At 38.0% G+C, this 507,579-nt stretch overlaps 16 protein-coding genes, 3 long non-coding RNA genes and 18 other non-coding genes across 51 annotated transcripts in view; 25 read left to right on the top strand and 12 right to left on the bottom strand.

Annotated features, from left to right (window-relative positions):
- Positions 1–25,731, bottom strand: part of LOC144075941 (uncharacterized) — a 26,458-nt gene extending 727 nt beyond the window's left edge. The window contains exons 1-3 of one of the 2 annotated variants that reach the window (XR_013300678.1): positions 25,433–25,731; positions 25,282–25,362; positions 578–669 (exon numbers count right to left, since the gene is read on the bottom strand). This is a non-coding gene — a long non-coding RNA (uncharacterized LOC144075941). Of the gene's footprint in view, positions 1–577; positions 670–25,281; positions 25,363–25,432 lie in introns of those variants that run through there. The other variant, XR_013300677.1, reaches the window with a different exon arrangement.
- A 690-nt stretch (positions 25,732–26,421) lies between these two features.
- igsf8 (immunoglobulin superfamily, member 8) lies at positions 26,422–40,433 on the bottom strand. The gene is made up of 8 exons (XM_077603838.1): positions 40,281–40,433; positions 40,026–40,159; positions 37,240–37,620; positions 34,942–35,409; positions 32,644–32,822; positions 31,237–31,489; positions 29,938–30,372; positions 26,422–28,714 (listed from the first exon to the last, which is right to left on the bottom strand). The coding sequence occupies exons 2-8, from the start codon at positions 40,069–40,071 to the stop codon at positions 28,590–28,592; spliced, it is 1,887 nt and encodes a 628-aa protein (XP_077459964.1). The 5' UTR covers positions 40,072–40,159; positions 40,281–40,433; the 3' UTR covers positions 26,422–28,589.
- Positions 40,434–60,825: 20,392 nt separating this feature from the next.
- On the bottom strand, positions 60,826–84,491 carry LOC144075283 (uncharacterized). The gene is made up of 4 exons (XM_077602161.1): positions 84,477–84,491; positions 76,470–76,556; positions 66,074–66,217; positions 60,826–60,986 (listed from the first exon to the last, which is right to left on the bottom strand). The coding sequence occupies exons 1-4, from the start codon at positions 84,484–84,486 to the stop codon at positions 60,895–60,897; spliced, it is 333 nt and encodes a 110-aa protein (XP_077458287.1). The 5' UTR covers positions 84,487–84,491; the 3' UTR covers positions 60,826–60,894.
- Positions 68,721–70,911, top strand: sp7 (Sp7 transcription factor). Of its 2 annotated transcripts, none has more exons than XM_077603573.1 (2): positions 68,721–68,741; positions 69,601–70,911. In XM_077603573.1, the coding sequence occupies exons 1-2, from the start codon at positions 68,721–68,723 to the stop codon at positions 70,909–70,911; spliced, it is 1,332 nt and encodes a 443-aa protein (XP_077459699.1). The 2 variants fall into 2 exon arrangements, with proteins under 2 accessions (XP_077459699.1, XP_077459698.1); XM_077603572.1 differs by having other exon boundaries at positions 68,721–68,756.
- Positions 84,492–84,585: 94 nt separating the features above from the next.
- tarbp2 (TAR (HIV) RNA binding protein 2) lies at positions 84,586–87,965 on the top strand. Its single transcript, XM_077603808.1, has 7 exons — positions 84,586–84,793; positions 85,261–85,575; positions 85,646–85,715; positions 85,795–85,912; positions 85,988–86,115; positions 86,773–86,968; positions 87,076–87,965. The coding sequence occupies exons 1-7, from the start codon at positions 84,741–84,743 to the stop codon at positions 87,231–87,233; spliced, it is 1,038 nt and encodes a 345-aa protein (XP_077459934.1). The 5' UTR covers positions 84,586–84,740; the 3' UTR covers positions 87,234–87,965.
- On the bottom strand, positions 85,666–92,681 carry LOC144076166 (uncharacterized). 2 transcript variants are annotated; one of them, XM_077603809.1, is made up of 10 exons: positions 92,521–92,681; positions 92,416–92,446; positions 91,116–91,156; positions 90,453–90,492; positions 90,302–90,331; positions 90,001–90,209; positions 88,709–89,251; positions 88,594–88,652; positions 88,376–88,517; positions 85,666–87,238 (listed from the first exon to the last, which is right to left on the bottom strand). In XM_077603809.1, exons 1-7 carry the CDS (start codon positions 92,666–92,668, stop codon positions 88,746–88,748), a joined length of 1,005 nt encoding a protein of 334 aa, XP_077459935.1. In that variant the 5' UTR covers positions 92,669–92,681; the 3' UTR covers positions 85,666–87,238; positions 88,376–88,517; positions 88,594–88,652; positions 88,709–88,745. The 2 variants fall into 2 exon arrangements, with proteins under 2 accessions (XP_077459935.1, XP_077459936.1); XM_077603810.1 differs by lacking the exon at positions 91,116–91,156.
- An 842-nt stretch (positions 92,682–93,523) lies between these two features.
- LOC144075928 (uncharacterized) lies at positions 93,524–101,774 on the bottom strand. Of its 2 annotated transcripts, XR_013300676.1 has the most exons (4): positions 101,449–101,774; positions 101,103–101,259; positions 93,718–93,746; positions 93,524–93,635 (listed from the first exon to the last, which is right to left on the bottom strand). It is a non-coding gene; the product is annotated as an uncharacterized LOC144075928 (long non-coding RNA). The 2 variants fall into 2 exon arrangements; XR_013300675.1 differs by having other exon boundaries at positions 93,530–93,746.
- Positions 96,131–103,115, top strand: sp1 (sp1 transcription factor). 3 transcript variants are annotated; one of them, XM_077603383.1, is made up of 6 exons: positions 96,131–96,259; positions 96,789–96,856; positions 98,138–99,491; positions 101,142–101,280; positions 101,376–101,566; positions 102,443–103,115. In XM_077603383.1, the coding sequence occupies exons 1-6, from the start codon at positions 96,253–96,255 to the stop codon at positions 102,736–102,738; spliced, it is 2,055 nt and encodes a 684-aa protein (XP_077459509.1). In that variant the 5' UTR covers positions 96,131–96,252; the 3' UTR covers positions 102,739–103,115. The 3 variants fall into 3 exon arrangements, with proteins under 3 accessions (XP_077459509.1, XP_077459508.1, XP_077459510.1); XM_077603382.1 differs by having other exon boundaries at positions 101,373–101,566; XM_077603384.1 differs by having other exon boundaries at positions 96,238–96,334; positions 101,373–101,566.
- Positions 103,116–104,686: 1,571 nt separating this feature from the next.
- Positions 104,687–109,714, bottom strand: LOC144075927 (cell division cycle-associated protein 7-like). The gene is made up of 8 exons (XM_077603385.1): positions 109,471–109,714; positions 108,841–108,960; positions 108,642–108,734; positions 107,607–107,741; positions 107,397–107,540; positions 106,616–106,765; positions 105,701–105,837; positions 104,687–104,784 (listed from the first exon to the last, which is right to left on the bottom strand). The coding sequence occupies exons 1-8, from the start codon at positions 109,576–109,578 to the stop codon at positions 104,739–104,741; spliced, it is 933 nt and encodes a 310-aa protein (XP_077459511.1). The 5' UTR covers positions 109,579–109,714; the 3' UTR covers positions 104,687–104,738.
- A 459-nt stretch (positions 109,715–110,173) lies between these two features.
- Positions 110,174–179,162, bottom strand: cbfa2t2 (CBFA2/RUNX1 partner transcriptional co-repressor 2). Of its 4 annotated transcripts, XM_077603485.1 has the most exons (12): positions 179,035–179,162; positions 155,976–156,082; positions 124,387–124,560; positions 124,072–124,313; positions 123,898–123,987; positions 119,119–119,303; positions 118,079–118,332; positions 115,079–115,164; positions 114,231–114,414; positions 112,091–112,159; positions 111,818–112,008; positions 110,174–111,315 (listed from the first exon to the last, which is right to left on the bottom strand). In XM_077603485.1, the coding sequence occupies exons 3-12, from the start codon at positions 124,532–124,534 to the stop codon at positions 110,986–110,988; spliced, it is 1,779 nt and encodes a 592-aa protein (XP_077459611.1). In that variant the 5' UTR covers positions 124,535–124,560; positions 155,976–156,082; positions 179,035–179,162; the 3' UTR covers positions 110,174–110,985. The 4 variants fall into 4 exon arrangements, with proteins under 4 accessions (XP_077459611.1, XP_077459610.1, XP_077459613.1 ...); XM_077603484.1 differs by lacking the exons at positions 155,976–156,082; positions 179,035–179,162 and adding an exon at positions 143,152–143,430; XM_077603487.1 differs by lacking the exons at positions 155,976–156,082; positions 179,035–179,162 and adding an exon at positions 141,220–141,419.
- Positions 179,163–180,403: 1,241 nt separating this feature from the next.
- Positions 180,404–212,659, top strand: snta1 (syntrophin, alpha 1). Of its 2 annotated transcripts, XM_077603456.1 has the most exons (9): positions 180,404–180,423; positions 180,544–180,873; positions 186,859–187,044; positions 207,046–207,241; positions 208,257–208,446; positions 209,304–209,434; positions 209,638–209,834; positions 210,754–210,941; positions 212,239–212,659. In XM_077603456.1, exons 2-9 carry the CDS (start codon positions 180,585–180,587, stop codon positions 212,329–212,331), a joined length of 1,470 nt encoding a protein of 489 aa, XP_077459582.1. In that variant the 5' UTR covers positions 180,404–180,423; positions 180,544–180,584; the 3' UTR covers positions 212,332–212,659. The 2 variants fall into 2 exon arrangements, with proteins under 2 accessions (XP_077459582.1, XP_077459580.1); XM_077603454.1 differs by lacking the exon at positions 180,404–180,423 and having other exon boundaries at positions 180,471–180,873.
- On the bottom strand, positions 190,994–193,239 carry LOC144075975 (uncharacterized). The gene is made up of 3 exons (XM_077603457.1): positions 192,821–193,239; positions 191,794–192,423; positions 190,994–191,643 (listed from the first exon to the last, which is right to left on the bottom strand). The coding sequence occupies exons 2-3, from the start codon at positions 192,418–192,420 to the stop codon at positions 191,200–191,202; spliced, it is 1,071 nt and encodes a 356-aa protein (XP_077459583.1). The 5' UTR covers positions 192,421–192,423; positions 192,821–193,239; the 3' UTR covers positions 190,994–191,199.
- Positions 212,660–225,371: 12,712 nt separating the features above from the next.
- On the bottom strand, positions 225,372–359,899 carry tox2 (TOX high mobility group box family member 2). 3 transcript variants are annotated; one of them, XM_077603000.1, is made up of 14 exons: positions 359,797–359,899; positions 351,637–351,771; positions 349,328–349,420; positions 334,831–335,099; positions 330,889–330,949; positions 304,710–304,802; positions 286,645–286,704; positions 260,001–260,321; positions 240,210–240,512; positions 237,976–238,206; positions 232,735–232,815; positions 227,748–228,155; positions 226,753–226,898; positions 225,372–225,623 (listed from the first exon to the last, which is right to left on the bottom strand). In XM_077603000.1, exons 6-14 carry the CDS (start codon positions 304,749–304,751, stop codon positions 225,581–225,583), a joined length of 1,635 nt encoding a protein of 544 aa, XP_077459126.1. In that variant the 5' UTR covers positions 304,752–304,802; positions 330,889–330,949; positions 334,831–335,099; positions 349,328–349,420; positions 351,637–351,771; positions 359,797–359,899; the 3' UTR covers positions 225,372–225,580. The 3 variants fall into 3 exon arrangements, with proteins under 3 accessions (XP_077459126.1, XP_077459125.1, XP_077459127.1); XM_077602999.1 differs by lacking the exon at positions 330,889–330,949; XM_077603001.1 differs by lacking the exons at positions 240,210–240,512; positions 330,889–330,949.
- Positions 359,900–361,556: 1,657 nt separating this feature from the next.
- st7l (suppression of tumorigenicity 7 like) lies at positions 361,557–378,958 on the top strand. 2 transcript variants are annotated; one of them, XM_077603644.1, is made up of 16 exons: positions 361,557–361,574; positions 363,135–363,327; positions 363,669–363,751; positions 364,468–364,627; positions 364,707–364,761; positions 365,736–365,851; positions 365,936–366,014; positions 367,352–367,440; positions 368,445–368,545; positions 368,652–368,766; positions 368,842–368,914; positions 368,988–369,090; positions 375,322–375,472; positions 375,899–375,991; positions 376,345–376,484; positions 377,912–378,958. In XM_077603644.1, the coding sequence occupies exons 1-16, from the start codon at positions 361,572–361,574 to the stop codon at positions 378,005–378,007; spliced, it is 1,650 nt and encodes a 549-aa protein (XP_077459770.1). In that variant the 5' UTR covers positions 361,557–361,571; the 3' UTR covers positions 378,008–378,958. The 2 variants fall into 2 exon arrangements, with proteins under 2 accessions (XP_077459770.1, XP_077459769.1); XM_077603643.1 differs by having other exon boundaries at positions 368,652–368,914.
- Positions 378,959–384,114: 5,156 nt separating this feature from the next.
- Positions 384,115–395,520, bottom strand: LOC144076008 (protein Wnt-2b-A-like). Its single transcript, XM_077603514.1, has 5 exons — positions 395,203–395,520; positions 390,819–391,039; positions 389,571–389,848; positions 387,837–388,101; positions 384,115–385,852 (listed from the first exon to the last, which is right to left on the bottom strand). The coding sequence occupies exons 1-5, from the start codon at positions 395,325–395,327 to the stop codon at positions 385,623–385,625; spliced, it is 1,119 nt and encodes a 372-aa protein (XP_077459640.1). The 5' UTR covers positions 395,328–395,520; the 3' UTR covers positions 384,115–385,622.
- A 2,818-nt stretch (positions 395,521–398,338) lies between these two features.
- Positions 398,339–411,936, bottom strand: LOC144075428 (CTTNBP2 N-terminal-like protein). The gene is made up of 7 exons (XM_077602415.1): positions 411,797–411,936; positions 407,118–407,222; positions 402,007–402,234; positions 400,888–400,995; positions 400,628–400,816; positions 399,743–399,913; positions 398,339–399,667 (listed from the first exon to the last, which is right to left on the bottom strand). Exons 1-7 carry the CDS (start codon positions 411,800–411,802, stop codon positions 398,909–398,911), a joined length of 1,566 nt encoding a protein of 521 aa, XP_077458541.1. The 5' UTR covers positions 411,803–411,936; the 3' UTR covers positions 398,339–398,908.
- Positions 411,351–482,091, top strand: LOC144075426 (A-type voltage-gated potassium channel KCND3-like). 2 transcript variants are annotated; one of them, XM_077602414.1, is made up of 10 exons: positions 411,351–412,106; positions 412,399–412,515; positions 416,611–416,727; positions 424,232–424,642; positions 426,628–427,788; positions 466,220–466,382; positions 472,342–472,443; positions 478,255–478,347; positions 478,420–478,676; positions 480,207–482,091. In XM_077602414.1, the coding sequence occupies exons 5-10, from the start codon at positions 426,686–426,688 to the stop codon at positions 480,439–480,441; spliced, it is 1,953 nt and encodes a 650-aa protein (XP_077458540.1). In that variant the 5' UTR covers positions 411,351–412,106; positions 412,399–412,515; positions 416,611–416,727; positions 424,232–424,642; positions 426,628–426,685; the 3' UTR covers positions 480,442–482,091. The 2 variants fall into 2 exon arrangements, with proteins under 2 accessions (XP_077458540.1, XP_077458539.1); XM_077602413.1 differs by having other exon boundaries at positions 478,255–478,676.
- On the top strand, positions 435,220–435,292 carry trnar-ucg (transfer RNA arginine (anticodon UCG)). The gene has a single exon. It is a non-coding gene; the product is annotated as a tRNA-Arg (tRNA).
- On the top strand, positions 435,504–435,576 carry trnar-ucg (transfer RNA arginine (anticodon UCG)). Its single transcript has one exon. It is a non-coding gene; the product is annotated as a tRNA-Arg (tRNA).
- trnar-ucg (transfer RNA arginine (anticodon UCG)) lies at positions 438,593–438,665 on the top strand. Its single transcript has one exon. It is a non-coding gene; the product is annotated as a tRNA-Arg (tRNA).
- trnar-ucg (transfer RNA arginine (anticodon UCG)) lies at positions 438,810–438,882 on the top strand. The gene has a single exon. It is a non-coding gene; the product is annotated as a tRNA-Arg (tRNA).
- trnar-ucg (transfer RNA arginine (anticodon UCG)) lies at positions 439,027–439,099 on the top strand. The gene has a single exon. It is a non-coding gene; the product is annotated as a tRNA-Arg (tRNA).
- On the top strand, positions 439,244–439,316 carry trnar-ucg (transfer RNA arginine (anticodon UCG)). Its single transcript has one exon. It is a non-coding gene; the product is annotated as a tRNA-Arg (tRNA).
- On the top strand, positions 439,516–439,588 carry trnaq-uug (transfer RNA glutamine (anticodon UUG)). Its single transcript has one exon. It is a non-coding gene; the product is annotated as a tRNA-Gln (tRNA).
- trnar-ucg (transfer RNA arginine (anticodon UCG)) lies at positions 439,733–439,805 on the top strand. The gene has a single exon. It is a non-coding gene; the product is annotated as a tRNA-Arg (tRNA).
- On the top strand, positions 439,950–440,022 carry trnar-ucg (transfer RNA arginine (anticodon UCG)). The gene has a single exon. It is a non-coding gene; the product is annotated as a tRNA-Arg (tRNA).
- trnaq-uug (transfer RNA glutamine (anticodon UUG)) lies at positions 440,222–440,294 on the top strand. The gene has a single exon. It is a non-coding gene; the product is annotated as a tRNA-Gln (tRNA).
- On the top strand, positions 440,439–440,511 carry trnar-ucg (transfer RNA arginine (anticodon UCG)). Its single transcript has one exon. It is a non-coding gene; the product is annotated as a tRNA-Arg (tRNA).
- trnar-ucg (transfer RNA arginine (anticodon UCG)) lies at positions 440,656–440,728 on the top strand. The gene has a single exon. It is a non-coding gene; the product is annotated as a tRNA-Arg (tRNA).
- On the top strand, positions 440,928–441,000 carry trnar-ucg (transfer RNA arginine (anticodon UCG)). The gene has a single exon. It is a non-coding gene; the product is annotated as a tRNA-Arg (tRNA).
- Positions 441,145–441,217, top strand: trnar-ucg (transfer RNA arginine (anticodon UCG)). Its single transcript has one exon. It is a non-coding gene; the product is annotated as a tRNA-Arg (tRNA).
- Positions 441,362–441,434, top strand: trnar-ucg (transfer RNA arginine (anticodon UCG)). The gene has a single exon. It is a non-coding gene; the product is annotated as a tRNA-Arg (tRNA).
- On the top strand, positions 441,579–441,651 carry trnar-ucg (transfer RNA arginine (anticodon UCG)). The gene has a single exon. It is a non-coding gene; the product is annotated as a tRNA-Arg (tRNA).
- trnar-ucg (transfer RNA arginine (anticodon UCG)) lies at positions 441,796–441,868 on the top strand. Its single transcript has one exon. It is a non-coding gene; the product is annotated as a tRNA-Arg (tRNA).
- Positions 442,068–442,140, top strand: trnar-ucg (transfer RNA arginine (anticodon UCG)). The gene has a single exon. It is a non-coding gene; the product is annotated as a tRNA-Arg (tRNA).
- LOC144075430 (uncharacterized) lies at positions 481,012–506,778 on the bottom strand. The gene is made up of 4 exons (XR_013300556.1): positions 506,685–506,778; positions 485,769–486,010; positions 482,611–482,725; positions 481,012–481,162 (listed from the first exon to the last, which is right to left on the bottom strand). It is a non-coding gene; the product is annotated as an uncharacterized LOC144075430 (long non-coding RNA).
- On the top strand, positions 485,681–494,361 carry inka2 (inka box actin regulator 2). Its single transcript, XM_077602416.1, has 2 exons — positions 485,681–485,965; positions 491,932–494,361. Exons 1-2 carry the CDS (start codon positions 485,912–485,914, stop codon positions 493,015–493,017), a joined length of 1,140 nt encoding a protein of 379 aa, XP_077458542.1. The 5' UTR covers positions 485,681–485,911; the 3' UTR covers positions 493,018–494,361.
- Positions 506,779–507,579: the final 801 nt, after the last annotated feature.

Genomic DNA, 507,579 nt, shown 5'->3' with positions numbered 1-507,579 from the left:
CATTTCAACGAAAATTGGTAAAATTTGTGGCCTACTAAATGGGCTCAAACATTTTAGAACACGCTGTACTTTTTGTGGCTTTTGGTGGTTTTTTAATGTTGTATTTTTTCAATGCAAAAAGAAAATAAGTTAGAATTACTGTTGATTTGTGTGTCTTGGGTCTTTTTGAAGTGTGATATTTGCCATTGTTTTTTTTTCTACTTCAATTTAATGTACAAATTGTGCATGCACACTCACCTGAAGCGTGCATTTTTAATCCTATTGTGTTTGAGGTCACGCATTGGGTCAGTTATTGACCTTCTTATCATCCCTGCTAAAGCCTAGTGTGTGATGTCAAGGTACAGGAGGAGCCGGATTAGGTCGGTTGGTTCCGAGACAAGGGCTGTAACAGTTTTTTTTTTTTTTTTACAAAAAAATACAGCTGTACTATGCATGTTGTTTTTTAAACTAATAAAAGCCTTACCAAACATGGTCATTTTTTGAAAGAAAAAGTCTTATGTACATGTAAATGGATGAATGGTTAATGCATTGATCTCACAATTCTGAGATTGTGGGTTCAAGCCAAGGTTCAGCACTTACTGTGTTGTGTGGGCTTTGTATGTTTGAAGTTGGTTTTCTCCAGGTACTCTGTTTCCTTTCCAGGTTCCAAAGGAAGGCATGGGAGGCTGGCTGAACACAAGAATAGCCTTCTGATGAATGTTTTTTTCCCCACAAAAATAAAGCCCTACTATACATGGTGTGTTTATTTAAACAAATAAAAGCTTTGAAAGCTTTAAAAACTTTTTTCTTAAAAAACGACATAGTATAGTAAGGCTTTTTTCTTAAAAAAACGACATAGTATAGTAAGGCTTTTTTTCTTAAGGACATAGTATAGTATTTAAACTTAAACTTAGTATAGTATAGTAAGGCTTTAAAAAAACGACACAGTATAGTAAGGCTTTAAAAAACGACATAGTATAGTAAGGCTTTTTTTCTTAAAAAACGACAGTATAGTAAGGCTTTTTTCTTAAGGACATAGTATAGTATTTAAACTTAAACTTAGTATAGTATAGTAAGGCTTTTTTTCTTAAAAAACGACATAGTATAGTAAGGCTTTTTTTTCTCTTAAAAAACACCATAGTATAGTAAGGCTTTTTTTCTTAAAAAAAGACATAGTATAGTACTTAAACTTAAACCTAAACTTAAATTTAGTATAGTATAGTAAGGCTTTAAAAAACGACATAGTATAGTAAGGCTTTTTTTCTTAAAAAACGACATAGTATAGTAAGGCTTTTTTTCTTAAGGACATAGTATAGTATTTAAACTTAAACTTAGTGTAGTATAGTAAGGCTTTTTTCTTAAAAAACGACATAGTATAGTAAGGCTTTAAAAAAACGACATAGTATAGTAAGGCTTTTTTTCTTAAAAAAACCACATAGTATAGTAAGGCTTTTTTTCTTAAAAAACGACATAGTATAGTTAGGCTTTTTTTCTTAAGGACATAGTATAGTATTTAAACTTAGTGTAGTATAGTAAGGCTTTTTTCTTAAAAAACGACATAGTATAGTAAGGCTTTTTTTCTTAAAAAACGACATAGTATAGTAAGGCTTTTTTCTTAAAAAACGACATAGTATAGTAAGGCTTATTTTCTTAAAAAACGAGATAGTATAGTAAGGCTTTTTTTCTTAAAAAAAGACAATATAGTAAGGCTTTAATTCTTAAAAAACGACATAGTATAGTAAGGCTTTAAAAAAACGACATAGTATAGTAAGGCTTTTTTTCTTAAAAAAACGACATAGTATAGTAAGGCTTTTTTTCTTAAAAAACGACATAGTATAGTACGGCTTTTTTCTTAAGGACATAGTATAGAATTTAAACTTAAACTTAGTATAGTATAGTAAGGCTTTTTTCTTAAAAAACGACATAGTATAGTAAGGCTTTTTTTCTTAAAAAAACGACATAGTATAGTAAGGCTTTTTTCTTAAAAAACGACATAGTATAGTAAGGCTTTATTTCTTAAAAAACGACATAGTATAGTAAGGCTTTAAAAAAACGACATAGTATAGTAAGGCTTTTTTTCTTAAAAAACGACATAGTATAGTAAGGCTTTAAAAAAACGACATAGTATAGTAAGGCTTTTTTTCTTAAAAAACGACATAGTATAGTAAGGCTTTTTTTCTTAAGGACATAGTATAGTATTTAAACTTAAACTTAGTATAGTATAGTAAGGCTTTATTTCTTAAAAAACGACATAGTATAGTAAGGCTTTTTTTCTTAAAAAATGACATAATATAGTAAGGCTTTAAAAAAACGACATAGTATAGTAAGGCTTTTTTTCTTAAAAAACGACATAGTATAGTAAGGCTTTTTTTCTTAAGGACATAGTATAGTATTTAAACTTAAACTTAGTATAGTATAGTAAGGCTTTTTTCTTAAAAAACGACATAGTATAGTAAGGCTTTAAAAAAACGACATAGTATAGTAAGGCTTTTTTTCTTAAAAAAAACGACATAGTATAGTAAGGCTTTTTTTCTTAAAAAACGACATAGTATAGTAAGGCTTTTTTTCTTAAAAAACGACATAGTATAGTAAGGCTTTTTTCTTAAAAAAACGACCTAGTATAGTAAGGCTTTATTTCTTAAAAAACGACATAGTATAGTAAGGCTTAAAAAAAACGACATAGTATAGTAAGGCTTTTTTAAAAAAAAAAAAAACGACATAGTATAGTAAGGCTTTTTTTCTTAAAAAACGACATAGTATAGTAAGGCTTTTTTTCTTAAAAAAACGACATAGTATAGTAAGGCTTTTTTTCTTAAAAAACGACATAGTATAGTAAGGCTTTTTTTCTTAAGGACATAGTATAGTATTTAAACTTAGTATAGTATAGTAAGGCTTTTTTTCTTTAAAAAACGACATAGTATAGTAAGGCTTTTTTCTTAAAAAACGACATAGTATAGTAAGGCTTTTTTTCTTAAGGACATAGTATAGTATTTAAACTTAAACTTAGTATAGTATAGTAAGGCTTTTTTCTTAAAAAACGACATAGTATGTAAGGCTTTAAAAAAAACGACATAGTATAGTAAGGCTTTTTTTCTTAAAAAAACGACATAGTATAGTAAGGCTTTTTTTCTTAAAAAACGACATAGTATAGTAAGGCTTTTTTTCTTAAGGACATAGTATAGTATTTAAACTTAAACTTAGTATAGTATAGTAAGGCTTTTTTCTTAAAAAACGACATAGTATAGTAAGGCTTTAAAAAAACGACATAGTATAGTAAGGCTTTTTTTCTTAAAAAAACGACATAGTATAGTAAGGCTTTTTTTCTTAAAAAACGACATAGTATAGTAAGGCTTTTTTTCTTAAGGACATAGTATAGTATTTAAACTTAGTATAGTATAGTAAGGCTTTTTTTCTTTAAAAAACGACATAGTATAGTAAGGCTTTTTTCTTAAAAAACGACATAGTATAGTAAGGCTTTTTTTCTTAAGGACATAGTATAGTATTTAAACTTAAACTTAGTATAGTATAGTAAGGCTTTTTTCTTAAAAAACGACATAGTATAGTAAGGCTTTAAAAAAAACGACATAGTATAGTAAGGCTTTTTTTCTTAAAAAAACGACATAGTATAGTAAGGCTTTTTTTCTTAAAAAACGACATAGTATAGTAAGGCTTTTTTTCTTAAAAAAACGACATAGTATAGTAAGGCTTTTTTTCTTAAAAAAACGACATAGTATAGTAAGGCTTTTTTTCTTAAGGACATAGTATAGTATTTAAACTTAAACTTAGTATAGTATAGTAAGGCTTTTTTCTTAAAAAACGACATAGTATAGTAAGGCTTTTTTTCTTAAAAAACGACATAGTATAGTAAGGCTTTTTTTCTTAAAAAAACGACAGTATAGTAAGGCTTTTTTTCTTAAGGACATAGTATAGTATTTAAACTTAAACTTAGTATAGTATAGTAAGGCTTTTTTCTTAAAAAACGACATAGTATAGTAAGGCTTTTTTTCTTAAAAAAACGACATAGTATAGTAAGGCTTTTTTCTTAAAAAACGACATAGTATAGTAAGGCTTTTTTCTTAAAAAACGACATAGTATAGTAAGGCTTTAAAAAAACGACATAGTATAGTAAGGCTTTTTTTCTTAAAAAACGACATAGTATAGTAAGGCTTTTTTTCTTAAAGACATAGTATAGTATTTAAACTTAGTATAGTATAGTAAGGCTTTTTTCTTAAAAAACGACATAGTATAGTAAGGCTTTTTTTCTTAAAAAACGACATAGTATAGTAAGGCTTTTTTCTTAAAAAACGACATAGTATAGTAAGGCTTTTTTTCTTAAAAAAACGACATAGCATAGTAAGGCTTTTTTTCTTTAAAAAACGACATAGTATAGTAAGGCTTTTTTTCTTAAAAAACGACATAGTATAGTAAGGCTTTTTTTCTTAAAAAACGACATAGTATAGTAAGGCTTTTTTTCTTAAAAAACGACATAGTATAGTAAGGCTTTAAAAAAACGACATAGTATAGTAAGGCTTTAAAAAAACGACATAGTATAGTAAGGCTTTTTTTCTTAAAAAAACGACATAGTATAGTAAGGCTTTTTTTCTTAAAAAACGACATAGTATAGTAAGGCTTTTTTTCTTAAGGACATAGTATAGTATTTAAACTTAAACTTAGTATAGTATAGTAAGGCTTTTTTTCTTAAAAAACGACATAGTATAGTAAGGCTTTTTTTCTTAAGGACATAGTATAGTATTTGAACTTAAACTTAGTATAGTATAGTAAGGCTTTTTTCTTAAAAAACGACATAGTATAGTAAGGCTTTAAAAAAACGACATAGTATAGTAAGGCTTTTTTTCTTTAAAAAACGACAAAGTATAGTAAGGCTTTTTTTCTTAAAAAAACGACATAGTATAGTAAGGCTTTTTTTCTTAAAAAACGACATAGTATAGTAAGGCTTTTTTTCTTAAGGACATAGTATAGTATTTAAACTTAAACTTAGTATAGTATAGTAAGGCTTTTTTCTTAAAAAACGACATAGTATAGTAAGGCTTTTTTCTTAAAAAACGACATAGTATAGTAAGGCTTTATTTCTTAAAAAACGACATAGTATAGTAAGGCTTTAAAAAAACGACATAGTATAGTAAGGCTTTTTTTCTTAAAAAACGACATAGTATAGTAAGGCCTTTTTTCTTAAAAAATGACATAGTATAGTAAGGCTTTTTTCTTAAAAAACGACATAGTATAGTAAGGCTTTTTTTCTTAAAAAAACGACATAGTATAGTAAGGCTTTATTTCTTAAAAAACGACATAGTATAGTAAGGCTTTTTTTCTTAAGGACATAGTATAGTATTTAAACTTAAACTTAGTATAGTATAGTAAGGCTTTTTTCTTAAAAAACGACATAGTATAGTAAGGCTTTTTTTCTTAAAAAACGACATAGTATAGTAAGGCTTTTTTTCTTAAAAAAACGACATAGTATAGTAAGGCTTTTTTTCTTAAAAAACGACATAGTATAGTAAGGCTTTTTTTCTTAAGGACATAGTATAGTATTTAAACTTAGTATAGTATAGTAAGGCTTTTTTTCTTTAAAAAACGACATAGTATAGTAAGGCTTTTTTCTTAAAAAACGACATAGTATAGTAAGGCTTTTTTTCTTAAGGACATAGTATAGTATTTAAACTTAAACTTAGTATAGTATAGTAAGGCTTTTTTCTTAAAAAACGACATAGTATAGTAAGGCTTTAAAAAAAACGACATAGTATAGTAAGGCTTTTTTTCTTAAAAAAACGACATAGTATAGTAAGGCTTTTTTTCTTAAAAAACGACATAGTATAGTAAGGCTTTTTTTCTTAAGGACATAGTATAGTATTTAAACTTAAACTTAGTATAGTATAGTAAGGCTTTTTTCTTAAAAAACGACATAGTATAGTAAGGCTTTTTTTCTTAAAAAACGACATAGTATAGTAAGGCTTTTTTTCTTAAAAAAACGACAGTATAGTAAGGCTTTTTTTCTTAAGGACATAGTATAGTATTTAAACTTAAACTTAGTATAGTATAGTAAGGCTTTTTTCTTAAAAAACGACATAGTATAGTAAGGCTTTTTTCTTAAAAAACGACATAGTATAGTAAGGCTTTTTTTCTTAAGGACATAGTATAGTATTTAAACTTAAACTTAGTATAGTATAGTAAGGCTTTTTTCTTAAAAAACGACATAGTATAGTAAGGCTTTAAAAAAACGACATAGTATAGTAAGGCTTTTTTTCTTAAAAAAACGACATAGTATAGTAAGGCTTTTTTCTTAAAAAACGACATAGTATAGTAAGGCTTTAAAAAAACGACATAGTATAGTAAGGCTTTTTTTCTTAAAAAACGACATAGTATAGTAAGGCTTTTTTTCTTAAAAAACGACATAGTATAGTAAGGCTTTTTTTCTTAAGGACATAGTATAGTATTTAAACTTAGTATAGTATAGTAAGGCTTTTTTCTTAAAAAACGACATAGTATAGTAAGGCTTTTTTTCTTAAAAAACGACATAGTATAGTAAGGCTTTTTTTCTTAAAAAACGACATAGTATAGTAAGGCTTTTTTTCTTAAAAAACGACATAGTATAGTAAGGCTTTAAAAAAACGACATAGTATAGTAAGGCTTTTTTTCTTAAGGACATAGTATAGTATTTAAACTTAAACTTTGTATAGTATAGTAAGGCTTTTTTCTTAAAAAACGACATAGTATAGTAAGGCGTTTTTTCTTAAAAAAACGACATAGTATAGTAAGGCTTTTTTCTTAAAAAACGACATAGTATAGTAAGGCTTTAAAAAAACGACATAGTATAGTAAGGCTTTTTTTCTTAAAAAACGACATAGTATAGTAAGGCTTTTTTTCTTAAAAAAACGACATAGTATAGTAAGGCTTTTTTTCTTAAGGACATAGTATAGTATTTAAACTTAAACTTTGTATAGTATAGTAAGGCTTTTTTCTTAAAAAACGACATAGTATAGTAAGGCTTTAAAAAAACGACATAGTATAGTAAGGCTTTTTTTCTTAAAAAAACGACATAGTATAGTAAGGCTTTTTTCTTAAAAAACGACATAGTATAGTAAGGCTTTTTTTCTTAAAAAACGACATAGTATAGTAAGGCTTTTTTTCTTTAAAAAACGACATAGTATAGTAAGGCTTTTTTTCTTTAAAAAACGACATAGTATAGTAAGGCTTTTTTTCTTAAAAAACGACATAGTATAGTAAGGCTTTTTTTCTTAAGGACATAGTATAGTATTTAAACTTAAACTTAGTATAGTATAGGAAGGCTTTTTTCTTAAAAAACGACATAGTATAGTAAGGCTTTAAAAAAACGACATAGTATAGTAAGGCTTTTTTCTTAAAAAAACGACATAGTATAGTAAGGCTTTTTTCTTAAAAAACGACATAGTATAGTAAGGCTTTAAAAAAACGACATAGTATAGTAAGGCTTTTTTCTTAAAAAAACGACATAGTATAGTAAGGCTTTTTTCTTAAAAAACGACATAGTATAGTAAGGCTTTAAAAAAACGACATAGTATAGTAAGGCTTTTTTTCTTAAGGACATAGTATAGTATTTAAACTTAAACTTAGTATAGTATAGTAAGGCTTTTTTCTTAAAAAACGACATAGTATAGTAAGGCTTTTTTTCTTAAAAAACGACATAGTATAGTAAGGCTTTTTTCTTAAAAAACGACATAGTATAGTAAGGCTTTATTTCTTAAGGACATAGTATAGTATTTAAACTTAAACTTAGTATAGTATAGTAAGGCTTTTTTCTTAAAAAACGACATAGTATAGTAAGGCTTTTTTCTTAAAAAACGACATAGTATAGTAAGGCTTTTTTTCTTAAGGACATAGTATAGTATTTAAACTTAAACTTAGTATAGTATAGTAAGGCTTTTTTCTTAAAAAACGACATAGTATAGTAAGGCTTTTTTCTTAAAAAACGACATAGTATAGTAAGGCTTTTTTTCTTAAAAAACGACATAGTATAGTAAGGCTTTTTTTCTTAAAAAACGACATAGTATAGTAAGGCTTTTTTTCTTAAAAAACGACATAGTATAGTAAGGCTTTTTTTCTTAAGGACATAGTATAGTATTTAAACTTAGTATAGTATAGTAAGGCTTTTTTCTTAAAAAACGACATAGTATAGTAAGGCTTTTTTTCTTAAAAAACGACATAGTATAGTAAGGCTTTTTTTCTTAAAAAACGACATAGTATAGTAAGGCTTTTTTTCTTAAAAAACGACATAGTATAGTAAGGCTTTAAAAAAACGACATAGTATAGTAAGGCTTTTTTCTTAAAAAAACGACATAGTATAGTAAGGCTTTTTTCTTAAAAAACGACATAGTATAGTAAGGCTTTAAAAAAACGACATAGTATAGTAAGGCTTTTTTTCTTAAAAAACGACATAGTATAGTAAGGCTTTTTTTCTTAAAAAAACGACATAGTATAGTAAGGCTTTTTTTCTTTAAAAAACGACATAGTATAGTAAGGCTTTTTTTCTTTAAAAAACGACATAGTATAGTAAGGCTTTTTTTCTTAAAAAACGACATAGTATAGTAAGGCTTTTTTTCTTTAAAAAACGACATAGTATAGTAAGGCTTTTTTTCTTAAAAAACGACATAGTATAGTAAGGCTTTTTTTCTTAAGGACATAGTATAGTATTTAAACTTAAACTTAGTATAGTATAGGAAGGCTTTTTTCTTAAAAAAACGACATAGTATAGTAAGGCTTTTTTTCTTAAGGACATAGTATAGTATTTAAACTTAAACTTAGTATAGTATAGGAAGGCTTTTTTCTTAAAAAACGACATAGTATAGTAAGGCTTTTTTTCTTAAGGACATAGTATAGTATTTAAACTTAAACTTAGTATAGTATAGTAAGGCTTTTTTCTTAAAAAACGACATAGTATAGTAAGGCTTTTTTCTTAAAAAACGACATAGTATAGTAAGGCTTTTTTTCTTAAAAAACGACATAGTATAGTAAGGCTTTTTTTCTTAAAAAACGACATAGTATAGTAAGGCTTTTTTTCTTAAAAAACGACATAGTATAGTAAGGCTTTTTTTCTTAAGGACATAGTATAGTATTTAAACTTAGTATAGTATAGTAAGGCTTTTTTCTTAAAAAACGACATAGTATAGTAAGGCTTTTTTTCTTAAAAAACGACATAGTATAGTAAGGCTTTTTTTCTTAAAAAACGACATAGTATAGTAAGGCTTTTTTTCTTAAAAAACGACATAGTATAGTAAGGCTTTAAAAAAACGACATAGTATAGTAAGGCTTTTTTTCTTTAAAAAACGACATAGTATATTAAGGCTTTTTTTCTTAAGGACATAGTATAGTATTTAAACTTAGTATAGTATAGTAAGGCTTTTTTCTTAAAAAACGACATAGTATAGTAAGGCTTTTTTTCTTAAGGACATAGTATAGTATTTAAACTTAGTATAGTATAGTAAGGCTTTTTTCTTAAAAAACGACATAGTATAGTAAGGCTTTTTTTCTTAAAAAACGACATAGTATAGTAAGGCTTTTTTCTTAAAAAACGACATAGTATAGTAAGGCTTTATTTCTTAAAAAACGACATAGTATAGTAAGGCTTTAAAAAAACAACATAGTATAGTAAGGCTTTTTTTCTTAAAAAAACGACATAGTATAGTAAGGCTTTTTTTCTTAAAAAACGACATAGTATAGTAAGGCTTTTTTTCTTAAGGACATAGTATAGTATTTAAACTTAAACTTAGTATAGTATAGTAAGGCTTTTTTCTTAAAAAACGACATAGTATAGTAAGGCTTTTTTCTTAAAAAACGACATAGTATAGTAAGGCTTTTTTTCTTAAAAAACGACGTAGTATAGTAAGGCTTTTTTTCTTAAAAAACGACATAGTATAGTAAGGCTTTAAAAAAACGACATATTATAGTAAGGCTTTTTTTCTTAAAAAAACGACATAGTATAGTAAGGCTTTTTTTCTTAAAAAACGACATAGTATAGTAAGGCTTTTTTTCTTAAAAAACGACATAGTATAGTAAGGCTTTAAAAAAACGACATAGTATAGTAAGGCTTTTTTCTTAAAAAACGACATAGTATAGTAAGGCTTTTTTTCTTAAAAAACGACATAGTATAGTAAGGCTTTATTTCTTAAAAAACGACATAGTATAGTAAGGCTTTAAAAAAAACGACATAGTGTAGTAAGGCTTTTTTTCTTAAAAAAACGACATAGTATAGTAAGGCTTTTTTTCTTAAAAAAACGACATAGTATAGTAAGGCTTTAAAAAAACGACATAGTATAGTAAGGCTTTTTTTCTTAAGGACATAGTATAGTATTTAAACTTAAACTTAGTATAGTATAGTAAGGCTTTTTTCTTAAAAAACGACATAGTATAGTAAGGCTTTAAAAAAACGACATAGTATAGTAAGGCTTTTTTTCTTAAAAAAACGACATAGTATAGTAAGGCTTTTTTCTTAAAAAACGACATAGTATAGTAAGGCTTTAAAAAAACGACATAGTATAGTAAGGCTTTTTTTCTTAAAAAACGACATAGTATAGTAAGGCTTTTTTTCTTAAAAAACGACATAGTATAGTAAGGCTTTTTTTCTTAAGGACATAGTATAGTATTTAAACTTAAACTTAGTATAGTATAGTAAGGCTTTTTTCTTAAAAAACGACATAGTATAGTAAGGCTTTTTTCTTAAAAAACGACATAGTATAGTAAGGCTTTTTTTCTTAAAAAACGACATAGTATAGTAAGGCTTTTTTTCTTAAAAAACGACATAGTATAGTAAGGCTTTTTTTCTTAAAAAACGACATAGTATAGTAAGGCTTTTTTTCTTAAGGACATAGTATAGTATTTAAACTTAGTATAGTATAGTAAGGCTTTTTTCTTAAAAAACGACATAGTATAGTAAGGCTTTTTTTCTTAAAAAACGACATAGTATAGTAAGGCTTTTTTTCTTAAAAAACGACATAGTATAGTAAGGCTTTTTTTCTTAAAAAACGACATAGTATAGTAAGGCTTTAAAAAAACGACATAGTATAGTAAGGCTTTTTTCTTAAAAAAACGACATAGTATAGTAAGGCTTTTTTCTTAAAAAACGACATAGTATAGTAAGGCTTTAAAAAAACGACATAGTATAGTAAGGCTTTTTTTCTTAAAAAACGACATAGTATAGTAAGGCTTTTTTTCTTAAAAAAACGACATAGTATAGTAAGGCTTTTTTTCTTTAAAAAACGACATAGTATAGTAAGGCTTTTTTTCTTTAAAAAACGACATAGTATAGTAAGGCTTTTTTTCTTAAAAAACGACATAGTATAGTAAGGCTTTTTTTCTTTAAAAAACGACATAGTATAGTAAGGCTTTTTTTCTTAAAAAACGACATAGTATAGTAAGGCTTTTTTTCTTAAGGACATAGTATAGTATTTAAACTTAAACTTAGTATAGTATAGGAAGGCTTTTTTCTTAAAAAAACGACATAGTATAGTAAGGCTTTTTTTCTTAAGGACATAGTATAGTATTTAAACTTAAACTTAGTATAGTATAGGAAGGCTTTTTTCTTAAAAAACGACATAGTATAGTAAGGCTTTTTTTCTTAAGGACATAGTATAGTATTTAAACTTAAACTTAGTATAGTATAGTAAGGCTTTTTTCTTAAAAAACGACATAGTATAGTAAGGCTTTTTTCTTAAAAAACGACATAGTATAGTAAGGCTTTTTTTCTTAAAAAACGACATAGTATAGTAAGGCTTTTTTTCTTAAAAAACGACATAGTATAGTAAGGCTTTTTTTCTTAAAAAACGACATAGTATAGTAAGGCTTTTTTTCTTAAGGACATAGTATAGTATTTAAACTTAGTATAGTATAGTAAGGCTTTTTTCTTAAAAAACGACATAGTATAGTAAGGCTTTTTTTCTTAAAAAACGACATAGTATAGTAAGGCTTTTTTTCTTAAAAAACGACATAGTATAGTAAGGCTTTTTTTCTTAAAAAACGACATAGTATAGTAAGGCTTTAAAAAAACGACATAGTATAGTAAGGCTTTTTTTCTTTAAAAAACGACATAGTATATTAAGGCTTTTTTTCTTAAGGACATAGTATAGTATTTAAACTTAGTATAGTATAGTAAGGCTTTTTTCTTAAAAAACGACATAGTATAGTAAGGCTTTTTTTCTTAAGGACATAGTATAGTATTTAAACTTAGTATAGTATAGTAAGGCTTTTTTCTTAAAAAACGACATAGTATAGTAAGGCTTTTTTTCTTAAAAAACGACATAGTATAGTAAGGCTTTTTTCTTAAAAAACGACATAGTATAGTAAGGCTTTATTTCTTAAAAAACGACATAGTATAGTAAGGCTTTAAAAAAACAACATAGTATAGTAAGGCTTTTTTTCTTAAAAAAACGACATAGTATAGTAAGGCTTTTTTTCTTAAAAAACGACATAGTATAGTAAGGCTTTTTTTCTTAAGGACATAGTATAGTATTTAAACTTAAACTTAGTATAGTATAGTAAGGCTTTTTTCTTAAAAAACGACATAGTATAGTAAGGCTTTTTTCTTAAAAAACGACATAGTATAGTAAGGCTTTTTTTCTTAAAAAACGACGTAGTATAGTAAGGCTTTTTTTCTTAAAAAACGACATAGTATAGTAAGGCTTTAAAAAAACGACATATTATAGTAAGGCTTTTTTTCTTAAAAAAACGACATAGTATAGTAAGGCTTTTTTTCTTAAAAAACGACATAGTATAGTAAGGCTTTTTTTCTTAAAAAACGACATAGTATAGTAAGGCTTTAAAAAAACGACATAGTATAGTAAGGCTTTTTTCTTAAAAAACGACATAGTATAGTAAGGCTTTTTTTCTTAAAAAACGACATAGTATAGTAAGGCTTTATTTCTTAAAAAACGACATAGTATAGTAAGGCTTTAAAAAAAACGACATAGTGTAGTAAGGCTTTTTTTCTTAAAAAAACGACATAGTATAGTAAGGCTTTTTTTCTTAAAAAAACGACATAGTATAGTAAGGCTTTAAAAAAACGACATAGTATAGTAAGGCTTTTTTTCTTAAGGACATAGTATAGTATTTAAACTTAAACTTAGTATAGTATAGTAAGGCTTTTTTCTTAAAAAACGACATAGTATAGTAAGGCTTTAAAAAAACGACATAGTATAGTAAGGCTTTTTTTCTTAAAAAAACGACATAGTATAGTAAGGCTTTTTTCTTAAAAAACGACATAGTATAGTAAGGCTTTAAAAAAACGACATAGTATAGTAAGGCTTTTTTTCTTAAAAAACGACATAGTATAGTAAGGCTTTTTTTCTTAAAAAACGACATAGTATAGTAAGGCTTTTTTTCTTAAGGACATAGTATAGTATTTAAACTTAGTATAGTATAGTAAGGCTTTTTTCTTAAAAAACGACATAGTATAGTAAGGCTTTTTTTCTTAAAAAACGACATAGTATAGTAAGGCTTTTTTTCTTAAAAAACGACATAGTATAGTAAGGCTTTTTTTCTTAAAAAACGACATAGTATAGTAAGGCTTTAAAAAAACGACATAGTATAGTAAGGCTTTTTTTCTTAAGGACATAGTATAGTATTTAAACTTAAACTTTGTATAGTATAGTAAGGCTTTTTTCTTAAAAAACGACATAGTATAGTAAGGCGTTTTTTCTTAAAAAAACGACATAGTATAGTAAGGCTTTTTTCTTAAAAAACGACATAGTATAGTAAGGCTTTAAAAAAACGACATAGTATAGTAAGGCTTTTTTTCTTAAAAAACGACATAGTATAGTAAGGCTTTTTTTCTTAAAAAAACGACATAGTATAGTAAGGCTTTTTTTCTTAAGGACATAGTATAGTATTTAAACTTAAACTTTGTATAGTATAGTAAGGCTTTTTTCTTAAAAAACGACATAGTATAGTAAGGCTTTAAAAAAACGACATAGTATAGTAAGGCTTTTTTTCTTAAAAAAACGACATAGTATAGTAAGGCTTTTTTCTTAAAAAACGACATAGTATAGTAAGGCTTTTTTTCTTAAAAAACGACATAGTATAGTAAGGCTTTTTTTCTTTAAAAAACGACATAGTATAGTAAGGCTTTTTTTCTTTAAAAAACGACATAGTATAGTAAGGCTTTTTTTCTTAAAAAACGACATAGTATAGTAAGGCTTTTTTTCTTAAGGACATAGTATAGTATTTAAACTTAAACTTAGTATAGTATAGGAAGGCTTTTTTCTTAAAAAACGACATAGTATAGTAAGGCTTTAAAAAAACGACATAGTATAGTAAGGCTTTTTTCTTAAAAAAACGACATAGTATAGTAAGGCTTTTTTCTTAAAAAACGACATAGTATAGTAAGGCTTTAAAAAAACGACATAGTATAGTAAGGCTTTTTTCTTAAAAAAACGACATAGTATAGTAAGGCTTTTTTCTTAAAAAACGACATAGTATAGTAAGGCTTTAAAAAAACGACATAGTATAGTAAGGCTTTTTTTCTTAAGGACATAGTATAGTATTTAAACTTAAACTTAGTATAGTATAGTAAGGCTTTTTTCTTAAAAAACGACATAGTATAGTAAGGCTTTTTTTCTTAAAAAACGACATAGTATAGTAAGGCTTTTTTCTTAAAAAACGACATAGTATAGTAAGGCTTTATTTCTTAAGGACATAGTATAGTATTTAAACTTAAACTTAGTATAGTATAGTAAGGCTTTTTTCTTAAAAAACGACATAGTATAGTAAGGCTTTTTTCTTAAAAAACGACATAGTATAGTAAGGCTTTTTTTCTTAAGGACATAGTATAGTATTTAAACTTAAACTTAGTATAGTATAGTAAGGCTTTTTTCTTAAAAAACGACATAGTATAGTAAGGCTTTTTTCTTAAAAAACGACATAGTATAGTAAGGCTTTTTTTCTTAAAAAACGACATAGTATAGTAAGGCTTTTTTTCTTAAAAAACGACATAGTATAGTAAGGCTTTTTTTCTTAAAAAACGACATAGTATAGTAAGGCTTTTTTTCTTAAGGACATAGTATAGTATTTAAACTTAGTATAGTATAGTAAGGCTTTTTTCTTAAAAAACGACATAGTATAGTAAGGCTTTTTTTCTTAAAAAACGACATAGTATAGTAAGGCTTTTTTTCTTAAAAAACGACATAGTATAGTAAGGCTTTTTTTCTTAAAAAACGACATAGTATAGTAAGGCTTTAAAAAAACGACATAGTATAGTAAGGCTTTTTTCTTAAAAAAACGACATAGTATAGTAAGGCTTTTTTCTTAAAAAACGACATAGTATAGTAAGGCTTTAAAAAAACGACATAGTATAGTAAGGCTTTTTTTCTTAAAAAACGACATAGTATAGTAAGGCTTTTTTTCTTAAAAAAACGACATAGTATAGTAAGGCTTTTTTTCTTTAAAAAACGACATAGTATAGTAAGGCTTTTTTTCTTTAAAAAACGACATAGTATAGTAAGGCTTTTTTTCTTAAAAAACGACATAGTATAGTAAGGCTTTTTTTCTTTAAAAAACGACATAGTATAGTAAGGCTTTTTTTCTTAAAAAACGACATAGTATAGTAAGGCTTTTTTTCTTAAGGACATAGTATAGTATTTAAACTTAAACTTAGTATAGTATAGGAAGGCTTTTTTCTTAAAAAAACGACATAGTATAGTAAGGCTTTTTTTCTTAAGGACATAGTATAGTATTTAAACTTAAACTTAGTATAGTATAGGAAGGCTTTTTTCTTAAAAAACGACATAGTATAGTAAGGCTTTTTTTCTTAAGGACATAGTATAGTATTTAAACTTAAACTTAGTATAGTATAGTAAGGCTTTTTTCTTAAAAAACGACATAGTATAGTAAGGCTTTTTTCTTAAAAAACGACATAGTATAGTAAGGCTTTTTTTCTTAAAAAACGACATAGTATAGTAAGGCTTTTTTTCTTAAAAAACGACATAGTATAGTAAGGCTTTTTTTCTTAAAAAACGACATAGTATAGTAAGGCTTTTTTTCTTAAGGACATAGTATAGTATTTAAACTTAGTATAGTATAGTAAGGCTTTTTTCTTAAAAAACGACATAGTATAGTAAGGCTTTTTTTCTTAAAAAACGACATAGTATAGTAAGGCTTTTTTTCTTAAAAAACGACATAGTATAGTAAGGCTTTTTTTCTTAAAAAACGACATAGTATAGTAAGGCTTTAAAAAAACGACATAGTATAGTAAGGCTTTTTTTCTTTAAAAAACGACATAGTATATTAAGGCTTTTTTTCTTAAGGACATAGTATAGTATTTAAACTTAGTATAGTATAGTAAGGCTTTTTTCTTAAAAAACGACATAGTATAGTAAGGCTTTTTTTCTTAAGGACATAGTATAGTATTTAAACTTAGTATAGTATAGTAAGGCTTTTTTCTTAAAAAACGACATAGTATAGTAAGGCTTTTTTTCTTAAAAAACGACATAGTATAGTAAGGCTTTTTTCTTAAAAAACGACATAGTATAGTAAGGCTTTATTTCTTAAAAAACGACATAGTATAGTAAGGCTTTAAAAAAACAACATAGTATAGTAAGGCTTTTTTTCTTAAAAAAACGACATAGTATAGTAAGGCTTTTTTTCTTAAAAAACGACATAGTATAGTAAGGCTTTTTTTCTTAAGGACATAGTATAGTATTTAAACTTAAACTTAGTATAGTATAGTAAGGCTTTTTTCTTAAAAAACGACATAGTATAGTAAGGCTTTTTTCTTAAAAAACGACATAGTATAGTAAGGCTTTTTTTCTTAAAAAACGACGTAGTATAGTAAGGCTTTTTTTCTTAAAAAACGACATAGTATAGTAAGGCTTTAAAAAAACGACATATTATAGTAAGGCTTTTTTTCTTAAAAAAACGACATAGTATAGTAAGGCTTTTTTTCTTAAAAAACGACATAGTATAGTAAGGCTTTTTTTCTTAAAAAACGACATAGTATAGTAAGGCTTTAAAAAAACGACATAGTATAGTAAGGCTTTTTTCTTAAAAAACGACATAGTATAGTAAGGCTTTTTTTCTTAAAAAACGACATAGTATAGTAAGGCTTTATTTCTTAAAAAACGACATAGTATAGTAAGGCTTTAAAAAAAACGACATAGTGTAGTAAGGCTTTTTTTCTTAAAAAAACGACATAGTATAGTAAGGCTTTTTTCTTAAAAAACGACATAGTATAGTAAGGCTTTTTTTCTTAAGGACATAGTATAGTATTTAAACTTAAACTTAGTATAGTATAGTAAGGCTTTTTTCTTAAAAAACGACATAGTATAGTAAGGCTTTTTTCTTAAAAAACGACATAGTATAGTAAGGCTTTTTTTCTTAAAAAACGACATAGTATAGTAAGGCTTTTTTTCTTAAAAAACGACATAGTATAGTAAGGCTTTTTTTCTTAAAAAACGACATAGTATAGTAAGGCTTTTTTTCTTAAGGACATAGTATAGTATTTAAACTTAGTATAGTATAGTAAGGCTTTTTTCTTAAAAAACGACATAGTATAGTAAGGCTTTTTTTCTTAAAAAACGACATAGTATAGTAAGGCTTTTTTTCTTAAAAAACGACATAGTATAGTAAGGCTTTTTTTCTTAAAAAACGACATAGTATAGTAAGGCTTTAAAAAAACGACATAGTATAGTAAGGCTTTTTTCTTAAAAAAACGACATAGTATAGTAAGGCTTTTTTCTTAAAAAACGACATAGTATAGTAAGGCTTTAAAAAAACGACATAGTATAGTAAGGCTTTTTTTCTTAAAAAACGACATAGTATAGTAAGGCTTTTTTTCTTAAAAAAACGACATAGTATAGTAAGGCTTTTTTTCTTTAAAAAACGACATAGTATAGTAAGGCTTTTTTTCTTTAAAAAACGACATAGTATAGTAAGGCTTTTTTTCTTAAAAAACGACATAGTATAGTAAGGCTTTTTTTCTTTAAAAAACGACATAGTATAGTAAGGCTTTTTTTCTTAAAAAACGACATAGTATAGTAAGGCTTTTTTTCTTAAGGACATAGTATAGTATTTAAACTTAAACTTAGTATAGTATAGGAAGGCTTTTTTCTTAAAAAAACGACATAGTATAGTAAGGCTTTTTTTCTTAAGGACATAGTATAGTATTTAAACTTAAACTTAGTATAGTATAGGAAGGCTTTTTTCTTAAAAAACGACATAGTATAGTAAGGCTTTTTTTCTTAAGGACATAGTATAGTATTTAAACTTAAACTTAGTATAGTATAGTAAGGCTTTTTTCTTAAAAAACGACATAGTATAGTAAGGCTTTTTTCTTAAAAAACGACATAGTATAGTAAGGCTTTTTTTCTTAAAAAACGACATAGTATAGTAAGGCTTTTTTTCTTAAAAAACGACATAGTATAGTAAGGCTTTTTTTCTTAAAAAACGACATAGTATAGTAAGGCTTTTTTTCTTAAGGACATAGTATAGTATTTAAACTTAGTATAGTATAGTAAGGCTTTTTTCTTAAAAAACGACATAGTATAGTAAGGCTTTTTTTCTTAAAAAACGACATAGTATAGTAAGGCTTTTTTTCTTAAAAAACGACATAGTATAGTAAGGCTTTTTTTCTTAAAAAACGACATAGTATAGTAAGGCTTTAAAAAAACGACATAGTATAGTAAGGCTTTTTTTCTTTAAAAAACGACATAGTATATTAAGGCTTTTTTTCTTAAGGACATAGTATAGTATTTAAACTTAGTATAGTATAGTAAGGCTTTTTTCTTAAAAAACGACATAGTATAGTAAGGCTTTTTTTCTTAAGGACATAGTATAGTATTTAAACTTAGTATAGTATAGTAAGGCTTTTTTCTTAAAAAACGACATAGTATAGTAAGGCTTTTTTTCTTAAAAAACGACATAGTATAGTAAGGCTTTTTTCTTAAAAAACGACATAGTATAGTAAGGCTTTATTTCTTAAAAAACGACATAGTATAGTAAGGCTTTAAAAAAACAACATAGTATAGTAAGGCTTTTTTTCTTAAAAAAACGACATAGTATAGTAAGGCTTTTTTTCTTAAAAAACGACATAGTATAGTAAGGCTTTTTTTCTTAAGGACATAGTATAGTATTTAAACTTAAACTTAGTATAGTATAGTAAGGCTTTTTTCTTAAAAAACGACATAGTATAGTAAGGCTTTTTTCTTAAAAAACGACATAGTATAGTAAGGCTTTTTTTCTTAAAAAACGACGTAGTATAGTAAGGCTTTTTTTCTTAAAAAACGACATAGTATAGTAAGGCTTTAAAAAAACGACATATTATAGTAAGGCTTTTTTTCTTAAAAAAACGACATAGTATAGTAAGGCTTTTTTTCTTAAAAAACGACATAGTATAGTAAGGCTTTTTTTCTTAAAAAACGACATAGTATAGTAAGGCTTTAAAAAAACGACATAGTATAGTAAGGCTTTTTTCTTAAAAAACGACATAGTATAGTAAGGCTTTTTTTCTTAAAAAACGACATAGTATAGTAAGGCTTTATTTCTTAAAAAACGACATAGTATAGTAAGGCTTTAAAAAAAACGACATAGTGTAGTAAGGCTTTTTTTCTTAAAAAAACGACATAGTATAGTAAGGCTTTTTTTCTTAAAAAAACGACATAGTATAGTAAGGCTTTAAAAAAACGACATAGTATAGTAAGGCTTTTTTTCTTAAGGACATAGTATAGTATTTAAACTTAAACTTAGTATAGTATAGTAAGGCTTTTTTCTTAAAAAACGACATAGTATAGTAAGGCTTTAAAAAAACGACATAGTATAGTAAGGCTTTTTTTCTTAAAAAAACGACATAGTATAGTAAGGCTTTTTTCTTAAAAAACGACATAGTATAGTAAGGCTTTAAAAAAACGACATAGTATAGTAAGGCTTTTTTTCTTAAAAAACGACATAGTATAGTAAGGCTTTTTTTCTTAAAAAACGACATAGTATAGTAAGGCTTTTTTTCTTAAGGACATAGTATAGTATTTAAACTTAGTATAGTATAGTAAGGCTTTTTTCTTAAAAAACGACATAGTATAGTAAGGCTTTTTTTCTTAAAAAACGACATAGTATAGTAAGGCTTTTTTTCTTAAAAAACGACATAGTATAGTAAGGCTTTTTTTCTTAAAAAACGACATAGTATAGTAAGGCTTTAAAAAAACGACATAGTATAGTAAGGCTTTTTTTCTTAAGGACATAGTATAGTATTTAAACTTAAACTTTGTATAGTATAGTAAGGCTTTTTTCTTAAAAAACGACATAGTATAGTAAGGCGTTTTTTCTTAAAAAAACGACATAGTATAGTAAGGCTTTTTTCTTAAAAAACGACATAGTATAGTAAGGCTTTAAAAAAACGACATAGTATAGTAAGGCTTTTTTTCTTAAAAAACGACATAGTATAGTAAGGCTTTTTTTCTTAAAAAAACGACATAGTATAGTAAGGCTTTTTTTCTTAAGGACATAGTATAGTATTTAAACTTAAACTTTGTATAGTATAGTAAGGCTTTTTTCTTAAAAAACGACATAGTATAGTAAGGCTTTAAAAAAACGACATAGTATAGTAAGGCTTTTTTTCTTAAAAAAACGACATAGTATAGTAAGGCTTTTTTCTTAAAAAACGACATAGTATAGTAAGGCTTTTTTTCTTAAAAAACGACATAGTATAGTAAGGCTTTTTTTCTTTAAAAAACGACATAGTATAGTAAGGCTTTTTTTCTTTAAAAAACGACATAGTATAGTAAGGCTTTTTTTCTTAAAAAACGACATAGTATAGTAAGGCTTTTTTTCTTAAGGACATAGTATAGTATTTAAACTTAAACTTAGTATAGTATAGGAAGGCTTTTTTCTTAAAAAACGACATAGTATAGTAAGGCTTTAAAAAAACGACATAGTATAGTAAGGCTTTTTTCTTAAAAAAACGACATAGTATAGTAAGGCTTTTTTCTTAAAAAACGACATAGTATAGTAAGGCTTTAAAAAAACGACATAGTATAGTAAGGCTTTTTTCTTAAAAAAACGACATAGTATAGTAAGGCTTTTTTCTTAAAAAACGACATAGTATAGTAAGGCTTTAAAAAAACGACATAGTATAGTAAGGCTTTTTTTCTTAAGGACATAGTATAGTATTTAAACTTAAACTTAGTATAGTATAGTAAGGCTTTTTTCTTAAAAAACGACATAGTATAGTAAGGCTTTTTTTCTTAAAAAACGACATAGTATAGTAAGGCTTTTTTCTTAAAAAACGACATAGTATAGTAAGGCTTTATTTCTTAAGGACATAGTATAGTATTTAAACTTAAACTTAGTATAGTATAGTAAGGCTTTTTTCTTAAAAAACGACATAGTATAGTAAGGCTTTTTTCTTAAAAAACGACATAGTATAGTAAGGCTTTTTTTCTTAAGGACATAGTATAGTATTTAAACTTAAACTTAGTATAGTATAGTAAGGCTTTTTTCTTAAAAAACGACATAGTATAGTAAGGCTTTTTTCTTAAAAAACGACATAGTATAGTAAGGCTTTTTTTCTTAAAAAACGACATAGTATAGTAAGGCTTTTTTTCTTAAAAAACGACATAGTATAGTAAGGCTTTTTTTCTTAAAAAACGACATAGTATAGTAAGGCTTTTTTTCTTAAGGACATAGTATAGTATTTAAACTTAGTATAGTATAGTAAGGCTTTTTTCTTAAAAAACGACATAGTATAGTAAGGCTTTTTTTCTTAAAAAACGACATAGTATAGTAAGGCTTTTTTTCTTAAAAAACGACATAGTATAGTAAGGCTTTTTTTCTTAAAAAACGACATAGTATAGTAAGGCTTTAAAAAAACGACATAGTATAGTAAGGCTTTTTTCTTAAAAAAACGACATAGTATAGTAAGGCTTTTTTCTTAAAAAACGACATAGTATAGTAAGGCTTTAAAAAAACGACATAGTATAGTAAGGCTTTTTTTCTTAAAAAACGACATAGTATAGTAAGGCTTTTTTTCTTAAAAAAACGACATAGTATAGTAAGGCTTTTTTTCTTTAAAAAACGACATAGTATAGTAAGGCTTTTTTTCTTTAAAAAACGACATAGTATAGTAAGGCTTTTTTTCTTAAAAAACGACATAGTATAGTAAGGCTTTTTTTCTTTAAAAAACGACATAGTATAGTAAGGCTTTTTTTCTTAAAAAACGACATAGTATAGTAAGGCTTTTTTTCTTAAGGACATAGTATAGTATTTAAACTTAAACTTAGTATAGTATAGGAAGGCTTTTTTCTTAAAAAAACGACATAGTATAGTAAGGCTTTTTTTCTTAAGGACATAGTATAGTATTTAAACTTAAACTTAGTATAGTATAGGAAGGCTTTTTTCTTAAAAAACGACATAGTATAGTAAGGCTTTTTTTCTTAAGGACATAGTATAGTATTTAAACTTAAACTTAGTATAGTATAGTAAGGCTTTTTTCTTAAAAAACGACATAGTATAGTAAGGCTTTTTTCTTAAAAAACGACATAGTATAGTAAGGCTTTTTTTCTTAAAAAACGACATAGTATAGTAAGGCTTTTTTTCTTAAAAAACGACATAGTATAGTAAGGCTTTTTTTCTTAAAAAACGACATAGTATAGTAAGGCTTTTTTTCTTAAGGACATAGTATAGTATTTAAACTTAGTATAGTATAGTAAGGCTTTTTTCTTAAAAAACGACATAGTATAGTAAGGCTTTTTTTCTTAAAAAACGACATAGTATAGTAAGGCTTTTTTTCTTAAAAAACGACATAGTATAGTAAGGCTTTTTTTCTTAAAAAACGACATAGTATAGTAAGGCTTTAAAAAAACGACATAGTATAGTAAGGCTTTTTTTCTTTAAAAAACGACATAGTATATTAAGGCTTTTTTTCTTAAGGACATAGTATAGTATTTAAACTTAGTATAGTATAGTAAGGCTTTTTTCTTAAAAAACGACATAGTATAGTAAGGCTTTTTTTCTTAAGGACATAGTATAGTATTTAAACTTAGTATAGTATAGTAAGGCTTTTTTCTTAAAAAACGACATAGTATAGTAAGGCTTTTTTTCTTAAAAAACGACATAGTATAGTAAGGCTTTTTTCTTAAAAAACGACATAGTATAGTAAGGCTTTATTTCTTAAAAAACGACATAGTATAGTAAGGCTTTAAAAAAACAACATAGTATAGTAAGGCTTTTTTTCTTAAAAAAACGACATAGTATAGTAAGGCTTTTTTTCTTAAAAAACGACATAGTATAGTAAGGCTTTTTTTCTTAAGGACATAGTATAGTATTTAAACTTAAACTTAGTATAGTATAGTAAGGCTTTTTTCTTAAAAAACGACATAGTATAGTAAGGCTTTTTTCTTAAAAAACGACATAGTATAGTAAGGCTTTTTTTCTTAAAAAACGACGTAGTATAGTAAGGCTTTTTTTCTTAAAAAACGACATAGTATAGTAAGGCTTTAAAAAAACGACATATTATAGTAAGGCTTTTTTTCTTAAAAAAACGACATAGTATAGTAAGGCTTTTTTTCTTAAAAAACGACATAGTATAGTAAGGCTTTTTTTCTTAAAAAACGACATAGTATAGTAAGGCTTTAAAAAAACGACATAGTATAGTAAGGCTTTTTTCTTAAAAAACGACATAGTATAGTAAGGCTTTTTTTCTTAAAAAACGACATAGTATAGTAAGGCTTTATTTCTTAAAAAACGACATAGTATAGTAAGGCTTTAAAAAAAACGACATAGTGTAGTAAGGCTTTTTTTCTTAAAAAAACGACATAGTATAGTAAGGCTTTTTTTCTTAAAAAAACGACATAGTATAGTAAGGCTTTAAAAAAACGACATAGTATAGTAAGGCTTTTTTTCTTAAGGACATAGTATAGTATTTAAACTTAAACTTAGTATAGTATAGTAAGGCTTTTTTCTTAAAAAACGACATAGTATAGTAAGGCTTTTTTTCTTAAAAAACGACATAGTATAGTAAGGCTTTTTTTCTTAAAAAACGACATAGTATAGTAAGGCTTTTTTCTTAAAAAAACGACCTAGTATAGTAAGGCTTTATTTCTTAAAAAACGACATAGTATAGTAAGGCTTAAAAAAACGACATAGTATAGTAAGGCTTTTTAAAAAAAAAAAAAAACGACATAGTATAGTAAGGCTTTTTTTCTTAAAAAACGACATAGTATAGTAAGGCTTTTTTTCTTAAAAAAACGACATAGTATAGTAAGGCTTTTTTTCTTAAAAAACGACATAGTATAGTAAGGCTTTTTTTCTTAAGGACATAGTATAGTATTTAAACTTAGTATAGTATAGTAAGGCTTTTTTTCTTTAAAAAACGACATAGTATAGTAAGGCTTTTTTCTTAAAAAACGACATAGTATAGTAAGGCTTTTTTTCTTAAGGACATAGTATAGTATTTAAACTTAAACTTAGTATAGTATAGTAAGGCTTTTTTCTTAAAAAACGACATAGTATGTAAGGCTTTAAAAAAAACGACATAGTATAGTAAGGCTTTTTTTCTTAAAAAAACGACATAGTATAGTAAGGCTTTTTTTCTTAAAAAACGACATAGTATAGTAAGGCTTTTTTTCTTAAGGACATAGTATAGTATTTAAACTTAGTATAGTATAGTAAGGCTTTTTTCTTAAAAAACGACATAGTATAGTAAGGCTTTAAAAAAACGACATAGTATAGTAAGGCTTTTTTTCTTAAAAAACGACTTAGTATAGTACTTAAACTTAGTATAGTATAGTAAGGCTTTTTTCCCCTCAAAAGACGACATAGTTCAGTCAGGCTTTTTTTCTTAAAAAAACAACATAGTGTAGTAAGGCTTTTTTCTTAAAAAACGAAATAGTATGGCAAGTCTTTTTTCTTATACATGGTCTTTTTTTGCAAAAAAATAGCCCTACTATACATGGTCTTTTTTGGAGGGAAATAAAAGCCTTACTATACATGGTCTGCTTTTTTTTGCAAAAAATATCCTTACTCTCTCTATATGCTCCATTTTTCAGGGGGGTGTAAAATATCCTTACTATACATGGTCTTTTTCTGAACTATAAAAGCCTTGTTAGACATGGTCTGTTTTTCAAAAAATAAAAGATGTTTTTTAATTTATAAGAAATGCTTAGTTTTTTGTTTTTTTTTTAAAGCACAATTTAGGGGGGGCAAAAGCATATTTAGACGAGCCCCTAAAGTAGGCCTAGTGACGCCACTGGGGGATTAGCATTGGTGCACTGTTTATATTGGTGATGTAACGCCATGTACACTGATCCACCCTTAATTCCCAATGCAATGGAAGAATACCGTTCAGATTAGGAGCGCTGTCCAGTGTTGAGGGAATCCGCTCACTGCCACTGTCAAGTCAAATACACACGTTGAACTGGACTGAAATGACAAAAAAACTCCAGTTAAATCCAGTCCCAAATCAATGATAGCCAAGAATGTTAATATTTACCATGTATTGATGATTTTTTGTTGGTATCCGAGGAAAAGGAGGATTTCACAACTAAGCGTGGAAGGACGCGTTAGCTCTTGAGCCCTTGGTTAAATCCCGCTCGGTATCCGTCGGTTAATCTCGACCGGGGTTTGGCTTTGGAAGACGCTCACTCCATGTTTTCCCAGCAGCGTTCCGGCCCCAAAGCGAAAGAAAGCTCATCCGGCCGAGCTGATTTGAGGCTACAAGATGGGCGAGGAATTGGAAAAAGCGCCTCATCCAACATTGAGGTCAAGAACATGCAGAGATTGACCAGCTGATGCGAGAGCGCCTGGTGTGACCAATGCTTAGAGCTTTACTTAATGTTTTGAAAGCACCGTCAGTTGTTTCCACTTAAAAATGCATTCGTCAACAACACCTAAAAAACACAATTTGCCCTAATCCTAGTTCAAAATGTCATTTTTGAAACCCCAAACGTAATTTGAATTTTAATTTTTTCAACCCCAAACGTAATTTGAACTTTCATTTTTTCAACCCCAAACGTAATTTTAATTTTTCAACCCCAAACGTAATTTAAAATTTCATTTTTGAAACCCTAAATGTAATTTGAAATGTCATTTTTCAACCCCAAACGTAATTTGGAATTTCATTTTCAAACCCCAAACGTAATTTGAAATTTCATTTTTCCACCCCAAACATACTTTGAAATTCCATTTTTAAACCCCAAACGTAATTTGAAATTTCATCTTCAAACCTCAAACGTAATTTGAAATTTCATTTTAAACCACCAAACGTAATTTGAAATTTCCTTTTAAAAACCCAAACGTAAATTGAAATTTCATTTTCAAACCCCAAACGTACTTTGAAATCTCATTTTAAAACCCCAAACGTAATTTGAAATTTCATTTTTAAACCCTAAAAGTAGTTCAAAATCTCATTTTGAACCCCAAACGTAGTTCAAAATCTCATTATAAACCCTAAACCTAGTCGGAATCACATTAAAGCAAAAATGACACCCGCGTAACGATTTATTATTCACAAAAAGCACCATGAACAATCTTTTCAAGATTCATTCAAGGACAGTGGGAGAAACACCATGCAAAAGACACAGCAAAGACTTTGACGCGCGAGCACATGTTCTCTTGGTGCTTGTGTGGGGGTGGAACGTTCTCAACTGGGATTATCGCCCCCGTTGTCCAGCAAGGCTGTGCTTGCGCGCACATCTGTGCTAATGCGGGTGGTGCGAAAAAAAAAAAAAAACCTAAAAAATCCGCTTTGAGTGGGTTGATCTGGAGCAAAAAGGCTGGGGATGCCGTGATTTTTATTCTCCAACGTTCGTGAGCGACATTAATAAGCAGGCATTAGGAGACGATGCCAAAAAATATACACCAAGAGAACAAAGTACCGTATTTTCCGGACTATAAATCGCGCTAGCCAAAATAGGAAGTCTCACTGGTGTATAAGTCGTATTGTTGGGAGAGCAATTTTATAAAAGTAACAATATTACAACAGGCTAAATAGCTATCTGATAACAGTTGTCATATAATTATAGGATAAAAACAACATAACAGGCTGTCGGTGGTCAGAAGAAAAAAAACGCACTTGAGAATTAGTCGTAGGCCCAGAAAAACTATGAAAAAAGTGCAATTTATAGTCCGGAAAATATAGTACTTTTTTTTTTAACGCAAAAATGAAGCTCATTTTTTCGTACATGTTTTCAAGTGTCAACACGAAGGTTTAGTGTAGGACAACAATAGCTTTGCTGTTATATTTGTGCAACAAGACACGCACATTTACGGGGAAAAAAATCCATCACAGCACAGTTTGTCCGCTTTTAGTCTTTTGACCAAAGTCAAGAAAAGTCACCCGGAAATTAACATATCAAGTAAACATAAGGAAACGAGTTCGCTTCCTCAAACAGTGGCTTCAGAGACGGGTTTTGAAAAATCTTTTCGATGCACAAAGTATGTTTGCTTTTCAACAAAAGGCCTAAATTTAAATCTAAGTTGATTTTTTTATTTTTATTTTAATGGTCCAATATTAGATTTTTTTCGGGGGGAGTGAGTAGAAGTAAAAATTGAAAGATTGACAGTCATAATACAACAAGAATAATGTTGCACTTTTTTTTTGTTTCAGAAAAAAAGACAGATTAAACCAAAGGTTTTTTTTAAAGGTGTGAGATAATAAATATTGGGATTTTGGGGACAATGGTGGAATGTTATTTTTTTTCTTTCAAAATTTAGATTTGTTTTTAAACTTCATGTCTTGCTTGCTTATTGAAAACTCAACTTATTAGAATTTTTTTTTTATAATTCAAGAAAAAAATAGTTCATATGGAAATAGTGTCATTGCTCTTTTAGCAAAAAAGTGTTCATCTTATTACAAAGCAACTTTAAAGAAATATTAATCAGTGTAAACTCAACCTCCAAATTTCCAAATTTATATAATGTGCAATTATTCTTCTCTTTAACAATTTCTTTAATTAAAAGTAAAAATTATTCTTACATGTCCGAGATCTTCTTTGCCTACCGCAAAAAACTGTCTTTTTCCTGAAAGAAATAGAACTCACAAACAATAGCGCCTCTCCAAAAAAGTAATAAAAAGGAATAAATTTAAGACACCTAAATACGCAATACAACTGGATAGAAAGAAGAAAAAAAATCCACAACGACGTGCTGTTAAAACAGTGAAACAAGTGCAAATTTGAAATAAACAGCAAACACTCAGAGGCGGGAATTACAGCTTTGCCTCGAAGCTCATTCGTGAGTAAAACTGTGAGAAAATAAAATAAAACCCATTGGAGCAAAAACAACAAGTGGTTTTGGTCCCGTTTTTTTCTCGACTTTTCTTCGAAATTTGCACAATTCATTTCTTTGCAAACAAAAATGGAAGTTTGCGCTAACATTCCTGAGTTCAGTGCAGCCAACGGTTTCTCCCCCCAAAAGAAGGAATGAAAAACGATCTTTTCTTCAACGAGTCGGCGACCGCTCGCGTGGTTTGTTTGGGAAGAACATGTGGATGAAGTTCACGAGGAGAGTCGACGCCTCGTGCAAAAACTAACGACGAAGAGGAGTGTGCTGGTGCTCTCGTCACGTATTTATAAAAAAAATAAAAATAAAAAGCCAGGGCGTGCGTATAAAAGGTTTGGCATCCGACTGGGTCGGCCACTTGGAAATGGTTACCTCCGAGCTCGCTTGTTGAGACGCTTCATGAAGCAGCAGGTCACCGTGGCAACGATGGTGATGCCCACGAACAGGGCGGATGAGACGCCCACCACCAGGGGGATCAGGAGGAGGTCGGCAACTACGGAATAGGAGCAGTTTCATTTTACCATAAGGTGACGGCGATAGATGTTGAATCCAATGAGTTAACTTCATTTGAAATGAGGGGGTCTTCTCAAAATAGAGTCCAGTGGTACCTCGACATACGAGTGCCCCGACATACGAGCAATTTGAGATACGAGTAAAATTTCGGGCAAATATTTATCTTGAGGTAGGAGACAGATATTGATATACGAGCAGACAGCGGACATGAGAGGCTGGTACACGGCCGATTGGTCACCGGTCTTTTGGTCGCCCGGAAGGTAAGTGATAATTACCATTTAAATCGTTGCTCAAATTCCCTAAATACAAACTGCGAATGACTATTTAGTCATACTTAATGCCCTAGTAATTATTAGGCTAAAGAAAAGCTCCAAATTCCCCGGACTTTTATTGTTTTTTGTTGGAGAACTTGTTAAGACGCTGACTGACGTTGCTTCTTAAAGGGACAACGCATGTACATACAAACTCTTCTACACTCACACGACGGCTCAGTGAAACTGCTCATGGCCATTGTTGGCTTTTATTGATGCGTAGAACGTGTTGTTTTACCTTTTTTTGTCGCCGGTCTTTTGGTCGCCGGTCTTTTGGTCGCCCATTGTCGCGGTCGGGGCGACCAAAAGACCGGCGACCAATCGACCGCACACGGAGAGGCTGCTCATGAGAACATCATGGCTACTGTCTCTCTGGTCGTAACTCCCTCGTGTAATGTCTCTACGAGCACTGGGCGGAGCGTTGCATTTTTTCAGTGTTTTTTCCCGTTAGTCAATGCGAATGGTGGAGCGATCGCTAATACGAGAGGAGTATATACTACTTCTCATTGGCAAGTGGTCGTGTGTTATCCTATTGTGAGGACATTTGTGTGCATCATTTTTGGAATATTTTGAAGGGAAGGCAAAAGCAAATAACCCTCGATAGGTTGCATCTGAAAGTCAGGGTGGAGGCGGGGCAAATAGAGCCAACACAGGAGAAGAAAGGTATCAAAATTTAAAACAAAATTAGAATTACGTTTAGTGTTAGGTTAGATTAAATTTATTTTTGAGTGTGTCTGCATCGTAATCCAAGTTCATTTAAATTTGTTCATGTTATGTTACGAGCGTGTTGCCGTGCAAAAAGTATTTTATTTTGATAGCAATGATTACGATCATACGATCGCCCAATCCTACTAACAACGCCGTGAAACAAATGAATTTGTGTCCGTCTTACCTCGGGCGTACAAGTAAACGGTGACTGCGTTAGACTCCGCCTCGACCCCAGAGTTGTACCATCCTCCGTGCGGATCTCGCCCCCAGGCTTCGGCACGGCATGCGTAAACGCCCTGATCCTCCAGGGCGGCGCCGTGGACTCTGAGCCGGTAGGTGACGGCGGACACGCGGTCCACGCTGACCTCGCTGCCGTTGGCGTAGAGCTCCACGATGCCGTCGTACGTGAGCGCGGCCACCGCTTGGGGTTCCGCTTGGGCGACCGGCTCCGGCGTCGGGTTCCTGGTCGGCGGCTCCGGGATGGGCCAACGTAGCCACTGCACCTGAGCCCGGGCGGGGCCGGTGCTGGTGATGGTGGCCGTGCAAAGGACGGTGATGGTGCTGCCTCGTTTCAGCAGCGGGCCTCGGGCGAGCTGGGCACTCGCCGAAACAACCACGTCTAGGAAAAAAAACAAAAACAAACGGAAGCTATATCGTATATCACTGCCCTTGGCAAAGAGGCAATACAAAATACAGCCGTACCTCTACTTACGAAATGCCTCTAAGTACGAAATTTTCAGGTTACGAAATCCCTCTGAATGTAAATGCATTTCCTGTATCCGTTATTTTGAAAATGTCCTGGTAACATAATTGCGCCCCAGTTTGTTTCCAGTTCGAGCCTTTCAGAACATAACTCTTTTCAGCGCCGTTTGTCGTCACGGTGTTCTTTAATTAAAATCTTAGAGCGAATGAAATGAATAAACAGGCCCTGTGATTCATCTGCAAGGCAATACGACTGGCTGTAACCCACTTGCGAGCATCGCTACGCTATTAAAGCAGAAGGAAGCATTAAAAGCGATGATTCCTTGGCATGGCCTTACCGTACTAAACGGCAAGATGAAGAAACTTTTACTCCTTTTAAGTTGTATTTAATGCCGAGTGATTTGAATTCTTCATTTGAAGTTGTTTAGATGTCTGTTTAAGTGCACATGTTTCTGTGCCAACGTTAGCTTCTTCCTTACTGTACTGTACTACTGCACAAATAGAAGTTTTTGCGTGCATGTTCTTCATTTAATTACATTAATAAATACTTTTCTTGTCATTTTCTTTCATTTTTGCATTTCTCGCATCTTCCATATAAAATTGGAACATTTTTAAAGGGTTGAGTTGGTAGTTTTTTGAGGACCGTGGAACGAATTACCGAATTTACATATAAAGTGCTGATCTACTTACGAAATATTCAACTTCTGAAAAAAGTTCTGTAACCCATTAATTTCGTAAGTAGAGGTACGACTGTAAACTTAGTGCGAGTCCGCTCTCTCACCTTTGGTCTTGAGATTGACCGTGACGCCATCAGATCTCACTGTAAGTGTGGCCGGAGTGGAAGGGGCGGGGATCGTGCGGCCGGCGTAAACGTTGACCACGCAGCGATAAACTCCAGAGTCGGAGGGTTGGGCCGAGAACAATTTCAGGCAGTAGCTGGCCTCCCCCATTTTCTCCATAGAACCGCCGCTGGATCGGCTGATGTCGTCGCCCCAGCTCACCACGCCGTCTGGGCTCATCTTGGCCACTTCCACCTGAATAGACCAAAAAAAAACAAGTCTCAAAACAAAATAATATCCCAAAAAACACCAGACAACAGCTATTCTAGGGGAATATCGGCTGTTTCTTCCCGACAGGCACTTCATTAATAAGAGAAAATATTTTTTCCCGAAACGAGGGTTCACAGAATTGATTAAAAAAAAATTGGTTCACTCAACTCTACTCAAACATCATAGCACCATGTAAACTAAAATTGCTATGGATATGGATACAAGAACAGTAATTAAACAGTAAATCATTACATTAATATGACACTAAATGTACAAATTCAACTAGGTTAGGTTAGAATTTTATTTCATCCCGTATTCGGGAAATTTTTTGGTTGCAGTAAGTAGCAAGACAGACACAGAAGACATTGTAGACCTAGGTAAGAAACTGGAGCTGATGTTTTCCTGAATTCTTTCGGACAGGCACTTCATTAATAAGAGAAAATATTTTTTTCCAAAATGAGGGTTCACAGAATTGATTAAAAAAATGGTTTCACTCAACTCTACTCAAACATCATATCACCATGTAAACTAAAATTTTAATCTATGGATATGGAATCTAGAACAGTAATTAAACAGTGAATCATTTCATTAATATGACACAAAATTTACAAATTCAACCAGGTTAGAACTTGATTTCATCCCGTATTTCGTAAATTTCTTGGTTGCAGTAGCAAAATAGACACAAGACACACAAGACATTGTAGACCTAGCTAAAAAACTGGAGCTAATGTTTTCCTGAAGGAGAACTAATAATCGCTTTTATATATTTTAAAATGTGTTATTCTCAAGCTCTTTATAAGCTTGGCGGGTCGCCAGGCTAAAACAGAAACCGATCCAAGAAAGTACAAAACGCGTACATATTTTAACCCCATTTTGCGCAATGATGACTTCTTAACAAACCCAGCCTTCTGTCATTGCACTGAAATTTGTTTGCTTGTTGAGTGTATTTCAAGATATTAACTTTTTGTAAGATGCTACAATCAAGTATTGTTAATAAAAGACTTATAGTAATAACAAAGTGGTCATTTCAAAATTCCAATAAATATTTTTATTTATTTCTAAAACACGGACAGCTACCAGTGGGCATCTCTACTCTAATTTTTCTGCAAATTTCTTTCATGACATCCCAACATTCTTACCTCCATGCCTCCGGACCCGAGCAGCTCCCCACTGGCGGACCCCCTCTTCATCCACTGGACCTGCAGGCCCGAGTTGACCTCGGAAGGCAGCCCGTTGATCTTGCAGATCAGAAGAAGAGGCGAACCCACTTGCAGGGTCACCTCACCTTGAGGTGATGATGTCACGCTCATCGACTCGGCTGTTGGACGGAGAGAGTTTACATTTTAAAATCATCATCCAGATCCGCTCCAAATAAACCCTGCCCGTCATTTGTTTGTGCGTGTCTACCGTTTTTAATATAATAACAATACCCGCATTGTCCTCGGGAACAAAAGAGGAAGGTCCTGCGCGGACCCGACAATATAATCAGGCATTGTTCTGGATTCAATTCCCATTCAGCACATTTTATAAAGCAAGCGTACAACCGTTCGCTCGACCTACATCTATGACGTGCACAACCCAGAAAATTAGCTGTTCCCAGAAGATGTAAAGTTGAAAGGAAAGTACAAATCCCAAGTGTGGATACGCGCGAGGTGGGTGAAAAGAATATTTAATCCAGTGGATTTGACCGAAAGCTAGGCCGAGGAAACCGGCTGATATTGACCCGCCGCATTCGGTTGGATCATCATCAATGAGATAGAAAGAGCGTGTCGGGGGATTCACTTCTGAACTAGCCAGGTGGGCAAAGAAATAGAAGAGCATTCAGTATGCCTAATCAAGCAGTAGGCAAAAAGAGGGAAACTGGAAAAAAAATCATCCACACTTTTGGCTGAGAATTCTGGAAAGAGTCTAACGGAGCCACATTGCTGGCTTGCGCCACAGTTACAAATCAGAACATGTTTTTCAATGTCATCCCTTCAATACAGCAGCAATCCTCTTAGCAAAGAAATTTGAGAAAACTACTGCTTGTTCCCTCTAATTTTTGATATGTCTGGGCATACAGACAACCTTCCTGAGCACACCGAGGACCACTGTGAGCAACAGCATAAGTGCTCGCTATGGGCACGCACCAAGTATCACATCTCCCATAAGCAGGTGCATGTGTACTACCCATAAATGATCTAGTCATAATCAAATTTAATGATTAATATCTATAAATTAATAAATATCGCTAGAATTTGCATAAATCTGACGTAAACTTGACCTGATTTCTATTCAAATAACTTTTCTGCTGAATGTATCACTTGAGATAGCCAAGCTGCCATTTAAATGCAATATTTTCCCATCTGAAAACTCACTTATAACTTTAGCTCCGCTGCATGTTTTGCAGAGGAGACCTTTCTCACCCAATTTCACCGCTTGTTCTTCTATTTGCACATACTCTGACAGCCATTCCATCTTAAAAGAACCGTATTTCTTTTTATACTTTGGCTTGTTGAGTGAGTGGCTCTGCCACAGCTTGGTCGTTTCGCCACGATAAAGTCTCAGCAGTAGCTCCAACGAACCGTTATCTATATGCTAACCTGCAAAACACATGGACCTACGCATAACGCGTAACTAACACATCCAATCAATTATTAGAATCAATTTACCACTCTCTGCTGGCACAGTATCGACTTGCAGAAATGTTGAAGGTAAATGCAACACATTTATCATGCCAATTCCAGTAAAGACAATCTTGTTAAATTTTTTCTCTTGAGTCATGGTGAGGAAAAACTTCAACAGGCAGGCAACGATAAAGGTTGGTATTATTTTTTTTAACTACTACAAAGCTACTCTTTAGTGCATCTCAATGTTTACAAGCGATAGATGCATGCGTGCAACTGACTGTTTTAAAAAAAAGTGTTTCTTGGAATTTACCGGACTATAAGTGGCACTTTTTTCATAGTTTGCGAGTAATACCCAATTGCAACTTATGCTATATAATTCCTACTTACTTTTTTATTAAGTTATAGTTACCTGATTTTTTTTTTTACATTAATAGGGGCCCATTCAGCTCGTTGTTTTCAAATTAACAATTAATAACCATTTAACATACTATAGTATGTTTGTGCTTGTTTTCTGATCAAATAAAAAACTGCGCTCTCTAAAATACGACTTGCACTCAAGTCCAACTTATATACAATTTTGATTTTTCTCGACCACTTAAAGAATGTTTTTTAGCCTAAAGTTATCCAAAAAACTGTAGATTTTACATTAACAGAGGTCTATTTAGCCCATTGTTCTCCATTTAACTATTTATAACCATGTAACATACCACGGTATATTTGCCTTCCCTAAATTGCGACATCCGTTTTTTTCCTCTTCAATGTGCGTTATTTGGTCAGACAGAAAAATACGATAATCTAATTTGTAGGAAATTCAGTATAAGTACTCACACAGTTGCTTAATGGTCAGGTTGCCAATGTCCAGCGTCCTGTAAGCAATCTTCTGCCACGAGCGATCCGGGTCGCGAATCCACTGCGCGGCCTCGCAGAAATACGCCCCTGTGTCTTCGGGCTGCAGCACCCTCATCTTCATCACGTAGATGTCCTGGCCATCGCCGTCGCCGTTGCGTTTCTCCAGCGTCACGTCGCCGTCGTCGTAGCGCTTCTTGTAGGCGCGCCCCGGCACCACGCCCAGCATCTTGTCGATGGAGATGATCTCGCGTACGGTGCTGAGTTCCGGCGGTCCCGCCGCGCCGCCCGAAGCCGCCGGGCCTCCGCGTTTCCCGAACGTGACGGACAGGTGGGTAAGCTGCTCCGAGCCGATGCTGGCCGAGCACGTCAGGGTTAATTCGGCGCCCTCGGGGAGGGGTTGCCCCGTCAGGGAGCGGGTGTAGCTTATCCGGAGTGTGTCGGGGATCACTGCACGTGGTCAAAAGAGGGACATTTCATTCTAATTGGCCGCCGCCATAAGAAATATATCACATTAATATGGTCTGAGAACTGTGAGACTACTGGATTTTCTCGCATCTACGCCAAATTTGTCGCTAAAAAAATTTATGACTGAATCAAGGGTACGGCTTATATGCGCATAAATTAGACTAGAGATGCACGAAACACCATAAAGCAAGACAATGTGGCCGTTACGGTCAATTTTCTAAATTGAGAAAAGATAAACAGATAAAACAAAATGTATTTTGACGTCTATGAATGAAATTCAAGAAGAAAAAAACGTATCTTGCATAAAACGACCTAGGGATGACAAATTAGACCGCTATGGACACACTTCCTGGTTGTACTGCTCACCTGACTTCCTTTTTGAATTTGTCTACGTCACAGGTGTCAAAGTGGCGGCCCAGGGGCCAAATCTGGCCCGCCGCATGATTTTGTGCGGCCCGAGAAGGTAAATCATGAGTGCCGACTTTCTGTTTTAGGATCAAATTAAAATGAAGTGTATAGATGTAGTATATTAAATTTCCTGATTTTCCCCTTTTTAAATCAATAATTGTAATTTATTAATCATTTTTTCTGTGTTTTTAGTTCAAATATCATTTTGTAAAATCTAAAAATATAGTTTAAAAAAACTAAAATAAACATTGTTTTAGATCTATAAAAAAAGAATATTCAGGGATTTTAATCCAGTTCTTTTAATCCATTTATAAAAAAATCTAAATATTATATCTAATCCAGCTATCGATTTTTCCACTATCTCAAAAATACCACATGCAATAATTTTTCTTAAGGTTTTCCCTTCAAAGTAACACATTTGTACTCCCTATTAAAACCATGAACATGGAGGTGAAATTTGTGAATCATAGGGCAGCTTATACGAGAGAAATTGTAAAATTCAACTATTTTAAGGCAATTTTAAGGATACAGCTTATATGCGAGAAAATATAGTAAGACTAAACTTGCTGTTGCATACTAGCAGAAACATGCGTGATAGAACAAGTGCTTTGTGTTTGTGTTTGCCCTGGTGATACAAGTTAGCGATGCCATTTGGAGTCAAGTGGAATGTAACAATCAGTATGACCAATCTGGAAGTAATCCAACCCGTTTTACAGCTTTTGGAGATACGTGGTTATTATCATCTTTGTGGAAATAAGATCCGATCACAATATTGTGCATTCATTTTATACTCAGTCAAAACTAACAGTAACTGTTGTAAATAAAAAGAAAGAAAATAAAGCAATTTTAAAACCTATTTTAGCTCTATTATTGACATATTAGATTTAAATTGTATTATTTTACATTTGCATTTAACTCCATAATGTATGTTGACCTTTTGGTCTTCATATAATTCGCATGATGTAACAATTAACCTCAGTCTGTCTGCAGAAGGTCCCCACCTTGTGGACTTCCTGTGTGTGGCTCCAGTTTTTTGACCTAGGTCTACAATGTCTTCTGTGTCTGTGCTTGTTACTGTTTTGCTACTGCAACCAAGAAATTTCCTGAATACGGGATGAAATAAAGTTCTAACCTAATCAACATTATATTTAATATAATTTTAAATTTTATTTGTACAGAATTTGTGTTCTGCTGAAATACTTTTGCATCTTCAATACATATTGTTCAATGAGTTTAACATATTTGAACAATATTTTGCATTCAATTTTGTGCTAATATCTACCGTATGTACTTTTCCCTCAAATCTTTGCATGTGTTTGACATTATTTGTTAGGCGAGACTCTTCGTTGTTTAAAAGATGAATTAATTAAATATAGATCATGTGCAGCACGGCGCCCGTTTTACCTTTGACGACAACCGAGCCGCTGTAGGATCCCTGGTAAAGGTTGTCCGTGCTCGGCGTGTAGCATTCGTATTTGCCCTGGTCGTCAGGGCGCAGCCTTTGCAACACCAGCCTCACGTGGTCGCCGGAGTCTCGGTCCACCCTCACTTCCCCGTTCCTCACCCGGGCTTGGAAGGGGGCGTAGGGGAAGCCTTTGTCTTTGGTGGACACCACTCCGATCTGCCTGCCGCCAGAGTCGTCTCGGTACAAGAACCACTCGAAATCTTGCGTTCGTGGGCCTTCGTAGCCGGAGACGGCGCAGGGCAGGGAAACGGAGAATCCGGCGACGCGGTACAGCGGTCCTTCGGGGACGGTCACCTCGCGGGACGCCGCCAAATGGAGCACTGCGAGCCAAAGACAATGGAAATTATTCGCAATATTCACAACGTCTTCATGCCCATGTTTACAATTCTTTCATTTTCCGAACCGCCCATCCCCACAAAGGTCACGGGGGGTGCTGGAGCTTATTCTAGCTAACTACGGGCACCAAGACAGCCTGAATAGGTGGTCAGCCAATCGCAGGACACGAAATGACAGACAACCAATCGCAAATAGTGGCAATTTAAAGTGCTAAATTAACTTAGCATTCATGTTTTCGGAAGAAATCGAAGAACCCAGAAAAAAAAAAGGATTAACTGACTAATTATTGATATATTCGGTTTAAATTGTATTATGGCAGCCAATGAGTGAAAAAAAGTCATTTGCTGGTGTTGATCCCTTTTTTTCGTTTTTATTTGGGCCGAAACAATGATTCCATTTAAAAGGACGCACACTTTATCGTTGGATTTTTGCCCCGGAGAGGATTTTCATCTTAATCTGCCATCAGTGGCAAACGCAAAGGAATCAATTCGCCATGATGGCGATGTTTTGTTTTTGTTGCAACTGGCTTTAACCTCGCCTAAAATGGATTACAACCTGAACAAACCTGAATGACGGGGCGTGTATGCGTAAACGTGGGCGAGCTTACAACACGCCGTCGGGCGAGCCGGCGCGTCACCGTGATGACACGCCCGTGGATAATGACGCACGCGGGGGGTTGAGCCGGGAGGCTTAAGCGGATCGAGACCTAATTAACAAGGGACTGGGAAGCTACGACGCGCGTTTTGTGACAATACTCAACTGCGTCTGGATTATTCGGGCCTCGACGTTGGGCGTGGGACTCGGATTTGCTCGCAAAAGCAAGATAATAAATACAAAGAATGAGAGAATAGCAATGCACAAGTCCAAGGATGTGGTGTTGGTAGCCATGTTATTTCCGAAAGTCAGTTTGCTGCTCTCACATTGCAACCACAAAGTACTTTAATGCAAACACTTTCGATTTCAGCAAGCTGTTAATGGATTTGAAACGGAATTCATATTTTTGGTTTCCTCCCACAAACTCATAAAAAAATAATGACAGAGCATGTTAATATGGTATTGGTAATGTGCTTTTTGCATTCTTTTTTTTTTTAAATAATTGAAACTTTTTACAGCGGAAAAATCTTAATTTAACGTTTTTAAAACTATTAATAATTATATTATTGACTTTTTTACATTAATTTACTTTTTTACTGTCTCATACGACATGCCTTTAAAAACTACTTCATCAGATCTTGATTTTCATTATGGTAAAAAAAATATTAGACGATTCTAAAACTTTTCATCATTAAAATAGGACTTTGTTTTCGTAAAATTCCCACTTTAAAAATGTTTTCGTAAAATTCCCACTTTAAAAAATGTTCTTGTAAAATTCCCACTTTAAAAAAAATGTTTTTGTAAAATTCCCACTTTAAAAAATGACGCATTTCTGTAAAACGATCAACATAAAAAGGACAACTTTACCCTTGTAATATTCTGCTTACATCAAAAAATGATTTTATCTCTAATAATGCACTGCCTGACGATACAATACTTAATTCTCTTCATATTAAATTGTTAATGTGATGAAATAAAAAAATAGAAAGCCTAAATCACATTCAGCTTTGCAACTATATCTAAAAAAAACATTTCTTCAGAGCGATAGACAACAAATCCATCTTTAACCAGCCATTAGCGCGTCAGCCTAACAATTCTGGGGTCGAGGGTTTGTGTGGAGTTTGCATGTTTTACCCGGGCTTGCGTGGCTTTTCTCCGGGTACTCCGGTTTCCTCCCACATCCCAAAAACATGAAACCTAGGCTACCTAGTTGAACACTAAAACAAACGTGAGCGTGAAGCATTGTCTGTCCTTTCGTGCCTTGCGATTGGCCGGCCACCGAATCGGAAACGTGGGATAGGCTCCAACACCCCCTGCGACCCTTGTGAGGATAATGTATTCCAAAAGTTTCAGTAGAACATTCCAAAAGCTGTTGTGATAATTCCACAGATTGAGTGTTTTATGCAGTAAAAACTGATGGCCAATGTAAAACCAGTTAAGCACCCACATTTTGGAAATTTAAGATGACATCATCAAAAGGGGACTTTTTTTCCAAAGCAAACTGACTGAACAAACTCCCTATAGAAAATGATCAATTTTGCAGTGTATGACACCCAATTGGTTTCGATTTGAAGCGAGCATGCTTTGATTCATATTCCAGTCATGCTCAATTCGTCTGGGCGCATGTTGCATAATCCACGCACCCTTAAATCACCGAAAACGAGCATCCCGTTAAAATGGCTGCATCGGACGACAAGTGCACCAAAGAAGCCAGAAAACAAAAATGCGCGTGGCCGACGAGTAGTGAAACGTGCACGCGAGCACGCACAATCGATTTCCACGTTTCGTAGCTCACCGTAATACACAGAGATGAACACTAAAGTGGTTTTTATCCCATCCATGGCGCTTTTTTGGCGTTCCTCCGCGTGTTATTGCCGTCTCGGGTGCTCCTCGTCGCCGCTCATCCCGCCTCGAACCTTTCCAAACGCCCTATGGACAAAATAATAACAATTTAAAAAAATGAATGACACGAGCATATATTGACGCGTCGGGATTCCCAACGCCATGTTTTCATTCGTCTTTCCCGATCTATTAAAAAAACGATCGGTACCGGAGTCTAGACGTAGCAGGAAGAACAGGCGTGGAAATAGTCCGATTAAAAGTTATAATGTTCCGTTTTGATGGAGGGAGTTTCGTTTCCAAGTGGTTCGCATCTTCATCGTTGCAGTTGGGCAGACTCGGGGGAGGAGCTCAAACCGCTTCAAAGAAGATACATCGGAACCATTGGTCAAAGGAGTGATCATCCAAAACAGCAGAGGGCGCCAGAGAAAGGATACTCCTGGATTTTTGGCCACTACCGGAAATAGTTTACTCTACTGTATATTTTTTCGTTTTCATGTTTTCTGAAGATTTTAGCGTTACTTTAGGCGAGTTATTATGTCAATAATATAATAATTATAAAAATAATAGCAATAGTAATAGCAATAGTAATTACGTATAGTAATAATAATAATATACTAGTAATAATAATATATACTAGTAATAATAAGTCAAAAATGCTACAGTATGTAAAATAGATCATTACCTATTTTATAACGTAACAATACTTTACGTATTCTACTTAAGAATTTTCACGCGTAAGAATATTTTAAGTACTTTGTGTATATGCATCTCCAACCAGTCTTTAACTTTTAAGTTTCACTCAAACAGTAACCGAAATATTTTCACCAATATACACCTATATTTTGACCTTCACTATCATTAAAATAATACACATTTAAAAGTGGATTGTCAACAGCACAGTCATCTTGATCTAAGTCGCATTAATTTCCATCGTAAACATTATGTTTGGTCAAGGGGGGCTTTTCTGCAGGCTTTCCACAAGAGGGCAGCGAACACATGCCATTCACAACACCCAGCACAATTGCCCAACATCTACATCATAGTATGTACACATTTAACATAAGAAATCATGATTATAACATCCATTTCATATGTCTTCCTTTTGTACTGCATTTCATAAATGAACATCAAACATAAAAATGACATACCACAACTTACGGTGGCATCCAATCCATTTAAATTGGGAGAATGGCAGTATACATGCTTGTTTCAGTGCCGTTGATACCACTAGATCGCAGCCATCTCCGACCAATCAGAATGGACTCGACGTCTAGCACTGTCAATGGCAGCCAATGAATTAAAGGAGACATACTGCATTTCTCCTCATTTAAAACTTTCCAACACTGAGCAAAAATTCCAACTTCTACACTTTCCACTGTGGAACGTCCACTAGTCCACTACCCAGATAACCAACCAGTGATCAGATCTGTTCCATGACACTTTTCAAAAAGGACACAAAATAAGCAGACCCAACGCACGTGCTCCCAGGAGGTCTTAGGCCACGCCACCCGAGATATCTGATTAGCGCTTGCTTTTCTCTTGTTCCCTTTCCGTTACTTTCCCAAGCTCTGACGTGCACTCTCTCCTTCCTTTAGGCCTTCCAGATTGAAGTTACATGGAAAAGTGGATGACTTCAGCGAGGAAGTCATTAGGGTGTTCTCAGGTTGACGGAATATGCAGACTTCAGCACAGGGGGACTACGCTCGTGCAGAGTCGAGTAACTTTTGCGGACGCCGACGTAAACCTTCAATGGGTTCAACTTTCCTACACTCATTGCAGTTTGTCCGTACTGAGACACATTTGGATTTTTTTAACTCCTTAAAGTAAACCATTCTGCATCTAATAAGAATGGAAAATATTGTAAAACACAAGTCACATGGATCTAACGTATGTCTAAAAAGGCCCAGATTTAACAAGCATGACGTCCTCTAACTGTAAATACAATAATGCATTGATTCGCATATCCTCAGTGATACACTATGAATACAATGTTTACATTTATAAATGTTATTGGGAGGTTTTAGAAAATTCTCTCATTTTGATTTTGATCATTCTAACGCAAAAAATGTAAAGTACTAAAATATACCCAAAATGTTGTTGTGTGTTTTACATAGTCAAAATGACAAACTACTTACTATACATCAGTGGCAGGGCCTTCAAGGCCTTCTCTGCTGGCCTAAGAAATATCTGAATCATATATTGCATTTTGTCCATCAATACTTATTAAATAATTCGAAATTGTCTGTTAGCTTCCTTTCATTGCTTTCCCCTCTGGTTGCACTGCTTCCAGATGTGTGTTTTCATATTGAAGCATTTAACCAATCACATTTCAGCCATTATTTGTTGCCAGGGTCATAAATCTGCCTCAAGGCCTTCACAATCAGTTCTGCAGGCTCTACTCCATTAAACAAGCATCGATAAGACTGTTGCTTTAACCAATCAGATTTCGAGTTGGCAACACCACAATGCCTTGTCACAGGCGTAGGGATACGTCATTGCCTTCTTGCAGGCGTAGGGATATGTCATCGCTTTCACCAACTGTGATTGGCTAGTGATAGAGTGGATTAGCCAGAGCTACCAAACTGTATCTGGAGCAAGCTGCACAAGCAAATATATTGTTGTGTTGATTTAAAGCCATTTTCAAGACGGACTTTTCAAGAAAAAAAGCTGGACATCATTAAGAAAGGTCGGACAACTCCAAAGCAAGCAAATCTGTCACAACCTGGGAATGAACATTTTCGGCACTAAATCGAATAAAAACGTATGCCAGAAATACGACAGGACAGGCTCGACTTTCGGGCGATAGAAAAGAAGGAAGAAAGAAAGGAGGATGGATATTGTGTACAGTTAAAAATGATTTTTGGTGAGTACAATATGGCTATATTCCTAAATAATATTTCAATTGTATGAGGTTATTATTGATTATTTTTTATGTGTTGCAGCTGTAGCTGCAGTAGAGGTTTTATAGCCATAAAATAGTTTTTGGGGGTTGGATTGATTCGCTGAAGGCGTCGCTAGAAAATGCACGGACCGCCGCTGCTATACATTAACATTAAAGACTAATAGAGTAATGAGGTCATTAAATAGAATGTAAAAATTAAATGATTTGTCGAAGTACAATGTTATATTTCCTCTTTTTAATGACATAACAGTTAGTTTTAATTTCTGGCTATACTGGTGCAACTCCACCTTCAACCTACCTAGTTAAAAAAATAAATAATTTAAAGCTGCTAAGTACTGCTGCTGAAAATAGTTTATTACATCGCAGTGCTGGTCAACCAAAATTATTCGCAAGTCAGAAAAGCCCAAATGTATTCTTTATACTAACAATGACTGAATATTAGCATCATTTTAACGTGCGATAATGTTTTGCTACCTCACCCAAAACCAGTAAAATCATCGTAATTCTGAGTACTGTTTCCCATCACGTTTTCAACACTTCTTAAAATGAGCATGGAGGTGGAACGAATCGGCCAATCGGAGCTCATTCATAAAATCTGAAACCAACGCACCCGAATTGAAGCTTCAATTGGAAACAAAACGCACCCGTCCGTTTTCCTTTTGACATATTTTCAGTCTCCACATGGTCACTACTCCCACTCTGTCTATTTTACGGCCACTATAGACTAAACTGTGAGCCTACAAGAGACTTCCTCTAATTACTCGGCCCGTTACAGTTGCTACAGGACGACGCCTCTTGTCATGGCCACCTTAAACCATGTGTGGCTTTGTAGGTGTTGTAAAAATGGGAGGTTTGTTTCTCTATGCACGTCCACGAACACGGCGTCTGGCTACAACAAATCCGTCGCTGGTTTATTTTCTCCACGTATAGAAGCAAATCCTCAAGCTAACGTCTCGTCGATGGACGCGTACTGACACTCTTGAACGCTTACTCGCGGTAGACAAAATAAAGAGTGGGCGTATTAATAGCTGGAACGATATTAGCGATATTCACTCTGTGGATTTTGGGTTCAATTCTTTATTAAAGGAATGTGACGACAAATGTTTGGCTAAGCTTCCAAGTGTGTCGTTAAGACTGGGATGTGGGTTGTGAGGCCCCGTGAAGGTAAAAGCAAATGGCCTCTTACGCTGAATTGATCATTTTTCGCCTAACTTCCCGATAGTATTGTACTATATATTAGGGGTGTAACGATATATTGATCGGATTGCTATAGATTGCTATTGTTTCAGAGGGGATTTGTTCTAATACTACCGTATTTTGGTGTTTAATATACCCCCCATTTAATATAGCCGGGTATATTAAACGGCAGGGGTATATTAAATGGCGCACAAACGGGAAGGTACGGTCCACTACGCACTCTTTATGCCGTGACGGGGTGCATCAACATTTTGCAGACTAAAACTACTTAGTGCTCAGGTTAAAACTACTTACTGCTGAATAAAGTCTGACTTGGAATTTTAATGAACTTAAGTATCTATAATTATGCCCCCATGAACATCATACAAATCTTGCCAAAAAAGCGGAGTTGCCGTTTAATATACCCGGGTATATTAAACAGCAGGGGTATATTAAATGGCGCACAAACGGGAGGCTCAAAAAAGCAAAAATCATTTAATATACCCGGTATATTAAACGGCAAAATACGGTATATTTCCCCACCACACATTACTAACATTGATTGCAAATTCATCTCTTAACACAGCCTTATCTGTCCTATCTTTCCTCTTCCTATGCCAAGGGTGTCAGACTCGGGTTGATTCGCGGGCCGCTTTAACGTCAACTTGATTTCACGTGGGCCGGACCATTTTAGATATAATATTTAGATTATTTTTTTTATAAATTGATTAAAAGCCCTGAATATTCAGTTTTGTATAGATCTAAAACAATGTTTATTTTAGCTTTTTTAATATATTTTTAGATTTTACAAAATGATTTTTGAACTAAAAACACAGAAAAAAATGATTAAACAATTACAATTATTGATTTAAAAGGGGGAAAATCAGGAAATGTAATATACATCTATACTCTTCATTTTAATTTGATCCTAAAACAGAAAGTCGGCACTCATGATTTACTTTCTCGGGCCGCACGAAATGATGCGGCGGGCCAGATTTGGCCCCCGGGCCGCCACTTTGACACATACTAGACTCTAGTATGTGTTATCTTCAACCTACACAAGGGACTAAAGATGGAAGTTAGCTCTCGGCTACAATCTTATATATATGTTCATTGACATGAATATAAATATGTTCATTACAATGTGATGTCCCTTATTAAATAAATCGAACTCAAACTCAATGCAACATTCTCATTAATTTAAAACATGTTCAACAGGACTGTTGATTTTGATAGCGGCCATCTGGATTTGGAATATTTCTTTTCAAAAACTGGCTTTACTTACTGTATTCATGTCGTGGCAAATTTATGCTTCTCCACAATCAAACGCATACATTATTCATGCATTTTTCATCCAAAATGTCCACAGAAGCACGCGTGTGTAAAATGTTATGCAGCGGAAAGGACTTAAATGAGAGGCAAGGCGGGGTGGGGAGGGGCATTTGATGATCCGGGTGTCATAAGGAAAGGGAAGAAGACAAGGAAGGAAGTCAAGGGGGTGCAACAAGAGCAGGAAAGATTAAATTGATGTGTTGCATGGGTGCTGGAGGGATGTCACGGGTGAGGGAGGGTGGGGGGAGCAAGGGGGACCGGGAGGAGAGGGAAGGGGGGAGGCTCATTAACTAGCGCGAGATTGGAGCCTCCGTCGCTCGCTCGCGTTCGACCACACTGACGCTTTGATGAGGCCTGCATCCTCCAGCCTCAATCAGTCCCACATGAAACCCACCGAGATGCCAAAAAGACTGGGGAAGGGAAGGGGGGTTTTGGGGGTGGGGGGTGGATAGGATGGAGGGCCAATTTCGAGGGAAGGGGGGGTGTTAGATGACAGGAAAAGAGGCAAGAATGATCACAAATGGGCCAGCGGAAAGAAAATAGCCATAAGAGGAAGGAAATGTCGCTATATGTAGTATGTAGTTATAGTTATATTTATAAAAAAAAAGTGGGTCGTGGTGAGAAAGGGGTTGGGATTCTTGCTTTAGAAAAAATAAACTACTGTCTGGAGGAGGGAAATGTTTTCACAATCCAAAAGTGAGTCATTGTGAAAGTGGGATCGATGAAAGGAGAAGAAAAGAAAAAAAAAAGCCAAGACACAAAAATGTTGTGACGGTGCATATATTTGCATAGCTGCGGATTGGAAGTCAGACGGTGTTTTTATGCCAGTGATGTGCAATCTTGTCGGGTGTTTTGAAGGAAGTACGGTGGTGGAGTGGTTGAGGCATGCGGCTCGCAGGCAGACGTTTTGGGTTAGAATCCCAAGTTGGGATATTAAGGGATATTTTGTAGCTTTCTTGGTCAGAATTACACTTTAGAGCAGGGGTGTCGGACTCGGGTTGGTTCGCGGGCCACTTTAACGTCAACTTGATTTCATGTGGGCCGGACCATTTTAGATATAATATTTATTATAATATACTTATTTTTTATAAATGGATTAAAAGCCCTGAATATTCATTTTTTATAGATCTAAAACAATGTTTATTTTAGCTTTTTTTAAAATATATTTTTAGATTTTACAAAATGATTTTTGAACTAAAAACACAGAAAAAAATGATTAAAAAATTACAATTATTGATTTAAAAGGGGGAAAATCAGGAAATTTAATATACATTCATGCTCTTCATTTTAATTTGATCCTAAAACAGAAAGTCGGCACTCATGATTTACTTTCCCGGGCCACACAAAATGATGCGGCGGGCCAGATTTGGCCCCTGGGCCGCCACTTTGACACATGTGCTTTAGAGTTACAAAAGCTATAGTAAGCAATATAATCCGTCATAAAAAGATTTATATACAATAAAAATGAAGTAATTGAGTCGATATTGGGCGTCTAGCACCGCTGATGGCAGCCAATCAGATGTAGGAGTGCGCAGGAATAAAAAGGACAGTATTTGAAGGCAAAAAAATACAATTTTGCACTTTTATTGGAATAAAAAAAGCTCAACTGTCTTTTGCAACATAGATGTGCTAAATATAATGCAATAAAATAAATAAATAAACCAAAATCGAAGCGTATTCTTGTGTCCGAGGTGTTAAAACTCAATCAAAACAGAATCTAGGAGCAAATTTAGCACGAGTAGGGTCAAAGAGGACAGTGGCACCCGTCTAAAAGCAACGGTCTGATGCTATCTGTACGTTAACTGGAGCTTGAATGTAACTCAAGCCCTTTCCAGCCTCCATCCAATCCCCTTCACCACTTGGCAAACGTGGACGACTGAGGTTACTTTATTGGTTTCCCTAATTGGTGCCAGTTTCCATTTTCATTTCCAGAAACTCGCAGCGGCCCAGCGTTGGGTTTCTTTTCCGCGCACACGCGTGGTGGGGGGAACGGGGAGGGCGGATATCGACGGCACACGTACACACCGGTGGCGAGTCTGTAAACCAAGGGTGTCAGGGTTGGTTCGCGGGCCGCTTTAACGTCAACTTGATTTCACGTGGGCCGCACCATTTTAGATATAATATTTAGAATTTTTTTTTTTAATAAATGGATTAAATCCCTGAATATTCAGTTTTTTTATAGATCTAAAACAATGTTTATTTTACCTTTTTTTAAATATATTTTTAGATTTTACAAAATGATTTTTGAACTAAAAACACAGAAAAAAATTGGCTAAAAAATTACAATTATTGATTTAAAAGGGGGAAAATCAGGAAATTTTAATTGTATGACCTTAAAAAAAAATACATTAAAAAATAGCAAAAGTGGCTTCTCTGTGGATTTTCACCATTGTATGAACTTCCAAAAAATACAAAAAAAAATATAATTACTAATAGCAGAAAAAAATCGCAAAATAGTGAATTCACGATAAGTGATAAACGAGGGATTACTGCACTACTAAGCTTTTCTGTCGACTAAATTCTGGTCAAATCTGTCTTTCCGAAACACACACAATCCACATGTGGGTCGGAACACTAACAGGCAGAAGAGAGGAATCATGTTAGATGTCGTCACGATCGGCTCTCTTCTTGCACAGCCAGAAACACACAAACACACACACACACACACACACACACACACACACACACACACACACAACCGCTGGGAGGGTCCCAATCACCGCCACACATTACTCCTCCAAACACACACGCCACGCATTATTCAGCGACCGTTCCTCACAAATGCGATAATGATAGGCTTCGGCCCTTGACAAAACAGCCCCGACACACAAAGCGTGCAGCTTCTGTTTACTCTCATCCAAACTCTTATTATTATATATAGATTATAATTACAGGTATATTTATCATTTTCCCCACGACTAAGATGTCTGCCAAGACCAATAAAGTTGTTTCTATGCACACTACGGCAACCAAGCGACGTCCTTTCTCTGTTTACTTTGCTGTTTTTGTGACTTGAGCGCCACTGGCTGGCTTTTTTTTAAAGTCAATCTTATTGGTCGAATAAACTAAGATAAGATAAGGTAAGATAAAATAAACCAAGATAAGATAAAATAAGGTAAGCTAAAATAAACTAAGATAAGGTAACCTAAGATAAGGTAAGATAAACTAAGATAAGATAAACTAAGCTAAAATAAACTAAGCTAAGATAAAATAAACTAAGATAAAAAAAAACTAAGCTAAAATAAACTAAGCTAAGATAAACTAAGATAAGATAAACTAAAATAAACTAAGATAAACTAAACTAAAATAAACTGAGATAAACTAAACTAAAATAAACTAAGGTAATCCAATCTAAAATAAACTAAGGTAATCCAATCTAATCTAAAATAAACTAAGGTAATCCGATCTAATCTAAGATAAACTAACCTAAAATCAGATAATATAAGATAATCTAAGATAAGATAAACTAATCTAAAGTAAGATAAAATAAACTAAGCTAAAATAAACTAAGATAAACTAAACTAAGATAAAATAAGATAAGATAAAATAAGATAAACTAAACTAAGCTAAACTAAGCTAAAATAAACTAAACTAAGATAAACTAAATTCAACTAAGATAAACTAAAATAGTCTAATCTAATCTAATATAATCTATTATTAGCAATCGAAGATGATGCTTTTGTCGGCCACCAGTGACAGAGACGATCTGGATTAGAGTGGAAATTAGATTAGGTTAGATAACTTTATTCATCCCGTATTTGGGAAATTTGGGGAAGACGAGATGGGTTTTACATTTTTTAAAAACTTTTTTATATTGATTGATTTATTATTTTTAAACATATTTTCCCAGACAAAAGTTGTTATACGGCGTACAGAATTGGATCAAAAAACCTATAAAACACGGGGAAAAAAAGGTATAAATTGACAGGTATGATAGAAGCAAGTATCCCAACCGTCAAATAACCTATTTTTACCCGTGTGCCAAAATTTCATGATCGTTCGGAGTATTGCCCATAAAAAAAGGTGGTGCGACATCCCAGGTTGAATTCTTATGACTTTTGTCAGGTTCAAGTGATTCAATGACCGCTGCGGCTTTTTCTGTCTTTACCGAAAGGATAACGCCTCCAATTTTTCTCCATGTGTGCAACGACTTACTTTCAAATGACAGGAATTCTGTGTTATTTTTTTGACCCTGCTGATAAACGGTGATGAATTTCAAGCGGGGTGTGTCGGCGCGTAGGCAGTGCACGCGAGTGGGAGTTGGCGGGCCGAAGCCCCCATTGTGCAGGAAGACCACATCCCCCGGGCTGCCTTCTCCTCGAAGCCCCCCGGCCGGCCACAACAAAGGGCAATTAAACGCCGCCGCGCTGCCAGCTGAGGGCCCGACCGCCAGCCACACTTCCACAAACAGGCCGAAGCAAAAAGGGAGAAGCAATAAAAGGCAACCTATCCAAAAAGCAAACCCCCCGGAGCCCTTCCAACCCTCCGTGATTCAAACCAGAAGGTGACGGTCCTTTTTACCATGGCCGCTAAGGCAGCGCTATTTTCGCTCATTCATATTCTTAAAAATAATAATATAAATTCTGTTAAATGCAATAATGATGCATTGGGATTTCTAGAGCAAGACTCTAAATTGCATTATTCTTTCACTCCACACTAGATGGTGGTAAGCTACTAATGTAGCCACTTGGGGCAGTCTGACAAAAGCGAGGCAGCCAATTTGTACCATTGGATCTTCTCAACAGGATCAACCAATCGTTCTCACGCTATATTAAAAGGAAGTAGAGTAACATATCTTGTCCAAGGATACATTCGAAAGCCAAATTCAATCAATACAACACCAAAGAGCTGCCAAATTTACACTAAATTAATCAATGGATGACCCGCTCAACCACCTTTGCCACTTTGTTAAAAATAAAATGTTTAAAAATGGGATCTAATACCAGATTTGTCTGTTAAAGTTGTTTTTGACAATCCAAATACTGTACTATGATTGAGTGTCAAATGAGGGCCGCAAAATACTGTTCTGTGGGCCGTAATTGGCCCCTTGGCCGCATGTTAGAGAACATTGTTTTTTATAAACGTAATAAAAAATATATTTTTTAATTACATTTTATATAAACGTAATAAAAAAATTACATTTTATATAAACGTAATAAAATAATAATAATTACATTTTATATAAACGTAATAAAAATACATTTAATATAAACGTAATAAAAAAATTACATTTGATATAAACGTAATAAAAAAATTACATTTTATATAAACGTAATGAAAAAATATTTTATTATGTTTTATATAAATGTAATAAAAATATATTTTTTTAAACTAATAATGTAGCACTATGACGATGATTAAGAATCAGACTTCTTTACCTAGTTATGTTTTTATAATTTATAACACCATTGATTATAATGTGCATATTTCAGCCAATTGTTACCACTATTTTGAGTATATACAATTGAAGTACTACTTTCAACATTAACAAATTAAATGTGTTTAACGTTGAGTTTATATTGACCCTTAAATATTTTATCAACATTTTTTTAAACCATTGCAAGCCCAACTAAGCTATTTTTCCACCATTGCAAAATTCACACCACCAATGCAAAAGCCTTGTTTTCATGAAACAAATCCATTTAAACAAAAAAAATCCAACCCATAGATTGATGCTTGAAACTAAGAATCAAATTTCTTCAGCATTTCCGACAATCTTGACCCAATAAAGATATTTCTCATCAAAACGGCTAGCATTAAAATGGCGCTTTCTTGGTAGTTAAAAAAAAGTTCCTCTTTTCACATGGATGACCCCAGCAGAGGGCAGGATTGCGGGAACCCGCCGCTAAGACGTTAAACGTTGGCTCGGGGAGCGGCGTTGACCTAAAGCCCAACCCACCCCGGCCCTGACTCGGCCCGGATTCAGCGTGGGCCGCATCGCGGTGTCTCTGGTCAGGCAGCCTGGAGCCCTTGGGCGCTGGCAAGGGGCGCGGGCGTCCGGGAGGGGCCCCCTCAAAAGCCATCTACGAGGGGCCACACCCACGCGGGGGCCATTACGGCGGAGAGGCTGTTCCCCAGGCCGCCCGATGGCCATTTTTAGCGCAGCACCAGAGAAGACCGCATGCTGCGGCTTCGGGTTAGCGGGGGGAAGGAAGGACGCTTTCTTTCTTTATTTTCACTCAAAGCAGCAAAAAGCTATGGGGAGGATTTCGACATTTGCACTCCGCTTGACTCAGCCGGCACGGACAAATTGTTCTTCTCATGCACCAGGTCGGCCCGGTCAAATCTTTTCAAATTGGGGTCCTTGCTGCTTTCAAATCAGTTGCCACAGAGGCCAATAGGTTTCGAATGATCAAACTACGTTAAAATGTACCGTATTTTCTCGCATATTAGCCGCCTCCGCGTATAAGCCGCACCCTTAAAATTGCCTTAAAATGGTTGAATTTTACAATTTCTCTCGTATAAGCCGCCCCCTGATTCACAATTTTCACCTCCATATTCGTGGTTTTAATAGGGAGTACAATGTGTTACTTTGAAGGGAAAATCTTGAGAAAAATCATCGCACATGCTATTTCTGAGATACTGTATAAATTGATTACTGGATTGCACATTCCGAAAGGGTGTTGCCTGCACATAGACAAATTCAAAAAGGAAGCAGTACAACCAGGAAGTGTGTCCGTAGCGGTCTAGTTTGTCATCCCAAGGTAAGATGGTAAGTTTTTGTTCACGTTTTATGCAAGATAGTTTTTTTCTTCTTAAATTTCATTCATAGACGTCAAAATAACTTTTGTTTAGAGTTTTATCTGTTTATCTTTTCTCTATTTTGAAATAAATGACCCTATCAGCAAGAGACAAATTAAAAAAGGAAGTCACGTGAGCAGTACAACCAGGAAATGTGTGTATTGTTTTCACCTGATGGGTTTCGATCAACCTAATCATTCCTAGATGTGAATTAAACAAATCTCGCTGCTGGTTTCAGTCTCTTTTGCACAAGCACTTGTCATTTTGTACGTTTTGTTACGCTTGGCGGACCAGTGGGAATGCGGAAAAAGGAAAAAGTTAAAAAAAATCCTTTTTGAACAGTTGGCATTCTTCTCACTGCCAATCGGTTGATGTGATGTTGTTTGCGTACATGAGCAGTACAACCAGGAAATGTGTCTGTAGCGGTCTAGTTTGTCATTCCTAGGTAAGATGGCGGCACCCTGAGCGCGCAATGGCAGGCACAAGTGAATTTTTTCCCGTTTTAAGATTTTTTTTCTTGAATTTCATTCATAGATGTCAAAATAAATTTTGTTTATTATTTTATCTGTTTATCTTCTCTCAATTTTGAAATAAATGACCGTATCAGCCGTATTGTCTTGCGTTATGACCTTGCAGTTTTGTACAGGTCTAGTAAGTCTAATTTGTGCGCATATAAGACGCACCCTTGATTCAGTCATCTTTTTTTTGCGACAAATACAGTTTATATGCGAGAAAATACGGTTGCTCAAACTGTAGTGTTGTTACTTTTAAGACCTGTCTTGGTCCTGAACATACATTTGAAAATTCTTGGGGTGATTGACTTGATGATAACTGAGAAACCACGGCTATACCAACTGAATCAATGTAGTGTGTTTCAACAGAACTATTAACTCAATTTACACTGCATTATGCAAAAATTAAATAACAAAAACTGCAATTGGCTAGCAACCAATTCAGAGTATCCCCGCCTACTTCCTACAGTTAGCACCAGCACCCCCCGCAACCCTTGTGAGGATAAGCGTCAAGGAAAATAAATGAATAAATCAACAGTTATATAGGCGTAGATATTAACATTAGCCAGATGTTAGCAACCAGAGCCACTGAATTCGCACCAGCCAAACCAACTGATAAACTCCACATTAGCATAAGCATATCATCAATATATTACCAACATCGTTTGAACTTCACCCCAGCATTTTGCTGTATTTAGATCTAATATTCTCCTAAAAAAGATGAATGAAATGAATGCAACATCAATTAAATTTCCCAAATGCGGGATGAATAAAGTTATCCAATCCAATCCAATGAAGAACACTCCACAACCACGACCCTCTGCTATACCCAAAAGTAGCTCCTCCGATATAATCCCATCAATTAATAATAATCATAATAAATCAAAGAAATATTAAGGAAACACAGCATCGCCCTAAACCGGTCGGTCAAGACAAAAAGGCAGATCACCGTTACTGGTTTCTCAGCATCCCATAAGAAAGAATTGCTTTTAGGGAACTCATGGATGCCATGTTGGGTCCTGCACAGTCTCATTTGAGGAGGCCTTATGTGGGCAGGAGCGCTGGGTGGTCTGATGAGAAGAAGTCGGGCTTCCTCTCCGCACACACATGGCGCAGCTTTAGCCTTTTTTCTGTTTATTTTGATTTTCGGGGTTTCAGGTTATAAGTAATAAAAGTCCTCTTGAGCTATATGCTTATTTTACCTCGTTTCTACAGTAAGGCCTTTTTGATTTGACGACGGTGATCTTATGGGTTTTTTTTTTCCTCCATTTTCCACCAATCTGAGCTTCTTGAACTTGACAGCCTGGCCAATTTTTGTTCATCTTGATCCCCTTTTCTCATCTTGACCAGGAAGTGGCCACACATCAGTCCCCTCCGCTCCTCCTCAAAAGGAAATACAAATCAAGCACACTTCACTTGGGTTGCGCCCAATCACTCAATAAAAAGAGTGGGTCACCCGATACTCTCGGTCACCCGACTCTTGCGGACGAGGAGATTTGACGCGCTTGAAGATCCCCTCGTGCCGCCGGCTCAATATGTCTCTGATAAATAAACGACGATTCCCCCATCCCTCGAAAAACCGCGCTCTTGCGGGCGCGAGAAGTCATCGAGTGTGAAGCTCGGAAAGATCCTCGATTAACAGGAAAGTCGCTCGAGAGGCGAAGGATTTTTTTTGTCTTGAGAGTTGTGGACCGCAGAGCCGAACGGAGTTAGCGTATTTTCTCGCATATTAGCCGCCTCCGCGTATAAGCCACACCCTTAAAATTGCCTTAAAATGGTTGAATTGTACAATTTCCCACGTATAAGCCGCCCCCCGGTTCACAATTTTCAACTCCATATTCATGGTTTTAATAGGGAGTACAAATTTGTTACTTTGAGGGGGAAATCTTAAGAAAAATCATTGCACGTGGTATTTCTGAGATACTGTATAAATCGATTTCTCGATTGTACATTCCTAAAAGGGTGTTGCCTGCACGTAGACAAATTAAAAAAGGAAGTCACGTGAGCAGTACTACTAGGAAGTGTGTCCGTAGCGGTCTAGTTTGTCATCCCTAGGTAAGATGGTAAGTTTTTATTCACGTTTTATGCGAGATACAGTTTTTTTTCTTCTTAAATTTCATTCATAGACGTCAAAATAACTTTTGTTTAGAGTTTTATCTGTTTATCTTTTCTCTATTTTGAATGAAATTACAGTATCAGCCGCATTGTCTTGCATTATGGCATTTCCTCTTTGTCACCTTGCAGTTTTGTGCATGTCAAGTCTAATTTGTGCGTGACCGGACGTTTGGTCGCCCGGACCGCGACACCCGGCGACAAAACAAGGTAAAACAACACGGTCTACGCATCAATAAAAGCCAACAATGGCCCTGAGCAGTTTCACTGAGCGGACGTGTGAGTGTAGAAGAGTTTGTATGTACATGAGTTGTCCCTTTAAGAAGCGACGTCAGTCAGGGTCTTAACAAGTTCTCCAACAAAAAAATATAAAAGTACGGGAAATTTGGAGCTTTTCTTTAGCCTAATATTTATTAGGGCATTAAGTATGACTAAATAATAATTCGCAGTTTGTATTTAGGGAATTTGAGCAACAATTTTAAATGGTATTTATCAACAACCTTCCAGGCGACCAAACGTCTGAGTACCAATTTGTGCGCATATAAGCCGTACCCTTGATTCAGTCATCATTTTTTTAGCGACAAATAAGGTATATATGCGAGAAAATACGGTACCTAACTAAGACTTTTTAGTTGTTTTAGATTATCGAAAGAAAAGTCTCGGCCATTCCTCCATCAAAAAGCCATCAAAGATAGAATTGACTGCAATCGGTTGGTAACCAATTCAGCCTCCCCATACTTGGCTGGAATATGCTCCAGCACCCCCGCAAATCCTTGTGAGGATAAGCGCTATAGTAAAATGAATGAACAAAATTATGATGGAATTTATACGATATCACCATAATGTGCCAATGAAACTCCATGCACAAACCACAACAAAAGCTTTTGGCGTTCCAAAAGAAAAATAGAAGACACTCAAGTCAAAGTACAAGTCGCAGACCCGACCCAACTATGAAAAAAAAAATGCGACTTATAGTCCAGAAAATACAGCAAACACTGGAAGAAAACCCATGCAAATTCGTGCAAAACATGTTAACTACACGCGGAAGGCCAAATATCAACTTTTAGATTCTTCCATCATACAGTAAGTGATGTGAAGTCAGTGGATAAATGCGTCCATTTTTAGGAATAAAAAAATAATAATAACAAAAAGTGAGGCCATTTGACAGATTGGGCTATTTCGGTGTTTCCAGCGTTCATAAAACGGAAGTCAATTCCAGTTAAGTTAGGGCGGAGATTGGGGGTCCTAAAGATGACTGCCGGTGGCACACGCTCCACACATGGAAACCATCACGGCGCGTATGGCGTTAAGATTTACCCGTATGAAATAAAGCAGCCCAAAAAAAGAAAGCCTCCCCGACTTTTTGGCTGGGCTCCACCGCGGAGTAATGAGCTCCCACCCAAACCTCAGCAGCAGCTGCTGTCGGGGTCTGGGGGGCACCGACTAAATGCGTACAGAAGAAGCAGATAGAAGCAACTCGTACACCCCACTTAGCCTCCGGGTTGGGAAAGATGGCATTTTTTGCTGCCTTTATTCCTATTCGTTATCAATAAAAAGAGGAGGGGGCGTGGTCAATTGGTACATTTTTCGCAGCAATGTCAGGGGTCTTAAGGGCGTGACGATGGTCACTACAGTGGACAAACATTCATAAGTTGACACTTGAGCTTCATGGTGTTTTAGGGAAAGTCATTATTTTTGGGAAGAATGTAAAATCCTTTTCTTTTCTAATTTTTAAAAAATAATTATATTGACATTTAAGAATTTTAACCATGTAAGTGACTATTTTTGGGTGACTTTGGTCAACCCGTTGGCCCCTTTTGGACCAAAATGGTTTGATTCTGGAAGAGTGCAGCTTTAATCGATCAAGCAATTTATTGTGTATTTTAATTCATGTTCTCGACTTCCATTAGCATACAACTATATGTATGTATATATATTTATATATATATATATATATATATATATATGTATATGTATGTATGCGTATATGTATGTATATATACATGTATGTATGCATATGTATATATATATATATATATTTATATGTATGTATGCGTATGTATATATATATATATATATATATATTTCAGCAACACGCTTATTTATTTATATATTTATTTATGTATTTATTTATTTATTAACTTACTTATTACCTAAATAAAATATGTATATAATATAATATAATAATATATAATATTTATAAAATGCTTTATTTATATATTTATTAATTTATATATTTATTTATTAGTTTTTATATTTATTTATTTATTAATTACCTATTTATTTATGTCTAAAATGCCTTTTCTGTGTCTGTATTCTCACCCTCTTGCTACTGAAATTTACCGAATACGGGATGAATAAAGTTATCCAATCCAATCCAATATAATGTACACAAGTAAACTATTTTTAAATCATCTTTTCAAAAAGAAAAGCAATTATTATTATTTAGAAAATTAATCATTATTATATTCTATACATATTTAAATACATGCGGTAATGAAATAAAAATAAATAAATAAATTTATCAAAAAAAGAAATACACACTGATGACCAGCCAATTAAAACTCACGGCATTAATGATGTCAATAAATAAATAAAAATAATGACTTTTCATCAAAAAATCTTTTGAAACATGGATTTAAGGGGGGCCACCAACAATAAAATTTATGACAGCAGTGCAAGACTATAAAAGTGGAAATGGCTAATTCATAATTACAGCCCTGTTGCATTCAATTCTTTTCATACCAGTGCATTAAAAAAAATGCCTCGGAGCAAGATGGAGTGCACTTGCAACACGACACGCACATATCAAGACAAGGAAACATACATGTGTTTCTCACTGGTGACACCCATGAGTTATTGTCTCGCACGGCACCCCTACCACACTCACATGTCTGGTGTAGCGGTTATCTTGAGGGTCTGACTCGACAATCCTCATTTTGATATTTGTGGGACTCAGACATCCCTGATGTAGGCACATCGTTCCAGAATTGGACGCCATTTTGGCTCCAAAATTCTTTAAAAAAATAGCCTTCACTTCTGATTTTCTGCTACATATTCATTAGTAATACAAAATAAGCTATCAAATGCTTGACGAGGTCATTTTACAAGTCAATGGTAATGTTTTCTATTCATAAAGAGCTGATATTTACAATATTTGTTTGCAAATTTGTGCTAATATTAGCTGCTAACAGCTTGTTAATGCTGGTTAGGAGGGAAAATCTATTTATGTATACAAGAAAAAAATATTTTATTGCATGAGATTGAGTAGCTATGCTAGCTATTTTATTAAAAAAATAGGAATCAAGTTTTAAATTAGCTGGAGAAATTTATTGGAAAAATTGCTGTCTTTTAGTGTAAATTTCCCACGATGCAATGCAGTCTGTGAAAAAAAACCACAGTTTTCTTGTTAAATACGATGTGCATGGTTTATAGTCCTAAAAATTATGGCATTGAGGGAAAAAAACAACATTTAAATGTCATTTTATCTGAGATTTAATTTGGTAATTGCATAAAAATATCATTTTAGGGGATATTCCACTTATTTGCCGCTTATGTAAACGTTTTCAAGCCACTTTAATGTTTTTTTCTTTTAAATTTGATCTCCAAACCTAAAATATTTACTCCAAAACAGCATGTTTTTGTATTTTTTTCCCCTAAAAACGTAAAATATCCTCCAATTCTGAAATGACCCTATAGATTTTGGTCCCAACGCCCACATAAAAAAAATATTATTTTTTACCATTCCGCGTTGGCCTCCAAAGTAAATGTCGAGGGATTTCACGCGACGGCTGAGTTGGTGTCTAAACGGATCTGCAGTACGTTTAAGTCGCTTTGATAAGTTGACGTGCTCATTTTTCTCAAGAGAACTCTTTTTCACTTTATTATGTTATAGTTGGCTCGTTGGCCGCTTCTGCCATCGGGCTTTCCATTTCGGGGTTTGTTTTCTTTGACTTAAACAAGGCCGTTACAGTTCGATTGTTTAGACAATCGCCGGGGTATAATATATCTGCCGTGTAAAAATATGACACAAGGGGCGTCTTTCAAAGTCCGAAAGGACGCTTAAAAAATAATACAAGTCATTCATTCATCTACAAAAAGGTAGCCTGGAATCCTGGCCATAAAGAAACCCCCCCACAATCGTTTCACACAGTCCAAATAAAGAGATGGTAAGCGAGCGACGCTGTCATCGCGCCACCCGTAGCGATTGTAAACGCGACGCCCGCCGGGGGTCATTTGGGTGCCCGCAGGTTCCGGTGATGGACAGCCAGATTACAGGCCGGGATGAAGACTTGTGTACGAGTACAAGGTGGTGGAACGCTACTTGTTTAGTTCAGCGTGTGGATTGACGGGCCTTCTGTCGTGAGTTTTGTCAAAGTATCTAACGAAAACGATGCCCGGGTGAGTTATTGATAATTACCATTTAAATCGTTGCTCAAATTCCCTAAATACAAACTGCAAATTACTATTTAGTCATACTTAATGCCCTAGTAATTATTAGGCTAAAGAAAAGCTCCAAATTTCCCGGACTTTTATTGTTTTTTGTTGGAGAACTTGTTAAGACCCTGACTGACGTACCTTCTTAAAGGGACAACGCATGTACATACAAACTCTTCTACACTCACACGTCGGCTAAGTGAAACTGCTCAGGGCCATTGTTTGCTTTGATTGATGCGCAGACCGTGTTGTTTTACCTTGTTTTGTCGCAGGTCTTTTGGTCGCCGGTCTTTTGGTCGTGGGTCTTTTGGTCGCCGGTCTTTTGGTCGCCCATTGTCGCGGTCGGGGCGACCAAAAGACCGGCGACCAATCGACCGCACACGAAAAATAGGAATGACCCCATCACATATTTACATGCGAGGCCAAGTCTGGGTCACCTGATACCTCAGAAATGTAATAAAAAAAGAAAAATTATCACGTATTTTTCGCATTTGAACAAAGCTAAATTGAAGCTAAGCCCAATGTAGTAGCCATTTAAAAGGGATTTTGGTAAAGTCATACCTGTCAACTGTGTGTTTTTCCTGTATTTTCTATTGTTTTTTTTATCATTTAAAATTGTGTACAACTTTTGTACGAGAAAATTATAATTTTTTAAGTACGTTTTTTTGTAAAACCGATCTTGTTTTACCCATTTCGGCTCTAATCCGGATCGTCTCGGTCACTGGTAGCAAACGAAAACATCATCGTCGACTGCTAATAATGTCATGCTTTAAGCATGATATGCATTATATTAATATAGCGTGTCAGCAAGCAATGTACCCAGACCACATGTGTCAAAGTGGCGGCCCGGGGGCCAAATCTGGCCCGCCGCATCATTTAATGTGGCCCGGGAAAGTAAATCATGAGTGCCGACTTTCTGTTTTAGGATCAAATTCAAATGAAGAGTATAGATGTATATTACATTTCCTGATTTCCCCCTTTTAAATCAATAATTGTAATTTTTTAATCCATTTTTTTGTGTTTTTAGTTCAAAAATCATTTAGTAAAATCTAAAAATATATTAAAAAAGCTAAAATAAACATTGTTTTAGATCTATAAAAAAACTGAATATTCAGGGATTTTATTCCAGTTCTTTTAATCCATTTATTAAAAAAAATCTAAATATGTCTGGCCCACGTGAAATCAAGTTGATGTTAAAGCGGCCCGCGAACCAACCCGAGTCTGACACCCTTGACACAGACAGTCAAGCCGCCACCGCCATACAGTGACATCTACAGAATTTGAATTTAGCGCACACTGATTGGGCAGCCCGTCCACTTTTTTGACTTTTAAGTGCGCCCTATGTGAGTAGATATGTGCCACGTTGCATGCGTGTGTTTTTTTTAATCGCTTAATACAGGGAATTGCAATCATTAATAAGGGGAGCAATTGAAGGGGAGCAAAAAAAGAAAAATCCGCAAAATATTTTGTTTTACACAAATAAAATAATGTTGATCCTCCAAAAGTATTTTTTCTGTCAAGATACCTTATTTTGTTGCCTGTAGAGCCTGCACCTCTTTACATGTTGAATGGTCGCCGCCAAATCAAATTGGATTGGGGTCCAATTGCCGTCACATTCGAATTCTTATCCTCTGAAAATGAGGATTTTGAGGACATCCGTTTTCTACGGCGGCCTTTTTTGGGGTCCATCTGGGATTGTCCACTGTAAAAATCACATGAAGATCGTTAGTGTTTGTCTGAAAAATCTCTGTTGATGTATTTTTGAGCGCAGGGCATCATTTAATTGTTTATAATAGCGGTTTCCAATAGTAAAGTCATGAAAGCAATGCCTTTGAAATAAAAGGAAAAAGGTCAGTCATAAAATTGGGGTTTGTCGTTTCATGTGCCATGTTTAGAAAGAGCCAGAACGCTTTGGTGAAGGGAAAATATTGTTCAAAATGAAGGGAGCAAACAGAAGACTTTTTGCGTAGTTTCCCACTAAATAAAAGGTTGTGACTAGCCGTGATTAAAAGCAGATTGGTCAGTGAATAATGAAATTAGGAACAGACAGTAGAAAAAGTTGAGAGTTGAGGTTGATTCCTGAAAATGACGAACTTCCATTTCTTCATTACAGTCTCACTATAACATCAAGAAAAAGAATAGGGAAAAAAAACTATCAATCTTAATGTATTAGCCTCTCACTTTGTCGTTATGTCAACAAAAGCCGACACTTTAAGACAAGGGTGTGAGACTCGGTTTGGTTCGCGGGCCACTTTAATGTCAACTTGATTTCACGTGGGCCGGACCATTTTAGATATATTTAGATTTTTTTATTATAAATGGATTAAAAGAACTGGATTAAAATCCCTGAATATTCTGTTTTTTATAGATCTAAAACAATGTTTATTTTAGCTTTTTTAAATATATTTTTAGATTTTACAAAATGATTTTTGAACTAAAAACACAGAAAAAATGATTAAAAAATGACAATTATTGATTTAAAAGGGGTAAAATCAGGAAATGTAATATACATCTATACTCTTCATTTAAATTTGATCCTAAAACAGAAAGTCGGCACTCATGATTTACTTTCCTGGGCCACACAAAATGATCCGGCGGGCCAGATTTGGCCCCCGGGCCACCACTTTGACACATGTGCTTTAGGAGAAGTATTTTAAAATGTAGATGGCTTCGGATTTGAAAAAGCTTTGACTTTGTCCAATGGCTATCCTTATTCTGAATTGAAACTTGATGCAAATGTAAACGACCGAAACTGAATTCCGCTCGACTCCTCAATTGAAATCATCTCCGCATTCGCACACTGCCCTTCAGAAAAAGTATCCATTGACGACTGAATGCATTCTGTCCACTAGTTTATTGATGTCCGCATTACTGGTAACCTCCATCTTCACCGCGAAATGAAGAAATGGAGCTCTTATGTTAGCCAGGTGTTTTTTTTTTTGTTATTTCTTTCTTCCTTCCATTAAAAAGCAAGTCGTCACTTCTCATGTCTGAATCCAAACGAGGCAAACGTGACTCAGATCTCCAGCCGCAAGCATTGATGCAGCATGGATGCAGCAACAAAATGGAAGCCACCATTCTTGCCTGGAGCCCCCCTTTTCTAGTCTGGCCCGTCTATGCGATCCCCAACCCCCCCACCCCAGTCCGCCACAGGCTCCCGCACACATTTCTGTTACTCGCTCTCATTTTCCGTTGACAAGCGCTCTCAATCTTTGACCACACGGTCTGGAAAAATAGCGGAGAGTCATGCTGCAAGGCAAGTCTATCCCTGACCCTGATTCCCTCTCACCACATTTCCATCAAGCAGCAAAGTCAAACACATCTCGTCGTTTGGGTTCCACCCCCCGCCGTCGTCGCAGTATTGTGAAGCTTGTTCATTTTCGCGAACTGACGACGGTGGATGGGATTGGCGGCGAGGTATATTCCGGCACTTTGCTGCAGACGCCAATTAAGAGAAGCGCGATAGAATCGAGCGGACGATGTCGAAAAAGCAAAGCGCCAAAGCTATTTTGGTGGCTGCTGGATGACCTTGCGAAGGAAGGCAGTCGATTGGCCGACAGAACTGGCGAGCGGGACTCTGATTGTCCTCACGAGAACCCAAGGCAAAAAAAACATGGCTCGAAAGTGGGGAAATGAACATAAAGTCATTCTCAAAATTTACAGTATTAAAGAATGTTACCTTACAGGGGTGGAGTCCAACGTCAAATAGTCAATTCATGTTATTAGTAATGCCTTGCTGAAGGTCCTGTAAAAATAAATGATGTGATAGGACCGGAAAAGACTGGTTTTAACTACGACTGTCCTCAAACAAAAACCTGTTCAACTGCGAACTGCCAATCAACTAGATGTATATGTACTAAGTAGAAAATGGCTGCTACTTTGATGAGCCTGTTTGTTGTGTTTACATTGCAGCAAAGCTTTTGAGTGAGAATAGCGCAGAAAATCATCTATCAGCCGCATTTTCGGCACGCCTTGCACCCTAACCCTCCATTTATATATTTATTCATTTATTTATATATTTATATAAATGTATTTATATATTTATTTATATATTTATATAAATGTATTTATATATTTATTTATATATTTATTTATATATTTATACATTTATTTATATATTTATTTATGTATTTATATATTTAAATATTTAGATATTTATTTGCTCATTTATTACCTATTTATTTAGGTACTCGGACGTTTGGTCGCCGGACGTTTGGTCGCCGGACGTTTGGTCGCCGGACGTTTGGTCGCCGGACGTTTGGTCGCCGGACGTTTGGTCGCCGGACGTTTGACAACATGACAGAGAGTTTACTGTTGAAACCAGCTCTCAAAATTATATTCATGAGAGAGAGAGAGTTTAATATCTAAATATCTACTGTTGAAACCAGCTCTCAAAATTATATTCACCCGGGCGACCAAACATCCAGGCGACCAAACGTCCGGGCGACCAAACGTCCGGTCACAATTTATTTATGTCTAAAATGCCTTTCTGTGTCTGTATTCTCACCCTCTTGCTACTGTGACAATGAAATTTCGCGAATACGGGATGAATAAAGTTATCTTATCTATTCTAATCTAATGCTAGTGCACCCTCAAGGAAAACTAACCATCGACGGGAATGTCACGGTGGAGGCGACTTTAACGTTGCTTTTTGGGGCTACATTTTGTAGAGCCAACTCTATTGTAGGGCCACAATTTAAGTACATCTTGCTCTATCTCCAGAAGCAACTGTCTAAAATTCAGCGGACCCTTGGCGGAATTGCACTGGACCTTAAGGCTTTTACTGTCCGACACTGTTACATGCTACTCTTTGTATCCAATCACCTATCTCGCCACACATTTTTATGTGTTGCCGTGCAAATAACATAAAACGCAAACTCTCAAGGGGAGATGTACTTGGGGAAAGTTTGCGTTAATATTTTCAAGCATATTTCATATACTTACTTACTTAATCCTAATCGTTGTGGGACATAAAGGCATGACGATCAGCTTCCATTCTTTCATAAATTAAGAAACAAATGAGGAAAATGACTTTGCAGGACTGTTAACTCATTGGCCAACGAGTTAACCGGCCTCAGGGAAGATCTGGCATTTACGCGAGATCTCCTCACACGAGCAAAAGAAACGGAGCTGCGTGTTGGAAATGGAGACTTTTAAACAGGCCGTTAGGAGCTTTACGCAGTTCTCTAATTATACCTCTTACTTGCCCTCATTTTGATGGCAGCCATAAAGGGTGAACACGCCAAAGATTCAGAGCAGGGCGACTCTTGTAAAGCCAGAGCCAAGTGGCTCTTTGTCGTTTTAGCCTCACCTGCCCTGTCATTTTTACTTGTGTGTAAAACATAAAATATTAACGGGGCGTTAAGGAAAAGGGGAGTTTGTTTAATGACTTCAACCTTGTTTAGTGAGGATGGAAATCCCTTCCGAATGCATTGATGAGCTTTTAAGACCATTAAATAGGTACATAAAAAAGGTTAATGATAATTAAATTTTGCAAGATTTTTTATTTATTTTGAAATGTAATTTGAAAGATCAATATTTTATTAGTACATAATGTATAAATTGGCTTATTGGGTTAAAATATCTCTCCTAAAACTGCAACTAACAGTTAGCATGCTAATAGCATTTAAGTGTTTGCATTAAGATAAGTTTGAGTTTTAGTGTGATAAATATATTAGGGACAAGACTAATTATTGAACATTTTCATGTTACTAAACATATGTAAATATGTAGGAATGTAGCTGAGGGCTAATTTTCATCTTTATTGGATTTTTTTTTTTTTAAATGTTAATCTAGGTTGTTTTAAATCTGCACAGCAAACAGTACAGTTATCATTATATTGTAATGAATTGTTGACTATATATCAAATTGCTGCTTATTATTTATTCAAGTTGAATTCTATGTCTTACTACCATACTTGCACGGACTCATATGATTTATTTAATAAGGGACAAGACAAAGTAATTCATATTTATGTTAATAAACATATGTAAATATGTAAGAATGAAGCTAATTTCCATCTTTATTGGATTTTTTTTTAAATTGTTAATCTAGCTGGTTTGAAATCTGCACGGCAACCAGTACTGTTATATTTATTTTGTAATAAATTGTTGACTATATATCAAACTGCTGCTTATTATTAATTAAAATTGAACTCTCTCCTACTACCATACTTGTATGGACTCATATGATTTATTTAATAAGGGACAAGACAAATTAATGAACATATTCATGTTAATAAACATATGTGAATATGTAATTTCCATCTTTAGTGGATTTTTATGAACATATTAATGTTAATAAACATATGTGAATATGTAATTTCTATCTTTATTGGATTTTTATGAACAGATTAATGTTAATAAACATATGTAATTTTCATCTTTAGTGGATTTTTTGAAAAAAAAAATGTAAATCAAGGTTGTTTTAAATCTGCACGGCAACCAGTACACTTATCTTAATTTTGTCATGAATTGTTGACTATATTTCAAAATCCTGCTTATTATTAATTAAATTTGAATTCCATGTCCTACTACCATACTTGTATGGACTCATACTTCAAGACAAAGCAATAAAAAATATTTTAAAAAATACCAGAAGATAATTTGAACTATTATTTTCCTGCTACGAATGTTAAACTGCTTATAATATCTATAATAAAATAGCTTTTAGCTTGTTTTCACAAACAAGACAAATTCCTACGTCCATTTTTCTGCTTCTAACACCAAGTAGCAAATGTTCAGACATCATCGTCGTAGACAAATGGACGGATTGACAGACAGCACTTGCCTTTGTTCTTCCATGGCAAGCCTTCTTGGAATGGGAAAATAAAACCGGCGAAGGTTAGCCGGAGAGCAGACTCCCAAATATAGCCGGCGTGTTCTTGTGAGGGCCAGACTCTCCCCGACGACAAGCCCAAACTCTGACCGTGCCCTGTAATTGAGGAGAAAATAAAGACAGAAATTATATGTTTATTTTTGACAACAATTTTAATCTTCTGTGCTCGCCTTCACGAAAAAATGAGACGCCCACAAGAAGGCGATGGGAATCCGTCTTTCTGACTCAAAAGTGGCCAGCTTTTTTTGGTCAGATTTTTTAACCAGCAAATGAAATAAGGCAAACAAACATAGCTTCTTAGCTGGGAAAATAACAATAAGCTTGTGTACATCTATCGGCTTCAAACACAACGTCAGGCGAAATAAAAAAAATAAAAAAATAGAACCGAGTGAATTTAAGAGCTCGCTTTTAACTCGTATTGAAACGTCGCATGGCAATTAAATGTCTTATTCTCTACTTAAGGTCTATTCAAACACAATTAAGAGTGTATACCACAGGTGTCAAAGTTAAGGACAAATCATTTTTCTGCGGCCAATGTTTTCGACAGCATTTGACGTTTCTTGGATTTTCTTCTTTCATTTGGCAGCAAATCTGAACTAACTTTTAACATACGTTATATCACAAGCCTTTTTTTTTCCCTTCGCCAAATGCCTTCTTAGCATAAACTGAATTTTTTTTTAACCTTTATAGGACACTTGTCTGCTATTGACGGCACTAAACCAGAGCCAGATTTTCTGCTTCAAATGAATTGGACGCCGATCAGCATCAATGCAATGCATTGGAGTTCAAAAATATGAAAAGGTAACCAAAAAAACAGAATTAAGAGTCTTAATTGTGTCAGAAACAGGGTGTATTTCCTTACATTCATTCATTTTTCATAACCAGTTATCCTAACTAGGATCGTTTTTATTTTGATTTTCTTTCATTTAGTTTATATCATCATTTATATTGGTTAATAAAAAAAAATCAGACACTTTTTGCAGCTTTGTCTAACAGTCCTTAGTAACAAAAACAAGGAAGTTAAAGTTCTATAGAAGTTGGATATGTGTATTTCCTTAAATTCATTCATTTTCCAAAACCGGTTATCCTCACTAGGATCGTTGGGGGGTGTATTTCAGTTTTTATTTTTATTTCATTAAAAAAAATCTGACACTTTTTGCACCTTTGTCTAATGGTCCTTAGTAACAAAAACAAGGAAGTTAAAGTTCAATATAAGTTAGATATGTGTATTTCTTTACATTCATTAATTTTCCATAACCGGTTATCCTCACTAGGATCGTTGGGAGGGTATTTCTGTTATTTAGATTTATTTAATTTAGCCTATATCATCATTTATATTGTTCATAAAAAAACTCTGACACTTTTTGCAGCGTTGTCTAATGGTCCTTAGTAACAAAAACAAGGTAGTTAAAGTTCTATAGAAGTTAGATACGTGCATTTCCTTACATTCATTCATTTTCCATAACTGGTTATCCTCACTAGGATCGTTGGGGGGGGGGGGGTGTATTTCTGTTTTTATTTTGATTTCTTTAATTTAGCCTATATCATCATTATTTATAAGACTAAAAAATGAAGAGAATCTAAATTACAAATGAAATTTCAAGACAAACTTCTTTCAAATGAGGATGAAAAATACCAAGAACAGGACGTTTTTTTCAATCAAAACAGAAATAAAACACTATTGCGAAATGTATTAACCTGTTGTGATTATTCTGCATTAAAGATACTCTTAATTTATGGTACATTGTTTGGAAAAGAAACTTATTACACGGTGAGGGAAAAAGGGACGTCGTAAAAAAATCTGACACTTTTTGCAGCGTTTTCTAAAGTTCCTTAGTAACAAAAACAAGGAAGTTAAAGTTATATTAAAGTGAAATACGCTTAGTCTTTCCTAACTATGTACACTGCCGGTGATAATTTCCCATGATGCAGCAGTTCAATCGTCATTTTTTCATCAGTCAAATGATTTTTTGTTTAACGTGATGTGATTATCTTCTTATTTTAACGACATAGTCTCATTTTTCTTAGCCCGTCTGTGCAGCTCTTGGAAACAGAAAATAAAGCCTGAAACCAGAATAATAAAAGAAAAACCTCAATCTCAAATGGTGTAGTTCTTTTTTTTCCAAAGTTGTACATATACAGTGGCGTATAAATGTGAGCCCCGATGATCCTCTGTGATTTTTCATTTCACGACTGACTGATTTTCCACTCCCCTGCAGTTAAACGTCTCCAAACATAAGACTCCGTCATTCATCATAATGGGAAAAGTGAGCCAGATAAAAGTGGATAACGGACTCTTCCCTTTGACGATCTGCGGGGTGATTGATCGCTTGGCCATTCATGCGTTTGCGTTCGGCGAGGCGGGACCGTACCCTCGTATGGACCAATCGGGGAGCGCTTCCCTTCATCCCCCAACCCCGAGCTCGGCCCCCTTTCGGGAGACCCCCGAGCCTGTAATTAGGAAGGGGGCGGGCTCCCGGAGACTCAAAACACTTCCACGCGTTGCTATCTAACTTCTTCCAAAGTGTCCCGGGACGGCGAGCTGCGACTTCCCCCGCTGCGCCTTTAAAAACTTCCTCTAGGATTTAGTTTCTCAGGGATGGCCGCATCTATTCTGGAGGTAGGGAATTTCTTTGTAAGTATGGAATCTTTTGTTTATATCAGTTCATGGTAGGACTAAATGGGATTTAATAATATAAAGCCAAGTTTGAGGTTTCATATTTTGTTACTCTAAGCTACTGTAGGAGTGACAGAGTTGTTCATTTGACATAAACAATGTGAAAAGTCTTATTTTGAAAGAGTACAGTTAAATAATGTGGAATAATTAAAAAAAAAAACTATGTAGATTTCCTTGTATAAGATCAGACAATGACTTTAAAAAATATGAATGCTAGTTTGCACATGAATGAATACGACATCATCAGAATTGAATGCGCAGTATATCGGAAAAAAGTACATTTGGGATGAAAAGTTGGGAACAAAATAAACGCTAGCCACATGACACCATATTTGAGTGGAATGAATAGCCGCCAAAATAGTCAGTTTCCGATACACATGGCAAAAAAAACGATGTATGCATAGATGCATAAATAGTCTTGACAAAAAGTCAATGTGAAAACGCACAGGAACAGTAATCATCGGGATGGATAACAAAAATTGAAATTAAACCAGCATTGCAGAGGTAACCGGATTAGTTCCATTTAAATTTTCCATGGGAGTCATCCAAAACAGTAAGCATTCAATTTGAGCAAACTGCAAAAATCGACACGGTTTCAAGTCGAGTATATCAAAAATAAAAAACCAAAAAGGGGACAGAGCGTGACCTCTACAAGCAGAAACACGTGCCGCCTGCCATAGCCTTGAGCATTTTACAAGCGCAGGAAGCGCCAGCGGTGGTGTCGGGACATGAGTTTCGTATTAGGCTTGACACTGACAGAAGCTACACAAACACACAAGCTGACATTGTATCTCCTCCCCAGGAAGAAGCGCGCTATGGCTCCAGTCCTCTGGCTATGTTAACCGCTACCTGCAACAAGTTCGGCAGCACCAGTCCAGCGACCGACTCCGCCACCCCCGGCAAGAACTGCGGCCCCGCTCCGCTCAAGAAGCCCTACGACATGACCTCCGACCTTCAGGCGGCCAAGAACGCCCGCACCGCCGACGGCAGCGGCCTGGCCGACTCCTACGGCGGCTCCTTCGCCACCGGCGGACTGCTCACGCCGACCGGAAGCCCCCCTCCGACCTCCGGCGGGGGCTACGCCTCCGAGTACAACCCTTTCGCCCACTCCTTCCCGACCTCCGTCTCCCAGGACCCGTCCTCGTTGGCGTCCAAGACCCACGCCACGGCCGACTGCCTGACCGGCGTCTACACCTCCCTGGACATGACGCACCCTTACGGCTCGTGGTACAAGGCCGGGATCCACCCGGGCATCACGGCGGCACCGGCCAACGCCGCCTCCTCCTGGTGGGACGTCCACCCAAACTCCAACTGGCTGTCGGCGAGCCAGCCCCAGTCGGACGGGGGTCTCCAGGCCTCGCTCCAACCCGTGGCGCCGCAGGCCTCCCTGAGCCCCCAGCTGCCCAGTTACGGCACCGACTTCACCACCCTGAACCCGGCCCCCTACCCTTCCCTGGGCTCGTCCTCCCACCTCCTCCAGCAGTCCCAGCACATGCTACCCCAGGACATGTACAAGCCCAAGCCGGTACCCGGCGCGGGGCTCATGGAGACTCCCATGGGGTTGAAGCCCACCAGGGGATCGGGGGGCTACGGCACGGGTTCGGCCCCCTCCAGGTCCTCCTGCGACTGCCCCAACTGCCAGGAACTGGAGCGCCTGGGGGCCTCGGCGGCCTCCCTGAGAAAGAAACCGGTGCACAGCTGCCACATCCCCGGCTGCGGGAAGGTCTACGGCAAGGCGTCCCACCTGAAAGCCCACCTGCGCTGGCACACCGGCGAGAGGCCGTTCGTGTGCAACTGGCTGTTCTGCGGTAAGCGCTTCACCCGCTCGGACGAACTGGAGCGCCACGTGCGCACCCACACGCGGGAGAAGAAGTTCACCTGCCTGCTGTGCAACAAGCGCTTCACCCGCAGTGACCACCTCTCTAAGCACCAGAAGACCCACGCCGAATCGGCGCTACAGGGGAAAACCGCCACCGCCGAGGGCGAGGCGGACCACCGGGGCGAGGAGACTGCCGAGATCAACGCCGCCAACGGAGAGCCCGTGGCGAACGGAGACGAAAAGACGGGGCTTCCAGCCGGGGTGGAGAACAGCGGTGGGCTGTTGGAGATCTAACTCCCAGACTTTGACTCCCGAATCTTTGACTCCCGAACCTTTGACTCCCGAATCTTTGTCTCCACGCGATAAAAGATTTTTTGTTGCCCCGGGACTCCAGCTGGAGACTTTGCCCCGCCTCTTAATATCCCAATTTTACCCTCGCAAGCTTGTAACTGTGCCACACGCATCATTTGTAGCGATTCCGAATTGCCGAACATGACATAAACAATAAATTCCACGCTCATACTACAGACAAACGTACATCCGCAAACCAAACCCAGATGCCGATGATTAACGATAGCCGCAGACACGTTCCGCTCTCGGAACGTTTTGGTCCGATCGACCAATCACGGCAAGGAAAAATACGAACGTCATCGAAACCTCGGGAATCTGGACTAGCGTAGAAGAACTAGAAATCGGATAAGTTTCATAAACCGACTCATTGCTCATGTCCGCCAACACTACTGTGAACGACAGATGAGATCGATGTTAAATGGGTTAGGAGCCGAGACAAATCGAACACAGGATCCAATTTCGTAAAGAATCGTTAGAATTTGTAGAATAGAGCTTCTGACAAGCAAATGATTGGAGTGACACGCAAGCATGCTAGCTAAAGAAGAACACTCGCACGTTTCTGAAGCCAGCAAACCCGTTTTTTTTTTTTTTTGGCCTTTCAAATGAGCGCAACCACTGGGGAAATTGAATCTGCACAGGCAGAAGGAAAAGCAGCTCCCGAGCCGAAGCCGCAAGACCAGAGTCGCTTCGGAGCGAGACGTTTTGGGTTAGCGTGGCGGCGGGTTTTTGACGGGGCCGTTAGCAGAGATTCGATTCGCAGCTGTACTTTGATACTTAAGTCGCTCTTCTTGAAACAATCAATGCCGTAAAAACCGACCGGGTTGTCGACGCAAAAAAAAAAAAAGCTTTTTCTTGCCTAATTTAAGTTCCCTTTTTACATAAATCGCCTAATTTATGTCTTAAATTATAAACATTGCTGGTTTTCGCGCACCTTGCAGGAAACCGAAATAGCCAGCGAGGACTGCAAGAAGAATTGAAGCCGGCCAAATATAAAAGAATAAAATGCCTTAATTTAAGACTATTTATTAGCTATAACAAGGAAGTTAAAGATGTATTTAAAGATCTTGACAATGACTATTTCTCTATATATATGTATTCTTTGTATTGTGAAGTCTTTCACAGGAATGAATTAAGGGCTACATGCTATATATTTACAACAATATATAGATGTTTTTTAGCTGTGTTTATTCGATTTTCTACATTTTTTTATTGAAACTGTAAACCGTCTTTGAAAAGAAGACAGGAAGCGCTTTGCTTTGTTTGGATGTGAAATTAAAATAAAAAAATATTGTACATAGTGAAGGGCATTGACGTGTACATGTGTGACAATGGTGCTAAAAAAAAAAGTAAAGGTATTTCAAAGTATTTCTTTGTTGACTGCATCCTTACATTTTATTTCCTGTCTTGCGTCAACACCTGACCGGCTTTTATTGTGACGGGTAGCACTCAGGTAAGCTTTTAGTGAGGGACAATAACCTCCAGTGTAGTGAACAACAATTGCAGCACTCTTAGTTTAAGAGTGGTAATTAGCAGCTAGTAGACAAGACAGAAGGGGGATTAGGACTGAGGGCAAGTGCTTGTATTGTTCACGTGCATTAACAAAAGGGATAATTAGAGCAGGATGCGAGATAACAGACTATGTGGTTGGCAAAGAAAAAATAAAAATGTAATTTGAGCTCTCAAAGCGGCTGTTGCTACGTCAGTGTTAAAAGTTGCAAGTCCAGAATAGGAGTGCCCAATTTAGTGCATATGCAGTAATTCCTCAAATATCGCGGTTAAAAATGGCCGCGACAATTGAAAAACCGTGAAGTTATTATAATGTTTTTTTCTTCAGTGCTGAGTTCTAGTAGCAAGAGTGGCTTCTGGTTACGAGTTTTAGCTTGGATTTTCATATTTTTATGAACTTTAAAAATAATAATAATAATAGCAGAAAAATTGCTAAGAAGTGAATTTGCGATAAGTGAAAAGTTGATCATCGAAGGAAGACTGTTCAGTTTTTAGAAAATGAACTGCACATCTGATTATAATAAAATATAATAAAATGATAAAAATAAAAAAATAATAATAATAAAAAATAAAAATAAAAATTGCCCCAGAAATAAATCTGTGATGTCGTGAAACCGCAAAATTTTAACCGTGAAATGGTGAGGGATTACTGTATATAATACCATATCATCCTCGGCCAATTTCTCCCCTTATTAATGATCGCAATTCCCCTTATTAAGCCAAAAAAATATACAAATGCAACGCAGCACATATTTACTCACATTGGGCGCACGTGAAAGTATAACATTTTCTTCAAAGTGTACGGCTTTCTATATTTAATTGATTTTAAAAAAGACACACTCAAAAAAATTGCAAGAAAAATAAATGGTCATTTGACAGACCAGGTCAAGCAACCTAAGATAAAAACAATTTAGCGCTTTAGACCAATGGTGTCACACTCGGGTTGGTTTGCGGGCCGCTTTAACGTCAACTTGATTTCGCGTGGACCGGACCATTTTAGATATAATATTCAGATTTTTTTTAAATAAATGGATTAAAAGAACTGGATTAAAAGAACTGGATTAAAAGCCCTGAATATTCAGTTTTGTATAGATCTAAAACAAGGTTTATTTTAGCTTTTTTAAATATATTTTTAGATTTTACAAAATGAATTTTGAACTAAAAACACAGAAAAATTGATTAAAAAATTACAATTATTGATTTAAAAGGGGGAAAATCAGGAAATGCAATATACATTGATACTCTTCATTTTAATTTGATCCTAAAACAGAAAGTCGGCACTCATGATTTACTTTCCCGGGCCACACAAAATGATGCGGCGGGCCAGATTTGGCCCCCGGGCCGCCACTTTGACACATGTGCTTTAGACGGTCTCCAATTTATTTTTTTTGTTTTGTTTTTTTACCACTGACTGATGTCTATTTTTGATAAAACAGTCATTGGATTTGACATCCAGCACTGTCAATTGCAGCTAATTAGTTAAATGACTCACCTATAAAAGGATTAATGGCGTGATGCTATTTTTGTACCATAGTTAAGGTTTCTACTTAAAGTTAGCGGTACACTTGAAGCTTTATTGGCTCGCATTTGAGAGGTTCTGGGTTTGAATCGTGATTACGGCACTTTAGCCTACAGTTTGCGCGTTCTCCCTTTACTTTTCAAGTAGTGTAGTGAAAAACAAAACAAAATTTAGCTTGAACTAATGTATTTTTTTAATTCAGTTACAATAGGAAACATTGTAATTTTCCTTCTCCAACGAACCCCCCAGAAGCCAACGGCGACTCGCCGTTGTAACATTTACACTTAGCAGGCCGCATGGTTCCAATTTGGGGCTTCTAATGAGCTGTAGTTGAGGTCAATATATATAAAACGTCCCGGGGCCGACTCTGTCATCAGGGAGCGCCGTGTTTTTTGGCGGTCTAAAGTGGGTCCGCGCTGGAGTCCGCAGAATAAAAAGCCAAGCGAGGAGGGGAGATGGAGGATGGCTTGGGCTTGGGTGTGTCAGGCCAATGAGGTGGGAAGAGTGGGGGTTTCGACAAGATGGTCAGCACCGCGGGTATTTTCTGACATTTTTCAAACACGCACGTTTCCCTCGACAGTGGCGGTGGCGGCGGCGGCGGCGGCGGCGGCCTGAGCTTTATTTTTACTCGTTTTATTTAAAACAGCCAGGAAACATTAAGTGTAAACCGTAAGGAGGAAAATAATCACGTCGGGACACACAAAGGCAAAACCACAAGGTGGATGGACACTCTTTCCATATGTTTCAGCTACGAGTGCACTTCCGCAACTTGGTTTAAAAATAAAAATGAGTTGTTATAAGAAACTAAGAGGACGTACAGTGTGCTGTTGGAACCCCAAAATATCTGTTAAACCAAGTTGTTTTAGCAATATTAGCATAGTTTTGACACTTGGAGACCAATATGAACACCTACCATAACGTGCACCGTATTTTCTTCCATATTAGCCGCCTCCGCGTATAAGCCGCACCCTCAAAATGGCCTTAAGATGGTTGAATTTTACAATTTCTCGCGTATAAGCCACCCCCTGATTCGCAATTTTCACCTCCATATTTATGGTTTTAATAGGGAGTACAAAGGTGTTACTTTGAAGGTAAAAAATGTTAAGACCTACCGTATGTATACATGTACATCTATGTGTATGTATGTATATATACGTTTATAAATAGGTATGTATGTGTATGTATGTGTGTGTGTGTGTATATATATATATATATATACGTCAGCAACACGCTTATTTATTTATATATTTATTCATGCATTTATTTTATTTATTAACTTACTTATTACCTATCTATTTATGTCTAAAATGTCTTTTTCTGTGTCTGTATTCTCACCCTCTTGCTACAGCGACAACGAAATTTCCTGAATACAGGATGAATAAAGTTATCCAATCCAATCCAATATCTTAAGAAAATTTATCGCACGTGGTATTTCTGAGCTCATGTATAAATTGATTGCGGGATTGCACATTCTTAAAGGGTGTTGCCTGCACGTAAACAAATTCAAAAAGGAAGTCATGTAAGCAGTACAACCACGAAGTGTGTCCATAGCAGTCTAGTTTGTCATCCCTAGGTAAGATGGCGGCGCCCTGAGCGAGCAAGGGCAGGCACAAGTCAGCAAGTTTTTTCACGTTTTATTCAAGATACGTTTTTTTTCTTAAATTTCATTCATAGGCATCAAAATAAATTTTGTATAGCATTTTATCTGTTTATCTTTTCTCTATTTTGAAATAAATGACCGTATCAACCGCATTGTCTTGCGCTATGGCGTTTCGTCTTTGTCAACTGACAGTTTCGTGCACGTCAAGTCTATTTTATGCGCATATAAGCCCTAACCTGGATTCAGTCATCATTTTTTTTTTCAAACTAGAATGCCTTTTAGTCCTTGTTTTTGAAATGCCAACCTTTCAGTCCCCGACACCAAAATAATAACGAATGTGTTGCTCCCCTCATTATCTAGTCTTGGTTGAATAGTCAAGTCTTTACAATAGCATTGGTGCTCTCATAGCCACAGGCACGGGTGCACACAGTCAATACCCCCACTGGTGATGGAAAGCCGGGGGTCCGCCAAGGGACAAAAGCACAGGTGTCCGCAGGTGGAATGTCGACACGCCCTACAGCCGTGAGTAACAACGAGATAAGGCTACACAGAAGAGTGGAAGGGTAAAGTGACCCCCCCACTCTGGCCCGATATGCGACGGAGCTTTAAGGGATCAACCGGAGCGATAAGAGGGGTTAAAAGGTCAAGCCGTGTGGAAGGGGATCCTTTGTTTGACGTTGGCTTATCAAATGTAGACAACGGAGAGGTTGAAAAGAGAGGAAATAAACACAATCACTTTTTGTTGTTGAGGGCAGATGCCTTAAGATACGAGCGATAGGACTCTAGTTTTTTTTAAGACGGACGAAAATGTTAAAAAAAATCAAATACAATGACATTTTCTGGGCCTTTACATGATATAAAAATGAAATAACCCACCTTGTGTATACTTGCTGTGTTTTGTGGGTTGGATGTTGGAGAGAGCAGCTGGTAAACATCTCAATATGATGCAGTAAAAGGGTCTTCCTGAAAAGGGTTAAATATTAATATAATAGCATAATAATTAAAATTCAGGCCCCAAATTTGGATAGGCGTCATTTCTAGATTGCATTTCGGGATTAAAAAAAATGACTGAAGGTAAAACTAGTTGAGTTTAGTTAGACATCATGTCACAAGACAACCGCCTTCTTTCTAATGCCACTGAATATTGAATTAAAAATATCAAAAAATGACGTCTATCCAGATGACATTCACATAAATCCCATTTTTAGTCAAGTAGGCCACAATATAAAATTTGGTAAACCAATGTGAAAGCCAGTGCTCACATTTTAGATACACAACATTAGCTGCTAATAAAAACAATATTTAATCAACATCAAAAATGGATTAGCATGATCAAATGTCAAAAAAGGACATTTTAAATTCACTTTTGTGTCCTTATGTATAATGGCAACACCTTATAATCGAGGAAAAAAATGAAAAACAAAGATGCGGGTTACTACAGTAATCCCTCGATTATCGCGTCTTCACTTCACATTGCGAATTCACAACTTTGCGATTTTTTCTACTGTTAATTATTATTATTATTTTTTAAATCATAATCAGAATTTTCAACTTTTCTGTGGGAAATCCACTACCCCAAACAGCCTGTGTAACTTATATCAAGGAGCTTTTTATATCAACATCTAAATTATTACACAAATGAAGCTTAATGTGGGTGCGCACCACCCAACATTAAACCGGCGCTCGTATATTCGACACTAATCACACACATGTCAACGCTTTTTTCGTCACTAAAGCCACTTTTAAAGTTGAAAAGAGAGCGACTCCCTCGCTGGCCAACGCGCCAAACGCGACACCAAACAGGGCCATTTTGTTTATAAGAGGTTGCCGGAGTCTTGCGGGTGTTTCCGCGCCCTTTTAAAAGATAAAGCGCTCCCCGTTTAATGGCCTCCGGATGACAAATGACTTCCAGGGAGTCCAAATGAACGGAAGGCCATTGCAACAACATGTGGCATGACATGAGACTTATGAGACTCCATGTTGAACATCCATAATTTCATTACAGTTGGCAGGAGCAGATTTGTCAATGATGCATTTCGCCGTCACTTTTTCCCTTTCGTTTCAACGTCGAATCATACTTATACGCTGACAAATGGTTCATTAATGATTTGGAATCATATTTAATGTTCTGCATTTTGACGATGATGGGAATGGTAGCATATTTTAATGAAACCATTCAGTGATATCGTCCTAAATTTTAAAGGGGGAAAAACCAGTTTAGTGACCAAAGTGACACGCAAAGAAGGAAATACTTTTCTAAAGTAGGAAATTAAAGATAAAAATGGAAATCATTATTATTTCATAATAAAACAGCAAAACAGATGCCCTATTTTAGCACTTATTCAGCTAACGACGTGTTGAGCATAAAGAGCTAACTGCAGCTAGCATAATAATTCAGACTAAAGCTTAATTATCAAGCACAAAACCTTTACACTTTACTAATGACGTGCACCCTTTAAAAACACACTATAAACTCTTCTTTTTTCTTACATTGAATTTTAAGCTCAGCTTCACAATACGCACAATGTTTTATTAGCTAGCACCCTGAACAGGCGAACATTTTTTTTAATGAACTGTATGAGGTTTGTGAGTTTGTATTTAAACAATGATAAAAAATTGTAAATTCTCTTTATAAAAAGGTCTGAATTCATAACTTTGCCACCTGAAGTGGAATTTGTTCTGTTTATGTAGCTTTGCTAACTGTTAGCATAATTCTGGGAGCAGCTATTAGCTAAATGCAATAACTATTGATTAAATTAATCGGTGCCAGTGTTAAAAAATGTAACAATTGTACTTACTCTATTTATTCGGATATAATCCGTTCCCGCGTATAAGCCGCACCCCTAAAATTGCCTTAAAATCATTGAATTTTACAATTACTCGCGCCTAAGCCGCCCCCTGATTCACAATTTTCCCCTTCATATTCACGGTTTTAATAGGAAGCACAAATGTGTTACTTTAAAAGAAAGATCTTAAGAAAATATAAGATACTACATGAATCAAAAGCACATAATTAGGGTCAAAAATCATAAGAAAGTTAGTAATTTATCCAGTAATGGTTGTTTTCTTACTGCAAAACAGAAAATAACCAACAAATAGTAAATGTTACTTTGCCGACATCTATTGGTGAAAAAGAGGATAGCAAGTCTTGTGCGCATATAAGCCGTACCCTTAATTCAGTCATTTTTTAAAGTTACAAATGCGGCTTATATGTGAGAAAATACGGTAAGTGTCCTCTTGTGAGGCACTACTGTATTGCAGTGTGTAATTTAACCACATGACATTTCCCCTAATGTGTTGCATGACTTCATCATTTTCTTTATCTCCATTCATAATGTTTATTCAATTTTGAGACTCCCTCTTCTCTCATCCCTCCCTTCAAGGCAGCTTCATGGTTGGAAAAACACTTAGGCCCTTTTTTTGGCCCATTCTAAGGTAATATTCTTACAGCACAGCCATAAAATGTTCTTTCCTTCTCCAAAAACCAAAAAAAAAAAAAAACAGAAAGACGAAACTTGTACTATCTAGACTGGATTCTGAGTCAACCGAAAATGTTTCTTGGAACATTTCAAGAGTGAGGATATTTTAAGAGGACGGTTGATGGATGAAGAAATATGAAGTTATTGTAGTTGAGAAACTTGTAGTTAAAAAATCTAAGATGCAAGAAATGTCCAGAAAAGCTGACTTGAACAGCAGATTTTTATTCGGGTCAGCAGCAAATGTAGAAGGATTTTGAATATACTAATATATATATATATATATATATATATATATATATATATATATATATATATATATATATATATATATATATATATATATATATATATATATATATATATATATATATATATATATATATACACATATATACATATATATATACATATATATATATATATATAATACATACATATATATATATATATATATATATATATATATATATACATATATATATACATATATATATATATATATATACTTTTGCAACAATATGATCTACTATATTATTTTCAGATTTATTCAACCATTTTTTTTCATTGCTATGTACAGTTGTACATATATGAAAGATGGAAAATGACTTTTTGACATTTTTTACAGTGCAAAAAGTTGGTATTTAAACGGGGGTGTCTAGATTTTTTATTTCCACTAAACATATGCGAAAATGACTTTTTGACATTTTTTACAGTGCAAAAAGTTGATATTTAAACAGGGTGTCTAGATTTTTTATTTCCACTAAATATATGTGAAAATGACAAGGTGGAAAATGACTTTTTGACATTTTTTACAGTGCAAAAAGTTGGAATTTGAACAGGGGTGTGTCATTTTTTTATTTCCACTAAACATATGCGATCTCTCTTTTAAGTTGACTGAACTTTGAACTTTTCCTTACCACAGCCGCCGCCGCACATGGGAATTAGCTAGCAAGCTAAATCTGGCACGTAGCATCACTACTTTTTAAAACTACACGGTCCCTGAGAAATAAACAAATAAACAAACTTTTTTTTTTTTTAAAGACAACAGACGGTGGTTTGGAGCATTTTGGGGGTCGGGTGACGGGGGAGAAAGTCCAATTCTGGAACGGGAGCAACGCGGTTGGTTGGCTTGGCAAAGCTTTGGTGGAGACGAGTGTGGTGGTTCTGAAGTCCTCCAGCGCGAGGAGGCGCCAGTGTGTCCGGCGGGGGCCCGGACCATGAGCAAGCCTCAACCCCCCCCTTAGAGCCATGGCCGCAACCTCCCCCCCCCCCCCACCGTCAGGCCTTGCCACCGACCGGGCCCTCCAGCCACTGACAGCTTGTGCTTCGCTATGTTTATTTAATATTCACGAGAAATTGAAATATCTTTTGCGGCCGACGCGAGGCGCACACAATGACTAGCCACTCTCCGTACGTATACGCACGCGCTGACACGCATTGCTGCTCTGCGATGTATAAATAAATAAGCTCGGGTAATAACGTTCTCTTGATCTGCGGCCAAGAATAGGATTGGAGAAAATCATTTTCGAATGGAGTGACAACGTGTGTTGCCTCACAATGCGATACATCTCCTTCGATATTATATTCGCCGGCACGCAACTTGCTGAAACTGAGGTTTTTATTGCCTTTTTGGGGGGATTTGGGGGTTCACTGCAAGGCCCATTTTTATACCAGTACCTCCATTCCTACATTGAACTGAAAGCAAGCATTGCCACCAATAGGCCATGTCACTCCTTAGCTTAGCATCGTAAAGCTAGTTAGGAAGTATAATGTACAGTGCACACTACTACGTTATGAACATTTGCTAACATGTTAATACTAGCCGAAAAATCATTTACCGGTACGCCCACAAAAATGTACAGTAGCAGTAAGAAGGCTAATGTACAGGGTACAGTACATTAATTACATTTGATAGGAGTGTATGGGAGGTTTACACATTGGGAGAGGGAATAATACTGGTGTGGGAAAAGTTCTAATGTTACATATAAATGGTTCGTACTTAGTGGAAATTCACTTAATGCGGGTGCTTGTCGAAAAGATGACCTGCGAAAATTGAGGGAATACTGTAATGACAAGAATTGGCCTTTTGAAATGACAGTGCAAGTGACAAACGCCCTCTTGTGGAATTGGAATCTTCAAATCAGATGAAGTCTAAATTGCCATATTTTCTCGCATATAAGCCGTGTTTGTAACAAAAAAAATGATGACTGAATCAAGGGTACGGCTTATATGTGCACAAGACTTGCTATACTATTTTTCACTAGTAGATGTCGGCAAAGTAACATTGACTATTTGTTGGTTATTTTCTGTTTTGCAGTAAGAAAACAACCATTACTGGATAAATTAATTCCTAATGATATTAACCCTAATAATGTGCTTTTGATTCATACAGTCTCTCAGAAATATGATTTTTCTTAAGATTTTCCCTTCAAAGTAACACAGTTGTACTCCCTATTAAAACCATGAATATGGATGTGAAAATTATGAATCGGGGGTGGCTTATACGCAAGAAATTGTAAAATTCAACGATTTTAAGGCAATTTTAAGGGACTTTTTTCAATCAAGTACAAGCTAGCGTAACTTAGTCTTATAACAACTTTTACTATAGTTTTTCTTGTAACGTGTTAACTACCCCGTCTCTCGATTCAAGCATGTAATTTCAAAACGGTCAAGTCAGAATATTTTAGTTAGTCTATTGACAAGATTGGATCTCATGTCCCTTTTTTTCTGGAATACTTCAAAAGCTCTTTGCGGAATACTTGACGTGGCCCCGCCCCCCCCAAAAAATCTATCTCCACATTTGAGCCTCCTGAAATAGATCTATCATTCCACCACGTGTGGAAAGACCAAGTGATCAAAAATTCCGTGGTACTAAACAAAATGGGATTTCTGCAAATGACGTCTATCGCCGTCGCTAAATTCAAACCGTCGCACAATGCTGTTAAGATATTTAGCAAGTCTGAGTATGTTTTAACTGAAAAGTCTTCCTCTCAACGCCCGTTTTCGACTGCGATTATTAGAAAAGCAATTCCTTTCGACGCAAATCCCTTAAACAGCCTTGGTTTTTGGGGGTTCGCACCCCCCACCTCCCGTCTCCTCGCCCCTCAAACAGCCACCAACCACGGCCGCTGCCAAAAATAATACGGGAGCGCCACTCGAACCCCGAGCCCGGCCGCAAGCGTCGTTGGGCCGCAAAAAGAGGGATCAAAACACACACAAAAAAGGAAACACATTGAAGGGGGATGGGAAGGGGAGGGGGCGATATCTGCTGATGATTTTGGCAACAAAAAGGAAGCAGACGTCTTGGTGCAACAGCCCGAGAAAAAAAAGCGCGTGCGTTCTGGATGAAGCAAAGCATTTATTGCTGATCTCATTTGCTGGCCGATCTAACCGCCACCCAATAAAAACAGGCGAGCCGGCCAGCAAATTAAGCCCGGGTGAAACACGAGCGTACGAGTGGAACGATTAGCGAAAAAGGATAAATAACGAGCGGTTTGACTCCCGTAAGGGCCGCCGGATTTCACGGCTGGTTCCTTTTCGCTGTAGCGCTTGGCAGAGCGCGCGTGTGGCGCGCCGACGCTGACGGATAAAGCCGTCAGAAAAGCCAAGCGCCGTTTTCGACGGTGTCGCGGGATTAATTTGCCCCGGACCGCAAGGGTAAAAAAAAAAAAAAAAAGAGGGAAAAGCGGAAAAATTTCAGCGGAGATATTTCGTGGAAACGCTGCTACGACAGTTGGGCCGCCGCCGTTGGCGAATTTGTGGGAATTTTTGTGGACAAATGGGTCCAAAGTATTGAAATTGAAAGGGGGAAAATAATACAACATTGGACTAGTTGTGTATGTAATCAATAAATCAGAGCCTGCTGGGCCAAAAATGACCATGAACTAGATTTTTGGACATATCCACAATTTAGTTTACAAGTGATTCCGACCGCCGACACACGGAGAGAGGTGATTGGCGGCCAATTGGCGAGAAGAAACGTTTCTAGCTCCGCCCCTTTTCCAAGTATTGACAATCTGATGGAGGAGCACCAAGAGGAGTGAGGTTGACCTTTGACATTGGAAGGAAAATAAGAGATGGTTTACTCATCTCATCTCATTTTTTTGAATTGCTTTATCCTCACTAGGGTGGCAGGGGGTGCTGGAGCATCTCCCAGGTGAATAAGGGCCAGCCAATCGCAGGGCAAGAGGAGACGGACAACCATTCGCACTCACACTGGTACCTAGGGGCAATTTTAGAGTGTCCAATCAGCCTACCATGCATGTTTTTGGAATGTGGGAGGAAACCGGAGTACCCGGAGAAAACCCACGCAAGCCCGGGGAGAACATGCAAACTCCACAGAGATTTTTTTATTGCATGTTTTTGTAGCTTGCGTCATTCAAAGCAGGTTTTTTTCCTATTAATTGGTGCAGCTAAGAGGCATATGACATAGGTAAACGCATGTAAATAGTACAACCCCCCCCCCCCCCCAAAAAGAAATATATGTGTACATTAAAAATTCTGAAACAAATGTTACATTATGTTACTTTTCATTACAGTGTGATTATGTGTTTTCAGAAAACTTCTTTTTTAAGTTATGGCAACCCATTGAATTTCTGAACCCGCTGTTATGAAAAATAAGAAAAAAATGTTTGTTTTTTGCAAATAAGTAATGTCTATTGTAATCAGAAATCATATATTTTTCTGACATTTTATTTCATTGCCATCATGTCAATCAAGCAAGGTTGAAAATTCTGTAATATTATCAGTAGTAATGGTACCCGGCTCCCTCTTGTGGTAAATTTCTACATTTACACTCTATAATATACTTTTAGGTACTTCACGTTAATTTTGCAGCACAGTAACGTTAAATTATAGCTCAGTTGTAGTTAACGCGTAAAATACACTTGCATGAACTCTTTACGCCCCAAACATTTATTGATGCACCTTTTATATTTAAATTGTACACGCAATTCGAATCATTCCTATATTTAAATCTTTTGCTAAATGACACAATGACAGATTTCGAGTGCACGTGAAGTGGTCTTTGGTCTTGGAGATAAACGTGCTTGTCATTTAGCGATCTTAATTTTGCTTAAAAACGATGAGTGATGAAGAAATGTCACAATTTTCAGAAAACCATAATTACATCCCAATTATTTTCCGTCAATTTTAGACTCTAAACTACTGCAATTGAAGAGAAATTGCTGTAAAATCGTTATCGACCTTCACTCGCCAAACATTTTGCACCTGTGCACCATGACAAACACAAATCAAGAACTGTATTTCTATCGATCTAGCTCCATATCGACAATAAATAACAGGCAAATTTAAACTGTTCCACTTTCTAAATTAGTTAGCATGTTTTAAGGTAGTTGGAGACAGTTATATTGACATTTTTAACCAAAACGTGCTTCTGACTCACCAGCAGTCATCCATCGCTGAGTATCAAGCTGAAGAAAAGACTGACCAATCAGAAAAACAAACAAAATCCTCTGACCAATCAGAACTCTGCAACGGCGCAGACGCTCTTACGTCATATTCATGCGGCATCACAACACTGCCGCGAAGGGAAAAGAAGATCGGTTACGTGTTTACATGTTTCAAGGAAAAACACATCTAATGAAAGGAAGTGCTTGGTGGGGGGCTTGCCATCCGAATCCTACAGGCTGTCCGTCTGAAATAGGGAATGAACGACGAGACAGCCTCGGACAGCTGGAATACGAACTCCGGGTGCTCCAGGTGATAACTGCATTTGAGCTAAGCTATCTTAGCATGAGGGCAGGACATTGATATTTTAGCAATATAATTGCCTCATCTCATCTCATTTTCTGATCCGCTTGATCCTCACTAGGGTCGCGGGGGGTGCTGGAGCCTATCCCAGCTGACTTCGGGCCGGAGGCGTTGGACACCGTGAATTGGTGGCCAGCCAATCGCAGGGCACAAAGAGACAAACAACCATTGACGCTCACATTCCTACCTACGGGAAATTTAGTGTCCAATCAGCTAGCTAGCATTTTCCTAACTTCTCAAATCTGCTTATTCTTGGCATAAATTTACTTCTTTTTTGCATCCTTAAATCTTCTCCCTCTGTGGAATGAGCATTCTTGGTTCTAATCTCAAGATCTGTATAAACTAATACATATAAAACCTGTATAGCAATGGTGGCTTTATTCTGTATCACATGATGGTCGTGATCTTCTACCCAGTATTGAGCAAATGCTGGCAGTGAATCCCGGAAAGACGCCAATTAGTCTGCTGCAGGAGTATGGAACGCGGATAGGAAAGACCCCCGTGTACGACCTGCTGAAGGCCGAGGGACAGGCTCACCAGCCTAACTTCACGTTCCGCGTTTCCGTGGGAGAAATCAGCTGCACGGGGCAAGGCCCCAGCAAGAAAGCGGCCAAGCACAAAGCGGCCGAGGCGTCCCTGAAGATGCTCAAGGGGACCCTGGCAGAAGCCATAGCTCTTAGCGTTGAAGGAGACGCCTTACCAAGTGTTGACGCTCCTGTGGATGAAGACAGGTCAGTCACATTGCACAGGTTTCAACCCAAAACTAAGGCAAAATTGCAACATTTTGGGTCTTCTTTGCAGCTCCCCATGTGAGATGAAGACTTTAAGCACTTCACAGCAATCGGAATGCAACCCTGTTGGAGCTCTTCAGGTTTATTCTTTCTCCCAATTGAGCATATTCATGTAAAATGATCATTTTAAACACTTGTATTTTGATGTTTACATGCCAGGAACTAGTGGTCCAGAAGGGATGGCGTCTTCCAGAGTACACAGTGACGCAAGAGTCAGGGCCTGCACATCGCAAGGAATTCACCATGACCTGCAAAGTGGAGAAATTTATGGAAATAGGTACCTAAACACCATTTGGATTTTAAGGTGTGCAAACATTGGGTGTTAATAAAAGAATGTTGTATTCTGCAACAGGAAGTGGTACGTCCAAAAAGCTGGCTAAGAGAAACGCGGCCGCCAAAATGCTCGCGCGGATACACGACGTCCCGGTGGACCTGAAGACCACCATCGACGCAGACGTCGAAGAGGACACGTTCAGTATGGTGAAGGACTCTTGTTTCTGGTTCACGGTTTTCTTTGATACAAGTTAAAGAAAAAAAACGCCTACAGTAATCCCTCGATTATCGCTAATTCACTACTTAGCGATTTTTTTCCGCTATTAATTTTTTTTTACTTTAATTATCTTTTTTTTTCCTTAAAAATGTGAAAATCCATGCTGAAACTCATAAGGGAAAACTAAAAAAAATCGATTATTGCGGCCATGTCTAGTCGACATTAACCGCGATATTCTGCCCTCACTGGAAGACATTGCCAGCCCTCGTTACCTCAGCAGAGCCAGGAACATCATCAGGGACCCATACCACCCTGGTCACAATCTGTTCCAGCTGCTGCCCTCTGGCAGACGCTAGCGCCAGCGGGGGGGGCAGTACATGCCCTTGTTATTCCTAAATGAATGTTATCTGTAACGGGCCGTATATGGCCCGCGGGCTGAGGTTGAAAAACATGTACACACACGATCCGGGGGCGGGGCGAGCGCTTCGGCGAAACGTCCGTTCAGTGAACTGTCCGTCGGCGAATCGTCCGGTCACGTCCGATTATTATATTCGAGGGATTACTGTAATATGTTCTAACTAAGGTTGAACAACTACATTTTTAGAGGTTAGATTTTCTCTGGTTTAATGATGTATTCTGCCCCACAGCACGCAGGAAGCAGGTCCGAGTCGAGCAAGAGTAAAGGCTATAGCTGCACGTGGGACACGCTAAGGAACTCGGCCGGCGAGAAGATCCTTCAGCTCCGCGCTCAGCCCCTGGGCCTGCCCCCGGACTCCGACTTCTGCTCGCTGCTCGAAGACCTGTCGGTGGAGCAGTCCTTTGAAATCAGCTACCTTGATTTAGGTAGTCCTTTCCTTTGAGTCTTTAAAAGTAGACACCAAAGAGCGATTTTTTTTAAGACAATGTGTCATTGTGTCCACATTGATGGGATTCTCATCTTTTGGTTTCAGAGGAACGCAGTCTCAGCGGCTGGTGCCAGTGCCTGGTGGAGTTGTCCACGCAGCCAATCACCGTATGCCACGGATTCGCCATGAGCGTCGAGGACGCTCGCGCCAACGCAGCCCACAATGCATTGCAGTACCTCAAAATCATGGCTGGGGCAAAGTGACAGTCCTGGATGACACAAAAAACAAAGAAACATCAAAATACCTCCAAGTTTTACACGAGAATGAACTGAAAAAGAAGCGCCCGATCACGTGGAATTGCTGAAAGACTGAAATTTCCCGTTTTTCTTACTTCACATTCCGTTAAAATAAGGAAATATTCCATTCCAATTCCACAAATGCATCAAAGAACTTTTCAGTGAAGTAAAAAAAGCGCATACAAAATACATTGATGAATGAATGCTTTAAGACTACCCTGTTTTTTAAAAAGTAGCCTTTTTTTCCTGTTTTAATAATCTGTAAGATTTAACATCCTATGACATAGCATCACATTTTTGGTTCTGAAAGACTACAATGTTAAATTTTGGACTACAAGGGCCTGGCGTCCACTTATGATGACATCATTTCCCCCCAGAAACTACATGTAAAAAAAAAAAAGATAATTCTTTGTTTTGACACTCATTTGAAGCCGGATTATAGCCTAAATATCAAAGAGAAAATAAAAATGCATCCCTTAAGTAGAATCCTTGATGAATGACAATTTAGAAAATGTGGTATATTCCTAATAATACCACCCACTTAATCATAATCAAATTCATAACTTGGCAGTGTTACAATAAAAATACCTCAGTGTGATATTTGTAAACTTTTTTGTGTGTTTTGACTCCGCCAGAATTTTGTCACAACCTTGTATATATTTGACATTTTGGAGAATTAAATTACAGTGTTTTCTTGTTTCTGTTGAGACTTATTTTTAATTATTAAAAAAAAAAGTATTTTGTCTAAAAAATGTTTATTCTATTCACAAAATAAAACAATTTATTTTCTTAGTATGTACTGTTGATATTTTGAGGGGGAAATGTTACAAATACTGCATGTTTTTTTTAACTAATCAAATCTTTACCATTTTTAGAATTAAAGAAAAAATAATTACAGTTTGTTAAATGTTGAGGTTTGAATATTTGTACAAAGCAAAAAAAATCTTCAACAAACCAATTTCGAAAACAAACGTACTTTTAACATGTTTACACATTCTACCTGCTAAAATAACGGTTTTAAATATTTCTGGGAAAAAAAATTGAAATTGAAACACCTTAAATGGTTAAACCTGAATGTCTTTCATGTTCTGCAATTCGTGTGCTGTCACCTTTTAATTGTCGTCAGGCGCAATATTGCTGTTTTTTCTTCATTGAAGTTTAATCGTCTTTTTTTTTTCCTGAAGAAAGACTCATATTTCTTCATCCGTGAATCCACTACTGTCTGACTGCGTGCTATTGGCTAAATCTCCCCTACACACACCAGAACACACACAAACGTTAGCATTTGTGATTTGTAATCCAATTAGATGAGCATTCCAAAACCTACCTTTGTGTTGTCTCATTGGTGTCCCTCTTTCTGTCCTTTTTTTCCACTGTACTATAAACCTATTGGAAACACACGTCAAAATTGTGATCACTAAAACTCGTAAATGTCTACTAACCTCTTCCAAGTTAAACGTCTTGCAATTTTCGCCGTACTCAAATCCGTCCGAGTCGTAACAGTCTTCTGAAGGGTAGGTCTGGCCCAGAACTGATTGGGGGAACTGGTTTTGACCTCCAAAGTCCAAGTCTTTGCTGCCCATCTTCGAAAAGACTGGATCGATGAGCTCGTTGGCTGCCGTGGCTAACGGTTTTGAACCATCCTCTGTTAAACCGCTGTGAATTGGCTCGGGAGGACTTTCTAGGACGGCTCGCGACACAACTTGAGTTGGTCTCCCGTCCCCAGAATCGAGGGTCCCGGTACTGTCGGGCAAGCGGGACCTTTCCCCGGTTGAGGCGTAGAGGCACATATGGGAGACAGACGGCGTCCTTCAGCCTCCCGACCCGGCTCTTCCCGTCGCTTCTGGCGCTCGCGGGCGCCGACGACACGGTGAAGGTGAACTTTGGCGCCCCCAGTTTTCGGAGGGGCGTGCGGGACACGTGCGAGTACAGCGAGCAGAAGGCGTTGGCCATGGCGGTCAGTGCTTGGACTTGTCTGAAACGACCTGCGGGAAACACCAGGTGGAATTGGCGGGTGGATAAAGGATGAAGCCATGTCGATTGCTGGCGTGACCGGGCGTTTTGTTGAACGGACGTTTGGTCGACGGACAGTTGGTCGAACGGACGTTGCGTCGAACGGACGTTTCGTCGAACGGACGTTTCGTCGAACGGACGTTCGGATCGACGGATTTGCCGCTGGACATTTCGTCGAACGGACAATTCGTCGCCGGATTCGCTCGCTCTCAAAAGTATAATCGAGAGAGAGAGAGAGAGAGAGAGAGAGGTAGAGAGAGAAGTAGAGAGAGAAAGAGAAAGAGAGAGAGAAAGAGAGAGAGAAAAAGAGAGAGAGATAGAGAGAGAGAGAGAGAGAGAGAGAGAGAGATAGAGAGAGAGAGAGAGAGAGAGAGAGAGAGAGAGAGAGAGAGAGAGAGAGAGAGAGAGAGAGAGAGAGAGAGAGAGAGAGAGACAGAGGGAGAGAGAGAGAGAGCGAGAGAGAGAGCGAGAGAGAGCGAGAGAGCGAGAGAGAGCGAGAGAGCGAGAGAGCGAGAGAGAGGGGGTCTCTCTCTCTCTCTCTCTCTCTCTCTTTCTATCTCTCTCATGATTATAATTTTGAGAGCGAGCGAATCCGGCAACGAATTGTCCGTTCGACGAAATGTCCAGCGGCGAATCCGTCGACCAAACGTCCGTTCGACCAAATGTCCGGGGACGAAGTATCCGCCGGCGAAACGTCCGGGTCCGATTGCTGGAGACTCACTCGCAATGCTGAAGCTGGGGTCCTCCTCGCGAATCCGTCGGACCTGCGAGTCCAGGAAAAGGCGGAAGTTGATACCCCGGGCTTGAGAGGGGGAGGAGAGGAAGCGAAGCGGGATGCGAACGGTGAGCTCCTGGACGTCGTGGCCGAAACCCAACTGCCACAAAATCTCTTCCGCGTCCTCCCACCGTGACTGGAGAAGCTCTGGAACCCTGAAAAAGAAATGAAAGGATGTTCCGAAAGAATGGATTGAAATAGTTGGAAATATCTTGAATGGAACGACTTGCTGGCGACGTCGTTGTACATTTCGTTGCTGGCGGCGTGCATGGCGAGTCTTCGGTGGTGGTGGGAAAGAGAATACAACAAACCACAGAAGAAAACAAGGACAGATTTAGTTCAACCGAAGCAGAACGGACAATTAGATGAAAGCAATACGAAAAACATTTCTCACTCACCGCATTTGGAACGTAGCATCTCCGCTGTTTAACGTCGAATCTGAAATGTATTTTGGTATGCAAAAAAAGGAAGGAATGTCAACGTGTGTCTGTAAGATAAGTCGTAGACATGCGTGTGTGTGGCTTTAATATTCTATTTTAGATACTAACAGCTGAATTGTATTACTCTTCTCATAGTATCAGATGTTTGTTGTCGTCAATGGCACTGAAAACAATGATCATTTATTTGCTAATAATAGCAAAAAAAGAGTCATTCATGACCCCCTCCAGAGTTTAGATATACCCACAGATGCCACAAAATTGCAGTGGAGGCCATTTTGTGTCTAAATGAGAAGCTAAACTCATTCAAAGTGCTTCCTTGGCACCAATATGAAAGAACTGGGAGTTTTTCAGCAAATACCAGAGAATAATTTATCGTGGGTGAAATCCATGAGAAATTCATTTCACAAATGGCAATTCCGCACGAGGTGGAAGTTCACCGTTTGCGCGAACCGGTCTGAAATCGCTAGCATCTACGAGCTACCGTATGTAGCACTCGAAATCGATAAAAAACTTTAATGAGATTATTGTATGAATTATCTGCATGAGTGCTTGGGGCAAACAGGATTTGAATTTTCTGAAATACTTTTAAATTTGCGGCACAATGTGACAACTTGTACGTACCTAAACTCCAAAGACTTGCGCTTTGCGAGCAGGGTTTCGACCTGCAATACAATACACACTTTCACATCTTGGCTCATCAGTGTATTGCATTAACACACACTGTCAGTGTTGTGAAATGTTTCTTATGGTCGCCGGGTTCGTTCCCTCTTATGAGAGGGAGTGAGACAGAGTTTACTGTTGAAAGCGAGCAACCAGGTAATCTCTCATTCTCAAAATTATAATCATGAGAGAGAGCATTAATATCAAAATATCGCTCGCTCCCGGCAGATCTCTTGGCGTGTGTGTACAGACGCTCCCCTACTTACGAACATACGGTACATACAAACATGTCTGCAAATTGCGTTTATGTCGAAAAATGTTCGAAAGTTCGATTTTGTTGCGTAAGTGCGTGACGTATCGCCAGTGCGCAAAGAACCTTTTTCATTTTTATCATGAAATATCTCGTGCAGCCATTATTCAATATAGTTGGTGAAAAGCGAAAGGCTCTAGTGAGGGAGGTGCAAGGAAGAGGCAAGCCATTTCATTTAAAACGAGTGGCAATAATAACGAAGCTTGATGCGCGTGAGAGTGGTGATTGTTTCACGGGCATACAAGTTGAATCGTTCGACCGTCAGTACCATTTATAAACAGAAAGATCGAGCAGCAGGACCCAAATATTGAACGTTGCACAAAGTTTGCAAATCAATTGAATGATGCCATACAGTGCTACCGCATCATTTATGATGAAAAAAAGAATAAAACTGTGCAATCGTTGTTAGATCGCTTCTTTCGGCCACTTTCTAATACATAAATCTCTCTATCTCTCTCTCTATACAGTACTGTACATATTCTCTCCATTTTATTAAATGTTTTTTTCAGTACAAACCAATGTGTGTTACTTATACAAGCCTTAAACATACAAATGCACTTATATCAACCTTCAATATACTTATATAGGCCTTAAACATAAATTATAATACAAAATATAGAACTGAATCAACTTACAAACAAATTCAACTTATGAACAATCGCTCGGAACCTAACTCGTTCGTAAGTAGGGGAGCGTCTGTATTGTCATGTTGTCCCAATACATTTGAATTAATTTAAAAGAATAACTGGATATAATTAGCTTATAACTATCTGTTCATTTCAACAAGTGAGTTGCACGAAAGCTATCAAAAGGCCATTGTTGGAAAACCCAAATTATGCCTTCACCTCACTGCACCCATCTGCAATATTTGACATCAAAGATTGACTAAAAGTTTGACAATTGACAATGAAGCTTGTAAAATTGAGAGGAAAAAAGGGGGAGTGAACTCACCCACGGTTCTGGAGATATAGCTCTGTATTTCCTGCGAAGCATACTGGAAAATGACTCACTCATAATATGAACTTTCAATAGGGGAATAAACTTTGTGACACTGACCGTCTGCAAAAACGTCGTCGTCATCGTCGGTAGCGGCGGCTAATGATTCTGAGGAGCTGCAATGAGTTTCCACTTCTTCCAGGTTGGACCACTGTTGGTTTCTGGTGGCCCAAGTTCGCCATCTAGCAGCGGAAGACAGGCTTTCCATGGCTGGAGGCAGAACGGTTGATGTCAGTCAGCCTTGTCAACAGAACAGGAGCCTCAGACTATTTGAATAAACAATTCTGAAAAGACCATCCCACTAAATAAAGTGAACTCATTTAAACCCCTGTGGATTTAACAACCATTTGATGTCTTAGATCACATGTGTCAAAGTGGCGGCCCGGGGGCCAAATCTGGCCCACCGCATCATTTTGTGTGGCCCGGGAGTGCCGACTTTCTGTTTTAGGATCAAATTAAAATCAAGAGTATAGATGGATATTACATTTCCTGATTTTCCCCCTTTTAAATCAATAATTGTATTTTTTTTATCCATTTTTTCTGTGTTTTTAGTTCAAAAATCATTTTGTAAAATCTAAAAATATATAAAAAAAGCTAAAATAAACATTGTTTTAGATCTATTAAAAAATGAATATTCAGGGATTTTAATCCAGTTCTTTTAATCCATTTCAAAAAAAAATATCTAAATATTATATCTAAAATGGTCCGGCCCACGTGAAATCAAGTTGACGTTAAAGCAACCCGCGAACCAACCCGAGTCTGACACCCGTGTCTTAGATTAATTACGCTAGCCTGTATGCTTTTGTAAAGTGTGATAAAGCTAGAGTCGCTCACGCAAGACTGGAGGAGAATAAACAAATTTGTGATCTGCAAAACCTCAGAATTTTGTCTCATGCGCACGATCCAAAAATGCAAAGATTTAAGATCCAAATTGTTTTTGGAAAAATATTTATTTGAAAATCTACCTATGTACATGATTGATATAACTATGTTAAAAGCGGCCTGTCTTTTGTAAAATGGCTGCTCAAACATTTGAAGAGAGAGAGAAAAAACAGTGCATTACCTTGCTTGGAAACACGTTGTTTGAGTTCTGGTGGGTAAAACTGAACTGACTCTAAGGGGACTGGTGATCTTCATCCAACTTGGACACGTCATGGTCCTAACGATTCCACAATCTGAGGATTGTGAGTCATCATTTCAGCCTCTTACATCACTTTGGGTAGAAATTGGGGGCGGAAGTGCGTCTCAAACTGTCACCTCGCATGGGACGTTCACCAGTGCACATCCTGCATAGATAAAAATAATAATAAGTGACACGTATCAATATGCACGGAATCCACAGACCAAATTTAGCAATTCACTGATGGACAAATACTAATGGATGTAATGGAAGCGGTATAGCCGAGTGAAACTACACATTTATTTAACTTTAAAATGAACTTTTCTATGATAGGTGTCAAGAATATCAAGATTTTAACAAATGTATTTAACTTTAAAATGAACTTTTCTATGATAGGTGTCAAGAATATCAAGATTTTAACAAATGTATTTAACTTTAAAATGAACTTTTCTATGATAGGTGTCAAGAATATCAAGATTTTAACAAATGTATTTAACTTTAAAATGAACTTTTCTATGATAGGTGTCAATAATTTTACGATTTTAACAAATGTATGTAACTTTAAAATGAACTTTTCTATGATAGGTGTCAAGAATATCAAGATTTTAACAAATGTATTTAACTTTAAAATGAACTTTTCTATGATAGGTGTCAAGAATATCAAGATTTTAACAAATGTATTTAACTTTAAAATGAACTTTTCTATGATAGGTGTCAAGAATATCAAGATTTTAACAAATGTATTTAACTTTAAAATGAACTTTTCTATGATAGGTGTCAAGAATATCAAGATTTTAACAAATGTATGTAACTTTAAAATGAACTTTTCTATGATAGGTGTCAAGAATATCAAGATTTTAACAAATGTATGTAACTTTAAAATGAACTTTTCTATAATAGGTGTCAAGAATATCAAGATTTAAACAAATGTATTTAACTTTAAAATGAACTTTTCTATGATAGATGTCAAGAATATCAAGAGTTTAACAAATGTATTTAACTTTAAAATGAACTTTTCTATGATAGGTGTCAAGAATATCAAGATTTTAACAAATGTATTTAATTTTAAAATGAACTTTTCTATGATAGGTTTCAAGTATATCAAGATTTTAACAATCAAATTCAATATTTTAATGCTGTCTGTCACCTTGGCAAACTTCACATGCTTCATCAGTAAATATAAAATTGAATATCCAAAATTAGTTATTGGCAGACATTACAGTCTAATAAAGAATATTTTCAGAAAAATGAATGAAGTGAAATCATATGAATTTGGAGCACTAACTACTACCTAAAACCTAAATCATCTTTTATATAGATTTAAAGTAGTCTTTTATCAACCCGAGTCGCTTTGATGATTACACTATTGCTGTGTTGCAACACTATAAAAAAAATATCGCGATATGAAAAAAATATCGCGATGTTATGATTATTTTTTTGCGAATTCCTCTTGACTCCTCCACTTTTGTTATTGTGGACACATGTGCGACTACACTGACAAGCCCCCCTGGAAAGACCCTCCCATACGCGGGCCGTTCTCTCATCCCTCCCTGCCCCCGGGGCGGCTTCGGCCTGTCCTCCCCGTTTGGCCATGGCCGCCCCCCGCCCGCCTCCGCGCTCTTTCCCAGCCCACGGGGCGCCACCAAGGGAGTGGCTAGCGGCCACGGAGGCAAGACTGAACATAACCAGCCCGCCTTCCCAAGTCCACACCCGCCCGAATCCCCGTTTCCATGTGCATACCGAACTTTGGCCCGTGGAGAAGAGGAAAAAGGACCAAGTGAGCGCAAATGGGGAATGTACATGTATTCAATGGGACCAATTAAAATGGCGCCTTTAACACAACGAAAAACAAGAAAACCCACGTCTATCATACTCAAGACGTGTAACCTAGTTTGAGTAAACCCGCCCTCGTCTTGATAACAGCCAATAGGATTAGCCTAATCAGGGTTGTTGGCGGAAACGACCCGATTTAGCAATTCCTATTGGTGTAAAAGGCAGTCTTTCAAAATGGCAGTGCGCTTGTTTTATGTCAAACGACAAATGCACTGAAATATAATTCACTGACATCACCAACTTCAATTGATTCCACAATTTCCATAGTAGTGAGTGAGTTAAATACAATGGAAAAAAACACCAACTTCAACGTACAATTGGAGGAAATAACTAGTGTATTTATTTTTCATTCATTTGACAAATATTGTTTTAAAACTATGTATTTATAAATGAATATTTTTCATTAAAAAAACGAATAGTATTTCAGATAGATTGAGTATTTGTTCATGAAATCAGAGAAATTGGATGACTTGAAATTTAAAGGTATATTTTTCTTTATAAACAACAAATACAAAACGAGGTTAGGCAAAAATAAGAGTGGATGTTTTATATCTATATTTATAATTAAGTACTAAAAATTTAAAAAGTTGTTAGGGGGTAAAAACAAAACAATAAAAATAAACAAAATAAACTATAATTTTGTTTGGTTACTTCTCAGCATGAAAAAGGATATTTATGCGTGTTTACTGTGAATAGAGGCAACCTAGACGTCCCCGTATTGCATATTAAGCGCACCCTCTCCGGTCTCCTTCATAGGAGGAGGGGAAGACAAGTTTGTGTGTAGTTGTGAAAAGTTGTCAACTCGAAAAAGAAGATAAACTCCTCCCGTCTTGAAAATTATGAGCAGTAAGTCAACTTTTTTAAAATCGTAAATTTCCTCGTGGCGAAGCGCCGATCCGACTCATAGACGCCGGGTTCGAAGTACGTGGATTTCAAAGTTTCATGTTACCTTAAAAAAAAGTATTTCGTTTTGCTTTTTGCGACTCTTCATATGTCTGCTGTTTAACAGAACTAATCGACTTCCCACTATCACGGATCAAACTAAGAAATTTCTTTAACTCCGTTGGAAGGGTATTGTTAACTTTAAAGCAGAAGTAGTCTATCCGCAATGATCTGCGGGTAATGCTCTCGTTTGGGTAGTTAAATCATGTTAGCAATGCTAATACGCTAGCTGGTTAGCACCTCAATCGCACTTGTGGCATGTCATTTGGCTTCATTTCGCGTCTGATTAAAATGTCACGTTATGTTTTGGCGATGTGCTTTAAGTTGATGTAAAAGGCGAATCGGTGCCACGTCCTGGTCGCTTTCTTGCTATTCAAACGAAGGGGCGAAAAGTCTTTAAAGTCATCTTTACAAAAAAAGTCTTCTTCCGCAGATCAGCAGCAAGGCGAAATGGCCGCGGTGGAGAGCGGCGGAGGCTTTGGTCAAAAACGCAGCTCGCAAGTAGGTCAACCGGATAATAACATTGTCTTTTTTAAAATTTGGTTGTCTGTCTACTTGTCCATTTTTTACTGTCACCGAGCCGTCTTTCGACGTGTGTTGTTTCCCTCCGCGGAGCACATGTCATTGGGTGGGACGTGGGCAGGTAAAGTTCGCCCACAAACGGGCGGGGTGTCGCCGGCAAACCCCCGAGCTCGCGGTGCCTCTTGTTCGGCCCATTTGGCTGGCATCGGAGGGGGGTGGCCACCGGAGCCGTGGAAGTTTATAGGGCCGAATTTCAAGTGGGTGGGATTGGGGGGAGGGGAGGCCGAGCCCGCCGTCGCCGAGATAGGGGGGAAATGGGAAAAAAATGCGGCCCTCCCCTTGGAGCTGAAATATTCAAAATGGATTGGACGTCTGGGGCCGTCTATGGCAGCTAATGAATTCAAATGCATCCTATTTGAAATTGTAAATGAAATTTGAAATGTTCAATGTATTTTAAAGTAATAAAATGTAACTACTATGTCATTTTGTCTCAGGATATGAAAAGAATGTTGAATAAACGGGATTTCTATTTCAGTAAAGGAAAATGGAATTGGAATTTTGTGTCAAAATGCCAATAATTAAAACATTTAACAGTTCCATGAACAATGTTTGCTAAACATTCATTCAAACCTTTGCATTGAAAATTATTTAATTTCAATCGTTAAAACACAAATACCGTATTTTCTCGCATATAAGGCGTATTTGTAACTCCAAAAATTGATGACTGAATCAAGGGTACCTTGTATGCGCACAGTATTTGCTATACTATATTTCACCAGTAGATGTTGGCAAAGTAACATTTACTATTTGGTGGTTATTTTCTGTTTTAAAGTAAGAAAACAACCAATACTGGATGAATTAATTCCTTATGATATTGACCCTAATAATGTAATTTTGATTCATACGGTATCTCAGAAATACTACGTGCGACAATTTTTCTTAAGTTTTCCCTTCAAAGTAACACATTTGTACTCCCTTTTAAAACCGTGAATATTGAGGTGAACATTGTCAATCACGGGGCGGCTTATACGTGAGAAATTGTAAAATTTGGCGATTTTAGGGGTACGGTTTATACGCGGGGGCGGCTTATATGCGAGTAAATGCGGTATGTCCAACTGCCATCTGGTAGCCAAGACATAAGTATTGTAGCCTGTTAGTTAAATTCATTGTCAAAATATAAAACCATTAGAATACCTACTCATTAACTGCTGTATGTTCTAAATATTATATCAATTTTTTTGTATTTCCCCCTATGTTTAGGACTCTCAGCAGCCATCTCCACTGGCCATGCTAGCGGCCACCTGCAGTCGCATCGACACCCCGGGAGAGAATGACTCTCCCGCCGAGCAGCAGCAACAACAACAACAACAACAGCAGTTGGATATGACACAAGGTGTCTTCACTTCCAACGCCAATGGCTGGCAGGTTGTCCCTATCAGCGCACAGGGGTTGTCAGCTGGCACGACGGTCAGCACCGAGTCTTTAGGCGTGCAGACCATTAGTGAGGCCGTCAAGGGCAGAGGGTTGTTGTCCCCGACGTCCTCGGTGGCCGTGAGCACTCAGCAGCAGCAGTATGTCGTCACTCAGGCGCCGACACTGCAAAGCCCCCAAGTCCTGGCCGCCATCCCCGGCGTAATGCCTAACATCCAGTATCAGGTCATTCCACAATTCCAGACGGTGGACGGCCAGCCTCTGCAGTTTGCGCACAGCCAACAAGATTCAGCCGCGACTGCCGGACAGCAGTTTCAAATCGTGTCCTCGGCCAACGGGCAACAGATCATAACCGCCGCCAACAGAGGAGCCGGGGCTGGGAACATCATCGCCATGCCCGGCCTCATTCAGGGTTCCATTCCCCTTCAGAATATCACCCTGGGCAATGGGGTGTTGCAAAACCAGCCGCAGTTTCTGGCAAATATGCCCGTTTCGCTCAACGGAAACATCACGCTGTTGCCCATCAGCGGCGGAACGAGCGTGCCAACGACAGACGGCGATGGAGGCGGCCAGCTCGCACAACAACAGCAGCCGGCGTCTTCCAGCGCCGGCTACATGACTAGCACGGCCACCGTCACCACGCCCACCTCCTCGTATGGCATGACGCAAAGCAATAACGGCATCCTGACTGCGACATACCAACAGAGCGGCGCTTCTCTGGGTGTCCCCATACAGCCAGACAATAGAGACCAGCAACAACAGCAGCAGCAGCAGCAAATCCTCATCCAGCCCCAGCAGGTCCTGCAAGGGGCAACGCCTCTCCAAACAATTCAGGCCGGTACCATCACGGCAGCGGGCGGTCAAGTGTTCGCCACCCCGACTATTAGCCAGGAAGGTCTCCAGAACCTCCAAATTATGCCCAACACGAGTCCCATCCTGTTGCGCACCGTCGGGCCCAACGGCCAGGTTAGCTGGCAGACCTTGCAGATCCAGAGCCCCGCCGGGGCGCAAATCACACTGGCCCCAATGGCACAGACTCAGGGATCCCCCGCCACCGGTGGGGTACCGGTCAACGCCGTGCAAATCCCTGGGCTCCAGACCATTAATCTCAACACGCTTGGAGGCTCGGGCCTACAGATGCACCAGCTCCAAAGTGTCCCCATCACCCTCACCAGCACAGCAGGTTAGTCACAGGGATCATCTCCATACATTGTTTCAATGTACAGTGCACACCATTGGCGTATGTACCGCCAGGTTTATAAATCACTGGGGGGGAAAGCCTGGCTTCAGTTTAGTGGGCTCTACGGTCGCACGGGGGTGCTGGAGCCTATCCCAGCTGACTTCAGGCCAGAGGCGGGGGACACACCCTGAATTGGTGGCCAGCCAATCGCAGGGTACAAGGAGGCAAACAACCATTCACGCTCACAGTCATACCTAGGGGCAATTTTAGAGTGTCCAATCAGCCTACCATGCATGTCTTTGGAATGTGGGAGGAAACCAGAGTATCTGGAAAAAACCCACGCAGGCCCAGGGAGAACATGCAAACCTCACACAGGTGGACCGACCTGGATTTGAACCCAAGTCTCCCACTGTGAGGCGTAACCACTCAGCTGCTGGGCCCTATAGTCGTTTCCCATCATTTTTTTACGTAACTGTGAAACGCCCAGAGAATCCAATTTTGTACAATGTGCCATTGGCCGTATCAATAAATTGCTTTGGGAGAAAAGCACAAATTTTGGGAATGAATCTTCTCACGGTACACCGAGAGCCAATGTTGCGTTTTCCCCAAACGTCAAGCCGATCCAAAAAGCCATGTTTTCTCCTCCCCAATGCAAACAGCTCGGTATCTCTGTTTGACCTCTCGCAATATTTGTTTGCGCGTGTGATCGTGACGTCACCGGCGCAACCAGTCAGACTGCTCCGACGGCTGCGTCGATACGTGTCGTCACAGGGCTCGAGCATGTCTGCGGGGGATGACAACGGGGTGGAGTAGCTTTACTGTGTTGCAAACGGTGCTCCCGTTAGGTTTCTAAAGATTAATCGTAGCAATTGAGCCACTGTTTCTATGCAAAAGTTCTAACAAGAGCAACAATTTTAAAATAGTCTTACATTTACCAGGAATCATACGGTCACAGATAAGATCAGGATTTTTAGGAGTGCAGACCGAGACAAGACTGGGAAAACCACAGGCCGTAAATATCACTTTTAAATACCAAGACAAAATTAAAGAACTTTAAAAAATGAAATTGAATTCCATTAAAAAAATATTTAAACCTGACTAAACGGTAAGCAGTGAATGTTGATATTCTGCAATAAGCATATAAAAGTTAATTTTAAAGTTTTTTTAAATTGACAGCTGCCATCCTTAGCTAGTTGGTTTGGTAGTTTATGAATATTTCTAAAGGTCAAGTAAAAATATAAGTGTTACTTTTCTGGATTTTGGCATAAGACAAATTATGGTAGATAACTGGTAAAATAAGTTTTGAATCCATTGATCTCGGAGAGACTACATGATATCCCTTGATTAGCTTACCTCGCTGTGTATTTTCTTACAAAAGCCCAGTTAAAGTTCAACGTCGTCTCTGCTGTTTTAGTCACATGAAGACTACAACATTTGCGCACCGTGGAGTGTTTTCTTTTGCAAATTAATCCTAGTTTAGTTAGCGGATATGCCTTGGTCTGGGCTTGGTTGTTTTGTATTTACCTCGTAATTACCACTGCCGCTTGCAAGTTAACTTTTTAGAGCACAAGTTTTTCATTTTAATTGTCCAAGTAAATAAAAGAAGGTACTTACAGAAGTATAAAAGGTGTTTTTTCATTTGCACGAACACAGCAGGAGACCAAACGTTACAGACGGACAGCTTTGATGACATCGCAGCCCCCGACGATGACGATATCAGCCCGCCGTCGCAGGGACGCCGCAACCGCAGAGAGGCTTGCACCTGCCCTTTCTGCAAGGATGGGGAAAGCCGGTACGTCTTAGTTGTGTCGTTAGCCAAACGCGAACAAAGCAAAAGTGACTTTTTTTTTGATTGTATGTGTCCTGTGCCTCAAAAAAAAAAAGCAGAGACCCAACCAAAAAGAAGCAGCACATTTGCCACATGCCCGGTTGTGGTAAAATCTATGGCAAGACCTCGCACCTAAGGGCCCACTTGCGTTGGCACACGGGCGAGCGACCCTTCGTCTGCAGTTGGGCCTTCTGCGGCAAACGCTTCACGCGCTCAGATGAGCTCCAGCGCCACAAGAGGACCCACACAGGTGAGGGAGATTAATGCAGTTGAAGCATCTTGGACAAACAGATAGGACATGCCATTAAAAAAAAACTGCCGTGTTTAAACAAATACAGTGGTACCTCGATTATTCACCGGCAACGCACTCGTAACGGAACAAACAAATTTAAATTAATTTGAATTAATATATACAGACACTCAAACATACGTTTAATGTAACTTTACACAAAACTGAATTCTAATTTTGTGTAAAAAAAATAAATAAATAACCTTTTGTTCTGGCCGGGTTAGCGGTTTGCCACGTCTCCACCCTCACGTTCGTAATCGATGGGCTGTTTGCTGTTGTATTCCCTTCAAAATATTCCGAAAATGATGCACAGTAATGTCCTCACAATAGGATAACGCACGACCACTTGCCAACGAGAAGCAGTCTTGAATAAGCGATCGCGGGAGCTAACAGGCTAAGGAAGGAAAAGCAGGAAATGCAACAGCTGCCTACCTACGTATTGATTGTGGGTAATGACGTTTTATTCTGAGAAAGGTTGCCATTGCCTATCGGTCTTGTGTGCACGAGTATAATTCATTACCCAGAAAGCCCTCTTTGCCCACGCATGCGCGTTGTGCATTTTCTGGTCCATGTGCAGGCGAAAGAAACCGTTCAGTGCTCGTAGATATCTGTTATACACGAAAGAGATGCGGCAAAAAAAGACAGTGCGCTACAATGATAAACAGCCTCTCATGTCATGGCGACCTGGCTTGGTCGCATCTCGAAATTTTGATCGCATCTAGGGCGAATTATTCGATAGAAATTTTCATCATATCTCGAGCATGTTGTAGGTAGAGTTGATCGTAGGTCGAGGTACCACTATAATTGCTAAGTCCAGTCTTTAATTTTTCCCCCAAGGTGAGAAAAGGTTTGCTTGTCCGGACTGTCCCAAGCGCTTCATGCGGAGCGACCACCTCTCCAAACACATCAAAACTCACTTCAACAAGAAGGGGACCGTCGCCACCAACAGCGGGGCCGCCGCTTCCGACACCCCCCCGGCCACCCACTCCCCAGACGGCGAGGTCATGTCGGCGGGCGACCAGCACTCCATCGTCACCATGGAGACCCTGTCGCCGGAGAGCTTAGCTCGGCTAGCCAGTAGCGGTATCAACATGGTGCAGGTGGACCTGAATCACATGAACGGCAATTACTAAGGAAGGGCGGTGCGTCGAATGCAGAGACAGCAGACATTGATCAAAGAGGATTAGGAAATTTCAATTGAAATGTTGGATTGCCAATTAGTTTACGCAAATTGTCATGCCCCCACCACTACAATCATCTCCATTACGGGACTGCAATTTTAAGCTGTTGTTATACAGCAGTAATTATGTCCAACAAACTAAATATACGATATAAGCCATTTGCTGTTCAGCAGTATAGAAATTATTTAAAGTGTTTGTGTGTGTGTGTATATATATACATACACACACCAGTATAAAGTGTACACCCCTCCCAATTTTTATTTTCACGAGTAAATCTTGGTGTTTCGATCAGCAACTTCATTATGATATATTAAAAAAATTGAAAAGTATTTCAGGACTCAACTGTTTTACAGACTGTGGAAAGTGTCAAAAATTGTATATAGATGCGGAATTTTGAACATCCCAACAGCAACAAATATTGAAATATTGTATAGAATATAGTTTGCCAAAACAACAGCTTTTAAACACACTGATTGCTACACATCTATATTAATTGAAATTTATGTACACAGCATGATGAACCCATGCGTAAGAGTCCTTATTACCAAATAATACAATCTTTGGTTCATCGGTCTGCAGTAGCTTGTTTCAAATTGAAAAATTGCCTTGACCAAATGTGCTTTTGCATACCTCAAGCCTGTCTGCGGCACGTGTGCTGAAAAGGGTTCTTCGACATCTCAGTCCCTTACAGCTTCTTCTCGTGTGCTCAATTGTTGAACCATGTGCAGGGACACCATCTGTTGTAAAAGTATATCATTATTAGGTGGTGGTCTGTGATAAAAAATGTTTTGCTATTTTTGTTTCTTTTTGTTTGCCACAAACCCACTTTCACTTCAGAATTATTACTCTGTCCAATTTTTTATTTTGGGGGGGAATATATCAAAATGAAGTTGCTGGAAATGGAAAGGCTTACAAACCTGGCAGTAGAGAAGCTGCCATTTTGTGCAAAAAAAAAAATTGACAGGAATTTCAAAGTTATTACTATGAAATACATGCTTTTGTTACATGGCACAATGTGCTATCAAAGGCTAACAAGACAACAACCAATCCATATTTCATACTAAAAGGATTATATAATTGTGTCTTTTGGAAAAACTGGAATTTCCTCATCATCCTGACTCATAACCGTGACATGTTGAGGTCATTTGTGCAAAAGAAACTACTATAATCATAACTATTTAACGTTTTTAGGTGCACAGCCAATCTAAAATGCTATGATACATGGTTTCATCGAAAAAAAAAAAAAATAGTTTTATGTGCATGTGTATATATAAAAATATATTTGCTATTAAAAAAACGAAATCCCGCAATTTTAGCCGAGCCCAGGATGGTCCCTGTAGATTGTGAGAGGATGCCTTGTTAGTCCTTCACTTCTCGTGTAAAATCTTAATGAATTTTCTTGGTGTATGTTGATCATTTGAATGATTTATACAGCGATGATGTCCTGATACGGATGCCCTACCCCGCGGTACTAGCTAATACTTTGCCTTGCGGAGTTACTTATACTTGTGAAATATTTTTTTCATACAAAGCCAGCACGTTCATACCAAAGGTTTGCAAAAATGGAGGCGTGGCGAGCTCTTTTTGGTGGATTGTAACTGGACGAAGTGAGAGATATGACACCGTGGGTCTCATTTATGTTGCTCGGTTGTAGTAAAAAGGTCAATTTAAAAAGGACGCTTGTCACCAAGGTGAAAATGTCTTCCTTCATCGTGTCTGTCAGGCATTTAATTCATTTTTTTGTAATCTTTACGGACAAGTGCCCTTTACCTTTTCCTATCCCATGCCTGTTTTATAAGGGATTTTATATTGTATAATACTGCAAAAGCAAACAGCTGGATTAAAACCTAAACTATTGTCTTGCTTTTTTTTAATAAAATGTTTCCAACTGAAAAACAACTCAGCCTTAAAACAATCTTTATTTGTTAAAAAAAAAGAAACTCATCTGAATGTCACATCTCTACTTCGTCACCATCGCTCTTCAGTTTGTTGCGGAGACTGAAACAACCAAATGCGGTTTACACGTTTTATGGTCATTAGTTGCAATATAGTGACTCCTCAGTTTAAACAGCAAAAAAATAAATAAATCATTTTGCCCATGTATTTTTAAGCTACTGTATTTTCACGACTATAAGGCGCACATAAGTCTTAAATTTTCTCCAAAATAGACAGGGCGCCTTATAATCCAGTGTGCCTTATATATGGACCAATAGTAAAATTGTTATCACGATAAAATAAAATAAATCAGTCGATAGGGTACACCATCCTCTACAGCTCTCACAACTACGGCAAGCAGCCCCCGACTCGACTATTTTACCCGTAGAAAAAGTACTGCGCAGTGACTGCTGGGATATATAGTTCTTTTGTCAATACACCCAATGGATTGTGGCCTGGACATCGACATCAACACAGCTTTACGAAGCATGGAAGGCAGCGTTGGAATAGTTACGCTAGCTACTAGCTAGCAACTATTTGCAAATGGATTGTGGCCGCCTGGACGAACGTATAAAACTCAGCGTTTTCAATGACTCATTTGGACAATTGTTCAATTCGGACACAGAAAATGAGGACTTTGATGGATTCGTGGGTGATGATGACGTGAGCACATTGTAAAATGGCTAAATAAAGTACAACCGAACTCAGTTTTGCTTCCGTTGCCTTTTTAAAAACGTGTTTTTAGCTTGTGAGTGTAGCGTGTATGTTTAAGATGGTGTATGTTTTGCCATGCCTGGCTGCGTCTATAAAAACGGTGCGTCCTTTGTGTGTAAAATACAGACATAGCCCTCGTTACTGACACTGCGGCTAAAAATACGATGCACCATATAGTCGTGAAAATACGGTAATAAACAAAGTAGATATGTCATACGACAGTATACGAATGACCGAGTGTATTGTCCACCTTTTGGAAAAATACCTGCTCAAGTAGGAGTGGACATCCGTGAAGCCGTGGTACTGCGCAAGGGGGAACAAGATGCCGGTGGGGCGGCGCCCTTCTCGTTGCCGGCAGAAGCTGCAGTTGCAAATGCCTCGGCAGGGTGGGCACTGCCAATTCTGAGTGTAGAAGCACAAAAAATGACTTATACACATAAAATAACTAACAAATGAGTAACAGATCAAACTGGAGAACTCTCAGGTAATGTTTGTAAATTGGGACAATGAAATAGGACTAAAAATTCTATCCAATATTTAGGGACTTTAGGGCAATTCTATCAGAGGAAAAATCTTAGCAAAACGGTACCACTGTTGCAAAAATTCTAATTTCAATTTCAGTGCTAAAATATCAATGCTTCAATAATTAGTATTGACAAAATGAAAAAATCTTAGCAAAATGGTACCACTGTGGCAAAAATTCAAATTTCAGTTTGTGCTAAAATATCAATTCTTCAATAATTACTATTGACAAAATGAAAAAATCTTAGCAAAATGGTACCACTGTTGCAAAAATTCAAATTTCAGTTTCAGTGCTAAAATATCAAAGCTTCAATAATTACTATTGACACAATGAAAAAAATCTTAGCAAAATGGTACCACTGTTGCAAAAATTCAAATTTCAGTTTCAGTGCTAAAATATCAATGTTTCAATAATTACTATTGACAAAATGTAACATTTTGCGGCATCTGAAATAAAATATGCATCTATATACACGATATTAGCATTTACCATTTATTATGCCATCGCCAAAATATGAATTGACCCAAGGTGGCTTGGTAAATTTAGGTAAAGAATATCTGACATTACAATGACAATACAACTAAACATTATACAAAAATGGATAATCTAGGTTTAGGAGTTAATGTGATGATTTTGGTGTTTTATGGGTGGTCTAACCGGATCCAGCAGTGCCTTTTTGACATCCTCCCCGTATCGTTTCCTCAAACAAGGCCCGCAGAACTGCCCTTGGATGCCCCTGCAGGCCTCATTGCGGCAGCACGTCTTTGCGTCCACCGTCTTCTGGCGACACTGGTGACACGTTGAGCCCTGAGAATAACCCAACACAGCTGTATTAACACACTCTAAACTACCCGAGTCTCCTATAAAGGTTAAATTAGAGCTGGGCGATATGACAAAATAGTTATCAGGATTAAAAAAAATCAGTCCATATCGATATTTATCATTATAACTCACCTTTTTTGTTTCAAATTTGAAATATCAAACATCTGTAAATAAGTAAATAAATTAATTTTCTCCTTATTGAAATATGATAGTATCTATGTCACTGGGCGATATGACAAAATCATTATGATTAAAAAAAAAAGATCAGTTAATATCGATATTTATCACGATAACTCACCTTTTTTGTTTCAAATTTGAAATATCAAACATCTGTGAATAAGTAAATACATTACTTTCCTCCTTATTGAAATATGATAGTAACTATGTCACCTTACCTTATAAGAAAAGAGAATATAAAATGATGATTTAGAAGTATTTTTGTTGTTCTGTTGTGCAATAAAGACAACTACCTCTTTACACTATGAAAAGTAAAGAATAAAACCTGCAGAAATTTTGACAGGCGTCTTTATTTTTATACATTTACCTTACAATAGCCACAATTTACTGGACTATATTTGTTAATTCCACTGTACCGAAAACGTAGGTTTTAACCTACAGTGACGCTGTTGTAGACTTTCTCAGTCATGCTATCGGCCACCGATTGGAGCTCGTCCTCCGTGATGTCCTCCACCGGGCGGATCGTGTGAGGTTTGCTCTGATTTGGGCGTGGGGTGCTTCGCCGCTGCGGGGCTCGACGCACCTAAAACGGATGACGTGAAAGTGCTGGAATGCGTGGATGGAAATTAAGATAATGAAAGAGAGTTACCTGAAGAAGCTCTTCTTCCAGGCTGAACTCCAGCTTGACTTCCTGAGAGCCTGAAAGGGGCTCACATCCACTCATGGAGCGGGTCTGTGGGCGGGATGCCCGTTCTGGATTCCTCCTGGGCTCCCGGGGTTGACGCTACAAGTGCAATTGTACACACAACCAGGTATAATAAGGTAGAATCGATCAGGGTTTAATTCCAGGGTAGGATCGACCCAACCTGTGAAAATTTCCAGTCTATAAGCCATATCTTAGGCCTCATTATTCACGACGCTGGAATGTACTCTAACCAAAATGTGATTTGGCGAGGAAAGTAATTATTTTAGACAACATGAACAGTCATGCTTGATTTCGGGTTAATTTTCGTGAGCAATGGCAGTTTTGCCTGTAGTCCTTTGTAACTTTTGTGTTTTGTAGTTGGTGGTCTTTGGGGAAAACTAGTCTAAAATTGAATTGAATTTAACGCGTGTGGTCGTTTGGTCGCCGGTCTTTTGATCGCCGGTCTTTTGGTCGCTCATTGTTTGGGACCGGGCTACCAAAAGACCGGCGACCAAAAGACTGGCGACCAAAAGACCGGCGACCAAACGACCGCACACGTTTGCCTGTAGTCCATTGTAACTTTTGTCTTTTGTAGTTGGTGGTCTTTGGAGAAAACCAGTCTTAAATTGAATTGAATTTAATGCTTTTGTTCTCATTGTACAAGCATAATGAGATTTAAAGCTTTTAACACAAAGTGCACAAATAACAACAACAAATGAACAGTAGTAGAATGAGGGAAGTTAACGTTTTTTCAGCGCCATCAAGCCACCTGAAAGTAAAACATTTTTGGCTCAAAAACTTAGCCTAAAATGAGACATCCTTGGAGGGCACGAGAGCGGCCGGAAATAGAATGACGTCCATTTTTTTTTTTACTTTCCAAACTCACTGAAGTTTTAAATTGTGCATGCTTTAAAAGAAATGTCAATAGATTGTACAAATTATTTAGTTCATACACTGACATGAAATGAAATGGTGCATATAGTAATGATATCTACTCACAGGGATTTTTCGTTTGGGCTGCTTAGCTTCTTGTTTGATAAGAAGACCGACACCTCCTGGCATCTTTTGCAGGTCTGCCATCAGTTGAGCCAACTATTGGGACACAGTATTTTAATTTCATGACCATTTTTTTTTTAGTCTGGCAAACAGCCACAAAGTTCCAGATGCAGAAGTGTGTGAAAATCTTGCTCGGGTTTACCACGGCTTTGTTAGCTTTGATGTTCCGCTCTCTCTTCACCATGAACGAGTCCGAATCATCATCAAGCTCGGAGGTCATTGGGGAGTCTTCATCTTCATCTTCATCTTCCAATTCGCCATTCTGAACAGAGATGGAAACAAAAGGCTTTCAGTTCATGGCACTTTCATCGTGGTCCAATAAAGAGCGCTCAATACACAACAACAACAACAACATGTGACAAGTGAAATTTTACTTGAATTGGCAATAGTGCTTCACATTTTTGTTTAAATTGGTAAAATGAATGAACTATTCAACATTGCTGCTAGGAAATCCAACATGTGGGTTTCTGTACCAACACAATCAAATATACAATAAATATAGCAGAATATTGTTGCATTTGTTTTTGTACTGATCTTATTATGAGAAAAAAACGGAATGTGTAGGATTACTTAGTAGGGAGAAAAATTGAGTATCATTTAAATTTATCAACAGGTGCCAATTTGTTCCACATATACTACCGTTATTCAGCAATGTCTAGCAATAGCAAATTTCTATTACCAAATAGCTATGACGGCGTGTTTATTTTAAAATAATGATGATATCAGACACACAATTCGTAATATAACAAGTGAAGTGCTCAAAATGACGGACCTTCTCCCAGTCGTCGCTGAGTTCGTCGTCATTAAAGCCATAAAATGTTGTTTCATCGTCAGAATCTTCGGCGAAAACTTCAGCCAGCTCCTTTGTCAGCGGCAGCATGCTGAAAAGTTGCTTTTTTTCCGGTTAATTCTAAATGAAAACAGCCGAATGGCGTTTAGAATGGGGTTTTTCGTGTTATCCTTTCTGGCACGACTGAGCAGGAAGTGTAGCAGGACAAGCTGCCAGCCAATTAAGATGATTAGGTGATTTAATGACGATCGTATTTAATGACGAAGGGTAAAGATCGTGGTTTTATTATTTTAGTCTTAAATTTAACTCGTGCTGAATTTGTAATTTAGAATAATACTATTTTTTAAATATTTTTATTAGGTAGTACAACTGTAGAATCCCAGCGTTAGTTTACTACCCCCTACTGGTGAGATTGCAGAAGTACAAGTACATCTTCCACAGTGGACAATTGTTTTTATTGTTGTTTGTTTTTTCGTCAATTTTCAAATCAGCATTTAAGGGCTTGGACCTTATCTTCTTAAAAGCCTTAAATGTCGTTTTGAAAGCAACCTAAGTGAAATTTTATTCATTAATAATGCTAGAATAGGTCATTTTTGACAAATTTATATCATAAAATAACATTGGACAGTCGTAAAAATTGGATTAAATGGATTTCACGTAAATCAATGAGACAGACCCCCCCCAATTAAGCATCTTTAGTAACTATTTCTTTATTTTGTACTGTACGTCAAGATAACATTTGTCATGTGACTTGTACCAAATAGTTCAAGAACAAACAGGGCAAATAAACAACAAAATAATGGAACTATTTGTACAAATTCTTACTTACAATAAACGAGTCAGGATTGTGTGTGTGTGTAGTAATAGTAATTTTTAAAACATTAAGATTGAAGCTGGATTGGTTCATCTCCTGAGTTTTGTCCTTTTGAGGAGTCACAAAATGACCATTTTGCCGATTTACTCTAATAAAATTGCTCAACTGCCAAAATTACCCCAGAAAACACAATTATTATATTAAATATATTTTCCTCCAAAGCGATACAGTGCAGTGTTAACAAAATAACACTACTAAGCAACCTCCAATTATTTATCACACTGTTTACGTATCATTTTGGCCAAAAATTCCGTTTTCCTGAGCTCCTTGTTAAAAGTAACTTTGGTGACACAGAAACTTTTTGGGTAAAAAAAAAAAAACAGTTTGACACATTCACACAATCTGCCATCTTTTTTTGGATAAATTCTACACTAGTAAATCTGCTTTATGGCTGGTTTTTATTACACGTAACCCGCCTTCTGGTCTTTTTTTCCTCCTCACGGTTTTAAAGTTGTACACGAGAAAGTGTACATTGTTTTTAATCTCTCGTTTTATCGGAAGTTTCACCCTGCTTCGTCAGATTGAGGTTTTTTGGGGGGTTTAGGGGGTTGACTATGAACACAACACCCGCGTAATCTGTTGTTGATGAAACACCCGACGTCCAAAAAAGTTCCTTCTTCAAATTAATGTCCGTTGGTCTCGGGCGCCGACGCCGGCGTGGACGGGGTGGACGAGCGAGACGCCGCCGGAACTTTCTCCCCGCCGGGGCTGGCCGCCGAAGCGGCGATATCGGGGGTGGCGGGTCCGGTCGGGGACCCCGCGGCGGAAGCGACCGTCGCCGCCACCCTGGCGGTGGAGATGGCGGAAATGGGTTTGGGCTGAGCCTGAAGTCCGGGGCTGCAGATGAGGTGGTGGCGTTCCCAGTCCTTGTGCTGGCAGAAGGAGCCGCAGTAGCGCGCCGCGTTGCAGCCGCTGCATGTCTCGCTAGCTTTGCGGCCGCAGTTCCAACAACACTGCGAGGAGAGACGAGAAAGGACGGCGTGATGCAAAGGTGGTGATTTCCGTGCGGTGAAACGCGGGGTACACGGTCGATTGGTCGGCAGTCTCTTGGTCGCCCGGAAGGTAAGTGATGATTACCATTTAAATCGTTGCTCAAATTCCCTAAATACAAACTATGAATTACTATTTAATCATATTTAAGGCCCTAGTAATTATTAGGCTAAAGAAAAGCTCCAAATTTCCCGGACTTGTATTGTTTTTTGTTTGAGAACTTGTTAAGACCCTGACTGACGTAGCTTCTTAAAGGGACAGACAACGCATGTACATACAAACTCTTCTACACTCACACGTCGGCTCAGTGAAACTGTTCATGGCCATTGTTGGCTTTTATTGATGCGTAGACCGTGTTGTTTTACCTTGTTTTGTCGCCGGTCTTTTGGTCGCCCGTTGTGGCGGTCGGGGCGACCAAAAGACCGGCGACCAATCGACCGCACACGGAAACGCGGGAAGCCTCACCTCGCTGGAATCCTCTTGCTCGTTGATAACCAAGATGGCGTCCTGCTGAGCCTTCCTCTTGGCGTCGGCTAGCGTCTTTTCCATCTTGGCTCGCTCGGACGCGATCATCTCGAAAGCCTTCTGCTCGGCTTCGGCGACCGCCTTCTGGACCTCGTCCATGGCCTGTCTCTTGACCTCGTTGACCGCCTCCTCTGCGGGCAGAAAGAGAAACGTCGTTAGGTTCGTTAACATCCGCGAGCGTATCCGACGGTCCGGAAAACGGCGGATGTTCACCTGCTTTCCTCCAGATCTCGTCCGTGACGTACGCCGAGCCAGGTCGCGGGGCAAAGTCGCGTTGGGAATCTGTGGACAAATCAAGCCTTGTGAGTATTTCATTGAAACCTGTTTACATGGATCCAAGATGTCGGCGCGCACGGGTGCAGTTGCTACGGTCATTTATTTCGAAAATAGAGAAAAGATAAACAGATAAAACGCTTGATTTTTTTCCTTTTTTTGTTTGGAAGTCCAGTAAATTAACACATTTGTACTCCATATTAAATCCATGAATATGGAGGTGAAAATTGTGAATCGGGGGCGTCTTATGCAAAAGAAATTGTAAAATTCAACAATTTTAAGGGTGCGGCTTATATGCGAGTAAATACGGTAATTTTAATGCTGGTGACTATTTTGTTGCCTTTTAAAGGGATAGACAACACCTTTATTATATCACATATATACATAGCATTCAAGCAGAAAAAAAATTGTTTAAACTTTGTTTTTGTGATGTGCAATAGGAGAAAAACGCAAATAAAAGCCAGTATTTTCAGGAAGTACATTCCTCAGTGCATATTTATACTGCATTTTAGCTACATAAAATGTTGTTGACCAATTTAAACTGTATTTTGCTCACTAGATTTATTTCAATCTAAAAAAATCTGAACTAAACCCACCTGATGTGTATGATAGGGAATAAATTGTTCCAAACATACAATTAACAACACATCAGTGGTTGTTAAATGTTCAAATACGGACAAAAATCAACCAACAATAATGAAGTATACAATTAAACTAATCAACAACTAATACAACCAAATATAATATCTCCAATAAACAATGTGGCTCCAACAGTTCCATTGTTTAACCCACAAATGTTTTTTATTTCTTCTGTGAAATTAAAAAATAGCCTCATATTTTTTTTAACTAGGTCTACAATGTCTTCTGTGTCTGTGTCTTGCTACTGCAACCAATAAATTTCCCAAATACGGAATGAAATAAACTTCTAACCTAACCTGATTGGAAAAAGTTTCCCCATCACTGACTTTAAGAGCATCTCTATCTTTAAAAACAATATCATATCTGCTTTGGAGACGCAACAGAATCATCGTTTATAGTCATCTGATGTGAGATCTGACAGCCTCCGAGAGCAACGTGTTTGCTTTGGAAGACAAAAAAAAAATGGCCGCCCAAGCTGTGTCAACATTCCATTCCGACAAATCTCCCCTTGCCTGCAAATCACCTTTCTTCCAGAGTTTGTCATCCTATACGTTCTACGTCGTAAAACACGTTTGGTTCCCAGTACGACGAGGTCCTTCTTCAAATTCCGGCGGCCGGGCGGGCGGGCTTCCCGGCTGCGCGGGGGCACAGATGGCGCTGGCGCGAGTGTTGGCCGGCTTTGTCTCCCCCAACTCGCGGGACGGCCCTTCTGTGGCCGATATGGCTCGGGCCGGTCCTGGCACCTGCCACTGCGGCCCAGCGGGGGCCAACGCAACGCAACGACGGCCTGACAGTGCGCAGCTGATATGGAAGTCTCCCTTCCTCCACTAGAGGGCGGTGTCCGTCTTGTACTGAATTTTCATCTTACTTTCTTGACCTATTTAAGGGCTTTTTTTTCGGGAATCTTAACATGTCTGAACATTCCCCATTGGTGACAATGTGTGTATTCTAGTGATCCTGAACAAAACACCAAAACAATCCCTGGAAAGAGAACAAAAGTACTAAAAAAAAAAAGTCAGGAGGACGCCATCCCAAACTTCAATATGTCAACAACCATTTTCTTCTGAAGCACCCCAATTCCTCAGCTGGCACTCCGACGAGGAACTTCACCCAAATGAGCCCGGAATGATGTCCTAAACTACTGGTGTCAAAGTGGCGGCCCGCGGGCCAAATTTGGCCCGCCGCCTCATTTTGTGCGGCCCGAGAAAGTAAATGATGAATGCCGACTTTCTGTTTTATGATCAAATTCAAATAGAGATGGGGAATATTTCCCAAGTTTCCCATTTTGAAATCAATAATTGCAGATTTGTACTAATTTATATACTAATTTATATGTATAAAATAATAATAATAAACTAATTTAAGACCAACCATATGTATACATGTACATCTGTGTGTATGTATATGTATATTTATTCAAAACATTTGACCTAATCCTCACCTGACTCTGCCGAGTGCGGACTGTGCGTTTTGGAGAAGGGCGCCGACCCCTTGCGAGCGTCTTCCTGCTCGCTAGAGCGCCGCCTCCAGTAGTTGAGCTCCTCGCGGTCAGACTCCTGGCACCGCCGCAGGACGCTCACGGACCGCCGCGTCTTTTCCACCATGTCCACGATAGAGTTCAGCACCTGGATATGACATTGTCACGTATTAAATCTAGCTCACCACGTCAAGGCCGTTTGGCTGTCGCTCTGAAAATAACGGTTGCGGTAATGAGGAACGTTCATGCACTGTAACGGATAAAACAATTACCGTATTTTCTCGCATATTGACCGACTCATTTAAAATTGCCTTAAAATCGTTGAATTTGACAATTTCTCTCATATAAGCCGCCCCCTGATTCACAATTTTCCCCTCCAGATTCATGGTTTTAATAGGGAGTACAAATATGTTACTTTGAAGGGAATATCTTAAGAAAAATCATCGCACGTGGTATTTATGAGATAGTTTATAAATCGTCTGCTGGATTGCACATTGCGAAAGGGTGTTGCTTGCACGTAGAGAAATTCAAAAAGGAAGTCATGTGAGCAGTACAACCAGGAAGTGTGTCCGTAGTGCTTTAGTTTGTCATCCCTAGGTAAGATGGCGGCGCCCTGAATATGGCGTTTTGTCTTTGTCACCTTGCAGTTTCGTGCATGTCAAGTCTAATTTGTGCGCATATAAGCCTCGATTCAGTCATCATTTTTTTATTTACAAACACGGCGTATATGCGTGAATATACGGTATATTTGTGTATTTTTGAAATATAAATGACTCTCTGAGGCAATCAGAGGAAACAGAATCAACACTTACGTGGTCCAGATGCCTCCACTCATCGGCCCACTCGCGGTCTGTCAGCCTGTGGTCAACGGGCTCCTCGCGGTAGCCCCCGTTCGTGCCTGATCAAAAACGCACACAAGCGACAGCAATAATTAACATTCTCAATGTAGAGGACACCGCAAACTAGTAAACTCTTCAATCATCATTCCGATCTGTAACACAATGTTCTCACACAACGTATAATTTGTTACTTTTTTCATTTTCTTTGCATTTCCCCCCACTAAAGCACAGGTAAATCAACAACCTCATATTTCAGGCTAGAAAAAAATAGAAATAACATTTTTGTGGTTCTCAAACACTAGTAAGAAACTAGAGAATATTAACTGTTTATCTTTTATATATTTATATATATATATATATATTTGGGGAGGATTTTAAATTGTGTTGTTTTTTAATTATTTAACAAAGGACAGCACATATTAATGAACATATCTATATTCATGTTAATGAATATTTATATGTAAATGTGTAATATTGTAGCTGTAGGCTTAATTCCATTATTTAGACCACATGTGTCAAAGTGGCGGCCCAGGGGCCAAATCTGGCCCGTCGCATCATTTTATGTGGCCCGGGAAAGTAAATCATGAGTGCTGACTTTCTGTTTTAGGATTAAATTAAAATGAAGAGTATAGATGTATTATCATTATTATTATATTACCTGATTTCCCCCTTTTAAATCAATAATTGTAATTTTTTAATCCATTTTTCTGTGTTTTTAGTTCAAAAATCATTTTGTAAAATCTAAATATATTAAAAAAAAGCTAAAATAAACAATATTCAGGGCTTTTAATCCAGTTCTTTTAATCCATTTATAAACGTCGTATTGACGTTAAAGCGGCCCACGAACCAACCCGAGTCTGACACCCTTGATTTAGAAGATAAACGATTACACATACAAGACACACGCACACACAGCATCAGTTTTATACAGCCTTGTGATAGCAATTTTGTTCATCTAACAACCATGCCTCAAGTTTCTAAACAACACAAAAAAAACAGTGCCTCAACCGCTAATCATTTCATTTCTATTATTCCTAGTCTGCAGCCAATCGCCTTCTGAAGGAAACCATGAGTGCAAAAAGATGAGTTTGACACCCTTGCACTGAGGTGACATCATCACTGGGGCACAAGGGGAAAGGGAAGAAAAAAAAGAAGAAGAAGAGCGAGATGAAGGATGAGAAAAAGGCTGAGCGAAAGAGGAAAAGAGAAGCCCCGTGATGCGAAACAGACTTTCGGCACCCGGAGCCAGAGCACATCTGGAAGTCAGCTGTCAAACCCACACACACACACACACACACACACACACGTATACACATATACACACACCCCAAATGTCTTTGCTGGCACCCTCCCCTTTGCGGAGCTCCCAGCATTCCAGTAGGGAGACACTCAGACTGAATGCAGTGGCTCAGATATTTAAACACAACCAGCCGTGCAATGTTTGCGATCATATAAAAAAACATGCGCACACTACATGCCCGTACACACACTCGCACACTCGACAAAGATGTTAAGACAGCGGCAATCTTGGTAGAACGCGGAAACAAATAGCCTGACAAGAAGAATGATTCCTATACGGGCTTGCGACGGCCTCCTGGTTCTCATCAGCGTTCATCAGTTCAAAGCCAAAACGTGTGTGGACTAGTGTGTGCATATATGTGTGTGTGTGTGTCTTTAGTTAAGTGGCGGCAGGCGGGCGGGAGGCCGCGAGACGAGGGACCGAGACCTCGTAAACACAGCGCCTTCACTAAGAATATATCGAGGTGTGTGTGTGTACGTGCTTGTGAGCTACTGCTATTTCCAACCCGAGTTGACAAGACCCCCGAAAACGGAGGGCAGATATACGCCAGAGTCCGTGACACCGCACCTCTGTTTAAACGCGAGGACGATACGTTGAGTCGCTTTTCGTAGAGGCGCCACTATGCAAACATAGGAGACCACCCTTAATTAGGCGGGCTAGCTCATAAAAATGAAATAGAAAAAACAGGCGTCTTTTGTTCAGGGCAGCGAGTCAGAAGTAAGCTTTTCATGTTGTCGTGTTGGTAGCGGTTAGCATTATGTGAATCTATTAAGTAAATACTAAAAAGTAGAAAATAGTTTTTGGGGAGAATTGGGCAAATGTCCCCTTATTGCTGAATTCGTCATCTATGATGATCCTTATGAAAGCGTGATTTATGGATGTGTGGGTGGGTGGTTATGTTTAGTTTCTCTCGCTATGTTTGTCCAAACCGTGCATCGTAGAGCAGGGGTGTCGGACTCGGGTTGGTTCGCGGGCCGCGTTAACGTCAACTCGATTTCATGTGGGCCGGACCATTTTAGATATAATATTTAGATAGTTTTTTTAAATAAATGGATTAAAAGAACTGGATTATAAGCCCTGAATATTCCGTGTTTTATAGATCTAAAACAATGTTGATTTTAGCTTTTTTTAAATATATTTTTACATTTTACAAAATGATTTTTGAACTAAAAACACAGAAAAAAATGGATTAAAAAAATTACAATTATTGATTTAAAAGGGGGAAAATCAGGAAATGTCATATACATCTATACTCTTCATTTTATAGATCTAAAACAATGTTTATATTAGCTTTTTTTAAAATATATATTTTTAGATTTTACAAAATGATTTTTGAACTAAAAACAGAAAAAAAAAGGATTAAAAAATTACAATTATTGCTTCAAAAGGGGGAAAATCAGGAAATTTAATATACATCTATACTCTTCATTTGAATTTGATCCTAAAACAGAAAGTCGGCACTCATGATTTACTTTCCCGGGCCACACAAAATGATGCGGCGGGCCAGATTTTGCCCCTGGGCCGCCACTTTGACACCTGTCGTAGAGAGTTGTAATTTTTTTATAGTGGCCGCCGGCTGTCAGATCCTAATAGACGATGATTGAATTTCTTCAGTGTGTAAACTCAAACTTTTTTGTTAAAGCTGAAAGCAAATTAACTTGACTACAAATTACCTGGCAACCTCGGTCTGTCTTTGAGTTCTCGTATGTCCAACATGCGCTGGCTGTGTTCTCGGTGAAGGACGTGCGGCGCGGCGATGTCGTCCAGGGCGTAGTGCTGCAGGGGCGGCGGCGTCGGGTGCAGCTGGGCGTTCAGCGGCAGCGGGTGCGCCGGGCTGTGGCGGGGAGCCGGGCTGATGGTGCAAATGCGCTTGGCGGCTGGCTCCATGGCGATGGGGGCGCGTTCGTGGAAGCCGTTTTCCTTCACCCTGAAAACCGTCAGAGGGTCATTGTCGAGCGTGACCGGATGTTTGGTTGTCCGGCGACCAAACGTCCGGCGACCAAAAGACAGGCGACCAAAAGACAGGCGACAAAACAAGGTAAAACAACACGGTCTACGCATCAATAAAAGCCAACAATGGCCATGAGCAGTTTCACTGAGCCGACGTGCGAGTGTAGAAGAGTTTGTATGTACATGCGTTGTCCCTTTAAGAAGCTACGTCAGTCAGGGTCCCGACAAGTTCTCTAACAAAAAAACAATAAAAGTCCGGGAAATTTGGAGCTTTTCTTAAGCCTAATAATTGGTACACGGTCGATTGGTCGCCGGTCTTTTGGTCGCCGATCTTTTGGTCGCCCGGAAGGTTAGTGATAATTACCATTTAAATTGTTGCTCAAATTCCCTAAATACAAACTGCGAATGACTATTTAGTCATACTTAATGCCCTATTAATTATTAGGCTAAAGAAAAGCTCCAAATTCCCCGGACTTTTATTGTTTTTGGTTGGAGAACTTGTTAAGACCTTGACTGACGTAGCTTCTTAAAGGGACAACGCATGTACATACAAACTCTTTCTTATACACTCACACGTCGGCTCAGTGAAACTGCTCAGGGCCATTGTTGGTTTTTATTGATGCGTAGACCGTGTTGTTTTACCTTGCTTTGTCGCCGGTCTTTTGGTTGCCCGTTGTCATGGTCGGGGCGACCAGAAGACCGGCGACCAAAAGACCGGCGACCAATCGACCGCACACGGTCAAGTTCGGCGGTCCGGGCTCACCTGCTGGGGCTGGGCCTCTTGACGCCGGCGTCCGAGGGCTCCATGAGTAGCTCGGAGGAGTCCGGGGAGGAGGCCATGGTCGTGCTGAGCAGGAGGTGCTCGTGCTGGGACAGGTATTGCGCCGGAGTTTGTTTGGCTGCACGAGCGCAGTGGAGAAGTTCCCTTTGTAGAAGAGGAAGGTTCGCCTGAGAGTTAAAAAAACAACAAGAAAAGCTGTTTAGAAGGCATCGTTGGCACATACGATGCTGCTTTGGCATGATTGGTAAAGCTGCAATTTGAGAAGCGAGTCACAGCACAGACATACAAGTTGACACACAACCTTGGAAACATTTTACAACTACGTTTTTTTTTAACCGCTATGCAATTTTTTTTTTCTTCCAGAAACTCTGTCTCCATCCTGTCCTCTACATTTCTATTTTTTCTTGGTCCTTCTTAATTAGGAGCAGACGTTAGTGTGCTTGCAATTACGCCACTTCCTCTCCCTGCTGAGTAAATAAAACCAAGGAGGTTTTTTTTTCATTTTGGGAAGAATTTTTAAACTGGCAGAGCATTTAATATCAAGTTATGCGTTCAGTTTTTGGTAAGTATCGCCATGCAGAACTTGACTATTTGCATGGCTACCGTGTTTTCTCGCGTATTAGCCGCATCCGCGTATAAGCCGCACCCTAAAAATCGTGTCATTTTACAATTTCTCTCGCATAAGCAATTTTTTTATAATGTTTCAAGCAATTTTTCACGTTTCAGGCAAGATGTGGTTTATTTTTTTCTAGAATTTCATTCATAAATGTCCAAATAAATTTTGTTAAGAGTTTAATCTGTCTATTTTTTCTCTATTTTGAAATAAATGACCTTATCGGCCGCATTGTCTTGCGTTATGGCGTTTTGTGCATGTCAAGTCTAATTTGTGTGCATAAGCATATCATCATTTTTTCGATATGCGATAAATTACAGTACCGTATTTTCACGACTATAAGGCGCACCACATTATAAGGCGCACCCTCAATGAATGACACTTGAATTTTTTTTCCATATATAAAGCACACTGGATTATAAGGCGCCCTGTCTATTTTGGAGAAAATGTAAGACTTTTAAGTGCGCCTTATAGTCGTGAAAATATGATCTCTAAATAATGCATTTTTATTAGTATATTTTTAGTTATTACACTTTGCACGACATTTTTTAAAGTGGTTCAAAAATACATTTTACTCTAACATTATGCCACCATATTCTACATATGTTAAGTCTTCTAAAAGTGTTTGTTTTTAAATACATTTATCTTATTCCAAAGTCTGTAAGCTTCATTTTTATGAAGCTTTTGGATAAGATAAGTGTCTAAAATGTTACAAAACAGAAATACCGTAATGCAAAACAAAAAGAAAAGCAGGATTTAAAAAATTAAAATACTAAAAAATATGGCGAAAACATATTTATGCTTAAATAAGTTTTGTTTTCCCCTGACAATTCTCTCTTAAAAGTAAAATCTCACACTGTAAGACTGCAGTATTTACAAAGATTAAAAAAATAGACAAGACAGCCTTTAAAGGAAATGCGCTTTAGTCATAATTATACTTTGCAGATTTTCTTTTGCTTACGTCCACGAACCGCGCATGAATTTTTTTTTTTATTGTTCTACAAAATAGTCCCTGTCTTCGATCCATTCCGAACGCTTTGCTTTATTAGACTTTTACGACATTTTTGTTTGGCGGTACGTGAATATTTCGATTTTTTTTAACTGTAAAATATGTTTCTTGGCGTCCAATCCATTTTGAAAACACTGAATCGAAGAATGAAAACATTGGGGAGAGCGTGACAAAACTCCATTTAAGTCCATCGCACTGCGTGAACCATCAAGAATTGCCTTGCTTTGACTGGGAACAAAAATAGGGATCTTCCCCAAACTGTTCCCACAAAGTCTAAAGCGTCCAAAGAAAGAAAAAAAGGGTGGTCTGGCCCTAAGACCCTAGCCCACTGGTGTCAAAGTGGCGGCCCGGGGGCCAAATCTGGCCCACTGCATCATTTTGTGCGGCCCGAGTAAGTAAATCATGAGTGCCAATTTTCTGTTTTAGGATCAAATTCAAATGAAGAGTATATATTTTTATATATATATATATATATATATATATATATATATATATATATATATATATATATATATATATATATACACTCTTCATTTGAATTTGATCCTAAAACAGAAATAAATAATCAAATAAGCAGTTTTATATCTATAAAAAACTGAATATTTAGGGCTTTTGATCCCGTTCTTAAAATCCTATGTAAAAAGAAATCTAAATATTATATCTAAAATGGTCCGGCCCACATGAAATCGTGTTGATGTTATTGCGGCCCGCAAACAAACCCGAGTTTGACACCCTTGCCCTAGCCCAGGGGTTTCAGACTCATCAACATCAACTTGATTTCACATGGGCCGGACCACTTTAGATATCATATTTAGATATTTCTTTATATAAATGGATTAAAAGAACTGGATTAAAAGCCCTGAATATTCAGTTTTTTTATAGATCTAAAACAATGTTTATTTTAGTTTTTTTAAATATATTTTTAGATTTTACAAAATGTTTTTTGAACTAAAAACACAGAAAAATTGATTAAAAAATTACAATTATCGATTTAAAAGGGGGGGGGAAACAGGACATTTAATATACATCTATACTCTTCCTTTTAATTTGATCCTAAAACAGAAAATCGGCACTCATGATTTACTTTCCCGGGCCGCACAAAATGATGCGGCGGACCAGATTTGGCCCTCGGGCCGCCACTTTGACACCAATGCCCTAGCCCCTAGCCAACGGATATTTGAGAAGCGAGGTCGATGGAGCGCTTTTCCCGGGACAGCGACACCCAGAGCCCGTAAAAAAAAAAGAAAAATGGAGTGAAAGAGAAGACTTTATAGGCATGTTTCACACTTCCGACTTTCAATTTCCCCCCATCTGCCCACAGAGCCCCCTACATCTTGAGAGAATGAACTTAAGCCCCGCCCCCAAACCCATCTTGTCGTAAATTAGCCAAAGCAACGTAGCTTTTTTGCTCTCGGGACAGACGGATGGAGGTGAGGAAGAGGTAAACGTGCAGAAAAGAGCCGCAGAGAGAAGATTTACGGGCTGCTTTTTAAAAGCGAGAGAGAGGGGCTTCTAAAAAGGCCAAGAAACGTCTCCCGGTTACAAAGAGGGGCTCTCGGGGGGGTCATTTAAACACGAGTCGTCATCTGTTGTGCATCAGGTCGGCGCGCAAATCAAGGCGGTTAAAGCGTTTGGAGGAAGCGTTTGCTCAGGGAAATGCTTTCACGGGGTCGAGGGCATTCACCTTCGGGACGTCGTCCCTTTAAAAAAGGGCAGATAAGGATGGCGGGTTGATGGGAGGCACCAAGCTCGCTATCAAGGTCCTAAAAGTAGTACGACGAGTGGAAACCACAGAAAGCGTTTAGGGTTGTTGCAGTTTGTAGTGCTTTGACCTCTACTATCATGAATGTTATTGTTATTATTATTTGAGATTGTAGACATTCGCAAACGTCAACTCGATTTGTGGGCCGGACCATTTTAGATATAATATTTAGATTTTTTTTATAGATGGATTAAAAGAACTGGATTAAAAGCCCTGAATATTCAGTTTTTTATAGATCTAAAACAATGTTTATTTTAGCTTTTTTAAATATATTTTTAGATTTTACAAAATGATTTTTGAACTAAAACAGAAAAAAGGGATTAAAAAATGACAATTATTGATTTAAAAGGGGGAAAATCCCGGGCCACACAAAATGATGCGGCGGGCCAGATTTGGCCCCCGTGCCGCCACTTTGACACATATGCTCTAACTCAAGTATTTTAAAATGTGTTCAATGTATTGTATACATTTTTGTTTTTACATTTTACTGAATATTTGAATATTTAGTGGATTTTTATTTATCTTAGAGTTAGCTAATATGGGTAAGATAGAAATAATAAATAGGGTGTATTTATATTTTATATTAATATTTATGTGAAATAGCTTTGCAAAATTGAATAATCCATAGAAAAAAAATCTATTTACTTTTGCCACTGTCAATAAAAGTATTTGTCAAATTTGGGTTTAATGGAAAGTTGCTCTCGATTTGCAAAGAAAATTACATCGTATAGTAATATTCTGTCTAAATACACTATATCATGATATAATTTCCATATTGCCCAGCTCAAATGCAAATATGTTTAGATTAAACATATTATAATTATCCCTATACCCATCATCGATCACTATGAAAGCAATAATACATGATTATTTTACAGAATATTTATGTATGAGGAAGGACAACCACCAAATACATCATCATTATTTAAAAAAAAATCCCATTACAGTAATGCCTCGAATATCGTGGCTTCACTACATCGCAGATTTTTTTTCTGGGATAATTTTTTTTTAATTAAATGTTTTTGTAAGTTCATAAAAAATGTGAAAATCCACGCTGAAGCACTGATGTAAAAAAAATATATATTATTATTAATATTATTTTTTAAATCGCGGCCATGTCTGGTCTACATTAACCGCGATAATCGAGGGATTACTGTATACTTCTATAATGCCAATAAAAGCATTCAATTCAGATGTTCCTCCTAATGTTTTGGCCCGGAAGTCACATGGAAGGTCAAAATAAACTGTGGCAGCCAAACTAGTGTTTATAAATCAAACTAAAGCACAAAGTAGTATTTTTAAAAATACAAAGGATGTAGACCAAGCAAAAACAACGCCATATTTTGCATGCGAGAAGGTCAAAAGTGAGTGTCTTACCTTGAGAAAAGGAATAACAAACGGTCTCAAGGGGAAATTGGTGGCCTCCTGAAGCCGTGAGTGAAACTCCTCGATGGTCACAGTTGAATTCTACCGAAAAAAATAATAACGAAAACATGAATTTATTTAACTGATGGCTGTCGAAAATATATATATTATTTCCTGCCAACTTACCACTAAAGCCAGCACCAAGTTGCGAACGCTATCGCCGATTTCCGGCGAGATGTCGTTGCCGAACTGCTGCAGCGTGGTCAGGAATCGCTTGAGCTTGCTCAGCTGCCGCGCGCCGCACGTGGCCGGCAACTGCTGGTTGGCCAGCGACGAGGACGAGGACGAAGAGGGTCCGTTGCTGTAGCGCTGCGGCGGCGAAGGCACCGCGCTCAGCGTCGGCGGCGAATGGTGATTCCCGTTGGTCACTGCTTGGCAAAAAAAAATGACGTTGGACGCCGACGTTCGGTTCCGCGTTGAGATTTTACGTGGCGGACGTACGTGCTGTGGTGGAAAAGGAAGCCAGGCGCGGGGCGCTGGGGTTGATGGAGGGCAGGGGGGGCATGATGATGGCGGCGGCGGCGCTGCTGCTGCTGCTACTGGGAGCTGATCTGGAATGAGTCTTAGCATCCACAGGAGAACCGGGCATGGCAGGGCTCGTCTTCTCCACAATGTCTGCAAGAAAGGAGGGAGGGGCTATGTTAGTTGTTGGCCTACAAGAGAATGCACTATTTTGCACCAATTGTAACTGGGAAAATAAAAATAAAAAATCAGTAATTGGATTGGATTGGATAACTTTATTCATCCCGTATTCGGGAAATTTCATTGTCACAGTAGCAAGAGGGTGAGAATACAGACACAGCAAAAGACAGACATTTTAGACATAAATAGATAGGTAATAAGTGGGTTAATAAATAAATACATGAATAAATATATAAATAAATAAGCGTGTTGCTGAAATATATATATATATATATATATATATATATATATATATATATATATATATATATACACATATACATATACACATATACATATATACATATATATATACATACATATATATACACATACACATATATAAGTATGTATATATGTGGAAATGATGCACTTTCAAGTTGTCAATCAGGATTTTGTGGAATTCCAGGCTATTCAACATGTCAGAGTAAAATTGATCCATTGACTAGATTGCAGTCCCTCAGAAAAAACACTAAAAATTGAGCTAGACTGAATTGATTAATATAGTTTTGTCTTGATTACCATATTTTCTAGCATATAAGCCCCTCCGCGGATAAGCCGCGCCCTTAAAATGGCGGAGTTTTAGATTTTCTCTTGTATAAGTCGCCCCCTGATTCACAATTTTCACCTCTGTATTTATGGTTTTAATAGGAAGTACAAATGTGTTACTTTGGAGGGAAAATATTAAGAAAAACAGCAACGTAAAAAATAAAAATAAAACCCAGCCTGGTGTTTCCTCTGGTGCATTATAAGCCTGAACAGTCGGGATGAAGAAATTAGAAATAAAATATGTACATCCATATATTTTTTTCCTAATCCTCTCAATGAATCAAAGCTCAAACCAAAGCACAATTGCCATACTTCAGAAACGAACATACCCAGAGAGTTAAAACCCAACAAAAAGCTTCTCACTCCTCGTCATAGGCATTAAACAGACCCCCCACCCCCCCAACCAATCAAAGAGCCAGATGTCTAAAGTTTAGCTCCTCGCTCCCCACTATTCAGATCACTAACAGAAGAAAATGTTAAAGAATGCTATTGTATACCTCAAAGAATGCCCCTTCATTGAGTACTGTGGCCAAGAAACGGATGGCGGAGGGGAGGGGGGTGAGTTGGTGACGGTGCGCCGCGAGAAAGAAAAGGGGGCCGGGACTATTTCACGCTTTACTAACAAGATCGCCAGAGCTTTTGAATGTTAAACGCAACTTTTCAATACGCCATCAACGCTGAATGAGACCACCAGATAAGGGAGCATGGTCCTTGTTTGAGTACCACCGGGAGGGAAGGGGGGGGGCGTCATTTATGCGGCATAAGGAGACCCCTTTGTGTCCACCAAGGCGGCGTGGCGCGCCCCCCTTTTTAACCCCCTCCCCGGGCACCGGCATCTCCATTTGGAGTGGATCAGACTTTTTTAAGTGCTTCAAGAAAGGACGATTAATAGACACGCAAGGCCCGGCGAGGTCGGAGTTCAGGGCCTTTTAAATACGGTTTCATGCTTTTTCAAAGTGGCCTCGCCATCAATGGCGCCCTTTATGTCTCTTTCACGGCCCATGAACTCTGCGCGGCCTCGTGCGACAGGTTCCCAAGTTTAGAAAGACGGGGGGCTTAAGTTTTGAGCGGCCGGAGGACCACAATGGAGGCAGAGTCGGGCTCTCATGAGGGTTTTAGGGATCGGAGACGCTAGAGGCCGGAACGGGATACGTTAGCCTGGAGTTGGAGTGGAGGAAACTTCATATTAGGTCAGAAGTTTATTTCATCTCAATTTTGGGAAATTTATTGGTTGCAGTAGCAAGACAGACACAGAAGACATTGTAGACCTAGTAAAAAAAAGTGGAGCCACACACAGGAAAACCACAAGGTTGGGTATCAAAGTATCGATCACAACAAATAGATTGAAAATGGGAAATTTGGATTTGAATCCCGTATTCAGGAAATTTCTTGGTTGCATTAGCAAGACAGACACAGAAGACATTGTAGAACTAGTGAAAAAAGTGGAGCCACACACAGGAAGTCCACAAGGTGGGGTATCAAAGTATCGCTCACAACAAATAGATTGAAAATGGGAAATTTGGATTTGATTTTTTGACTAGTTTAGTTGTCATTTTGTGGGGGGGTTTCTAAGCCAATTGGGGCTGCCGTTTCCGTTGTTGTTCTTGATGGTGAGGATACTCACAAAAATGGCTACTTCTTGGTTATTTGTGGGTGAGCCAAAATGAAATTTGGTAGGTATATTTTAGGAATGTATACGCATCAAACTTTAAAAAGGCAATTGGCTCATGAATTTATTGCAGACTTATTTTTGCCTGTAGGTGGAAGGTTAGCCAGTAGAGGGTATAAACAGTGTTCGGGTATGCTAACGATTAATCGGGGCTAGTGAGACGTTTAAGGAGCTGAAAAAATATTTTTTTCTTTGCTTTTTTCATTCATTTTTAAAAATTTCATTAAATAAAAGAACTATTAAAGTTATTTAAAGCTTTTCCCAAAGTATATAAAATAAAAATAATTATATACAAATTTGATAAAAAATGAATCAAAATTGTTGTCATTCATTTCTAAAAAAAATCATTAAAAAAAGATATTGAAATCTTTACCCAAAGTATTTAAAATAAAAATAATTATATACAAATTTGATTCATTTTCAATCATTCAAAAAAATAATGGCACCCTCGCAGCCAATAATCAAATAAATAAATAAAAAAATCCATGCCAACAGCTACAAAAAGCTACCAAACATGCAACATGTTGCCAATTATTATACATTGCTAGTTTTAGACTAAATCCTTTAAAGTCCTTGTATACCACCTTTTCCCCATTTACGTAAACAAACAGGTAAACACAGTCCATTTTGTCATTACGAGCATGACGGTACCTTTTAAATCTCTGACAATAAAAAACATCCACTGTAGACGATGTTTTCCAAAAATACGGATTCACCAGCTTCTGTTATCCGTAATCCCGAAGCCCCCCGGCCCCCCCACGTCGCCCATCTGTCACGCAACATCTTTGACTGTTCATCCTCCTCCTTCGACGACACACTGCGGCTTGGCTATCACGGCTCCACCTGTTCGCCAACACGGGGCGCAGGAAGGAGGGACGCACATATGCGGGTACGTACACCACGTATATCGACGCGGTGCCAGCGCACAGCAGGATGCGGATTTGGGCTCACACACACACACACATAGACAGACACACACTTGCGTATGGTCAGGAAATGAGACTGACATCTCAATAACACAATCAAGCGAGCATATGGCCTTGGTGTCAACACGGAGAAAAACCCAAACAACGCCTTGTCAAGATGGGTCGCGCTAGATAATCAGGCTGAATTCTAGATTTTTTTCAAAGTCAGCAAAGGTCTGGTTATCGACCCTCGCTAAAAGATTAGCTTAATAATTATTATGCTATGTGGGGGGTAGAAGTCATTTTTCGTGGTCAGATTAATCATGAAAACTAGAATTATTTATGGTTCTATTGTGGAAAGTAGGTACTTTATTTTGTATGCACAAGGTTAATTAACAGTAAACTAAAAAAATACTGTGATTAGAAAAATTGACAATCCTAAATGGGATTGGATATTGGATAACTTTATTCATCCCGTATTCGGGAAATTTCGTTGTCACAGTAGCAAGAGGGTGAGAATACAGACACAGAAAAGGCATTTTAGACATAAATAGATAGGTACTAAGTAAGTTAATAAATACATGAATTAATATATAAATAAATAAGCGTGTTGCATATATATATATATATATATATATATATATATATATATATATATATATATATATATATATATATATATATATATATATATATATATATATATATATATATACGGTAGGTCTTAACACTCAGCCATTTGTTTTGTTAAAGAGCCTGACTGCTGATGGGAGGAAGGATCCAAATATGAAATTAACAGCTGTGTACTTTAGTTAAATAAAAGCAACGTCTTTTTCTTGTATCTGTATCCGTTTTTTTTGCTACTGCAATCAAGATGGCGCCGCTCAAGTGGCAGCCGGTAGCGGTAGCGCCGTCGGCTCTAGCTCGTTTTGTGTCTTTTTTTCATAGCATGTTTTTCTAGGTGTACAATGTCTTCTGTGTCTTGTGTCTTGCTACTGCAACCAAGAAATTTCCCAAATAATGGATGAAATAAAGTTCTAACCTAACCTTAATTATTATAATTACTCAGACCCAAACCCTTTCAAGGTTATTTTCTCTTTGATATCTAGGTTATAATTTGGCTTCAAATGAGTGTTAAAAATATATATATATATATATATATATATATATTTTACATGATGTAGTTTCTGAGAAAAATGATTTTATGATTATAAATAATGATTATTTAAATTATAAGTGCACGCCAGGCCCATGTAGTCCAACATTTAATATTGTAGTCATATTGTACACAACCAAAAAATGTGCCAGGTCAAAAGAGGTTAATTTGGGAAAATAGGATTTATTTTTTTATTACTATGAGCCTAAATTAACTTATTAGTACATACAATTCAACTTCGACATCTTAAAAAATTACAATTTACAATGACAATAATTCAAATGATGTTAAATTAAATTATCATCAGATTGTGCAATATTTGAGAATTTACCTTGCCAGGATCTGACTTTTTATATTTTTATATTACTTATTTATATATTTTTTTTTACTGGGAAAACGCACTTTGTGGAGTAGCACCACTAATTTTGTTATATGCAGCTGTTTTATAATGACAATAAAGGCTTTTGATTTTGATTTTAATTGATTTATAAAAGTACATCTCGCACCAATTTTGCATTGTTTACTATGACATTTTTCCTTTTTGGGTATTTTTTAAGACAAAAGTCAAGTTAAAAGTCTTCCTTCGTTTGACATTTAACATCAGGTTACCTGGGATTAGCGTGTCCTAACAATTGTTACCATAGCAACCCAAAGGGAACGCACATCTGTCCCCTGGTTGCTAGCCAGGTGCTTCTCGTTTGTTCGGCTTCAGGTGACGCAGTTGCGCATTAAAACATGGCATTGATGGCTGATGAGTGCAAACAAGGCGGAAAAAAAAAAAAACAATCCCATCACTGCCGAGCTGCCGACGAGCGACCGCTCCATTTAATGCGAAGTGAGTAGAACGCCAGATAAGCGACGCATAATGAGACGTGTAAATATAGTATGTGCGTGGTGGTTTATCACGCAGATGTTTTCACTCAAAAGTTGACGTCCAATGGTCGTTGCTATCTCTTTAAGGCCGTTTGAGGATGAGGTGCGAAGAGATGTTATGCAGGCCGCAATCATTTATCAGTGACACACTTCATAACCATTGGGGGGCTCGCGGACACTTGGTTTCATATCAAAACTGTCCGGAAAACACATTTGGGTTGAGTAGTTGTCTTCGAACCCAAAGGAATGGGTTCAATGCCTTTCCTTGGTGAATAGCCACATTCAAAAATGTATTAAATGTATTCATTGTATTTATTATTATTATTATTTTTTGGAATATTTCCATTTTAAATTATATATTTTTTAATTCTTTTAAATAGATTTTTCCAATTCATTGATATTTACTTCATGTAAATATAGTCATAAATAAGTGTAAAATTGTTATATTTTGTTGTAATATCAATTTATTTTTCTGTTCGGAAGCCTGGCGCTTCGCCAGGCTTTTCTATTCATTGTATTTATTTAGATTTTTTAAACTGTTTTTTTTATTTGGAATATTTCCATTTTAAATGATATATTTTTAGATTTTTAAACATTTTTTCCAATTCATTGAAAAGTACTTCATGTAAATTCAGTCATAATACATGTAAAATTGTCATATTGTAATGTAATATTAATTTTTTTCTGTCCAAACGTGTGCTTAGGGTGATTTTCTATTCAGTGTATTTATTAATTTAGATTTTGTAAACTTTTTTTAAAAAATTTGGAATATTTCCATTTTAAATAATATTTTTTTCATTTTTTTAAAATACATTTTTCCAATTCATTGAAATTTACTTCATGTAAATTTAGTCATAAAGTGTAAAATTCTCATACTTAGTTGTAATATCAATTCATTTTTATGTCCAAAAGTGTGCTTACGGTGGTTTAGAAGCCTGGCGGTTTGCCAGGCTTTTCTTAAAGTTAAAACAGCACTTTATAAAAAATAAAATTCTACATTATTAACCCATTTTAATATCTTATGTCTTATATTATTACCTTAGCTGGAACAAAAAATGCTATTTCCAATGTAGACGAATCAGTGGTTTGAGCCTTAAAAAAAGTCAAGACATTATTGAAAATTTGCTCAAAAGTAGCATTAACAACCCGTGTCTCCTTTCCCAGAAAGGCGACACCACAAACATCCCAAAAAGTGTTTGAAAACATCCCACCCGACCCACCAGTAAAGTGTCAGTGAAGGTTAGGAGCACAACAACCCGACACCGAGAACAGCACGTGCTGTGGAGTAGAACTGCTTGGCGATTCCTCCATTGACAACACGTGTGTGTGTGTGTTTGCGTGGTTTTTGTGCGTGTAGGTCAAGAGGGAGCACACGACAGAGGAACAGATGTGCGTTGCATTGTGGCGCTTGTGCATGGACGGACGGGGACCAGGTGCGCCCTTTGTCTACTTGGCATTAAAGTCCACTCGCTCGCATTCAGTCGCTCTGCTTCCTCGCGACAACCGGCCCCCCATTCCCCCCCTTTCCACAGAAGACCCTCCCATCCTTACATGTGCTCCCAATCGCTCACTAAAATGAAAACGGGATGTGGGGGGTTACAACTCGTTCCTGGTCTTCTTCCCCCCCCCCCCTCCATGTCTCCCTTCACAGGTGACTGTTGGAGGTCCCAGCTGGCTAAAGCTTTGGCCCATTAGATCCAGATTGTACAGTCCAACAGTTCATCGGGGACACGATGAGACTGTTGATTGCTCATGATCCACTTTGGTCATTTTTACGGAGTTCCCCTATAACGATACTTCATAGCAGGACTGGGAAAACTGGTGCGCACTGATAGTAAACACACAATATCACTTCACTCTTAACTACCGAATGTTCTCGCATATTAGTCGCCTCCGCGTATAAGCCGCACCCTTAAAATTGCTGAATTTTACAATTTCTCTCGTATAAGCCGCCCCCTGATGCACAATTTTCACCTCCATATTCGTGGTTTTAATAGGGGGTACAAATGTGTTACTTTGAAGGGAATATCTTGAGAAAAATCTATATTTCTGCTGGATTGCACATTCGGAAAGTGTGTTGCCTGCACGTAGACTAATTCAAAAAGGAAGTCACGTGGGCAGTACAACCAGGAACTGTCCGTAGTGGTCTAGTTTGTCATCTCTAGGCAAGTTTTTTCACGTTTTATGCAAGATACGTTTTTTTTCCCTTGAATTTTATTCATAGACGTCAAAATAAATTTTGTTAAGTGTTTTATCTGTTGATATTTTCTCTATTTTGAAATAAATGACATTATCGGCCGCATTGTCTTGCATTATGGCGTTTTGTCCTCGTCACTTTGCATGTCAAGTCTAATTTGTGCGCATATAAGCCGTACCCTCGATTCAGTCATCATTTTTTAAGCGACAAATATGCGAGAAAATACGGTAATTTCATAGTATTCAAATCATTGCCTGTCACTGAAGACAGTCAACATTAAACTCATTTAAACTTGAAAGACTGGTTTTAAAGACTCATCTTTCAGTGGCAGCGACGGCGCCAAATGTCCAATCCATTTTAACTGGGAGGGCTGACAGTGATCAGTCGCTACCAGATCAAAACAGTTGGACGTTAAGCATCATCAATGGCAGCCAATTTCTAAAATAAGCGGATTAACAATCAACATTATTACCCCGTTCCCTTTAAAGGTTGTTCTTTTTTTTAGATTTGGGAACAATATGGGTCTTATAGACAAACAAACATTTATATTTAGGTTTATATGCAATATATTTAGAAAATGCATGAATTTATTTGGAATGCGGATGATGACGAAGTAACCGGAGGAAATAAAAAAACAAGTAAGTCTGGCGAGAACATTCAATCTTGAAATTGGAACCCAGAATTATCCCAAGTGTGAGGCAGATGTAACAACTTTCTCGCAGCCCTCCCATTATTTCCATTGACACACTGACATTTTGATCGATTTAATAACAGTGTCAAGTTTCTTCTCCGTATTACGGATACTTCCAACAGCAGAGACCCACTCTTGGAAAACCTAGAAACTGTCACGCACACGTGTTAAAAACGAATACACTGTTTAGAAACTATGTTTGACAACCGACCTAGTCACAAAGATCCTATTCCATCCAATCACCCACCTAAACTGGGACAATAGTCAAATATGCAGATGCCAACTTACTTCACAAAATCTTCCAACACAAAGCTCCACCTCCACTGCAAGATTTTTTACAAAAAACAACAACACATCAACAATTGCTGGCTCTAGAGGTGACTGTGTAATTCCCTTCAAAAAGAGTGCTAAATTAGCCATAGCAACTTCTCTACTTGCAACTCAATACAAATTAACATACGTCAACTCCCGTCTCTGAACCTCTTGGCCAATCATCTCAAAGCCTGGCTATTAGAAAAACTAAATTACGATCACAACGCTGTCTAAAACTATGCTACGTAGGCATCTGACTGTCTAGTATGTGTCATCGTTTATCTTCAACCTACACGAGGGACTAAAGATGGAAATTAGCCCTCGGCTACAATCTTACATATTACATATACACATTCATTAACAAGAATATAAATATGTTCATTAATATGTGCTGTTCCTTGTTAAATAAATCAAACTCAAACTTTTTTGGGGTTCTGTGAAGCCAACTGAGTTTAATTATGATTTTAGCCTGTATAAAACTTACAGATCCAGGTCAAATTTGCCATGAATGAGCTGCCAATTGCTGCCGACCCTATTTCAGGAGTTCCCTTGTCGTATTTCCGGAGTTTATCCGATAAAATTGATATGCGTTGAAGTCGCACAAGACGAATCATTCACTCGGATGATTCACAATGCACTCTTGTAACCGAATTCTTCCGCTTTACAGTTCAGTTAAACGAAGATGGTGTGAATTTTGAGGCATTTAAATTGGAAATTTGGCACTTTTCTGAAATGGTTGCTTCAAAAAAAAAAAAAAGTGACAATTTTTGGGGATTCCTGGAGTTTAGGGAGGTTGTCCGGAGTCTGCATTGCATTTCCGGGTAAACTCCTGAAATTCCGGAGTAGTTGGCAGCTCTGCATGAATATAGATATGTTCATTAATATGTGTTGTCCCTTATTAAATCAACCAAACTCACAAAGCACTTTTTGTAGAAGGTAAGGGAACGTTGATTCGCTTCGAGACTGAAGAAGGTTTGTTGGTTAGGTGTGAGCAGATGGAACGCAAAGGGGAGGAGCTAAGGAACAAGGTTAGAAAATACTGTTTTCATTGGGTTTCATCAGAAAGACAATCATGGCTGTCAGACTCCAAGCCAGGCTGTTTTTCTTGGCTGGGGCCATTGCCTCACCGCGCCATCGACTACATATTTGGCCCGAGCCCAATGTCAACATGGCGCTCGGGGAGGGCTAAGCGCCGGCGTTTGCGGCCCATATATCCAAAAGGTGAGAAAAGTATATAGAGCATGTGTGTCAAAGTGGCGGCTCGGGGGCCAAATCTGGGCCGCCGCATCATTTTGTGTGGCCCGGGAAAGTAAATCGTGAGTGCTGACTTTCTGTTTTAGGATCAAATGAAAATGAAGAGTATTGATGTATATTATATTTCCTGATTTTCCCCCTTTTAAATCAATAATTGTAATTTTTTTAATCAATTTTTTCTGTGTTTTTAGTTCAAAAATAATTTTGTAAAATCTAAAAATATATACAAATATTTTCTATTTTCCACTTTAATATGGAACATAATGATTAAGAGATTTTCCCTTACTAAGAAAAAAAGCTCAAATAAACAAGTTTTTAGATCTATAAAAGACGGAATATTCAGTTTTTTTAATCCATTTATAAAAAAAAAACCAATCAAAATATTATATCTAAAATGGTCCGGCCCACATGAAATCAAGTTGACGTTAATGCGGCTCGCGAACCAACCCGAGTCTGACACCCTTGCACTACACCAATGCGTCAAAGTGGCAGCCCGGGGGCCAAATCTGGCCCACCGCATCATTTTGTGCGGCCCGAGAAAGTAAATCATGAGTGCCGACTTTCTGTTTTAGGAACAAATTAAAATCAAGAGTACAGATGTATATTAAATTTCCCGATTTTCTACCTTTTAAATCAATATTTGTAATTTTTTAATCTTTTTTTTGTGTTTTTAGTTCAAAAAACATTTAGTAAAATCTAAAAATATATATATAAAAAAGCTAAAATAAACATTGTTTTAGATCTATAAAAAACTAAATATTCAGGGCTTTTAATCCAGTTCTTTTAATTCATTTATTTAAAAAAATCTGAATATTATATCTAAAAAGGTCTGGCCCACGTGAAATCAAGTTGACGTTAAAGCGGCCCGCGAACCAACCCGAGTCTGACACCCCTGATCTAGAGGGTAAGAAATCAAAGACGATAAAAAAGACAAATCCGAGGTGAAGGACGAGGAGTGGAGATAAGAAGAAAAAAAGTGACGGTTTGACTTCCACGTGAGAAAGCGCAGATGGAGAAGAAGCCCCGGTGTAACCTCGCCGCTCGCTCGGTGGGATGATTAGAAAAACACAGCTGTAATGCGGCGTGCCGCGTATTGTGGAAAGAAAAGGAACCTGGGGATGGAATTGTACTTAGTGGGAGAGGAACTGCGAGAGGCCGCTGGCGAGGGACGCAGACGGTATCCATTAAAAACTGGGGGGGGAAAAAAAGGGGGAGTTAAAGAAGGAAAGTGATGTCGTTCTGGAAGCCAAAGAGGATTGCGTGGTGTTGCCAATGTGGTCGGGCAGTGGGGGAGAAAACCCGAATGGAGATGGTGGACACCAGACTTTTGTGAGCCAGGGTCGTGTAAAAGATAATGAAGTCGGTCGGGAATAGTTGTCGACAGTTTCTCGGTTCCAGGGACTGCTTTGGCAAAGGGGAACTCTTGTGGTTTTTAGCTGATGGAGTCAAATGTGCAGATTAGTTTAGCTAAAGTGACAGCAGGGAGTACAAACCAAAAATCCTGGTTCAGACATGTAGGGATTTCATTTTTTTGTTTAAAGACTGGTTATGATGATTTCGAAGGGACTGGATTTGTGGTGGTGGTGGTGGTGGCAACCGTCAGTTTGGAATTTGGGACTGTGGGAAAATATTTGTGCTTTTGACCAGGAAAATAGTAGAAACTTGCGATGTCCATATGTAAACGATTTTGATGGTGGTGACGTTGCCATGATCCGTTTTAGTGTTCTACCCGTTTTTAATGAAGGATTAAACCAATCCTGACTGCCAATCTAGTGAATACTGTGGGTTTAAGAAATTACTACTGAGGACATTTAAACAAGGGTAGTCAGCAAACCTGATTGCCACATCGCTAAATCCCAAATTCAAACTGTGGTTGGCGAGGCAGGAGAATAAGATCATCACCATCACATCAGTCGCCCGTTTTACAGTTGTTTACTGTAAAGAAAAAGTAAAAATGGAGCTCACAGGTCTCACAAAGCACGGAGAAATAGATTTAGGGATAGTTTTTTTCCCATAGCTATCAGGACTCTGAACTTACGTTAGCACGACACACAATCCCTCCTGTGCAATAACTTCCAGGTGTGCAATAACAATGTGCAATATCTTAGATTGTGCAATGTTTTAGAATTTACCTTGCCAGGATGTGACTTTTTATATTTTTATATTACTTATGTTTATTTTACTGGGAAAACGCACTTTGTGGAGTAGCACCACCAATTTTGTGACTTTTTATATTTTTATATGGCTTATTTATGTTTATTTTACTGGGGAAACACACTTTATGGAGTAGCACCACCAATTTTGTGACTATCTTAGATTGTGCAATATTTTAGAATTTACCTTGCCAGAATGTGACTTTTTATATTTTTAGATTACTTATGTTTTTTTCACATGGGAAAACGCACTTTGTGGAGTACCAATTTTGTGACTTATTATATTTTTATATTACTTATTTATGTTTATTTTACTGGGGAAAACACACTTTGTGGAGTACCGCCACCAATTTCGTAACTTTTTATATTTTTAATATTACTTATTTATGTTTATTTTACCGGGAAAACACACTTTGTGGAGTAGCACCATCAATTTCGTGAATTCTTATATTTTTATATTACTTGTGTTTATTTTACTGGGAAAACGCATTATGTGGAGTAGCACCCCCAATTTCGTGACTTTTTATATTTATATATTACTTATTTATGTTTATTTTACCGGGAAAACACACTTTGCAGAGTAGCACCACCAATTTCATTATACACATCTGTGTATGATAACAATAAAGGCTGTTTATTTTTATTTTTTAGCTCTTATCACAGTAGATTTTTGTTAATCTGACGTCGGGTGAATGCTTGAAAATGACATCCTCAGAGGACGAGTGCTATAAAGATGGATGAAATCGAGTTAAAGCTACAAACTCAATCAGGCGACCAATCAATTTGAGGTCTGTCAGCAACAATCTAATCATAGATATTTGCTTTGTGGTTTGGGATGGCAGCAATGGCAGAAAAACAACAGCATTTTGTGTGTGTGTGTTGGCCACACATACCAAGTGTTGTCTATAGTGCCTTTGCCGCATGCACACACGCACACCTGTGAAATGGCCAGCAGACACCCACACAAGTAACAACTGTGACATAACGGGAACAATTCAAAGCTGCCAATCTAGCTCGCAAACACACAATGAAGATAATGGATTAACTGCCTATCTGGTTACAAGCCTTCTCACCTCTCCATAGCTAATTACTTCTCCTGCCAATCCTTTATTTCTCCGATCATGGCATCCCACCCTGGAAACGTAACAGCGGGGAAATTAACTTGGCGTGTTTTTTCCGGTGCACGGAGCCAGAAAATCCAGCTGAACGTATATCAAAATTCCAAACACGTACAGGTAAAAATTTTCGGTCATAAAGCATAACGGAAAACGTAGCGCGATGACCTAGATAGAGCGACTCGTCAAGGGACCGCCGAGTCCCAGAATCGTGACCTGAGCAGATGTCGCCGTCGCCACGTGGTTCGCTCCGAAGATGTTTACCCAAAAACTGTGGTGACCCACTTTTCCGTAATCCCACGACCTCCGATTTCTTCTTTGACATTAATCCGGGGCAACAATTCCGGACAGAAGTGTCCCGCTTGGAGGAGGCGGGGGTGGTGGTGAATGAAAAAAAAAATGGCGGAATTGAGGCCACGCTTTAGGTAACGTAGCCCCTCGCCCGACAGACGGGTGGGCGAGCCGAGCCCAGCTGTACGCCGCTGGGAAAGACAGATAAGTGAAACAAAGAGGCCAGCTGTGCGCTGGAAAATTCGGGGGGAAATACATCTGCGGAGGATGAGCATTGAACGTTGGGATTTGTGTGCGTGGATGTTATCTTCGTACGCGCACGTTGTGTGTTATTCCCCGTGTACGGCTACAATGCGACCCTTTGTCCGTTTTAAGTCTTCTTTTTTTGGGGAAGTAAAATAAAGGTGACTGAGATAGACTGATTTAGACAGTTGCTGCACCCACACACGTGCAAACACACCCTGCCGGATTTAGATTAGTGAGAGTGCAGGTGTGTCAATCACACAAATCTAGCAGAGACGGTTGGCGGACAGTTAGCTTTCGTTTGTAGCAACGTTAGCACGGAGGTTAAAGTCGTCAAGGTTTTAGCAGAACCTGGACAAGACATGGTAAGTGATGCATACCTGGCAACCTTGGCCAATTGCTACCCTTATTCATGATTGCAATTCCCCTTATTGAGCGATAAAACAATCAAATCAAAAGCCTTTATTGTCATCATACACAGCTGCGTATAACGAAATTGGTGGTGCTACTCTGCAAAGTGCGTTTTCCCAGTAAAAATAACATAAATAAGTAATATAAAAATATAAAAAGTCACAGCAAAGAGATGCTCCACCCGTGCGCGCCGCCATCTTGGGTCATCATAATAATATTTACTCACATAGGGCGCACTTAAGTCTAAAATGTTCTCCAAAGTGGACCGGGTGCCCAATCAGTATGCACTAAATTCAAGATTTTGTAGATGTCGTTGTATGACGCTGACAGCTTGACTGTTTGGGTACATTGCTTGCTGACACGCTATATTTATATAGTGAAACAGCGAAAGTGACTGACCTTTTCGGATGGGGAAGACGACATCGGTTTTACAAAAAGCGTACTTTAATTTTTTTTTTTTTTTAAATCTGCGCACACAATTTGAAATGATCAGAAAATGCATAAAATACGGGAAAAATTTATACATTGAGACAGGATTCTGTAGATGTCGTTGTATGACTCTTACAGCTTGACTGTTTGGGTACATTGCTTGCTAACACGCTATATTTCTATAGTGAAAAGGGTGAATGCTCATATCATGCTTAAAACATGACGATATTAGCAGTCGACGATGACATTTTAGTGCCGAAATGTGTAAAGCGAGATGGGTTTTACAAAAAACAAGCTTTAAAAAACCCGTACAAAAGTTGTTACATGGCGTACATAATTTGAAATGATAAAAAAACCATAATACACAGGGAAAATGTGTCAGGTCTGTAAAAACAGCTTCAAAAACTGATACAGTATGAACAAGGAATTGCAAAGCGACTTTGTCATCTTATCTTACAATCTTATCTTACAAAATGTATAAGTCGGCAGGTATACTCACATTGTCACGTATATAAACAAATATCAGTGGGCAGGATGGCTTATATTTTTAGTGATTGACTTATCCCCTAAAATAAATATAATCGTCTTTTTCATCATTTTTTTTTTTTCATTTTTGATGTTCGCGGATGATTAACAAACCCCTGAGCATGATCGCTATTCTGAGAACCAAATCACCAAGCGGGTTGACCCCACAAGGATTTGCGACACAAACCATCTGGTGCATTGGGGTTAATCGGTCGCCATGCCGATCAAGAAAAGTTGATCGTTTTTAAGACGTCTGGAGCGTAGCAGAGCTAATTAGACGCGTCCTCGTGAGAAGGCCTGCGGCTACACTTGATAAATGCTAATCATTTTCTCTGTTAAAAAAAAAACAGCACGTGATCTGATGGCAAAACAAACCCAAATTCGATGTCCACGACGCCATCTTCGCGAAGCCACCGCCAAGTACGACACGACAAGGACATTTTCCCGGCAAGCCAGCATTTTTTTCCCCCACGCCCACCCTCCAATCAGCATCCCCGGGGGTCAGATATCACAGCCCTCGCCACTGGAACTAATAGAGAACTTCCTGCATCCTCGTTTTTAAAGCAGCTGCTCCAAAAAGGAGATTGTGCTGACGAATGGGGGGTGATGTGAAGATCAGCTCTTTTGATAATAGGGGAGGTTTTGCGGTAGGTTGTGTTTTTTAGTGGGGAACTTAGCCTCGGGTAAAGTGGGAAAGAAACGCCAACAAGATGGGACAATAGGACACCTGCAAAGCGGAATGGCAACCTCGTAAAATAGCGACAACAGAGGGACGGTAAACAAAACAGCAAACTCAATCATTAACATCTATTCATGTGTTTTCTATAGACGGAGTCTATTCCAGCTGACTTTTTTTTTGTATGTCCATACAAACTCGCAGTTTGGACCTCTAACATCATTCTAAAAAGAATATTTTTTTAGATTATTTAGTAAAAAATAAAGGGCTTTTGAAATTGTCCTATCCCAATTTTGTTTGCTAATCTTTTTGGAAAACTTGGTTTTTATGATGGGTTTTTCTCGGTAGTTTTTATACAACAGTGTTAATAGCATTTTGTTAGCGGGGGCTCCAAAACTTAAATATATGAACTATTTCAGTAAACAATATTTACAATTTTCTTTGTTGTGTCAGTAGTCAACAAGATATTGATTAGCTGAATGGTTTAGCACAAGGGTGTCGTACTCTGGTTGGTTCGCGGGCCGCGTTAACGTCAACTCAATCTCATGTGGGCCGGACCATTTTAGATATAATATTTACATTTTCTTTTATAAATGGATTAAAAGAACTGGATTAAAAGCCCTGAATATTCAGTTTTTTATAGATCTAAAACAATGTTTATTTTAGCTTCTAAAAAATATATATTTTTAGATTTTACAAAATGATTTTTGAACTAAAAACAGAAAAAAATGATTAAAAATGTACACTTCTTGATTTAAAAAGGGAGAAAATCAGGAAATTTAATATACATCTATACTCGGCAGTCGGCACTCATGATTTACTTTCCCGGGCCAAACAAAATGATGCGGCGGGCCAAATTTGCCCCCCGGGCCGCCACTTTGACACATGTGGTTTAGCATGAAACTGAAAAACTGAAGGACGCCATTCTAAAGGACTGGAATCAAGACACTGTTACGAATGGTGCGTCATTGGAGGTAATTGGACCCAAATGCAGGGAAGCAATCACAGGGACACGGAGTTGCTCTAACAAAACTTGAATTATTTAAGGAAACTTCAGAAGATAACAAGGACTTATACTCAAATCTCAAACCCAAACCTAATAGAAGACATAGGCAAACGAGGAACAATAACATTACTATTATACCTGTCAGGTAGAGTAACAAGGCAGACGATCCGACCAGGACTCAAACACACACGGGGTTTAATAGACATGGGGCTGATTACAATTAAGAACACCTGGGTAACACAAAAGGGAGAAAGCAGGGGCGGAGAAAAAACAGGTGAACACAATGGGCAATCACTCTGACAGGACACAGTTGGAAAAAAAACATAACAAAACCAACCAAAACCCCAACTAATCCCAACGAGCGCCTTGCAAATGTGACGCTATTGCGTGATGGATTGGGCTTGTCCTGCCTTTCCGTGCATCATCACACGCCGTCGTGTGCTGTCAGCAGTCTGACACTGGCCAGCGAACCAGACGGGGGTCTCTGTTTGGGCCGACAGTTGGTCGCTCCCATCTCCCCGCGGAAAAGGCCCGACGTGACGCTAGCCAGGTCCCTTCTGTGTTTTCCCTATCTAACCCCCAACCAACACACACACACACATACATGACCTCCTCCTAGTAACCACAACTTGAAATCCTTTGCCGTCATCCAGAAACATTTTGGTTGCGGAACAGCTTGGACGCGCAAGTTTCGACAAAGCGGATTCCCTGCTTGGTCTTGCGTCCATATGTCCTGGAGATCACACACCAGATGCGCACGTGTCTTCTACCCCTGGATTACTTTCTTGGGTTCTGCTTGCCACGTGGAAAATAAAAGTGATGACTATTGGGAGGACATGACAGCCGAGGGGAGTGAAAGCGTTTTTTAGCGCTTTTATTTATTTATTTCCCACATGACATCCATCAAGAGGGTTGGGTGAAGGTGTTTGATTTGGGGGAAGGAGGACTGTGAAAGGGGAATAAAGGGCTTGTTATGGCATTTTTGGGGGAATTTGAGTTCACTTTTTGTGGAATCTTGACTTTAAAATGTATATGTAAAGTTACTTTTGCCATTGAAAGACATCACATCAGTTTTAACTGGGATTGGTTGGCATTAAATGATTGTTTCACAATAATTGGCAGGGAGAGCGAACGCCAATGTGTTCAAGAACACAACGTAGTGAAAAGATTTATGCTTTTTTATATTGGTAGTCATAACAAAAGAATTGTTTTGTTTTGTTGAGTTGTGTTTGAGGTTCTCATTATTATTATTATAGCTGTCAGGTAGAGGTGTGGTATTGATCCAAATAATCTTGGGTAATTCTGTCATTAACATCTTCCATCCAAGTCAAGATTTTATTTTTTTGGGTTACTTAAAAGTAACAATATTTAGCAAAACAATAGTTATTAGCCCATGTTTTAGACAAATGCAGATACAGCAGACCAACATTAAGGACAACGTAACCAAGATGTGAAAAAATCAGTCAATTGTGACAACTAATATTGGCGAAAATATGACAAATCAAATAAAATACTACTAATGAGAATATAAAAAATATCACTTGCATGAAAACTAAATCAAAGTGCAAAACAGATGGCAGATTTGAAAACAACCCCCAACATAATAAAATGAGTAAAAATAAACTAAAACTCATCCCCCAAAAAGTTGGCCAGTAAAAAAAACGACTTTTCCATCAATATTTTTCTTTCATACGAGAATTTGCTGTTTTTTTTTAACCAATTGTTTGGTATTTATCAGAAGATTCACAACACAGTCACTGTCACAAACCCAGGTAAATTATTTCCCTTGTTCCCAAGATTAAACTATCCCTAAACCCCATGTAAACGATTTCCCATGAAAGGGTTTTTTTTGCACCTCATCAAAACAGACACGAGCAACAGATTGTAATGCGCTGTACATTAATTCCTCATTAACTCAGGGGACAAGGATGGAGGGATGAGGCGGACTGTACCATCTGCACGGCACGGGGGGGCACAAGGGAATTAAAAAAGCCCCCAAAAATACAAAATAACATTTTTTTTTTAAATGCAACCAACCAGCAAATCTTTTTTTAAGCGTTTCGCTCCTACCTCCTCTCTCGTAGAGTCCACGTGTCCAAAGTCCCGCAGAGAAAGTCCAAAAGCTGCACTTGTGGCGTCTTCTTCGTGGCTCTTATCCGCATGTGTCACGCGTGTGTTTGCATTCCCTCCAATGCGAGGACACAGATGGCACCCAGATGGAGCGACAGGCACACACATGCGTTCAAAAGCTGTGCCTTTTTCTCGCTCGGTTCTCCGTTATACCGCTCGGTCTTCTCTTCACGTCCGTCCAGTCGTGCTCTCTCTCGGCTTCTGAGCTTGCGAACAGTCGGCGTCGCTCAGAGCCTCCCCAAGCCCCTCCCACAAACCCCCACCTGACGTCACTGGCCCCGCCCTCCTCACAGCATGGCTCCTCGCCAAGCAAGCATCCAGTAGGGCCTTCATTCATGGAGATAGAGCCTGTAATTAACATAACTAATTGCTTTGGCACCTAAAGGCTAAACATGAGGCCGTGCCAAGGGTAGCAAAAGTGTGCGCATCTGCATGTGTGTGAATGAAGGATTTTAGCCCCCCCCAAACCCCTCTTTTCGTCTCATTGATAGCCTTTTGTCTCAGTTCCTTAACGCAGCCAACCTATTGTGTCGGTCGGAGGGCGGCGGGGACACTTGAGGAGCCCGGCTCGGCTCTGTCTCCTCGCGAGTTAAACTTAAATCGCCGGTTGATTTATGCACCCCGGCAGACAATGCAGGTGAAGATAAATGGCGGCCGTTGAGGAACTGCCTGACCCCCATTCATTAGTTTTACAGAAGAACAGTGATCTGTTTTGATGACACGGGTGACATGTGGAGGGTCATGTGACCCCGAAAAAGTAAACTAAAACCACAAAAAAGTAAACAGCTTGATTAAATTATCGTAATTTAATAAGTTTTTTAAAAAAAAATGACTATAAGCCACTAACCTCCCGCTCGCCCTGTCCAGTGTGGCTAATTAATGAATTTTTACAAGCTAATGAGCATCATGGCTTTTGTTGTGAATATCCAACAACACAATGTGGACACCTGCTGCTTTTAGTCCATATGAACATACGCATTGTGCGGCTTTTAGTTGGGTACGCCTTTAAGTCCAATGATGATGGTGTTCCAGCTATTTAAAAGAAAACCCAAACAAAGCGACACATTTAAAGGGAAGGTCAAAACCATTATTATGAAGATGCGAGTGAAAATAATCTTGCTTAATAATTAAATTAATGAATTTCATTTTCCTGATGTGGAGAAAAATGGGCAAATAAATGTCAGTATTTTCAAAAGCGCCTGCTCAACATTTTGTATGTTGTACATTATTTTTATGCATTTTTCAATAGATTCTAGTTGAAACTAAATTGAAAAAAATGCTTTATCAACACTATCAAAATTTAAATGCAACCAACTTGGAGCAATAAAAGGGCTTTAAAAAAACCTGGCCTAAACCCAATTACAAATCTGTGGAAAAACTACAATGTCACCGTCACCTGCAAATACTGCACGTCAACTTTTTTTAAAAATGCATTTTTGCGAATAATCATCCGTGATAACCTGGCCTCGCCTCCTCTTCTCTATTCAGAGTGCATCTGGTCGGCCAGCAGGCTCAGAGGCAGCGCCAGGTGGTGGCGAGCAGGAGGGAGGGGGAGGGAGGGCCGGCGACGGAGGCGAGGGGGGTAGCAGTCATGCACGAATGAGGAAGGCCATCCATCTGACGCTACAAGAACCAAAACTACTACGACAGTGGTGGCAAAGTCAAGTTTGACTTTGGAGCAAGGGTGTCCGACTCGGGTTGGTTCACGGGCCGCATTAACGTCAACTCGATTTCATGTGGGCCGGACCATTTTAGATATAATATTTAGATTTTTTTTAAATAAATGGATTAAAAGAACTGGATTAAAAGCCCTATATATTCCATTTTTTATAGATCTAAAACAATGTTTATTTTAGCTTTTTAAAAAATATATTTTCAGATTTTACAAAATGATTTTTGAACTAAAAACACAAAAAAATTGATTAAAAAATTACAATTATTTATTTAAAAGGAGGGAAATCAGGAAATTTAATATACATCTATACTCTTCATTTTAATTTGATCCTAAAACAGAAAGTCGGCACTCATGATTTACTTTCCGGGCCACACAAAATGATGCGGCGGGCCAGATTTGGCCCCTGGGCCGCCACTTTGACACATATGCTTTAGAGCACAGTGAACGTGAACTCCCGTCTCTGAACCTCTCGGCCAATCATCTTAAAGCCTGGCTATTAGACGAACAAAATTGCGATCACAACGCTATCAACAACTGTACTACGTGTGTAAGTGGGTCTAGTACGTGTCATCATTTATCTTCAACCTACACAAAAGGGACTAAAGATGGAAATTAGCCCTCGGCTACAATCTTACATATATACACATTCATTAACATGAATGTCATTGCATAGTACATGTTTTGTTATTGTTAAATATCCCAGTGATTCCCCTCTAAACCAACCCATGACAAAGCCTCTTCATCTAGAACACATGTGTCAAAGTGGCGGCCCGGGGGCCAAATCTGGCCCGCCGGATCATTTTGTGTGGCCCGGGAAAGTAAATCCTGAGTGCCGACTTTCTGTGTTAGGATCAAATTAAAATGAAGAGTATGGATGTATATTAAATTTCCTGATTTTCCCCTTTTTAAATCAATAATTGTAATTTTTTAATCCATTTGTTCTGTTTTTAGTTCAAAAATCATTTTGTAAAATCTAAAAATATGTTTAAAAAAAGCTAAAATAAACATTGTTTTAGATCTATAAAAAAACGGAATATTCAGGGCTTTTAATCCAGTTCTTTTAATCCATTTATTAAAAAAAAAAAATCTAAATATTATATCTAAAATGGTCCGGCCCATGTGAAATCAAGTTGACGTTAAAACGGCCCGCGAACCAACCCGAGTCTGACACCCTTGATCTAAAAGGATGTCTTATTTCCAAAGCTAACCAAGAATGCTATTGATTTCTGCCATAAATGCTGAATATGTAACTATAACATGTCGCCTCTCCAGCTGTCTCAATTTGGAACAGTTCCAGCTTACTTTCCACTTTAACCAAGACTCCCATTGAGCCCCTCAAAATAAAAAAAATAATAAAAAAAGCAAACACAATCACGCATGTTGCGTTCAGGCAATCTTGCACTGGCGTCGCAGCTGTTTGCTATTGTGTACATGTGTGTGCGGCCAGATGAAGATAGAACAAGAGATTGTTGGGCATCTGTTTCAGTTCACACGCTCCCTCTCCAATTTTCCCCTTTTAGAAAATGTAAACATCCTTTTTTTTTCTCTCCCCCTTTTAAGAAGGGACCGAAGAAAAAGAGGCAGGAGGGGATTGGAGGAAATGATCACATACAGTGGGTATTAAAAGTCAACTCTAGCCTGTTGCGATAATACGTTGGGGGTGAAAATGAGAGAACTCATTCAATATGGAGATATTGAGATATACGCCAAACAATTTGGGCCTTTTTGTGTCTTCCAAATTTTACGTCAGTGGCAGAAAATGGTATCGGCGGCTTATTATTTTAAGTTTATACATTCATAGACATCATATTAGGGTCATGTAAGCCACAATATTAACGTATGGTGCGGCCTATACGATCCAAAATGTGATATTATTGTTTTTATTATTAATTGTTGTTTTGTATCAATTTTTTTAGGGAATAAATACAAATACACTCTAGTTACATTCTAAAATTGATAAATAATTTATAAAAATAACAATTTGTTTATAATTTAAATCTCATTATACTTGTATAATGAGAATAAAATCATTCAATTCAATAATAATAACAATTTGTTTAAATTTGCGTTTTTATTTTTAATAAAAATTTAATTCATCAACATTTTAAATATCATTTTTATCCAAAATTTAATGTCCACCTACAGTGATATTATTGTTTTTAATATATTAATTGTTTTTTTGTATCTATTTTTTTTGGAATAAATACAATTATAAATGAATTAAGTACAATAAAAAAAAACAAATACACTAGTTATGCACCTCAATACCATTCTAAAATTGATAAATAATTTATGATAATAACAATTTGTATAAAATTCCCTTTTTTATTTTTACACAAATTTAATTCATCAACATTTTAAATATCACTTTTATCCAAAATGTGATGTCCACCTACAGTGATATTATTGTTTTTATTATTTTAATGGTTGTTTTGTTTCTATTTTTTTTTAGGAATAAATACAATTATAAATGAATTAAGTCCAATACAAACACAAATACACTAGTTATGCACCTCAATACCATTCTAAAATTGATAAATAACAAAAAATAATATATATATGTATATATATGTGTATATATTATATATATATATATATGTATGTATATATATGTATGTATGTATATATTATATATATATATATATATATATATGTATGTATATATATATATGTATGTATATATGTATATATACATATATATATATATATACACATATATATATATTATATATATAATATATATACACATATACATACATATATACATATATACACATATATATATATATATATATATATATATATATATATATATATATATATATATACATATATACATATATATATATATATATACATACATATATATATACACACACACACATTTACATATACATATATGCATATACGTATATATGAAAAGAGGGAAAAATACGAGTTGGGTTTTTTGGCAGAACTTTAAAAACCAAAAAACTGAGGGCGACAATAAAAAAAAAAAGTGCTGAAGATTAAAAATGCTTAATTGGAGACAGTAAACATATTAGCAGGCAGTTCTTGCTAAATGAGAAGCTGATGTCTCTTCGGAACACTCGGTGACTCAGCACCAGCTTTGCTTGTAAATGCAACCAAAACAACTTCAATTTGGGCTCAAACCGAGCAACACAAGTTGATTGACAACATCTTAAGCCATTTTCAAATGCTGCGAGGACCCCACATGACGAGAAAACCGTACTTTTCACAACCTACACAAGGGACTACAAATGCAAATTCATTAACATAAATATAAATATGTTTATTAATATATGCTGTTCCTTATGAAATAAATCAAAATCAAACTTTTTGGGGCTCCGTGAACCCAACTGAACTGGACACCCATGCCTTAAATTATGATTGTAGCCTGTAAAAATTAAATAAAACTCTCACAGATCCAGGTCAAATTTGCCAAAACATTTTGAGTCGATAAAAGCCTCGATTGAAGGCCTGCAGTTAGAATTTTTTTTCTCCCAGACCCATTTTTTCCTGTTTCTTTTTCCTCTATGAGAAATGGGATTTAAGTGGTGGAATAACAGCCAAATGGCTTTAAAATGATGACAGAAATGTTTATGGGCTCAAGAAAAGCTGCTATGGTGCCACTCGAAATCTTTATTCCAGCCACGGTTTCCTGGAGTTTTACTTAACGCTTCCCACACGTCGGGAATCGTTTTTCCTTTTGGAAGTTTAACATTTTCATGTGTAAGTATTAAAAATATTAAAAAAGCCAAAAGGAAAAAATATTCATGATCAATGTAGATATTTCTCCCCAAAATAAATGCATTTAATAATATAACATACCAAAATGCATTGAGCCAACTGAATACAAAATATAAATTGAGTGCAGTAAAACATAAAAAAGGATTTCATATCATGTATAAGACACATATTAATATATAATATACAGAAATGAAATAAAATACCTTAAAAAGCTAAATTATGAATGTAATTATCTATTATTTTCTTCAATTCCAGAGCAGTCTATTAAAACCAGCTAATAATAATTCAACAATAAACAGAATATGTCTGCATCAAAAGATAAAAAAAATAAATTATCAATGAAATTACATGATAAAAAAATTCCTAAAATTAATAAATAAATGTACTGCATATACCAGACTATAAGCTGCCTTGTTTTAAAGTTTGGTTGGCTAAACTATTTTTCATAAAATTAATAAATACATGTACTGCATATATCGGACTATCAGCTGCCTTTTTTTAAGTTTGGCTGGCTAAATTTTTTTTCATAAAATTAATAAATAAATGTACTGCATATACCGGATATAAGCTGCCTTTTTAAAAGTTTGGCTGGTAATTTTTTTTCTTCATAAAATAAATAAATAAATGTTCTGCATATACCGGTCTATAAGCTGCTTTTTTAAAGTTTGGCTGGCTAATCAATTTTTCATAAAATTAATAAATAAATATACTGCATATACCGGACTATAAGCTGCCTTTTTTTAAAGTTTGGCTGACTAAACAATTTTTCATAAAATTAATAAATAAATGTACTGCATATACCAGACTATAAGCTGCCTTTTTTAAATTTGGCTGGCTAAAGAATTTTTCACAAAATTAATAAATAAATGTACTGCATATACCGGACTATAAACTGCCTTTTTTAAGGTTTGGCTGGCTAAACAATTTTTCATCAATTTAATAAATAAATGTACTGCATATACCAGACTATAAGCTGCCTTTTTTTAGAGTTTGACTGGCTAAACAATTTTTCATAAAATAAATAAATAAATGTACTGCATATAACGGACTATAAGATGCCTTTTTTTAAAGTTTGGCTGGCTAAACAATTTTTCATGCTTCCGTCACTTTCACATTCACACAAAAAATAACTAAGTTTGCAAAATGTCAACAATTCCTAGTTTAAGCAAAATAAAAAATAGGAAATCTACTCAAGAATGACACTGTCGTTTTTTTGTCAGTAAATATGCTATGACATCACATCCCGCTAGTTTCCCGGACTTTCCGAGTGCCCCGATAAAAGCCATTTGTTGTACATTTCAGATCAAAACATCTTCATTTTCTCTAAGCACCTTACCGGCAAAGCTTCCCTCCCACTATCCCAATGTTGCCTAATCTGATCCAGCCCCAGATTTCCCTGTCTGATCTTGCACATATTTGTCCATTACACCCTCTACATCGTGTTTATCTTTTCAAAAACCATCACTTCCAAGGCCCGTTATAGCCTCCAGTTCCATTTACAGTCCGAGAAAACTAAATGGAAATCAAATAAGAGCCATTTTTTCGCTCATCATTAAGGGATAAAGAGCATGATAGGTGGCGTAAATACAAAACAGATTTGATTGTTGGTCTCTCAAACCCGTGCGGGAAAGGAATGTTCTTCCCCGAAATAAAGGCGCTCGTTTAAAATCTATTCTTCCTCCTGCGTTTTGGGTTAAAGAGCAGTTGAGAAGCCACAAAGTGCTTCTGGGAAGCCATGAATTCATTCGCAAACTTTTCTCAACCCTGCACGCCAAAACCATGTGATTTTTTTTTTAATCTCCCCTGGCTTTAAAGTGTCCATACAAAAGTCTACACACCCCGGATGGAATCCCATGTTAAAATAATAGTAAGATTTGTTGTAAGTGCTGTTGACAATGTAAAAAAACCCAAAATGTCAATAATCAAAGCTAACTTCTACGAAACTATAAGCCACTTTATATGCACTATCACTTCATCATAAACGATAACAAAAATTAAAAAAAATGATCCAAATGTATCTATTCGGAGCAACGGATGCATTATTTATGAATTCTTCATTAAGACTGCACACAAAAACAAATACAGTAATCCCTCGATTATCGCGGTTAATGTAGACCGCACATGGCCGCGATAAATGAAAAACCGCAAAGTAGTGTCACCACTATTTAAAAAAATAAAATAAAATTTGTGGAGTCCTAGTAGCAAGCAGAGGACAGGGGAGTGGCTTCAGCGTGGATTTTCACATTTTTATGAATTTACAAAAAAAAAAATCCTCCAGAAAAAAATCTGTGATGTAGTGAAACCGCGATATTCGAGGGATTACTGTACTGTATTTTCTCGCATATTAGCCGCCTCCGCCTATAAGCCGAACCCTTAAAATTGCCTTAAAATGGTTGAATTTGACAATTTCTCTCGTATAAGCCGCCCCATGATTCACAATTTTCACCTCCGTATTCATGGTTTTAATAGGGAGTACAAATGTGTTACTTTGAAGGGAAAATCTTAAGAAAAATCATTGCACGTGGTATTTCTGAGATACTGGAAAAATCAATTGCTGGATTAAACACTCCTAAAGGGTGTTGGCTACATGTAGACAAATTCAAAAAGGAAGTCATGTGAGCAGTACAACCAGGAAGTGTGTCCGTAGCGGTCTAGTTTGTAAGACCTACCGTATGCATGTATATCTATGTGCATGTATGTATATATGTGCTTATATTTATATATATATATATATATATATATATATATATATATATATATATATATATATATTTCAGCAACACGCTTATTTATTTATATATTTATTCATGTATTTGTTTATTAACTTACTTATTACCTATCTATTTATGTCTAAAATGTCTTTTGCTGTGTCTGTATTCTCACCCTCTTGCTACTGTGACAACGAAATTTCCAGAATACGGTATGAATAAAGTTATCCAATCCAATCCAATCCATCCTAGGTAAAATGAGCGAGCAATAGCAGGCACACCTACGTTAGTTTTTTTCACGTTTTATGCAAGATAGTTTATTTTTTCTTGAATTTAATTCATAAACATCCAAATAAATGTGCCTTGCATTATGGCGTTAGGTCCTTATCACCTTGCAGTTTCGTTTCGTGCATGTCAAGCCTAATTTGTGTGCATATAAGCCGTACCCTTGATTCAGTCATCATTTTTTTTAGCGAAAAATACGGCGTATATGCAAGAAAATACGGTAACTCACTTTAGCATCGTATTCAAAGCTATTTAAAGTTATGGACTCGCTGCAGCTTCTCAATAAACAACTAATCAATAAATATGAAAGATGTCTCCGTTTGTTTTTAACATTATTGATGACGGATTGAAAATATGCGCTAAAAAACATTATCATTGCACATCACCAAATATCATTCCAGACAGCAAAAGAAATCAGACACAATTCATTTGCGGTACAAACGTGGCTTAAAGACAAACTTAACTTGACTGACTCCCAGATGCAAAAGCTCAACCCATGACGCCAACGTAAAATGTCGGCGGGCGCAGTTCCGTAAAACCGCACCACATAAGAAAAAACACATCATGACACAAACCCCTTCCAAGTGCGAATACTTCACTCAGATGTTTGTATTACATATAAACCACAATGGCCGCAGCCCATTTAACGTCCCATTAGCGCTGGAGGCGCATGGTGCCATTTTGCGCCGTAGAATGCAACAATGGCAATAAAAAGTCATTTGGCATACTTCTGCGGTAGATTAGGAGTTCCAGATCCCAGGACTGCAGTCCCCGTTTTTTTTCGATGGAAAGGCCAATTAGCTCGCCGAGTATTTAAATCCCGCCGCGGCGTTTAAAGACGTGTCAAAAACGTGAGGTTTGCTTAGACTGCAGACTAATTCTGTCATTATACGTGCTGCCAATTGTGTGACGTTGTCCCGGGAAACGGACTCTAATTGACTGGTCGCCGTTGCCGTGGAACGCATTAGCGCTGCAGTCGGAGGTCACCCGCGTTTCGTGTAATTCCACGTGTTCGGGGCTCACGTTTCGACATCGTGTGTTGGACTGTTTTTACTCTTTCTTAAATGGCTGAAAATGACGGAGCTCTCATTTATTTTTTGGGGGACTTGATATTAGGTTGGCGGCATTTCTCGGCGAGTTGTTGAAAAGGGATTGGACGGCCGTTGTCGTCAATGGCACGGAAGATGAGCAGTCGCATAAATTAACTGGATGGCTATTGTTGTCAATGGTAGGCAATGAGTTATTTGAGGTTACTACCTTGTTGGTTTTAGGCTATGTTGTTGTCCTTCCGACTTTCTGTTGATTTTGGGTCACTTCCAACATTATTTCCTGTTTGTCTTAAGGTATTTCTGGGTCACTTGCGACATCATTTCCTGTTTGTATTACGGTATTTCTGGGTCACTTCCAACATCATTTCCTGTTTGTTTTACCGTATTTCTGGGCCACTTCCGACATCATTTCCTGTTTTTTTTCGGCATTTCTGGGTCACTTCCAACATCATTTCCTGTTTGTTTTACCGTATTTCTGGGCCACTTCCGACATCATTTCCTGTTTTTTTTTAGGCATTTCTGGGTCACTTCCAACATCATTTCCTGTTTGTGTTACGGTATTTTAGCTTTTTTATATATATTTTTAGATTTTACAAGATGATTTTTGAACTAAAAACACAGAAAAAATGGATTAAAAAATGACAATTATTGATTTAAAAGGGGGAAAATCAGGAAATTTAATATATATCTATACTCTTCATTTGACTTTGATCTTAAAACGGCACTAAAAAGTCGGCACTCATGATTTACTTTCCCGGGCCAAACAAAATGATGCGGGGGGCCAGATTTGGCCCCTGGGCCGCCACTTTGACACATGTCCTAGATTAATAAAATTCTCCACTGCAACAATCTTTCACAATAAAGTGTTTTCTGTCCCTTAAAACTTTACGGGGTGCTCACAACTTCAAATTGTACCAAAAAAATCCATCAATTAACTGCTTGAAAATGAAGTTTAAACTGAACTTTTTCCTCCAATTAAGTTGATCAATTCCTCCATAGTTTCCAAAACACAACCATGACGTATTTTCCGGCTCATAAATTACAGCACCCTCTCTCCACACCCCCCCATTTTGGTGTTTGATTGAAATTAGCTGTATACTACGTCAGCCCAGCCGCAAGCTAATGAGGACAAACGCTCAATAAAACGGATAGATGTCTAAACGGGCAGTTTGATGACAGCCCGCGTTTCGGCCAAAATTCCCCCGAGGCTCGTTGGCCGCCCACCCCCGAGGCATTAAAAACAAATGAGGGGCTGATCATGGGGGGTTCCCAGCCGACTGGTACTCGGCCCCCCCTTTGACATCCTACTTGCCCTATCACGCCTCTCCCCGTCTGTCTCTCTTCACCCCACCCCGGCCCCAAATCTATTGTACCCTCCTTTTCAGCTGGTCTCATATCACCCATAACAAATGGGAGACCCCCCCCCCCCGCCCCCCCTGCCCCCCTTTTCTCTCTCTCTCTCTCGAACGCACTCCCTCACTTTTTCCTCCTCCGACTCGGTGCCGATGAAAGGCAGGCATTGAGTCGGCGGTGGCATTCCAAAACCTCAGGCCTCGGCTCCAGCGTGTCTGGCTATTCAACACTGCTGGGAGCCATTAGTTTAAGTAAGGCCTGACCCACCTACTCACCCGCGGAAAAGCCTCATATCTCCTGTTACACTCAGAGAAGGGAGGCGGGCGGGCGGGGGCCACTTCGACGTGCCCACGCGTGAAAGACAGAGATGGGTTAATACGAGAGGTGCTGGTATTTTCATACCTGGCAACCTTGGCCCATGGCTCCCCTTATTAATGATTGCAATTGCCCTTATTAAGTGATAAAAAAATATAAACATTTACTCACATAGGGTGCACTTAAAAGTCTAAAATTTTCTCCAAAGTGGACGGGGTGCCCAATCAGACCGTGGACGTCCCAGCGAAAAATGGGAATTGCATATCTGGCAACCTCGACCAATTGCTCCCCTTATTAACGATTGCAATTCCCCTTAAGCAATTAAAAAAATAAAAACATACAAATGCAACATGTATACAAATGCAACATGTATACAAATGCAATATGTATACACGTACATCTATGTGTATGTATGTATATTTATATTTATATATATGTATGTATATGTATGTATGTATGCATGCATGCATATATATGTATGTATGCATGCATATATATGTATGTATGCATGCATATATATGTATGTATGCATATATATATATATATATATATATATATATATATATATATATATATATATATTTATATATATATATTTCAGCAACACACTTATTTATCTATTTATATATTTATTCATGTATTTATTTATTTATTTATTAAATTAGTTATTACCTATCTATTTATGTCTAAAATGCCCTTTCTGTATCTGTATTCTCACCCTCTTGCTACTGTGACAATGAAATTTCCCGAATAGGGGATGAATAAAGATATCCAATCCAACACGGCACATATTTGCTCACATTGGGCGCACTTAAAAGTCTAAAATGTTCTCCAAAGTGGACGGGGTGCCCAATAAGTATGCAATAAATTCAAGATTTTGTAGATGGCGCTGACAGCTTGACTGTCTGGGTACATTGCTTGCTGACGTGCTATATTTATATAGTGAAAAGGCGTATGTGTGAATGGAGAATGCGCGTGAGCATATCATGCTTAAATCATGTTTATTAGCAATATTAGCCGTCAACGATGATGTTTTCGTCTGCTAGCAGTGACCAAGACAAGCCAGATTAGAGTCAAAATGGCAAAAAAGAAAACAGTTTCACAAAAAAAATGTACTTAAAAAGTAAAATATGGGAAAAACGTCTAAGTTGACAGTTATGTATTTTTGTGCACGGGCCAAAAGTGTGAGTAAAAAAAAATGACTGCACGTTTGCTTTCGTCTTTTATAAGCTGCGGGGTGACGCTTTCCTTAGGACGAATTTTCCGGGAAAGTTTCCAAAAGCGCGAGTGCACGCAGACGACAAAGTCCAAAATTGGGAGCCGCCAATCGTCACTTGGGGATACGCGAAATATTTAGCGGTAAATTATTATGTCGTGTGTTTAAGAAAAGTTTTTATAGGGACCGAGGCGGCAATAAAGCAGAAAGTGGGTTTTTAAGTGATTTTTTTTTCATATTTTTATGCTATATAGGCAGGCATGGTCATATTTAGATTGAGGTGGATGAATACGGGAGATTAATTCTACCGTAATGTGAGCAATTTTATTAAACTAACAATTTGAGACATTTTACCATGTTTTTGATTGAATTGACGTTATCAAAAAATACATTTACAAACTTTATTATGGTACCTGTTGGCTTCACAGTAGTAGTCCTGGCACTGCGTCTTCATCACATCAAAATATTTGGATGGCTGCCGACCACTCGCAGTTGAAATAGATTGGACATCTATCACGATCTATGGGAGAAAATGAGATGTTTGATTTTATTTATGCACCATCTGCTTGCAATCTTAGTAGCAATTTGGAATCATTCGTTTAAACAAATCACAGTTGTATATTATTAAAATTGACGAAAATGACACTCGAAAGAAATTATGGGAGTAGATTTTTTCCCCCAGATACAATATAGGTCATTAGGTTAGTTTAGAACTTTATTACATCCCGTATTCGGGAAATTTCTTGGTTACAGTAGGAAGACAGACACAGACACACAAGACATTGTAGACCTAGGTAAAAAAAAAAAAAATTTTTTTTCAATTATATCACCCAAAGTTATATTTGACTGCTTTTAGTATAATACTTCTTTTTTGCTGCTACATTTTACGCCGCTATAAAAAGTGTTGTTAAATTAGGAAAAAAAATAAGCAGCACGGAAGCATTCTACTAGGTGTTCTACGTTTTTTTTTTGTATGTTTATGTTTATTTTTATTTTTTTTACCTTTAAGCTAACTTTTATTTTTTTTCCAATTATATTACCCAATGTTATATTTGACTGCCTTTAGTATAGTAGTACTTCTTTTTGCTGCTACATTTTACGCCGCTGTAAAAAGTGTTGTGAAATTAGGAAAAAGAAGAAGCAGCAGGGAAGCATTCTACTAAGTGTTCTACGTTTTTGGTATTTTTTATTTTTTTACCTTTACGCTAACTTTTAAAAATATTTATATATTTTTTTCAATTATATCACCTAATGTTATATTTGACTGCTTGGAGTATAATTCTTCATTTTGCTGCTAAATTTTACGCCACTGTAAAAAAGTGTAAAAATAAACAGCAGGGAAGCATTCTACTAAGTGTTCTACGTTTTTTAAATTTTTTATTTTTTTAACCTTTAAGCTAACTTTTATCATGTGAAATGATTAATGCTACATACAGTGTTGTTACCCTTCAAGCAAAGCATAAAAGCAACACATAATATCACACTTAAACGCATATATTCTTTATCTTCTGCAAAAATCAGCTAACATTACTGCTTCACTATGACACCCCAAAATATTTCTATAGTATATTTGTCTAGAACTGTCTCACCCAGAAGGAGGATCACAAAAGTGAAACCCCAATAAATCCCACCATGACTGTATATATTTTTTTCAAGCATTTGCTATTTTCTCATTAAAAAATACACATAGGAAATTGCTTTCTTTGTGTGTGTATGTGCGGCTAGAACGGATCAATGGTACTAAACCGGACGTGTGTATTTAACTTGAAATGTTCCAAAAATAAAGAAATATGTTATGATGGCTACTGGCTCCTTGTTAAAAAAAAAAAAAAAAAAAAATCTCCCCTTTAAAAACACGTAAATCGGCAAAGTTCAAGACCTTTTCTCGAAACGATATACAGTCGTGTGCTCTTCCTGAAAACCGCATGCGCTGTTGTGGCCGTCCATCGGAGACCCTCGGTACTTTTAAAGCCGCCAGCGTAGCGGTTTTGGCTAATTGGGGTGGAAAGGATAGCGAGGACACGCTGCGTGCCGCTGGCGTCGCGGCCGCGTTGGCACGTAAACATGGACGCTTCTCTAAACAAGTCCATGTTTGGGGAGGGAGAGTGCTTGGCCCGGGCCCACACACACACACACACACACACTTATAACACACACCACACACACACACATGACACACACCGAGTAAATTTCGTTCACCTCACTTGGTGCTGGAAGTGTGCCTGCTTTGTGAAAATGTAACTGTCATTTTATTGAAGTTTGTTTACGTTGGCCGTAAATCACGTTTTTTTTTAGGTCACCATTCACTTTGCATTGGCTTTAATAACTAACATTTACAGTGAAACCAGCAGTTCATGATTGAAAAATGTCTTGAAATCCAACATTTCTTAATTTGTCTTTATGAAACTTGTAGCTAACGCGAACGCGGACCAAATGACTTCTGGCGAAGGAAGCGCGGTAAAAACTAGACTGGTCGCCAGCCAATTCCAGACTGTCAGAAATGACAACTCCAATCCAAGCATCAATTTTCCTCATCTCATTTTATAGAATAAAAACAAGCTTCCATCTGTTTGGTGAATCTTCAGGGTAATTCATTTCATCTTAAAGGAGCGGAAAAACCCAAGCCAAAAAATATCATTTCTTCCCAAGTATCGGTAATAAAATGTACATAACGCTCTGAACCACTACGCATTCTTTCTGTCATTGGCCGAGTTAGGCGTTGACAGCGGCGCGTTATCCTATGCAGTGGTACCTCGACATACGAGCAATTTGAGATACGAGTAAAATTTTGGGCAAATATTTATCTTGAGATACGAGACAAATTTTGATATACGAGCAGACAGCGGACGCGAGAGGCTGCTCATAAGAACATCATGGCCACTGTCTCTCTCCCCGCAACTCCCTCCTCGTGTAATGTCTCTGGTCGCAACTCCTTCTTTGTAATGTCTCTGGGAGCACTGGGCAGAGCGTTGCATTTTTTCAGTGTTTTTTCCTGTTAGTCAGTGCGAATGGCGGAGCGATTGCAAATACGAAATGAGTATATACTACTTCTCGTTGGAAAGTGGCCGTGCGTTATCCTATTGTGAGGACATTTGTGTGCATCATTTTCAGAATATTTTGGAGGCAATACAAACTCAAACAACCCTCGATATTGACTGAAAGTCAGTGTGGAGGCGGGGCAAAAAGAGCAAACCCGGGAGAAGAAAGGTATCAAAATGTCAAACTAGATTAGAATTAAGTTTAGTGTTAGGTTCGATTAAACTTATTTTTGAGTGTGTCTGCATCGTAATCCAAGTTCATTTCAATTTGTTTATGTTATGTTACGAGCGCGTTGCCATGCAAAAAGTCCCCCACTTCGAAATCTGTATAATTTTAGTACTATTAAACACATGTTAGTAATATTAAACCACTAGTTATGTGTTACTTTCTTAATAGATGGCGAATTAGAACAAATAAAACATTTTTTCCAATCCAATATCCTGTTTTGGGGTGTTTTTTCAGAGGGTTCGGAACAAATTCATTTGTTTGTGTAAGGTTAGATTCAACTTATTTTTGAGTGTCTGCATCATAATCCAAGTTCATTTAAATTTGTTTATGTTACATTACGAGCGTGTTGCCGTGCAAAAAGTCTCCCCCCTTCTCTCTCTCTCTCTCCCCTTCGAAATCCGTATAATTTTAGTACAGACACTCCTCAACTTACGAACGCAATTGGTTCCGAGCGATTGTTCATAAGTTGAATTTGTTTGTAAGTTGATTTAGTGCTATATTTTGTATTATAATTTATGTTTAAGGCCTATATAAGTATATTGAAGGTTTATACAAGTGCATTTGTATGTTTAAGGCTTGTATAAGTAACACGCATTGGTTTGTACTGAAAATTTTTTTTTTAATAAAATGGAGAGAATATGTACAGTACTGTAGAGAGAGAGATAGATTTATGTATTAGAAACTGGCCAAAAGAAGCGACCTAATGACGATTGCACAGTTTTCTTCTTTTTTTCATCATAAATGATGCAGTAGCACTGTATGGCATCATTCAATTGATTTGCAAACTTTGTGCAACGTTCAATATTTGGGTCCTGCTGCTCGATCTTTCTGTTTATAAATGGTACTGAATGTGCAACGCTCACCACTTTCTGACGCGCATCAAGCTTCGTTATTATTGCCACTCGTTTCAAATGAAATGGCTTGCCTCTTCCTTGCAACTCCCTCAATAGAAGCCTTTAGCTTTTTACCAACCATATTCAATATTGGATGCATGAGATATTTAATGATACAAATGAAAAAGGTTCTTTGCACACTGGAGATACATTCACGCACTTCTTCTTCGTTGCAATGCGGAAGGTAGATGCTGGGTGAGCTGAGCTCTCACAGCGCCAGGCGTCGGTATTAGCGGCGGAAAGAAGTACTACTCCGAAAAAGACGCGAAATACAAAATTGGACTTGCGAACATTTTTGGACTTAAACGCAATTTGCAGACATGTTCGTATGTACCGTTGTTCGTAAGTTGAATGTTCGTAAGTAGGGGAGCGTCTGTACTATTAAACACATTTTAGTAATATTAAACCACTAGTTATGTGTTACTTTGTTAATAGATGGTGAATTAGAACAAATAAAAATGTTTTTTTCCAATCCAATATCCTGTTTTTGGTGTTTTTTTAGTTCATTTCAATGGGAAACATTCGTTTGAGTCACGAGAAAATCGACATACGAGCTCAGTCCCGGAATGAATTAAGCTCGTATCTCGAAGTACCACAGTACTTCCTGCTACCATTCCGCGTAAACCTTTCCGTCTTGCGCGTCTGTGTTTTTTGGGGCGTCCCCGAGGCCGCGGTAGCAGCTGTGTTGTTCGCTTCCCTGGCGGCCGTCGCACCTGTGATGTGCAGGTGGCTCATCTGGCAGCCAATGCGGGAACACCTGGCTCGGCGGCGGCGGCGGATACAGCCTTCGGGCTTCGCTCCGCCACTCTGTTTGTGTGCGCTCGTGCGAGTTTGAGAGGGTGGGGGGTTACTTACTGAGGGCTTCGTTAAACCAGAGCCAAGATAAGTGGAAACGCACGGGGGCGAGTGTCGGCATTTCCCAAGGTTGAGCCGCGGGGATGTTTGGACTTGTCGCGGAGGCAATACAATCCTTTATGTATGCAAGAGGAGTATTTACAGTTCGACTCGCACTGTTTTCACTCACCCGGAGAAGCCGTAGTAATGCCAGATATGGGTGGCTTTTGGTTGGAACGCATTCATGTGCTCATAAAATGGAGGGAATTTTACGCCTGTCATAGTCTAGCCTTCAGACATAGTACTGGGATTTCGATGTAGTTGATGTTGTGTCAATTGTGACAGGAAAGCCAATGTGTTGTTGTTAGTTAAGATGGATTTCAACACTAAGGTTGTTGGCACAACAACGGTAACGGGGCTGAAAACGCAACAAAAACGTTTTGCACGGCAACGCGCTCGTAACATAAGATAGACAAATTTAATTGAACTTGGATTATGATGCAGACACTCAAGAATAAGTTTAATCTAACCTTACACTAAACTTAATTCTAATTTTGTTTGACATTTTGATACCTTTCTTCTCCCGGGTTGGCTCTTTTTGCCCCGCCTCCACCCTGACTTTCAGATGCAACCTATGGAGGGTTATTTGCTTTTGTCTTGCCTTCAAAATATTCAGTAAATGATGCACACAAATGTCCTCACAATAGGATAACGCATGACCACTTGCCAATGAGAAGTAGTATATACTCCTCTCGTATTAGCGAGCAAGCTCCGCCATTCGCACTGACTAACGGGGAAAAAACACTGAAAAAAATGCAAGGCTCCGCCCAGTGCTCGCAGAGACATTTACACGAAGGAGTTGCGACGGGAAAGACGGTGGCCATGATGTTCTTATGAGCAGCTTCTCGCGTCCGATGTCTGCTCGTATATCAAAATTTGGTCTCGTATCTCAAGATAAATATTTGCTCAAAATTTTACTCGTATCTCAAATTGCTCGTATGTCGGGCCACTTGTATGTCGAGGTACCACTGTTTTACAGTGAGTCGCTTTGAGGAGAAAACAACAATTTCCTCAACTTACGTTTTTGTGTGCGCCCGGATTTCCTCGCACAAAACGGTGGTCAGAAAGTGGAATTCATATAACACCTACTTGCAGCTTTAGCGTTTTAGCTCACCATCATCACGAAATGTGACAGACCAAGCAGAAATCAGTTTTTACATTGATCACACAGTAACTTTGGTGTAACGAATTATCTCCCACAACACTAAAACTGATCAACGATCCACTTCGGAAGTTAAGGTAATTGATGTCATTTTTAAAAACACACCAACGCGCGTAAATGTCTCCAGCGGCATGCTGGGACGGCCTCCCCGCTAGGCTGTTGTTGCGACCCCCACGGTGAAATCTGGCTCCCGAACTCATCGAGGACCTCCGAGGACGGACAAGAAGCAGAGACACAACCTGACAAGACTCATAAACAACGGCGACCAGAACGCATTCCACCCACGGGAGGAAGATAGCGAGCTCAACACCGCTTTAAGCCACGCAGAAACATTCGCTTTTGTCAAAATTCTGAATGATTCTGTGTCATTGACAGCCATAGAGGTCTAATCCGTTTGAATTTGGACACAAAGCAGCTCATAACTTGCAAAAAAATGACATGGGCAATAAATGAGCATTAGTATAAATCCAGTTTTTTGACTCGAAAGATCTCAGCAGGGGTGAAAGAGAAGGACTGGGACGTCAGGTGAACTTGACAAACGCCGTAAATCACCTCTTGCGGGGTGGGCCGGCCGACAAGATAGTGGCTCCTTCGCGGTTTATGTTCTCGATGAGCGTACGTGTCATCTCTGTCATTATCTTGTCAAGGTTTCTATTTTTTTTTTTAAGATGAAGATGCTCGTCAGTGTCAGTCTTTCATGACCAGGGGTGATAAATGGCAATTTTTGACAGAGCCAAGCCGTAAAATACTGTCTTGAAAGCAAGGTGGTTGGGTTGAGATCCTTAAAAGTGAATAATTCCGTCAACTGATCACGACGCACCCTTCAATCAGACCGTGGACGTCCCAGCGAAAAACGGGAATTGCATACCTGGCAACCTCGGGCAATTGCTTCCCTTATTAATGATTGCAATTCCCCGTTTTTAAGCGATACAAAAACGTACAAATGCAACGCGGCACATATTTACTCCCCTACGGCGCACATAAAAGTCAAAGTAGACAGGGTGTCCAATTAGAATGCACTAAATTCAAGGTTGTGTAGATGTCACTTTTTTTAAAATAAATTTTTAGATTTTACAAAATGATTTTTGAACTAAAAACACAGAAAAAAATGATTAAAAAATGACAATTATTGATTTAAAAGGGGGAAAATCAGGAAATTTAATATACATCTATACTCTTCATTTTAATTTGATCCTAAAACAGAAAGTCGGCACTCATGATTTACTTTCCCGGGCCAAACAAAATGTGTTACACTGAAAAAAATGATTAAAAAATTACAATTACTGATTTAAAAGGGGGAAAATCAGGAAATTTAATATACATCTATACTCTTCATTTTAATTTGATCCTAAAACAGAAAGTCTGATTTACTTTCCCGGGCCACACAAAATGACGCGGCGGGCCAGATTTGGCCCCCAGGCCGCCACTTTGACACATGTAACATACACAATGAAACATTCAAAAGTGTGGGAAATTTGAGATAGTCCTATTTAATGGCCTAAAATAGCACCAACATTAATCAAACAACAGCCAATGAGATGCCAGCGATAGACTAGACGAGGAGCTTTGACAGCAATCAATTACGAACGCCTATCGCCATCCAATGATTTAACAATACCACTTTCTTTAACTTCCAAATGATGGATGCCCACGTAAATAAAATGGCAACGGTCACGTGTCAAAGCGATGTTTATGCCATTTGCTACATAATGACAACGTGAACAGTACACGGAGCAGAACCGGGGTGGGTTCGGTTTGAGGGTCTCGCAATCAAGCGCTAAAGAAGGAGGAGGCCGGCTTATGTTCGGCGAGGTTATGTTTTGTCAGGGCACCCCTAAATAGCCTCGCTCCCCATCCAGTAAGCAAAGCTGGTATTTGCGAAGATTGTTGTTGGCGGGCGATAGCTCGGCGCGGGAGCACATCTGGATCCCATCCTCGCTCGTAGCGCCGGGCGGCAACGAGAAGCAGCTGTGCGAGTACTGGCTTCAATTAGACTCACATTCTCCTTGACAGCTAATCCCTTTCGACTCGTTTCTCTCACTGTTTTTTTTTAATACCCCCCCCCCAAAAAAAGACCCCCCCCACACTTGACTCACTGCCTCGCTCGATGTTGCCACACTGTCTGCAGTCATCGACGAAGAGGGGGGGGGGGGGGGGACGAAGCGCCAGATTGGAAACAGACGTCGGCGGCGAGTGGAAGGGTCTCACGAAAAACACGCAAGTCGACATTTCCTATCGGTCCGACAAAGGCCGACCGTGTTTTTTTTTTTTTTCGGGAACGACGGGGAGCGTTGCAAAAAGTGCAATGGGAGCGTTGCTTTTAAAGGCCAAAAATGTGCCTGAAAAAAATGCTCATTTCTGGTTTATTATGCTCGGTAATACTATAATCGAGTGTAAGTTTATGGGAGGTCAAGTCACTAGTATTGCATATATAAGCACACTTATATGGTCAATGGAGTGAGTCATAGGCAACAATAAGTCTACTAAATCAATAAAACTACTTGATAATGCTTTTCGGAATTTCTCCCCAAAACAGACATTGATAGCATTACTTTTAAATGTCCAAACGTGCCTGACAAAAATGCTAATTTCTGACTAATTATGCTTAAAAAATGAATGTTAATATTGCAAGTCTATGCATAGGTCAAGCCACTAGCATTGCATATATAAGCACACTTATATGGTCAGTGGAGTGAGTCATAGGCAACAATAAGTCTACGAAATCAAAAAAACTACTGACAATAACATGATAATGCTTTTTCGAATTTTTCCCCCAAACAGAAATTGACAGCATTGCTTTTAAAGGCCCAAACATGCATGAAAAAATGCTAATTTCTGATGAATTATGCCGCAAAATCGAGTATAAGTTTATGCGAGGTTCAAGTCACTAGTATTGCATATATAAGCACATGTAAATGGTCAATGGAGTGAGTCATAGGCAACAATAAGTCTACGAAATCAATAAAACTACTTGATAATGGTTTTTGGATTTTCTCCCAAAAACAGACATTGATAGCATTGCTTTTAAAGGCCCAAACATACCTGAAAAAAATGCAAATTTCTGATGAATTATGCCTAAAAAATGAATCTTAATATTGCAAGTCTATGCACAGGTCAAGTCACTAGTATTGCATATGTAAACACATTTTTACGGTCAATGGAGTGAGTCAGAGGCAACAATAAGTCTACAAAATCAAAAAAACTACTGACAATAGCTTGATAATGCTTTTCGGAAATTTTCCCCAAAACAGACATTGATAGCATTGCTTTTAAAGGCCCAAACATACCTGAAAAAAATGCTAATTTCTGACTAATTATGCCTAAAAAATGAATGTTAATATTACAAGTCTATGCACAGGTCAAGCCACTAGTATTGAATATGTAAACACATTTATATTTAATATTATATTATATAATTTCTACAAAAAAAAACAGAAAATGAAAAAAAAAAACATTTCATTTGTGATGAGCACATTAAATGTGACTCCGCCTCAAATTTCAAGTCATCCTACGCCAATCTCTCTCGACTTTACAATGACACGGCAAGTTCTGGCAAATTTCCCGACGAACCGCTTCATCATCTGAACAGAAGTCCAGCTCGATTCCTTTCTCGCGTCGTTGAATCGAGCTCGAAAACGACCTCGTAAATGCCCTCCGTTCTCACGAAAGCCACACTTTGCAAAACATCTTAAAAAGGCAATCCGGGCCGGGGCGAGCTCCCCTCGAACAAAACCGTTACCGGTGAGTCATTAATCAAACTGGGATCGGCGTCTTGACTCAGCTGAAGTGCAAAATCCAACCCAGATTGGTTGTGTGTTCGCAAATGCGAGCCAGATTTGAGTGGTCTGTCAGACCACGATGAGCAAATATGGAAGGTTCTACAGCACATGTGTCAAAGTGGCGGCCCGGGGGCCAAATCTGGCCCGCCGCATCATTTTGTGTGGCCCGGGAAAGTAAATCATGAGTGCCGACTTTCTGTTTTAGGATCAAATTAAAATGAAGAGTATAGATGTATATTAAATGTTCTGATTTTCCCACTTTTAAATCAATAATTGTAATTTTTTTAATCCATTTTTTTCTGTGTTTTTAGTTCAAAAATCATTTTGTAAAATCTAAAAATATATATAAAAAAGCTAAAAGAAACATTGTTTTAGATCTATAAAATGAAGAGTATAGATGTATATTAAATTTACTGATTTTCCCCCTTTTAAATCAATAATTGTATTTTTTTAATCCATTTTTTCTGTGTTTTTAGTTCAAAAATCATTTTGTAAAATCTAAAAATATATTTAAAAAAAGCTAAAATAAACATTGTTTTAGATCTATAAAAAACTGAATATTCAGGGCTTTTAATCCAGTTCTTTTAATCCATTTATTTAAAAAAATCGAAATATTATATCTAAAATGGTCCGGCCCACATGAAATCGAGTTGACGTTAACGCGGCCCACGAACCAACCCGAGTCTGACACCCCTGTTCTACAGTCCTCAGAACCTCGGGGGGCGCCGGAGTAAAACATTAACAGGTGCCGATCCCGGTAGAAAAGACCCACACAGTGACCGAAAACAAAAAAACAACAACCCTCGGATGACACAATCGGTGACAACTATTGTCCGCCTTTGGAAAAACCACAAATCTTGACAGAAACAACACCGCCTAGCACAAAAACAACCGGCAAGACTGCAGGTATCGTGTGTGTGTGTCTACGTCCAAAACATTCTCACCACATGGCAAAACACAAAAGGAGCGGAATCTGGCATCGGCTCTGACCGCCCAGCGAAAGCCAAAACCAATTAGAGCTCTAATGGAAACCCGCAGGGCCTCTTTTCGTTTATTTCCCCCCCTTTTTTTTTTCACGTCAGGCTATTGGAATCTGGCTCAGCCCAGAGAATTAAAGGCGAAGGGGAAAATAATGGGCGGGGCTTGTTTCTAAAATGATTCGCATGTTTCCAAAAGAGTTAATTGAATCAAGGGGATGAAGATGGAAATGATTGACGAGTATGCAATGTTTTTGCTCTCAAAATCATTATTATTTTTTCGTTCCCACTGGCCCATTTAGCTTAGCGTAGCGGGATATGATTGGCGGCGGGGGACCAGTCAACACAATAAGATTGACTTCCTGTGAGGCTAATACACGCACATTTTTTGGGGGGTCATATAAGCATTTATGGGAATTGGACACACAATTTTTCTTGTTAAATGACTAGTTTTTGCTAGGATTTAACATGTATTATATGTATTAAAAATGACATTATGTTATTACTCGTGTTCTAAAATTAAGAAATGTATTGCAAAAATGATGGGCGGCCCGGTGGATGAGTGGTTAGCGGGTTGGCCTCACAGTAGGGGATCTGGGTTCAAATCCAGGTGGGTTCACCTGTGTGGAGTTTGCATGTTCTCCCCAGGCCTGCGTGGGTTTTTTTCCGGGTACTCCGGTTTCCTCCCACATTCCAAAGAAATGCATGCTAGGCTAATTGGACACTTTAAATTGGCCCTCGTTACAAGTGATTGGTTGTTTGTCTCATTTTGCCCTGTGATTGGCTCGCCACCGATTCAGGGTGTCTCCTGCCTCTGGCCAGGGGGTTAACTGGGATAGGCTCCAGCACCCCCTGCGACCCTAGTGAGGGCAAAGCGGTTCAGAAAACGAGATGAGATGAGATTGCAAAATGATATATAAGATATACAAGATATAACTATTCATTCATTTTCCATTCCGCGTATCCTCACAAGGGGTGATGGAGCCTATCCCATACAAGTTTGACCAAAAGCTTGGCCAGGCAATTCTTCACACTCACACTCATACCCAAGAATATTAAAAAAAACTACTACTACTCGCCTACTACATGTAAATGACACATTTTCTATTAAATTAGTTGATTAATACTAATTCTCATTGGGGAGGTTGAAGCTATTTAAATCTTTACGATTCCTTTTTATTTGCCTTTCTTGAATATATCGAGTAACATGACTTTCTTCCTTGTCCTCACATTGTTTTCATTCCGCAGACTTGCTCGCCCATTTCTATTTCAGGCAAATTATTGACGTTGTCCTACTCGTCCCAATGACAAAAAAAAATCTCCAATAAAAACCGCTGCCTTGCTCATGTCTTCATCTCCCATCAAAACTCCTCGTAAACATTCCCATGGGATATTTGAGTGACATGAGCGTGCACTTCCCACCCTTTGCAAGCCCCTCTTCTCCACTAGATCCATAAAAAACAAAGCCCACAAGCCCCACCCCCTTAAGTCAAACTTACAGGAGACTCTCTAGCACACCCTGGTGGCCACTGTACATCGACAATCATCACTGTATTCACACCGTCTTGTTAAAGTGCAAAAACGACGACTACACGAGTCCTCGGCGGGGGTCGCCGCGACCCAGAAGGGGGGCCTTGAATGTCAAAAGTCCCAGCAGGCATTGCAGCACTGTACAAGCAAAGCCTTATGGGAAAGCAAGCGTAAATAAGAAGAAAAAAACTAAATGAAGCGAAAGAAAAATCCTTCTCGCGTCAAGCAGAAGCTCCAGTCTGGTTTCTCACCACCGCCTGGTGTTGTTCTCCTGAAAAGCTTTAAACTCCAGATGGTGGAAAGAAAAAAAAAAAGAAAAAAACTTTGCCGGGTGGATTAAGGTTTCCCAAATCCTGGTCTGAAAAGACACACCGTCCGAAAAGCTGCTACTCAAACAAATGGTGGCATAATAGCTGTCGTGAGATCGGGGGGGGGTCACGGATTGGATAATGCAATTGAGTGTGTGTTATGCATAGTTTATTCTCACTCTTTAATGGGGCCTAATGGGCGTAAGAACCGGGCTGACAAAAGGACGGCTGTGTTTTGTTTTGTTTCGCGGTGCGTTCGGGCGCCGACTGGGAAAAAAGAACGCTCTGGTTATTAGTCATTTGTGCATTTTCATGAGCCCTTTGACGCAGTGTATCAATGTTAAGAGACAAAGTGGCATCAAGGACGGGGTGGGGGGGCGACGTTTGTTTTGGGTCACTGTGTGCTGCCTGGAGGATTCGCACCTGTAGATAGAGTCAAAATATGGCGGTGTTTTAATGTCAAATCTTTGTGTACAGAATGTCCAAAGAGTATTAATAGGTATTAAAGTTGCATTGATATCATTTATAGCAAGGGTGTCAAACTCGGGTTGGTTCGCGGGTCGCATTAACGTCAACTCCATTTCATGTGGGACCATTTTAGATATAATGTTTAGATATTAATAGATGAATAGAAATGGATAAAAAGCCATAAATCGTCTGGTTTTTTTAGATCTAAATGTTTATTTGAGCTTTTTGTTTCTTAATAAGGGAAAACTCTTAAAAAAATAAATTTCATTCCAAAAGGAACCAAAATAAATTTTAAATTATGTTCAATATTAAAGTGGAAACCAGAAAATATTTTTATAGATTTATTTTTAGATTTTACAAAATGCTTTTTGAACTAAAAAGAAAGAAAAAAATGGATTCAAATTGCAATTATTGATTTTAAAAAGTGGAAAATCAGCAAATATAATATACATCTATAATCCTCATGATCCTAAAACAGAAAGTCGCTACTCATGATTTACTTTCTCGGGCTGCACAAAATGATGCGGCGGGCCAGATTTGGCCCCCGGGCCACCACTTTGACACCAGTGATTTAAAGTACATGCAAAAGGATTGGCTTGAGTTTTAAGATTTACTAACATATTTAAAGCTGTCCAACAAAATACATGTACATCTATGTGTATGTATGGATGGATGGATGTAATATATATATATATATATATATATATATATATATATATATATATATATATATATATATATGACACATGTATATGTATATATGTATGTGTATATGCATATGCATATGTGTATGTGTATATGCATATGTATATGTATATATTTCAGCAACACGCTTATTTATTTATATATTTATTCATGTATTTATTTATTAACTTACTTATTACCTATTTATTTATGTCTACACTGTCTTTTGCTGTGTCTGTATTCTCACCCTCTTGCTACTGTGACAATGAAATTTCCCGAAAACGGGATGAATAAAGTTATCCAATCCAATCCAATCCAAAATACAAATCTACTCAAAATGCAGGCGAAGAAAAAAACCTACTTGGGCAGAGTAAATAATTAAAAAAAAAAATGGACAAAGAGGCTGTCTGGCCCGGCAATTAAACTCCTCAAAAGGCATTCTAATAACAGGTTTATGCATTGTAATCCTACAATTACACCCCACTCTCTGTAATTGTAGACTACCTGATCATTACCCGAAGGCTTTCAAGAGTCTATGTCACATGTGTCAAAGTGGCGGCCCGGGGGCCAAATCTGGCCCGCCACATCATTTTGTATGGCCTGGGAAAGTAAATCATGAGTGCTGACTTTCTGTTTTAGGATCAAATTAAAATGAAGAATATAGATGTATATAAAATTTCCTGATTTTCTACCTTTTAAATCAATAATTGTAAATTTTTAATCATTTTTTTCAGTGTTTTTAGTACAAAAATCATTTTGTAAAATCTAAAAATATATTTTAAAAAGCTAAAATATCATTGTTTTCGATCTATAAAAAAAACTGAATATTCAGGGATTTTAATCCAGTTCTTTTAATCCATTTATTAAAAAAAATTCTAAATATTATATCTAAAATGGTCCGGCCCACGTGAAATCAAGTTGACATTAAAGCGACCCGTGAACCAACCCGCTGTCTGACACCCCTGGTCTATGTGAAAGGCTCTCTAAAATTTCCGCCCCAAATTAACTCTTTGGGTGCCATCGACAGCAAGAGATGTCCAATCCATTTTGACTGGGAGCAAATGCTGGCTGCCAAGATAAACTAAACAAACATGTCCAAGAATTAAACCCTTTAAGACGACAACACGTGTAAAATTAAGGGCAAAATGTTACTCATTCAGCGGACCAACTGTTGAACCACAATTCTCCAGACACCCCCCAAAAAACCCAGATCTGGCCCACGTCCAGAATCTTTCGCATTAGTCCTTTTTACAAGCATAATATTTGGATGCTGGCTGACAGAGCTGAGGATGATCTCAAGGACACGCAACCTTACCACCACCATCATCATCATCCTCCCACCCCCCCTATAGCCACCCGCATATGCCACACGTTCTGGTCTTGCAACCCCCCCACGCCCCCCCCCGTCCCCTCCTCCTGCCAGGCCGCCACCTGCTCTCCGCACAGCTGCTCTGCTACAATAACAAATTAAGTTCCGTGGAGGAAAGCGGCGATGAGAAGGCAACTTTAACATCAAACATTAATATTTCAAATGATACTACGTTTTTTTCTCGCATATAGGCCGTATTTGTCGCTCCAAAAAATGATGACGGAATCGAGGGTATGGCTTATATGCGCACAAATTAGACTTGACATGCACGAAACTGCAAGTTGACAAAGACGAAAGGCCATAACGCAAGACAATGCGGCCAATACGGTTATTTAAAAAATTCATTGTATCTTGCATACAGCGTGAAAAAACTCACTTACCGGGGGATGACAAACTAGACCGCTACAGACACACTTCCTGGTTGTACTGCTCACATGACTTCCTTTTTTAATTTGTCTACACGCAGGCAACACCCTTTAGGAAAGTGCAATCCCATAAACAATTTATAAATTATCTCAGAAATACCACGTGTGATTATTTTTCTTAAGATTTTCCCCTTCAAAGTAACAAATTTGTACTCCTATTAAAACCATGAATATGGAGGTGAAAATTGGGGGGGCTTATATGAGAGAAATTGTAAAATTCAACGATTTTAAGGCAATTTTAAGGGTATGGCTTATATGCAGAGGTGGCTAATATGCGAGAAAAGTCATTATTTTGGACTTCTGACTCGTTCGAATACAGAAGCTATACAAATGTTTGTAAAATGAAATAGAAAAACACTGAAAATTAAGGTGATTTTTTTTAAACGCTTGTTGTGCTTCTCATGAACCCGAGCAGTAAAACATTTGTACTCCCTATTAAAATCCTGAATATGGAGGTGAAAATTTAGAATCAGGGGGCTTCTTATACGAGAAATGATAAAATTCTACGATTGTAAGGCAATTTTAAGGGTGCGGCTTATACGTGGATGCGGCTAATATGCGAGAAAATGCAGTAATAGACGTAAGGATACAAAAAAGTCCTAATTTGTGAATGAAAGCGTATAAAAAAACCTGAAAGAAAATAAGAAAATTTGTACAAAACAGCCATCAAACTGGGTTTTATAGTGTATAACTTCTCTCTATTTTTTTATACTATTTCAAACCATCAAAACAAGACACCAGTCACTGGAGGAGACACCCACAAAAATAATCAATACAAAGACCCAAATCACTCTGAGCTGACAGATTAGTCACCTTTGCGGGCTATAAAAGTAGATCGATATACAGAAGGATGTCATGTTTGTCACCTATGGGGGCCGGGAGGAGGGGGGCTCCTAGTCACGTCATGTCTTTGAGTTACGTGCAACGCATTAAAGGCGAAGGTTCGACCTGAACCCGTTCCGTCATCCAGCGGGTCACGTCAGCTCTGTAACAGTCCTGCTGCCTGGATTAAAACGGATGCGACAAAGACGCTGAAAGGGGGGGGTTGCCACGCATTGGTAGTGGGGGCGCTACTAGGTTGAGGACGGCTCAGTGGCCAGCTGTCACGTAGAGGGTCCATAATGGCCAGAGTAAATCCCAGCGGCCGTCTGAGCCTACTTCTTCTCTGACTCAGCCCTCCTGCTAACAGACCAGTCATCCTTTTGTTAAGCTGTCAAGTAGCTGCTTGACAAGATGAGTTCGGCAGCACATTGTTGTCACCATCAAAGCTTCGGTCTGGATTGATGCGATGTTCGCGCCGCTCGCTCAATGGATGCTAGCTTTCAGTTGCAGCGATTGATGGGGTATACAACGGCGCCTCTACTTACGAATGTTTCTACTTACAAATGCTTCTACTTACAAAATGTTCAGGTTACAAACGCTTCGATGTGCAAATTACGGATCCAATATAAGAAAACAACATCCAAGTTATGAAAAGCCCTAAAATGTCAATACATTTCCTGTATCCGTTTTTTTAAATTTTATTTTGAAATTGTCGCGGTAGGATTGCATCTTGTCTGCCAATCTCCTTACACTTCGCTGGCCTGTTATTGGCTGTCTCACAAATACAATTCTCCATGCTTTGTCCAAAAAACTGCTTATGGGAGTGGTGTACAAACTGGCGTTTTTTTTAAATAGTAAATTCATTAATAAATAGAAGCAAATTGTAAATAATTGAAAAAATATGAAAAACATAAAGACATGATTTCAAATACGTGTGGACAGTGTGTATTTTGAACTGGGAAATTTTAAAACTGGGATATTTATTCAATTGTTTTGTCATATAAACCTCTCGTATCTTATTTCTTTGGCCGCCATTGACGACAATAGCCATCCAATCCCTTTTAACTGTTGAAATGGAATGGACGTAAAATCAATTTTGCTGTTTTACCAACCAATGACAACGCAAAGGGGAACTCAATGTTATAAGATGTTGGATAATCTATTTAACTTTTCTGATTTTAACCCAAATCAATTTTATAATAGGGGGAAAATCAGGAAATTTAATATACATCTATACTCTTCATTTTAATTTGATCCTAAAACAGAAAGTTGGCACTCATGATTTACTTTCCCGGGCCACACAAAATGATGCGACGGGCCAGATTTGGCCCCCGGGCCGCCACTTTGACACATGTGAACTACACTGTAAACTGGAAGAATTCAGTAACACGAGAGCATTTTGAATCATCCTAGTTACAAATTCTGACAAATGATTCGTCTTGTGCGACTTGACCGCATATCGATTTTGCGTGAATCAGATTCACTCCGGATAAACTCCGGAAATGTGACTAGACTAGGGTACCGTATTTTCACGACTATAAGGCGCACCACATTATAAGGCGCACCCTCAATGAATTTTTTCCATATATAAAGCACACTGGATTATAAAACGCCCTGTCTATTTTGGAGAAAATTTAAGACTTTTAAGCATGAAAATACAGTACTCCAGAAATGGGATTGACGGAGATTGGGAGCTCTGGGTTACCATGCTGGACACAATATATTTGAAACAGGGAGTTCTAGCAGTGGACTTTCAATTGCGGACCCTTGCTGTACACAACACCCCTGTGATCTGACACTCACGGCATGTCCGCGACCTCTACACAAACGGATGTAGCCTCTCCACGGTGCACTGTCTGTCCGGGCACGCTCTAACAACACTCCTCCGGCCCTCTGGGGAGGAAACCTTCCCCCCGTTATTTGCTGGTTCACTTGGGCGTACTTGCCGGGTCATCGGCGGGGGCACTCGAGCCTATTTTCTCCGCGGTCGTGCCATCTGCGAGAGCGCCGTTGGGTACCTGGCCCGACGAACCAGACCGATTCCTCGGTTTTACGTCTAAACCCCCCCCCTCACACACAAACGCATCTACTTGAGTGGCCCAGAAGGGAATAACCAATAAATAATCCTTCCCTCCAATAATCCATATCATCTTTCGGAGTGGGCGGGAGTGATCAGGAATGGTGCTGGCAACAAAAGAAACACAGATGTCCTCGATAACGACAGATGAGCGGACAATAAGAGATTTGAAAATTAAAATATGGCATAATTTACCCTCGTATGCGCTCGACAGATCGCCCAACGCCGCCCTGTAATGAATCAGGAGGAGGAGGGGGGGTCATAATGAGAGGTCAGACAGAAGAATACATGTCAGCCTTGTACACCTGTGGCCCACCTTCTGCCACGGAGACCCCCGCCTTCGGTTACTCTCATTAAAGCCTTCTGAATAATGTAAAGGTATATATGCATGAAGGGACGTGTGGCGGAGGGATCTACATAATAGGGCGATTGCTCTCTCCATCTGGTCATGGGTTTGTCATCTTACCCCTCTTCCCACTTGATATGTATCTCGTCATAGGCTAACCCGCGGTTTGTCTCGCCATCGTCATATTTTTCAGTTATTGTTTTTTTTGTTATGGTTGACACAGACTAAATGTCACCCAACACGTCACCCGCTAGTTTTCTCAACACATCGCAGACACGGGAAAACTTGGCCGATAGAAGCCAAGATCATATTTTTCGGTTGTGATAATTCCCTGTCAGCCCTCTCACGTCCAAAAAGATTGGATGTATATCGCTGTCAATGGCTGTGAATGCGTTAAAGACGGCGGTAAATACCGTATTTTCTCGCATATAGGCCGTATTTGTGGCTAAAAAAATGATGACTGAATCGAGGGTACGGCTTATATGTGAATAAATTAGACTTGACATGGAAGAAACTGCAAGGTGACAAAGACGAAACACTATAACACCATAACGCCATGGCGCCATGACGCCATAACGCAAGACAATGCGGCCGATACGGTCATTTATTTCAAAACAGAGAAAGGATGAACAGATAAAACGCAAAGCTATATTTATTTTGACGTTTATGAATGAAATTCAAGAAAGAAACTAAATCGTATCTTGTATAAAACGTTAAATAACTCACTTGTGCCTGCCATTGCTCGCTCCGGACTTTTGGTCGCCGGACGTTTGGTGACCGGTTGTTTGAGTCCGGGCGACCAAACGTCCGCAACCAAACGTCCGGCGACCAAAAGTCCGGCGACCCAAAGTCCAGCGACCAAACGTCCGGTCACGCATTCAGACTGTGCAATCAATTTAGACAGAATTTCATGATTATTCTTAAGGTTTTCCCTTCAAAGTAACAAATTAGTACTCCCTATTACAACTATGAATATGGAGATGAAAATTGTGAATCAGGGGGCGGCTTATACGAGAGAAATTGCAAAATTCAACTATTTTAAGGCAACTTTAAGTGTACGGCTTATACGCGGAGGCGGCTAATATGCGAGAAAATACCCTAATCATTATTTTGGAAATCCGACTCGTTCGAACACACAAGCTATACAAATGTTAGTAAAATGAAATGGAAAAACATTTTGAAAACGGAGGTGAATTTTTTAAATGCTTGTTGTGCTTCTCACGGAACCGAGCAGGTGTTGCTAACGCCGACAATGACGGTCCGACCTGACGTGAGCGCTGGGGGGACCCTCCTGAGAATTAACCAGGCGTCTGCCACATGACCCCGGTGACTCGCAAGCATCCTGGGCTCAGCTGATACGCGTGCCGTAGCCCCCCGCCCCCAACCCGCGTCCCCTTGACATGACAAGCGGGTGGAGGAGGACAGAAGGACCAGCAGGCAATTAATGATTATGATGACTAGGGCCATCTTGCTAGTCTCTCAGCTTCAAAACCCATACCCCCCTCCCCTAAAAATCAGGAACCCTGGCCTTGGCCTGGGGTCTGGCTCACACATGGACCGGGCTAGGGGTGGGGTTAGTGGGGGGCAAAGTCTCACCACCAGATACGGTCTGGCAAATCAGCTGTCAGAGATTGGGGGAGGAAATGTGGGGACCACCAGCCGATGACGAAAATATTTTCTATTTTGATGAGATACTGTCAAGGTAAACCAATAAAGCTTTATGACAAAAAATGTCAGAGGCCCATTAGCCTATCATGTGTCCAACCTTTGATTGACATGACAACAATTAGATCCTTTTTTTGGAATGAGTCACAACACACGTGGTGAAGCTAATTTGCCTGAACTAACTACGCTAACCTTCATTAACAGTCAGCCATCTTTCTTCTAACGCACATGTGTCAAAGTGGCGGCCCGGGGGCCAAATCTGGCCCGCCGCATCATTTTGTGTGGCCCGGGAAAGTAAATCATGAGTGCCAACTTTTTGTTTTAGGATCAAATTAAAATGAAGAGTATATATGTATATTAAATTTCCTGATTTCCCCCCTTTTAAATCAATATTTGTAATTTTTTAATCCGTTTTCTCTGTGTTTTTAGTTCAAAAATCATTGTGTGAGTGTGTGTGTATGTTAAGATTCTCTTGCTACGTTTGTCCAAACCGTGCAACGTAGGGAGTTGAATTTTTTTATGGTGGCCAGAAATGGCTGACGGATCCTAATAGTGATAGTGATTGAATTTCTTCACTTTTTCTAAGTGTGTAATCCCAATCTTTTATCTGTTAAACACCCATTTTTCAAAACAGTTTTTTTTTAATAGCGCAACAATTGTCTTTTGGTTCTAACCAAGCTTGTAAACAAATAAAAATAGATATAAAATGTTCATAAAAACAAACTGAATCGAATTAAAATGAATAAAAACTGAAATACACCCTAGTCATGGCCTCCTTTTCATATTTCAATCACTCAACAAAATGGATTGGACGCCTAGACCTCTCAACAACCGCAATTTAGAGACGCGTGAAGGATGAAAAAAACAAAACGAAACCTCAAAACTACATCTAAAAGCATTTCTATTTCACTGTATAGGCTAATTTTCTTTTGAACTTATGGTCATATGCGGTCAGCAGCCTGCGGAGATGTGCACTGTGCTGATACGGGGGAACAGGTGGAGCGGGCTAACAGTCAAATGCACGCACGCACACACGCGGGGGGCTCAGACACTGGCCCATATGGTGGACCACTGGAGCTGTTGCCCTCGGCAGATCGGCGAGAGATGCGGAGAAGGCCGCCGGACCGGCCGGCCGGGGAGGCGGCCAAGGGAAGTGGATGGAATTGAAGGGGGTTGAGCTTTTGGGCCAATGTGGGGGGTGGCCCGCCCACCCCAACTGTCCGCTGTCTTTGGGGAATTGAGACATGCATATATGTGGTTGATTGAGGGACAAGGGGGGGAGGTTAAGAGGGTTTGGTTTGTTGTTGTGCGCTTGGGGGAGCGAAAAACAGTAAGAAGTAAATAAATACAAATGTATTAGCGGCAGATTGACAGATATATGATATATTCATTAAAAAAATTGTGGTAGGAAGTTGTGTATATAAAGGTTTGCAATAATACAAGAATTATGTAGTATATTTGGGTATACTTTTAAGGAAAATATTATATGTAAAATTAGAATTTCTAAAAACATGTTTTTACTTTATGTATTATGACAGATTGACAGATATGAGTTTCAATTTAATTTAAAAAATTGTGATAGAAAGTTGTGTATATAAAAGTTTGCAATGATAAAAGAATTATGTAGTATATTTGAGTATACTTTTAAGGAAAATATGATATGTAAAATTAGAATTTCTAAAAGAAAAGTTTTACTTTATGTATTAGTGACAGATTGACAGATATGAGTTTCAATTTAATTTAAAAAAATGTGATAGGAAGTTGTGTATATAAAGGTTTGCAATAATACAATAATTATGTAGTATATTTTAAAGCAAAATATATGTAAAATTTGAATTTCTAAAAAAAACATGTTTTACCTTATGACACATTTTTTTCACCAATATTTAAAATGTGAGGTAGTTTTTTTTAAATTTTCTAAACCGTTTTGAAATTAAAATTTTGTGATGTCACACACCAAAATGTAATTGAATTATACTCAATTCTCATTCATGCATTTTCTTCATTCAATACTCATTTGGTTAATAAAAGGATGACCTTTAAAAAAATTAAGCAGTTCATCTTTTGTAATTTCAACCACACTATAATCTTAACTAATATTATCAATGCAAAAATACGTCTTAACACCTGCATTTTTTTACCCATTGATGTGACAGTACATGACTAATGGGCCAATCTATATTAAAAATATCTGAAAATGCATAAAATAAAAAAGCTGAAAGTCAGTTAGTGGAATAATTAACAATGTCCATCTGACCACATGCTAATGGCGGGCACACGCCACCGTCATAACATGGCTAACGCCCCATTGACTGAGTAGAAATGTGTTTTCCATGAGTGGATATTGTATGTTTTGGGTCTTCCATTCAAACCAGCTTTGTTTAAAAAAAAAGGGGGCGGGGCTAGTGTGAAGGATAGTCTGCTGGCCACCTGCCGCTCAACATCACAAAGGCCAACAAGACTGACAGATGTACAGACTGGAGGTCAGATGGCAGACTTTGTCATCATGCTAAACATCATCACGTCGATACACGCTAAGTCACACAACAACGTTAACACCCGTACAAGTACAGTAATCCCTCAAATATCGCGGTTAAGCGGACCAGACATGGCCGCGATAAACGAAGTAGGATCACCCCCATTATTACTACCACAATATATGTTTTTGCGCCTATACTGAAATACAAATACACAAGTACAATGATCCAAAAGTGTATGTATTCATTAAATATTACAGCTATAAGCATGTTAAATGACTGGAATGTATTAATATCAAAATATAATATATATTTTAAAATGTACTCACAGTGAAAATAGTTCTTCTCTGCTTGATGTGAATCCCAAAAAAACAGGTTGATGGGAATTTTGGTCCAAGTCCTTTGTCTTCCTTCTTGTTGCCATGGGTCTGTTGTCCGTGATATTCGAGGGATTACTGTAATAATCATAATGTGGTTCACTTTTTCTGCAGTAAGCGTGTGAAAAAAAAAGACAGATTAATACTACATTGTGGCATTATTTTGCACAGAAGCAATCTGTAGAGCTTTTTAAATAAAGATAGTTAAAGTTGTATAACTATGTGTCATGAAAGGACGTTGAAAAAATCACAAACAGCAATTTCCTGATTCCCATAATGGGAAAATTGTGTTAAAAAATCTAAACATTAAATTTTTACTTTGTTTTTTACAAGCCATGTGAAATGAATAAATTGCAATACGCCACTTTCCACTTTTTATAACACTTGCTTGCATTTTTTATGGCGATGTAGTGGAGCGGTTTAGCCACCAGGTGTCAGCAAAGTATTAGTTTGGTTTAATAAATGAGTGCTGTGATGAATTGGTCAATTTTGTATTACACAACGATAGTAAAAATTCAGTAAAAATAGAGGAGTCAACAAAGTAAATGTTTTGCAGTTTTGTATGAGTTTTTAACACTAAAAGCAACTATTTTTTCACAGGCCACCCACAACTTGTGGGCGTGGCAACTTCTGCTATTTCACCTGCCGTGAAACAGCTGCTACCAACAGATGCAGTAGCAAGATAGCAACAAGCACAGACACAGATGACATTGTAGACCTAGGTAAAAAAATCAGGAGCCACACACAGGAAGTCCACAAGGTGGGGACCTTCTGCAGACTGAGACTGAGGTTAAATATGCAGAATCACTCTTTCAAGCTGATTTAGATATTTATAACAAAATCGGATTAAAATAACTGGATTAAAACCCCTAAATATTCAGTTTGTTGTAGATCGAAAACAGATTTTAAAAATCTGTTTTAAATTGAAAACAACACAAAAAGAAAAAAAATACAATTTATAATTTAAAATTATAAATTTTTAAAGATTTTATAGATCTAAAACAATGTTTATTTTAGCTTTTTATATATATATATTTAGATTTTACAAAATGATTTTTTAACTAAAAACAGAAAAAAAAAATTAAAAAATTACAATTATTGATTTAAAAAGGCCATAAAAAGGAAATATTCCACATACATCCTATAATCTTAATTTGAACTTGATCATAAAACAGAAAGTCAGCACTCATGATTTACTTTCTCGGGCCACACAAAATGATGCGGCGGGCCAGATTTGGCCCCCGAGCCACCACTTTGACACCAGTGATTTAAACTAAACTGCATTACAGTTGGTCACTTTCAAATAAGTTTGAGTTTTACTCGCGGAAAAACCTTAAATTAGTGAGTTGTGAGAGAATGCATGCGCGTGCGTGTGTGTGTGTGCGTGTACGTGTGTATGTGTGTGTATGTGTATGTGTGTGTGTGTGGTGCCCCCCTACCTCAGCCCATATCTCTCTCCAGGCAGGACCGCCAGCTCCGTCTCGAGTTATTCCAGGAATGCGATGAACATGGCCGCCGCGATGAAGGCGCAGAAAACGGGACTGCTGGAGCTCCGGGTGACCGTGGACCGCTGGATCCGGGTGCTGGCCATTCTCACCGAGGACACGCTGACGTTCAACCCGGGCGAGGGCGCGGACGAGCCGGCCAAACCCAGTGCGAATTCCACGGGGGCGATTAACGGAGACCCCCCCAATCTCAGTTCGTGTCCCGTCCCGGAGACCATCACTAACGTGAAGCGCACGGTGCGAGTCACCAAGCAAGATGTTGGAGGACTCGGGATTAGTATTAAAGGTGAGATTTGTAATACTTCAATTTAAAAAAAAACTTTTTTTAACTACACCCCCCACCCACACACACACACACAATGGAGGCAAATGTGTGGAATTAAATACGATCAGAGATCATTTCAACTGCCACCCACCGCTGAAAACTTGACTGCTAACTTCTAAACATACTTTTCGCTAGTGTTTTTAAATAAAACTACTCGGATCTTTAACAAACTTTTCTAAAAGTTGACAGCCGCCATGCTGCATTTTCCTCTGCGGGGAATCCAATGACTGACTGCGGCTTGTGGAACGTCGTAAACACGTTGTCATTTTTCGACATTTTTTGTCCACTTTTGGCTGTAAGAAAAAACGTTATTTATGCAAAACAAATAATCGAACAAATGTGCAAAACATTAAAACAAACCAAGGTAATTAAAGAATGTAATTTAGTAAACTGTTTTACTTGACATTTTTTAGTTTTAAGGTTCAAATGAAGATAGATAATTGAATTGAAAATATACATTTTGAGCAACTTTATATATATATATATATATATATATATATATATATATATATACATATACATATATATATATATATATATATATATATTTATACATTTATACATGTATATATGTATATACATGTATGTATGTATATATATATATATATATATATATATATATATATATATATATATATATATACATATACATATACATACATTCATGTATATATATATACATTATACATGTATAAATATATATATATATATATATATATATATATATATATATATATATATATATATATATATATATATATATATATACACATGTATATATATATACATACACATGTATATATATACATACATGTATATATACATTATACATGTATAAATATATATACACATGTATATATGTGTATATATATATATATATATATATATATATATATATATATATATATATATATATATATATATATATATATATATATATATATATATATATATATTATAACCTATATTATAACTAAAAAAAATCTGTGCTAAGTCCTAGTAGATTTTCACATTTTTATTACTATAAAGTTAGTTACTATAAGTTATATTATATTAAGTTGTTTGGCTTCATGGGCTTCAACTTTTGTCGACGTTAAATCTGTGTGAGCACAAAACTGCTCTTTTATTCATGTTAGGAGATTTAAGTAATATTGAGAGTAAAAAAGTCGTAATGTAACAAGATTTAAGTCATTTTCTTGTTTTTACGTTACGTGAACCCGAAGTTTTTGTGTGTGTGCGTAATATGAGCAGATTTCAGTAATATTGGGCTTAAAAGTCATGCAATTATGAGATTTAAAATTTTACATTACTTGTTTTTACATCACTTGACCGCAGACATCCACTTTAGTGACATTAGATTGGTGTAAAAAATCTGATTTTGGTATAATTTGGAGGATTTATTTGATCCCTGTTGATAAAACTTTGATGAGAACGACCTTATATTGTTAATTTAGGGGACATAGATTTAAATTGGAAGATTTTTAACTGTGCCTTGAGATTTTTTTTCAATGCAAAAAGTGTGCCGCAGCACAAAAAAGGTTGGGAAAAACTGCTGTATGGGATGGAAGAAGCCAACCCAGCAATTTCCCCCGCCTTCTGAAGCAGTATCTTGGGTAATGACGGAGGTATCTGAAATATGACAACCCAGTCTTAAGTTTCCCACCCTCTGATTCAAGTTGTTGACGTTATGCATCCAATTACTGGTCGATTTCCCACTTCCTCAGATGCTATCAGACCCATAAGTGAGGTTCCTGTGTGTAAGATGGAGGACAGAAAAGGAATTTAAAGGAAATTATCGTGAGACGTCACACTTGGGGAATTTTGGAAATATTTCAAATTGGACATTTTCCAATGGGAACAACGCTGGATACAATTTTTTTTCTCTACCGTTAAAGTTCTCAATTGGCTTCAGTTTTGCAACCCTACTTGAAATCATGGGATTTACACTACATTGCACGGGTATTTATAACAATTACCATACAGCAAGGGTGTCAAACTCGGGTTGGTTTGCAGGCCGGAATAACATCAACTCGATTTCATGTGGGCCAGACTATTTAAATATAATATTTAGATTTGTTTTTTTAAATTGGATTATAAGAACTGGATCAAAAGCCCTAAATATTCAGTTTTTTATAGATATAAAACTGTTTATTTGAACTTTTTTTTTCTTAGTAAGGGAAAACATCTAATAATCATTTGTTTTTCATTTCAAATTGAAACATTTAAAAAAAAAATCAATATTAAAGTGGAAAACCGAAAATATTTTTATATATTTATTTTTAGATTTTACAAAATGCTTTTTGACCTAAAAACACCAAAAGAAAAAAAATGGATAAAAAAAATGCAATTATTGATTTAAAAGGGGGAAAATCAGGAAATGTAATATACAGCTATACTCTTCATTTTAATTTGATCCTAAAACATAAAGTCACTCATGATTTACTTTCCCGGGCCACACAAAATGATGCGACGGGCCAGATTTGGCCCCCGGGCCACCACTTTGACACATGTGCCATACAGAAATCCAATAGAAAGTATTCTGTTTATTAAGATAGCCTCGTTCATTTGGGACGCACAGTAGATAAATGCTATGGCATCTTAAAAGCCTGTCTTAGGTCCAGACGACTTTGAAAAATCTAACTGCAGCATGATTTCTATCCACTTTATTTACAAAACTGGCCAATCAACTGTCCACCCGACTGAGATCCCAGCTGCGGTCGTGTAAACAAGAATTTCAAAAGGCTTCTAAACGGCCGCCACGCTGTTGTGAGTACACATTGCGGTTATGTAAGACTGATATGCTAGATAGTAGGCATAGGTTACTTACTGTCTTGTACCATTGTTAAGTAACCAGTAACATTTAAAATGTCACTGCTTTACCAACTTTGAAGTACTCTTGCTTATCATTATGCCATGAACAGTGTTTTTCAGAGTACAAAGTACATAAATTTAGAAGACACACTTTCAATGAGCACATTTGTTATCATACATGCAGATTTTAAGTGTGGCTGGTAGATACTTTTATCTTATCGGTATTAACTGATCTACTAGCAAAAAGAGCAGGATTGACGAGGAAAAAGTTATTGTTAAAGTGTTGGGTTTCCTTTAAAGCAAGGGTGTAAGACTCGAGTTCGCGGGCCGCATTAACGTCAACTCGGTATAATATTTAGATTTTTATTTATTTATAAATGGATTAAAATAACTGAATTAAAAGCCCTGAATATTCATTTTTTATAGATCTAAAACAATGTTTATTTTAGCGTTTTTTTATATATATTTTTAGATTTTACAAAATGATTTTTGAACTAAAAACACAGAAAAAATGGATTAAAAAATGACAATTATTGATTTAAAAGGGAGAAAATCAGGAAATTTTATATACATCTATACTCTTCATTTTGATTTGATCCTAAAACAGAAAGTCGGCACTCATGATTGACTTTCCCGGGCCACACAAAATGATGCGGCGGGCCAGATTTGGCCCCCGGGCCGCCACTTTGACACACGTGGTCTACATTAACCGCGATATTCAAGGGATTACTGTAACCACTATTGGTTAAGTATCTCTGGTGGACTATACTGTTTAGTTAGTACCTTGCCAAATATTGCAATGTTTTTTAAATGACCAACATTTGCATACCTGTCACCATTTCCGTCACTCCGCCCCCATCATCACACCTGTCGTCCGGGTGACATGTTGTCAGATTGAAGGTGCAGATGTGCGTGAGACATAAAAAGACATGGTGGGATGATATGAAGATTAAGTGGAAGACTAATGGTTATGGAAAAAAAGTGCACTCAATATAGCATACCTTTATATATTCAAAAGTACAGTATAAGCTAAAGTAGCAGTAAGATTAATGGCAGTTTTCTTTCTTTATTAACACAAAAGATTACAGTATACCAAGGGTGTCAAACTCGGGTTGGTTTGCAGGCTGCATTAACGTCAACGCCATTTCATGTGGGCCGGACCATTTTAGATCTAATTTCTAGATTTTTTATTTTATTTTTAAAATTGGATTAAAAGCCCTATATCACAGGTGTCAAAGTGGCGGCCCGGGGGCCAAATCTGGCCCACCGCATCATTTTGTGCGGCCCGAGAAAGTAAATCATGAGTGCTGACTTTCTGTTTTAGGATCAAATTAAAATGATGAGTATAGATGTATATTAAAACGTCCTTCCAGTTTAAAGAAAAATACCTCAATCTTGTTTAATACTTTGAAAAGAATCATGATTGGCTATTACGAAGGGGTAAAAAAAAATGGTGGTCTTTTTGACAAGTATCTCACCCAGTCTTTTCTAGCACAAATGTGACGAGCGAACAGATTAGAAAAAATAAGAAAAAATGCATAAAAAAATGCAATTATTGATTAAAAAAGGGGAAAATCAGGAAATATTATATACATCTATAATCTTCATTTGAATTTGATCCTAAAACAGAAAGTCGGCACTCATGATTTACTTTCTGCGGCCGAAAAAAATGAGGCGGCGGGCCAGATTTGGCCCCCGGGCCGCCACTTTGACACCTGTGCAGTATACTTTCAAAGCAGTCTATATTTCCCCCTTGTAACCACAATTGTGTTAGTATTGTATTTTTTGGGGGGGCTACATTGCTTTTACGTTCCCCTTAAAAGCACTAAGTATTGACCGGCTGTGCTCCTTGGGGCATGGCCTCATTTCCAATACTTAGTCATGCAGCAAACGACTTGTCTAATGTCACCGAGGTCAGAAAATGGGGAAAGCGTTCGGTCTGAAACTCGATTGGGAATGTGCTCAACATGCATAGGAGACGAGGCTTCGAATTCCCGCCTGGATCAAACTTTAAAATTAATGGAATGTCTCCGTGCCCCTTTTTTAATAGATAATGACTAGCTAGCGGAGTTCAACGACTGGCTGACATTAGTGACCATATTTTGTCAGTTTTTGAACCTACTAACCTTAAGTATAGGAAATATGGAGACATCTTTTGCTGATTATACAATCTTTGGTCCAGAAGGCCCTCATTTACTCCAAAATTCAATCACCTCTTCTAATACATAATGCAAATAAATCTTGCAAGTTAGAGAAGAATGCCTATATTCGGTCTTGAGTTATGTTAAAAACAGGCATGCAAGCAAACCGCTTTGACCTCACAAATGTAATAGTGATTACTTTCTTATGTTTTAGCTTATTTATGGACAAAATCTTAATTTGACCCTTTGACCTTCTTATCCAAAATTGAATCAACTCTTCCTTTTCACATTATGACATATCCATCAGGTTTTATACCGATCCCTTTAATAAATCTTGAGGAATATTGAACACAAATATAAATTCAATTTGTCCCGCTAAACTTATTATAACCTAGAGGAGATAATCATGCAACAATTCTTCATTTGCGACATATTTCCATAAAAACATGTCATAAAATTGTCTTTAAAATGGTTGGAAAATGCGGAAAATAATTCCATGATAAAGTTTGCACTATTTTTAGTGCAAAGGGCCATTAAAAATGGATTCTTTATATTATGTGCCATTTAAAAATTAAATATTGCAGAAAAAACAAAAGCACTTGACACCTTACGTCTAACAAATGACACATACCATATTTTCTCGCATATTTCTTCGGCAAACTGTCCCTTCGGCGAACTGTCCGTTCGGCGAAACGTCCATTCGGCGAACTGTTCGTCGGCGAAACGTCCGAGTACCACTGTATGAATCAAAACGGTCAATATCCTAAGAAAGATAGTAATTAATCCACTAATGGTTATTTTCTTACTGCAAAACAGAAAATAACCACAAAAAGCAAATGTTAATTTGCCGCTATCTACTGCTGAAAAAGAGTATGTGTGCATATAAACCATACCCTTGATTCAGTCAAAATGTGGCTTATATGCGAGAAAATACGGTAGTTAAATGTATTGGTTGTCATCAGGCTGGGAAAATAATGCAATTAATTTTATGCAGGTGGGAAGGAGAACAAGATGCCCATTCTCATCTCCAAGATTTTTAAGGGTTTGGCCGCCGACCAGACGGAGGCGCTTTACGTGGGCGACGCCATCTTGTCTGTCAACGGCTGCGACTTAAGGGAAGCCACGCATGACGAGGCCGTGCAAGCCCTGAAAAAGACTGGCAAGGAAGTCATTCTTGAAGGTAATACAATCCAATCTTCTGTACCACAACAATTCCAAGGTTCTTCAGACCTTGTCTTTACGTAATCTTCAACTTTCCGTAGTACTTTTTCCATAATGTCGCTCCGTCAAGTCGTACTTTGATCAAACTTCACACATTGAAATAATGAGCTTCGATGAAACCAGACCAGAGACTTCAAATTTGTGCGACCTTCTCGGAATACCAACGCCGATGGTGTTGTGCGATAGTGTTGTGGCGACCAATCGCATGCTATGCCGCGGAATGTTTACTGGAAGAATCAGCGGGAATTGTTTTTCATTACTGGTGCGACCAGAGCTCACGTTGTGAAGTATGAAATGGAATGGGATAGTGACACACTTTGTAGAATTCTAAGTACTGCCATGAAACAAAAAAAGGAAGATTCAAATATTCATCAATGCTACGACTTGTTCAAAACATAAAATCCTTTCTAGTAGTCGACTATTTTTTTTTTATCTTTTCAACTTTAGTTCACAAGTAAGTGCATTCAATTTGAACACTGCACCCAGTTAAAAGAAAAGAAATAACTCGGGCATCCCTCTACTTGTGTGGAGTTTGCATGTTCTCCCCAGGCCTGCGTGGGTTTCCTCTGGGTACTCCGGTTTCCTCCCACTTTCCAAAAAACATGCATGCTAGGCTGATTGGACACTCTAAATTGCCTCTAGGTATGAGTGTGAGCATGAATGGGTTGTTTGTCTCCTTTTGGGGTAGGCTCCAGCACCCTCCGCAACCCTAATGAGGATAACTACTACTACTACGATGACTACTACTACTACGATGACTACGATGACTACTACTACTACGATGACTACGATGACTACTACTACGATGACTACTACTACTACTATGATGACTACTACTACTATGATGACTACTACCTACGATAACTACTACTACTACTATGATGACTGCTACTACTACTACTACTACTACTATGATGACTACTACTACAATAACTACTACTACTACTATGATGACTGCTACTACTACTACTATGATGACTACTACTACAATAACTACTACGAAGTATGCATGTGGACTACTACTACTATGATGACTGCTACTACTACTACTATGATGACTGCTACTACTACTACTACTATGATGACTACTACTACTACTATGATGACTACTACTACTACTATGATGACTACTACTACTACTACGATGACTACTACTACTACTGCTATGATGACTACTACTACTACTATGATGACTACTACTACTACGATGACTACTACTACTACTACTATGACGACTATTACTACTACTACGATGACTACTATAGAAAGTCTGAGGACTACTTGTTAAGTGTTTGTTATTTTTAAACGGTGACTAGATGGGGCCAATTCATGGAAGTTTGCACGCCTATTCAATACCCTGCTAGCGAGTATTGTTGACTTAAGACAGAGGAGCAGATCCGTGGACAGAGGAACTCAGCAGCTCTGCCTTTCTTGTATTACACAATCAGGCAGAAAAGTGTTGATAGAAGACAGCTCAAGCAGTGGCGCTCTGTGATCCGTTAAGCCAGGAATCATTTCGGGCGCGCCCCACCCTCCCCCAGTTGGCGGAAACAGAACAGGCTAGGATGCTCAAAGGGAACAAGTATGCATGTGGCTCACTGCTTTGGGATTTTCAATAAGTCATACTCCTTTCCAGTCAATCCAAAGTGTGGCTTTAACTTTTTTTTTAAATTTGGTCAAAATCATAGCACTTTAAATGTGAATCTTGTTATTCGTCCTTTCCTTTCACCCCTCTCCATGAAATGGAAAGTATGTGTGTCATCGGTGTGATTACTTGGAGTAAAAATATCAAAACTTGTGGCTATTCCACAGTGTTATCATTCCCATGCGGGTGCCCTCTTCACCTTTCTGTCGCCTTCTTCCTGTCTGACTTGATATCAATATGTGATGGAATAACCAATGTGCATGAATGTGTTTGTGTGTGTGTGACAGAGGAACAATAAACACCTGAATGGGTCAGATAAATATACCACACCAGATGAAACTATAAATCCCCAGCTGCCTTCATTTCCTCCCCGTTATATTAACAATATGCGCAATGAGTTAGTGTGACGAACATAATGTTGCACATTTGTAACAACAACGTATCTGGCCTGATATTTAGTTGTTAGACTGCTATTTTCAAAAACTTGAAACTGGAACCCCCATTTTTTTTAAAATCCTAATGTGAAACCCTAAACCCTGACTAAAACCCTACTTTAAAAAGTGCCATTTTGTTCTGACATCCTAAATTCAATTCCGAACCAGGACTTCAAACTCAACATTAAAATTCTATTTCTGACCTGAAACCCGACTTTGAAACCAAGACCTGATCTTGAAACTCTTAAAAGCCTACCTTGAGATACCAACCGTGGTACTCGGACGTTTCATCGAAAGACGTTTGGTCCCCGGACGTTTGGTCGACCGGACGTTTGGTAGAACGGATGTTTGGTAGAACGGACGTTTGGTCGACCAGACGTTTGGTCGAACGGACGTTTGGTAGTACGGACGTTTGGTAGAACGGATGTTTGGTAGAACGGATGTTTGGTAGAACGGACGTTTGCTAGAACGGACGTTTGCTAGAACGGACGTTTGCTAGAACGGACGTTTGCTAGAACGGACGTTTGCTAGAACGGATGTTTGGGCGCCGGGTTGTTACTGTTGAAACCAGCTCTCAAAATTATAATCATGAGAGAGAGAGAGTGAGTTTAATATCTAAATATCTAATGTCAAAATATCAACAGTAAACTCTGTCATAATTTGACAGCGAGCAAACCCGGCGACCAAACGTCCGTTCTACCAAACGTCTGTTCTACCAAACGTCTGTTCTACCAAATGTCTGTTCTACCAAAAGTCCGTTTTACCAAACGTCCGGTCGACCAAACGTCTGGGGACCAAACGTCTTTCGACGAAACGTCCGGTCACGACCAAGGGTGGCTTGAAACCCTACCTTCACCTTACCAGTTCCTAAAACCCAACCTCTAATTATGAAACTAATCTGAAACCAAAACCCTCACCCTTAAACCTCCCAAACCAACCCAAATGTGAACCCCTGACAACTCCCAAACCTGGTTTTGCCTCTCAACTTTACACTGCTCCAACCCTACTATCTGAAACAATCATTTTCAAAGTTTTGTCCTCGAATCAAAACCATACAAAGGAACATCTGTGCATGAAAATTACCTGACTGTTGGTTTCACTTTCCTTTCCTACCAGATTGGTTTCCGTTGACTTGCGTGCGGTTTGTGTTTTTCAAACACACCATGCAACCGTTTTGCTTGACTGTGGATTTTAGCTCAGCTCTAAGTTTCTCGGGTCGAGTTTTCAGAGCCGCCAGGACATTTCTGGACACCGCTGGTTCTCTCTCCCATGTCGTTTTTGTCACTGATCCGTGGCTCACTGGACACACGCAAACAAACACATGGGTCATTTTCACATAATTCAGCAAATAACGGTAAAGACACTTTCAGAAAATGAATAATTTACAAAATGCAATTCAAGCATTCTGATTATCTCTAATTAGCAACACTAGCACTGCCTGGAAATATCTTAGCTGGAACTTTAATGAAAACATAATTAATTAAAATTTAAAAAATATGGATTGGTCTTTCCCGTTATTCCAAAAACGGTAAAGACCAAGCATAACGGAAAAGACAGTATGGTGAAACTTCAGTCTATGTCAGGGAAAAACTAAGACCTTTATGTGTTTTGTTGTGGGTATCAGTAGTGTGGAAAAGGCCATTAAGAACTAGTGGCAATTATATAAAGTACTCTTAGTTGCAATTTCAGTAAAATGATGGTAACAGTGTACCCCAGCCCTTATATTGGGATATCTGCCGGGGAAACTTTGAAGTCAAATTCAATAAAAAAAATTTGTTTTTTTTTTTCTTTTTTCTTAAAGCCCTGCAAAAATAAAATATACACATTGATTAATATCTGTAAACTTTATTGTAATACAACTCGAACACATATATACGGTCTTACGGAAGAAATTGTAAATACAGATTTACTGTCAACAACATGAAATTGTCTTAAAGCCTAAACATCTTAAGCTAATACTGACAAATGATAAAGAAGTTGCCAATATAATCAAAGTTAGCAATGATCAAATGATAGGATACTTGAGTGCACAATCTTAACAGTTGTAGTTCCCTAGGTCTACATCAAAAACATGCTGCTTTCCAGTGCGTGAGGTTCCTCCTGTTGTTGTAGGAGGTGGCAATCTCATAACAATATTGTCTATGTGTATGTCATCCAAGTCATCCATTTCAGGATACACAAACAAAGGTTTTTTCATAACACTGGACTTGCGACGCATAAATTGCACCAGAGCTTCATCATCTTCATCAAAGTTTTGAATGATCTTTCCCACAAAATGTTGAACGGACTTTTTCCCGCAATACTTCACAAGAACAAAATCACCTAACTTCAGATTTGTGGTACTGACTTCATCTTCGATAGGAAAGATTTCAGTAGATTCTTCCAGGCTGTCATAATCAGAGAGTGCTGCCTTATTAGCGAAGGGCCTGATCTGGACAGGTGACAAATGTTCTCTGTCACAAGATACTGATGCTCCATGCTGAAAGAAAGCACAAATCATTATACCATGCCTGGTCAGCTGCAAATCATCTTTCGCCTTGTTGATCAATCTGTACTTTTGTAGAATGGGACCAACAACTGCAGCGTGTATAGCCTTTCTTTCATTTTGTCGCTTTTTGCTGGCTAGTACCTTTGCTTTGAGATCATCTTTGATAGCATAGCAGAATGTTAGCTCCTTCCTTATCCTGTTGTTATTCCCGCTGGAAAGGAGGGAATATGCCTTCGATGCTGGAGAATCGCTGATCACGTTAACACTCAACTGCTGAGCATTCTGCATTCTGCTGATCTTTCTTTTCAATTTCCGTATTTCAGTTTGATATTGCTTGATCTGAGCATTATTCTTGGTAATTGTTCTGTATGCTTTGCGGTCCCGGGCTTGCGTCTTTCTCCTGCCAGCTTTCTTTTGTGTTGATGGTTGCGATGGTCCTGGTTGTGGTTCACCAAATTCATCAGCATCTGGGCTAGGTGGGGGAGTGCTTGGCAGATCCTCTTCCAGTTGTTGGAATTTCTTGCTCCTTTGCTTTCGTTGGTTGAGCTTCCATTTTCTTCTCAGTTGCCTTTGCTCCCTCTCTGAAAGCTTGTGAATATTTGGAATCTTTCCTTGTGCCTTTCTTTTCTGATATCGTTCCCTTTCTTTCTCTAAATATTTGTGATAGGCTCCAGGGTCATTTTTAATCTTCTCCCTGCATTTGCGCATCGCTGCAGCATTAGATTTTTTCGCAGGTGGCTTACCGCCTTTTTTCTTAAATGGATTCATGTTCTGGAAATTTTACAAATCAAAGCAGGAATTAGTATACACATAAACATAGCATAACATGTTAGCGTCATCTCTACATATCTGTTGTATATTTAAAAATATGTATTTCATCTCTACATATCTATTGTATACACCTTTTCTACTTAGTCTTTCCCGTTATATGATACGTCTTTCCCGTTATAACGGTAAAGACAAAATTTATTAACGGTAAAGACACAACATTCCACCTCAGCCTTTGACATTGGTAGATGGTATTTCTTGGCACTCAGTAAATGATAGTGTTCTGCATGCATACACCATGCCCAGTTCATTAAAAAGCAAAGTAATTATGTTCACCAAGTTTTTAGGACATCGGTAAAGACATGGAATTGTTACGACATTTCACAGGTATGGTCCTTACCTTGGTTTTAGTTTCATTCTCATGGCTTCTGCTTAGCTGGCGTTGACAATATGGCTGACAACATCCTGGTACTTCTCCCACACCAGCCACCTGGTGTATTTACTGTGAATTTTTTGGTGTATTTCTCATGTGATAACGGTAAAGACACACTAACTGATATGAAAGGTACATCAGTAAAACTGTTTGCAGTTGCAATTCTTTTGCATTTTTCTCAAAGACAACTTGAGTGAAAATACTATTGAAACAAATCTAAACAACACATTCTAAATAGAGACAAACAAATAAATCATAACCCGACTTTTCATTCCTATAAACTGTGACACTAGATTCTGGACATCTAACGGAGTGGACAAATTCAACATAAACTGGCTCTCAATGTATTTGTGTCTCAAATAGATTTCTCTTAAAATTGGTGCCAAATGTAGTATAATATGTGGCAAACAAAGCAGTAGTAATTAATTTTTATAACTTTGTAACACATAAAGGGAAAGTCCAGGGCCATATCTTTACCGTTATTTGCTGAATTATGTGAAAATGACCCACATGGACTAAGAAGGCTTAGTTATGGAAGCTCCGCAGTGGCAGTCTTTCCATTGTTGTAGTAACATTTACTGGCAGGCAGGGAATGTGTTTTAGATGTTATGTCAACTGTATCGGCCTGTCCAGTTTGTGCAATGGCAATTAGGCTGCTGGTCGCTGTGTAATCTTGAACTGTGGCCCAGAAGACATCATCTATTGTCATAAGGATTATGGATTTTTGGGGGGAAAGAGAAGCAAAAGTCATAGTTTGTAGGTTAAAAAAATTATAATAATGAAAAGAAAATGCTTCAAAACGTCATTATTTATGAACATTGCAGAAATATTTGTACTGGTCAAGTGTCTGTACTTAATGAATTCTTGTATATGTTGTAGTTATTAGTTGTGCTATTTTATTCTAGGGCAAGGGTGTCAGACTCGGGTTGGTTCGCGGGCCGCTTTAACGTCAACTCGATTTCATGTGGGCCGGACCATTTTAGATATAATATTTAGATTTTTTTTTATGAATGGATTAAATGAACTGGATTAAAGCCCCTGAATATTCAGGTTTTAGTTATAGATCTAAAACAATGTTTATTTTAGCTTTTTTTTTAAAATATTTTTAGATTTTACAAAATGATTTTTGAACTAAAAACAGAAAAAAATGATAAAAAATTACAATCATTGATTTAAAAGGGCGAAAATCAGAAAATTTAATATACATCTATACTCTTCATTTTAATTTTATCCTAAAACAAAAAGTCGGCACTCATGATTTACTTTCTCGGGCCACACAAAATGATGCGGCGGGCCAGATTTGGGCCCCGGGCCGCCACTTTGACACCTGTGTTCTAGGGTGTTTTCAAATGGCAGTTTTGCAAGCTAGCCAGGATTTGACAACAAGCCTACACTGTTTAATCATTGGATAAAACGGTCTGGGTGGGATAACACGGATAAATACAGAAGTAAAAAAAATCCTGGAGTTGTGATGCTAACCAAACATTTCCCATAAGACCCGTGGCTATGGAAGCCTGTTATGTGCAAAAAACGTGCGTGGTTTTAGTACTGGTGCGTACCAACGATACCAATCTGCACCACCGTTCGCTTGGACGGGAACCAAAACCGTACTTGTACGATACAAGAACACAAATGTGTTTGTTTGGCCTTGAGCCGTCTTCTGCTTGACTTTACTATGCTGACAGTGTCATATCAGAGCGCAGATGGATGTAAATTACAGCACCAACTGTGATCATTAAGCATATAAATACCATTTTACAAGAGTGTGAAAATTCCATGTGTGCGAGCATTGATGTGTTTGGCCAATCGCTGCCTAGAGTGTGATTAGATTTTTGAGGACGTTCATCTGTGCCTGTAATGCTTTGTCAGCACCCTCAACAGGCACTAACCCCAAATCTAATCTCTCGCTGTCTGTTTATTTCGAAACACACACACACACAAACACACTTTTACTCACTTGCAGTCGATCTTTAGGTTGCTTGCAATATAGTCTTGTGCGAACCAATGGGAATGCACTATCAGTCAAAAGTTTGGGTGTAGTTTCATTCATTTACACTGGAAAATGAGTGTGTAGCATTATGTGTGCTATTCCTGAATATATAATCTGGACTAATGTTATCTTTTCATCAGGATTAGAAGATAGCGCTGTAGCTAGTTGCTCCTGTTGAACAATAGGTGAAATTTACTGATGAAAAACAGCAGAGAGAAACATGACAGTAATCCCTCGAATATTGCGGTTAATTTAGACCAAACATGGCCGTGATAATTGAAAAATTGCAAAGTAGCGTCACCCCATTATAACTTATTTTTGCAGTGCTGAGTCATAGTCGCAAGAGTGGTTTACGAGTTTCAGCATGGATTTTCACATTTTTATGAACTTAAAAAATAAATAAAAATAATTAAAATAGCAGAAAAAAATTGTGATAATTGAGGGAAGACTGTTTTCTCGGTACTTGGACGTTTTGTCGAAAGACGTTTGGTCCCCGGACGTTTGGTCCCCAGACGTTTGGTCGACCGGACGTTTGGTCGACCAAACGTTTGGTCGATCCGGACGTTTGGTCGATCCGGACGTTTGGTCGACCGGACGTTTGGTAGAACGGACGTTTGGTCGCCGGGTTGTTACTGTTGAAACCAGCTCTCAAAATTATAATCATGAGAGAGAGTGAGTTTAATATCTAAATATCTAATATCAATATTTCAACAGTAAACTATCTGTCATAATTTGACAGCGAGCAAACCCTTCGACCAAACGTCCGTTCGACCAAACGTCCGGTCGACCAAACGTCCGGTCGACAAAACGTCCGAGGACCAAACGTCTTTCGACGAAACGTCCGGTCACGGTTTTCTCATTTATAGACACATAACAGTGCTTTACGAAGTTAATTTAAACATTCAATCGAGCCTTACATTTTTATAAACCTCAGCAAAATAGTAGTAAATTTACTCCAAAACCATCTTTTTGAAAACAATCTCATAATGTAAAGTCCAGCATATCATGCTATTCCCTGATATTCTTCTTTTTTCCTACCACGGTTCAAGTAACAACACAGAACATATTTCACAAAAAAACATTTGAAATATTATCCTTATGCAATTTAGTCCATACATGACCTTCTGCATGCTGATCTCCCGTTAATCCACTACGACCAACGTCAGGGCTGACCATTAGTCAGATATTTTCTTTCATTTACAGCTTCTACATGCATACTTATTAAAAACATGAATATCCACATAAGCACAGCAGCTGTGTGGGTGAAAGCGGCAACATGAATAGAACAACGAATGTCCTTCTAGATGCTAAGCTGCTCGGGTGTTGTGATCGTTTGGCATCTAATGAAGCCATTCTACGAATAGCTCAGACGGGTTAAATTTTGAGTTAAAAAGTGCACCTTTTAAAGGCAAGTTAAATCCCTCAGGTCACATCCAATCATTCTTTCTATCGCTTGGATCTTCATTCTTGCCACTCAAATGGCTCTCATCTCCTCTGCTTTGAATTGCTTTAATTAAAAAAAGGATGGCAGCAAGCTGTTGAGACTTGGTTTAAAATTAAAACACTTTAGTTCAAATCACGGGGTTAGATTTTGATGTGCCGTTAGGAAAATGGCTAATTAGTGTTCAGGTAGAAAGGAAAGTTGGAGCTCAGTATACAAGTTTTTTTAGGACCATTTTAGATATAATATTTAGATTTTGGGGGGGGGGGATAATAAGAACTGGATCAAAAGCCCTAAATATTCTGTTTTTTTATAGATATAAAACTGTTCATTTGAACTTTTTTTCTTAGTAAGGGAAAACATCTAATAATCATTTGTTTTTCATTTCAAATGGAAACATTTTTTTTAATTATATTCAATATTAAAGGGGAAAACCGAAAATATTTTTATATATTTATTTTTAGATTTTACAAAATGCTTTTTGACCTAAAAACACCAAAAAAAAGGATAAAAATTGCAATTATTGATTTAAAAAGGGGAAAATCAGGAAATATAATATACATCTATAATCTTCATTTGAATTTGATCCTAAAACAGAAAGTTAGCACTCATGATTTACTTACTCGGGCCGCACAAAATGATGCGGTGGGCCAGATTTGGCCCCCGGGCCCCCACTTTGACACCTGTGCTCTAGTTGAAGTAAACCGTAATGTTATATAACCCCAATTTTTTTTACACATATAGTACACATATTCAAATACCGGATAGAGATTATTTATCAAAAACATGTTAGCTTAATGCTAAAACATCATTGAAAATCCCATTGACATGCTAACAAAAATTAGCATCAATTCAACGCCCAAAACAAAAACATTCACAAATGCCTCAGGAACATTTCAAAGCATTTTTAAACCTTCCCATTCAAAGAAAAAAATACCTAAATCTTGTTTAACACTTTGAAAATAATCGTGATTGGCTATTACGAAGGGGTAAAAAAAATGGTGGTCTTTTTGACAAGTATCTCACCCAGTCTTTTCTAGCACAAATGTGACGAGCGAACAGATTATTCGTGTGGAAAAATTCCTTCAAACGCTGAACAAATTGTCGATCGGCTGTCACCCGAGCGAATAAATTTGTGCTCTCATCTCATTAAAAAGCCGCCCGTGCTCACAATCAATCTGCACACCAACCAATCCGACTCGGGTTCCAAACCCAAATCTACTCCGGACACAAAGCCCCGTTCCTTTGGAGCCGCTGGCCCGTGAGCAAATTGCGCTTACGCGAAGCAAGGGGATGGATTATCTGGCAAAAATAACTAAGCTCGATGAAATCGCAACTCTTGCCCGGGGGTGCCGTCTTCCTCTGTAGCGTGACGTTTGCTTAGCGGGACCCCTTGTGAACCCTGCCGACTGTTCCGGGGCCCCCGATAAATTAGCAGCTCGGCCTTTTGTCGCGATGGACTCGGCTGAACCATCTCGCCGCGTGACGCATGACTACATACTGGGTTTGTGGGAATTCAACTTGACTCAGCAAACGTAAGGTTAGAGAAGTCTGTAAGCCTGTAAAGTTGCCTTCTTTACAGTAGTAAGTAGTTCATTCAAATAATGGATAGAGATTATTGATCAAAAACATGTTAGCTTAATGCTAAAACATCATTGAAAATCCCATTCACACGCTAATGAAATTTAGCATCAATTTAATTTATAAATTGATTAAAAGAACTGGATTAAAACCCCTGAATATTCAGTTTTTATAGATCTTAAACAATGTTTATTTTAGCTTTTTTGTAAAATATATTTTTAGATTTTACCAAATGATTTTTGAACTAAAAACACAGAAAAAAATGATTAAAAAATTACAATTATTGATTTAAAAGGAGGAAAATCAGGAAATTTAATATACATCTATACTCTTCATTTTAATTTGATCCTAAAACAAAAAGTCGGCACTCATGATTTACTTTCTCGGGCCACACAAAATGATGCGGCGGGCCAGATTTGGCCCCCAGGCCGCCACTTTGAAACCTGTGTTCTAGGGTGTTTTCAAAGTCTGTAAAGTTGCCTTCTTTACAATCCAATCCCGTCCGTCCTCGGACCAGGTCTGTTCAAGTTTGCCTGACTTTTACGTTGCGCAATTAGGATAATGAACTCTACTGACATTCTATGCAAAGTAATCAGGTTGGCGCTTTTGGCAGAATTTGAATGAGTTGACTGACGGTGTTTTTCGTTGCATTGCTGGACCCTTCAGAAGGCTGGCGTTTATCCAGGATCGAAATGAGATGGGCTGCGGATGTAATGAAACGATCTCAATCGTTCAGGAAAGGAGAAACACTTGACGGATGAGTGACAACGCTAAAATGAGGCAAAACAAGTGGAAAAAAACACACAAAAGATGAATCTACGTTTGCCCCCACTTTGTATTCGGGGTGTGTTTTCCCTCATACCTGGTGATACGCTTTGTATCACGACCCCATTTGATCCTGCTTAATCCCCATACTACACTTTAAGGAGATTATTGCCATTTTTGAAAAAAACTCATCAATGTACATTCATGTCCATTTATTTCTGAAACCTCATTCAGCACGAGAGTAAACATGTTTTATAATTGAGCGACATATGGCCTTATTTTATATAATAATAATTGTATCATCTACATCAAGGGTGTCAGACTCGGGTTGGTTCGCGGGCCGCTTTAACGTCAACTTGATTTCACGTGGGCCGGACCTTTTTAGATATAATATTTCGATTTTTTTAAATAAATGGATTAAAAGAACTGGATTAAAAGCCCTGAATATTCAGTTTTTTTTATAGATCTAAAACAATGTTTATTTTAGCTTTTTTATATATTTTTAGATTTTACAAAATGACTTTCGAACTAAAAACACGAAAAAAATGGATTAAAAAATTACAATTATTGATTTAAAAGGGGGAAATCAGGAAATTTAATATACATCTATACTCTTCATTTTAATTTGATTCTAAATCAGAAAGTCGGCACTCATGATTTACTTTCACGGGCCGCAAAAAATGATATAGCGGGCCAGATTTGCCCCCCGGGCCGGCACTTTGACACCTGTGATCTACATGTTAACAGCCTATCAGATGTTGACGTAAGATACACTTTAAGTGATTAACATTGCCTACCTGCAGCTGCCCTCAATGCGGCAAGAACTCATGAACACACTGGAATGTGTTGCGTTCAGGTGCAACTCCAAAAGGTAGTACAGATAAATCTCCTGCTTGAGCCAACATAATATACAAGGGAAGCTATTTAAGGGTCCCCACCTTGTGGACTTCCTGTGTGTGGCTCCAGTTTTTTTTTTACTAGGTCTACAATGTCTTCTGTGTCTGTTTTGCTACTGCAACCAAGAAATTCCCCGAATACGGGGATGAAATAAAGTTCTAATAATAATCTAATATAATCTAAATGGAGGATTGTAATCATAAATCTGGACATGAGGCCAATCTATCTATCATTTTCAGCCTATCCACATTAAGACACGATAATCAATTTGAAATATTCTCTCTGTGTTGTAAGACTTATTGAAGTAAGCGATTGCTTTTTCTCCTCGTCTGACCCGATTACAGAGGCAAGTACTTCTGATTTACAATGTTGTTTTGCCTCAAGACAGTTTTTTTTGGTGCTATGACATTGGGACATTGTTTGCTTGGCATGTTTTACAGAGCCAACAGCGTGCTTGTGAGGTCGCTGGCTGACCAATGACATTCCAGCCGTTCCCACGGTTACCAGTGGAGAATGGCTGTTCTTTTGGCAAATTCTCGAACTATACTCTTGGCTTAATACAGTACATCATGTAATTCTGCTTTGTTAAGACAAAACGACTATGTTGACTACAGAAAGAATACAATTAACAGACATTGTATAAATGTATTTCAGAATTACAGTCGTACCTCTACTTACAAAATTAATTGGTTCCAGAACTTTTTTTCGTAACTTGAACATTTAGTAAGCAGAGCAGTACTTTATATGTAAATTCTCTAATATATTTTTTTAATCGCTTAATAAGGGGAATTGTAATCATTAATAAAGGGAGCATTTTGCTGAGGTGGATAGGTATCTTGAAACATGGATAGTGGCTGTTGTGAGACAGCCAATGAGAGCCCAGTAGAGAATCTAGGCATCCGCGAAAATATTTTCAAAATAAAATAACGGATAAGGAAATGTGTTTACTTTTTGGGGGATTTTGTAACTTGGATCTGTTTCGTATCTCGAGTCACTCATTTGCATATAAAATTTTTCGTAAACTGAAAATTTCGTAACCTCAAAATTTCGTAAACTGAAAATTTCGTAAGATGAAAATTTCATAACCTGAAAATTTCGTAAGCTGAAAATTTTGTAAGATGAAAATTTTGTAACCTGAAAATGTTGTAACCTGAAAATGTTGTAACCTGAAAATGTTGTAACCTGAAAATGTTGTAACCTGAAAATTTCGTAACCTGAAAATTTCGTACCTAGAGGCATTCGTAAGTAGAGGTATGACTAAATACTAAACTAGAGTAATTCTTCCGTTGTGTTAGCTTAGCATCAATGGAAAATGTCTCACTTGTTTAAAAATGACTGATTTAACCAATGTGTATGTTTTCCATTGGTGGGCGACAGTTTTGTTTGATTAAAGCGGACCAAGTGTGACAAAACCGCACAAAAGAAAACAACAATGGCACTTGGATATAAAACAATCTTTTTGATCGATGTTCAAAGAAAAAATCTTTTTGAACTTTCACTATGAAAGATTCCCCCACAGTTTTTTGTTGTTCTCTCAAGAATATAAAATAATTTGGGAGTTTTTCCAAGGTTGCTACATATAAAGTAAAATAACTGTAAATGATAAAAACAGTTTTAGTCATTTGACGGTTAGAAAGAAACAATTCAAGGTTAAATGCATTGTTGTATAGGCAAATGGGAGCTTTCAGTTTAATCTTTGCTTATTAAAGTGCCTTTGAAAAGTAGTTTTTTTATTTTTACTTTGGTGGGGGACAGATGTATGCTGTTGTTGTTATTTTCATTTTGCTGCCTCGACACAAAGGCGTAACCAGACAGTCTGATCACACGTTCTTTCATGCGTTGGTGACATTTATCAAGTGAAAGAAGCAGGCGGTATTTATTCCGTCATGTTGACAATTTTGACGGACAGCTCGGTGTGTTTAGAATTACCATTCAAAGCAAATCATCTGCTCCTACTTTTCCTCTTTCCAACTGCCATTTTTGAAATAGCGCCACAGCCACATGGAAACTGGCCAGGCATCCAAAACGCAGGAAAGCGTGCCGAAAAAAAAAAAAACCAACCCTCGGTTTTGTGTGAATGACGTTTTAAACTGAAATGGCTGAAAATGTCTGGTCAGGATTTGTCAAGGAAAGCTTAGAGGGGGGATTGTGTGGAAAAAGTAACACACACACATGGACACAAATGCTGTACAAAAGTGGTCTCACTGCCTGCCAGATAAGCAGAAGTAATAACAGTGGCATCTCAGCTAATTTTAGCTTCTGTATTGAATGTGCCGCCCCTGGAATTCATGGCAAGGTTTCTGGCTGGGCTCTGCTCGATGTACCATGTCTCTCGTTTTATTCTACTCGCACTTTCAATTTTCTCCCCTTTCACCCTCTTCGCATGTTATTCGTTCCTTTACACCTTGGCAGTCCTCCATCTACAAGCTTTCAACTTCCAACAACAACTCCATACTTTTCGCTATTGTTGAATCCAGCCATGATATCTTCACCATCTCCTTAAAAATAGGACTTAGTAAACCCAAGCATACCTGGCAACCTCGACAAGTTGCTTCCCTTATTAATGATTGCAATTCCCCTTATTAAGCGATTAAAAAATGCAGCACATATTTACTCACGTAAAAGTCTAAAAAAATTCCCCAAAGTGGATGGGGCGCCCAATCAGCCGGTGCGCCTTATGTATGCACTAAATTCAAGATTCTGTAGATGTCGCTGTATGACACTGACTGCTTGACTGTCTGGGTACATTGCTTGCTGACGCGCTATGTTTATAGAGTGAGAAGTTTGCGCACATACCATTTTAGATATAATATTTAGTTGTTTTTAATAAATGGATTAAAAGAACTGGATTAAAAGCCCTGAATATTCAGTTTTTTATAGATCTAAAATAATGATAATTTTAGTTTTTTTATATATATTTTTAGATTTTACAAAATTGTTTTTGAACTAAAGACGCAGAAAAAAATGATTAAAAAAATACAATTATTGATTTAAAAGGGGGGAAATCAGGCAATTTAATATACATCTATACTCTTCATTTGAATTTGATCCTAAAACATAAAGTCGTCACTCATGATTCACTTTCCTGGGCCACACAAAATCATGCGGCGGGCCAGATTTGGCCCCCGGGCCGCCACTTTGACACATGTGCAAAAGACGTACTTAAAACAAATTGTGTACAAAAGTAGTTATACAATTTGAAATGATCAAAAAATGTATAAAACGTGAAAAACGTATAAGTTGACAATGTAAGCCAAGGGTCTCCAAAATATAGGGGCCACAGTGCGGGCAGGATTTCATTACAACCAAACAAAATGATATATTTTTACAGATCTGGCAAGATGACAAAATGCATGACTCGGCATGTTCAATGACTCGCCATCAAATCTGTCCTTTTCCCAGCAATTTCTAAAACAATGTTTGCCAAAGACGGCAAACTGTCTTTGTTTGGCACCAAGTCAAATAGACAAAAGGTCATTTCTGAGACATTAAGTACACAAGTTGACAGGTACTTGAGAAATCTAGCGGATCCCTGTTAGTCCCCTGGCATTCATTTCCAGGCCTTCCGGTGGATTTGAGACAGGAATTAAAGGGGAAATGCAGAAATGAAAAACTGAAATTATTTTCTAGACTGTGGCACTTTGACAAAAACCGGGTTTATTTTCCCATGTAGAAATCTCATGTTTTCCTCTTTTAATATAAAAAATAGATTTGTTTATTGAGTTCCTGCCCATGTATGGATTTCCGTTATATCGTGATATCAACCTCGGCCAATTGCTCCCCTTATTAATGATTGGAATTCCCCTTATTAAGCGGTTAAAAAAGAAAAACAAATGCAATGTGGCACATATTTACTCACATAGGGCGCACTTAAAAGTCTAACATTTTCCCCAAAGTAGACGGGGCGCCCAATCAGCCAGTGCGCCTTTTGTATGCACTGAATTCAAGATTCTGTAGATGTCGCTGTATGACGCTGACCGCTATATTTATATAGTGAAAAGGCGGACAGGTAGATGAGGAATGCACATGCTTAAAGCATGACAACATTAGCAATCGACTATGACGTTTTCGCCTGCTACCAGTGACCGAGACGATCCGGATTAGAGCCAAAATGGCGACGACAAGATCGCTTTTACAACATACTACCGTATTTTGCTGTTTAATACACCCCCCAGGTAATATACCCGGGTATATTAAACGGCAGGGGTATATTAAATGGCGCACAAACGGGAAGGTACGATCCACTACGCACTCTTTATGCCGTGACGGGTGCATCAACGTTTTGCAGACTAAAACTACTTACTGCTCAGGTTAAAACTACTTACTGCTGAATAAAGTCTGACTTAGAATTTTAATGAAATTAAGTATCTATAATTATGCCCCCATGAACACCATACAAATCTTGCCAAAAAAAGCGGAGTTGCCGTTTAATATACCCGGGTATATTAAACTGCAGGGGTATATTAAATGGCGCACAAACGGGAGGCTCAAAAAAGCAAAAATCATTTAATATACCTGGGTATATTAAACAGCAAAATACGGTTCTTTAAAAAAAACCTTTTCCCCCTACAAAAGTTTTTATACCCCATACACAATTTAAAATGTTCAAAAAACGTATAAAATCCACAAGTTGACAGCTATGTGATATAGTCCTCATCATGATCCTATTGTGAGCTCCTCAAAGGTTCCCACGGTTACTCAACGGCATCCAAGTATGAAAATGTCCTCTTAGACCAGATAGGCGCAGCAATGTAACTCTAAACTTACTTTTCCATGCCAAAAACAACACATAAAGCTAGTTGGACCTTGCACATGATAGCTAATTTCCTCCAAAAAAGTCCTATCGAATGAAGACACAGAAATAACGACATTTCTAAGCTCTTTTTAGCAAACAAAAACTCATTAACCACCTGAACAAGTTCTCGACATTTTCCCTACTACAGCTTAATGTTGTTGTTTTTTTTTTTTTTGGTCGAGTGAACGTCAGGAATGCGATCTATTTCGGGAACGGTGGAAGCCCCCCGTCTCTCGCTCCCGTTGCCCCCCATCCCAGGGTTCTTTCGCTTTGAGCTACATGATTCTTTATCCTCAGCAAGATGAGAGCACTTCACACTTGTTCAGTGAAACCCAAGCTCTACCTTCAGCCGTCTGATTTAGTCCCTGGGCTATTTTTGTTTCCTGCCAAACTTGTGTCTCAGACCTCGGCCTGCTGACTCTGTAGGTTTCCTACATGCGTACACAACGCGTGTGTGTCGTGGTGAAAAAGTAAAAAAAGGTTACCTTCGGGTTAGAATAACAGTCTTACAAAGGGTCTTGTGTAGCTGAAGAAAAAAAAACGGCTGCCAACGATACTCGGCCCAGAGAGATTTCATTTGATAATATGACCTTTTTTAAGGCTCGGAATAACGCGCTAAAGTATTCTTCAGGAAAAAATGTTATTGTTGGTGGTGAGAAGTGTTATGTAAACATAGTAGAAAGTGTTAAAAGTAGGTTGAGATGTTAAAAAGGACATTGTGCTTATTGTTCTGTGGGTAAATTGAATGAAAAGGCCAAAAGTGAGGTTTCATTTCCAGTTTTTTGGAGTCATTTTTATGATTTGACATCTTCAATTACAGTGGTAACTCGACATATGAGCAATTTGAGATACGAGTAAAATTTCGGGCAAATATTTGTCTTGAGATATGAGACAAATTTTGATATACGGACGCAAGAGAACATCATGGCCACTGACTTTCCGCTCGGAAACTCCCTCTTTGTAATGTCTCTGCGAGCACTGGGCGGAGCGTTGCATTTTTTCAGTGTTTTTTTTCCCGTTAGTCAGTGCGAATGGCGGAGCGATCGCTAATACGAGAGGAGTATATACTACTTCTCATTGGCAAGTGGTCGTGCGTTATCCTATTGTGAGGACATTTGTGTGCATCATTTTGGGAATATTTTGAAGGGAAGACAAAAGCAAACAACCCTCGATAGGTTGCATGTGAAAGTCAGGGTGGAGGCGGGGCAAATAGACCCAACCCGGGAGAAGAAAGGTATCAAAATTTAAAACAAAATTAGAATTAAGTTTAGTGTAAGGTTAGATTAAATTTATTTTTGAGTGTGTCTGCATCGTAATCCAAGTTCATTTAAATTGGTTTATGTTAAGTTACGAGCGCGTTGCCGTGCAAAAAGTCTGATTTTAGTAATATTAAACACATTTTAGTAATATTAAACCACTAGTTATTTGTTACTTTTTTAATAGATGGCGAATTAGAACAAATAAAAATGTTTTTCCAATCCAATATCCTGTTTTTGGTGTTTTTTTCAGAGGGTTGGAATGAATTAATTTGTTTTGAGTTCATTTCTTTGGGAAACATTCATTTGAGTTACGAATAAATCGACATACGAGCTCAGTCCCGGAACGAATTAAGCTCGTATCTCGAGGTACCACTGTAATGTACTTTTTCCTGGCACCAAAAATATGGGTTTATATGAAATTTTATATTCATGTTTAAATGATCGCTTCAATTGAGGCTTACGTGGGATGAATAGAAGGCACTTAAAGATATCATGGAAACATCCGAGCAAATGACATGTTGAGTTTATACACATGCGGTCAATAGTGTAGTTATGGCCACTTCAGCCTCCATTTGCTCTATAATTACGAAGCCATTTGTCTTTTCCGTCAATAATGGGGCTTAGCTGACACAACATGAATTTCCAAATCTTGCTTTAAACGGAAGGCAGAAGCTAAAAAAAATATAGCTCATGAAAGACTATCGCAGGGGTAGGAAACCTATGGCTCGGGAGCCACATGTGGCTCTTCTGATGGGCTCTTCGCTAACCTGTGAGGTAAAACATGTATTTAAACCATATAGCTCGATTAGGAGCGTCATGTTAGCACTATGACGCTAGCACTAAAGCAGGGGTGGTTCGCGGGCCGCGTTAACGTCAACTCAATTTCACGTGGGCCGGACCATTTTAGATATAATATTTAGATTTTTTTTTTATAAATGGATTAAAAGAACTGGATTAAAAGCCCTGAATATTCAGTTTTTTTATAGATCTAAAACAATGTTTATTTTAGCTTTTTTTAAATATATTTTTAGATTTTACAATGTTTTTTGAACTAATAATACAGAAAAAATGGATTGAAAAATTACAATTATTGATTTAAAATGGGGAAAATCAGGAAATGTAATATACATCTATACTCTTCATTTTAATTTGATCCTATAACAGAAAGTCGGCACTCATGATTTACTTTCCCGGGCCACACAAAATGATGCGGCGGGCCAGATTTGGCCCCCGGGCCGCCACTTTGACACATGTGCACTAACTTAAATTCTGAATATGGCTTTCAAGGAATAAAATTTGACAATCGGAATTGTTTATGTCAAAAAAGTTCCCGACTCCTAGATGGTCATAACAGATAGGATTGTAATTTGCGGACAATAAAGCGCGCCTAAATATAAGAGACACCCAGCAAATTTGATAAGAAAACTGGATTTTTTCATTTATTTTTGCCTTTTTTTGTTTCAGTGAAGTACATCAAGGAGATGTCTGCCTTCTTCAAGAACTCGGGGTCTCCCGGAGGAGCTCTCCCCTGGGACTCGCCTCCCCCAACGCCGCAGAAGGGTGCGGACCTCTCGTCCGCAGTGTCAAAAGAGCCCCGCAGCATACCCATCAAAATATGCCAGGTGTCTCGCAAGCAATGCCCCCCTGACATCGAAAACAGGTATTTGCTTCACTAAAATTCATCTGGTCGGAAATCGGGTGACGTCATTTTTAGAAGATCCTGATCTGGGTAAAAATAATCAGATTGGGACTCTGTTTGGTAGATCTACAAAATCACATGACTCGACTCGAATGCAAAAAAATATGCGATCGGGACATCCCCGCGCTTCACAGAAACGGTTCACTTATCATATTTTCCGGACTAGAAGTTACACTTTTTTTTCATTGTTTGCGACTATTACTCAAGTGCCACTTTTGTATATTATTATTTTTCTCTCTGACCACCAAAAACCATTTTTTAGGCTATAGTTATAAAAAAACGGTAAATGTTACATTAACAGTCACCTATTTGTACTTCAAAGCAAAATGAGACTTATACTCCAGTGCCACTCATATATGCCATATTTTCTAGCATATTTGTCGCTAAAAAATGACTGAATCGAGGGTACGGCTTATATGCGCACAAATTAGACTTGACATGCACGAAACTGCAAAGTGACAAAGACGAAACGTCTATGAATGAACCGTATCTTGCATAAAACGTGAAAAAACTCACTTACTACTTCTGCCTAGCCATTGCTATCAAACTAGACCACTACGCACACACTTCCTGGTTGTACTGCTCACATGACCTCCTCTTTGAATTATCTACGCGCAGACAACACCATTTAGGAATGTGCAATCCAGCAATGGATTTAATCAGAATTTCATAAATACCACGTGCAATGATTTTTCTCAAGATTTTCCCTTCAAAGTAACACATTTGTACTCCCTATTAAAACCATGAATATGGAGGTGAACATTGTGAATCAGGGGGCGGCTTATACGAGAGAAATTGTAAAATTCAACCATTTTAAGGCCATTTTAAGGCTGCGGCTTATACGCAGAGGCGGCTAATATGCAAGAAAATACGGTACTTTTTTCCTGGTGCGGCTTATAGTGCGAAAAATACTGTAGTTGGTTCAATTATTGGCCAGGGAGAAGATTCAAGACTTGGTCTTGTCTTCTACTTCCAGGTACTTTGAGGTGGTTTCCCACAACAGGAAGAACTCGGTTTTCCTGCGGGCCAAAGACCCAGCGATGGCCCAGTCTTGGTACAATGCCATCCAGGCGTGTACGGCTAACCTTTTACCACAAGTCAAGGCCGAGATGATGAAATTACAGCCTGGATTGGAAGTCAAACACTTGGGCTGGATTACAGAACAGGTAAGAACGTGATCAGTTTTTTTGGGGCCCCTTTAAGAGCAGAATTAGAAAAAGTAGAACCGAATGTCATTTCCTACAGTCATTTTAAAATATATTTTAATTGTTGGGAGATAAACAACTAGTGTATATTGATTTGTACGATTTAAATGCGTGCTTTTGGACAGAAGAAAAAAATAAGTGAAATAAAACAAAAAAACAAGAATGTAATTTAATAATAGGATAAAGCAATAAAACATGAAATCGAGTTGACGTTAATTCGGCCCGCGAACCAACCCGGGTCTGACACCCTTGCACTATACCACATGTGTCAAAGTGGCGGTCCGGGGGCCAAATCTGGCCCGCCGCATCATTTTGTGTAGCCCGGGAAAGTAAATCATGAGTGCCGACTATCTGTTTTAGGATCAAATTAAAATGAAGAGTATAGACGTATATTAAATTTCCAGATTTTCCCCCTTTTAAATCAATAATTGTAATTTTTTAATACTTTTTTTTCTGTGTTTTTAGTTCAAAAATAATTTGGTCAAATCTAAAAAATATATTAAAAAAAGCTAAAATAAACATTGTTTTAGATCTATAAAAAAACTGAATATTCAGGGCTTTTAATCCATTTATATAAAATAATCTAAATATTATATCTAAAATGGTCCGACCCACATGAAATCAAATTGACGTTAACGCGGCCCGCGAACCAACCCAAGTCTGACACCCCTCCATTAAAGTGTCCGTCCTGGCCTGAAAATCAAAGTAACGGACGTCTCTACGACATGTAAATAGGACAAATCGGCGGTCCATTATCCCTGCTGTCATCCATGTTTGTGCCTTTTTTACGAGGCTGTCAACAAATATGATATGCGCAGGCGGTGCAAGGACCGGAGAGACCAATCCTCGCCGTGCTGACCGACCGCGAGCTCCTTCTCTACCCCGCCTTGCCCGAAAGCAAAGACGCCATCAGCGGCCCCTCCAAGAGTCACCCCCTCATCACCACCAGGTCAGTACGCCTCCATAAATAATGCACGCTGTAAAAAATATCACCCCGTAATATTAAAAACCACAGTCACGCCAAAGACATTCTCACACTTTCCATGTCAGCTTCAGCAGATGTTTCATTTCCGAGACGTTATTGCGGTCAGAATTTATGAGTCATATACCGCGTGTTGTTTCCTACTTTTAACCCCTCGCTGTCTACGATAGACTGGTTCACTCCGGGCCAGGAAAAACCTCTCCACTGCTCGAATCGGAGCTTTCTTTTGGGCTGCGTTCCGGGACGAAGCAAGGCGTCGAGACGCAGGTTTTTCGGGTGGATTCCCCTAAAGACCTGTCGGCGTGGACCCACCTGCTGGTCGACGGATGCCATAATGCCGCCGAACTCATCAAGGAAGTCACCACAGGTATATTATGGGTAGTTTTTGTAGTACTGGATGGTTCTATTGTGGTTTTTAGCCCTTGTTTATAATGTGATGGAAAGCCACTTTTTTTAAAAAAGTAGTATGATATGGAAACGTTTTTTAGTCATTTGGCGTTATCTGGTGGTTGTAGTCGGTACTACAGTGCACTATCTGTATTGCTGCTAAATTCTAATGTTCCAGTTTCAAGTACAGTGGTACCTCGAGATACGAGCTTCATTCGTGCCGGGACTGAGCTCGTATGTCGATTTACTCGTAACTCTAACGAACGTTTCCCATTGAAATGAACTAAAAACTAATTAATCCGTTCCAAACCTCTGAAAAAACACCAAAAACAGGATATTGGATTGGAAAAAATGTTTCATTTCTTATAATTCGCCATATATCAACAAAGTAATACATAACTAGTGGTTTAATAGTAATAAAATGTGTTTCATAGAACTAAAATTAGACGGATTTCGCGGAGCGGGGGAGAGTTTCGGGGGGACTTTCCACGGCAACAAACTCGTAACCGAAAAAACTAATTTAAATTAACTTGGATTAATATATACGGACACACTCAAACATACGTTTAATGTAACTTTCAACAAAACTGAATTCTAATTATGTTTTAATTTGTTTTACCTTTGTTCTTAAAACGAACACATCAAGAGTTGTTTGTTTTGGCCTTCCCTTCAAAATATTTCGAAAATGACGCGCACAAATGTCCTCACAATACGATAACGCGCGACCACTTGCTAGCTTGTCAGGGTGCCACTTTTCTACAAAATCCGAAAACTCTTGCCACTTCGCTAGCATGTCTTTGATATCCTTTATGTTTCAATAAGTTGATCGGTACTAGACGTCCATTCCGTTTGAACGGGGAGGGCGGCAGCGAATGACGACTTTGCGTCTCCGATCGTAGCTTGCAGCTGGAACGGGAAGGAGTGCACCCTGGGAGTTCACATCGACGAGGGTTTCACGCTTTTTACCGAAGAGTTGGGCGTCCGCAAAAGCGTCCTGCTCCAGCACCCCTTCGAGCGGCTGAGAATGTCGTCGGACGACGGCGTGCGGATGATGTTTCTCGACTTTGGGGGGCCTGAAGCTGAAATTGTGAGTTTTCTGATGTGCCTTATTCAAGTTTTTTATTGTTTTTGTTCAATTTTAACGGTATGATGTTAAATATTGGTATTAATATTAGAATGAACTGATCCACTTATCTTCACGTAGATTGTGGGGGTGCCGGAGCCTATCCCAGCTAGCAGTGAGCAACCGTTTGCCAGTCAATTGTAGGGAATAAGGAATAATAGTTTTTATTAATGTTAAAAAAGGCTATTTTTCAAACTATATTGAAGAGGGATCATAATTTGCATTAAAATACTCTTAACATTTTTGTATTGATCTCGAATTTATAATAAAAAGCTATCAAATGATTAAAATGTACTACTCTACTCTTTACTGACATGACATTATACTACATTTTTCATAGAATAGCAGTAAGGAATTAATCTATTTTTCCATATTTCCAAAATTGCACCAATTACCGTGTCAGTACCGAGTGCTATTTCTGTATTTTACACACACAACGGACGCACCGTTTTTAAAGACGCTGCCAGGCATGGCAAAACATACACCAGCTTAAACATACGGACACACGCTAAAAACACGGTTTTAAAAAGGCAATGGAAGTAAGACTGAGTTCGGTTGTACTTCAGTTAGCCATTTTACAATGTACTCACGTTATCATCACCCACAAATCCATCAAAGTCCTAATTTTCTGTGTCCGAATTGAACAATTGTCCGAAGGAGTCATCGAAAACGCTGAGTTTTATACGTTCGTCCATTCGCAAATAGCAGCTAGCTAGTAGCTAGCATAACTATTCCAACGCTGCCTTCCACACTTCGTAATATGTGTTGATGTTGATGTATACAGGCCACAATCCATTGGGTGTATTGACAAAAGAACTATATATCCCAGCAGTCACTGTGCAGTACTTTTTCTACGGGGAAAATAGTACAGTCGGGGGCTGCTTGTGTACCCTATCGACTGATTTATTTTATTTTATCGTGATAACAATTTTAGTATTGGTCCATATATAAGGCGCACTGGATTATAAGGCGCCCTGTCTATTTTGGAGAAAATTTAAGACTTTTATGTGTGCCTCATAGTCGTGAAAATACGGTAAATAACGTGTACCGCTAAAATCAATATATAACAATACGGTTTCAACGTTTAAAATCATTTCTTATCATCATTTCAATGACATTTTAGTGCTACTTATGTTTCTTTCACTGTAATTATTCTAACCGTCATCCACAATGTTGACATTTGACATGGTTTTATACGCAAATAATTTTCTAAAGTGCGTCAATTTGGGGTGTCATTATTATTATTTTTCTTTCTCCTTAGCAACTGGATCTTCATTCATGCCCCAAGACCATCGTCTTCATCATCCACTCGTTTCTCTCCGCCAAGGTCAAGCGACTGGGCCTCCTGGCGTGATGTTCTTACCCACGAAATTACCCACACAATAGGAATATTTCACAAAAAAACAACCCCTGACTGACTTGAGAGCAAGTAATGACTAAACCGCTTCTCCTCTCTGGCTCCCGGTGGGAAAACCGGCGGACATTTGGGCGTCGAGGTCGTTGGTTCATGATCCACGTAAGGATTATATCGTAGTTATTCTTTACTTTTTTGTTGTTTTTTTGTTTTGCTCCATTTTCTGTTGATTTTGGTAAGCAACCACATTACTTTAATGGTGTGTCACGAATGTCTTGATGTTATTGGACAAACATTTATTTAATTAAACGGAGTAAGAGGAGATCGATCACTGAGTGATCTAAAATGTTGGAAAGGTTTACAAAGTGAGGAACTGGGGCGGCGACAAGTGAAAAATGGTTTTAGATTCGCCACGCATCCACGTGATTGGACGTCTATCATCGTCAATGGTCGAGGAAAAAGTGAAGTTGCCTTTTCACAAAAAACTTCTTTTTTTGAGGATTTATTTTGCCAATATGATAGCAACTAAGAGCTTAACCTAACAAAAACAACATTTATTTTATCTCATTTAGTTTATCTTGCACACAATTATTTAAAAAATTGAAAACGATATTTTTCGTAGTTTTATGTCTGACAGCTTTTTTTTTAATCAAAATTTTGGTGGCGAATCCAAAAACTGATCCTAGTTTTTCCTCTATCAACTTTTTTCTCCACATTTTACCTACTAACTATTTTTTAAATACTTTCACACAACTAGCCATATCCTTTGTAAAAAACATAATAATGAGAAATAAACTGATTTCTAATGGAATATCCAATATTTGACAGTTTTTTTGTTACAATAGCATGTTCAATTACATTTTTTAAAGAAAATGGGATACTGTAAAACTAAAATTTTACAAAATAGAGACGAAAAACAAGATTTTTTTTGCGATTCTGCACCAAAAAATGGGTTACAAACAGCTGTCAGACTTAAAAACAGTTAAATTGGATTGAATTTTAGACATATTTCCACTTATTATGACAAAAGTCAGTATGTCGAGGCTGATTGTGCCCCTCCCCCGTTCTTAAATCAGTTGAGGCAGCGATTGGATTTGATTACAAATCAAGCTTTGGTTGACATTTATCCACCAATGCGATCAAAGTCAGCCACGAAAGGATTATTCGGGCCGATTAAACTAAAGTTTGGGTTATGTCTTTCCTCTCTGATCAAAACATTTCATATTTGTAACGTCAATCGTACATTTGCGGTCAACCGAGGACCACCGAGTCCAACATCCTAAATCATTTTGGTATGCTACACACTAAAAGCACAATTACACGGATGTATTTTTCCATAAAAATCAGTCCACGTGAACCCCATTAAAGGTACATTTCTACTTTGCGTTCTTAAATTAACATGCACGCATTTATTTGTTTAAAAAATGCCTTTCATCGCACAATTCTTATTTGTCCAAAACCCGAATTCCACTACACTTTAAACGTCACCTTTCCGTAACACTACTAAATGATTTGTATTCCTAATATATGCGTGAAAGCTCTCCAAAAATAAAATATATATTCTTATTTAAACAATCAAATGTGTGCCTTTTAAGGGTTGTTTGTACATAAACATGGATTAAACTTTGTTAACTTTGAACCTTCTTGGCTTGGTTTTCTGTGTTAATTCTAAAACAACCGTTCCGCGAAAGCTCACAAAGGTTGCAGGGGGGGTGCTGGAGCCTATCCCTGCCAACTGTTTTCGTTTTCAGAATTGCGAGGCTAACGTGCTAACATGCTAACCACTATTCCACCAGGCCACCATGTATAGTAGTTAGTTAATTTGATTTCCCTTCAAAATAAAAATAAAACATTTCATGTGGGCTGGACCATTTTAGATCTAATATCTAGATTTTTATTTTATTTTTCTAAATTGGATTAAAAGAACTGGATCAGAAGCCCTAAATAGTCCGTTTTTATAGATCTAAAACAATGTTTATTTGAGCTTTTTTTTAGTAATGGAAAATGTCTTTTAATCATGTTTTTTATTTCAAACGGAAACAAAATATTTTTTTAAAGTGGAAAACGGAAAATATTTGTATATATTTTTAGATTTTACAAAATGCTTTTTGAACTAAAAACACAAAAGAAAAAAAATGGATTAAAAAAATGCAATGATTGACTTTAAAAAGGGAAAATCAGGAAATGTAATGTACATCTATAATCATTTGAATTGATTTGAATTTTTAGATATAATACTTAATTATTTTTTTATAAATGGATTAAAAGAACTGGATTAAAAGCCCTGAATATTCAGTTTTATAGATCTAAAACAATGTTTATTTGAGCTTTTTCATATATATATTTTTAGATTTTACAAAATGATTTTTGAACTAAAAACACAGAAAAATGGATTAAAAAATGACAATTATTGATTTAAAAGGGGCAAAATCAGGAAATGTAATATACATCTATACTCTTCATTTTAATTTGATCCTAAAACAGAAAGTCGGCACTCATGATTTACTTTCTCGGGCCGCACAAAATGAGGCGGCGGGCCAGATTTGGCCCCCGGGCCGCCACTTTGACACCTGTGGTGTACACGAACGGTTCTCCGTCTCCTTATATTCCATTTTCCGGCTGGCTACCGATTCAGGGTGTCCCTTGACCAAAGTTGGCTCCAGCACCCCCCGTGACCCTCGCGAGGACAGGCGGTTTAAAAAAAAAATGAATGAACGACACTACCTAACAAAGCAACCTGTTACAGCTCCAAGTATCTTCACATTTTATCTGCACAAACACCCATTTACGGTCATGTTTATCCCATGCACAGATATGCGCTATTATGACGAAGATGATGATGATGACCGGTTAACGTTAAGTTTACGGGGAACGCGACGAAGGCCAATTAAGGGCGCCTCTCGCCAACGGTTTTCCTTCTTCCACGCTTTTCCGGAAACAAGGACGCCTTATCGGCACGGAGCAGATATTGCATACGCGTGTACAATGCGAGCGCCGAGTTAATCAAAACCATCACATTTGATCACATCTATCGCAAACCCCCCCTCCTCTCTTCCCTTTGGCTCCTCTTGTTGCAGCGTTGCCGTGGTAACGGCAGGGGTGCTTTCACATTGGCTTGTGCTGAACTCTGGTTAAATTGCCAATCAGCCTGTCAGATCTGCTGAAGGGGGAAAAGGATGGTGTGTGGGTGGGTGGGTGTGTATGTGTGTTTGTGTGGGTGGATGGGGGTCTGTGGGGGTGTGTGTTTGAATGTTTTGATGAACAAGGAGGTGGAGACGCCATGTTGGGATGGAGAGGAATGTGGAACGAGGTGGAGGGAAAAGAGGAAGAAGGCAAAAATGGACGTGACGGGTTTTGAAGAAGTGGGATTTGGAGGTTTTTAATATGTATCGGAATAAAATTTAATAGAATTGCGATTTAAGGACTTATGGCTGATATTCATGTAGTCCACTTGTGTCAAAGTGGCGGCCCGGGGGCCAAATCTGGCCCAGGAAAGTAAATCATGAGTGCCGACTTTCTGTTTTAGGCTCAAATTAAAATGAAGAGTATAGATGTATATTACATTTCCTGATTTTCCCATTTTTAAATCAATAATTGTATTTTTTAATCGATTTTTTCTGTGTTTTTAGTTCAAAAATCATTTTGTAAAATCTAAAAATATATTTAAAAAAAGCTCAAATAAACATTGTTTTAGATCTATAAAAAACTTAATATTCAGGGCTTTTAATCCAGTTCTTTTAATCCATTTATAAAAAAATCTAAATATTATATCTAAAATGGCCCGGCCCGCATGAAATCAAGTTGACGTTAATGTTTGACACCCTTGATGTAGTCGCTTTAATGGGGTGTTAACGTTTTTGCTTCTTGTGGACTTCCTGTGTGTGGCTACAGTTTTTTTTACCTAGGTCTACATTGTCTTCTGTGTCTTATGTTTGTCTTGCTACTGCAACCAAGAAATTTACTTAATACGGGATGAAATAAAATTCTAATCTAATCTCATTTTATGTTAGGTGAACCTTTTCCAGGACGGTGCACATCTAATTGTGTGTGTGTGTGTGTGTGTTGTGGTAGTTTAGCAAAAGAAGGAAATTAATATCCAATGTGTCTATTCATAGGCGTCCAATCCGTTTCGAGTGGAAGGGGATGGAATTGAATATTTAATCAGGCCAAGGGTTCAATTATGGGAGGTCACGTGATTTATAAAGCAATACAGAAAAAATGAATTTGTGTCTCATTTCACCTTTTTTGTTTCCAATTTACGTATTAGCAGTTATTTATTATTAATGTACAGTTATTTATTATTAATGTATTTATGTATTATTTCTATTATTTTTTTCATTTTGAAGGTTTGCATTTTTAAAATTCATGTTATATTTTATTGGCAGTTATATTTAAGTTGCATTATTATTATTGTGTGTGATCCATAATAATACATAAAATAAGCAGTCCTATTTCTGAGCTACATGTTATTTCTCTTCTTTAGACTATAATACCCAATAAATAAAGTAAATAAAGTTTTTGGACATCTCTACCACAATTAACAATAAAAATAATGAACTTTTTCCGCAACCAAATTGAACCCTTAAAGGCTTTTATAACCCCCCCAAAAGTCCCAAACTAGCTGAGATTGGCTTTTTATTGCTTATTATTATATTTATCAAGTATTTTAATCCTCCCTTCAATTAATTTACTGGCTTCCATTGAAATTGGCACTGAAACATGAGCTGTTATTGTCAATTCTCCAATGTATTTTCTTTTGTGACCTACAGGTGTCACTGGTATGCTGTGTGAGCTTCCCCGCAATATATAATAACCACCACTAGGGGCCGCTGTGTCTCCTTTAAGAGCCAAATCATGAATATTGCTTTAAGTGGAAGTGCAGCTAGGATGAGAGGGGGGATAACATTTAAGATTTGATTGGAGCTGACCTAATTCCGAACAGGACATCCTGCAACATCCCACATTTCTTCTTTCCCTCCCCCCCCCATCTATTCTTTTCCATCCCCTCTTCAACACAAAAGGACCAGAGCGAATAAAGAGGCCGAGAGATTAATACCAAAGCGCGAGATGAGCAATTCATATTCCAATTCAAAGAGCATGTTATCTACTTTTTCCACACTCTCACTCACTGACATTTTTTTCCCTTTTTTTACAGCACGATTCTGGGGAACTTTCCAGGAACAACAATGGCCATGGCATTTAAGTGCAGGTGGAATGTTAGTAAAATACACCTTTACTATCACCTTTAAAAAAAGGTATTGAATGAAAGATGAATTTCACTTTTTGTCATTTTCCCTTCAGAATTATAGACTATTTTGAAGCCCCTTTTTCTTAGGATTGTTGCAATTCTCATGTCTTGGGAGGGAGGGGCTTGTTAAATATGCCAAAGCAAATTGTATTTTCACACAAGTAAGCTCCTTGGAAATATTCCATCAGGGCACCCCCCCCTCCTAAATGTAGTTATGAATTTTAAAGTAGACTCGTATTACTGCGGGAGAGAGGTTTGAGTGTGATCGGAATACTGAACACAAAGCGCCAGATTGGAATTTCTTGTTCTTGTTGCTGCTTTAACAGGGGGGGGGGTGCAGGGGAGGGTTGTCAACATGGATGGTGCAGGAAAAAATAGGGTAGAGGTTAATATTAGCTGCTGGAATGACAAGAACACTATTTTTTTAGTGTTATTTTTCGTTAAGGATGTGTTTACATTATTTTCCTACTGTTTTATACATTTATTTTATTTTTATTTTATTTTTTTTAGCTCAAAGGTTAAATCCGTCATTGTTAAAGCCATAATGTATTGATAGGAAATTATTTCTTTTCACAAAATTTCATTTTTCTAATGTGCAGTAGTTGGGAAATATTTAAATAATAGGCAATTTTGTCAGATTTTTAAAAAAAAAAATGCCGCTGCAATTATAGCCAATCAATGCAAGTGTCTTAGATTGCCCCGCCTACTTATTATGGAGCGGAAACGAGCAAATAAATTGAAAAAAAAGTTGTTTTGAAGTGAGATAGTGTAGTGGTTCACTCACCTGACTTGGGTGTGATCAAACGTGGGATCGATTGTCGCTGGGTGGGCGGTGTGATTGTGACTGCGAATGGTTGTCTGTCACTAAGTGTGCCCTACGACTGACCAGTGACCAATCAGTTGGCTCAAAGTCAGTTGAGATAGGCTCCCGCAACGCTGACCTGGATGAGCGGCGTTGAAAATGAATGAATGAGTCAATGGAGTCATGAAAAACAGTATCACAGACATGTAAAATGGCATAAATAAATTAATAAAATAAATGTCTTCTGCACAAACAACAACAAAATGCCTGTAATGTGTTGAGAAATAGCACAAGATGAAATAGTACATGACAAAAAACACAAAATGTTTCAAATGTTTATGAGAATTGAGTGAAATGATTTTCTTTTTTGCTTCAATGTAATGTACATGGTGCTAATCCTTCTAGTATGCACAACATGGCCACCAGGGGCAGTATAATACAAATGTACTTGGAGATCTCTTGAGTAAACTGTAGTAACGTTACCATATTTTCTCGCATATAAGCCGTATTTGTAACTAAAAAAAATGATGACTGAATTAAGGTACGTTTATATGCGTACAAGATTTGTGATATTCTTTTTCACCTGTAGATGTCGACAAAGTAACATTTACCGTTTGTTGGTTATTTTCTGTTTTGCAGTAAGAAAAGAACCATTACTGGATGAATTATTATATTGACACTAATAATGTGCTTTTGATTCATAAAGTATCTCAGAAATACCACGTGGAATGATTTTCCTTAAGATTTTCCCTTCAAAGTAACACATTTGTACTCCTTTTTAAAACCGTAAATATGGAGGTGAAAATTGTGAATTGGGGGCGGCTTATACGCGAAAAATTGTAAAATTCAACGATTTTAAGCCAATTTTAAGGGCGCGCCTTATACACGGATGCGGCTAATATGCGAGAAAATACGATATTTATATATTCATTTTTAAATTAAAGAAATAGAAAATAGAAATAGAAAAATTGTGAATCAGGGGGCGGCTTATACGCGAAAAATTGTAAAATTAAACGATTTTAAGGCAATTTTAAGGGCGCGCCTTATACATGAGGGCGGCTTATATCCAGTAAATACGGTAGTTGCTCTTCGGGTGGGATAAAGAACATTGGAAAGTTTGCTATCTTTGTTGTTGTTTCCTTGTTTTTAACTTGAGCATTTTGTAATGAACGCTATGTCAGTAGGCGTTTGAAACGTGCAAAAAAAAGCCTTTTTCCCGTGTACTTTTATACTTCTTCAACTTTGCATAACATCACAGGCACATTGCATTATATCCCCGCTTTTCTTTATGGTTCTACGCCGGGCTATTCATGAGCATATGCTCCCATATGAATTCCCCCGTCAATAAATATGCACAGCTTTAATTGTTCGCCTTGGTAATTAGACGGCAGTTCTGTTCTTTTTGGCTCAGGTGTATTTTGAAAGCGGCGTTCTTTTGTCTTTGCTTTCCGCTCTTTTGGCAGCTTCTGACAATTTCCATGGTAATAAGATAGATAGAAAGACAGAAAGACAGAAAGAGAGAGCGACCCATCTCAATGTGAATGGCTTATTAATAGAGCTGCTCTCAGGCAAACAGATGGCAGCTGCCAAACACAAACACACAAAATCACACTCACCACACCAGCTAATTCAATTAGACAGGAATAGACATTCCTCAGTGTAGTTTCCATTCATTGGATTAATAAAATAAATTAAAAAATGCATTAAAAAAACGGGCCCTTTTCAGAATATTTGACAACGACAAACACGAAAACAAGTCGTCGCGGGCGTGAGAGGAAAACGGGATTCAATTCATTATCGGCGAGCGATTAGCGGGCTAATTAGCGATCGGATTAGGTAGAATTGATGCAGAGAGCAGTTGATTATGGTTATGCTTTTGTTGGGAATATTCAGTTTTGAACAAAACAAAATAAAAACATATTAGGAGCCATAAGCAGCACTAGACATGCTAGTTCAGTGCTGTGCATTTTTTGATAGTAAATAGTAGCTAAAATAATAGAAACTAGGCAAAAATAAACAAAGATTTTTTTAAAATTTCAGTACAAAAACAAGTAAAGTGCAGAGCCTAATTGGTTCTATTAAGCTAACAAAAGTAGCTAAGCTAAGTGAAGCTATGCTGGGCAAAGCTAAGCTAAGTGAAGCTAAGTAATGCTGGGCTAAGCTAAGCTAGGCTTTTCAATTTCTATACAATAATGTGCATTTAACAATTGGTTCTGTTGAGCTACAAAATACCTTGAGCTTTTTTTAGTTATTCCCTTTATTTAGTTATAACAATCTATTTTAAAAAGTTTTAAGCTAATTAAGCTAGCAGCAGTAGCTAGGCTAAGCAAAACTAGAAGCTAAGCTTTTCAATCTATATACAATAACGTGTTATGTGCATTTACCAATTGTTTCTGTTGAGCTATTAAATACCTTGAGATTTTTTTATTTAGTTATAACAATGATACATTTAAAAAAAAAGCTTTAAGCTAATTAAGCTAGCAGCAGTAGCTAGGCTAAGCAATTTAATTTTAGCTGTAAATAATAGCTTTTTAAAAAGCATCCACAGGATTTTTTGTAATCAAAACACTTGAAATCATTCCAAGTGGCTGAAAAGAAGCGTTTTAAAGACAAACGGTGTATTTTTTGCAACTTTCACACAGATTTTCTCTCCATCTGACTCATCTCCGCTAGCAAGCTCTCAGAGGGAGAAAGGCTGGAGGCGCTCTTGTTTTCATTTCAACGTTTTTTTTCTCTCTTGGGGTTTTCTCACCCAAGATGTGGCGCGCCGCTTGTGAGAAATGTGCACCGGCACAATTAGCGTTTGCGCGCTGACCACATTTCCCGCATGTGCTCAAATACTTAGAAAACAACAAACTAATTAGTAATAATCATATTTCTTTCCCACACGTTTTAAAAGCGAGGCTCTTCCTTTTTTAACTGTAAACGTATTTTCATGCTGAAGACAGTGATCTTAATTCTATATCTTTTGTTCTCAATGTACATTTTTTTAAACTTAAGATATAAAATATTCATTTATTATCCGTACTGCTCAACCTCACAAGGGTTTTGGGGGTGCTGGAGCCTATCTCAACCAACTCTGGGCATCAATATTTTCCTATTTTAGGGTTCTTAGTAATTTTTCCAATTTCTAAAGTATAAATGAAAATATTCCACAAAATAATTTAAATGAGCATGTTTACCATTTAAAACATGTATATCCAATCATTTTAATAAAAAAAAATATGTATAGATGTGTGTATATATATATATATGTATATATATATGTATATGTATATGTATATATATATATATATATATATATATATATATATATATATATATATATATACATATATATGTATATATATATGTATATGTATATATATATATATATATATATATATATACATATATATATATATATATATATATATATATATATGTGTGTGTGTATGTGTGTATATGTGTATGTATTTGTATATATGTATATGGAAATGTATGTATATACATGTACATATATATATATATATATATATATATATATATACATATATATACACACACATATACACACATATACACATATATACATATATATATACATATATATATACACATATATACACATCATATATACATATATATATATATACATATATATATATACATATATATATATATATATATATATATATATATATATATATATATATATATATATATACATACATATATATATACATATATATACATATATACATACATATACATACATATATATACATACATATACACATATATATACATATATACATATATATATATATACACACATACATATACATACATACATATATATATATATATATATATATATATACAAACATACATATATCAGTCTGTTTCAATACAAAGCTGCTGTTTTCTTTATCTGAGGGAAACAAAGAGCGTAAGCTGCTACTGAGCCAAATGAAATCTAAAATGCATCCATACAAAGGCATACGCGTCTTCATCCCCTCGTGTTGTTCTGATAGCTGTGACTGAATACGTAAAAGGACATCACAAAAAACAAACATATCCACTTTAGACACTCAGCACAGCGTAAAAGCCTCAAATGGGATGATATTGAAATGGACGTATCGCACGTGAGGAAGCTTGCGTCAAAATAGGAGGTGCGAAACCACAAATGTGCTTTGGTGCCTGGCGTTGACGACATCCTGTCCTGAAGTACATTTATCACACGTGAATGCTTAAAAAAAAGAAATTAAAAACTGCAGCTGCAAAAAATGCAAGTGAAATGATTACCAAACATGAACAAGTGTTATTGTACGTGACTAGCAACCCCCAAAAAATAAAAAAAATGGATGAATCTGCGTGTGAATTGCAACCTTTTTACTCACACAAAATGCGGTAAAGTTCCTTTTTTTGTCGTTGGTGCAAATCTTGTCAAAAAGAAGTTTCTTGATTGATTTAACTGGCAAATGAAAAGCGTTCAATAGCCCTGAAAAGATGAAAAGATTAGAAGAGGAGATAAATGAAATGACGCAAATCGAGACCATCACTTTGAAACATTTTTATTATTATTATTATTATCATCTTCATAATGCAGCTTGCAAAAATAAAAAGAAGCGTCGTGACACAAAGAGTTGCCGCGGAAGCGACAAATTACAAAAGATAGAAAAAGAAATGCAATCCTGTCTCCTGTAGAGCTCACGTTGGGGAGCAGAAAAATGAAGAACATTTAAATCAAATTAAGATGGAAAAAAAATTAAATAAAATGAAATGAGTGGAAAAAAAATTAAGCAATAAGTCATAAAAAATAGGAAATAAAACCATTCAAATCTGGAAAAGAAAATTAAATTACTCAAAAAATAAAATGGAATAAAACCAAAAACAATAAAATATAATGGAAAAAAAAGAAATATACTAAATCATACAATAAAATTAAAAAATATGACATCTCTATTTACTTTTTAACTCAACAAACATCATTTAAATTGCTCATAAATAAAAAAAATGTCATTGGCTAATGGTCAATTGGCAAAAAAAAAAGTTACTAACCATTTAAAATATTTATCGTTACTGACTTTACAAATAATATAACCACAATTGGCTTTTTTGTCTTTATTTTTATTTATTTAATTTTTTTGTACACAACTTAAATTGGGGATTTAATTTTTTTTTAGCAAAATGCCATCACACAGGAGTTAAAAATACCAACACAACTAAAAACCTATAAAAAATAAAGAAAAAAAAAATCAGCAAAATTCTAAAATTGACTTCACGGTGGAACAAAAATAAGCTTTTTTATTTGAGGCAATGCGTCATTAATTATTATTTATTCCTTGAATTTTTTTACGCCCTATAAAATGAACTGTAGGTTGATTTTATATATATAAAAAAAGAGAATAAACACACGCACCCACACACGCGCTCAATGACTTTCATGTATAAGTTTAAAGATGAACAACTTCCTTATTTGATCCCATAAAAGTTGTATTTACAATCACACTGTGTGACAGCTCATCGGACCTCCCAGGGTCTTTTAATATTTCAAAATATTAATATCCCAGAAAAAAAACACGATTTTTGTGTGTGTTTAACAATTTGCGGGCCTTAAAGGAGACATACGTCTTCCCGTCGGGTGTCTTTGTAACGCATTCTTTCCTCCCAAACTTCCCGAGCATCAAAAAATTAAAGACTTTGTCTTGATTTTTACAGCATTTTTTACAGCATATTTCTCTGTGAAATCATCTTGTTAGTTTAATTTCACACTAGTTGGGTGGGCAGGCCCGTTTTCTTTGTACACAAACATTTAAAAAGTCAAATTTTGCCACAATATGTCCCCTTTAAGCATAAACAAAAACACAGGAGTAGGAGTAAATATCTCTCGACAGCAGGGGGGGGGGGTTGTGTGGGGGGGTGTGAGGCGGAAATAAATTAAAAGAGTAACAACAACGACGACGACAACAAGTTTTTTTTTCCAATTAAAGCTGAATGGTGTCCCTGAGGGGACAAAAAGGACGAGCACTCCACGGCTCGGCCTAACCTGCCACAAATGGGGGTCCAGGGGGCGTGACCGGACGTTTCGCCGACGGACGTTTGGCTGACGGACAGTTCGCCGAACGGACGTTTCGCCGAAACGGGATTCACGCGCTCGCCCCGCCCCCGGATCGTGTGTGTACATGTTTGCGTCATATAGGGCCCGTTACAGATAATATTCATTTAGGAATAACAAGGGCATGGACTGCCCCCCGCTGGACATATTTCTAAATACAAGTACGTACTACAATGTGCTGGCAATTGTTTATATTTTTTTATTTTATCCTTGCGTTTAAAGTAGTAGCCATTTGGACACGTAATGTAATTTATCAAAGCTGGGGATTGATGTCTGACACTGAGAAAAAACAACACTAGAAGACTTATGTGAAATTCTAAGTGCCTTGGACAGACTAGAGGGCTTAGAGAACAATACCTAAAAATGCCATGGAACACACTTTTACTTCTAGTTTAATTTTAAATAATTTCCCATTATTTTAGGAAATATATTTTCAAAATGATTTGCTGAGAACCTTAATTCAAGGATTAATCTCAACGTTTTCTATGCTGGTGTAAATTTTCTGGAGTAGGATTTCTGGATTTACAATTTCATTACAGTAGTACTTACTGTTACTACTACTTTATTTTCTCTATATCTTCTGCTGTCACGTACTGTTGTGTGCGATCTGCAAATGGCTACTACTTTAAACGCGAGGATAAAATAAAAAATATAAAAAATTGCCAGCACATTGTAGTACGTACATGTATTTAGAAATATGTCCAGCGGGGGGCAGTACATGCCCTTGTTATTCCTAAATGAATGTTATCTGTAACGGGCCGTATATGGCCCGCGGGCCGAGGTTGAAAAACTTGCACACAATCCCGTTTCGGCGAAACGTCCGTTCGGCGAACTGTCCGTCTGCCAAACGTCTTTCGGCGAATCGTCCGAGTACCCCGGGGGGGGGAGTCGTAAGTGCTTGTACAGGAAGTCACCCACCACCCACGTACCCCTGCCCACATGGACCCTCGAAAAAAAAGTCCCGTCACGAGAGGAAACATAGGTGTGGAGCGGCGTGTTGGTATGTTTAAGTACACGTATGTACATAAAGGTAAAAGGGGGGAGGGTAAGGGGGAGGAGAGACGGTCGGTCCGGTCCAACGCTGGCCGCCAAGGGGGGCTCAGGTGAGGTAGAGGGGCTTGTCCCTGCCTATCATGCTGCCACTGCCCAGAAAACAAAAATGTGAGACTGACGGATCGGAATCGCGGTAATAAAAAATGTTAAATGTTGGATGTGTTTTTGTTTTCCATTCATTCCAATGGGAAAGATGATTTGATTTTGAGATACGCAGTTGGGAAATGATGACTTTTGTAAACCCGATTATTAACAACGTAGAGGGTGACGAAAAAGCACCGTTTTGAAATACGGTTACAACAAAATTATAATGCAATTCAGTGCAATGGCAGACAGCTAGGACAGTTTTTTTTCTTCCCATTTTTGGCATAAGGCGTCGCCAATGCGCTTACAACACAGGTGTCAAAGTGGCGGCTCGGGGGTCAAATCTGGCCCGCCGCATCATTTTGTGCGGCCCGAGAAAGTAAATCATGAGTGCCAACTTTCTGTTTTAGAATCAAATTAAAATGAAGAGTATAAATGTATATTACATTTCATGATTTTCCCCCTTTTAAATCAATAATTGTAATTTTTTAATCATTTTTTTTGTTTTTAGTTCAAAAATCATTTAGTAAAATCTAAAAATATAAAAAAAGCTAAAACAAACATTGTTTTAGATCTATAAAATGAAGAGTATAGATGTATATTAAATTTACTGATTTTCCCCCTTTTAAATCAATAAATGTAATTTTTTAATCCATTTTTTCTGTGTTTTTAGTTCAAAAATCATTTTGCAACATCTAAAAATATATATAAAAAAGCTAAAATAAACATTGATTTAGATTTATGAAAAACTGAATATTCAGGGATTTTAATCCAGTTCTTTTAATCCATTTATTTAAAAAAAATCTAAATATTATATCTAAAATGGTCCGGCCCACATGAAACCGAGTTGACGTTAATGCGGCCCGCGAACCAACCCGAGTCTGACACCCGTGGCTTACAATGTGCCTTATCATGCTTAAAATGGGTTAAAATATGGATATTTTTTTATGAATTTAGGGGAGGTCTGTATTTTTCTACAATAATTCATTGGGTGTAAATTCCTTCAAGGTGAAATGGATTGAACTCAAACATGATCATTCAATGTCAAGTCATCCCAGTTCAAATGCTTTGGATGTTTGTTTATGGCCGTCAATGGCAGTGAACGAGTTAAGTCGTCAATACATTTGCACGTACCTGCAGTGGTTGCCGCATTCTCGATTGCAGTATTCGCCGTCCCAATCGTGGCCCGGAGCCACACCCGGCCCCGGACCCCCGGACCCTCCTGGAGATTGGGGGCCTCCAATGCTCTTCTGATACTCTGACTGGAGGTGTGGAAATCCCTATAGAAAGAAGTCGGTTATATACTTAAAGTCACAATCCCTTCTTTGCAATAACTTTGGGGTGTGCAATAACAATGTGCAATTTTTTACAATATTATTACTTTTTTTTATTACCTACGTGACTTTTTAAAATTACATATTTGTGTTTTTATTGGGAAATACGCACTTTATGGAGTAGCACCACTAGGCAAAAGTAAGTGAGTTTTTTTCACGTTTTATGCAAGATCCATTTTTTCTTATTGAATTTCATTGATGTCAAAATAAATGTTGTTTAGCATTTTATCTGTTTATCTTTTCTTGAAATAAATGACCGTATCAGCCAAACTTGCAGTTTCATGCATGTCAAGTCTACCGTATTTTCACTTAAAAGTCTTAAATTTTCTCCAAAATAGACAGGGCGCCTTATAATACAGTGTGCTTTATATATGGAAAAAAATTAAAATGTGTCATTCATTGAGGATGCGCCTTATAATGCAGTGCGCCTTATAATGAGGTACGCCTTATAATGAGGTGCGCCTTATAATGAGGTGCGCCTTATAATGCGGTGCGCCTTATAGTCGTGAAAATACAGTAATTTGTGCACATATAAGCCGTACCTTTGATTCAGTCAATTTTTTTGAGCGACAAATACGGCCTATATGCGAGAAAATACAGTACCGATTATTTTTGGGTGGTATTGTTTGGGTACCTGTATGGAGGTTCTTAATGCAGGTGTCATAGCGAATTCTGCTAACGTGACCACAAAATGCTGTCCAAGTTAAAAGCTTCAACTTTATCTCTTAAAGTTTTAACAACACTATCACATTAATAAAAACATTCTAGATAAATTTTGCACTTTTTTTAAGCTACCTGTTGGCCGGGAGGCGGGGAGTGCAGCGGGGCCTGCAGTCCTATCTGGTGAGAGATGATTGGCTGGGACTGGACCTGCTGCATGCGGATTGGCTGGTTGAGCAGCGAGCTCTGGTGAAGAGACAGCTGCTGGTGGGGGTGAAGCGGCGGGCTGATCTGGAAGGAGGAGGGCGGAGAGGCACTAATGCTGGGCAGCATCTGCGATTGGCTGAGCGTCTGCGAGAGGGCGTGGCGGGGGGCGTGGCCGGCGTAGCTCTGCAGCTCGGCCAGGGGGAAAGCCCCCGGACCCAGGTAGGGGGACGAAGGCTGGGGAGGGGGCGGCACGCTGTACATGGAGGGGTTGGGGAGCAGGTGAGGAGACCCCTGGCTCGTTTGGGCATTTTTGGGCTCCGCCTGGTCGCTGTACGTCTGCCGACGCAAAAACAACAACAATGTTTGCAACATTTTAAGTGAAAATCTCGAAATCTCACATCAATTTTGAAGAAGAAAAAAGCTTAGTCAATATGGAGGTGTTCCTGTCATTCATGGGCACTAAATTAATCATCGACTTTAGGCAACGTGGCGTCGACTTTGCTGAGATGTAACAACTCTGCTTTTTGCGCATACTTTACGGACATTTTTCAACTACAGTGGTACCCCGACCTACGACCAGCTCTACCTACGACATGCTCGAGGTACGATGAAAATTTCGATCGAATAATTTGCCTAAGATACGAGAAAAATTTCGAGATGTGACCAAGCCAGGTGGCCATGACATGAGAGGCTGTTTATCATTGTAGCGTCTTTTTTGCCGCATTACTTTCGTGTATAACAGATATCTATGAGCACTGAACGATTTATTCAGACGAGTTTCTCCTAGCATCGACCAGGAAATGCACGGGCAAAAAGAGGGATTTCTGGGTAATGAAGTATACTCGTGCACACCACACCGATAGCCAATGGCACCCTTTCTCAGAATAAAACTTCATTACCCACAATCAATACGTGGGTAGGCTGTTATTCCTTCCTTAGCCTGTTAGCTCCCGCGATCGCTCATTCAAAACTACTTCTTGTTGGCAAGTGGTCGTGCGTTATCCTATTGTGAGGACATTTGTGTGCATCATTTTTGGAATATTTTGAAGGGAATACAACAGCAAACAGCCCATCGATAGCGAACGTGAGGGTGGAGGCGTGGCAAACAGCTAACCCGCCCAGAACGAAGGTAAAATAAATAAATAAACAAAATTAGAATTCAGTTTTGTGTAAAGTTACATTAAACGTATGTTTGAGTGTGTCTGTATATATTAATCCAAGTTAATTTAAATTTGTTTGTTCGGTTACGAATGCGTTGCCGTGGATAACCCTCCGTGTCTAATTTTAGTTCTATTAAACACATTTTATTACTATTAAACCACTAGTTATGTGTTACTTTGTTAATAGATGGCAAATTAGAAGAAATAAAACATTTTTTTCCAATCCAATATCCTGTTTTTGGTGTTTTTTCAGAGGGTTGGAACGAATTAATTAGTTTTTAATTCATTTCAATGGGAAACGTTCGCTCGAGTTACGAAAAGCTCCACATACGATCTCAGTCCCGGAACGGATTAAGATCGTATGTTGAGGTACCACTTTAATTCCCAAAAATGTTCCCACTCCCATGCTATCCAAAATTGTTCAAGTGTGTGATATTGTAAGAGCAAAGTTAGAATGGTGCGAAATATGCCAGCGTGAGGCGACGTGCCAGCATAAGGCGACTAAGCACCACCAACAGCACGCGCCATTGTTTCAACTAACAATCATGTCTCCGTGCCAGCAGAATTACGGCTCCCCTTTTTTTCCTTGTCTATATATACAGCCAACTAAATATACGGCGCCCACATACACACCCTGGAAAAAAACAAACAACAAAACATATTGTTACAATTACCTAGCGACTGATAATAGAGATAAATGCATGTTTTTAAACCATAAAACAATCAATTGGCAAATATCTGAGCAATTGATGTAGGTAAATAAGTTCAATTGAAAAGCTTAACGGCATCAATATCGACTAACTAATAACAATTCATATACATAATTTAGATTGACTTTGCAATATCTTACTCTGTACCTAATCACTACTACTACTACTGCTACTACCACTACTGCTACTACCACTACTACTGCTACTACCACTACTACTGCTACTACCACTACTACTGCTACTACCACTACTACTACCAATACCACTACTACTATCAATACCACTACCACTACTTCCACTACTACCACCACTACCACTACTAATTTTATTAGCATCACTACTACTGCTACTACCACTACTACTGCTACTACCACTACTACTGCTACTACCACTACTACTGCTACTACCACTACTACTGCTACTACCACTACTACTGCTACTACCACTACTACTGCTACTACCACTACTACTGCTACTACCACTACTACTGCTACTACCACTACTACTGCTACTACCACTACTACTACCAATACCACTACCAATACCACTACTTCTTTTATTACCATCATTACTACTTTTATTACCACCACTACTACTTTTATTACAACCATTACTACTTTTATTACCACCACTACTACTTTTATTACCACCACTACTACTTATATTACCCCCACTACTACTTTTATTACCACCACTACTACTTCTATTACCACCACTACTACTTTTATTACCACCACTACTACTTTTATTACCACCACTACTACTTTTATTACCACCACTACTACTTTTATTACCACCACTACTACTTATATTACCCCCACTACTACTTCTATTACCACCACTACTACTTCTATTACCCCCACTACTACTTTTATTACCACCACTACTACCACTACTACTACTACCACCACTACCACTACTACCACTACTACTACTACCACTACTACTATTACCACTACTACCACTACTACTACTACAACCACTACTACTACAACCACTACTACAACCACTACTACTAACAATACCACTACCAATATTATTATTATTTTCTTTAAGTATCAAAAAATAGTAAAATTTAAAATGTAATCATAATAATAATTTAAAATAAATGGATATTTTTGCATAGATTTAAGCAGCGCCTGCGAGACTTGTCAGAATAAGTGATACAGAAAATGAATGAATAATATTTTTGCTAGTGATAAATAAAAATAAAAGCAGAAGTCTAAAAAAACACTTAACAAGCGTGCCTGTTTGTCAATTCTTATTTCTGGCTGCAAACCTTCCTCGTATGACAAACAAGCGCTCCCTCTCGTTAGGCGTCAATCGGGTTGGACTGATCTATCCATTTCCTCGGGATAATCAATGCACGGGGAAGAAAAGATGGATAGATGGATGGAGGTGATAGCGGGGCCGAGTGGAAAAATGAAATAGTGACTTAAGAAATATGGCCAAAAGATTTTTTTCCCCTTAAAGCAGGATGGGTCATTCAATCCATTTCCTATTCATCAGAGGAAAAACCAACCGAGGCTCACAAACATTTTAAAAAGACGGCGAAAGACTTATCGTGCGAATAGTTAGTGACATTTGTTGACAGCGAGGGAAAGAAAGGCAACAGGTGCACGGCGAAGACGCGCAACCCCAATTAGCGCCACATCCACTTACGCAGTCAAAAGCCTCATTTCGTGCATCCTGCGTTCTTCTGGGCTGACAAACTTTGTATTTTTTGCCTTTTCTTTTTGGGCCGGCACGCTCGTCAATGTATGGCGTCAATCAAGGCTTAATTGAGCGCAGAAAAGCGGCTGTGAGTCAAAAAAGGCGCCCGTCTTCCAAGAGGCTGATGAATGAACTATTCAGGGTTTAATCAAGGTGCTTGTTTCGGGGGAGAGGAAACGAGGCGCGGCACCGAGGGGCGGGGCTTACTTGGGAAAAGGAAACAATGATGGAGGAACGAGATGGAAAGCAAAAAAAAATGAGATACTAGGAACGTGGGTTCGATTCCCGCGCGGTGGAGGTGTGATTGTAAGTGTCAATGCTTGTCTCTAGCACCCCGTCACCCTGACATGGATAAATGGTGTTGAAAATGAATGAATAAATCTGGATAAAATGTTTTCTTAAAAATGTATTGGAAATGACTTGCGTTACTTAATTGCTTGTTTTTAATATCTTTATATAGTTATCTTTTTAGATGTGAGATAGATAAGAGACACTAAAAATATTTTGGGGTAGTTATTCAATTATATACAATAATTCAGTTTTATTTTGGTTTGATTTAAAAATATTATGAGGTAATTATTCAATTATATATAATATTTTCAGTTTTATTTTTAGTTGATTTAAAAATATGTTGGGTAATTATTCAATTATATATAATATTTTCAGTTTTATTTTTATTTGATTTAAAAATATTTTGGGGTAATTATTCAATTATATATAAAATTTTCAGTTTTATTTTTAGTTGATTTAAAAATATTTTGGGGTAATTATTCAATTATATAACATATTTTCTGTTTTATTTTGGGGGTAATTATTCAATTATAGATAATATTTTCAGTTTTATTTTTATTTGATTTCGAAATATTTAAAAACAAACAAACTTTTATTTACGCATTTTCTCTTGTTACCTTTTCAGCTATTCAATTATATTTAAACAAATATACATTGACATTCCTTTAATACATGTACTTTAGGTTTGTTTTGTATTTCTATGTGTCTATATTATTTTCCATTCACATAATTAAGATACAAAGCAAAGTCATGTATCAAACGAAAAATGACGGAATTTTTTTTGCATTCTTTTGATTGATTGGCACATTTTTTGGCGGAAGCGTGAAGAAAAACTTGTTGCTTTTCACTTCCCTCCAAAGAATTGCGGGAAGCAAAAAATATGTTCAAACACCCGAAGGGCCCAAATAGAAACGCCCGAGCTTGGCAAACACTTCCTTTTCCTTCTCATCGTCTAATTTATCTTCCTTTATATCACCGCTGACCCGTGTACACCAAAGACATGACCTACGCGCGCACTGGTGTACACACACTGGCAGTTACCTTGGAAACCAGGCTAGCTCTGTAGGCAGCCAAGGCTTTCAGGTACTCCTTTTTAGCCGCTTCTGTTTTCCTCTTGTAGTTCTGCGGAAACAAACAACGACAAGAGTGACAGATCATTACAAAGTCAGCCCGTGTCTGGATGATGAGGAACATAAAAAGGGACTCGTTAGCAAAAAACTAAAACATCTGACACTGAAAAATTAATCGCTGGATAACCAAGTCCCATTTATACTGGTAAAAAATTCAAACAAAAACACATTTGGCCAGGTTTGAAGCCAAATCCCTTATTTTCCCGAGTACAGTGGTACCTCGACAAACGAGTGTCCCGACATACGAGCAATTTGAGATACGAATAACATTTTGAGCAAATATTGAGATATCTCTATGAGCACTGGGCGGAGCATTGCATTTTTTCAGTGTTTTTTTTCACGTTAGTCAGTGCGAATGGCGGAGCTTGTTCGCTAATACGAGAGGAGTATATTCTACTTCTCGTTGGCATGTGGTCGAGCGTTATCCTATTGGGAGGACATTTGTGTGCATCATTTTCTGAATATTTTTAAGGGAATACAAAAGCAAACAACCCTCGATAGGTTGCATCTGAAAGTCAGGGTGGAGGCGGGGCAAATAGACCCAACCCGGGAGAAGAAAGGTATCAAAATGTCAAACAAAATTTGAATTAAGTTTAGTGTTAGGTTCGATTAAACCTATTTTTGAGTGTCTGCATCGTAATCCAAGTTCATTTAAATGTGTTTATGTTATGTTACGAGCGCGTTGCCATGCAAAAAATCCCCCGAAATCTGTCTAATTTTAATAATACTAAACACATTTTAGTTCTATTAAAGCAAAAGTTATTTATTACTTTGTTAATAGATGGCGAATTAGAACAAATAAAAAAAAATCCAATCCAATATTCTGTTTTGGGTGTTTTTTCAGAGGGTTGTAACGAATTAATTAGTTTTTAGTTCATTTCTATGGGAAACATTACTTTGAGTTACGAGAAAATCGACATACGAGCTCAGTCCCGGAACGAATTAAGCTCGTATCTCGAGGTACCACTGTAGTTGTATAAAATGGAGATGTCACAGGTAAATAGTGATCCTAGCCACGCCTGGAATGGGTCTCATTTTCTCCCCAAGACTTGGTCTAGAATAACCATTAAGGATTCATGCACTGCGACCGCACAAGTGGTGTCGGCAGGCTGTCAGCCACGACAAACACGGGCAAACAAACTGGCCGAGACACACTGGAGCAAAACAAGGTGGATACAATCTCCGGGCCAAACAATTCATGTTTATCCTTTCACTTGTTTCCGTTTACAATTTGCTATTTTCCTCCTACACCACAAAAGCTACTCATCATGTAAAAATAACTTTAACGCTCTGACTCAAAAGGCGCAGCTTCCTATTGTTTTTACTTTCTGCATATTTCAGAGCATTAAGGGGTTACTGGCCTATGTGACATTTGTGTATTAGAACGGTGTTTCCCAACCACTGTGCCGTGGGAAACTGCAAGAATATGAATATAACGAGATTAAAATTGAACTATTGCAAGGTTAAAATGAAAATATGATGAAGAAACATTAAATTGTAGGATATACTAGGACAAGATTGACATTGTGAAACAGTCATTTTGTCGCTTATTTTTCTCGAAGTTGTTAGATTTTTTCCGGCGACATTTTTTATTTGTAATATTAGGAGATTTATGTCATATTTGGAGGAAAAGTCATAAAATTATGTGATTTAAAAACATGATATTACTTATTTTTGCATTACTCGAACCGGAAGTTGTTCCGGGAACGGAGACGTCAACTTTTGGGGACATAAGGTCAGCATGAAAAATTCGATTTTGGAATAATTTTGGAGGTTTATGTGATTCCTGCTGATAAAACTTTGATAAGAATGACTATTGTTAATATAGGCGACATAGTTTTAAATTTAAAAAAAATCCCTTGGCATTTTTTCAATGCAAAAAGTGTGCCGCATCTCAAAAAAAGCTGGAAAACATCGTACTAGAAGACAAAACTCACGCTATGCTCAAAGCTAACATCAGCGCTAACATCACGGCTAGGTAAATAACCATAAACACCTGTAGAGGGATTGAAAAAAAAAAACCTGAAACGGTTGCTCCGCCCACTTACAACTAGTGTCTCCAAACACTCCCAGCCGCTTTCATTTCAAATTAATTTCAACATTGCTAACGATTTGCACAGCGACACCGACTTTTAAATAAATGACTGCCGCCTTAGGGCGTCTAATTACCACCGAAAAAAAAGCGTCTTCATTAGCCGATGTCGGGAGGCTTTGGGTCAGTGCGAATTAAAGCTGAGAGTGGTGTACGCACGGCGTCTTCGTCACCCTGGCACCGAGGTGCGCCACTTGAATTAGCCCCTTAATTGTAGTCTAATGAAATGTGCTTGTTTGATAAGCACTTAATTACAGGAGACAATAACGGCGCCCCCCGCTGACAGCCGGCTGAGTGATGAGCTATATGCATGGAGGAGAAACAACCTCAATTGACGATTAAAGCTGTGACGGACAGGCCTTCACACCTGCTTTTGATTGGCGAAACATCAAAATGTGAAGTCATATCGAGGGGAGGATTTTAATCATTTAGCATTGCGCGTTCCCTTGTCTGCCAAATTTCATGTAATTGCTACTACGCCTAAAATATAGTTGTTTTTTTCCTAAAAATGTACCGTATACGCGTGTTTTCAGTTTTCAGGCAGTTTCAGTTTTCAAAAGATCAGAAAAAAGGAAGTACTTGGAGAAAAGAAATTCAACAGGGAGAGCTAATATGCTTAAAATCTATCTTTAACCTTCCGTTATTTCACTGGCAGCATGTGCTGCAAAAACTGAAGTATCTTAATTTGAACAAAACAAAACAAAGCGCCTTTATGTTTCTGGGTCATCTTCAACATGACGTCACTTTAAGGACAAAAACAGTCCAAAATACTGCATTGATCTTACCCAGCAAAGCCTCTGGGATTTAAAAGGGAGAAAATATGGTGTTTTAATAATAATAGAAAGGCAAGTATAAACATAAACATACATAAAAGAAGCTCAAGGACAGCACTCTCGACTACAAACTCACAAAAATGAAAAAAATACCCTAACAAAGACACTTCAATTGTGCTTCAGCCACAATAACAGCACGAAGCACCTAATTGGAAAAATGGTGTTAACAGAAGGCAACCTGACGGTGTCCTTGAACACTATTATTAATTTTCTAAACAGCCAGCTACCTATAAATCTACTACCTTCCTAACCTTCTACCACCTATCAACAAACCTACTTCCTACCTACGTACCTATAAACCTATAAACCTACTACCTGCCTACCTATAAATCTACTACCTGCCTACTAACGTACTTCCTGGCTACCTAGAAACCTACTACCTGCCTCCTTACCTACCTAGAAACCTACTACCTGCCTACTTACCTTAGACCTACCTACCTATAAACCTACTGCCTACCTACAAACGTACTTCCTAGCTACCTATAAACATACTACCTGCCTCCTTACCTGCGTCCTTACCTACCTAGAAACCTACTACCTGCCTTCTTACCTACCTAGAAGCCTACTACCTGCCTACCTATAAACCTACTTACCTTTTAACCTACGACCTACCTACCTATAAACCTACTACCTGCCACCTTACCTACCTAGAAACCTACCTACCTACCTTGAAACCTATTACCTACAAATCTACTACCCTCCTAGAAACTTACCCACCCATCTACCAGCTACCTACCTACCTACCTACAAACCTACTACCTACAAATCTGCTACCTACCTACCTACCTACAAATCTACCACCTACAAATCTAGTACCTACCTAGAAACTGACCTACCTACCTAAACCTACCCACCCATCTACCACCTACAAATCTACTACCCGCCTAGAAACCGAACTACCTACCTAAACCTACCCACCCATCTACCACCTACCTACAAACCTACTACTTACCTTCCAAAAAACCTAATACTTACAAACCTACCACCATCTACAAATCTACTACCGACCTAGAAACCTACCGACCTACCTACCTACTTCATACCTGTCAACCTCTGCCGATAACTGCCCTTATAAATGATTATGATTCCCCTTACAACCCCCCCAAAAACCTTACAAACACCGTACGACTCGTACGGTGTTTGTAAGGTTTTTTGGGGGTTTGTAAGGGGAATCATAATCATTTATAAGGGCAGTTATCGGCAGAGGTTGACAGGTATGCTACTTACTTAGAAACGTACCAACCTACTCGTCTACCTACCTACGTACCGAGCAACCCAAATTCAAATGATTTGACTCGTTAGTCAGCCCAAGAATGGTCAGAACGTCTTCTCGCCATAACTTAGCCATTAGCACAACAATGTGCCCTGAAAAGTGACTGATTCAATCACACTGAGAAATGCGCAAATGAAACGGTGAAAAAAAAAATTGAAGCCAAATGGCAGGATTTTTTTTGTACTCCTCCCCATTCCCAGGAAAACGCTGCGAGCAAATCTTCCCGGAAGCTTTCGGCCTGCGATGGGTTAAGGACAGCATCAAACAATAACAATTCGGTAGCAGATGTCCTTGAGGCCAAACCAAGGACGCTAATTTCCTATTCCCCCGGCGTGATCAAATCACCCGGCAACACATATAAATAAAAGGACAGGAAATGAGGAATTCACATTCAGCGGTGTCAGACGGCCAAATGAAGATTCATGGCGAGGAGGCGCGGCGAAGGCGGCAAAAATTAACTGCGAATGAAAGCGACGGACAGCCTCCAAAGTCCGGCGCCTGCAGTGTGTGTGTGTGTGGCGCTACGCAAACACTCAGTCAACCTGAGGCATTTTGTCAGCCACGTGGGAGCTTTTACTGAAACTAAAAACAACAACTTAAATCATCGCATTCTGGATTTTCATCCTAGTGAGCATCGGATACTTTCACATTAAAAACCTGTGACTTTTTTTAAGAGTTTAACTACACTTTCCTGCTCGATCCATTTTTTTTTCTCGTAAACGTTGAGTAAAACGTCTAAGAAAAACTTCACAAGAGATACATAAATCCCCCAAAAAGTTCGCTTTCAATCAAAACAGAGTCCTGAGACCTTTCCCTGAATCCGGTAAAACTTTCTACCAAAATACCATGATCTGAAACCCGGGTAAGCGGCTGAATTTCGGAAAAACATCTCAATTTTGGAGGGTTACTCTGTTCCCATCACAAAGTGCTGCTCTATTGTTCAAGAACAAGTACCTGTTTCTGTTCCTCTCCCAGTCCATCCCACATGGAAGCCACGATCTTTGACACGTCTCCGAATGTGGCGTTGGGATTCTGCCCTTTAATGGCCGCCTGCGTGTCCCTGAAGAATAGCGCGTACGCCGACACGGGCTTGGTGGGCTCGTTCGGGTCCTTCTTCTTCTTTTTCTTCTGCGGTTTGGGCTTGGGCTTCATCATCTCGGAAGATGGCCGTTTTTCTCCTGGCATCTGGAAAAACGGGGGAACAACACGCCGATTGAAGTTTTGATGGAGTTTAAATAATAAAAGCCCCCTCATTCGCCATGTTTTGAAGAGAAGCACTGGCCCGCTACTGTACCGGCATGACGCAATCGTCAAATCCATTAAATCTTTTCCACCGAGTTATATTAAAAAAATAAAAAACATGGACATTTATGGGCAAGAGGAATTTTAAATCACCTGCTGGATCTGCTCCAGCTTTGATGGTGGTCTCACGAGCAGAGTGGAGAGTGCAAATGGAATTACTTACCGATAGAGAGAGCGAGAGAGATGCTAATCATTTTAATTCGGGCACGCCGAGAAGGGGAAATATTCGGGGATATTCTGCTCTCCTAATATCTAAAAGTGCTAAGAGCTCCGAAAGCGCTCATTTACACCCCGCCGTGTACGTGAAGATCGCCGTGTTCTCGCTTAAAAACAAAGCAAATCCACTCAAAAAATGTTGGCCAATAGGCAAAACTTCAAAGTAGCTTTTAACTTAATGACGGAATGCAAAATACGTACTTCATCTCGGCCCATTATTATAACAATTTCCATCCTTTTTTAAAAATGTGTGTTTGTTGATATAGCCTATGTCGGATTCATTTTTGGTAGAACCTGCACTATCTATCAATGTTTTTGGATATCGTTGACTGGTCACTAGGCAATCAATATCTTAGAATAATCCACTTTTTTAAAACATAAACACCATTAGCCAAACTCTATAATGACATCAAATAACCGCCATGTTAAAACATTAATGCCGTGAATGGTTTGTCTGCAGGCATTGAATGGGAAAATGCAAAAAAAACCTCACTGAACAAATATACAAAATCAACTGTTAATGCCAGTTACAAATTGAAATATTGAAATACGAGAAATTTGTATTTATACACATCACAACAAAAGTGTGATCAAAATGGCATTTGTAACGAAGTGTGTGTACTGTTTAGTGTTGTTGTTTTGCCATTCGAAACCAATTATGATATGCAGCTGTGCAGTATCGGCTAATTACGATACCACGCTGTTTAAGATAACATATACAAAATAGTTTTTAAGCGGTCTGTCCAGTTATAAAAAATAGGCAATTGGCACTTATCACAATCTACTGTATTTTCTTGCATATTAGCCGCATCCGTGTATAAGCCGCACCCTTAAAATGGCCTTAAAATAGTTGAATTTTAAAACTTTTCACATTTTATCTGTTTTTCTTTTCTCTATTTTGAAATAAATGACCGTATTGGCCGCCTTGTCTTTCGTTATGTCGTTTCGTCTTTCTCACCTTGCCGTTTCGTGCATGTCAAGTCTAATTTGTGCGCATATAAGCCGTACCCACAATTCAGTCATCATTTTTTTGCGACAAATACAGCATATATGTGCGAAAATACGACAACTAGCCTCCTGTAAGAACTTTCCATGTCGTCTATGGTTTTACGAAATATTTCTTCAAGTTACATTAAGCCCCGCCCTCTGTTAGGTCCTGTGGGTACTCGGACGTTTGGTCGAAAGACGTTTAGTCCCCGGACTTTGTCCCTGGACGTTTGGTCCCTGGACGTTTGGTCGACCGGACGTTTGGTAGAACGGACGTTTGGTCGCCGGGTTGTTACTGTTGAGACCAGCTCTCAAAATTATTATCATGAGAGAGAGAGTGAGTTTAATATCTAAATATCTAATATCAAAATATCAACAGTAAACTCTGTCATAATTTGACAGCGAGCAAACCCGGCGACCAAACGTCCGTTCTACTAAACGTCTGTTCTACCAAACGTCCGTTCTACCAAACGTCCGTTCTACCAAATGTCCGGTCGACCAAACGTCCGGTCGACCAAACGTCCGGGGACCAAACGCCCGGGGACCAAACGTCCGGGGACCAAACGTCCGGGGATCAAACGTCTTTTGACGAAACAATAGTTGGCATATTGAATTCTGGATTCTCCCAATGTCAGAACATTATCTCTATCCGCCAGATTTGCCATCGCAAACTAAGCTAGTACCTTCAAATGAGAATCGGTCTCCTCTTCCTGATTGGAACTGGAAGGGGAGGGCGTGGCCGATTTACTCCCGGGAGGTGAGGGGGAACCGTGAGGGTTGGCGTTTCGACCCAGCTGAGGGTTCATTTGGGACACCGCGCTCATGGGATTGGCCAGTACGGGAGGCGAGCGGTTAATCAGTGGGTGGTTACGGGAGGGATCGTAACGAGCACCATCTGGGTGGAGCTGCTGTTGGTGATGGTGGTGGTGGTGTTGCTGTTGTTGGTGGAGGTGGTGGTGGTGGTGGTGCAAAGCCATCTCGTGCATCTGGGGTGAGAGAAGAAGACCAGTTTTACTACAGTATCATCTTCTCTGCAGCCCAAGAATATGCAAATGCCAATCAGCCCAATATGCAAATGGATACGGAGATGCTATTTGTCAATTTGAGAGAGGCTACATCATGAATATGTTAAAATAATGGCAGTGTAGTGAGCAAAGTGGGTGCCGTTGGAATTTTTCTTCATTGACTTTCACATAAGGACGGATTGCTTACCGGGGAATAAAGTCATTACGCCACTAATGATCTCTACTAATGTTTTGGAAGGCTGGAAAACTGCAAATGTTGACATCTACACCAGATTGTGTGCATTAAAGTTGTAACAGAACACTAACGATTTAAACGGGTGGTTTGTATGTGGCTTTATGCCTGTGGAAATTTACATTCATTTTGTTGTAGTTTGAGGACGTTAACCCATTCGTGCACATTTTTTTAACCCTTAAATAAGTGCTTATTAGCGGCTATTGACGGTTTTAGACGTGAAATCCATTTTGACTATTGAACATTCATTTATTATAGTAAATGGATTGGACATTCATTACCGTCAATCGCATTGAAACATGAGCAATTGCAGTCAAACTTTCAATGCTAAATGAATTGGACGTCTATCCCCATCACTGGAATGCAATTAAATACTAAATATTTTCAACGTTGAATGAATTTATAATGGAAATGCAATTATAAAAGAATATACGTATATATAAAAATGAGAGTTAGGGGGTGCTCGATTCAAATGTCAGACATGTTTAAAATGGTCAAATTTCGAGCCCATTCAAATCAAAAGTCTGTATTAAACCACTTCAAATTGGTTCAGCGCTTCATTTCATTCTTCATATACAGTTTGAAGAAAATATAGTAGCTGTAAACATTTGCGCCGACACTCAAATACATTGTTTCAGATAAAAAAATTCACTTAAACCGCAATTGCCATCACTCACGTTCAATCAAAAGTGGCAAACCTTTCGGGTCGATTGATTGAAGCACAAAGGAGAATGTTCTTCAATCTTCATTGTCCGTTTTTAAGGGTGCACGCTTAAAGACTCTTTGCATCGTGCTCTTAACGCTTTTAAAAGATCTAAAAAAATAAGCACATCAAAGGCGTTTCTCCAAGATGCATTGAGACGGACTGCTTTTAACGCAGCCGTAAATGCGAATATGTTGAGCAATTTACTCCATCAGAAAGCGATGAACCAGCATTTGTTCTCGCTTTTGAGTTATATATATATTATTTTAAACATTTATGACTTAAATAATACATTACACATTAGCGCCAGAGCCGCATAAGATCAAATCGAAAAGGCCGTGGCGTGTATAAGGTCTCGATAAACACGAGTAGAAGTTTAGAGATGAAGGCTCTCTAATCAAAATAGGCAACCAGCGTATTCCCTGACCCAAAAATAAAAAAAATCACAACAACAAACGACAATTAATCCTCAAACTCATCATTTCGCATGTTTTCCGTCATCAATAACGACATTCCTTCTGCATTTCAGTTAACTTCCAATCATAATTCAAAAGACTTTTTTCCCCAACATGGTAAAACAGCCTCACAAAAAAAAGTGAATAAAAGAGTAAAAGGGGGAGTAGGAAATAGAAACCCATTAATTTTCCATTTTCCACGGGCTTGCTCTTTATGGGTCCTCACAAGCCGAGAAGCGTTGAAAAACCAATTAATCAAACATGAATGGCCTATCATAGCCACTGCGCTTCTATTTCCATAGCAACAGCCTCCTGGCACACACACACACACACACACATACACACAGATACACACAAATGTCACCCTTAAATGGGAGCCACCATGTTTAATGTAAACAACAAGAAGACAGCGCTACTTGATATACATTTAACTAGCGTTACCATCTTTCGCTACGGCGTTATTGTTCTTTTCATCACGCGCATTTGACGTTGGTTTGATTGGCATCGTATATTTTCCATACGGAAAGCAGAACAAACAGGTTTACTGTGCAGCAATCGTCCATACATTTTTTTTTTCCATCCCCCGCCATCATCCTTCATACGGACCCTCATAGCTCACAGCTTGGACTGTTTTTACTTTCCAGGTGAGAGCCAAAGCAAACGGCTAATGAAGCGGTTAGCCGGCGTGAAACGGAAAAAAAAAGACGGTGTGTGGTAGTTTAGTAAACGATGCCTAATTTGACGGCGGATTAGCAAGGGAAATTGTGTCTATTTTTGGTGTTTTTAATATCAATTATCATTTTTCACTAACTACCATAACACACATTTGGGCTCCCAACTAATATCATATGTAAATACAAATAAAAGTGGGCAACATTTTGAAAAAAAGTGTTTTTTTCCTATAGTTTGTTACTATATAACCATATATTTTGTAAAAAAAAACACACAAAAAAACACCAAAGTTTTAGATAAATATTGCATTGCTGCGTGTATCTCATCTTTAAATATATTTATAAAACAAGAACAACTGTTTACTGTTTTAGGGCACTCATTAGATATTAAATATTAAAAATACATAAAAAAACAAGACCCTGCCCCATTTTATTAATTCTATTTCTAGCATTTCAATAATGTATGCATGTATTATTTATGTCTAAAAACAATATATAATGTAAATATAATACTTCATACTGAAAATTAAAAAATATTATTTTAATATTAATTTATTTTTTTAAGTATAGTGTTGTTCATATTTTTTTAAGGAATTGGAGATCTAATAGTTTTAGAAAAAAAATGCTAAAGAAAAACTGAGCTCAGCTTTGGATTTCGCATTAAACAATTCGGGAAAAAAATAAACATATACTTAAAAAAAAATACAGTTTCCAGACCTAAAACAACAAAAATATGTTCCCTTAGGCAATGCTACTTCCTAAAAATAGTGCAGCACCCAAATGTAATCTTCAGGTTTCCAGATGACATATTATTTGTGTCGGCAGTGTGTGCACTTAGATGTGTGACAATTACCTTCCAAACAAATAGGTATGCAAGCTGTGCCATGTTTTAAGAAATATATTTTTCTTCCAAAAATATTTCAACTTGGCACAGCAAAAAAAAAAGTCCAAAATAAACTTGCACAACTGCTTTTTTTTCTCTCCGATAAGAAAAAAACGGCTTGCTTTCAGTATGAAAACAAACATGCTGAAAAACGGGACGGTTTGGAAATGCTGTTTTAAACACGAGGGTAAAAAACGCACATGTCCACAATAGGAGCCTTGTGGAACTTCTAGTTTCTCAACTTAGCTGTTTGTTGCCTTTAGGTGGGTTGATGCCAATTCAGAATTGCCCAAAGCAGTGGTCAGTCAGCCTTTGTATAATCCATCACCACCAGTCATAACATTTAACCCGAGACTTACAAATCACTGTCACAGTGGAATTAATTCATTAAAAGATTTTGCATTTAATTACCTTTGAAACGAAAGGTCCATAATTATTAAGCTTGGAATTGAGCGGCGGCCATTTCAAGCCAGTCAAACATGATGAAAAAAGATTGAGACAGAGGTTGCCAGTTGCCATAGGTACTGTATGCTAATTCATAATGGCATGGTTTGATTTCCGAGCGAGGAGATGAGGGAGAACATTGAGTTACAGGAATTTATCGGTCAGCGTGCCCTCTGCTTTTAGCATGAATGACTCTCTGGCACAGAGATGATTTTGCTCTTAGCGGAAGCAAACATCCCACAATGAAAGCTGGCCCCTTTCAGCAGTGCTTTGACTACATTTCTATTGACATAGTGTGGATTAAATAAAAGAAAAACCATGAAGAGCACTAGGGAAAGGATTGAGATCATGTGAAATTGCAGAGTCTACGGCTAGGACACGTGTCAAAGTGGCGGCCCGGGGGCTAAATCTGGCCCGCCGCATCATTTTGTGTGGCCCGGGAAAGTAAATCATGAGTGTCATAATTTGACAGCGAGCGGACCCAGCTACCAAACGTCCCTTCTACCAAACGTCCGGTCGACCAAACGTCCGGTCGACCAAACGTCCGGTCGACCAAACGTCCAACGTCCGGTCGACCAAACGTCCGGTCGACCAAACGTCCGGTCGACCAAACGTCCGGTCGACCAAACGTCCGGTCGACCAAACGTCCGGGGACCAAACATCTTTCCACGAAACGTCCGGTCACTCTGTGCACTATACGTGCTAACCACTCTCCAACATCTTTTTTGCTTACTAAAAACAAAAAAAACTAATATTAGCAATTAGAGCACCCTGGCACAAATTTATATTGCACAGGTAGGAAAGTGTCAGTGAGGGCGCTTCTGCCCGTCCGTCTTCACGCCTGCCATGTTTGCATTCCTGCCTTGTACATCACAGTCAAATGGGAGTCAAATAACAAAAGGCTTTCCAATTATGTGCAGCACATTGGGGGCCCGAGATGGAATATCACAAAGGCATTGTTCCCTTTCGCTCCGCGCCCGACCTCACCTCCAATTGCCTGCACCATTTGATTTAGCTAAGGGGATTTGACCAGCAGCACTGAGATGAGATGGGGGGGTGCTGGTGCAGGGGGGGAGGGGCTACTATTCAGATACAAGGAAGACAGAAAGATTTAAAGCAGAGGCTAAAACACCTCACCTTGGCGTGTCCTCGTGGGAAGTAGCTGCTTCACTTTAACACCCCCCCAACTTATTAGTGTGATATATTTTTTATTCATTATTGACTGGAGTCTCTTCTGGGGAGCCTCAATCAATCACTTTATTCCACATCCAGCTGTAAAACGGGAGCCGAAAAATGAAGTCCATTAACGATAAAACTGCGCATTATTCACTGTTTGGTGTTTTAATAAGCCCTGTGCATGTTGTTGTCATATTTTTTTTAGAAGGAATGGATACAACTCGAGATGGTTTTACTAAAAGAACATCGCCTTCAGCCTTGCAAGACACCATCATTTTTTTGCAAAAATGTTATAGTGCCTTGAGATAAGCGTCAATTCAGGTATAGCCACTGTCCGGCAAAGTTAAAAAAAAAATTGAAGTACAATGATAGGATGCTCATTAAAATAGAATTTGAACAATAAAGAATTTGATTTGTGATTTGATTTACGCAACAAATTAATATGTGTGCCTTGAGATAAGAGTGAATTCAGATAGTCACTGTCCGGCAAAGTAAAAAAAAAAAAGAAGTACAATGATAGGATGCTCATTAAAACCAAATTTGAACAACAAAGAATTTGATTTGTGATATGAGTTACGCAACAAATTAATGTGTGCCTTGAGATAAGAGTGAATTCAGGTATAGCCACTGTCCGGCAAAGTTAAAAAAACAGGTAAGTTCAATGATAGGATGCTCATTAAAATAAAATTTGAACAACAAAGAATTTGATTTGTGATATGATTTACGCAACAAATGTGTGCCTTGAGATAAGAGTGAATTCAGATATAGCCACTGTCCAGCAAAGTTAAAAAAAAAACTTGAAGTACAATGATAGGATGCTCATTAAAATAGAATTTGAACAACAAAGAATTTGATTTGCGATATGAGTTACGCAACAAATTCAACTCAAAGCGCTATTCTCTATTGATTGGTTGAGCCGGTAGGAATTAGTGTAAACGCATATAGAGAAGTCCATTAACGATCAAAGTGGGCATTAGTCAATGTTTGGACGTTTTTAATCAGCTCCGTCCCGTTTTTTTAATACACGGGCATCATCTGACTACTACGCACAAACTCCGCCTCCTCCTGGCTGCTTGACTGGAGCCATCTTGTTTAGAGTGATGGCTCACTCGCGCAGGTTCACGGCCGCTATTGTAAAATCAGCCAGCGTTTAATTGAAACAAATGACTATAATAATAGAACATTATCCCTGCAGGCACCCAGCCGTGACAGCTTTAATTAGAGGCGCGCTCGGGTGCCATCCTTCAAAAAGAGCAGTAAACACGGGCCTGCGGGCTGAGGGGGAAGGGAAGGTGCGCTGGCGAGGGGGTCCCCTCCAAGGTACTCCTTGTCGGCCCCGAGGGCAAGGGACGCTAACGACGGCAAGTCACCCCCGCGCCCGCCCTCTCCCCTGCGCGTCTTTGCTTTATCAAGCTTCACACGCCCAGGGGGGGTCATTTACACTGAATTAATGCGGGAGCCCATTTATGAATCATACATCGAGAGACGCCGCGGCTTTCTTCGTGACATCGTGCAGATGCTGAGTCAAGAGAAGCCGCGCAAGCAGATGTATGCCCGTAGCTTCATTAGCGGGCCGTTTGAAAGTATAAAAATGAGGACGGAATGATTGGCTTTTTAGAGCGGCTGCCAGTTCAACTCTTTGATGAGGGCAAAAATATAGCCCGGGCTAATTATGAGATGTTTAAGGTGAAAAAGCACTTTCGTAAAAGTTGAACATTGCCTACCTGTAGCTAGTTTGAATGCACGGATGAAAGTCCAAACCAGAGGAAGTCTAAGTCCTCTACTCAATACGGTGCTAGAGAAGGCATTTAAATGAAGGACTGTTTTGCATAAATCAGGAAAATTTAGCCATCCTCATTGGTTGGCCAGCTTTAAGTCTAAATCCTCTACTCAAGGTGGTTCTAGAGAAGGCATTTAAATGAAGGACTGTTCTGCATAAATTAGTAAAATGTAGCATCTTCATTGGTTGGCCAGCTGTAGGTCTAAGTCCTCTACTCAAGGCGGTTCTAGACAAGGCATTTAAATAAAGAACTGTTCTGCATAAATTAGTAAAATGTAGCATCTTCATTGGTTGGCCAGCTGTAGGTCCAAGTCCTCTACTCAAGACGGTTCTAGACAAGGCATTAAATGAAGGAATGTCCTGCATGAATTAGTAAAATGTAGCATCTTCATTGGTTGGCCAGGTGTAAGTCTAAGTCCTCTACTCAAGATGGTGCTAGACAAGGCATTTAAATGAAGGACTGTTCTGCATAAATCACTGAAATGTAGCATCTTCATTGGTTGGCCAGCTGTAGGTCTAAGTCCTCTACTCAAGACGGTTCTAGGCAAGGCATTTAAATGAAGGACTGTTCTGCATACATCAGAAAAATGTAGCATCCTCATTGGTTGGCCAGCTTTAAGTCTAAGTCCTCTACTCAAGACGGTTTGAGACAAGGCATTTAAATGAAGGACTTTTCTGCATGAATCAGGAAAATTTAGCCATCCTCATTGGTTGGCCAGCTGTCCCATTACTTTTGCTCACTTAGCGCTATACGCAAACGGTTTTAATTCCTGCATTGTTGGCCTCATTTGGACGGGAACAGCAGTTCAATTCAACAGCCACGAACAAATAATCAAAGACTTATTGTATTCATGTTCAACTGTGATCACTTGTATCGTATTGGCAGGCAAAGAAAAATATTTCACAAACGAGCAAAAAAAAAGAAGAAGAATGAATTTAGTCCAACTATATTTCCAACTAGCCGAAATGGACCTTGACATAACCGTAGTGAGCCAGCTAGATAACATGCCAACATTTTGTAGAAGACGACGGCTGGCTTTAAAGAAGTGCCAGACTCCCAAATGCTGCTATTTTTTGTTGTTGTCGTTATATTGTTTATTTTTTTAAACCGGCGCATGCAATGATAGCCATGCTGTGTTTGTTGTGTTGTTTTTTTTGCACAGGAGGCTGATGCTTGTATTTATGTTGTGTTTCATCACCAAGAAAATGTTAATAGCTAAAATTATTATTTCCACTGCCAAGCACAACCAACCACAAATGTTTTGTTTACATTTTGGCACAAATTCCGACATCAATAATGGAATGATTTTTTTAATTTGGATTTTTTGGACAGTATTAGCTGCATTTTGATCTAGGTAAAACATCAATTTGAGCCGAATTCACTATCATATAAATTCATTGGAGTTTAATATTTGCCATTATTACAGTCAATTCGATTTAAGGGCTGTTGGTCAATTTTAGCGTTGCACTGACACCAATTTTTTTATTGTTCTTTCTTTCTCCTTTTAATACAAAATTACTTCATAGTAACTTGACCTTAAAGTATAATTCCAATTGCTTGGTCAGAAACTGCTTTGACCATTCTAGACATTAGAATAAAAATCTTTAGCGACATACCAAAAAGACAATTTTGCATTTTGATGTATTATTACACCTCTAGTAATGGACAAGCCATGTTTTGTGTAGTGAGTAAAGCACTGAAAATGCATATCTGGTTTCTCATAATGCCGCAGAACAGTTTTAAAATCTAAAAATGCATAATAAGCCTCCTTTAAAGACAATGACTGATGTGCTATATGTCTCCCAGTGGGTGTTTCCAACCAACCTTGGCAGGCGAAAAAACCAAAAGCGCTCAGGGCGACATGACAACAAGGCAGGTAGTAATGTCATGATGTCCCCCTCAGCGCTATCCACCATGATGCTCATTACAGCTTATGTCAGAATCTCCTTAGCTTTTATTTATCTCCCCTCTCCTTCAATCATTTCTCTTTCTCATTGGCGGTATACAGCAAGCCCCCCCACCCAGCCAGCCTCCAGATGCTCCCCCGGCCCAGGTGTGTCTTGGCACTCACCCTGTAAAAGGCGGGGAGCCTCCCAGGGAGAATGCCTCCCTCGCCTGACATGACAGTTATGAGGAGGACGCAGCATCCCTGACAAGCAGACGGCAACAAAAAGGATGCTCGGCTAATGAGGCTCCTGACTGCCGTGTCAAACGTACTTTGAGTTTGGCGCACCCCCAATCGCCCCTCAAATATAATAGAATACAGTAGAAGTGAGCATAGATCTGGAAATAATGACGAGAAAACAAGAAATCAAAGAAAAGTGCATTTTAAAGCTTATATGTAAGCAGAAGGGACGATGCCATGCATTCTTGCCTTGTTTTGGACACGTGCAATCGTATACGAGAATTGTTTTTTTTTTTTTTTCAAATTCACATGTGGTCTGACTATTTGGTCAAATAATCTTTATTACTGTATTTTCTCGCATATTAGCCGCATCCGCGTATAAGCCGCACCCTTAAAATCTTTAAAAAATAATGAATGAAAAGTAAATATCAGAAACAAAGTTCATCAATTTTTATCTATTGTGTTTTCTCGCATATTAGCCGCTTCCGCATATAAGCCGCACCCTTAAAATCTTTTTTTAAAAATGAACAATGAATCAAAAGTAAATATCAGAAACAAAGTTCATAAATTTTTATCTATCGTGTTCTCTCGCTAATTAGCCGCCCCCGCGTATAAGCCGCACCCTTAAAATGGCCTTAAAATCGTTGAATTTTACAATTTCTCTTGTATAAGACGCCCCCTGATTCACAATTTTCATCTCCATATTCATGGTTTTAATAAGTACAACAAATATTTTTTACGTTTTATGCAAGATACGTTTTTTTCTTGAATTTCATTCATAGACGTCAAAATTAATTTGAGCGTTTTATCTGTTTATCTTTTCTATATTTTGAAATAAATGACCGTATCGGCCGCATTGTCTTGCATTATGGCGTTTTGTGCATGTCAAGTCTAATTTGTGTGCATATAAGCTGTACCCTTGATTCAGTCATCATTTTTTTTTAGCGACAAATACGGCGTATACGCCAAAAAATACGGTAATCACGAAAGCATTCTGACACCCAAGTCATTTTTAAAAGTCGGAATAGGGTGAAAAAGATGTCGTAGCGTACGCTGACTTATGAATAAGTCTGAGAAACTTTCATTCAAAAAACTATCACAAGTTAAGTGATGCCTTTTGTGTAAAAATTTTTAATTTTTAGAGCAACGCTGGTTCGTGCAATCGCTCGAATGCGGATTTCGGTGACGTAAATCATGTCAGACTTTTGAGCATGGACCAGAAATGGCGGTATTGTACCACAGTAGGGGGTTGCGGGAGCTAGCCGCAACGGGTTGGTGGTTTTCGGGGTGCTCATTTCAGAGTGAAATGACTCGGGCCGACTATTGACCGCCATCGGGGGCAGAATATTCTCACCGATGAAAGCAGAATGAGGCGATAGGCCACAGTGTAATATAGACATGATTTCATGGCACGATAACGCGCAGCAGGGGCCCCTGGTGGACTCCAATATGAGACGTCTTATCGGCGCCATGTATCTGGCTTCATAACGCCCGCTTCGTTTCTTCTTCACTTGAGTGCCGCCGTCGATCACATCTGCGCCACCCAAAGAAAGATGGCGACGATGGCGAGAGCCAACAACAGGTGTGGGGCGGCTCATCGTTCTTGTTTTTCGGATTGCGTTTCCACGAATTATCTAGCCGGAGAGTTTTCTACGCTCCATATAAGCAACGTTATTGCGATGGGGATCTTTTTGAGTGGCAATTCCAATTTTTAAAGGCCTGTTTTGTACACAGGTCAAAATCATTTCCAACGGCACCTGCGACGTGAATGAAATGCAATTCCAAAGTTGGCTTTTCCTCCCGAGTCATTCGATACGGCTTCTTTAGAATTTCTGATTAAAACGGGAGAAATGAAGTCAGGGTCCATATCCTCTGATTGCCTTAAGACATTAATTGACTTTTATAACGGAGAAAAAACGATGAGCTGCCAACCTAGGCGGCAATAAATAAGCCTTTCAAATGGTGAGAAAGGAAAATAACGGCGCTTGCTTAATGTACAACTACAGTTTCATATCAGACAGCAGGCAAGAAGAAGAAAAAATATAAGCCACTTTCTCCCGGGAGATGAGAAAAGAATTGAATTCTTCCTTATCGGTCATCTATTTTTCCACAGAATGCTATTACTCGCTGCCTGCCGTCGCTAGGCAACAGGACATATTAATAGGAGCCTTTTATTAGCCAGGCTTTACCAGCGTGGCACTAAAATGAGGAAGTGGAAAACATGAATGTGTTACATAAATCTGGGGAAGCTTTCTGGCCGTGTACAATCGCTCCGTTTGGATGTTGATGCTTCATTTATGGGGGGAGGTTAAAATAAACAATACATTTATGATTAAGTGCGATAATATAGATTGTGAAATATTAACTGGGACAAAAGGCAATCAAATGTTTTATAGCCAGCAAACTGTAAATGCAGTATGGATTTACAAAGTAAGGGATATTGCAGATAAACTTAAATCGAAGAATATGATTAAATTGAAACTAACAAAATTGTTGATTTCAGTTTGACAGGTGCTTTAAATGAATATTTGGTTCCATAATTCAAAACAGATCTCCATTTTTATGAACTATAAGATTGCTGTTTTCCCCCCCAAAAAATACTGCACTGTCCTTGTTATACTATATATATATATATATATATATATATATATATATATATATATATATATATTAGCATACATTGAAATTTTTAAGAAACAACCTTGACAAAAAAAGCTTATTTAACACACATATATATATATATATATATATACACATATACATACATATACATATATATACATATATATATCTATCCATCTATCTATCTATATATGTATATATATGTATGTATATGTATATATATATGTATATATACGCACATACATATACATATATATATGTATATACACATATACATATATATACATATACACATGTACACATACTTTATTTCATCCCATATTTGGGAAATTTCTTGATATATATATATATATATATATATATATATATATATATACATATATATATATATATACATATATATACATATACATATACATATATATATATATATATATATATATATATATATATATATACATATATATATATGTATATGTATATATATATACGCATCAAGAAATTTCCCAAATATGGGATGAAATGAAGTTCTAACCTAACCTAATATTTTTACAAAGGATATACTGTTGTACAATATATATATTGTATAACAAGCATATAGTAAGAAGGTAAACTGTGTATAAAAAAAACTGCACCCAGATTTGAATTCCACACCCAAAATTGCGATTGAAACAACTGTCAGACCTAAAAGCTAAGATTGATTTCAACAACACGTGTATATATAGTGCCATATTACCACAATACACAAAAACGACAAAACAACATTGCAACTATTTGTACCCTTTTCAAACGTACATGACCGTACATACCAATGACTTTGGTCATTCCACGTGACTAATCAACATTGGAATAAAAATAAATAAACTTCTACCGTGTCGTCGAGGCCCATTTTTGAGAAGAGAAAGCACCAGACGTCGGCCATCATTTTTCTGCACATGCTCTCTAATCCCCGACACCAAATGACTTCAAAGAAGCTCCCCCCCGCCCCATCACCCCTTTTCTCATTTAAAAAGGAAAAGGAGTCCAAAGAAAAAAAAAGGGAGACTCAAAGAGCCAAAAGTCCATCAAGTAATATTGTAGTGGGAAATTGGAAAAGTCACATGCAATTCTCTCTTTATCGGCAATTCGGCATATTTCTTGTTTGCGGAAATGTTGATAGTGAAAGAAAAATGCTTAAAAACACACCTCTGCTATTTTTTTTCCACCTCTCATTAATTCACTGCACCTCGTCTCTGACACGTTGACTTGACATCGGCGCTCATATTTCATTCACGCCGGCTCAGCTGAGCCGCCAACACACCTGCCAGGAGCAATTCATGGCTCTCCAGGAAAAAAAGAACCCCAAAAATAAAAAACAAAATGAAACGCATGGGGGCAATTTAAAGTGACAATCAAGATGGGTTAATGTGACCTCTGTTATAAACCGATTTCTCATGTTTGAATGACAAAAATTACAAAACAAAAACGTTGGGTTGCTGTAGGTTGGTAAATTTATTTTATATATATTTATATTTAACTAGTTTAGCCTCACGACGTGATGTGCTGGTGTATTGGTATTTTCCAAAATTAGTAAGTAGAAGGTAGGCATTTTTGTTTCAAAATAATACTATGAAATAAGGTATTTTGGCTTTAAGGACGTTTGAGGAAATGAAGAGTCGATAACTGCTGAAAAGGATTAACTTTTTAAGAATGTTGTAAAAGTATAGTTTGATATAAGTACTATTTACATGTCTTTGGATGACGGTTAATATGTCGGTCTGTTATTTGGGTAATGTCACATTAAAAGCCTCCATAGAAAGTGAATTATTGTTAACAATTTGCTTATCTACCTCACCTTTATGATGTTCAAAGTTTTTGAGTTCACGCGTTGTCTTCAGATTCGCATACCTGTCAACTTATACGTTTTTCCCATATTTTGTACGTTTTTTTGATTATTTCCATATAACAACTTTTGTATAGGATTTTTTAAAGTAAGTTTTACGTAAAACAAATCTCGTTTTATGTAAAACAGATCTCCTTTTACGTCAAACAGATCTTGTTTTACGTGAAACAGATCTCGTTTTACGTCAAACAGATCTCGTTTAACGTCAAACAGATCTCGTTTTACGTGAAACAGATTTTGTTTTACGTCAAACAGATCTCGTTTTACGTAAAACAGATCTGTTTTGACGTAAAACAGATCTGGTTTTACGTAAAACAGGTCTGGTTTTATGTCAAAAAGATCTCGTTTTACGTAAAACTGATCTCATTTTACGTCAAACAGATCTTGTTTTACGTGAAACAGATCTCGTTTTAAGTCAAACAGATCTTGTTTTACGTCAAACAGATCTCGTTTTACGTCAAACAGATCTCGTTTTACGTCAAACTGATCTCGTTTTACGCCAAACAGATCTCGTTTTACGCCAAACAGATCCCGTTTTTCCCATTTCCGGTCTAGTTCGGATCGTCTCGGTCACTGGTAGTAGACGAAAACATCATCGTCGACTGCTAATATTGTCATTCTTTAAGCATGATATGCACACGCCTGTCAGTCACTTCCACCCTTTTCACTATACAAATATAGCGTATCAGAAAGCCGTCCACTTGGAGAAAATTTTAGACTTTTACATGCGCCCTATGTGAGTAAATACGTGTCACATTGCATTTGTAAGGGTTTTTTTAATCACTTAATAAGGGGAATTGCAATCATTAATAAGCAGAGAATTGGCCTAAGTTGCCAGGTATGTGTTTGTGTTTTACAGGTGTCAATAAAAAGAAAAAACAAGGAGAAAAAAATGCCTGAATGGCAACCATTCCATTGTGAATGCTACTCTCAAAATTAGCTGTTCCTAATCAGGACAAGAGAAAATAGATCAATGGTGAATAGAACTGTTAATGTTAAACTGCGAGTAAAAAGAAAAATGGAAGCAACACGCCTTCACAGCCATGAGCTCAAAAACACTGCATGGACCACACGTCTGTTAATATGTAGCATGCTATGCGCGGACGTCTCTCGGTATGATTATACATTCATCATCTGCTCCGTATTCAAACGAGCACGCTGGAGGCCCACTGACGAGCGCTAATATCTCACGCGCCATTGAGCAAAAGAGGCCGAGGTCGTTTAAATTTCGCCGGCTTCTTTTTCAATATCGCTTAATAGAAAATGAAACACTCCAGCTCCCAAAAAAAAAAAAAAATGGCGAGTTTATGCACAACTGTAGAGATGTGAGGACGTAGTATATGGACTGTTGTTGTCTTGGGAGACAGAAATAGTAGACAAAAAAAAGTGAAAGCACTCAATGAGTGAGGCCGAGATGAGCAACTTCGCTTGGCTGCATTGATAAGATCAGTGCAACCTGAGCACGGCTATTAAATGTCTAATGTGTTTTGGAATCTGGAGATGCTATGACAGCGGCGCATAGAAAGAGAGGACTCGCCGAGTGTAGCAGAGCGTCGCCGATGGGGCGCTTGGACGGACGCCATATTGGTTTTGTTTAGCAGGGAGTTGGTTAGTCCTGGAGATGCAACAGAGAATGCAATATGACGCTGCCGTCAGGTGCCAAATTTTGGACCAATTCCAGGTGAGACGTGGCTGGATTAGCATTGAAAGAACACAGAAAACATGTAAGTAACGGTACAAGATGCAACATATACATGGTGTTCGTAAATCCTTTTTTAGTCTTGAGCATAGCATTTCAATATGTGAATTGTATGTGGACTTATTTTTTAATCAGACTTACGTTTTGTGATAGCGGGCCAAAAACTGCCACTATTTAAAAAAACTTTTTTTTTATTCTTTAAAAAATAAATAAAATGAAAAATAAATAAATAAAATGAATAAAAAATGAAATAAAATAAATAAAAAATAAATTAAAAGATAAATAGATATATACTTATTTCTTTTTTATTTATTTATTTTTAATTATTTTTTTAAGAACAAAAATACCCCCTAGCTTCATATGGTAAGGATGTTCCCTTAGCAAGTGGGCAGGGTTGGGCTTTAGCCAAAGATAATGAAACATGGAAGGCCCTACAGGCCATAACAGCCAAGACAAACAGATTCAAGGACAGTTTTTTCCCAAGAGCTGTAACCACATTTAACTCAAGGTCTCATAATACTTATTTATTATGTTGACAACTTATTTATCCATGACAATTTATTGATTATTTACTTAACATTACTACATATTGATTATCTATGTGTTTGTTTGTTTGTTGTTGAGTCCATAGACTTAGCGAGTGGTGCACTTTCAACAACTTGGCATTGAACGTCTCCAAAACCATAGAACTCATCCTGGACTTTCGACAGAACAAGGCTGCGCCGCTCTGCTGATCTCACTCGGACTATTTATTTATCGACGACTTATTTGTCTGTTTGTTGATGTTATTTGTGCACTACTTTGTGAAAGCTCAAAATCTCATTCTACTTGTATAATGCCAATAAAAGCCTTCAATTCAATTGAATCAAATGCTTATTTTTGACAGCCCCATCGAGCACACAAACTAAGGCTGCAAACCAATTCCGTTTGAATAGTCTCTCTTACATGAATAAACGTTCCCAAAAATAAAACTACCGAAAATTCCACGCATTTTCGTAACAAGAAAAGAGAGGAATAAATCAATTCCACATAGCGCAAGTAAAACTGAAGTTGTTGACTCCTAAAGAAAGGAACACATTTGAAAAAAACCTGATCTTTACACCCTATTGGAATACAAATTCCTCAGCAATTGCAAGAGAATGTCCACCAATCCCCAGGTCTTATCCATTCGATTTTCCCAACGAACGCCATTGCCAATCCATTCCGACTACGATCATTCACGGCCAACCTCTCGCTGGCCGCCAATGATTCAAACCCCATCCTAAACGAACCCTCCAAAAAACATACGAAAACTCAATCTAAACTCCGTTTATTTCATCAAACTCCACTCTCCTCTTTTTCCGCATTCCTAATAGCTCCCAGAATGTTTACCTATCGCCGCAATAGTTCTACTTTCGTTTCGCCAGCCGTTCCTCCACATAATTAGCCCATTTGCTTTTCCGCTTTTATGCAAGCACCTGCGACGAAACACTCATCACCCCGGTGCGCCAAGCATACCGAGCCCAATGTTATTTCGCTGAAGTGAATTACCTCGAAAATGCACAATGATGAAATCGGCATATGCTCATTTCGAAAGAGTCACTTCTTTGCAATTTCTTCTTCTCTTTTTTTTTCTTTTTTTTTCAGCTACCCTTCCATCTCCACTCCCTCCATCCAAGTCTATTGCACTCTTCTTTTCATTGCCCAGCTCACGTATTGAATCTGCCTGATGAAAACAGATCTCACTGCAGCACCACAATAGAATGGCTGATGCAGGAAAGATGAACCCTAATGGATTTTTTTTTTCAACGTGCACAAGATTGAATATAAGCCCCTGACCTCCAGATGTAGTGGATCCATTTCAACAGCAGAGATATTGTTTATGGTCTACACACACATACACACAAATATACACACACACCTCCACATGGAGGGACACTGCGCAACATCCAACTCCACAAAAATGTAACAATCTCATTTTGAAAATGGCCCCAAATTTAGGAATTAACCCTAGTTTGCGTCCGTCGATCCATTTCAACAACAGAGATATTGTTTATAGTCTACACACACATACACACAAACACACCGTATTTTCACGACTATAAGGCGCACATAAGTCTTAAATTTTCTCCAAAATAGACAGGGCGCCTTATAATCCAGTGCGCCTTATATAAGGACCAATACTAAAACTGTTATCATGATAAAATAAAACAAATCAGTCGATAGGGTACACCATCCTCTACAGCTCTCACAACTACGGCAAGCAGCCCCCGACTCTACTATTTTCCCCTTAGAAAAAGTACTGCGCAGTGACTGCTGGGATATATAGTTCTTCTGTCAATACACCCAATGGATTGTGGCCTGGACTTCGACATCAACACAGCTTTACAAAGCGTGGAAGGCAGCGCTGGAATAGTTACGCTAGCTACTATGTGCGAATGGATTGTGGCCGCCTGGACGAACGTATAAAACTCAGCGTTTTCGATGACTCATTTGGACAATTGTTCAATTCGGACACAGAAAATGAGGACTTTGATGGATTTGTGGGTGATGATGACGTGAGTACATTGTAAAATGGCTAAATAAAGTACAACCGAACTCAGTTTTGCTTCCGTTGCCTTTTTAAAAACGTGATTTTAGTGTGTGAGTGTAGCGTGTATGTTTAAGCTGGTGTATGTTTTGCCATTCCTGGCTGCGTCTATAAAAACGGTGCGTCCTTTGTGTGTGTAAAATACAGAAATAGCACTCGTTACTGACACTGCGGCTAAAAATACGATGCGGCGTATAGTCGTGAAAATACGGTACACACACATGGAGGGACACTGCACAACATCCAACTCCGCAAAAATGTAACGATCTCATTTTGGAGGGGCCCCAAATTTAGGAATTAACCCTAGTTAGCGTCCGTCTAGCAATCGGTATCGACAGCGTCTTGAGTTTGAACTTTGCCGTTTGCTTAATTACTCCGTTCGACAGAGTGTGTCACGGTGAGGCGGCGATTTAATAGAAATTCCTTCCCTGCACAAATGAACCTTGCTCTGCTACGCTTTGGTAGCTTTGCCAGGCAGAAAGAAGACTATTTGATTTAAAGCTTTTTTATATTTTTTCGGCAGCCGAGCTTGAGAGCGTCAAGAAAAAAATAAAATAAAAATGTGTGCGCTGAGGAAAGCTGGAGAAGCTTATTTATTCTAAAATATATATATATATATAAAAGGCTGTCAGATGTGGCTTCTTTTCATTTTAATTCACATCTAAAAATGCTACTCATCGGTGGTTGGAACCAAATATTAAAATGACAAATGCAGGAAACAGCTTATGCATTATCGCCACGTTGGATATTGCCTCGCTAAAATTTTGCTTATCAGGCACATTTTGCAAACACACTAAACAAAAAACGGATATTTTATTACAATTGATAAACTTACTGGTTCAAATTAAACGGTAATCCCAAACATAAAGTCAATCTTAGCTGCTAGAGACTTGCTATTTATTTATTTGTTGTATGTACATTATTAATAGGCGTGCTCACGAAATTCGAACTGGAGGGGATTAATTTGGGAGTGGCAATATTACTTTTGTGGAAAGTTATTAAAATCGTTACACTTCCCTTCCACGCTGAAAATGCATTTTTTTCTAAATTAGCGTAATGACGTCGAATTCCATCTGATATCATATTGCAATATCTATTTCTGACATTTTCCCATTTTTACAGTTGAATAAAAATAGAAAACAATATTGAAAAAAAATAATAATTGTCTGTTTTCGCTACTAGCTTCAAACAAGAATCATGCTAAACATCAACTTCTTTTATTTTTTTACGTTTGCCTTTGAATAGTCCCTAGAAAAGTGACTGTAAGATGTCTACGTCAAACCGACAATTGTGTCACTATAGTGGGCGTATGGTGTTATAAAATAACCTGAGTGGCTGATCAAGCTATGTCAATGCTCAAGGTCATGACCAAAATTGTGTATAAAGATAAATAACATGAATTCAATTTCCCTCGGGGGGGGCTACTTACCGATATTCCACATAAGATACAATATTGTAGTTATATATCAGATGTATATCAAGCCATATGCTGACTGTTGTTTGGTCTTTTATCTCCTCTGCTTGTGACAAATGCTCCAATATGTTCTGCTTGACCTTGATGTCTATCTCTCTTTGTCCAATATGTATATGTATATACGTGTATATGTGTATATGTGAAAATATGTATGTGTATATGTGAAAATGTGAAAATGTGTATGTGTATATGTGTATATATGTATATGTGTATATATGTGTGTATGTATATGTATGTATGTGTATATATATATATATATATATATATATATATATATATATATATATATATATATATATATATATATATATATACACATACATACACATACATATATATGTATATACGTATATACCTATATATATATATACACATACCATATACATGTATATGTACATATATAGGTATATACGTGTATATATATATATGTATAAACATATATATATATATATATATATATATATATATATATATATATATTTTTTTTTTTTTCATTAGCATGTTGTTATTTCTAAAGAGGGTACAGGATGGAATAATATGAAACAACTTTAAACCAATAACCCGAAAAAAACCTGAAGTGTCAAGTTTCCTCATATTTGACACACAAAGAAATTTGGTCATTTCTCAGAGACCAATCTGGCCCAATCATTTGAACACTACTTACGGATTCTTTCCGATAAATGATTGTGGGACATTTTGGTTGGGAAACATCGTTATCATAAAGTCTACTTACCGATGGCATCTGTCCGGAAACTAACTGGCCGTCTTGCGTTAGCATGTTGGACATCATAAGGGTGGGCAATTCCGGGTAGGAATAAGGGTTGATGAGGCCGTTGTGCGACAGCGAGTGGCACAGGTAACCCGTGGAGTCGTGCTCCATCAGGTGGAGCAAAGGAGGCTCCGGGTGGTTGGGCGGAGTGATGGGCGGGATCTCGTAGTCTTCGTCTCCGTTGCCACTACCTGTCCCGCCGCCGCCACCACCGCCACTGCCTCCGCCACCTCCCGCTCCTCCGCCATTACTGCCGTTACCACCACCGGTCTGAGCTGTGTAGTTCTGAGAAAGACCAAGACAGGTTTCTGGGTGAGTGACTGTAAATGGACAGATGGGAAGTGAAGTTGAAATTGACTGGTCGCCAGCCAATCCCAGGGCAACTACTTACACTCCATTGACACAATTAGCGTCTTCAATGGACTAACTCTACAAGTTTTCAACCTGAATCCCAACCTTAAGCACTATACAATATGAAATCCCACTTTGACACCCAGTTTTGGAATGTTTCCAGTTTTCATGCAACAGAGACAAACACTGCTCCATCCGTTTTTAACAAGCATGATATTCCAGCATTTATCAAGTTAACAATGCTACATCGTCTCACCCAAGATTACCAAAACAATTATTATATCTCCATGGACGATTTTCCAAACAGATGCATTGGGAATAATTGCTCGCTTTAAAGCCGATTAACAGCATGTGTATAAAACACTTTAATCCATTTTGAAAATAGAAAGAATTGCCAAGTGACTCTGTTTCTGGTCGAACTCAAAGAAGGACAACGCGACAAACTACACGAATGTCACGTCTTGGCGACGTTGTGCTTGGACCCAAAAGCCGGGAAGCAATCACGTTGACAAGGACGTGGAGTTGCTCTAACAAAACTTTAATACTTAAGGCAGGAATCAAAATAACAAGGACTTAGAAATCAAATCACAAAACCTGATTGAAGACATGGGAAAACGAGGAACGAGGAACATGGAACATGGCGTGGAAACTTGGCATAGAGTAAACAAGTAAGACAAGAACTCAAAAACACACAGGGTTTAAATAGTCAGACAGGGATTGATTACAATTAAGAACATCTGGGTAACACACGGGTTTAAATAGACAGACATGGATTGATAACAATTAAGAACACCTGGGTAACACACGGGTTTAAATAGATAGACACAGATTGATTACAATTAAGAACACCTGAGTAACACAAGAGGGAGCAAGTGGGCATACAAAGGGGCGGAGAAAGGACAGGTCAATACAATGGGCAATCACTCGGGGAAAAAAAGCATAACAAAATCGACCAAACCTGAACTAACCCGAACAATGTTCGCACCAGTGTTGACTATTTCAGTAAAGATTTTTGACTGTCAAAATCGGGAAAGTTTTTCTCAGCTGCGACTGTTTTCTCGAGAAGAATCAATCCAGAAATTTTGAGCCTCCCGTTTGAGCGCCATTTAATATACCCCTGCCGTTTAATATACACGGGAATATTAAACAGCAACTCGGCTTTTTTGGCAAGATTTGTATGGTGTTCATGGGGGCATAATTATAGATACTTAAGTTCATTAAAATACCAAGTCAGACTTTATTCAGCAGTCAGTAGTTTTAGTCTGCAAAACATTGATGCAGCCCGTCACGGCATAAAGAGTGCATAGTGGATCGTGCCTTCCCGTTTGTGGGCCATTAAATATACCCCTGCCGTTTAATATACCCGGGTATATTAAACAGCAAAATACGGTCCTTCTTTCAGGTGTTTAGCCGTCTTATGTAACCCTGTAAACCTTCCATTGAGGTATTTCAAATACCAAAACAGCTAAAAAAAAACTCTGCCAATTTCGTATGACTTGATTTGTCGCAAAAACAAAGCTAATAAAAATAGTCGACATATTTGAATGCAACGACAGCAAACGCAGCTCGGAAAGACTCGGAGTGGAAAAATAGCCAGGGGAGTCAACAGGGAGCAAAAAAGCAATCTCCAGCTGAAACGACTCCCATTGTAATGACCGTGTCAAATTAATCATCACAAATAATATTCCGGTGTCAGCCATTCAAGAGTTTTTTAATAGAATTTTTATGATTCACGTCATGCGGCATACATCAAACAGTCAGTCCGGCAACATTTCTGAAATCAATTCAATATCATCTTTGTGTAGGCTGTCATGCTCGGCGGCAGAGTGGTCATTTATCTCGCCGCCAGATACTTTTCGCGGGAAAAAGGGAGCAAAATTTGACGCATTGTCATTTTTCTTTCTCAAGGTGAGCGCCTTGTTCGCCAGGTTCAAATGTGTAAAAGCAAGGAATCAAATCTCCGATACAATCCAGAATCCAGTATGACTGCAAAAGGTGATTTTTATTGAAAATTTGGGGGGAAAGAACTAATTAAAAACATAAAAAATGGATAGAAACCAGTACTCTAGTAAAATTAACAATAACAGGATTTATTACATTTTAAAAATTAACTGTATAAAAGCCTAAAATAAAATCTCCAATAGAATCCCAAATCCAGTATTACTGCAAAAAGTAACTTTTATGGATATTTGGGGGAAAAGAGTAAACTCATTTTTTTTAAATCGATAGAAATCAGTACTTCAGTAAAATTAACAATAACGGGATTTATTACTTGGAATCCAATTATATTTTGAAAATCTACAACATGCTATATGTTTGATAAAAAAACATGATAAATTATGTTTTTACTTTGTGTATCATCTAAAACAGCCTATAACATTTTATTATTATAACAAATAACATTAGGATTGTCAACTGTTGTTATCAAAGAAAGCTAAAACAATAACAAAAACTGAAAAATATTTAGAATGCAGTAACAATATAAAATATAAGATAGCAACATAAATAATCATTATAAATAAGAAATGTAAACTAAAACAATAAACATTATTTCTTTGGTATAAAATATATGTATAAAATATGATAATGTACTTTTTTTTAAATGATATATGCCTACAATAAGGGTTTAATAATAAGACAAATATAATCGATAAAAAGAGACAAACAAAATGGTTTTGCCCCTAAATTAAAAAAAAAAACAGCAATTATTCCATTTTTAAACACAAGCATGTTTGAGTTCTCACCAGTATTGAAATTAATTTAATATTCTTTAAAGCAAGCTTTAAATTTGACTTGCTATCCTCTTGTCTTATATTTAATAAGAAAAAGGTGATCACACCAGAATTATGGGTCAAAGGTCGACAATACTACTTGACCTCTGTCTCTTTGATGACTCATGTTTTTTTGTTGTTGTTTTTTTTATGTGTGTGTAAACCTTTAGGGATGACTTGTGTTATTGTTTGGTCTAATGGATGAGAAAAGCAACATTTCCTGAGATTCAATTTCCCTCATAATTGTTGGAAGGAAATGGGATTGTCCGCCGTAAACATCCCTCGCCATTGTGCGCGTCCCTCGCCATTGTACTCCGACGGGTGCCATCTTTGACGGATCGTAGCGGAGGGTGTTCATCAGCTTTTATGTTCCCCGTTTGTCCAAGTGTGTATCCACAAAACCAGTGCTAGTTTTCCTGCTTTGAATGCGGGTGACCGCAGACCTCATCCATTGCCCTTTTGTGAAAACATGTAAAAAATGTCAAGGGCAACCGGAGTTAGATTGCCGCGGGATAAATCATTTATATGTACTGTGTCTCCATTGTGCGTGTCTGCTTATGTTTGTATTGGTTGCTTTGGTTAATGCATAACTGGACTGTACGTATACAGTGGAAGCTGTTTTAGTCATCTCCTAAGTAAGTGCATAGATTTTCCAATGTTGACACTTCAGAACTTTAACCCTATATATACGGAAAGTGAATATTTTGGGTAATTTATTTGAAAAAAAATTTTTTTTTAAGTCGGCTCATTTTGTTCATTCACCTCTTGAACTGCTTATGGAATTAAATGAGTTTTCCTGCACTGAAAAAGCAGGGTTGTAGGAAAAAACATACAGTAGTACCTTGACATACGAGTGCCCCGACATACGAGCAATTTGAGATACGAGTAAAATTTTGGGCAGATATTTATCTTGAGATATGAGACAAATTTTGATATACGAGCAGACAGCAGACGCGAGAGGCTGCTCGTAAGAATATCATGGCCACTGTCTTTCTGGTCGCAACTCCCTCTTTGTAATGTCTCTGTGAGCACTGGGCGGAGCGTTGCATTTTTCTCAGTGTTTTTTTTTTCCCGTTAGTCAGTGCGAATGGCGGAGCAATCGCTAATACGAGAGGAGTATATGCTACTTCTCGTTGGCATGTGGTCGTGCGTTATTCTATTGTGAGGACATTTGTGTGCATCATTTTGGGAATATTTTGAAGGGAATAAAAAAGCAAAAAACCCTCGATAGGTTGCATCTGAAAGTCAGGCTGGAGGCGGGGCAAATAGAGCCAACCCGGGAAAGGTATCCAAATTTAAAACAAAATTAGAATTAAGTTCAGTGTAAGGTTAGATTAAACTTATTTTGAGTGTGTCTGTTTTGTAATCATAGATCATTTAAATTTGTTTATGTTATGTTACGAGCACGTTGCCATGCCAAAAATCCCGCCCTCTCTCTCTGTCCGTCTCTCCCCTCTCCGCAAAATCCGTCAAATTTTAGTAATATTAAACACATTTTAGTACACTCTTAAACCACTAGTTGTTTGTTACTTTGTTACTAGATGGCGAATTAGAACAAATAAAAATGTTTTTTCCAATCCAATACCCTGTTTTGAGTGTTTTTTCAGAGGGTTGGAACAAAGAAATTTGTTTTTAGTTCATTTCTATTGGAAACGTTCGTTTGAGTTACGAGAAAATCGACATACGAGCTCAGTCCCGGAACGCATTAAGCTCGTATCTCAAGGTATCGCTGTACTGCAGAATTCGCTGATATTATACGATATGGGTCAAGTTGGACTGGGAGAACTTGGCTTCCGCACTGCGAGCCACTGTAACGTTTTAATTAAACGCGGCGTCTCTGGGCCGTAACAGTCGCCGCATTGCAACGCACTTTGCGTCGGAGGGAAACAGATGAAGAGACAGTTGGCGTGGGACTCGGCGAGAAAATATCATTGATTGGGGAGCGCTCCAGTATGTCTTTTTTTGATTTTGGCACGTTTCAAATCCTCCCTCTGTAGCTTTGCCTGTGCAGTCAAGGCCTTCTGGAGATGATATTGACTGTGGCTAATGGCTCATTAGCTGTATTTTTCCCCCTGTTTTTTATGATTGGATTATTGTTAGGAGGTCTGAACTTGCCAGCCGCCGGGACACAACCCGATTACGTAATGTGGCAACTCTATCATGTAAAAGTTATAGTGGTAATCCATAAAGATCGGCTGTGAAAATAGATTTGCCTGCTGAAATGAGCAAAAAAAAAATCAGGCTGTCAGAAATGCAATATGGAGGATGGATGCAGAGGTGGATAATAAGTTATCTAAAGTTAAATCAGGAAAGGTGGCGAGGTATAAAAAGATCAAGAATTATTGGTGCTGGGATGATTTCATTGACTTCTGATTCAAGAAGAAATAGTACAGTGGTACCTCGAGATATGAGCTTAATTCGTTCCGGGACTGAGCTCGTATGTTGATTTTCTCGTAACTCAAACCAACGTTTCCCATTGAAATGAACTAAAAACAATTTAATTCGTTCCAACCCTCTGAAAAAACACCAAAAACAGGATATTGGATTGGAAAAGCATTTTTATTTGATCTAATTCGCCATCTATTAATAAAGTATCAAATAACTAGTAGTTTAATACTATATATATAGTGTTTAATAGAACTAAATGTGTTTAATAGGACTAAAATGTGTTTAATAGAACTAAAATGTGTTTAATAGAACTAAAATGTGTTTAATAGAACTAAAATGTGTTTAATTGAACTAAAATGTGTTTAATTGAACTGAAATTAGACATATTTTGCGGAAGGGAGAGATGGACAGAGAGAGGGAGGGACTTTTTGCACGGCAACGCGCTCGTAACATAACAAACCAATTTAAATGAACTTGGATTATGATGCAGACACACAAAAAAATAAATTTAATCTAACCTAACACTAAACTTACCTTTTTTCTCCCGGGTTGGGTCTATTTGCCCCACCTCCACCCTGACTTTCAGATGCAACCTATCGAGGGTTGTTTGCTTTTGTCTTCCCTTCAAAATATTCCCAAAATAATGCAGACAAATGTCCTCACAATAGGATAACGCACGATTACTTGCCAACGAGAAGTAGTATATACTCCTCTCGCATTAGCGATCGCTCCGCCATTCGCACTGACTAACGGGAAAAAAAACACTGGAAAAATTGCAACGCTCAGCCCAGTGCTCATAGAAACATTACACGAAGGAGTTGCAACGGGAAAGACAGTGGCCATGATGTTCTTATGAGCGGCCTCTCGCGTCCACTGTATGCTCGTATATCAAAATTTGTCTCGTATCTCAAGATAAATATTTCCCCGAAATTTTACTCGTATCTCGAATTTCTCATATGTCGAGATACCACTGTATCACTCTCCAGGTCGCAGGATAATCAATTCTACTAAATGAGATTTTTCTGACTTTGTTGCGAATTAATTTCGTCCCAGACGGTCCATTTTTACAGAACGAAGCCCCTTTTTTTAAACCACTTTTGAACAAATCTACCTAAACACTAGTATGCACTTTCCCACCCGTTGTAGGACTTCAGCATTCAAGTCCACTTCAATCCCCACTCACGTCTCCATTACTTCGGACACTACCAGCTTCCCAAAAAGCAACGAGACAAAGTCGGTCGGGCCCCCTTTATCTCATCCTTTATCCCCCCTCCACTCATTTACAAATGGTCTCGCTTATAGCGTTACTCAAGTCCCACTTTACGTGGAGCGCGGAGCGTCCTGTTCGACAACACCATCCGTCAAATCGGGTTTAATTAAAGCCAGAACTGATCTTCTGCCACGCGATCATGTCAAAGGCACCACAAAGGCCGTCCTGGCAGCAGTGCAGCAAAGGGTGACGAACGCCAGGCGTCCGCTTACAGCTACTCTATACCTTTGTTTTGCCGCTTCCCTTATGGTGCCGGCCGGCCGGCTATGGTAACGCTTGGCCCCCGTGGCCCGAGTTTTTTTCACACAAGGCCGTGTTTGAATGCAATGATGTTGAGGGAAATGTCCGGGTTCGCAATGCTCCAGTCCATCCCTTCGCTTACCAGCAAACATACACTACATTTTTAAAAATGGATGACGAAAAACTTTGCAATTGTGTGTTTTTCTTCCGTCGAGAAAAACACCAAACAGTTCCTCCATTGACAATTAAGAATGTCTTCACACAAACGAGTACCTTCAGTGGTGTCAAGACTGACCAGTGACGGACACATGGGACTGTAAACGATAAAATACAGAGTACATAGAAGAAGAAATACAAGAAGCGAAGTACAGTGGTACCTCGACATACGAGCTTAATGCGTTCCGAGACTGAGCTCGTATGTCAATTTTCTAATTCGCCATCTATTAACAAAGTAACAAATAACTAGTGGTTACTAAAATGTGATTAATAGTACTAAAACTAACGGATTTCTAATTTTTTTTGACATTTTGATACCTTTCTTCTCGCTGGTTGGCTCTATTTGCCCCGCCTCCACCCTGACTTTCAGATGCAACCTATCGAGGGTTGTTTGCTTGTGTCTTCCCTTCAAAATATTCCGAAAATGATGCACGCAAATGTCCCCACAATAGGCTAACGCATGATCACTTGCCAACGAGTTGTAGTATATACTCCTCTCGTATTAGCGATCGCTCCGCCATTTGCGCTGACTAACGGAAAAAAAAAAAACACTGAAAAAATGCAACGCTCCGCCCAGTGCTCGCAGAGACATTACAAAGAGGGAGTTGCGACGAGAAAGACAGTGTCCATGATGTTCTTATGAGCAGCCTCTCGCGTCTGCTGTCTGTTCGTATATCAAAATTTGTCTCATATCTCAAGAGAAATATCTGCTCAAAATTTTACTCGTATCTCAAATTGCTCGTATGTCGGGGCACTCGTATGTTGAGGTACCACTGTAACTTGTTCTGCAATCTATTGACATCATTTTTCCCGAGTACTTGTTGTATTGTTTCTTCTGGAGATGTTCTTTCTGGTCAATAAACTCCTATTGGTCGCTGACTATTGAGTTTAGGGCATGTAGACATCACTTCCTGAAAAAAAAAATGAGGCAATTTCGTTTAAGTTCTGTTGATTCTAAGGCATTCAGCCTTTAGTCTCTGTTGATTTTCGGATTCTGGTCCTTTGACTTTGCAGCTTCTTCTGGGTCACTTCTTGTGGATTTTGGGGCATATTTGGGTCGCTTCCTGTTGATTTTGGGTCACTCCCTGTATGTCACTTCATATTGATTTTTAGGTTGATGTGGGGAAATTTACGGGTAATTTCCAGTTAAATTTTATCCATTTGGTGTCACAGACTATTTGATTTTGGGGCATTTCTGGACCACTTCCGTTGGAATTTCTGGTCACAACCTGTTGATTTTGGGGCATTTTTGCTTCAATTCCGATTGGTTGACGTCACACTTTCGGTTGGTTTTGAGCATTTTTAAGAAAGGTAATTGGCTGTTGACTTTGGGGCATTTACACATCACTTCCTGAAAAAAAATGGAGGCAATTTCCGTTTAAGTTCTGTTGATTTTAAGGCATTCCATGTTTACTCTGTTGATTTTCGGATTCTGGTTCTTTGACTTTGCAGCATTTCTGGGTCACTTCTTGTGGATTTTGGGGCATATCTGGGTCACTTCCTGTTGATTTTGGGTCAAGTAATGTTGATGTGGGGAAATTTACGGGTAACTTGATTTTGGGGCATTTCTGGACCACTTCCTTTGTCATTTCTGGTCACAACCTGTTGATTTTGGGGCATATGTGCTTCAATTCCTATTGGTTGACGTCACACTTTCGGTTGATTTTGAGCCATTTTAAGAAAGGTCATTGGCTGTTGACTTTGGGGGCAGTTCCGGATCACCTCTAGTTGATTTTGGGTCACATCGTGATGTCCTGAGTTAACCACTCGTCAATGGAAGCCAACAAGTTGAAACTGGTCATACATTAAATCTCAAATATCGACATGTCAGCCCAAGAATTCACACATCCAGTCGCCGCCATCCGTTTTTGCTTTTCACGTCTCCTTCCCGTCTCGCGTGGTATCCCGTTCCCGCCGCTCGTCTCACTTGTCAAACAGGTTCGCGGGGTCACCGCCATCTGATGGCGCGTCAGGACCGATTAGCGTCAGCCGCCTTTGCGCCATGTCATATTTCATTACGATTCCGACTCGTCCGGTAGGGGTCGGCGTGATTTGATTGGACCGCAGAAATGATATAATTTGTGTTTAACCTCGGGCGGCACGAGTCTCTGAGTGGTGTACTAATGCATGTTGCGAAAAGATGAGGGCGGGCCATCTCTCATCGACTGATTTAAAGTGGCACGCGGCCGGCCGAAGCCAAGCCGAGTCCGGGGCGATTGCCCAACATGTGGCGAGGTTACGGGAGAGGCCTTTATCAAATAATAAACACAGACTCCCATGTACTCCTGTTGCTGCTTTTTGCTTCCCAGCGTCACGTCTTCCCTCTTTGATTAGTGCGAAGCATTCAACAGGAACACAAACGTTTATATAATATCCATCCATCTATTTTACATGCAGTACACCCACTCTACTCTCGGGAGATAGCCACCGTGTCTAGTGCAAACAGAGAAAAAAAATATCGGATACGAAGGACTCTAGAAATGCGCAGAAGTACCAATATGGGTGTCAAAGTTAAAGCACGGGGGCCAGATTTGGGCCGAGAATGTGATTTTTGGGTGGTCGGCAAAAGCAAATGACATTATGTATTCACTCATGTTTTTGTTTAACCCTTACATACACAATTAATTCGCACTAATTCATCTCAAGTCGTCCCAGTTTTAACGAATTGGACGTCAACGTATGGACTTCTTAAAAACAGTATGAAAAAATAACCCGCTTTTTATTTGTATTTCGGTCTAAATTCATTTTCACTTCAGTAATTTAGCATACGTGTATTATAATCATATAAAAATAATGTAAGAAATAACAAAGATTTCTAATGAAAGTTACATGTAATAATAAATGTTATTTTTAGGTGACCAAAATATAAAAATAAAGTAAGAAATACCAAAGATTCATAATAAAAAAAACATGCAATAATAAATGTTATTTTTAGGCGACCAAAATATAAAAATAATGTAAGAAATACCAAAAAATTCTAATGAAAAATACATGTAATAATAAATGTAAATTTTTAGGTGACCAAAATAGAAAAATAATGTAAGAAATATCAAAGATTCCTTTTGAAAACTACATGTAATAATAACAAATATTTTAGGTGACCAAAATATAAAAAATAATGTAAGAAATACCAAAGATTCCTAATTAAAAATACATGTAATAATAAATGTTATTTTTAGGCGACCAAAATATAAAAATAATGTAAGAAAAACCAATGATTCATAATAAAAAATACATGCAATAATATGTTATTTTTAGGTGACCAAAATATAAAAATAATGTAAGAAATACCAAAGATCCCTAATAAAAATTACATGTAATAAATGTTATTTTTAGGTGACCAAAATATAAAAATAATGTCAAAAATACCAAAGATTCCTAATAAAGAGGTCATGTAATAATAAATGTTATTTTAAGGCGACCAAAATATAAAAATAATGTAAGAAATTCCTAATGAAAAATACATGTAGTAATAAATGTTAATTTTTAGATGACCAAAAATAGTCACTTTTCCTTTCCGAAGGTTAAAAGTATAAAGTACCCCTCCCTCCATTTTTTTAGATGACACAAAAACAGTCATTTGCCCTATAAAGGGTTCAATTTTTAAAATGTCAACCTTTGAATAGCTGTTCACTGAAGTGACCACTCTCCCAGAAAAGGTTAATCATCACATTTTTCCCATTGTATTTCATTATATCCCCTCCACTTTTTACAAAACCAGTTACCATTCCATTCACTACCAACAAGCACAAATACGAAGTCACAATACAATTATACGACTCCTATAAAAACCATAAATCCGATGAGTATTGCAACAAAACTGAAACACCGCTAATTCTCATTCTAGAACACTACACTATATATTCATTTAAATGTACTATCTCCCACGTTCCTCCCAAACAAATGGCTTAAATCAGTTTTTTTTTTAACATCGAATGTCCGTAAAGACCCATATCAAACAATAACGAGGCCTCTGTAATTTATTAGCTCAGTTTTTTTTAAAAGCCACTCATCAGACCACAACGAGCGTGTGGAACATTCACTCCGAGTCACGTTTTTCCTGACAAACCCTTCTGTCCCACACTCAAAGATTCTGTTAATGATAGCAAGGAACTGGATAATATTTTCGTTGACATCCGGCGAGAACCAGATTTGCGAACTTGCCACATGTCAGTCATCGAGTTCAAGAGAAACAGATGACCATTTAAAAACAGTCACTAATTGTAAACTGAACTGAAAGTCGGGCGAAAGAACCTCATTCTCGAGAACTCCATTACAGTAGAAGACCTTAAATGTCAAATACCAGTTCTTTACAATGGAGGACAATGAAGGAAGTTAAAGTTCAAACTTGATGTTTACGACATATAAAGCAGTGATTCAATATTTAACAGGTTCAACGTTTACAATTGTCCATCTCGACTGTTTTCCAAGTGGGAAAGCGGAAAAAATATTCAATTAATACACCTAATAATAAAGAATAATCATTTAGGTACATCTGAGAATCAGGTCTTCACTTAATTTAAAGGCAACGACTGCAAAAGAGGCACAAATACAAACGTTTTCATGAAAGAAAAAACAAAATTCCAAATAAAAATAGCTGCTCTAGTTGAGATGTAGACAGATTGACCCCATAATTTAAATGCAACAATAACAGCTCCACTTTAAACAATCTAATGAACCCACTGTAAAATGTTCTGCTTCTCTTATGTAAAGTGAAAACTTTTTAATATGATTAAATGCACTTACATTATTTTAGGCCAAAACTAACATACTCCAAATTGAAATTTCAGTGTATACTTCTGCCATTCTATGTTTAAAAAAATCAGTATATTATTAAATGTACAATTGTTCGTAAAAATCCATTGATTCCATTATTCTGCCCAATGAATGTCTAGGTAGATCGATTTCTGTGCCCAGTTTGAAGGCATTCCTGTATCGAAAACAACACTAGATGGATTTTAGTGTTCACAACATACACAAATTAGTGATTGGAAATGTTGCGCAGGCATCCCATTTACGATGGCTAACATAGCAGAGGATTTGAGATAAACTAATACCTTGAGATACGAGCTTAATGCGTTCCGGGTCCATTTTTTTCAGTGTTTTTCCCCCCGTTAGTCAGTGTGAATGGCGGAGCGATCGCTAATACAAGAGGAGTATATACTACTTCTCGTTGGCAAGTGGTCGTGCATTATCCTATTGTGAGGACATTTGTGTGCATCATTTTGGGAATATTTTGAAGGGAAGACAAAAGCAAACAACCCTCGATAGGTTGCATCTGAAAGTCAGGGTGGAGGCGGGGCAAATAGAGCCAACCTGGGAGAAGAAAGGTATCAAAATGTCAAACAAAATTAGAAATCTGTATAATTTTAATACTATTAATCACATTTTAGTAATATTAAACCACTAGTTATTTGTTACTTTGTTAATAGATGGCGAATTAGAAAATCGACATACGAGCTCAATCTCGGAACGCATTAAGCTCGTATCTTGAGGTACCACTGTACTTCGCTTCTTGTATTTCTTCTTCTATGTACTCTGTATAAAAATAGAGCCTACCCGGGAGAAGAAAGGTATGAAAATTTAAAACAAAATTAGAATTAGGTTTGGTGTAAGGTTAGATTAAACGTATTTTTGAGTGTAATCCAAGTTCTTTTAAATTTGTTTATGTTATGTTACGAGCTCGTTGCCGTGCAAAAAGTATCTCTCTTTCTCCCCTCCGCGAAATCCGTCTAATTTTAGTACAATTAAACACATTTTAGTATACTATTAAACCACTAGTTATTTGTTACTTTGTCAATAGATGGCGAATTAGAACAAATAAAAATGTTTTTCCAATCCAATATCCTGTTTTTTGTGTTTTTTCCAGATAGTTGGAACAAATTAATTCGTTTTGAGTTCATTTCTATGGGAAACATTCGTTTAAGTTACGAGTAAATCGACCCTAAATACGAGCTCAGTCCCGGAACGCATTAATCTCATAACTCGAGGTACCACTGTACTTCCAAACCTTTCACACATCCTCCATATCTTCGATTGTGGCTATTCGTGTACCCCATTTTTTTTTTAATAAAGCTGACCATGATGAAAATAAACCACATGCTAGGCTCGATGGTGCCGAATGACGGTCATGTCGAGGCTGCTGTGTGTTTAGCGGGCAGGCACAGGAAGGAAGAGGATGTTTCAAATGAGGAGCATAATCACAGTTACTGCCTGACAGGGCGCATTTAGGATTACATTGGCAGACATACAATTTTATTCCCCCCTTTCTCTTAACTCCGCTGGCATTTCTTTAACTTACTGGCGACTATCAGCTCGGCGCAGCAGGCACTCGCGCGTGCAACCCTAATAAAAATAACAAAAAAAAATCACCAGCACTCTCTTTTTTAAATGGAGTTCAGTCATCTGCTTTTTCTTTTTCTTCCTCCCACCTCACTGGCTATTAGCATGCACACAATGGCGCTACTGTGTGTGCATGACAAAACAAATTGTTGCAAGAAAAGGTAAATGGTGAATAAAAAAAATGAAAAAGGGGTAAAAAAAAAAAAGGCTGCGTGTGGACTGAGTGACTGGAACAATGCGGAGAATAACAAAGCGAGCGCTGATGGTGCAGTCACGCAGACAAACCGGCATTATTGGTGGAATTGTTAGGATCCTGTCACCCACAAATAACTGTGCTTTCAACAAACGGTGGGGTGTTAGATTCTCGGCCTTGTTCGGTGAGCTTAATAGTCCTTAAAAGGCTTACAAAAAATTCATGCATAGTCCTGTTTTCTTTTTACCTCTCTGGAATGACCTAAAATGACATCGCCATTGTTATTATACTAAATTTTTCAACTGTACTTAGATGCACCAAAAAATATTAATGATCGAGCCCACTTTCGATGCGATGTTAATATAAAAAAGATTTTATTTACTATTTCAGTGCGATGATGATGATGGGGGTCCAAATATAAGGCCTTAAAAAATTCTTCAGTTTATCATTAGTTGATTCATATTTAAAACTGAATAGCCGTTAAAATACAAAAGTACTGCAAAATGAATGTACCCCATGACAAACTATTTCTGGTGATAAGTGATCGGGTCAAAACAATTCACGAATACCGATACTTTAGCAATCACATATTGTATCCGGATACAAATCAGTACTTTTACCTATATAACTTTTGATAATTTACGTTAGTGCAATGATTTAAAAAAAAAAGCTATTTGGGTTGCTATTCTCCACCATTCCAATTTTTCACTTTGTTCATACCGCAGGTCAATTCCAATTATTTAGAATATTTTTTCATGTGTCTATAATTCCAATTGGTATTTTTCAACACCCCAAGTGGTGTTGAAGTGAACGCATAAATGAATGAATGAATCTATGAACGCTCACCAGTCCACATCTGGACTAAACTTGAAACCAAGAGAAACTTTACCACTGCTCGACAAGACAACAGCAAATATGAACAAGCATCGGTGCATAACGTCTCAAAAATTATTCCGCATTAAAACTAAAAAAGAGTAGCCAAAATTGTCACAAACAGCAGACAGATTTATCGTATTTTTCGGATTAAAAATCGTTTTTTTTTCATAGTTTGGCCGGGGGTGCGACTTATGTGTGAAATTATCTACCTTCCGAGTTGGGGGAGTTGTTTAAAAGTGACCCTGAGGATGAAGATTTCATTAGATTTAGTGATTTGGAGTAAAACTTGTTAGCATGTTTTTATGCTATAGTTATCTGAATATCTTTTAATATGTTACGTCGTTACTGACATGACCAGGCATGTCAGTCATGTAACGTTAGCATACCGTACACTTATTCACCCTGTTGTTCTCTATTTTAATTTAATTTTAAATTGCCTTTCAAGATGACATGCATGTTTTTGGTGTTGGATTTCATCAAATAAATTTCCCTCAAAATGCGCCTTATACTCCAGTGCGCCTTATATATGTTTTTTTTCCTTCTTAATCGTGCATTTTTTGGTTGATGAGACTTATAGTCCAAAAATACGGTACTTCCGTCAACACTGTGACCCCTGACGGCGTCATGTTAGCGTTTTCTTCACACTACGAGTCGTTACATATTTATGCGATAGCAACGGCTACGCGATAACATCCCAATTGTCCGTGCCCCCCTGTGGTGGGAACGTAGCCTAGCATCACTGTGCTCTTAAGTGCCCCCCTTCCGAGGCGGAGAGTCCATGAGGCTGTGTATCAGAGACTGGCACAGCTGGTGCCAGCAGGACTCTAACATCTGCGTCCCTGTGTTCCCGGTCGTCATTGTTTGTGGCGAGGCTGGCGGAGAGCAGAGGGGACGGCGCGCTGCTGGTGTCAATGAACTCGCCTGTTGCTACGTCTTGGCGTCGTGAACCCCCGCCTTCCACTCTTTTTCTCAAATGTCACATGTACACTACGCTATAGAAAAGCTGGAGAAGTCTGGCAGTGAGCGACACATTGTGACTTTGGCTCCATCTTGCTTGCTGTAATATTATTTGAGACTCATCTGACAAAACTACCGTATTTTGTTGTTTAATATACCCCCCATTTAATATACCCGGGTATATTAAAGGGCAGGGGTATATTAAAGGGCGCACAAATGGGAAGGTATGATCCACTACGCACTATTTAATGCCGTGACAGGGTGCATCAACGTTTTGCAGACAAACTATTTACTGCTCAGATTAAAACTACTTACTGCTGAATAAAGTCCGACTTGGAATTTTAATGAACTTAAGTATCTATAATTATGCCCCCATGAACACCATACAAATCTTGGCAAAAAAGCGGAGTTGCCGTTTAATATATGGCCGGGTATATTAAGCGGCAGGGGTATATTAAACGGTTAAACAAACGGGAGGCTCAAAAAAGCAAAAATCATTTAATATACCCGGGTATTTTTTTTTCAACAAGTGGTCATTTAGATTCAAAAGAACAAATCAAAATTAAATGAGTTTGCAAAATCACCCCAAAAAAATCACAACCCTTGCGCGCGAAGCCATTTTATGAGTATTGATCAATTTGACTAAAAGTGCAATGGTAATAACTGATGTCACCAATTAAAGGCGGGGAGTCTGAATACTTGCATTTGATTGGCTAAAATAGAGCAGTGCCAGCAATTCTGCTACCTGGAAAAAAAAGGCCTTTCATTTACTTTTGTCTTAACTACCACACGTCAGAAAAAAATAATTTCTCTATTTCAAGAAAGATACTTTTTCAAAAGACCACCCTCCCCAAATCAATGTAATAAATCCCTGTCTATCCCCTTTTTCACTTTCAACACTGATCATTTCTGATTTGTAAGCTAAAACCAAACTGTTATCCGACTTCATTTCTCAGTTTTTCTACTCTAGCAGAGCGGGTTTAAGGTTTCCCCTCCCCCCCGCGAGTCTCATCTTCCCACCATATGTTTCTGATGATCCATTGTCGAACCCGATCCCTGAACTCTTTTATGTCCAACCTTTAACAAATCTATCACATTCATGCCTCCATGTTCTGAATTAAAGTCCCATCGCAACCTTTCCAGCCCGGATGACTCCCAACCTTGATGGCCGGGTCCCCCCTCCAAAAAAACGTCTGGCCGCGTGGCGGTGCCGCCATTGGTCCGGCTTCAGCCGTGTGTGACTGACAGGAAGCCGAGTGATTGGGGGGGCTGGTATCATCGGATCGGCGCCCTGATTAAAGCACTTGCCTTTTGTAAACTCCCGCCGTTTGGCTCCCCGCGCCAGTGCCGGAGCCCTGCTGGTCTGAATTACAGCTCGGCCACATTAGTTTGATTTACAGCTTCCTCCTGCTGTTTAGATTGGACGGGAGGCGGGGTTCTGCAGCGGTTTTCATTGATTCCTCAGCCTAATTCCTCCTTTCACCTGCACGTTGATCTCTTACCTCTGCTTTTTTCCACCCTCCATTTACCGATTTTCATTTTTCCTCTCCAACACGAGCCATCCTCTCCACTTTCCATCCCGCTTTTTTCGTGTGCGGTCGATTGGTCGCCGGTCTTTTGGTCGCCGTCTTTTGGTCGCCGGTCTTTTGGTCGCCAGTCTTTTGGTCGCCCGGAAGGTAAGTGATAATTACCATTTAAATCGTTGCTCAAATTCCCTAAATACAAACTTCGAATGACTATTTAGTCATACTTAATGCCCTAGTAATTATTAGGCTAAAGAAAAGCTCCAAATTTCCCAGACTTTTATTGTTTTTTCTTGGAGAACTTGTTAAGACCCTGACTGACGTCGCTTCTTAAAGGGACAGCGCATGTACATACAAACTCTTCTACTCACACGTCGGCTCAGTGAAACTGCTCAGGGCCATTGTTGGCTTTTATTGATGTGTAGACCGTGTTGTTTTACCTTGTTTTGTCGGAGGTCTTTTGGTCGCCGGTCTTTTGGTCGCCGGACTTTTGGTCGCCTGTTGTCGCGGTCCGGGCGACCAAAAGACGGCGACCAAAAGACGGCGATCAAAAGACGGCGACCAAAAGACCGGCGACCAAAAGACATGCGTTGTACCTTTAAGAAGCTACGTCAGTCAGGGTCTTAACAAGTTCTCCAACAAAAAACAATAAAAGTCCGAGAAATTTGGAGCTTTACTTTAGCCTAATAATTACGAGGGCATTAAGTATGACTAAATAGTCATTCGCAGTTTGTATTCAGGGAATTTGAGCAACGATTTAAATGGTAATTATCACTAAACCTTCTGGGCGACCAAAAGACCGGCGGCCGAAAGACCGGCGACCAATCGACCATGTACCGCTTTTTTTGCTTAAACGACGGCATTTTTTTCCCACCGACGGCACCTTCCCTTCGCCTGGCCCCCCCTCAGATACATCTTTTGTGAAAATGAAAACAACCAGCTGCCTGCCAAAATATTTCTATAGCCGGCGTGCTGACAATGCAGGGACGGCGAAACAAAGCAAAGAGATGTGCAGGCATATTTGCAAGAGAGATGGAAAGCGCTCTGGTTCTCTCGCTCTCTCATTTTTCGCTTTTTCTCCGTGGCCTTGGCTGGCGCTGTCATTTACGAGCACCCTTTCAACGCACCGTGTCCATTTAAAAGCTCTCCCGGCTGGACGTGACATCGAACATGGGCGTATATTTGTGTAAGACCCGTTTTTCCAGCCACTCACCCCCGTCACCCCCCCCCCAGTAATGAGACGAAACGAATGTTCGCCTTAATCTGTTTGTGTGGCTCCTCGCATCTTATTGGCCGACGAGCGGACAGACGCGACAATGGCGTCACGAGGCGATATTAGACTATGTTAGACACTCGATCCTTGTCAAATTCGCCCATCCGTCCATTTACGACAGTGCTTGCGTTGCAGCTTTTGGCGAGATTTGCTGCGTAAACCACGGTCTAGTTGCTTTCAATTGCTGGGTACAAAAAAAATAAAAAACTCAATCACTATACAAGCAATTTCATCTCACGATAATGTGCTACGATTGATTTTACAGTGGTGCCTTGACATAGGAGGAATTTGAGATACGAGTAAAATTTCGGGCCAATATTTATCTTGAGATACGAGACAAATTTTGATATACGAGCTCATAATAACATCATGGCCACTGTCTTTCTGGTCGCAACTCCATCTTTGTAATGTCTCTATGAGCACTGGGCGGAGCATTGCATTTTTTTCAGTGTTTTTTTTTCCCCGTTAGTCAGCGCGAATGGCGGAGCAATCGCTAATACGAGAGGAGTATATACTACTTCTCGTTGGCAAGTGGTCGTGCGTTATCCTATTGTGAAGACATTTGTGTGCATCATTTTGGGAATATTTTGAAGGGAAGACAAAAGCAAACAACCCTCGATAGGTTGCATCTGAAATTCAGGGTGGAGGCGGGGCAAATAGAGCCAATCGGGGGAAGAAAGGTATCAAAATTTAAAACAAAATTAGAATTAAGTTTAGTGTAATGTTAGATTAAACTTATTTTTGAGTGTGTCTCCATCATAATCCAAGTTCATTTAAATTTGTTTATGTTATGTTACGAGTGTGTTGCCATGCAAAAAGTCTCTCCTCTCTCTCCCCATTGCAAAATCCGTCTAATTTTAGTATTATTAAACAACTAGTTATTTGTTACTTTGTTAATAGATGACGAATTAGAACAAATTAAAAAAAAAATCCAATCCAATATCCTGTTTTTGGTGTTTTTTCAGAGGGTTGGAACAAATTAATTTGTTTCTAGTTCATTTCTATCGGAAACGTTCATTTAAGTTACAAGCAAATCAACATACGAGCTCAGTCCCGGAACGAATTAAGCTTGTATCTCAAGGTACCACGACTAAACATAAAAACTGGAGTCGCATCCCCATTGAAACGATGCATATTAAATCATGAAAGGCAATCCTGAATCCTTCCATTATGGAGTTGGAGTGACTCGTTTTGTAAATGAAGGGAATCTTTTTGTAATTGGATTGAATCACTCATCATCATCATCATCAAAGGGATTATTATCATCACTAAACTGAATTACAAGTAACATACTGCAATTTGTATATGAAAATTTACAACAGAAAATAAGTTCTTCAAAACAAAAAAAAAGTTACCGTAGGGTCATTTCAAGGGTACAACAATGTCTGAAGACATAACTTAAAGTCATTCCTTTGGGATCTTGAGTGTGCAGTATTTTTTTTTAATGGGAATTCACTATTCTGCCCCCCCACCCGCAAATAGTGGGGGTACACCGCACACTCCATGACTACAAGGGGCGCACCAAATACCATCTAAACCAAAATGATTCCTTACTGGCTCTTTTAATATACATGAAAGCAAGCCTCACAGTGAGCTGCCACATGTGCTTACTGCTGCAGTAATTAAAGACAAATCAGTGATCTGTCAAAGCAAACGAGCCACTAAAACATAAATTCAATCATTCGCCACCAGATGTTTCCTTCCCGTACCTGTGTTTTTACTTTGAGGGCAACGTATTAACTTAAAAGTGAAAGAAATGCAAATGCGCTCCTTTCAACTCGGCAATCCATAATGTTTCGGTCTTTGATGCCACGCGCCGGATGCTAACTCCCAAACTAGAGAGTCTAGCTCGCTAAACACGCCACACGTCGAGCATGCTAAAACCACATTCGCCGTTGCATTTTATTATTATTTTTTTGGCTGCAGAGATGCTACGACGGCAGCCAATCAATAAAAGCTTGTTACGCTAATTGCAAGATCATAATCTCCCATTCCTACTTCTGCTGAATATCCAAACAGTCACTCCATTAGCGGAATTATTCCCCCGTGTAGTTCATCCGACTCGCTCAGCCTCCTCTCTTCCATTTGCTCAAGCACCCCCCCCCCCCCCTTTATGACATATTCCTCTCAAACGGCGGTCTTGTTAAAGGGATTCATAAGTCAGGGAAGAAGACATCAAAGCGGAGAATCGTCAAGGTAAAGTGCTGATGAAGTTTCTTTTTCAGTTCGTCCGTGATGCCGTGAGAACGCAATCTTTTCACCGCTGCTCACAATCGGCCTGTGAAATCCCACTTCACTCGAAGGACTCGCCAGGAGGGGGGAAAAAGGCACTCCAAAATTCATTGCTCATATTAAACTGTCAACGATGAGGTGTTTATGTTCGCGGGCCTTTTGAGGCGACGGGGATGGTATTTTCCAGCTTGTCTGGAGACGACGAATGGCCGCGGGGGGACGGCAAAGAACAGGAACCGTGAATTTGTGTCTCTCTGAGACCGTGAGGGGGGGGCATGAACTTGAGTAAAATCCTAAACACGCAAAACAGACTGATCCAAAGTCCATATTTGTAATGAAATTTGATATAGTTGCAGGCTTGGGGATGTCGGAGTAGCGGTGTCAATCGTACGGCCCCGTAGGGGGGTCCCGATCCGGCCCGCGGGGTTGTTCTGCCTGAGGGGCAATTTGTAGCTTATTCATACTGTACAAACTGAATCAAATGCTTGTATTTTTTTCTTTTTCTATCCTATCTTTCGACCCCTGCAGTCAAAACGGCTCCATCATTGGGTTGTCATCAATGAGTTTGTTTTTGAGGAATCATAAAATGCCTTAAAACTAAGAGGACGTCACCTGGAAATGCCTAAAAACAACACCACAAACTGGAAGCAGACTCTAAAATCCCGTAAAATCAATAGGAAATGATCCAAAAAATGTACAAGGTGACCTAGAAGTACCCCAAAATGAAAAGGGAGTGATCCAAAATTAACTCATTGCCTGCAGCTGACAAGAATAGATGTTCCTTTCCCTTAAACTAGGAATGTAAGTCAACTTTTTTGCTAAAAAAGAGACATTACATTTTTAGTTGGCACGTATCATCAATAACGAGACTTCATAGTAGCGTTGCACGATAGCATTTCTTGGGCTAACAAAATCCGATTCCACAACCTGGCTTCGTGTTATCAGCTGATGACGATATTGTACCGAAACTATGATTTTTGAAAATGTAAATACAGTCATACCTCTACTTACGAATGCCTCTAGGTACGAACGTTTCAGGTTACAATTTTTTTATATGCAAATAAATGACTCAAGATACGAAAACGATCCAAGTTACGAAATCCTCCAAAAAGTAAATGCATTTCCTTATACATTATTGTATTTAGAATTCCCCATATTAAGCGATTAAAAACTTGGTGGGACATATTCTCACACACACACATTGGGCACACGTAAAAGTCTAAAATGTACTACAAAGTGGACAGCTTTCTGCCCTGGTAGAACGGGCTCTTGTGCTATCTGGCAGACAAACATGGTTATGACATCTATAACGGCCGCGGAGGGAGATATTTCAGCGGCGCAGGGCACATTTTCATATGCTTTACTTATTTTAAGACATTAATAAATCATTTCCTTATAATTTTCTCTCATTTTTGTGTGTTTCCTTACTACATCTTTTACACAAAATTGGGACACTTTGACCAATTTTCACGGGTTTAGTTGGTAGTTTTTGGAACCGTGGAACGAATTAGAGAATTGACATATAAAGTACACTTCTACTTACGAAATTTTCAAATGATGAAAAAAGTGGAAAAAAATCCACGTTGACGGCACTACACGTCCAATTTAAAATGGATTAACCGAAATGCCTTAGACCAGGGGTGTCAGACTCGGGTTGGTTCGCGGGCCGCTTTAGCGTCAACTTGATTTCACGTGGGCCGGACCATTTTAGATATATTTAGATTTTTTTTTAATAAATGGATTAAAAGAACTGGATTAAAAGCCCTGAATATTCCCTTTTTTATAGATCTAAAACAATGTTTATTTTAGCTTTTATTATATATTTTTTTATATTTTACAAAATGATTTTTGAACTAAAACAGAAAAATGGATTAAAAAATTACAATTATTGATTTAAAAGGGGGAAAATCAGGAAATTTAATATACATCTATACTCTTCATTTTCATTTGATCCTAAAACAGAAAGTCGGCACTCATGATTTACTTACTCGGGCTGCACAAAATGATGCTGCGGGCCAGATTTGGCCCCCAGGCCGCCACTTTGACACGTGGCTTAGACTATCAATGGCTGCAGACTTACAAATAATACTAATTGAGGGCCACATAAAGTGTTAATAGACTGTAAACAACACCAGGGATAAAATCCAGCAACAAAAGAAAGGCGTGGCTGGATTGAGGCAGCGGGACTTGAGCTCAGAACATCCTGTGCGACTGACTGACTGACTGCGTATATTGGCATCCGCACTTTCTACTTGTGCGCGCCGAGCCGCTGACCCAAATGCATTTAAATGCAATGAGGTGTGAAGGAGAAAAAGAGGAAGTTGCGAGAAACAGGAGCAAATGAGGGGGAGTCAAACAAGTGGAGGATGATGAAGTGCCGAGAACAGGAAAGTCAGCTTCGGGCGCTACGATTTTGTTTTTGTAGTTTTTTTTAAAAGCCGCAACATGTCGGGAATGAGGTAATGTTTCCTCAAGAATTAAGTAAGTTTATAAATATGATCCCCCAAGCGCTTTCATTTCTCTCTACGCTAACTTTTACTGTGTGGTCATGTTTGTTTATTTATTTACTTGTATTTCTAGTTGGTTTTCTTTTAATTTAGTTTGCAATAGACCTAAAGAAAAACAACAGAAGAATGTCATAAAAGGATTTCAAGGCAATATTGCTTTTTTTTTAAAATAGCTTGTATAGATGGAATTAGCTCTCTGGAATGCCTTGCTATTCGTTAAATGCAAAACTGTAGAAGAAAGTTCATCTTTTGAAGGCTTAACATATATTGGATTAAGTTAGTGGTGGTGAACCATTTTATTGAAAATATAATTGCACATTTTCTGGCAAATACTTTGATTTCATGCTATAAATTGAATTCCATCACTGTAACGCTACTTCATTTGTGATTATTTAATTAAATGATTGGAACTTTTTGATCGGGTGGGACGGTACTCGGACGTTTCGTCGAAAGACGTTTGGTCGACCGGACGTTTGGTAGAACGGACGTTTGGTAGAACGGATGTTTGGTAGAACGGACATTTGGTAGAACGGACGGTTGGTCGCCGGGTTGTTATGTTGAAACCAGCTCTCAAAATTATAATCATGAGAGAGAAAAAGAGAGTGAGTTTAATATCTAAATATCTAATATCAAAATATCAACAGTAAACTCTATTTTTGAGGGCGAGCGAACCCGGCGACCAAACGTCTGTTTTACCAAACGTCCGTTCCACCAAACGTCCGTTCCACCAAACGTCCGTTCCACCAAACGTCCGTTCCACCAAACGTCCGGTCGACCAAACGTCCGGGGACCAAACGTCCGGGGACCAAACGTCCGAGGACCAAACGTCTTTCGACGAAACGTCCGTTCACAGGGTGGAATGGTGCGGAAGTGGTTAGCACTTCAATCTCGCAGTTCTGAGGTTGAGGGTTTAATACCTGGGTGGAGTTTGCGTGTTCTCCCCAGCCCCGAAAATCAATTCAGGGTGTTCCCCGCTTATTCCGCGTTGTTGGCTGGGACGTGCTCCAGCACCCCCGCGACCTTCACGACCATAAGCAGCTCGAAAAATAAAAAAAATAAAAATTAACCCTAACCCATTACCCGACTAGCTTTCTTGTCTCATTTCAGGCTCGGAGCAAGCTTTTAATAAAACGGAGTATTAAGAAATTAACCGCTTTAAAAAACCAGCAAATTCAACAAGAACGCAAAACTAGCGTAGCCATTGGGTCGGCTGTGGTAATTACAATTGACAGAGACAAATTCCCAGCTCCCCCCGCGGATGTCAGATGGGCTTATTTCCCAAACTCCGACAAATCTGCCTGTCCAAACACAACCATATGCTCGTCCAGTTGTTGGGGACCAGCTGTGCTACTGCAGAGAATGGAGACGGGCAGGGTTGCCATGCATAGAAACGGCACCCCCCCCCACCCCGGACCCCCCACCTCCTCCACTCTAACATCCACTGCAATAAGAGCTGAATCACTCAAAAGTGAGGCCTCGCTTCATGACAACGAAACAATTGAAGTGATGTGAAAGTCAGCTTTAGCGCTACGCTTGCTGCTTATGATTATTTTCTAAATGTGCCCAAAAACGCAGCAAGATAAAGTGATAAAATGCAAATACTGTTTTCTCATCCACTAGATCGAGTCATTCATTTACCAAAGAATGAATTCTAATGGGATAGGCAGACTCTATCACCCCACTTTTAAAAATATGATGTCATATTTAAAAAAATAATAAATACAGCGGTGCTTTACCATGCAAGTTCATTCATTTTCTTCGCAATGAAAAACCTAAACACTCCATAATTAATCAATTTCAGCCTCTGAAACAATAACAAGAAAGCCTTGTTGGAATGCGTTTTCAGTGACAGAAATAGCCATGTTTATTTATATATTATAATGAAGAAAAATGTATTTGCCAAACATAATTAAAAAGTAAAATTACTTTTTCCTCCCCGTTTTCCTTTAAATTGCAAATTTCTCATTAAGCTTCTACTTTAAGAATCTCAGAGAGGCACAATTATTAATCGTTCCTCACAGAGGATAAAAAATATGTCTTTGAGTATTCATGTATTTTTATGTTGCAGTACTTCAATTTAGGGGGACCCTAATCACCAACATCATGAATACAGTAATCCCTCGATTATCGTGTCTTTACTTATCACGAATTCACTATTTTGCGATTTTTTTCCCGCTATTAATTATTATTTTTTAAATTTAAAGTTCATAAAAATATGAAAATCCACGCTGAAACTCGTAAGCGTATCTTTAAAACCTCCAGACTACTGAGGGACAGTGTGGTAACCTCAGTCTAAGTCTGCAGAAAACGCCACCTTGTGGACTTCCTGTGTGTGGCTCCAGTTTTTTTAGCTAGTTCTACAATGTCTTGTGTGTCTTGTGTCTGTCTTGCTATTGCAACCAAGAAATTTCCCGAATACGGGATGAAATAAAGTTCTAACCTAACCTACAAGGACTCAATAATAGGGGTGCCCTACTTTGCGATTTTTCGATTATTTGGTCTACATCACATGTGTCAAAGTGGCGGCCCGGGGGCCAAATCTGGCCCGCTGCATCATTTTGTGTGGCCCGGGAAAGTAAATCATGAGTGCCGACTTTCTGTTTTAGGATCAAATTAAAATGAAGAGTATAGATGTATTTTGAATTTCCTGATTTTCCCCCTTTTAAATCAATAATTGTAATTTTTTAATCCATTTTTTTCTGTTTTTAGTTCAAAAATCATTTTGTAAAATCTAAAAATATATTTTAAAAAAGCTAAAATAAACATTGTTTTAGATCACATGTGTCAAAGTGGCGGCCTGGGGGCCAAATCTGGCCCACTGCATCATTTTGTGTGGCCCGGGAAAGTAAATGATGAGTGCCGACTTTCTGTTTTAGGATCAAATTAAAATATAATAAAGTATAGATGTATATTAAATTTCTTCATTTTCCCCCTTTTAAATAAATAATTGTCATTTTTTAATCCATTTTTTCTGCTATTAGTTCAAAAATCATTTTGTAAAATCTAAAAATATATTAAAAAAAACTAAAATAAACATTGTTTTAGATCTATAAAAAAACTGAATATTCAGGGCTTTTAATCCAGTTCTTTTAATCCATTTATATAAAAAAACTATCTAAATATTATATCTAAAATGGCGGATCCGGCCCACGTGAAATCAAGTTGACGTTAAATTGGCCCGCGAACCAACCCGAGTCCGACACCCTTGGTCTACATGAACCGCGATATTTGAGGGATTACTGCACATCAATTGATAAAAATTCTCCCCCTTAAAGCTGTTTTAAGTTCCAAGCATGGCATCGTAACAGATAAAAATAGCTAAAACGACACTTAAGACCCTCTTTCCACCTCAACGAACAAACCAGGGAAAACCAAACCCCACAAGACCATCTTAATCTTAATCGCTCGACGTGTTTCTTTGACGCTAATGCGAAGAACGTCAACAATCCGAAGATTTTCGCGCACTCACCTGGCTGGGCGAGAGGAACTCATGGTTGTTTTCATTCATGTACATGTTGTCACCATCAAACTGCAAAGAAAGGAGGAAACAATTAGACGAGCGAGAGGCTGGGGGGGGGGGGTCCCAACGGGGAGCAGAAAGCAGCTCCCCAGTCAGTCGCCGCGGAAACAATGGAGGGACGGCATCCTAATGACTACAAGTCCTCGGCTTACGGACCTCGGCGCTCTGGTGCGTGTCAGTAATTACAGTTCATTAGAGACACGCATAATTAGGCCTTGTCAAAGCTTGTGTAACTCACACTTTTCCTCTCAGCGTGCCTCAAGCTTCAAACTGTGGGTGGGTTTGTGTGTGTGTGTGTGTGTGTGTGTATGTGTGTAAACTGTGACTGTACGCTAGTTACAAAGTGACAAAGGCACAACAGAGTGATAAACTGTCAAAGAGAATTTCACTCTTCCGACAGTGCTTCTTTCTGTTTTAATAAAAGGTGTAAAGTGGATTTGAAAACACAATACTGGTAAAATATTTTTTCACATTACAATAATTGTATTCACTGTACAAAAATTGGACTTTTCATTAAAAAAATAACTTTAATATCTTGTAAGGTCACAATTTTGGGGTAAAATACAGTTCTTTCACACAGTTGTGATTATTTTAAAAAATGAATTTATTAATTTTTTTCTTATGATAATGTATTTATGTATGCTTTTTCTAAAAAAATAGGATTATTAAGACAATCGTGGCTAATCTATTGCTGTTTTCACCTTCATTTAAGTTGTTTTCAATATACAAGAGCAAAGCAATGATTTTATGGAAACATGGCAGTAATCTTACAATCAAATATAAACTTATATTACGACGTGGATTGTAGAGGACTCGTCAAGTGATTTCATTCTTAATTATTCATAATTTAGAGCAGTGGTGTCAGACTCTTGTTATGTCGTCCAACTAGGCTGCCAAAAATTAATTGATTAATCGATTGTGCTGATAGCTCAAAAGATCCTTTTTAGATACTCAAGAGTACAAATTATTATTGATTTAAAAAGGGGAAACACAGGAAATATTCCCTATATATCTATAATCTTCATTTGAATTTGATCGTAAAACAGATATCATTTACTTTCTCGGGCCGCACAAAATGATGCGGCGGCCAGATTTGGCCCGCGGGCCGCCTATTGGACACCTGTCCGGTGGGGCTTCTCTAACAAAGAAATGAAGTCCCATACGTATACAGTAATCCCTCGCCATTTCGCAGTTCAACTTTCACGGCTTCACTACATTGCATATTTTTTTCTAGGTAATTTTTGGGGTAATTTTTAAATTTTTGGGTATTTTTTTATTATAATTATTTTTTAATTAAAAAAAAAAAAAGTGAAAATCCACACTGAAACTTGTAACCAGAAGCCACTCTTGCTACTAGGACTTAACACTGAAGAATTAATATAATTATTATTTTTAAATAGGGGTGACCCTACTTTGCAGTTTTTCAATGATTGCGGCCATGTTTGTATTTGAGGGATTACTGTATTCTCTGTTTTTCATTGCTTCATTACCCTGAAAGAACTTTCCTCATTCATCAGATAGCTCAGCTGACCAATCAGTTATAACACCGCCTGTTGCTTCAACATGCTTCTTCCTCAAGACAGTATTTTCCTTTTTTATTTTTATTTAAAAGCGCCTCCACAGATGTCCCACGTCTCAATCCAACCTGCCCGGTTCCTCCACCTAACAGTAGCAGCTGTATTTAATCTCGGCCCCAACAAGCCTTCACGGGCGTTGCGCTTTGTTTCCTCGCGAGTGGCGGCTGCCAAAAAAGTGCGAGACAAGACAAACGCTTTGGCGCAGTTCTGTTTGCGCGTCTGTCTCGCAAGCTGCGAGCCTCTGGCTGCGACCTCGCCGTTAATCGCACGACAGCCAAATAGACCACGGGCTCCGTTGCCGCTTTCCGCCGCTAAAACACTTGCCTCCGCTCCGTCGGAGCGGCGGCGGCGGCGGCGGCGCACTCGCTTAAACATTCACCCACTTGCTGCTTTTTTTTTCATTTAGCCCTGGGGTACACCGCTGTCTTCGCGGGAAGGGCTAAAAGCTCGGTTATGTTTCATTTGGCGCTTTGAATCGGCAGTCGTGGCCTCTTGGCCTCCGTGTGGCAAAGTGCAAAACGGTTTCGGGATGGTTTGAATGTTTTTTTTGGCACGATGGCAAGTCGGTGAGGGTATGGAGGGTTCGTCTTGTGGGAGAGGGCTGCGTAAACTAGTTTGCATACAAATACCTGGGAAATAAAAACTGTCATTGCATTGAAAAGATGGAAATGAGAAGAACAATAGTCATACTAGTATTTTTTTTTACGTTTACGGTAAAAAACTCATTCACCGCCACTAATTGCGATTAACAGTATCTTTTTTTAAAAGACCAAGCTTGGGTGATTTTTGCCGATAAACGACGACTATTGTAGCAATAATAAATAAATAAAATGGAAAAAAACAGCTAAGATTATTTTTGACTTAATTTGTATTTTATTTTATTTTTTTAGTTAGAAAAACAGAAAAAAAGCAGCTAAGATTCTACTTTTAACTTCATTTGTATTTTATTTTAATTTTTTAATAAAAAAACAGAAAAAACAGCTAAGATTCTACTTTTAACTTCATTTGTATTTTATTTTATTTTTTTAGTTTTAAAAAATCAAGAGAAAAAAATAGTCTTTTTTCAAATTTCTTGTAGCAATAATAAATAAATAAAATGAAAAAAACCTGAAAAAACAGCTAAGATTCTAATTTTAACTTCATTTGTATTTTATTTTAATTTTTTAGTTAAAAAAAAAAATGGAAAAAAACCCCAGCTAAGATTCTACTTTTAACTTATTTTGTATTTTATTTTTTTTTTTTTAGTTTAAAAAAAATCAATATAAAAAAAGTCTTTTTTCAAATTTCTAAAAATGTTAGTAAAATAAAAAAACAGCACATTTTCCCTCATTTCTTTTGTTGTTGATTCTTACACTGAAATATTCTTTAATATTCATTTTAGTAAAAAATATAAATTTACTTTTGCGGACCCAGACAATGTTTTAGAGGGCAGAATTTGACCTTTGTGCCTAAATTTTGACGCCAATTTGTTCTATAGCTTGACATCAGGACAAAATGAAAAATAATATACGTTTTCCTCACAATATAACGAACACAGACGATCCAATCCCCGGCAGTTTCTGCTCTAACTTCATTTCTACCAAATATATCCCGATTAAATTTAATGTAAAGACCCCCCAAAAAAGCCCATGCCACAACCATTCCACCCAATTAAATCTCCATTTCCATTCCTATTCTCATTGGCCTTGTAATGGAAGTTCTCCTTGAAACATGAATGGCTTTATTCCAAGAACGGGAACAATTCTCAAATCTGCATCGGCGAAAAAAAGAAAAAAAACGGATTCCCTTCCTTTGTTGCTCTAAAAAAAAAAACGACTTTACGTGGCGTCGGGGGTGCCGGCGATGACTCTTAAATGGCCTATTTTCCCACCTGCGAAATGTCGCTCCATGGGCAATGGAGAAAAAAAAAGTAGAAGATAATTACACAGCCCGGCAAAGAGCAAAGTGGAGTCACCGAGGGCATAATAACACACAATATCTACATTCAGGGCAAGAAAAAAAAAGTGCCTGCCTTCTCCGTGGTCACAAAGCGGTCATTTGCACTAAGTGGACTGTAATTATCTTACAGTACCAATACAGTAAGATCTCTCGGTGGAATGAAAGCCACGCATGCTCGCAGGTTAGTCGTGTTTACCCGTCGCTAAATCGAGTTTAATAGTCTGACGTCAATGTGGCCAATGACTAATTCTCTTATTTCCATTAGCTTCGAGTAGCTTTGCTCAGCATGAAGACTGAAAATAAGGAAGAAAAAAGAAAAACGGAAGACTGGGCCAAGGTTAGAGATTCAATAAGAGTCGGAGAAAGATGATATGGCAAGAAAAAGTAAACAGTTAAAGTGAGGGGAGCCCTATTTGGGCTGAGAAAATGTCGGGAAAAAGTAGTGCGAAAAAATAGGGACAAAGTGAAGAGTCGATTTGCCTGAATGAAAAAACGGCATTTGTATTTTTTAATTCTTTCGTCCTCTCTTGCCTAAAAAAACATTTTTTTGAAAATTCCTAATATTCTCTAAGCCAAGGGTATCAGACTTGGGTTGGTTCGCGGGCCGCTTTAACGTCAACTCGATTTCACGTGGGTCGGACCATTTTAGATATAATATTTAGATTTGTTTTATTTTTATAAATCGATTAAAAGAACTGGATTAAAAGGCCTTAATATTCAGTTTTTTTATAGATCTAAAACAATGTTTATTTTAGCTTTTTTCTAATATATTTTTAGATTTTACAAAATGATTTTTGAACGAAAAACAGAAAAAATGATTAAAAAATGACAATTATTGATTTAAAAGGGGGAAAATCAGGAAACTTAATGTACATCTATACTCTTCATTTTATAGATCTAAAACAATGTTTATTTTAGCTTTTTAAATATATTTTTAGATTTTACAAAATGATTTTTGAACTAGAAAAGCAGAAAAAAATGATTAAAAAATTACAATTATTGATTTAAAAGGGGGAAAATCAGGAAATTTAATATACTTCTATACTCTTCATTTTATAGATCTAAAACAATGTTTATTTTAGTTTTTTTTAAATATATTTTTAGATTTTACAAAATGATTTTTGAACTAGAAAAGCAGAAAAAAATGTTTAAAAAATTACAATTATTGATTTAAAAGAGGGAAAATCAGGAATTTTAATATACATCTATACTATTCATTTTAATTTGATCCTAAAACAGAAAGTCAGCACTCATGATTTACTTTCCCAGGCCACACAAAATGATGCGGCAGGCCAGATTTGGCCCCCGGGCCGCCACTTTGACACATGTGCTCTAAGCCATTGCAAATAGATGGTTTTAAATAAAATGATTGGATCATATCAACGACCTCAAATATGTACTGGACAGTAGAAGAAAAAAATATATAAATGCAACGTTAATGCCAATGCCAAGAGCTAATTCTGCTAAACACGGTTTGTGTTGACTGATATAATGTAGTATAAATATATTTTTTAAAAAGAATATTAAATCAATTGGTACAGATTTCGGTTTCATTGTGTGTTTGAACTTGACAGACTTGGAAATTAGTCATTAAAGTCTAAGAAAATTGAAAGAAAAGAAAGAGATAAAAAGAGAGATGGATATAAAACTCTATTGTGAAGATATTTTGAGCAAGGCCATGATAAACAATACAGATGCATATTTGTGTAATAGCAAAGCAAATATGTCATCCATTTAAAAAAATGATTAGAAAAAAACATTTTCAATACATATCTTTCATTGGCTTATGCTCATTTTAAATTTGAAATCCAATCAAAATGCCCCAAATAATAGAAAAGCACGTATTACTTGAAAAATATTTGAAACCAACACAAAACAATAACCTTGCTAGCATATCTTTGCCGCGGTACTCGTTCGACCAAACGTCCGTTCGACCAAACGTCCGTTCGACCAAACGTCCGGTCGACCAAACGTCCGGTCGACCAAACGTCCGTTCGACCAAACGTCCGTTCGACCAAACGTCCGTTCGACCAAACGTCCGTTCGACCAAACGTCCGGTCGACCAAACGTCCGGGGACCAAGCGTCCGTTCGACCAAACGTCCGTTCGACCAAACGTCCGTTCGACCAAACGTCCGTTCGACCAAACGTCCGTTCGACCAAACGTCCGTTCGACCAAACGTCCGTTCGACCAAACGTCCGTTCGACCAAACGTCCGTTCGACCAAACGTCCGTTCGACCAAACGTCCGGTCGACCAAACGTCCGGTCGACCAAACGTCCGGTCGACCAAACGTCCGGGGACCAAACGTCTTTCGACGAAACGTCCGGTCACGCTTTGCCGCAAGAGAAAAGACAATTCTGAATGGATGCTTTCTGACTTTCAAGTTCAATTTTCCATGCAAGATTTGACAAACAGCAAAACAAAAACGAATCCGTACACTTGTTTAACTAGTTTCCCGGTTACTAATCTTCCATTCAGTAAAATACTTAACGCTTAAAAAAACATGACAAAATCCTCCATTGAAGGTCATGAAATGGAAAGCCAAGCAAGCACATTAACCGATGGATAATGATCTCTCGGTCAAAAAATTTCAATATTTCTACGTCCAAAAAATCCGCATTTACACCCATAATAAACCCACCAACCAGATACCTGTGTCAGGACTGTGGTCATGAGAACATTCACAGTAACTGTCTACACACACACACACAGACACACACACACATGAATGCATGCCTAACCAAACAGAGAGAGAGTAATGGGGGGATGGTGCACTGCACAGCAGATATGGATTGCCTTTGTGAATATATCTACTGCTGCATTTCACTTCTGTGTGTGTGTGTGTAGGTGTGTGTAGGTGTGTGTGTGCCTTATGTGCATGTACAATGTGATATATTCTCTGCAAACACCACCACAATGTTTGTGTAATAGGACCTGACCAATAATACACAGCGCTGATCCCTGCCAGATGAAGATAACAGTTCCTATGATATTTATTTTTTTCCCATAGCCAGAGCCACACCCACAGGTCCTTCAGAGCACATAGAAATATGGTCTTTATTAGTTTTGAGGTAGAATAAAATCCGATGTAGAAAAAAATGAAATATGAAATTAATAAGATGAGTCGAGTCGGAATTATTCAAAGCCTTAAATCTTACTGAAGGGATTCGCGAACATAGCAGTTGCCAATCAGGGTCAATAAAATCTTTTAAAAAAAATCTAAAGTAAATATCAGAAACATAGTTCATCAATTTTTCACTATGGTGTTTTCTCGCATATAAGCCGCCTCCGCGTATAAGCCACACCCTTAAAATTGCCTTAAAATCGTTGAATTTTACAATTTCTCGCGTATAAGCCGCCCCCTGATTCATAATTTTTACCTCCATATTCATGGTTTTTATAGGGAGTACAAATGTGTTACTTTGAAGGGAAAATCTTAAGAAAAAAAATTGCACGTGGTATTTTTTAGATACAGTATGAATCGATTTCTGGATTGCACAACAAGGGTGTTGCCTGCACCTAGACCAGGGGTGTCAGATTCGGGTTGCTTCGCGGGCCGCTTTAACGTCAACTTGATTTCACGTGGGCCGGACCATTTTAGATATAATATTTAGAATTTTTTTAAATAATTGGATTAAAACAACTGGATTAAAAGCCCTGAATATTCAGTTTTTTATAGATTTCAAACAATGTTTATTTTAGCTTTTGTAAATATATTTTTAGAATTGACAAAATGATTATTGAACTAAAAACACATAAAAAATGGATTAAAAAATTACAATTATTGATTTAAAAGGGGAAAATCAGGAAATGTAATATAGATCTATACTCTTCATTTTAATTTGAACCTAAAACAGAAAGTCGGCACATGATTTACTTTCCCGGGCCACACAAAATGATGTGGCGGGCCAGATTTGGCCCCCGGGCCGCCACTTTGACACATGTGACCTAGACAAATTAAAATTGTAGTCACGTGAGCAGTACAACCAGGAAGTGTGTCCGTAGCGGTCTCGTTTGCCATCCCTAGCAACACATTGAGCGAGCAATAACAGGCACAAGTAAGTGAGTTTTTATATGTTTTATGCAAGATACGGTTTATTTTTCTTCTTGAATTTCATTCATAGATGTCAAAATAAATTTTGTTTAGCGTTTTATCTGTTTATCTTTTCTTTATTTTGAAATAAATGACCGTATCAGCTGCATTGGCTTGCGTTATGTCGTTTTGTGCATGTCTAGTATAATTTGTGCGCATATAAGCCATACCCTCGATTAAGTCATCATATTTTTGAGCGACAAACACGGCATAGATGCGAGAAAATACGGTAGTTCAAATTAAGTTAGATGAAAAAAACAAGGAAGACTAACTTGAATGTAAAATAATCATGAGAAAAAAATAATATTTAAAAAATGAATTAATCTGATATTTCACCATACATGCCAATTAAAGAATGACTAAAAATGTGAAAGTTAAAAAGTGATATGAAGACAAAAAATCCACCCGATAAAAGATGAATTAAAAAAAATAAACTCCATGATGAAATACCATTCTAAAGAAGGTCATAAATAAAATTGTCCATGTGTGTATCACATGACAAATAAGGGGAGAAAATGTGAGTAAAGGAGACACCCAAGTAAAAACAAAATAAAACAATAAATCCAAGACATGAGCTTTATTTGTAATGAAATGTCAGCTACGAGCGGAGAAGAGAAATGAAAAGAAGGCACCGGTTTTAAAGCAAGCAAGTGAACGACTCCCCCGAGAAGACGGTGGTCCCCCCCCTTCTTGCTTATGATGGACTTAATTGCCTCTATCAGTGTTAAGAAGTAACATTCGTCTTAGCTTTATTGCTGGACTTTATGGTCTTGTCCATCACACCGAGGGGCTTTCAAAAGGCAGCAAATGACGCCTTGAAATAATGAGGCACGTTATCGAGCGATAGCGGAGGGAGCCGTTATATTTAGAGAATAGCACTCCGCTAGTCAATGTTGTTTTGATGGAAAAGCCGCCGCTTTCTGGCTCTTTCAACTAAAAAGGTGAACGCGCGTCCCCCTACATCTGACCCCCGCGGGCCGGCCAAGGTGTAGGATTTCGTGGGGTCGCACAATCGTGCCATTGTGCCGCTGTTAACACAATGAAAACAAAGCCGACGCATTGCTGATAATAAGCCAGGACCCCTCCCTCCGAGCCCCTCATTCATACGCAACCTTGACTCGGGCAACCGACCGGCTAACCCCAAACTCACAAACTCAAATGAAACGCGATGACGAGGCTTGAGCCTTTCCCACACTGAAGAAACCGCGTAGCTTCTTCCCCTTCAACCTCTTCACTAAACACGTGCCAACCAATATACCACCTTCAAAAGTTGGACTATATCTTGATTTGAAATAATAAAGGTCCTGTCGGGGGTCTGCAACCTGGGGCTACGGAGGGGCCAAATCGGTACCGCTTATTTTGTGGGCCAGGTGACAGAAAATCATGTCCATTGACCCCAAAACATTCAATTGAATGCAATTCAATTTAATCCAATGTAATTCATTGTAATCCAATGCAATCCAATGCAAAGCAAAGCAATTCAATGCAATGCAATTCAATGTAATTCAATGCAATGCAAAGCAATTCAATCAAATGCAATGCGAATCAATGCAATTAAATGCAATGCAATGCAATTCCATACAATTCAATTCAATGTAATCCAATGCAATTCAATGTAATGCCAATGCAATTCAATGGGAATCAATGCAAATCAATGTAAATCAATGCAATTCAATGCAATGCAATTCATTACAATTCAATTCATATTTGATCAAAACCATTGTTCCTGCCAGTTTCCTCCCGTGAAAAAGACATGAACAGACAGCAATTTAATGCCAATTCTCAATCAAATTTCTAACTAAACAAAAATCTAAAAATATATATAAAAAAAACCTGAAATAAACATTGTTTTAGATCTCTAAAAAACTGAATATTCAGGGCTTTTAATCCAGTTCTTTTAATCCATTTATAATTTAAAAAAATCTAAATATTATATCTAAAATGGTCCGGCCCACGTGAAATCAAGTTGACGTTAAAGCGGCCCGCGAACCAACCCGAGTCTGACACCCCTGTGTTAAATGAATCCAAACACGGACCTGACAACATCCCAGGACCTTGATACTAGTTATCATTTAAAGAGAGTCTACTATTGACAATGAGGCAAAAATACTAACCATTGTTCTACCATGTTTACCCCAACGAAAGCAATGTATAGACAGAACAATAATATTCTGCTCTCGACGGAATTCTACAAACGCGGGGCCCATGTGGTCCTAGAAAGCCGGTCCAGTAAGCCGAGCAGACCTCCCATACTTCAATTTCTTCCTTCATTTTCTTCCCTAACCAGTCAATTTGTAGCATAACCAATGTTCACCATTCCAATGCAGCAAAGAAACAGCGAGGCATACAAACAAGCGTATTTATTGAAAGTGAGGTACCCTCATTTACTCCCCCAATGCCATTTCTTTTATATTTCTGCTCTTTCATCCAGAAGACAAATTATTTTACTTCGCTAGACCTTGAGCAAGAAAAGCGAAAAAAAAAAAGAAGAAATATGACTCTTTACTTATTTTGCTTTGGTTTCATCTTGACTTGATTGCACTCCAATCCGTGCACACTCAAAAGAAAAAAAAATGACATGGGGGGGGCTCTCGGCGAATCAGTGGACTGGACTGGAAGTGTGTGTGTGTGTGGGGGGTGTCGGGCTTTGTCAGTATCCTCTAAGATGGGGGGGGGGGCTTGAAAGGGTCCCATTGTGCAGCCGGCATGATGATATATGCAAGTGGATTGGATGGATTTAATGAAACGTGGGCTCGAGTCGTCACGTGAGCTCAAGATGGAGAAATTGAAATGATAAGTCACAGTCACGCGTGGAATTCCAGCAAGGGGCTCCATTATTCATGTCTGCTTTCCACAAATGTGGGGTCACTTTTTATTTGCCTGTCGATTGTCAGAATAAAACGCTGAATGCTGCTTTATTGATTGGACGGCAGGCCCACGCTTTCTTGGCTGCGTTTAAGATGTCATAAATTCATGTCTGTTGGGGTGGTTGTCATTCATTTTTTTCAATGTTCGCAAGTTCTAGGGTGTCAGACTCGGGTTGGTTCGCGGGCCGCTTTAACGTCAACTTGATTTCACGTGGGTCGGACCGTTTTAGATATAATATTTAGATTTTTTTTAAATAAATGGATTAAAAGAACTGGATTAAAAGCCCTGAATATTCATTTTTTATAGATCTAAAACAATGTTTATTTGAGCTTTTTTTATATATATATAGATTTAGATTTTACAAAATGATTTTTGAACTAAAAACACAGGAAATTGATTAAAAAATTACAATTATTGATTTAAAAGGGGGAAAATCTGGAAATTTCATATACATCTATACTCTTCATTTTATAGATCTAAAACAATGTTTGTTTTAGCTTTTTTAAATATATTTTTAGATTTTACAAAATGATTTTTTAACTAAAAACAGAAAAAAATGGATTAAAAAATTACAATTATTGATTTAAAAGGGGGAAAATCAGGAAATTTCATATACATCTATACTCTTTATTTTAATTTGATCCTAAAACAGAAAGTCGGCACTCATGATTTACTTTCTCGGGCCACACAAAATGACGCGGTGGGCCAGATTTGGCCCCCGGGCCGCCACTTTGACACGCGTTCTAGGCCATCGTTCCATTTGCTTTTGAATTGATGTGGATTTACAAAAAGGTTGTTTTTTTTAAACTCACTATTCAAGTCATATTGTTATTTTCAAATTTCCATTAGAGTTTGAGTATTTATGGTGCAAATTAGAGATCCGATCACGTGATCACAAACCGTCACGTCATTTTTATAGCATAATAACCGTGTAAAAACATTTTTTCCCCAATACATTTCATTTCCAAGTTGCCAATAACTCCAATAGACGTCAAAACCGTTTCAAAATCCAAATTTACAGGAAGCACAGCTCAGTTTGAGACCCTAAAAACATGCACATTTTCACCCCAAACAATGGAAACCATGCCAAAATTATTTATATTTCTACCCACACGAAGTTTAACACCATTATTTTCGCACTACTTGTACTTTTGTCAGCATCCGGACACTCTCTCAATCACTTCCACGCTTCCCATCTAGTCGTAATATTCAATTCCCAATCTAATTGCGCACACTGGCCCTGACAAGAGCTCATTAAAGCGTAATTATACACATGTTGTTTTCTACAAACATCTCCATTTGAGTCTCACTGCCTTGTAATTGTTCAGCGGGGACGCGATTTTCGCAGATTGCCGACGCGAGGAAGAGAGAACACTACTCTCAGAAAAAGAGAGAGAGAGAGAGAGAGAGAGTAGAAGTAGGTCATGCCTCTCCATAAACAAGGCATGGTTTTAAAATAATATAGCCATCCAGTGGAAGTAATGCCAAACAAGTGAGCGAATGCAGAGCTCATGTAATATTTACAGAGCACTAATACATAGATGGTGGCTTTTCTTCTTTTGCTGTGGAGAAGGCCCCTCCCCTTTCAAGCCAGAGGTTTCTTTCTCCTTTTTCATCATCTTTGGCTCTTTTTCTGCCCCCCAATTCTGCACCCCACCCCCTCGCTTCTTGCCATTTGAATTTCAGAGAGAGCCAACTACACTGATATGCGTAGAAATGTGTGTGTGTGGGTGTGTGTGTATGTGTACTCTTCCTCTTTCATACCACTCCTCCTCCTCCTCCATTCTTTATGCTCATTGGCTTGATCCGCAGAGGTTTTTTTCGGGGAGCTAATACACACTATTTGCAGCATGGCCGACGATGATACCGCCACAGAGAATTGGTCGTTTAAATATGTCTTAAAGGCCCAGCTGGTGCCGCGAGGTCACAAGGCACTTGTTCGGTGGAAGGAGGGCCGGCGTTTAGCCCCCCCGAGTGTCGGGGGTAACTGGCTGTGGCGACTTCGGGCCAAGGCTCTCGTTTTTTTTTCTTTTTAGCTGGTTTTAAAGTCATTGTGTGAGGGAGTATGTTTTCAGTGTGCTTCTGGTGGGAAATGTAGCATGTAGCATTAGCTTATGGCAAAGGTGTCAGACTCGGGTTGGTTCGCGGGCCGTGTTTACGTCAACTCGATTTTATGTGGGCCAGATCATTTTAGATATAATATTTAGTTTTTTTTATAAATGGATTTAAAGAACTGGATTAAAAGCCCTAAATATTCATTTTTTTATAGATCTAAAACAATGTTTATTTGAGCTATTTTTTCTTAGTAAGGGTAATAATTTATTTAATCATTTGTTTTTCATTTCAAATTTGTCTTTAATTATGTTCCATATTAAAGTGGAAAACAGAAAATATTTTTATATTTTCTTAGATTTCACAAATTGATTTTTGAACTAAAAACACAAAGGAAAAAAATGGATTGGAAAAATTGCAATTATTGATTTAAAAGCGGGAAAATCAGGAAATATAATATACATCTATAATCTTCCTTTTAATTTGATCCTAAAACAGAAAATCGGCCCCCATGATTTATTTTCTCGGGCCGCACAAAATGATGCGGGGGCCAGATTTGGCCCCCGGGCCGCCACTTTGACACGTGGCTTATGGTATCGTTTTTACTCCGAGGGTAATTGGACAATATTTTTTTTGTATTAAGATGAAAGGCACGTGTGTAAGTTTGACAATTTTTGTGTGCAATTCTTCAGTGTCATTTGGTTTAAAGAAAAATAAGTAAAAACCATAATATTTTCCAATGTTCTGTGAGTATTAAATAAAATTGACATTAGAAGCATACTAGTTTACCCCCCCAAAAAATAACTTTTGCTTCATATACATTCCCTAATAAACCAATTAGTCGTTCATTACAAATATGTCGGCTTCATTTAAGTTTTCTGCCATTTACAATCATAGCCAAAATAAACCATATACATAAATCATGGTAGTAGTTAATAAAATAAGTTAGGAGTTAATGGTGGAATACAGAATATAACTGGCTTGTTTATGTGGTTAGCATAGCTCAAAGTTGCAAAATGTTTTGCATTAGAGAAGGAAGTTGAATTAGATTTTTATTCTTTTTAATAGTCTTCATCTGTCTGAAATGAGCTGTCAATCACTTTCCATCTTCAGTCCCGCTTAGCAGTCCAAGTTTAAATCTCATTATACTTGTATAACGACAATAAAATCATTCAATTCAATTCAATCGTCACTATCTGCCTGTATGAAAAAAATAAATATCCCGTCATTCCATCCTTTCAGCTTTTATATATTGCAAATATACCCGCTACTTCTTGTTTTTTTTTTTGTGGGGGATTGTCTTCATTTTGCTTTGTTTGTTTTTACAGTTACTTCCCTGAAATACTCCATTCTTAGCACAATTATGGTAGAAACATTACTCGGGCGGCCGGTTTGACCAAGTGAGGTGTGTCCTATTATAATCTGGAATACACTAATTAAAACAACCTGCTTATGTGTGCTATGTTGAAATGTACTTGCAATGTGTGTGTGGTGTGTGTGCGTCTGCGTATGTGTGTCAGACTTTTTCCTACCTCCTTAATAGGCTCTCTCTCTTAGATATTCGCTACAGAACAGCTCTCATGCAATATTAATATCCCAGCAAAATATGGAATGCAGTGCCCCAACTGACTCCCTCTCTTTCTCTCTCGACATAATTGACTATGCAAGGTTCCAAATCATCTTGGAAAGAGAGCAAGAGACAGGCATATGAGGCATATGTAGGATTCAAGGCAAGAAAAGCAATCCTTCCACCATCCCGCTTTCTTATCGCGACAGCACATTGTGAACTTTTACCTCCGCCAATCAAATGGGCGTAAAACCTAAACAACAACAACATAAAAACCCAGAGTATAAACAGTAAGCCCTTCTAAGATGTTGTTTTCCAAGATGACGAGCGTTCATAAGTGAGGTGGTTAATATTGTAAATACAATGATTGATTACAGGAATACCTCGACATACGAGCAATTTGAGATAGGAGTAACATTTGGGGCAAATATTTATCTTGAGATACGAGACAAATTTTGATATTCAAACATATCTTTTTGGTCGAAACTCCCTCGTGTAATGTCTCTGCGAGCACTGGGCGGAGCCTTGCATTTTTTCAGTGTTTTTTTTCCCGTTAGTCAGTGCGAATGGCGGAGCGATCGCTAATACGAGAGGAGTATATACTACTTCTCGTTGGCAAGTGGTCGTGCGTTATCCTATTGTGAGGACATTTGTGTCCATCATTTTGGGAATATTTTGAAGGGAAAACAAAGGCAAACAACCCTCGATAGGTTGCATCTGAAAGTCAGGGTGGAGGCGGGGCCAATAGAGCCAACCCCGGAGAAGAAAGGTATCAAAATTTTGAACAAGATTAGAATTTAGTTTACTGTAAGGTTAGATTTACTTATTTTTTTAGTGTCTCTGCATCGTAATCCAAGTTCATTTAAATTTGTTAATGTTATGTTACGAGCGCGTTGCCGTGCAAAAAGTCTCCCCTGAAATCTGTCTAATTTTAATATTTTAATATTAAACACATTTTAGTACTTTTAAACCACTAGTTATTTGTTACTTTGTTAATAGATGCCGAATTAGAACAAATAAAAATGTTTTTCCAACCCAATATCCTGTTTGTGGTGTTTTTTTTTTCAGATGGTTGGAACGAATTAATTAGTTTTTAGTTCATTCCTATGGGAAAAGTTTATTTGACTTATGAGTAAATCGACATACGAGCTCAGTCCCGGAACGAATTAAGCTTGTATCTCGAGGTACTACTGTATATCGATGAAGTGAATGACATTGTCAATGGCAGTTTGATATGGCACGGTATGCTAACTGGAATAAATCCCGTCGTGTTGTCCTATTGCATTTGGAGAACTTTTTTTTAATAGCTGAAGCTTTCTTTATCATAAATTGAGAGACTCGCACCTTAACTATCATATCTGAATGCGCACTAACAATAGTCAATTCTATTTGAGCATCAGAGTACAATGTTACATAAATCGTTTTGTAATTGGATTGAATTGCTCACATCATCATCATCATCAAAGGGATTATTATCGTAACTAAACCGAATTACACCGTAACATACTGCAATTTTATAACAGTTAAACAAAATAAGTAAATAAAAAAAACAATCAATCCTTCTCTAGTGTGAGGGTCTCGCTATATTCGACACAATTTCAATTCCCTTAAGTATGTTCTCACGAGGAAACATCGAGGTCAAGTCGTCTGCAGTTCGTAGGGGGAGGGTTGCTATCGCGCACCTTGACAGGAAATGAGGAGGTGTACGAGATGGAGCTTTTCGAAACAGAGTAGGCGGCTGCGGCGGAAATGCTGAGCCTACATTTAACGGCACTGGTGGTGGTGACTGGTGTTAGAACTGGTGGTTGTGGACACAGATCAAGATGAAGGGGATTACGAAAGGGGAAAGAAGAGAGGGTAGACTGGGAGAGGGCAGAGAGGGGTCACAGGGGGTGCAGGAACGTGGTGCACCTTAACAGTGCAATGGAAAATGTCTGCTTTTCTTTCTGTATGTTAAGTGCTTTGCATTGCTGCATAAGAGCTGACACTTCACTGGGGGACAGGTCAGAGTAGACTGACCCTCTTAGGTTGGTTCACCCACAGCTTTTTTTATTATAAATATGTATTGGTATCTCAAAACACTACGGTATTTTGCCGTTTAATATAACTAGGTATATTAAATGACTTTTTTTGAGCATCCCGTTTGTGCGCCATTTAATATACCCCTGCCGTTTACTGTATTTTCATATTTTCACGACTATAAGGCGCACATAAGTCTTAAATTTAGGTCAGCTATTTATTATTAAAGGGGGGGGGGATATTAAACAGCAAAATACGGTAAGTCTAAAAATATAAGTCAGATTCCACAATGTCAAGTGTCATCTTGTACAATTTTGCCAATCAAGACATCTTAACTTTAATGTTTGTTGGGAGAAAAATGGTGGAAATTGTTCATCTGACCAATATTTTAAAGTCATTTTCTGAGTTCACAAAATATGAAAGCACTTTTACATTTTTTTGCCCCAGAAATTTTGAGTTAAATTAACATAGGGAGCCCATTTTCGACTTCCCTTGCATTCGACTTGTTTGAATTTGTCAGCAATTCTGCTGGAAATGGAAACATCAGGTATTAAAATGGAAGCAAATTTGTAGCCGTCAATTTTTATGATTTGAACACGTCAAGCTTTACCCATCAACCGGAGTGCTGGGAATTTTACGCGGACTTTGAGAATCTTCCGCGAGCGAATAAGTATCTTTACGACATGGCGCGTATCTTTGACGCCGAACTCATCACCTTGATTTGTGTGCATCTCTCTCCGGCGGCTATACGACCTACGGCATTCATTTTAGACATGAAGAAGAAGGTGGCTTCCTTAGAAATGCTTTCTTAGCAGTCTGTGGCTTCGTAAATAATGTAAGGCTCGAAACATCAATACAATTTCTGTTGTAATTTAAAAAAAAAAAAGTAGGTGGGCACTAACAATATGCATTCATGCAATCACAGCCTCCCACGATCCCCGAAGCACGCGGTAGATAATTTTAAAAAAAAATCACTTGCAACGCCAGATGAAATTAAATTGTCTCTTTTTGCTCTATTGTTCCTGCCACTGTCTTGCCTTTGTCACATAAAAGCAAGGCAAGCCAGATTGTAATTATGATTTGCACGCAATACTAAAAGATGTCCTAAAGAGAGTGGTGGTGGTGTTTGGAGCGGAAAGTAGTGTTGCAGCACTTTGTCAAAGTCAACGTATTTGCAAGCGCAGCATGGCTAAAACTTCAATGAGTTGCAGTACAATCGCTTTCGGAAAAAATCTCCGTCATGGAATATTTCATGCTCCGATGCCTTTAAAACAGCTGGAGTAGAAGTAAATAACGTACATAAGAGTTGGTGGCCTTTGGGCTTGACGCTTAAGAAAAGTTACCAAGTCACAAAAACCGTAAAAAAATACCGCTTTATCGGAAGTGGAGTACGGCGAGACGACAATTGAGAAGTTTACGTTGGTAAAATTAAAGTTTCACATGATAAATTTGGCTTCAAGTGACTTATTTCTTAACTCAATGGCAGCTAATGATGTCGACAGACCTCCGATATATTTGATGTTTGTCTATTTGAACATTGGTTCATTCGCTGCCATTCAAATGGACCTAAAATTAATCTTACGTTCGTGACTTTGACACTTTTCTGTACAGTATTCTTCGTATATCATCATTTTATTTTTAGTCGCGTTGCACCAATACGGCACGAAAATGATATCGTAGTTATCGGGGAGTACTAAGGAACAACTTGCTGACGCTGTGCAATATATACTTTTTCAGATCTCATTTTCAACCCCTGCTCGCATATCCCAAGATGGCCGCCAGCTGCGTATACCGCTGTGACTCAAGAGCGCCGTTACGCAAATAGACTGCGCTGTATACGTATACTATGTCTAAGATCATTCTATCATGGAAAAAATGCAGTATTTTAAGCCAAACCTACTCCAGGAGATGGTAGTCTCTTGCCGTCGGGGTTGGATCGCATGGGCAGAGAACTGTAGAGCCTCACACCTCGATCTGCACCAACGTATCTGCTCTGAAATACAAAAAAAGAGAAACCACACTTTTTAGTATCACACCTTTTGTCAACTAAGGATAATTCAACATCCTGTAAATTGTGTGAATACTACTGAGAGTCATATAGTCATTGAAGCCTATGCCACAAAGGCAAGCACAGGGTCTACCATGAAACACCACCATCCACCATCACATTGTCACTGAGTGAAGCGCCAAATCCAACACACAAGGCGACTAAACTCCCATTGTGACTGCTTGTAAACGCGATTCAAAACATTATTTTCAAATTAGCCGCATCCTGCTCATTCTTGATGAACGTAATCATAAACCTATTATGTACATTGTCAAGCTTATTTATTAATTTAATTATATATTATTTTATTTATATGTGCATTTATTATTTTATTTATATGTTTATTTATTATTGTATTTATATGTTTATTTATTATTTTATTTATATGTTCATTTATTATTTTATTTATATGTTCATTTATTATTTTATTTATTTATATATTTATTTATTATTTTATTTATACATTTATTTATTATTTTGTTTATATATTTATTTATATACCTATATTTGTAACTTATTTATTTATTTACTTATTTATTTATTTATTTATTACCTATCTATTTATGTCTAAAATGTCTTTTTCTGTGTCTGTATTCTCACCTTCTTGCTACTGTGACAATGAAATTTCCCGAATACAGGATGAATAAAGTTATCTAATCTAATCTAAATTTCACTTTTCCCGACACCACCCCAAAACTGTTCATCATATTTAATACAACAACACAATGACTTGCAATCACACCTGCATTCATACTACTTTTCAGGGAGAAACATTCTGAGCACTGGCACAAGCAGCTTCATTCACTGTATATATTATATGTGCTATAAACAGATTGTTTTTATGGGTCTGCTGTGAATGCACAGTGATTACCATGCAATTACCGTGCAGCAAAACCCACAAGCAATGTATGCCCATGACCCCCCTCTCCCATACCATGCATGGAAGATAATGGGTCAGGGAATAAAAGCAACAGCACGCAATACAACCTATTAACAGTGATGGAATAATGTGCCTATTAACAGGCGGTTGAGCTAAAGACGCTGAGCTATCACATACTACATACAAAATGGATGGTTATCCTTTCTGGGTGAGGAAATATGAACATACAGTAGTTTCTCGCATATTAGCCGCATCCGCGTATAAGCCGTACCCTTAAAATGGCTGAATTTTACAATTTCTCTCGTATAAGCCGCCCCCTGATTCACAATTTTCACCTCCATATTCATGGTTTAATAGGGAGTACAAATGTGTTAGTTTTAAGGGAAAATCTTGAGAAAAATCATCGCCACGTGGTATTTCTGAGATAATGTATAAATCGATTGCTGGATTGCACATTCCGAAAGGGTGTTGCCTGCATCTAAACAAATTCAAAAAGGAAGTCATGTGAGCAGTACAACCAGCAAGTGTGTCTGTAGTGGCCTAGTTTGTCATCCCTAGGTAAGACTATTTTGAAATAAATGACCGTATCGGCCACATTGTCTTGCGTTATGCCGTTTTGTGCATGTCGAGTCTAATTTGTGCGCATATAAGCCGTACTGTGGTTTCAGTCATCATTTTTTTAAATACAATCAAAAGCCTTTACTGCGTATAACGAAATTAGTCTTTTAATTTTCATATATATGAAGAATTTTTTAATTTAGCGACAAATATGGCGTACATGTGTGAAAATACGGTATTCCTTGGATTTTGCGCCCCTTCCTACAACATTGTGTTGACTTAATTGTCCTACTATCATTTTTCCAAGCTTATAGTAACCAACGTTACACTTGTACAATTCTATGAAATGCACTATAAAGCCGCGAGGCACAGCTGCGGGGATATAGTTACCTGTAACGTTAGCCGTTTCACGTTATAGTTCTCGGCCCGCAAATGTGGCGGACTTAATGCAACACATATGTTTTCTTTAGGCAACATTCTTCCCAGCTTAGTTTAAAAAAAAAACTTGCACACATCACACCACACTGATGAGAGGAATGTGCTGCCCCAGACATGGGGAAATCCCATCACTCAGCTATTGTATACATGCTGTGTGTACATTATGGAGACTGCTCTGTATGTACAGTACAGTACGCACTCAGCAATGCATGACCGATACCATTAGCGCAAAAACATTGCTGAAATTTAGGAAAGTAAATCACACTCCATTGACAGTTTAATTGTAGATTGTAAAGAAGCTCACCAGCGGCCCACCATGTTTTGGAATGAATAAATGCATAAATAAAAATGAGAGGAATTTGGAAATCATGACTATTGTGTTGTTAAATGTCATGTATGAATAAGCTTTAAATACAAAGTCTTATAAAAAAGACACTGTTGTGAAATACAGTTTTAACAGATGAACCAATATAATCAATTAAATTCAGTCGGCCGGGATAGATTTGTCCACCAGTAGAATATAAGATGTCAATGTTGACACAGTTAAAATATATATATACGACATTTTTAACAGTGGATGAAGAACTCAAACAATTATTGATTTAAAAGGGGGAAAATCAGTAAATTTAATATACATCTATACTCTTCATCTTAAAGATCTAAAATAATGTTTATTTGACCTTTTTTTAATATATTTTTAGATTTGACAAAATGATTTTTGAACAAAAAACACCGAAAAAATTGATTAAAAAATTATAATTATTGACTTAAAAGGGGGAAAATCAGTAAATTTAATATACATCTATACTCTTCATTTTATAGATCTAAAATAATGTTTATTTTAGCTTTTTTATATATTTTTTAGATTTTACAAAATGATTTTTGAACTGAAAAAAGAAAAAAAATGATTAAAAATTTACAATTATTAATTAAAAAGGGGGAAAATCGGGAAATGTAATATACATTTATACTCTTCATTTGAATTTGATCCTAAAACAGAAAGTTGGCACTCATGGTTTACTTTCTTGGGCCGCAAAAAAATGATGCGGCGGACCAGATTTGGCCCCCGGGCCGCCACTTTGACACCTGTGTTCTAAGGATTACGTTTTACAAAAGAACGTCTATGAATGTCATAGATGACTTTATTATCGCTGAATTTTTAAGATATATATGTATTCGACTACAATGTCAAGGGTTGTCAGTACATAACTGTAACCAGATGTATGAGAAAATATATGACAAACGGAGGATGTCATGGAGTTGCTGTAGAATAGATTGAGGCTTAAAGTTTCCCATCATAGATCACGCCATAAAGACATATTCGACAGCGGTGGTCATTGTGTTCCAGTCTAGCAACAGGATGTGTCCCCCACCATGAAAACCTGCTGTCCCCGATGTTCTATTTTCAGGATAAAGATGCAAAATGCAGAACAAAATGAACATACATTTTTGGCGAAGATTTACTATCAATTCAACGATATTCAACATACTGCACAAGTCTCGCCCACACGTTTTAAATAAAAGATAGCCTTTTCATTTTAGCGCGGCATGGAAAAGCGTCGGTGTCTTTTTCACAAGGCGGTTTACCGACAAAAGAACGCAAAGTTATGACAATGCAACAAGCGGTCAGCCCGGCCAAACAAAAACTCAGCTGACTGGTGGCAAACAGACGACAGATGTCATGCTATTGAGATGTTTCTTCTTTAAAATAAACTACCTACAGCGTCTAGAGCACAGGTGTCAAAGTGCCGGCCCGCGGGCCAAATCTGGCCCACCACATCATTTTGTGCGGCCCGAGAAAGTAAATCATGAGTGCCGACTTTCTGTTTTAGGATCAAATTCAAATGATCGTAGATGATGTATATTACATTTCCTGATTTTCCCCTTTTTAAAATCAATCATTGCAATTTTTAATCATTTTTTTCTTTTGTGTTTTTAGTTCAAAACGCACGTTTGTAAAATCTAAAAATAAATATTTAGATATTTTCTGTTTTCCACTTTAATATTGAACATAATTAAAAAAAATACTTTGTTTCCATTTGAAATGAAAAACAAGATTAAAAGAAATTTTCCATTGCTAAGAAAAAAAGCTCAAATAAACATTGTTTTAGATCTATAAAAACGGACTATATAGGGCTTTTAATCCAATTTAAAAAATCTAAATATTAGATCTAAAATGGTCCGGCCCACATGAAATGGAGTTGAGGTAAATGCGGCCTGCGAACCAACCGGGGTTTGACACCCTTGTTGTAGAGAGAACGAATCTTGGAGAAAATGACTTAAATAGGAAATCCTGTGACTGTAATGTTATCTCATTTCCTTGAACGCCATCTGCGTGGCAACATACAGTTATTTTAACACGAGTGAAAGTGATGATGGTGAGAAATTATACTTTTAAATTCATTTGTGGCAAAAAATACCCCCAAATAAAATGGAATTGGGAACATCTAGGGCACCATTATATGATTTTAAAATTACGGGAACTATTGTCGAGATCTAGTTGTTATTGTAGTCCAAACTTTACCATGCAGTTGCAGCTATTCATCTAATTACTAGCCAGTGTGGTACATATTTTTATTGATTGATTTTAATGGCAGTTTCCATTCAGGGAGATTTTTATCATTTAAGGCACATGTGTCAAAGTGGCGGCCCGGGGGCCAAATTTGGCCCGCCGCATCATTTTGTGTGGTCCGGGAAAGTAAATCATGAGTGCCGACTTTCTGTTTTAGGATCAAATTAAAATGAAGAGTAAAGATGCATATTACATTTCCTGATTTTCCCCCTTTTAAATCAATAATTGTAATTTTTTAAATATTTTTTTCTGTTTTTAGTTCAAAAATCATTTTGTAAAATCTAAAAAAATATATAAAAAAGGCTCAAATAAACATTGTTTTAGATCTATAAAAAACTGAATATTCAGGGCTTTTAATCCAGTTCTTTTAATCCATTTATTAAAAAAAATCTAAATAGTATATCTAAAATGGTCCGGCCCACGTGAAATAAGTTGACGTTAAAGCGGCCCGCAAACCAACCCGAGTCTGACACCCTTGATTTAAAGGGAGAGCGCTGATAATTAAGATTGCATTTAAAAATAAGAGCAGAATGTTGCAAAGCAGATGGCAAAAAAACAGAGTGATTGGGGTGAGATAAGCAGAAGGAGGAACCGTTGATTTCCTGACAACAGCCACTTGATTTGGTTTCTACGAGCATTGTTACACGGCTTTGAATTTTAAAAAATCCAGTCAATAGATTTGATTTTTAGCTGATCTCATCTAAATGCTATTGGCTATTACTATCCTCTACAATATCTGCAACAAATACAACTGTATACTCTAAACATCCTTCAAAGTATCTATTTGCAAATGTGTTGACAGTCCGAAAAATGTCATTATTTTTCTCTCGAGTCTTAATCAGTTTGCCGTCGAACATCTATCAACATCTTGCACCATTAAAAATAGAATAGTATAATAATTGCTATTATAATTGCACTCATACAACAAAATGGCGGTATGCCGTCATGCACAAGCTGCCAACAATAAAAGAAAAATCCAGTTAAGAACTCATCTAATCTCCAAAATTTTACAGATGACAGCTATTTGTCAAAGGAAGAGCCGAGCAATCTTCCACAAGATAGCAGAAATAACTATTTCCCCAAGGAGCATTTCTGTCTCTCTTTTATCCATTTACATCTCTTTCTCTGTTCTCCCATGTTTCTCCCCATCTCGAGTGCCTCATCCTAATTAGAATCACCCTCCCGTCCCACGGAAAAGCGAAATTGAATTGCCCGTCATTTGCATAATGATACCTCAAACGGGCAGACAGATGAAATGTAGCAATCACTTAAGAGAGTGACCAAGGGCTGGGTAGGCAGGCGCTGAGTGGCCATTGAGAGAGGCACAAAAATGCTGAGAAAATAAGCATTAAATTCCCATTCATTCACTGCCAACCCTCCTAGTTTCAAAGGAACGGCCACCCATCGCCGTTAGCGAGAGGGAGAAACTTAAATTGTTTTTTGCAAACGGTCTTTCCTTCAATGCATCAAATCTCGTCTTCTTCCAGTGGTGGACCGTCAAGGCCCGCAAGGCCTAAAAAAATATCTGAATCACAGATTGATGTTAATTATGTTTTGTCCATGAATACTTACTAAACAATTCCAAATTGTCTGTTAGCTTCCTTTCATTGCTTTTCCCCCTGGTTGCACTGCTTCCAGATGTGTGGTTTCATATTGAAGCATCTAACCAATCACATTTCAGCTATTATTTGTTGCCAGGGTCAGAAATCTGCCTTGAGGCCTTCACAATCAGTTCTGCAGGCTCTGCTGCATAAAACAAGCGTTGATTAAACCGTTGCTTTAACCGATCAGATTTCGAGTTGGCGACACCAAGGCCTTCTCAAAGGCCTAGGGATACGTCATCGCTTTCACCAACTATGATTGGCTAGTGATAGAGTGGACTAGCTAGAGCTACCAAACTGTATCTGAAGCGAGCTGCACAAGCAAATATATTGTTGTGTTGATTTAATAGTGGTTTTGTCAACCTGCAATTGGAGGAGGAGGAGAAGAAATGGATTGGTTTGCAGATTTACTGTCAAAGCCATTTTCAAGACAGACTTTTCAAGAAAAGCTGGACTTCATTAAGAAAGGTCGGACAACTCCAAAGCAAGCAAGCCTGTCACAACCGGGAACGAACATTTTCAGCACTAAATCGAATAAAAAAGAATGCCAGAAATACAACAGGACAGGCTCGACTTTCAGCATTAGCTTCGATGGCGATAGAAAAGAAGGAGAAAAGAAAAAATGATGGATTTTGGATACAAATAAAAACGATTTTTGGTGAGTAAAATATGGCTATATTCCTAAATAATATTTCAATTGTATGAGGTTATTATTGATGATTTTTCATATGTGTTGCAGCTGTAGCTGCAGTAAAGGTTTTATAGCCATAAAATAGTTTTTGAGGGTTGGACTGATTGAGATATAGAATTGAAGGCGTCACTTAGAAATTCACAGCCCGCCACTGTCTTCTTCTGTTGTTAACGACTATTTTTGGGGCGCGGACTTGACAGTGAACGTTTTGTCAGTTCCAAAGCTTCCTGTGAACCCGGTGACTCACTTTGCGATTGAAAGTGATCTGGCGTTTCTCTTCAATTACGTTGAAAAGTACTTCAACTCGTCCTCATTCAGACCGCAAAGTGTGGCAATGCAGCAGCAGTTTCTGCGGTCGGACTGATCAGCAGCGAGGAGAATCTGTTTACGGTTACGACTACCGCCGCTTTCACTTACATTCCGGGATCCTTATATTTTTTTGGAGTCCCATAAACGTTTCATTCTTTTTTGCCGGCTTCACTTCCAGATGAATAATCAATCTTCACCTCGTTCAAGTGTGAGTTGGAATGTTTCGCAGATGACTTTAGGCAACAGGTGGAATAGGCCTAGCCAGGCATACAGCTGGACAACCGTTTATCTACACCTAGGGCTCTATTTTCATACACGGGCCAGCTGAGCTGGTCCATAAAAACTGGCACATCTTGATTTTCATGTCAGCGCAAAGTTCTCTACATCTGTTCAGGAATTTGGCAACATCGCTCCGCTAAACTGAAGAGACAGCGCGAGTGTGTCCGTGAAGATACACCCGGTGGTCTGACAATTAGGTGCAGAGAAAGTCAGTCTTAAGGATCCAGCATCTGAAAGCATTTCCAATTTGAACGCAGGTGGTCAAAATTGATCTGGGCACGAACCGACAGATTCTGAGCTGGCGGACATGTGTGTGGATGTCCGATGAATTTTATTCATTATTATGAGAACGGCAATCATTGCAGATTAGTGCGTGGGGGAGTCAAAGACTTTTCAGATGGTGGGAATTGCCTAACTATCATTTAAAGCAAATTCGAACTGATCTACAGTGGTACCTCTACATACGAGCAGCTCTACCTACGAGGTGCTCGAGATACGAGGAAAATTTCGAGCAAAAAATTAGCTCTAGATACGAGAAAAATTTCGAGATGTGACCAAGCCAGGTGGCCATCACATGAAGCTGTTTATCATTGTAGCGCACTGTCTTTTTTGTTGCATCTTTTTCGTGTATAACAGATATCTACGCGCACTGAATGCTTTTTTTCAAACGAGTTAGTTTCTCCTACACAGAAAACGCACAACGCGCATGCCCGGGCAAGAAGAGGGCTTTCTGGATAATGAAGTATACTCGTGCACACAACACTGATAGCCAATGGCACCCTTTCTCAGAATAAAACTTCATTACCCAAAATCAATAAGTGGGTAAACTGTTATTCCTTCCTTAGCCTGTTAGCTCCCGTGATCGCTCATTCAAGACTACTTCTCGTTGGCAAGTGGTCATGCGTTATCCTATTGTGAGGACATTTGTGTGCATCATTTTCGGAATATTTTGAAGGGAATACAACAGCAAACAGCCCAACGATAGCGAACGTGAGGGTGGAGGCGTGGCAAACAGCTAACCCTGCCAGAACAAAAGTTAAAAAAAATTAAACAAAATTAGAATTCAGTTTTGTGTAAAGTTACATTAAACATATGTTTGAGTGTGTCTGTATATATTAATCCAAGTTAATTTAAATTTGTTTGTTCGGTTACAAGTGCATTGCCGTGGATAAAGCGTCTAATTTTAGTTCTATTAAACACATTTTATTACTATTAAACCACTAGTTATGTGTTACTTTGTTAGTAGATGGCGAATTAGAAGAAATAAAACATTTTTTTCCAATCCAATCCTGTTTTTGGTGTTTTTTCAGAGGGTTGGAACGAATTAATTAGTTTTTAGTTCATTTCAATGGGAAACGTTCGTTCGAGTTACGAGAAGATCGACATATGAGCTCAGTCCCGGAACGGATGAAGCTCGTATGTCGAGGTACCACTGTATTTTGGTTTTAGTGCAGACATGAGTGTACCATGAACCACCTTGCTGCCAAAGGTTCTTTGGTCGTAGCTAGTGGACCCCAAAACACACATCGAAAGTACTTCTCACAGCAGTTAAATTAGTGTATCCAAGCCCTCAATCTGGTTTTCCTCTGTCAATGTCTACACGCGTGACGAGCGATCACATGTGGCATGTTGCAGTCAGTCGGCCCAGACAGGAGGGAGTTAAGTCCCTTATCTCTGCTCCCCAGAAGAAATTCCGATTTGAGGCCTCGCTCTGCTGGTTTCCTGCCTTCTTGCCCAATGCCCTATTTATACTCACCGGGGCTCTAGAATACCATGGGCAGCTTTTTCCCTTGTCACCAACAGATTTCCTGCCATTCTACCTCTGACATTTCTCCTGTGGCTCGGGTCGGTCACCCTTTTTGCAGGTCATACTCAAATGTGACCTGAAAATGGCAGGGGTCCAGTGGGCCTGTCTATCATTAAGGTTTTACCTCAGTGGGTCAACCGCAAAGTCATATTTAAGATCTAGAAGAAACAAATTATTCAGTGGAAATTGTGGGTGAGATGAATTTGGATTCAATGGAAGTTCAAGGCTTGTCAATTATTGGCACGACTGTAAGCACTTAAGCCAAGGGTGTCAGACTCGGGTTGGTTCGCGGGCCGCTTTAACGTCAACTTGACTTCACGGGGGCCGGACCATTTTAGATATATTTAGATTTTTTTTTAAATGGATTAAAAGAACTGGATTAAAAGCCCTGAATATTCAGTTTTTTATAGATCTAAAACAATGTTTATTTGAGCTTTTTTAAATATATTTTTAGATTTTACAAAATGATTTTTTAACTAAAAACCAAAAAAATTGATTAAAAAATTACAATTATTGATATAAAAGGGGGAAAATCTGGAAATGCAACATACATCTATACTCTTCATTTTAATTTGATCCTAAAACAGAAAGTCGGCACTCATGATTTACTTTCCCGGGCCACACAAAATGATGCGGCGGGCCAGATTTGGCCCCCGGGCCGCCACTTTGACACATGTGACTTAAGCCCTGAAAGTCTATCAGTTATATTAAGTGTTACCAATCACACCTGGGTGATAGCAATTAAACAGTTAATTGCATTTTTTAAATTTATTTATCAAGGTTGCATATCGGCATTGTTGCAAAAACTGGTGGATTTTTGGATAAAATCAAGCCTTCACATGCAAAGATCCCAAAAGGATGGTAGTCCAATCACCCTAGATTTTTCAAAAACTCTTAGATTTCGACAGAAAAGCCTTTGGCAAGTCAAGTTACGCCCCAACCTAATCAAGCGATACATCTCCACCCTGACGAGACATACCACGACTATTTTAGCCATCACTTTCGGACCCCAATCCAAAACGAGACAAGTCTGATAAGCTATCATGGCGCCGCTGTTGTTGCTTTTCAAGGGTTGTATATCAAAAGGGTGGTCTTCTGACATGTTTTCCATCTCACTTCTGGCGTTACATAATCGTCCTGATTGACAAGGTGAACACGCTGACAGTGTGAAGTCAGCGATAACGCTTAAATTGAAGAGACACGACACTGGGACTTGCCGTCTCATTCGTCGACGAGCAAGAGCTGAATAGCAGCTGGATTGATGTCGCTCGAGAACACTAATGGCCCGGCGCAGCTTTTTGTCACAGAGGTCTAATCACTCCCAACGCTGTTAATGGAATGAATACGTACAGTCCTCCGACTTGCAGTCAGTGTGCCTTTCTGGCTTCTTACTCTTTCAATCATGCTAATTATTGGATTCTGATCAGTTTGTCTGGATAGTTTAAAGATGTTAAAGATGTGGACCTGTGAGGTCCCTCGTTAAACTGGCATCCACAGAAGAAAAATATGGGAACGTCAATGTAGAGCACTTCTGTGTGCTTCCCGTTTAACATGAGGTTTTAACAAAGAGCGAAAAATGTGATGCCCAATGAGAAAAACATGAACTCAGTTTGGTCATTTGCTCAACTGCCAGCAGGTTTTTCTACGGAGTGCAGTTCCAAAATATATCGATTTTTAACATCTTAAGAGCGATCCCACACGATGAAGAAATTCAGCAAATAGAAGTAACTTGCCTAATAATAAGAGCAACGCTATCATAGTCCAGAGCTGCCAACTTCCATTCACCACATTTCAGGAGTCACCTTGTCTCATTTCCAGAGTTTATCCGGAGTGAATGCGATTCACGCAAAATCAAAATGCGCCGAAGCCGCACAAGATGAATCATCCGTCAGAACTTGTAACTCGGATGATTCAAAATGCTTTTGTGTTACCGAATTCTTCCAGTTTACAGTGCAGTTGAACCAAGATGGCGGAAACCGAAGCGCTGGTGTGAATTTCGAGGCATTTAAATGGGAAATTTGGTACTTTTTTTAAATAGTTGCTTAAAAAAAATTGAAGTCACATTTTTTTGGGATTGAGGTTGTCAGGAGTCCCGGATTGGAGTTTGCCTCGCATTTCCGGGTAAACTCCTGAAATTCCGGCGTAATTGGCAGCTCTGATAGTCTTAAAGTGAGCGTGGAGTTACAAAGATACGCTGCAAAACAAAAGCAAAAGAACAAATACCATATTTTGCCATTTAATATACCAGGTATCTTAAATGATTTTTGCTTTTTTGAGCCTCCGGTTTGTGCGCCATTTAATATACCATTTAAACTGAGTTGCCGTTTAATATACCTGGGTATATTAAACGGCAACTCCGCTTTTTTGGCAAGATTTGTATGGTGTTCATGGGGGCCTAATTATAGATACTTAAGTTCATTAAAATTCCAAGTCAGACTTTATTCGGCAGTAAGTAGTTTTAACCTGAGCAGTAAGTAGTTTTAGTCTGCAAAACGTTGATGCACCTCGTCACGGCATGAAGTGCGTAGTGGATCGTGCCTTCCCATTTGTGCGCCATTTAATATACCCTTGCCCTTTAATATACCCGGTATATTAAATGGGGGGGTATATTAAACAGCAAAATACGGTACAGTGCTTAATAAAATCTATACTGAATCAACATCTGAATAACCACAAGAGGAAGAAAAGGCATAATTGTTCTTATAGTCAGAGTATGAAGCTTGCTCTGCTGTTGCCTTATGTTACATTGCTAAAATGCTACCTTGAAGCGCCAATTAAAGTTTTCCAATAAGCAGTTAAGCCTATAGATTCACTGAAGCTCCTTCCGTGCTACGTATCCCAAAATATCGTCAAACTATTTTACTTTTTCCAGCGTAAGTGAAATATCAGATCAATGAAAAATATGCTTGACTATATCAAAGCTTATAAAAAAAATCCCAATCTTTCCAACAGATCACTGAACTCTTTCGAGATGTTCATGAAAGCTGCTGCCAGCAAAATTTGTGCTACGCTGTACATTTTTAAATGCCACTCAGAGCTATGAAATGATTCTTCAAACAAAAACAAGAAATGGAAAGCAACTTTTGGAGGTTGAAATGCAGCTTTCTAAAACAAACACCAACCATATGCGTCCATATGTTTGCAAACACTGCCGCCGAACATTAGTTACGGCCCTTCGGGCGGCCACCTGGCACGCAATGACGCGACGATAACTATGTGGGTGACCCGTTTGTCGGCCCAATGAAATTATCCGACATCTGGAAGCTGCCAGGCACTGCGCCGCGGTAACCTGACGCAAACACGGGCGATGTGCACTGAAGCTGATGTGATGCACTGCCAGTGATAACACAGTAGCATAAAGCATATTGAACAACAAACAGAGCATTCTCCATGCAAAACAATTACGGTGACATCCAATCATTTTAATTTTTCCACTCTTAATCCAAAAAATGAACTCCAAAACTCTCCTTTCAATTGAAATGAAATTATTCCTTACATTATACAATTTACAGTGGTACCTCGACCTACGACATGCTCGAGGTATGATGAAAATTTTGATCGAATAATTCGCCCTAGATACGATCAACATTTCGAGATGCGACCAAGCCAGGTGGCCATGACATGAGGCTGTTTATCATTGTAGCGTCTTTTTTGCCGCATCTCTTTCGTGTATAACAGATATCTACGAGCACTGAACGATTTATTCAGACGAGTTTCGACCAGGAAACGCACAATGCGCATGCGCGGGCAAAAAGAGGGATTTCTGGGTAATGAAGTATACTATTTTTCCAATCCAATATCCTGTTTTTGGTGTTTTTTCAGAGAGTTGGAACGAATTAATTAGTTTTTAATTCATTTCAATGGGAAACGTCCGCTCGAGTTACGAAAAGCTCGACATACGATCTCAGTCCCGGAACGGATTGAGATCGTATGTCAAGGTACCACTGTACTCTAATACACAATCAGATCCAGTTCCAAAATGATCATTTATGGTTAATTCGGATCACTTAATATTTGTTGAACACCATAAAAACAAATATATTGACCATTTAAAATGATGCACAAATCCAATGACACCAAATTGAGTGACTATTTTGTATATGATACATTAAAGCATTTAATTTTGTTTTAATTCCTGTCAGAGACTGTTCAGAAGCCACTAAAAAGAACCCGGAGAAATACCGCATGCTGGTCATCTCGCCACAACTTGGCAGAAGAGTTCTTCAAAAAAAAAGACCAAGCAATCGCTCATTATTTTAATGAGAATTACTTTTGCACGAACATAATTTCCGGGCAGGGAGGTTTCAATTTAGGCCAAGTGTACTTGTGTGCAGAATTCCATTGCAAAAGCTTGTTTGGAATGGGAAAAGCATCTAAGAAAATAAATTCTTCATGAAGAAGATCGCCTAAACGAGACTACCGCGTTGCTATACACAAAAAAATTCATAACAAGAGTCTTAAGTGAGCCAAAGAAAGCGGAATAAACACATTTATTTGGGAGAAAGGTTACCATTGAGGAATGGAAACAATTCATTAGATATAAGAACATCCAAATAGGTATGTGAAAATATTGATTTAAAAGGATTTTAACAAAACAAAAGGAGAAGCTAGAATACCGGCTTGTTGACGGCAACACTTAATTGTCCTTTTAAATGTTTTTTTTTCAAACCCCAAACAATTTTCCTCATTTACATCTCCTCTAAAGATTGAATAATCAATCCTGTTTCATTTTGCGTGTAATTGAATGAGCTTGTAAAAGCAAGAAAACAAGAAAACGGCGTGTGACTTAGGGGAAGAATTAGCATTCTTAATCATACGACATGTGCTTTAATAATGCCATAAATCTGCGGCAGCTGGAACATCAGAGAGAGTTGTCACAGTCGCTTAGTTGTGCGCTGGCAGCTAACGCTAGCAGACGAGTAGCAGCCCGGGGAGAAGAAGGATAAAGAGGAGGGAGAATCCCAACCAACGACACGAGGAGGAAGTCAAAAAATATTTCTGCAGAAATTCCGAGAGAGCATCTCACACGATGTTACGATTGTAACGACAACTGTAATTACAAGCCAGTCGGTTATGCTTGGCGTAGAAGATACAATTGGGGTTTTCTCCATTTTTAGAAAACTTTTATCGCATCCTTGTTGTTATTGGCCTGGGACTAAGCGTGCAGAACCGCAAAAATCTTGAATGAATTCGCCGCCATGAACACGCCGAGCTAGCAGTTGGCTATCTGACGTGGTCATTAGGAAATAGTTTTTGGTGTGCTTTTATTCATCTTATATGTCAATTTATAGCTTGACGATGATCCATTTAAAATACATGGCAGAAAAGCGTTAGCAAAATCTGTAATCTCAATGCGTTAGCATGGTACTGGGACGTTTGGTCGCCCAGACGTTTGGTCGCCCGGACGTTTGGTCGCCCGGACGTTTGGTCGCCCGGACGTTTGGTCGCCCGGACGTTTGGTCGCCCGGACGTTTGGTCGCCCGGACGTTTGGTCGCCCGGACGTTTGGTCGCCGGACGTTTGACAACATGACAGAGAGTTTACTGTTGAAACCAGCTCTCAAAATTATATTCACCCGGGCGACCAAATGTCCAGCAACCAAACGTCCTGGCGACCAAACGTCCTGGCGACCAAACGTCCTGGCGACCAAACGTCCGGCGACCAAACGTCCGGCGACCAAACGTCCGGTCACGCGTTAGCATAACTGCAATCTTGGTTGGCTGACTTTTTACTCGGGATAAATCAATACAGCATACTCTTAGTAGCTATACTAGCACTGTCATTTACAGGACATTGGATCCAGTAAAAAATAATTGACAAGAGTCCTCATCATTCAAATTTACTTAGTTTAAAAACCAAACCCAGGCTTGAAACCCTGTTTTCATGCAATAAATAAATGGATTTATGAATAGGACTGTATTTATTTTTTTGCTGCTCGCCCCTTTTTAAATCTCCCATGCACATTTCTCATCTTGTAATTATTTTGCCCGTGAAGCGATAAAGCAGCTGGTGTGAATTGTGCTGCTCATTTTTCGGCTGATGTGTGTGAAAACATTTCTACGAGTCGTTTGATGTTCGAACCGGCGGCTCTGATTTCACCGCTGTCAACTGTTTCGGGGGAAATTTGAAAGGATTTTCTTTTCACACATACATAGAAAGTTGGTGCGAGTTTGTACACTTTTGCAACAAGATTTCTATGAAAATATTATAACAAAGCATTTTAGCTCACGCCGTTGAAAAGGCAGAGAAGCCAATTGAGGCTTTAAAAAAAATGCAGTAAATCTTCAAAAGCGGCTTTGAAATGTCGAAAAGGGGGAAACCGCAACACAAAAGTAACCTCAGAATTCATTTTAAGCTGCACAGGGCAAACCAAATTGGGCACGCGGTAGGTACCCTAGTGGTTAATACGTGGACGTAGAGTCAACAGGTTGGGTTTGAATCTTGAGTTGAAAATGTCTCTTTTTGCAATTGCTAACTGTAACCTTAATAAGGTTAAAAAGCAAACAACAGGGATTAAGTTTTTACACCAAGGGTGTTGGTTCGCGGGCCGCTTTAACGTCAACTTGATTTCATGTGGGCCGGACCATTTTAGATATAATATTTAGATTTTTTTAAATAAATGGATTAAAAGAACTGGATTAGAAGCCCTGAATATTCAGTTTTTATAGATCTAAAACAATGTTTATTTTAGCTTTTTTTATATATATTTTTAGATTTTACAAAATGATTTTTGAACTAAAAACACAGAAAAAATTGATTAAAAAATGACAATTATTGATTTAAAAAGGGGGAAAATCACGAAGTTTAATATACATCTATACTCTTCATTTTAATTTGATCCTAAAACAGAAAGTCGGCACTCATGATTTACTTTCTCGGGCCGCACAAAATGATGCGGCGGGCCAGATTTGGCCCCGGGGCCGCCACTTTGACAATTGTGCTGTACAGTAATACCTTGAGATACGAGTGTCCCAACATACGAGATACTGTCTGTACTGAATAATGTCACATTTTAGTATTAAAGATCATAACGTCTAGATAGGAATTTGTTACTTTGTGAGTAGGTGGTGAACTAGAACCAATAAAAATATGTTTTTCCATTGTAAAATCCTGTTTTTGGTGTTTTTTCAGAGGGTGGGAACAAATTAATTTGTATTTAATTCATTCCTATGGGAAAAATTAAATTTTGAAATACGAGTAAATTGACTTACAAGCTCAGTCCTGGAACGCATTAAGCTCATATCTCAAGGTATTACTGTATTGAAAACACTACAACATACACACACACCCACACACACGCAATTGGCAAGCAGCTGAATAAATGCAACTAAATTTCAAAATGGGCTTCACGGCAATATTTCCTATCTTATTGAAATACTCCCACAAAACCCAATCAAAAGAAATAACGGGTGGAGCCAGCCGGGCCTTGCAAATGAGCCACTTTGGCCAATTTGTAACTCCATCAGCATTTCCTGTGAAGTCCATTAAAAGAATATTAGGTGGTACATACCTAAAAAGAATTATCTCCCGCCAGAAAAAAAAGCTGCTGATTAGCCAGAACGGCGCCTTTCCTCGCCTTCCAAAAGATGCAAATGTTCTATTTGATGCGTGTGATATTCATTAGAATGTCTCAAAGACAAAACTTTCCGGAGCCAGATGCCAAGATGGAAGTTTAGTCCGTCTGAAAATAAACACGGCGCAGCTTAGCCTTTGGCAAGCAGACATCGTGGCTTCTGATAACTTTTAGCAATACATCATACTTCATGTAAATATCTGCGAGGCGCTACTCCGGGTGCACTGAATGTCGCACTATGCCCTTCTCATTTATCATCACAAGTTTCTTGGGCACGGATAGTGCTCTGAGGTGGCATAAAATAACATAAATTCAAAGAAAAAACAAAAACAAAGGACTGAAGTAATACAAAATACCACTTTAGTACTGAACAGATTGGATTAAGAGTGTCTAAATTAAGTTCATACCATGTACGTGAGGCAAAAATGTATACATTTAAGATTATATGGTACACAGGTGTCAAAGTGGCGGCCCGGGGGCCAAATCTGGCCCGCCGCATCATTTTGTGCGGCCCGAGTAAGTAAATCATGAGTGCCAACTTTCTGTTTTAGGATCAAATTAAAATGAAGAGTATAGATGTATATTATATTTCCTGATTTTCCCCTTTTTAAATCAATAATTGCAATTTGTATCCATTTTTTTCTTTTGGTGTTTTTAGGTCAAAAAGCATTTTGTAAAATCTAAAAATAAATATATAAAAATATTTTCGGTTTTCCACTTTAATATTGAATATAATTTTTAAAAAAATTGGTTCCATTTGAAATGAAAAAAAATTATTTTCCCTTACTAAGAAAATAATGTTTTTTTTATTTTCCCCCTTTTAAATCAATAATTGTAATTTTTTAATCAATCTTTTCTGTGTTATTAGTTCAAAAATCATTTTGTAAAATCTAAAAATATATAAAAATAGCTCAAATAAACATTGTTTTATATCTATAAAAAACTGAATATTTAGGGCTTTTGATCCAGTTCTTATAATCCAATTTAAAAAAAATCTAAATATTATATCTAAAATGGTCCGGCCCACATGAAATCGAGTTGATGTTATTGTGGCCCGCGAACAAACCCGAGTTTGACACCCTTGATATAGTAGAAATGAACCTATCAAATCAACAGCTTTTATGATTCAGTAAAAAAAAAAAAAAGTTCAAATGGGAAATAAAGCAAACAACAGGGATGAAGTCTTTACATAATAACTCTCTAAATTGAATCAATCACAATGTGAAAACATTACAAACATCTCGCAAGTTGGACAGTAATCTCGAACACAAACATACGGAATCGAACACATTTCCCCTACGCGCATGGGTTATAAAATTTCGATGTTCTAGCAGACTTTTCCTGACAATATTTACTTTCTATTAGAGAGAGGCCTGAAGATTTGCACGAACACGAACGGCTCTTTGGAACTTTTCATAATTCCCTCCAGCCTAACTCCAACCCGACTCCCAGTTCAAGAAAAACAACCCCCGAAGCATGATGCATCTCCACTGTAAGTAGCATTTGGACAATTATCCTCCTGTTTATGTACACGCGGCTAACACTGGCACATGCCTGTGCAGGCTGTGTGTCAATGGCACGCTGTTTACATGGGGAGGACACGGACCACATTGTGTCGTCGGTTATCGCGACAGACACAAAGCACCTTTTGTGCGAAATGATCAATACGGGAAGCGGAGGTGACTTTGAACAGATCTGGCACTGCTGTGTTATGGTCAATGGAAACTGAGGAATCTTTAGGGATCACTACAAAACATTTGGCTATTTTTATATGCTATTTATACAAAATATTGGCATTTTTATTTAAATTTCAATGCCATTTTTAGTCCAAATTATATAGTATTTTGTTGTTGTTGATGCATTGATGGTGATTGACGTCTAATCCATTTTGATTGGGGGAGGCTTGCAGTAAATCATCATTGTAAGCCCTAATGGTCAAAATGGATTGGATGTGTATTGCTTTTAATGTAACCAAATGAGTTAGTTTTGAGTACTGCATTTTCTCGCATATAAGCCGCCTCCGCGTATAAGCCGTAACCTTAAAATTGCCTTAGGATCGTTGAATTTTACGATTTCTCTAATACAAGACGCCCCCGATTCACAATTTTCACCTCCATTTTCATGGTTTTAATAGGGATTACAATTGTGTTACTTTGAACGGAAAATCTTAAGAAAAATTAGCAAAAATTTTATGTTTTAGGCAAGATACGGTTTATTTTTTTCTTGAATTTCATTCATAGACGTCAAAATAAATTTTGCTAAGTGTTTTATCTATTAATCTTTTCTCTATTTTGAAATAAATGACCGTATTGGCCGCATTGTCTTGCGTTATGACGTTTCGTCTTTGTCACTTTGCAGTTTCGTGCATGTCACGTCTAATTTGTGCGCATACAAGCCGTACCCTTGATTCAGTCATCATTTTTTTAGTTATAAATACGGCTTATATGCGAGAAAATATGGTACATTAAACCAAAAAAATACCCAAAGCTTCTCACCTACCCGGTAAACTTGCAAAAAAATAGCAAGAACACCCAAATTCCCCCTTGCCTGAAGCTATTACTACGAGTCACGCCAGTTCTACGGCTCAGCGACTATCAACACACAACCTAAAGATTTCCTCGAGAGTCAGACCGTGTGGCCACTTTGTGAACAAAGCCCAAAAGTGTCCGGGGTGGTGCGGTTGTTAGACCAAAGCGGCCGTAAAGGAACCCTGGGGGAGGTACGTCGATGTGGGTTTGTCATGATATGGGTGAAAGGAGTCACTCACACAGAATTTCAATGGACACAAACACACAAAGACGAAAAACTCTTAACATACGCACCAAAAAACAACTTATCTACGGTTAAAAATAAGCCATAGGTGAAGATGTTGCAGCTTTACGACAATGGAAGAATGGTTATTTATTCAAATTATGCAAGTATGGACATGTTGCATCTTTATGGACTTGTGAGAAATTATCCATTGTATGAGTGAGTGAGTGAGTGAGTACATGGATGTTGAGCAGTCATTTTGGTTTTGTTTGCACAGCACATGCCTTCGGATGCTATGACAACTACTGGCGTTTGCCCAGGCTTGCCGTCAATGCTCCTAATACACCTAAAGGCCAAATTCTTACGCCCCCTTTAGGAACCGTGTTTATCACTGTTTTTACTCCTGTAAAGTTGGGAAAATCTGTTGGATAAGGTATGAAAAATTTTAAAAAATTATAAATACTAGAACATAATGTAAGGATTCTTTTAATAACCTGCAAGAAGTCACTCTTTCTGGTCAAAAAGGGCTTTCTAGTCATATTTTGTTTATCATTAGTTGGATGTAAAATACAGCGTTACAGAAACGCATGATATATTGTCGTCGTTGTGTCCAAGGGTGGAACCACATTTCTAAATTTGAGCTGAAAGGGAGGTTGGGAAAGCCTGCTTTAAACATTATAATAAAGTCTCCTGACCTATAAGCATGCTAAATGTCAACAATAACTTCTGCGGTCAGCCATCTTGCACTAGCCATAAAGTTACTTAACACAAATTGAGAGCACTTTGAATATGTTGTCATTATAAATGTATACAGTTGCTTGTCTCTGTGTATAGCCACGCAGCACTTATCTCCATCGGAGCATGCACACTGTACTTCTCCTTGTTTGTTTTTCATTGCTAAGTGAAAGGCATCACTCAGCGTTTCCCGCAGGTCGGATTCGAACCACACCAAAGGCAGCTGAATAATAAACGTCTGTCTTTCAAGACCTTATCGAGGCTGGAGCACATCTGGCGGCCGGCTTGTTTTTTCGGGTTTCCACTTCGCTGAATGACATTACAGCTGAAAAATATACCATTCTCCCTGCGCACTGCCCCCCCAAAAAACCCGGAACCAATCAGGGACAGTGGCGGGCTGTCAGGGCCTTCAAGGCCTTCTCTGCTGGCCTAAGAAATATCTGAATATTTTGTCCATCAATACTTATTAAATAATTCCAAATGGTCTGTTAGCTTCCTTTCATTGCTTTTCCCCCTGGTTGCACTGCTTCCAGATGTGTGTTTTCATATTGAAGTATTTAACCAATCACATTTCAGCCATTATTTGTTGCCAGGGTCAGAAATCTGCCTCAAGGCCTTCACAATCAGTTCTGCAGGCTCTGCTGCATTAAACAAGCGTCAATAAGACTGTTGCTTTAACCAATCAGATTTCGAGTTGGCAACACCACAATGCCTTGTCGCAGGCGTAGGGATACGTCATTGCTTTCACCAACTATGATTGGCTAGTGATTAGCTAGAGCTACCAAACTGTATTTGGAGCGAGCTGCACAAGCAAATATATTGTTGTGTTGATTTAAAGCCATTTTCAAGACGGACTATGCCAGAAATATGACAGGACAGGCTCGACTTTCATCATTAGCTTCGATGGCGATAGAAAAGAAGGAAGAAAGAAATGAGGATGGATATTTTGTACAGTTAAAAATGATTTTTGGTGAGTAAAATATGGCTATATTCCTAAATAATATTTTAATTGTATGAGGTTATTATTGATTATTTTTTATGTGTCGCAGCTGTAGATGCAGTAGAGGTTTTATGGCCATAAAATAGTTTTTGAGGGTTGGATTGAAGGCGTCGCTAGAAAATGCACGGACCACCGCTGCCATACTGTATTCCTGTTTTAAATCCAAAATTCCTAAATAATATTTCAACTGTGGGCCCGGTTCTGATATCTGAAAAGCTCCAGTGTTTGTATTTAAGCTCCAGTGTTTGTATTTAATCACTAAATACTGCTAGGAAGTGGATTTTACCCCATTTTAGTGCAATTTTTGCCGTTTCGCCATTGACGTCCATCGCTGTCTTTTCCTGGGGAAATCACCTCCCTGGCCTGGTTCTAATGTCTCAAAAGCTCCAGTATTTGGATTGGATTGGATTGGATAACTTTATTCATCCCGTATTCGGGAAATTTCGTTGTTCCAGTGGCAAGAGGGTGAGGATGCAGGAATAGGAAAGGCATTTTAGACATAAATAGATAGGTAATAGATAGGTAATAAGTAGGTCAAGAAATAAATACATGAATAAATATATAATTAAATAAGCGTGTTGCTTAGGACATATATACATACATACATACACATAAATGTACATGCATGCATACGGTAGGTCTTAACACACACACACATATTTGTATTTAATCATTAAATGCTGCTAGGAAGTGGATTTTACCCATTGAAGGCGCTACGAGAAAATGCACGGACCGCCACTGATCAGGAATATACTGTAAAAGAGCAACCTGGCATCACGGACGGCGGGGATGAAAGAGTCAACCACGTGGGCTTCGAGAAGGGGGTCAGCGACGGTAATTAAGGTTAATGCGATTTAACGAGGGCCACCGGTCGGGCCAGCCGGGGCGGCTTCCACTGGCAATCAGCGTCAAAACTGTAATTACTACGGCGTCTTGAGACGTGATGTGATGTGGTCGTGTCCCTTTTTTTGCGTGCTGGAGGTTGTCGCGTGAGAGGGCGAGCCTTCGAGCGTTTGGGTTTGATCCAGACATTTGAAAACACCACAACCATATTGATGGCTTGTGGTGTGAATAATGGCATTGTTGTGGTCAGGAGAACCCCAAATCACCTGTTTTGCGCCTTTTAATTATTCATAAAACACCAAGGGAGTTATTTTTGTAGTGGTAGCCTTGTTGCTAAAAATGAATTTAGAACTTTCTTGAAGATCTAGAGTCGACATTCATGGGCATTCATTTTTTATCTCATGTATACCACACTTGTATAAAAAATGTTTATGTTGCAGTTTATTTTATTTTATAAAATGACTGTTTTAGAAAATATTGTAATCATTTTTTGCAAAAAGGAATGTTGCCATCTTTAAAGGAAACCAAAATTTACCGTATTTTCTCGCATATAAGCCGTATTTGTAACTAAAAAAATATGATGACTGAATCAAGGGTACATGAGGCACAAGACTTACAGCGTTGCTATACTCTTTCACCATTACTGGATGAATTAATGTCTTATGACACGTGTCAAAGTGGCGGCCCGTGGGGCCAAATCTGGCCCGCTGCATCATTTTGTGTGGCCCGGGAAAGTAAATCATGAGTGCCTGAGTGACTTTCTGTTTTAGGATCAAATTAAAATGGAGTATAGATGTATATTAAATTTCCTGATTTTCCCCCTTTTTAAATCAATAATTGTAATTTTTAAATCAATTTTTTCTGTCTTTTTAAGTTCAAAAATCATTTTGTAAAATCTAAAAATATATTTTTAGAAAAAAGCTAAAATAAACATTGTTTTAGATCTATAAAAAAAAAACTGAATATTCAGGGCTTTTAATCCAGTTCTTTTAATCCATTTATAAAAAAAATCTAAATATTATATCTAAAATGGTCCGGCCCACGTGAAATCGAGTTGACGTTAAAGCGGCCCGCGAACCAACCCGAGTCTAACACCCTTGCCTTATGATATTGTCCCTAATAATGTGCTTTTAATTCATACAGTATCTCAGAAATACCACGTGCGGTGATTTTTCTCAAGATTTTCCCTTCAAAGTAACACATTTGTACTCCCTATCAAAACCATGAATATGGATGCAAAAATTGTCAATCAGGGGGCGGCTTATACGCGAGAAATTCTAAAATTCAACGATTTTAAGGCAATTGCAAGGCACGTCTTATACGCGGGGGTGGCTTATATGCGACAAAATACGGTACATGTCAGTGAGTTGAGTTTTTCTTATCAGGTCAAAGCAAACACAGATGGAACACTCAAGTCAGGCCATTCATATTTCAAAGCACACCTGCACTATTTGCGAAAATACAGCCTTTCAAGTAAAAATGCACTCCAGCGAGTATTTCCACATAATGCATCCTGAGCGAAAGAGCTACAAAACCGTGCCACTTTCTCCCCGGTGCTAAGGTGCAGCTACTTATTAACTCCAAGACACTGCGAGCCTCAGGGCCACGCCGCTTGTCCACATGACCTTTTCACATTATTTCTGGCAAGGTAAACTGAACGAGGGCCTGATTGCTAGAAAGCTCACCGAGCCCACGACTCTATCATCATCTCATCGTTATAAGCGCCGCACTGCCATTTCCGCATGGCATCCAAGCATGGGTTAACGTTCAGTTCGAGTCCATAATGGCCAGTCAGCAGAATGTTATGAATGGGCACGATTTGAAACCCCCCAAAAAAGTCTGTGTCCAAGGCTGCGAGCGAAAGAATGCTCGCCTCTGTGTAATTAACTTCTTTTTTTTTTCTATGAGAACACGATGAGGTTGCTGGGAATTTTCTGTTTCTGTCATCGTCATGTTTAGACTCCAAACATAACACATACACGGCATATATAAACGAACTGGGGCCATAATCTCAAGTAAAGCAAGACTAATGACAGACATCAGTGAATGCCAATGAGGATAAAGCGGTTCAGAAAAATGAAGAAGAAAAAAATGAAATCAGTGATTGCAGAGTTTAGAAGCAACAATTTGGAGTCATTTCGACCCAAAATGGGAGTTCATTGTATCGAACGATTTCACTGCGACAGAGTATGTCAAGTATTCATAGAGTATTGTATGGTATTTAGCAAAACAGGATGAACATTTTTATTTAAAAAAAGCTTTATTCTAAATACAGTGGTACCTCGAGATACGAGCTTAATTGGTTCCGGGACTGAGCTCGTATGTCGATATTCTTGTAACTCGAAGGAACGTTTCCCATAGAAATGAAGTATAAACAAAATAATTTGTTCCAACCCTCTGAAAAAACACCCAAAACAGGATATTGGATTGTAAAAACATTTTTTTGTTCTAACTTGCCATCTATTAACAAAGTAACAAATAACTAGTGGTTTAATAGTACTAAAATGTGTTTAATAGTATTAAAATCTGACTTTTTGCACAACAACGCGCTCGTAACATAACATAAACAAATTTAAATGAACTTGGATTACAATGCAAAAACAATCAAAAATAAATTTAATCTAATCTTACACTAGAGTTAATTCTAATGTTGTTTTAAATTTTGATACCTTTCTTCTCCCGGGTTGGCTCTATTGGCTTTCACTATCGATGGTCTGTTTGCTTTTGTATTCCCTTCAAAATATTCCTAAAATGATGCACACAAATATCCTCACAATAGGATAACGCACGACCACTTGCCAACGAGAAGTAATATATACTCCTCCTATTAGCGATCGTTTCGCCATTCGCACTGACTAACGGGAAAAAAAACACTGAAAAAAATGCAACGCTCCGCCCAGTGCTCGTAGATATCCGTTATACACGAAAGAGATGCGGCAAAAAAGACAGTGCGCTAAAATAATAAACAGCCTCTCATGTCTTGGCCACCTGGCTTTCTTGTATCTCGAAATTTGTCTCGTATCTAGAGATAATTATTTGCTCAAAATTGTACTCGTATCTGAAAATGCTTGTATGTCTGGGTGCTCGTATGTCGAGGTACCACTGTATTTGTCAACTGTCTTAAAACACCTACAAATGGCAATAGTGGTCCAAAGCCATGTTGACTGTGATTATTCGCTGGCAGAACTCCCAGTCAAAATGGATTGGACATCTGTTGCCTTCAGTGGCAGCCAAACAGTTAAACTGAGTGTAATTATCAGCCTGATTTTTTTTAAATTTCCTTCTTCTACCTCACATGTGTCAAAGTGGCGGCCAGGGGGCCAAATCTGGCCCGCCGCATCATTTTGTGTGGCCCGGGAAAGTAAATCATGAATGCCGACTTTCTGTTTTAGGATCAAATTAAAATGAAGAGTATAGATGTATATTACATTTCCTGATTTTCCCCCTTTTAAATCAATAATTGTAATTTTTTCATCAATTTTTCTGTTTTTTAGTTCAAAAATCATTTTGTAAAATCTAAAAATGTCTATCTAAATATTATATCTAAAACGGTCCGGCCCACGTGAAATCAAGTTGACGTTAAAGCGGCCCGTAACTATTGTAGCATATACTATAAATCCATGCAACATATAAATATATACATTTACTGTAGTTTTATAATGATGGTATAGTAATTACAGAGGGCCTCCTTCTCTTCGAATAAGGATGGGGTTGGAGAAAGAGAAAAAAAACAAAAAAAACAAGCACTCCAGTAACCTATCCAGCTTCAAATCGCAGCCGAGTGACTGAGCCTGGGGGGTTTTAAATGGGAGGGGTGGGTGTCTATGCACAAGTCATAATGCATTTGACAAATAGTCAACCTCGCTGCTAAAACAGGCATTTTTACAGAGAAAGTGGCCTTCAGCGCTTACAAACAAGCCTCCCACTCGGGGAGGACGCGCGGGGGCTTCACAAAGATTAGGAGGGATCTCGAGGCCCGATGTAAAGATGACTCACGGTGATTGTGCTAGCAGCGGCGGACAAGTTGGACGCAGCTGAGAGGAGCTCACGATGCCCGCTGGGTGAAAAAAAAGAAAAATCATTTCTTACACTTGCATTTTTGTGTAAAAATGCCAATCAACAACTGTTGCGCTCCCATTCCATTTATGTCCTCAAAGACAACGTATGAGCGTAAAAGCACCCCTGCAAACTCACTCCCTTATAAAGCACAGGAAATGAGAGCTTTTGTTGATGGATTATGACATGCATACTCACATGCAATAAGGGCCATATTGTGCTAACATCCTGGTTTGCACATAGCATAATTGCTCGAGAACTTTAGGTACAATGCCAGTACTTTAAATGAATTCATCAGTTGGTCACAGGCAACGCATACAGGTTCAGATTCAAATTTAGAGACAATTTAGCTATTCTAATTACAGGTGGATGATATGGCAAAAATTGTTATCATGATAAAAAAAAATATCTGTCAATATTGAAAATTATCACGATAATTGTCACATTTTTTGCTAAAAAATTTGAAATGTCAAACTTCTGTGAATGAGTAAATAACTTTTCTCCTTTTTCAAATACGAAGTAACAACGTTAGGAGAAATATGAAATATGATGACTTTAAAAAGTTTGTTGTTGTGTTCCGCAATAAAGATAAGACAACTTCCTCCCTACACTATGAAAAGTAAAGAGTAAAATCTGCAGAATGTTGACAGGTATCTTAATTTGCCTTCAAACAAAGAGTTGCTGTGCAATATGAAATAAATAAAATAATCAACTGAAGACATCATTGCCTTTGGGAAGCAGACTATTTTCAGCCTCACTAAAAGAAAAGTAAATGTACCTCATATGTGGCCATTAACAAAAAAAATACAATAAAACGTTGGATGAAATTAACCCATTTGAACTCAAAATAACAAGATTTAGATCAAATTTAGATAAAATGGGAAAACATCTTGAAGAAAAATATAGGCCATCCTCAAATGAGGACAGTGGGTTAAGGACAGTTTCAATAAGGCTGCTCTTTGCGCACAGGTATTTGCGAGGCATTTATTTATTTATTTATTTTTTTTAACGCTAGGGAGAATTCACATGGATCTTTTAGTGGGTCGGCTCGGTGTTGTCCTGCATCTCACAATCGCTATTTTTGCCTGTTATTGTCCTTATGCCCCGTGTTGGCCTCTATTGCTAACATGCTAAAAACACATTTGCTCATCATCCTCGTCTTCTCCCGAGCGTAGGTCTGGAACAAGCGTTCACCCTGCAACAGCGCCCCCGTTTTCTTTGGTGGTCAGATGGTGTAATCACAGTTTAAAATTATCGAATTTTTATCAAAAGTTTTTAATATTAAATCAAAAATTATTTCACAATAGTGATCATTTTATCGCCCAGCTAAGAAACAGCATCCATTCCTTAGAAAATCCAGTTGTCGCCAAATCACCTTCTCTGCAGAAAGGTCATCACCAACCGGAGCTCATCGTTATTCAAACAGTTAGGCAATTGAATGCACTGTCACAGCTGTTACTTGAAGTTATACGATACTGCGGTGTACCTGCCTGCCTGCCACATAACAGCAGCTGTTATGTAAGCAGACCATGAGAGAAAAATACTAACAATTGTGACTTTTTAACCACTTTCATTTTTAAAGGGCTGGCTAAGGAACCGAGAGGTTAGCGCAACACCACAACCCTGCCGTTTTTTGTCAAACTGTGTCCACAAAAACCTATTTTCCCATTGAGAGACGAGCCACCCGTCATCCTCTAGGCTGCTTTAAATCACCTTTTACACATACTGTCATTGTCAATACCAAGATGTGGTCCATATGGCCCTCTAAAGTAAAAGGTCTGCTTCTGTGAGCCATCAAAATACACTTTAAACATAAAATAAAACCCTCGCACTCTCTTCCATTGCAAATGCAATAAATCCGTGGGAAATATAAAGCACAAACAACAACAAATGGTCATTCTTGGACCTTATTTTTTCATAGCAGTTCCAGATATGGCCCTCAGCCAGAGCCCCAAAAGCAGAAATAATAGAGAGCGCATTCATTTGTGTGCCTCAATCAACGCAAATAGCACAATGGGGCCAACAAATCCCCTGATGTGTTACTTTTAAGGCTGTTAAGGCACATTGTAGTCAGAGACTCAACCCCCTTAAGAGGCTCATTAGTAAACAATAACCCAAAAATATCAACCGGTATGCTGCACACTTGAAAAACAAGCTTCCAAGGTAGTTCTAAAACAATATCCGCAGGAGCCCATGCATGTTCCCTGGCTACATAGGACATACATAATAATTAAATCATGTGGCGTGAAATAAGACCCTCCATTGGATCAGAGGTGCCTTGAGATGCTGATTAAAGTTGTTCCAGAAACATGCTTGTACCTCTAATTACTCCTAACCGTTTGAAATGAATGTAAACGCCATTAATACATTTCCCAAAAAACAACATAAGAAACCATGTTTCAAATTCTCACAGTCAGCAGTATGCTATTATGAACCTCTCTATGCAGAGGATCAAGAATATATGACGGTGTGCAAGGTATATTTTCTGTCTACGTGATGCTGCTGTACTATTTGTGTTCAATACGTTCCTAGAAGAATCAAAGTGTCCCAACATAGATGCTAATAACAACTAGCAATTAGCTAGCAGGACCCACTGATAGGAATTAACTAGTTGACTGCCATTGGCTGCGCTAGGTTTAATCCATTTGGTTTGGGTAAGGCTGGAAGCAAGTCATTGCTGTCAGACCTCCCAGGTCAAATGGATTGGACATCTAGGGCCATCAGCGGCATTGAAAGAGGAGTGTTCAATGCCAGGCCTCCTACTTTAAATGGATTGGACTTCTACCGGGAACCAATGATTTAAAAAAATAAATAAATAAAAAATCTGCAGCATTGAAAAAGGAGCATTCAATGCCAGTCCTCCTATTTTAAATCAATTGGACTTCTACCGGAAACCAATGATTTAAAAAAAAAATCTGCAGCATTGACAGAGGAGAATTCAATGCCAGTCCTCCTACTTTAAATCGATTGGACTTCTACTGGAAACCAATGATTAATAAAATAAAATAAAGAATTAAAAAATTGCAGCATTGAAAAAGGAGCATTCAATGCCAGACCTCCTACTTTAAATCGATTGGACTTCTACCGGAAACCAATGATTTTTTTTTTTTTTAATAAAAACAATCAGCATAATTGACAGAGGAGCATTCAATGCCAGACCTCCTACTTTAAATCGATTGGACTTCTACTGGAAACAAATGATTAAAAATGTATTCATTATTTTATATGTAGATTGATAGTCACTACCTTTTTTGTTTTGTTCACCGTCATGTATTGTAATGAGTTTACAACCTAATCGTATCTTAAGTCGCCATTTGCAAGTGAAAGCAAAAAAATAATAAAAGAAGAAAGGTTCAAATGACAGCTCTTATCTATAAAAGTCAACTCACTCCTATTTCAACATTTACAAACAAGTTTGAGCCATTTTTAAAATAATTCCATATATACAGTATAACCCTCAAGTTAGACCACAATTTGAGAACGCATACATCAGTGTTCCTCAATCAATATTCCATCACTTATAACATATTTTTTACCAAAGCATCCAATCGTGCACTTTTCAACGCCTCTTATCACGAAAACAATAAATCCGACAAAAAGACGCACACGGGCTCGTAAAGGAAAACTGAACGCAGCTGGTGGAGAGTGACTGATCGCACAATCACTACGCAGTGGACAAATATTAAAACAGGTGCAGCACGTTTTTTTGTTGTTGACTATTTTCCATTTTCTCCTCAATACAAAGTTATGGCACCGATGTATGCATGCCAAACCGTGCGCGGTTGTTTCGGGCAAATAAAAAAAAAAAGTGGAGCACTTGTCACGGTTGCGATGGATGCCTTAAAAAGAAGGAAGAAGTAAAAAAAGAGTGGTTATTCTTACCTTGTTGGAGTGGTAATAGTCCAAAGTGGAGTCGGGGGATAACGTGCACGCACCCACGCTGGAGGGGGGAGCCGGGTAGAACCTGACGTCCATAGCAGGGTCCGCGGGACTGGCGAGAGTAGAGCTCCAGTTGAGTGAGCCCCCCTCTCTCGCTCTCTCACTCTCTTTTTCGCTCTCTCTCTTTCTGTACTGTTGTGGTTGAGAGCGCATTTCTCTCATCCGGCGCCTGGCAAGCTGCGCCCTTGCGTGGCCACAAGGGGAATTGTTGCCTGAATTAAAATAGGGCACAAATGAGTTATTTTGTCCGGAGAGATTGTAATATGTAGTTGGTAACAAAGCAAAATAAGGTAAATCTGTAAAAATTAGAATTATTTGGAATGGGATCAAGAATATATGATCCTTCCTCCCATCAGCTGTCAGGCTCTTTAACAAAACAAATGGCTGAGTGTTAAGACCGTATGTATGCATGTACATCTGTGTATGCATGTGTATGTGTATATATGTATATGTATATGTATATGTATATGTATATGTATATGTATATGTATATGTATATGTATTTGTATATGTATATGTATATATATATATATATATTTCAGCAACACGCTTATTCATTTATATATTTATTCATGTATTTATTTATTAAGCTATTAAGCTGGGTTAGGGTGGTTAATAATTAAAAAATAATCATAATAATGCAATAATGTGGCAAAAATAGATAAAATAATGAAGCACAATGGAAAAATGAAACAATTTAATCAGATTTTCTCAAAGATGCAATCAGTTTACAGTAGAATTTAGCCACCATGTTTTTACAAAGAGAGTAAAATAAAAGAAATTATTATTGTTATTTAAGATATGTATTTTTACAAATATGTGTTCTGTGTTATTAAAAGCCATTTATTAAAAAGCTTTTAATGCTTTTAGTGTGGACAGCTGTGTTCACATATCAACCTTGAGATGCCGCATTTGTGATTTTAAATACATTAAATGATGCAGTTAAAATAAAGAATGAACCTTTCATACTTTTTTTGTAAAACGTTTTTTGTCTGGTGGGGTGGGGGAGATAGGGGAATGAAAAGCCTGGTGGCCCACCAGGTTTATAAAACACTGTCCAAAATCCTGCAATAGATTTAACAATTATGTGGGGATGTTCTAACATTGCACTTTAGTGTATAAGTGTACTAAAATAAGACATTTGTACACCATGAAATTTTTAACAGATGACTACTTTCAGAATATGATATGAAAGAATAAATTGTTTTAATTATACGTGCTTTATTGCTCTTTGCAGTAAACCAAGCTAGATGTGGGAGTTGAATAATTAGCAATAAATGTAAAAAATCCATTACTTTATGATTTCATCCCGAAAAGCCAATCACAACATTAACACATTTTTTTTAAACAAACATTTTTAATAAGCACAATTTCCTCCTGAGACCACTACGAACAATCGCGTTCATTTTTATGCTTCAACTCAATAATCACTTGATTAACCCATAGACATGCTTTACTCAACCTATTATTTGCATGAAAACCCTTCTTTTTTTCACTCTGATCTTTCTTTATGAATTCTAGTCTTCTGGATTGGTTTGGCACACTTTACTTTACATACCAAACATGTCGTATTGCTTAACACATTCTTGACCTCTGGTGTTTTAAATGTTCCAAACATTTAACTGGCACATACACACAGGCAGAGAAAATAGTCTCCGTCACACAGTGGTTGACACAACAGGATGTAAGTGCAGAACAATGTCCAAGCAGAACCCAGAGAAGGAAAATAACACGCTTATGGCCAAAATGTTTTTCCATGACATGTTTGTTGCTCATCTTACGCAACATTCCCCCTCACTTTGGTCTCCACTGTAGTCCAGCTGTCCTGATGTTGACCCCATGCAGTTTTGCATCTCCATTTACACACAGGTGCTTCGAAATGTGGCTTACAACGACGTCAGAGGCGGGGCAGGAAATTCCTTTTTTTTAATATTTTAAATGGATTTTTTTCACTATTTAAGATATTGAATTATTTTTTCATTTGTGTTATATTCTTGCATTTAATTTTCTGTATTTTTATTATTTTTATTATTAATTTTACATACCATATTTTCTCGCATATTTGCCGTATTTGTTGCTAAAAAAAATGATGACTGAATCAAGGGTACGGCTTATATGCGAACAAATTAGACTTCAAACGCCATAACGCAAGACAATGCGGCCGATACGGTAATTTATTTTAAAGTAGAGAAAGGATAAACGCTAAACAACATTTATTTTGACGTCCAAGAATGAAATTCAAGAAGAAGAAAAAAAACATATCTTGCATAAAACGTGAAAAAACTAACAAACGAGACCGCTACGGACACACTTCCTGGTTGTACTGCTCACATGACTTCCTTTTTGAATTTGTCTATGTGCAGAAAACACCCTTTCGGAATGTGCAATCTAGCAATCAACCTCAGATTTTTCTTGAGATTTTCCGTTAAAAATAACATAGTTGTACTCCCTATTAAAACCATAAATATGGAGGTGAAAATTGTGAACCATGGTGCGACTTATACACGAGAAATTGTAAAATTCAATGATTTTAAGGCAATTTTAAAGGTACGGCTTATACACGGAGGCGGCTAATATGCAAGAAAATACGATACTTGTGCATCCCCCATTGCTTTTCATGTCAATTTGTTGAATGTAAAATTAGCCATCAAGGCATTAATCACTCTTACCATGTCAAAATGACGTGACAATTTTTTTTCACAATACATTTTTTTTCGCAATGACACTTTCTGATGATGTCGCTAGTAAGTACAAAAAAACATGAGATTCAGCAACATCAAAGTAATGCCCTACTTTTGACAACAATCCCTGGATTCTTCACATCACATCATATCATTTTCTGCTTTTTTTTGCAATGCCAACATGGCTGCTTCACTTTCGTACGCTACATATTTTCAATAAAGATGGTTGCTTTCAAATACAGAAAATATGACATACCAAAAAGCAACAAGAATTTCTGGTGGCTTCTATTTGACAATAATCACCAATTCTATGTTTGTGTCCTACTTTTGACTGCTTTACCGCCATGACTGATTGGCTTTTGTCGAATGTTGTTAAATATAGCATCAGTGTGAGGAAAAAAAACAGTGGAGAAAATATAGTACAAAGTAACATCAATTTACTGTTGTACACATGACAACAATCTCCTGTATTCTTCGTATATCATTTATGGGCCACAATTTATTGCTTTACAATTTTGGCATAACTGTCTGTCCTCGTTTTGTGTCCTACAAGTGACCACAGACTCTAAATTTACTCTTTATTATTCTACTATGTCAACATTAAGCCTCGCTTTCTCACAGGACTGAAATCCAATTTTATCATGAAAAGGGAAAATGTTATGTACAGTGTTATGTAGTTGTGTCTAACACATTTTACAAATAGAGTAATACCTTGACATACGAGTGCCCTAACATTCAAGAAATTTGAGATAGGAAGAAAATTCTGAGCAAATAGTTGCCTTGAGATACAAGACAAATTTTGAGATAGGAGGAAAATTCCGAGCAAATATTTGCCTTGAGATAGGAGGAAAATTCCGGGCAAATATTTGCCTTGAGATAAGAGACAATTTTGAGATAGGAGGAAAATTCCGAGCAAATATTTGCCTTGAGATAAGAGACAATTTTGAGATAGGATGGAAAATTCCAAGCAAATATTTGCCTTGAAATACGAGACAAATTTGAGATAAGAGGAAAATTCCGAGCAAATATTTGCTTTGAGATACGAGACAAATTTTGAGATAGGAGGAAAATTCCGAGCAAATATTTGCCTTGAGATACAAGACAAATTTGAGATAGGAGGAAAATTCCAAGCAAATATTTGCCTTGAGATAAGAGACAATTTTGAGATAGGATGGAAAATTCCAAGCAAATATTTGCCTTGAAATACGAGACAAATTTGAGATAAGAGGAAAATTCCGAACAAATATTTGCTTTGAGATACGAGACAAATTTTGAGATAGGAGGAAAATTCCGAGCAAATATTTGCCTTGAGATACAAGACAAATTTGAGATAGGAGGAAAATTCCAAGCAAATATTTGCCTTGAGATACGAAACACATTTTGAGATAGGAGGAAAATTCCGAGCAAATATTTGCCTTGAGATAAGAGACAAATTTGACATAGGACAATTCCGAGCAAATATTTGCCTTGAAATACGAGACAAATTTGAGATCTGTACTGAGTAATGTCACATTTTAGTATTAAAAATCATAACCACTAGATAGCTATTTGTTATTTTGTAAGTAGTTGGTGAATTAAAAAATTATGGAGAAAGTCGATTTGACATACAAGTAAATTGACATACGAGCTCGGTCCCGGAACGCATTAAGCTCGTATTTCAAGGTATTACTGTACACTCTTTCTGTTTAAAGCAAAAATCCTATATTTTCATACATTTCTACTGTTTACCATGTCAACTTGCCATAAAGGTATTTTATTTAGAACGCACTATGCGAAATATTTAGTGCTTAGACAATGATTGATGGAAGTGGAAAAGGACACTACAAAAAAGTAGGCCTATCAAGAACTTCCCAGTCTCCAATTACAGCTAAACAGTGGTACAAAATCCGCAATTATATCGTGGGTAAGCGTGCTTTGTGCGTACGTGCATAAGTCTATTTCAGGCATTACAAAGAAGTAGACTCTCTGCTTCTTGGTAACCAGAATGGAAAGTCATTAAAACTCCCTTATAGGTCACTTTCGTTTCATTGGTCTGGGCGCAATACCTTTAGCATTTGAATCCACTTTGTCTCTCCCATTTGTCATCGCTCAAAGTTCGGAGTCAAAATAGCAGAAACGCTCGCTTAAGAATAAAACATGTGACCAGCGAGCCAAAGTGCTTTTCATTTAGTTGGCCAGAATCGCTTGGAAACCGAAAAGTGAAAAGTTAAAGACCTTCTGATTGAGCTTTAACAGATATACAAGAGAAATTTGCTTCCAGAAAAAGTGAAAAACAAAGTCCTTCATATATTTATACACATATACAACATTTTAAAAAAAGGCAGAAAGCATTTGATTAGCATATATGGCGCTACAATGACTCACAGCTTTTGAAAAAGAGTCAAAAACTGAATTAATAATGTTTGTTTTCCCTCAGTGATCGTCATTAATGAGTCATCTCATTGCTGTCTACCGTTTCCTGTTTTGCTTTGAAAGATTAACATCTTGATTACCGCTAACCTTTTCCTGCGGTGTCCTAAAAGTCCAGACGTAATAGTCAAGTTAATGAAGTAAAAGCTCCGACCAGCTTCGCAAAACAATAAAGCACTCATATTTTATAAATACGTCCAAGCATTGAACACGGCACACAGTACCCTAACATCTTTATTTCCCATAAGTCATGGGAAAAGCAGGGCCTTATTAAAGTCGCATTAAATAACACTTGCATAACTGCGAATTTGTTACAGACGAGGGGACATGCTAATGATATGTGGGAGGCGACTTAAACAGGATGTACTATTGTCTACACATTGCTCATTGTTGCTTTTTTTGCATTAATAGACACGGCAAATTAAATGGTAAAAGCTTAGTTTATATTGGGAGTCAGCTTAACATATGACAGGTGATAGCGGTAGACGTCCAAAACATCTGGACTGGGGGGCCTGGCAATGGTTCCTTGATGATTACTACATGTGTGTTTTAGCTTGATATCTGGCCTTGTGTTGTGGAATTTGGTATTTTGTGATGACAACGTTTATTTAAAAGGGATTCTAGTTGTCGCACCACCCCCCTGTTTGCGTGCTTTATGTTATGCTTGCATTTGGGTCTAATCCCTTATTCCTCGCCTGCTTTCCTGTCACGTAGCATTTAGTGGCTACGAATAGGTGAGTCGAGCGAATTTGAAAAAGTGATAACTCATGAACTTGATTAAAAGAGTTGCATGCTCAAGTTTGTGGACCAGAATTAACTTTTGGGGTAAACAAGGCCTTTAAAATATCATATTGATAACCAGGCAGTCCAGCTCAGTTGGTTAGAGCGAAAATATGTTTTCAATGGTACCTGGACATACGAGTGGCCCAACATACGAGCAATTTGAGATACGCGTAAAATTTCGGGCTAATATTTATCTTGAGATACGAGACAAATTTTGATATAGCGAACTCGAGAGGCTGCTCATAAGAACATCATGGCCACTGTCTTTCTGGTCCCAACTCCCTCTTTGTAATGTCTCTGCGAGCACTGGGCGGGGCGTTGCATTTTTCAGTGTTTTTTTTCCTGTTAGTCAGTGCAAATGGCATATATACTATTTCATGTTGGCAAGTTGTTGTGCGTTATCCTGTTGTGAGGACATTTGTGTGCATTATTTTGGGAATATTTTGAAGGGAAGACAAACTCAAACAACCCTCGATATTGACTGAAAGTCAAGGTGGAGGCGGGGCAAAAAGAGCCAACCCGGGAGAAGAAAGGTATCAAAATGTCAAACTAAATTAGAATTAAGTTTAGTGTTAGGTTCGATTAAACTTATTTTTGAGTGTGTCTGCATCGTAATGCAAGTTCATTTAAATGTGTTTATGTTATGTTATGAGCACGTTGCCATGCAAAAAGTCACCCCTCTCTCTCAAATTAATTTGTTTGTAGTTCATTTCAATGGGAAACGTTCGTTCGAGTTACGAGAAAATCGACAAATGAGCTCAGTCCGGGAACGCATTAAGCTCGTATCTCGAGGTACCACTGTATTTCAGAATATTACCTTTACATGGTGAACTTGTTTTTCGCTTTCCATTAACATTTGGATATTTAACTGCAATGCGTCCGTTCAAATTTCCATTTCAGGCGCCTTTTTATTTTCAAGTGTCATTACACTAAGCACGACATGCCCCGTAAACACATGAGTTTTCGTTTTTTGTTTAAGATTAAATGCAGCAAGCAATGCAGGCAAGCAGTCCTGCTCAGTAGTGAACCTTCCCCAACCTTTTCTAGTTGCTGACCTCCCATAATGACACTATGTTGCCTCTTGTTCCGCCGTACAATGGCCTATTCAAACAAGTACCCGCCCTCCTCCGTTGACCCCTCGTCGCTTTGCTGTCAATGAGCTGCTTTGCCGCCAACAATACGCAAGTCTGATTAGATCACGACCATGCGCAAGACTACTAATAAAGTCATTTCTACCGCTCTGGGAAAACGCTTGGAAAATTTCACCAGCTCCAAGGGCACTAGCGTCCATTTCTAAAGCCAAATAAACCATCGTCTTCATCATTCTCTCATTGGCCGACCTACTTGCATGAGAAAGAAAATGGGGGGTTGGAGGAAGAGCCGAAAATTGGAGGGTGGTGAACGCCCTTCTACTGGATTTAAGTCTATGGCATTTCATTTCCAGAGCAGAGGCAGCTTCATCTCCTTTCAGAGCCACCTAATTGATTAATGTTTCCATCTCATTGTGAGGGAGTTGGGGGTGGGGGCAGCTTAACTGGAGTCCTTTCTCATCCCCCCCCCCATTGCCCACGACTTAAAAAGAGAACACGCAGAGAAAGACGTGACAGAATGGAAGACGGGCTTGAAAATGAAAGAAAGTCCACCATGGCGGTAAATTGAATGAATCAGCTGAAGAAGGTCGCGAGATCATTCAAATAAAAACAAGAGTGATGAAATCATTTTTTTAGAGGCGCGTACACACATTCCAAATTGGAAATGGTAAATGTCGGGAACATTTTAACCCTTTGTGTGGTGGTTATTTGATGGCGCTAGGTGTCCAATCCATTCAATCCGATCAATTATTGAAAGATTAGCGTCCAGCCAGTCTTCCCGGGTTAAATGAATTGGACTTGTTTGTTGCCAATGGCAAAAAATAATAACAAGAAACACATTAACTTTAAAGTGTTATAGGGGTGATAACCAGATATATTATAGATATGTTTGCATTTATCATTTAATATTAGTTTAGTTGTATTCATTTTGTTTTTATCGACAATTTCTTTATTTATAGTTTTAATTATTCATTACAAAAGTAAATCAGATATTTACGATTAATACTCAAAACATATGTGGATATTTTGTGGCCTAAATGAGCCAAAATATGATTTCCACGCATGTTTTTGTAAGTACCAAAAATAAAGACTCACCCAGAAACAATTAGAGAATTTGAGCATATTCTTTTCTTTGTGATCAAAATTAGCAAATACCAAGATTAGCAATAATCCCATCAATCTTGGAGTTTGGCATGTGGCTGCATTGTGTTATTCTGATTGCTGTTATGTACAAGTTAAAAGGAATAACTCAATGTGGGCGTGGTCATGACCAAAATCTGACTTTGGTTTGTATGCCATAAACTACATGTGTCAAAGTGGAGGCCCAGGGGCCAAATCTGGCCCGCCGCATCATTTTGTGTGGCCCAGGAAAGTAAATCATGAGTGCCGACTTTCTGTTTTAGTATCAAATTAAAATGAAGAGCATAGATGTATATTAAATTTCCTGATTTTCCCTATTTTAAATCAATAATTGTATTTTTTTATCAATTATTTTCTGTGTTTTGAGTTCAAAAATTTAAAAAAAATCTAAAAAATATATAAAAAGCTAAAATAAACATTGTTTTAGATCTATAAAAAAACTTAATATTCAGGGCTTTTAATCCAGTTCTTTTAATCCATTTATATATATAAAAAATCTAAATATTATATCTAAAATGGTCCGGCCCACGTGAAATTAAGTTGACATTAACCATATACTGACGAGAAAATGCTTTAATTCTGAATTTGCTATATTCGTGTTCCAAAATGTTCCCAACTTAACCTAGTCCTTCCATTGATAGTCTTTTTTGTGGCGGAATCGTAAATGTTAAAAGAGCAAAGCAGATCTGTCCAAACTGGTCCACAAATACACTCAAAATCGACGGTCTTGTTTTCTTTCATTGTATTTGCATGTTTGTTTTCAAGTGTAATGGAAACATTTACGTGTGGAATCGGGAGCCGGTATCGTTTCCAATTGCAAAAACAGTTGCGACCTTTATCCGACATGCTGGATTAAATAGAAAAGGTCAGCTGCATGGTAAAGGTGGTAGTAGCATGGTTGGGGGAGGGGGCAAACGTTTTGAGGCCTGGTACAGAAATCCTGGCGCTTCTATCAGGCACAGTTACTAAGCTTTCCACAAACTGACATAGACTGACAAATTTATGTCGGACGAGATAACATATATGGAACACAACTCATATGTAGTTGTAGCTAAAATGATGACAATTTAAAAAAAAATAACTATTTGTAAGGATAAGCGGAACACAAAATGAATGAAAGAAACACCAGTAAGTCTACTATTCTTTTTGCTTCCTCCCTAATCGCAAAACTCTCAAAAATAAACATTTATACTTTATACTGTTTTTTTCCAGTACTTAACAGTACAAACTAGTGATTATTTCTGTTCCTTTGTCACTTTTTTAATGATTATTATTTTTACATTCTCCTAGGGTGTTCTTTCATTTATCACAAGCAACTCACATTTTTTTTCCATGTACATTTTTGGAAGCCATCTACAAAATTGTGAGCATTTAAAGTTGTTTTTCGAAAGTAGGTAGTGGCTCCTCCCCCCTATCTGTCATCGCCCTATGAATGCGAGTGTGAAGTGTTGACAAATGAGTCAATGCACTATTTACTTTTTAGCCTTGCACTATACACACACACACTTGTTCATAGATTTCTTGCTCTATAGTAAACACATTTAATCCCTGTTTTTATCTCATAAGGCATTTGCACAAATATTAGCATACTGAAATTTCAAAATGATAAATGGCATGGCTGGATAGTATATATTTAATTGTTTTTGTGTTGCATGATTCCCCTTTACTGTCTGGTAACTTGCAATTAAAGGCAACACAGGCACCAATAAGTTCACAATAAACTAATCAGGTTTAGGGCAAAAAAAATCTACATTTGGCCTCTGGAAATTGAGTTAAATCAGAAATTTGAAAAATCTGAAAAAAAGACTTACCGTATTTTCTCGCATATAAGCCGCATCTGTGTATAAGCCGCACCATTAAAATTGTCTTAAATCGTTGAAACGCCTCGTGATTCACAATTTTCACCTCCATATTCATGGTTTTAATCGGGAGTACAAATGTGTTACTTTGAAGGGAAAATCTTAAGAAAAATTATTGCTCGTAGTATTTTGGATACTGTATAAATCAATTGCTTGATTACACATTCGAGCAATGGCAGGCACAAGTACTTATTCGAGTATAACCCACAAAGTTTTGTACCAAAAAACTGAAGTAAAGTTTGGGTGCGCGTTATACACAAATCCAGGTGAAACACTGCCCCCCGCCGGTGAAAAAGTCCCCTTGACAGCTCTATTGGCCGATGCTCACAAGAATTCAAGAAGAATGGAATCAATTGTTTGGTGAGTCTGATGATGATGAATCAGACTTAGAAAATGTTAAAATATTATCATGATGAATTAGACTTTAAGGATCTAAAATTGCAAATTCTATTTAAAAATTGTGTTCATACTGGTAGTTAGTTTTACCAGGTTTTCGTACCATATGTTGTGAATAAATGTTTTGTCATGGCAACATGTCCAGCAATTTACCAACGCAATCCTTGGTGTGAGCTGAGAAAAAGTGGAAAAAAAATGCATACCAATTTTTAGTCACCAATTATGGGTGCGCGTTATAGTCAAATCAATACAGTGAGTTTTTTCACGTGTTATGCAAGATATGTTTTTTTCCTGAATTCCATTCATAGACGTCAAAATAAATTTTGTTTAGCATTTTATCTATTTATAAATAAATGACCGTATCGGCCGCATTGTCTTACATTACGACATTTTGTCTGTCACCTTGCAGTTTCGTGCACGTCAAGTCTAATTTATGCGCATATAAGCCGCACCCTCAATTCAGTCATCATTTTTTGGGCAACAAATGCGGCGTATATGCGAGATAATACGGTAAGTGATTATTCCAAAATGCGGCTATGTGCTTCTGCACTTTCTGCGATTTTTGCTTGCTAATTATTCATATTTCCAACCTCTCCTATTGCCTGCTTGATCCCCCATAGAGAGCAATTTTCATCAGCGCAAATGACACATCTTGGATTTGAAGATAAGCGGGAACAAAGGCTCGTCGCGTTTGATCGCCGTCTTGTAACGTTGCATAAGCCACTCTCCACTCATGACACACTTAAACAAGCAATGTGCTTATGTAACCGCTCCATAATGCAGCTTTAGTAACCAAAGCAAATAAAGGAATCTACTCGTCAAGCAAAAATAACCCCCCAAAAAAACAACAACACAAATTCCTGCCTTTGTTTGGTGGGCGCGATGATACGTATTTAAATGAAAAAAAAATCAGAAAGGTGAGGCTGTAAAGAGCTTCCTCTTCTGCTGGTGAGTCACAGGAAGTGGAAAAGTGAATAATGAGTGCTGCATAAACACAAGGCATGCACGAGCACATGCACGCACATAGTTGCTTGGGATGCTTATTATGTGTGTGTGTGTGTGTGTATGTTATATCGGGTGTGGTCGTACTGAGATGTGAAAGTCATTTTGCGCTTTTTCCGTTTATAAATTCAGACAAGCAGCAAAGCCTTTTACGGGGGTCATTAATATTTGACAGGCAACATGGCTTTTTTTTTTTTAAATCGCAGTAAGATTTTTTTTTTAATGACTTTCCTACGCTGCACATGTAAAGCCTTGTGTCGCAACGTATTACAGGCTTTTGCTTTTATCTCCACTACTTTACTTCCCTGTTTTATTGCTAGCCTGAGATCCACAATGAGGATTTAGGATGCACCATTTGCTGGAATTTGAGTATTTTTTTGGATCAAACTCAACAAAGTTTTGATTGTCAGATGTGAGGTGATGCAAACAATTATCTATGGAGGGTGTTGAACCACATCTGTCATAAATGGTAAACTTGTTGAATACATATTTCCTTTCATTCAAATCCAACGATGTAATGGACCGATTTTTTAAAAAAGATTATACTGAAGTTTCTTTCCAAAGATGTAATGGACCGATTTTTCTTAAAAGATTATACTGAAGTTTCTTTCCAAATCAGCTCAGAAAATGATCAGCCTATCACGATAAACCTGTGTAACATCTACAATTGTACATGCCAAACAATGATTCAGTTTTGGTTTTCTAAACTGAGAAAAAGGCATTTTGCCGGCTGTACCTGAAAGATTATCGTTGATACGTAGTATGTTTAGTGTATACCGTATTTTTTTGTATAGTCGCACCTGAGTATAAGTCACACCTGAGTATAAGTCGCACCTGAGTATAAGTTGCACCTGAGTATAGGTCGCACCGGAGTATAGGTCGCACCGGAGTATAGGTTGCACTTGAGTATAAGTCGCACCAGCCAAAAAAATACGTAATTAAGAAGGAAAAAAAAAACATATATAAGTCGCACTGGAGTATAAGTCGCATTTTTGGGGGTAAATTTATTTGATAAAATCCAACACTAAAAACATACGTCTTCTTGAAAGGCAATTTCACATTAAAATAAAATAGAGAACAACAGGCTGAATAAGTGCACTGTATACTAACTAAGCCCACATTTGAAAAGTCAGTGAAGACACACGTATCAAATACTATGTATTCCATGTACTTTATAACGGCTGGATTTGATGTACTTGACAGTCATTTTTTTAAACATTTTACTATTTGATATCTAATTTAAAAAAGATGGGTACTGGCTTTCACTTTACAAAGACTTAAAAGAACGTTGCAAGCATACCATTCGGGAGGTTCTGCATCACACGAAAAGCTAACGAAGCAAACCAAAAACTGAATGATTTTAGACTTCCCAAAGGAAAACGTGAAGGAAGTAACAGCTAGAAACACATTTTATGAGGATAAAAAAATACAAAATGTTGGCATTGTTTATGATAGTAAGATTTAGATAGTCCACAAAAATCTATTGTTTCAAAATAAACGTGCAAAGCATTTTGAAGATCCTGAAACAAGGTCCTATGGGAGTAAAAGTGTATGACTCAAACCCTAGCGACCATGCACTCACTTCACCTGCTAGAGTAAACACTGATTTTGATGTCAAAACCAAATGATTTTGATGAAACAAACACAGATTAACCTCCTATGACCTGGCGTCCACGTGTGAACATCACATTTTTGGTTCTCAAAGACTACATTGTTAAATTTTGGACTACAACTTATGATGTGGACACGATTTTTCTCCGAAACTACATCATGTAAAAAGATAATTCTGTTTTTACACTCATTCATTTGAAGCCCAATTATAGCCTAAATATCAAAGAGAAAATAAAAATGCATGCCTCGCAAGAGTTTGGGTTTTAGGAGATTAAAACATTTACGACATTTGAAAAGAATACAGTGGAGTCCTGGATGCTACGGGCTCGGCTCTTTATATGCCGCAGTGAGCGCAAACCTGGACACTTTGAAATAAACAAATCTGGAAACCTTTGAACCCTTTGTGAGGAAGGTAACGTGAAATATTTATTAGAAATGGTGGTATGCATCATAAATATTCATTTGCTGCAGTGTTTATATGCACTGAAGAAATGTATTGACAGTTCTGGCGCTGCTATGAATAACCAACCCTAGTTGTCAGTAGCGAAATATAATTTTATGAATGAATACATAGACGAATAGTAATATCTACAAATGATATCGAAACATTCAGAATAACAATTTGCAAATAAAATAATTTGGGGCGTTTTTGTGGCTCAAATTTCAAATATTTGTATTTTTACTCAATACCAAATAAATTACAATATTTGTGAATACCAATTTGCAAATAAAATAATTTTGGGCTTTTTTGTGGCTCAAATTGCAAATATTTCTATTTTTACTCGATACCAAATAAATTACAATATTTGTGAATAACAATTTGCAAATAAAAATAATTTGGGGCTTTTTTTCTGCCTCAAATAGCAAATATTTAAATTTGACCCAATACCAAATAAATTACAATATTTGTGAATAACAATTTGCAAATAAAATAATTTTGGGCTTTTTTTGTGGCTCAAATTGCAAATATTTCTATTTTTACTCAATACCAAATAAATTACAATATTTGTGATAAGCATTTGCAAATAAAATAATTTGGGGCTTTTTTTTCTGGCTCAAATTGCAAATATTTATATTTTTACTCAATACCAAATAAATTACAATATTTGTGAATAACAATTTGCAAAAAAATAATTCTGGGCTTTTTTGTGGCTTATATAAAAACATTTAAATTTTACTCAATACCAAATAAATTACAATATTTGTGTAGCAGTTAAAAAAACATATTCATCATTCCAGTCTAATTAACGCTGAAGTAATTATCTTGATTTTTAAAAGGTCAACATGATTCCTATTTTATTTCTATAGTTACGATTATGATTGCTTCTTTTCTTGAATTTACACAAAAAAACATATTTGGTTAGTTTTCTCCAAACTGCGCTTCATTCATTCTCTTGCAGCATTTTTTGAAAAAGACTTAAGTTCACCACGGCTGCATCGGAGTCTGAAAATATTTATTTTTTCCTACCTTTCAGTCAGTGGAAAATGGATTATCATTCACTTCCTCCGCGACCTACTCCAACAGGTCGACGATGGCAGTTTTCAGCGTGGGATTACAGCCCTATTGAAAAGAGGAGTAACATGATTGACAGCTTTTCTTCCTTATTTCAAGCTTCACATTCTGCATTCCTTTGAGCGATTTTAGCACTTGGTGGCCATCTTTTTTTTTTACACTTCCTACATCTAACACTCTCAAAATGTCCATAAACTCAAAAGAAAGGACACACTATATAGAACAAGGTATTAGACAGTACACTAGTGCATCGGTGTGCGAAAAATTATTGATCTTTTGTGCCTACTGACAGATCAAGGCAGCTAGGAATTATTCGATTGTGAGGAAAAAAATAAAAACCAATGTCTTTTATATGGTTATTCACGAGACGAGAGCTTTAGTTTTCGTCGACAAAGGGATTATTGTCTCGTATTGTATCAACCGCCGCTTGTTAAAAAAAAGCCAGTCTTCTTGATAAAGTGAAACTTGGCAGAATGGAGCCCTAATTTGCGAGATGACTAGTTTGTGTGGGCGATCGAAAAAGCCTCTCAAGTAAATTGTTCGATAAAAGTGGCTCATTTGGTACATAGCCTCTTTTTTTTGGAGGGGTGAGGGTACAACACCGCTAAGTAAGAATGTTTAATAAAACTAAAAGAAGACACGAAATGGTGAGGCTGATACAATCGATGCTCATTCTTAAAACAAGATCGAAAATTCCAAGAGAGCAATAGAAAAAAAAACATCACTGCACTCTGGTTATAAATACAGTGGTACCTTGAGATACGAGCTTAATTCGTTCCGGGACTGAGCTCGTATGTCGATTTTCTCGAAACTCATGAATGTTTCCCATTGAAATGAACTAAAAACAAATGAATTCGTTCCAACCCTCTGAAAAAACACCCAAAACAGGATATTGGATTGGAAAAACATTTTTATTTGTTCTAATTGGCCATCTATTAACAAAGTAACAAATAACTAGTGGTTAAATAGTACTAAAATCAGACTTTTTGCACGGCAATGCGCTCGTAACATAACAAACAAATTTAAATGAACTTGGATTACGATGCAGACATTCAAAAATAAGTTTAATCTAACCTTACACTAAACTTAATTCTAATTTTGTTTGAAATGTTGATACCTTTCTTCCCCCGGGTTGGCTCTATTTGCCCCGCCTCCACACTGACTTTCAGATGCAACCTATCGAGGGTTGTTTGCTTTTGTCTTCCCTTCAAAATATTCCAAAAATGCACACAAATGTCCTCACAATAGGATAACGCATGACCACTTGCCAATGAGTAGTATATACTCCTCTCGTATTAGCGAGCAAGCTCCGCCATTCGCACTGACTAACGGGGGGAAAAAACACAACGCTCCGCCCAGTGCTCGTAGAGACATTACACGAGGGAGTTGCGACCAGAAAGACAGTTCCCATGATGTTCTTATGAGCGGCCTTTCGCGTCCACTGTATGCTCGTATATCAAAATTTGTCTCGTATCTCAAGATAAATATTTGCCCGAAAATTTACTCGTATCTCAAATTGCTCGTATATCGGAGCACTCGTATGTCGAGGTACCACTGTACTCAAAAAATAGCTCTCCTCTCAGAATTTCAAAATACATCCCTAAAGAAAAGTATTCCGATACTCGTACTGCCTCCAAAGCTGGCAGTTTGTACGTGGACGGAAGCACCAGGTCTTTCTAAGTAACGCTTTCCAAGTCGTCCCGAAAAGAGTCTTGTGGACATGAGCTGGACAGGACAAAACAAGACAATCCTGAAATAAAGTGCTTGTGACAAGATGGTTGCTTTCCCCCCTCTGCTGTGACAGTTCATTCAGGATGAGGAAAAAAAGCGTCAAAATTGCTTAGCTGTGCTTGAGCGGCCATCATTACAGAGCCCCAGGCAACAAGGCATTGGATTACCAATAGCACTACCACAAACTTTTTTTAAAGATGCTATTAGTACTTCTTAAAACGTGCTCTAATTGTCACAGGATGACATTTGAAGGGTCGTGAACACTGACATTTGAGGTCGGCCTGCCGCAACATTTGGTCTTCGGTTCTTACATCTCTTGCATGTCTTTGTGGTCGTATTGTTTCCTACACGGAGTCTTGCTCACTTCTTGTCCGTGAGACCCGAGAAAGAAAAGGAGAGTCGAGCCTGTCGCGCCAATCAGAATCCACACTAATAGTTTGGTCTTCCATTCTAATAATTACTGCCTAGAAAATCCCATTTTATCGCTTTAATTTTTTCAAATGGCATATTAAGAAGGCACTCTTGATACTTACTTAACATCTGTACTTGCTGTTTTTCAAACTTTTCATGCTTTCAGTTTCAATGACTTGAGTAAAGCATTTTTTTCTTCTCATGTCAAGGATTTGCAAGAATGTGGATATGTTGATCTGCCAATAGTGTTGGCTCATCTGAGACAAAAACAGAAAAACAAAAACAGTCAAACATTGCAATCTTGAGCACAACTTCTAGCTGCTTGAATACATTTTTCCCTTAACAAAACTACACAAAAACAGAATTAACTATATTATGTACAGTGGTCACTATACTAGACATCTAGTCAAAAGTTGACATTTAAGATCTTTAATTCTTTTAAGATCTAGAAATTTCCAGAATACATGATGAAATAAAGTTCTAATCTAATCTAATGCAATCTAATGTAATGTAATGTAATCTAATGCAATGCAATCTAATGCAATGTAATCTAATGCAATGTAATCTAATGCAATGTAATCTAATGCAATGTAATCTAATGCAATGTAATCTAATGCAATGTAATCTAATGCAATGCAATGTAATGCAATGCAATGTAATCTAATGCAATGCAATGTAATGCAATGCAATGTAATCTAATGCAATGTAATCTAATGCAATGTAATCTAATGCAATGTAATCTAATGCAATGTAATCTAATGCAATGTAATCTAATGCAATGTAATCTAATGCAAACTAATCTAATGCAATGTAATCTAATGCAATGTAATCTAATGCAATGTAATATAATGCAATGTATTCTATTGTAATGTAATCTATTGTAATGTAATCTAATGTAATGTAATCTAATGTAATGTAATCTACTGAAATGTAATCTAATGTAATGTAATCTAATGTAATCTAATGTAATGTAATCTAAAGTAATGTAATCTAATGTAATCTAATGTAATGTAATCTAATGTAATGTAATCTAATGTACTCTAATGTGATGAAATCTAATGTGATGTAATCTAATGTAATGTAATGTAATCTAATGTAATCGAATGTAATGTAATCGAATGTAATGTAATCTAATGTAATGTAATCTAATGTAATCTAATCTAATGTAATCTAATCTAATGTAATCTAATGCTTTATAGGGCTGGTGACTATTTTTAGTAAAAAAAACAGGTTGACAATGTTAACAATTTTGTATTTTTATATTACTTTTTAAAAATGATATAAATCTATAAATGAATACAATATTAATACAAATTACATCAGTAAAATTAAATAAAAACAAAATACACATTGGTTCTGACCCCAAGTAACACTGTAACGTTGATTTCTTGTCATAGTATAGTAGTATTTATATTAGTATTTACATGGTGATATTTAGTCCAAGTCATATAAAAAATGGCTTTGAATGCTCATGTTTCAATGCCATAGATGACGCTAGTCGTCTAATCCATTTAGAGTGGTAAGGGCGAATAAGATTTCGTTCTAGACATGTAAGAGTACCAACAACAAAAAAATCATTATCCGTATATGACAAGGTTAACATAAAATAGGAGTTCGTTTTTTTTTTACAAATGTAATCTCACTATCAGCAGGATTTCCAAGAGGAAATGACAATTGTGTATGTGACAACCTGCTGTTTTGACTCTTATTTGCGCACAGTATGCGACTTGTTTAAAATAACGTCTGCTGTGTCGATGATGATAAATGAAAACCATTACATCCACTCATGGGCATGCAGAGCACACATACTCAGAGACCCCCGGCCCCCCCGACACACACAAAAATGCTTGTGTTTGGAGCAAAGAGGTCAGCATATGTGCAGCAACCATAGGGCATGTGTATACTGTACCTTGGTGCATAAATGAGGTGTAGTTTGGAAGTGGTCCAAATCCTATGTTAGTTTGTGTACTTTTCTTAAAGTAACAGGATAGTAGGACAAAGTTCATGATGGTTTGTAGCATAATAAATATGCTGCCTAGCAACAATGTTTGTCAGTAGAAGTCTCAAAAATAAATCAATAGTAGTCAATAGTTTTCGGTGTGTTTCGATAGCTGCTTACTACTTCATGTGTGAATCAGGGTGTCAAAGTCGTGTATCAGTCGATTAAATGGAGGCTAGATAAGGTAGACAGCAACTGAAAAGATGTTTTTTTTTTTTTTTTTTTCATGTTGGCGCCCCAAGTTGTGACAAAGCAAAGACATAGAAAGAAATAGATTTTTTTTCAGTGTATACTTTATCAACTAATACACTAAAACTACCGTGTTTTTTCGCCCATATGTCGTATTAGTCACTCCAAAAAAATGATGGCTGAATCAAGGGTACAGCTTATATGCGCACAAATTAGACATGCACAAAATGCCATAACGCAAACAATGCGGCCGATACGGTCATTTATATCAAGACTACCATCTGGATTTGAGAGCTTAGATGTGCTTACCATATTTTCTCGCATATAAACCGTATTTGTCGTAAAAAAATGATGACTGAATCGAGGGTACGGCTTATATGCGCATAAATTAAGACGACATGCACGAAACTGCAAAGTGACAAAGCCAAAACGCCACAACGCAAGACAATACGGCCGATACGGTAATTTATTTCAAAATAGAGAAAATATAAACAGATAAAACGCTTAACAAAATTTATTTTGACGTTTAGAAATGAAATTCAAGAAAAGAAAAAGTATCCTGCATAAAATGTGAAAAAACTCACTTGTGCCTGCCATTGCTCGCTCAGGGCGCCGCCATCTTACCTAGGAATGACAAACTAAACCACTATGGACACACTTCCTGGTTGTACTGCTCACATGACTTCCTTTTTTTAATTTGTCTACGTGCGGGCAACACCCTTTAGGAATGTGCAATCCAGAAATTGATTCATACAGTATCTCAAAAACACCACGTGCAATGATTTTGCTTAAGCTTTTCCCTTCAAAGTAACACATTTGTACTCCCTATTAAAAACCATGAATATGGAGGTGAAAATTGTGAATCATGGAGCGTCTTATATGAGAGAAATGGTAAAATTCAACAATTTTAAGGCCATTTTAAGGGTGCGGCTTATACACGGATGCGGCTTATATGCGAGAAAATATGTTATTTAATGTATGAAATAAATCACAAATAAATGTAATCTTTGCTACATACTCTACCTTAGCTGGCAAGAGCTTTCAAATGAGTTGACAGTATACTACAGAGTAAACATGTATTTCGAATCTTCCACTGACATTCTCTCTGACAAAATAATTATCTAGGCCGAGTTCAACTTCACTTGTCCGACGCCTTTAGTGAGAAACCAAAACCATGACAACCACTTGTTAGTCAACGCACCAATGTATACAGTAAAAAAACGGCAGAGAAACCCCCCCCACAGATGTTTATAAATTAACAGGAATTTCCATGACAGACAAGGAGAAGCACTTATTTCTAGACATCCGTGCTGGAGCCTCAAATACGGAGAAAAAAAATCTCCCTATAGTACGTAATGAGACCACTCAAGGGTTTTTTAGATCAGGCAGCTCATCTCTATTCAAATAAGGATTTATTGTCCATGCCTACGCACACTATGCACACACATTAGTGTCAGAGCACAGTTAGTTTGCTGTGCACTGATGAGAGGATGTCAGTCAGCCATGCAGTAATGTTCACTGGACTGACCTCACTGATGATCTAACCACAACAGACATCCACTCAGTCCAGCCTGGCCTCAATGGAAACTCCCAGGAAAGTCAGTTGGAAACATGCTAACACTAGCAGCCACCCATGAACATAACATTTAAAAAGTAGTGTAGTACTATTTCATTTAAAAACGACCTAAATGATTCATCAACAGGATTTGAGTGGGTGACGTTTTATCCTGGCAAACTAAAGCTAATGCTAATGGATTTAGCTTATGCATTTTGCTAAAGGGCTTTTTTAGTCTTTGAATGGGGTTAATAACCAGTTTTTATATATGTATAAATTTTAGTGAAAATAAATGTTATGTTGCACACTGGTGAATGGAACACGGTAAAAAAAATGTTTTGTATAATCCTCAAATCCAAACTTCATACTTATACATTCATCTTATGCATTTTGCTAAATGACTTTTTAGTCTTTTAATGGGGTTAATAACCAGTTTTTATATATGTATAATATTTAGTGAAAATAAATGTTATCTTGCACACAGGTGAATGGAACACGGTAAAAAAAATGTTTTGTATAATCCTCAAACCCAAACTTCATACTTATACATTCATCTTATGCATTTTGCTAAAGGACTTTTTAGTCTAACGGTAAAAACGGTACAAAAACGGTACAAAAAATTGTTTTGTATATTCCTCAAATCCAAACTTCATATCTAATCATGCAACCGAAAAAAAATCAACAATAAATTTGGATATGTTTGCTTATACATTAATCTTATGCATTTTGCAAAAGGACTTTTTACTCTTTGAAAGGGGTTCAAAACCAGTTTTTATATATGTATAAAATTTAGTGAAAATAAATTTTATCTTGCACACTGGTGAATGAAACACGATAAATAAATTAGTTTTATATAATCCTCAAATCCAAACTCTTCATATCTAATCATGCAACTGATTTTTTCTTTTTTGTCAACAATAAATCTGGATATAATGTTTGCTTCGTGTGCAAAACAAGCAGTTGGCTGACATTACTTTGATTAGGCACACAAACAATTATGGTAATTTAGTCAAATTATTTATAATTATTATTCTTCCTCTACATGAAATAATTGAATACAATAAAAACAAACTAAGTGATCAAATTAAATACTGTTTTTCTCAGACCTTGCTTGTGTCCATTCCAAAAAGAATATGCTTGTAAACGGATTACGGCGCCGAACTTGAAAGAAAAAGAAACATTCTTGTTATCACCTGCTTATATGATTACATAGGTTAAAGCCCATATATTGTTTTTTTTTGTTTTGTTTACGCGCAGGCGATAAATCTCAGCGGCGACTTGAGTCGCACATGCGTTTGCGGCTCATCAATCACGGAGGCGTAATATTTGTGTTTTTCGTGATGGATGTGGATGGTTGCTTTTTGAACAGTACAATATCTGCAGTGAGGTATGTAAGTTTTAGGTGTGTGCAACGTTTAAAGTGGGATCATAAATCATGGATTTACTGTACTTTAAAGATTGCCCTTGTACTGTAAGTATTTTTTGGGGGGTGTTACTTCTCTCTTATAAAAACTATTTATTTGGACAGGAAATACAATTCAATTAATTCCATTGGCTAAACTGGATCTATGTAGGTCAAGTTAGCCAGAGAAAGGTTGGATTAGTTTACTTCTAATCCCTTTAAGTTGTTTTAAATGTCAACTATACATGGAATTAAAAAAAAAGTTCCATGAAATAAATATTTTTTATTACACCAAATATTGGTGAATATGTCCACAAGATTGTGCCTTTTATTCGGTATTCAACATTTTTTGGGGAATAATATTAATAAAAACAAGTACCGTATTTTGCTGTTTAATACTGCTCAGGTTAAAACTAGTTACTACTGAATAAAGTCTGACTTGGAATTTTAATGAACTTAAGTTTCTATAATTATGCCCCCATGAACACCATACAAATCTTGCCAAAAAAAGCTGAGTTGCCGTTTAATATACCCGGGTATATTAAACGGCAGGGGTATATTAAATGGCGCACAAACGGGATGCTCAAAAAAGCAAAAATCATTTAATATACCCGGGTATATTAAACAGCAAAATACGGTACATCTACTAGTACCATATTTTCTCGCATATAAGCCGCGTCTGTGTATAAGCCGCACCCTTAAAATTGCCTTAAAATAGTTGAAGTTGACAATTTCTCTCGTATAAGCCCCCCGATTCATAATTTTTACCTGTATATTCATGATTTTAATAGGGAGTACAAATGAGTTACTTTGAAGGGAAAATCTTAAGAAAAATCATCGCATGTGGTATTTCTCAGATAATGTATAAATCGATTGCGGGATTGCACATTTCCTAAAGGGTGTTGCCTCCTCATAGACAAATTCAAAAAGGAAGTCACATGGAGTACAACCAGGAAGTGAGTTTTTTCACAATTAATGCATGTTTCATTAATCAACATCAAAATACATTTTTGTCTTGCGTTACGGCGTTTCGTGCTTGCCACCCTGCAGTTTCGTGCATGTCTAGTCTAATTTGTGCGCATATAAGCCGTACCCACGATTCAGTCATCATCATTTTTAGCGACAAATACGGCGTATGTGCGAGAAAATACGGTACAAATATGGATGAAAGCTAATACGGTATGAAGTCACATTTCCTCCCATTCAAAGGATGCAGCAAATATTTGACACCTTTAACTGTTTTGTGCATAAATTCGTCCCATTCTTTTGTTCTGAAGACCTTGAGTATGTGTTTCAATAGCAACATTCAGATTGCTGAATGCTTGGAATGGAGAGGAAGTATAAACATACTGTGTTCGAGCCTCGTCCTCAGAGTGGAACAGAAGCTTTGCTGAATCCGCTTCACACTGGCCTTGAGTCATCTATTGAAAATGCCCCGTAAAGGTTACTCAATTCTCAAGATACCAGTAGACTGATTGTCATGAGGGAGGTAAACCGCACGAGTGATGTCCTCGTCTGCTTTCACACGCTTGCGGTTTAACCTCATTTTGTATCCACGTTAAAGATTCAATGACCAATTGCATTTCTTTTCAGGGCCCGCGACTCACTGGAAGTCACGTGCAAATACATCTAAAATTCTCAATACTTAAAGTTTTTTTAGCATCTAATTTGAAGCATAGAATGGAGAGATAAAAAGGTACTCACTTGGATACTTTAGGCCACATGTGTCAAAGTGGCGGCCCGGGGGCCAAATCTGGCCCACCGCATCATTTTGTGCGGCCCGGGAAAGTAAATCATGAGTGCCGACTTTCTGTTTTAGGATCAAATTAAAATGAAGAGTATATATGTATATTAAATTTCCTGATTGTCCCCCTTTTAAATCAATAATTGTATTTTTTTATCCATTTTTTTCTGTGTTTTTAGTTTAATTTTTTTTTTTTAATCTAAAAATATATTTAAAAAAGCTAAAATAAACATTGTTTTAGATCTATAAAAAAACTGAATATTCAGGGCTTTTAAACCAGTTCTTTTAATCCATTTATAAAAAAAATATCTAATTATTATATCTAAAACTGTCCGGTTGACGTTAAAGCGGCCCGCGAACCAACCCGAGTTTGACACCCTTGCTTTAGGCCTTTTATCGAGACATTGAAACTTGTGTTTGACTTGTCCCAAATTATAATAAATTTAAGACAAATCCTTTGACTAATAAGGACATAACGTTTAACTTCAAATATACTTCTTGTTTACGAATGAAATTGTCACAAAACTATGAATACCAAATTTTAAAAACCAAAATACTACACATTTTATTGAAAACAACAATTTGTTCAATATTGTAGTTGTTTGAATGTGGATAAATGCAGTTGAACTAACCAATTAAAACTGGGTTAATTCGCTTATTAATTGCCAAAATTACTACAGACTCTTGATAATGTAAATGTGGACTTGAATTAATGCCCACTCCAATTATCGAGAACCCTATTCTGGGTTACCGTAGTAACAACAGATGCTTTGTTGCCAGTGAATAAATCAACATGTTTAAAAAGACTAGATTTTAGGCTCAAACGAATGTTATTTTTATTATTTTAATGAATGCAGAAATATAGGTGCAAAGACACACATTTCACTGTGATGTCTTTACTTTAAAGTTTGTTATGGCTCACGACTGTCAAAATAAAGGACAAATATCCAACTGTGTGTGTTGCATTTAAGGAATTTCACAAACCATGTTAAACATTTATCACCCTCCAACGTCAACCATGTCGCATACGCCTCATTAACATTATAAAGGCGAGTTTATGTGCGTGTATGTTTTCTTTGCGAGAGTTTTAACACCACTGGAAAGTATTGTGGCAGGTTTTGTTTTTTTCGTACGACAACTAATGCAGCGTTTTACTCAGAAGTCTTTATCTTTTGTTCTATTGTTAGTCAGAATCATCACCAGAAAGGGGGCGGGTGAGTGTAAAATAAATAAATCTTGACTACATCAAGGTAAAACAAGTGTATTGTTCATTTAATACAATGAATGTCATTGTGCTAAACTTGAAAAAATATAGTCCAATTAAAATGATTATATTTTGTATGATGAGCATATTTAATTAAAGTACTTTCAATGAGATTTAAACACCACTCACCTGGAAATCCATCCAGTACATGTTGCAGGAAAGCAGCCCCAGATAATAACTGACCCTCCTCCATATATCACAGTGGGGACATCGTGCATTTCTCTTACCACTCTGTGTATGCAAAATATGCTGTTATTAAAAGATCCATTCTAAAAAGTGAGGCCTACTCCCTAATAAATATGTTATTTCTTATTTACTAGATGTCTTGCATGAGATCCTGAAGTAAGAACAATAAATACAATGACCCCTAACCCTTTAAAGGCCTTGAAACTTATTTTTGGAAATTAAGCAATCATTCGTGGACAACCTCTGGTTTTAATAAGAGTGCAAATGTGTTACTTTGAAGGGAAAATCTTAAGAAAAATTATCGGACGTGGTATTTATGAGATTCTGTATGAATCGATTGCTGGATTACACATTCTGAAAGGGTGTTGCCTGCACATAGACAAATTCAAAAAGGAAGTCATGTGAGCAGTACAACCAGTAAGTGTCTGTCTGGCGATCTAACAATTATCATATTTTCTCGCATATAAGTCGTACCCATTAAAATTGCCTTAAAATGGTTGAATTTTACCATTTCTTGCGTATAAGCCACCCCATGATTCACAATTTTTACCTCCATATTCACGGTTTTAATAGGGAGTACAAATGTGTTACTTTGAAGGGAAAATCTTAAGAAAAAATAGTGCATGTAGTATTTCTGTATAAATCGATTGCAAATTCCTAAAGATTGTTGCCTGCTTGTAGACAAATTCTAAAAGGAAGTCATGTGAGCAGTACAACCAGGAAGTGTGTCCGTAGCGGTCTAGTTTGTCATTCCTAGGTGAGATGGCGACGCCTTGAGTGAGCAATGGCAGAAACAAGTGAGTTTTTTCACGTTTTATGCAAGATGTTTTTTTAAATTTCATTCATAGACGTCACAATAAAGTTTGTTAAGTGTTTTATCTGTTTATCTTTTCTCTATTTTGAAATAAATGACCATATTGGCCGCATTGTCTTACATTTTGGCGTTTTGTCTTTGTCACCTTGCAGTTTCATGCATGTCAAGTCTAATTTATGCGCATATAAGCCGCACGCTGGATTCAATCACCATTTTTTTTTGTTATAAATACAGCTTATATGCGAGAAAATACGGTAGATGCCTACAGCCGTCAATGGCAACCAATAGGTTCCCTGAGTGCAAGCCATTTGCTCAATTACAAGCATTATGGCATCATGCAAACTTGCATTTTGCATTTTTTTACAGCTTCAGAGGAAGAGGCCTCAGGGGTAAGTCATTTTTCTGCAGCACCATTCCACTCAGATGTGGTCAAAACTAAAAAGAAGGGGGCGAATACAGAAAAAAAACACATTTTCTTCATGTTTTAAATGAAGTGTTTGGAGAGAAATGAGTTGTGTGGTGGAGGTAGTGAAGGAGGGGGGCGGGGAGGGGGGTTATTCATGTAAACTTGCTGATAGGAAATGCTGTGGGAGACAAGAAGCAGTTTCAGAAAGTTACTCTTTTTTTTCCTTCTGCAGTGGACGCGTAGAAAAATAAGCACGTGCATACACACTGTCTGTAATCTCATCAAAATGAATCTTAAGCGTTAACATCGGCGCTTGAGTCACAATGACATTTCCATTTTTATTGGACAATGCCATCTTGCTTTTTTTGCATCTTAAAGAGCTGCTTCTTAAGTAGTGAATGCATTCAAGTGCAAGCCCCGATCAATTATGAATGATTAAAGGACCCTTAAAAGCTATGAAAAACGAAGTAAATGGCTCGATAGATACCAGATGTGAAAATGGTAAGTGAACCTTAAGCACACAGGTGAGCGCGGAAATGTTGAGTTAATTGCTTGTGACTGGGAGCAGGCGATGTCCTCGCATAGAATCTTTCACTGATGTTCCATATTTGTTGCACTAGTTGTACAAAGTTTGTCTAAAAAAATGAAGCCATACTAAACCATGACTGATTTTTCTCATGCAAAACAGGATCATTTTGTTGATATAAAGATCTCTTGACACAAAAATCAACCAGTGCGCACCAAGCTTCTCATAGGTTCACGATACCCTAAATTAGCCACTGAACAGTTAAATGACTCAAGGAAAAGAATGTGGTCAGATGATCTTAAAGTTGAGTAATCAAGCCACCAGTTTGTAGGGGAAAATGTCTGATTTAAAGAACACCGTGGCCACATTTGAGGTGGAAACATGACGTTTTGGCGTCTATGAAAGCAGACCTACCCAAAGATTATGCTAGGTTAATAGGGGAGTCCCATTAAAAAAAAATTAAGGTCACAGGATGGCCTAATCCAGGCTAAGTCAAATACTACTTAATTTATGTTGTTTTTAATATGATCAACAAACAATCAAATTAGCTACTGATATTTTGAAGTCAACAAAATTCCATTAGCAAGCCTGAAAGGATTTTTATGACTTGTCTTGAAATTCCTGGGGCTAATTTGTATAATGTGAGCTCAAAAGATGATTCCCATCTGTGACTATAGGGAGAATTCTGGGAGGGGCCGCATTTCAATGGAATGTATTACACATGCAATACCACCACCTACCGGCTGAATATAACAGCACATCCTGGTCAATTTTTCTTGGCTGCAGTTTTCCCTGAAACAAGACAATCAGGGGCACATAAGTATAATACACATTATACAAAACGGAGAAAAACAGATTTAAGAAAAAACGTGTGATAGTAAGCCTTCTATGTCAAGTATTTTATCATTTAACTCGGGGGCGGTGACGTCATATAGCAGAACAAACATTTCACACTTAACAGTCGCGCAACTCATCGTCGTTTTCTGGGCGTAGTTTACAACAGTGATGGCAATATGCATCTTAGTTAACAAAATAAAATTAAAAAATAAAAGATCATTAAATCAGTTATCGCCAAGACAACTTGAATAAACCTAAAATGCTCTCGTACTCATAGCAGGTGTAACACCACGTGAAAATGCCACTAAAATGTAACATCCTACATCAGATCTTGTACACTTTATCTCATTTACTAGGGTTAGCAGAGCTTTGCGGATTTCTGCAGATAGAATATTGAAAGCAAACAAATAAACGAACGAACAAACAAACAAACAAATAATGTATATATACAGTAATTTCGCCAGCCAGGACATCCTCACCCCAACACGTGCAAAACGGAAGTAGAGTCGTCCACTTAACACGCAAGGTACTAGTAACTATTACGTTTGCAAAATGGATAATAAAAATAATTTTACAAAAATAAAAACACAGTAAAAGCATCTGTAACCTTCTTGCTGCAACACTTTAACAAAAATAAAAATGAAAACTAAAACTAAAAACCATCATCCTTTCTGGTCACATGACTCGTGTGTTTACAGACATCCGGGGAGGGGGATGAAAACATGGAGGACTCCGCTGGCAGTAATCCCCAATCTCCCGGTTTCACAGACAAATTAAAGTCTTGGCTCTCGTGGTCTTGGACATACGTGTGCTTTGTTTGGTTCGGCATGGTGCTCATTATGATTTACGTGCTATGGAGCCCCCTGAAGCTGCAGGAGAGCCTCACATCGGGTGAATGGACGCCTCTAGACGTTAGCTTTGTTAGCATTTTGCTAGCCTGTGCTTGCAGTGATGTACTATTTTGACACCTGCTTGTGTTGCGATCTGTTGCTTTCTGGGTAACTTTTGTTGGCATGAACTCAATGATTATTTTCGTGTCATAATATCCGATAAAATTGACATAATATTAACTCTTTTTTTCATTTAATAGTGAGATCAATTATTTGTATTCAAGTGATGACCTGTTTTTCATCTATTTGCCTACCTATCTCTCTGCATGACTTTTTATCTCTTCATTTATATTTATTTTTGTGACTTTTATGAATGTGACACTTATGAACGTGTTGTTGCAGCGTCGCTGTTTCTGAACACACTCACACCAAAGTTCTACGTTGCACTCACGGGGACTTCTTCACTCATCTCTGGACTCATTCTTGTAAGTAAAAAAAAGATTGGGAAATACTATCTTGCACAACAAAATCATGCAGTGAAAATAAAAATGCACAACATAAAATAGACACCTGAGGGTGAGATCCTTCCTCCCATCAGCTGTCAGGATCTTTAACAAAACAAATGGCTGAGTGTGGAGACCTACCCATATGCATGCATGTACATCTATGTGTATGTACACACACACACACACACGTATATATATATATATATATATATATATATATATATATATATATGTATATGTATATATATGTACATATGTATATATGTGCATATATATATATATATATATATATATATATATATATGTATATGTATATATATGTACATATATATATGTATATATGTGCATATATATATGTACATATATATATATATATGTATATATGTGCATATATATATATATATATATATATATATATATATATATATTTCAGCAACACACTTATTTATATATTTATTCATGTATTTATTTATTAACTTACTTATTACCTATCTATTTATGTCTAAAATGCCTTTCCTATTCCTGCATCCTCACCCTCTTGCTACTGTGACTACGAAATTTCCCAAATATGGGATGAATAAAGTTATCCAATCCAATTCCCGGATTTGGGTTCAGTTTGTACATTTTGGCTTGACCCAGTTCACTAAACTCAGCTTTTAACGTCTACATTCAATATTAAATGTTCCCCAATGCAGATATTTGAGTGGTGGTACTTCAGGAAGTACGGCACGTCCTTCATCGAGCAGGTCTCGGTGAGCCACCTGCGCCCCCTCCTCGGTGGCGTAGAGAACAGTTCTTCCACTGGCCTCTTCTCTTCCATCAACGGGGAGACAGAACCGAGGCCAAGTGTGTCAGGTGACCAAAAAATAAACACATTTAAACAATAATGTCTTACTACAGAGCGTAAGGAAAATATATGTGTTACCCTTTGTAGAGTGCAAAGTCTGGAGGAATCCCTTAAACCTGTTCCGAGGAGCAGAATACAACAGGTAAAAAAAAGAAGTATACCATATTTTCATGACTATATGGCGCATCGCATTTAAAGCCGCAGTATCAGTAACGAGTGCTATTTCTGTATTTGACACACACAAAGGACGCACTGTTTTTAAAGACGCATTACGTTTTTAAAAGGGCAACGGAAGCAAAACTGAGTTTGGTTGTACATCATTTAGCCATTTTACAATGTACTCACGTCATCATCACCCACAAATCCATCAAAGTCCTCATTTTCTGTGTCCGAATTGAACAATTGTCCAAATGAGTCATTGAAAACGCTGAGTTTTATACGTTCGTCCAGGCGGCCACAATCCATTCGCAATTAGTAGCTAGCTAGTAGCTAGCATAACTTTTCCAACGCTGCTCTCCATGCTTCGTCAAGCTGTGGTGATGTCGATGTCCACGCCAACATCTAGCGGCAGGAGTTCTTTTATAAATCCAGCCGGAATGACGGCGAGCACCAAATTAGTGTGCTCGCCGTCATACTGGGTGTATTGACAAAAGAACTATATATCCCAGCAGTCACTGCGCAGTACTTTTTCTACGGGGAAAATAGTAGAGTCGGGGGCTGCTTGCCGCAATTGTGAGCGCTGTAGAGGATGGTGTACCCTATTGACAGATTTATTTTATTTTATCGTCATAACAATTTTAGTATTGGTCCATATATAAAGCGCACTGGATTATAAGACGCCCTGTCTATTTTGAAGAAAAATTTAAGACCTTTTAAGTGCGCCTTATAGTCGTGAAAATACGGTAATTTGTATTTACTACATTTTAGTGGCGTCAGGCTGAAAATGTCCAAATTTGGTAAAATATTTTTTTTGCTTACAAATTGATGATCTGTCCCCCATATTTTTTTATTCATCAATGTATATTGTTGTATTTGGGTTTCTTGAAAAATAATTGTTTCGGGGATGCAATTGATATTTAACTAGAATTATTTTTCTTAATTATTTATGGTGCTCAGGTACACGTGGGTAACGGGAAAAGAACCGTTGACGTACTACGATATGAACTTGTCGGCTCAAGACCATCAGACTTTTTTCACAGGAGACACTCAGCAGTTGAGAGCTGAGGACTCAGGTGAATGTCCACATACAAAAACTCAAACAAGTAAATAAGTGCTTCATTATAAGTGTTTTATTTTTTATTTTCTTATTCTTACAGTGATGCAGAAAGCCTGGAGGGAGAGAAATCCTCAAGCCAGGATTAGAGCAGCTTACCAGGCCATAGAGTTGAACCACGAGTGAGTCCCTCTCCTAAATAGTATGGGTGTGTATATTGCAGATTGTGGTTAGCCTTTTTTGTAATTAAATCAGCAGTTAACAAAAGGTAGCAAAGCCTGGTGGTAGAGAAACGCACTGGCGGCCGACCATGACATTAAACTAATGTCTAACTACTTAAACGGCACACAAAATACACTGATCAAAGATGAGAAAATTCACTACATTTAAAAACACCCAAACAGGATATTACAATGGAAAAACATTTTTATTGGTTCTAATTCACCATCTAAAGCATTTGTCAAAGTGGCGGCCCGGGGGCCTAATCTGGCCCGCTGCATCATTTTGTGTGGCCTGGGAAAGTAAATCATGAGTGCCGACTTTCTGTTTTAGGATCAAATTAAAATGAAGAGTATAGATGTATATTAAATTTCCTGATTTTCCCCCTTTTAAATCAATAATTGTAATTTTTTAATCCATTTTTTCTGTTTTTAATTCAAAAATCATTTTGTAAAATCTAAAAATAAATAAAATAAAGCTAAAATAAACATTGTTTTAGATCTATAAAAAAACTGAATATTCAGGGCTTTTAATCCATTTATTAAAAAAAAATCTAAATATTATATCTAAAATGGTCCGGCCCACGTGAAATCAAGTTGACGTTAAAGCGGCCTGTGAACCACCACCTCTGACACCTTTGACAAGGGTGTCAAACTCGGGTTGGTTCGCGGGCCGCATTAACGTCAACACCCATTTTAGATCTAATATCTAGATTTTATTTTATTTTTTTAAATTGGATTAAAAGAAATGGATCAAAAGCCCTAAGTAGTCCGTTTTTATAGATCTAAAGCAATGTTTACTTGAGCTTTTTTTTCTTAGTATTGGAAAATGTCTTTTAATCATGTTTTTTGTTTCAAATGGAAACAAAATATTTTTTTAAAGTGGAAAACTGAAAATATTTGTATATTTAAACTAAAAACACATAAGAAAAAAGTGGATTAAAAAATTGCAATGATTGATTTTAAAAAGGGGAAAATCAGGAAATGTAATGTACATCTATAATCATTTGAATTTGATCCTAAAACAGAAAATCGGCACTCCTGATTCAATTTCTCGGTCCGCACAAAATGATGCAGCGGGCCAGATTTGGCCCCCAGGCCGCCACTTTGACACCTGTGATCTAGAGAAACAATTGTCTATCTAGTGGTTATGATGTTCAATTCTGATGTTTCTTTTAAAACAAACACATTTTTCCAATTTGAGTGACTGGCTCACCGTTTACCAGACGGACACAATTGTAGTCTACAAATAATGTCTTGTTTTTGAATAGTAATCAAAACCTTTTTACCTTTTTATGCAGATGTGCCGCAGCCTACGTTCTCCTCGCTGAGGAAGAAGCCACAACAATCACTGAAGCAGAACGCCTTTTTAAAAAAGCTTTGAGCAATGGTAAGAAATGGATTTGAACGGAATATTGTACCCTCACATATAGTCACAAATAAACAATCATTCCTGGGGCTCAACTCATTTTATACAGGCACTAAAATGTAAATTTTTCATCAAAAAACAAGTGGACGTAAAAGTAGGGTATTCCGAGGGGCAATTTAGAGTGTCAAATCAGCCTACCATGCATATTTTTGCAATGTTGGAGGAAAGCAGAGTACCCAGTGAAAACCCACATCGGCCTGGTGGATGCAAACTCCACACAGGTCGGGCGACTTGGATTTTAATCCAGAACCCCAGAATTGTAGTGTTGATTAGGAATTACCCAAAAATATTTTCCTCTTTACTACAGTAATAATAATAATCGGACATAGGCTTTTCATCATCATTAATTGTCTAATTGTCATCATACCCAGAAACTGCGTATGACGAAATTGGTAGTGCTTCTTCATAAGGTGCGTTTTCCCGGCAAAAGACCCAAATAAGTTAAAACAATTTCAGACTCGTAATTTGGCATTCTGCCGTGATGGATACATCGCATCACCCCCGAGCGGATCACTTACCTCTCACTGACTTTCACTTACCTTCAGTCAGTCAGTAGGAGGCAGATCACCACCCAAACATCTTTTCACATTACCTCACCCCGAAGTTATTACACAGAAGGGATTGTGTGTCGTGTTACCGCAAGTTTAGAGTCTTGATGGATGTAGGAAAAACTGTCCTTAAGCTTATTTGTCCATACTTTGTGAGACCTATAGCGTCTGCCAGAGGGCAGCAGCTGGAACAGGTTGTGACCAGGGTGGTATGGGTCCCCGACAATGTTCTTGGCTCTGCTGAGGTAACGAGGGCTGGCAATGTCTTCCAGTGAGGGCAGGGAGCAGCCGACAATCTTCTGGGCAATGTTAATCACTCTCTGCATGGCCTTTTTGTCTGCTGCCGTGCTTCCAGCGTACCACACTGATAAAGTATGTCAGGATCTGATCTGATGTGTTTTTTTTTGTTTTTTTTAGCCGGCAAAGACATTAATCTGCTGGTGTATATCAAGCGCAGGCTAGCCATGTGTGCACGGAAGCTTGGACGCATTAAAGAAGCTGTAAAAATGATGAGAGATGTAAGTGGAGAACATTGCTATACAGTTCAGTAAAATAATGTATCAAAACATCGAACAAAAATCTGTATTAAACATTGTGCCTTTTTTAACTCATTCCCACTGACAGTTAATGAAGGAGTTCCCCTTGTTAGGGATGTTAAACATACACGAAAACCTCCTGGAGGCGCTCTTAGAGCTGCAGGCGTACGCCGACGTCCAGGCCGTCCTCGCCAAATATGACGGTACGACTGCACCACACCCCCAACGTCTCCTTTATCTTTTTGAGTTGTATTGTTTCATCTCTGCTTTCACGGTAGATATCAGCCTCCCGAAATCGGCCACGATATGCTACACGTCCGCATTGCTGAAAGCACGGGCCGTGTCTGATAAGTAAGTCAGCCACCCGCTCATGGCGAGAAAAATGTCAGGTGAGTTTTACCACATTATTGTCCTGTTTTGTCAGATTCTCTCCAGAAGCGGCATCGCGGCGGGGGCTCAGCACCGCGGAGATGAACGCCGTGGAGGCCATTCATAGGGCTGTGGAGTTTAATCCGCATGTGCCCAAGGTCAGTGGCACGCGTTGAGATGCAATGAAGTCACTAAACATGCAATGGAAACAAAATATATTTTTTAATTATGTTCAATATCAAAGTGGAAAACGGAAAATATCTATATACTTATGTTTAGATCTTACAAAATGCACTCTGAACTAAAAACACAAAAGAAATAAAATTGGATTGAAAGTATTACAATGATTGATTTTAAAAAGGGGAAACTCAGGAAATGTAATGTACATCATCTATAATCATTTGAATTTGATCCTAAAACATAAAGTCGGCACTCATCATTTAATCTCCCGGGCCACACAAAATGATGCGGCGGGTCAGATTTAGCCCCCGGGCCGCCACTTTGACACCTGTGCTCTAAAGGAAGTAGGAGTACACAGCACTTGTAAATCTTATCAATATGCCTGCTCGGGTTATGCGCAAAATGGATGGCAATTTAGATGAAACTTCTAATAAGAAACCCAGACACTTACAGAAGTTTATTGGTTCTTATTTGCCGAAATATCCCATGTTGAAACTGTCTCCAAAAGGACCGACATTTGCACATTGCACAACATGCAAGTGCGACTTGAGCGTGCCTGACTGTAAAACTAGAAGGACCCAAACACAAAGATAAACTTATTTTTATTATGCTCTACTTCTTCAATAGTTTACAAAAACACAATATTTCAATTACTAATGTAAACAATTTAATAACAGTTTTATTTAAATTGTCCTACTTTTTTCATCCTATATATTATATATTGCCTGAATCGCATTCACTTTGGAGAAACTCCGGAAATGGGAAAAGGGTACTCCTGAAATGGGGTCGGAGGTTGGCAGCTCTTCGACTGTGTTACCGTAAATTAATGGTAACATACGATACATTTCAACTGTTTCAATTTGTCACCATTGTTGGACCAGACCTCTATCCTGAGGTCCCTTATTTAGTGGATGCAAAATTACCTCTAATGTTACTCCCAGTGATCCAGCAGAGGGCAATGGGACATCACTTGTTTTCACTCACACCACGTCTTGACTATTGGATAACATTGTGTGTTTGAGGTGTGTGTGTGTCGTCTTCAGTCGGGAATGTCCTTTCTTTCATGCAAACTGGATGTCGTGCTTCTTTAACAGACTGTCGATTTGTAGGTTGAACATATTCCCTAAGAAAGGCACTGTGTGTATTTGTGTACGCTGGTGAGTGTGGATATTAGTGATGAGGGGAATAACTGAGGAAAGTTAGGTTTTAACAAGAGCTGTGGGAAATAGACCGAGGTGACAGGTAGTGGGTTTGGATTTAATTACGATGTCACAAAAAGCTTGGATCAAAGGGAAAGTCAAACTAGAGAAGGGGAAAGAAACTGAAGTTGGTGTGTGTCAGTAATTTTGCAAGTCAAGAATGTCAGGATTGTTTCGCAGAAATTGGTGGAAAGCATGAGGCCGCCTGGGGGGGTTGAAATTTGGGTAGGCTTAGTGATGTTTGTGAAAACTTCATTTTATAATTGTGTTGCTTGGCTGCAAAAAGATTGGTGTCGTTGACTTATTTAGCCGCATTGATATTGATCAATATCGTGATGAATTATTTTCCCCCAATTTCCCAGCACTGACGACATGGTCGCTAAGGTCATGGGTGAGCTAGACCTTCTTACCTAACTTACGAAACAAGCAAGTTATTCCCAGACAAACAAATTGACACTACCATTCGGTGTCTTCGATGATCTTGACATGAAAGTTGGTGTCCCAAGAGAAAAAACACACAATCACAGTAAGGTCCAGAAGCCAACTCCACACACGAACCCTCTAGTGCAAGGGTGTCAGACTCGGGTTGGTTCGCGGGCCACTTTAACGTCAACTTGATTTCACATGGGCCGGACCATTTTAGGTATAATATTTAGATTTTTTGAATGATTAAAAGAACTGGATAAAAAGCCCTGAATATTCAGTTTTTTATAGATCTAAAACAATGTTTATTTTAGCTTTTTTATATATATTTTTAGATTTTACAAAATTATTTTTGAACTAAAAACACAGAAAAAATTGACTAGAAAAATACAATTATTGATTTAAAAGGGGGAAAATCAGGAAATTTAATATACATCTATGCTCTTCATTTTAATTTGTTCCTAAAACAGAAAGTTGGCACTCATGATTTACTTTCCCGGGCCACTCAAAATGATGCGGCGGGCCAGATTTGGCCCCCGGGACACCACTTTGACACATTTGCTCTAGTGCAAGGGTGTCAGACTCGGTTGGTTGGTTCACGGGCCGCTTTAAAGTCAACTTGATTTTACGTGGGCCGGACCATTTTAGATATAATATTTAGATTTTTTCTCTAGTCCTAAATATTCAGTTTTTTATAGATCTAAAACAATGTTTATTTTAGCTTTTTATATATATTTTTAGATTTTACAAAATGATTTTTGAACTAAAAACACCGAAAAAATTGATTAAAAAATGACATGTGCTGTAGTGCACCTCGTAGCCATCGTGTCTCTGTGAAAAACAGTACAGACATATTGTCTGGACATGTGGGAACCGTTTAAATTGTGAGTAATAAATGCATATTTGGTCCCATTCAAACCACTCTTTTGACTTTGTGGACTAGACTCCTGAAATTCTTCTTGTCTTTTTCAAACTCCAGAGGATTGATTGACGTCAAAGCAAGACATATAATGATTTCAAAGACTGTTTTGGGGAAAAAAATGACTGCCTTAGCCGGGTCACACCACAGAATGTACTCCTCTTCTAAAGGACACATTTTGCCCCCAAGCATTTCTATCAGCAACTCTGCGTGGTTTGGAAGCCGACATCCCTGCAGATTGTTGCTTTAGCTGATAAAGTGTCCCAGCTACACCAATCTGCTTTGCATTTACATTGGCTTCCAAATCCATTGCTATTGAGCCCCCTCCACTACCTCGCAAGTTTGCTCCACTTGAGATGACAGTTTCCCTTCTCACCTCATTGCAACTGACAGACTCCCATCTGGATTTGAGAGCTTAGATGTGCTTACCATATTTTTCTCGCATATACGCCGTATTTGTCCCTAAAAAAATGATGACTGAATCGAGGGTACGGCTTATATGCGCATAAATTAGGCTGGACATGCACAGAACTGCAAAGTGACAAAGACAAAACGCCATAACGCAAGACAATGGGGCCGATAGGGTCATTTATTTCAAAATAGAGAAACTATGAAACGCTTAACAAAATTTATTTTGAGGTCTGAATGAAATTCAAGAGAAAAAATCAACCGTATCTTGTATAAAACGTGAAAAAACTCACTTGTGCCTGCCATTGCGCACTCAGGGCGCCATCATCTTACCTAGGGATGACAAACTAGACCGCTTCCTGGTTGTACTGCTCACTTGACTTCCTTTTTGAATTTGTCTACGTCAAGGGTGTCAGACTCGGGTTGGTTCGCGGGCCGCGTTAACGTCAACTCGATTTCATGTGGGCCGGACCATTTTAGATAGAATATTTAGGGTTTTTTTTATAACTGGATTAAAAGCCCTGAATATTCAGTTTTTTCTAGATCTAAAACCATGTTTATTTTAGCTTTTTAATATATTTTTAGATTTTACAAAATGATTTTTGTACTAAAAGCACAGAAAAAAAATTGATTAAAAAATGACAATTATTCATTTAAAAGGGGGAAATCAGGAAATTTAATATACATCTATGCTCTTCATTTTAATTTGATCCTAAAACTGAAAGTCATGATTTACTTTCCGGGCCACACAAAATGATTCGGCGGGCCAGATTTGGCCCCGGGCCGCCACTTTGACACATGTGGTCTACGTGAAGACAACACCCTATAAGAATGTGTAATCCTGCAATTGATTTATACAGTATCACAGAAATTCCACATGCAATGATTTTTCTTAAGATTTTCCCTTCAAAGTAACACATTTGTACTCTATTAAAATCATGAATATGGAGGAGGAAAATTGTGACTCGGGGGGCGGCTTATACGAGAGAAATGGTAAAATTCAACGTTTTTAAGGGTACGGCTTATACGCGAGAAAATATGGAACCTGGAAAACATTGGCCTTTTTTTTCTTGACTTGTAAATGGACACGGAGTAAAAGGCCAACAGTGAGAATAAAGATGAATCGATTTAAGGCGAGAGTGTTTTGTTGTGTGACAATTCTCTGCCACTTTGCACAGAGGTGTTTACTCAACCAATAAAATTCACTTTTGCCCGTGTATTACAAGTCATGAAGAGCCACTAACAGGCCCCCCGATGCCATTGTTCCTCGGGGTGTTCCATTGTAAAAAGACGCTGCAGATTAGAGTCAGAAGGCGGTTTATGAGTTATGCTCCGGGCTTAGAAGTGACCGGGGATAAAAGGAGAGCACATGAAACTCAATCCCTTCATCAAAGAGGCGACAGGGAGCGGAGAGGCAGATCTGAGAACAAGAGAGGCGAGGGAGGGCGTGGGTGCACGCCAGTACAGAGAACTGAGGTGTCACCAGGTTTAATGCTGTGGTATGCGAGCAGAGACAGCTGAGGCTCTCTCAATGATCAATCTTGGGCCACGGGCATTAAGCATGCTTGTTGTTTTTTTCTAAGTTTGGCCATAAAAAAATAAAAATACAACTTTTCCAGAATTCTTGGAACCCAAATTTGGACATTTTAGCAAGCAAGCTGCAACCTATCCCATTGGGGTACATCCTGGATTATTTGACAGAATTTAACATTGGCTACAATTTGTACTCGTAACGTACCTTACGTGTTTTTGGAATGTGGTAGGAAGCTGCAATACTGGAAAGATGCTTGGGAAGAACATGCAGACTCCTTAAAACTGTATGACAGTCATGCCAATTGCCATCATCACAACAGCAAAAATATAGCAAAAGGTCAAATAGCAAAAAACTTGGAGAGTTCCACTTTTGGATATTGTATCATCAGTGGTTTAGTTTGCAGGCTAGTTTCTAAGTTAAACTCCAGGTATATTTGGACTTTTTCCTGATGGTTTTGGTAGGTTTTGCTGGACTAGCTTTGCACATAGGACTCCTGTAGGGGATAAATCAAGGCCAAAGGACTAGTTTGATGAAGGAGGGTCAGATGGTAAACGGGAGGAGATGGCCAAGCGTGGATCTCATGGTCGCCCCCAGACTGGCTTCTTGGCTGGATGAGCCTGTGACCATGGGAGGGGATTAGACAGGATTAGCTCGGGAAGGGACGAGTGGGGGGTAACCTTCCCAAAGTGTTTGAGATCCGGAGTACTGTGAAGCTGGGCGCCCGGGAATTTGGTTCGGGGGCTGGGTGGGGCAGGAGGGGCTAGATTTGTTGGACATGGAGTCCTGCAGGCCACACTAAAAACCACAGTTGTGACTGATAGGGCTTGGCGTATTCATCAAAGTCTACAGGGTGCATCTTGACTACCACTGGGGTTCTTCTTGTGGGATTGGGTTTACACTTGTCAGCCTAGTCAGCTGATTTAGCAACAACAAGACTATTTTAAACAAGAACAACATACTCAGACAGACATCTCGCTTTGGAAAGGAAGCTTTGCCATCGTGTGTAAGAAAAAAAGGAGGCCCTCACGAAAAACCTCACATGAGAAAAGTATGTTTTCAGTCTGCTGGGAGTTTGCCAGAGGGAATTGCACAATAGGATATAGTCAATGAAGCGGAAAAAAGAGGGTAGGGGTAAGATGAATGAGTCAGATTTTTAACACAAACGAAAAGTCTATTTGTTTATTTATCTATATGAGGTGGATTTAGATTTTTTTTTGGTGCCATTGATGTCCTATCCATGAAAGCGATGAAAAATGAGCAGAAATGATTAGAAGATTATATCTTGTGAACATTGTTGAATTTTTTTTTCGAATTTTTTTGCCTATACTATATGCTCTTTAACAAAACAAATGGCTGAGGTTTAAGACCTACCGTATGTATACATGTACATCTATGTGTATGGATGTTTGTGTTTATATATATGTATGTGTATGTATGCATATATATGTATGTGTGTATATATATACATATATATACATATATATATATATATATATATATATATATATATATATATATATATATATATATATATATATATATATATATATATATATATATATATATATATATAAAATGCCTTTCTGTGTCTGTATTCTCACCCTCTTGCTACTGTGACAACGAAATTTCCCGAATACGGGATGAATAAAGTTATCCAATCCAATCCAATAAACAGCAGCTTACCTGAGTTATATTTGATGTTATTTATAGTCAACCTTCTTTTTAGTACTTATTAGAGATGAAGAGCCTGATCCTGCCACCAGAGCACATCCTGAAGAGGGGTGACAGTGAGGCAGTTGCATACGCATTCTTCCATCTCCAGCACTGGAAGAGGGCTGAAGGTGCCTTAAACCTTCTCCACTGCACATGGGAAGGCAGTAAGTACATTCTTGTCATCCATTGTTGTCCACTATATAGTTTAATCGTTCTAGTGGTCCTTGGAAAATTCACCACGTAGTGAACATTTTCACTTACGTATTTTGCCGTTTAATATACCCGGGTATATTAAATGATTTTTTCATTTTGAGCCTCCCGTTTGTGCGCCATTTAATATACCCCTGCCGTTTAATATACCTGGGTATATATTAAACAGCAAAATACGGTAGTATTTTTTCCCCTCAAGAAAACAACTCTATAGTCAGTTTCAATTCAGTTAGGACCAATAAGTCTCTTGGAAAGACACAATAGTTACATAGTGGACTGTTCTTTTCCATGACATTTGTAGTATTTCAAATGCGATTATTCATACATCCTTTAAAAATATATATATATATGATTCATCTGAACGATGTATGCATTTTCAGCCTTTCGAATAATTCCTTACCCACTGGAAAAGGGCCACCTGTTCTACCCTTACCCAGGATGTACAGAAACAGCAGATCGGGAGCTGCTACCATGTAAGCCAAATTACAAAGCACAGTAATCCCTCGATTATCGCGACTTCACTTATCACGAATTTACTACAATTTTTTTCTGCTATTAATTATTTTTTAACTTCAATGCTGAGTCCTAGTAGCAAGAGTGGCTTCTGCTTACGAGTTTCAGCATGGATTTACACATTTTTATGAACTTATCATTATTATTATTAATTTTTAAAGTTCATAAAAATGTCAAAATCCATGCCAAAAAGCCACTCCTGCTACTAAGACTCACCACTCAAGTAAAAAAAATATATTTTTGTCATTTTTATTTTTTAATAGGGGTCACCCTTGTAATTTTGATATGACAAATCCATCTTGTCACTCTGCAGTGTTCCACGAGGTGTCGGTGTACCCCAAGAAAGAGCTTCCTTTCTTTATCCTCTTCACAGCGGGCCTTTGCTCTTTCACCGCCATGCTGGCCATGCTCACACATCAGTTCCCAGAGCTCATGGGTGTCTTCGCCAAAGCAGTAAGTATCCACACATCTTACTCATTCATGGCCTTAAAAGGCCACTCTAGCGCTACTCCCTACTACTTGAGCTTATCTCCGCTTGACCCCCCTTTTTTTTCACGAGTTTAAATAATCTTATTCGCAACGTGAGCCCGCCGCGGTAATTAACGCCTTCCATTACTGTCGTGCTCGCGGGTGTGCTAGTCCTGTAAACTGTAAAGCTTTTCCCCCTGCCAACACAAGCTCGAGTCCCGCCGAAGGCATCCCCGGCCGCCGATTGCAAACACGACCACATAAAAGACTGCGTGCGAGACTTCCGCCGTGTTTATTTACAGCTAAGGTGTTGTTTGGCGGGCGCTTCACCTCACGGCTGTCATGTTTATTAGTCAGCACCGTGCGAGGCTAAAACACGGGAACATCGAGTACTCTTTTTTTTTCGGGGAGAAAAGATAGGGTACAGATGGGATTTCATGTTTGGCAAGCTGGCTTTTGTGTAAATGTTCAAATGGAGTACATTAAAAACACCAGAGGGGGAATGGAAGGGCAGATATCATCTGTCATTTTTTGAAAGAAAACATTTTTCTCAAGATCCAGATCATTCCTGAGTGTAGGGGTTGCTTTTTAGTGTTTGTTCAAAAATGTAAACCCACATGAGTGAGAGTCATTACTCAAAAATCAATCAAAATCAAAAGCCTTTATTGTCATTATACACAGGTGAGTATAAAGAAATTGGTGGTGCTACTCCACAAAGTGTGTTTTCCCAGTAAAAACATAAATAAGTAATATAAAAATATAAAAAGTCACATCCAGGCAAAGTAAATTCTAAGATATTGCACATTGTTATTGCACAGGAGGGATTGTATGTCAATTACTCTAATGCAAACACTAATACTTGACTTAAAGGCACGGCACCTTAATTTCCCCCAAAATAAGAAAAAAAAATATTCATCTTCCATGCCGCTTTTCCTCAGGAGAGTCGCCAAGGGGTGTGGCCTATTCCAGGTAACTATAGGTAGTAGGCGGGGCCAACCCTGAATTGGTTGCCAACCAATTGCAAGGCACACCATGGCAAATCTGTTCCAGTAAAACAGTTAATAGAATCCACTTTTAACCCAATAATGGCAGCTTTGCTGAGCAAATGTCACAAGGTAATATAAAAATACAAATAATAATAATTGGACATAGTCCATTCAAACTCCAAACAGGAAGTCCAGAGCTTGAACTTTTGATCTAAGAACTGTGAAGCCAACCTGCGAACCTCTCGCCACCATACTCCAAAACTAATCATGACATTTTCAGGCTAATCCATCCTTTTAAAATATGTCTACAATTCCTAGTTATTCTTTTGTCACCGCTCTTCTGCATGGTGTCCCGCAGAAATCCAACCTAATTTGTAACGGTGGCTGTCACGTTCCGACGCTTACCGAGTTTTTCTCCCTTTCCAGTTTTTCAGCACACTCTTCGCGCCACTGGGCTTCTTCGCAGATAAGATGGAAAGTTTCATGCCGTCTAGTTTTTGGCACCAACTGACTCGGATCTGAACACACCACACATTGATACACAAACAAACTGGGGAAAAAAACAAAGTTGCTCTCCTGTCCTCAGCATTACGGTCTACTTGCTTCTTTGGTACTGATTACATTGGCCCGCTTCGTATCAACATTGCAGTCAGTACCACTCTTAAGATAGCTCTTCCAGCTGTCCGCATTGTATCCAAGAATTCAAAAAATTACATTTATTTGTTCAGAAGGGAATTTGAAATGGTTGACACCATTTATACGCCAGTGCAATAAAAAATTGTTGTACCTTATGTTATGTTTACCGAACAAATAGCTATTAGCTATTTGTCACAGCACTTATGGTCTCATTCTCAAAAAAAGGGTAAAGACTAGTAGAATTTTAACAATAATATTACCGTAAAAATGTTGTTGTAGTGTTGCTGTAACTTAAAAAAAAGAGGGAACTGCATTCGTTAAGGTTGAATAAACTGGAATACAGAATTGGAAAAGGTCCTTTTTTGGCATTTTCCCAACTGGCTAATTCTTTTGTTTTTAAATGGTTTGATGAAACCAAATTTTCTAACTCAATTGACTCACGTCCTCTATTTTGCTCCCCTTTATTATGCTCTTACTCAAGTGTATTGAGAGCTTCTGACAACAATTATATTTGCAAGATGTAGTAGAACAAATGCGTCCAAGAATGTGTAATAACATCCTTTCCAGGCTGGTTACAATCAAAAGTGGTCAAAGTGCCTTTTTAATGACATTATGAACATGAACATGAACATACGAAGGACACATTGCACTTGTTTTGTCTTTGATTAGTAAAAAAAATAAAAATTAAACGAGGCCAACATGTTAAATCTTGCTCATGAAATGAGGAAAAAGCCGAAATGTTCAAGTAGTACATGCTGAAGACAGGAGACTTCTCATGTTCGAAAAAAGCACTTGAAACAAAACTTATAATAATAAAATGACTCCTGTGAAAGTCGAGTTTTTGCTTTGGGCTGTTTTTTCTTGTTGTTTTGTTTGTTGGAATTATTATGCTGCCGTTATTGTGCTTATCTTTATCATCACCATATTTGTCTTTCAGTCCGATACAGCAAAATCTCTCTTACGGGACTTTCGGTTTCTATTTTTTTGCATCTCAGTGGCTGCTTGCGTATCCTCGTAGCTGTGATTAAAACAGTGGGCTCAGGCATTTGCGCTTGTTGCCAAAGCGAAATGTCACTTGTCACAAAACACATACTAGCTAGACGTCTGCATTAAAATGAAAAACCACGAAAATCTCTGAAGAAAATATTCTGTAACTTAAAGACATAAATGTGACAGTTTGCTATATAACCTCAGTGACGGGGATTTTCCATGAAAGCTTTGTTCTGCACAATACAGTGGTACCTCCACATACGAGTGCCCCGACATACGAGCAATTTGAGATACGAGTAAAATTTTGAGCAGATATTTATCTTGAGATACGAGACAAATTTTGACATACGAGTAGACAGCAGACGCGAGAGGCTGCTTATAAGAACATCATGGCCACTGTTTCTCTCCCTGCAACTCCCTCGTATAATGTCTCTACGAGCACTGGGCGGAGCCTTGCATTTTTTCAGTGTTTTTTTCCGTTAGTCAATGCGAATGGCGGAGCGATCGCTAATACGAGAGGAGTATACTACTTCTCATTGGCAAGTGGTCGTGCGTTATCCTATTGTTAGGACATTTGTGGGCATCATTTTGGAAATATTTTGAAGGGAAGACAAACGCAAACAACCCTCGATAGGTTCCATCTGAAAGTCAGGGTGGAGGCGGGGCAAACAGAGCCAACCCGGGAGAAGAAAGGTATCAAAATGTCAAACAGAATTAGAATTAAGTTTAGTGTTGGGTTAGATTAAACTTATTTTTGAGTGTGTCTGCATCGTAGTCCAAGTTCATTTAAATTTGTTCATGTTATGTTACGAGCGTGTTGCCGTGCAAAAAGTCTTGGAGGATCCCCTCCAAGACTATTATTGCTACATCACCTCTGCGGTATCTGTTTAGTTTGAACCCACTAATTAATCATGTGAACACTTCACAAGGTATGTCTGTTTCCATTTATTGTCCATGACATAAAGATTACTCCATATTGTTACCATCACTCACTACAATAGCTACACTAATACTCAAATGAATATCTTAATTAACGCTTCCCCATGCACTTACAAAAATACCTTTTTCCCCCCCCCAACAGATGTTAAATTTCTCTGTTTGCTGTATGTAATTTCCTTTTATTTCTGTTCCCAGTTAGTGGATAGATGTTTATCATGTAATAGAGTTGTATTCGGTGTTGATCAGACATGCTGATTTTAGGATTTATTGTAAAAATGACATGGCATTAGGATTTACTTATTATGTAGAAATATTCCAGATGCTATATATTTTTTTATGTTTGTCAGGAATCATCTTTGTTAAACTTTCAGCCACCCATGACATCACATATGGGAATGACTTCAACCATTTAGTGCAATAGAAGAGACAGTTTTATTTGTTTAACTGCTTTACCATCAAATATACAGCGCTTTAATTAGAGCAAAACTTTTTAAAGATAAGATGTACTTTTTGGAAGGCCACCAACATTTTGATGAAAAACATGCCTTCAAATAGTGCATAAAAATCTCATTTTTGGTGATGTCATGCAATAATGTCACTAGGTTTTCTCTGTGTGTTGGTTTACTAGTTTATATTTTTGGGTTGAAGGACAAATAACAATGTTTTGAATTATAATTTAGCAAAAACTGAAATGGAAATATTGCCGCAAATACTTTTCCCACAATGAAATGACACTTTTTTCCATGAAAAGACAAACCTCGCTTTGTACATACGTTTTTATCCAGGCTGCTTAGGACATTAAAGCTAACTCAACAACGCCAAGGACAAAAATAAGTTCCCCCGCACATCCGCAGAAATCTGGGTAAGTACTTATTTTATTTTCTAATTTGTTATTGATGCATTTTACCAGACTTGTAGGACAGTTAAACACCAACTCTAAAAGGTGCTTGTCATTCAGTTGACTTTGTCACACTGTTGCTATGCGCTAAGCGTCGTCTGTCGCTGGAATGTCACCTGATACCGAACCCGCCGAACTTATTTAGCGCTTCCCGACCTACTGTAAGGTGCTCGCATTGTCTCCATCACATTCATGGCATGTGGTGGCTAAGTCGGAGGCGAGGGGAGCTGGGAGGGGGGGTTTCGGGGGGGGGGGGGGGGGGCAGATGCTCTCTGTATAGGAGTGACACAAGATGGATCAACAAGGTTTAATATAGACGCAGAAAGGTCTGCATTGCCGAGGTGGAAATATCTCATGCATGGCGGCCAGGCCATCAAAAGGCTGCGAGCCGACATCGCGCTATTGCAGAAATACCTTGACATACGAGCAGTGGCGGGCCGTCAGGGCCTTCAAGGCCTTCTCTGCTGGCCTAAGAAATATCTGAATCATATATTATATTTTGTCCATCAATACTATCTGAATCACAGACTGATGTTAATTATATTTTGTCCATGAATACTCCAAATAATTCCAAATTGTCTCTTAGCTTCCTTTCATTGCTTTTCCCCCTGGTTGCACTGCTTCCAGATGTGTTTTTTCATATTGAAGCATTTAACCAATCACATTTAAGCAATTATTTGTTGCCAGGGTCAGAACTCTGCCTCAAGGCCTTCACAATCAGTTCTGCAGGCTCTACTGCATTAAACAAGCGTCGATAAGACTGTTGCTTTAACCAATCAGATTTTGAGTTGGCAACACCACAATGCCTTGGAGTGGATTAGCCAGAGCTACCAAACTGTATCTGGAGCGAGCTGCACAAGCAAATATATTGTTGTGTTGATTTAAAGCCATTTTCAAGACAGACTTTTCAAGAAAAAAAAGCTTGACATCATTAGGAAAGCTCGGACAACTCCAAAGCAAGCAAATTTGCCACAACCAGGAACGAACATTTTCAGCACTAAATTGAATAAAAACGTATGCCAGAAATACGACAGGACAGGCTCGACTTTCAGCATTAGCTTTGATGGCGATAGAAAAGAAGGAGGAAAGAAAGGAGGATGGATATTGTGTACAGTTAAAAAGGATTTTTGGTGAGTATAATATGACTATATTCCTAATAATATTTCAATTGTATGAGGTTATTATTGATTTTTTTTTTGTGTCGCAGCTGTAGCTGCAGTAGAGGTTTTATAGCCATAAAATAGTTTTTGAGGGTTGGATTGATTCGCTGAAGGCGTCGCTAGAAAATGCACGGACCGCCGCTGCATACGAGTGGCCCAACATACGAGAAATTTGAGATGGTGGCCAGCCAATCGCAAGCAACGAGACAAACAATCATTCACGCTCACACTCGTATCGAAGGTTAAGCAATTCCGTGTGTTAAACCAGCCTACCCTGCATGTTTTTAGGAAACCGAAGTGCCCGGAGAAAACCCACGCAACCCCTTCACGTTGGCTCTTGCTCCTCAGAAAAAATGTGTTGACGCGTCGCATTTGGCCGCCTGTTGTCACATTTCATTTAGGAGCCCCTGTCAAAATTCCCTCGAGAGCTTCTTTGCGGGGCTTAACGTGACTTTTGGCTGCATTAAGCAGATGTTGAAGGGTCCCAATTTGAGGCTCTTTCTTGGCTCATTTTCAATTGATACTTCATTTCTTCAACACTTTTTAGAGTGTGCGGAATGCACGCTCAATTGCTTTGTCCAGCAAAACAACACGTCTCTACATTTTTGCCACATAAACACTGTCTTCCAAGATAAATGACATATTTAACACCTGCATTTTCAGCCAAGATAACAATATTCAGCACCAAAAATACAAAACCGACTCAATTTTACCCTGAAAAATACCTATTTTGTCTCAAAACAATAAGATTTTGTTCTGAATATCAGGGTATATTATTTAACTCACACAGAGATACTTTTTGTAAGTAATGTACATTTTTCGCATTAAGAAATTCCTCTTTGTCTTGAATTCTGAAAAACCCAAAATATCATGCAAAAGTCTTTCCATTTTGACAGGCCCGACTTCAGATGTCGTCTCTTTTGCCAGTTGAGCGGTCGCATTTAACCAAAGCAATCCTGCGGGAATGTGCCGTCTGTAAAGCATTCCGGCAAATTGTGAGTCATATTAGGATTCTTTCTTTCTTTATTTTTTTGTTGGCACATTGCTTTTACATACTACATTGGGATACAAAGGGGACCACATTTTAATTCATTTATTAAGATGTTTTCTTTTGAAACGATTTAATTTGTTGGGTTTTCTGCCGAAGTCCGGAGCAACTGAGCTTTTACAAAGTTATAAAATGCACATTGATTCAATTTTTTCAGATTATGTCAATCCACAGATCAATACATTCGTTGCATTTTAGTGTTCTTAGTGTAATAGAAAGAACTACTGTGTTTAGGTTGTTTTTTAATATACAATATGATGTTATATACGCACAGGCGTTTGTTGGTACCAAACTGCTCAAGAGAGAATCAAACATTGAATTCCAAAATAACTTGAAAAAATATTACGAATGATACTTTTATTATGGATGATTACGGTTTCTTTCAACGGGCCGCACAAATTTGCTACACAATGTTTGGACGTTTTTTATATTGTGAATCTTCCGACCTTTGACTTAATATTACGACCTTTTATGACACTAAGAAGCACAATTTCATATACCTGTCAACTTATACGTTTTTGGATCGTTTCAAATTGTGTACATATAACAACTTTTTTACTGGATTCTTTTTTTAAGTACGTTTTTTTAAAACCGATCTCGTTTTACCATTTTGGCTCTAATCCGGATCATGTCGGTCACTGTTAGCAGACGAAACGTCATCGCTGACATTTTGCTACACAATGTTTTGACGTTTTTTATATCGTGAATCTTCTGACCTTAATTTAGCGACCTACTTTTACGACACTAAGAAGCACAATTTCATATAGATGTCAAGTTTTTTAATCGTTTCAAATTGAGCACTTAAAACAACTTTTGTACGGGATTCTCTTTAAGTACGTTTTTTTTGTAAAACCCGATCTGCTTTTACCAATTCCGGCTCTAATCCGGATCGTCTCGGTCACTGTTAGCATACAAAACGTCATCGCCGACTGCTAATAGTTGACCCGACCACCTTTTCACTATATAAATATAGCGTGTCAGCAAGCAATGTACCCAAACAGTCAAGCTGTCAGCGACATCTACAGAATCTTGAATTTACTGCATACTGATTGTCCACTTTGGAGAAAATATTAGACTTTTACATGCAACCAATCTGAGTAAAAATTGCATTTGTACGTTTTTTTTTTGCTTAATAAGGGGGAACTGAATCATTAATAAGTGGAGCAATTAGCCGAGGTTGACAAGTATGATTTCAATTCAGAATGCACCCTGCGCCAAATTCTTCAAAGCTAACCGAGAAAATTTCAGATATACATGCGGCACAATTTTGCTTGGAAATTTTGTGGTCTTCTTAAGATTTCATCTACCTTGCAGATATGGTTGATCCATTGTTTAGGACAGCAGACTCTCTGACACCAACCAGAACAGTTTTGCTCCAGAATTTCTTGGCAGTCTCGAGAATTGATTGCTCCGTGTACAGATTTAAGACGCGCTGTGGCGGAAGTCAAAAGCAGCTCCACAACGTAAGCAACTTGCCAGAAAAGTTCTGCTTTAAGCACTTTTGTCCAAAGACAGAGCCTTTGTGGTCCGTCAAAAAAATGAATTTGTCATATTCTTGCTTTGTCAGTTTCGAGATCTTTGCGGGTTTTCTTTCAACCATTCTGTCTCGATCGTTCCCAAAAGTCAATGATTTTTCTCACTGCGACAAGGCGATGGTGTCGCCAGGCCAAGACGGAGGTTTTGCAGTTTTTTCGAATCCAAAATAGTCTGAATATTTGGAAATTTAGTTTGCGACCACAACGAAAACATCCAAGCGTGAAGAGAAAATGAGAGAAAATATAAATGTGGCTAGAGGTGTCATGTGTGCGAATCAGAAGAAGCAAAGATGGGAACAAAGACAAGGGACAAGAGGTAGAAACTGACTAAGTTTTCAATGAGGCGTCAGAAGGAAAAGTGCGAAAACAACAAGTGTCCAATGTCAACACAAAACGGTGCATTTTTCACTCTCTCCTCTTCGGATTTTTGCCAAGAAAAGTCCTCAATGGTTGGAGTCCATTGCAGTCATTTTTAGAAGCACTTTTTTTTGCTTATTAAGTGGAAAAGTCTGTCAGTGTTGCTATAAAAAACAAAAATATAATCCCCATGGATTTGCTAAACATGAGGGCTATTATCAGTACAGTGAACGCTCAACTGTTTTTCAAATCGCTGTTTGCATTTTTTCGAAGGAAAAAAATATTTTTGGGGGACACAATCGGGGGAGACGAAGACGAAAGATTTCAGTAGACGTCCTACATACAGACGAGGTTCTTAATAGGGTTGATGTCGGGGGAAGAGGTCGATTTGTTCCATTTTTTTCGGGGTGAATTCACTGTACTGTCTTCAACAAACGATCCAAAAATTCCACAAATTGTCCAAAACATTTAAGCAGCTCACGATCACCAACTGGACATTTTTTCCAGTTTGTGTCGCTAAGTGATTACTATCCTTCGCCAAATGTTTTATGGTGAAGAAAATCCCACCATGGCTTTAGGTCAGGTCCAGCCAATCGGGTCGCTTGTGGGGCTTGCAAGTGTGGATGTCCACCGTGTCCTCGCAGTCGTTGCACTTGACCTTGCAGCACCATTGGAACTTGCACTCGCACTGACTGAGGCGTTTAAGGCGCATGGTGTCGTAGCCCCGACCGCAGCACATCACCTCGCAGCCGTCCGTGCCCCGCGAGGACTTGTTGCACACTCGGCCCGCCGTGCCCAGGGAACCTAGCGAGGAAGAACGAGTGTGGTTGAATGACATTCAAATAGGATAGAAGAATTTGTTAAGACGGACTGAGTTTGAAATTCATTTGAAAAGTTTTGACCTGTTTACGTGTTCAAATGTTTGGTTTTTCAATGTTATCATGGGAAGTCTGTGATTATTACAAGACCACAGGTTGTGATATTTGAAAAAGTTTCAATTTCTGATCAGTATTATTATATTATCTAGCGTCATTATAAAGCTCAGCCGAAACGGCAACTAATAAAAACATCTTACACACAGCATGATTTATCATAGTAGCTTATGTTACTCTGCCTTATTATTCTGCTCTTTCCAAATTCTTAATAGCCTGGACATGGAAAACAACAGACTGGATCAAATCTTTTTGTCATGCGATCTAACAATTAGCATATTTTCTCGCATATAAGCCGTACCCTTAAAATGGTTGAATTTTACAATTTCTCTCGTATAAGACGCCCCCTGATTCACAATTTTCCCCTCCAGATTCATGGTTTTAATAGGGAGTACAAATGTGTTACTTTGAAGGGAAAACCTTAAGAAAAATCATCAAACGTGGTATTTCTGAGATTCTGTATAAATCGATTGCTGGATTGCAGATTGCAAAAGGGAGTTGCCTGCTTGTAGACAAATTCTAAAAGGAAGTCAGGTGAGCAGTACAACCAGGAAGTGTGTCCATAGCGGTCTAGTTTGTCATCCCCAGGTAAGATGGCGACGCCCTGAGCGAGCAATGGTAAGTGAGTTTTTTCACATTTTATGCAAGATACGTTTTTTTATTTCATTCATAGACGTGTTTTATCTGTTTATCTTTTCTCTATTTTGAAATGAATGACCGCATCGGCCGCATTGTCTTTTGTTATGCCGTTTTGTCTTTGTCACTGCAGTTTCGTGCATGTCCAGTCTAATTTATGCGCATATAAGCCATACCCTCGTTTCAGTCATCATTTTTTGGAGTGACAAATACGGCTTATATGCGAGAAAATACGGTATGCCTTCTCGTTTGACATATTGAGCACCCATTGTTATCAAATAATGCTACATTCTTTTCATCCATGAGGACCTCATGGACGAAATATCGGCTTTCCTACGGAGTGTACAGTCTCAAACAAGTCATTCAAATACTCCCTGACCCGAACTCAAACCTACTCAGGCGTAAAGATCAGATGCCTCTTATAATGACCTAACATCCCTGATGTTTAAGCAGAGGGATAAAAGAAGATATTTCTCCTCAGGCTGAAAGAGATCCCGCTTAAAAGTGACCAATGAAAGGATTTGAAAAATAAACCTGTACGTGTCCTCAGGCTTTGAATTCCTACACAAGAGAGATTAGCGGCAAGGAGGCGTCCTGAGCTCCTTTTAAGATCCCTTTTTAACAACCCGTCCGTGGAGTCATTACATCGGGTCTCAGCCCAAAGCCAAGGAAGAGCGATCATGTTCACTTTAAATGTGTACCAGGTCATCTCAAACAGAAGTGGGGAGCCTTCACGCTCTGTTAAAGGAACTGGATGTGAGCAGGGAGACAGATCCGTAACAAGGCAAAGCAAACGGCAGGAACTAAAGCGGATGGGAAAGGGCAAATCAGTGGACTTTAAGCTGTGATGGAATGCAAACCTTCACTGGACGCCTCTCATTTTCCGATGTTTCAGGGTGCCTCTTTTCGCAAAGATAAACACAAAAGTATATCCAGATATCAATCTAAATCTTCAAATGTTTCCCCAACACGTTTAAGGTCATCAATGGATGAGGACCATTTTGAAGTAGTTGTTGTGCAGTACTTTTGCAGCTACACATTCTGAGATAACGTATTTTCTCGCATATTAGCCGCATCCGCGTATAAGCCGTACCCTTAAATTGGCCATAATTGGTCATAATTTTTTCAGCAACAAAAATGCGAGAAAATACACGACACGTTTTTAAGTTAATTCCTTTCCTAATATTCCCATTAAATTGTATGCAGGACGTTTCCGATACCTGCCGCTCGATCCATGAGGCAGTAGTCCGGCGAGCTCTCCACGTAGACCAGCTCGTTCTTAGCGCTCCCCTTGAAGTCGCGTTCCGCCACCATGAAACCGGTGCCATCCTGATTCATGGTCACCTCTACGGCTGTGTTGTACTTCTTGCGCAGGTAGTCCCCCGTCCGTCTGAAGTCGGACATGGCCAGCCAGCAGGTTCTCATGGAGCAGGAACCGCTGACTCCGTGACACTTGCAGTGCAGCTTCATGAAGCGCTTGACGGCCTGCAGCAGAGGTCAGAGTTGACAGGGTGTTAAGCCCGCCGTATTGCGCCCGTGGCCAAGGCGTGATAGACCATGCTAGGTATGCTCCTTTTTTTTCCAAAGGGAATCTATGGACTGTGAGATCCATTCAAAGGTATTGGTGAAAGGGACCTAGAACTCTTGGGTTTACATTGATTTCTTTAAAGGGTATGACCACTGACTCGACGTTATTAGACGATTAAAAACTCATTTTTTTGTTCCAAAGATTGCGACGTTTGAAATGATTATGGCTACTGGCAGGACTCTATATTATACCTGTCAATTTATACGTATTTTCTAAGTTTTTTTTGTTTTGATAATTTCAAATTGCGTACGCCGTATAACAAGGGTGTCAAACTCGGGTTGGTTCGCGGGCCGCATTAACGTCAACTCGATTTCATGTGAGCCGGACTATTTTAAATGTAATATTTAGATAGTTTAAAAAAAGGGTTAAAAGAACTGGATCAAAAGCCCTAAATAATCCAGTTCTTTTAATCTATTTATTTTTAAAAAAATCTTAATATATCTAAAATGGTCCGGCCCACGTGAAATCGAGTTGACGTTAAAGCGGCCCGCGAACCAACCCGAGTCTGACACCCCTGATCTAAACAATGTTTGAGTTATTTTTTCTTAGTAAAGGAAAACATCTTTTCATCATTTGTTTTTCATTTCAAAAGGAAACCAAATCTTTTTAAATATGTTCCATATTAAAGTGAAATTACAGAAAATATTTTTGGGGATCATTTCGATATTTTACAAAATGCTTCTTCAACTGAGAACAAATGGTTTAAAAACAATTGCAATTAGTGATTAAAAAAGGGGAAAATCAGGAAACATGATATACATTGATAATCATTTGAATTTGATCCTAAAACAGAAAGTCGCCACTCATGGCCTATGTCCGATTATTATTATTATTATTATTATGATTTATTTTCCCGGGCCACACAAAATGATGCGGCGGGCCAGATTTTGACCCCCAGGCCGCCACTTTGACACCTGTGCCGTATAACAACTTTTGTATGGGATATTTTTAAAAGTACGTTTTTTCTAAAACTGATCTGGTTTTACCCATTTCGGCTCTAATCTGGATCGTCTCGGTCGCTGGTAGCAGACGAAAACAACATCGACTGTCGACTGCTAATATTGTCATGCTTTAAGCATCATATGCACTATATAAATATAGCGCATAAGCAAGCAATGTACCCAGATAGTCAAGTTGTCAGCGACATCTACATAATCTTGAATTTAGTGCCTACTTTGGAGAAAATTTTAGACTTAAGTGTGCCCTAGTTGGAAAAATGTGCCGCGTTGCATTTGTACGTTATTTTTATCACTTAATAAGGGGAATTGCAATCATTAATAAGCAGAGCAATTGCCCGAGATTGACAGCTATGCTAAATTCCCGTAAGGATGTAACAGCAGCACTTTAATTAGACGGAGCAACTTACCATTCTTCCACAGCGGTTGTTATGCAGGTTCATTAGTGCCCGGGCGTCCTTCACCATCCTCTCTCGGGCATCTACAAAGGCCTTGGCGAACTTGATACCATAGTTGATGTTGTCACTGCATCCGCCCCAGTCAAAGTTACCCTGGTGGTCACTGGCTTGGCCACGCTTTTGCTCATCGCAGTCGCAGATCTTGATGTCGCCTTGACTGCACGCTCGGGTGATGGCGTAGACCACCCCGGCCGACGAGATGGCGTAGACGAATGCTGCTTCTCGACTGCCTGGTGAGAACAATATTGATTGTTATGTGAGTAGTACTTTTATATAAAATCAATCTAATAGAATTGGGAGCAACACATTAGTCTTCCCAATCCACTTCCTCAGTATGTCTGTTCAATTTGTGTCTTTACGTCCTTTAATTTTTCGAATGAAGACGCTAAGCCATTTTGACCCGTAAAGGAAACAGTATAGTGAACATGGCTGATTTTATTGTGAAAATATATATATAGAATTGTTGTTGTTGTTGCTCTAAGTCACGTGTCAAAGTGGCGGCCCGGGGGCCAAATCTGGCCCACCACATCATTTTGATGCCCGGAAAAGTAAATGATGAGTGCCGACTTTCTGTTTTAGGATCAAATTAAAATTAAGAGTATAGATATATATTAGATTTCCTAATTTTCCCCCTTTTAAATCAATAATTGTAATTTTTTAACAACATGTCAGCCATGACATCACAGCCCAGCCGACTCTCCTTCCACCTTTTCCTTGTGCACATGTGGAGGCTTTCTCAATCACTGTGCTTTGTTTTCATCTCCCCCCAAAAAAGAAAGAACATTTGAGGGCTATTCGGCCTCCAACACTAGCACACCTCTACCTCCCGTCTTCATTGGCGCTAACGCAACCAAGCAGAACACAAGCGATACGTCAGGCCGTCAAGCTTTGTCCGGCTGCCAGAAACATCTCCCCAAATATTTACATCTCCTATTACTGTTTATATATCACCAGTGTGGATCTCTCAATTTCCCTGCTTGTTATTTCCAAGAGAAAAATCCACTTTCCCACTTTCCCCTTTTCCCCGAGGAGCAAAAAAACACCCCTTTTGTGTTTATACGGCAGAATTATTCATGAGACGTCTATTCATTATGTGCTTATCTGATGCTAGTGGAGAGACATTTACAAGGGTGATTAACTGGAGTGTCTCACACGCGTTGGAAAAGAGCCACATTCCCCATCCCAGTTGCGCCGACTCACTTCGCAGCATCACCCTGCCAAACACGGTGTGGTCGCGCTCCAGCGTGCTGCAGTTCCAGCGCTGGTGCCGGAACTGGTGTTGGCACTCTTTGATCCACTCCTTGGCGCCCTCGCCGATGGACTGCATCAAGTCCGGGTGCCGCTGGCACAACTGACGCTGCTTGTTGACCAGGCCTGGGATGTTGTCGCAAATCACACGAGCACCCAGCGCGCCGATGTACCTGCGATGGGAGGGGGAAAAGTCACGATTTGGGGAATAGCGCAGTTTTCATCTACTACTCATCTACTTATACATATCTTTAAACACAAAATTGGCACAGAGGTCGGAAGGAGGGCACCTCAGACGTGTCAGATTGTCAACAAATGGCGCCGAAACTAAGCTTTTCAAAATCAAAGGACAGTTTTGCCAAGCAGCTGTGCGACTTGAAGATAAATCAGTGGGGGAAAAAGTCATGACTTGGGCAATAGCACAATTTTCATCTACTAATCAATCATCTACTTATATATCTTTAAAAACAAAATTGGCACAGATGTTGGAGGGAGGGCACCTGAGACGTGTCCGATTGTCAACAAATAGGGACAAAATGAAGCTGTTCAAAATCAGAGGACAGCATTGCCAAGCTGCTGTGAGACTAAATCAGTGGGGGGAAAAGTCACGACCTGGGCAGTAGTGCAATTTTCATCTAGTAATCCTCTACTTATACATATCTTGAAACACAAAATTGGCAGCTCAGACGTGTCAGATTGTCATCAAATGGCACCGAAACGAAGCTGTTCAAAATCAAAGGACAGCTTTGCCAAGCCTGTGTGAGACTTGGAGATAAATTGGTGAGGGAAAAAGTCACGACTTTGGCAGTAGTGCAATTTTCATCTAGTACTCATCTACTTATACATATCTTTAAACACAAAATTGGCAGCTCAGAGATGTCAGATTGTCAATAAAGGGCGCCGAAACGAAGCTTTTCAAAATCAAAGGACAGCTTTGCCAAGCAGCTGTGAGACTTGAAGCTAAATCGGTGGGGGGAAAAGTCCCAACTTAGGCAGTAGTGCAATTTTCGTCTACTACTCATCTACTTACACATATCTTTAAACACAAAATTGGCAGCTCAGATGTGTCAGATTGTCAACAAAGGGCGCCGAAACGAAGCTTTTCAAAATCAAAGGACAGCTTTGCCAAGCATTTGTAAGAGGTCATGTATCTTAGATGAGATATTAACATTCATGCATTCATTTTCTGAATGTCTTTATCCTTACAAGGGTCACGTGAGCCTATCCTAGCTGACCTCGGGCCAGAGGTGGGGTACACCCTGTATCGTTGGCCAGCCAATCACAGGGCACGAAGAGACAGACAACCGTTCACACTCATAGTAATACATAGGGGCAATTTCTTGTGTTTAGCGCCCCTCAAATGGCCTTGGTGGATGCCACATTGAGGATGTAGGCGAGCTTAACAAATTCCTCCTGGCTTGTGACGGGCTTATTGCTTCCTATTCCATTCGCAGACGCGTATGCACCGACTCCGACACCTAACGTAATCATAACATCTATTTCAATGCTTGAAGGCCATTCACATGTCAGTGTACAGTAGGAGCCTAAAAGCTTATACATCCTCACAAGAGTCCCTTTAAACGCGGCGTGTCGCACAGTTTCCACTCCCGTTATGGCTGTGGCTCCTCTGAGCGTAACGGTGTGGCCTGGTGCTAAAAGCTTAGCGGGGGCACTACTTGTGTTTATTGTCTTGTTCACAGTGGTCCTGCCAAAAGGCACTTGAGGACACACACTTGGACAGAGACGGGTGCAAATTAGTGCTTCCACATTTAAAAGGGGAACATAAGGAAATGGGTTTTGGACAATTTTGGCGAATGCCTAGGGTGCAATTTATTTGGGGGGCGCATAAAGGCCCTACCCCTAATTTTTTTTTCCAATTATATTACCAGTTCTGTAGATTATTATCCCTCATTTCCATGTTAAGTTAGTGGCATAAATCTGCAGCAACATTTTTTTTCTGGGACATTTTTTTTTTTTATTTATGAAGCCCAGAAAAATTATGTTTTAGGATCTGTCCAATTATCCAGAACACAATTTAATGTCAAGTGTAATAAGGGTGAAAGATGTCAAACATCTGCAATAGTGCAAGCACCAAATTTAGATTGTGTTCCTTATTATTAGTAGTATTTATTTTTATTTTACTCTAGTATTCTATTCAAGTTTTATGGTCTAGGGCACGTGTCAAAGTGGCGGCCCGGGGGCCAAATCTGGCCCGCCGTATCATTTTGTGTGGCCCGGGAATTGTAATTTTTTAATCAATTTTTTCTGTGTTTTAGTTCAAAAATCATTTGGTAAAATCTAAAAATATATTTAAAAAAAAGCTAAAATAAATATTGTTTTAGATCTATAAAAAAACTGAATATTCAGGGCTTTCAATCCAGTTCTTTTAATCCATTTATTAAAAATAAATCTAAGTTTTATATCTAAAATGGTCCGGCCCACGTGAAATCAAGTTGACGTTAAAGCGGACCAACCCGAGTCTGACACCCTTGGTCAAGGGTTTGTATAATTTACGTTGGTGTTTATATGTTGGCACGTTAATACTTTTGGGTCAAAAATGTGTTTTTGGCTAAAATGATATATGAAAGAAAACCTGTTTGTATTTCTGTGTTTTTGATGAACATAAATAGCTTAAACAATATAATATATTCTCATAAACGTAATGAAGTTTAATGAAATATAGATGTTTTTCCATCAAGATCATGTGTCCAATATTTGAATTATATTTAAATCATATGCATACATTTTTAAACATTTTGCCTTCCCATAATACATTTGTCATGTGGTATGAGTAAAACTCAAATGTCAAATATGTATTGCTGCCTTCTACTGGCGATTGAAGCTTTTTCACTTTTTCACAAATTTCGGATTCACTGTACAGCTGCCTAAGTGCACTGTAGCTTTAAAAAAATGTAGAAAATGAAGAACCACATCTATGGTATGCAATGAGTTAAATAACCATTAAAGGATCGTAAATAATGCAACAAAAATGTTTTTCTCGGAAATCGTTCCGCTCATTTTCATTTCTTGATGCTCCTCCCATCAACAGGAGTAATTCGGCTTAACGATGTTGGACAAGTATCTCTGCCCCTGGTTGTCAAGGTAACAAATGAGGCCCAACAGACAGCCAATCACAACGTGTTATACATTTAACAGGATGCCGAACTGGTCTTATGGTTTTTGTCTTCCTTGCAGACCTTTCAAGCTTGGAAAGAAGCCATTTTTTCATGCATTGGTGCTCACAGCTGACACGTTAACTCAAGATGGATGAGACAAGATGGTGGCAGGGCGGGGGTGATGTAGAACCTCCCACCATGCCATTCATCTTAATCAAAGCGCAGGTCAAAATATTAGAGACACCTGCACACCCTCAAGTCCACTGCATGTGTATTTGTGGGTAAATCCAAAATATTATATTTTTCATAGTTGTTAATAATGCTTGCTTGTACTGTAATTCAGTTGGTTTATATAAATAATTATATAATATAATATATAATATATTATTGCTGTTTATTACATTACTTTGTTTTTGTGAGTTAGAACCCAAATTATCTTTTTTTACTGTGCAATAAATGATTTGTTTTATTAGATATTCATTTTTTCTAATTATTAAATCCGTTTTTGATGTTATCCTCATTTTTTTCTTGCTTTAGCAAATTGTAATTATTTATGATATTATATTATTACAGATCTTCTATACTGTTTATCCTCACAGGGTGCTGGAGCCTACCCGGAGTACCACAACTGTTCACCCTCATTGGAGCAATTTGGAGTGTTCAATCATCCAAACAGTTACCCAGCGAAAACCCACACAGGCATGGGCTGAACATGCAAACTCCACACTGAGTGCTAGAAATTAATAATTTTAAGCATCTATATTTAATAGCTTTCTCTGTGTTGATCATTTTATGAGTTACTCTTTAAATGTGGGTTTCCACATTTCTATCCATTGATCTTGTTAACGTATATTTGTGTATATTGTCATGTTATTTTAGTATTTGTTGATTTTAAATTATTTACACTGTCATTATTTACTTAGCAGAATGAAATATGACTTATTTTGGCATCATGTATATTTTTTCATGAGTGTAAAACGAGAATAATTAGAAGTTTCCTCCTTTTGTGGCAGGTAAGAGTTTTTTTATTATATTTCTAAAACATTTTCTCTCATTTTCATATATATTTTTGTATACTTTTTCATCACGCACATATGACAAAGTAGTCGAGACGCAACTTCCAACGCACGCACGCGCAAGTGTAGAAAACATCTGAGGAGGCTTCAAACCTGCCATCTTTCTCCACATTGCATGCCAAAGATCGCTTGGAGAAGACTTACCACCAAGATGAATCCACCCTGGGCGTGCAGACGAGCAGCAACCAAACGAGAAGACACACTTTAGCTTTGGAGTTCCGACGCAGCCTCCTCACGCCCATCGCGGAGTCCGAAGATGACGCGCTCATGTCCGGTCGCCGCTCGGGGCTCGGCCGGCGTCCATCGCTGATGACGACCCTCCAACAATGACCACCTACGCTCTCAAACCCGCTCGTGAAGCTCCATCAACATCAGCCTCAGTCCGGTAAGTCCCCGATCCCGTTCCTCTTCCCGTTCCTGGTCCGTTCATCAAAGTAGAACGCGATCCATGACGTTATTGTCATCAAACTATGTGCCTAGTGCGGGAATGAAGATGCGTTCCCCCTGGGTGTCAAATGTGTGCAATGGGATGTGACACACCCACATTCTCCGCCCCCCAAATCCCCCCGTGACCACCCCACGTTAGAACCAAACCCCAATAGCTTTTTTAATAGTTGGATTGGATTGGATAACTTTATTCATCCTGGATTGGGGAAATGTCATTGTCACAGTAGCAAGAGGGTGAGAATTCAGACACAGCAAAATACATTTTTAGACATGAATAAATAGGTAATAAGTAAGTTAATAAATACATGAATAAATAAATAATCGTGTTGCTGAAATAGGAAGGTATGGGGATGGAAAGGTATACAACAAGGGTGTCAGACGTCAACTTGATTTCACGTGGGCCGGACCATTTTAGATATAATATTTAGATTTTTTTATATATAAATGGATTAAAAGAACTGGATTAAAATCCCTGAATATTCAGTTTTTTATAGATCTAAAACAATGTTTATTTTAGCTTTTTTTAAATATATTTTTAGATTTTACAAAATGATTTTTGAACTAAAAACACAGAAAAAATGGATTAAAAATTACAATTATTGATTTAAAAGGGGGAAAATCAGGAAATTTAATGTACATCCATACTCTTCGTTTTAAAACAGAAAGTCGGCACTCATTATTTATTTTCCCGGGCCAAACAAAATGATGCGCCAGGCCAGATTTGGCCCCCGGGCCGCCACTTTGACACATGTAGTATACAAGGAAAGACAGTCTATTTTATGTCAGGTAAACATACATTTTCATACCGGAATTGATTTCACACACAAAAATGTAAGGTTTCGCAGCTTGAACTTTGGACTTTTGAGAATATTATTATTGATTGTTTTGATGGTGGGAAAAGTCTCTTGAGGTCACGTTACGGTATCGCAAGCATCTTGAGGTCAGGTTTGGACTCGGCTCTTCTCCAGAACATCATTTTTTTTCTTCTGGAACCATTTTGTTGTTGAGGTACTTCTGTGTTTTTGGGATGCTTTAAGTCTTGGCCTCAAAATTTCTGGATTTTGGTTTCCCAATCATCATAGCAAGCTGTCCAGGCCCTGAAGTGTAAAGCAACCCAGGATCCCGGTTTCATGGTTTCCTCTGTCTCCAACTTTAGTTTCCATAGAAGCTTTTTTTACGTATAAAGTACTAATCTTAACTCCCTTCATATTTTTTCTTACTTCTGGTTTTTGTCAAACAAATTTAGCATCTTTATGTCGCTCACTGCTGCCAGCTGCGCTCTTCCGGTGGATCCCAGAGACAGGCGGGGGGTCCGCGGCTCCTATTTTAGGCTTCTCTCATGGCCCTGAGCTAAATTTGGGGGGACGGGGGGTAAGCGAAGGGGAGACCCATCGGATGTTGGGAATGTCAGACGGCGGGCGGCGGTCACGGCAAAGCCTTGAACTCGCCGCCGTGCGATCATGTGTCTTCATTGTAGGGCAGCCATTGTGCAAAGTCATAAAGCAAAATGGTGACGGCGGTGGTCTTCATCAGGTTACTTTATTTAGAACACTGATTCCCATGAGCACATTGAGAATTCCTGGTCGGTAGATATATTAACAAGTGAAGGTTGGGATGTTCTAGAGCACAGGTGTCAAAGTGGCGGCCCCGGGGGCAAATCTGGCCCGCCGCATCATGTTTTGCGGCCCGAGTAAGTAAATCATGAGTGCCAACTTTCTATTTTAGGATCAAATTCAAATGAAGATTATAGATTTATATTATATTTCCTGATTTTCCCATTTTTAAATCAATAATTGCAATTTTTATCCATTTTTTTCTTTTGGTGTTTTAGGTCAAAAAGCATTTTGTAAAATCCAAAAATAAATATATAAAATATTTTCGGTTTTCCACTTTAATATTGAATATACATTTAAAAAAAATGTTTCCATTTGAAATGAAAAACAAATGATTGTTAGATGTTTTCCCTAAAAAACTGTTTTATATCTATAAAAAACTGCATTTTTAGGGCTTTTGATCCAGTTCTTATAATCCAATTTTTAAAAAAAACTAAATATTATATCTAAAATGGTCCGGCCCACATGAAATCGAATTGATGTTATTGCGGCCCGCGAACCAACCCAAGTTTGACACCCTTTTCTAGAGGGATTTTTCTGCCTTGTTTTTCTTTCTTGCAGAATAATAACAAAACTTGCAATGGCTCATCCTCACTCAAAGATGATCAGACAAAAAATGAGGCCACTTTAGAATTTTGGACAACAAATATTGGATAGTATTGACAGATATTAAGGATTAACAGACAAAAACTGAATAAATTTAAATTCTAGATATTTGACAACAATGGATTTGCACAATTCCACTGTTAAGAAATTAAATTTTCATGGTTTGGCATCATCTAGTGGCCTTATGGAAGTAAAGCACAGCGAACAATTATAAACACAATTTTTCAAGAGTTGGAATCTATGACAATAAATCAATTTCCTTCAAGGTTTAGTCAAATCTGATACTGTGCTTTTCTCCTTTGCTTAAATAATGCTAATGTAGGTTTTAATGTAATAAAACGAATGACTAAGAAGCAAATGTTCCATGATTAATTATGTAATTATGAAATATAGGACTATGTGTGTATTGGGGAGTAGTGTAGCATGGGAATATCATATTTATATCTAATTAGGATGATTTTGAAAAATGTCTCAGCAATTAAATTCAATACTGACCCCTAGAGGGTATTATGTACATGTACAAATATAATAGAAATTAAAAATGATGGAACCGATACTATTACAAAAAAATAAATAAAATTTAACTAGCAAAAATGTATTCCATAAACTTCACATCATTGTCTTTTCCTTTATTAAACCTTATAAGAAGAGGAATGTGACACAATGAGTGCATAATAGCAACATTGCCATAGCATTAATCTATCAAAAATACTAATTATACTGTGCTTGTGATAAAATAAACATTTATGCAACATCAGTCATATAAAACTATAATTCTCTCATAAAGTATGCAAAGAACTTTATGAAAAGAATGAGCTGTACACATTTATATTAATAAAAGCGATGATTAGCGAGTGCATGTATGAACAAATACAAACAATAATTACCTTTAAATTACAGCAATCCCCCACATATTCATGGTTTGCTATATCAATTCAATTTTGCACTAAAATGTTCGCTAAATTGGTTCAAGAATGAAAACAGTCTGATGGTATTTTATTTTATATATGTAATAAATTGTAAATATTTACATATAATAAATTGGAATATTTTGGAAGGGCGATTAATCATCGCTAGGATCCCAAAACTCGTAAAGGATTACAGTAATGCTCTTTGACGAAGTTGATTCATATTTCTCGATACGGCCGTAATAAATACAAAAATCGATATAAAAGTGTTTGATATCAATTCGACGAGAGCACCACGTCTAGTTCTTTAACGCCATCTTGTGCCGACGTTAGGCCGCAGCTTCCGGGGAGGGGCCCGTCGTTTAAATTGCCGCCCGACCTCGGGACGGCGGCTGGTGAGGGCGGGGCTTGAGCCAGGCCGGGTTTTTTAGGCGGGATGGGCGGAGGGTTCCCCCGGTCGGCCCTCGGGACGTTGGGGGAGCGGACCCCCGCCGCCGCCCGCCCGGCGACAGGAGACAAAGGGGTTGCTAAGCACCGGTAGTCGGTCCCGAAGGGGGAGTGGTTTGGTGCGGGAATCTTGGCCGTCTGCTGCGAGCTGGTGAAGCGGGACAGGACTTGAGTGACGGTGCTGCGGGCCATTTGCTTACTGGACTCTGCGGGGGGAGGAGGGGAGGTGCAGGGGGGCTTCTCGGTGGCCGGCTGGGTGGCCTCGGGCTCCGGGGGTCCCGCTTGGAACTTGTGGCGGGCGGCGTGGAAGCGCTGGTTGATTCCAACCTGGTAGGAGGACTTGCAACCCGAGGGATTTTTCGTTGAAACGGGGGAACTGGAAGTCTGATGACCTGCGGATTTCTCACTCGGGGGGCCGCTTTTGAGACCCTCGTCGGACTCCGTTTCGCAATGGTTCCCGTTGACTTCTTTCTCTTGGTGTTCTGGTTTGATTCCTGAAGGAACTTTGGTGGCCCACTGCTCAGTTTCCTCTGTGACGTCGGCCACCACCATGTCGGCGTCACTCAGCTTCCTCTGAAGCTCCTCCACCTTCAAGCATAACCCCCAAAAAATGAAATAATTCAATTTCTGTCGTAATTGTGGTCCTTCGTGATGGCGACCCACCTGGTCCTGCAGTCTGGCGTGGTGGGCCTCCTCTTTCTTGAGCCGAGAGCGGAGTTGCTCTCGCTCCGTGTCGAATTCAGCCAATTGCTCCTCCACCCTGGCCTCCATCCTCAACGCTCGCTGCCGCTCCTCCTCTAGCTCCTCCCTCAACGCCTGGCAAGCTTCCCTTTCCTGACGAAGCCCAAAACGGCGAGATAAGTTTGCAGAATGTTGAACGACGATTCAAAAGTGAAGCTTTTGATGCATTTTTGGGGGAATATTTGTGCAATATTTTAGAATTTACCTTGCCAGGATGTTACTTTTTATATTTTTATATTACTTTTCATATTTTTATGACTTTTTATATTTCTATATAAATTTTAATATTTTTATATTACTTTTTATGTTTATATTACTTTTCATATTTTTAAATTACTTTTCATATTTGTAAATTACTTTTCATATTTTTACATAATTTTTCATATTTTTAAATTATTTTTCATATTTTTAAATTATTTTTCTTATTTTTAAATTACTTTTCATATTTTTATGACTTTTCATATTGTTATATTACTTTTTATATTTTTCATATTTTATATTACTTTTTATATTTTATATTACTTTTTATATTTTTATATTACTTTTTATATTTTTAAATGACTTTTCATATTTTTATATTACTTTTCATATTTTTATATTACTTCTTATATGACTTTTTATCTTTTTATATGACTTTTTATCTTTATATATGACTTTTTATCTTTTTATGACTTTTTATATTTTTATATTACTTATGTTTTTTTTACTGGGTAAACGCACTTTGTGAAGTAGCATTAACAATTTCGTTATACGCAGCTGTGCATGATGATATGTTTTTTGATTTTTGATATTTGAATGGTCGCCCACCTTGTCCAGCTTGCGACCGGTCTCGGTGAGCCGATGTCCCTCCTCCAGGGCCCTGGCGCTAGCCCACTTGCACTCTTTGGCGAGCGCGCAGGAAAGCTGCTTGTGTTGCGCTCGTTCTTCCTCCAGCTGATCCGTGACCCGCCGCTGTTCTTTTTCCAGGCGCCGCACTTGGCCACGCTCAAAATCCAGCTACAGAGATAATGTGGGTTTTTTTCCCATGGCTTGGATGCCAAGAATCGGCTTGGGGGGGGAGCGCTCACCTGCTGTTGTAAACGTTCCCGCTCCTTCTCCAGAATGTAAGTGACATCGTCGCCCTCGGCCGTGTCTTCGGCGTGCTTCCTCTTCTCTTCTTCCAGATCCATGATGACCTAAAACGAAAGGAGGCGGAGATAAAGCAGGCTTTCCATACAATTGTTGCCTGCACGTAGACAAATTCAAAAAGGAGGTCATGTGAGCAGTACAACTAGGAAGTGTGTCCGTAGCGGTCTAGTTTGTCATGCCTCGGTAAGATGGCGGCGCCCTGAGCGAGCAATGCCAGGCACAAGTAAGTTTTTTCACGTTTTATGCAAGATATGGTTTATTTTTTTCCTTAAATTTCATTCATGACATCCAAATAAATTTTGTTTAGCGTTTTATCTGTTTATCTTTTCACTATTTTGAAATAAATGACCGTATCGGCCGCACTTTTCTCTAGTTTGAAATGTCTAATGGCGTTTCTTGTCAAATTGCAGTTTCGAGGATGTCAAGTCTAATTTGTGCGCATATAAGCCGCACCCTCGATTCAGTCATAATTTTTTTAGCGCCAAATACGGCATATATGCGAGAAAATACGGTAAGTGCTTTCCGTATCGGCCGCATTGTCTTGCATTATGGCATTTAGTCCTTGTTACCTTGCAGTTTCGAGCATGTCAAGTCTAATTTGTGCGCATATAAGCCGCACCCTCGATTCAGTCATCATTTTTTAGCGCCAAATACGGCATATATGCGAGAAAACACGGTAAGTGCTTTCCGTATCGGCCGCATTGTCTTGCATTATGGCATTTTGTCCTTGTTACCTTGCAGTTTCAAGCATGTCAAGTCTAATTTGTGCGCATATAAGCCGTACCCTTGATTCAGTCAATTTTTTAGCTCCAAATACGTCATATATGCGAGAAAATATGGTAAGTGCTTTCAGTATCGGCCGCATTGTCTTGCATTATGGCATTTAGTCCTTGTTACCTTGCAGTTTCGAGCATGTCAAGTCTAATTTGTGCGCATATAAGCCGTACCCTTGATTCAGTCATCATTTTTTTTTCGACAAATACTAATGCGCCGACTTGAATTTTGTCTGTCCGCTAAAAATTGGATTCAACTGTTTTTCCTTGTTGCTCCAGACCCACCTTCCGGTGTCTACTTTCCGCCGCCGCCAGCTGGGCCAGCATCTTCTCCTGCATCCTCCTGCAGTGGCTCACCACCAGCTTGAGCACCACCAACGGGTTGGAAGCGGGCGGGTGGTCTTTGCCACGCTGGGTGCCGACCGCCTCGCCGTCTCTCTGCAGAGCCAGGAAGGGATCGCTGAGGTCGTAGCGGCCGTAGCGCTCCTGCACGAAGAACTCTTTGCGCTGAGCCTGAGGGGAAAGAAACCACGTCAAAAATCATGCAACAGATGGCGGGATCGGGCCTTTCTGGGACCGGAGCCAGGTGAGGCAGCAACAAGAAGCTTCTTTGACGTGAAAAAGAAACGTGAGCGTTAGACAAAAGAGGATCAAGAGATTAGAGAGAAAGCTGTCGTCTTCTGGCAGAATGACCACAAACGCTCCCGGTAATTGATAGACGGGTTTTTCGCTTTTTGGGTGCACCGAGTGCCAACACGGATAGATTTAGAGACAGGTACAGTAGTACCTCGAGATACGAGTTTAATTCGTTCCGGGACTGAGCTCGTATGTCGATTTTCTCGTAACTCAAACGAACGTTTCCCATAGAAATGAACTAAAAACTAATTAATTTGTTCCAACCCTCTGAAAAAAAACACCAAAAACAGGATGTTGGATTGTAAAAATTTTTTTATTTGTTCTAATTTGCCATCGATTAACAAAGTAACAAATAACTAATGGTTTAATAGTACGAAAATGTGTTTAATAGTACTAAAATTAGACGGATTTTGGAGGTGAGAGAGACTTTTTGCATGGCAACATGCTCGTAACATAACATAAACAAATTTAAATGAACTTGGATTACAATGCAGACACACTCAAATATAAATTTAATCTAACCTTACACTAAACTTAATACTAATTTTGTTTGAAATTTTGATACCTTTCTTGAATGTCTGTGGTTCAAATTGCAATCCTAATCCAACAAAAGTATGAAGTTTAATGCCTTATTATCCCCTTTTTTTGTAAAAATGGTCATAAATAAACTGCAATGTAACTTTTATCATTTGTTATGTCGCAATAGGTACTAAAGTGGCCGGGATTTTAAAAAAGTTGTCAGGATTGGACAGGAACCTTGAATTTTTAGCTCTCTCGCCCACGCCGTCGTCATGGCTTTGTTTTCCACTGATTTGTCAACATTCGGGTGAGTGCATTGTTTTTTTTCTTTCAATTTACAGGGGGGTCATTTTAAAAAAAAGTGGGTGATGAAATTAGACGTGATTTTGTGCAAAGGCACTTCTCATTCCATTCTTGTTCCCGTTAGTGTGCTTATGTGTCACTTAAGCGAAAAGCTTACGACAGACTTTCCATTTTGGGTACTCCAATTGCACAAGGGCGCACTTAGTCAGTCCCGGTGTGCATCAGTGCGGCGGCGACGCTTGCGGCTTGAAGAGGAAAAATAAATAAAAACAACAATGGCTACTTAATTTGAAAGCAAAAACATAATTTATACGAAAAAACAGATTCATTTTTTCGGGCCCTGCCGTCAAAACAGTTGACCAGGAACCTTAAAATGGCCCCAAAGCAATAAAAAGTCACCTGGAAATGGCCAAAAATCAGCAGAAAGCATCTAAAACACAGGAAGTAGCTCCGAAATTTACAGGAAGTGACCCATAAGTACCCCAAAATGACACAAAATTATACCAAAAACATAGATTCATTCTTTCAGTCCCTGCCGTCAAAACAGTTGACCAGGAACCTTAAAATGGCCCCAAAGCAATAAAAAGTCACCTGGAAATGGCTAAAAATCATGAGAAAGCGACTAAAACACAGGAAATAGCTCCGAAATTTACAGGAAGTGACCCGTAAGTACCCCAAAATGACACAAAATTGACTCATTGCCTGCTATTGACAATGATAGAGGTCAAATTCACTTAAACTGGTTGTGGATGCTTATTTTTTTATGCCATTGACGGCTTTAGACGTCTTATCCACACACTGACATTCCGTGTCGCAAATTCTGTAGTAGTTGGATATCTGTAAATTTAGTATTTTGCATACAAAGCCTTTTTTCTGTCTTGTTTTTGCTGTTTCGTAGTTTAAAATGTCTCGGAAACAAACTATATTTGACAAGATTCTTCTCAAAAAGGGTATAATATGCTTTGAAAAGGGCTAGCGGGAAACAAGTTAAAAATAACCACATCTTGTTTTAACTATCATAACTCCAGCTTTCATCTTTTACTGTACATTTTATATTCTTTTGGCTCAATCTTAAATAACCAGCTTTATAGTAATCGATTACAGAATGACCCTTAACATTAATTGCCATGTAAAATGTCACATGCCTGTTTGGGTTTTAGCATAAATAATCCAGGAGAAATAAAATGGCATGTTATTTTTGTCATTTTATAGTTAAGCAAAAATAAAAGGGAGATTTTTGCTCCATCAAGTCCACTACAATAAGAAGAGGGAACATCTTAAAGAAGGATTTGGCGTTGTGCGGATTAGATTTCTCACATGACCACTTTGGCTTTAAGCAGATGTACTTTTAAAGCGTGTGTGTGTGTGTGTGTGTGTTGGCCTGAAAGAATTTGAGCCGGCGTTCTCATGATAATCATCCGTGTGAGCACAAAGATTTCTTAATGGCATTTAGGGTGGAAAAAGTACAGGAAGTTTGTGTTCTCTCCTTCTTCTGCATTTTTTTTTAGCTCTGCAAAAAAAATGAATTCTGCATAAATAATTGAGTCAAGGTCCTGAAATCAATCCTAAAATCCAATACGGTTCTTGAAAAAAAAATCTAATATCATGATTGTGTGCAAACCAATCTTAACCTTGTTGAAAACTACATTAAGAATCTGGTGCCTTGTATGATAATAAAGAAAAAATCACGTCTTTACTTTGTAACTTTAGCATCCAGCTTACATGCAATATTAAATAAATATTTTATGCAATGTGGAATAGCACACTTTAAATCACAGGGGTCGTCGACCACGCAGTAAATTTTAATCACGTGCATTGACTTGGTTTATCACTGATTAAAAATGTACGTATACCTATAATTAAAATATATATTTACTGTTTGTTAATCAAATCCAAAAATTTAAAACGACAATGAGATTTAAAGCTTCCCCATAAAGTGGCAACATAAATAAGTACTAATCCTAAAAAGATTTAAAACACAATAAAAATGAAGTAAAACAAATAATAATAATAATAAATTGACTAAAGTTAGCAGCACGTACGTTCCCTTTTTTAAGTTAAAAATAGTCTAATTAAAAATTAAATGAATAAAATGCTAAACATGGAGAATATTTGTTATCAATTATTACAAATAATTACCCAATTATAATAAAAAAATTATTTACTGCCACTCACTTTTTAAGAAAAAAAAACTGAGGATATAAAACATTTTGAGGTTAAAATGTAGAGAATTTTAAGGTTAAAAATATAGAGAATTTTGAGGTTAAAAATATCGCTAGATGTCCATTGCCCTCAATGGTAACCAAATATATTATAAATATTTATACGGGTCGGCAGACATAATTACCATACAATGTGTTCCGTGACAAATCTGAGTTCGACAAAACATTTTCAGTCAACAAAAGTACCTATTTCTTCCAAAAAAACACGTAAATTTGACCAAACTTGGAAACAAGGGGCCGCAATCTGATGCCAACAAAGTTAAATAAATAAAAACAAGGGTTTCTGGCATTAGCGATGGTTGTAAACGGGTTCTCCTGACAAGCCTCGGGCTAAGAGCCCAGCACTTTTTCCCTCAAGAGAGCATTTATTGGAAGTGATTGGGCCCTCTGTGGAGGTGAACAGTGGCGCATTGACGCCGGCGGCAGCCTAGCGGCGAACGCGTTAACCGTTTCCCCCGTGTTTATTTGCCGGCTCGTTGGGAGTCATCGGACACCCGCCGCGCTGGAGCTCTTCTTGCCTTAGATGGCCACGTCCCGTGAGGGAAGCAGGAATGCAGTCTGGCGGTCTAGACATAACACGGGACACTTTTCCTCCAGAGGCCTCTGCGGCGCTTGACAGGGTGGGGAGGGGGATTTTAGCAAGAAACGTTTCCGTAGAGGTGTGGGCACTCTTTTGTTCTTTTTTTTTTAGGACTAAATAGGCGATATGGTGAATAAGAGCGTGTGAGCAAAGGACTGTGGGAAATAACCCGAGAAGAAAAGGTTTGATAGGACGAGCGGCTTATTGGGGACAACAGGAAGTGGTTTGGGTACTTTTACACGGCTACTTAGCCTAATTGTCTTGGCTCGAGCCGAGCGGCAACCGAACGCGCGTCTTCAAGTGTATTTAAATAGACATTGTAGGTATTTAACGCTTTATAAAGCTCATTTAAGTCTTGGTGGCGCTTAGGCGTCCAATCTGTTTTGACTGGGAGAGATCACACGTATGGGATATGTTAATATTGTAGCCTAGATGAGCCAAAATCTCCTGAGAATAAACATGAATGGCAGGTTTTTTAGGTTAAGCTTTTCTAAATTCTCATCTCATTTTCTGAACCGCGTTATTCTCACTAGGGTCGCGGGGGGTGGGGGGGGGGGGGGTGCTGGAGCCTATCGCAGCTGACTTGGGGCCAGAGTTGGGGTACTGGAGTACCCGGATGGGTTTTCTCCGGCTACTCCAGTTTCCTCCCACATTCCAAAAACACGCAAAAGAACATGCAAACTCCACACAGGTGGACCGACCTGGATTTGAACCCAGGTCCCCAGAGCTGTGAGGCCGACGCACTAACCACTCATCCGACGCACTAACCACTCATCCACCGCGCCACCCACTTTTATAAGTTACCGCAAAATTAACATCAAATCACTATTCAATGTCTGTATCTTCATTTTGTTATTATCTTTTTGTTTACATTCCACCCCCCCCCCCCAAAAAAAAAAACGACCAATTTTTTAATGCATTTTTTAATAAAGATTAAGACCGGTAACCCCCCAAACTCCTTAACTTTTAATTTCACAATATTCTCACTTTGGCGTCTCACCATCACAACACTGATCGACACTATCCTCCCTGAACGAGGGCTTTCACTGAAATCACCGTGTGAAAGTTACCCACTTAAAGCCAACCCACAACTTTTTTGGCAGAAATGCTGCCGTCATTTAAGCGAGTGCAATTACCTTGAGAGTGTCGATGACCATGTCTCTCGCTTCCAGCTCTCCCTCCAGGATGCTAAATAACATCAGCAGCTCCTGCTTGCTCAAACTCTCCATATTCAGTTCGGACTGTCAAGAAAGGGAAAAAGCCATTCATTACATTACACAGGTGTCAAAGCGGCGGCCCGGGGGGCAAATCTGGCCCACCGCATCATTTTGTGTGGCCCGAGAAAGTAAATCATGAGTGCCGACTTTCTGTTTTAGGATCAAATTAAAATGAAGATTATAGATGTATATTACATTTCCTGATTTTCCTCCATTTAAATTGATAATTGCAATTATTTAATCAATTTTTTCTGTGTTTTTAATTCAAAAATCATTTTGTAAAATCTAAAAATATATACAAATATTTTCTATTTTCCACTTTAATATGGAACATAATCATTAAAAGAGATTTTCCCTTACTAAGAAATAAAGCTCAAACAAACACTTTTTTGGATCTATTAAAAATGGAATATTCAAGGCTTTCCATTTATTTAAAAAAAATCTAAATATTATATCTAAAATGGTCCGGCCCACGTGAAATCAAATTGACGTTAAAGCAGCCCGCGAACCAACCCGAGCCTGACACCCTTGCGTTACAACATGAATATAAAACATATTCAAATATTTTCTTGCAGGCCTCCCTCCCACTTGCGCCGTACCGACACCTGGCACTACGTGTAGTCGTATATAAAAACACAGCTCCACCGCTGTATGCGAAAACACCGTAAATCACATCGTTTTGGCTTCTCCGGCCCATTCATAACGGTTACAGTAATCATTTTGCGTGCGTGTGTGTAAACGCCGTGTGGTCTCTTTGTACTGCGTCCGTGCTGTGATCTCACAGCTGTGTTGCTTCAGCCAACCAAACGCCCCACCGCACTCCAGGGCCCGTCAAACACGTGCTGGCGGACATTTTTTCGTCCTTACGGGAAGAAATCGCTAGGCGACGACTGCACGCGATAGCTTGACGCAGGTAGCTGGTGTTTAAAGCGTCACCTAATGGCAATTGAGACGATTCGCCGAGATCGGAGCCGACGCCTTTAACCGCAACTTTCCACATCGTGAAGTCATCAGGAGAATGTGGGAGGGGGCGGTTGCATAATGAGAGACAGCAGCAGCAGCTTCGTATGAAAGATGAAAAATTTCCCAGGCATATTTTCGGACGACACATTACGAACTTTAAGTGGCGGATAACCATTTCATTTTTAGGCCAAATATTCTTCACCCAAAACTTTTTTCCATTTTTAAATGGCCAAATTTCTATGATATGAATGAAGTTAGCCCCCAACCCAAAATAAAAAAAAACATATGTTTCTTCCATATAAAAAACTAATAAAAGTAAATCATAATAGACTCTTGTTTTTAGTCAAGTCATTTTAAATGTATATATTTTTTTCAATACTCACTAACAAAAATATACTTAATTCTTCCTACGTCAAACTCTAGCATTAAAAAAATAATAGACACATTCCCCAGTACTTTATAAGCCTGGCGGGTTGACAGACTTCTTTTTGAAAATAATTTACAATAAAAGGAATAGATTATGTATATTTCCCTCAATAAACAGTCTTAAATCAAATCAAAAGCCTTTATTGTCATTATACACAGCTGCGTATAACAAAATGGGTGGTGCTACTCCACAAAGTGCGTTTTCCCAGTAAAAACATATTTAAGTAATATAAAAATACAAAAAGTCAAGTCTGGTAAATTCTAACATTAGACTTCTAATTGAAATGTCATTGTATTCAACTCTGCAACTGACAACAACAGCTGTCCAATTGATTTGAACTGGAAAGATGGCCGCTAAACTTCTACCAAAATTCCTACCCAAATGCCTACCAAAATTCCTACCAAAAATATTGCAAACAAAAAAAACATTGTTGTAATACCTGAAAAAAAGTGGAGTCCAATTCCTTTTTCCTCTGTAAATTTCTGTAGAATTTCCGATTTATTTTTCATTTGCACCCCCAAATTTCCTGACTCATAACCCTGACTATTAGTTGAATGTTCTAAGCAATCCACCACCACCACGGCCATGACACCATCCCTCCTAATTAAAAGCCAGCGAAGCACGGTGATGATTAACCGGCTGTTAGTTTAAGCTCGGATGACTGCCTAGCACAGCTTCAAAACGATGAGTGACACCCCGTCTCCTGGCCTTCTTTTTTGCGCCGTGAAGGCTGACCTCGCTCGCCAAAAGAAGGCTGGCTGTGTTCTCGCCATCACTCAGGCCCAACCGCAGAGCTAAATGCTAATTAAATGACAGCATACACGTTGGGCCTTTGCCTTTTACAGAGCCTGCTTTCTCAATGTCACTGACCTCCCTGATTATAGCGAGGAATATTGCCATTTTGACATTAATATCCCCATATGTTCTCCGCTAATCACAAGGGCCATCATGTTTTTACTGAGGGTGAACTGGTCTTTGTCTCAGCAGACTTTGGGGAAGAGAAGCAGCATTCATCCTGCACTGGTTTCCAGTCAGTTGCAGATTACATGAGGACAAACAAGTCTTTACTTCAACAATGGCTAAAAAGGTATTTGCCCCGCCCCCTTCCTTTTATTGGTCGTAACTTTCCCACTTAAGTTTAATTTACAGCCAACTTGCCCAGTTAGACTCCTATAGCTGTCAGTAGAAGTGAATCAGTTACAATCGAGAAAAATGAACCGTATTTTCTCGCGTATAAGCCGCCCCACGTATAAGCTGCACCCTTAAAATTGTTGAATTTTACGATTTCTCGTGTATAAGCCGCCCCTGCGTATAAATTGCACCCTTAAAATCGTTGAATTTTACGATTTCTCGCATATAAGCCGCCCCCGCGAATAAGCTGTACCCTTAAAATTGTTGAATTTTACAATTTCTTGCGTATAAGCCGCCCCTTGATTCACAATTTTCACCTCCATATTCATGGTTTTAATAGGGAGTACAAATGTGTTATTTTGAAGGGGAAAGTCTTAAGAAAAATCCTCACACATGGTATTTCTGAGATACTGTATGAATCAAAAGCACATTATTAGGGTCAATATCTTAAGGGAGTTAGTAATTCATCCAGTAATGGTTGTTTTCTTACTGTAAAACAGAAAATAACCAACAAATAGTAAATGTTAATTTGCCGACATCTACCAGTGAAAGAGTATAGCAACACGGGAAGTCTTGTGCGCATATAAGCCATACCGTTGATTCAGTCATCCTTTTTTGAGGTACAAATATGGCTTAAAGGCGAGAAAGTATGGTAAATGTCACAAAGAGATCAACAAAGTCAACATTAATGTGGTTTAAAATGGTTTATTATAGTAGTACTTATGTGGTGGGGGTAGTCAGATTTTCCTAACTGTGTGAAAAATGTAATAGCCTACAAGCCTAATAACTGGTTGGGTCACCCAAGGCAAGACCAACTGAAAACAAACATTATTTTATGTATAACTGCCAATGACTCTTTTACCACTGTGGGCTATTGCGGCAAATTCTTCCATATCTATTTTTTTTAAATTTAGCAACAGTGAATATGTTTCAAGCATAGGACTTATTCAAGTCCAAACATTGACAAGGTTTTGGACCATTCCAGCCAATTTGGTTCTTTCTTGGGCTGCAACATTCTCCTTCATGGTTTTATCAATTACAAGCATCCAGGCCCTGAAGTAGCATAGCAACCCCAGGTGCTACTATATATTTTAGTTTCACCTTCTTGCCGTTAAATACTTTGTGGTAAGACCAGCTGTAACAAAACACGCCATCCCAAAAAATTCAGCTTGCTCTTAAACATTTTAGGGGGAAATTTGGCGTTGGGGGTGCAGGAAAAGTTACATAATAACCTCCCGATTAGTTTTAGGACAATGTACCAAAGCAGAGTATAGTTGTAATTTCCTCAACTAGGGCGGTTATGCTTTTATTTCCTTTCTTGTGATAAAGAAATGCAGTTTTTTTGTGAGTTTAACCGTTTTGAAACATTATTGGAAGTGGATATTTGGTGCTGATGCAAATGTTATGGAATGTTGGCCTTGGTGCCACTTTAGTTGTCACTTTTGACTCCTAAAATGATACTTTTTGTCATTCCGTGATTCCAGAAGAGGAGCTTGAATGGCACATGTGTAATGTGGTGTGTATTAACAAGCATAAATGAAGCCTGGACAGGTTTTTTCATACTTCTTATAACTATTCATTACTATTATATATATATTTTATTTTTTTATTTTCTTATTTTATTTAGTTATTTTATTTAGTTATTTTATATAGTTGTTTTATTTAGTTATTTTATTTAGTTATTTTATTTAGTTATTTATTTGTTTATTGTTTGCTTTCAGCAGGCATCAACAGATGCGTTCAGGGTCGCCTGCTCAATTGGATTTGTGCATTATAATTGACTTATACTCTTCTCACGGCTGCTTGTTAACGTCCACATGGAAAAACCACACACGATCGGGACGTCCACAGTAGGTCAGCAGCCGCAAGACAAACATGAGTGAAATTAAACGAGCTTCATCAGGGGAAATGTAGGGTAAAATAAATAAATAAACAACAAACGGTTTTGGCCTAACTCGCTTCTGAACTTCACAAATTCTCCTCATTCAAAAGTTTTTTTTCTCCAACAAAAACAAGGCAAAAGCGCGATCAAACACGTCCCTCGATTCACGATTGCGATATTTAAACATCGCCTTACCTTCATGTAGTCCTTAGTGCTCCTTATAAAGAGTCCGACATGAACTTTTTTCCTCCTTTTCTCCCCGATTTGAGTCGTCTTGATTCCGAGGCAAACTGAACACAGGAGTTGGATGGAAGTAGCGTTTGAATGACAGTCATCTCAGCCAATCGCCGAAAAAGAACATTGAAAGACGACCAATGAAAGATGAGCTCAAAGAAAGAGGGAGGGAACATTGACGCTCCGCCCCCTTGGATCTGGTTGGCGTTCTTTGTTTGGCATTCTTGAGCTCCTCGGAGATTCTTTGCAAGACATCGACAACTTATAAAACGTAAGACTATTTATGAATGTGACGAAAATATTAAGATCCTTGTGCACTTACAATGATTAATAAGTCAAAATCTGGGGCGATGAATACGATTTCTTTTGCACTGTATTAAAACAATTAGGCACATCATTACTAATGATTAGGCTCACCTCACCCACACCTGCATAGTATTAACTTTTTGGGTTCAACACAAAAAGACGATCAAAATTACTCTTTTTCGCTGGATCGTTATTGCCTGTGCAAATATTTTTTGTTTAATGAGATTGCAGTGTATTAACAGCATTTTTTTCAACAGTGCACTCTTTGATGTCACCATTGACGGCCCTAGACGTCCAATCCATCTTTGAGTGGGCGGGGCAAATGAACGTCATTGGCATTGAAACATGAACTGGACGTCTATCTACATTGAATGGTATGCAATGAGTTAAATTTTATTTTAAAAAAAATAATAATACAATTTGAGTGTGACTTGGGGCCCTAATTAGTTCTGTTTTTGTTACCGTATTTTACGGAATATAAGTCACACTTTTATATAGTTTTTCCCCGCTGGGCCCAATTTAAGTGCAATTTGTTTGTTATGTTGTGATTTTCAGGCTAACAAAAAATATCCCTGTGTTATGTTATTATTTTTTAGCAAGGTAGGCTGATTGGACACTCTAATTTGCCCCAAGCTATGATTGGTTCTGCGATTGGCTGGCCACCGATTCAGGGTGTCCCCCTCCTTTGGCCCGATGTCAGCTGGGATAGGCTCCAGCACCCCCTGCGACCCTAATGAGGATAAACCGGTTCAGAAAATGAAATGAAATTATGATTAATAATTTAAAAATCATAGTATAATTGCTCACATTTTAGTTTTTTTGACCAAGAAGAGGGTTAAATGACTAAAGTGTCAACTTTTGAGTACTAATAGTAGCATGTATGCCTTGCAGGTGAGGGATTCCGGTTCAAATCCCGCCTCAATTTTAATTTGTTAGACCCTCTTCCCACATTGAACATTGAAAATAGCACACTTCAGTTTGTTTGAAGATTCTAAATCATCAAGAAATATGATTGGTAGCCTAACTGATTGTTTGTCAACATGCACGCTGTGACTGACCGGCGACCAATCCAGCGTGTAGACAGCTTCTCTTTCAAAATGTCAACTGGGTTTCACTTGATGATGAAAGAATGTATGATGTAATGATTTCAGTTTCATACCCATTGTGAGCACACCTCCATGTCTAATTATTACACAATGGTCTATTTAAAAAAAACAAAAGCATTGTTGGCAGCCATTTTTTGACAACAAAGCCTGAAGTAATCGCATGACACATGTAATTGTGTCTCACCTGGAAATCATGGAGGTTTGTGTGCAGGAATTCAACATCTGTTGTTTACATGCGACACAATATGCAGGTGACCCATTCATACAGTTTTAGTAAGTCCATTAGAGAGGACATAGACTTAAAATTTGCCAGTAGATGGCAACACTCACATGTTTTCAGCCATGAAGGTACTTGCAGAGAACATATGGCCATTTTTCTTCTCTAAAATGCATATATATATATATATATATATATATATATATATATATATATATATATATATATATATATATATATATATATATATATATATATATATATATATATATATATATATATATATATATATATATATATATATATATATATATATATATATATATATATATATATATGTATATGTATATGTATATGTATATGTATATATATATATATATATATATATATATATATATGTATATGTATATATGTGTGTGTATGTATATATGTGTATATATATTATATCTATATATAATATATTATATATATCTATATATCCATATATCCATATCTATATATTTTTATTTTATTATTTTATTATTATTATTTTTAAGTGTATTTATTGATGACCTGATTTAAAGGACCAAGGTGCCATATGTGGACCTCGAGCCAAATAATTTTTCCCACCATTGGTCTACTATAAAAAAATAATACTTCTACTACTTCTAATTCTAGCCCTATCACCAGAAGTGAAAGCTGTAGGAATTATTCTGTCCATATCTAAAAGAACATTTTAAATTAAAGCCATGACTCACTTGAACGGTATTTTTCCTCCTTTAATATTAGCAATTTATCCAAAGAACATTTTGAAACAGTCAAGTCTTAGCAACTTTCAAAATAAAAAAAATGAAATTGCCTCGTGTGTGTGTGCAAATGATTCCATTTTCTACCCAGAAGTTCCCTTAAAACCGAATAAATCTACATTTAAACCAAACATCTGCTGCCTGATGGAGTCATCGGATGCATAAAACCCTTATTACGTCTGCATTCACTTTAGGGAAAAGTATTCTGAATCAATACTTTATTTCAATTTCACACCTGGTGCATCAATCTCGCACGCCAGACGTCATCTGACGTCGGCGCCGATGATGCCGCGGTGGCACACGGAATCAGACGATTTGCAGTCTACTCACTAGACTACCTGCTGATGAGTGAGTGGGAATTCAGTATATTTTGCTAATGACCATGTTAGACATGGCATCTTTTAGAAATTACAGTGGTACCTCGAGATACAAGCTTAATTCGTTCCGGGACTGAGCTCGTATGTCGATTTTCTCGTAACTACAATGAACGTTTCCCATAGAAATGAACCAAAAACAAATTAATCCGTTCCAACCCTCTGAAAAAACACCAAAAACAGGATATTGGATTGGAAAAACATTTGAATTTGTTCTAATTCGCCATCTATTAACAAAGTAACAAATAACTAGTGGTTTAATAGTACTAAAATGTGTTTAATAGAACTAAAATGAGACAGATTTCACAAGGGGGAGACTTTTTGCATGGCAACACGCTCGTAACATAACATAAACATTTAAATGAACTTGGATTATGATGCAGACACACTCAAAAATAAATTTAATGTAACCTTACACTAAACTTAATTCTAATTTTGTTTTAAATTTTGATACCTTTCTTCTCCCAGGTTGACTCCATTTGCCCCGCCTCCACCCTGACTTTCAGATGCAACCTATTGAGGGTTATTTGCTTTTGTCTTCCCTTCAAAATATTCCCCAAATGATGCACACAAATGTCCTCACAATAGAATAACGCTCGACCACTTGGGGCGGACCTGAAAGACACGTACATCAAGAAAAAGCATAAAACACAGCAAATCTAGCAAGCCAAAAATGCCGGTCCTTTGAATGATATCTGTCATACTTCGCTTGAACCTAGTCGGGATAGCCATTAAAGCCTTGGTATAATGATAGATATTTGAATGAAAGAGGTCTAATGAAGGAAAATTGATCCTAATGACATAATGAAGTCTATTTTAAAAACCCCTTGGATGCCCAATTACTAGAAAATATGTTCATATTGGTTGACCACTACATGGAAGCAGTACATTTGATGTATTACTCTCTAGGACAGTGCCATGAATTATAGTGTTCGACATGGGTCAACTCAAACTACACTGGTTGGTTTTCTGGTCAATCATACGTCAAAAAAAGACAAACTAGTCCAAATCAGGCACGCACCAGCTACACAAAAGAATGCTAATGAACTTTGAACAGGAAAGGTGCTTTGGCTAATTTAGCTCTCTTTTTGAAGGGAACTACACAGTCACCTCTAGAGCCAGCCCTTGTTGATGTGTTTTAATTTTTTTGTACAAATTCCTGCAGTGGAGGAGGAGCTATGTGATGGAAGAATTTGTAAACTAAGGTGGCATCTGCATATTTAACAGAATTGTCCCAGTTCAGGCATTTTTTAAGTATCTGACAGGGGTGGGCCGTTTTTTGGCTTTCTGTCCAATACTTTCAAAGCTTGCTAATGAATGGTTTCAATTGGTTTTAGTGTTTTTGTACAAAATCTTGCAGTGGAGAAGGAGCTTTGTGATGGAAAAAAAAGAAAACAAAAACTAAAAAACAATATTCTCAATCCCCTATTTATTTCTGTCTAAAATGTCTTTTTCTGTGTCTGTATTCCCACACTCTTACTACTGTGACAATGAAATTTCCCGAATACGGGATGAATAAAGTTATCTAATCTAAAAAAAAAACATTGCCTTAATGGGAAGCAAATAAGACAAAAAAAAAGGTCTGCTAAAGTATACTACCGTAATTTCTCGCATATAAGCCGCACCCTTAAAATTGCCTTAAAATCATTGAATTTGACAATTTCTCTCGAATAAGCCGCCCCCTGATTCACAATTTTCACCTTCATATTCATGGTTTTAATAGGGAGTACAAATAAAAAGTACTTTGAAGGGAAAATATTAAGAAAAATCTGGTACTTCTGAGATACTGTATAAATAAACCCAAACCTTTGCCAGAATAGAGGTTAACAAAAGTACCCTTTTATACTAAATATGCTTCTTAATTCCAAGAACAAAGCACTTGTCCTCCACGTTGAACCGAACATTGTCTAACGATGCTCATTAAATGAAGTTCCACCCAAATTGACCCATAAAGTATCCAAGTGACCTCATCTGACATGTCTCGTAGGACCACCGGGCTGCGCCTGATGAAGAAAATTGTGCGGACGTCGCCTCCCTTGCCCGATGACATCGACGGAAACCAGACGTCTCATCAGAGCGTATTTACACTCTGACGACGCAGCAGGTAAAGCAATTTGAAGAGCCACTACGCGGGTCTCGAAGGTCTCTACCCGTAGATCTGGGTGTCGTGCTCGTCTTCTGCTTGCCTTTTTTAAAATTGTAGTTTTAATCTTCATCTCCGCAGCTGCCGACGTTGCAAGGTGAAAATTGCCTCTGGAGAACATGCCGGGTGTTTAACGTGTTTTTAATGTGTTTTTGTAAGACACGAGAAGCACAAATGGCTAATGCAGCAACATTTTGGATATGGTTAAATTCCCATCAGCACGCATTTTTTTACCATTGAAATGATAGAATCTTGTCAGAGTATTACAAAAAAAAAATGAAATTCTCCAAAATAATTTTAGAGTATTTTATTTGATGAAGAAAAAAATTGTTAGTGCTGTGTAATCGGTTAATAACTCACATATTTTTTTGTTATTAAAAAACAAAAATGTAAACAGAGGGTTGACTGCAATCAAATTAATCATGATTTTTTTTTAAATTAATTGATAAACACACACTTCCACTACATTGGAAACTAATTCAGAAAAATATTTAATGATTACAATTTTTCATTTTTCCAACTTTTTTTTTTCCATCTGTGCAATGAAAAAAAAAGTGGATCCGTTAGTGCGGAGTAATCGGTTAATAACTCGCATAGTTTTTTTTGTTATTAAAAAACAAAAAGTTAAACTGAGAGGGTTGACAGCAATCCAATTAATCATGATTTATTTTTTATTAATTAGTAAACATACACTTCCACTATATTGGAAACTAATTCAGAAAAATATTCAATGATTATTTTTTTTCATTTTTCCAACTTTTTTTTCCATCCACGCAAGGGTCACAGGGGGTGCTGGAGCCTATCCCAGCCAACTATGGGCACCAGGCGGGGGTCAGCCTAATTTTGTGGCCAGCCAAAACCATATAAATATATTTAATTGTGGCATATTGTTGTTGTAATATAATAAAAAAAAAAAAAACATTTTTTTTAGCAAAACTGCATACTACTAAAGCTACTAAAGCTCCGTAAACTCAATTCAGTCCGATTATTATTGCCAGTTTGCATGGAAAAGTCTTCATTTTAAAGGGATGAAGATCGCGGATCGTATTATCGCAGTCGTCCGAGCTGATAAAGCGCCGCTCAATATTTACAGCATAGCTCCGGCTCGTGATAAATATTCACGATCACGTGGCCCGCCGGCCAGACACCGCGGGATACTAGATCACGTACAATGATCATGGATCACACAGCAAGGGGTGTGTTCTTTTTCGACCTAAAAGTATTCCGTGGTAGAATGCTGCTGGACTGAATTGAATTGAATTGAATGCTTTTATTGTCATTATACAGATAAAATGAGATTCAAAGCTTTCACCAAGTAGTGCACAAATAACAACAACTAACAGACAAATAAGTACAATCAATAAATAAGAAATAAATAAATATGTAGTCCAAGTGAGGTCAATCAATATATAATAATGATGAATAAATAATCACTAAATAGTAATAAATAAATAAGTGGTCAACATAATAAATAAGTAATACCATATTTTCACGACTATAAGGCGCACTGCATTATAAGGCGCACCCTCAATGAATGACACATTTTAATTTTTTTTCCAGATATAAAGCACACTGGATTATAAGGCGCCCTGTCTATTTTGGAGAAAATTTAAGACTTTTAAATACGCCTTATAGTCGTGAAAATACGGTTTTATAAGTCTTGGTTAGGTCTTGGGTACAGAACTCGAGTTCAGTATGGTGACAGGTCTTGGGAAGAAACAGTTCTTGAGTCTGTTGGTCTTGGCTGTTATGGCTCTGTAGCGCCTTCCAGTTTGCATGTGGTGCGTGGTTAGATTTTAAATAGTACTTTGACTGTAGCATTATTCAGAAGTGTCAAATTTTCTGAGCTTTTGCAGGTTTACGTTTAAAAAAACAATCTTTTGCAGTGTTCATTGGATTCCCATGGTACTTTTATTAGGCCACAAAGCCACCATCTTTATATTTCTCCCAAAATACAACATCCACATTGAAACGAAATGAGATTCAAAAAAATACAACATCCACATTGAAAATACACTCAAAGCGTGTGCGTCATGTGTCTGAGGGAACTGTTAACCTTTGCTTTGAATCCATCCATCCTTCTCTTACTCTCTTTTTGTCTTTGTTCTTTTATCTTTCTTGAGTCCGGAAGATTTCTTTGCTCTCGCTTTGACTTATCACGCCACAAGACACAAGAATTGCAATGCAGGGAGATAGCAAAACAATGTGGATTTGTAATGAAAAATCCGTTTCATTTTTTTTCGGCAACGGTGTCACTGTCCAATCAGGAAAAAAAAAGACCGCAATGATCAAGACTGGTTACATATAGATTACAGTAGTGTGAAAAAACACACTATGAGGTTTTTCTGACATGATCTAAATCACAGGTGTCAAATTGGCGGCCCGGGGGCCAAATCTGGCCCGCCGCATCATTTGGTGTGGCCCGGGAAAGTAAATCATGAGTGCTGACTTTCTGTTTTAGGATCAAATTAAAATGAAGAGTATAGATGTATATTAAATTTCCTGATTTTCCCCCTTTTAAATCAATAATTGTATTTTTTAATCCATTTTTTGTGTTTTTATAGCCATATTTTACTCACCAAAAATTCTTTTAACAGTACACAATGTCCATCCTCCTTTCTTTCTTCTTTTCCATCGCAATCGAAGCTAATGCTGAAAGTCGAGCCTGTCCTGTCGTATTTCTGGCATAGTCCGTCTTGAAAATGGCTTTAAATCAACACAACAATATATGTGCTTGTGCAGCTAGCTCCAGATACAGTTTGGTAGCTCTGGCTAATCACTAGCCAATCATAGTTAGTGAAAGCAATGACATATCCCTACGCCTGCAACAAGGCATTGTGGTGTTGCCAACTCGAAGTCTGATTGGTTAAAGCAGCAGTCTTATCGACGCTTGTTTAATGCAGCAGAGCCTGCAGAACTGATTGTGCAGGCCTTGAGGCAGATTTCTGATCCTGGCAACAAATAATGGCTGAAATGTGATTGGATAAATGCTTCAATATGAAAACACACATCTGGAAGCAGTGCAACCAGGGGGAAAAGCAATGAAAGGAAGCTAACAGACCATTTGGAATTATTTAATAAGTATTGATGGACAAAATATAATATATGATTCAGATATTTCTTAGGCCAGCAGAGAAGGCCTTGTAGGCCCTGACGGCCCGCCACTGGCTGGAGCCTATCCCAGATGACCCTGAATTGTTGTCCAGCCAATCCTTAGAGCACAAGAAGAGGGACAATCAATCATAGCTAGAGGCAATTTCGTGTTTCTAACCAGCTAGCCTAGCATGCATGTGTTTGGGATCTCCGGAGTACATGCAAACTCCACACAGGAAGGTCCGGACTTGGTATCAAACCCTGGAACTCAGAACGGTGAAGTCGACGTGCTAACCACTAGCCTACTGGGCCAAGTCCGGCGATAGACAACACCAATTTAAAAACAATTCCTCCTGCGTATGTGGACTTTTCTTGCTGATCTTTACACCGGCGCCAAACCAAACCTGACCGAGTTGCGTTCCAATCAGATTCATCTTGTTTGGACACGTTACAAATATAGCGACAAAGGTTCGGCGGGGTGAATCGCCCGATGTCGTTCACCTGTGCCTCCGACCGTGACGGGACCGGGATTCATTCAATTGAATTTGTTTTGACTTTACAACTCCCCCTCACACGAAAAGCGTATCTGATTAACCAGTCTGTCGTGTTTGGGCTTCATCAGGCCCGGCATTCATCATCTTCGGCTGCCGAGACACGGGCTATTCACACGCCACAGAAAAGCAATGATTGCAAATTGCAGAAGAAGCGCCACGGGAAGGCTTTGAAGACCCTTTTTTCTTGTTTTTTTTTTTGAAGCTGTACACAAGCCCTTGAAAATGACAAACGGGGAAATTCCCTTCTATTTCAAAGCAGAAAGCTTCTAAGACTCTTTTTCAAACTTTCCAACAAAAATTGCCCTAGTTGAAAACTAGAGAAATCGGCACGAGCTTTCGTAAGGCGGCTGTGTGCCCTTTTTTTGTCAATATTTGGCCTCGTTTCATGAAAACATGGGTACATGTCTCCTTCTGTTTATTAATTATTTTTCTGCCATTGACAGAGACAGACGTCCAGTCCATTTTGGCTGGGAGGCAATTGGATTGGACATGGATCAATGTTAGTGGCAGTAAAAGTTGTTTACTTTAATGTTAGCTATCTCAGTTGAAATGTATTTGATATCTAGCATGGTCACTGGGGGTGAATGAGTTCTCTTTTATTTTGGATGTAAAACAGGAATATAGTATGGCAGTGGCGGTCCGGCATTTTCTAGCGACGCCTTCAATCCAACCCTCAAAAACTATTTTTATGGCTATAAACAGCTGCAACACATAAAAAATAATCAATAATAACCTCATACAATTAAAATATTATTTAGGAATATAGCCATATTTTACTCACCAAAAATCATTTTTAACTGTTCACAATATCCATCCTCCTTTCTTTCTTCCTTCTTTTCTATCACCATCGAAGCTAATGCTGAAAGTCGAGCCTGTCCTGTTGTATTTCTGGCATACATTTTTATTCAATTTAGTGCTGAAAATGTTCATTGCCGGTTGTGACAGATTTGCTTGCTTTGGAGTTGTCCGACCTTTCTTAATCATGTCCAGCTTTTTTCTCTTGAAAGGTCTGTCTTGAAAATGGCTTTAAATCAACACAACAATATATTTGCTTGTGCAGCTCGCTCCAGATACAGTTTGGTAGCTTTGGCCCGCCTACTCTATCACCAGCCAATCAAAGTTGGTGAAAGCGATGACGTATACCTACGCCAGCGAGAAGGCAATGACGTATCCCTACGCTTGCGACAAGGCATTGTGGTGTTGCCAACTCGAAATCTGATTGGTTAAAGCTACAGTCTTATCGACGCTTGTTTAATGCTGCAGAGCCCGCAGAACTGATTGTGAAGGCCTTGAGGCAGATTCTGGCAGCAATCCAGAAATTGATTTATACAGTATCTCAGAAATACCACGTGCAATGATTTTTCTTAACATTTTCCCTTCAAAGTAACACATTTGCACTCCCTATTAAAACCATGAATATGGAGGTGAAAATTATGAATCTGGGGGCGTCTTATACAAGAGAAATGGTAAAATCCAATGATTTTAAGGCCATTTTAAGGGTGCGCCTTGTATGCGAGAAATTACAGTAGTTCACTTTATCAAACCATATCCTTTGTTGTCTTATTTGCTTCCCATTAAAGCAACGTGCAATATCCCATGTCTACTTAAGATGTGTGTTCACATTTGCTAGTGAGTAAAAAGGGAAATGGAGTAAAAAAATAATAATTTTCCATCCTAACAATTAATAGGCGTCACCATTTCCAATTTCCCAGTGCACCAAACATCAATGGCCCTTCTGTGTTATGATGCTGCCTCTCTCCATTTTATTTGCTTCTCTCCTGAAACATACCCACCCACACACCCACCCACACACACAAGGCCATCCATTCAGAGACAAGCCTTATCCCTCAAGAGCATTCCCCTGAGCTCCCAGGGTAGCCCGCCACTGCCTTCCTGGGATTGGAGAGCGGCTCTTCAGGCCTTGCCCACTTTTAACTTGATGATGAAAGCTTCACAGAAGTGTCTGTAGGGAATTGGTGGTCATGTGAAGGGGGTTAGCACTTCATTTTTTCCACCAAACAACCCTCACAGAAAATAATAATGGCATCTCGAGTGGACAAAACCGAGGGTTGTCGAATCAGGCGCCTGGATGGGCTGCCGTACTTCCATTTCCATGCGTTTGGATATCTTTTTTTAAATGGAATTGTAGAACTCTAGCCACAACAGTTTTACATCCAAAATGGTTTTGCCAATTATTTAAAAAATCAGCAATACCTTGACTTGTGAGGATCCTACTTAGAAGTTATTCCACATTTTTGTAGTCTTTGAACAAAATATGAATGTTTAAACTTTGGAAATTTAACCAAACATGGGGTTAACAAAATTGGTATCGATGTTGCAATACTCTTAGAAACCTTTAAAAAGAAACTTTTGAACAGAAACCGTAATATACCTGCAGATGGAGAATGCAAAATTAGTTAAATACACTATTAGTACGTTCTGTGAAAGTTGATCATACTTTTGCCTGTTTTTTGCAACTATTTTACTTTATCCCACATTTCTTCATTTCATTTTAACATTCCTCTTTTATTCATTTTTTTGTGAATGCACTGGAAAAATTATGGAAGTGTACTTTTTTGATTGATAGATACTATATAACATAAACTAGACATAAGGGATACATAGCCTTGTTTCTCTTTAAGAAATAGATATAAATTTAACTTTTTTGCTTTGATATATGATTTGTAATTATATAATTATTTTTGCAGCTGACCTCAAATATTTGTCATTGATTTTTTTGACATCTGACTTTTTGCGACCAAATTTGAACCACCCAAATTTTTGCAACCAAATTTGAACCACTCAAATTTTTGCGACCAACTCTGAACCACCCAAATTTTCGCTCCCAAATTTGAACACCCAAATTTGAACCACCCAAATTTTGCGACCAAATTTGAACCAGCCACATTTTTGCGACCAAATTTCAACCAGCCAAATTTTTGCGACCAAATTCCAACCCCCAAATCTTTGCTCCCAAATTTCAAACCCCTAAATCTTTGCTCCCAAATTTCAACCACTCAAATCTTTGCTCCCAAATTTCAACCACCCAAATTTTTGCTCCCAAATTTCAACCACCCAAATTTTTGCCCCCAAATTTCGACCACCCAAATTTTTGCCCCCAAATTTCAACCACCCAAATTTTTGCCCCCAAATTTCAACCACCCAAATTTTTGCTCCCAAATTTCAACCACCCAAATTTTTGCCCCCAAATTTCAACCACCCAAATTTTTGCCCCCAAATTTCAACCACCCAAATTTTTGCCCCCAAATTTCAACCACCCAAATTTTTGCCCCCAAATTTCAACCACCCAAATTTTTGCCCCCAAATTTCAACCACCCAATTTTTTGCCCCCAAATTTCAACCACCCAAATTTTTGCCCCCAAATTTCAACCACCCATTTTTTGCCCCCAAATTTCGACCACCCAAATTTTGGCCCCCAAATGTCGACCGCCCAAATTTTTGCCCCCAAATTTGAACCGCCCAAATTTTTGCCCCCAAATTTGAACCACCCAAATTTTTGCCCCCAAATTTGAACCACCCAAATTTTAGCTCCCAAATATCTTCGTGACGGAATTATTTGCACCAGAAATTTTTCTGACGGAATTTTGCTTCTGAAAAAAATTCTTTGTTAGAAACTCCTACTCAATTCCAAATGTTACATATTCCCCACCACAACTGCACCCGAAACCAGAACCACCATAAAATAAACCCACTTGAAACACATCCCCATTTCCTTTAAACACATCTAAAAGTCAATCACAATCCGGTTACACCAACTTGATGAAAAGTGACAGAGTCATTTATGTCAATTCAAATAGGACTGGATCGTGAGGATGAAGAGTAAAAGGAGGAGGAGCAGGCTTGATGAAACCATCGGGCAAGGAGAGAGACGCGCACATTTCCACTTTGGGTTGCCAGCGAGGCATCACAAAAGCCAAGCATGCTTCCCGCTTTGCACTCATTGACGCTTTGAAGAGAGAAAGGGAAGAAAAAAAAAATCAAGAAATCAGGATGTAGACGACGACACACCAACCAAAGCAAGCGTGCCCTCCCCACTGGACAGACTCTGCTATTCTCTCTCTTTTTTTCCCTCTCTCCTCCATCCGTCCATCCAACAGCCTTTATGCGCTCTGCTCTTCGGCGCAGGAGGTTGTGGATCCCCCCGGCAGAGAGGTGCTGCCCGCCGGATGGATTATTCCCACCCTGGATTTAACTCCCGCTTTTAAATGGTGAGTTTATCTCTCTTTTTATTTTATTTTTGTTAATGCCAGGAACTATGTCTCTTATTTTAGTGTGATAAAAACTTTACATTTTTGGCGATTAAGGAGGTCGAAAATATTCTTTCATTGACTTTCCTCTCATTTAACCTACAAATTTGACTATATTTAATAAGGAATCCTTCTAAAATTGAATGTTGGCAACAGGATTCAACAGGTTTGAATTTTTTTTTGCCCTGTTGGATTTTGCTCAGGTCATGCATTTACGAACCGCCATGCAAAAATATGTATTGTGGTCATGGGAATTTTGAAGTAGTCCATTCTGTAGGTTTGAGGTGAATCTAAATGTCCTTTGCTAAATGTGCACTACAGAATGGACCCTGTTTATTTCACTGAAAGTCAGGTGGAGTATTCTCCAGCTTGTCTGTGACTTGACTAAATGGACTGAAAGCATGCACAGAATTGAACATAGCGCAGCAGGTAATACCTTGACATACGAGTGCCTCAACATACGAGAAATTTGAGATAGGAGGAAAATTCCGAGCAAATATTTGCCTTGAGATACGTGCTTACGAGACAGCCTGGTGGCCGCATATGCGAGACTGCCTAGAACCAATAAAAATATGTTTTTTCTATTATAATATTCAGTTTTTTAGTGTTTTTTCACAGGGTTGGAAGGAAGTTATTTGTATTTAGGTCATTTCTATGTGAAAATTGGATTTGAGATACGAGTAAATTGACATATGAGCTCGATCCCGGAACACATTGAGCTCGTATGTCAAGGTATTACTGTATTGCATTTGATTTTCTATTTTTGATGAGATTTCGATCTTCCTTTAACCGGATGTTGTAATGAGTAAAGGTTGCAAAAGGGAAAGCAGGTCGACCAGGCAGGAGCGTATTTTTGCCTATTGGCGAAAATCCCACTCATACAATTGAATCATCCCGAAAAATGAAAATTAATAAGTCTAAAATTCAATACAAGAACACAGTAGGTAAAGCGTCTCTCACAGGAGGCGAGAAGTTGAATCTAAATTGAATTTGAATCAATCCCAAGTGCAACATTTAGGCTTACATGTACACATCATGACGTAGTGCACCTGCGTCAAAGTGGTGGCCCGGGGGCCAAATCTGGCCCGCCGCATCATTTTGTGTGGCCCGGGAAAGTAAATCAAGAGTGCCGACTTTCTGTTTTAGGATCAAATTAGAATGAAGAGCATAGATGTATATTAAATTTCCTGATTTTCCCCCTTTTAAAACAATAATTGTAATTTTTTGTAATCAATTTTTTTCTGTGTTTTTAGTTCAAAAATCATTTTGAAAAATCTAAAAATATATTAAAAAAGCTAAAATAAACATTGTTTTAGATCTATAAAAAACTGAATATTCAGGTCTTTTAATCCAGTTTTTTTAATCCCTTTATTAAAAAAATCTAAATATTATATCTAAAATGGTCCGGCCCACGTGAAATCAAGTTGACATTAAAGTGGCCTGCGAACCAACCCGAGTCTGACACCCTTGCACTAGAGCACGCGTGTCAAAGTGGCGGCCCGGGGGCCAAATCTGGCCCGCGGCATCATTTTGTGTGGCCCGGGAAAGTCAATCATGAGTGTCGACTTTCTGTTTTAGGATCAAATTAAAATGAAGGGTATAGATGTATATTAAATGTCCTGATTTTCCCCCTTTTAAATCAATAATTGTCATTTTTTAATAAAAAAATTCTGTGTTTTTAGTTCAAAAATCATTTTGTAAAATCTAAAAATATGTATAAAAAAAAACCTAAAATAAACTTTGTTTTAGAGCTATAAAAAACTGAATATTCAGGGCTTTTAATCCATTTATAAAATTAAAAAAATCTAAATATTATATCTAAAATGGTCCGGCCCACGTGAAATCAAGTTGACGTTAAAGCGGCCCGCGAACCAACCGAGTCTGACACCCTTGACGTAGTGGCTAACCATTTAGCGCTAATGTTGCTCATGTTGCTTCTCCCGCAGATGTCGGCTGATTGCGAGAAAGCCTGAAGGCCTGAGCGCTTTTTTCCCAAGACCGGCCATGGCTACGGGAGTGGCCGCCTGGCTCCCGTTCGCCCGGGCAGCCGCCATCGGCTGGATGCCCGTCGCCACCTGCCCCATGCCCGTGGCGCCGCGAGACCACCGTCGGCGACAGGACGAACTCATCGTCCTCAACGTCAGCGGGCGTCGATTCCAAACGTGGAGGACCACCCTGGACCGCTACCCGGACACCCTTCTGGGCAGCTCCGAGAAAGACTTCTTCTACAACGAGGAGTCCAAGGAGTACTTCTTCGACCGAGACCCCGACGCCTTCCGGAGCATCTTGAACTTCTACCGGACCGGCAAGCTTCACTACCCACGTCACGAGTGCATCTCGGCCTACGACGAGGAGCTGACGTTCTTCGGCATCATCCCGGAGATCATCGGCGACTGCTGCTACGAAGAATACAAAGATCGGAAACGGGAGAACCTGGAACGGCTTCAGGACGACCTGGAGGAGAACAAGGACGTCAAGCTGCCCCACATGAACTTCCGAGAGACCATGTGGCGGGCTTTCGAGAACCCTCACACCTCCACCATGGCGCTGGTGTTCTACTACGTCACGGGCTTCTTCATCGCCATCTCCGTCATCACCAACGTGGTGGAGACGGTGCCGTGCGGGTCCACCGCCACGCAAAAGGACATGCCGTGCGGCGAGCGCTACACGGTGGCCTTCTTCTGCATGGACACGGCCTGCGTCATGATCTTCACGGTGGAGTACCTGCTGCGCTTGTTCGCCGCGCCCAGCCGCTATCGCTTCATGCGATCCGTCATGAGCATCATCGACGTGGTGGCCATTCTGCCGTACTACATCGGCCTGGTGATGACCAACAACGAGGACGTGAGCGGCGCTTTCGTCACGCTGCGGGTTTTCCGCGTCTTCCGCATCTTCAAGTTCTCGCGCCACTCGCAGGGCCTGCGCATCCTGGGCTACACCCTCAAGAGTTGTGCTTCAGAGTTGGGCTTTCTGCTCTTTTCCCTCACCATGGCCATCATTATCTTCGCCACCGTCATGTTCTACGCAGAGAAAGGCTCCAGCTCCAGCAAGTTCACCAGCATCCCGGCTTCTTTCTGGTACACCATCGTCACCATGACCACGCTGGGGTAAGTTTTTACACATCTAATACTGTATTTTATTGCCATATTTATTATTAAAGGATGACCGATTGAGGGTACGGCTTATATGCGCACAAATTAGACTTGACATGCACGAAACTGCAAAGTGACAAAGACGAAACTCCATAACGCAAGACAATGCGGCTGATACGGTCATTTATTTCAAAATGGAGAAAAGATAAACGGATAAAACGCTTAACTAAATTTATTTTGAAGTCTATGAATGAAATTCAAGAAACAAAATGTATGTTGCATAAAACGTGAAAAAACTCACTTATTTGTGCCTATCATTACTTGCTCAGGACGCCACCATCTTAGCTAGGGATGACAAACTAGACCGCTACGGACACACTTCCTGGTTGTACTGCTCACATGACTTCCTTTTTGAATTGGTCTATGTCAAGGGTGTCAGACAGGTTGGTAAAAAAAATAATCTAAATATATCTAAAATGGTCCGGCCCACGTGAAATCAAGTTGACGTTAAAGCGGCCCGCGAACCAACCCGAGTCTGACACCCTTGCACTATACCACATGTGTCAAAGTGGCGGTCCAGGGGTCAAATTTGGCCCGCCGCATCATTTTGTGTAGCCCGGGAAAGTCAATCATGAGTGCCGACTTTCTGTTTTAGGATCAAATTAAAATGAAGAGTATAGATGTATATTAAATTTCCTGATTTTCCCCCTTTTAAATCAATAATTGTAATTTTTTAATCCATTTTTTCTGTGTTTTTAATTCAAAAATCATTTTGTAAAATCTTAAGATATATTTTAAAAAAGCTAAAATAAACATTGTTTTAGATCTATAAAAAACTGAATATTCAGGGATTTTAATCCAGTTCTATTTATTAAAAAAAATCTAAATATTATATCTAAAATGGTCCGGCCCACATGAAACCGAGTTGACGTTAATGCGGCCCGCGAACCAACCCGAGTCTGACACCCTTGATTTAGCCTTTTCAATGCATGTCAGTGCAATGTTCTAGCTTTTAGGTGATACTTTTTCAAGAGTTCTATAGGTGAGAAGGTTTTATAGTTCGGTGTGATCCGAGTGGTAAGATGTCAAACTATGAACAACTTGAAGATGACTGTATAACTACCAGTTTTAATTGAACCAAGAAAATAATTGGTCGCTTTTGGACTTTGCTTTTTCTTGCGAGAACAGCAAGCCTTTAAAAATGTTCTGCAATATTAAACAGTTGGCCAAGAGCAGTCAAACCATTTGCAAAAAGAAAGGCTTTTCATCATCTGCAAATTTTACCCAGAAGCCACATACTATCCTTAATGTGTTCTTTATATCTCGGAGCATGTTTGGAGTCTATAAATGTTCAACGTTGAAACATTTCAATGAGGTTGTTCTCGTATATCTAAACGTCCAAATGCTAAACCTTTCTGACACAATGATGAGAATCATCCATTTTACGACACAGTCTCAACAACTTAATGAAATGAGAGTGGTTGTTTTTTGTTTTTATGGTGCTTTATTCCATCCGCTAACCTTCCTCAAGCAACATATTTATAGCCGTGTTGTTCAGTGTAAGAAAACAACAATTGCTTTGTGAGGAATTGATTTAAAAGCGCCATAAAGTCTGCGCCACTGTGTGTTTTGAGCCCCAAGGCAAAGAGTCCCATAAGGCTTCTTCTGTCACATTTATTATGATTCAACACACTTAATATTTCACAAGCTGGCCGGGCTGGGTGGCCGTGACCCGCCAGGCAAAAGAGAAGGTGCTGCCACAAAGTTTGCTTGCAAAGTGTATAAATGATATTCTCTTCACTTTCTTTTAATGAGTGCCAATACAATTTGAAAAGCAGACTGGATTTTAACGTAAAATGAGAATTGGACTGAATTAGCCTGGGGTATCGCTAATGAAGTGTACTTAAGATCTGGATTTTTGGATTTAGAGCTCATGCTTTTCAGTGGGATTGTTTCTTTGCTTGTTGACTGCCATTGGGGGTGACAGACGTTCAACAAAAGAAGGAATATATCAACAGGTAACAATATTGTTAAATATGCAGATGCCACTTTAGTTTAGAAAATCTTCCCACACAAAGCTCCTCCCCCACAGCAAGATTTTGGACAGAAAAATTCCAACACGTCAACAAGGGCTGGCTCTAGAGGTGACTGTGTAGTTCCCATCTTTCTTCATACTTGTAACTCAATACCAATTAACATACCAATTAACTCCAGTCTCTGAACCTCTTGGCCAGGGGTGTCAGACTCGGGTTGGTTCGCGGGCCGCTTTAACGTCAACTTGATTTCATGTGGGCCGGACCATTTTAGATATAATATTTAGATTTTTTTTTAATAAATTGATTAAAAGAACTGGATCTAAAACAATGTTTATTTTAGCTTTTTTTTATATATATTTTTAGATTTTAGAAAATGATTTTTGAACTAAAAACACAGAAAAAATGATTTAAAAAATTACAATTATTGATTTAAAAGGGGGGAAATCAGGAAATTTAATATACATCTAAACCCTTCATTTTAATTTGATCCTAAAACAGAAAGTCGGCACTCATGATTTACTTTCACGGGCCACACAAAATGATGCGGCGGGCCAGATTTGGCCCCCGGGCCGCCACTTTGACCCTTGTGCTCTTGGCCAATCATCTTAAAGCCTGCCTGTTAGAAGAACAAAATTACAATCACAACGCTGTCTAAAACTATGCTACGTAGGCATCTGTGTGTCTCGTATGTGTCATCTTTTATCTTCAACCTACACAAGGGACTAAAGATGGAAATTAACCATTTGCTACAATCTTACATATTTACATATATATGTTCATTAACATGAATATAAATATGTTCATTAATATGTGCTGTTCCTTATTAAATAAATCAAATCAAGTCAAAATCAAATTTGGCTTTAGCATTGTCATGTCAGCAAACCTGATGTTCTTTGCCTTTTTTTAAAGATCGATTAAAGTCAAGTAAGTACAATATATTTAACATCTGACGGTGAGTTTCTATTCAGGAAATGTCGTTTTTTTTAATCTTCTAGTGCTAAACTTAGTTTCTGCGCAACCCCCACATGAACTAATAACTATAATAACAATATATGTACTCTCAGTATTGCGCAGCAGGCAGGCAACTGCTTTCCCAACAGCCTTTGATCCTAATAACTAAAACTTATTTGTCTTCTTTACCGCGCTAAATTGCGTTGCTGTTTTTTTATTTTTTCATCCCAATCTTCCAGAGCCGAGCTGTTCAAAGCAAAACAACAGTAGGTCGGGAGAAAAATTATTCACGAGTTAGCCTGCGAATTGGCAAATGCAGTAGATGAGTTAAAAAAAATTGAATGTACGTTTATACTCTGGGAATGACACATTCTGACTACTACTTTGTAGTAGAGTCAGGTCAATTTGTCGGTGGTTTTTACCGCGCTTCGACGCAAGGGAAAACTTGGCAGGTCGGCTTGAGGTGGAGAGAATAAACAGACGGAGAGCGAAAACAGGAATGATGGGTGCACAATTGGCAAAACAACAGCTGTGTCAACAAGTGTAATAGTCCAATGATGACATCAACGACAATGTTGCTGGCACACCACAACTGATAATAAGCAGATAAACGTAAAGGCGCACTTCAGGGAACAGGCCAGAGAAAAACAAATAGAATGAGGTTAGCAAAAACAATAGCAAGGGGTGTCAAACACTGCCACATTTATGCCATGTAGACCACGTGTGTCAAAGTGGCGGCCCGGGGGCCACATCTGGCCCGCCGCATTATTTTGTGTGGCCTGGGAAAGTAAATCATGAGTGCCGACTTTCTGTTTTAGGATCTAATTAAAATGAAGAGTATAGATGTATATTACATTTTCTGATTTTTCCCCTTTTAAATCAATAATTGTAATTTTTTAATCCATTTTTTCTGTTTTTTGTTCAAAAATCATTTTGTAAAATCTAAAAATATATTTAAAGAAAGCTAAAATAAACATTGTTTTAGATCTATAAAAAACTGAATATTCAGGGCTTTTAATCCAGTTCTTTTAATCCATTTATAAAAAAAAATCTAAATATTATATCTAAAATGGTCCGGCCCACGTGAAATCAAGTTGATGTTAAAGCGGCCCGCGAACCAACCCGAGTCTGACACCCTTGATGTAGACCAGGGGTAGGGAACTTATGGCTCGGGAGCCATATGTGGCTCTTTTGATGGGTGGATATGGCTCGCTGCTAACTTGTGTGATAAAATATGGGAACCTCTGGTGAGAGACCACCTAAGCCCCGAACGCACCAATGGGAGCGTTACTGTGGCACCAACACTATCTCTAGCGCCTTTTTAATCATATTTTTTCTTCATTATACTCTTTTGCATGCATACTCTCATTGATACTCATTGATTAGAAACAGTGAAAAAATATTCTTGAAAGAATTCAGAGACTTTTTCAAAGTGGTGAAATGATTAATAAATGCACACATTTTCATGTATTTTTACTTTTAAATTCTGAGTATGGCTCTCAAGGAATAATGCTTGAAAATGTGAATTGTTTATGGCTCTCTTCGTCAAAAAGGTTCCCGACCCCTGATGTAGACCATGTTATTTTGGGACCAAAAAGTTAAGTTAATTAGCCGAAAGATAAGCATTAACAGCCAGTTTAAGGGATTTGGACGTCTGTTATTGTCAATATCGGGCAATAAGTTTATTTTGCATCACTTTAGGGTACTTCCAGGTCACTTCTGGTCAATTTTGGATAATTTCCGATTGATTTTGGCAGACTTTCCAGGTTGATTCTTGTTTCTTTGTGGCTTCCCGCAGATTTTTTGTGGCATTTCCAGGTGACTTATTCTTGGTCTTAGGGTATTTTAAGGTTCCTTCCAATTTTGAGCCTAAGAAAGCGACTCGTGGACTTACTTGGTGTGAGTACGTCCTGAGTCTGGGTGTAGAAATCTACGATGTTGAAAGGCCAGCGACTTCTTTCGAGTGGAGTTTGCTTCTAGCAAGTTTTCATTGTACTCTCGCTACACTTGACCAAGGCCAAAGGCAGCGATTTCTCTGGGTGAACAATGAAACACTTGGTGAGTTATTTTCTAGAAGTACATATTCAACCAGAGTTTCAGCAAAGCTCCTGAAGGCTAAACTCGATCAATGTAAAGTCGTAAGGTAGGGAAAAGGGGGGGATTTGATGAATGTTTCTCTTCGGGTCTCTTGCTAAATAAATTACAAGCCCCAGAATTGCCGTCAGTCAGGTCATACCGAACCTGCTAACGAGCTGTTTCTTGGCTCAACGGCGCCACCCGCCCTGGCCTGGATCACGTGATAATAGCTCAAGGCAATTTAAAGAGAAACTTAGCGTGGTATCGTTGCACTTGGGTGAAGTTGGACAAATAGTGACAGGCAGATGGGGAAGAAGCTGATAAATCCCAACTAATCCCTTTCTTTGCTGAGGAGTTATTCCCGAATTAGATTATATTTTCTTTTCCATGATACATTCTAAAGTTGTTTTCTGCCAGTGCCTGGCAACATGGTCAAACAGTAGCAAAGTCAAAATGCTCAGTTTATTATATACATTCTTATTAATAATTTATCATTCGCATAAGGCTAGTTCGATCGAGCAGAAAAAATCTTTACCCAATGGGGAAGAAAATCAATTTGGATTTTGCCGACTTTAGATTTTAATATTTCATTATAATTTGTTTAAATTCAACTTTTTTTTAATGTATTCCGATTTGTGATACATTTTCAGTACCAGAACCAAACTACTACAGTCGTACTTCAATTTACGAAATTAATTGGTTCCAGAACTTTTTCGTAACTTGAATATTTTGTAAGTAGAGCAGTATTTTATATGTAAAGTGTCCATTTACTCATTTCATTTGTTCCCAAAATTTTAAATGAAGAGCACCGTGACGAAAAACGATGATCAACGAGGTTCCAACCGGACCCAAACCCAGTCTGCAATAATGTAACCAGGACAATTTCAAAATAAAATAACGGATACAGGAAATACATTTACATTCAGAGGGATTTCGTACCTCGAAGCATTCGTAAGTAGAATTACAACTATTGAAAATCTAAATTCAAAGCAAATGGAGCTTTTTTTTTTAGATATCTGCTTTCTAGCTTTTTTTTAAAGTCAATCCAATTGACATCTAATTTTGCTCTCTGCTGACCCGGTCAGTTTCATTTCCTGTTCTTTAGTGATCTTCACATTTTCCTCTTTACTATCCCCGCTGACAAGACTCACAAGATGTGCTGACTCTCACAAACTCTCTCCTGACATACTCAGGAATCACGAATTTGATCTCGGTCGTCTGGACACCGTAGCGGCGCTTGGGTAATGGGCCGCTCGGTGCTCAGGGAGATACGAGCAGGTGAAGTGGGAGTGGATTCGGGGGTCCAGGTCTCTTCAGGGGTGTTAAATCAAGCTCGGGTGGCTGTTAAAAGGCCTCGCGTTGAACAAAAGCTCAGTCCACTCCCCCACGGCTGTCCGAATAGCCTGCTTAGCGGCATCAATGGCGAGGGTCGTAAAAGACTGATCTTCATCCTCATGATTCTCCGCGAGCTAATTTTAGAGCGCTCGCCGAGTGTGAAAGGCAGTGATCCATTTCAAGAGTAATTTGCGAAATTGATATACGATCCAGACAATACCTACATGACAGGTAGTACAGCGAGAGTCTCCCCCACTGCAGAAAGTGCCATTAAAACCCAATAATGAGGAAATATATTAATGAGGTTTGCATTGAAATATGACTCCGTATAATTAGTGAGCCTCCCAGTTGTAGTGTACCGGTCCTGGACGGGAGGTTTGTTCCGTAGCCGCCAAGTGGGCAAAAAAAAAAAAATGTAGCCATGCATGTAGGTCATGTTCCCATCTCTGCCTTAATCAGTGGCTATATATAATTCGCTTTCTTCCGAGAGACTTTTAAGATGGCCTCCTTCTGTGTTCGCTCGACGTCTCTATTAGACTAAGTGGACCGGGCCCAGGGGCCAGCGTCAGAAAAAGAGAGGTCAGACGTTTATTGGACCTTCTTAGTCGGAAATGAATGCGGTAGAAAGAAAGAGCAACACTCTATGATCTTAAACGAAGCTTCCCATTGGCTCCCCGCAACCATTTCGGGTATAGCTAAACAAATGTGGAAGTAAACAAGGAGGAAATCGACAGGGGATTTGTGCTAGTAAAAGGGAAATTGAACCGTTTAACACCTAATAAGCTTTTTATCGCATTTTCTTCCTTCAAAATATTGGAATTATTGTTGTGCTCGGAAACGACAATAAAAAAAGATGCTAAAGTGGATAAAAGTGCCATGATTTGACATTCTTCTTAGAGGTTGTGTGGCGATCCGGTGGCATGAATAATTGGGTGATGTCGTCGCCTTGTTGAAGCCCTCAGGTCAAAACGAGTGCTGCTTGTAGGAAATTGGACATATTCCTCCGTTTATTGGGCCAAGATGCTCTTGCAGCCAACAGTGGATGAGTGACTGCGTGGCCTAATGGATAAGGCGTCTGACTTCGAATCAGAAGATTGAGGGTTCGAGTCCCTTCGTAGTTGGTCTGTTAGCTATTCTGGGTACTTTGGTTTGGGACCTCCTTTCAAGGAGTGATGAAGTGGTCTCTCCTTAGAGAGCGTGAACTAAAAATGACATTTTTGGATGATACATCACCAGAAGCAAGATACTTTGTCAGCTATTAAATGCAGTTCTTTGTTTGTTCTGTGGCAATTACCTGGTTGGTCTGAACACTAGTGTCAGAAGTCAATGAATGACTGCGTGGCCTAATGGATAAGGCGTCTGACTTCGGATCAGAAGATTGAGGGTTCGAGTCCCTTCGTAGTTGGTCTGTCTGCTAGGGTTTCAGGAGTAACAAAAGTGATCCCTCCTTTGAGCGAGTGAAGTAAAAATGGCATTCTGAATGATACTTTGTTAACTATTAAATACAATTCTTTGGCATTTACCTGGTTGGTCTGAACACTGGTGTCAGGGGTCAATGAGTGACTGTGTGGCCTAATGGATAAGCGTCTGATTTTGGATCAGAAGATTGAGCGTTCGAGTCCCTTTGTAGTTGGTCTTTCAGCTATTGTGGCTACTTTGGTCCTTTCGAGGACTGATGAAAGTGTGCCTCTTTGAGAGAGTGAAGTGAAAATGCCATTTTGGATGATACAGCACCAGAAGAAAGATACTTTATTCAGTATTAAATACAGTTTTTGGGCATTTACCTGGTTGGGCTGAACACTGGTGTCAGAGGTCAATGAGTGACTGCGTGGCCTAATGGATAAGGCGTCTGACATCGGCTCAGAAGATTGAGGGTCCGAGTCCCTTCGCCGTTGAATTGTCTAGCTGCTTTGCATTGTAATCTCCTTTCAAGGTTTGACAACAGTGGTGACTTCTTTGAGAAGGTGAAGTAAAAAGGACATACTGAGAACCTTCTCTGACAATTACCTGGTTGGTTTAGATGCTGGTTTGAAAGTTTGTTGAGTGACTGTGTGGCCTAATGGCTATGAATCAGAAGATTCACTTGGTAGTAGATCAGTAAACATTTTCCCTTTCTGAAGCAGATCCCAGGTTATCATTACCACAGGAAGTTAGCATTCAATGGAAGGACTCTTGGTAAACCCACGTATACGATTCATAATAGGATGAATACTGAAAAGGACATTTAATCCTTGGAGAAGTAAACACCTTTAATGCCTCCTGCGTTACTTTCCTCTCTGAAGGTGTCGGCATCAGGACACAAAGAAGACCTTTGAATGACATGATGCGCTCTTTTTTGTAGCTTATTTTTAGAGGCTTGGCCCTTATCTCACAACACAGGCAGCAAAGGGTTTGGATATCAGGTACACTGTAGAAAACGCTCTTAATAGGCGCTGATCGAAGATACTGACAGGCTATCATACAGCCAGGAAATAAACATAAGACTTCAAATTAATTCATGATTTTTTTTAACATTGATAAAAAATAATGGGTTTTCTTAAAAGGAAAATAATCATATATCTGAAAATAAGCTTATCAGTAGAGTCCCAGTTTTGAATGCTACGATTTAAGATATTGAAAGCAGGACGGCTGAAGAGAGCAGTTTGCATGACTGTTTGTTTTGATATTCTATTAAATGTTTGCTTTGTTTTTCGAGCAATAGGATTTGGCAGACTCCATATTTTCAAATCGGGAGAAATGTGTTTTGTTCTAACTCCGCGCAGAGGGCACATTTATAGATTATTAGTTATGTTCAAAAACACATTTATTGACACTTGGGCTTTTGTAGAAACACTGGTTGGGAGTTGGGAGATAAACCTAAATGGATCCATGCTGCTATTTCATCTGTTTAGCCAAGGTTTTTGGTTTAGTTGTACTTTTAGCGAGTGAAAATAAAATCTATCAAACTCGGGTCATATGAGGGAACATGACCTAGTAGCATTTCATCAGCTTTTTCAAACCATATTTTGCTGATTTGATGAAAACAAAAACTGCAATTTGAAGGCTCTAACCAAGTTTTGGATTGGATTTCAATTTCATCTCGCCTGGCAGTGTTATTCAAACAAGTACTAGTACGGATACAGAACTAAAATGACTTCATTAAGATACAAAAAATGAACAGAGCGATGCTGTACAGCAACATTTTTATCATTTTACGGTGGGATTTTGACACGTCTGGAGTGTAAAGCCAAGGAACACATTTTCACCGAAGAGATACAAAAATATCCCTTGGGTAAGACTTGAATGAATTCCAATTACTTCTTGATTACCGCACCAGGATGTTTACAACGGTGCAGACAAAAAAAGGCTGATTTATACTTCGCTGTCGGCCATTTCTTTTTCTTCTGCCCGATGCCCACCGTTCGGGAGCGCCAAAACCTCCGTGGAGAAAAACACAATCACAAGCAAACTTATTTAGCGTGAAGGAGAACATAAAAAACTTGTGTAACTTCCACTTGTTGTATTAGTGAGATCCATGAAAGAAGCAACAGTCCGCGACAGCTGTTCATTCGAACATTCTCACGCCCGGAAAGGCAGATTGCTTCTCTAACGAGCAACAGAGTGATAATGTGTCACAGCGGTAATACTGGGCGCCAACAATGAAAGAATATATCTGTTTGTCAAACTGTCACGTGGCTCTAATTGGCTGAGGACAAAACTGGGATGGACTTTTAAATAAAATGTGCTGGAACGGCATGCTCCATTTACTGCTTCATAAAGGCACCGATAAAAAACCAGCCCGATTAAGAATGACGCTCGATGGTGTTTAGGCACTAAACCCGAAATATCGACACTGTCTAAAAAGTTCCATAAAAAGTCACTTGTTTACAATTTTTACTTTGCTTACTGGGTAGTCCCAAGTTCTTGCTTACTTAGTTCGAGGAAGATGTTATGTAAAAATGCTAATCTTGCTTTATTCATGGACAGATCAGAATGAAATTTGGTAGGTATATTCTAGGCATGTATAATTTAGATCAGTTCTCGGAGACCGTTATTTTTGATTGGATCTGACGAAGGTTGGAGCTCCTTTGAGAGAGTGAAGTGGAAATTACATTCTGGATGATACATCACCAGAAGCAAGATACTTTGTCAATTGTTAAATACAGTTCTTTGTTTGTTCTGTGGCAATTACCTGGTTGGTTTGAACACTGGTGTCCACAGTGAATGAGTGACTGCGTGGCCTAATGGATAAGGTGTCTGACTTCGAAAGATTGAGGGTTCCAGTCCGTTTGTGGTTGGTCTTTTAGCTATTCTGGCTACTTTGGTTTGGGACCTCCTTTCTTGGACTGACGACCAGATGCAAGATACTTTGTTAACTATTAAATACAGTTCTTTGGCATTTACCTGGATGGTCTTAAAACTGGTGTCAGTGGTCAATAAGTGACTGCGTGGCCTAATGGATAAGGCGTCTGACTTCGGATCAGAAGATTGAGGGTTCGAGTCCCTTCGTGGTTGGTCTTTTAGCTATTCTGGCTACTTTGGTTTGGGACCTCCTTTCTAGGACTGACGACCAGATGCAAGATACTTTGTTAACTATTAAATACAGTTCTCTGGCATTTACCTGGTTGGTCTGAAAACTGGTGTCAGTGGTCAATAAGTGACTGCGTGGCCTAATGGATAAGGCGTCTGACTTCGGATCAGAAGATTGAGGGTTCGAGTCCCTTCGTGGTTGGCCTTTTAGCTATTCTGGCTACTTTGGTTTGGGACCTCCTTTCTCGGACTGACGACCAGATGCAAGATACTTTGTTAACTATTAAATACAGTTCTCTGGCATTTACCTGGTTGGTCTGAAAACTGGTGTCAGTGGTCAATAAGTGACTGCGTGGCCTAATGGATAAGGCGTCTGACTTCGGATCAGAAGATTGAGGGTTCGAGTCCCTTCGTGGTTGGTCTTTTAGCTATTCTGGCTACTTTGGTTTGGGACCTCCTTTCTAGGACTGATGACCAGAAGCAAGATACTTTGTTAACTTTTAACTACAGTTCTTTGGCATTTACCTGGTTGGTCTGAAAACTGGTGTCAGTGGTCAATAAGTGACTACGTGGCCTAATGGATAAGGCGTCTGACTTCGGATCAGAAGATTGAAGGTTCGAGTCCCTTCGTAGTTGGTCTTTCAGCAACTTTGGCTACTTTGCTTTGGGACCTTCTTTCTAGGACTGATGAAACTGGGTGCTCCTTTGAGAGAGTGAAGTAAAATGACATTCTGGATGAAACATCACCAGAAGCAAGATACTTTGTTAACTATCCAATACAGTTCTTTGGCATTTACCTGGTTGGTCTGAAAACTGGTGTCAGCTGTCAATAAGTGACTGCGTGGCCTAATGGATAAGGCGTCTGACTTTGGATCAGAAGATTGAGGGTTCGAGTCCCTTCGTGGTTGGTCTTTTAGCTATTCTGGCTACTTTGGTTTGGGACCTCCTTTCTAGGACTGACGACCAGATGCAAGATACTTTGTTAACTATTAAATACAGTTCTCTGGCATTTACCTGGTTGGTCTGAAAACTGGTGTCAGTGGTCAATAAGTGACTGCGTGGCCTAATGGATAAGGCGTCTGACTTCGGATCAGAAGATTGAGGGTTCGAGTCCCTTCGTGGTTGGTCTTTTAGCTATTCTGGCTACTTTGGTTTGGGACCTCCTTTCTAGGACTGATGACCAGAAGCAAGATACTTTGTTAACTTTTAACTACAGTTCTTTGGCATTTACCTGGTTGGTCTGAAAACTGGTGTCAGTGGTCAATAAGTGACTACGTGGCCTAATGGATAAGGCGTCTGACTTCGGATCAGAAGATTGAGGGTTCGAGTCCCTTCGTAGTTGGTCTTTCAGCAACTTTGGCTACTTTGCTTTGGGACCTTCTTTCTAGGACTGATGAAACTGGGTGCTCCTTTGAGAGAGTGAAGTAAAATGACATTCTGGATGAAACATCACCAGAAGCAAGATACTTTGTTAACTATCCAATACAGTTCTTTGGCATTTACCTGGTTGGTCTGAAAACTGGTGTCAGCTGTCAATAAGTGACTGCGTGGCCTAATGGATAAGGCGTCTGACTTTGGATCAGAAGATTGAGGGTTCGAGTCCCTTCGTGGTTGGTCTTTTAGCTATTCTGGCTACTTTGGTTTGGGACCTCCTTTCTAGGACTGACGACCAGATGCAAGATACTTTGTTAACTATTAAATACAGTTCTCTGGCATTTACCTGGTTGGTCTGAAAACTGGTGTCAGTGGTCAATAAGTGACTGCGTGGCCTAATGGATAAGGCGTCTGACTTCGGATCAGAAGATTGAGGGTTCGAGTCCCTTCGTGGTTGGTCTTTTAGCTATTCTGGCTACTTTGGTTTGGGACCTCCTTTCTAGGACTGATGACCAGAAGCAAGATACTTTGTTAACTTTTAACTACAGTTCTTTGGCATTTACCTGGTTGGTCTGAAAACTGGTGTCAGTGGTCAATAAGTGACTACGTGGCCTAATGGATAAGGCGTCTGACTTCGGATCAGAAGATTGAGGGTTCGAGTCCCTTCGTAGTTGGTCTTTCAGCAACTTTGGCTACTTTGCTTTGGGACCTTCTTTCTAGGACTGATGAAACTGGGTGCTCCTTTGAGAGAGTGAAGTAAAATGACATTATGGATGAAACATCACCAGAAGCAAGATACTTTGTTAACTATCCAATACAGTTCTTTGGCATTTACCTGGTTGGTCTGAAAACTGGTGTCAGCTGTCAATAAGTGACTGCGTGGCCTAATGGATAAGGCGTCTGACTTCGGATCAGAAGATTGAGGGTTCGAGTCCCTTCGTGGTTGGTCTTTTAGCTATTCTGGCTACTTTGGTTTGGGACCTCCTTTCTCGGACTGACGACCAGATGCAAGATACTTTGTTTACTATTAAATACAGTTTTCTGGCATTTACCTGGTTGGTCTGAAAACTGGTGTCAGTGGTCATTAAGTGACTGCGTGGCCTAATGGATAAGGCGTCTGACTTCGGATCAGAAGATTGAGGGTTCGAGTCCTTTCGTGGTTGGTCTTTTAGCTATTCTGGCTACTTTGGTTTGGGACCTCCTTTCTAGGACTGATGACCAGAAGCAAGATACTTTGTTAACTATTAAATACAGTTCTCTGGCATTTACCTGGTTGGTCTGAAAACTGGTGTCAGTGGTCAATAAGTGACTACGTGGCCTAATGGATAAGGCGTCTGACTTCGGATCAGAAGATTGAGGGTTCGAGTCCCTTCGTGGTTGGTCTTTTAGCTATTCTGGCTACTTTGGTTTGGGACCTCCTTTCTAGGACTGATGACCAGAAGCAAGATACTTTGTTAACTTTTAACTACAGTTCTTTGGCATTTACCTGGTTGGTCTGAAAACTGGTGTCAGCTGTCAATAAGTGACTGCGTGGCCTAATGGATAAGGCGTCTGACTTCGGATCAGAAGATTGAGGGTTCGAGTCCCTTCGTAGTTGGCCTTTTAGCTATTCTGGCTACTTTGGTTTGGGACCTCCTTTCTAGGACTGACGACCAGAAGCAAGATACTTTGTTAACTATTAAATACAGTTCTTTGGCATTTACCTGTATGGTCTTAAAACTGGTGTCAGTGGTCAATAAGTGACTGCGTGGCCTAATGGATAAGGCGTCTGACTTCGGATCAGAAGATTGAGGGTTCGAGTCCCTTCGTGGTTGGTCTTTTAGCTATTCTGGCTACTTTGCTTTGGGACCTTCTTTCTAGGACTGATGAAACTGGGTGCTCCTTTGGAAGAGTGAAGTAAAATGACATTCTGGATGAAACATCACCAGAAGCAAGATACTTTGTTAACTATCCAATACAGTTCTTTGGCATTTACCTGGTTGGTCTGAAAACTGGTGTCAGTGGTCAAGAAGTGACTACGTGGCCTAATGGATAAGGCGTCTGACTTCGGATCAGAAGATTGAGGGTTTGAGTCCCTTCGTAGTTGGTCTTTCAGCTACTTTGGCTTGGGATCTCCCCTCAAGGAGTGACAAAAGTGCATGTGTTCCTTTGACGGAGTGAGGTAAAAGTGCCGATCTGGATGATACTGTGTGTGACTTTTATTGAGAGGGTAAACTAAAGAGGATGTACTGGACTATACATCACTACAAAAGAACCTTCCTTGACAATTAGCTGGTTGGTTTGGATCAATTAGTCTAGTGTGGAATTCATTGTTTTGACACAATTTGTCTATTGACATAAGTTCCTTCTTTTCAGGTCAAACTGAAAAATAGTGGCCTAGTCCATGGTATACTAGAGAAGTGGGTGGTGCTTTAGCTCATGTGGTTGAGTCCTTGCTTATGATAACAGAGATAGATTAATCGACTCCTACATCATCCAAGTTGTCATTCAAATAGAAATGTAGTAAAGTGTTGGTTGGGTTCTTAGCTCATATGGTAGAATGCGAGAGTTAGTAGGGACAATTCCTGGATCCTCTAAGGTTTTAACTTTTGAGCTCAAACAAAAAAAATGTGAGGAAGTCCATGGTAAGGTAGGGAGTTGAGTGGATTATTAGCTGCTTACCATGTGAGAGGTAGTTGGATTGATTCCTACATCAAACAAGTTGTTGCTATATAGCTCAAACAGAAATGTAGTCAGCCAGTCCATGGTATGGTGGGGAGGTGGGTGGCTTCTTAGCTCAAATGGTAGAGTTCTCACTTACCATGCATAAGGAAGTTGAATTCAGTAATAGATCCAACTACCTCTTGTATGCTAAGTGGATGCTTTACCATTTGAGCTAAGAACCCACCCACTTCCCTACTACACCATGGAGTGACCCACTAAATTTCCATTTGTGCTGTAAAATGACAACTGGGAGGATGCAGGAATCGATGTAACTACCTCTCGCATGGTAAGCAGACGCTCTACCATTTGAGCTTTATCCTCACTAGGGTCATGGGGGTTGCTGGAGCCTATCCCAGCTGACTTGAGGCCAGAGGCAGGGGGCACCCTGAATCGGTGGCGAGCCAATCACAGGGCACAATGAGACAAACAACCAATCACTCGTAACGAGGGCCAATTTAGAGTGTCCAATCAGCCTACCGAATGTCTTTGGAATGTGGGAGGAAACCGGAGTACCTGGAAGAAATCCCACACAGGCACATGCAAACTCCACACAGGTGGACCGACCTGGATTTGAATCCAGGACCCCAGAGCTGCTAACCACTCAAGCTGCCAGGCCGCTAATATGGGTATATATAATGAGAAAATACCTTACACTTTTGCCTTCAGCAGCTTTAAATGTTTTTTAATGCGCTTGTATGGTAGCCAATGGGTTTTGTGAATACTCCCAGCAGGCTCTTAATTAGGCACAAAGGTCCCCCTGCCTCTTATTTTGAATACATTAAATACGCTTCATAACACCAGAACGGTCAGTGAATGCACTCAGGCTTATCATTTTCTTTCCAACCAAGCATACTTTACTTCTATTAAAAATGCAATTCAAATTACTGTTTGGGCTAATATTTATGAGGGATTGAAATGATTTTTTTTCCCTTTGGCTGGCCACGCTGATTTCCAAGTTGATTATCTATTAACTTTTACTCCTGGAAGGAAAAGGTCTTCAACGTCAAGGTCGCAGAAAATACTTCATTTTTCTGCAGTTAGTTTGGCCAGCCGTTCATATCGTTTGGGATCCACTCCACCAACGGCGAGAAAATTGATAAATATTCATTGTAATGATTCACGTGTCAACTACAAATGTGACAACTCGTTCTTATCTTTTAAGCAGTGCTTATAAATGTTCAGGTTTGTCAAGGAAAGGCTTCTTTGTGATCGTGGCTTTCATCACTGGGGCTTTAATTAAAAAGCTTTGATTGGTTTTGTAGTCCTTAGCTGGAAATTTACAATCCTTAATACATCCATCTGTCCTCTCCGTTAAAACTCTCCTGTGGACGCTTTTCCAAAGCTTGCTGAGTGTGTGTGTCATTAACGAGACACACTACGTTACGAAGATAGTTGACTAAGTGATTTGTTTAACTCTTTAGGGGTCTCATTTACCTCAACGGCCGCTATTGACGGTGCTAGACCTCCAATCCATTTAGATTGGCAGCGATCGTTCGCTCTCAGTCAAAACAGTTTGGATATCTAGCTCCGTCAACAGCACGGGAAGATGAGCTTTCGCAGCCAGTTGCCCCAGTTTAAATAATCTGGACATCTAATATGAGTTACATACTGTACGATGAAATTAAAACAGTGAAAAAGCCTTACTATACTATGTCGTTTTTTTTTACGAAAAAAGCCTTACTATATTATGTCGTTTTTTAAGAAAAAAAGCCTTACTATGCTATGTCGCTTTTTACAAAAAGAGCCTTACTACACTATGTCGTTTTTTTTAAAGAAAAAAGCCTTACTATACTTTGTCGTTTTTTAAGAAAAAAAGCCTTACTATACTATGTCGTTTTTTAAAGAAAAAAAGCCTTACTATACTATGTCGTTTTTTTATGAAAAAAAAAACCTTACTATTCTATGTCGTTTTTTAAAGAAAAAAAGCCTTACTATACTATGTCGTTTTTTTATGAAAAAAAAAACCTTACTATTCTATGTCGTTTTTTTAAGAAAAAAGCCTTACTATAATATGTCGTTTTTTAAGGGAAAAAAAGCATGTCGTTTTTTAAGAAAAAAAGCCTACTATACTGTGTTTTTTAAAGAAAAAAAGCCTTACTATACTATGTTGTTTTTTAAAGAAAAAAAGCCTTACTATACTATGTTTTTTTTTTTAAGAAAAATAGCCTTACTGTACTATGTCGTTTTTTAAAGAAAAAAAGCCTTACTATACTATGTCGTTTTTTACGAAAAAAGCCTAACTATACTATGTCGTTTTTACGAAAAAAGCCTTACTATAATATGTTGTTTTTTAAGAAAAAAAAAGCATGTCGTTTTTTAAGAAAAAAAGCCTTACTATACTATGTGATTTTTTTAAGAAAAAAAGCCTTACTATAGTATGTCGTTTTTTACGAAAAAAGCCTTACTATGCATATTCAAATCCAGAAATAAGCGCTCATACATGAATTGCACAAATTAGCCACATGAGCTTTTAATTAATGTCACTCCCATTTAATAACGTTCCTTTATCTGGAATTGAAGTATAAAAAAACTCAAATTCCAAACAATAATTTAGACGCTCTCTCTTTTAAAGAGCTGTGACGCAAAGATAGGAAACATCTACATCAAAATAAGTGCTTGACCTTAGATGAGGAAATGAAGGTAATTCTTCAACATTACCAGGTTAATTGCCCAATAACTCTTGAACCAATGTATGAATTACGATGTGTGCTCATGGTTTTGTTGAAAACATTGCCAGAGGACATCCAGTGGCTTTTCAGAAATCACCATGGAGATAGGCCATGTCTCCAAGAGATTTTTTTTCTTCTAATCTGCTATTGTCTATTAAAAAAATAATGGTGACATGCGCCTTGGTCTTGAGCAACGTGTTCTTTCACCATCTTCTACACATTAGTTAGAAAGAGTCACACACCATTCTTTGCAATTTCCTTTGTCATACTTCCGAGTACAATGGCCGTTTAAAACTGATCGATATCTGGCGGTAACGTTATTGTAGCTATCCTGTTCTTTTCAGATTTGTTTTATTCTAGTGTATTTACTCGCATATAAGCCGTTTTTGTTGGACAAAAATATGATGACTGAATCGAGGGTATGGCTTATATGCGCATAAAAACACGACATGCACGAAACTGCAAGTTGACAACGCCATGGCGCAAGACAATGTGGCCGATACGGTCATTTATATCAAAATAGAGAAAAGATAAACAGATCAAACGCTAAACAAAACTTGTTTTGACGTTTTGAAATTCAAGACAAAAACATCTTGCATAAAACGTGAAAAAAAGTAGAAAGTGACAACTATTGCAGTAATATGAAGCATCGAAAGAATCAAGATATTTTGACATTAGAAGTAATATGGCTGCCACCACATCTTAAATTTCTGGTAAGAAAATTGTAATTTCTGTCATTAGTAAGCATCAGGTTAACGTCAAGATACACTTATTTCTTTTTTCAAATTGAATAATTTGATATTTTGCATTTACAAAGACAGGCATATTTACTTCCTTATGATATTGACCCTAATAATGTGCTTTTGATTCATACAGTATCTCATAAATACCACGTGCGATGATTTTTCTTAAGATTTTCCCCTCAAAGTAACACATTTGTACTCCTTATTAAAATTATGAATATCGAGTTGGAAATTGGGAATCAGGGGGCGGCTTATACGCGAGAAATTGTAAATTTCAACAATTTTAAGGGTACGGCTTATACGCGCAGTCGGTTTATATGCGAGTAAATTCGCTATACTATGTCGGTTTTTTTTTTAAGAAAAAAGCCTTACTATACTATGTCGTTTTTTAAGAAAAAAGCCTTACTATACTATGTCGTTTTTTTTAAGAAAAAAGCCTTACTATATACTATGTCGTTTTTTAAGAAAAAAACCTGACTATACTACGTATGTTGTTTTTTAAGAAAAAATGCCTTACTATACTATGTCGTTTTTTTCAAGAAAAAAGCCTTTATACTATGTCATTTTTAAGAAAAAAAGCCTTACTATACTATGTCGTTTTTTAAGAAAAAAGCCTTACTATACTATGTCGTTTTTTAAGAAAAAAGCTACTATACTATGTCGTTTTTTTTAAGAAAAAAGCCTTACTATATACTATGTCGTTTTTTAAGAAAAAAACCTGACTATACTACGTATGTTGTTTTTTAAGAAAAAATGCCTTACTATACTATGTCGTTTTTTCAAGAAAAAAGCCTTTATACTATGTCATTTTTAAGAAAAAAAGCCTTACTATACTATGTTGTTTTTTAAGAAAAAATGCCTTACTTTACTATGCCGTTTTTAAAGAAAAAATGCCTTGCTATACGCTATAGCAACTTTTGCTCTTTGTTCTTCATAAAACATCTAACAATTTATCTCATTATTCACATACATGCTAACCAGTAGTTAGCTAACCACCAAAACGGACAAATCTTTCATAAATCAATCGTCCTTATTTACACTAAAATTTCTCTCATTCTAGTCATCTTCTGTCTGAGTAAAGTTTCAAAGTTGCACTTTACTGAATAGATGTGCAAGTTGAATAAAGCATTGGTTGCCTGAATGGCAACGGCTTTGCAATAACTCACAACTAGACAATTGTCTATGATTTGTTGAAAAGACGACCTTGGCTATTGTTTCAAAGCCATCTCTTCTGTTGCCCTCGTTCACCTGTGCAGAGTGTCAGCACTGAGCTACGCCGAAGCAGAAAACGGTTGTTTTTTTGAAAGATGGAGTGGTTCCCGCTAATGGCGTAGCCTTGTTTAGAGGACCACTTTATACGGCTACTGCTTTCACGTCTTGCAGGCAAAATCAACAGAGCCATCAGCTCTCCACATCTCCTCAGCTTTGTTGTGGTCTCGCTTTTGTAAATCGGCTTCGATAAGTCCCATCACTTCAGAATCCGGTTGGGAAAACAGGTGGACAAAACAGTCGCCGTTAAGAGCCACGAAAAGGACACTCAAAGCTTTGTTTGTCACAAAGTAGCATTTCATCGAGGTGTCATTTTTTTTTACTTGTTATAAAATATTCAAATTCAAATTCAACTCCAAAACTGGAACTAGGAAATAAATGCACCTATTAACTTAGTACCGTATTTACTCGCATATAAGCCGCCTGCGCGTATAAGCCACACCCTTCTCGCCAAAGTTGAGACAAAGTCGCCAGATGCCGAAAGATTATCAAGATCCAATTGATCAAAATTGATTGCAATCAGTGTTTTTTTAGGTGGTGCTTACGCGAACCAATACTTTATACCAGGGGGCACCAAACTACGGCCCGCGGCTCAGCTGAACCAGGCATCCATTCGGGCTAGCTTTCGGGTTGCTTCGTGGTGTAGTGGTTCACTCACCTGCCTGCCATGTGGGCAGCTGGGGTTCAAATCCCAGTTGGGAAACATATTCCCTTAGTTGTTTCTATATATTTGTAAAACGACATAGTATAGTAAGGCTTTTTTTCTTAAAAAACGACATAGTATAGTATGGCTTTCCCCCCCTAAAAAAACGACATAGTATAGCATGGTTTTTTTTCTTGAAAAACGACATAGTAGAGGAAGGCTTTTTCCCTAAAAAACGACATAGTATAGTATGGCTTTCCCCCCTAAAAACGACATAGTATAGTATGGCTTTTTTCCTTTAAAAAACGACATAGTATAGTAAGGCTTTTTTTCCTAAAAAACGACATAGTATAGCATGGCTTTTTTTCTTGAAAAACGATATTGTATAGTAAGGCTTCTTTTCTTAAAAAACGACATAGTATAGTAAGGCTTTTTTTCTTTAAAAAATGACATAGCAAGTAAGGCTAAGAGAGTCGGAGAATAAATCTGACTTCTGATTCTTCACCTTCTAGTTGTTGCTGTGGTCCACTGGCAAAATCATTGGGTCAGAACATGAGGTGGGAATCAGGAATGAGTTCAATTCCACTCGTTGCAATTCTAAAATTGTTTATTGAGGTAATGAAAAGGATAAATACTACTTCCAACTTTACTGTGGTGCAGTGGCAAAGACAATGGGTTAGAACTTCAGGTGGACTCAAGTTCAAATCAGAAGTGAGTTTGATTCCACTCTTTGCAATTCTCAAATTGTTTATTGAGGTAATGAAAAGGATAGATATAACTTCCAATCACATCATTTCAGAAGTCACTGTGGTCCAGTGGCAAAGACAATGGGTTGAAATTGAAGTTGGACACAAGTTCAAATCTGGAGTGAGTTCAATTCCACTCTTTGCAAATCTCAAATTGTTTATTGAGGTAATGAAAAGGATAGATATAACTTCCAATCACATTATTTCAGAAGTCACTGTGGTCCAGTGGCAAAGACAATGGGTCAGAACTTCAGTTGGGCTCAAGTTCAAATCAGGAGTGAGTTCAATTCCACTCTTTGCAATTCTCAAATTGTTTATTGAGGTAATGAAAAGGATACATATAACTTCCAATCGCATCATTTCAGAAGTCACTGTGGTCCAGTGGCAAAGACAATGGGTCAGAACTTCAGTTGGGCTCAAGTTCAAATCAGGAGTGAGTTCAATTCCACTCTTTGCAATTCTCAAATTGTTTATTGAGGTAATGAAAAGGATAGATATAACTTCCAATCACATCATTTCAGAAGTCACTGTGGTCCAGTGGCAAAGACAATGGGTTGAAATTGAAGTTGGACACAAGTTCAAATCTGGAGTGAGTTCAATTCCACTCTTTGCAAATCTCAAATTGTTTATTGAGGTAATGAAAAGGATAGATATAACTTCCAATCGCATCATTTCAGAAGTCACTGTGGTCCAGTGGCAAAGACAATGGGTCAGAACTTCAGTTGGGCTCAAGTTCAAATCAGGAGTGAGTTCAATTCCACTCTTTGCAATTCTCAAATTGTTTATTGAGGTAATGAAAAGGATAGATATAACTTCCAATCAAATCATTTCAGAAGTCACTGTGGTCCAGTGGCAAAGACAATGGGTTGAAATTGAAGTTGGACACAAGTTCAAATCTGGAGTGAGTTCAATTCCACTCTTTGCAAATCTCAAATTGTTTATTGAGGTAATGAAAAGGATAGATATAACTTCCAATCGCATCATTTCAGAAGTCACTGTGGTCCAGTGGCAAAGACAATGGGTCAGAACTTCAGTTGGGCTCAAGTTCAAATCAGGAGTGAGTTCAATTCCACTCTTTGCAATTCTCAAATTGTTTATTGAGGTAATGAAAAGGATAGATATAACTTCCAATCAAATCATTTCAGAAGTCACTGTGGTCCAGTGGCAAAGACAATGGGTTGAAATTGAAGTTGGACACAAGTTCAAATCTGGAGTGAGTTCAAGTCCACTCTTTGCAATTCTCAAATTGTTTGTTTAGGTAATGAAAAGGATAAATATAACTTCCAATCATGTATAGGCGGGCCGCCTCGTGGTGTAGTGGGTAAGTCACCTGCCTGCGACGTGGGTGTCGAGGGTTCACGTCCCGGTGTCGCCAGTCAACGACTGTATGGTGTCGGCAGTCGGCCGAAGGCCGACTGTCGAACACCACCAGGGATCCCCCCTCCCAACTGTCTTCCGGTCAGCCGAAGGCTGACCGGAAATATTGTTTTGCTGAAAAAAATGACTAAGTCTTTATTTGAATGAAAAAAGGATTACCCATTTACTGAACTACTAGTGTAGTGATTAGTCAAACGAGAGCGGGATTCGAACCCCATTTCCCACATGGCAGTCAAATCCACTAACTTGAGGTCTGTCTGACCCATTGTCTTTGCCACTGGACCACAGTGACTTCTGAAATGAGATGATTGGAAGTTATATTTATCATTTTCATCACCTCAATAAACAATTTGAGATTTGCAAAGAGTGGACTTGAACTCACTCCAGATTTGAACTTGTGTCCAACTTCAATTTCAACCCATTGTCTTTGCCACTGGACCACAGTGACTTCTGAAAAGATGCGATTGGAAGTTATATCTATCCGTTTCATTACCTCAATAAACAATTTGAGAATTGCAAAGAGTGGAATTGAACTCATTCGAACCCTGCCTGCACACACGGCAGTCAGGTGAACGAACCTCTACACCATGAAGTGGCCACACTTAACTTTGTCATTATTGGAAAGTCTTAACTATACAAGGTTGTTTCTATTTAAGGGAAAAATAATTCCCAACTGGGAATCAAACCACAACTGCCCACATGGCAGTCAGGCGAACAAACCTCTGCACCATGAAGTGGCCACACTTAACTTTGTCATTTTTGGAAAGTCTTGATTACACACGGTTGTTTTTATTTAAGGGAAAAATGATTACCAACTGGGATTTGAACCCTGTCTGCCCACATGGCAGGCAGGTAACAGAACCACTACACCATGAGGTGGCCACACTTAACTTTGTCATTTTTGGAAAGTCTTGACTACACACGCTATATCTATCATTTTAATTTGATCCTAAAACAGAAAGTCGGCACTCATGATTTACTTTCCCGGGCCACACAAAATGACGCGGTGGGCCAGATTTGGCCCCCGGGCCACCACTTTGACACCATGCTTTATACGATAAAATCTCTAAAAAGCCAAATAACTTCTATCTGATCTCCAAATGCTTCCCAGAATTCAAAATTGTTATATACGATGCTAAACAATTCCTCAAAACCTGACAATTAATTAAAAATTGGGTCGGCATCCAACTGATATGTACAAAATGATCTGGAACTCGGCCATTTTAGGTCAGATATTCACTTTTTAAAAGTCCTGTTCTTGCATTGACATTGACAAGTAATCCCCGAATTATTTTGTCTACCAGGAACAAGCATTGATTGCACCTCTGCACTCCGCCATCTAGGGTTGATTTGACATTGTCTCGAAGCAGACAAAATTTAGCTAAAAATTGAGCAGATGTAGCATTTTCTCCAGTGGCAAAGGACGTATAAAAACATCTTTTAATCAATGCGATCAATTCGCCTTAACATCTTACGGGATTAAAATACGGTAAAGCACGCAATATTTACGATGAAATGGCTCATCATCTCGGGAGAGTATTTAAAGGTGAACGATATGGGGCGTTTGTGGAGAGAAGATAGCAAACTAATTGTACGAGCTAGAAAAAGACCTCAGGGAATATTTATGTCTTGGTGGAAAATCAATGGCGCTCGGCTTGCTTCATCTCAATTTAGCACTCGGGGAGAAAATAAAGATGCACTTGTAGTTCTTTGTCATTATGAAGATGCATGCCTCAGGTTAAGCGTGTCTGGAGCAATGCTGATTATCACCTAGCATAGAAATGGAACCTAACTAGGAAAAATTACAGCAGTGGGCGAAAGGCATTAGATTTCATTTGATAGACAGTAGGGTAAACAATCTGCAAAGTCATGTTAAGCAACGGAACTTCAATTTGGACTCGAGTTAAAATACGGCTTAATTGCTGCCTTGCCTTGTCCTCAAAGAGAATTATAGTGTTTTTGTGGAAAATATGTTTAAGATGATGGCTGGAGAGAGGAAAAATGTACTTGGATTTTAAGAAAAATGGAGAAAAGGAATGATTAGATTTATCGCGAGGGTCGGAAATTACATCATGTTGTCGTTTTTGAGCAATCTGGTGATATTGTGGCTGGAAAGGAATGTGAAATGTAGGTTGAGTGTATTTTGGGAGCTAACGTGAAAGCGCAACAAAATAGTTTTGTTGGGAAAAAGGTGCTTATATTGTTGAAAAGTGTTGGACAGATGTCTGTAAAATTCTAAAATGTTACTAGGTATTAGATATTTCATTTGAAACTTGTTGAAATTGGAAACATTTCCAATACTTAGACCATCATGAGGCTATGGAGTATATACTTAGATTCTAACTTTGACAAACACTTTTGTTAGTAAATGAGATTTCAAAATTCACCAAAGCATACCTGTCAACTTCTACATTTTTCCCGTATTTTATACATTTTTTGATCATTTTAAATTGTATAACGCTGTATAACAACTTTTGTACGGGATTTTTAAGTACATATTTTGTAAAACCGATCTCATTTTACCTATTCCAGCTCTAATCCAGATCATCTTGGTTACTGGTATCAGACGAAAACGTTATTGCCGACTACAAATAGTATTGTTATGCTTAAACACACCCCTTTTCACTACATAAATATATTGGGTCAGCAAGCAATGTACCCAGACAGTCAAGATGTCAGCGTCATACAGCAACATCTACAAAATATTGAATTTCGTGCATACATAAGGCGCACCAACTGATTGGGCGCTCCGTCCACTTTGGGGGAAATTTTAGACTTTTAAGTGCGCCTTATGTAAGCAAATATGGGCCGCATGTTTTTTTAATTGCTTAATAAGGGGAATTGCAATCATTAATTGGCTGAGGTTGACAGGTATGCCAAAAAGGACATTTAAAAGTCTTAAATTTGACTTTGTAAAAGTGAGATTGGTCTCAGTTATCTCGCAAAAACATTTTTTTCACTTTACATTTTCTTTTAAACTACAGAAGGCGGCAAGCAAAGAAAAAACAAATCCAAAAAGTCTCCACGGTGACTTCACCCTCCTCTGTACATTGTGTCCCGACATCGATTTTTGCTGTTTGTGTTCTGCAAAGAATACCTTATTTCAACCTGCGTCCTCTGTACCCACCAGAGACATTTTTTTCCCCGAGAACAACAAAACCGGTGGAGAACGAGGCACACTAAAGTGGCAGAAAGTAATTTGTGAACTCCATTGTGATTGCGGTTTAAAAAAAAAAACTCTATTTCAGTGCGACGGTGCCGAACCCCAAAGACAGCAAAACAAAGGTGACGTGTAAATTGCAGTGTGGCCGTTCTATAGGCGAACGGTAAAGGTTGAACGAGTTATTCGAGTGGTGAAGCAGTCCTAATGACTTTAATTCAATGCTTTGGACCCAATTTTGTTGACAGTTTTGCTTGTCCGTCGTTGCGTTGAGGCTAAAACGAGGAGTCGTTAATACCTGACAGGACCTGTGTCTGTGAAAAAGTATTCATACATAATTTGGTGCTGTTTGCGTGAAGCTTTTGGAGTAAAAAAAAAGTAAAGAAAAGAGACATGTGGTGTAGCGTTAGATCTGAAACCATTGTCAGGTTGCCGCTTATCCACCGGCTGCTGTTTCCGTTTAGCGGAGCGTAACTTCTCGGGAAATGCTTTGACATTTGCTTTGTTTTTAGAACACAGGATTTAGCGGGTAAGTCAACAAACAGAATTAATAAGATGCAAAAGTTCACATTTCAAATGCTGGGAACAAAGATGAGAACAGAAGACAAATTTGTCAAATATTTTTTAAATAGATCACAGCTCAAAAAAGAGTGCTGACTTTCTGTTTTAGGATCAAATTAAAATGAATAGTATAGATATGAATTAAATTTCCTGATTTTCCCCCTTTTAAATCAATAATTGTAAGTTTTTAATCATTTTTTTCTGTTTTTAGTTCAAAAATCATTTTGTAAAATCTAAAAATATATTAAGAAAAAGCTAAAATAAACCTATAAAAAACTGAATATTCATGGTTTTTAATCCAGTTCTTTTAATCCATTGATATAAAAAAAAATCTAAATATTATATCTAAAATGGTCCGGCCCACGTGAAATCAAGTTGACGTTAAAGCGGCCCGCAAACCAACCCGAGTCTGACACCCCTGGTCTACAGATAACCAAAATGTACGCTTCAATTTAAACTTTTCATATTCAACTAGGTAGATTTAGATTAAAAAAATGACTTATGGGAAAGAGATTCTCTCTGCTATACTTTCCTTATTAGAAACCTTCCATTTACTGAAACATGGCGTGTTTCAGGCATGTTTGTCATGCTTGGCAAACTCATCAGAAATAATGATCTGCACTGTAAACATGCTTGGGCATAAATATGTTTACACGCATAATGTGTTTCTCTCTTAATGGGATGCCGACAACAAAAGCTTTCTCAAGTGCATTAATACAATCTACTAGTAAAGCAACAGCATTCAACATTTATGGGGTGCAAACAAGCAAATATAGTTGGCACGTGTCAAAGCGTTGCACTGTTGGAATGTTTTTGCAGTGTTTGGAGCTTTCTTATCTCGAGGTAATAAACGTGGTTTGTACTTTTTTCTAATCTTAGGCATAGGTGTCAAAAACAGGGTAGAGTTGAGTACCGTATTTTCTTGCAAATAAGCTGAATTAGCCGCTTAAAATAAAAGATTGGATCGAGGGTATGGCTTATATGCGCACAAAACTTGCTTGACATGCTTTGTGTATTTCAGCAATTGATTTATACACTACTTCAGAAATACCACATACAATGATTTTTATTAAGATTTTCCCTTCAAAGTAACACATTTGTACTCCCTATTAAAACTATGAAAATTGAGGTGAAAATTGTGAATCAGGGGGCGGTTTATACTCGAGAAACGGTAAAATTCAACGATTTAAAGGCAGTTTTAAGGGTACGTCTTATACGCGGAGTAGCTATTTATTGTGAAATATCATTCCAGTTACCACCCACCAAAAATGGCAATTAAAATGAACTAGTACATGGCTGTTTCGGGAAAATTCCTTTAATTTCTCTAATGACAAGTAAACATATTTTTTAATATGATCAAGCAGGGAATATTAAAAAATGATCGGGTACACAACCCTTGAGAGAATACGCGGAATGGAAAAATAATCAATGAATATTTTTGCAAAGATTTTGACCTTGCTGTCTCTATCGAAGAGATGTTATGTACATTTTCCACCCTGGAATCCATTTAAAAAGGCAGATTCAAACAAAACTTGCTTCATTTTCCTGTTCAGTTGAAAAAAAAAATCATACATGATTAAAATGTAGTTTTAAGAGGTCATGCCCCTTCGAAAAGATGAACATTTTGTAGGCTTGCATTGAGGGTTTTTTTCTGAACATTTCCAAGTTCAGCAAGCATATGCATTTTATCACAATAGACGGACAGCCAAACCTGTCTCACCAATGTTTAGCTAGATTAGGTTAGAACTTTATTTCATCCCGTATTCGGGAAATTTCTTGCTTGCAGTAAGTAGCAAGACAGACACAAGACACACAAGACATTGTAGACCTAGCTAAAATTTGTATTTTTTTTAGCTACGTCCTGATAACCAGTCACAAAAGTATCATCTAAATCCTGCTTGCATTATTCTATTTCTCACCAGCAAACAAACACAGTCGCCATGGGAACACATAACCTCGAAGGAAATTTGATCCAGAATTGAATCCATATGAATATGCACGTATAAACAATCAGTAGGAGTAAAAACATGGACAAAGTATGACACCAAATATTTTTAAAAATAAAAACACAAAAACGAGTCCATACAAAACCGACAACGCAAACTCAGATGTATAATCCAAAGCCGAAATTGTTTTTTTGCGGATCTCATTTCGCTTGTTACTGTTATGATCGCGCCGAGACGCCGTGGCGCGATCGGGGAGATTCGGACCCAGTAGTGGGGAAGCAGGAGGGAACGAGACGGGCAGTTCTCATGACAGTAACTTTTAATGACTCAAAAAAGGCTTTACAAAACAACAAGGGCTTGAAACAAAACGGGAGCATGGTGAATAGTACCTTGTAGCGTTGTGTGCTGTAACAAGTAAGGTGGCACGTAGGACGATCCGACAAAGACCAGCTATTTCCGTGGTGCTTAAATACCCACATCAGGAAGTAATCAAGGCTTGTTTGGAGCTGCTCTAACCTGACGGCAAGCCAGGAGGGGCAAACGAGCCGCTCCTGACAGTTACTTTTTGATGAACTTGTCTTATCAAGAGTTTTCCACATTTATAGTGTCTCACCCCCCAAAAAACAAACGAACAAGAGCCTCTGTATCGCTCGCGTTCTTATCGCCCTACGAGCTGCAAGGCTAAATCTACTGAAGCGACAGGAACAAGAAACAAAGCACGAGTAGGCTTGGATGCCTTAATTAGGAAGATCAGAGCGGGTTGGGTGTTAGCCTTGTGAATGAGCTCCATAAATACTCGTGGCTACGGCACGCAAAGTTATTAAGCTAATGAGGAGCAGCAACAAAACAAGCTAGAGTGTTACTATATTTGGGTTAATTACATGCACTTTTCTTTTTTTTAGTTTTTTTTTGCCCAATTATACTACACAGCATTCTCTGTGTCTTATAAAACCTTTGTCAACTCTAGAGGCAAGGTTTTATTTTAGTTTAAAATGTGTGACTGTTATGCTAGTAAACTCGTTATAGCTACACATTTTTTTTACAGTACAAAAAGTGGATTAAAAGGGTGATTAGACTCACTTAGCTTTCATTCAAGTGCAAAAAGGAGAACATATTTATGATAAATAAGAACTCAAAAACAGAAAACCAAAAAAAAATATGTTCGTTAACGTGACAATGCTAACGGAAAAGCAAATGGATGGTTTTTTTTGGCTGAAATGTTGCTCTGTATTTAGTGTAAAAACTTGTTTTGTATATTGTAGGAGTAAAAAGGAGAACATATTAATGATAAATAAGAACTCAAAAACAGAAACTAAAAAAAATACGTTTGCTAACGTGACAATGCTAATGCAAAAGCAAACTGATGTTTTTTTTGCTGAAATGTTGCACTGTATTTAGTGTAAAAACTCATTTTGGATTTTGTAGGAGTAAAAAGGAGAACATATTAATGATAAATAATAACTCAAAAACAGAAACTAAAAAAAAATATGTTTGCTAACGTGACAATGCTAATGCAAAAGCTAACGGATGATTTTTTTGGCTGAAATGTTGCACTGTATTTAGTGTAAAAACTTGTTTTGTATTTTGTAGGAGTAAAAAGGAGAACATATTAATGATAAATAAGAACTCAAAAACAGAAACTAAAAAAATATATTTTTGCTAACGCAAAAGCAAACGGATGTTTTTTTTTGCTGAAATGTTGCACTGTATTTAGCGTAAAAACTCATTTTGTATTTTATTTGTTTGTTTTATTGCATCTTTGGGGTCCGATAAAACAACACTCATTTGGTGATATTCTACATTTGATTAAAGTGAGAATTCTTTTGACTTTTGCTGAAAAAAACCCCGGAATTAACGACCTTCCTGTGCGGCTAGTTAGCGTCTTTTAATAAGAAAAACCCATTGTTCACACTGGTCAAGTGTGATGTTGTGTTTCCTTTGTGCATAGGTTGTTCTCTCGTTTGCACTGTAGCCTCATAAAAACAGCAAAAAAAAATGACTGTTATCTTTTAATTAGATTGCATGTTTGTCTCAAGACTTTAATTAAGATTCTCCATTATGGGGCCCATCTTTTTGTTTTGCCAGGGTGCTTGCCTACCTCTACAGATAGCAACAGTTTCTGTGATTAGTCTGTTGTTGGTGCTGAGATTGCTAAATGACACAGTTGGCAGCATTTCCATTTTACTCACGTTATCGGCAAAATCAAAGATTTTTAAATCATTACAAGGGTTAAATGGTTGGAATGACTTCCTTCTCGCAGGCAGTTCTACGTTCATTCTTGTTTTTATGGCGCGTTGAAGTGCACGTAAGCAAAAACAATAATTAGGAGTCTCTTTTTTATGGCTCTGGCCGTGTTAGCAAGTCAAAACATTACATTTTATTGGTGTGTAGTATTGCGGCTAGAGAGCACTTCTTGACAGCTTGTTTGAAATAAACACAAGGATTGAATTAAATGATTGGAGTTATTAACGGTATTTACGGATGGGTGCAAAAGTCAGTCTTGATTGGACATGGTCTAAATACGAAATTAGCCTGTCTAAAATGCAAATCTATTCAAATCAAAAGCCTTTTTGTCATCATACACAGCTGCGAATAACTAAATTGGTGGTGCTACTCCACAAAGTGTTTTCCCATTTTAAAAAAAACATAAATAAGTAATATAAAAATATTAAAAGTAACAATAAAAATATAAAAAGTCTCAATTTGCTAGTCAATGATTAAAAAGGCTTTAAAAGCGGTAATACAAGACTTTTTTTCAGAAAGTTGAGTATTCAGAAGAGTTAATAGATTTATTTTTCACAGTTTAAATTGTAAGTAATATATAAAATAAAAAAGTCACATAAAAATGTAAAAAGTCACAATAAAAATATAAAAAGTCACAATTTGCAAGTCATTAATTAAAGAGGCTTTATAACCGGTAATACAAGACTTTTTTTTGAGAAAGTTGAGTATTCAGAAGACTTAATACATTTATTTTCCACAGTTTAAATTGTTAGTAATTTAAAAAGATAACATTGGATTGCACCAATAGTATGAATATGGGATTTTAGCATGGATGGCTGTTTTACATAAAATATCATTATTCGGATATGTGGGATGGATATTTACTTATTAGCTTAAATATTTATTTTAAATGTTATACGTCATTTAGTTATTTTTTTCTATTCACTTGCTATATTTTCGGACGATAATATCCACCTGAGTCTTATAATCCAGACAATAGTATCAATTTTGGTTGTGCAAACATACGTTAAAGTATCAATAAGATCAAGACTGATCTGTTAACAGTTTTCCAGATAAGAGAGAACTCTAGCCCCGCCTCTTATCACCTGACATTGAAGCAAACGTGTCTTCCTAAAACATTTGAGTCCACCTGCACGAGGACTCCCCAAGTGGGATGCCTTTTCCCTTCGAGTGATCCAACAGGAGCTCCTCGGGCCTCCCGAGTCTCCCGCGGCAGCCTACTTTCTCCTCTAACCCACTTAAAAATGGCTTTTTAAATGATCCCAAAGAAAGCCCTGTTCATTTCTGGTCTCCAACGGAGACGGCTGATTGGCGGTTGGGACGTAAGCAGGGATAGACCATCGGCGAGGGGGTTGCCCAGTGGGCGGCTTAGTGGAACAAAAGTACATTTTTAGTACAGTACAAGAGATGGAAATGCACTTCATGAGGACTGTTTCTGACAGTCATAAGATTTCGGCTTCCCGTCGGTTAGTCACATGACACTTAGCTTAGCTAGTATGTCTGGAAATACGGCTAAAATAATTGGCTTCATTTTTTTATGAGCGAGAAGAACAAGGACAGTTGTTTTTGTGACTTTGAAATGCAAGTTTTGTTTGTTTTTTGCTGGTTTAAAAATATGGCCATCGAATCGTATCGGCAAACGTATCTTAACGAAAATCGGATTGGATCCCAAGTCAAAAAGTCAGTTTTGAGGCATCCCTACTCGTGATAGACTCTTTTAAGTGGATGATTGGACATCAGACGATTGGACACCTGTCATCATTTTGGGATTGGAGACAAGCCCTGTTTTTTTCTTTCTTTCTAGGCAGCATGCTAGCTAGCTAGATAGCTAGTACCGATACCGATACTAGTAATGAAATTGGTTGGACATTAATATCAGTTGCATTTAACATATGAACATATGTAAAAAAAAAAGTTATTCCACGCAAAATGTTGTCTTGTGTGTACGATCATTACAAGGGAATTGGTACGTGGAAAGGCTAATTTATTGAGTTTTTGTGCTTGATATTATTTATATTATAAGTGTTACACAATAAATAGCTGGGTTTATAGTTGTTTCTTAGGGATTGTTCATCTTGAGTCATTTTCCATTTAGTTTTCTTTCTAATAAGAGTCAGAATCGCTATTTCTTTTAGCACCAAGTACAAAGATTTCTTGAGCTAGTCCCTTAACATCCAAAAGTTATGGTCAGAAGCTCCTATTCTGAAAACAGCGTGTGTTCAAACAGCTGCCTGGAGAGTTCAATTGTCCACAGGCGTCACTATAAAGTAATAAAGCACTCTGCACATTGGTACACTGCCACGCTCCAAAGCATCTGAGGAGGATTATAAAAAAAAAAAAACATCCTTTCTATTTTCTTTTGACTTTTTCTGGCACAAATCATCTCCTTCTGAGGAATATCCTCATGTATATGATCACGATTGTGAGTGGCGTACACATTTTTCTACCCAAAATAGGAGAGCTTCCTTCATTTTCCTAGTGTCTGTTTTTTAGTAAGTTTGAACCATTATATGATTTGCACTGACCTTCGCCAAACACCGCCTCCCAGCTCTGTTTTTGACACGTAGTAGGTCCTTTGGGCGTTACAATGTGTACGGATCTGGCAGACTCTTGTCTTTTCCTTTTGAAAGGAATAGAAATGCCATCAATTCGTAGAAGCCTTCTGCAAAAGTAAACATGTTATTATTTGTATTATAAAAAACCCTAAAAGGCAAAAGACGGCTTTGAGCAATTTATTTATTTATTCAATTAGTTAATTATTTATTTAGTTATTTATTCATTTATTTATTTAGTTATTTATTTAGTTATTTATTCATTTATTTATTTAGTTATTTATTCATTTAGTTATTCATTTACTTATTTATCTATCTATTTGTTTATTTATGTATTTATTTATATTCATTTATTTATGTATTTTTGTATTTATTTATATATATATATATTTATTTTTATTTATTTATCTATTTGTTTATTTCTGTATTTTTTATATATATTTATTTATATTTATTGATAATAATCCCTTTATTCCTTCTTGATTTATCTTAACACACATCAAACAAAAAGATATACAGAAAATATAACCTTTGACCTTTCATCTACTAGTACAGGTATTTATAATCAAGACCTGATGGCCATGAAATTTTGTACAACACACTTGAGTATCAAATATTCATATTGTAGCCTAAAGCAAGGGTTCCCGGTCTATAAATCTTCCTATATTTTATTATATTGCCAGTTTAAAAAACAAGTTTTGAGTTACTTTGCTTGTAAAATAAACATAACACGTTCTTTTAAATAAAACAGCAACAGAACAGAAGGTTAAACTTAAAACAAATAACTTTTTCTCTATAAATCTAACATCAGAATAAATGTTTAATGCAGCTCTTCAATTTTGATATCTTGTCAGATAAACGAATAAATGTTTTTAATACACTTATAAAATATACCCCTTAAACTCAAGAGCTCTTTCATTAATCAAGTTTTTTTTCGCTTACAATTCCTGCCCTAAATAACCCAAAATATGATATAAATGGACGCTACAGCTTTAAATGTTTATTTATTAATTTGTTTAATCACCCAAAATAGTCTCTTGCCCTATAAAAGGTTAAACTGGGCTTCATTAGTGTGACATTTTCATGCATTTATAATGCAGTGTGTTTATGGACCACCGTATACATAATTAATTTTTCTCCCTAAAAATTCCTTTGAAATAGCATTACACACTCGATTGCCTTTTTAATTCATCGCCGTCACCCGAACAAAAGCGAACATGACTAACGGCACGTTTACGCATCAATCAAACGCGGGCCACGTCGCCGTGTCGATGTTCTACCCGGCGATGAAAGAATCGCATTAAACGGGAGAAAATGTCTGTTTTCACAGCGGGGATATTAAAACCAACGCCGGAGCGAACGCCATCCATCACGAGGCGCGTTTACATCCCAGGTTGAGTTTTTTAGCGTCACCTTTTCGCCCCGAATTGCACAGACTTCATTTTAAAAGAGTCAATGAAGCCGTCTGACTGATAGAGAGCGCGACAACGAAGTAAAGGAACAAACACTGCGGGCCCAAAATTAAGACATTTGTCTTAGTCTCTCGTGTTATTTGCCAAACAAACTTTTCCCAAAACGAACACATTGCGCTGATTAATATTCACAACAAGTCCGTTTATCACTTTCACTGTCACGTGCGTTATCGGCAATTCATTTGGTCAACTGAGAAACTCGGATAAAATAGTCGGGCTTTCTCTTTTTTTTTAATAAATACTGACAGAAATGTAGCGGTAGAGGCAAAAAGATGCGCGATAAGTGAATAGAAAATTCATTTTACATTAAGGCTTCAATGTGATGAATATTTTTGCGTTAAAGAGCAAAATACTTTTTTGGAAACATTTGAATCAGTTAACGCAGCTGCCTTTCTGCCAATCTTCCTGGCTTTTACGTTAATTGGACGTCTACTGAGTGTGATTTTTTGATAAGGGACTGCACATCTTAATGAACATATTTATATTCATGTTAATGAATAAATATATATGTGAATATGTCAGATTGTAGCCAAGCGTGACCGGATGTTTCGTCGAAAGACGTTTGGTCGTTGGACGTTTGGTCGCCGGACGTTTGGTCGACCGGACGTTTGGTCGACCGGACGTTTGGTAGAACGGACATTTGGTAGAACAGACGTTTGGTAGAACGGACGTTTGGTCGCCGGGTTCGCTCGCTGTCAAATTATGACAGAGTTTACTGTTGGTATTTTGATATTAGATATTTAGATATTAAACTCCCTCTCTCTCTCTCATTATTATAATTTTGAGAGCTGGTTTCAACAGTAACAACCCGGCGACCAAACGACCGGTCGACCAAACGTCCGGGGACCAAACGTCTTTCGACGAGATGTCCGAGTACCGTAGCCAAGGGCTAATTTCCATCTACACTTTCTAACTGTAACAAAAACAAAAAGACCAATGGGGAAAATTATTATTCAAGGTGTTGTTGATTGTTCCTTGGACTTCCGATTTCATAAGGGGTGGGGCAGCACATTTTAATGAACATATTTATATTCATGTTAATGAACATATATATGTAAATATGTAAGATTGTAGCCAAGGGCTAATTCCATCTATAGTCCCTTGTGAGGGTTGAAGATAAACGATGACACATACTAGACACACAGATACCTACGTAGCATAGTTTTAAATAGCGTTGTGATCGCAATTTTGTTCGTCCAATAGCCAGGCTTTAAGATGGTTGGCCAAGAGGTTCAGAGACGGAGTTCACATATGCTAATTGGTATTGAGTTCCAAGTATGAAGAAAGAAGGTGCTTTGGTTGAATCTTTTTGAAGGGGACTACACAGTCACCTCTAGAGCCAGGCTTTTTTGATGTGTTGGATTTTTTTCGTACAACATCTTGCAGTGGAGGACAAGCTTTTGGTTGGCAGATTTTCTAAACTAAGGTGGCATCTGCATATTTAACAGTATTGTCCCACTTCAGGCATTTTTTGAATATATGACAGTAGTGGTACATTTTCGGAGGCCCGGTGAAAGAGTGGTTAGCGCGTCGGACTATCAGTTCAAAGATCGAGGGTTCAATCCCAGGTTTAGACTTCCCTGTGTGGATTTTGAATCTTCTCCCAGGGGTTGCCTAAATTGTCCATATTTAAGAGGCAGACTGGAAAAAATATTAAGGTTGTGGACTGGAATATAACTTATACAACAATACATGTTAAAGAAATAGGAAAATAGGAAAACAATCAAAATACGCATCTGTTAATGTAGCATGGTAAACTTTTTGGGCCGAAAACTAGATCCTGAAAAACAGCATAACAATCTGTTGGCAGTTAGCGTAAACACTAAAAATATATAAGACACACAAGTCTCACTTAAGTATTAGTCGCAGGTTCAGCCAAATGATTAAAACAAGTGTGACTTATAGTCCGGAAAATACGGTAAATGATAAATACAAAGGTTTATTCTTTGTAAGGTTAATTACAGGTAAGTGTATCAACCCATCTGTTTTTTTTTGGTGTTCTTTAGTCAAATTAAATCGAAAGGTTTGAGTAATCAGCTATTGCGTGTGAGTGTGTGGTCGTGCGGGTATGTTTGAGTGATGGATGACTTGGGGCTCCAGTAACTCGGTTCCTTTATGTGTTTACAGCAGATTTTCACCATGTGCTCTTGGAGTCATCAATCTTACTGGAATAAATCAAAGTGACAAATTACAGTGTGGGCTCTTTACACCTGTCAAGGCGACAATAACACAAACATTTCATCGTCCTTTGGTTGCCCTTGCGATGGCGATAGTTGATGATTTTCATCTTCTTTATAACAAAGTGGGACTTTCTTTGTGGAGAACGCGGGGAGAGGGATTCATTTTTGTTTTGTTTCACGGAGCCTGTTCTTCTTCTGCTCATATTTGATTTGATTTGATTTTAATCATGATCTGTTCGGAGCGCGCCGTTCCGTCTCCGCTTGCGACAAAGACAAAAAGACAGATTAAAATGGATGAAGCACATTTACATACATTTTTCACGTTCCGATTAGATCGTTCCAATTTTTTGTCATCATTTCTGTTTTAGTTTACAATCATTTAACCACGCCGCCGGGCTTTTTGGTGGGCGTCAGTCATACATCATTTATGATGTAAAGCAAATAAGTAAATGACGCAACAAAGTATGTCAAAGTAATATTAAAGATCTGACGCAGATATTACTGGGAGGGGATAAATGCAAGAAAATGCCTACAAAGTCAATATCAAATCATTGATTGCAATGTTTTTGTGGAACAGTTCACTTGTTAACAGCCATTTTGTTCGCAGTTAAGTACTAACAAGAGTTCGCTGTTTTCCGGATCATAAATCACTGTTTCCAAAAGTTTGGCCTCCAATGTTTTGAAGTTGTTCAGAACTTTGATAGTCAAGATGAACACCCTGATGGAATTGGTAGTGATTTGGAGGGAAATCAAGTGTTTGGTAATCAACTTGTGTTGTATTGTTTAGGCTATGTTGATATGAACAATTGTATGTTGTATCAATAGGCACCTAGTATTTGGCCTGTTATTCTTAATTTTAATTTATGATGTTCCTTAGAAGTACTTCATATGGGGCGTGACCGGACGTTTCGTCGAAAGACGTTTGGTCGACCGGACGTTTGGTCGACCGGACGTTTGGTCGACCGGACGTTTGGTAGAACGGACGTTTGGTCGCCGGGTTAGCTCGCTGTCAAATTATGACAGAGTTTAGAGTTGATATTTTGATATTAGATATTTAGATATTAAACTCACTCTCTCTCTCTTGATTATAATTTTGACAGCTGGTTTCAACAGTAACAACCCGGCGACCAAATGTCCATTCTACCAAACATTTGTTCTACCAAACGTCCGTTCTACCAAACGTCCGTTCTGCCAAACGTCCGTTCTGCCAAACGTCCGGTCGGCCAAACGTCCGGTCGGCCAAACGTCTTTCGACGAAACGTCCGAGTACCCATATGGGGACCTGCCAATTGTTAGGACACTAAGAATTACCGTATATTCTGGCATATACGCTGTATTTGTTGCTAAAAAAACGATGACTGATTTGATGGTACGGCTTATATGCACACAAATTAGACTTGACAAAACTGCAAGGTGACTAGAACGAAACAGCATAACGCAAGACAGATTTATTTTGACGACTATGAATGAAATTCAAGAAAAAATTAAACCGGTTCTTGCATAAAACGTGAAAAAACTCACTTGTGCCAACCATTGCTCCCTATTAAAACCATGAATATATACGAGAGAAATTGTAAAATTCTACGATTTTAAGGCAATTTTAAGGGTGCAGCTTATACACGGATACGGCTAATATGCGAGAAAATACGCTACCCGAACCATTTGCTTCCAGAAGTAATATCCAACCAAAATAATCAAGAATATTAGAGTGACCTGGCTGATCTCCACCGTGGACTTAAAAAAAACATTTTTAAACAGGCTAAGTAATTCTCAATATTCTGACAGTTAAAAAACAAGTTACCAAAAGCACATTAAAATGTTAATACCCAACTCTGACTCACACTTTGCGGATGTAACGCTGTACTGTCAAATGACAAAGTGCCATTCATGTCATCTACAGGTATGGAGACATGGTGCCAAAAACCATCGCTGGTAAAATCTTCGGCTCAATCTGCTCGCTCAGCGGGGTGCTGGTGATCGCCCTGCCGGTGCCCGTCATCGTTTCCAACTTCAGTCGCATCTACCACCAGAACCAAAGGGCAGACAAACGCCGAGCCCAGAAGGTAAAAACATAACATTATACGGAAAATGTCCCTTCAATACCTTATGGTACTTATCGGAAAAGATTGAAGCGAGATGACAAAGGAGAATTATTTTGAATGGAGCAAAGGGGGATAACCAAAAATATATATTTATTCGTATTTAACCTCCGTCAACTGTTTGTCCAAGGCTACAAACACTGAAAAACCGAATTGTGTTGCCCTTTTATTTGACATTCTTGTACGTATCAGGCACGAAAACACAAGTACACACAAGCGCTCGGCAGCCGAGTGTTAAATGTTAGCCATCCACTTGTTGTTCTGATTTAGTGGCTTTGACCTTTTCCGTAGCGCTACGTAAGCGGAGCAATACGCCAAGAGTGGCTTCGCTGGGAACAATTTGAAGGGGGTGATGTATTTAAGTGCCGTGACAAAGCTGGACACGTATTTTTTCACGTAAAAACTCGATGCCTTGTTAAATTAGCCCTCTGACAAATGATATTTAGCATTAACCTATTAAGTACATTCATACAACATATAGTTCAGTATTTCCAGTAAATAAAAAAATAGGATTTTCTCGCAAATTAGCCGCCTCTGCATATAAGCCGTACCCTTAAAATTGCCTTAAAATCGTTGAATTTACAATTTCTCTCGTATAAGCCGCCTGCTAATTCACAACTTTCACCTCCATATTTATGGTTTTAATAGGGAGTAAAAATGTGTTACTTTGAAGGGAAAATCTTGAGAAAAATTATCGTACGTGGTATTTCTGAGATACTGGAAAAATTGATTGCTGAATTGCACGTTCCTAAAGGGTGTTGCCTATGTAGACAAATTAAAAAAGGAAGTTATGTGAGCAGTACAACCAGGAAGTGTGTCCGTAGCGGTCTAGTTTGTCATCCCTAGGTAAGATGGCGGCGCCCTGAGCGAGCAATGGTAGGCACTAGTAAGTGAGTTTTTTCACGTTTTATGCAAGATACGGTTTATTTTTTTCTTGAATTTCATTCGTAGATGTCAAAATTAATTTTTATTTAGCATTTTATCTGTTTATCTTTTCTCTATTTTGAAATAAATGACGGTATCTGCCACGTTATGGCATTTCATCTTTGTCACCTTGCAGTTTCGCGCATGTATAATTTATGCGCATATAAGCCGTACCCTCATTTGTCTTTTTTTGAGCGGTAAGTATGGCATATATGTGAGAAAATACGGTAATGCTTGTAGACACAACTAAACTTTAAAAAAAAAAACTAATTAATACTATATATGCAGTCATTAAATATAAATATGCTTTCAAGCTTTACTCCAGGAGCTAAGCTGTCATGTTTTTGGTTCCACTAATTTATGGAAATTTACTACCAACAAAGAATGCCTTCTCCTAACTTAAAAAGTTTGACGCTAGTGACATAAGTCATATGTGTTGACAATCCCCGGCAGAGGGCTAATGAGATAATCTTCATTAGCAAACAACTGCAGTGAATGGTGGCGACGTTCATTAATTCTCAGAATATTGAATTAATCAGAATTGGACTTTTGTGTTTGTCTAAAAAAGACGTTTCGCACCATTAAGTGTGCGGAGGAGTGGCAGCCAATTATTACAGCATTCAAAATAATGCTGAAATTCACGTCATTATCTCCAAGTTTTATGCCTTTATTCATCTAACTTTCAATTCTTGAAAAATATGAAAAAAGTGACTTGCAGTCCCAAAAATATGGTAAAAGCCATAACATAAATGCATTACTTATGTAATGTTAATTGTCTATTCCAAAATGCTGGCCCGGGGGCCAAATCTGGCCCGCTGCATCATTTTGTGCGGCCCGAGAAAGTAAATCATAAGTTTCTATTTTAGGATCAAATTCAAATGATGATAAATGTACATTACATTTCCCGATTTTCCCCTTTTTAAAATCAATCATTGCAATTTTTCAATCCAATTTTTTTCTTTTGTGTTTTTAGTTCAAAAAGCATTTTGTAAAATCTAAAAATAAAAATTTTCCGTTTTTCACTTTAATATTGAACATAATTTAAAAAAATATTTTGTTTCCATTTGAAATAAAAAAAACATTAAAAGAAGTTTTCCATTACTAAGAAAAAAAAGCTCAAATAAACATTGTTTTAGATCAATAAAAACGGACTATTTAGGGCTTTTGATCCAGTTCTTTTAATCCAATTTTAAAAAATCTAAATATTACATCTAAAATGGTCTAGCCCAGATGAAATATGAAGATATTTTCCGTTTTCCACTTTAATATTGAACATAATTAAAAAAAAATGTTTCCATTTGAAATGAAAGCTGATTAAAAGAAATTTTCCATTACAAAGAAAAAAAAAAGCTCAAATAAACATTGCTTTAGATCTATAAAAACGGACTATTTAGGGCTTTTAATCCAATTTAAAAAAATCTAAATATTACATCTAAAATGACATGAAATGGCGTTGACGTTAATGCGGCCCGCGAACCAACCCGAGTTTGACACCCTTGGTCTATTCCGACTTTTGCAACTTTATTCCTCTTCTTCCTGGCTCTGCAGTAAAATTCCACTTGGCAATACTAAGCTCCGCCCCTAACTCTGAACCCAAAGAAAAATGCCGTTAATTCCGACCCAAACTGACCTTTGACAACTTAACTCAAACTCCATTAGAACCAAATCAACCATCGCAAAAGTCCTATCTCCTCCCAAGCCCGACCAATCACCATTGACTTCCTGCCGGGATCAGCGTGGGTTATTCCCTCCACAATCTCCCTCGCGCTCCATCCCCCCTCGCGTCAAGCGCAACCTTTGATCAACCGAGACGAGCGCGAGGCAGCCTTCTCGCTGTCAAATTCATTCTCTCGTTAACTCAAACGCAACACCCAAACACACTTTGCATTCCACCAGCCGCGCGAAACCGTGATCGTTATCTCTCGTCTGCAACTCCAATTTCCAAAAGTTCCTCCACTCATTCCGCCACTTTGTGGGTTACGCCAGGTCTTGTTTACGGGGCCACGTGGGACCTTCCGAGAAGCCGAACCCGATTGAGGATATGGCTCACTTTTACAACAAGCACTTGAGGCCGGCGGCTTCATATCCTCGGCGGCTGCCATAATAGCCTCTCCATTTTGGCAAATTTGATTCCCCGATCATCTCTGTGCCATTCTCCATTGCCATCCCTCTGCTGAGTTATCAAATCCATCTTTCCGATTCATTTTAGCACGGCGCTTCCCTCTGGACAGTGGGCGGGGGAGATAGAATTGGAAGTCGAACTCCAGTCGCGTTTTTCATCCTCTTTAAAGCTACGATCAGAATGCGGGAGGCAGGGGAGTTAAGAAACTTTTGAGGATTGATATCATGCAGTGGCGTCTAAGTAATAGTGGGACCGTGAGGTGGTTTATAAGGACGTAGCCAGAGTGCACACACGTAGGGTGTCTTCGATTAATGGCGGTAGTAGGATGTGACCTTTCAAATACGGGTTGGCGGAAAATGGCAGAAGTTGAACTGACGTTCGTTTGTTGCTGCCACTTTTAATGGATGTTAGGTTAGAAGTTTATTTCATCCCGTATTCAGGATTTTTTTTGGTTGCGGTAGCAAGACAGACATAAGACACACAAGACATTGTAGAGCTAGTTAAAAAAAACTGGAGCCACACATAGGAAGTCCACAAGGTGGGGACCTTCTGTAGACTGAGACTGAGGTTACCACATAGTTCCTCAGTAGTCTGGAGGTTTTAAAGATATTTTAGGATTTATTTTGTATTTTTATGTTTTAATTTATTTATTTTATGTTTTTTATTTATTTATTTTGTTGTTTTTTTAATTTTTTAAAAGTTTTTTTATTATTTTATTTTTTAAATGTTTTTTATTATTATTTTAATGTTTTTTTATTATTTTATTTTTGTAATGTTTTTTTTTTTTAATTTAATTTAGCAGTGATAAACTATTTGAAATTCATGGCAGTAAGAGGATTGGATGTCCATTATTGTCTATTGCAGTGAGAGTTTTCGAAAAACTGCGATTTAAATTCCAGTCTGATTTTTCTTCATTGTACGTTTTTTTCGGATTATAAATAGAAGAATACACAAAAAAAAGAAAAATATATATATATAAATAAGTGGTACTGGATAATTGGTTGCATTTTGGAAGGGCATTTTTAAAAAATATATATCACAAACCAAGAACAAACATACGTTAAAGTAGCAATAGTAAAAATGGGGAACAACGGGCTAAATAGGCATTAGTTAACATAACTGTTTTTTAGATAACTACAGCCTGAAAAAAACAACATTGAGAAAAAATACTTAAAGATAACAATAAATATAAAATATAATAAAAAAATAGTGGAAAGCCCAGCCAAAATGTGCTAAAAAGTGTGACTTATAGTCCAAAAAAATACGGTATATTCTTTGGCCTGTGCGACCTATACTCAGGTGCACCATATAGTCCATAAAATACGGTAATCATTATCTCCATGTCCTGTCTCAGCATATAATCAAAATTCCAATTGCAGGATTAGAAGTTTTCTTGTAAAATAAAAAACTAATTGTTCCACTAAACCACTAAAGTCATTTTTATTGCCGGCGACGTCGCAGTTATGGTTTTCCTCAGTGAGACTCCAAATCCATAAAACGATTGGCAAATTGAATGAAACCGGAGTTGGAAGCCTATAAAAAAGTTTGTTTTAAAACGGGTAAGTGTGACAAAAGATGTTGGCCATATCTCAAGGCTTTTCAAAATAACGACAGCTTGTGATATCCTGATACGACAATTTTACTTTAGAGTACTGGTCTCAAGATTGGATCTTATCTAGCAATCCGCCAACATTTGAAAAGAGAGCAATTTTTCAGGAGCTACCAACACGGCTCAGTTTAATACAAAAAAATCTGATTTGCTATTTACTGGTTGTATTATATTTAGGTTTTTTTGCATTATTTTTGATTGGGTAAAAATCTGTGTATCGGCTCAGTATCGAAAAAACATACTGGAAAAAAATACAGTCAGACATCTAAGACATTTTGGGATATTTCTAACTACAACTTGCAAATGTGTCATTTTTCCAACAAAGATACGCATGCTGTATTTTCTTGCATATTTGCCGAATTTGTCGCTGAAAAAAATGATGACTGAATCAAGGGTATGACGGCTTATATGCGCACAAATTAGACTTGACATTCACGAAACTGCAAGTTGACAAAGACGAAACGCCATAACATAAGACAATGTGGCCGATATGGTCATTAATTTCAAAAGAGAGAAAAGATAAACAGATAAAACGCATTCATTTTGATGTCTATGAAGGAAATTCAAGAAAAAAATAAACCGTATCTTGCATAAAACATGAAAAAGCTCACTTACTTGTGCCTGCCATTGTTGACTCAGGGCTCTTCCCTAGACCACTACGGACACACTTCCTGGTTGTACTGCTCACATGACTTCCTTTTTGAATTTGTCTACGTGCAGGCAACATCCTATAAGAATCTGGTTACCAGAAATCAATTTATACAGTATCTCAGAAATACCATGTTCGATGATTTTTCTCTTCAAAGTAACACATTTGTACTCCCTATTAAAACTATGAATATGGAGGTGAAAATTGTGAATCAGGGGGCGTCTTATACCAGAAAAATCTTAAAATTCAACGATTTTAAGGCAATTTTAAGGGTACGGCTTATATGCGAGAAAATATGGCACTTGAGAATACCACGTGCGATGATTTTTCTCAAGACTTTCTCTTCAAAGTGTACTCCCTATTAAAACCATGAATATGGAGGTGAAAATTGTGAATCGGGGGCGTCTTATACGAGAGAAATCGTCAAATTCAACGATTTTAAGGCAATGTTAAGTGTACGGCTTATACGTGGAGGCGGCTAATATGCGAGAAAATCCGGTAGTTTGCTTCATCTTTAACATACTTGGTAAATCGATACAACGGTTCAGTCCTATAAAATGCCCCCCACCTGTCAGATCTGATTCATGATGATTCTTTTTTGTTTTATTTCTGCACCCAGAAAGCGAGAATGGCCCGTATTCACTTAGCCAAGAACGGCAGCGCTAACGCCTTCCTGCTGAGCAAACGCAACGGACTCCTCAACGAGCTGCTGGAGCTGACGGTAAGGAATCACCTCTGACTCTCTACATTTGAAAAAGTAACAGAGACGTAGAAACGACGTAATAATATTCAGTTGACTATATCGTATCGCAAATCGGATTTTATTGATCATACGTTTTTCAAACAAGGTGTTTCCACTGTTCTTTATATTAAAGCATTACAGAAATAACTTGGTAATATTATGAGAATGAATATATAATGTTACAATACTGAAGGTGCCAGATTCCAAAAATCAATCTCAGATGTTAAGAGAAAAAAAATACTAAAATCGTAACAATAACGACCTATTATCAATGTACAGTGGTACCTCGAGATATGAGCTTAATTCGTTCCGGGATTGAGCTCGTATGTCGATTTTTTTGTAACTCAAACGAATGTTTCCCATAGAAATGAACTCAAAACAAATTAATTCGTTGCAACCCTCTGAAAAAACACCCAAAACAGGATATTGGATTGGAAAAACATTTTTATTTGTTCTAATTTGCAACCTATTAAAAAAGTAACAAATAACTAGTGGTTTAATAGTACTAAAATGTGTTTAATAGTATCGAAATTAGACGGATTTCACAGAGGGGAGAGAGAGAGACTTTTTGCATGGCAACGCGCTCGTAACATAACATAAATACATTTAAATGAACTTGGATTACGATGCAGACACACTCAAAAATATGTTTATTCTAACCTTACACTAAAGTTAATTCCAATTTTGTTTTAAATTTTCATACATTTCTTCTCCCGGGTTTGCTTTATTGGCCCCGCCTCCACCCTAACTTTCAGACGCAACCTATCGAGGGTTGTTTGCTTTTGTCTTCCCTTCAAAATATTCCCAGAATGATGCACACAAATGTCCTCACAATAGGAAAACGCCCGACCACTTGCCAACGAGAAGTAGTATATACTCCTCTCGTATTAGCGATCGCTCCGCCATCCGCACTGACTAACGGGAAAAAAACCACTGAAAAAAATGCAACGCCCCGCCCAGTGCTCGTAGAGACATTACAAAAAGGGAGTTGCGCCCAAAAAGACAGTGGCCATGATATTCTTATGAGCAGCATCTCACGTCCGCTGTCTGCCCGTATATCAAAATTTGTCTCGTATCTCAAGATAAATATTTCCCCGAAATTTTACTCATATCTCAAATTCCTCGTATGTCGGGGCACTCGTATGTCGAGGTACCCCTGTATATATATTTACAACAATTACCATGAAGTTGTTTTGCTGCAAGACTGAAGTCCTCGACTTAAATATTTGAAAAAAACGAAGTTGCACTATTGCAGGAATTAGCATTTTAAAAATGAACATTTCTCTTGCAATATCATTCAATAACTTATAGACATAATCGTCGTAATGTCTTAAAGAATAAAGTCCTCACCTCGCGAGATGCACTCTCACATTATAAGAATCGAGTTGAATCAAATGAAAGTGCAAAGTCCGCCCTGAGCTGTCTTTATTAAAAAAAAGGACAACTTGTAATTCAGTTTGAGAGATTAATGACACTCTAACAGCATTCATTTGCGCACTGCATTGTGATTGGATGATTTCACACACGCACACACACAGAAATCTCATTTTCCCCAAAAAAATGACACTTACGGCCTTAATTAACCAAGGCACATTTGAAAAATTCCATCCGAAAGCCATCAAAAGAAGAAAAAAGTCATGCCATAATTCTTCCTCGGGGCAAAGGTGATAAGAGAATAATATCACATAACGTCGCCTGCAAAACCAAAGTAAGATTACAACATTTTATCAGACTTTATTTTGTTGCCCCCGGTGGTCATTTAATTTCGTACGCATGAAAAGAATCTACAGGAAGCGACTTGGTCTTTAACATTCCACCACTGAACAATGTTGAAAGGAGGCCACCCTGCAAAAGGTACAATAATATGCTCTGTATTATTAGCATGATTATCTTTTGAGGGGAGGTAAAAAAATGCTGCAGATTATTCTGGGAATCTTTGAAATGTGCCAGCAAAAATAATGAGCTCTATTTTGAAAGTAATGCTAAAAAGATTAGCTTGACAGCAGGAAAAACTTTGGATTTTTAGCAAATTCTTGTATTTATTTATTTATTTACGTCTTTTAGAATTCCACTTTAAAGATGATCGGATTTTTGAACTTTTATTTAAGATAATATATTATTTTTCAGGGTTTTTTTAGGGGAAAAAAAAACACGATTAATGCACGTTTTGTATTTTCCACAAGTTGAGATAATTTCTGTTAAAAAACAAAAAGGAAATTAAATTGCCAACGAGAAGTAGTAAATACTCCTCTCGTATTAGCGATCGCTCCGCCATTCGCAATGACTAACGGGAAAAAACCCAGAAAATAACACAACACTGGATTAAAAGCCCTGAATATTCAGTTTTTTAAAGATCTAAAACAATGTTTATTTTAGCTTTTTTAAAATATATTTTTAGATTTTACACAATGATTTTTGAACTAAAAACTGAAAAAATTGATTAAAAAATTACAATTATTGATTTAAAAGGGGGAAAATCAGGAAATTTAATATACATCTATACTTTATTATATTTTAGTTTGATCCTAAAACAGAAAGTCGGCACTCATGATTTACTTTCTCGGGCCGCACAAAATGATGCGGCGGGCCAGATTTGGCCCCCGGGCCGCCACTTTGACACCGGTGATTTAGATGCTTTTCAGTACCAAATTTCATGTCATTTTTCATTGAATGCGGTCATTTATTGTCTTTTTATACTTTCAATACATTGGAAATAAAAAAAAATGCAGTGAAAATATAACTTAACTTCTTTTTAGTGAGCCTTTTTAACTTTGCAGTAGCAAAAAAATTATTAAACCATTCAGATAACTCAAGAACGATGAAAAGGATTATTGTCGTAACATAACATAAACAAATTTAAAAGAACTTGGATTACGATGCAGACACACTCAAAAATAAGTTGAATCTAACCTTACACTAAACGTAATTCTAATTTTGTTTTAAATTTTGATACCTTTCTTATCCCGGGTTGGCTCTATTTGCCCAGCCTCCCAAAATGATGCGCACAAATGTCCTCACAATAGGATAACGCACGACCACTTGCCAACGAGAAGTAGTATATACTCCTCTCGTATTAGCGATCGCTCCGCCATTCGCACTGGCTAACGGGGAAAAAAAAAACACTGAAAAAATGCAACGCTCCACCCAGTGCTCACAGAGACATTACAAAGAGGGAGTTGCGACCAGAGACATTACACGAGGGAGTTGCGGGGAGAGAGACAGTGGCCATGACGTTCTTATGAGCAGCATCTCACGTCCGCTGTCTGCTCGTATATCAAAATTTGTCTCGTATCTCAAGATAAATATTTTCCCGAAATTTTACTCGTATCTCAAATTGCTCGTATGTCAGGGCCACTTTTTATTTCATTCATCTGCCCTGTATTTCGCCTCCTTCGCAAGTCGCTATGACGATGGCTCTCTCAACGCCGGCTTACGTCCTTCCATTTCCTCCAAACCACTCTGCAATAATCGAGTCAGGAGTCGACGGCACGCTTTTTGCATTATCATATTAATGCCATCTGCGAATCAGCTTCGAGGCCGTCGCCGAATTACTTGGAAATGTGACGGTTTTCTCTTGTCGGTTAAATGAACTTCCGCCATCAACTTTCTATCGGGATTTTTATTTCTTTTGACGGTGCGTTAGCAACATCATTGTCAAATGTGGAGCCTACTTAAGTATTCCATTAACTTGAAATTAAGGCTTCACATTCTCATTCCTAATGCCTTAAGCCAAGGGTGTCAGACCATGGGCCGGACCATTTTAGATATAATATTTGGATTTTTTTTTTTATAAATGGATTAAATGAACTGGATTAAAAGCCCTGAATATTCAGTTTTTTATAGATCTAAAACAATGTTTATTTTAGCTTTTTTAAATTTATTTTTAGATTTGACAAAATGATTTTTGAACTAAAAACACAGAAAAAATGGATTTAAAAAATGACAATTATTGATTTAAAAGGGGGTCAAATCAGGAAATTGAATATACATCTATACTCTTCATTTTAATTTGATCCTATAACAGAAAGTCGGCACTCATGATTTACTTTCCTGGGCCGCACAAAATGATGCGGCGGGCCAGATTTGGCCCCTGGGCCGCCACTTTGACACCTGTGCATTAAATGAATTCATTAGACAATGCAGGAAGCGTAGAACTTGACGGAACATGCTCATTTTAAAATGGTCTTTAGGATGTATGCCTGGTCGATGCGAAATATCAAGCTTCTTTGTACTTTGTCACTGTATTTTCCTGATACAATTTGTGTCCAGTATATTTTAAGTGTCTATTGACAGTGATTGGTTGCTTTGCTGTCGCAAAGTTGACCTTTGAAACGTCCCAAAATGTCTGCGATAAATCCAAATGGCTGACTTTCTATATCTTTTCCAGGCATGCATTTTTAAGCGTATTTTGTGTTGCCAAGTCAAACCCGCCTTGAAGTGTCGTTTTACAAAAATACACAGAATATTCGGGCCAATTTTTGAGTCATGCTAGTAGCACAATCCACCAAATTAGTGAGTTTGGGACTTTTAAAAAGCGGAAAAGCAGCCAAGCATTGAAGCTCGATCCATCGAAGGCAATCACGTTGGAGCTGACATGTTTGTCAGCCCATGTTCTTCCACTTTTTGTTCATTAGTGTGCAGAATGTGAATGAAGAAGCTCCTTCCAGCTTGAGCAAACGTGTTGGGAGACAATTCAATTGTCTTATTTTGCGTGGCAACGCTGAAGCGCAAACTTCATTGCGTTTGGAACCCGTTGAAAGCCCTGCACGGGGAAACTAATCTATAATCTTGCTTTGTTTATGTCAGAAGTGTCACGCGTCGCTTACTTCAAGGCCAGCGGCAATATCCAATACAGTAATACCTTGAGATATGAGATTAAAGCGTTCCGGGACTCAATTTACTCGTATCTCAAATCAATTTTTCTCATATAAATGAACTTAATACAAATTAATTTGTTCTCACCCTCTGAAAAAACACCCAAAACAGGATTTTACAATGGAAAAACAGCTTTTTATTGGTTCAAATTCACCACCTACTCACAAAGTAACAAAAACCTATCTAGTGTTTATGATCTTTAATGCTAAAATGTGATATTATTCAGTACAGACAGACTTGTAACATAACATAACTTTAAATTTAACTTAAATGAACTTAGATGACTATACACACACTTTAAAAATAAGTTTTACTCTAGAATTACACTAAATTTAAACCTTCTTGTGTGATAACCGAGGCAAAGATGTTAATGTATTCCACTGCGGCTTTTGATCCTAAAACAGAAAGTCGGCACTCATGATATACTTTCCCGGGCCACACAAAATGATGCGGCGGGCCAGATTTGGCCCCTGGGCCGCCACTTTGACACATGTATCCTAAGCAGTCTCTCGCATATGCGGCCAACAGGCTGTCTCATATGCTCGTATCTCAAAATTTTCTTGTATCTCAAGGCAAATATTTGCTAGGAATTTTCCTGCTATCTCAAATTTCTCATATGTTGGGGCACTCATATGCACTGTAATTCTTCAAGCCAACTTTTTACCAAAACGCAGGTCGGCAAGCACCCAACAAGTGGATACAGCATCTTTTATTGTGAAATTTTGATTTTAACAAAATTAATATAACTAACTTGCTTGTTCACAGAAAGAATGGAACTTCTATTTCATGGAACCAGGAGCTACGATAAAGGATAAATAATATCGACTTGTACTGTTTCTGTGCCTGGATGGAAAATGGAATACAATCATTTTTACCAATTTTTTTAACACCTGCTCATGTTTTTTTTTGCACCAGGGCGCCAACGCCAGCGAGCAGAAGCCGCCAAAGTCGCCGTGTCTCTTAGAGAGCCAACACCACCATCTGCTGCAGTGTCTGGAGAAAACCACTGTACGTGAATGTCTGCAAATGGTTTTCCCTCCCTTCCACTCTGAAAGCATCTCCCCCAAAACCCCCCTCCAGGCTCACGAGTTTGTTGACGAGCAGCTTTACGAGCAGAACTACTTAGAAGCGGTGATGCAGAGCTTCCCCGCCCGCAGAGCGTCGGCCAGCAGCCGTGACGGCGCCACGCCGACCTGCTGCGGCGGCGGGGGGGTCAAGAGGAGCGCCGCCGCGTTGCCCAACTCCGCGCGCCATCTCGGACCCAAGCAACAGGGTCCCCTGCAGGAGCTCAGCGCCATCCACATCCAGTGTGCTGATAGGCCGTCGCATTCCAGCAGGTGAGATAAATAAGCACGCACGATCCCGATGCTAACTTTAAAACAGGGGTGTCAGAATCGGGTTGGTTCGTGGGCCGCTTTAACGTCAACTTGATTTCACGTGGGCCGGACCATTTTAGATATAATATTTAGATTTTTTTTTTAATAAATGGATTAAAAGAACTGGATTAAAATCCCTGAATATTCAGTTTTTTATAGATCTAAAACAATGTTTATTTGAGATTTTTTAAAATATATTTTTAGATTTTACAAAATGATTTTTGAACTAAAAACACAGAAAAAAATGGATTAAAAATGACAATTATTGATTTAAAAGGGGAAAAAAATCTGGAAATTTAATATACATCTTTACTACTTTGATCTTAAAACAGAAAGTCGGCACTCGTGATTTATTTTCCCGGGCCACACAAAATGATGCGGCGGGCCAGATTTGGCCCCTGGGCCACCACTTTGACACGGGCTTTAAACGCTAACTCCTTAAAAGGAAAGGCAATACTTTTATCATTTGCACCCTGGCGGAAATAATCGCAAATTGTATTTTTCCTATAGGCAACGTGGGCGACTGCCCAGGGTGCACTCTATTCGGGGGGCAAATGAGGGTGACCCCCCACACCCGAATTTATTTTTCAATTATATTACCGGTTGCCTAGACTTATTATCCTCATTTCCACATCAAGTTAGTGGGATAGACGTCTGGTTTGAGGGGACATTGCCTCCTCCCTGTGCATGTTAAATTTCACCTAAAATAATAAAAAATACAGCGCAAATGCAATAGGAAGTAATTTTGACCATTTGATTACTGAAACATTGCAGACATTTTAATGAAAACAATTCTTTTAAATAACCAAATACCCAAAAAAAGATATTGATTGATGTTTTGCAGTTTGATATTTTTTTTATGTAACACTACGGCACTAATATACAGTATTTGCATATCTCATTTTCTCAACCGCTTCATCCTCACTAGGGCCGCTGGGGGTGCTGGAGCCTATCCCAGCTGACTTGGGGCCAGAGGCAGGGGACACCCTGAAATGGTGGTCAGCCAATCGCAGGGCACAAGGAGACAAACAACCATTCACGCTCGGGGGATTTTAGTGTTAGCCAGCTAGCCTAGCAAGCATGTTTTTAGAATGTGGGAGGAAACTGGAGTACCCGGAGAAAACCCACACCGGCCCGGGGAGAACATGCATACTCCATACAGGTGAACCGACCTAGATTTGAACCCAGATCCCCCACTGTGAGGCCGACATGCTAATCACTCACCCACCGGGCCACTAGTAAATCACATGTTAATGAGCTTGCAATGCTACTTATAGCCAGGTAGCATAAACAGTCATTTGACTTGATTTAACATACAATTTGGTAAGTTCCATTAAATTAATGTCTTTACTTGTGGTCATATTAATCTGGTATTTTTTTAAAGCAATTTTATGGTAAGACAAAAAAACAATATGATGACAAAAGAGTAAAATCATGAGTGTACATTGAAGATAAAGAATCTATGATCTGCTCTTATTGTTTTACATGTAGCCGTTCCAAACTCAACCTGAAAACAGACGACAGCGGCAGGCTCAACTGCAAGGGCGCTCGACTCACCACGGCCATCGTCAGCCTCCCGTCGCCCCCCGTCCTGACGGCGGCAGATGGCGATGACCTCCGGGGGGCCCCCATCCGCAGGGGGCCGGCTCCGGCGCCGACCTCCCCCGGCCCCAGCATCCAGACCACCACCAGCTCGGCCAACGTCATCAAAGTGTCGGCCCTGTGACGAAGCATTTGTAAATACGAGACGGACAAGGCCGACCGATCGGTCGCCGCAGAGGCTTTCGACAGACACTGACACACGGTGCAATGCATATCCGTCAGTCCAGCGGGGGGCGCTGTTCAGCTTCTACAAAGTACTCCAATAGTTTAAAGAATGTTTTGCCGTCTGAAAAGTGTTGACTGTGCTTACTTCATTTCTTGTTTTTATTGTTTTTTGGGTCTGTTGTCCCACAAAATTTATTTTATTTGATAAAACCGTGACCAGTCACTTCTCTGACTGCATGTACTTGTTGTTCAGGTTGAATCAGCCAATGTGTTCCAATCTCATTTTCATGGCCTTTAAACGACAAACTACTGAATGAATATGCTGTATGAACAAAAGTATTGGGGCACCATAGCTTCTAATTAATGTACCGTATTTTCTCGCATATAGACAGATTTTGTCGCTAAAAAAATGACGACTGAATCGAGGGTACGGCTTATATGTGCATAAATTAGACTTGACATGCAAAAAAATTGCCGACGAAACGCCATAACGCAAGAAAATGCGGCCGATATGGTCATTTCTTTCAAAATAGAGAAAATATTAACAGATAAAACGCTTAACAAAATTAATTTTGACGTCTACGAATTAAATTCAAGACAAAAATAAACTGTATCTTGCATAAAATGTGAAAAAACTCACTTGTGCCTGCCATTGCTCGCTGAGGGCGCCGCCATCTTACCTAGGGATGAAAAACCAGACCGTTACGGACACACTTCCTGGTTGTACTGCTCACATGACTTCCTTTTTTAATTTGTCTATGTGCAATCCCACAATCGATTCATACATTATCTCTGAAATACCACGTGCGATGATTTTTCTTAAGATTTTCCCTTCAAAGTAACATTTGTACTCCCTCGCTATTGTGTTCTAAATATGATGACTGAATTGAGGGTACGGCTTATATGCGCATAAAACACGACATGCACGAAACTGCAAGTTGACAACGCCATGACGTCATGACGCCATGACGTCATGATGTCATGACGCCATGGCGCAAGACAATGTGGCCGATACGGTCATTTATATCAAAATAGAGAAAAGATAAACAGATAAAACACTACACAAAACTTATTTTGACGTTTTGAAATTCAAAGAAAAAAACATCTTGCATAAAACGGGAAAAAAAGTCAAAGGTGACAACTATTGCAGTAATATGAACCTTCAAAAGAATTGAGATATTTTGACAATAGAAGCAATATGGCTGCCACAACATCTTAAACTTCTAGTAAGACAATTGTAATTTCTGTCATTAGAAATCATCAGGTTAACGTCATTATACACTTATTTCTTTTTTCAAATTGAATAATTTGATATTTTGCATTTACAAAGACAGGCATATTAACTTCCTTATGATATTGACCCTCATAATGTGCTTTTGATTCATACAGTATCTCATAAATACCACATGCGATGATTTTTCTTAAGATTTTCCCTTCAAAGTAACACATTTGTACTCCCTATTAAAACCATGAATATGGAGGTGAAAATTTTGAATCAGGGGGCGGCTTATACGAGGGAAATTGTCAAATTCAATGATTTTTAAGGCAATTTTTAAGGGTACGGCTTATACGAGGGAAATTGTCAAATTCAATGATTTTAAGGCAATTTTAAGGGTGCGGCTTATACGAGAGAAATTGTCAAATTCAATGATTTTCAAGGCAATTTTAAGGGTACGGCTTATACGCGGGTGCGGCTTATATTCGAGAAAATACAGTAATCTTTTGTCACTTTCTAGTGTATCCAAATGAGCCAGTGTGGCAGCTGAAAAATACATTTGTCTTTTTGTATATTGTTTATGGAGTGCATGTGCACTAAATTACAGCATAAAATAATTGCTATCATGGCTTGACCAGTCATGGCTTGCCATAGAATGAATGTTCATTCGCTGCCAGCCCTCCACTTGAAATGGATTGGGCGTTTAGTAAAAATAGACTTTTGAAATTCACAGCACAAGGATGATTGGGCGCCACACCATTGAATGTCTATCGTCATTTTGTGCGACAAGTGCTACTTTTTTATGGCGGGATGTGTGACTAGCGGCCATCTTGGGTGGGGCAGTTGGGAAAAAAAATAGATCTCGAAAAGTACATATTGCACAGAATCAGATCGTGATTTTTTGCGACTCACCCATTCCGATGCTTTCGTTTTCGTGCCGTATCGGTACGCTTTATATTATTTGCAAATGGTCCAAAATCTGTCTTTTTGGGGGGGGTTGTCTCCATTTTGTTTTTCCAAACAGCCACTGTAAAACAGAAAATATATTACCATATTTTCACGACTATTTGGCGCATCGTATTTTTAGCCGCAGTGTCAGTAACGAGTGCTATTTCTGTATTTTAAACACACAAAGGACGCACCGTTTTTTTAGACGCATATATATTATATATGAATATCTAACCGCCATAGTTTTCCAACGGTGCTTTCCATGCTTCGTCAAGCTGTATTGATGTCGATGTATACAGGCCACAATCCATTGGGTGTATTGACAAAAGAACTACTACATATCCCAGCAGTCACTGCGCAGTACTTTGTCTATGGGAAAATAGTAGAGTCGGTGTACCCTATCAACTGATTCATTTTATTTTATCGTGATAACAATTTTAGTATTGGTCCATATATAAGGCGCACTGGATTATAAGACGCCCTGTCTATTTTGGAGAAAATTTAAGACTTTTATATGCGCCTTATAGTCGTGAAAATACGGTAGTTAGTTAGTTTACACAAATTTGACTTTTTTGAGTGAATTTTAAAAAGAAGCACAGCATTTTTTGTGATACCAATCTGCTGTTTCTTATTGGCCTTTTTCTTGCGGGAACAGCAAATTATTTTGCAATTTAAACTTGACTCATTTCCATCAGATATCTTTTTTTTTTTTTTTTAAACAAGTCTTTCCGTGTAATTAGATTAATTTTACGTTCCTGTGTTCGGGTAGAAACGCAAAGGGATTTTTATCGTGAGAAAATTGTTTGGAAATATGACATGAAATACTTGACTCATGCAGAAAAGTGAATGAATATCTGCTCGCTTGTGATTATTTTAAAAGTCTTGGCTTGAATGTTTGTGTTGTTGTTGTTTATCTGCTTGTGTGTGTGTGTGTGTGTGTGTGTGTGTGTGTGTGTGTGTGTGTGTGTGTGTGTGTGTGTGTGTGTGTGTGTGTGTGTGTGTGTGTGTGTGTGTGTGTGTGTGTGTGTGTGTGTGTGTGTGTGTGTGTGTGTGTGTGTGTGTGTGTGTGTGTGTGTGTGTGTGTGTGTGTGTGTGTGTGTGTGTGTGTGTGTGTGTGTGTGTGTGTGTGTGCTTGTGTGTGTGTGACGCAGGTTGTCACATGACCATTAAAATCTGCTGCAACTGTAAATATTTAGTTTGTGTCTGACTGGGAAGCACTTTTTATATGAAATTATAATTTGGAAAGTAACATTAGGGTTATGATATTTTATTACATATATTTTGAAGGGAATTCATTTGATTATTTTATTATTGATGCTAATTATTTGGGTTTTAAATATGATGTAAAAAATACTGATTTAAAAATAAAAATGCGAACAAGTGTTTAAATGATAAATAAAAATATAAATTATAATAATAATTTTATAATAAAAATATTATAAAGATACATATAAAACTCTTGCAATCAAAATACGGTAGTAATAGAATTATATTGAGTAAGAATAAAATAAACAATGTATTCAAAAATAATAATATAAAAAATGCACAACTAAATCTAATGTATTATCAGATCATAAAACACAGTAGGGGTATTATTCGTTTTAATTATTGTATTGTTATATGTGTTATGGAAACTATTTTTTTTTCTAAATTCAATCATATCAATCAAGAATACATTGTTGAAATATATTCTTTAGGAATTAAAACTTATTAAAAATATATATCCAAAATAGGGAATTGTTAAATATAAATCATCCAAATCATCAATAGAAGTGTGAATTATATTAACCACCTCAAATAAAAATGAGATTCAATTTATGAAAAAAAGAGATATGGTGCAGTAGGTTTTTAACAACACTAGAGGACAGAGTGGTAGCATTTATCCACGCAATACAATAATCATCTTAGTATATTATGTCTAATTATGATAACTTGAACTAGTATTTCAGTGGAATTCATTCGCTGCCAACCCACCAAGTTCAAATAAATTGGACGTGGATTTTCTATCGTACTCGCCCTATTTTGAAATGGCTAAAATAGGCTGGATTATTGAAGGAGTCTTCAATTTTTGCTGACTTTGGGCAATTGACAATTAACATATTGTTGCTTCTATTTCTGTTTGGTCACGTGATCATTTTTGGTGCGTTTCCTGTCTCCTTTGTGTCACGACAGCTGAGCGGAAGCCAACGTGAGGACGCAAGGACGCGGCAGCTGCAGGCCGGATGAACCTATTCCACGCTGTCATAATAATAACTGGTGTTACAGTTTCATGAATTTGTTTACATTCATGGTTTTTTTCATTCTTCATTCTCATGTCAGTTGCAGGCCGCTCATTTGCATCTCCAAGGGTTTCGTAACCTGAAAATTTCGTACCTGAAACGCACTGAATAGGATTATTTATCGCCAACCTTCCCAGTTTAAATTGGTTGGACCTCTATTGTCATTAATCTTTTTTTTTCAGGGACATTGATCATTACAGTGAACATCAATTCAAATGTAATCATGCAGTGTGCAGTGGTAGTTAGTCAAAGAGCTAAATGGATATCCAAAATAATTGTTTTGTCTTCCTCCCTACTATTCCCTTATTGATTTTGTCTTATCAACCTGCAAAAGGGACTAAATATGGAAATGATATATGTATATGTTCATTAATAAGTATAGTCCCTTTATTAAATAAATCAAACTAAATTTATATACTATATATATTTTTAAAGTCCATAAAAATGTGAAAATCCACACTGAAACTCAAAAAAATCAAATATTAGCAAAAAAAATCGCATTGTAGTGAATCCGCGATAATCGAGGGATTACTGTATATTGAAAGAGCAACTACAGACGTACCACATATTATAATATATAATATATTTTTTGTTTGTATTTCATTTTGTTTATTTTTAATAACTTTTCTTTTTTTTTAAACATAATTATTCTAATTTAATGAACCCCTTCCATCCAACTAAAATACTAATAACTAATTTACGTTGACATTTTGAGTAAGACGTCATAGTTGTGGGCGTGGCCGTGTGACGCAAAGGCTGCTCTTGAATGGACAAACGTCCGCAATACACGCTGATTGACGCACGATCACCTCGACACTATTTATCAATCGGCGTTCGACTTACCGACGTCACACGACGTGTGGTCTTCCGCCCCCATCTCTCCTTTCGCGGAGACCCTCGGTGTTCCTTCCCGATGGCCATGCAACCAAACGCGTGACATTTCGCCTGCTTTTTTTAGTTATTGTTGTTGTTTTTTGTCACTCGAGATGTCCAAAAAGAAGAGCATGGACGTTTGTCTGCGGCGATTGAAGCAGGAGCTGGTGAGTCAAGTCTTCTTTTTCCAGCCGTCCGTGCATTCCTCCACACTAAGTCATAAATTAGATCATAAAAATCAGATATTAATGGCATTAATTGCATTCAAACGGGCTAACAAATGTGTAATATTTGACCTAGATGTGTGAACCTTCTTTTTGCAAGACCGAGTTGCTTCAAACATGCATCAATGATGTGTTCAATGACATGTTCAATAATAAGTTTTTTCCACTTTATTCTCCCGTTTTTTATTTAGTCACGTAAATCGATGGTGAAGTAGGTGGTAATAATGTTTTAATTGATCGTGTTTTTATATACTCGTGTCAATGAACAGAAATTACATAAACTAATTTTGCTGATATTAACTAAAACTTGTTTATGGGTCAATTTTGGGTGGTAAAGTGAAATCTGACCTTTTGCTCAGTCTTTAAACTTTAGTTTTTTTTGTTTTGTTTTGTAGTTTTTGTTAGGGGAATGCAAAATTATTGGAAAGCGATATTTTGGTATAATTGGCACTAATAGCGGGTTGTGTTCTCATAGTTCTGGGGTCGAGGGTTCGATCCCAGGTTGGTCCTCACTCTGTGGAGTATGCATGTTCTGCTCGGGCTTGTGTGGGTTTTCTCCGGGGTATGAATGAATTGGCACTAATAGCGGGTTGGTCTCACAGTTCTGGGGTCGAGGGTTCGATCCCAGGTCGGTCCTCACTGTGTGGAGTTTGCGTGTAACCCTTGGGCTTGCGTGGGTTTTCTCCGGGGTATGAATGAATGACAAAAAATCTTGTGTAATATAACATGTATTTTCTTTTCTTCATTTACTACATTTGTGATTAAATAAAAATCTATAAAGTTCAGAGTTTGCATTATTAATTCCTTTACACCGATTTTTACCATTGCTAATGAATATCGGCTCAAAGTAGCATATTTTTAACTATTAAAAATCAATATCGGTCCTGAAGAACCCATATGATAGGATCACTACTAATTTTGACCCAAGATGGCGACGCACAGGGGCGCAGTGGCTCTTTGCTCTCCAGTTTGGTGCTTTTCACTAATTTCGTTATACTGTTGTATAATGACAATAAAGGCTTTTGATTGGATTTGATCTGAAGTTACTCAGTGGCTAGCATGACAGCGTCCAATCCATTTTAGGAAATCGTCAGCGAATGATCGCTACCAGCCCTCCCAATCAAAATGGATTGGACATCAACAAAAAAACCGAGTGAAAGGGAATTTTTCTACTATTGTTTTCACTGTGATTACCTCAGCCTTGTTAAAATAGAATACGTCATGACTCAATCAGGCGGACAGACAGACAGACGCGTTGATTGACGCTTTATGTGAGTCATGTGGCGCGAGGGGGGCTTCACACCTGCATTGCCGCATACAAATCATCAGATGCTTTCACGTTATCACGCAGTCAAGGTGTGTTTTTTTTTTAACTTAAGCCTAAGGACAGACTAGACGTGACTTTGGAATGTCAACACCAAAGAAAAAAGAAAAAGATGTAGTGCATCATCTTATGACAAATTTGTCTTTTAAAGCCTCTCTTCAAGAGAAACTGAAAAAAAACTGTCTTTTTACATCAAATTTCCATACAAAACATGCCACTTTGTCATCATACAATAATAAAAACAAATAACACCAAAAACATGATTCCTCCATCCATATTAAACCCACGTTTACCTGAAAAAAATGCTTAAAATACTTTTAAAATCACAAAATAAACCCGAATTAACCCCTTCACGCCCAAATTGAATCAATACTATGAAAATCCAAAAACATAAGATTCAGTTTTCAATCCTTTTGAACCCAAAATATTAACACAACCCTGAAATAAAACCTTGCCACATATGTTATTTAATAATAATAACAATGTTATTTTCATGTTAGAGGCTCTAAACAAGCTTCACTTGTTTAAGACCGTTTCTGTTATTTGCTTCACTTTTATTAGCCTGTTGATGTTGACCCCCCCCTCCATATAGAGACCCCTGTGTGCCCACCACAGAAACCTCCCTTCCCGTGCCCTTGACACACATGTACACACACACATACACACACACACACACACACACGTACACACGTACACAGCACCATTCATTTTTAACGAGCCGGCCAGAGGGGCCTGATAACCTCCATGTTATGAAGCCCCCCACATCCCTACCAAACAAGCAACAAGCCCCCCAGGTTAAACCCACAAAAGAGCCACTTGTGACTGTATTTATTTATGTATTTATTTGCACATTTGTCAGTAATTATGGAGTATAGGAAGCCGCTGACTGCTTTTACCGAAAACTTGTTTGGACATGTAAGAAGAAGTGATGGTGTTTGCGATGTTTACTTTTTTTTTTACCGGCGAATCAGAAGAGGCGAGAATACTGTACATGATTAAACAGCAATTACAGTGGTACCTCGACATACGAGTGGCCCGGCATACAAGAAATTTGAGATACGAGTAAAATTTTGGGCAAATATTTATCTTGAGATACGAGACAAATTTTGATATACGAGCAGACAGCGGACGCGAGATGCTGCTCATAAGAACATCATGGCCACCGTCTTTCTGGTCGCAACTCCCTCTTTGTAATGTCTCTACGAGCACTGGGTGGAGGGTTGCATTTTTTCAGTGTGTTTTTTTCCCCGTTAGCCAGTGCGAATGGCGGAGCGATCGCTAATACGAGAGGAGTATATACTACTTCTTGTTGGCAAGTGGTCGTGCGTTATCCTATTGTAAGGACATTTGTGCGCATCATTTTGGGAGGCGGGGCAAATAGAGCCAACCCGGGATAAGAAAGGTATCAAAATTTAAAACAAAATTAGAATTAAGTATAGTGTAAGGTTAGATTAAACTTATTTTTGAGTATGTCTGAATCGTAATCCAAGTTCATTTAAATTTGTTTATGTTATGTCACGACAATAATCCTTTTCATCGTTCTTGAGTTATCTGAATGGTTTAATAATTTTTTTGCTACTGCAGTTAAAAAGGCTCACTAAAAAGAAGTTAAGTTTTGCATTTTTTTATTTCCAATGTATTGAAAGTATAAAAAGACAATAAATGACCGCATTCAATGAAAAATGACATGAAATTTGGTACTATAAATCATCTAAATCACTGGTGTCAAAGTGGCGGCCCGGGGGCCAAATCTGGCCCGCCGCATCATTTTGTGCGGCCCGAGAAAGTAAATCATGAGTGCCGACTTTCTGTTTTAGGATCAAACTAAAATATAATAAAGTATAGATGTATATTAAATTTCCTGATTTTCCCCCTTTTAAATCAATAATTGTAATTTTTTAATCCATTTTTTCTGTGTTTTTAGTTCAAAAATCATTGTGTAAAATCTAAAAATATATTTAAAAAAAGCTAAAATAAACATTGTTTTAGATCTATAAAAACGGAATATTCAGGGCTTTTAATCCAGTTCTTTTAATCCATTTATAAAAAAAAAAAATCTAAATATTATATCTAAAATGGCCCACATGAAATCGAGTTGACATTAAAGTGGCCCGCGAAAAAGAGTCCCATATAATGTTAGCAAGTGTATATTGACTCTTAGCTCACAATAATTGCTCTGTGATTGCTTTATTCATCTGCTGCCAACCCTCATAATTCAAATAGATTGGACGCCTAGCACCTGTCAGCCCAGTGAAATAGTTAGAAAATAATCAGACATTTAAATCCCCACTAAATATATACTCTAGTTTTTTTTATTATTCTTACAACCACAATACAAATGAGTCATAATGCGGTCAGCTTGGAAATTAGCAGCGCTCTTTTATAGGCATTCAAACGAGCTAAACTTTATAGCGCACCATCGTGCCAAAGATACACACGAGTAGATTTGATCTCATGCGAGGAGCAGAGCGATGATGCAAGACGTGCAAAAAGGGCATTAAATGGCTTCCCCGCGGCCTCAACTTGAACGAGATTGGACGGATGTTTCCTAACGAGCGTCTCGAGCTGTTGGCGCCTTTTAAAAGACACGTCCAAATTGTAGCGGCTTCACTTTCAGGTCTTTTTAAAGCTGAAAATTAAATAAAAAAATAAACGCCAGCCGGCTAACTGTTAAAGAAGCCGACATATTTGGGCCAGGAGTTGGATGACGTGGAAAAATGGGGTTTATATGGCAGTGCATAGGGATTTCATGTTATTATTATTGCACTTATTTTGTGATAAAGAAAAGGCAGAGGTGAATTTTTATATTTTTGATTTTTGGGGTAAGTGATGAAATCAGTGGAAAATTGCACCTATGCCGAATAACAAGAAAAAAATATATTAATGTAATACTGGAGGTTGACATTTTTGTTTCCAAAATTCTTCTATAAATGTGTTGTTAGGTGATCTTTTTACTATAGCGTTATTATAATTTATTCAGAAATGTGTTGTTTTTTAAAATGTAATTTATTTTGCATTTGTTTTGTTACTATCATTTTTGAAATCAGTACATTTTGTATATTTTTATGCATTCATGTATTTCTGTATTTTGCATTTACTATTTGTTTGTTTCAAATTAAATGCAGTGTTTTTTTTTGAAAAATTGCACATTTTCTATTAACAAAATCTCAATTTTTACTGCTATTATACATTTAAATTAATTCTTTAACCTTTAAAAACATACCCAAAAAATCAATTTTTACATTTCAATTGCATCCTATCACCCTACCTGATACAAAAAAATGTAAAATTCCTTAAAAAATACAAGATTTCTCCACATTTTTATTTCTTTTAAATTTGCTATTGGCTATTTTGTCTTTGCTAAAATGCAAAAACAAACGCTATAAAAATATTACGCAACATGTCCTCCTCTCACGGGGCTTACAGGTTGTCTTCCACACCGAGGGGTGCGAGGGTGGGGGGTCCGAGTCCCATATCACAGTCTGGTGTTGTCACACAGACCCCCTCGGATCCCCCATATGTAATCATTCATAATTGAAAGCATAGACGCTGCCGAACATCTACACATATGGTCTAAGACCCCCGCAATCCCAAGCCACTGACTCTCGCTGGCAGTCTCTCATCTCATTGTCGCATCCTTTCCACCCGGGTGAGTCCCAGCACCCCTCCTTTCACAGTTTGGGGGATTAGCCTAGCCCTGCAGCTCTGATTGGTTGCTCCAATGCAAGACTGCTACATATATATCCTCCATCCATACAAATGCGGGATCGTTAGGTTCGTGCAATTCGGGGGAGCTGCCGTCACTGAAGGTAGGAACCACTTTTGAATAGTTTGAACTAGGAAATGACGAACATACGGGAAAACTCACCCATGACACGTCTATTTTCGGGGTGTAGAAAGTATCCCCCTTTTGCCTACGACATCTACAGGACTTCTGTTGTTCCATTTTGAGGATTTCAGACAGAAAACGCTGGAGGAAATGCAAAGGCCTGTTGGGTTTTCAACTTGCATCTGTGTGTTTAGGCTGGACAGTGTAGCAAATGTTAAAAAAATATGATGCCGGGGTTTCACAAACTGGGTCAGGGAGGGCAAATGATTCAGTTCTTGGCTATAGCCGCTTTCTGGCCTCTGGTGTATGCCTTTGAGAGATGATGTTAGGTCACATGACTCAGCTTTGACAATAGATTAGAGTCGAAAGCAGAGGAGGAAGATGAGAAGGATATGATTGCACCAGCAAACCAACAAAAAAAGCTGCTTTTTTAAAAACTGTTCTTAGAGGGATTCACAATGGCGGTTAATAGGAGAAAATACATTACAGCTAGGGGAGGATCTTAGGCTTTTGCAATGGTTCTTGTGAATCAAAGCTGAGAGAGTGAGGGGAAAATCTGGTTTGTCCAGTCTTGAACGTGGGCCATAAGATCCGATATGGATGCACAGCCAAAGCAGCCCGCCGACCTCCTGTTATGTTTCATTCTGTCAATTCAGGCGGTTGTAATCAGATTAAAATAAAGGCACAGTTGGTGGCTCCAGGTCTGGCCAACGTGAAACTGAACATGTTCTAATTGTCATCAATCTCCCTCCCCAGGTGTCCATGAAGGAAGCGGGAGATGGCCTCCATGATCAGATGAATTCCATGATGGGAGCACTCCAGGAACTGAAGCTCCTCCAAGTTCAAACCGCTCTAGACAACCTCAACCTGTCAACTCGACATCCGCACGGCACAACAGCTTCCGACACCAGCGCTTCGGAAGCAGAGCCCCGATTTCGCTCGGCCGACGACCTCGGCCCGAGTCCGGAGCCGTCTACAGATTTCTCCCAAAGCAGAACCAGCGAAGGGACCCTGTCCTCGTCCGGTTCCAGTCGGGAAATGGACGCAAGCGAGGGAGAAGACCTGGAGTCTGTACCGCAGAGATGGTCGGGCTACGTGGCACCGCAAGCAGACTTCTACGGACCCACGGTGGGAAACCCCCCGCCCGAGCCTTACACAGAGCCTTCTACCCCCAACCGACCGGTGGACCTGCCTGGCATCCTTCACAGCCTATCCAGAGAAGGTCCATCCCTGGATACCGACTACTCCCAGGACAGCACAGACGACGCCAGTGACTGGACTTCCTCTCTCATGAACCAAAGCCGCAATCGCCAGCCCCTAGTGTTGGGCGATAACATCTTCGCCGACCTAGTCGGCAACTGGCTGGACTTGCCGGCGATTGAATCGGAAGAACAATTAGCCGAGGGTGTCAAGGATGAAGGCGCCGACAGACCCGACTCTCCGGCACACCCTCTACGGCTCAGCCGATCGCAGGAGATCTGCAGGAAGTTCTCACTCACGACCAACATTTTCAAGAAGTTCCTTCGTGGCGTACGACCCGACCGCGACAGGCTCCTCAAGGAACGGCCCGGCTGGATGGCCCCAGAGTTCCCCGAGGGAAACCTGGTCAAGAGACCTAAAAAAGCAGTTCCAAAAAGCACCAAGGGCAGCTTCTACCTGCCTTTCTGGGCCAATGGACAACAAGGAAAAGCCCAGCCGGAAACACAGCCTAGTAGCCAAACCCACATTCAGCAGTACCAAGAGAAGCCGTTTACAGGGATTTACTTAGACCGAAGACCGCCGGAGGGCAGACTGCGGAATAGGCAACCCTTGTTTGACTACAACACAGCTGTGTGGGTCTGAGGGTGGGCCAACAGACTCGCACTAAATTGGACTAGCAGCAGGTGCAGGCTAAAAGAATGACTGTAATCCCAAAAACTTCACACCCGCAATCCCGGTCTGCGATCTGGTCTGACAATCAGAGGAGAGTCCGCTTTTTCGGCAGTGTCTTTTATACAATCTATGTACTTTGTTTACGTTTATTTCTAGTCGTCTGACTGGATCTGACTATTTCGGAAAGACGGTACGTTTAGAACTTTGAACAGACACAACTCTAGTCGATATTCATTGGCACCTTGGCAACGTGTTACAGTATCCTTTATTACAATTTGACGTTTTACAAATTGATCCAGAAAACGGGATAGACACCAGAAGGATTGCGATTGTGACTGGGCGCTGTTGCGGGATGTTAAAACCTTAAAACGCTTCCGATGCTAACACGAGTTTGCGGCTGGGAACGCAGCCAGGATGCTCGAGTGGTCTTTCAGTTTCAAGCCTGTCCCATCTTTGCGTTATCTCATCCCCAGCAGGAAATCACGTCCAATCGAGTGCATGACCAGTTCACTTCACTTCAATTTTTCTTTTTGCCAGCTGTCATGTCACATATTCTTAATGACTCGACTCTTTGGCACACCGAGTCAACCAACCGTCAACCCACATGGGCAGCGTGGAGGGGGGTCTGTAGGGCACAGCTAACCATCTGCTAGCTGAGCATTAACAATATTCTTTCATTTTCCCTACCGCTTATCCTCACAAGGGTCGCTAGAGCCTATCCCGGCCGACGATGAACACCAGGCGGGAGACACCCCGAATTGGTGGTCTGCCAATCGCAGGGCACAAGGAGACAAAGGATGACTATTCACAGCTAGGGGCAATTTAGAGTGGTTGAACCAATCCTAGCAAGCATGTTTTTAGGATGTGGGAGGAAACCGGAGTACCCGGAGAAAAGTCCACACAGTAGGATCCAAAATTGTAAGGGTACTGCGCTAACTAACCACTTGGTCAAGGGGCCGCCCAATAAGAACATGGCCGGAACTATTGTAAATATTACACTTGTATCACTGCTAGAATGCAAGGACAATCTTCTATGTTTTTTTTATATGCTAAATTGACCAATCAAGTGGAGACAGAAGGAATTATAAGCCTTTTTTTTCAGCCTGTGGGCCAGTTGACCCGTATGCTGCGGTTTTAGGATCCAGGTCACACAGATTTTGCAATATGACTTCACTTTCGCTATGCCGATGTCATTTTGTTTGTTTCATTCGCTGCAAAATGTTTGGTTTTTTTATGTGATGAAAGTGTGTTGTGTTTTTGTATACTTGTTACATGACTCTTTGTTTACAATAAATTTTGTTTTAAGAAATGAAAGTGGTGTGGAGCACTTGGTCGTGTTTGTTGCAACTGTTAAAAGTATACTTTTTTAATATAATGGGATGGAATTTTTGAGCAGATTTGAATGAAATTAGAAAAATTTAAGAAATTAACAAAATGTACCAAAAAATTTGGGAGCATTTTAAATTTGGAAATTAAAAATTAATTCATAAGAATACTGAATAAACGAATTTGACATTAACGCAAGAATTAAATTAGGTCATTGAAAAGAACCAAATATAAACAGAATTTTGCTTCATTGGCTGATGAGTCAAATGAGATAAACTGAATAAATAATTGAATTGAATGCGTTTAATGCCATTATACAAGTATAATGAGATTTAAAGTTATAGTTATATATGTAACTATATATTATGTAACTATATAAAACAATATACGCTATATAAGTCATATACGTATACATATATATATACATATATATATATATATATATATATATATATATATATACTATCACTTAGAATAAACAAAATAAATTATATTAAGGAAATGAAACAAAACACTGCTATTACAAAACAATAATTAGTAATGAGTGGATAGAATGAACACAAATAATTTTTAAAAAGATAAATGTTAAACTATATTCTGTATGGCTACAATCACATATGCAGTTCATTAAAAACACTGATAAAAAGGGATTAAAAGCACTTTATGGTTAGAATACTGTACCATACTAGGATTTTTTTTACTAGATTGGTATGTCCTTTCCTTCACTCTTAAAAAGCTTTTTGCATGACTAGAAAATGGATGGACGTGCGCTCTAAATTCATTTCTAAATATGGAACACAAGTCAGACTGCGTCTTCAATAAATAAAATGCAGAGATTGTGCGACACACTTCGGACCGCATCAAGGCAAGCCAAACAAATTAAAAACGGTTTCTCTCTTGATAGCCTACTCTACTGCATACTTTTCAAGATGAATAAATATAAACAACGGCGTATGAAAGCAGACACAATGTGACCGACATAGTTTCAACACAGCCCATTTTCACTTCAAATAACTACTGACAATAGTATAGTTCTCTTTCTATGCAGTAATCGGCCTATTGAATACACACTAATTTAGTTTCTATCTCTGGCGATTATATGTATATTCTGATTTTATAATGGTTCTTTTTTTAAATCAATATAAGCCTTATAGTAGAGCCAGCTAATGCGTGTATGCGTGTGTGGGAGAGAGCGAGACCAACAGCTGCAACAGTAGTGCCGTGGTTTCATCTAATTCAGTTTCCCTTGGGATCCCAACAGCGGATTGTCTGGAGATCTAGACCCCCACCTCGGCCCCCCTTTCGCTTCCCCTATTACTCACCCCTCCCTCTTCCACATCCCTCCTCCTTCTCTTGCCTCAACTTGTCAGCTGCCGCTCTCACATCGGCCAAGACTCAAAGTCTGTGATTTCACGCATAAATACATGACTACTCACATGGTCTACTATTCTAATTTATGAAAAAATAAAAAAATAAAACAGCCACACTACACTATACTGTATTTTCTCGCATATTAGCCGCCTTCGCGTATAAGCCGCACCCTTAAAATTGCCTTAAAATCGTTGCATTTTACAATTTCTCGCGTATAAGCCGCCCCTTGATTCACAATTTTTACCTCCATATTCATGGTTTTATGAGGGCGTCCAAATGTGTTACTTTGAAGGGGAAAATCTTTAAAAAAAATCATTGCACGTGGTATTTCTGAGATACTGTATTGGATTGCACATTCCTAAGAGTGTTGTCTGCACAAAGACAAATACAAAAAGGAAGTCATGTGAGCAGTACAACCAGGAAATGTGTGGCAGTGCCCTGAGCAAGCAGCGTTTTTTTTTATATTTTATGCAAAATACGTTTTTTTTCTTGAATTTAATTAATAGACGTCAAAATAAATTTGTCTTGCGTTATGGCGTTTCGTACATGTCAAATCTAATTTATGCGCAAATAAGCCGTACCCTCAATTCAGTCAACATTTTTATTACTACTCTTTTTTGCCCAATTTTTTTCTAACAATTTGTTTTAATTTATTGACTGATCCATTTTTTTTTTTAAAATAAATTTATTTAAAAGTGTTCATATTTTTGACTACCCCTACCTATTTAAAATAATTTAATTAAAAAATTGAAGATTTTTCCCCCAAAAAATGCATCCTTTAATAAATGTATTTATTTTAAATATAGTTATTTCAATTCTTTTTAATTGGCTAGAGTAGTATCAGTACTAGCAAAATGTCTGCAATTTTTCTAAACAATATTCTGGGACTATTTTTACTAGAGAAAATTTTCAAACAAACGTTAGAGGTACAAAAAAAATCAATGAATTACACTAGCGGTAATAATAATAAAGTAAAATATAGTAGTAAACACGGCGTATGGAGATATGCGGTCTGGTTTCCCCTTGCTCATCTCTTCGTGATCCTTCTTCCTTCAGCTGTGCGGCAACAGCAGCCCTCTCCGCCTCGACCCCTCGACCGGAATGCGCTCACGTTTCACTTTTTATAATCGCTCAGCAAGATGAAGAAGGAGGAGGAGAAGAAGTGGAGAATCATCACTCAGCGAAGCATTTTCTCCCACAGGAAACTTGAGAGCTTTTGGATGGCAGCGTGCCCAAGCGTCGCACATAAACATCTCCCTTACCCCGCCGCCGCCGCCGCCCCTTAGCGATAGGATTTGTGAGTGGACGCAATAATCGGGATTGGCAGGCCTGCTTTATACTCTTAAATCTGGACTGCTTCCAGACATACTCGCTATAAGTTAAAAATAAATACCGTAATTACTCGAATATAACACGCAGGTTTTTGCAAAATAATTAATTCCAATAGTTGGGGGTGCGTGTTATAATCAAAAACTATTTTTTTTTTTTTTTTTTTTTTTTTTTATTATTATTATTTTTTTTTTTTTTTTTTTTTGTGTCTTGTTACATGGCCCTTAGCCTGGTGCTTTTTCTTGCCAAATAAATTGAATTGAAATTGAATTGAATAAAATAAATTACAAATTTTCGATCGAAAAAAGCATTGTCAAACTCACTTTGACGCACGGATTTTACGTCATCTCGTAGAGCCGACGCACGGATTTTACGTCATCTCGTGAAGCCGAGACCACCACTGCCCCCCTCTAGCCTCGTACCCGTCTCAGTTCACCCTCTCTCAGTTCAGTGTTATAATCAATAACTAAAATAAATTACAAATTTTCGATCGAAAAAAGCATTGTCAAACTCACTTTGACGCACGGATTTTACGTCATCTCGTAAAGCCAATCGGATGAGGTGTTGTGGGAGGAAGAGGAAGTGGATGAAGGAAGCGTGGACGTTGATAGGATTCTCAACGAAGAGATGTATGAGAGGACAGACAAAGAGAGAGAGGAACTTTTCATTTGAAGGATTCTAATGAATAAATTTGTTTGAACAAAACAATCGTGAAACGAAGAAAAAAAGGTAAGATTTCTGATTTTCGTCAGCGGGAAATTTTAGGTGCGCACTATATTCGAGTACTGCGTTTTTCCAGATTTTTTTGGCCCAAAGTTATACCTGCGTGTTATTTTCGAGTGCGCGTTATATTCGAGTAATTACGGTATATATAAAGACTATATAAACTATTTTTGTTGTTGTCCTACTCATTACTTGTTGAAAGACATTTAATAAACAGTTAGTCAACCTATTTGAGCAGAAAAAAATTAAGTAAACTATAAAATGAAGCAAAAATATTGCATGTATTCGCTTTACGGGTATTGGTAAATAGACTATACACATTTAAAAAAAATAATACAATCAATTCAGAAATATAGAGTATTACTTTTTGTGCCATATTTTATTGTATAGATGTGTTGTTGCATTGTATGTATTCAAATATCAATTGGTTCAATGGATATAAATTTATTTCTAATTACTCTACTTACGAATGCCTCTAGGTACGAAATTCTCCGGTTACGAAACCTTTTGAGATCCTAATGAGCGCATCAAGATACGGAAACAAGATCCAAGTTACGGAAATGTCAATACATTTCCATCGTCCGTTATTTTATTTTGAAATTGTCGCGGATGCATTTCGTCTCGCTTGACAATTTCACTACACTCAGTTTGTTGGCAGGTGCTTTCAAGTGCTTTTATCAAAGTCAAAACAATATAATTGCTCAAATAACGCTTGCATCGTGAAACGCTCATAAATCCTTATTCGAAGGGTGTCAGACTCGGGTTGGTTCACGAGCCGCTTTAACGTCAACTTGATTTCACGTGGGCTGAACCATTTTAGATATCATGCATGTTTTTTGAATGTGGGAGGAAACCAGAGTACCCGGAACAAACCCACGCAGGCCCGGGGAGAACATGCAAACTCCACACAGGTGGACGTGACCTGGATCTGAACCCAGGACCCCAGAGCTGTAAGGCCGACGCGCTAACCACGCGCTAACTACTCGCTCCACCAGGCTGCCCTCACATCGGGTATACCCCAATAAAATAAAGATATCAAAAAAATCGGATCGGATGTCAACAAAAAAAAAATCAGCATTGTGAAATCCCCACAAAAAGACTGTGGAATGCAGGATAGACTTAAAACCGGGGTGAATTATTTGGGGGGGGGATGTATAAAACATCTGGCTAGCTGCTTACGACCAAGCCCACCACTTTCGTTCCGCCGGCGTACTCTCAAATAAGCCGCATAGAACATTATTAATGCCACCGCAGCGTGTTATTCACAAAAGATGCATTTGTAATGTTGCTGCAGCGTTTGGATCAGACCAAAAAAAAAGTGTTGGGATGCAGAAGAAACAGCAGCGTGTGCAGATGTTGCCTTTGAATAGGCCCCCCTGCTGTTTAAAATAGGTCACCACGCCGATAGTGTGTGTGTGTGTGTGTGCACGCATGTGTGTTTGTACAGTAAATCTGAGACGATATTGAGAGCTTAAATGAAAGACTTAAGCAGTTTATTTAGAATTGTAGGCATTTTCGCGTGCCTAATTGAAGTAGGATCCTTAAATGAAATACCAACGCCATTTTTTTCCATTCCAATAATTCAAATATTCAAATATTTGTCTATTTATAGATATTTGGGCAACCATGCACGCAACATTAGCAAAATACATCAACACCAGTTTTCGTGAACCCCCGTCGAGCCCCTCTTAAAGCAAACCGTGAATTATACGGTTTTTTTATCTCTGTAGGGTTTAGGTCTAATAAAATAGTCACACTCATAGAGCAGGCATGGTCGCCACTGTGCTAAAGGTTTACATTAAATCATAAAGAGTGATCCAAAATGCCATCATTAATCCAGATTTAGCACAAATCTGCACTTCGGATTCTCTCACACACACTCAAACACACAAACATACACACCCACCCACACACACACGGTTATTTAATGCCTTATCTTCTTACTCAACACTTTTCGCGTCATCTTTTACGTCGCAAATTTCAGTTTTTCCAAGTCAAGTTGCCCAGTTGAAGTGAAGTGAGTTTATCAATAGCAGACGTCCAATGGATTTGAATTGGAAGGGCGGCAGCCAGCCTCCCAATTCAAATGCAGCGTTGTGAAATTTTTGGTGACCCACTTTTGTTTTCCTCTAGCATCTTCCTCCTCCAGCTGGAATAGCGCCACTTTTTTTTTAGAAAGCAGCAGAGGGACGAATGTTCTTCATTTTCGGTTTTGGGAGGAGGAAGAGGAGGAGGAGGAGGAAGAGGAGGAGGAGGAAAAAGCCATGTGATGGAATGGGATGAGACACTCAGCACTTCCCCTAAGGATCAACAGGAATGAGCGTTGGCGTGTGAACGTCAAAGCTAAATGAGGTCCTGGAGATACGGCGTGGAAGTGAAGCAGAAGATGCGGAGGATTTATTTTTAAAAAATTGAAACTTTGGCAAAGGTTGAAATTAAAAATGTTGACACCCATTGGCAGAGTGCATCTAAGGACAAGCATGTGTACTGTTAAATGACTATGTACATGATAGGAAACATTGAATAGAGATAGAACTATTTCACTGCAATCCACAGTTATAGAGCGATAATCCATAGAAAGTTGTAAAGGCTAGCATGGAGGGATCGTGTTTGACTGCCGGTTACGACGAGAAATGTCCAACTGGATTAAACATCTATCACCCCCCGGGTAGTCAGTGAATTAATCAGCCGGGATGAGGCCGGGGGTCATAAATATGTAACTCTTATATCAAAATGTATAGTCGTAACTCTACTTACGGAATTAATTAGTTCCAGAACATTTTTTGTAGCTTGAAAATTTCGTAAGTAGAAGTGTACTTTATATGTAAATTCTCTCATTCGTCATCACGCAACTACCAACTAAACCAAGGGTGTACAGAAACGTCAATGCATTTCCATTGTCCGTTATTTTATTTTGAAATTGTCGCGGATGCATTGCTTCTCGCTTGACAATTTCACTACACAAAATGAATAACAAGCATACAAAATAGATCGGTGTTGAAGCAAGATATGCGCACACACTTGCGTTATTAACGACTAAAAAACACTACATCGTAAATAAAAGTGCCATCCCAACGTCTGTGTTTCATATTCAAAATGCCGTGTTAATTACAAAGTAAATGAAGTGATACTTTTCCATACCACCAGAAGGCGCCCACGTACACCACTTTGAAGAAATCTCCGCAATAATAGAAAACGACCAAAAACATAGCAGGACACCTAAAATCCATCTAAATCACATGTGTCAAAGTGGCGGCCCGCGGGCCAAATTTGGCCCGCCGCATTATTTTGTGTGGCCCGGCAAAGTCAATCATGAGTGCCGACTTTCTGTTTTAGGATCAAATTAAAATGAAGAGTATAGATATATATTAAATTTCCTGATTTTCCCCCTTTTAAATCAATAATTGTAATTTTTAATCAATTTTTTTCTGTGTTTCTAGTTCAAAAATCATTTTGTAAAATCTAAAAATATATATAAAAAAGCTAAAATAACCATTGTTTTAGATCTATAAAATAGGAATATTCAGGGCTTTTAATCCAGTTCTTTTAATCCATTTATTTAAAAAAATCTAAAGATTATATCTAAAATGGTCCGGCCCATGTGAAATCAAGTTGACGTTAAAGCAGCCCGCGAACCAACCCGAGTCCGCCACCCTTGATCTAAATAGATGTCTTCATTTTTCTGTGCTCACAAGTCCGACATATGTAATGCGGAAACGATGCATTTATAAAACATGTTATTATGGCCAGCTTTGCCTCAACTAAATTATAAGATTGGATGTGAGAGGCTGCTTAAGCACTATATTTAAGGTCCAATCAAGCATACAAATTGGCGGAAGCCTATATAGTTTATGCACCTCTTTATACTCTGTGATTAAGTCATCCTTTAAAAATATGTTCAAAATCAAACGCGCCTTTTCAAGTGAAGGGCAAATACAGCTGCTTGCGGCTTGGCAATTGAAGGACGCTATGATTTTAAAATAATACAGACATACGACATACGAGTGCCCCGACATACGAGCAATTTGAGATACGAGTAAAATTTTGAGCAAATATTTATCTTGAGATAGGAGACAAATTTTTGTTTGTTTTTTGCCCGTTAGCTCCCGTTGGCAAGTGGTCAGAATTAAATTTAGTGTAAGGTTAGATTAAATATATTTTTGAGTCTGTCTGCATTGTAATCCAAGTTCATTTAAATTTATTTATGTTATGTTACGAGCGTGTTGCCGTGCAAAAAGTCTCTGCACAGCCATACTAGTGACCTTTTTTCTGTGTGTTTGTAAAACAAGCTGCTGTCAACGCACAAGTAGAACAAACAGGTTTATTTTGGGAACGCTGTCAAGCATTTTTGGGTCATATTTTGGAAAGCAGAATCCCATGAGAAGGTGGCGGCCGAGCTCTCTCAGAACATATTGACAAACACATTAAAGTTTCACGCGGGTGGCTTTTATCCGGCATGTCTGGCTGCAGTTCGAGCTTTGGTTTTTTTGCGGTTTACTTAAGCGAGCTTCAATGCGTCTTTGCCTTATGAACAACTGCAGTAAAAAAGACAAAAATAGACACATTTGTATCACTACAATTTATGAGAAAACTGTTTTAAAGCCTGTTTTTGAGAGGGGCTAGAATAGATTATCGGTGGGTGTCAAACTCAAGGCTAGGGGGCCAGATCTGGCCCGACAAATGAATTTATGGGAAAATTATGCAAAATTAAACGTGCGTTAGTTTAATGTTTTGCGCTATGAAATATGGAATTAAAAATGTTTTTATTCTTTTGTTTAAGAGTTTGAAATGAATAGAAAACATTTTTTTGAATGAAAAGAAAAAATATTTACTTTACGCCTGATTTTTTAGTTTTGGTCAAAAACTAATTTATTAAAGGAGAATGCATTTTCCCCATTTTATATTTCAAAATGTAAATAAAAAAAGATATTTGCATATTAAAAATGAAGATATTTTACTTCATGTTAAACTTTAGCAAGAGAAACAAGAGAATTTTGAAAAATGTGCTCCCCTTATACTAAATATCAAATAAATAAAATCGTTTTTTTTTATTAAAAGAAAAAAATATTTACTTTACGCCTGATTTTTTAGTTTTGGTCAAAAACTAATTTATTAAAAGGAGAATGCATTTCCCTTTTATATTTCAAAATGTACATAAAAAAAATTTGCATATTAAAAATGAAGAGATTATTTAACTTCATGTTAAAGTTTAGCAACAGAAACAAGACAATTTTGAAAAATATCAAATAAATAAAACCGTTTTTTAAATTAAACAAAAAATACATTTTGACTTTTCCCCTTTTTGTATAATTTAATCAAAAATGAACAGAATATACCTCTTATATTTAAATCAATTAAAAAAAGACACAAATAAAAACTAAGTGAGAATACTCAGTGTATTTTCCTTTTTAAAAATGTTTAAAAAAATCCTCCTTTTTGTAAAAATGCCCATAAAAAAAATAAAACAAAAAACTGAATCTGAAAATAGCAATATTGCAATTGAGGAGCCCCAAAGACAAGATTTGGACAACACTACCGAGGTAAAAAATAGAAAGACTACCAAAATGGACCCAAAATAGTTGTCAACTTATTTGACAAATGCTCACTCACCAATTAGCCAATTAATTTTAATTGCCAGACTTAATGTCCCTTGGAACGAACTCATAACAATAACGTGGCCCCTGCCACAAAAACGAGATTGACGCCCCTTCATGAAACTAGAGATAATTAACGAGTCCGTCTGGTGGCTGACAAACGAGCGGTCTCGGTGGGAAAAAAAAATGAACTAGCGAGTAAAATGCATCGCATTGTGATCTGATAATAAATGTCAAATATGATCAAGTTCTGCGACGTCAACAAGGGCCGCAGTGTGAGGGGCTCCGTCCGCTGCAAACAAACACCACTGTGTTTTTGCCAGACCCCCAGGAGCAACTGCCCACTAAAACCAGTTGGACAGTCTGTGACGGACCCCCGGGAGACCAATCATTTGCCACGCACAGACATATTGGAATGTGTTGCCATGGGAACGTGCATAGCCTTGGGCCCATACGCTAAATGTAGCTAATCTTAGCTACACATTGAATGTCTCAAAAGACAAAGTTAAAATATTAAAAAAAATCTAATTATTAAAACATGGTGTTAAACATGTAGCCCGGGGGCCAGATAAGGGCCCACCATTTTAATTTGTGGGCCCTGTCAAAGTAAATCATGCGATTGAAATTGATTAAATCGAAAATGAAATACAATTTATATGGAATTTCTGTTCTGGATAAAAGATGCAAGGATCCAGAAATTGTAGAATATTTTAAGTTGTCACTATTTTTAACATTTAAAAATCAATTAGTATATAAAGAAAAAAAGTTTTGACCCAGTTTTTTTTATAAAAAGAAAAAATAATTTTAAAAAAAGTGCTGTTTTGCCTTTTTAGTTTTTTTCCTTATTTAAAATGGAGATAAATGAGGAAAAAAAGAGAAAATATTTGCTATTAAGAAGCTATTTCAAGGTAAAAATGTCATAGAAAAAAGGTAAAAATGTCAATGGATAGTCTATCAAAAATAGTTGGTGATTCATTTGATAATTGATTAATTGATTATTAGTTAATTTGCATGTTTGACACCTTCGATTCTGCAAATTTTCCAATAATACTCACTATTTTTTTTATTCGGGTTGCTAGTTCCAGTTGAATAACTAACCAGATGACTTGATTGATTCTAAAAATAGAATTTGTCATTTGTCTCCAACAAGCCCAATTTGCAGCCTCGCGGAATGGTCGCCGACAGCCGTGGCATGCCACATTATTCATTTATGTGTCCTGAAAGCAATGACACAGATTTCCTGACTGGTTGCACAAACGGAGTATGGAGAGCCCAAAAGGTTAGCGACGAGGGGGTGCTGCCGTTTCGTGTTAAAATAGCAACTAGCCCAATTAGCAACCACTCAAAAATGAGAGCGTGAGGCTGCTGCACACATTTCAGCATTTTCTTAATAACATGACAACAATTTCACACTGGAAAACTGTATTTTTGTGTAGAATCTTTTCTAAAGACCAAAGAGGATGATTGTGTAATATATATATATATATATATATATATATATATATATATATATATATATATATATATATATATATATATATATATATATATATATATATATATATATATATATATATATATATATATATATATATGTGTTTATATTAGTGTATATAAGTGTATGTGTTTATATGTGTATGTATATATATACACGTGTGTATATATGTATATATGTGTATATAAGTGTATATAAGTGTACATGTGTGTATATGTGTGTATATGTGTGTATATGTGTGTATATGTGTGTATGTGTGTATATGTGTGTATATGTGTATAAAAGGAGGATGATTGTGTAAAATTTATATATATATATATATATATATATATATATATATATATATATATATATATATATATATATATATATATATATATATATATATATATATATATATATATGTGTTTATATTAGTGTATATTACTGTATATAAGTGTATGTAATGTGTTTATATGTGAAAGGGTATTACTACACTCAAATAAATTTTTAAACGATTTTTTAAGAGTGGGTTTGTTAATTATTTTGGAGTTTCTTTGGACCAAAGCGTATGTCAACATGTTTCTCATGTTGAATTTTAAGAGTTTATTTTGCATCCTTAAAGTGGCATCACACTCCAATAAGCACCTCAATTGCTCTTGTATAATTTAATTTGTGTGTTTAATAAATTATGTAGAATTTATTATTTGTGTGCAACTATATTTTACAGTCATTGTTGGTAATATTGGGTATTTAATTATTTATAATTTTTCGTCATATAACACGTGATATTTTGTCCATATGTAACAATGTTAGATTAATTTATATTCATTTTTAAATCGAGTACACCCACATAGTTAGAAGATAAAATACATACTTCATATGCATAGAAAACCGTTTTGATTTTTTAAAAAAATATTTAGATTTGAGTAGTTGAGTAGTTTGGGTAGTTTTGTCCTGTGCAACATTTAACTTGATTTTTTTTTGTTTGGTTTTCATATACAAAATTATAGAGCAAAAAATAATAAAAATATCATTATGACAGACCAGATAATTAAATAAAATCTGAATTATGCCGTAAAAAAACTTTAACAGCGATTGTTTATTCTTTTTCCACTCCAGCCGAGCCCTAGTGTAATTAAACACCAAAACCCAAGTGACAAGTGGACAAGGAAGCAATTACTCCTCCAAATGATTTTCCCAACAGCTCAATTTATCACCGCTGTGCACCCGTGCAGCAAAAAAATATATTATTATTAATACGAAAACACACACGGCAAGGAGTAAGCCCCCCACGTAGAGGTGCACGTAATGCATTTTTATCAAGAAGCTGAAACATGCTGGAGTTGAATACAGAACAGCCCCCACAAGCCCAGACAATGTATTCATTACACCTCAAATCTCACACTCAGCACACAAACACACACAAATACACATGCACATACACATTAACATACCCACACACCCGCACACACACACAAACCAATTCTCTAGATGGGTTTCTACATTGTACTTTCCATTTTTCTCAGCCGCCAGTGTGGGTGAGTGTGTGGTTATGTGGGTGTGCAGGAAGTGGAAAAGCTTGGGTTCCACTGTGAGATGGGGATTTCACATTAGTGTGTGTGTTGTGTTGTGTGTGTCTGAAACCATGTGATCATATGAAACCCCCATTGTGGCTTTGTCAGGTTAGAAATCAATGTTTTTTTGTGCACTGTAAATCCCCTACAAAAGGGATACATGGAGAATGGAGATGTTCATTATGTGTGTTTTAACTATTATTATTGTTTGTTATGGTTTGAATTATGTCAATCTGCTCTTACCTGCGTCGGCAAGAGGCGTCCAATCCTTTTGGAGCTTCCGGTTCAGATGATTGAAATAGTGGGAGAAAAGGCTTAATCGTGAAGTTAAATCGTCATTAGTCTTCCATGGCTTTGGCCACGCCCACAAAAAAATCTGCAAAATAAAAAAGGATGAGGTCACCACCAGAATGAGCTTCAAATTTCGGGAGTATCATACTATATGCTAGCATGCTTTCTATTCTGTTGTTACCATGTATTAGCACTAGTAATCTAGCCATGATCATGAATTCTGGTTGTGATGTCACAACCAGAATCGTTGGGGAAAAAACTGGTGTTCTCTGTTGCATTGTTTTGGTTGAAATAACTTCAAAATGGCAAATACATTTTAAAACAAGTCAAATTGGAGTTCCAAATTCGTCTTCTACACGTAGAATTTTCATATTTTGACATGTCACCATAGCACCTTTAATAAGTCCTATATTTTACATATACATATTGATATATGTACCATATTGGTAAGATAGTGTCGGTGTATTTCAAGGGTGTCAGACTCGGGTTGGTTCGCGGGCCGCTTTAACGTCAACTTGATTTCACGTTGGCTGGACCATTTTAGATATAATATTTAGACATATTCTTTTATAAATGGATTAATTGAACTGGATTAAAAGCCCTGAATAATCAGTTTTTATAGATCTAAAACAATGTTTATTTTTAGATCTTACAAAATAATTTTTAAACTAAAAACATGGAAAAAAATGATTAAAAAATACAATTATTGATTTAAAAGGGGGGAAAATCAGGAAATGTAATATACATCTATACTCTTCATTTTAATTTGATCCTAAAACAGAAAGTCGCACTCATTATTTACTTTCCCGGGCCACACAAAATGATGCGGCGGGCCAAATTTGGCCCC

Source organism: Stigmatopora argus, chromosome 6, assembly GCF_051989625.1.
Source record: "Stigmatopora argus isolate UIUO_Sarg chromosome 6, RoL_Sarg_1.0, whole genome shotgun sequence".
NCBI lineage: Eukaryota > Metazoa > Chordata > Actinopteri > Syngnathiformes > Syngnathidae > Stigmatopora > Stigmatopora argus.
Note: the sequence above shows the minus strand (reverse complement) of the source record. Positions and strands in the feature narration are given on the sequence as shown.

What these genes read in the sequence shown, in the direction of transcription:
- LOC144075428 (XM_077602415.1), bottom strand. An exon ending in TGGTCATCGACACTCTCAAG is followed by an intron (nt 402,235 to 407,117) that starts GTAATTGCACTC and finishes CTTTCCCCTCAG; the next exon opens with GCTCAGCGCAAAGAGTTCTT. An exon ending in GGGAACGTTTACAACAGCAG is followed by an intron (nt 400,817 to 400,887) that starts GTGAGCGCTCCC and finishes TTATCTCTGTAG; the next exon opens with CTGGATTTTGAGCGTGGCCA.
- st7l (XM_077603643.1), top strand. An exon ending in TCATCTCTGGACTCATTCTT is followed by an intron (nt 363,752 to 364,467) that starts GTAAGTAAAAAA and finishes TCCCCAATGCAG; the next exon opens with ATATTTGAGTGGTGGTACTT. An exon ending in CTGTAAAAATGATGAGAGAT is followed by an intron (nt 368,546 to 368,651) that starts GTAAGTGGAGAA and finishes TCCCACTGACAG; the next exon opens with TTAATGAAGGAGTTCCCCTT.
- sp1 (XM_077603382.1), top strand. An exon ending in CACCCTCACCAGCACAGCAG is followed by an intron (nt 99,492 to 101,141) that starts GTTAGTCACAGG and finishes GCACGAACACAG; the next exon opens with CAGGAGACCAAACGTTACAG. An exon ending in TGCAAGGATGGGGAAAGCCG is followed by an intron (nt 101,281 to 101,372) that starts GTACGTCTTAGT and finishes AAAAAAAAAAAG; the next exon opens with CAGAGACCCAACCAAAAAGA.
- LOC144076008 (XM_077603514.1), bottom strand. Translation starts at nt 395,327, where the DNA reads ATGAGCGCGTCATCTTCGGACTCCGCGATGGGCGTGAGGAGGCTGCGT. An exon ending in AGGGTGGATTCATCTTGGTG is followed by an intron (nt 391,040 to 395,202) that starts GTAAGTCTTCTC and finishes CTCCCATCGCAG; the next exon opens with GTACATCGGCGCGCTGGGTG. An exon ending in ACAACCGCTGTGGAAGAATG is followed by an intron (nt 388,102 to 389,570) that starts GTAAGTTGCTCC and finishes CCTCTGCTGCAG; the next exon opens with GCCGTCAAGCGCTTCATGAA.
- igsf8 (XM_077603838.1), bottom strand. Translation starts at nt 40,071, where the DNA reads ATGGATGGGATAAAAACCACTTTAGTGTTCATCTCTGTGTATTACG. An exon ending in GTTCATCTCTGTGTATTACG is followed by an intron (nt 37,621 to 40,025) that starts GTGAGCTACGAA and finishes TTTGGCTCGCAG; the next exon opens with TGCTCCATTTGGCGGCGTCC. An exon ending in CCTGACCATTAAGCAACTGT is followed by an intron (nt 32,823 to 34,941) that starts GTGAGTACTTAT and finishes TCCGTCCAACAG; the next exon opens with CCGAGTCGATGAGCGTGACA.
- snta1 (XM_077603454.1), top strand. Translation starts at nt 180,489, where the DNA reads ATGTGTATGTGTGTGTGTGTGGTGCCCCCCTACCTCAGCCCATATCTC. An exon ending in CCCCCTGACATCGAAAACAG is followed by an intron (nt 207,242 to 208,256) that starts GTATTTGCTTCA and finishes TTCTACTTCCAG; the next exon opens with GTACTTTGAGGTGGTTTCCC. An exon ending in CACCCCCTCATCACCACCAG is followed by an intron (nt 209,435 to 209,637) that starts GTCAGTACGCCT and finishes TGTCTACGATAG; the next exon opens with ACTGGTTCACTCCGGGCCAG.
- tarbp2 (XM_077603808.1), top strand. Translation starts at nt 84,741, where the DNA reads ATGAACGACGAGACAGCCTCGGACAGCTGGAATACGAACTCCGGGTGC. An exon ending in ACGAACTCCGGGTGCTCCAG is followed by an intron (nt 84,794 to 85,260) that starts GTGATAACTGCA and finishes TCTTCTACCCAG; the next exon opens with TATTGAGCAAATGCTGGCAG. An exon ending in AAGAGGACACGTTCAGTATG is followed by an intron (nt 86,116 to 86,772) that starts GTGAAGGACTCT and finishes TCTGCCCCACAG; the next exon opens with CACGCAGGAAGCAGGTCCGA.
- inka2 (XM_077602416.1), top strand. Translation starts at nt 485,912, where the DNA reads ATGTCCAAAAAGAAGAGCATGGACGTTTGTCTGCGGCGATTGAAGCAG. An exon ending in GGCGATTGAAGCAGGAGCTG is followed by an intron (nt 485,966 to 491,931) that starts GTGAGTCAAGTC and finishes CTCCCTCCCCAG; the next exon opens with GTGTCCATGAAGGAAGCGGG.
- tox2 (XM_077602999.1), bottom strand. Translation starts at nt 335,049, where the DNA reads ATGAGAGAAATGCGCTCTCAACCACAACAGTACAGAAAGAGAGAGAGC. An exon ending in TTTCCGGACAGATGCCATCG is followed by an intron (nt 240,513 to 260,000) that starts GTAAGTAGACTT and finishes CTCTCACCCCAG; the next exon opens with ATGCACGAGATGGCTTTGCA. An exon ending in GAGCTAGCCTGGTTTCCAAG is followed by an intron (nt 228,156 to 232,734) that starts GTAACTGCCAGT and finishes TTGCGTCGGCAG; the next exon opens with ACGTACAGCGACCAGGCGGA.
- LOC144075927 (XM_077603385.1), bottom strand. Translation starts at nt 109,578, where the DNA reads ATGCTGCCGCTGACAAAGGAGCTGGCTGAAGTTTTCGCCGAAGATTCT. An exon ending in AAGTCTACAACAGCGTCACT is followed by an intron (nt 106,766 to 107,396) that starts GTAGGTTAAAAC and finishes GGTTATTCTCAG; the next exon opens with GGCTCAACGTGTCACCAGTG. An exon ending in GTCCACTCCTACTTGAGCAG is followed by an intron (nt 104,785 to 105,700) that starts GTATTTTTCCAA and finishes TGGTTGTTTCAG; the next exon opens with TCTCCGCAACAAACTGAAGA.
- LOC144075283 (XM_077602161.1), bottom strand. An exon ending in ACACAGCAAGTATACACAAG is followed by an intron (nt 66,218 to 76,469) that starts GTGGGTTATTTC and finishes CCTCAATTACAG; the next exon opens with GGCACGGTCAGAGTTTGGGC. An exon ending in CTTGCCATGGAAGAACAAAG is followed by an intron (nt 60,987 to 66,073) that starts GCAAGTGCTGTC and finishes TGATTTTTACAG; the next exon opens with TGGACAATCCCAGATGGACC.
- sp7 (XM_077603572.1), top strand. Translation starts at nt 68,721, where the DNA reads ATGGCCGCATCTATTCTGGAGGTAGGGAATTTCTTT. An exon ending in TGGAGGTAGGGAATTTCTTT is followed by an intron (nt 68,757 to 69,600) that starts GTAAGTATGGAA and finishes TCTCCTCCCCAG; the next exon opens with GAAGAAGCGCGCTATGGCTC.
- LOC144076166 (XM_077603809.1), bottom strand. Translation starts at nt 92,668, where the DNA reads ATGGAAAGCCTGTCTTCCGCTGCTAGATGGCGAACTTGGGCCACCAGA. An exon ending in CACGCCGCCAGCAACGAAAT is followed by an intron (nt 90,210 to 90,301) that starts GTACAACGACGT and finishes TTTCTTTTTCAG; the next exon opens with GGTTCCAGAGCTTCTCCAGT. An exon ending in CCCCAGCTTCAGCATTGCGA is followed by an intron (nt 89,252 to 90,000) that starts GTGAGTCTCCAG and finishes TGTTTCCCGCAG; the next exon opens with GTCGTTTCAGACAAGTCCAA.
- LOC144075975 (XM_077603457.1), bottom strand. Translation starts at nt 192,420, where the DNA reads ATGAATCCATTTAAGAAAAAAGGCGGTAAGCCACCTGCGAAAAAATCT. An exon ending in AAGATGATCTCAAAGCAAAG is followed by an intron (nt 191,644 to 191,793) that starts GTACTAGCCAGC and finishes GCTTTCTTTCAG; the next exon opens with CATGGAGCATCAGTATCTTG.
- cbfa2t2 (XM_077603485.1), bottom strand. Translation starts at nt 124,534, where the DNA reads ATGCCCGGTTCTCCTGTGGATGCTAAGACTCATTCCAGATCAGCTCCC. An exon ending in CGAGATCTGGAGGAAAGCAG is followed by an intron (nt 112,009 to 112,090) that starts GTGAACATCCGC and finishes TTCTGCCCGCAG; the next exon opens with AGGAGGCGGTCAACGAGGTC. An exon ending in AGCAAGAGGATTCCAGCGAG is followed by an intron (nt 111,316 to 111,817) that starts GTGAGGCTTCCC and finishes CTCTCCTCGCAG; the next exon opens with TGTTGTTGGAACTGCGGCCG.
- LOC144075426 (XM_077602413.1), top strand. Translation starts at nt 426,686, where the DNA reads ATGGCTACGGGAGTGGCCGCCTGGCTCCCGTTCGCCCGGGCAGCCGCC. An exon ending in ACAAACGCCGAGCCCAGAAG is followed by an intron (nt 466,383 to 472,341) that starts GTAAAAACATAA and finishes TTCTGCACCCAG; the next exon opens with AAAGCGAGAATGGCCCGTAT. An exon ending in ACGAGCTGCTGGAGCTGACG is followed by an intron (nt 472,444 to 478,254) that starts GTAAGGAATCAC and finishes TTTTTGCACCAG; the next exon opens with GGCGCCAACGCCAGCGAGCA.